Source organism: Nomascus leucogenys, chromosome 3 (assembly GCF_006542625.1).
Source record: "Nomascus leucogenys isolate Asia chromosome 3, Asia_NLE_v1, whole genome shotgun sequence".
Taxonomy (NCBI): Eukaryota; Metazoa; Chordata; class Mammalia; order Primates; family Hylobatidae; genus Nomascus; species Nomascus leucogenys.
In genome coordinates, this window is record NC_044383.1 from 11,058,076 (window position 1) to 11,577,862 (window position 519,787).

The 519,787-nt window shown below is 45.7% G+C and overlaps 4 protein-coding genes and 1 non-coding gene across 12 annotated transcripts; 1 reads left to right on the forward strand and 4 right to left on the reverse strand.

Moving 5' to 3' along the window:
- Positions 1-18,484: 18,484 nt before the first annotated feature.
- On the reverse strand, positions 18,485-76,125 carry PLEKHA1 (pleckstrin homology domain containing A1). Of its 4 annotated transcripts, none has more exons than XM_030806075.1 (13): positions 75,951-76,125; positions 57,777-57,937; positions 53,137-53,193; positions 50,720-50,765; positions 44,428-44,525; positions 38,094-38,219; positions 35,147-35,290; positions 33,198-33,266; positions 26,578-26,642; positions 25,873-25,936; positions 23,819-23,908; positions 22,433-22,577; positions 18,485-21,226 (listed from the first exon to the last, which is right to left on the reverse strand). In XM_030806075.1, exons 2-12 carry the CDS (start codon positions 57,915-57,917, stop codon positions 22,473-22,475), a joined length of 1,005 nt encoding a protein of 334 aa, XP_030661935.1. In that variant the 5' UTR covers positions 57,918-57,937; positions 75,951-76,125; the 3' UTR covers positions 18,485-21,226; positions 22,433-22,472. The 4 variants fall into 4 exon arrangements, with proteins under 4 accessions (XP_030661935.1, XP_030661921.1, XP_030661927.1 ...); XM_030806061.1 differs by having other exon boundaries at positions 22,507-22,577; positions 75,951-76,124; XM_030806067.1 differs by having other exon boundaries at positions 22,537-22,577; positions 75,951-76,122.
- A 29,489-nt stretch (positions 76,126-105,614) lies between these two features.
- LOC115834505 lies at positions 105,615-105,718 on the reverse strand. Its single transcript, XR_004029453.1, has one exon. It is a non-coding gene; the product is annotated as a U6 spliceosomal RNA (small nuclear RNA).
- A 7,621-nt stretch (positions 105,719-113,339) lies between these two features.
- Positions 113,340-180,205, reverse strand: BTBD16 (BTB domain containing 16). 2 transcript variants are annotated; one of them, XM_030802226.1, is made up of 16 exons: positions 179,981-180,205; positions 176,422-176,481; positions 174,579-174,727; positions 167,645-167,718; positions 165,318-165,461; positions 161,578-161,667; positions 160,382-160,496; positions 153,760-153,829; positions 152,472-152,602; positions 144,334-144,453; positions 122,021-122,112; positions 120,255-120,337; positions 119,000-119,077; positions 116,520-116,618; positions 114,822-115,010; positions 113,340-113,483 (listed from the first exon to the last, which is right to left on the reverse strand). In XM_030802226.1, exons 2-16 carry the CDS (start codon positions 176,437-176,439, stop codon positions 113,415-113,417), a joined length of 1,521 nt encoding a protein of 506 aa, XP_030658086.1. In that variant the 5' UTR covers positions 176,440-176,481; positions 179,981-180,205; the 3' UTR covers positions 113,340-113,414. The 2 variants fall into 2 exon arrangements, with proteins under 2 accessions (XP_030658086.1, XP_030658082.1); XM_030802222.1 differs by having other exon boundaries at positions 174,579-174,730.
- A 16,831-nt stretch (positions 180,206-197,036) lies between these two features.
- TACC2 (transforming acidic coiled-coil containing protein 2) lies at positions 197,037-459,564 on the reverse strand. 4 transcript variants are annotated; one of them, XM_030806086.1, is made up of 23 exons: positions 458,581-459,564; positions 427,548-427,625; positions 398,405-398,517; positions 360,771-366,023; positions 360,137-360,250; positions 316,438-316,560; positions 305,467-305,601; positions 254,035-254,171; positions 240,331-241,642; positions 236,607-236,667; positions 235,216-235,417; positions 227,309-227,370; positions 225,605-225,720; positions 224,082-224,253; positions 222,598-222,738; positions 221,647-221,736; positions 214,602-214,745; positions 214,101-214,177; positions 209,874-209,917; positions 202,760-202,920; positions 202,411-202,517; positions 201,899-202,019; positions 197,037-197,588 (listed from the first exon to the last, which is right to left on the reverse strand). In XM_030806086.1, exons 2-23 carry the CDS (start codon positions 427,578-427,580, stop codon positions 197,523-197,525), a joined length of 8,784 nt encoding a protein of 2,927 aa, XP_030661946.1. In that variant the 5' UTR covers positions 427,581-427,625; positions 458,581-459,564; the 3' UTR covers positions 197,037-197,522. The 4 variants fall into 4 exon arrangements, with proteins under 4 accessions (XP_030661946.1, XP_003255088.2, XP_012361235.2 ...); XM_003255040.4 differs by lacking the exons at positions 305,467-305,601; positions 316,438-316,560; positions 360,137-360,250; ... (2 more) ...; positions 427,548-427,625; positions 458,581-459,564 and adding an exon at positions 285,232-285,776; XM_012505781.2 differs by lacking the exons at positions 221,647-221,736; positions 305,467-305,601; positions 316,438-316,560; ... (3 more) ...; positions 427,548-427,625; positions 458,581-459,564 and adding exons at positions 238,683-238,718; positions 285,232-285,775.
- A 13,703-nt stretch (positions 459,565-473,267) lies between these two features.
- On the forward strand, positions 473,268-492,274 carry NSMCE4A (NSE4 homolog A, SMC5-SMC6 complex component). Its single transcript, XM_030806115.1, has 11 exons — positions 473,268-474,001; positions 474,793-474,870; positions 477,818-477,948; positions 481,040-481,191; positions 483,456-483,555; positions 486,048-486,138; positions 487,884-487,978; positions 488,995-489,043; positions 489,803-489,897; positions 489,988-490,074; positions 492,114-492,274. Exons 1-10 carry the CDS (start codon positions 473,317-473,319, stop codon positions 490,060-490,062), a joined length of 1,551 nt encoding a protein of 516 aa, XP_030661975.1. The 5' UTR covers positions 473,268-473,316; the 3' UTR covers positions 490,063-490,074; positions 492,114-492,274.
- Positions 492,275-519,787: the final 27,513 nt, after the last annotated feature.

Sequence of the window (519,787 nt, forward strand, 5' to 3'; positions counted from 1 at the left end):
GAGGCAGAAGAATCGCTTAAACCCAGGAGGCGGAGGTTGCAGCGAGCTGAGATTGTGCCACTGAACTCCAGCCTGGGTGACAGAGCCAGACTCCATCTCAAAAAAAAAAAGAAAAAAAACTTTTAATAGAAATTAAAAAGAATAGCTAAAGAGTATGGAGTTTCTTTTTGAGATAAGGAAAATGTTTTAAAATTGACTGTGTTGGCTGGACTCGGTAGCTCAAGCCTGTAATCCCAGCACTTTGAGAGGCCAAACCAGGCAGATCACTTGAGGTCAGGAGTTTGAGACCAGCCTGGCCAACATGGTGACACCCCATCTCTACCAAAAATACAAAAATTAGCCGGGCATGGTGGCACACACCTGTAATCCAAGCTACTCAAGAGGCTGAGGCAGGAGAATCCCTTGAACCAGGGAGGCAGAGGTTGCAGTGAGCCAAAATCATACTATTGCACTCCAGCCTGGGCGACTCCATCTCAAAAAAAAAAAAAAAAATTGACTGTGTTGTTGATTGTTGTCCATATCCATGAATACACTAAAAACCACTGAAATGTATACTTTAAATGGGTAGGTTGTATTTTATTTGAATTGTATCGCAATAAAGCCAATTTTAAAAACTCAGGGGGAGGGGGCAGGAACTGAGCATCCCTAGTGTCTCTAATTTGAAGAGCTCCCTGGGACTCCAATGAGCAGCAGGGCTGAGAACCACACACAGGTAATTTCTGTGTACTGACACTATGTGGATCCACGTTTAAGCCACCCAGTTAGTCTAGAGTCAGAGTAATGTCCTTAGAGATGTGAAATTCAGCAGCACCAGGTATTTTATTTGTCTAACTCATAACCCTTATTTAATCAGCCAATCTGCGTCCAGGTGGGCCACCACATCGTCTTCCTCAATCAGGTTGGGAGTTGCCTAGCACAGGAGCCTGCCTTGCCCACTGTGCCCAGACAGCACCCGGCACGTAGCAGGCGCTAGTCTCATGTTGCTTGTATTAAACAGATGCTTGCAGCAGAAGGTATAGCACTGAAGTAATGCATTTTTATCTTAACTTTCATTTACTTTCTTCCCTTAAAATTGATTCCATTCTTGATGTGACTTTCAGCTGTCAGCTGTCTGCACTCCCAGACGGGGTGATGGCCTGGCACCAACAGAGCATTACCCTGATGAATCATGGTCGAGGTACTTTTCCACTGGGCCAGCCGCCACAGCCCCTTCTCCATCCTTCGGAGAGCTCTGTCACCTCGCCTTATAGCACTTGTGACTCTCCCACTGGCCTCCACTTCTTGTGGGCAGTTTCTGGATGCCCAGGCCTAATCCGGTGCTGGCACTCAGTTAATTCTCTCTTCCTTTAAAGGGAACAATTACCACCTTGAGGAATGAGGCCTGAAAGCTAAGTCTCTGCTATTGCATCCGCCTTCTTCTCACGAAGACCTGCAGCTTGAAAGGAGGGGAGGGAGAAATAGCCCTAAGCTCCAGGAAGACCAAGCCCAGCCGATGTGATGATTCCAAGGAAATTCAGGAAATCCTTGCTAATGGCCAAACTTCCCGGGTTTGAGATGCAAAAGGAAATCAGATCCCAGGGTAATGCTTTTACACTAAGCAAGAAATTGCAGGATATAAAGCTGTGCAGACCGTTGCCTCTGATTAAGAAAGCGATTCTGAGACTCCAGCCTGGAAGGAACCGGGCCCCAGTGTTAACTGTGGTTAATTCTGGGTGGAGGGGTGATGAGTGATAATTTCTCCTTTTTCTTTTCTGTACTAACCATTAGTACTGGGGGGGATGGGCAGTTAAAAATCAAAGGAAGAAAACATAAAGAAAGCCAAATCCTTTTCCGTCCGTAGCCGTTCAAGCTACTGCCTGGACACGCTCTCCTTGAAGCCCCACCTTACATGGCCCAGCTCCTTCCTGGGGTCACTCCGTGTTCCTCAAGCACTTCAAACTCATCCTCTCCTGCCTCTGAGCTCAGCATATGGGCCTCTCCCCTTCCTTTAGATTCCATCCGTGACTGCCTTCTGTGGGTCAGCCACATAGCTGAGTGAGGACCACATGCTTCACACCGAATGATACAAGAAGCTTGTTCCAAATCTATGTGGGTTTTTTGACATTTTAGAGACTGGATGCTTTTTTACGCTTTCTAATTCCCTATTATATCTATACATCTCTTTTAAAAGATCCTGCAAGTCCTTTTAATGTCTGGACACAGCTTATTCCCTCCCTTTCTTTTTTCCCAATTTCACCTGCCCCAGTCCTCCTGGTCAGTGCTTCTGTTTCCTGCACAAGGAAACAGCCTTGCAAACATGGTGAACCCTGAAAGCATGCTGGAAATGAAAGAAGCCAGGTACAAAAAACAATATACTATATGATTTCATTCACAAGAAATGTGTGTAACAGAAAAATTTACAGAGACAGAAAATAAATTCCTAGTTGTTTAGGGCTGGGAGAGTGGGGTGAGGCCTCTCCATAGAGATGGCAATGCCCAAGATTCCTTTGAAGATGTTATTTAGATATCACAGCATAGTCAGACAATAGTGAGGACAGTCCGGCATTGGTGTATAGATGAACAAATAGATTCATGCAATAGAAGAAGCCAAACCAGATTCCAGCCTACCTCCAGTCACCTGATTTAACAAAGTCAAAGTCACAAATCAATAGGGAGAGGATGGTCTTTTCAGTAAATGATACCATATCAATTGACTCGTCATATAGAGAACAAAATGAACTTTGGTCCCATACACACACAAGTCATAAAAGTTCATTCAAAGTGAATCATAGACCTACATTTGAAACCAAAGGCAATGCAGGGTCCAGGAGAAAGGGTCCAGGCGGGAGAATATTTTTATGACCTTGGGCTAAGCAAGAGATTCATAAACAGGACACAAAACCACTAACCACCAAAAAAAAAAAAGTACTGATAAATATGACAATTAAATGAAGAATTTATGTTTATCAAAAACAAAAAGGGGAACCATCGACTGGGAGAAAATAGTTACAATACTTGTATCCAACCGAGAATTTATATTCAGGTTAGAAGACTCAAAAACAAAAAGGCAAGCAATCCACTAAGAACAAATTCTGGGCAGAAGACTTCACAAAAGATCTGCAAATGACCAATGACATCGGGTAAACATAGATTAAAACAACAAGAAGACACACACACAAGATCCATGACAATTTTGAAAATGAAACCCTGAGGCAGGCAGAATTCTAAGGTCGTGTCCCAGATTCCCCTTCTTGGTGTCCGTGCCCTGCACAGTCCACTTGAGTAGGGGCCAGACCTGCGGATATGATGGATGCCGTATGGGCCTCTCCCCTTCCTTTATAAGCTCCATCCGTGTTCTATCAATACATTCTCTTTTACTTTGCCTTGCAATAGAGGTACATTGCGTGTGTCTGCCTCACTTATATCCCAGAGTCCAGCAAAATTTCTTGTCCATAAGAAGCCCTTGAAAAACATTGATTGAATTTAATTAAGTGCTTTTTTTCTGCTGGGAAAAGAACTGGCTGAACACAACCAAAGACATTTTGTGGCATTTATTAATGCCTGTTCTACTTTTAAGCCTAAGGACAAGAACCACCCGTGAGCCAAGCTGTATTATGTCAGCAAAACTCCCAGAACAATTAAGCCTCCTTTAAAGCTGGCAGGGAGCTGTTTCCAGAATCAGCATGAAATCCAGTACTCAGCATGCCTCTGCTAGCTCCTCCTCTGGGGGCCCTCCTGTCACTCTGAGCAAGGCAGTAGGAAGTGGGAGGTGAGTTAGGACCAGATCATGTTAGGCCTTCACAGACCAGCAGATATAAAGCAGTGATAACCTATCAGTGGAAACTGTCAGAGGTTTTCATGCAGGGGAGTGACCACCTGATATTTTAAATGTTGTGACAGCTTACTGACTAGAGAATAGATTAGAGAGAGACAGGAGTAGAAACAGGGATGGAATAGAAATTTTCTCAGAAATCATGAATTACCAATTTTGACAAATGAAAAAATCTTAAGTAAACCAGTATCTATGGTGAAAAAGAAATATTTGTAAAAACAAACAAAAATCACCTGTGGAAAAATTCTTGACGTTAAATGGTTTCATGGTTGAATTCTCTGAAACTTCACATAAACAGATTTTACATTCTTTCAACTGATATTGACCATGGGGAAAAAAATGAAAAACTTCCCAGTTGATTTTGTAAAGCAAGCACATCCCAATACTAAAACTTGTCAAAAATTGGGCAGAAGGTAAAAGGATCATTTATTGCAGATGATACCACTGTATTACTGAAAACACAAGAGAATCAACTGAAAAAAAATGAATAATTCAATACGGTGACCAGCATAAAAAATTAATTTATACAAGCATTAGTTTCCCTATAGACCGGCAATAAACAGCTGAAAAGTAATAGAAAAAAAAATTTTAGGCCGGGCACGGTGGCTCACGCTTGTAATCCCAGCACTTTGGGAGGCCGAGGCGGGTGGATCACGAGGTCAGGAGATCAAGACCACGGTGAAACCCCGTCTCTACTAAAAACACAAAAAATTAGCCGGGCGTGGTAGCGGGCACCTGTAGTCCCAGCTACTCGGAGAGGCTGAGGCAGGAGAATGGCATGAACCCAGGAGGCGGAGCTTGCAGTGAGCCGAGATTGCGCCACTGCACTCCAGCCTGGGCAACAGAGCGAGACTCCGTCTCAAAAAAAAAAAAAAATTTTATAGAACCAAAAATATAACTAGAAAAATTAATTATAATGAAAATATAAATAAATATTAACATTTTTAAAAATTAAACAGAACTACCTAGGAATTTACTAAACAAGAAAAATCCAGGAGTTACATGAACACAATTACTGAAGGATTTAAATAAAGACTTGGCTAAATAGAATGACATACCGTAATATTCCTAGATGGGAAAAACATTATGTAACTGGAATTTTCCAACTCCTTCATCTGTAGATACAGAAATCTCACCAGCTCACAGGCCCCTCCTACATGACAGAAAGACCTTGGCCCTACCTTACAGTTTCCTGGGTTATTTCTGACAGTCCCCAGAGTATTCCACATCACACAAGCACAGGAATCCTCTGCCCTTCCTTTGCAGTGATTCAAGTCAGCTGTTGGCAAACCCTCTAGGGGCAAGCTCACAGTGCCCCCAGTGCCAGTGGTTCATGGGAGAGAGGACGGCCTCCTCCCCAGGGTACTGCTGGACTCCCTCCTCCCATGTCCCCAATTCAGAAAACACTTGAAGTGGTGGTGTGCTGGCAGTTCTCTAGGAAAAAAAAAAAAAAAAGTTTATTATAAATTTTACTGATATAAGGGATATGTAGCATATGATTCACAAATAATAATAAATAGTCTCTAAAGCCAGTGTGTGCCATGATTTTCTACAGCCTGCCATAGAAAAATGTTTTTTTCATTTTTGAATGATTGAAAAAAATCAAAAGATAGTATTGCATGACACATGAAAATTATATGAAATTTAAACTTCAGTATCCACAGATAAAGTTAGTACAAAAACCCAGGCTCACTCACGCATTTAGGTATTTTCTATGCTTTTGCTCTGTAAGAGCAGAATGAGTCATTGTGACAGAGACTGTGTGGCCTACAAAGCCTAAAACGCTATCTGGCCCTTTACATAAAAATTTGCCATTCCCTCCTCTAGACAATCAGGAGAACAATCAATCAAGCCCTAATTTGTAGCATTTGCCAATTTCCATGGTGTAAATACGCCCACTGTGCCAGTGTCAAGTTTGCCGTCACTGAATGTGGAATTAGGAAGGATGCACAGTAGCATATCATTACATAGTATTTCCACCATATAGACAACAACAGATGTAAATAAGCATAGATTATAGTAAGGTGTAGTAAAATGACTAACAAATTATGAATTTTGAATATTTATTACCTTTGTTCCTCACATAACTCATTTAATTGTAAGTTTGTAAGTTTAATTTTTAATAATGGTTCTGTTTAACAACCAGCTTGGAAAATTCTTGGAAATTTAACAATTGGGTCTCAGGAGCCAGCCCCTGCACACCACTGATTTGGAGTGACCAATGGCATGTCAGGGGTGGCAGCCCTGTGGCTCTTGTCTGTACCAAGTGCCACAGAAATGGGGACAGTGCTCTTCTCTGTGCCCCATTCTGCCACCATTGTCCTGAAGAACAGCGCTTCTTGTCTTCCCTGTCTTCAAAATGCAGATTTTATTCACAGCCTTCTCTATCTTCAGAGCACCAATCCAATCTTCCTCTCCTTCCATGTACACGGCCTCCTCAAGGCAAATCTCCTTCCTCCAAAGACAGTTACCTGGAAGATCCGTAGGTGGGAGAATCATCTGTCCACAGAGTCACCAAACACAGCTAGTGCCACGCTCTGACTATTGGTGTCCTCCCAAAATGCATATGAGACCTGATGCCCAATGTAATAGCGTTTGGGAAGGGGGGTACCTTTTGGGGAGTTATTGTCGTGAGGGCTCTACCTTCATGAATGCGATTACTGCCCTTTTTTTAAAAGAGACTCAAGCGAGCTCCTTCACCCCTTCTGCCATGTGAGGACACAGCAACAATGAGCCATCTATGAAGCAGAGAGCAGCCCTCACCAGACACCGAGTCTGCTGACACCTTGATCTTGGACTTCCCAGCCTCCAGAAATGTGAGAAATAGATTTCTGTTGTTTATAAATCACCCAGTCTATGGTATTTTTTTATAGCACCCCAAATGGACTAAGACAGCTAGACTCTGAGTTTAATCTCAGGTTTACAGGAACAAGCATCCTGACAATATTAAAAACTTAATGTAATTCCAAGTTTTTAAAAGTAGAATTTTTTGGAACTTCAAAATAAGCAGTTGGAAGTTCAAGAATACTGAGAGTAGAAAAACATTTCTATCAGATATTAAAATATATTATAAATAATAATTACTAATATATAATACTATAGAGAAATATTCATATTGGTGCTATAAAAAGTTGAGAAATGGACTCCTATGTAAGTAATTAGTGCCTGATATAAGTAATATTCCAAATCAATGGTAGAAATAGATTTTAAAAACAAATAGCATAGAGAAAACTGGCTGAATTTCAGGTATGAGGTAGAAAAGTATATTAGATCTCTATGCTATTTACCAAAATTATTCCACATGTATTTAACTTTTAGAAGTAAAAAATTAAAATAAATGTATTGAAAGGTATTATAAGTATATATATAAAACCTTTGTGTGGCAAATTATTAAGTGTAACAACAAAGGCAAAATCCAAAAAGAAATTTAAAATAACCATATTTAAAATAAGAGACAAATGATGAACGAGAATATTTCAATACAGGACAAAGACAAGTAAATACAGAAAAAAGATTAATAGTTTATATATAAAGGATTCTTAGAAATAAATAAGAAAACTTCAAACAGCAATGAAAAGCTTGAGATAAAAACAGATAAAAAAAGCTATTCACAAAAAGGATAAATAGAAATGTTAACATTTAAAAAAATCTTATAGTTTTCACATAAATATAAAAATCATAATATATCATTTTTCTTTAATCAGATTGCCAAAAATTAAAAGCATGGGCAAAACCCAGTACTGTCAAGGATGTGCAGAAATGGGTTTTTTTTTTTTTGAGACGCAGTTTCGCTCTTGTTGCCCAGGCTGGAGTGCAATGGTATAATCTCAGCTCACCACAACCTCCGCCTCCCGGGTTCAAGCGATTCTCCTGCCTCAGCCTCCCAAGTAGCTGGGCTTAAAGGAATGTGCCACCACACCCGGCTAATTTTGTATTTTTAGCAGAGACGGGGTTTCTCCATGTTGGTCAGGCTGATCTCGAACTCCCAACCTCAGGTGATCTCCCCACCTCAGCCTCCCAAAGTGCTGGGATTACAGGCATGAGCCACCATGCCCGGCCTGCACTGTTATGCACTATTGATGGGAGCATAAATTTGTATATCCTTCCTAGGTCATTTGACCATGGCAGGAAGTGCATATACCTTTGAGAGCAACAAACCCATGCCTGGGAGTGTATCACTAGTGGAGAAAAGACATGGCCTGCAGTATTGTTACAATAGTGAATGGCCGGGCACAGTGGCTCACGCCTGTAATCCCAACACTTTGGGAGGCCAAGGCGGGCAGATCACAAGGTCAGGAGATCCAGACCATCCTGGCTAACACGGTGAAACCCTGTCTCTACTAAAAAAAAAAAATACAAAAACTTAGCCGAGCGTGGTGGCAGGCACCTGTAGTCCCAGGTACTGGGGAGGCTGAAGCAGGAGAATGGCATGAACCCGGGAGGTGGAGGTGGCAGTGAGCCAAGATGGCGCCACTGCACTCTAGCCTGGACGACGGAGCAAGACTCCGTCTCAAAAAAATAAATAAATAAAAATAAAAAATAAAGTGAAGAAGTAGAAACAATCAAAATGTCCAATAAAGGAATGGTTAAAGTTTTTTTCTGTATAAATACACAGGGAAGACCAAAGTTTAAGCCTTTATAAATAGTGGTGTCCATATATATTTACTGATAAGTGAGGGTGTCTGTAACATACTGCTACATGGAAAACAAGCTACTAAACAACATGTATGGCATGGTCCCAAATACGTCAACTTGCCAATGTCTATGTGTAAATAAGCACAAAGAGCCATCCAGAACAAAGTCGAGTCATGAGAAGTCTGGTGATTTTTGCTTTTATTGTTTTGTGTGGGGTGTATATGATATTTGGCTTGTTTACAGAGGCTACAGATTTTTACACACACACAAATAAAGCTATTTACATACACATTTAGTAAAAAGACTTGGAAGTATAATCACTGAAATGTCAACACAGGTCATTTCTTGATGAAATTACAAATTATTTTTATTTTTTTTCTTTTTGCTTACATGGATGTTCTACAATAGGGTATCCAGTTTAAAATCAGAAAAAAACATTAAGGCTATTCTTTTTTTAAACAAAACAAAGATTCTTGTCTTGAGGAAGGCTTAGGCTCACAAAAGAAAAAAAAAGTAAAGACTCTAGTACAGTAACAGCGATGGTGGCTCTGTGTCCACGACAGCATAGAGACCAAAGAAAGGAATGGTCAGTACCAGCAGTGGGAGCCAGGGAGGCTCCATGTCACATGGAAAAGTGAGTCATGGAAGGTAATGAGGAGCTCACGAAATGGACAGACAGGGAAGCTATGGGTGTTTGAGTCAGAGGGAAATCATCTCCATGGAATTACACTCGAAGGTTTGTCCTTGCTTCTAAGGGTGAATATGGAAGATCACCTAAAAATTTTTCTACAAAAACTGTGAAGGACATTGGTCCCCACGTTACTCAGTGTCCCCTGTAGCACAATCCACATCATAAAAGATTCCAAACATTTAATACCTGGACAGTTCTCTAGCTCTAAAAGGTGATATGGTTAGTTGCATCAAACAACAAAGGCTATTCTAGAACTCAACGTTTTCCTTTTCAGTTGCCAGAAAGCTCAGAGTTTAGTTGGTGTTTATATGTGGTAACCACCTTTCTTTGATTCCTGATGAAATTCTGTCTATATGGAAGACCATTAAATAAAGAAATATTTTTATTCCAACCTGTGTTTCACATTCAGTTGGTCAGAGTCAGTTCATGCATGCAGCCTCTTTCAGTGGGTTCTTTATCTGAACCACAGAACACAGGCAGTGATTTAGGTAACTGTTTTCTCAGCTCTAAGGATGCTATGTAACAAAGGCCATCCTGGACGCATAGGAGAGAAGTTAATTCCTTACATGTAATGGATAATAGATATCTTAGGGCAGAGGATCTCAAACTTTTTTTTTTTTTTTTTTTTTGAGACAGGGTCTCACTCTGTTGCCCAGGCTGGAGTGCAGTGACACATCAGGACTCACTGCAGCCTTGATCTCCCAGGCTAAAGCGATCCTCTCACCTCAGCATGCAATGCGAGTCGCTGGGACTACAAACACGCACCACCATGCCTAATTCTTTTTGAATTTTAGTAGAGACAATGTCTCACTATGTTACCTAGGCTCATCTCGAACTCCTGAACTCAAGCAATCTTGAGCCTCAGCTTCCCAAAGTGCTGCGATTATAGGTGTGAGCCACCATGCCCAGCCGATCTCAAACTTTAATGAATGTCAGAATCACCCATGGGCCTTGTTAAAACAGATTGCCTGCCCTAATCCCAGAAAATCTGATTCAGTAGGAGTGGGATGGGAGCAATAATTTGCATTTCTAGCAAGTTCTCAGTAATGTTGACATTGTTGGTCTCAGGGACCACACTGTGAGAACCACTGCCTTAGGGGATTAGGATTTAATTTCTCTCACAGCAGACTTAAGAGGAGCCCATGAGGTGATTGTTAGCACCTAAAATTAAACGTAAAACCAAACATACATTAAGTATGAAAGCGGCCCAGGACCAGCTGCTGAAACCACTGCACTGGTGCAGTGCTTATACAGTGGCCATTACTACTAGAACTTGTTTGCATTTTGCTTATCTTATTTATGTCCCCTTTGGGCCAATCTAATCAACAAAGAGCTGGATTTGGACTGTTTTCATTTTCTAATCTCTTCCAAATTTTGAAGTCGTTGGCTTTTAAAAGGGACTACAGTGAAAGGAGAAAAGCTATTTAGTAGGCCAAAGTTTAAGAGCAAAAGCTTAAAGTGAATTCTGTTCCAATGAACTGTACTGAACATTGGCATGGGAAGGGAGAAGGGAATCCGGTGTTTTGGGGTCACCAAGGCTTGTGTGATGGGAAAGATGAGAAAGCAATTCCAACACCTCAAGGAGAAAGTGACATTTTGGTGAGAATTGAAGGATGGGTGGAATTAACAGGCAACAATTATTAGGAAAGTGGCATTCCAGGCAGAAGAAACAGCACAAATAATAGCAGGAAGGTGGGAAACAGGGAGATGGAAAGGTTTCGTTGAGCTGGAGTGCCAGAAATACACAGAAGCACTGTGTGAGAAGGTGGACATGGAAGGGCCATGAATGTAGGATAAGAAGTTCAAATGCTATTCACTAGGACAGTGTTTCTCAAATGGGGAACCTAGACATGTTCTCCAGGAACCACATGTTCTTTACAAGAAACTATACTTTTTACATTGAATTTTGATAATTTTTTAAAGACTCCTAAATTTAATTTGGATGGCCTCCTGTTACCTGAGTACTACCACTTTAATCTGGTGGTATGTTTGTGATCACATTGCTGCCAGGTAAAAATCAGAAGATAGCACAACTTGTCATATAAGCAATCTTCACAGCAGTTGTATATTTTGAATTGAAGAACAAAGGGGGATCTGCAGTAATGCGTTTCTCCTTAAATAAGTTCTGTATATTGTGCTCAGCTCCATGCAAATACATTTAAAAACTTAGATAAAATGTATAATTTTCTATGGATATAATTGATCAAAACTGACCCCAGAAAAAATAGAAAGCCTAAGCATATCAATCTTCACAGAGGAAATGAGGAAGTTGTCAGTGGTACACCCTCAAAAGAGCACCAGGTTGAGAGGATTTCCTAGCGGAAGTCCACTAACTCTTTAAGGAGTATAGAATAGCAACTCTTTTTTTTTTTTTTTTTTGAGATGGAGTTTCACTCTTGTCACCCAGGCTGGAGTGCAGTGGCACCATCTCGGCTTACTGCAACCTCCGCCTCCTGGGTTCAAGCAATTCTCCTGCCTCAGCCTCCCACGTAGCTGGGATTACAGGCACCTGCCACCATGCCTGGCTAATTTTTTGTATTTTTAGTAGAGACAGGGTTTCACCATGTTGAGCAGGCTGGTCTTGAACTCCTGACCTCAGGTGATCCAGCCTGAGAAATACCTCGGCCTCCCAAAATGCTAGGATTACAGGCGTGAGCCAGTGTGCCCAGCCTAGAATACCAATTCTTTTGAAAGCTGTTCTGTAACAGCTTAAAATTAAAAAAAAAAAAAAAACCCTTTCAAGTATTTTCTATGAAGCTAGTAAAACACCACAAAACCTACAAAGACTAGAGCTACACAAAAGAAAAATGTAGACCAGTACCATTTATATTTATGCAAAAATCCCTAATAGCAAACAAAATCTAGCAGATCTTAAAAATAACATATCTTGACCAAATGGGATTTATTCCAGAAATGTCATGATGCTTAAATATTGAGAACTGGATTAATAGCTTTCACCAAATTAATTAAAGAGGGATAAAAACATTATTTCTAGACATACTGAAGATATTTAACAAAATTCAATCACCATTCTTCACTTAAGAAAAAAACTCAACAAAATATGAATAGTTGGATACTTCTTCAACCTGATAAAATATTTCTCAGCCCCAAAGCCAGCAGCATGGGGAACCACTAGAGCAAGCTTGTCCAACCCACAGCCCGCAGGCCACATGTGGCCCAGGATGGCTTTGAATGCAGCCCAACACAAATTTGTAAACTTTCTTAAAACATTATGAGATTTTTTTGCGATTTTTTTTTTAGCTCATCAGCTATCATTAATGTTAGTGTATTTCATGTATGACCCAAGACAATTCTTCTTTTTCCACTGTGGCCCAGGGAAGCCAAAAGATTGGACATGCCTGCACTAGAGGCTTTTCCACTGAAGTCAGGAGCATGACAAAAATGACTACAGTTATCAGTTATGGAACACTTGTCATTCATGCACACAGAGCTCAGTGGGTTTTCAGTGCTGCTCAGAATATCCTAAATGTCCCTAGTCCATTCCTTCTCCCCAATCCTATTCTCTCATGCCTTTCACACCTTTCCCCACCTTACTTGCAGTTAAGAATTCTGTTTCTTAGTTTACTGAGACTAAGGCAGAGACTTTCAGAGACTTACCCCTCCATGTCTACCCACTTAACCAGTGGCTGCACCACATACTGTGCCTTCCTAACCCAGATAAACACCTGTGCATTTGGAGAAGTCAAGCCAACTTGTGCCCTAGCTTCCATCTCATCTCACCTCCTCAAGGACTTGTTCCAACAATTCCGTACTCTTCTACATCATCAATCTTTCTTTTCCTACTGGGTCATTTCATCAACAAATAAGCCACCATCTTTTGCTATTGTTTTTTGTTTTTTGAGACAGTGACTCACTCTATCACCCAGGCTAGAGTGCAGTGGCACGATCACAGCTGTGGCCTCAACCTCCCCAGGCTCAGGTGATGCTTCCGCCTCAGCCTCCCAAATAGCTGGGACAACAGATGCACGCCACCACACCCTGCTAATTTTTGTATTTTTTTGTAGAAATGGGGTTTTGCCATGTTGCCCAGGCTGGTCTTGAACGCCTGGATTCAAGCTATTCTCCCACCTAGACCTCCAAAAGTGCTGGGATTACAGGTGTGAACCACCGTGTCTGGCCAAGCCACTATCTTAAGAAGAAAAGACTACTTTTGCTACTAGCAACCATCACTTTTCTCCAGTCCTCTTGCAGCAAAACTCCTCAAAAAGAGTTCTATTTGTCCCCACTACTCCATCAGAACAGGCCCTGGCAAGATCCCCAGTGACATCTGTACTGTCCACGTTGCCAAACACAATGGGCATTTCTCAGGCTGCCTCTTAACTTGACCTACGAGCAGCATTTGACACATTCGATCTGCTCCTCGCTTCATTTTCTTCACTTGGCTTCTAAGACACAACGTACTCTTGATATCCTACTGACGTGGTGGTCATACCTTCTCATTCATCATGGCTACTTCCTCCTCTTCTTCCAAAGCTCTTAATATTGGAGCACCCCAGGGCTCATTCCATGGTTCTCTTTTCTTCATCTTCCTTCTAAAAATCCAGTTTCAAAGCCTTCAGTAGTGCCTAACTGAAGACTCCCACATTTTTATTTCCAATAATGATTTCTCTCAATTCCAAATTTGCATATCCAACTGCCTGCCTGCCATTTCTACTTGGATGTCTGACATGTCAACCCTAACATTCAATACTGCGACCAATACTGCAATCATGATCTTTTCCATCAAACCTGCACTACCTGCAATCTTTGCTATCTCAGTTCATGGCTTCTAGTTGTTCGGGCCAAAAACCTTGTCATTACCCTTATTTCTTCCCTTCCTTTCACTTGCCGTATCTGATCCATTGGAAAATCTTCCACCTTCAAAATAGACGGGCAAAAAGCAAATGGGAAGAAAAAATGGCATGAGTGACAATACGAACCAAGACCATGAGCATGATTATGTGAAAGTCATAAACAGACGCCACTGGGACCAAAGGCCCCTATTTGGAAATAATAATAAATGTTTCCACAGGGAATCGTTTACATTCATATCATGAAGATAAGGTACCAAAGACAGGCAAAAAAAAAAAAAGGCGGATATAAGTTCCTGACCATGGAAAGTTCTCCACATCCCCTCCTTTCCTCCCCGCTAAAAAAAACGTGCATGAGAGGTATACACACCACAGTCTGGGAGGGAAGAGGCAATGGAGCTTTAAGAGAACAATTTAAACTTTCTCCATCACTTTGGACCCCTGAATCAACATTTAGAAATTTATAAAGTCACATGGCTTTTACTTAGAAGTACCTTTTTCTCTTATGGGACCCCCCAAAGGCCCTCTCCATCACAACACTTACCTTACCCACACCATCACCCATGGGCCATTTCGGTCTCTGATGCGTAGTTTTCCATGCTACTGTAGTTTTCCATGCTAGATTTTTATCACATATTACTTCATATTTTCTTTTGACAGATTCCTTGTGGACATCTTTGTCGTCTTCTTAGGCCTCCTGTGTGCTGCATGTTGTACACTGAAGACACCAATTGACCCACCTCTATCAGGTCAAAGCTTCTCCACATGGAAAAAACCTGTTAGCCTATATCAAGTGATTATCTTTATAACCAGGCCCTATAGCTGTTTCGAAAGCAAGAATCCAGCATCTTAAAGCTGTTTTAATCTGTTACTTACTATTTAAATTATTCTGGTAACCTTATTTATCAAATGTCAGGGCTTGAAATCTTTCAGGGAAGTTATAATTTGATACTTACCTATGATTGATTCTCAAATGTTAAATTTAAAGGTATGGATAAATAATATGTCATTTGAAATAGTATGGTTCTAGAAATGTCGAAAACAGATTGAATTCAACTCATTTAGTAATCTGGAAGTACTATTTTAAAAGAGAAGTTTTCAAGACGTCTACTGAGACAGTAGAAGTAGTGTGTTAAGAGCCCAAACTTTGGTATCAGAAAGATACATTTCAAGCCTAATGTGACTCTGGACAAGTGGCTAAGTCTGCTTCCAAAACTGCAGAATAGGAGATGGATGTGACTATAAAAAGGACAACAAAGAGGAGCCTTTGTCATGATGGAACTTTTCTGCATCTTGAATGTATCAGTGTCAGTATCTTGGTTATAACATTGTATTAGTTTTTCAAGATGCTGTTGGGGGGAAACTGAGTAAAGGGTACACAGTATCCTTTTCTTTTCTTTTTTTGAGATGGTGTCTCATTATTTTGCCCAGGCTGATCTCAAACCCCTAAGCTCAAGTGTTCCAACTGCCTCAGCTTCCTGAATAGCTGGGACTACAGACGGGTGGGTCTACATTATTTCTTGCAGAAATGGAAATTGACAAGTAGGACATAATTAAAAAACCAAAACTTCATTTTCTAAACCCAGGTAAGTTCCTGGAAATAATTAAAGCTCTTTCCAAATAGGACCAAATACTAAATATTCCCCATTTTGAAAGTTTGGAAGGTTTTATTTCTTACAACTACATGTGAACCTACAATCATCTCTAAATAAAAAATTTATAATTTGTAAATGTTAGTTTAAATTTTATATTAATTTCAAAACTATCCTAGGCAATCACATATCTTATCTAACTTTCTATGATGGAGGCAATAAACAAAGACTCCAAATTTCCAAATTTTAAATTTAGCAATGATATAACCAGAAGGTGGCGCTATTACCACATGAATACACCACAGTAAGGCACTATTAAATGTATCAAAAAATACAGATTTCATCAATCAAAACTGTAAATGCTAGCCTCAATTCAGCAATATTTTCACCGTGTGTCTTACTTGAGGTTTAAAACATAACAATTTAATCATTTAAAAAATAGATAACATACACAAATCCTGTATGGACTAAACTAAACACAGAGATCTGGTATTAAGCTGTCATATCTTTGCATTTTTGATACAAATATTTCTTGCCTCACCAACTGTTAACAGAACTTTTGATAAAGGTACAAGCACCACTCAACAGAAAATTCCTAAACTGCAACTAGAAGTGAAAGAAAAGCTAAGAAAGGGATTTCCTTTTTGTTAAAGCAAAAATGTTTACAACTTTCCCTTCTTATTTTGGGTTTAGGATAAAAACATTAAAAATAGTTTTCAAAGGAAAAAAATAAGTTGCATCAGTTAATAATAATAATTACCAAGACAGATGTAGCTTTTATCCATTTTATACAATGTAGAAAGTGAAGTTCCGAAACACACACACTTGCCTAAAGTCACATATGGCAGAACTAGAGTTGAAGACAGGCGCCAGGATGCCAGGTCTAAGACAGCCATTATATTCAGACCAATGAGACACTAGGCAAGAAGAAACTTTTATTACAAAAGGCAGTATTTTTCCTTGAACCATGTATTGTTAGCCTAATTCTACTAGTCAAGTTAGTTTAGATCTTTTCAAAAATGGACAAAATGTGTCCAGGAATAAGCTTTAAATAAAAATTATGTACCCATAAAACACAGCTACATATTTGGAGCAGCATCAACGAGACCATAGCAGCAGTGGACAAACACCATGGTAACAATCAGGTGTCCAAGACCCAGTGGGAAAGAAAGGAACATTGGAACATCAGTCACTTTCAAGGAAGCAGGCTCCTGGACAAGTACGACTGAAATTGTTACCCAGGCTATTATTACCTCCCATGGCTGGCATGAACAAGAGAACATGGCTTACACATGCAAGGGCACTTTTGGTAAGAAAATAATATTTTAGAAAAATAGGTAGGACACACTAAAAAATTAAAACCTCATTTGCTAAACCTAGATAAGTTCTTGGAAATAATGAAAAGCCCTTCCTAAATAGAACCAAACACTAAATGCTCCCCTTTTTGAAAGTGCTGAACATGCTGCAATAAAGGGGTATCAAATATAAACATATCCATGGTCTAACAGAACTACAGAAAACCTAGCAGGCGAAACGCAGACACAAACCTCAAGGTCCTTGCATTCTAGGACAAATGTGTTCCATTTGTAGAACCAGCATATTAGAACACACACAGGAAGTACGTGAGCGGCTGTTGCATGGCTAGACATTCACAAGTCACTTGACTCAACGGAGATCTGAGGGTCTAAGATGAAGAAAGCATTTCACACAACAAATGGCCTTCAGAAAAAGAGACTGAGAAAAAAAAAAAAGAACACTAAGCCAGTGTGTTTTGGAGAGGAGGTGCGGAATGCCATAGGTTATTAGGAAGCAACCTGGTATATCTGGCTGGATTACTCTAGCTACACCCTGGGCATAGATCCTAATGATGCTCCCAAGTCCAGTGAGAAGCCAACAGTTACAGCTTCGTTGCTAACGTGCCCCATGGGCCAGGCAAATCCTCCTCCTTTCTGGGGTCTCAATCTATCTCAGTTAGCATCTCAATCTATCTCGGTTAGCATTGATGGTGGGGGCTTGGCCTAGCTGACCTTTAAGTTGTCATTCAGCTTTTCAGGAAAAAGCAACAGATGAAGATGTCTACTTTGATACCTACCCTGCACAATGACAGGAATAGGGTAGTCCAGGAGAGCCCCAACAGGACATGAATAGATGAGCAAACATACTGGTTCAAAGTCATTCCTGGCTGAATTTCAGAGGACAAGGTATGAACATGCCAGGGAAAAGCACCAGGATCTGACAATGGATTAGACACAACAAGCAAAAGAAGGTATCTCGAATCATCGAAGGCAAGTTGCTTTAAGGGAAGAATATTCCAGAAATTCAACAGTACAATTTATCTAATAGGTATACACTTTTCTCTAATGTGAGAAGTTCACACATTCTATATTAATGCCTTGTCCTCACTGGAGAAGTATTTAAGCTTTACCAAGTGCACCAAGCACTGCACTAGGCCCTGTATATGGTGTTCACTGCAACAGACGTGGAACATTTATCACCAATAGGGAACGTTTGCAAGGAGCAGCCTCTAACACCCGACATAGTTTTTTGAGTGCATCTCAACTGCCCACCCGGAGATTAAGATGCCCTCTGCTTTCCGCCTTACATCATGCCATCTAAATAATCATGGAGCACTGTAAGCAGCCCAGATGATTCACACGATGCTCTGAGGCTAACATATGATAATTCTGCTTTTGAGAACGTTTTTTAATTAAGAAAAATAAGCAAGTTCTTTCCCCTACCAAAAAAAAAATCATTTTTCCTTCTATAATTTCACATGAAGGGATGCATTAAGAATTCACAGACCTGAAGTTTCTTATTCTTGCAAAGATGACCAAATAACGACTGTCCTTAAATATGTAAATTGAAGTCAATTAACCAAACACATCCCTAATCATTGTATTTACTTCTTCACACAAGGGCTGAACCAAACAAAATGAGAAATAAGTCAGAATAAACTCTGTGCAGTTTATTCTCAAGTCATTACAGTGTTCAACCAGTTTGACATATAAAGATAACAGACTTTAACAGTAAATGTTGGGAGGCACACATATATTCCCATTCTGAAAGAAGGCATGTTATATATACAGAAAAAAAATGCAGCAAATATTAAGGTATTCAAAGTAATTTTTTTGAACTCAGATGTGACATATTTACAAGAAAAGTGTGTACGTTTTAAAATAATTAAATAATTTCCATAGACTTATAAAAGAATTGAGATAAATATTAGGAGACCCTGACAATCACAAGAACGTTTTCCTATGCTATTGAACAAGGACAGTTCTATTTTAAAATGTCCCAAAACAGAGCTAATATTTTGCCACCATGAAATACATCAAATTGCAAATACTAAAGTGAACATGCAATGTGGAAGCTGTACCAAAATTAAACAGCATTAGGTTCTTAAATATTGCCAAGTGTCTATTTAAGATTTCTCGGGTGTGTTCACGAAAAAAAAACTTTCAAAAAAGCCATTAAAATGAATATATCAGCAGAAAAAGTGATAACTCATTAAAATCTCTTTATTCTATCACTTTCAAATGTAGCTGCAAAAGAGAAGAAATCTTAGTATAACTTTAAAAAAATATTAGCTTATGAATAAAAAAGTTGAGTGGTGCATTCTTTATGCATACAGATTTTTAAACCGATACTGTATAATTCTAATACATCTTAACCTCTGGACCCCAATGCTGTAGCAGGAAATTTTTCTCTGTCTCAGACAAGAAGTCATCTAAGAAAATGAAAACGAGAAATTTTCAATGATATGCATGAATTCAAAACAAAACAGTACTGTAAAATGGCAAAATATAAAAATAGCAGCATGTGAAATTCAAGACTGTTTTCTTAAAGCAAATGTTTAAGACTGAACCTCAAAAACGGTACTTATGGGCCAGGCATGGTGCCTCACGCCTGTAATCCCAGCATTCTGGGAGGCTGAGATGGGTGGATCACCTGAAGTCAGGAGTTCAAGACCAGCCTGGCCAACATGGTGAAACCCCATCTCTACTAAAATACAAAAATTAGCCAGGTGTGGTGGCACATGCACCTGTAATCCTAGCTACTCGGGAAGCTGAGGCAGGAGAACTGTTTGAACCCAGGAGGTGGAGGTTGTAGTGAGCTGAGATCACGCCACTGCACTCCAGTCTGAGCAACAGAGCAAGAGTCCGTCTCCAAAAAAAAAAAGCGGTACTTACTCAAACTGGTCTATAATTCAACATTGGAAACTAAAAATTCTTTAGAGAGGTGCTTATATCTATATCCCTATGATTAAATGTATTCTCAAATTTGTTTTTTAAAACATATATATTGCACAGGTAGTAGAATACCAGCATTCTGGCATCTCTAACATAAAATGCTATCTTATTTAACACATTCAACTATTCTACTGAAAATTAATTTTATCTCAATGTTTAAAATCAGTCACGTAGGACTTTTAAGCACATTAATCTCAAAACATTCCTAAACAAGATGAAAAAACACAGGCACTTGAATATAGGCTATTAGTGACAAAAAGTAGAGGTCACAACAATTTCATGACTAAGGGCAGTTATGTCTTTACATATAAATTTGAGGTCTTTCACCAATCCAAATATAGAAATAACAACTATTTACAAAACTTGGATAAGAAAATCAGATCTCCCCAAAATTTCCTACCAAATAATTTTTGTGGAATAAAGCAGTGACTGCTCCAAGGCCTGATGAAGCTTTTTCAAACAAATGTCTAAGACACAGTTGTTTGAATTCTAGTTTTCTTCTTTTCTCTATGCCGGTATAACCCACAACCCTTACTGTTGGTCTATTAATATCCTCTATGCAAAATAAGTCACCTCAAGATTCAGGGCATCAAAAATGGTTATAATTTCAAAATAGTCCACATTTTAGTATAAATTTTACAGCACCACAGACATCATGAGTTTAGGTATCTTGGTCTGGCAGTATTTCATGTGGTAATATCGACCAATAAGAATGTGTAAATATTGAACCTTTCATAGGAAGCCATTATAGCATTTTTTAAATGACCAAAGTTATTAATAAGCATTTTTAATGTTTTAAATTGTTAAACATTTAAACTGTCAAAATCACTAAGAAAAAAATATTACACATACATTGTTACCACCCAAATGAGAACACACAATGCTTCAGACAGATGATACTGAGATATTTTGGGTTTTTCCTTTTTCTTTCTTTTTTAAAGAAATTATATTTAGTTTGGCCACTCCTTAGATTCTTGGTTTACCAGCTTATAAAGAGTACACCTAAGAGGCAGTATAATATACGCACTAAAAACCATTTCCCCCTTTATCATCTTTGGCTAGAAGCCTCGTGAAAGGAAACTGAGGATGGCAGAGGCAGGCAGGGTTTACGCGCTTCTGCCTCACACGTCACTGACCGGAAGGCTCGCATCATCCAAGTCTACTAGGTCACAATCTTTTTCCTGAGGGCCATTTTTACTTTGAGGTCTTAACAGAGCTTGTTCAGTCACTTTGGAAGCTGGTTCTCTTGGAGAGACAGTCTGGACCTTGAAGTTCCCTGGCTTGACCTTGGCAAGAGATTCGTAAAATCCTCGCTTCTCCATGGTAAAGGTTGAGACCAAAGAGTTGCTGCGAGAGGCTGTGGAATGTGAGGTGGCGGCGGCTGCGTTGGTAGGACGGAAAGCATGTTTGGATTCTGAAGGACCGGGGGGATGCTCCTGCAAAAAGGAGTGGCAGTCAGACACGGTCAGTCACTCATGACCAGGTTAGTAACTCAGTGTGAGACTTGATTCTCTGAAAAACAAACACACACACACACACACACACACACACACACACACACACACACACAAAGGCAGCAGCAGAAGCCATGCAGCATAAATGTGCAAGTTCTTTCCCAAAGCAACGCGTTTTTAGAGGTGAGTTTAAAGCAATGAGAGCCAAAAACCATTTCCACTAGGAAACCAGTTCCGTCACCAAAGCCGAATTTGGCAGCCTATGACACTTTGAAGATTCAGCCAACCTAAACTGAAATACAGTGTTCCAGCTGCAACTGAACTGTGTTTAAAAGAGAACCTCCCAGCTGTATCATTTTATTTAAGAGTATATTCCCAGTCAACATTAGGAATTATCCCACATGTTTTACAATGAAAAAAATGAAAATATAGACTATAACAACGAAAGGCCATATTTCTTTAATAAGCACAAATCAGCATCTTTCAAACATTATTTTGCTGATAAGACTTAGTTTTTACTTCCCTGAATTTCACTGCAACCAATAATAGAACAGTCTTTTCACTTTTTACTTAATTTTAGTTCTGAATAGGTCATATATTCATATGGCTTAATATTTTAAAGGTAAAGGGTACACATTTATCACATTTTAAACTGTGGTGAAATAATTATCAGTTGCGAATGTTAATTTCAATATGCTTCTAACTAGATCAAATCTGAAGATATCCTTAAATATGACCATTCTAAATACATTGCTATATACTATTATATTCATTTATGATACCAGTGGCTTTGAAATCAAAGTGCTACAAATTACCAAAACACTACAGAGTCCTATTAGATGGCTAAATTTCAGAGATTTTTAAATGCCATGCAAACTATAGTAATATACAGTTTATGCAATGCATATGCATGCATTAGTTTGCATATATTATTAGAACAATGGTGCATTTCATAAGTATTGTATCTTAAAAATTTTTAAATACATAAAATATAGAAATTGAAACTCTTGCAGCAGTTGAGTATATTAATTTTTATATGTTAATGTCTCTTTCTGTTAGTAAAGTTGTATGTTTTATTTTTTATTTTTAAATACACATATCCAATCTGATGACTACAGTGAAACAGTTTGCGTTAGTATTGACAAAATCAGTTATGATAACTGCAAAAGGCAGTTTGGTTAACTCAACTTTCTATGATCAGTTGTAAGTAGTAAGTCTGGGCCCTCCACTAAGAAGGCACGTTTGCGTGAGAGCCCACATACGTGCTGCATTCACCAGCTCTTGATGTATACCTCTGTATACAAGGGTTCGACAGCCTTCTGGCCTGCCGCATCTGGAACACAGTGCAAAGCTAAGATTAGAGTTAACCTATACTGGGTAGAGGGAGGAAAAGAGAAAGTTGTGCTGACAGTCATAGCTAGATAGTCCAATTTGCCCCCACCACAAAGCACAAAACACAAACATCCTTCTCCAACTTTTCCTCTTCCCAACAGACATTGTTTTTGCAGAGAGTCTCATACTTGACTGCTGAAAAAGTCACATAAAATACACGCAGTTACAAAATGAACATCTATGAAAGTGACTTCTTAGATATTTCAAAAAGGATATAAAGAGAGAATGACTTAACAACTAAGAAATCAGAAACACTGATTTCTATTTATCTGTAGTTATCACTACCAGAAAACTAATAAAAGGCAATATAATACTATCAGAAAAAAATATTAGAAGTGTAAGTATCTAGCATATATATCATAGTAATCTAGATAATAAAGGCTATCATGCTACATATGAGACTACTTTCTGCAGATGGCAGTGTTACGTTTTAAGATACTTTAAATTTTCAGACCTGAGATCAGTGGCCAAAGTATTCCAAAGGCAAATCTAATTCTTATGTACTTGAACACAAGAATAATCTTTTAAAAAAATATTTCTGAGCAGAATGTTTAGTTGTATTTCAATTTTATCATACTACCACAAAGATAATTATGGTAGTTTTCAGAAGCAGGTTATTAAAGCAGGTTTTAAAATGAGAATTAAAACATGAAATGGAAACACTGGGAGCACTGAACTGCATTTCAGGCCCCAGCTGCTCAGTGATCTTATGGCATGGTTAAGCCAAAGGTAAAAAACAAAACAAAACAAAAAAACCTGAACTGAAATCAGAGGAAGTAAAGAGGAAATTGAGACGTTCACAAAATTGTGTAACGCTACAACTAAAAGTCTTACATGATCCTGATCACACACCATACTAAGAATCTGTCAAATTATGCCAAATCTAGAGCTACTGACAAGTAAGAACTCCTAAAACAAAGCAAGGAAATGTTTATTCTCTAGTTGCCCTACTTGTGCATTTAACATAATACAATGCACAGAAAGTTATGTATACATAATACTACAAGGAAGCATTAAATTAGAAATGCATTACTTTTTGCAAGTCCAATTGGTATAAAAGTCAACATGCAAATAAATCTCAATAAAGAAAGAAACCGGATGGATTGGGAGAGAGGAAGCAAAACAATTTGACAGGATGGGGGAGACCCAAGGGAGTATCACCCCAGAGAGCAGGAAACCTACAGAAGATGCAGATCTGCCGGGACCCCGCTGTGCTACAATGGCGCCAGAGACTGCTTTAATCCAACTGTGCATCTCTTCAGGGCTATCAGCCTAAAAGAAAAAAGAACTCATTCAAACAATTTTTTCTCAAAATGACCTACTTCTATAAAGCCAATGTATTTATTTTGATAACTTAAATACTGTCATCAACAAAATCACTCTAAGGCAACTGTTTCCAAAAAATTTAGAAATCATTTTTTTAAAGCCAGGTTTTGCTAGGTCTTAACTACACAGAGACATAAATTGAGCACTTCAATGTCAAGATCAGACCCATCAACAGGCGTCAGTAATGAATACCTCCAGAGAGAAAACAAGGAGAGGAGGAAGTCAAAGAAAAACTCTTCTTATTTCACTCTACCTACTGCTACACTGTCTGAATCTGCTACAAGAATATTTATGTAGTTGTATAATTTTTTAAAATTCTGACATTCTTTTACATATTTTTCTGGAAATAATTTCTAGTAGTACCCTAAATCCTACAACAAGTATTGACAGATAGGTCTGGCTTTCAATGTGAATTTTAAACCTTACTATGAAATTAATCCAATTAAATAAGGCCCCGAGCGGGGTGCAGAGATACTGCCTCTTGTTTCTAGATTCTAGAATCCCTTACACTTCTAGAATCTAGAAATATGAAAAAATTTAAAATGCAGGATATTTTTGAATAAGTAATATTAACAAAGACTTAAAAAAAAAAAAAAAACTAAAAGTAGCCAAAGGTAGAGTATACTTCATTGATTACTAATGGAAATACAATTCTAGAAATCAATTTGACAAAATAGAAAGGGTCATGCTCTGATAGTTAATCTCGATCTAGAAACTTACCCTAAAGAAATCAGGCAAAGTAACACACAAAGATGTTTTTCATCACATCATTTATTGCAGTAAATGTACAAAAACTATGCATATGAACGTTCAGCAACAGAGTAATACAGAAACAATTTACTGGTGGAACATCAATGGAGTATGGCGCAGTTCTAAAAGGTTTTCAGATAATTTTTAATGACATGGGAAAAAAATAACAATATATGAAACAAATAGGATATAATACTATATTTAGTATGACCCCACCTATTATAAAAATATATACCTTAAGAAAGGGAGCAAAATCATAAGAATGGTTGCCTCAATGTGGGACTGAATGTTTTATAAACCACATTTTTCTGAAATCTTTCTATATTTTCCAAGTTTTCTGGAATAGGCATATTTAACTTCAATAAAACAAAAACAAATCATCCTTTTTTTGATTTTTTTTGTTTTTGAGACAGGGTCTCTGTCACCCAGGCTGGAGTGCAGTAACACGATCTCAGCTCATTGCAACCTCCACCTCCTGGGTTCAAGCGATTCTCGTGCCTCAGCCTCCCAAGTTGCTAGGATTACACGCCTGCACCACCACGGCTGGCTAATGTTTGTATTTTTAGTAGAGATGGGGCTTTGCCATGTTGCCCAGGCTGGTCTCGAACTCCTGGACTCAAGTGATGTGCCTGCCTTGGCCTCCCAAAGTGCTGGGATTACAGGTGTGAGCCACCACAGCTGGCCCAAATCTTTTCTTAAAATTTTCCATTTAAATAATTCAATGAGGTATGCAAAAAGTACAATTTGAACTTAAATACAGGCTGCCTACTATTAGTGAAACTATATAGATCTACTGTCTACTTTTACTATGGGTTTTTTTAATAAGGTTACCAAAAAAATGATATAATAGAAAAATCAAAATTCTAAAATATGTGCAAAAATAATCCAACTTGAAAGTACACACTTAACATCTAAATTAAAAGCATTTCCCTTTCTCTAAATACTTAGCTCTAGTTCACTAATTCATAACAAATACTCCCACTTCCTGAACATATAACCCCACCAATAACTCTATATATAGCACCCTTTTATTAAGCTGGTGAATTACAGTTGTCATTTTTTTAACCTCAAGTGCAACAAGCTTATTTATGTTTATTTCACCTCTAAAATTATTCATTTCTTGTTAGGAGGATCTATTAATTGCCAAATAAGTATCTTACCTGCACATAGAAAGTTCGAGACGTTGTTACAATTTCAAAGAGGTTGTCCCTCATCATTATGTCGCTATATGAAAAAAAAAATCCAATTATACTTAAATAGCAGTTGTTTGATAGTTTCTCTTTCATTTGTTTACCCAGTACCCAGTATGTGTCAATAAATAAATGAGTTAAAGCACTGATTTAACAAACCCAAATTATCTTTTCCCATTTATTTTCATGTAAGATTTTACATATTTCATGTGGTTTTACTTTTAGAAAAAGTTCATAAAGCAACTTTAAAAGTTCAGAGTTTTTAGTAATCAGTTGGGTGAAACACTGTCACAGCGAACACATTTTCTTGTAAAGCTCTATTCTACTGCATCTTTTAAACACTAAAATCAATACATCAATTTGTCAAATCTGATGGCCTAACCATAAGTTGTTCACATTAAATTTATTCCTTTCCATTAATAAGCTGTTTCTGTATTTTTAGTTTTCAAAGAAACAAATAAAGGATTCTTTCCTAATTTTTAGTTTTCAAATGAACAAAGTAGTTCAATACTTTAATCTGAGGGTTTTGAAAATTCTAGTGTATCTCAACTATAAAGAGTTAAAAATCACTACAATTAATATGGAAAAATGTAATCTGTAAGTACATTACTCAAACTAAGGCACTATTCTGTGTTTATAACTTGTGCCAGGCATCAAGTCAGAGCGGTTCCTTACCTTTGCTTACATTCCTGGACTTTATGAACCTCTTTAAGTGGTATTACGCGAAGAGGTTCCTTTTCCTGGCCAAAAAAAAAAAAAACAGATACATAGTGTTTATTCTTAAAATCCTTTCAAAGGTTAGCTGTGTTATTTGGAGACCCATGTGAAAATCACACTTCTTTTCCGAAGCACATCTCAGAAATAAATCTACCTTCTTAAACCATCCAGCATCTGAACAGCTCAAACACTATAACCTTATATACACTGTTGTTTGAAACAAGAAAAACTGCATACGGCCCTTATTCACATTATTTCTGGCCTTAAGGGCAGTGTAGCTAATTAAAAGCTATTAGCCATCAGACTTTCCCCAATGGACCCACGTACCAGTATGCGCAGCACCTCCTTTTCTGGAATGTCACTTTGATATACAAGGCAGCAGAGCAAGTGCACATCCTGCTTCTTTGACTTAAATTTGTGATTTTACAAATATCACTTTTATATAAATACAAAATTGAATGTTTACTAAGTGCTGAGACATCTGCTAGGTTTTAAATGTTTTATCTCACACTTTCCCCAACCCTACAACACATGTACTACTATTCATGTGCTGAAACTGCAGATTAGATATGTTAAGTATCTCACCCAAGGTTACAAAGTAGATATAATATACAAATATAAAACTGGTTCCTAATAGCATATTTCTAATATACATTCCATAAAATACAATATACATATTTCATTGAATATGACAGCGTGAGATTAAGACATAACATTACTTTATGTAGCACCAAAAATAAAACTAAACCATGAGAGAGTGCTTTTTTTTTTTTTTTTTTGAGATGGAGTTTCACTCTTGTTGCCCAGGCTAGAGTGCAATGGTGCGATCTTGGCTCACTGCAACCTCCACCTCCTGGGATCAAGGGGATTCTCCTGCCTCAGCTTCCCGAGTAGCTGAAATTACAGGTGCCTGCCACCACGCCCAGCTAATTTTTGTATTTTTAGTAGAGACAGGGTTTTACCATGTTGGCTAGGCTGGTCTCGAACGCCTGACCTCTGGCGATCCACCCACCTTGGCCTCCCAAAATGCTAGGATTACAGGCGTGAGCCACCGTGCCCAGCTGGGAGTGCTTTTTAAAAAAAAAAAAAAAAAAAAAAATCATAAATCTTTTTAAAAAAGTTTTACAAAATAGTTTAATTTTGAAATAATTTCACACTTAATAAGAGACTGAGAAAAATAGTACAAAGAATTTCTGCATAACCTACACCTTGTTTTCTAAACTGTTGATATTTTACATTTGCTTTATCATTATCTATGTTTATTTATATATGTGTGTGAGAGAGTACATGTATATATATAGATTCCTGAAATGCTTGAAGGTTAAGTTGTAAATATGATGTACCTTTACTAAATACTTCAGTGTGTATTTCCTAAAACATGGATGTGCTCTTGCATAACCACAGTGCAATTATGAAAACTGGAAACTCAACACTGATGCAATACTATAACCTACAGACCATCTTCAGATTTCATTAACTGCCCTACCTGTATTCTTTACAGCACAAAAACCATTTTCTGATCCAGAGTTAAATCCAGGATCATACCATGTATGTAGCTGTCATGTCGCCTTTAACTGTGGAATAGTTCTTCATTCATTTTTCAGAGTTTAAAAAAGTACAGGCCAGTTATTTTTGTAGAACACCCCCCAGTCTGTGTTTGTCTGTTATTCGTGCTGAGATTCAGGTTATACATTTTTGACAGGAAGCCACAGACATGACACTGTTCTTCTCAGTGGACCACTATTAGGAGGTACACACCTGATGGTGGCTTGTCCTGTCACTGGTGTGTTAACCCTGATCTGTTGCTTAAGGTCATGTTTGCCAGTAACTGTAAAATTACTTTTTCCCTTTGTCATTGTTAAGTGTCTTGTGGGGAGATACCTGGAACCTATAGTAATACCAGGTTTCCCATCATAATTTTGCAACTAGTTTTATCAAACTCTGAAAACTCCTGCCTGAAACCATTACTAGTGGCTGCCAAATGGTGATTTTTCTAACCCCATCAATCCATCTACATATATTAAATAGAATTTTACTCTAAGGAAATATTTTTCCTTCTCCATTTATTTATTCATGACTCATTTTATTCTATGGGTTATATTCCATTACTATCATTACTTATTTTGTTGTTTAAATTGTCTGCATTTTGGTCAGCTCCTTCAAGGTAATTTCTGTGTCCTTTTGACATGTTCCATTCATTCTCTGAGCCACTTCCTTATTCTCTGGCACAACTTCACTTTCTGAACTCAGCTTGTACTTTATCTGCCCCAGCTCTGAAATCAGTCACATCACCAAGGGTTCCTGATTCCTTTTGTTTACAGAATGGCATTTACAGTTGCTTTTGGGCAGGGTGGGTGGGGATTTGCCAATCTCTTTTTTTTTTTTTTTTTTTTTTTGAGTCAGAGTTTTCACTCTTATCGCACAGGCTGGAGTGCAATGGCGCGATCTCGGCTCACCACAACCTCCGCCTCCTGGGTTCAAGCGATTCTCCTGCCTCAGCCTCCCAAGTAACTGGGATTACAGGCATGCGCCTCCACGCCCGGCTAATTTTTTTTTTTTTTGTATTTTTAGTAGAGATGGGGTTTCTCCATGTTGGTCAGGCTGGTCTCGAACTCCTGACCTCAGGTGATCCACCCGCCTCGGCCTCCCAAAGTGCTAGGATTACAGGCATGAGCCACCGCGCCCGGCTGCATTTGCCAATCCCTTAACTCAGCCACAACCTTCTCATGATAGATGAGAATATTTCATTGCAGTTTTAATTTGCATTTCTCTAATTATCAGTGAGGCTGAATTTTTTTAAATATTTTAAGATGTATTTTAATTTTTAAATGAATTGCCCAGTCATGTCTTTTGTTCATTTGCCTACCAGATATTTTTCCCTCCATTTTCTCTCTTTTTTAATCTTTGAAACAAACACGAATTTATACAAGGATTGAAAATACAGCACAAAGAACTGATTTTCCTGAACCATTTCAGAGTGAGTTGCTGACCTGTCCCACACTACCCCTGAATACTTTTCCTACAAAGACATTCGCTTACATAATCACAATACAATCATCAGAATCAGAAAACTGTGCCCAAAATGTCTTTTATTAGAGCAAAAGGATTCAGTTCAGAAGCACGAACACCATCTGCTTGTCAAATATTTTCTTTCCCTCAGTCTGGAACAGTTCCTCATTATTCCTTGGCTTTCATAATCTTCACTCTATGAAGATTGCAAGGTAGTTATTTTGTAGAATGTCCCTCATTTGGGTGTGCCTCATGATGGGATTCTGATTACATACCTTGGGCAGGGGTTTCACAGAAGTGATGCTGTCTTCTTCTTCCACTATCCTGTCAGGTGATTTCAATTTACCTCATTACCAATGACATTCCCTTTAATCATCTGACCAACCTGAGTAAAGTGGTATCTGCCAGGTTTCCTCACTGTAATGTTACTCTTTTCCCCCTTGTACAATACTTAATACCTATTTTAGTTGACAGGTACTTTGAAACTATGCAAATATTTCATTCCTCATCATACATACAGATATACATCCATTCACCAAAAAGTATTGTTTCTCTGACAAGATTTGGCTTCTATTATCCTTAATATAGTTCTTGATTTTATCAATCAGTGTGTATGTGACCATTCTCCCATCTCTGCGACCACCCTTTCCCCATGTGGATGCCCTTCTCTCCCTACTCCACCTGGGGCTAACCCCCCAAGAGGACAGCCTCCTTGTCCTGCATGGGCTCTGACACCCACACAAAGCTACACTGGTTCCTCTTGGATGCCCATGTTCTTTGCCTCATCTAATAAATTGGAGTCTGAATCGTTTCAGATTGATGGAAGGAAAAGAGAGCAAAGTAGGTGAGGAAAAATCCCCTCAGTTTTTAAGATTCCTTATAAGTTTTGTCTCTAATACATGTTGCAAATATTTTCACCAATTTTTCGGCTGTGCAATTAAGTCTTTTATACTTATTTTTAAAATTTTTAAATGATCTTTTAGAGATACACACTGAGATATTTACAGATGAAATGGGAGACATCTAGGATTTGCCTCAAAATATGAAGCAGGAAGTGGGTGGTGAAACAGAAGAAACAAGACGAGCTGAGCCATGTGTTAACAATTATGACATCTAGGTGATGGGTATATGCAGGTTCCACGTATTATTTCTATCTACTAAAAGGGTAGGTTTACACTTTTTCATGATGAAAAGGTTTTATAAAAGAGCCCATTTACACTTTAAACATTTTTATCATATATTATTCTTAGCATATATAAAAAAGAGAAATATAAACAAGATAAACTGGTTACAGTTTTTAAGATTTCACATTCAGATTCCAGATCTTCTGAATCACTTTTTGACTTGGAGCCACCAATGTCCATATTTTTCACTCCAAGCCATTCTTTGTGCCAAAAAGAGTGTTGGTGATGCAGTATTTAAGAATGTTTCACGGTGTCCCTGAGATTTCCTCCCAAGCTGCCAGCACCCTTTTCTGCACATGCTGACGCCGGTGTCTTCTAGATTTTACCCAGAGGTACTGTGCATATGGCAAGCAGTCAGCTACAGCACAGCTGCAGCCTGGCTGCCCCTCGTCCTTAACAACTCTAAGACATACTGCTAAGATTTCAGAAATGTTAAAACTGGGGGAGGGGGAGCTGAAACAAGAACTATTACAGAAATACTAAGTTTTGAAAACCTGTATGCTGGGCATTATTCTGTGAAATTTGAGAGGAAGAACAAAGAACTACCATAGGAGATAAACTATACTCTGTAAAGTTAGGAAAACTTAAGTATAGTTATAATTACTGACCTTTAAAGGTTTCCAGCTTTATCTGCAATTTCTAAATACTAAAAATATTCCTAATTATTAAAACTACTGTTGATGATGGGGGCACATGTCAATTTCCCCACCAAAACTGAACTCCTGAAGGCCAGAGAACTTTGCTAATTATTCTCTTTTATTTCCAGTTCCCAGAACAGTGCACCAGGTTCATGGAGAGTTCAATGAATGTCTGTTGCATGAATGACTCTTCCCAGGAGTATTGGCTTTAAATAAAATCAATGAGACAACCTGCTAACCAAGCACAAGGATAGCCTTCTGAGACAACAAGGCAGGTACTTTCTGAACCAAGTAACTACTACTTCCAGTTGAGGCTCTTAAGCTTTGAGAAAGCCCCATGCTAAAATGGCATTTCTTGCTATGCTATGCCATTTTTCATTCATTCAAAGACACTTAGTGTCTATCAAGTGCCAGGCCCTGTGATCATAAAAGACTACAAGAGTCTTTACCCTTAAGAAGCTCATTTAATTTAGTTGCAAAGACAAGAAGGCATGTGATTGCAAAACTCTGGGAAGAGCATTATGATACAAGTATGCATAGGGTACCACAGGGCATATAAAAAGAAGACACTTAACCCAGAGTCTAAAAGCTTCCCAGAAGAGCTGACTCCTGAGGTGAATCTGAAAATATTCCCTTCCTATACACTAGTGCTCTGCTGGCCAATACAGTGGCCATTGTGTGTAATGATGTAAATTTAAATTAATTAAAATGAAATAAAGTCGGTTCCTCAGTCACACTAGCCACATTTCCAGCACTCAACAGCTACATGTAGCTAGTGCCCTTGGACAATACAGATACGGCACATTTCCATTTGTGCAGAAAGTTCTAGTGGACAATGCTGTTCTGGTGACTTCATTCAAATAAAGTGTAAGTTCCCTTCTCAAAGGTCCCATACAAAAAGAAGAGGTAGGACAGACATTTATACTACAGAATTGCATTCAATTTATCCAATAAGCTATTTCAAGACTCAGATCGTCCTACAATATTTTAAATAAGGATGCAACTCAAACAAGGCAAAGAGGGAATTTCAATTTCTGATTCTACCTTCAGGGAGGATAAAAACATCTTATGTGAAGTGATTTATGAGTCAATGTGAAATAGGTAAAGAAAATCTCAAGAGAAGGTAGAAATACAGAGGGTTAAATATTGACTTTTACAGACAGAATTCTTTACACCACTTTCCTCACTGTAATGTTACTCTTTTTCCCCTTGTACAATACTTAATACCTATTTTAGTAGATAGGTACTTTGAAACTATGTAAATATCTCATTCCTCATCATACATATAGATATACATTCATTCACCAAAAAGTATTGTTTCTCTGAAAAGACTTGGCTTCTATTATCCTTAATATAGTTCCTGATTTTATCAATCAGTGTGTATGTGACCATTCACCCATCTCTGCCACCACCCCTTCCCCATGTGGATGCCCTTCTCTCCCTACTCCACGTGGGGCTAACCCCCCAAGAGGACAGCCCCTTTAGAGAAAATTTATACACTAGAGGATTCTGAGATCTTCAGATCTTTCAAGCTGGAATGCTGCTTTAAGACAGGATCTTTTTACTTAAAAATGTATTTAAGAAAAATATCATTAACCAAAAGCATCACAACCAAATAAACCATACGTACCTCTAAAAACTAGACTTATTCTAAAACTAGAGAACAGTACAAGAAATTATATATAATCACTACAATGCAACACTTTTCAAACATTCTTCTAGCAACATTTATGACGTAATAACATACCAGTTCAGATTTGAAGTAGCCTATTGTGTTTTCATCCAACTGAAAATATCTTCTCTTCCAGTTTTTCATCTACCAGAGATGAACACAGACATAAGACTTGTGTTTCTAAGCACGTCAAATGTTAGTCATCACTTAATTACCCTGATATGAACCCACAATCAGACATGCCAAGCACTGAAAAATCTCATTACTTCCCTTAGAGATGCAATAAATTAAACCTCATCCCTCTCTAGCTACCCAGGCTTTGAATTCCTAATTCAATTTCTGGTGCCTGGCTTTCATCTTTTACTGTATGATTTTATGTGGTTTTTTTTTTTTTTTGAGACAGAGTCTTGCTCTGTCACCCAGGCTGGAGTGCAATGGCGCGATCTCGGCTCACTGCATCTGCCTTCCAGGTTCAAGCAATTCTCCTGCATCAGCTTCTCGAGTAGCTGAGATTACAGGCTCCCATCACTATGCCCAGCTAATTTTTGTATTTTTAGTAGAGACAGGGTTTCACCATATTAGTCAGGCTGGTCTCAAACTACTGACCTCAGGTGATCTGCTCACCTTGACCTCCCAAAGTGCTGGGATTACAGGCGTGAGCCACCACGCCTGGCCTATTTCATATTTTTAATGTTGAAACTTTTTTTTTTTCTAAAAGCACTTCCCCTTCCTCCTACTCCCCGCCCCCGCCCGCCCCATGTAAAGAGCAAACACAGGAAATGTTATTAAACCACATCAAGTTTCTCCATCTGTAAAAACACATGAATTATTCCACAAGTACTTTATACATAGCAGTAAAGCAGTAAATAGTTAATAAAGTAAACCTATTTTGTACAAATTTTTTTTGTCAATAAAATATAGTTTTTGCAAAAGCACTTAAATATCTCTGACTGGTATTTTGGACTTAAGAGTAAAACAAACAGGAACCATCAGGCTATGATGCTCAGTTGTGTGTAAATTAGGGCTTTCAATCTACACACAACTGAGCATCACAGCCTGATGAGAATTCTGACTCTATCTGCAGACATTCTACAGTAAGAAACCCCTGCCCTCACCATCATTTTCCTCAGCCTAAAGCAGGTCAAACAGGTGAAAGGACATTCCCCTGGCTGCCCTAAAAAAATTAAGAGTTGCCAAAAAGTGATGAGAAGTCAAACAGAACCACCAAAATAATTTTAAGTATTTCTTTACTCACAGACTTAAAAAACATTTTCAAACTTTAAAGTTAATTTTCTCATGAAATTCTAAAGATTTTGTTCACATAGAAAGAATGGCTTAGATATTAAGGTATGTTGCAACCTTAGAAATATTGGTAAATTTACTTGCTCTTGCAAAAATTCATCATGGAACTGATTATATGGGAGTACCTGGGCTAACCCACAACAGCTTTTACTAAGTACCAGGTGCTGTGCAAAGGGAAACACACCTTTCTTATTTACATCTCTTAAAAAACAAAAACAAAACCCTAGATGGTAGGTTTTATATGATATTCCTTAAGACAGAAACTGAGGGCCTGAGAGGTTAAGTAAGTAGCCCAAGGTCAGAGAGCTTACCACGGAGGTCAGGCCAATGCCTAATCAAGGAAGAGACCTCCTATGCCCCCCTCCTTCTCCTGCCGCTGGCCTGCCACTTCCCCACTACAGCTCTCTTTCCCTGACCCACTCTAAGTATGAGTAGAGATGAATAGAAACACTTTCTAAAACATTAAACTGTTAGGAAAGCTCATTTAAACTGAAAGTCAGTGGCAATGAGCATTAACTTTCCTGGCCCCCTGCAAACCAAGCAAATAGCAGCATTGAATTATAAACAGAGAATATCCCCTATTTTATCTCCTGACTCTCCTCAGCATGCTGGTCTCTCACTTTGGGTCTTTCATAAAATAAAGCAAACAATTTCCATGTTAATTTGAGTTTTCCAGAACGTAATCCTTTTTCATTATTTCATGTGTTTTGTTAAGCACTCACCACTGCTCCTTGTTTTACACAATATCCAGCTTTGATAACCGCACTATCTTGAGGTGGTTTAGGAGTAAAGTAAGGAAGATGGCTTTGTGACCGTTTCAGATTATTTCTGTCAATACTTTCACCACATTCATTTACTTCTTCTTTCTAAAATGAAGCAAAATAAATAATTTTCTTGTTTAGCATACTTTTATTTCATGTTATCCCAGTAGAAAATCTTAAAATCCACCTTAGATTAGTCAGAAACAGATTTTTGAAGAGTTTTCTAATTAATCTGAGATACTTACTCTTAATTTTCCTGTCACTGATTAAAGCACAAATTTCCATTCCTCTTGTTTTGCACAAGTCCTGCCACCAGTGCTCTTTTTTGGGGAAGGAGTTAACTTTTTATTTTGAAATAATTGTAAGGATTCACCAGAAGCTGCCCAAAAAAAGTACAACAGGTCCCATGTACCCTTTCACTAGTTTCCCCTCAAAGGGAAACTGCATAACATTATCAAAAAACAAGAAATGGACATTGGCACAACCCACAAACTTTATTCGGATTCCACCAGTTTTACATACATTCATTTGTCTATGTGTGTCTATACAGTTCTATGCAGTTTTACCACATGTGTAGATCTGTGTAACTACTACATTTAAGACCCAGAATTGGTTATCACCCCAAGTCTCCTTTGTGAACTTTAGAGCTCCTACCCCTAAATCCCCTGGCAACCACTAATCTGTTCTCCAAGACTATAATTTTGACATTTTGAAAATATAATGTAAATGGAGGCATACAGAGGGTTATCTTTTGAGATTATCTTTTTTCACTCAGCATAATTCTCTAGAGATTCGTCCAGACTGTTCCTTGTATCTAGAGTTCATTCCTTTTTAATGCTGTATTTCCATGGTATGGATGGATGACCAGTTGTTTAACTGTTCACCCATTAAAGGACATTTGAGTTATTTCCCACTTTTAGCTATTAGGAAAAAAGCTGCTATCAACATTCATGCACAAGTTTTTATGTGAACGTAATTTTCCCTTTCTCTACGACAAACACCTAGGCCTGCAAATGCTGGGTTGTACAGTAATCACAAGCTTACTTTTATTATTAAAAAAAAAAAAACAAAACAAAAACACTAAACTGTTTTTCAGAGTGGCTAATTTTCATTCCCACCAGCAACACCTGAGAGATTATGTTTCTCCTCATCCTTGGCAGCATTTGTGTTGTCACTTTTATTTTAGCCATTCTGATAGGTGTGCAGTGATCTCTTATTGTGCTCTTAATTTGTATTTTTTCCCTACTAGCTAATGATGGTGAACATCTTTTCATGTGCTTACTTACCATCTGTTTATCTTTTATCTTTTGATGAAATATCTGTTCATGAATTTTCTAATTGGATTTCTTGGGCTTTTTACTGTTGGGTTCTGAGTTCTTTCTATGTTCTAGATAAAAGTCCTTTGTTGGACATGTGGTTTGCAAATACTTCCTCCCAGTTTGTAGCTTTTCTTTTTATCCTCTTAAGAAGGTCTTTCATAGAGCAAGTATTTTTTATTTTGATGAGGTCCAATTTACCAATTTTTGCCTTTTATGATAGATATATATTATTTTATAATTTTTAAAACTATACTACAAAATAAATGATGCAATAAAATTATGCCCCCGATAAAATCTTAGAAACTACTGAAATATCTATATCAAAATTACAATGCAACAAAATCTTAACTCTAAACAACATTAAAACAGCCACAGATACAAACTAATACAGTATCTTAACACAACTACAGGAAAACAGTCTCACCCCTTATGTCAACGTAGGTCATAATACCAGTGAAAGAAGCTTAATCTAGGTACATAGTAACCAGGTTAATAGTTTAAAATCATTACTTTTGGAAAAAGTAAACACACAATCCTAGCTTATTTTTTTATCCAACTTTGGTGAAAAATGTATGCTCTATGACAGCAGGGAATTTCTGTTCATTAACATACCCTTTGCCAAACATAAAGAAAGCACTCAATAGTTAATTAATTAATTAATGTTGTAAGATTTCTAATCCCACTAATCACCCTCCCATAGCAAAAGACCTGAAAAATGTGGGGAATGATACTATTTGATTTAAAAGATTTATAAAGTGTCAAAGCCTTTTGAGTTCAAAAGGCACACTTGTAATGAAAATACCCAAGCTTGGCAATACCAATTGATTACTTCAAAATTCTCGGTTTCTCAACTACTAGTAACTTAATATCCATTATAAATTCATCCTTTTCAATAGCAAAACAAGAAATTCAAGCTCAGACAAGAGTTTTAATTTCATCAAAAATTGTATATAAATTTGTATTTTTCCTAAAACTCAAATAAAGACTTAATTTAGCATATTAGCACTTCTGAGATATAATTTAGTTAAAATGCCAGTCTTCTGTTTAGCTCACTTAGGCCAGATTGTAGAAAAAATAGATTTTAAAAATTACTACTTGCAAACTCTTGAGTCAGCAATTTTATTTCTAGGAATTTCTCCTTTAAGAATATTCATCATAGCACTGTTTATAAAGTAAAAGAAACAAAAAGGAAAAGGAACTCTATTTGTCCAATAGAGGATTTGTAATTTATGGTAAATCCATGGAGGAACTACTATGCACTCATTAAAAATGATATAAAAGGATTTCTGATGACTTGGAAAATGTTCATGATATAAGTGAAAAAATCTGTTTACAAAATGTAATATACAACTCCTATCTCCATTTCTGAGGTGAAAAGTACAATGAAGAAAGGCTCAGAGAAATCATGAGAAGTGTTAAAAGTTATGTAATTTCCAAATTTTTTATAATAAATACTTTTGAAATAAACAAAAATATTTTATAGTAATTGAACATTATACTAATTAAGCAAAGATGCACTTAGTTTTAATAATATAAAAATCAATACACAATAATTAGACCCTCACACAATAGAAGAGTTACTTAATTACCTGAGTGGGAGTAATGATGGGTACGCCACCAACAATATCAGTTCTGTAAGACACTTGCTTTTTCCCACATTCGCCATGGCGACTTAGGTTATCAGAATTAGGCTGTGAGTCTGACTGCTTTGGTACCTGAAATAGTAAATAAAATGAATCATTTTGCAACCGGCATTATACATGTGAACCTGTTTTCTCACAGAATTTCTAATTATTCATCCGTTTGTATACAGTTGACAAATACATATAAAAATTATAGTCCATGTATGTACGCCTTAAGTTATCACACTAATTTTTCTGTTAGAATAATATTTTATAATATAGCTATCACTTAATGAGTGCTTACTCGGGCAGGTACTAGTACATACATTTTTCTCCTTTACTACTCCTGTCTACCCTATGCATAGGGGCTCTACCCCCACCTAAGAGGTAAGGAATAGGCTCAGGGGCATTAGGGAATATAGGTTCACATCCTGACTATAATACATTCTAGCCAAGTGTGTGTAACTCTTCCAAGCCCAACTGCTGTGCTCTAGACCGTTTATTGGCACACTTACTATTGGCTTACAGCTCTTTGCTGTTTTCTTCCCTTTCTCCATTCCTACCCATGATTCTGGGATTGTGGCATATTCAGTCTTTCCTGGCTTCAAGACACAGACTATTACCAAAACGATAGTGTATTCAATAAATGTTGAAAGACTCAATGGATGAATCCAAAGTCAGCAGAAAAAAGAATAGCAAAATTCTTAAAACAAATCAGAAGTTTCAAAACAAACCTTTTCATTAGAAATTTAAAGAAGGAATTCCAATACTTGGATCAATGATAAATCGTTCACAAGTACAGGAAAATAATGACTGTGGTAACAGCAGAATCTCATATTAACACCTCACTAAAGTGGATGAAAGAATCAGAGGTATCACAAATTTTTAACATATATTTTTGCTTTTCTTATGTGATCTATTCAGTAAATAAGGTACTCAGTTAATCATTATTTCTATCTGTAGACTGTTTAGCACGTGGTCTATATTTAAATTATACATTTTTAAGGCTGTGAATAAAATGTAATAAAATCTGCTCAGCATCAATTATGATGTTGAACATGATTTAGTCTTTCTCCAATGATTTAAAGGGCATTTGGAACCTTGCAGTCTTTCAGAAACACTATGACAAATACTACAGACAATCACTGAAGTAGTGGTATAGAAACACTTAACTTAAATAGTTTGCTTGTCATATAGCTAATTCCTGTTAATAGAGTACTGGTAGAACTACAGGACACCACTCACATCGTATTCAAAGGCTCAAACCGTTTCTTAGTGTGATTCCAAAGCAGTGTGGTTTCTCAAACTTCAGAGCGCGTAAGGTATCACCCAGGAACATTATTTAAAACTTCAGATTCCCCTGCTTCGAACCCAGAAATTCTGACTCAACCTATCTATAGTGCAGCCCAAAAACCTGCACTTTAAGCAAGAACACCAGACATTTTTGAGGCAGGAGTTTCATAAACCACACTTTGAGAAACACTGCTCTAAAACCTGTGCCCTTCTTCTATACGATGCTACTCCCACCAGATTTGTAGAAAAGAGGGTATACAATGCAGATAAGGATTTGCAAAGCAGCTTTCTGCAAAATATTGAGCAAGCATGGTCCATGTATATATGAAACGATGCTGAGCTACGGTAAGTCCCAATCCACACAAATGTAATTTATGGATATAATAAATGACTTGTCTCTTAAGTGACTTCTAAAACTCCCTCTCCCTTCCTTCCCCACCTGCCTCCCTTGAAGTGGTTTCTCTCAGGCCTCAGGCCCAATCCTCCAGCCTCTGGTTCATATTCATACTACAATGCCCTCATCCGCAGAAACAAGAGACAGAGAAAACAGGAAAGAGAAGAGAATCCTGGAGACCTCTTGAATTCTTCTAAGAACCTGCACGTTTTGGAGTGCTTTTTAAAGACAATAAAATAATGAAGAGAATTTTCCTTGTCAAACAAAATTAGGATAGTATACCCTGGAACAATTTGTTAGGGAAGCCCATTATATTTTCTAATGAATAGCATCATATATTTCAATTATTCTGACAGAGAAAATATGGCCCAGTTATCTCACTGAGAACAGAAACCAGCATTAAGAGAACCTGAAACCAGAGAGAAAACAATCTATTCAACTAGATTAAAAGACAGATGCTGCTAAGAGGTGACCGACCCGTAAGAAAACTAGCAGTTATTCTCTCAAGAAGTTTAGTCAGACCTGGAAATTATTAAGAAAAACCTTTAAAATCATTCTAAAAAATACTGAAATTTATATTGGTTTTTCCATTTTTCTTAAATTACAGTATATTAAAAGTCCTTGCTTATGCTGTTAAGCTCACTGCTTCTAATTTGTCCTTATAATAAAATCAAATGCTAACAGTTAACTTAGAACTGCATTTTACTATAAAAATTATCTAACTTGTAATCATCTTATTCCCTAAGAACAAGAAAAGTTCAAGCAAAATACCCATGAACGTGGATAACTCCTTTAAAAACAATATGTACCACTGTAAAACTTAGTCTAAATTCAGCCATTAAGATAGACATTTTCAGGATACACCCCTGCCCCAAACCATCCAACTGTCCAATGAAAATCAGAAAAGTGATCTCACTGAGCAGTTGGCACATGTCAGACACTGAATCCACTTGGTTTCTTTGTCTACTGCTTTTCTCCCTTTCCTTGGCTTTCTATCCTTTTTTACATCCCAGCATGTTTTGTAGGAGATCTGAATGTAATCTTGGCAGGCATTTGCATGTGATCCTAGTAGAAGGAAATTCTAATAGTAGGAAAAGAAAAGGTAAAAATAACTAGAGAATAAAAAGATGAACAAAACAGATTTAAGTATTTATGAGTGAAATACATAAAAACGCTGCAGGTTTCTCAAAAGTTAAAGGGAAAGTTGATATTCTATTCACCAAGAATGAAAATGTAACGTTGGGCTAGGCGTGGTGGTTCACGCCTGTAATCCCAGCACTTTGGGAGGCCGAGCTGGGCAGATCACTTGAGGCCAGGAGTTTTAAAACCAACCTGGACAACATGGCAAAACCCAGTCTCTACTAAAAATACAAAAATTAGCTGAGTTTGGTGGCACGCACCTGTAATCCCAGCTACTTAGGAGGCTGAGGCGCAAGAATCACTTGAACCCCGGTGGCGGAGGCTGCAGTGAGCTCAGATAGCACCACTGTACCCCAGCCTGGGCAACAGAGCGAGACTCTGTCTCAAAAAAAAGAAAAGAAAAAAAGAATGAAATTGTGATAATGTTCAATTCACTGAGGATAAAAACGTGCAGACACAAACTCCTGGGTCTTACAATCTTTCTGAGAATTCTACATCTACTTGTTTCCAGTTTCTATTAAAGATATATCAAACTTGTGGAGTTTCTGCCACAAATTCAAAGGACTAATTTTTAGATTCAAATCGAACATTTATTTTTAAATTTTAAAAAAGACATGTTTAAAAATAACGGATCTCTGTTCAGGAACAAACCATATATATCTTAGACATTCCTTAATAATCAATAAGGGAACAGAAACCACCATATTTATGTTGTTATTACTATAAATGAACAGTGGAACGCATACTTTAAAATTTGACTTTCCTCACTCCAGTCATTGATACTCCCCCTTCAGGGCTGATTCTCCTACTGCTGCTCTTTCCTTTTTGTGCGTGTGTAATACAGATGGTCCGGGGCTTACAATGGTTCAACTTACAATTTTTCAACTTTACAAGTGGGTTTGTTGGGGTATTAAATGGATTTTCAACTTGTGTTTTTGACTTACAATGGGTTTATAAGGATGTAACCCCATCATAAGTTGAAAAGCAACTGTAAAGGGAAAATAATTTCAAGTGGCACCCACCTAGACTTAAGTAAGGAAAGTCACAGACTATAGTGTTAGAGGATAATGGATTAAAATGGCAAGATATTATACCTAGGAAATAGTTTAAGAATCATCATTCCCTTACCCATTGCCCTCTAACGACCTCTATTTTGAAACCACACACTTCCAAACTCTACTTTTGGATTTCCAAAATTTTAAAATTTATATATCACACAGTACTTAGCAGACCACTAAATTACAGAGTTGACCAAAATGAGAGTGATCCCATAGAAAGATTTATGTATTAAGTACATATATCAAAATGTACATTTTTAAGTTTTCAAATAATCTACATGTAAATCATCAGCAATGTTCATAGGAAAACATAACAAATTAGAGATTCCACACTTTAATATACTTAAATGTATAAAATGCACATGAAACTGGTAAGATATTTTTAAGGAATAAAATTAACATAAAGCATCTTATTAAAGCATAGGAAATTATTTCATTGCTATGCTATGAGTTAAATGTGTGTCTATCTAAAGTTTATTTTTAATAAGTGCTATCAAATCTATACTCACTTTAATGCAGTTATAACCACTTTATTAAGTAATAAGGATTTCTATATCTTATATGTATATTTTCCAAATGTGAATTATAAAAACATTAAAATCATTTACCAACAAATTTATCTTAAAAACTATAAAAATTTCAACATGTAAAATAAAATTGCAAGACCACAAAAGCTACTTAGAAGTCTTTTTAGAATTCTATTTAGAATCTCTAACCTGTTTTTCCTTCATGATAAAAAGCTTACCAGTGTCATTTGTATAAGACTGTTTCATACCATTGATAAATTAGACATAGCAATTCAAGACCCCTCAAAATGGTAAAAAGCCTGAGACTATTCACTACTTTTCCTCTTAAAGCACTAAGAAACCAGTGCTGCTTGTTATTGCATATTGAAAAACATGAATTTAGTAAAGTTACAAGATATTATCTTTCTAAAGAAACTTTTCAAGCAGGGAATATTTATTAGAAGAGTTAAAATGATTAGCTAAAAGCTTTTAAGAATATGTATGTCTGAATCAAGTTAAAAAATTGCTTTCCTGATACTGCACAAACCTAAAATAACTTCTGCTTCATGTACAGATCAGATGCAGTGCGTAGGCGTTTTCTGTCATGTGGTAACAAGCTGTTCTAGAGCAAAACAAAAAAATTCGACTTAACTCTGAGAACAGCTTTAACTATATTGACTCTATTGTGTTGTGATATAAATATGAAATTCTTCATTTTAGATGGAAACTAATGAGTGACTAACATATGCTGACTTTCAGGGCACATGTTCTTTGAGAATAAGTCACTTAGGGTCAGTAAATAACTGCACTTTATTTAAAAAAACAAAAACAAAAATGCAATTGACACAAATCTTACAACACAAGAACTCCTTCCCAACATTTTCCAGGCAGGCCTACTATGTATTTCTCTACAAAAGTGTAAAGGGAAAGGTGAGGCAAGGTACAATCAAAATAGAACCTATCTACTTGCTGCTCATCATCACTAGCAAACTCTCTCAGTAAAGGTTTTTGGCTTTAGGAACAAAAGAGTAAGGAGAGGGCTGTTTTTGTTCAAGAAGCAGTAAGGCACTGCACTTCAGAGTTCGGGCTCCAGAGGCCAACAAACCGGACTGGGCTTCCAGCTCCATAATCTACCAGCTATAACACTGGTAGATTAATCTTTCTAAGCCTCACTTTTCCAGTTCATTTAAGTAAAACCTTTGGTGTTAAGATTTGGCACAGTGTAAATAATCAATAAATATTCATCAGAAAACCAAAAAAGAAAAGAAGCACACATTAGAAGCAAGAAATTGTAGCATGGGAAAGGAGGGCAAGGGTACCAAGCCCTGGAACGCAAGGAAAAAAATCGGACATGGGAAGAAGTTTAGAGCCTGAGACAAACTTCTCAAGGGTCACATGGGCAGGACCCTCTGGATGCCGCAACCCTTCAGACACTATTCCTATCCCTATCCCTCATTTTTCAGCCTTCATCTCCCCTTGTCCTGCTCCTGTTTTCAACTCTTTCCCTATCTGACCCCAATCCCAGTCATGGCTTAGAAGAGAGAAGTGCCTATTCCCCAGGTAGGTGACAGGAAATCTCTTACACTATACTGGAAGAAAAATATATATCCTCCCAGTAGAACTCTACGTGCTAAGCGCATTTTCTCCTAGAAACGTTGTAAGAAGTGATTAACATTTGCAGTAATATATCTCCTTATTAGGTGCATAAGCTAAAGACAATCATGGGCTGATTAAAGGGCCAATAGTCACCATGTACAAGAAAACATATTCACATTCTGAACACCTGTCTTTTAAACAAAGCTTGAGTATGAAACCTGTTGGTAAGCTGGGAACATTTGGTAGGTGTATTTTCAAAATGAAAAGATTAATTCCAGACATCGAACATTTTTCAAAAAAATACATATACTTACTGTAATTTTTATAGCTTTGTTTAACACATTTACCCATTCCACTAGGTCCTGCTGATCATTGGCTTGTAGGAAGTACTTCCTCATTCCTGCATTCATAACTGTTGACAGAAAAAAATAACACACCAAATATGTACTTATTACCCCTAAATTTATGTTTGCAGTAGCTGAAAAACCTTGCCAGGTTCAACACCGTGACTGTCATGGATTTGACAAAATATATCAGACCACATGTAATACAGCTTTTATTACACAATAACACAGGTAAAACTCTTATTTTGTTACGGCCATTTTGTTTATTAAATGGATACACTACAATACATTTAGTCAATCCCCTAATGATAGACACTTAGGCTATTTCCGGTTTTTGAAATTATATAAAATATCACAATGAAACATCATATACATATATTTCTCCACACTTGGCTAGCATCTCTGGGGGATAAATTTCTTGACATAGATTTGTTGGGTCAAAGATAATTGACATTTAAACTTTTTATAGGTATTTCCAAATCATCTTCCCACAAAGTTGAATCCATTCACATTCCTACCAACCACATACACAGTTTATTTCATCGAATACCCCTCACCAGAACTGGTTGTTAGCACCTGTGGATACCTCTAGTTTCTAGTTTTCAAAGGCTCTGTGGTACTGGGGCTGGCAGTCTGCAAACAATATTTCCTAGACCCCATCTGAGGCCATTCTCTGCCAGTGGGAGGTGCTGATGAGAGACTGTAAGGTGGGAGAGGGGAGAAGGAAAGAGGAGACTCTCCTTGATTCCTGCTGTTGTTTACCTTTCTCCAAAAGCAGCACACAACTAGCTACTGTTAGGGGCCTTTTCCTGCCCCCTACGCCAGCCTTGCAGAGTCCCCTTGGATACTAATAGCACCATGGTGGCTTCTACTCCACTGCCCTAGGTTATAGTAATACTACTACCTCTTCCCTTTTGTCTCTCTAGCCCTTGAGTAGTAGTTGCTTCATGCATCTAATTCCTGGGTTACTTCAGCATTCCCTTCATGTTCTTTCAGCCTTCCAATATTTGGGTAACCAATTCCCCGTAAAAAATCCCTTAGGTTTGAAATATCTAGTGTGGTATTTTCCTGGCTAATACTCTTTAACAACATAATTGGTAAATAATTGTACCTTGTTCAAATTTTAATTTCTTTGGTTATTGAGATAAATCAGTTTTGCAAATGTATTATCCATCTGCATTTATTTTGTGAGTTTTGTTTACTTTCTTTACCCACATTTCTCCTGAATTCATTATTCATTTATAGCCACTTCTATATTAATCTTTTCTGCTTTATTACCAATACTTTACCCAGTCTGTTTTATTTTACTTTAACAGTATTTTTGATCAGACAGAAATATACTATGAATCTTTTCTATAAATGCATCCAGATTTCGTATCATCTAGAAAATCTCCCTAAGATTTATTTTTCTAGACCTTATGAATTTCCTTTATATTTTGAATCTTAATACATTTGGAACTTTTAGGCAATTTAGTTTCTATATTCCCCTTTAGGGACTAGGTACTTTTATCAAGCAAAGCACATGTGCACATACAGTTGTCTATAAACTATCATAGTCCACTCTTGAATTAAAGCTATTTATTATACACCATCTGCATTTATTTTTAAAGGCATAAATATTATTCTAGGACCTAAGTATCTGAATGGTTATACTGTTGCAATTGTTCAAATATAAAAATAACTTCCAAACGTCTCCACCAAAATTTTAAAAGATATATTAGCACACAGTTGAATGTGACTAAGAGAAGGGGAAATGCAAACTCTCAAGGAAAACACACAAGATTTTGAAATTGGGACTGAGACCAAAACACTCTGAACTACAGCTTCCTTGAATTGAGATGAAGGTCTCAGAAAGGAAGTCAAAGCCTATCTTGTAAAGCGCTACAAAACAACCAGTCTATAACCCTAAAAGAAATTTAACACACTGGAAATCTGTTCTTGTACATCTTTCTAGAGACTGGAAAAGTTGTAACTGCCATAAATATATATTAAGATAAATCCGTAATTCACTAGGATGCTATATCTATCAATAAATACCTTTTGTTTTTAATTTCTAGCCATCGGTAAGGCTTCCTTTTATAATCTTTTTTCAGCTTAGGCTGAAGCAGAGCTCTCCTCATTCATAATGGCTTCTTCCCCTCAATGTTATTTTGGGCATCTGCCCAGAACATCTGAAGAGTTTAAAAATCTATGCACTCATTAATATACTACACTTGGTACACAGTAAATGCTTCATACATATACTTTTGAATAAATATTTATATAAGGATCTCTTCTAAGGGAAGAGATGCAAATATATATCTAAAAAAGATCCCTAGTATACCTTGCAATCTGAATAAAATCTCATGTACTTTAAGAATTACTTCATGGCAAGATGTAGATATATAGGTATGATCTAGAAAAAAAAATCAGCCTGGAATCAGTCCAACCTGACTAGCCTATGCACTTACAAGCAGTATCATCTTTTAAACATTATTTAATTTCTCTGAGCCCAATACTCCTCATCTGTGAAAGGGAAATGTCACTCATTCCACTTCCTTAAGAGGTGACGATCATATGTAAAGAAACTAACACAGTGCTTGGTACAGAATATTCTTCACTGCCATTGACTGGAGATTTCTAAGGAGTAAGGAAGCACTATAAAAAATGTAAAGCAGGGCACAGTGGCTCACGCCTGTAATCCCAGCACTTTGGGAGGCCAAGGCAGGCCAATCACTTGAGGTCAGGGGTTCGAGACAAGCCTGGCCAACATGGTGAAACCCTGTCTCTACTCAAAATACAAAAATTAGCCAGGCGTGGTGGTGGGCACCTGTAATCCCAGCTACTCGGGAGGCGAAGGCAGGAAAGTCGCTTGAACCCAGGAGGTGGAGGTTGCAGTGAGCCAAGATTACACCACTGCATTCCGGCCTGGGGGACAGAGTGAGGCTCCATCTCAAAACAAAAAAATAAAGGGAAAGCAAGTTACTGAAATGTGGTGTATTGGCAATATTGGTGGTGAGGGGAGAAAAGGAAGGAAAGAAAATCTTTGAACAATTAAAAAAAAAAAAAGACACTGCTAAGTCACCATAAAAACCCTAAAACAAGGGTTTCATTGTGAATAATAAATGCATCCCTAGAAGCTTGTATCCTTCCTACCTTTTCCACTTAAGTATTTAATTTCAAATCTTTATGATTAGAATGAATACATAAAATGGATAAAACTTGAAGCATAAACATTAGCCTAACTGCAAACAAAAATCATCTCACAACCTGAGATCAACTGGTTATGAATATATGGTTTTGGATCAAGAGGTTCTAAGGTATTTTATCATATTCTTTGTCAATTTTCCCCACTCTGTTTTCTCTATTCTGTACTTTCCTCTGTCCTCTCAGTCTCTATCAGATGTTGGACTTCTTGATGGTTTTTATCTCTTTTCCATTATCTATCTTTACCTTTGTTTTACTTTCAGATTTCTTTGACTTTTTCTTCCAAGTTTTGCATTGTCTCATGTTCCTTCTCCTGTTTGATAATCTGCTCTCGTCAAATGTTCAGTAATCCTGGGATGTCTATTCATATTTTAAAAGAAAGTGCTAAAAAGACTGATGAAAAGCTCTCTTGGGTTGTTGTAGGGCTGTTGATTGTGGACCTCACTAGTCAACTATGGCAAGCTCTTCTAGTAGAAATGCCCAGATGTCAGTCAGTATCTATGGATCTTTTCTCTAGGGTATTCAGATCTTACTCACCTAAACGTGGCTGCCCAGTGCTCTGGGGCTGGGGTTGCACTGATTGTGCACACTTTCATTTAATCTTCCTATTTTCAGTTTCATGCCTCATTCCTTTCGTTCTCTGGGACTAGTGCCCCTAAATATATGGCCTCACTGATTCTATTTCTGGATACACCACACATCCCATTACCTGCTGGGACAGGGGAAGGGTGTCTGCCTGATCGAGCTTGATGGAGGTAGGGAACAGAGGTTGTTTCTGATATAGATATGCAAACAAAGTCCCTGTTTTTGGTCCTTCCTCACTGTTGCTTCCCTGGAAAATGTATCTCCTATACCTAAGCCTATCTAGAGTTGGGATGGGGGCAGAACACTTAAATGAAAAGCTAAATGGTGAGCTTTTCATTGGCCTCTTCCTCCACTCTGCTAAATTATTTACGATTCCTCTATCTACTTTCCAACTTTATACACTGAGGGTTACAGATACTCTGCTCCCTCCATCAAAAATGGCTTGCGTGTTTCTTGTTCTCACTGGTTTGAGACAATCTGAGAGAAGATATGTTGCCACTTTGAATGAAAGTTGTGGTTCTATTTTAGAAGTCAGTGCTTCTCTCTCTGAAGGTAAGCATTTCATGAATCTTTACTCCCACTAGCAGTAGAGGACTAATAAACTATTGCCTGACCAATGAACAACTAATCTTAGTGTTTCATTCCAACTAAAATCACCCATTCTAAATACTCCAATAACTATGAATGTCAAGTCTATTACTGTATGTTACTATTTCTGTAAGTTTGAGATTTTAGAAAAAAAAGGGTTGTCAAAAGTATGTGCATTATACATTCTAAAATACAAAGTTCTCAGTTATTTGACTTGCAATACCCATTCATTTACAAGGCTCTGAGGCATTTTCCTGTTTCGTAACCAAAATTATAATTAGTAATAAACATGTAACTTTTAAAAATAGCTTCATAGTGAAATAAAAGCATTTTAGAGGATTCCCTTGACAGCCACGTTTCATCTTGCTCATATCAAGATGCTATTCCTAACTACTGCCTAAAGAAATCTGCCCTTTTCAAGCAAAAGAGAGCAAAGAACTTCAATTCTACTCCCAAAAGTATCTCTCACTTTAATGTGAAAGTCTCTTTTGATGTTAGTTGGCCACTCCAAATATTTGTTCCTTCAGTCACTAATGTCCACTAACATACTCTCTGAGAGGGTATCAATTCTCCTAGCTTCGACTACCATCCAGTTTTCAACAGACTCCAAATTTCTCCATTCTTGACCCTAAAGCTCCATCCAGTCTTCGATTACTGTCAACAGAACATTTCCATTTGGAAGTTCCCCACCATTTCAACTCCATAGCAAACATTTTACCCTATGTAACCAGCTCTCCCTGACTTCTCATTTCTTTACTTGAAGCAAACTTCCCTGCTACCTCTCTCTTTCCTCCAATTCCCCCATATCCACCAAGCCCCTGCACTTTTCCTTCTTTTCACCCTTCCTTCTTCTCCTATTGCCACCACCCTAACTCAGGACCTTACATAAGTACAGTAGTTCAAAAGCCACTTACCCAGTCTACCTACATCAAAACTTTCCTATGCATACAAAAAAAAAAAAAAAAAAACCCTCCTTCACCTTATGTCTGCTTCCCAGATGCTCTCTTTTTCTTCTCCTTTGTTCAAAGTAATAAGACCTATTGCTCATCAAAACACAGCACCCTGGCTTCTGCCTGCCTTTTTACTCTCTAGCCACTTATCATACCCTGTAGCTTCAGAGTATTCAGCTCCAGAGACACCACGCTCTTCTCCCCACAAGCCTCTGTGCATGTAGTCCTTCTGCCTTTTCTCTGCAGTGGTAAAGGATATAAGCAGGAGGCTAGTTGGCCACCAGTGTAAGCATCTCCTCCTCCAGTGAGGCTCCCCGACTCCTGAGCTCCCCAATAAAGATTTGAAGGTCATTCTTTGTGCTTCTTTAATAGACTGCATATCCCTTTATCTACAGGTTGTGACAACTGCAATATTAATTGCCTGGTATTTTTTATTTATAAGCCAACCAGCCTTAAGGGCAGCAACTGCTTCTTATTCATCTTACAGCTCCAGTGCCAAGCACAGTGCCTGGCATATACTAAACATTTGCTGAGTAAGTTTATCCAATACCCTCAACTACTCCTACCACAAACTGAGCATTTCTCACTACCCAAAAGCTAAAGACCAAATCCTTTTAATTATTTATATGTTCAATATAGAATAACATGACGTAGAAAGTTTAAAATTCCCTGAAATCTCACTGCAGGTGATCATTATAAACGCCAAAATAACAGTTACATACGGGTAGAAGGAGGTGGTTAAAACTAGGACGGCACGCAGGAAAGAGGCTTCAGGGTTAGGGGAGAGGGGGTGCAAACTGTTATTTCCTTATCTGTATAGCAGTTACAAGGGAATTCACTTTAGAATAATTCATTAAGCCATAGGTTTTGTGTGGTTTTCTGCAACAGTTTTCTTTTACAATATGATACAATTATATCAGTCTATTTAAAATACACCTAACACGGCTACTTACCAAAACAGAACTCTGCCTTTGGCCTTAGCTTAGTAGCATCGCTAACCTAAAAAGAAAAATAGAGATGGGTTCCTCACTTCTTCATATAATCCTAAAACCAACCTTATATACTATGTAAACTTCCACATGTATGATTCCCCAATAATCATACAGATTTAGTAAACAGACTTAAAATTAAAGACAACTGAAAAAGAACGGCAAATTAAATACATAGGATGCAGTTCCCAACTGTAAGAGGTAACAAATAATACTTCCATATTTTCTTTGAACAACTTGTTTCCTCTTCAAAGAAATGTCAGAGAGAAGCTGAAAGTAAACCATTAGGCTTTATGTCATACACACAAGTATTTTTAGTTTAACATAATTTTCAAAATATCCTCAATGAATATTCTACAAGAACTATGTATTCTTCCCAAATAACATATTTCTAAATTAGCTATGATTTTTAAGCAAAAATGGGGCTGGGTAAAGGGGAGACTGTGTATTTAAAGTCCACAAATCTAGGCTGGGCACAGTGGCTCCCGGCTGTAATCCCAGCACTTTGGGAGACCAAGGCGGGCGGATCACGAGGTCAGGAGATCAAGACCATCCTGGCGAACATGGTGAAACGCCGTCTCTACTAAAAATACAAAAAAAAATTAGCCGAGCGTGGTGGCAGGCGCCTGTAGTCCCAGCTACTCAGGAGGCTGAGGCAGGAGAATGGCGTGAACCCAGGGGATGGAGCTTGCAGTGAGCCGAGATCACGCCACTGCACTCCAGCCTGGGAGACAGTGAGACTTCGTCTCAAAAAATAAAAATAAAAAAAAATGAAGTCCACAAATCCAGGCATTTAATTGAATTAATCTTAATCTTAATAATTAAGATTAAGACATTAATCTGCTATGAGGAGATCAAAATGGGACTGGATCCTCTCTTGTACAGGAGAATACCCTAGGATAATGGGATCACTTTATTAAATGCAGCTCATGGTTCATTTTAGAAGATGAGGCAACTAGCTGCATTTGGTTGCTGCTATCCCTTTAAATAAAGTACCTCCCAGAAGCTCATTCACAACTATTGCCATGCTATTGTCCAGTGATAGAACTTATAACTGTAGCATCTGTTTTGCACCTTCAAAAGGAATTCTAAGTCTGGGGTTCCTCACTGATCCTAAATACAAACTCACAGTTCTGAGTCACACAAAAGTTTGTTCCAGAAATAAATTTTTGGAACAATAAATTTTTTTGGAAAAAAAGTGGTACGTCCAAAGTAGAGTACAAACTGCACAATTTAAACTTCGGGAAGCAGGAGGACAAGATGAAAGTTACAGAACTGCACAGAAAAAAGGTTCTATTTTAAAAGAAGAGCAATGGAGGAGAGGAAAGCAGCTGGCCAGTCACCCTACCTACTTTACTGATTTCAAGAAAGAGCTTCCATACAATATTTGTCGTATGTAAATTTACATAGTATGATTTTAACAGAAAAATGTTTCATTTTAAATGTGTAATCTTTATTGTCCAAGGGTTCTTTTCTTTTCTTTTTGGTCAATGAGAATGAATACCTCTATTGTAATACTAATATAAAGTATTTTATTTATATAACATCTATCTTCTAAACAGAGGCACATTTGTAAATTGGTCTTCTGTTGAAGTGATCTACCTTTGCCAACAGATCTCAGTATATGCATAATAGTGCCCATATTATTTAATAATACTGTGTTGCTACCTTTTGCATCTCATATATAAGTAATCAACAAACTTTTATTACTTTTATGTAAAACACACACAAACACACACACACACACACACAAAAACCCATAGGGCTAGCACCTCAGCATCTCTTAGTTCCCTAAACATTAATAGAAGAAAGTAAGAAAAAAATGCACCTGACAAACACAAAATCAAAATTTTAAAAAATAAAAAATAGTATTGCAAAATTACCAGAAAAACAAATAAAGAAGAAAACAGAAATGAAAAGAGACAAAGTGAAAAGAGAGGGAAAAAATCATCCTTTCAACATGAAAATGGTCCATATTTTCCTCAAAATAAAACATTAAGAAACAAAGTATCAAAGACAATGGGATTTAAAAGTTGGAAACAGTATACATAAACATAATAGAGTCTCAGAAAAATCTCCAGACCTTCTCAAGATAGAACTTGTTTCACTGATTTCTCCCTTTCTGATGTTCGTATACCTGATCATAAAAGTTTATGTTAACTTTTGCAATTTGCCACATCCTGTAAGTTAAAATCATATTCTTCATAATTGTATCAATTTAAAGAATTTCCTAAACATAGTAATCAGGTACCATTTCAGCATGATAGGAATCTGAACATCACTGTTAAAGGACATGGAAAGGAAACTGCTGCTTCTATTCATACTCTCATTCACAGGGATTTTAATTCACACATGAATATAAGACAATGTATAAAGACTACCTTTGAAATGTAGGTAAGCTTAATGGCTCCAACACGTGATGATCCAGAAGGTAGGTTCTAGAAACAAAGTATTAATATATAATTAATATCCAATATTACGAATTCATTTTATAATATAATGTTCCACATATACTTCCGAAAAGTTAAAAAACTCAATTTTTTAATATCACATTTTACAAATGAGCTTTTCTTCTGTTCAAGTTTTTACTAGGTCTGAAATCAAGTCCATCGCTTAGATAACAAAACTGAATCCTACTCTGTTCCATCATCATGTATTCTATGACTAAAAGGCTATTTTTATCACTGGAGCTAAACTAATACTCTTTCTCATGAGTTTAAAAAGCCATAAACAAGATCAGATTTTGTTCCTGAAAGCAAGGGGGAAATACTTAGAGGCAGAAAACAAATATAATTGTAAGATACTTAAAAAGACTATACATATTACTTTGTTCTATTAAAATTTCTTTATCAAGTATCTCTTGACAAAAATGGACTGCATTTCCCATTTAAATGGTTTACTGTTTGTTATACCATATTAATCTACATTGATACTTTTTTTTCCAAAAAAAAAGTTTGCTTCTCTTTATCATATGCAGGGAATGTAGGCACTTTCACACACAGTATTTTCATTCTTCCCTTAAGTTTCAGATGTGGTTTGCATCAAAAGAGCTAAAGGTAAACGAAGAGGGAGAATCATCTCTGGTTGAAGCTATCCAGAAAGACTGAAGTGATGAACAACATTTAGGCTGGAGGTTAAGGAAAATTTTGAAACACAAAAAGCAGGGGAGAATATTCCAAGCAGAGAAAACAGACAAACCATGGCAAACAATTGAAGATGCACAGCTCTGTACTAGAAAGAGAGAGGGGCTGTGTTGGGCTGTAATGCAGTGTCCTATAAGATTGTAGTACAAAACGGTGGTCTGAAAACTTGAACTGAGAACCTAATCATAGACGACCTAAATAAAAAACAAAGTAGCAAAGAATTTATATTGTAGAGAATTTGAGGCCAACAAGGCTTATGAGCAGATCTGGAATCAAAATTATGCTTTTTTTAATAATATATCTTATAATAAACTGAATGGATTATAGAGTAGGAAGATAGAGGTAGGAAAACCAGACAAAAGAATCTGGGGAAAAGAAACAAAGAATATAAATTTCATTTATATTATAGAAGACTGATAAAAGACTGATAGAAGATTTCGGAAGTAAAAATGAAAACATTAGTTTTAGTTGATTTTGAAAATTATTTCTGCTGCAGATAAGACAGGATCAACTTTTCAACTGACTTTAGAATAATGTACTTAAAAATAAAAAAAATCTATAGGCTTGTTCTAATGAATGATTAGGAGGTAACTGGAAGCCTAGACATTTCAAAGACTTAAGAGTCCCAAATATGAACTGCTTATTGTTGACAGGGACAGATCTTTTAAAAACTTTCACACCTATATATTACAAAATTCCATGAATTATGTTCTGCTTTAAACTATATACTATGTACAAGCTTCCAGATATAAATCATAAATAGTAAATATGCATATAAAATAAAATTATAATTCATTAATGTATAACATTAAAAAGCTATTTGTATTCTTATGTATAACGTTTTAGATTTATGGGTTTTTGGTTTTTAACTTTAAATAAGGAAAAGAAATGTAAATATGTCTTCAAGAATCTCTAAGTACTACCAAAGTGATTTTTTTTCAAAAACTGTTACCCTTCCATTCAAGGGTAATAATTTATTTCTTTTCAGTTTTTCATGAGCCTATTATTTTAACTGCTGAATAGAGCTCTAAGCCTTTGTGGAAGGAAGACAAATGAGAAACCAAAGCATGACATAAAGTGTCACAGTAATAGTAGTACACTATAGGGAAATGTAAGTAGCTGAGAGAAAAACAATATTCAAAATACGCAGTTTCTATGGACTAATATGATTACCATCGGGTTCGACTGGAAAAAAAATGAGATTGAAAATTTGTTACTTGACAATGAACAAGAAATAACAAACTAATAGAACATTTAAGAAAAAAAGGGAAATAGGCCATTTGTTGATTATGAGTTCCTAAACTCATTTTGCCAAATACTTTTTCGAATCTCTTCAAATGCACTCCCTCATACAGCAACTTAATTATTTCATGCCCCATGATTACCAACCTCCTGGACAAAACACAGGAAGCCCCAAAGTGATCCCTAATAAACACTAGGATGAATTTTTAAACCCATGATTAGTGGTAAAGGAAGCAGTGGTCAGGGGAAGAAGTGGCTTCCTAATAATAGAGGAATCAAACTAATTTTCTTTCTTTACCAAGGTTATTATGATCAGTATAACCATGCTATACTTTGACATAAGCAACTAGATTGAACCATATGAAATTGACATTTTTTTAGTAATTCAAAATGGCTGTATATTAGCAATTTCATATGGTTCAATATAATTGCTTATGTCAAGATGCAATAACATGGTTATACTGAACATAATAACCTTGATAAAGAAAGAAAATAATATAATAATCTTAGCAAGACATTTTACTGACGTTTTCAAGAGTAGATATGTCTTGATTATTATGTTTAAAAGTGACACCAAGTTGGTACTAATGGCTAATACACTGGCTGGAAGAATCAAGATTTCCTAAGTTGGAAAGAAGATATAAAATTACTAAGAACAAACTAAAAAATATTTAAATTCTGTACTTAAAAAAAAAATTGGCACTGTGTCCAGAAAAGCCAATGCATTAATTCTAACATAGAGATCTGGCTTTTAAAAGTTCATGTGGACAAGACCTAGCTGAGTGCTATAGCCAAAGTGATCTAGTCTCCAAACATGCCACAGGCTCTCTTGCTTTGATCTCTGCCCACACTATTCTTTGAGCACTGGAATACTCAACTTTTCCATCTCTCAGCCAATATTATATCCAAACTTCTAAGTCAATTTCAAATGTTACCACTTCCATGAAGACTTCAACTCCTTCTACTAGCTTTTAACTTTCCTCTGAATTCCAAGTTCAAGTTTTATTCAGGATAATAAATATATTCTGTTTTGTACTTAACTCCTTTTAGCTCTGTTAAATGGGTAGTACTGATAAAGGAAGAATGACAAGAAGAATCTATTATGTAGGAACACAGAAAAATAATCAAGGAGTTTCAAGTAAAATTCAGGAGAAACCATACATATGTCAACCAGACCTTGTGAAGAGAGAAAAATCAGGGAGAGAAAATAGGCAGAACTGTGCAATGGCTCTTATGGGTGAGGAGAGGTCCCTTACAACTCAACTTCTACATAAATAAACATACACACATTAGTATCTAGTATAGACACATACATATCTTGTCTAATCTAAAATCAGTATATAGTGAAGAATACTAGACTACTTATCAGGAGACCTAGTTCCTGCTCTGTGAAACAGAACCGAACCTTGTGTAAGTCTCTGCTCTTCCCTAGACCTTCCATTCCTCACCCACACGAGAAGCCTACTGGACAAAAATCAGCTTATAAGTCTGCTAGAGATTCATCCCTTGCTTTGCACATACTTCGTTGCAACATACAACCCCATTTTTAACTTTTATACCAATTTTTATTTGAAGATAAAAAGTTCCAAAAGGCCGGGCACGGTGGCTCATGCCTGTAATCTCAGCACTTTGGGAGGCTGAGGCTGGAGGATCACCTGAAGTCAGGAGTTCAAGACCAGCCTGGCCAAGACGGCAAAACCCTGTCTCTACTAAAAATACAAAAAATTAGCCAGGTGTGGTGGCACACCCCTGTAGTCCCAGCTACTCGGGAGGCTGAGGCATGAGAATCACTTGAACCCAGGAGGCAGAGGCTGCAGTGAGTCAAAATCGTACGGCTGCATTCCAGCCTGGGTGACAGAGTGAGAGTCCATCTCAAAAAAAAAAAAAAAAAAAAAAAAGTAGAGAAAGTTGAAAGTTTAAAACTACTTCACAGATGATATCTAATCTCAGGCCTCTTACAGATCTTAAGGCTGGGATTCCAATTTTTTAAATTATAACATTTACCCCTATGTTTTGCAAGGCAACAATAAAATCAAACTGCATTTCAGTTCATGGATGGCATTACAATGACTGACTCAAATCTGACACTACAAAATAAAAGGACTACATATGTGCAAGAGTATCATGTGGTTAAGTCATTTATTTATTTAAAAATAATAGTCTCTATCCTAGATACAGCATCTTAAACCTAAATTTAACATCACTAAAGGGACCCTGGTATTAAGCCTCCTTAATGCAAGAAAATCATCTATCCCTGGTCTTTATTTTAGCTGTTGTTTGAAATACATGTTACAAAAAAAGTATTTCTTATTTTTGGGACAGCTTCAATTGTTATTTTTTTCTGTGACTCAAGATCTAATTTTCTAAAACCTAATTTTCCACCAGAGAGAGTATTTCTCTCTCGAGGGAAAAATATATACAAAAGCATTAGTTTTTATCAAATAAACTTAGTTTCACCTTCTGAAATTCAAACAAGACAGTAGAGGTCAGGGGTGCAGGGCAGAGAGGACAGCCAGTAGAAATAAATCTAAAAATATACTGCTTAAGAAGACAAATTATAAAGTCTGTATAGTATGTTAAATACTTAAATACAACTTTCTATGCTTTTAAAAGATAATCCTTGGGATTTTACGAACCTGTGGATTATCCATGTACCACACGAAACTATCTTCTCTGGTATCCAGTATGAAGTACCTTCGAAGAAATTTCCCACTGTTTTCATTTTCTTCAATGTCTAGAAAACCACAAATGCGATTCTGACGATCCACATAAGGCATTTCTGAGCTTGAACATTACACTGTAAAATAAAAATATTAACAGTAAGCTCCCTATGAAACAGGAACGTATTTCTCACGGACTGCAAATCTGTTCAATGAGGGGGCAACTTGCCAACATTAGGTAAGGCCAATTAAAATGAACACACACCAACATCTGAGGCATTTACAAAAATCACTTTTGAAATTAAGTTTATGAAGAGTGGTTACTAAATGTAACTATTTATTCACTGTGATGGGGACAACAGAGAGCTACTCACCTCAGCTGAATAATTTACTTACTTTTTCCCTAAAAAAACCCCAAGTGAGCCAAAAACAAGTTATCCAAATTTTAATTTCCTCACTTACAAATCAAGATAATCTATCCTTTAGATTATTTTAGAATATTTTTAAATTCACAAAACAACAACAACAGTTAACATTTAGTGACCACTTGCTACATGCTAGGCTCTGTACAAGGTTCTTTTCCATATGTTAACTCTTTTAATCTTCTAAACAACCCTAGGAGTAGGCATAATCATCCCCAACAGATAAGGAACTTAACACAGAGGGAAAGTGATTTTCCAAAATTCCAAAACTAGTAGGCCAAGAGTCAAAGCCTGAATCCAGATTACCGCACTCTACAGCTCTCATCTGATACTCTACACCATCCTCTCTAAAAAACCCTTGAATTGTTAAAACAAAAGTGAATCAAAATAAACTAGTTAATGTACTGGAAAGAGAGATAAGCAGGTATGATGTGCCTCCTGGTGGAAGACACAAACATCACCTATCACGTGAACATAAAGCAACAAGAAAAAATGTTTTTTAGATCCCCTCTATATCCAAATACCAATCTACAGAAGATGCAGAACACAGAGGAACATGCTAAACTGCACCAAAGGAATTCAATCAGCAAGAGCCAGACTGTAAGAAATAAAGGAAAAAAAAAGTTTCTTTAGCAAGTAAATTATTACAAGAAAAAAAAGAGAAAGAGAGACATTATAGATTAAAATAGACTTAAAAGGTGTATCATATTCTGGTCCTAAAGTACTGCAACTTTTGTTGTACTGATTAAAGTTAAAAAACTGTTAGTGCCAAGCACTGTTTCTCTAGAGACTACAGACACGTGATTCCTTCTTGATGTGATGCTTAGCCCAAATCTGCACCAGACAGCTGTTACTATTCTGGTACTTCCATAGCTGGCACCATCACATCTTTTGGCAGGATGAATTTACATAACTAGTTCTTTATTTAGAGGCCCAAGGTAAATTTAACTTACAGTGAAAATTCAATTACAATGCACACTGATATACTATGTATCTGTATCACTATTCCATATGCAGTCAGAGAAATGATAAAATACACCAAAAAGTTTTAAATAAAACCATCCAATAAGTTTGTGTGTTGTTGTTGTTGTTATTGTTCTTACAAATCTGACACTTTAAAGGAAATAATTTCTTTAATAAATTTACCATAAGTTTGTAAAAAAAAAAAAAAAAAGAAAGTTTACAATGTAATCAAAGCTTGAAAAATCAATACTCTATATACTACCATATACCACAGGTAAAAACTATCAACTTGCCATGAGAATAGACATAGATCAGTGGAAAAGAATTAAGAGCACAGAAATAAACCTATACATCTATAGTCAACTGATTTCAACAAGGGTGCTAATACCATTCAATGTGGGGGGAAAAAGCCTCTTCAACAAATGGTGCTGGTACAACTGGATATCCACATATAACAGAATGAAGCTGGACCCCCTACCTCACACCATATATAAAAATTAACTCAAAATGGATTAACAATTCAAGAGCTAAAACTAGAAAACTTTCAGAAGAAAATATAGGGTAAATCTTACTTTGGAATTGGCAATGAATTCTTAGATATAATACCAAAAGCATGAGCAACAACAAAAATAAGATATATTGGACTTCATCAAATTTTAAAACTCTTTTTGCATCAAACGACTTCAAGAAAGTCAAAAGAAAATCTATAGGAGGAAAGAAAATATCTGCAAACTATATATCTGACAAGGGTCTAGCATCCAGAATATATAAGTAACTTTCAGAACTCAAAAACTTTAGTCCAAGTTTAAAATGGGCAAATGACTTGAAGAGACGTTTATCCAAAGAAGATAAACAAATGGTCAACAAGAACATTAAAAGATGCCCAATATCATTAGTCATTAGGGAAATCCAAATAAAAACCACAATGAGATAAAACTTCACACCCACTAGGATGGCTATAATTAAAAGAGAGGAAAATAACAAGTGTTGGCAAGGACATGGAGAAATTGGAACCCTCCCACATTGCTGGTGGGAATGTAAAATGGTACAACAGCTGAGTAAAACAGTTTGGCAGCTCTTCAAGAGTTAAACATAGAATTACCATATGACCCAGCAATTCTACTCCTAGGTACACACACACCTCGTTTTACTGTGCTTCATTTTACTGCACTTCACAGATATTGGGGTTTTTACAAATTAAAGGTTTGTGGCAACCCTGCAGCCTCAAACTACTGGGCTCAAGAAATCCTGCCTCAGCCTCCCGAATAGGTGGGAGGACTACATGCATGTACCACCACACCCAGCTAACTTTTTTATTTTTTGTAAAAACAGATCTCACTATGTTGCCCAGGCTAGTCTTGAGCTCCTGGCCTCAAGCAATCCTCTTGCCTCGGCCTCTCAAAGTCCTGGGATTACAGGCATGAGCCACCATGCCCAGCCAAGTGTCTCGCTTTAAACCAAAAGCCAGAAATGTCTAAGCTTAGTAAGTGAAGCATATCAAAAGCTGAGACAGACCAAAAGTGAGATTTCTTGCACCAAACAGCCAAGTTATGAATACAAAGGTAAAGTTCCTGAAGGAAATTAAAAGTGCTACTTCAGTGAACACAAGAATGGTAAGTGAAACAGCTTTATTGCTGATATGAAGAAAGCTTTACTGGTCTCGACAGAACATCAAATTAGCTACAGTATTCCCCTTAAGTCAAAGCCTAACCCAAAGAAAGGCTTTCTTCAGCTATTTGAAGGCTGAGAGAGGTGAGAAGCTGCAGGAAGAAAGCTGGAAGCCAGCAGAGGTTGTTGGTTCATGACTTTTAAAGAAAGAAGCCATCTCTATAACATAAAAGTGCAAGGTGAAGCAGCAAGTGCTGATACAGAAGCTTCCACAAGTTATCCAGGAAGATTTAGCTGAGATCAAGGAGGTGGCTACACTGAAGAGATTTTGAATGTATGTGAAAGTCTTCTACTGGAAGATGCCATCTAGGACTTTCACAGCTCTAGCGAAGTCAATGCCTGATTCAAAGCTTCAAAGGACAAGCTGACTCCTGTTAGGGGCTAATGCAGCTACTGACTTGAAGTTGAAGTCACTGCTCACTTACCATTCCGAAAATCCTAGAGCCCTCAAGAATTATGCTAAATCTACTCTGCCTGTACTCTAAAAATGGAATAACAAAGTCTGGATGACAGCACACCTGTTTACAGCATGTTTTACTGAAAAAAAAATTTTTTTTTGAGATGGAGTCTTGCTCTGCCACCCAGGCTAGAGTGGTAGCGCAATCTTGGCTCACTGCAACCTCCACCTCCCAGATTCAAGCAATTCTCCTGCCTCAGCCTGCCTCAGCCTCCCAAGTAACTGGGATTACAGGCACATGCCACCATGCCTGACTAATTTTTGTATTTTTAGTAGAAACAGGGTTTCACCACATTGGCCAGGCTGGTCTCAAACTCCTGACCTCAGGTAATCCGCTTGCCTTGGCCTCCCAAAGTGTTGGAATTACAGGTGTTAGCCACCATGCCCAGCCACTGAATATTTTAAGCCCACTATTGAGACTTACTCCTCAGAAGATTCCTTTCCAAATATCACTGCTCACTGACAACGTATGTGGTCACCCAAGAGCTCTGATGAACATGTACAAGGTGATTATGTTGTTTCCACACCTGTTAACACAACATCCATTCTGCAGCTCATGCATCAAAGAGTAATTTCAACTTTCAAGTCTTATTATTTCAGAAACACATTTTGTGATATTGAAATATTTATTTGTGATTTGAAATATAGCTGCCATAGACAGTGATTCCTCTGATAGATCTGGGCAAAGTAAATTGAAAATTTTCTGGAGAGGATTCATCATTCTAGATGCTGTTCAGAACATTCATGATTCACAAGAGGAAGTCCAAATATCAACATTAACAAGGTTTTGAAAGAAGTTGATTCCAACTCTCATGGATGACTTGGGAGGGTTCAAGACTTCAGTGGAGGAAGTAACTACAGATATGGCAGAAACAGCAAAAGGACTAGAAATAGAAGAGCCTGAAAATGTGACTAAATTACTATAATCTCATGCTAAAACTTGGAACAGATGAGGTGTGCTTCTATGGATAAGCAAAAAAAAAGTGGTTTCTTGAAATGCCACAGCCACCCCTACCTTCAGCAACCACTACCCTAATCAGTCAGCAGCCACCAACATTGAGTTAAAACTCTCCACCAGCAAAAAATTACGACACATTTGAAGAGGCTCAGATGACTGTTAGCATTTTTAAGCAATAAAATATTTTTAAATTATAGTATGTACATTTTTTAGACATAATGCTATAGCACACTTAATAGATTACAGTATAGTGTAAACATAGTTTTTGTATGTACTGGGAAACCAAAAAATTAGTGTGATTCATTCTACTGCAACATTTATCTTATTGCCATGGACTGAAACTGAACCCACACTATCTCTGAGATTCAGATATTCAGAATTGAACACAGGTAGTCAAATAAACCCTTGTATATGAAATGTTCATAGCAGCACTATTCACAAATCGCCAAAAGGTGGAAACAACCCCAACAAATGAATAAAATGTGGTATATGCATACAATGGAATATTTTTCAGACATAAAAAGGAATGAAGTACTGATACATGCTACAACCTAGATAAACCTCGGAAACATGCTAAATTAAAAAGCCAGCAACAAAAAGGTACATGTTGTACAATTCTATTTATATGAAAGATCCTAAATAGATAAATCCAGAGCAACAAGGAATAGATTGGTGGTTGCCAGAGGCTGAAGAGAGTGGGAAATGCAGAAGATCTGCTTAACAGGTGATGAAAATGTTTTGACAGTAGATATAGGTGATAGTTGCACAACACTGACACTGTGAAAGTATGAAATGTCATTGGGTTGTACACACTAAAATGGATAATCTTATGCTAATTTCACCTTGACTAAAAAAATAACAGGATGCTGTAACGTTACTTACCAGGCAGTTTCTACAATGACTGCCCCAAAGCATTTATCTTATTTCTTAGTTTAAAAGAGTAGAGCAAATAAATTATCTACTTGAAAAAACTCAGTGTCTTAGAATGCTCACTCTAGAAGTCAGCTGTCATGTAGGAAATCTGACTGCCTTCAGACTGCCCTGTTGTGTGAAAGCCAACTAGTCCCATGAAGAAGCTGTGCAGAGAGAGGTGACCAGCCCACACCCAGCTGTCCCAGCCATTCCAGCAGAGTGAGTGAAGAGGCTATCTTGACCATCCAGCCCAGTCAAGCCTTCAGATGACTAAATTACTGCCATCTGACTGCAACCACAAGAGAAAGACCCCCAAGACGGAGCTGCCCAAATGAGCTCCTTGATTCAACCCAGAGAACAGTTAAAAATAATGAACTGTTGTTTTATGCTACAGAAAAGCCCTCAGGCATATACCATATAAATACAATATACAGAGCATTCAAGGAATTTTATAAACAAATATATGTCAGAATTTTCACTGGTTTTTAGTGCTATAGATGAAATTATCACCTGAATAGCTACTTGAAAATTAAAATACACTTTTAAATAAAATATGGGTAAAAGAAGAAATCAAAAGGGAAATCAGAAAACATTCTTAACTATTTTAAAAGTCAAAATTTGTAGTATGCAGCTAAAGGTGATTTTAAAGGAAAATTCATAGTCTTAAGATATTTTTATTAGAAAAGGTCTAAAATCAATGGCATAAACTCCACCTTAAAAAGCTAGAAAAAGGTAAAGTAAACCCAAAATAGAAAGGGAATAATAAATATCAGAAAAGAAACTAATAAAATTGAAAACAAACAATACAAATTAAAACCAAAAGCTGTTTCTTGAAAAGATCAAATTGATAAATCTATAGCTACGTAAACCAAGTGAAAAAGCAAATCACCAATATTAGGAAGTACACACTACACACCCTATAGACATTAAGTGGGTAATAAGAATTCATGCAAACAAATTTGACAATTTAGAAGTAAACAAATTCTTTGAAAAAACACAACTTTGAAAAAACAGACACAAGACAAAAAAGAAAATCTGAAGTACCTATTTCTACTAAAGCAAATGAATTCATTACTAAAACCCCAAAAACAAAAGTCAAAGCCTAGAAATAGTTCATATGTGAATTCTACCAATCCCTTAAGGAAAAAAATAACACCAGTCTTTTACAAATCTTCTAGTAAACAGGAAGAGAGAACAGTTAATTTTCAACCAAGGTGCCAAGGCAATTTTGTAGAGAAAGGACAGTCGTTTCAACAAACAAGACTGGAATAATCGACTATCTATGACGAAAAAAACTAACTCAAATGGATCACTGACCCAATGTAAAATGATAAAGCTTCCAGAACAAAATATAGGACAAAGTGTTCAGGACCTTAGGGGTAGACAAATATTTCTTAGATAAGACACAAAAAGCCTGAACCATATAATAGTTGATATGTTTGAAACGTAGTCAAACTTTAAAATTGCTCTTCAAAAGACACCATAAAGAAATGAAAAGACAAGCCACAAAATGAAGAAAATATTCAATATATATGTATCCAGACAGCAAATGATACCCTAGAACAGGCAGGTAATTATTACAATTCAATAATAAGACAATCGAATAAGAAAATGGTAAAAAAAAAAAAAAAAAAAAAAAAAATTTGGAACACACAAGCTGACAAAGAAGATATAAAAATAGTAAATAAGCACACGAATAGATGCCTCATAATTAGGAAAGTGAACGCAAATAAAAACCGCAAGATACTACAACATACCTACTAAAATGTCTAAAACAAACAAACAAAAAAACCCTGACAACACTAAATGCTGTCAAGGATGTGAAATAAATGAACTATCATACATTGCTGGTGGAAATGCAAAATGACATAGCAACTTTGGAAAACAGTTTGGCAGTTTTTACAGTTAAACATATCCTTAGCGAACAACCCGGCAATCCCACTCCTAGGTATTTATCCAAATGAACTGAAGGCTTATGTTCACACCAAATATTGGATACAAATGTTTATAGCAGTATTAGTCATAATTGGCAAAAAAACAGGAACAACCCAAATGTCCTTCAACTGGTGTATGAATAAACAAAATGTGGTGCATCCAATACAATAAAATATTACTTGGCAAAATAAAGGAACAAACTATTGATACATGTGCAACTAATAAATGTCAAATGTATTTTGGTATGTGAAAGAAGCCGGACCAAAAAGGGTATGGGACATAGAACAAAACAGTAGAGATGGAATACTGCTCCACAGTAAAAAGGAACTACTGACAGATGCAACAACATGAATGAATCTCAAAATCATAATACTAAGTAGAAAAAAGGCCAGAAATAGGCTGGGCACAGTGGCTAACGCCTATAATCCCAACACTTTGGGAGGCCAAAGCAGGCGGATCACCTGAGGTCGGGAGTTCAAGACCAGCCTGACCAACATGGAGAAACCCCATCTCTACTAAAAATTCAAAATTAGCCGGGCATGGTGGTGCATGCTCTAATCCTAGCTACTCAGGAGGCTGAGGCAGGAGAATTGTTTGAACTCGGGAGGCAGAGGTTGCAGTGAGCCTAGATCGTGCCACTGCACTCCAGCCTGAGCAACAAGAGCAAAATTCCGTCTCAAAAAAAAAAAAAAAAAAGCCAGACACAAAAGGATACAGCCTTTTATAATAATTCTGTTTCCTAACATTTCAACTAGTGGTTTTAGTGTTATTTATAGAAATAATTATATTTCTATAAAATTCTGAAAACTGCAAACCAATCTATAGGGATGGAATGCAGATCGGTAGTTGCTTGGAGCTGAGGGTGAAGGGAAGGACTGTAAGTGGCATGAGGATACTTCTCAGAGTTATGGAAATGTCTGTATCTTAATGTGCTGCAGACATGGTCAAAACTCATCAAATTATACATTTTAAACAGATACAGTTTATTGAATGTAACTTCAAAAGGTTAAAAATCCAGTACCAATTCAAAAAACAATTTTTTTTTTTTGAGATAGAGTCTCACTCTGTTGCCCAGAATGCAGTGCAGTTGCGTGATCTCGGCTCACTGCAACCTCCACCTCACAGGCTCAAGCAATTCTCATGTCTCAGCCTCCTGAGTAGCTAAGATTACAGGCACTGCGCCACTACCACCCGGCTAATTTTTGTATTTTCAGTAGAGACAGGGTTTCGCCATGTTGGCCAGGCTGGTCTCAAACTCCTGACCACAAATGATCCACCTGCTTTGGCCTCCCAAAGTGCTGGGATTACAGGTGTGAGCCACCACACCTGGCCCAGTAACAATTTTAAAAACTCATTTATAAATGACTACAAATAAAGTTTTTTAAAAGCTTTCCATGCCAAAAACCTGATAAGCAAAGTCAAAGCCAGTAGAAAATATTTGCAACTTATATCATAGACAAAGGGCTAATCTTCCTAACATTTAAAGAGCTTGCAAAAAATGTTAAGGGAAATATATCAAATGTTCAATAGAAAAATGAGTAAAAGACATGAACATTGTACCAAGAGAGATAAAAATGGCCCTTAAATATATGATGAGATATTCAGTATCACTCATAATAGGACAAATACAAAAAACCATACCGAGATGTAGCCATTGCCAATGACATCGCAAGAACAGGAAGAACACGAGAGACTACCACAGGGATTCAAATATCAAAATCTACACGGTAAGAAATGGCTCAGGAAAGATAACTGGTTTCTTTAAAATTAAATTCAAAAGCAGGAGAAGAAAAGGAACTAAAGGAGAAACCTATGAATTAAAAAAGACTGGACCAATCACGACATGTGGATTTTATTTAAATCCTGTTTCTTTAAAAAAACAAAAACAAAAAAAACACTGACATATTTAAGAAAATCGGAAATTTGAATATTGTCTGATGATATTAAGAAAACAGACACATTATTTTTGGTGTGATAACGGTATTGTGATTGTTACCAAAAAAAAGGAGGAGTCCTTTTCATTTAGAGATATTTACTGATATAAAATAAAATGTTATTTATCTGGGGCCAGGCATTACAGCTCACAATTGTAATCCCAGCACTTTGGGAGGCTGGGGCAGGAGGATTGCGTGAGCTCAGCAGTTCGAGCCTACAAAATGGCAAGACATTATCTCTACCAAAAAAAAAAAAAATTAGCCAGGCATAGTGGTGTGTGCCTGTAGTCCCAGCTACTTGGGAGGCTGAGGTGGGATAATCGCTTCAGCCCGGGAGACTGAGTCTGCAGTAAGCTATGACTGTGCCACTGTACTCCAGCCTGGGCAATAGAGCAAGACCTATTCTCAAAAAAAAAAAAAAAAAAAAACCAGAAAGAAAGAAAAGAAAAAAGAAAGCAAGAAAGAAAAGAAAAAAATGTTATCTGGGATTTGTTTCAAAATAATTTGAGAGAAGGGAATAAACGGAGGAGGCACTGGTGGCTGGGTTGGTAGTTGCTGGGGCTAAATGATGGTGTTCATGGAATTGGTTACACTATTCTGTTTTTGTGGATGTTCACAAATCTCCATAATAGAAAAGTTTTTTAAATCTATACTATACAGATATGCCATTTCTCATCTATTAGACTGGCAAAAATTCAAAAGCTTGACAACACACTATACTGATGAGGCTGTAAGAAAACAGAAACTCTTACATTGCTGGCAAGAAGACAAAATGGTAAAACCCTATTGGGTGAATCTGGTACTATTTAACAAAATCATATATGCTTTCATCCTATGATCCAGCATTCCTACTTGGTATTGTAATGTGAAACATTTTAGGTATGATAAGACTTCCAGACCGTTATAACGTACATTATTGGATAATGTAAATATGTTGATATGATTAATTATATTTAAAATAAAACATTTATTTGTTATTAGGAACCAAGACTTTCACAGTGAAAGAGGTACAAACAAAAAACAAAAGAACACACTGTGTACAATACATCTGAATTAGAAATACTATGAACTACATAATTTCTGAAGATACGACAGTAATAGAAAATCACCACTTTGTAATCCCAATGTCTCACTGATTTACACAAACATCTTCAATGAACACTAAAACCACTACATGAAATGCTGTTAGGAAACAGAATATTCATAGTCTCAAAATATCACCCCACAGTTTTGTTACTAATTGCAAATAGGAAATGTATCTTTACATTGGAGAGATCTTATAGGCCCCACCTTTACCAAATAACTTGGTATCTACTGAATCTAGAAGCTAGGTACTAATGGATACCGCTTCTCTCTAAACAAACCAAGTATTGTATGATTCCACTGACATGAAATATGCAGAATGGGCAAATCTGTAAAGCTAGAAGGTAGATTACTAGTTGCCTAGGTACAGGGGAAATGAGTTGTTGTCTAAGGATGGGAGGGTACAGGGTTTCTTCGAGGGTGATGCTAATATTCTAAAATTGATTGTGGTGGTGTCCACGTAACGGTGAATGCACTAAATCATACATTTTAAATAAGTGAATTATATGGTGTGAATTATATCTCAATAAAGCTTTTTTTAAAAAAAAAAAGAAACAATTACAACTGTCTTTCATTCTAGAATACATTAGAAACCCTAAGGAATATTTCATTTCCCAGACCTATTGTTGGAGTATCCCAGAGGGTGGTCTGTGGATCTCTTTCCTATATATACTCAGTGTCTTGGTGAGCTTACTCATTCTCACAGGCCTAAATATTGATGACTTCCAGACTGTTATCTCCAGCCTTGAACACTGTTGACCTCCAGACCCATGTATACAACTGCCTATTCTACGGTTCCACTTACCTAACACTAACAAGCCATCTCAAACTTAACAAACTGAGCTCCAGATATTCCCCTCAGAAACCTGATCCAGCCTTCCCTAGCTCAGTAAAGGGCCACTACCTTCTTCCAGTTGTTCAGGAAAAGTATCTTGAAGTCATACATAAGTTTTTCTCACCCTGTGGTAGTCCGTTCTTGCATTGCTATAAAGAACTACCTGAGGCTGGGTAATTTATAAAGAAAAGAGGTTTAATTAGCACACGGTTCCACAGTCTGTACAGGAGGCATGACTGGGGATGCCTCAAGAAACTTACAATCATGGTGGAAGGCAAAGAGGGAGGAGTTACCTCTTACATAGCAGGAGCAGGAGGAAGAAAGAGAGAAGAGAGAGGTACACACTTTTAAACAACCAAATCTCACGAGAACTCGCTCACTATCATGAGAACAGAAAGTAGGGATGTCTGTTCCATGAACCAATCGCCTCCCACCAGGCGCCTCCTCCAACACTGGGAATTACAATTCAACATGAGATTTGGGTGGGGACACAAATCCAAACCATATCCTACCCCATGTCCAATCCATCAGCAAATCCTGTTATCTCCATCTTCAAATTATAACCAAAATCCTACTTCTCACCACTTGCTGCCTCTCTGGTCCAAATGACCATGACCTCCCACCTGGATTATTGCCAAGGGCCTCTCCTGGATCTGGCCCTTACCCCACTTCAATCTATTCTCAACATGGCAGTCAAAGTGATCCCATTAAAACATTTATTCAAGTGTTTACTCAATAAACACACATATTACTACTCATAAAGCACTTTTCTAAATATCTAAATATTAGTTTATTTAATCCTTATAACAATTTTACAGATGAGAAAACTAAGGCACTTGCTCAAGGTCACATGCTTAGGAGTGGCAGTGCCAGGAGTCAAACTGGAGGAGTCTGGCTCTAGAGTCACACTCCTCAATACTATGTAATACCTCACTCTGCTCAAAACTCTTCAATGCAATAGATGTCAACCTTGGCCACTTATCAGAATTACCTGGGAGTTTTAAAAATTCCTGATGCCTACATTAAAACACCGCCTCCCCCACCACCGCCGACAAATTAAATCAGAAATTCTGGGATGGGATCCAGGCATCAGTACTTTTTTAAAGTTTCCCCAATAATTCTAACGTTCAGCCAAGGTTGACAACCATTGTTTCAATGGGATCCCATCTCACTCAAGGTAAAAACCTAAAAACCAAAGCCCTCATAAAGACCACTAGGCCTCGTCTGCCCTGTTACCCCATCCCAATACCCACCTTACTCATTTATTTGGCCGCTGGACTCACTAGACAAGATTCTCACTCAGGGACTTTTAACTCAAAGTCACGTTCTCAGTGAACATTTCCTTTTAGATCTTATCTAGAATTGCAAATCCTCCAAATCGTTTTGCCACTTCCACCTTGGTTCCCCATGTTATTCTTCTCCTTAGCATTTATTGATTATCTAACGAATGATACAGTTTACTTATTTACCTGTTTCTTGTCTGTTTCCCCACACTGTGATGTATGCTCCCGGACAACAGGGATTTATTTACTATTGTTTCTCCAATGCCTAACACAGTGGCTGTCACATGCAAGACCCTCAGTAACTATTTGTTGAATGAAGGATGAAGTAACCCATAATTACTGCATCAAAGATTAACTTTAAGTTTCCAGATAAAAAGTTGTTTCTTCCTCATCAGACAAGAATCATTTACCAGATTTAACTGATTTATTTAAATAATGGAAGGAAAAAGTTTCGAACGCTGTATTTCCATTTGAATTTATATTTTTAGTAAAACGTACATGAGGCAAAAACAGACACAATTATATTATTAACATGCCCCCCAACCCAAATTTCTCCTTCAGCTTTACTCATACCTAAGGTATAGTTAGATCTTACAAATCAGTCATAAATTAACATAATTACAGTTAACACCTCATCGGTCAGGAACCAGGAAGCCAAAAAATAAAGCAAAACACAGAAACAGCCTGAGTGATATAAGAAAAAGCAAAGAAAAATTAAATTCTGTACAGTGAGACCTCATCGGGCCCACAAGACTTCACTATTATTTGTTAAAACATGTCGAGTGGGACTAGTTCTGTTGCCTCACAATCACTGACAAACACAAAGCTGAGGATATATACACATCGAGGATCAAATATCTGTAGAGTCAGGCATGGCTCTGGCACCCTAATCAGCACCATCCTTCCACTCTGCAAGAGCAGTTGACAGAAGAGAGGGAAAGAACTGTAAGTCTTCAAGGAGAACACAGGGAACAGTGGCAGGGGCCTCTAACAGAAATCATTCACGAAGATCAGAGGGGCCTAGAACAGACTTGCATCCCATTCTCCAGTTCCACATCTGCTTATGCAGCAGACTGAGTGACTGACCCCGTGTGTCTACTTGAAAAGGGGGACAAAGAGAATTCATGAGAAATGGCAGGGCACAGAAAGAAGGCAGACTTAAGTAGTCTGTATGCCACTATTCGACATCACAAGGAAGTGAGTTTCCAGTGGGTTGAATAGAAACCATAGCGTACCTGGATTGGAGTTGTTTTGCCATTATCAAAATATCTCGCTGCAGAGAGAAAAGATCTCCAGCCCGACTCACACACATTCACGTAACCTGTGGGTAAACTGACAGGATGGGAGGAAGCAGATGGGTGTGTAGGTTGGAAAAGGTTTAGCTACAGAAAATTTCATACCTAGAAACTGTGCAGCAGGAGTCTCCCTGCAAGATCTCACCAAAAACGCCAGTTTGGTTGCCTATTAGTGGACTGCAATGGCCTGCCACGGCCTGCCACTGTTAATCAAGAGAGGACTCTAATAGGACTAGATAACAAACACTTGTCTTTTTCTACTTCTCGACACGTTTGTATCCAAATAGATCCCTCAAGACGGAAAGGAAAGAGGTATCCCAGGAGCTAACCACAAGCCATCCATACCCCAAGTGCTTCAGGAAGTAAGCGGCCTGACCATGGGGTAAGGAAGGGAAAAAAAACCCTTTAAATTGAATATATATGAGCTTGAATGTTCAAACTGAAATAGACTGCAGTTGTTTTTGTTTTGTTTTGTTTTGTTTTGTTTTTTGAGACAGGGTCTCACTCTCCTGTCACCCAGACTGGAGTGCCGCAGCACAATCTCTGTTCACTGGAACCTCTGCCTCCCAGGCTCAAGGGATCCTCCTCCAACAGCCTCCCATCTAGCTGGGACTACAGGCACATGCCACCACGCCCGGCTGACTTTTCTATTTTCTGTAGAGACAAGGTTTCGTCAGGTTGCCCAGGCTGGTCTCAAACTCCTGGGCTCAAGCTATCCTCCCACCTCGGCTTTCTGAAGTGCTGGTATTACAGGCATGAGCCACTGAGCCCAGCCTAGAGCTTTTTGATAACTGTAAATGACAGAAAAGCTATCATTTACCCATGATGTTATGGGGGGTGGGGGACAGCAGGGTGGGAAAGAGCCTACAAAATACAGTTAAAGGCAGTGAATGGTGAAAATTAAAACTCATTAAAACTCTTGTGTTTGTTCTCAGTAAGCTTGGACTGCTGAATAACCTGATGACATATGCAATAGCATTCTCATCCTTAATAATGGGAGGGAACACCTGACATGGAAATTCTCAGGAGGGATTTACTGTACCGATTAAGAAGCTACATTAGAAGCCCTCTGAGATCACTTCCAATTCTAGTGCCTGTGATTGTCTTCCTTCAAGAGGTTAAATTCAATCCAGAATCTAGAGTCAAATGGTTAAACCATAAAAGGCTAGGCTGCCTAAAGGGCTAAAAACCACAACTTTCTGGAGAATAAAGCTATCAGACTGACAAGCCTGATAAGAGTTCCATGTAGGAAACAATATTTTGCTCTAAAACTTATTTAACTTAAAAAAATCCTAAATGACTAATTTTCTTTTATATCGAACAGAAATTCCAGTTCAAAGAAAGCTTATAAAATCCCAAAAACCCCATCTTCCTGAATATAATCAATTCAACTAAGTAAAAGGCTTACTAAAATAAACAGCAAACATTAAGCATCTTCTAGGAATCACAAACTTACATATCCCCTATTACAGTATCCACAAGAAAAAAAGTTACTTAGGATCAAATGGTTTACTATTGCTCAGTAAGTGTAAGAGAGTTCTAGTGCTATAACAAATAACAGGATGCTTTATGTTTGCATAAAAACATCCCATATTTTTATGTTTCTAAAAATAATTAAGCATTAAAGACATATAGACAATCATCTAAAGCTACCAAGTTTTCTGCCCTTTCTGAAAGCATTCCTTTCAGATACCATGTCAATAAATTCTTAAATGCTGGATATGTACTCACAAATGGTCAAAAAACGTAAAACCAAATCTTAATATTTACCTCCTACTGAAGTCATTTGATTGTATCATCGCAGAATTAAAACAAGATTTTTTAACCTTGAAATTTAAATTTCAATATTACCAAAAGTAAACTGCTCCAGCATGAGAAAAGTAATTATTTGCATATTACCTCAGCTCACAGTTGGAATCAAATAGGAAATACTTTAAGGCAGTTAGTACTATCAACCCAAAATTTTCTAATAAAAGCAGTGTTACTATTGTCACAAATAATTACTACACTATATTCAGAAAACTATCTTCCCAAATCTCAAAGAAGTTAAACAATAATGACTTGACATCAAGCAATACGTCAATGTCAAAGTATGACTTAAATTATGCTAATAAACTATTAGATTTCATTCTGGGTTACAAATTATCACACAGTTAAAATAACTTCGGGATTTGCAGCATGACTAATAATAATAATAAAGAACTTCCAGGCTTAAGTCAAAAAGCCACTTTGTTTAAATCTCCATTAAATGTTTTTTTGGGAGGGAAGTCCCCATAAAAACATAAAATGTTTCCACCTTTCCCAAGTATCTTCCTAGTAGTCGTCAATATTGTCATATCCTATACGTTAGCAACCGATACTTGAATGACTTTTAAAGAAAAGAATCCAGTGCTATTCTTAACATCCTTAAACACTTCTAAAAAGGTCCTTCCGGTTTATGAACTCATGGCAGTTTCCTCACAATTGTATACTTATCCTGTTTCACTGTCTCTCCTAGTCTATGAGAAACTCAGTTTTACACACCATCTTTCCTATTTTGTTACACTGCTAAAACGGGGGAGAAAAAAGATATAAACCTGCTACTTTCCCCGCTCCCAAAGAGACAATGAAAATACTAATTAACAAGATAAAGATTGGAAGCTCTGCGCGCGCCCGCGCGGTGTGTATACACATATACTTATATATTTTATATACATATATATATATATATCTTCTTTATGTCACTAAATTCACAGCCATATATCTTGATACAGGTATACGCTACAAGAGAAAACTGTCAGTGGATACAGTGTAAGGTTTAAGGCACTATAAAATAAATTAACTACTTTATTAACTCAAATTCTGTCAAACTTAAATACTCTTGTTTAAATGTATCAGTACTCTAAAATGCAATTTTCCTTGGGAAAATTGGCCAAGATAAAAAATACTTAAACTAACTCCACTGGGGGAAATATTTCTTTTGCCACAAGTGTGTCAACAGGAAAAATTAAGAGCATGAAAAGTAAACAGGTATTTTGGTCAGAATAAATCTTATTTTAATATAACGGGTCTTCAAGTTCTTCAGATTGTGAAGAAAAACACAGTTTCACAAAACAATCACATAACTCTTACCCAAACTTTGCTGTAAATGGTTTCAGTGGCATCAAATTAACATAGAAAGTATGCAAGCTGAGTACTTGGGGAAATGAAGCAGATTGATCAGGAGTTCTAAGATAAAAGACAATGGTGTAAACCTCACAGTGCACTATTTGTTCCAGTCATTAAACACACAGGAAATAAGACTTTCTATTTAGAAAACTAACTACAAGGGGCAATGACTTCATTAAAACAAAGAAAATCCTATTAAAACAGTCAACGATCAATTGTAAAATAAGAAAACGAGTATTGCAGAATTGGAAGGTGAAATAGACGAGGAAAACGCAGAAACTGCCTGGATATTTATTTGTTCCTTGAACCTCTTCTTGTACTGCCCCCAGAGAGCAAAGGAGTTTCATTATTTATACGCCCAGACCACGGTAGATGCTCTGCTTGGGGGCACAGCCTCACCAGAATTCTACCAAAGGCAGTAAACACTATAAGCAACAGGACCGCTTTCATTATGACACACTTTCCCCTCTTTCCAGGAGGTCAATAGAAAGCATCTGAAACAAACCACAAACCACTCAAGACGGCCCCAAAGCTCTGCGGTTGGCAGCTGGCCTCGGCGTCGAAAGACCTGGGTCTGGTCGCCTCCCCGGTGCCACCTGCGTGACCTTGGGCAAGTCGCTTTCAACGCTGCCTCTGGCCACCTGCCCCGAAGGTGCGGAGGTAAATCGCCGACACCGCCCGACTTCAGGGCCCAGGGCGGAGCCGGCTTCGGCCTCGGCAAGTCCTGAAGCCAAAATGCACTAAACACCAGCAAAGGATGCCCGGGGCCGCGCGCCCCGCGGGCACAGCCCTGGAGGGAGCCGCTCCGACCGGCACCACCGGGAATCCCCGCGCAGCTGCGCTCACCGCGCCCCGAGCGGGATTTCTCGGGGGGGCGGAGACGCCGAGGAGCTCGTCGGCCCTGCGACCGCCGCGGGCCTCCCGCCCTCCCCCGCCGGGCGCCGCCGAGGGCTGACGTCGGGAAAACAATCGGGGACCCACGAGAAGAAGACGCCGCCCCCTCCCGCCGCCCCGAGCCAGGGCAGGTGAGCCGGCCAGGCGGCTGCAGGTGCTGTGGCGCGTGGGGCGGACGTGCGCGGAGGGGGCGCCGATTCCGCACTCATCCGCGCCCACGGCCCCTCGGCGGACGCCTCCCCGCTCGCCTCAGCGGGAACCGCGCTCCAGCAGCCCGGCAGCCCCGCAGCCGCCGCCACCTGGCGCCCGGCCCCATCCCCCACCCCTGCTCCAGCGCGGCCCCGTTCTTCAAGCCAAACTTTACCGCGGCCTCGGCCCGGAGCACCCGCGCCGCCGCGGCCCCGGCTCCCACAGAGGCTCGGCTGCCCGGAGCGGCGTCCACGACGGCCAGCCCGCGCACTGCGCACGCGTCCCCACGCTGCCTCAGCCCTCAGACGGCGGCTGAGATTCCGGAGCGGGCGCTCCCAGCCCGCAGAGACTACGAGTCCCGGCAGGCCCCGCGCGGGTCCCGGCGGCGTGGCGGGCCGGGTGTCTGGCGTCTTCCTGGTTCCAGCGGCGGCGGCCTCGGCGCGCCGGGAAGGCTTGCGCGCGGAGCTCTGGGCCGCCGCGCCGCGGTGCTTCCTGGTATTGGTAGTTTTTGAGCACCACCGGGCTTGGCTCGGAGGTGGAACTCCGGGTTCTCTGATGTCATCGCCTAGAGCTGCGAGGAACAGGGATCTTTAAAAATAGGCTTCGTTAGTTTGCAGATAATTTGTTTGCAAGCTGTCCCATAATCGGTCCAAGTGGCACAAATTTACAGGCTGCAGTGTGACCTGGAGAAAAACGCTTTACAGCTCTGCGCGCCAATTTTTCGCTCTTCTCTCTCCCTACAAATGTAGCTCCACCGCCTACTTACAGTGGTGTTAATAGTACAGGAGGGTGAGAGAGACTTAAAGAAGGATTAGTCGAAATTCTTTCAGCAACGGTGGAGCATAAATATGTATTCTGGTAAATATTCGTTGAGTGTTTAGCAATTTCTTGAGCACTTACTGTGTGCCAAGTACGCGATAGGCAACCCGGCATTCATCTGAGAAAGAGACACTGTCACTGCCCTCATGGAGCCTGCAGCCTGGGGGAAACTCGTCCGCAAACTAGCAAAATCGTTCCAGATTTTAATAGAATGGCCAGACTGAGAAAGTTCAAGAGACAGTAGCGGTGGCGGGGAGGGGGAGGAGGCTCTTCAGAGAGAGTGGCAAGGAAAGTTCTCTGAGGATGTGATATTTGAGCTGAAACCTGAAGAATGAGAAATATTCAGACATGCAAAGAACTGGGAAAGAATTACATGCCACGCCTTTCACAGCGCATGCCACTCTAGGCTCCTAATAAATATTTGTTCTTTTTGTGTGCTTCTTCCTTTCCTGTCCCTGCACAACCTTAGATCACATCCTATCCCCTTCAAACCCTTTAAAAAATCTTTATCAACATCTTTTAGAATATCCTTCCTATGTGAAAATGTACATGAAACAAATGTCCAGTGGTAAGACAAGCTGTACAGCTGCTAGGACAGAAGACACAACCCTGGTGACAGGCTGGAATCTGACTACTTTGCCACTTCTTTATTTGCGAACTGGGTTACAAGTCTGGGCCCTCAGCCTGGCCTCCTGACTTGTTTCTCTTCATGGGGCATCATATAGGATTTTGAGTTTGTCTTTATTAGAATCTTAGAGGAAGCCTAGCTGTTTTCTGAATCAGAGGTGTAGTGAAGAACAGCCCTAGATTTTCCTGTGTAGACTTACCTATGTGACTTTATGCAGAGAGTGACACTTTGCCCTTCTGACTCTCAGTGACCTAGACTGTTTGTCATCCACCCTTCCTGCCTTGCAGAATGTTCTCAGAATCTGATAAATTGATGGACGTGAAAACATCTTGCAAACTGCATAGAACGGCTCTCTGAGTGCCTCTTTGAGACTTAGCATTTTCAATTGCCTTTCATCCAACGTGATACTTTGATTATTTTTTGAGAAACCTTAGCTATGCAGCCTTGCTGACATCTGTCCCTTTTGGGGGCCTCATCTGTATAATTGTTGAAAGGGTCTGACCTCACTATAGTTTATAAAGTAGCCAGAGCAGATTGTTTCCTTTGGTCCACACAGTGGGTTTTTGTTGATTTAACTGAATGTGTGGTTAACATTTAAAAATAAAAATCTAGGTGTCACCTGTCTTATCCCTCTAGGCATTTGAGTTTGCCTTGCCTGGCTAGAAGGTCTGGAAGGAGTCTCTAGCTTGTCAGTGCTAGAATCCTAGAAGATTCTAGATGGGAAATTTGTTTATTTGAAATTCAAAGTCAAATTCACATCTTTTATTTGATCTGAAAATACTGGTCCTGAGAATAGAACACTTAGGCCAAGAGCCTCTCACCCTCTCCAGGCTGGACCCGCCAGATCTCTCTCCTGAATGTTGTTTGACATCATTGATGAGTGGTTTGAAATTGTTCCTTTGGCCAGTGTGATGGCTCTTGCTTGTAATCCCAGCACTTTGGGAGGCCAAGGTGGGCGGATCACTTGAGGTCAGGAGTTTGAGACCAGCCTGGCCAACATGGTGAAACCCCCTCTACTTAGCCAGGTATGGCGGTGGGCACCTGTAGTCCCAGCTACTCGGGAGGCTGAGGCAGGAGAATCGATTGAACCCACGTGATGGAGGTTGCAGTGAGCTGACATCGTGCCACTGTACTCCAGCCTGGGGGACAGAACGGGACTCAAGAAAAAAAAATTGTTCCTTTGTTCTTTTTGCATAACAAGCCCCCAAAATTGTTTATCATTGAGAGCCATAGTTACATACAGTGAAGAAAGCCAGAAAAGCAGCTCAATTTGCCCAAGGACACACAACAAAATAATCCCAGGACTGCTTTGACGTTGCAGTATAACCAGAACTTGATAGCTCCCGGTCAGCCAATAAATACAGAGACAAAAAAAAAAAAAAAAAAAAAAAAAGCTCTCTGCTTTTCTTCTAGCCTTTTTTTTTTTGGATGCAGAGGTTTATTACATAACAGTGCTTTCAGTGTTATTTAAAACAAAAAATAGTACGGGGAAATTACAGTCTGGGAGCAAACCAAGAACACTCAGGACTCACTGAAGGCACTGAGGAATGCTGGAATATTCCATGGCTACTTTTCATCTGAAGAAAAAGGAGAAGTCTGAATTCAAGGATCTATAGTTTAGCTGTTTCCTTTTTTTTTTTTCTTTTTTTTTGCCGGGGGGATAGAGTCTTGCTCTGTTGCCCAGGCTGGAGTGTGGTGGCACAATCCCAGCTCACTGCAACCTCTGCCTCTGGATTCAAGTGATTCTCCTGCCTCAGCCTCCCGAGTAGCTGGGATTACAGGTGCCTGCCACCATGACAGGCTAATTTTTGTATTTTTAGTAGAGTCAGGGTTTTGTCATGTTGGTCAGGCTGATCTCGAACTCCTGACCTCAAGTGATCTACCCCGTCCTCAGCCTCCCAAAGTTCTGGGATTACAGGTGTGAGCCACTGCCCCGGCCTGCAGTTTACCTTTAAAGTATCACCGTCATCATTATCATCATGCTTTGCACGTGTGAAGTACATTGATGTTTCATTCAAAAATAGCTCTTAGGCCCCTTCCATATGCTTAGTGCTGGGCTCTGGGGCTTCCAGACAGACGTCAGCCCCTCTGACAACACAACAAGCAGCGTACAGAGGCACGCAGAAAGTTCCTGAATGCTAGTCACCTCTCTCATATTTGACGTCTGCAGCATTTCCTGCATTATCTTTTTCCCCTTAGCAATGGTCACTTTCGTACATATATATGTGCATATATATATTTTTTTTTTCTGTGTATCCCTCTAAACTGTAACCTCCACGTGGCCAGGGATTTTATGTTTTGTTCCTGCTTGTATCCTTAGTGCCCACAACAGAAGTATGTGTTGAATGATGAATGCCACAGCGCCCTTTATGGACAGAGCCAGCATCAGAAGCCAAGCAGAAGGAGTACCTCCGGAAGCAAACCTCTGTTCTAACCAGAAATCAGAACCAAGATAGAACAAAAATTAAACATGAACTGAACACTCTCTGAACCCGGCTTTGTTCTTTTTGTGTCTCCTCCAGAAACTGGGTAGCAGAGAGTTAAAAACGGCTCTTCCCTATTTTTTAGTGTAAAAATGGCACAAGAACTCCAGGCAACAAGTCGGTGGGGTTGCTTCTGTGGGTGAAGAGTTGGAGCTGGCCCTCTGACCCTGCCACACAACTGGCAACGACCAGGTGAGGGGAAGCATGATTCTCAGTAATCACCCTGAGCAGGCACAGATTAAGTGACCTGCCCAGATTACCAATCAGGTGACTGGAGTCTCCTTCTGGAGCTAATTCTTGCATCCCAGGGCAGGGGCACAACAATCCTCCTTCAGGAAGGTGCCACGAAAGACTGTCCACATTTTATGCTTACCAAGGTGCAAGAAGAGGATTTCTGAATAAGTCAGCAACCAGCCAAAATTCCAGGCCCACAAAGGAAAAAAAAAAAAAAAAATTGGGCATCCGGGGAGATGCTTGCCTCCAAGACTTGTAGAGAGCAGAACTAGGTCTTTCCTGCCTTAGGATTATCAGACAAGGAAGGGAGCCCAACACTGAACATCTGGGTTGGACAGGATCTAAAATTGCTGAATGCCACTGGAGTTCTAAAGGTCCCCAGCAACCCTATGATCTGTGGGGGTCTGGTAGGTTCCAGCCGCATCTACACCCTAGTTAGGTCATACATTAATTACCCTGACCACATGTGGCAGGCCTGGGATGGTGGTAAACCCTAAAATTGCAGAGCACAGGATGCTTGCTGTCATCCAAACATATGGACTCTTGCTTCAATGTGGTATGAAAACTTGAAAAACAAGATTTTCTGAATCAAGATGATCATCCATGGCCATACTTAGGTTGCTAATTGCAGCACTGAAGTAGGGAGCATTCTAGAAAGTGAAGACTGCTTGCAAACAAAGCTGGGAGAGAGGATCTGGGAACAAGTTCATCTTGGGCTTCACAAGCTCCTCGGCCTGTGGGAATTGTACCCTCAGACACCCTTCCTCTCACCAGGCAGGGCACGGTGGCTCACGCCTGTAATTCCAGCACTTTGAGAACCAGATGCAGGCAGATCACAAGGTCAGGAGTTCGAGACCAGCCTGGCCAATATGATGAAACCCCGTCTCTACTAAAAATATAAAAATTAGCTGGATGTGGTGGCGGGCACCTGTAATCCCAGCTACTCAAGAGGCTGAAGCAAGAGAATCATCTGAACCTGGGAGGCGGAGGTTGCAGTGAGCCATGATCGCCTCACTGCCGCGCTCCAGCCTGGGCAACAGAGTGAGACTTCATCTAAAAAAAAAAAAGACAAAAAAAAGAAAGAGGAGCACAGAAGTCACTGCTTCCACCAGGAGAGCCTGGATGTCATGGGCCCCAGCCCAGGAAAGGAAAGTAAGAAGCTGGGGCCCTGGAGTCCATCTGCCCCAACTAGCTGGGTGACCTTGAACACGTTACCTCATTTCTCTGGTGATAGTTCCCACTTCACAGCCCCATCATTAATCCTGAATAAAATAATGCAATAAAGGTCTGGCACATATTAGTGGCTCCATCAGTGTCAGCAATTCTATGATTTAGTTTGGCCCGATTCCCTGAGCCCACCTGACCAAGGCAATAATACAGTCAGAGTCTCTTACATGGGCAGTGGGTAGGTTCTAAAAGTACTTTGACTGCTGTGGTCCTTGTTCATATGAGGGTGACTGGGATGGGATTGTGGTGTAGGATCTCGCAGAATTTGGTGCAATGGGGGAACAGGGCCATGTGGATATGGTGCTGGGGACATAGCAGAGGCCTGACTTAGAAGGGCTCAGGCCACCAAGCTAAGGGGGCACTTGAATTTGTTTCCCCACAAATCTAAGACTTTTGAAAAGCACTCCCAATGATTCTAATGTGCAGTAGATATTTGGTTATGCACCCGACCCCCACTCTCTCCTGGCCACAAAAATAAAGAAGTATAAATGAACTGATGTGGGAAGAGTAGAGCAAGGCTGTGATGATGTCATCATTTCCCATCTTGTCTGGCTCCTTCAGAAACATTTCACTTTCATCGAAAAGCCTCCAGCTTGCCCTCCTCCCCCTACAACCTACCTGCCCTTAGACTAACAGCAGGGGCAGCTTTAGAAATAGCATGCCTTCCCTGACCCCCTGGCGTGTAAGTACATCTTTGTTCCTGACTGGCATTTAATAACAGTACTTTATGGTGAAACAAAAGCTGTAATCAGAGCCCAACAATGGAAGCTGCAGTCAGCGCTGAACAATACTCAGAATTCCCATGGTGATCCCCCCCATCCACAGCTGTGAGAACCAGAAGTCACAAGCACGAATTCCATTCACAATTATTTGCCCAGTCCCACTGCGACTTAATGCGAATCACGGCTTTCCTGACTCCTTGGCGCGGCTTTGGAGGGGCTGAGAAGGGATGCCAAGCCTGGGCCCCAGCCAAGGGCAGCCAGTGCAGGTGTGCACGTGGGGCTGACTCTGAGAAGCCAGTGCAGCGGCATGGTGACAGAGCCAGACTGCTCCCACGCTGGAGACTCCAGCAGCCATCTCTGCACCAGCACTTCATGCAAAACTTCCTTCACATAAAAGAAAGCTTTCTACCTATTTCCTTATCCGAAACTGCAGTCTGCACATTCCAGGATAAGCCTAGCAGCAGACTTCTCCTGCACCAAGTCCTGGATCCTTGGGGAAAGAAGGTCTTTAAGAGGGACTGCTCTCATGGGTGTCACGCACGTTAGAATCTGCTTCACATTAGAACTATTGGGAGTGCTTTAAAAAAATTCTTAAGACCCTACCCCAGCCCAATCTGAATCTCTGGTCACAAGAAACTGGGATTACTATTATTTTTTCCTTCTTTTCTTTTTGCTTTGTTTTGAGGTATAACTTAAATACAGTAAAGTCTACAACTCTTAAGTATAAAGCTCAATAAACTATGTGTCCATCATCCAGGGCAAGATACATTTCAACAACCCAGAAGGCTTCCTCTAGCTCTGGCAGCCAGAGGTAACCACTATTCTGATTTCTATCTACATAGATTAGTTCTGTCTGTTCTTGAACGTCATATAATTGTCATTACACAGTATGTATTATACTCTTTTGGATCTAACTTCTTTTGCTCAAGATTGTGTCTATAAAATTTATCTTCGTCAATGTGTGTTGTATTGCTGTGTAATATCCTCTTTTGCACACAAAGCACAATTTGTCTATTTTCCCGTTGATGGACATTTGAATTTCTAGTTTTGGGCTATTATGAATAAAGCTGCTATGAACATTTTTATGCAAGTCTTTGGTGGACAATTGTACTCTTTTCTCTTGGATATTGGGTGGAGTTGCTGGGTTATATAGTAAGAGTACATTTAGCTTTATAAGAAACAGTGAAACTGTTTTCCAGATTGGTACACCAGTTTTACTCCCACCAGCAGTGTATGAGTTCCAGTTGCTCCATATTTTCACCAGCATTTGATACTGCCAACCTTTTTATTTTAGCCTTTCTAGTAGATGTGTGTAATGGAATCTCACTGTGTCATCAGTAGTTTTAAAAGACCTTCAGATGATGCTAATACACAGCCAGGGCTGGGACCCAAGGATCTTATCTGCCTCAGTTTACAGACAGGAAACTGAAGATAAGAGGAGAAAGAGTCAAAGTCAAACTCGGAGCTCCCCACTCCTGGTCCAGGAATCTTCCCATGATACCTCTCCCTGGATGCTTAGTATTTGTCTGCCTTCCTGTCAGAACAAGGACAGATCTGGGCCAGAAACTGGACATGACTTTAGCATCTTAGCACCACTGAGAGGGAGCAGAAGGAATTGGCAAAGCCCCTCAGGCTGGCTCCAGGGAGAGCATGTAGGTGGTCTGAAGCACCACAGCCCAAAAGCAGAGAAACTCCAAGCTGCCGACAGTACCTGAAGAAGTCCTGGAGACAGCAGTCAGCATCCTGAGGGCAGCACCTGGCAAAGCCGAGCCCGTTAAGAGTTCTCGTCTCGGCCGGGCACGGTGGCTCACGCTTGTAATCCCAGCACTTTGGGAGGCCGAGGCAGGCGGATCACGAGGTCAGGAGATCAAGACCACGGTGAAACCCTGTCTCTACTAAAAATACAAAAAATTAGCTGGGCGTGGTGACGGGCGCCTGTAGTCCCAGCTACTCGGAGGCTGAGGCAGGAGAATGGGCGTGAACCCGGGAGGCGGAGCTTGCAGTGAGCCAAGATTGCGCCACTGCACTCCAGCCTGGGCGACAGAGCGAGACTCCATCTCAAAAAATAAAAAATAAAAAGTGTTCTCATCTCAGTTCTGCCAGCTCCTAGTCACCCAAACAGAAGCCTAATCACCACCTTTGACTCCTTCCTGTCTTCCTTCCTCATATACAGTGAGAGACCAAGTCCTGCCAATTCTGACTCATAAACATCTTTTGAATCCATCAATCCTCTCTGTCTCACTTTCCCTAGTTCCTCCCATCTGTGCCTGGACTCCTCACCAGCCTCTCTCCAGAACAATCATTTTCCCATACAAACCTGATAGAGCCACTATCCTGCTTAAAAGCCTTCAATGACTCCCAATTGCCTCGGAATAAAATCCGAGCTCCTTGCCACAACTCCCCCTGGGCCTCTAAGCCTTCAGACACTTTGTTTCAGTCTAACCCAACTGCCTGGGGTTCCCCACACCCCAGCTATTCCAGGTTCCCTGCCTTAAAAAAGAAAACAGCTTTATTGAGATATACTTGATATGCAATAAACTGGTGGACATATAGAAAGAGTACAATTTGGTAAGATTTGACCTGTAAATACACCTGTGAAAACATTGCCACAATCAAGACAATGAACAAGGCCAGGCGTGGTGGCTCATGCCTGTAATCCCAGCACTTTGGAGGCTGAGGCATGTGGATCACTTGAGGTCAGGAGTTCAAGACCAGCCTGGCCAACATGATGAAACCCCATCTCTACTAAAAATACAAAAATTAGCAAGACATGGTGGCGCACGCTTGTAATCCCAGCTGAGGGATTACAGCTGGGAGGCTGAGGCAGGAGGATTGCTTGAACCTAGGAGGTGGAAGTTGCAATGAGCCAAGATTATGCTCCCTAGCCTGGGCGACAGAGCAAGACTCTGCCTCAAAAAAAAAAAAAAAAAAAAAAAGACAGTGAACACATCTGTCACCCCCAGAACTGCCCTCTGCCCCTTTATTGTTCCCCCCGACTACCTTCTCCACCCACAACCACTGGTCTGCTTTCTGTTACTACATTTTGCATGTTCTACAACGTTCTATAAATGGACTCATACAGTATGTACTCTTTTATGTGAGGCTTCCTTGGCTCAGCCTAAGTATTTTGAGATTCCTCTGTGTTGCATGTATCAAGTCATTCTTCTCTGTTGCTGGATAGTACTCCCTTGTGTGGATACACCACAGTTTGTTTCTCCATTCACCTGTTGGAGGATATTGGGTTGTTTCCTCTCCTGTGTCTTTTTTCACGTTGCTTCCTCTGCCCAGAACGGGTTTTTCCTTCAGCCCCACCCCACCCCCTAACCTCTCACAAATAAAATCTGCCTACACTAGAACACAAACATTAACTCCAGTCAAAACTCACTGACTCCGAGACATCTTTCTGAGCTTACGGAAGTGGCCCTCTCTCCTCTGCGACCCCACTGCTCCCCATTTTTAGATGATAGTGGTGTTTTCCCCTGGGGATCATGATGTCCTCAAGAGCAGGGACTATGTCTTAATTACCTCAATAGCGTCAGCCTCTACTGGGCGGGCGAGCGGTCATTAAGGGATAGTGACGTGGTGGATGAGCCTGGGGGCAAATCTGGCTTTCAGAAGGGAGGTTGGCAGAAACAAGGCAAGCCCCAGGCCTGGAAAGGGACTGGAGACCCCTGTGGACAGTCTGACAGGAAATCCAGTGGAACAAACTCAGCTTGAAAGTGATGTGCAGTTGCCCAGGGCTCACTCCTGGTAGCAGCCCCAGGTGACTTAATTCCAAGTCCCTAGGCTTCACATCAGATGCTGAGCGCCATGTGGCCCCTGTGGAGATGGGCTTAAGAGCCTGGGAGAATGGACCCCCTAGGTGGGGCATAAGTGAGCCCACCTACAAGGGACTGGTGGCTGGAGTCCTGGCATTGCCCTGAGCTCCATCGTGGGCACTGCTACATGGCCCTGATCTCTCCATTACCGCCCCCCTTCCGTTGGGGAATGTGGAGCTGCCCAGGAAGCCGGTCAGAGGGGACCATTCTGGGATTCATTGTGGGATTCCTTCTCTGATTTCTCTTGTCCTTTCTCTTGTCAATTAAATAAGCCCATCAGTATAGTTCTCAATCCAGTATGGCAACCCAGCAGCACCACTCAGAAAGCCTAATGTCCTGGTTCAATAGTTCTCCATCCATTTAGGCTTTTTGTCCTAAAGAGATGATTGGCACATTGTTTAGGAAAACTGCTCTAAAAATATGAAAATGATTGATCTTTTGCAAAGACCTAAATGATCACATCTCTGCGATCTAAGCTCTTTGGCCCATGATGCTGTTGCAAAGGGTGCTGTTGGTGCCGGACAAATCCGAGTTCAAATCTACTGCTTGCTGGCTTGTGGAACTTTGAGCCACCGGCTAAAGGGTTCTGAGCTTCGGTTTCCTCCTTGGGCAAATGATCCTTCTGCTGCATAGAAGTTGTGAAGATGGGACTTAGAACACAGTAAGTGCTCAATAAGTGGCTTTTATTATGGTGTCTATTGGGCCATTAGAGGAGTCATACACCCATGCCTACCCAGGCCTGTTTCTGGGTTCATCATCTTTACTTCCTAACAACAAATGAGCTTTTCTCTGGATGCTCTCCTGGTTATCCTGAAATGCCCTTCTCTTAATTCTGGGGCACACATGCTGCCTGCCAGACTGTTTGTTTTGGATGGAAGAGGCCAGCCAGGGAGTGGCGGGCCTGCCCATACGGTTCCTTGAAACAAAAGTTGCTCCCTGAGTCACTGCCAGGAGAAGCCACTGCATCCAGGCCCCTACACAGACATGTTAGAGGTAGGATGCCCTGTGGGCAGGGCTGCTGGGGGTCAGCCAGGTGCACAGACAGAGGGACAGGGACAGAGGGCCCTGTAAACCAGGCAAAGGGTGCGTGTTTTATCCTGAAGAAATGGAGAGGGGATATTGAAGAGTTTTAGGTAAGAGAGAGACACAGTCAGATTTGTGGATTACTTAAGTCCTCTGGACTCTTTGAGCAGTCTTTCTGGAAGGTAAGGCCCCACCTACATTCCATCTTCCTTTGCCCAACACAGGTGTCCTGCTGTAGCCAAACCCCTAAACAGACTCTACACCTCTGCCTCATTCGGAGTGCTCTCCACCTGGCAACATTCCCTAGTCCTTCAAGCCTGGCTTGGCTCTCTCTCCTTTATAAATCCTCCCCTGCCACCCAGCACATGATCATCACCCCCTCCCGAAAACCCAGGGTTCTTTCCCATATACCCAGTAAGCAGAGCCACTCAGAACTTGCTACTCCATGTGGCTAATTCTTGGAGCACACAATGCTGTGAAAAGAACAAAACCTTTCCATTCAGAAGACCTGAGTTTGAGTTCTAATTTTGTCCTTAGCCACCGTGTGGCCTCCAGCATCTCACAACCTCCCTGAGCCATGCTCTCATCATTTACACAGTGGGGCAATATGATGCATCTCCCAGGATTGTGGTAAGTATCACAGGAATACCAAAGCACTTTGTAAATAGTGATGATAAACAGAAACTGGGAAAGACACGGGCTAAAGAGCTAGGAAGATCTGGGTTGGAACCTTGGCTCTGTCTCCTACGGTACCGTCTCTAGACAGGTCATCCAGTTTCCCTGGCCTTACTTTCCTCCTCTGTAGGTGGGAAGCATAATACTTGCCTCTGGGATTAATGTGAAAATCAAATACATTAAGAGGTTGGCACTGTATCTGGCACATAGTAATCTGGCAATGGATGTTAGTGCCCTTCCCTCCTTGCTCCCAAAAGACCATGCTTTGGATATTGGAGTACATATGCATCTATTGATTGCCTGGCTAGTTTAATTCCTGACTGACCAAATGAAAGGATGGATGGGTGGGTGGATGGAGGAATGGGGAGATGGGTGGATGGAGGGATGGATAAATGAGAAGATTGGTGGACAAATGAATGTCTAACTGAATAACTGAATGAATCAATGGATGGATGACCAAACTGATAGTTTAATAAAACCAAAGAGCAAATGAGTGCCTGAATGAATGAACAATGAATGGAGAGAATGAGTCACCGAATGCAGGACAGGATAGACATGGTGGTAAATGACTGTTCTCCTGTGGCCCTGAGGCCAAGCCCCTCTGACCTGGCCTTTGTGGTGTGTGTAAAGCACTAGTTACCGTCAAGGGCCTCCCCCTGTGGCAGACAGATGTCCCTGCCAGGTAACCAGGGTAACGAAGTTCCTGAAGAGAAGCAGCTTCTGGTTTCTTTGAAAGTGCATCTGGGCCTATCTTGGTAACAAAGGCAAACATTCTGGGGCTATGTGGACCAGAGGAAGTGCCCACTCCAAGCTGCCACTGGAGAAGAACATCAGCCCAGGTGCCCTCCCATCCTGAGGTGGGGCTGTCCCTTTTGCAGCCACCAACCTCCTTCTGGGAAAGAAAGAGCATCATTTGCTTCATTAGTGAAGATGCAACTGACATCAGCAAGTCAGGGAAGCAGGTTAGAATCCCAGGAAGAGGGAGTCTGGAGGTGGGGCACGGCCCTCATCCTACTGTCTGTAAGCCTGTGGGTTGGAGACGACTCTGTCAGTCACCGCATCACCCTCAGTTGGCATGTCTGCAAGGCACCCCAACTGAGGAGCCATTCACAAGTGCTGTCTCTCATAGCCATGCTAGGAGGGAGGCAGCAAGGGAGTGCCAGCTTCTCTTTCCACCCTTATACAGATAAGGAGCCCCCTGCATGGGAAAAGACGTGCTCAAGGTTAGAGAGTGACAGCAGAGCCTGAGCAATCCCCTTGAGTCTCTTGGTGCCCCCATCTTCTCTACAGACTCACAGGATAAAGCTGAGACCCAGTTCCAGTTCAATTAAAGCTTCCTATCCACTCATTGAAAAGTCAGTCAGTTCTGCAAGCCATGCACCTGCACCTGTTGCCTGATTCTCTCATCTAGAGCCTTTTGCATCTTTGCACCTAGACTTTTACCACTTCTTTAAGACAACAGGCTTGTTATCTCTTCTTTGATGATGGACCCTCGGACAAGTGGAGCAAAACCAAAGTACTGTGTGGGCCACACTGTTTTAGATTAAGTTTTGCACATGTAGTTTCATTTAGAGCTTGGTACAACCCTGCCAGGTGTGTGTCCCATTTTACAGAGGAGGAGAGAGGAGTATATTATGCACCTAGGAAATGGAAGAGCTGGGACTCAAGGTCTAGCATTTCCTGCCATGTCTACCATGACAATCTTAAAAGACACAAAAGAGTGCTGGGTTTAACAGAAACACACACACACACACACACCGCAGTTCAACTTAACATCATAATCCTGCACACACAAATTCCCCACTGGGAAAATCAAAACAAATCCTTGCTCTTCAAAATGAAGAAAAATGCCATCAAATTTACATATGTTTATCTAATTAACCTGCATGAAAGGATCCCTCTATAATGTATTAAGAGTTGGTGGTAACATTACTTAGCACATTGGGGGCTCAAAAAATTATGATTACATTATTAGTGTTGTTACTAGTTGGGAGTGTTAATATCCACCAGTCTAAAAAGAGAGCAGGATCTCTATTGTCTGTTTTAAATTTGGGTTTTAAACTAAATTTAAGAATTGCTGGCTCAAGTGAGAGTTAGAAATTATCTGAGTTAATTAACCGAGGCATTCTCAAGGGCACAGTGAAGAGGGGTGAGGGGATGACGCAGGTTAATTGCCTAGGAAATTAGTTGCCCTGATCGATGATCAGGAAAGCAATTGGTGTGGGACTGGGCTCTTCAGAAAGGCTATCCCATAATGAAAGTGGCAAGAATCCCTCCTGGGGCTCTGGGCCTCAAATCCATCCAATCATCCAAAGTCCATGCCCACCACAGGCCAAGGCAAAATGGAATGTGTCCTTCTTTCCATTTTCCCTCCCTCATCCCAGTACCTGTCAGGGCCCTTTCATCTAGTTTAGATGTTAAATTAAAATAACTCAAATAATGAATAGAATATGAAGAAAGTGAAAATCACTCCTCGATGCCACCTTTCAGTAATAATCACTCAAAAACTAGGTAAACATCCTTCCAGATACCTCTCCACACAGACACATTCACCTGCAGATAAAGCTAAGAGATTTTACAAAAGGACATCATGTTCTGAATACTTATTTGTCAAAAAGCTTTTTATTTTGAAATAAAGATTCATTGGAAGTTGCAAAGATAGTACAGAGAGACCCCCTGTACATTTCACCGAGTTTCCCCCAACGGTTACATCTTACACAATTATAGTACAATAGCAAAACCAGAAAATTGACATTGGCACAATGTGCGTGTATAGCTCTATGCCATTTTGTCACATTCGTGTAACTACCAATGCAATCACGATGTGGAACTAGTCCATCACCACAACAATCTCCCTTGTGCCACACTTTATAGTCGCAAACACTCCTCCGCACCCCATCCCCCAACATCCTCAGCCCCTGGAAACCACTAACGTCCTACGTCTCTATCCTGTATCCTTATAGTTTTGGCATTTTGAGAATGACACATACATGGAATCATATAGCATGTAACCTTTTGAGATTGACCTTGAGAGCTATCCAAATTGTTGTGTGTATTAATAGTCCATTCCTTTTCATCGCTGAGTAGCATCCTATGGTACAGACGTACTGCAGTGTGCTTAATCATTCACTTGTTGAGGGACATTTTGGTTGTTTCCAGCTTAGGGCTTTTACAAATAAAGCTGTTACGGGCCTGGCACGGTGGCTCACACCTATAATCCCAGCACTTTGGAAAGCCAAGGCAGGCAGATCATCTGAGGTCAGGAGTTCGAGATCAGCCAGGTCAACATGGTGAAACCCCATATCTACCAAAGATACAAAATTAGCTGGGAGTGGTGTTGCACACCTGTAATCCCAGCTACTCGGGAGGCTGAGGCAGGAGAATTGCTTGAACCTGGGAGGTGGAGGTTGCAGTGAGCTGAGTCGTGCCATTGCACTCCAGCCTGGGCAACAATAGTGAAACTCTGTCTCAAAAATAAATAAATAAATAAATAAATAAAGCTGTTATAAACAATAATTTACAGATTTTTGTGGGGACATAGGCTTCATTTTTCTGTGCTAAACACCCAAGAATGAAATTGCTGGGTCACATGGTAAGCATATGTTTAGTTTTTAAGGAACTGCAAAATCATTTTCCAGAGTGGCTGTACGGTTTTGCACTTGCATCAGCAATATAGGAGAGATCCAGTTTCTCCACATCCTCACCAGTATTTGTTCTTGTCAGTTTTTAAAATATTAGCTATTCTATTAGGTGTGTAATATGCAAGGTTTCTTCTTTCATCATTTCTTTGCATTTAGAGAACTTCCTTTAGCTATTCTTTTAGAGTCTGTCTGCAAGTGACAAATTCTCTTGGTTTTCTTTATCTGAGAATATCTTGATTTTCTCTTTTTTTTTTTTTGAGACAGAGTCTTGCTCTGTTATCTAGGCTGCAGTGCAATGGTGCAGTCTTGGCTCACTGCAACCTCTGCCTCCCAGGTTCGAGCGATTCTCCGGCGTCAGCCTCCTGAGTAGCTGGGACCACAGGCACAAGCACGCGTCACCACACCTGGCTAATTTTTGTATTTTTAGTAGAAATGGGTTTTCACCATGTTGGCCAGGCTGGTCTCGAACTCCTGACCTCAAGTGATCCTGCAGCCTTGGCCCCCCAAAGTGCTGGGATTACAGGCGTGAGCCACCGTGTCTGGCCTTCTCTTCATTCTTAAAAGGTATTTCACTGGATATAGAATTGTAGGTTGATGGATTTTTTCTTTCAGCACTTGAAAAAAACGTTTGCCACATCCTTCTGGCCTCCATGGTTTCTGATGGAAAAATCTGCTGTCATTCAAACATAGTTTTTGTTTGTTAGTTGTTTGGTTTTTGTTCCACCCCCACCTCCATAGGCAAAGCATCATTTCTCTCTGGCTGCTTTCAAGATATTTTACTTGTCTTTAGTTTCCAGAAGTTGGCTATGATGATTCTTGGCATGGATTACTCTGAGTTTATCCCATTTGGGGTCCATTCAGCTAGCTTTTTGAATCTAGGTTTATGTCTTTTGCTAAATCAGGGACATTTTCAGTCATTATTTCTTTGGTCCCTTTCTGCCCCACCCTCTTTCCCCTCTCCTCCTGGCGTTCTGATGACATATGACAATATTTTTGTTATAGTGCCATAGGTCCCTTAGGCTCTGTTTATTTTTCAGTCTATTTTCTCTCTTTTGCTCGGATAATTTCTATGTTTCTGTTATGAAGATCTTTTTTTTTTTTTTGACACAAGTTCTCACTCTGTCACCTAGGCTGGAGTGCAGTGACACAATCATGGCTTACTGCAATCTAGACTTCTTGGGCTCAGTTCATTCTCCCACTTCAGTCTCCTGAGTAGTTGGGACTACAAGATCCTGATTCTTTTCTCTATCTTTTCCATTCTGTTCTTCAGTCCATTCACGGAGTTTTAAATTTTGCTTATTGTATTTTTCAGTTCTAAAATTTCCATTTGGTTCTTCTTTGAATCTTCTATTCGTTGAAACTTCTATTTCTATGCTGAGAATTTCTATTTAAAAAAATTTATTCCAAGCATGTTTGCAACTGCTTGTTGAAGCATTTTTATGCTGGCAGTTTTTAAATCTTTGTCAGATAATTCTAAATCTGTGTCATCTTAGTGTTGGTGTCTCTTGATTGTCTTTTTTTTTTTTCTGAGACTGAGTCTCACTCTGTCACCCAGGCTGGAGTGCAGTGGCGCAATCTCGGCTCACTGCAAGCTCCGCCTCCCAGGTTCACGCCATTCTCCTGCCTCAGCCTCTCCAAGTAGCTGGGACTACAGGTGCCTGCCACCACGCCTGGCTAATTTTTTTGTATTTTTAGTAGAGACGGGGTTTCACCGTGGTCTCGATCTTCTGACCTCGTGATCCACCCGCCTCAGCCTCCCAAAGTGCTGGGATTACAAGCGTGAGCCACCGCACCTGGCCTTGATTGTCTTTTTTAACTCAAGTTGAGATTTTCTTGGTTCTTGGTATGATTAGTAATTTTTTACTGAAACCTGGACATTTTGATATGAGACTCTGGAACTTATTTAACCCTTATATTTTAGCAGGTCTTCTGTGACACCACTGTGGCAGGTGGCAAGGTGTGTCACTTTGTTACTGCTAGGTAAGGGTGGAATTCCAGGTTCTTGACTTGACCTTCATTGACACCCAGAGGGGAGGAGCTTTTGTTATTGCTGAGCAGGAGTGGAAGTTCTAGCTCTCCATTAGCCTTCCTCTGACACCACACCAGTAAGGAAGGGGAGCGGCACCCCATCATCTCTGGATGGCAGTGGAAGTCCAGGTTCCCTGGGTGTTCTCAACCAACATTGTGGGTGGGGCGAGGGGTGGGAGGCTTGTTGCTGCAAGCCCTATCCTCCCACCTGGCCTGTTCTGTAGGCACCCCAGTGTGTGTGTGGAGGCGGGTGGAATTGGAGCAACTCATTGCAGCCTGCTGATGGGGGAAGTCTAAGCTTTCCACTCAGCTTTGCTGGCTTGAGTGGTAGCGGGACCACAGTTTTTCCTATAGTTTGGCTGCAGTAGAGTGGCTGCTGTCTAAGAGTTTTCTGTGTTGCTTGGCTGCCCCTTCCCTGGTCCTCTGGCTATAGAGAGTCCGCTTTTCTTGGGGGTTTCTTTGTTTGCATCCATTGGTATTTCCATGTTGCCAGCTTCTCCAGTGTGCATTCTGGAACATAGGAGACAAAAAGAAGACCAAGGAACTCACTACCATGTCATTCCTTGGGTCCTAAAGTGTCTAGCCAATTTGTCTTCTTTTCTCCACCACACAGTCTTCTGATGTTGTTTTAAATAGATTTCTAATGGCAGGATTCCAGGCAGTGGGACAGGCTTGGGGGTGGAGGGGAGCAATGAGGCCAAAGGCTCTTTTCTGAAAGGTCATTAGTGGGCATCACCTGTACTGCCAGTGGATCACTTTCTATTTTCCTTAGGATAAAATAACTCTTCTACACCATCTTCATTGGCCTTTCATTCAGGAAGAGAGGGCAAAAATGTCCTTTAGTTAACCAAGAATGCCTTTTAAATACATTGACCAACTTAGGTCTATCAGGAAGATAGTGATTCTTTGCCCTCGTAATGACAGAGTGAATGACAGCCAGAATGAATTTAAACCCCGTCATGGGCTGTAGCTTTTTATTAATATCATCAATCCCAAGGAAGCCATCAACATTCCAAAGCTCCTGACTTTCTCACAGTATCTCTTACCTTGCTCAAAGCCAGCTGCAAGCACAGTTGCAGCTGGATGATGAGGGTGGGCCTTTGTCTCCAGCAAGGCAGTGACTGGCAGCTCTGCAGCCTAATAGTCCCAGGATCAAATCCTGGCTCTGCTGCTGCTTAGCTGTGTGACTTAGGGCCTGCTCCTTAATCTCTCTGTGCCCCCTTTTCCTCATTTGTAAAATGAAGCTAAAAATAGAACCTGGAACCTCACAAGGTTCTTTAAATATTAAACAAAATGTTGTATATAAGGTATTCATCACAGGGCCTGTCACGTAGTAAAGTCAATGAATCTTAGCTATCATTACTAACACAAAGGTGACATTATTGTTGTCGTTACTAGGGTCTCTCTTTCGTTCTTCATGCCGTGGCTACTCCCTTTTCCCATGCCTCCCAGTTGTGGATGCGTTGATTTTGGGGTCAGAGGAAACCAGAAAATGTTCCCTGTCATATGCGGTACAAGATGCAGCTGGCAATTGAACCATGGACTCTGTGGATTCCTGGCGGGTGTGCCTGGAGCTCAGTGACAGGGGCTCCCTCAGCCCCACAGGCTCTCAGTGAGGCCATGAGCACCCAGCTCAGAGATTCTATAGGAGAATCCTTGGGTCCAGAGCTTTTCTAATAGCTGAGAACATCACTGCCCACCTAGGATTCCAGGTGGTATGCCTGGGGTACATCAAGAACACACAGTAAAGGTGGGGGACAAATAATTATTGATATTAAAACTAATGCACATATAATGGCCCAGAGGGCAAATTGATGGTGACTTTTGAAGATACGACATAGACGATTTCAACAACACTCTATGCACATGAGGCACAGAACAAGTCTGGGAAGGGGCACTTCATGAAGACTCCAGAAGTATATTCCAGAAGTATGACTCCCTTTGTTACCTCCTTGCCATCTGGCCATCAGAGGCAACTAGGCCATTTAGGTCAAGGAGGCACCAGATGACATTTACCTGGATTGGACTTCCCTGCACCCAACTAAAGCCATCCTGCCTGCACAACCCCAGTTTTGAGTTAAAGCTCTGGCAGTTAGGGCACTGAAACAACACCCAGACCTTCCTCACCCTCCAGGTAAAGCTTGGCCAACAGCTCTCCCAGATATTATTATGCAAGAGAAGGTTCTGTCTCCTTCCTTGGCTTCAGGTCACATAAGGAAAAGCCCCCATTTAGTATCTTGACCCCCTAGCTGCAATTAGATGTGCTCTTCTACCCAACAAATATATATTAAGTGCCAGGCATGTTTCTGGGTACTTGGGATAAAAACAAAGCCCTAAGTCCTCTTGCAGCTTCTGTTCTATATGAATGGAGTAGGTGGGGCTGGGCTGGGAGGGACAGATAGTAAACAGCACACATGATAAGTGAGTACATATCATGATCTATTGAAGGTGGCAAAGGCAAGCAGAGTAAAGTGGATTGGGTAGGCCAAGGAAGGGAGAGTGTGGCCAGGGCCAGCCTCATGGTGAAGGTGATGCTAGTGCTCACAATTGGTGGAGGGGAGGGAATGAGCTTCACAGACGTCCACAGGAGAGCGCCCAGGCTGAGGCGTTTGCGGAAGAGCATCCCTACCTGTGGCAGAAATATTTTAACCTCTAGGCACTAAAAAGCCAGTGCCTGGTCCTATGAGCCTTTGGACATTATTAAATGCTGAAGGAAAAAAAAATCTATTAGCTCCAAAATAAGAAATAACAACATTGGAATTAATACATATTTAATTAAATATTCACACATAATTTTTTTTTTGAGATGGAGTTATGCTCTTGTCGCCCAGGCTGGAGTGCAGTGGTGCAATCTTGGCTCACTGCAACCTCTGCCTCCTGGGTTCAAGGGATTCTCTTGCCTCAGCCTCCTGAGTAGCTGGGATTACAGGCGTCCACCACAATGCCTGGCTAATTTTTTGTATTTTTATTAGAGATGGAGTTTCACCATGTTGGCCAGGCTGGTCTCGAATTCCTAACCTCAGGTGATCCACCTGCCTCAGCCTCCCAAAGTGCTGGGATTACAGGCATGAGCCACCACGCCCAGCCTAGATTTCTTTCAATTCACAAAAAGTTCCTGAATATACAAGACTGCTAAGAAATCATGGCCAGTTATACATTAAATATTTCTTAGGGCTAAATAATTCCAAAAGCACAATGATAAAAAATCCTTTCAAAATTAACAACAGAATAGGTTAGATGTAATATGGAAGGGGCTGAGTTTTCACGTGTTTGCTGTGATATGAAGTGGATCCTCTAAAAAGTAAGATCAGGTCCAAGAGGTTCCTAAAATAATAGTGTCATCTGTCAAGTCTGATGTTGTTTTGTTGCACAGAGCGATTCACTTTTCAGGCAGAAGTCAATCGCCTGTCACAACACGGTGTAACCCACTGCGTGCAGGTTGGATTCTAGCTCACCGAGAGCCTGTCTGCCTGGGCTGTGGGAGTGCTGGGTTGATTTATTCATTCTCTTACATAGAATTTCAACTTCCCTATGGAATCTCATTTTCCATTGCCTTCCCATGTGTCTTCGTCTGTTTTGCATTGCTATAAGGGAATACCTGAGGCTGGTAATTTATTTTTAAAAAGAGGTTTATGGCCGGGCACAGTGGCTCATGCCTGTAATCCCAGCACTTTGGGAGGCTGAGGTGGGCGGATCACGAGGTCAGGAGATCGAGACCATCCTGGCTAACACGGTGAAACCCCATCTCTACTAAAAATTCAAAAACTTAGCCGGGCGTGGTGGTGGGCGCCTGTAGTCCCAGCTACTCGGGAGGCTGAGGCAGGAGAATGGTGTGAACCCGGGAGGCAGAGCTTGCAGTGAGCCAAGATCGCGCCACTGCACTCCAGCCTGGGCGACAGAGCGAGACTCCATCTCAAAAAAACAAACAAACAAACAAAAAGAGGTTTATTTGGCTCATGGTTCTGGAGGCTGTACAAGGATCATGGTGCTGGCATCTACTTGGCTTATTGTAGGGGCCTAGGAAGCTTCCAATCAGGGTAGAAGGCAAAGGGGAAACAGGTATGTCACATGGTGAGAGAGGGAGCAAGAGGAAGGAGGAGGAGCCAGGCTCTGTTTAACAACCAGCTCTCACATGAGCTAATAGAACAAGAACTCACTCATTACCATGGGGAGGGCACCAAGCCATTCACAAAGGATCTGCCCCCTTGACCTAAATACCTCCCATCAGTCTCCATGTCCAACACTGGCAATCACATTTCAACATGGAATTTGGAGGGGACAAATACCCACACCGTATCACCTTGTCATTTCTGAGCTGAGTCAGTACATCTCCAATTTTAAAAATAAGTAAAATAATGTGGGGAGGAGGAAAAGTATCAGCTCTTTCTCCCACCCAGGGGATATCTAGGAATTCACAGGATTTGCTAATCAAAGAGAATCTACTTGGGCACTTAGTAAACACCTAATCTGCACCTAACACGGGGCTAGCAACATAGTCCAAGAGGTATCAGAGCATCTGCTTTTGAGCCCTCATGCCCCAAAGCTGAGTACGGCTGTGTTGCATTTAGAGAGACTGGTCCTTTGCAAAGGGATGATGGGAGGATGTCTGGAGTGGACAGCAGAGCTATCAGCAGGCTTTTCACCCACACCCCCTCAGGACCGCCTCACCCAGGGAGTAACAATCCTATTCAGACCACGTCCCAGAGCACAGTCCTGTCTCTCCACCAGGGACTCCCAAAGTGTGAGCCAGGGACCAGCAGCCTCGACATCACCTGCTGCTTTGCTGAATGCAAATTCTCCCATCTCACCCAGACCTACTGAGTCAGAATTGCTGGGGTTGGGAGCCAGCAGTCTGTGTGATTACAAGCCCTCCAGGTAATTCTGATGCATGCTCGAGTTTGAGAACTATTGCTCTACGTGACTTCTGTGGCTGAATTCTTGCTCTTACATAGTTTCAATGCACAGAGATTGCCTTTGACTCCAGGGAGCCCTGTACTAGGGAATATTTTTCCAAAGTGTCCTGAATAGCCCCTTTTACAGACCTGGGAGGTGGCCTGATGCAGCAGATAAGGGTGCCCTGAAGCCAGATGGTCCCTGTTCAGATCCCAGCTGCCATGTACAAGCTTCACCTCATTGGCCGGGCCCTCTGGCTCTTTGAGGCCAGTTGCCTTATCTGTGAAGTGACAATGATAACAATGGCAACAACCAAATAGGGTAGCTGAAGATGACACCTTGGGAGCCGACCACATAGTAAACACTCAAGCCATCCTAGGTATTGATGACCTTTTTTTTTGGATGCTCTAGTCATCCAGGCTGGAGTGCAATGGTGCTATCTCAGCTCACTGCAATCTCCACCTCCCAGATTCAAGCGATTCTCCTTCCTCAGCCTCCCAAGTAGCTGGGATTACAGGCATGAGTCACCATGCCGAGCTAATTTTTGTATTTTTAGTAGAGACATGGTTTCATCATGTTAGCCAGGTCTCAAACTCCTGACCTCAGGTGATCCACCTGCCTCAGCCTCCCAAAGTGCTGGGATTACAGGCATGAGCCACCATTCCTAGCCCTCCAATATCATTTTTTAAATGGAGTCATCACGACTTTGAAATCATGGCACAAAATTCATGCCAATCCTCGGAACTAATGTGGCAGTAACCATTCCTCTCACATGGGCCAGCTTCTCTGCCAGGACTGGTGGAGGGCACCATGACACACCCCATTTCCCACCCAACATGACCTCCAGTGTTCCCTCATGGCAGAAGTGTGGCTTCTCCCTTTTCCGACAGTCCTGGACAACCAAACAAGGCCCTCTCTGTCTGCTGCCAAGGAGACAGTGGCTTAGTGACCCTCTGTTTGTTGGAGCTCGCTTTTTCCCTGTAGCAAGACCAGGGTGAGTGGGAAAGCATCAGAGTGGCGTTTCTTTTTCCTTCTCTACTGAGGAAGTCTTTGGCTGCAGATTCATATACTAAAGAATAAAGAACACTTGCAGGACTCTAGCCTTAAACAGGCAGTCTGTCCCTGAATCTATACTGCGAGCTCCAAGTGTGTTCACGGACTGGTACCAGTGCACAGACAGTTATTGTCCATGCTCAATGGGGATAGCTGCAGAAATGGGGAGTAAGCATTTAGAAACCTTTATAGCACTGGGGTGTTGCCACACACAAATGCACCATGAGCAGGGTTGTATTTTGTATATCTTTGAGTTACTCATTTTTCTTTGTACTTCATACAAGTGTCCATCTAAAATGAACTAGGGGAAAAAAATTGGTTCCTATCACACACAAGCATTACCCATGTAGGGCTTTGAGAGTCTCAGAGATCAAGAACAGTTGGGATTTTGTGGACTGACTTCCAGAAGGAGAAAACCTGGAATCAATGAAGAAGTCCTCTGCCTCTTTCTTTCCCCTTTTCTTCCTCCTTCCATCTTGGTCCCACAAATTTTAGTACCAGAATGATTCAAGATGGAAAACACAGTGATGCTAAGATGCTCTTGTGAGATTTTCTTAAGCACTGGGTGACCCAGAAGGAACTTTCCAGAACACTCTTAACACTTGACTGGAGGAGTCAAGCCTGAGAAGGGAGGACAGGGAGGACGGCGGCGGGGACGGAAGATGCAGTCTGTAACGATGCTACAAAAAGAGGCCAAGGAGAAAGCAGGAAGAGAAAGACCCCAAAGGAGAAACCCCGCTTGCTTCCTCCTCCCTCCCCCATCCCCAGTCTCTCCAGCACCCTCAGGGAAGAGGAAGCTGTCACGTGGCGGGAGGACCAGGTCAGTTTCTCCCATAGCTTTCCACTGACCCTCCCTCAGGCCACTGCAATGGAAGAATCGCTCTGTGGGCTTCCTGTGCCGTTTCCACATGGCTTGTTTCTGAAATCTTCCAGCCCAGTGTGCGGTGGACCTGGAGATGTGCCACACATCTTTCAAGTCCCAGGCATCCGCCCTCCACCCTCAGTATGCTTGGGGCGTCAACTAATTAATTCCCTGAGATATGAGTGCTGTGACGTGTTGTGCAGCTGTGTCAGAGCCAGGCGTTCCACGGGGGAAAAGGCAAAGTCCACGCTCTTGTGGAGTCATGATGAACAAGCCAGAAATAAGCAAGATCAGTCTAGAGAGTGGCAAGAAGCAAGAAAATAAGATAGAGTGAAGACACAGGGCCAGAAGGAGAAGCCTGGTGGCATCTGGCCTGCCATTTGCCATCGAGTTTCATGGCTCTCCAGGTGGATTCAGGATATGTGTTGCAGGTAGGGAGGAGTAATAAGAACTGGAAAGCATTTTTCCCGGAGAATCATATATGATTTCCTTGCAAAATGGGAGGTGTGGTCATGTCTGTGCTGGGACTCAGGTCAGTGGGTCCACTAGGGAACAGGTGTCCCGGAGAGAAACCTTGGTGGATGCCAAAAGGCAGGCCCTGCAGTGGCCTGGGGGTCCCAAGGCCTTATCTGTGGGTGGGCACCAACACACATTAATCCAAATGCCAGTGGCTTTTGCTTAACCACCTGCAATGGTATCTTCAGGGTAGCATCGTATCTCTGGCTCAAACCTCTTGGTGATGCCTGCTGCCTGCAGGAAGACATTTCTCCACTGCCACCTGGACAGCAATCAACACTGAGGTCGGCTAGTGGTCTTGAGATGTCTGTAGCCTTCAGGGTGTCAGAATACATCTGGTGGTGTCTATCTGGCTGTAGCCATGCCATAAAGTGTGCAACAGACATGGAACAAATGTCCCTGCCCCCTTCCACATCTCACCTGTCATCTGGGCCCCAAAGCAGCACAGCTTGTACCCACAAGCTGTCAGAGTCCTTTGGAGAGCAGTTCCTTCACCTCTGTCCGTGGAGTCTCTCCTCACTGGGCTTGGGCTCATATCTGGGTGACTAGGCAGGGTCAGGCAGCAGGCATAATCCAGCCTCACAGACAGCACCCTGCAAATAAGCTCATGCAATTAGACACCTGCGGGCTGACACGTTCCTGGCTTATCAGGCACACCCACCCCTTTGGGCCTCACCTGGCTCTGGCTACATTACAGGAGATTCTTCCATTTTCACAGAAGGACTTTACAAATCAGCCTGCATTAGTTTCCTGCAGCTGCTGTAACAAATCACAAACTTGATGACTTAAAATAATACCAATTTATTCTCTTACAGTTCTGGAGGCCAGAAGTCCGAAATCAGTTTCACTTGACTAAAGTCAAGGTCACCAAGGCTGGTTCCTTCGAAGAGTCTAAGGAAGAGTTTGTTCCTCTAGGGCCTGCTTGCATCCCCCAGCTTGTGACCACATCACTCCCATCTCTGCTTCGGTACTCTCATTGCCTTCTGCCTCTCTGAGTGCGTGCCTCCCTCTTATAAAGACCCCTTGAGTACATTGGGCCCACCTGGATAATCTAGGCTCATTTTCCCATCTCAAAATCCTTAACTTCATCACATTTGCAGAGCTCCATTTGTCACATAAGCTAACTTTCACAGGTTCTGGGGATTGGAGCATGGATGTCTTTGGGGCCATTATTCTGCCTATCACATGTCCCCATTCTGCCCTCATTTTGTGTTCACAATGGTTCTGTGAGGGTGAGAAACTGAGGCTCAGAAAAGATAGACAGTTTGCCAAAAGTCGCCCAGCCAGAGAGTAGTAGGGAAGAGGGGGGTGGAATCTAGATCTATAGGGTCTTAACTAAGTTGAACAGATTGTATAATAGAGTAAGAGAGGATAAGGCAGCTACCAAGTGAAAAGGGCCTGCTGCTTTTCCCTCCACAATTTCTGCGTCTCCAACATGCCCGAGCAGGCCTTTTTTCCTACTTCTTTCTTTCAAGGGTTAAGAGTTGAGTGTTTGTCTGAGCACAATGGGAACACCTGCAGACTGTCCTAGTTCAAGGAGTGACCCACATTGGAAGAAAAGAGCTAAGCAGGCCACAGCTGGGTCCAATTTTCCCTCCCTATCCCTGGCCTCTGTGGCAGTCCAAGGGTCGCTTGCACAGCACACACTCATGTGGTTTCGTCAATGATTTTCTCAATTAACCCACGAGTTAATATACTTCCTGTTACTTATGGAGATGCCTCACATCCCAGGGACCCTCAGCCGTGACCCAACAGCCAGGAAAAGAAATGGGAACCTATCTCCCTGGCACTGAACCAGCAAAAAAAAAAAAAAAAAGAGTCTTAGAGCAATATTCACTTGTTATTATAATAGTAAACCATTGATTCAATGTTTAGTTGGTGTTGGAGGGGGACAACAAGCATTGTTCATTTCCTGGGTATCTCAAAGGCACATACAGGAACAGTCGCACCTGCTTGGAATAAAACATGCTCAGGCCACAGTAAGACACTGAGTGACTCATGACTCTTCTTGGGGAAGCCAAGCAATTGGCTGTGCTGTGCAGTGATGCGTAGATTAAAGAGAAGTTAATCACCGTGTTCAAGACTCACTGAACCCTTGCTGGTGGCTCAGGGCAGACAAATGACAACCCCCCTGCTCCTGGCTGCAGTTCCATCTGACTCTCAGAAGCCTGGCTTCCTGCTTACCATTCGTGATGTTGCACCCAAAGTTTCTCTCTCCTTAAAGGAGTCCAGGAGCACATCAGGCCCCTTCGATTGGGTGAGAAATGAGTCCCGAGAAGGTGTCTCTGGGTGGCCAAGAAACCAGGGAATCCTGCTAAGTGAAATAAAGGTCGAAGCTTCCTTTGCCTTAACTCACATCAGCTCTGTGCATGGATTGACCAGCCTCTCAATGTGTCAGTCAAGGGCCCTTTACCACCAGCAACAGCGACAGAAAGCAGCAGCAAGTTTCCTCAGTGTTGGGAGGAAGACAAATTATCACATCCACATTAGAGAGCGATTTTATACTATCAGATCAAAGTTGCATATGCTTTTGGACCCATCAATTTCATTAAAATATATTTAGAATATGCATATTTTAATAGATCATATTTGCATACTTTAAAAAATTGTTTTAGTTTTCCAGTTAACAGTATATTCTGGAAATCTTGCCACTAGGTTGCTTCAACAAAAACTTTTTAATGATTGTCTAATGTACAGATCTACCCTATTCTGTTTAATCCCTGCTGTTAGGCATCTAAAATCATGCTGATGCTTTGTATTACAAACAATGCTATAAGGAATGCCTTTGTACCTAAATCATGGGCTATTTTCTGGATTTTTATTTTCCAAGTATAAATTACTAAAGTGGATTTGCTTAATTCAAAAGGTATGTATTTCAGTTAGCTCTTGCAGGGTAATAAACCACCCCTAAACTTAGTGATTTAAAACAACAATTAATTACTTCTTATGATTCTGAGGGTTGGCTGAAGAAATCTTTTTTTTTTTTTTTTGAGACGGAGTCTCGCTCTGTCGCCCAGGCTGGAGTGCAGTGGCGCAATCTCGGCTCACTGCAAGCTCCGCCTCCCGGGTTCACGCCATTCTCCTGCCTCAGCCTCCGAGTAGCTGGGACTACAGGCGCCTGCCACCACGCCCGGCTAATTTTTTGTATTTTTAGTAGAGACGGGATTTCACCGTGGTGTCGATCTCCTGACCTCGTGATCCGCCCGCCTCAGCCTCCCAAAGTGCTGGGATTACAAGCATGAGCCACCGCGCCCAGCCAGCTAGCTGAAGAAATCTTTTGCAGAGTTTCTTCTGGAGTCACTCATGAGGCTGCATTCCACAGGAGGGTAGACTGGGCTGGCAGGTTCCAGATGGCCTTACTCACATGTCTGGCAATTGGGGCTGGTGGTCAGGCTGAGGTTCTCCTCCACATGGCCACATACCCTCCAGCAGGTTAGTAGAGGCCCCTGCGCTACACGGTCCCAAGGCTCCAAGAGGCCAGAGCAGAAGCTGCAAGGCACATTGAGCTCCAAACTACTGAATGCTACCATGTTACTTCTGCCACACTCTATTGGCCAAGGCAAGCCCCAGGGCCAACCCAGACTCAAGAGGATGTAGAAATAAACTCCATCTGTTGATGGATGGCACCACAAAGCCAAGGGGTGTGGACACAGGGAGGTGTGATTCACCGAGGCCATCGTTATCATCAACTACCACAGTAATTAACATCCTAAGCTCTTTTCTAATATGCTGCCACACTGACCTCAGAAAGGCAGTGCCAATTTATACTGCCACCAGCCAGTGTCCTTTGGGAATGTGTGCCTTTAAACAAACCGGTGCAACCACTTTGTGATATGTGATAGCAGAGGAGCTTTCTGCCCCAAGGGGCCACAGTCACACCCCTCAGCGGTAACTCAGGACCAGGGCAAGTTGAGGAATCATGCAGGGAATTTAAGGGATCCTCCCTCCCTCTCTGGGATGGGGCAAGGGCTCTACATTTCTCCCAGCCTGTCCTCCTGTGGAGTCCTAATTAGGGAAAAGGAGTCAGGCTGGTGGGAGCAAAGGAAAGCAAAAAGAAGAGGCAGGTAAACTGCAAATCTGCCTTTCTTCATGGCCCAGAACAGGTATCCCTCATGCACCCAGCTTATCACCAGACACCTGCAAGTTGGCTCACTGCAACCTTGCATTATTAGTATTGCACAAAGCCCTCTTCAGCATATAGCATAAGCATTATTCTATGAAATCTCCAGCCAGCCTTTGTTTCCTTGCAGTCAGCTCCTCTTCTGCTGGCCTGCCCATTGCCTTCTCACAACATAGTTTCATACTTTCTCTAGTAAATTTGCCTTTCATTATCTACAACTGTCTTGGTAAATTCTTTTACCCCTGCATCACTGGCCCAGATAGTCATTGCTCACCCACAACACATCCCACACCATGTTGACACCTGGCATTCTTGCCCAAGCCCCCCTCACCTCTGCTGACAAACAGCATCTAGAAAAATTTTTTCAAAACCCAGGTTTCATCAGGTTGGCCCCAGGTTGAAACTCTTGAATACTAGGTGCTCTTGAGAAAGAGACCAAAATCCAAGGATGTCCCAGCTGCCCACATCTCCAGCTTCTGCTGCTGGCTCTGCTGGCTCTGACCACTGGGGCCTTCTCCTGTGTTTTTTAAAGGCACCAGGCTCACTTTCACATGTTGTCTGGGCTTGAATCTTCTCCTGAGCCCCCAATTCCTCCTCTTTTTTTTTTTTTTTCAAAAAAACCCCAGTTTTATTGAGATAGAATTAATGTACCATACAATTCGCCCACTTAAGTGTACAGTTTAGTGGTTTTCAGCATATTCACAGAGTTGTCCAACCATCACCATCATTCAATTTTAAAACATTTTCATCACCTGAAATGAAAACCCTGTGCCCTTTAGTGGCCATCCTCTTATCTTCCAGCCCTAAGCAACCACAAATCTACTTTCTGTCTGTAGACATTCCTCCTCTGGACATTTCATATGAATGGAATTATATAATATGTGTTTTTTTGTGACTGCCTTCTTTCACTTAGCATGTTTTTTTAGGGTTTATCCATGTAGCACGTGCCAGTCCTACATTCCTTTTTAGGGCTGAGTAATGTTCTATTGCATGGATAGACCACATTTTGTTTATCCATGCATCCACTGATGGACATTTAGGTTGTTTCCACTTCTCTTTTTTTTCTTTTACTTTTTTTTTAATTTAAAAAATTTATTAAAAACATGGAACGTTTCACAAATTTGTATGTCATCCTTTTGCAAGGGTGATGCTAATCTCTGTATCATTCCAATTTTAGTATATCTGCTACCAAAGTGAGCACTTTTTTTTTTTGGTAAAGGATGGTCTCATTCTGTCACCCAGGCTGGAGTCCAGTAGTATGATCATGGGTCACTGCAGACTCCACTTCCTGGGCTCAAGTGATCCTCCCACCTCAGCCTCCCAAGCAGCTGGGACTACAGGCATGCGCCAACCCCCTTTCTACAGGCGCCTCACCCCTTTTGCAGGTGCACGCCATCACTCCTGGCTAACTTCCACTGTTTTGCCTATTGCGAATAATGCTGCTACGAACATTCGTGTTCACGTTTCTGGGTGGGCATACATTTTCATTTTCTCTGGGGTATGTAACTAGAGGTGAGAATTGCTGGGTCACATGGTACTTACTATACATTAATTGTTTGAAGAGCTACCAGTTTTCCAAAGCAGTTGCACCATTTCAACATCCCACTAGCAGCATATGAGTAGTCGTTTCTCTACATCCTCACCTAAACCTGTTTCAATTCCCACTCCGACTTCAGCTCTCTGTGTAAGCATTGCTTCCCCTGGGAGGGCACTCCTTGGGCCTTGACCCCCACACCAGGATCTAGATCAGCTTTCTTTGCTTTATGCTATCTGGAAACTGTGCTCCAGGCAACTGTGCTCTTCAGGGCACCCAGGCATTCTTTAGTGCATATTCCACTAATAATTGTCTTTCCCCACACACTGTAGGCTCTGAGATGGCAGAGACTGTGTGTTTTGTTCACCTTCACAGCCTCACCCGAAGCCTGGCCTGCAGCAGCTCGCTGTCAGTCTGTGGCGTGAGTAAAGTCAAGGAATGAAAGCACAAAGGTCACATGACTCATTCAAAGTCACAAAGCTCAAAGTCATGAGGAGCAGCCATAGGAGCCCTCTGTCCTACATCTGCCATGCCCACAGGGCAGCCACTAGCCATTGAGTCCACAGAGCACATGAAATGCGGCTTGGCGGACTCTGGGCGCACGGCCTGTGAGTTAGAGCTCCCCTGCAAGGAGGAGTTAAAAAAAAAAAAAAGAAAGAAAGAAAGAAACATGGCTAGAGTGACTAAGAGTGAAATTTTAAATTTTGTTTCATTTTAGTTTTTTTAAATTTAAGTGGTTAGCGCAAGTAGAAGGAGCAAGATAAGAATAATATCAATACAGAGCTGAGCTCCGCTTCCCCAGCATGGGAACCTTCCTTTTCCGCAGCACGACTTTTCCCAGAAAGAAGTCTGAGGTGGCCTCAGGCTGAGCCTCAGTCATGCGCACGGCCTGCCCCTGAGGCTCCATTCATCGGGGGCCTGGGAAGAGACTGAGAGGCTTGGAACCCTAGAGAGTCTGCAAAGCCAGGAAGCATCCAGTTCTGGTTTCATGTTGGGTGCTGTCATTACCTTGCTTCTTCTACTTAAGCTTATGGCAACTTAAATTTAAATGAATTAAAATGAAATAAAATTGAAAACTCAGTTTTTCAGTTTGCTCCAGCTACATTTGAAGTGCTCAAAGGCCACGCATGGCTAATGGCTACCACATCGGATACCACATCGGATACCACATCGGATGGAGCGGATATGGGACATTCCCATCATTGCAGAAAGTTCTGTTGGCTGGTGCTGCCCTCAGGGTCTGTCTCACAGAGGTTTCTTCTGTCTCTCCTCCAGGAGAACCTCCTTCTACACCCCCCAGCTCTCAAGGCCTCAGGGCCCAGAGGCCCAATCCCCCATAACTTACATCTACCCCCGTGTGCAAGCAGGGCCTGGGACTTCTGGTATCCAGGTCATTCCTGGGAAGCTCACTCTTCTCCCCAACAGCTTGGCGAACCCCAAACAGTAGCCTAGGCTTACAAGACCAAGAACAAACTCTCTCCTCCCCAGTATTACAAGATGCACCAGTCTCCAGGATGCAAAACCCTCTAAAGAGAGGTGAGGAAAAACCTTCTCCTACTCTTTCCAATTCATTCCTTTTCTGATGAGCCCACGGGAAAATAAGACAGTTCCTTTCCCCAGACCCTCCTCCTTCTGGTTCACAGGCTCAACCACTCACATCTGTTCTTCCGTGATCACAGAATTTGAGAATCTGATGATTGCAGCTGGAAAGCCTGCAGGGAGCACTTGGGTCAACCTTTTCATTTTGCATAAAAGGAAGTAGGCCCAGAGAAAGAAAAGGGACTGGCCCAAGATCGCACAGCCACCGTTTTGACCTTCAACAAGTACTACCTGACTCCAAGCAATAAGGGTGAAACAATAAGGAATAAATTGTATAAAGCACGTATTATGTGGTAGGTGCTGTACAAATCACATCAACTTATTTAATTCTTACCATGAGTTTGATTGCCTATCTCAGATCAGTCTCGGAGGCTGAGAGGTTAGATGGCTTTCCTAAGGCCATACAGCTGGTAAGGAGCAGAGCTGAGACTCAAACCCAGGTCAGTTGAACTCCAGAACCCGAAAGACTTGGTGTGCACCAAATGAGTCCAGGGCCATCTCCCCTGTTGGAGGGGAGGGGCTAGGAGGTGAGCCAGAAGGTGGGCATCGGGAGAAGTGAACGAGATGTTTCAGACATGGCACATAAGATGTTTCGTTAACCAGTGCTCATGGCCACTTCTTTGGGCATTGGGACTTTGGGCTTTAAAACTCAAGTTCTCCCTTGAATCTCTACGAATTTCTCCCTTGTATGAAAAGCTTGTAAAATTATCTTAAGAATTTTTGTCTCAAGACTAACACTTCTCAAGTTCAGAGATTTTATAATGTGCATACTGTGGACGTTTGGATAAACAGAGCCTCTCCCAGGATGTACAGCTCCACTTTCAACCACAAAGCAAGGGGGACTCCCTGCTGTAAAATGAGTTTTTAGGTTGCAAATTTTTGCCACTAAAATTTTTGAGGTGGACCATGCCCCCTAGTGGAAAGGGGCGGACTGTGCATTATGGCTCACCCACAGGAGGTGCCTCATTACTAAGTTCTGTTTATTTCATATTCTAGGAAATCAGTTTTGCTTTGTTTCGAATCAGCCAGTGTGGTGAAATCAATTCACAGGTTTTTTTGTTATTGTTTGGATTTTGTTTTGGCACTGGGTAAGGAAGACAATTGGGTGTGTGGAGCACAGTAAGAAACCCTGCTGTGGAATTGACACACAGATCAGTTTCTGGGTGTGATCCACAGACACCCTGCATCAGCATCCCCCAGGAAGCCTGTTATAGTGCAGATTTCTGAGCGTCTCTCAGACTTCAAAATCAGCCTCTCTCAGCCGGGGCCCAGGATCTGCACATGCACAAAGTCCCAGGTAATTCAGATGCATATTCAGTCCTAGAGCCATGAGGCTGGAACGCCACCTGTGTACCGTTTCCCTCCATCCCCACCTACAAGGACAACCTCCCATCCTTCCAGGCCCAGGTACGTGCCACTCTCCCACCCTTGCCCCTGCTCAAGGCCCCATCATAATCGAATGAGTTATCATATGAGGCACACCCTGCATACCGTGGCCTGGCGCGCAGCATATGCTCTGTACACATTACTTTTGAACAGATAGATGTTCAAGAAATACTTGAATTAAACACCCTAAAACATTTCCACTCTTCTCAGTGGGCCATCAGGGGAAATAGAAACAGATAGGCCTGTGGCCAGGCCTGAGCTGGACTCCCAACTCTGCCACACTGAGGAGCCTTGGATGAATAAATTTACTTTACTTTATCTGGGCCCAGACTGGAGTGCAGTGGCGCAGTCTCAGGTCACTGCAACCTCCACCTTCCTGGTTCAAGCAATCCTCCCACCTCAGCCTCCCAAGTAGCCAGGATCACAGACACACATCACCACACCCAGCTAATTTTTGTATTTTTAGTAGAGACAGGGTTTCACCATGTTGGCCAGGCTGGTCTTGAACTCCTAACCTCAGGTGATCCACCCACCTTGGCCTCCCAAAGTACTGAGATTACAGGCATAAGCTACCGTGCCTGGCCTCAGCTTCCTTCTTATCAGATGTGGAAAATACACCTACCTCATGGGGTAGGGAGGATTCAGTGAGACGGTGCTTAGTAAGCATTTTCCCACCAGAATCATTACTGCAGCTTGCTGGGGCTCCACTTCCCCCCCTTGTACAATTAGGAGGTGGAAATGACATCACAGGGCCCCTCCTTGACACCCCAAATCCTACTGTCTCCAGTACCTTCCTGTTGCCCAAGAGGAGGGGGAGGCAGCCCAATCCTTCAGTCCTTCCCTTGTCCTTTTGGGGCTGCCTTCCTCCTGCCATCCCAGCCCTGCCCCAGGTTTTGGGGCTGCCTTCCTGCCACCCCAGCCCCACCCCAGGTTTTCGTGCTGCCTTCCTCCTGCCACCCCAGCCCCACCCCAGGTTTTGGGGCTGCCTTCCTCCTGCCCGCCCCAGCCCCACCCCAGGTTTTGGGGCTGCCTTCCTCCTGCCACCCCAGCCCCACCCCAGGTTTTGGAGCTGCCTTCCTCCTGCCCACCCCAGCCCCTCCCTAACATTCCCCACTCTGCTTACTGCTCACCTTACAGACACATTTTTGGCATCGCTGCTTGGCAAGTTTCTCTCACTCTTGCAAACTCCTGGCGCATGAGTTTACGTATTTCAAATACCTAACAGTTGCTTCCCCTAGAGACTGGGCAATCATTCACGTTTCAGAGACGCTTCCAAACAGCCTCTCCTCTCTTAGACATCTGCAGATTTGCTTGTCAGTGTTTTTAGTTCTTGTCACCCCTGTTATCCTACAGAACTGTGGTAAAATGCCACAAGGTTGCATTTTTTCTTGAGCCAGTAACACCAAGGCATCTGCACAGGGGCTGGTCCATAAAGAGGCCTTACATACAGTGCTGCCTGCGGGGCTCACAGGCCCTGAGAGGGAGGCAGAGGGGTGAGTTTATGTCCCTTTTATAGATAAGAAAGTGACAGTCATGGAAGGTAAGTGACAAGTGACTTTTCTGATGCCCCACAATTTGAAGGTGAAACAAATACACCGTCTCCTTCCTCCGCAAATACTGTGCTCCCTGTTAAAGAAATCATCCTGTTATCCTGTTTAACCTCCCCCGCCTTTTTTTTTTTTTTTAATTGAGACAGGGTTTTGCTGTGTTGCCCAGGCTGGAGTGCAGTGGCATAACCGCAGCTCCCTGCAGCCTCAACTGCCTGGGCGCAAACCATCCTCCCACCCCAGCCTCTCAAGTAGCTAGGACTACAGCTGCACACCACCATGCCCGGCTAAGTTTTATATCTTTTGTAGAGATGGGGTTTTGCCATGTTGCCCAAGGTGGTCTTGAACTCCTGGGCTTGAGGGATCCACCCACCTCAGCATCCCAAAGTGCTGGGATTATAGGCATGAGCCACTACACCCTGCCATCCTGATTAGCTCTCTCAAGAGAAGAATGAGGCTCTGAACTGCAAATCCCATTTTAAATGGAAAGAAAACTACAAATGCACCTAAAATTCCTCCTGGAAGGTCACCTACCAAACATCTCAGTGACGGCAGTCCCAGGCCATTTGATTTTCTTCTTTGTATTTTCTCACTTTTCTGTGACAACATGTATTATTTTATTGAAGTAACGTTTAGTTTTTAAAAAGCAAAAAAGTGAAACCATCATGTTATTTGAAAATAAACTACATCTCCCGGTGAAAACCTGGATGAATCTTTTAAATGTGATGTGGAACAAAAGCATGTAGGCATGAAAGAGTGTGCACTGTCAGATTGTTTGTAAGATATTCAAACTAGAGGGCCAAACTAATTCGTGGAGATGGAAGTCAGTGTTGTATTCACCTTGGGGGGTCCACTGGGGGTGTCTGGGGTGCTGGTTATATGGGTCACTTTATGACAATTCACCAAGCTCTATCATAGATTTGTGTGTGTTGATTTTAGTTTTTTAAAACATTGAATTAAAATACTACTTATCTGTATTACTGAGTATTTCGGTGCCCCTTTAGGTTATATGCCCGAGCAAGTGCCTCGCTGGCCTCACCCTAGACCCCGCCCTGCGGGGATGGGAAGAATCACTGAAGCCATGTTATCCAATCATCCACCCCACTGAGCCACATCTGCCAACTCACCAAAACCCTTTACATTAGGGACTAACCTGGAAACATAAACTACTCTAGGGGTTTCAAACAGAATCAATATAATACAGAGAACTGGTTCCCAGATGAAGTAAAACTCAAGAAGCTGAACAGGGAATGAGACAACCCAGAGACTGCAGTGAAGGAAGTCCCCACTGCCCCAGAGCCTGGAGGGACACAGGGACGAGGTGGTATCAGAACCAGAAGCAGGGACTTTTGATGGGTGCTGAAACCCTAGCAGGAGGCTGTGGGCATGAGCTGGGGCATGAGCTGGGCAGCGGAGGAAGGAGACACAGTTACTGCAGGAATACGTCCTCTGAGCCCAGAGGGTACAAACTACCCAGGCCGTTCCTGTTCTCTCTCTTCCAAGCTCCCATCCCCACCTCCCATTGACTGGACATGGCCAGAAGCAAGCTGGTGAGGCAGCCTGGGAAACAGGGCTTGGGGAAGGGTGGGGAGAACCTGCCAATAGGCTCCCAACACCCAGTTCCTTTGCTTCTCCCTGCCAGGTCACACTGCACAGGTTCCTCTGCTGGGAAGGAGGCTCCCCCAGCTGTGTCTGACTCTGAGGTGATTATTAGACTAAACTTATCCACCTCATTGTCTGCATAGCGTCATCGACTCTCCATCACTTTTCCAAAGACAATGGGTAATACAATGCGGTGGACACACCCTCAGGTGCCCCCTTGTATAATTCTCTCCCCTTGTGTGTGGGTGGAGCATGTGACTTCCTTCTAGTCCAGAGAGTAGGGCAGAGGGGAGGGGCTGCCACTCCTATGATTACCTTACGTTATATACGATGCTGTCTTAGCAGACTGGAGTGAGAGATTCTTTTGCTGGCCTTGAAGAAGCAAATAGCCATGATTTGAAATGTCTGTAGAGAGTCACATGGCAGGGAACTGCAGGGGGCCACTAGGGCCTGCGCAGCCTTCTCTCTACCCCGGTAGCAGCCGTGGCCCTTGGTCATACAGCTGCAAGAAAATGAATCTGCCAACAAGCTGAACGTGCTTGGACATGAATTCTCCCGGCCATCTCTTCAGATGAGAAGACAGCCTGCCTGCCACTAAACTGTAGTCTTATGAGGCCCTGAGTATAGGTCCCAGTGAAGCTACATGAATTCCTCAACCATAAAAACTGAAGTAATCAATGTATTGTTTTAAGTCACTAAATTTGTGGTCCTTTGTGACACTGCAATAGAAAATAAACAAAGTGGGAAGCAAGGCTCTCTATTCCCTCTTTCCAAACTGCAGAGCTTCAATTTAAAAGGTGGGATAATAAATAAGTCACTCTGTACTTAAGAATCACTTCCTTCCCCTCCTACCTCTTGTTCTGTCTGAGCCCAAACTGCCAGGGACGATTGGCAGGCCTGTTGTTCTGTGTAGCAGGCAGAGCTGCATCTAAGGGAATTCCTCCATGCTCCTGGCTGCAGCCTGTTGCTGCTGCTGGTGCTTCCATGGTGCTGGGAGAGGGCAAAAAGTCAGGGCTGGACTCAGGGTGCTGTGGGGCAGGCCTGGTAAATGCACTCTCGGGTCTGGCACATTCCACCCTCAAATGATACAGAAGTGGACAAAAGTTCGAATGAGACCATAACGAACCAGGAAAGGCAATGGAATGCTTGAGTGCTCCCTTTTATGTCATTTTATTTTCTTTTATGCAGACCAGTCGGGGGGGAAATCCCATAGATTCTTCTGGAAACTGTCAGGACGCCGGGAAGAGGAATGCAAAACTTACATAGATTGGGGTGCCCACAGTTTGGATTTTCAAGGCCTAAAACGTGAAACAAAACAAAGTGAATGTGACTTTTAGGATAAACACAATTGCCCGCCAGAAGGGGAAAGAGGAAGGACTAACAGTTGTAGAAAATGCTGGCTCTCAACTATGGTTGCGCATCAGAATAACCTGCAGAGGTTATTTGAAATAAACTGCCAATAAATTAGGAATAACTTAAACACAATAATGTGCACAAATCTGAAGAGGACAGCTTGATGAATTCTCACCAAGTAAATGCTCCTGTGTAACCATTACCCTGAACAAGAAAATATTTCATCCCAGCACTTTGGGAGGCCGAGGCGGGTGGATCACGAAGTCAGGAGATCGAGACCATCCTGGCTAATACGGTGAAACCCCGTCTCTACTAAAAAATACAAAAAATTAGCCGGGCGTGGTGTCGGGCGCCTGTAATCCCAGCTAATCAGGAGGCTGAGGCAGGAGAATGGCGTGAACCTGGGAGGCGGAGCTTGCAGTGAGCCGAGATTGCGCCACTGCACTCCAGCCTGGGCGACAGAGCGAGACTCTGTCTCAAAAACAAAACAAACCAAAACAAACAAACAAACAAAAACAAATATTTCCAGCCCCACAGAAATCTCCTTCATGTTCCCTGTCAGTTAATTTCCCAGCCCCTCTCCCTCACCCCCACAAAAGAAATTGTTACTGTGATTTCTAACATCATAGAAAATAACCTGGAAGCTTTTAAAAATGCTGATACCCTGGCCCGACCATGGAGTATCTATCTGGGTCTGGTGATCTGGGTGGGGCTCTGGCCTTGGTAGTTTTAAAGCCCCCAGATGATTCTGATGTGCAGTCAGGACCGGGAATTACTCACTGGCTTGTAGCAAAGTCTTATTCTGGTCAGAAGCCAGGCCAGGCAGTGGATCTGCCTAGATGCTGGCAACCACCTACTGAGGCAGATGGGCCCAGCCCTTCCCCAGTGGGCCAGAGTAAGGCAGGTGGGTCTGGGCTGTGGATTTCAGGGAAATTAATGTGTCACTCACAGGCATCAGTGGAGGTAGTGATGGCAAATACATTCCACAGAGCCTCCTTACCTAAAAAAAAAAATACCCTTTGATGCTTATAAAATAGATCTGGTGTGACCCAAATCAGGTAGTCTGATTTGGGTTATAGTTATCTGTATCCATGGTTTTTCATTCTAGAAGAGATTTCTCTTTAGCATTATTTGAGGCTGTGATAATCCTTAAGAAACTGAGCCAGATTTTCCAGGGATCTTCAGCATAGAGCACTGGAGATTAGAAGCCAGTGATCCCCAAAAGGATAGGGGAGAGAAAGAGCAAAAAGGAAATAAAAGAAAAAGACAACATGAACACTTGCATGGCTTTTGCAGGATGGCGTGGTCAACCCAAACTTCTGCTTGATCTGATATGTCCTGAACTCCTGCCACTTGCCGTCAACCAGGGCCTCGGCTCTGATCTCGTACTTCACCAGGCGTACCGCTCGCAGGCTGACGAGGTTGTGCTCATAGACCGCGGAGGGGGATTCCAGGTCTGTGTGCTTTATTCTCTGCAAAGAGAGTGATTCCACCTTAGGTGGAACTGCAATCGGGGTGGCCCAGAGTTAGCAAAAGCTGGCGCCTGGCATATAGACCCTGGTATAGAATGTGTGCAGGCAGCAAGAGGGCATTTCCCAATTGGTACCATCTCCTAAAAGTTGCTGCTGCTGAGTCAGTTGTCACTGGAGCCCCCACCATACATAAACCAGTGGCCGATGGCCTGGGCTTTGGCCAATCTAGAAAAACACCATTAAGTCAAGCTTTATGATGCCTTTGCCAGAATTAAAAAACCGACGTAGTACTCATAAGGGCATTTGGACTGTTGCTGTCACATAATTCATCTCTTCCACCCAGAAGAATTCATTGTGTAGGGAGATGCCTGAGTCAGTGGTGACCAAGAGCTGAGGCCCAGGGAAGAGAAATGACTTGATCCAGGGCACATATGACGTACTGGCAAAGCTGGGACTAAAACTCTGGTTTCTTCATTTGTGCATTAATTCACTTGTCTATCCATTCATTCATTCAGTCACTCATTTAAAGCCCCTTTATACGGAGGTTGCAGTGACCCAAGATTGCGCCACTGCACTCCAGCCTGGGCGACAGAGCAAGACTCCATCTCAAAACATAAATAAAAATTAAAAAAAAAAAAAGCTCCTCTGTGTTCTTGGTGCTGTGATTGGCAGTAGTAATAAAAAGATTAAGAAGATATGGCCTCTCAAAAGCTTGCAGTTTAGAAAAGAGACTTGTAAGCAAATCTTAAGTGGAACACAGCGATCTTTCATCATACTTGTCATTGTCATCGTCAACATCATCACCCTCATCTTCCCTAATGCATATGGTGCTTTGTGTGTCAAGCTTGCTCCAAGCCACCCTGCACAGATTAACACATTTAAGCTCACAACAATCCGGTGAGGTATGTTACCTTCTCTGTCTTAAAGGTGAGGAAACTGCACAGAGGAGAGTTCCTGGCACTTGCCCAGGTCCTATAGCTCGCAGGCCGTTTGCCTGCAGACTCTCCATTCCTAAACAGGACATTCTCCTGCCTCTCCTAAATCCAGCAGGAGCACTACGGAGAAGTCAAGCACCCTCCTGACTTTTCTGGGGTCCTGCCCATAGCCCGCTTTGCAGCTAAACAAAATTACCCCCTCTCCCAGTTGGGGGCATGACCGGTTATCTTCATGGGAGAATAACTGAATTGTATGTATAAACTGAAGACGAAGTGAGCCCCACATGTGGAGATAGTAGACTAGAATCTAATCCTGACTTCACCCATAGAGGCCACATGAACACAAAGACGCTCAGTTTTTAGATCCTCATCTGCTAAATGGGACCAATACCTACTTCCCAAGGTTGTTGTAAAAATCAAATGACATCGCATATATGAGCATGGTTAGCACTTACAATACATTTCATGTCGATAAGTAATTTATGATGAATCAGTTATTACTAATTCAACATGGATTGACTCTAACTCTAAAAGACTGTTTCAGAGACATAACTTTCATGCACTCTATCCTTACCTGCATGTAAAAACTATAAGAGGTATTATCATGTTTGAGTCCCTTTATCTTAAAGAAGAATCCATATAGAGCAACCATTTTCGAATAAGTTGTATTCTCCTAAATTGGGAAAGAGAAACAACAAAGTGAAGGGGTGAAAATATTTAGCATTCAAAGTCACCTGGGCGCGGTGGCTCACACCTGTAATCCCAGCACTTTGGGAGGCTGAGGAGGGCAGATCATCTGAGGTCAGGAGTTCAAGGCTAGCCTGGCCAATGTGGCAAAACCCCATCTCTACCAAAAATACAAAAATAAAAAATAAAATAAAAAAATTAGCTAGGCATGGTGGCGCATGCCTGTAGTCCCAGCTACTCAGGAGGCTGAGTCAGGAGAATTGCTTGAATCAGGGAGGCAGAGGTTGCAGTGAGCTGAGATTGTGTCACTGCACTCCAGCCTGGGCGACAGAGTAAGACTCTATCTCAAAAAATATATAAATAAATAAGTAAAAAAAAAAAAAAAAAAAAGGCCAGGCGCAGTGGCTCACACCTGTAATCCCAGCACTTTGGGAGGCCGAGGTGGGCGGATCATGAGGTCAGGAGATCAAGACCATCCTGGCTAACACAGTGAAACCCCCTCTCTACTAAAAATACAAAAAATTAGCTGGGCATGGTGGCGGGCGCCTGTAGTCCCAGCTACTTGGGAGGCTGAGGCAGGAGAATGGTGTGAACCCGGGAGGCGGAGCTTGTAGTGAGCCGAGACTGTACCACTGCACTCCAGCCTGGGTGACAGAGCGAGATTCCATCTCAAAAAAAAAAAAAAAAGTCAAGAGGGCATGGTAAAACAAAGTATAGCAGCAATAACAAACGTCACTCATTCAGCAACTGATTTGAAAGTGAAAATACAACAGCAATTTTAACCTAGGAAACATGGGGAAAGCTAAACTGAAATCCTTGGTCGTGGTAATTGCTACTAACAATTTGGAATAAATTCACTCCAAATTGGATGGCAATTTCAACCTGAGTTAAAAAAAAATTCTATACCACATAGTAATGGTTTTAAGTGTAACTTATACTATTTTGAATGAAATATACTTTCAACAATCATGCAAGAAGAGACCACTGCCCAGTGAACCCTGGAGGCTACCTCAAGAACTATTGTTAAAGGAAAAGCTGTCAGTGGCCCTTGAAGGTCAGCTTCGACTGATCCATCTTTTTCTTTAAAAATATTTCAGTGATCACAACACTACAAAAAAATTACAAAGCGAAAAGGAAGAAGATATTTAGGCTGCACACAGCTCCAATTTATAATTTCTTCTATTTTTATGTTTTTCCCCATACTTTTCCCTATATCTCCCTTCACAGGTCCCTGGGAACCCATCGAGTTTGCAAAAGTTACAGCGTTCCCCCAAAACCATGCCTCACCCCAACATTCACAGTCCCCTGGCTGTAATCCTGCTTGGCAAAGAAGGTTTGAAATCAGGTAATCAGTGTTTCTGGAGGGTTTAGACCCTCCTTTCCTTGGTCTCACTACAAACAGTTGGTACAGTTAGCAGAAGTTGGTAGTAGACTTAGTAGTAGCTACTGAACAGTGACAATATTATTTACTCTTCATGTTCCTTAGTGAGGTAAAGAATAGGTTAGGTATGTTCTTAGATGACCTGTGGTCTATAGACCTTTGGAACAAAGCCTGTTGTTTCAATTTGATGGGCCCAAGAGCCACTCATAGCATTTGCAGGAAGTCCTGGCTCTGTGATCTCCACCTGCCCACTTAGGCACGATGTCTCTGCAACCAAGAGGCTGAACCAGCCTCTCCAGGGATGACTCAGAGGGGACTCTCTGATGATACATTCAGCACCCCTAGTTCTTGAAACATGAATTCTTTTGAGATCACTGCGGGGGTGCCTTGAAATAATCAAAGGAGATCAGTGATTTCTTGGAGAATTGTTTCCATCACAGGGAACCCAGCACGGAGCACAGCTACCAACCCCAACGCTCCCCTGGTCACTAAGCGCCAAGATGCCTTGCAATCAAGCTCCTTGACCCACTGCAGTTTTATTCTGAGATCCATCAAAATAGCTGCCCAGACTGAGTTCACCCCTATAAGCTTAAACATGGGCTTGGCATGGAGTCTTTTGTTGAGCCAGTTTGCAACTGTTGGTGTTTGTGGGAAATAGAAAGACCAACCCTTCCCAATTTGCCTTGGCCTTTCCTGGTTTTAGAATTGAAGTCCTACATCCCAGGGCAACTCCTCCATCCCAGTACCACCAGGACCGCTGGTCCCCTTAGTGGTGGAATTATTAAACGGCCTGTCCCAGGCCCCTGCCTTGTGAATTTTATTTCCTGGGAACTGATGACCATGCAGGAGAGACACCTGTGATTCTCTCTTCTGGTCCCCTGACCTTCCTACCAGGAGCCAGAAGTGATCGTGGCTGCCCTCCAAAGGTTCTTATCTAAGCACGAGAGGGACAGTTCTTTCCCTTGTTCGGGTGCAGTTCTCAGTACCTGGTTAAAGAGCAGCCCAAATCTCACAGCCTGGGTGTTAAGATCTTTCAGGTGGACCATGTCGCCCCCATTCTCCAGCTGAAAGGAAAATGCACACAGCTGACCACGGTGGGATCCTCTGGACACGAGTGCCTCTCTTCATCTTCGTGCCTCTTCCTTGATCCCTGCACCCCTCACCAGGTATGAAAAAGAGTTTTGCCTCTAGACTCACATTCAGTCATTCATTCAGTTCACGGACATTTATTGAAAACCTACTGTGTCTGGTACTGTGTCCAGTGCTTTCAGAGGATGCAAGGAGAAGACAGAAAAGTACCTGAGCAGTCTCACTTGGGAAATAAAATGTGTACATGGGGCAGAGATGATCACAGTCACAAAATCAAGAACAAGCAAGGCCCCTCATGGGATGCTCCAAGGTGAGGGCTGGGGAGGAGAGGGAGCGGAATTCGAGAGGATGGCATTGGCAGCAGGGGACAAAAGGAAGGAGGTGGGCAGAGTCAGAGGACCAAGAGGGAGGTGGGGACTTCCTGAGATGTCTGCACAGACTGTCCCCTCTCTGTCAGTCCTCTGCTGCTCTGTTAGAGCATGGTCCTGTGTTATGTCCCAGAAAAGCACCTCCTTGCACGGAGTCAAGATCTATGGCGCAGGGAGCGCTGAGCACTGTGGCTTGCACATTACAATAGGTATTTGTTGAGCAGGATTGAATTTTCACCAGTGACTCATACATCTTCAGAACTCTCACACTGCCCCTCTTCATCTCTAAAAACGCGAGATTGAAAACACATAAGAACTACAACAGTTTGCATGGACAATTCACAAAGGGGAAATGCCGCATGGAAAACATTCATGGTCACCAGTAATAAAGGAAATGCATGTTAAAAAATGAGATGCCGTTGTTCCGTTCTCAATTAAGAAAAGTGATTTGAAATTTAAATGCTCTATGTTGCTGAGGGTGCACAGAGAGAGAAATGCTTATTTATTACTGGAGGAAGAGTAATTTGGTCCCAACATTTGTTAATTTGTATCAAGAACAAAAATGCCTACGAGGGGAGCTCGAACTACCCGGATTCCAAGGCTGGGTCTCCTCCCTTCTCTCCTTCCCAGGCACTGCTCTCCCCACTTTCCCTGGAGGACGATCCAGATGTGTCCTGACCTCAGAGCTTTAGAGGTTTCAAATGTGAAACACATCTCCAGAAAAAACAAAGTCAGAGAGGCAATAAATTTCGACAACTGTGTCCTTGCAGAGCAGGCAACTCACTGCGTGGTAATGGTTGGTTGTAACCTGGTTCAGCCACGACTCTGGGAAGAAGTTAATGTGCCGCAGCACCTCCAGATCCTTGCCTGGGAAGAAACACAAAGAGAATGTTTTTTAGTTTTATTCACACCAGAGCCTCAAAAGTCTCATTTACAGAAAGGAGAAGGAAGAAGTCAGGAGCTGAGGGAAGGGAAAGGGGTGGATGGTCTCCTTTAAGGTTTGATTGACAAAGTAGAAGTAAAACATCTCAGGGTCACTGTGGTTATGTTCAGAGTCAATTACTTTTATAATCCAAATCAATTCTCTTTTAAAAACATACAGAAATATCAGCCTGGCCAACGTGGCGAAACCCCGTCACTACTAAAAGTAGCTGGGCGTGGTGGCACACATGTTTAATCCCAGCTACTTGGGAGGCTGAGGCAGGAGAATCACTTGAACCCAGGAGGCAGAGGTTGTAGTGAGCCGAGATTGCACCAATGCACTCCAGCCTTGGGGGACGGAGTGAGACTCCGTCTCAAAAAAAACAAAACAAAACAAAAAACACAAAAAACCACCTTATACAAATAAACTTTCAAAGGAACCAATACATTCACTCCAAATTGGATGGCCATTTCAACTTCAGTTTAAAAAAATGTCTATACTACATATTAATGTACAATTTAAGTGTAACATATTATTTTGAATGAAATATACTCTTAGCAATCCTGCAAGAAGATATTGCTACCCAGTGAGCCCTGGAAGATACCTTGAGAACTTAAAGGAAAAGCCATCAGTGGCCCTTGAAGGTCAGCTTTGACCAGTCCTCCTTATTCTTTAAAGATATTTCAGTTCTCCCAATATTATCAAAGAAATTACAAAGCAAAAAGGAAGAAGATATTTAGGCTGCACATAGCTCCAATTTAACATTTCTATTTTTATTTTTTTCCCCATACTTTTCGCTAGATCTCCTTTCCCAGGTCCCTGGGGAAGAGTTAGTGTTCCCCTACAACCACGCCTCACCCCAACATTCACGGCCCCCTGGCTGCAATCCTGCCTGGGAAAGGAGGTTTGAGATCAGGTAATCAGTGTTTCCGGAGTGTTTAGAAGCAATTTGGACAAAACCACCTGGCCCCATCAACCATTCCTGAATTCTAGAGCTACTTATTATGTCTGGATAGCTGGAAATGGCTTTGAAAATGTTCTCAGATGTCCTTTCAGATGCAAAGATCTCACTGGGTGGCCTCCTGGACTGCCGAAAACATATTCCCCAACATTTCTTTCCTCTTTCCGAGTTACAGGTACCATCCCCTGTGCCCAGAGCATGAGGTTGAGGGAGCACAAATCCAGAGTTTTCTCCCAAACTGCAGAACAAGGGGCCTAGAAGTGAAGCATGTGAAGAGGCAGGACATACAATTAGATCCCAATAAAACAGCCCTCGGCAGCTGTACACTGCTTCACAATATATAAGCCCCTTCTAGCCATCACTGTATTTCATCAGAGCTCAGATTACCCTCATTTTACAGACAGGGAAAGTGAGACCAGGAGGCTGCACAGACTGTCCCCTCTCTGTCAGTCCTCTGCTGCTCTGTTAGAGCATGGTCCTGAGTTATGTCCCAGAAAAGCACCTCCTTGCACGGAGTCAAGATCTATGGGGCAGCTTGGAAGTGACAATGCCATGTTTCAGGTGATTCCCTTGGAAACATCAGGTGGGGCTCCCCCGGCAGTGGCTGAGGGGTGGGCAGGTGCCCAGCAGCTTTCCCATGGATGCGGTCGCTTGGACCAGGGCTTACCTTTGGTGATGCCATGCAGACGCAAGCAGAGGAAGAGCGGCCTCAAGCTCTGTCCTATGTCCCGGTCCAGAAAGCAACAGTTCTCGGGAAAGCTTAGCAGAGGCATAAAGAAGAATAACAGACTTTCAGCAAACTCCTCTCTGGAATTAGCTCGGGCTAGGGAAAGCCATGTTGTAGAGACTAGTGGCTTCACCAGCCAGGGGGAGATGGGGCCTCGGTCCCTCTGGAGGGGTCAGGTACATGGAAGCAGATGGTGGCTTAGATGACATTTTATAAAGTCCAGCCCCAGAGATGGTAATGGAGACAAATGCTTATATTCCCCTCAGCATCTACCACTGAGTTCTGCACATAGTAATTGCTCAATAAATGTGTATTAAGTGACTGATGGGAACACATGTTACTTTACAGAGGACCTCAATATCATTTTCTCACTTGAGTCTCACAAACTTCCTGTGGGGCAGACGGGGCAAGGATCATGAGCTCCATTTTACAGGTGGGAAAAAGAGGCTCAGCTCAGACTGGAACCCGGGACTCCTGACTCCCCCTGTACATACGCTGCCCTTCCAGTAAGCGACCAAATTAGGCGCTGCGAAAGTGCTTTCTGATAAAATTAAAAAGAAGAAGAGAATGGCTGTGTGGGGAACTAGTTTTAGCAGCTGGTTTCAGGATCAGTTCTGCTATACTCAGTTAATGCCAAGCTCCAATTAACTTCCTCATGGAGCTGAAGGTCAGCGCTGGGTTGAGAAGATCCAGTTCTTTTTGAGAAGACATGCACACACAGACACGCATTCCCTGCCCTTGTTTTCAAATAACTTACTTCACAAAAACTGTCACTTTTCATAAATGGGGACAATGGGGAACAAAGTTTCCAAGTCCCTTTGGAAATGCAGTCACTCCCTCAAGGCAGAGCCTGCATCGGACCCACCCAGGGTACTTGTAGATTATTTTTCCGTAAATCAAGAGTGGTGTCCAAGTCACACCCTGTCCCAGCTGGACAGAGGGCACCACTGGCCCTGTGGTCCCCTCTGTCAGAGGTGCCCACCAGCTTTCCCGGAACCGTTTATTTTCATAAGATCTGGGAATTCCTGGGACCGCCCAACTGCTCCACGCCAGTGGTCCCAGAAGATAGGCCTAGAGGTGCAGAAAAGTTGTAGGCACAAAGACAAGTGAGTTCTGATTCAGTTCAATGGTTATTTACGAGTATCTACCCTGTGCCTGTCTCTGGAAGTGGACAGAGCAGCCATAAATAAGGTCAGGCGGATGCTTTCAGGAGGGCAGAACTATTGGTTCTGGAACCAGCCCTCCATTACCCAGGGTAAGCGGAGCCGGGGCTGGTGGGTGCGGTGCCTGTGCCCTGAAAACACTGCCATCTTCATGGGACAAATAACACTCCCTCACTTCCTTTCCTCAGATGATGTGAGCCTCCTCCTCCTTCTGCCTATTTTTCATCATGTCATGGAGGAACAGCTGAGGCATCATCATGGCTGGGCAGCAGGTGCCAAGGGGCAAGAAGGGGCCAAGCTGACACCGTCCTCCCTAGCCTTGCCCAGTGCTCTGGGGACAAGCCAGCACCTATGGCCAGGGCTCCACAGCAGGGTGCTGCCCTAAGCCGTGGTCCCCGGCTGGAACTGCGGCTGAAATACAGATTCAACCCCAGAAAGGAAAGGACCCATCTGGAGGAAAGCATTGCCCTCCACCAGGAAGCTCCAGACGCCAGTTCTGCTGATGCGCTTGGCATGGCAAGGCTGCTGGCAGGGGCGAGAGGAACTGAGACCCTAATCCTCCCTTTGAGAGGCACTCAGACCCGAAGGCCATTCAGCCAGGGCCTCTCTGGACAGCCATCCTATCCCAGAGGATTTGGAAACAGCTTTGTTGAGACAGCTGGTTGGACTTTATGACCCCTTGGGGCCTCTGGGAAGTGACAATGATGCCCACTTTTGTGGCTGACATGGAGAGGCCATGAGTCATCTCATCATCCAAACAAGTTGGGGCCCCCGAGGCAGGCAGACGAGGGTCCAGTCCTAGCCCAGCCAGCCACAGTCCTGTGACCGGGCCTCTCAGAGCTTCACTCTCCTCTGTCAAGTGGGAGCAGTAGCCACAGGTGATGCCTTGGGGAGAAGGGAGGAGTAAAGCTGACAGTGTTTGGGAAGGGCTTGGGCCAGCTGCTGGCACCCAGTGAGTCCTCAACACCTATAAGCACCACCATTGTCCTCCCGCCCCAGGGCAAGTGAATGGACTGAAGCAGGGTCAAATGCAGGGAATTGTTCTTGGTGGTATTCATCATCATTGCCACCCTCCAAATCACCCAAGTTATGGGCCACCTCAAAGAAAGAAAGTGGTGTCCTCAGCTTCTGATTTCCTGAAATCTCAAAGGATCTAAGGGTTGTGGTCCACCCTCAGAACTGATCAATATAACCCGGCTCTGGGAACCTAGCGAGGTCCATTGTCTTGGAGCCAGTGTCCTACACAGGCCACTCAGGGCCGGTCCAGCACATTTTCCATTTTCCATTTTACTTGGTGCCACTTAACTGTCTGGGAGCGGAGGTACCTGCTCCTCTCTGGTCCAGTGGTGAGTGCATTCACATGGTGTCACGTAAGATGGGGCGGAGCAAGCAGCTGCTAAGTCTGGGGACTACTGCGCTTGGCTACACTGGTGGACTCAAAGACTGGCATGGTTTCCCTGGTACTGCGTTCAGTTTGTGCAAAGACCTCTTTTGGTTTAGTGCTTACTTTTTTGAGACAACTTCAGGCGATGGTCTATGCCTCCCAAAGTTCACCGAGAAACCCTGGGGCGTGACCCCTCTAGGGAAGACAGTTCACAGTTCCTTGCTACTGAAAGATACATCCAGGTTGGCTCTGGGTCCTACTTGCCAGACCCTGGGGACAAATCTCCCATAGACTCAGAAAGACAGTACCTGGGGACAAGTCTCCCTCTGATGGGTACATATTGTATTTTAGAGGTGCTCTTCGCCACAACTTTCTCACTTCCTCTACCCTGTCATCTGCTGGAGCCTTCCACCCTTCCTGCGAGTATCAGGCCCACAGCCCTGATAGTCCCAGCACTTCAGATTTTAGCCTTAACATACATATATGCTACAGCATGAGGAACCTGGAAGCAGTAAGCCAGGCACAAGGGTGAATGCTGGATGATTCTACTCTATGAGGTACCTAGAGTCATCAAATTCGTAGAGACAGAAAGTAGAACGGTGGCTGCCAGGGGCTGGGGAAGGGGAATGGGAGTTGTTTCATGGGTAGAGTTTCAGTTTGGGAAGATGGAAAAGTTCTGGAGATGGCTGCACCACAATGTGAATAAACTTAACGCCACTGAACTGAACACGTAAGAATGGTTCAAATGGGAAAAATTCATGCTGTGCATATTTTGCCTCAGTTTAAAAAAGACAATAGGGTTAAAAGTGACTTTGCTTATTTGAGAAACACTTGAACTAACATACTAAATTTTAAGACAATGTTTGAAAAAAATACACATTTTAGGGCAATAACTCACAATGAGAAAAGAAAATGGCTTTTTTTTTTTTTTTTTTTTTTTTTTTTCAAAATACAACTCAGCATAGAAGACTTGGGACACTCCTGAAATCAAAGAACCAGGAAATGGAGGCCGGGCAAGGTGGCTCATGCTTGTAATCCCAGTACTTTGGGAGGCCGAGGTGGGTGAATCACCTGAGGTCAGGAGTTGGAGACCAGCATGGCCAACATGGTGAAACCCCATCTCTACTAAAAATACAAAAATTAGCCAGGCATGGTGGCGGGTGCCTGTAATCCCAGCTACTTGGGTGGCTGAGGCAGGAGCATTGCTTGAACATGGGAGGCAGAGGTTGCAGTGACCTGAGATCATGCCACTGCACTCCAGCCTGGGCGACACAGCGAGACTCCATCTCAAAAAAAAAAAAAAAAAAAATCTATCTATCTATCTATCTCTATATATATAACCAGGAAATGGTCCTCTTGGCTCCTAACACTCAACTGTGGTAAATGAAACAATAATTCCTGCTGCCACCCCCACATCATAACTTACCAAAGGTCACCACATTTTAGAACCCCTGTCACATGCTGTCCTAGGCCTTTCTTGGAGTCAGGGCTGACCCACCCATCAGTCCTGGTGAGTGTGTGTTGTTACCTCCATGCACGGTGGTTAGGGTGCTTGCCCAAAGTCTACAGGCAGTGAATGGCAGATGTGGGGCTGAGACTCGGGGCTGACTTCTCCTAACATACATCTCATTTATTGCTTGTCTCTGCTCCTAGATTGCAAGCTCCGTGATGACAGGCTTTGTGTCTGCATTGTTTGTTGTTGCACTCTTGGTGTCTTTTATAGTGCCTGGCACTTAGCTTGCAATATGTTGGGTGAATTAATTGGATGAACGACCTGGTCCCTGCCAACTTTCCAACCTCATTTCCATCATCCCATCTCTCCATTCACCCACAACTTATCTTCTAGGCCAGTAGGGCCAGCCCTGGTGCACATGCTCACACATACTTGCTGCACATACAGGCCGGTCTATGCCACTATCTCCATGCCCATGTGGTCCTGTCTGCTGTCACCATGACCTATCAGATTTTCACTGAGACCGAGTTCAATGTCCTTTTGTCTGTCAAGATGGTCCTGACCCTAGAACAAAGGGAAATCCTGTCTAATCATAACCACAGCTGCCCTTTTTAAGAACCTCCTACACCCAGACTTTTGTGCTCCTTCCATTCCTCCATGCTTATGGTTGAAGGTATGTTTTGGTGCTTCTCAATATGCCTGGAAAGCCAAGAAGCAACGTGGCGGAAGTGGACAGTTAGTAAGAACTAAGCATAATATTTAGGGACCTTGAGAACAAGACAGACTCAGGTTCCAGAGATCCAGGTTAAAGGGGAGCAGAGTCATCACCTCTCAGAGCAAGAGAAGACACAAACAAGGCAAGAAGCATGAACGTCAGATAATGAGAAATCCTCTTGACCCAGAATACATCAACCTCCCTGCACAAGGCTTTGTTGAACTATTCTAAAAGAGAACAATTTAATGGCCCTAATGTCCATGACTCATGGGATATTTCAAAATTAATGTGCTGGTAAAGAGATCAGTGTTGACACTGATTGCCCAGTGTCAACCCCACAGGGTTGCCCAGTTTCATGCTAACTCTGGCTACATCTGCAAATGCCATTCATGAATCACAAGAGGCACATGGCCTCACCCACCCTGGGGACACAGCATCATAGCACATTTCCCTCAAGAAATCAGTGGGCTCAGGGCACCCACAGTACAGGGCATGGCAGGGAAACTCTCCTTAAAAGTTTCCCCCTGAGGTCCCTTGGGAATGGTATGTGGGGGAATGGGTGGGGGAAGGTGCTGTTGGGTTCACCAGTGCACACCCATGCAGCCAGCACATGCTCTTGTTCTCTCTGCAAAGAGGAGCTAAGAGGAGGAATTTATCCAGTGCACAAGTGAGATCAGAGAAGGCTTTCTGGAACCGGCTTTGTCCAGCTCTGTAAAGGCTGGGTCAGATTTGGGTAGGGCACAGGAAAGAAGAGACTCAGCTGGAGAATCAGGGGAATCGAAGTTGGGATCATATGGGAATTGGGTTCATTGGCTATGTTCAAATTACTTCCTTCTCATTGCCAGAATCTACCCTTCAGTGTCTGAGAGATACCTATTTAGTGATTAATAAATCAGCTAAGGATTAGAATTACATGTCTGTTATGATTTGCCCTTGACCCTAAGAGCTAAGAGTGTCAGAAGACCTAGAAGACCAAGGTCAACCCCAGCACCACCATCAGTTTGCAAAAGGAGCCTAAGTAAGCTCCTCATTATCCCTGGGCCTTAGCTTATTCGACTGTAAAATGAAAGGGTGAGACCAGGTGATCTCTAAGGGACCTCGCAGGATCAACCTTCTTTGATTTAGTAAAGTGAGTAATTTACCAACTGACATGAACTGAATGCATTTTGTTGTCCTGCAGCTCCCAAACTGCCACTCATTTCAGTTAGTATAATCGTAAGAAGAGTTCTACACTATCCTCCTGCAGAAGGGTTTTTGGAGGTGGCAAGACATTTTCTGCTTCTAATTACAGTGACCAATTTCACCTGATTGAGGACTGAATTCTCCACCCTTCTAGCAGTCATTCAGATCCAGCCCTGTCCCACATACCATAAAAGGACACATAAGAAGCAACAAGAAGCTACTTGTCAATCTCCTGCTGAGCCTGAGCATACACAAAGCAACTGGAGAGTCATCCCTAGGCCCTGAGAAGACTGTTCCACTTGAAATGTAGCACACACACTGTAATGCCTAAGGCTGGAGGGAGAAAGTTGCAAATCAAGGTCAAATCCATACCCAGCAGGACTGAAACCATCCCATGCTTTGTGCACTTCAAGCTGTCACTCTGCAAACACGACACTTGTTTCCATTTAACACTAAAGAGCTGGCCAGAAAGTCACTATATTCCTTCTTACAGTGTGTACCTGACATGCAATGCAGAGTAATTTTCAGAGTTAAAGTGAAATATTTCAGAGGTTAAAACCACCATTAAAGAACATTCAAAGCACCATTCATTCAGTACTCAGTCAACAGCTAGAAGCTGTTCTTTAATGAAAGATTGAGGACTGGGAGGGTAAAGCGAGTAAAACACAGTCCTTGCTGCAAATGGCCAGTGTGGGAGCCATGCTTAGGAACAGATAATCCCAATAATTATCTTATTTACAAGTGAGAAAGCTTACAGAGATCGGCATGCAATACTACGGAGCCCAGAGACGAAGCATCTCAATCAGACTGTGGGGAGACAAGGTACTCCCGGAGGGTTTCCTTGGGGATAACTGAGCCAAGTGTGGAGGCACAGTGGATCACTCTAGCAAGATGGCTTTTGAAATACACCAAACCCCTGAGCTCCTGATAAATGAGTTGATCTCTCTAAATTCACCATAATTAATCCAAAATAAGATCATCTTCCACAGGTGCCATATTTCTGTATAAATCACCATGGATTCCAAATTGCAATGGGCTGCTTCTCCTATCTTCTTTCATCTCCTTCTCTAGCCAGGTGAACCAGATGAATGAATTAATTATCTTGCTACTGTATTTGTTCTTACAGACACTCTTTCCACTCCATCTTCTTGATATCACCAGAGCTCAGACCCTTTGCCCCTCATGGAGAGAGTGGCAACTCTTCCCAAGGCCTCCTCACTTTCTCCACCCACCTGTCCCCTACCAGAATGTCTGATAAAGCCATCCCCACTCCTGACCAATACACCATACACATGCATATTATATCAAAACTCATGGGATGCAGTTAAAGGAAATGTATAGCTCTAAATCAGAAAAGAAGAGAGCCTGGAAATCAGATGTCTAAATACCCATTTCAAGAGGTTAGAAAAAGAATATCAATATCAAATAATTCTTGAAGAAAGCAGAAGGAAATAACGAAGAGAAAAATTAATGAAATAGAAAACATACAATTGAAAAATATCAACGGGTGCGTCAAGTAAAAAGGTGTTTTTTAAAAAAATGAATAAAATAAACCTCTGTCAATGCTGATCGAGGAAAGAAAAAAGAGAAATATACAAACTATCAATATCTGATATGAAAAGAGGGCCATCACAACAAATTCTACAGATACTAAAAACATAGTAAACATTTACCAAGTGGATTAAAGACTTAAATGTAAGGCCTGAAACTATGAAAATCCTAGAAGAAACCTAGGAAATATCTTTCTGGATATCAGTCTTTCCAAAGAATTTTGTGATTGTCCTCAAAAGCAACAGCAATAAAAACAAAAATTGACAAGTGAGACCTAATTAAACTTAAGAGCTTCTGCCCAGCAAAAGAAACTATCAACAGAGTAAACATAAAAACTATGCATCCAACAAAGGTGTAATACCCCAAATCTATAAGGAACTTAAACAAATCAACAAGCAAAAATCAACCCCATTAAAAAGTAGAAAAATAACACGAGCAAATACTTTTCAAAAGAAGACATACAAGTGGCCAACAAACATATGCAAAAATGTTTAACATCACTGATCATCAGAAAAATGCAAATCAAAACCACAGTGAGATACCATCTTATATTAGCCAGAATGGCTATTATAAAAAGTCAAAAAATAGCAAATGTTTGCAAGGCTGTGGAGAAAAGGGAATACTTATACACTGTTGGTGGGAATGTAAATTAGTTCAGCCACTGTGGAAAGCAGCTTGGAGATTTCTCGAAGAACCGAAGATTGCACTATACCATTTGACCCAACAAGCCCATCACTGGGTATATACCCAAAGGAAAATAAATCGCTCTACCAAGAAGACACATGCACGTGTATGTTCATCACAGCACTATTCACAATAGCAAAGACATGGAATCAACCTAGGTGTCCATCAATGGTGGATTGGATAAAGAAAATGTAGTGCATATATACCATGGAATCTCACACAGCCATTAAAATATATATATATTATGTTCTTTGCAGCAACATGATTGCAGATGGAGAACATTATCCTAAGTGAAATAATGCAGAAACAGAAAACCAAATACCATATGTTCTCACTTATAAATGGAAGCTAAACATTGGGTACACATGAACATAAAGATGGGAATAATAGAAAGTAGGGACTACTAGAGTGGGGAGGGAGGGAGACAAGGGCTGGAAAACTACCTATTGAGTACTATGCTCAGTACCTGGGTGACAGGGTCCATTGTACTGCACCTGAGCATCATGTAATATATCCATGTAACAGACCTGTACATGTACCCCCAAATCTGAAATAAAAGTTGAAATTTTTAAAAATAGACATAAAATACAATCATAAAGACTTTTAAAAATTTTTTACCAAGAGAGATCATATTGTGAGCCATAAAACAGGTCTCAATAATTTAAAAGAACTAAAATCATACGAAGTATTTTCTCTGATAACAATGGAATTAAGTTAGAAATCAGTAACAGGAAGATATCTAGAAATCCTCAAATATTTGCAAAACAAAGAACACAATTCTAAATAATCCATAGGTCAAAGAAGAACTCAAAGGGAAAATTAGAATGTATTTTGAACTGAATGAAGTTTAAAACACAACATATCAAAATTTCTGAGATGCAGCTAAAGCAATAATTAGAGGGAAATTTATAGCACTAAACACTTAGAAAAAAAAAAGGTCTTAAACCAATGACTGAAGTTTCCACCTATGAAACTAGGAAAAGAAGGGCAAACTAAACATTTGATAAAATAAAACATCTATTCCTGATAAAATTTGTCATCAAACTAGAAATAAAAGGAACCTCCTCAACATGATAAAGGGTATCTATAAAAAACCTACAGTTAAAATTTTATTTAATAATGAAAGATTAAATTATTTCCTCCCGTAATCTAGAACAAGGCAAGAAGGTCCACTCTCACCACTTCTGATCAACAATGTACCGAATATTCTATTCAGTGTAATAAGGCAAGAACAAAAACAGGCATACAGATAGAAAGGAAGAAATAAAATTGTCTTTATTTACAGGTGATATGATTGCCTATGTAGATTCCTAAGGAATCTATAAAAAAGTTTCTAGAAGTACAATTGAGTTCTACTAAGGTTGTATAATACAGAGTCAATGTAAAAAAAGTTAATTTTGTATTTCTACATAATAGCAAAGAACAATCAGAAATCAAAGTTAAAATAATACCTTTTACAATAGTGTTAATATGAAAGCCTTAGAGATAAATTTTCTAAACAATGTGCAAAACTACATGAAACATTTATGAAAGACATTTAAAAGGACCTAAATGAATGGAAAGATATACCATATTCATGGATCAGAAGACTCAATCTTGTTAAGATGTAAATTCTTCCCAAATTGGCCTGTACTTTGAAGACAATCCTTATCAAAATTCCATGAGATTTTTCTACGAAAACTGTCAAGCTGATTTTAAAATTAATATGAAATTGCAAAGGAGCTGGAATAGTCAAAATAACTTTGAAAAAAATGAACAAAGCTAGAGAACTTACATTACCTTATGTCAAGACTTAGTAAAAATGAATTATCTAATCAAGATAATGTATTAGTATAAAATACGAATATGGTTTAAAGGAACAGAATATTGAGTCCCAAAATAAACACACACATATGGTTGATGTTTGTCGACGGTGCCAAAAGCAATTCAAGTGAAATAGAATACTCTTTTCAACACATCGTACTGAATAATTGGATATCTATATGCAAAACATGAACCTTAACCCTTACTTCACATATATATATAAAACTTAACTCAAAATTAATCAGAAATATAAATGTGAGCGCTAAAACAATAAATCTCCCAGAGGAAAACATAGAGGAAAAATCATAGTCATCTTGCTTTGGCAACATTATTAAGTAGGACACAAAAGGAATGAACTGAAAAGAAGAAAAAAGTCAACACATTGAACATCAAAATAAAAAACTTCTGATATTCAAACTACACTATTTTGAAAGTGAAAATATAAGTAATAGATTTGGAGAAAGTATCTGTGAAATATGTATCTGACAAAGGACTTGTATCCAGAATATTTAAAGAATACTCACAAGTCAAAAATAAACAACCCGGTTTTAAAAATATGGGCCAAAGGTTTGAACAGACTTTTCACTAAAGAAGATAAATGAAGGACAAATAAGCATATGAAACGATGCTCACCATCATTAGTCATTGGGGAAATGTAAGTTAAAATCACAATGAGATACCATTACAAATGCATTAAATTGGCAAAAATTTAAAAGGCTGACCAAATGCCAGCAAGGATGTGGAGCAAATGAAACGCCTGTAATCCCAGCACTTCGGGAGGCCGAGGCAGGTGGATCACCTGAGGTCAGGAGTTTGAGACCAGCCTGGCCACCATGGCGAAACCCTGTCTCTACTAAATATACAAAAATTAGCCAGGCGTGTTTTCATGTGCCTGTAATCCCAGCTACTCGGGAGGCTGAGGCAGGAGAATCACTTGAATCTGGGAGGCAGAGGTTGCAGTGAGCCAAGATCATGCCACTGCACTCCAGCCTGGGCAACAGAGTGAGACTCTGTCTCGAAAAGAAAAAAATAGTGCAACCACATTGGAAAACAGTTTGGCAGATTCTTAAAAAGTTGAACATACACCTACCGTCTTACCTAGCCATTCTATTCCCAGGTATTTATTTACTTAAAAGAAATGGAAGTATATTCCCATACAGACTTGTACATGAATATTTATAGTAACTTCATTTATAAAGTTACTAAAAACAACCCAAATGTCTATGAAAAGATGAATAGAAAAACAAATTCTGGTAATCCATGAATGGAATATCACTCAGCAATCAACAAAAAGACCTACTGATACATGCGACAACATGGATAAATCTCTGAATAATTATGATGCGTGAAAGAATCCAGAAAAAAAGGAGTACAGACTCCATGATTTATTTAAATAACATTCTAGTTATACAGACAGGCACCACTTAACAACGTTTCAGTCAACAACAGACCACATATAAGATAGTGGTCCCAAAGGATTATAATGGAGCTGAAAAGACAGGACTGAAAAAGTCCTATTGGCTAGTGATTCTATAGCACAACACATGTGTTTGTGGTGTGGCTGGTTTAAAAAAAAAACTCTACTGTGCGTCTGTTGGATAAAAATGTAGTACATGCAATTATGTTCAGTACATAATACTTAATAATGAATAATAAATGACTGTTACTGGCTTATGTACTTACTATTATATACTTTTAATCTTTATTTTATAGTGTTTTCCTTCTACTTATAAAAAAAAAGTTCACAGCCTCAAGCAGGACCTTCAGGAGGTATTCCAGAAGAAGCCGTTGTTATCATAGGAGACGACGGCTTCATGGGTGTCATTGCCCTGGAAGGCCTTCCAGTGGGACAAGATGTGGAGGTGGAAGACAGTGACATTGATGGTCCTGACCCTGTGTGGGCCTAGACTAATGCTTGTGTTTGTGGCTTTTTTGTTTTTGTTTTTGTTTTCGTTTTTTGTTTTTGAGACGGAGTCTTGCTCTGTCACCCAGGCTGGAGTGCAGTGGCACAATCTCGGCTCACTGCAAGCTCCCCCTCCCAGGTTCACGCCATTCTCCTGCCTCAGCCTCCCAAGTAGCTGGGACTACAGGTGCCCGCCACCACCCCCGGCTAATTTTTTTATTTTTAGTAGAGACGGGGTTTCACCGTGTTAGCCAGGATGGTCTCAATCTGCTGACCTCGTGATCCGCCTGCCTCAGCCTCCCAAAGTGCTGGGATTACAGGCGTGAGCCACCGCACCCCGCCTGTGGCTTAGTTTTTAACAAAAAGGTTTAAAAAGTAAAAAATTAACATAAACTTTTTAGAAACAGGATAAGAGCTTACAGAACATATTAGAAAGAAAATATTTTTGTACAATTGTATAACATGTTTGTGTTTTAAGCTAAGTGCTATTATGAAAAAGTCAAGTTTTAAAAATTAAAAAAATTATAAACACTTGTAGTAAGCTAAAGTTTATTTGTTATTGAAGAAAGAACATTTGAGTGTAGCCTAAGTACACAGCATTTATAAAGTCTACAGTAGGCTGGGCGCAGTGGCTCACGCCTGTAATCCCAACACTTTGGGAGGCCAAGACGAGTGGATCATCTGAGGTCAGGAGTTCGAGATCAGCCTGACCAACATGGAGAAACCCCATCTCTACTAAAAATACAAAAAATTAGCTGGGCATGCTGGCACTTTCCTGTAATCCCAGCTGCTCGGGAGGCTGAGGTAGGAGAATTACTTGAACCTGGGAGGTGGAGGTTGCGGTGAGCCAAGATTGCACCGTTGAACTCCAGCCTAGGCAACAAGAGTGAAACTCCATTTCAAAAAAAAAAAAAAAAGTCTACAGTACTGCCCAGTAATGTCCTAGGCCTTCACATTCACGCACCACTCACTCACTGACTCCCCAGAGCAACTTCTTGTCCTGCAAGTTCCATGCATGATAAGGGCCCTGTACAGGTGTACCCTTTTTTTATCTTTTACATCATATTTTTACTGTACTTTCCTATGTTTAGATACACAAATACTTACCATTGTGTTACAACTGCCTATGATATTCAGTACAGGAACATGCTGTACAGGTTTGTAGTCCAGGAGTGATACACTGTACCATATAGCCCAGGTGTGTAGTAGGCTATGCCATCTAGGTTTGTGCAAGCACACCCTATGATGTTTGCACAAGGATGAAACAGCCTAACAATGCATGTCTCAGAGCACATCCTAGTTGTTCAGTGACGCATGACTGTGTAACATTCTAGAAAATGCAAACAAATCTAGAGTGATAGAAGCAGATCTGTGTTTGCCCACCAATGGCGGTGGTGGGGCTGGAGCAAAGAGGACAAGTGGATTTTTGTTTTGTTTTGTTTTGTTTTTGAGTTGGAGTCTTGTTCAGTCACCCAGGCTGGAGTGCAATTGCGCAATCTCAGCTCACTGCAAACTCCACCTCCCAGGTTCAAGCGATTCTCATGCCTCAGCCTCCCAAGTAGCTGGGATTACAGACGTGCACCACCACGCCTGGCTAATTTTTGTATTTTTAGTAGAGAAGGGGTTCCAGCGTGTTGGTCAGGCTGGCCTCAAACTCCCAACCTCAGGTGATCCGCCTGCCTCGGCCTCCCAAGGTGCTGGGATTACAAGCATGAGCCACCGCGCCCAGCTTACGAGTAGACTATTAAATGTCATAAGGAAACCTTTGTGTGAGATGGATATTTTCATTATTTTTATTGTAATGATCATTTTATGGGTACTTATGTACATTAGAACCTATCAAATTGAAGCAGTAGCTATGTGTAGTTTATTGAGTTCCAATTATTCCTCAAAAAAGCTCTAAAAGGATAAAGTTTGTTAATTCCTGTGTCAATAAATTTAAAACAATTTAGATGAAAAGTACACATTCCTTGAAAAACAGAACATAACTAAAATTGACACAAAAAGACCCATAAAATCTTAATAATACTATATATAAAGAAAATTCTATCTATAACTAAAAGTCTTCCAAAATCTCAAGCCCAAATGGCTTCACTGATAAATTCTTCCAAATATTTAGGAAGACAGAACAGCAGTCTCTCCCAAACTTTTCTAGAAAATGGAAAAAGAGGGACTGCTTTGAAATTTATTTGATGAAATTAGTATAACCTCAAAATTAGTTAAAAGCTGGTAAGGATAAACCAAGAAAGGAAAATTTCAAGCTAATATCTCTCACGAATATATAGGTGAAAATTCGAAACAGTCGGCAAATAGAATTCAGTGACACGAAAGAGGATAACATTGCTTGACCTAGTTGGCTTCATTCCAGGGATACAAAGTTGGTTTACCATTAAAAAATAAATCAACAATTCTATATCTTGATTGCAGTGCTGGTTATACAGGCATATCCATTTATCAAAGTCATCAAACTGTACATTTAAAATGTACTCATTTTGCTGTAATTAAATCACACCTCAAAGTTTATTGCTTTGAAAAATCAATATATTTTACCACATTCACAGCAAAAAGGAGAAAACTATGTATCATTTTGAGAGAATCTTAAAACCATTTAGTAAAGTTGGTAAGATTCACTCGTGATTAAAAACTCTAGAAATAGAAGAGGATTTTCAAAATTTGATAAAGAGTATCTACACCAAACCCACAGCAAGTATCATACATAGATTGGGGAATTACTGATAGTTTTTTCCTTGAGACTGGGAAGAAAAAAAAGACGTTCATTATCAGATGATGTTCATGTCATTAACAAAAGATGTTCATGTCTACTCAACATGATCCTGGAGATTCTACCTAGTGCAATAGGGAAGAAAAATAAGTGAAAGACACAAGATTTGGAAAGAAAGAGATAAATCTAGTATTATTCTTAAAAATCACATAATTATATGTAGAAAACATACAAGAGAATGTACAGGCTATTAAAATTAATAAGAAAATCTATCAATATATGAACACAAAGTCAATATACAAAACTATTGTACTTCTATATATCAGCACCAAACAATTAGAATATAAAAATATTTAAATGGTACTATTTACAATAGAGTCAGCAAACATTATACCCTGAAGAATAAATACAACAGAAGACGAGCAAGACCTCTATACAAAAAACTATTAAATTTTATTGAGAGAAATTTTATTTTTATTTTTAATTTTTCTTGAGACAGGGTCTCACTTTGCCATCTATGCTGGAGTGCATTGGCACAATCACAGCTCACTGCAGCCTCAACCTCCCAGGCTCAAGTAATCCTCCTGCCTCAGCCTCACAAGTGGTTGGGACTACAGGAGTGTGCCACCATGCCCAGCTGATTTTTTAAATTTTTTTGTAAAGAGGTCCCACTGTGTTGCCCAGGCTGGTCTCTAACTCCTGGCCTCAGGCCTCCCCAAAGTGCTGGAATTACTGGTGTGAGCCACTGAGCCTGGACAAGAAATTGTAAAAGACAAATAAATGGAGATTTATACCATTTTCATGGATTAAAAATCTCAGTAGTCTAAAGAGGTCAATTTTCCCCAAATTGATCTACATATTCAATGTCTTCCCAGTCAAAATCTCAGCATTTTTTTCTCTTGTCTTTTTTGGTGGAATTTGACAATCTGATTCTAAAGTAAATATGTGAAAATCCAAAGGACCAAGAATGACCAAAGTAATATTGGAGAAGAACAAAATTGGGGGATGTCTTATTCCATCTCAAGATTTATAATGAAACAGTAATTAAGAAAGTGTGGTATTGGTTCAAGGATAGACAAGACTAATGGCACAGAATAGAGATACTGAAAATGATGTATATGTCATACATATAGTTGTATGACACTAACATTTAACACATAGCATGTAAAATACGTTATGACAAAGGTGACACTGCAGAGCAGTGAGCAAAGCATGGCCTTTCCAGTAAACGGTGCTGGATCAATTGTGCATCCTTATGAAAAGAAGGACCATGACCATGGTCCCTCCCTCACACCATACTTAAACAAATACTTTTGGATGGACTCTAGATCTAAATGCAAGGTAAAACAACGGAGCTTCTAGAAGAAAATAGGAGAATATCCACATGGCACTGGAATAGGCAAAGATTCTTAAATAGCACTAACTATAGGCCAGGCATGGTGGCTCATGCCTGTAATCCCAGCACTTTGGGAGGCTGAGGTGGGCAGATCACAAGGTCAGGAGTTCCAGACCAGCCTGACCAACATGGTGAAACCCCATCTCTACTAAAAATAAAAAAGTAGCGAGGTGTGGTGGCACGTGCCTGTAATCCCAGCTACTCAGGAGGCTGAGGGAGCAGAATCATTTGAACCCGGGAGGCAGAGGTGGCAGTGAACTGAGATCGCACCATTACACTCCAGCTTGGGTGACACAGTGAGACGCCATCTCAAAAAAAAAAAAAAAAATAGCACTAACTATAAAAGAAAGGCTTGATAGATTGTACTGCCTTAAAATTTAAAATTTTGTTCATCAAAACAGCATTATGAGGCCGGGCACAGTGGCTCACGCCTGTAATCCCAGCACTTTGGGAGGCCGATTCAGGCAGATCACCTGGATCAGGAGTTCGAGACCAGCCTGGCCAACACGGTGAAACCCCGTCTCTACTAAAAATACAAAAAATTAGCCAGGCATGGTAGCACGTGCCTGTAATCCCAGATACTCAGGAGGCTGAGGCAAGAGAATCGCTTGAACCTGAGAGGCAGAGTTTGCAGTGAGCTGAGATCACACCACTGCACTCCAGCCTGGGCAACAGAGTGAGACTCTCTCAACAACAACAAAAGACCATTCTGAAAGTGAGAAAGCCAGCCACAGAGAGAAGGTATTTGGAATTCGTATATCCAACAAGGACATGGACCAGAACGTAGCAGAACACAGAAAAGAACAAAGAAAAGATGGGGAAAGGACTCGTGCAGGCACCTCACTAAAAAGATACCCAATGGCTAGAAAATATATAAAGAAATGCTCAACCTCATTAGCAGGGGAACATAAATTAAAAGGGAATAGGCAAATTAGTTCCACTCTCCATCCATTAGCAAAGTGAAAGACTGGCCAGAAGCGGTGGCTCATGCCTATAATCCCAGCTGGGAGGCCGAGGCGGGTGGATCACCTAAGGTTGGGAGTTCGAGACCAGACTGGCCAACATAGTAAAACCCCGTCTTTACCAAAAATACAAAAATTAGCTGGGTGTGGTGGCGCATGCCTATAGTCCCAGCTACTCAGGAGGCTGAGGCAGGAGAATCACTTGAACCCGGGAGGTGGAGGTTGCAGTGAGCTGAGACTATGCCACTGCACTCCAGCCTGGGAGATAGAGCGAGACTGTCTCAAAAAAAAAAAAAAAAAAAAAAGAAGAAGAAAAAGAAAAGTGAAAGACTGAAGATACCTAGTGTTGGCAAGGATATGGAAAAACCAGAATTCTCATGCACTGCTGGTTAGGGAATAAATTAGCACAGCCACTTTGCAAAACTGTTTGGCAGTATTTACTAAAGTTGAACTTATTCATACCCTATGACATAGTAATTCTATTCCTAGGTTTTTACCCAATAGAAGCACATAATTATGTGTACCACAAGACATGTACATGGTTGTATATAGCAATACTATTCCTAGTGGCTGAACATGTCCACCAACATCTGAATAAATTGTGGTATAATCATATAATGAAATATCCTATGAGAATGAACGAGCTATTGCTACATGCAGCCACGTGGATGGATTTTACAGATACACTATTGCTTGAAAGAAGCCAGACATTTAAAAGCGTATGCTACAGAATTCTATTTATACAAAGTTCAGGAAAAGGGAAGAGGTATCGGTAGTAAAATAGGTCAGGATACTGTTTACTTTTGGCGGAAGAGGTAGGGACTGAGATAAGGGGCTTTAGAGACTGGCCACATCCCCTGTTCTGGTCTGGGTGCTGGTTACACAGGTGTGTTCACTTTGTGGAAATTCATTGAGCTCTTCATTTAAGGTTCATGCGCTTTTCTGTATTTTATGCCTTGACTTTAAAATGTTCTTTTAAAAAGTTGAAAATTTGCCTGCTTCTGCCCTTTCTCCAATTACAAGTTTTTACAGCTTTCCTGAACTTCTCAGACTACCAAGTGGAATGAAATGATGACTTTTCCTTCATGGATGAAGGCAACAGCTTTGCTTACATTTTTTGTTTTTCCTACAAGGAGATGTTAAATTTAATTCGGGACAGCCTATTTGTTTTTCTCAACTAGCTATTGCCAGGAAAACAAGCTGTAGAGTGTAGAGGGGTGTGTGTGTGTGTGTGTGTGTGTGTGTGTGTATGCTTTAGATGTGTGTAGTCGTGTGTGCGTTTATGTGCATATAGGTGTGTGTTTGTACATGTTTGCAAGCCACACATGACCGTGTGTGTGTGTTTATGTTTCCTTCTTACATTGATGTTCTTGGATAGCAACAAAAATAAACTTGAAGTTGTTTCTAAACATCTGGCTAGGCAAAGAAACTGCCCCTTCAACATTATGTCAGTGTCTGAGGCACATAGCACAGGTTCAAAAAATATTTGTTGAATGAATGAAAGATTGAAAAAAAAATTAATGAACAAAAGAAAATGGGAGAGTAGAAATGGCTTGGACGTATGTCTTTATTTTTGGGTATAGTTGTTGCTGGAGAAGTCAGTTATTCAACTACATTCCCTCCTGTCTTCCGGACACTGCTGAGACAGATGAGGAAAGGGGCGTCTGACTCATTGTACTCAGTTAATGGCTCTCGACCCTCCTTTCCAGATTCTGGGCCAGCCAAGGCCATGCCCGCAGTTGCTGCTCAGCTTCTTTCCTGGTAGGGTCAAGGTCCGGGTGAGCTAATATTTGTTCAGCTTGTCCCACTACTGACATGTTAGGAAAGTGCAGTTCCAACTTGTCAGTTTCCATAATGTGACGGCCTCAACATGTCCCCCTCCCCGGGAAGTAGATTGCTCTGTCATTGAAATTATTTTATCAATATTTGCAATTTTTAAAATTGGGCCAAATAGCTCCCTCTCTTCTCATTTCTGAGCCTGTTTACTGTCTTCCCCAGGGTCTGCTCCTCTGCCTGTTTACTGTCTCCCCGGGGGTCTGCTCCTCTGTCTCACTTTGAAATGCTCCTGGCACATCCCTGTCTGCGACCACTGGAGCTTCCTTGATTAGCTGCTCCCTTTGCCCCTTTGAACTTTGTAGCTCAACTCCCCTGGTGACACAATGCTGGCCCAGGCTGTCCGTGACTCCCTGCAGTCTCCCTCCACCTCCACAGGGAGCAGAGGTGCCTCGGGGCAGCTGGAGCCCTCCGGCCACCAGCCCCGCTAGACCAGCAGCTACAAAGCCCCCGCACTGTTGTTGGTCAGCCCTGGGGATCCTCGGCAGGGGATGGCAAACATGGAGCCGGGGCGCCACCAAGCCTGGCTCCTGCAGCCAGGATAGACACCACTAATCTACTGCGACATTCTTCTTCTCAGAGCCTAGAGAAAAGCTGAGAATCCTTCTTGGGCTAGTGCACTCAACGGGCACCACCCATCAATTGAAACGGAAATGTGTCTGCTATCTCTATGATTTCAAGTTGCCACACGCATGGCGTTCTCTGAATTTTCCATCAGCATTTAAGACCCACTTCTGTGAGAAGAACTGAGCTACACAGACCCAGCATGGTGGCTCACACCTGCAATGCCAGTGCTTTGGGACGCCGAGGTGGGAGGATCACTTGAGGCCAGGAGTTTGAGACCAGCCTGGCCAACATGGTCAAACCCCGCCCCTACTAAAAATACAAAAATTAGTTGGGTGTGGTGGCACGTGCCTGTAGTCCCAGCTACGTGGGAGGCTGAGGCACTAGAATTGCTTGAACCCGGGAGGCAGAGGTTGCAGCAAGCCGAGATCGTGCCATTGCACTCCAGCCTGGGTGACAGAGTGAAATCCCGCCTCAGAAGAAAAAAAAAAAAAAAAAAAAAAGGATGTACTCAGCACAGTGGCTCCTGCTTGTTATCCCTGTGCTTTGGGAGGCCAAGTGGGAGGATCACTTGAGACCAGGAGTTTGAGATCAGCCTGGGCAATAGAGTGGCCCTGTTTCTACAGATAATAATTTTAGGCTGGGCGCGGTGGCTCACGCCTGTAATCCCAGCACTTTGGGAGGCCGAAGCGGGCAGATCACGAGGTCAACAGATCGAGACCAATCTGGCCAACATGTTGAAACCCCATCTCTATTAAAAGTACAAAAATTAGCTGGGCGTGGTGGCGCTTGCCTGTAGTCCCAGCTACTCAGGAGGCTGAGGCAGGAGAATTGCTTGAACCTGGGAGGCGGAGGTTGCAGTGAGCTGAGATCGCTCTACTGCACTCCAGCCTGGCGACAGAGCAAGACTCTGTCTCAAAATAATAATAATAATAATAATAATAATTTTAAAAATTAGCCAGATGTGGTGACATGCTCTTGTAGTCCCAGCTACTCAGGAGGCTGAGGCGACAGGATCACTTGAACCTAGGAGTCTGAGGCTGCAGTGAGCTATGATCACGCCACTGTACTCCAACCTGGATGACAGAGCAAGACCCTATCTCAAAAAAAGAGAAAAAAAAGTCTGATGGAGACTCACAGTCCAGCAAGGTGCCAGGCAAGTTGGGGCAAGAGAAAGGATCATAAGCCCTTTGTTGAAGCTGCTTATGATGTCCCTGGGAGGGGCAGGACATATACATGAACTGAGGAGTTCATCAGGGGCTGAGCAGAGCAGCTCTGGTGGAAGGCCCCCATCACGGATAGACTGAGAGGAGGCAGAGCAGGCAGGGACTGGGGGAAGCAGGAGTAGCCAGAGCAGACCCCCAGGTGAAGGAGCCCGGGGCTCAGGAGATGCATTTGGGAGATGGAGGCCAATGACAAAGACACAACTGCGAGGTGCTAGCACTCTGGAGCAGCTGAGCTGGGCAGGAGGAGAAGCATCCACGGTGTTAAAAGCGGGCCACAGAGTCCTCCGTGCTGACAGAGTGGGCCTGGACAGTGTGCAGGGGAGAGCATCCAAGCCCCACCCTTTCCCATCTTTTCTCCCAGTCTGACCTAAAGCTTGCTGGAGGGAGGGGAGGGCCGAGCAGGGAAGGAGGGAGGTTGGGGAAGGGACACAGCAGACTCTGGCTGTCTGGAGCCACCCCACTCTACACTGAGAGGACTCTGGCCCCTGTTGAAAGATTTGTCATCACTGCCTAGGTCGGGGCAATGACATGACTTGGAAAGAAGCAAATGGTTTCCAACGAAGAAAATTATACAGGATCAGGGGGCTTGGGGAAATGCATGGCGATGTGAGGTCTGGGACAAATCAATGTAGATTCGAAAGGAAAATGGAAAAGCTGTGGTGGTGAGAAACACCCCTGTGCCTGCCACTCCGGGGAAGAGCTGTGGCGTCTCTGGCTCAGGAGTGCAAGCGAAGGCCTCGGAAACAGCAACTTTGGCAGGGGGCCCACACCTGAACTCCCTTCTCCTCACTTGCTTCTTCCATCTTAAAAACACAGCTCTAATGAATCACCACATTCTAGCTCTTTTTCCTATCTCCCAGTGCTAAGACGTTTCCAGTAGGAGAGCTGACCTGGAGCCAAACAGCAATTCCTTCTGGTGTGCATGACTCATTGGAAAAAGTGTCTCATAGGCTATTAAAAGAGTGGGGGAGGGCGGGTAAAACATTTGGGTTCAAAGCAAATTATATGGAAACTAAACAAAGTACATATAATTCCGACACTGAATACTGCTTTCCTCAAATAACAAGACAGAGAAAAAAGTGGGCTCTTTACTTAACGCAGTGCACAGATGTTCTGTTCCAGAAATGAATTACATGCTTCAAAACAATGCAAATGAAACTTGGCTTAAACAGGTCACTACGTGAAGATGTGTTTATCTGCTAAACTCACACATGCAAAAGAAATGAAGCATCTTTATTTCCACTTCCTTAAACTCGCCTCGTCACGCTTGGAAGCCCTCATTCCTGAGGCTGTGGGGACCAGAAACATAAACCTAACAAGGTAATGCCACCAGTTACTTCCACAGAAAAAGTGAGTTTTATTCAACCTAAGAAAGCTGATTTTTTTTTAATGAAATTTTAAAGGTCAGGGTAGTGTGGTCATTTTCCTGAACAGAGGAGTACCTTTTGCATCATGCCTGTTACTGGACCCAGCAAGTTCCCAGAAGCACCTGATTATCTCATAGTACAACACCTACATGTTGTTTACTTTTCCAGGTAATTTGGTGGTTTGAAAGCATCCTATAATCTTAGGCCCTATTAAAAAAAAAAACTGCCCTCTGAATGATGCTATGAAAAATTATATCACTGATGGTTTTCCCCCGTGATATTATGAGCAGTGTTTGTACATTTCAGTATTTGTGTATTTCATCAATCAACACTAAGTTATATTACCTCTTAAAAAATGTCATCACGGTTTCATAAGTCGGAATTGCCTGAATCTTGTAGTTTAGTTGCAAGAAGACCCACAAAAGCATTGTTTTCAGAAGATGGAATTCACTAAAGGTAAACAACCTGGCCAAAATAAAAAGATTGAGAAGAAATTTTAGAAATAGCACAAAATCATGCTGCTTGTAAAAAACTGGTTAGAATGAGTTTGGGAATGAGGTGACACCACCTTTGAGTCTGAAGGTAGCCTCAGACATCAAGCAGGTAAACGGCTTACTCAAGGCCACTCAACTGGGAAATGGCGGAGCTAGGATTTGAAGCTCAGCAGCCTGACACTGGGGCCTATGTTTTCACCCACCCTCTGTGCCCTGCAAAACAATGATCATCATTTAATGAGCTCTTACTATGTGCCGGGTGTTCCCAAGATGTTTTCTGTAGGTTTTTTCATTTAATTCCACACAACCATCCTGCGAAGTTAGGACATAGCCCTTACTTTTATAGATGTAGAAACTGAGATTAACCATATGTTTATTTAAAATTTTAGTATTTTGTTCATTATGGCATTTTTTGGCATCAATTTTAATTCTGATATATTACAGTAAAATATACTGCATCTTGATGACTAAGTTTTTTTGGTGCTCCCTTAAATTTCGCACCAAGGTGCCTCACTCACTTCACCTTAGTTCTAGCCATGATTGAGGGCTGAAACCTGAATAACGTATCCAAGGTCATACAATTCTGGGCTCAGACCTGGGTACAGGGCAGGTTAGAATCTCAGTTCCTCACCAGACTGGCTGTGGAACCTCCTGTGAGTTGCTTAACTGCCCCGCAGCTGCAATGTCCTCATCTGTGAAAGTGTGATCACAGCAGCTGCTCAGAGGAGAGTGGTGCAGAGTGGATGAGGTGAGTGTATGAGTTTCCTATCACTCCGATAACAAATTGTCACAAACCAAGTGGTTCAAAACAACACGAATTTATTTTCTTATCATTCTGGAGGTCAGAAGTACCAAACAAGGTAAGATCAAGTTGTCAGCAGGGCTGTGTTCCCTCTAGAGGCTCAAGGGAGAATTGTTTCCTTGCCTTTTCCAGCACCTAGAAGCCACCCACATTCCTTTGCTTATGGCCCTTTTCTCAGTCTTCAAGTCAGCAGTTCAGCATCTTCAAATCTCTCTATGGTTCTGACTCTTTGGCTTCCCTCTTCACATTTATAAGGTCCTTGTGATCACCATGGGCCCACCCAGGTCATCCAGAATAAGCTCCCATAAGCCAGCGGACACTATTCACAATAGCAAAGACACGGAATCAACCTAGGTGCCCATCAATGGTGGACTGGGTAAAGAAACCATGGTACATATACACCATAAAATACTATACAGCCATAAAAAAGAGCAAAGGAATGTCCTTTGCAGCAACATGGGTAGAGCTGGAGGCCATTACCCTAAGCAAATTGACACAGGAATAGAAAACTAAATACTGCAAGTTCTCACTTATCAGTGGGAGCTTAAACATTGAGTACACATGGACACCATTAAGGGAACAATAGACACAGGGCCTACTTGATGGTGGTGGGTAGGAAAAGGGCGAGGATTGAAAACCTATGTATAGGGTTGTACTGTTCTGTTCTTGAATTGCTACAGAGAAATATCTGAGACTGGGTAATTTGTAAAGAAAAGAGGTTTACTTGGCTCACATTTCCATGGGCTGTACAGGCAGCATGATGCTGGCATCTGCTTGGCTTCTGGAGAGGCCTCAGGAAACTACAATCTTGGCAAAAGGTAAAGGGGGAGGAGGATGCCACACAGCCAGAGCAAGAGCAGGAGAGAGCAAGGCAGGAGGTGCCACACCGTTTGAAATGACCAGATCTCAAGAGAACTCACTCACTATCAGGAGGACAGCACCAAGAGGATGGTGTTAAGCCATTAGTGAGAAATCCACCCCCATGATCCAATCACCTCTCACCAGGTCCCATCTCTAACACTGGGGATTACAATTCAACATGAGATTTGGTGGAGACACACATCCAAACTATATCAAGGATATTATACTGATCACCTGGGTGACAAAATTATCTGTACACCAAATCCCTGTGACATGCAATTTACTCATGTAACAACCTGCACATGTACCCCTGAACCTAAAATAAAAGTTGGAAAGAAAGAAAAGAATCAGCTGATTAGTGACCTTAGTTTCCTTTGCCATACAACCTAACATATTCACAGGTTCCAGCCAGTGGGATGTGGACATCTGTGGGGCCATCATTCTACTGACTGCACACATACAAAGTGCTTAGTACAGTGCCTGGCACATCATGACATGCTCAGCGGATGGAAGCTCTTATGGATACGTGGCAGGGTCAGGTCCTAGCTCCAGAGCCCGTGCAGTCCCTGCTGCAGCATGAGGCCTCTCCTCCATAAATGGGCATTGCCAAAGAATAGCTGCTGGCCGGGCGCAGTGGCTCATGCCTGTAATCCCAGCACTTTGGGAGGCCGAGGCGGGCGGATCACGAGGTCAGGAGATCAAGACCATCTTGGCTAACACGATGAAACCCCGTCTCTACTAAAAATACAAAAAATTAGCCTGGCGTGGTGGCAGGCGCCTGTAGTCCCAGCTACTCGGGAGGCTGAGGCAGGAGAATGGCATGAACCTGGGAGGCAGAGCTTGTGGTGAGCAGACATCACGCCACTGCATTCCAGCCTGGGCGACATAGGGAGACTCCGTCTCAAAAAAAAAAAAAAAAAAAAAAGAATAGCTGCTACTCTGTAATGTCAGCTCTGTAAGTGTGGCTATCTCCCAGCCCCCTTCTCTAGTAGCCTCTGATGGTTATCTATGGAGCCATTTCAACATTTCTTAAACCTGTTGACATTTTCAGTCTCTGACCATGGACACAGCACCCCGGCCTTAAAATACATCACCATTTCCACATTCAACCACTGTATGTGGTTATGGTGGGTGGCACGAAAGACAAACTGTGACTCTAAAGGACAATGAAAATGTCACCCACCTCTCATGCTATTTCTGAACAGAGTAAAACTGTCTCTTTCCTCTCCTTTGGTTTTCAGGCCACCTACAAATGCATGGACTTTGACTCTGGCCAGACAGGACCAAGTTTGTCACCATCTGACAATCGTTGCGAGGCCGGAAAGGAAGACTCTCCTCAGAGCCACTTGGTATCATGTCCCTGTGAAGAACTTTGTCAGTTGGGCTGGTGAAGTGGCGTGACTTCCAGTGTAGACTCCACACCTGAGGTCCTCAAGCCCAGAATGTCCTTTGAGGTCTTACTAAAGAGGGGCTAGCAGCAACATGGGGGAGTCCTTGGAAGCTCCACGAATCAGAATCCTGGTTCTATTATTTATGAAGAATAATTATTAAATTCCTCTGTCTTTAGGTCAATATCAGACCTGAAAGTATTCGTTTCTGCAACAGATAACCACACCAAAGACATTTATACACCTTTTCATTCACCTAAGAGCTCTGATGGCCTCAATCAAGACAGAACTCACAGGAACTTGAACCTCCCTCTATGGGCTGTACCATGTGTGTTTACTGGCACTCGCTAGCAGCCATTGGAATGTAAATGGTAATTGTTCTTTAGGGGAAAAAGTGCTTTTCATAAGACACTGTCCTCTAGTTTTTACTGAGAAAATTATATATAAACAATAAAAGCCCTCTTTTGTATGTAGGCCATAGAGAAAGCCATGACCATGTGAGTAAGATATGAACAAGGATGCCCACTGCTCCATCGCTTGTCACAGCAAACAAACAAACAAAACAAAACAAAAGGCCATTAGGAAGGCAGTGAAAAGAGATCATTGTGCATTCACTCAATAGAACCCTTTACAATTAAAATTGTAAATGCTCATTAGATATACAAATATCAACATGGAGAGAACACAGCACACGATGTAAGTGAATAAGTTGCAGAACGTTACAATCACGATGAGAACATGTATTCAAGTTTAAATCTTTTAAAGCAGTATTATTCGTGTGGTAAGAGTAAAATTACATAGATTAAACCTGCACAAGTTTCTAACAGTGGTTTAGTTGTCTTTAGGAGGGGAAGGAGGCAGAAATGAGGAAGCGAATGGGACTGGGAGGGGAACATAGGCGACTTCTGCTTCATTGGAAATGTTTGATTTCTCAATTTAAGACAAAATATTAATATTCGTTCATTTGGGGAGATGAGTACAATTGTGTTTTGTATTATAATTCTACCTTTATACTTTTTTTTTCAGAAACTACAAGGAGATATACTTTTTTTAACAGTAAAAATAATATCAATATTCTTATTGTTCTTGACCATCAATAAGGAAAAAGAAGGCCTCATGCAGAGCACATCAGTGAGCTGGTAATGACCACAAGCTTTAGGCCACTCAGACGTGGGTTCAAATCCCACCTCTCATGTTGCATGAGGAGACCTTCAGCTGATTCCGTCATTTCCTATCATCTCTATTCCACAGGCAAGAAATGCCAATAACAGTATCCACATCATTAGGCTGCTATAGGAATCAGTCTGGATAACTCACTCAGAGTATTCTGTATACAACAACAACTGTATAGTGCTGAATAATTGGTGGGTATTGTTAGTATTAGCCAAAGAAGCATTGGATTAGGCACTATTATATTTGAGATGGGTGCCCAGGGGTGTCCCAGACACCCATGGGAACCTTGTCCCATGCTGGAGAGCAAAGCGTGGGACAGATGCAACGAGGAGGACATGCATAGCTCTTCTCAGGGAATTCCTGAGACCTCGAGACTTCTCAGGTTATAGGTGGGCAGTCAGAGAGAATTGGAAACATAGGGATACAGTGCCCCTGGTCGCCAGGTAGTCTTTCGTTGAGATGGGAGCTAGACAGTGCTCTGAGGTCTCCATCCTCCTAAGTCCGTGAGGAACTTGGCTTCCAGAAAAACAGAACTTGGAATGAAAGTTTCTTAATATTAGAGTTAGTAGAACAGGGTAACCCAACAGTGACCTATAAGAAGAAAATTAACTGGAAACCAAATGCCAGGCAAATAAATTAAAACCGGAGGCCCAGGAGGTCAGGAAAACTGTTGCATATTTTACCCCAGATGGTTTACAAAATGGAAAGCAAAACCTGAAGGAAGATGAGCTCGACGGACTTCAGATGGAGACGGCCGAATGGCCCAGAAGCTGCAGCATCTGCTAAGAAATGGACGTTGTTCCAAACACCTGTGACCACAAATAGGGGACTGGCCCCACAGCTGGAGGGGCAGATAAGTCAGGCCAAGGGCCACTCCACCCCTGACCTTGGAGTCTGCATTTCCACATATCCCGCTCTGGGGCTACGTGGCTCCTTGGGACCACTCACTTCTCGCTATGTCCTTTTAGTTGCTGGTAGCCTTGGCCTCCATGACCAACGACGAGGGGTGCAGCATACAGGGCAAGACGTGGACTTTGGAGCCAGTGGAGGCCCTGCCCTGCCCATCATTAGCCATCAGGGATAATAACTGTGCCCACCACATGGGGTGGTGGGGATAGAAAGGGACAGTACACATAGCACACAGCACACACCAAAATGTTAGCTCGAGAAAGGTGCATTCTGAAACAGCTGTGGGCCATGGTGCCAAATCCACCGGCCAGCAGCCTGAAACTCACAAGCACCCTAATATGAGAAGCCCTTGCCGGTGAAACTTCTAACAAGCCCCCCTCTTCCTGAACCCTGTCTCCCACCTCCCTCAAGCTTTAACAAAGGCAGCCACTGGAGATCAACCTCAGAAGACGTGAGCAGAGCCTGGGGAGTGGTCAGCCTGGGCACGTGGCTGATGACATGCCTGAAGCCACACAGGGCTCTTCTCCCCTTCAGTGATAGCCCTGGACTGTCTGTGCAGACAGCTCCTGGGGAGGGGCCGGAGGAGCAGGACCCATTTTCCACATCAGTCATGTCTGCCAAGCTGGTGAGTCTAGACACTTGACATGTCATGCTCTTGACCTCTTTTTCTGCCCAGTGTACGTTTGTCAGGCTTATCCCACCACTAACCTTCTGGTTGTGGTCAGACATTTTTTTCTCCTTTCTTGGTTAATGCTGCCAGGGTGTGACAGCTCAGCCTTTCCAAGGGAGGGACAATGTTATGAAAAGTCTAAGGGATGCCATGTTTATCTTTTCTTCAACAATTGCGCAACCTTTGCTCCGCTGGGGAGTGGGGGAGCGCCTGAGTGGGGAAAAGCAGAGAACACCACGGAATGACTTTAGGAGTGAGCCAGTGCCCTGGGCTGGCGTGAGGCTGGGACTCCTGGAGGCTTCCTAGAGAATATGGTCTCCTTCCGCCTGTCCCGGAACTCTGTTCTACCTGCCTCGCATCTCTGTAAATGTGAGGGCATTGCATGCTACGTAGCCAATTCAAATCAACAGTAGGATAAATCTTTCCAAATCTAATTTCTGAAATCAGAACACGTTCCACACATACACATGAGTAAACACTCATTTTCTAATATTCTACTAGGATTTTCAGCAGAATTTAGTTTTCATTTTTGAAATTTGCTCAGAGGTAATAAAATTTTTGTAACTTGGAAATGGGCACCAAGATCCTTTTAAATAGAATCCTAAAGAGATATGACAACTAAGTGGTCCTAAACAGCACTGAAGAAAGAAAAAAAATGCTATAAAAGGCAGTATTGGGCAAATGACATCAAAGTATTACATCAATGTAAATTTCTTGAAGTTGATAACTTCACTACAGTTATATTTTTCAAAAATTCTTTTTCTTAGGAAATAAACACTGAAGCATGTGGAGTAAAGGAACTTAATAAATGCAAATTACCCCAAAATATTAATAGTTCAGAAAAAACAAGTGTATATGTAGATACACACAGAGATGCAGATGATATAGCAAGCAGGGCAGAAATTGAACTCTAGGGTAATTGGCAGTACCAGGTGTAACTATATATTCTATGCATTATTGTGTATATATTCTATGTATATATTCTTTGCATAGAATAGAATATATATTCTATGCATTATATAGTGTATATATTCTATGCATTATTCTTGCAACTTTTCTTAAGTTTGAAATTATTTTCAAATAAAAATGTTTAAGAGACTAACACAAAATAGAAAGTTCTTTTGACTTAGTAACTTCATTTCTAGGAATTAAATGTGGGAAAGAATCTGAGATGAAGATAAATGTTGAAGGATGTTCACCACTGTGCTATTTATGTTGATAAAACATTGGAAATAACCTAAAAAGCCCGGCATTGGGAAACAACTCCATGAATTTCTGTAAGGGAGAAGGAGCCTGGCAGGGGACAGGCATTTCAGGCAGGAGGATGAGCATGAACCAAGGCCCGGTATGGGGAGGTGTTCATCAGGGAAGTTTCAGGGGGGGCCCCCGTGGCTGCACTTATGCTGTGTGAGTTGAAGGAGCCAGGTCACCAGAGGCAAAGGCTGTTAGCTAGAGACGCGATTAGAAGGGGGTCCAGAACAGAAGCAAGACAGTTAGAGGTCACCTTGGTCCAAAATAAGAGACATTGGACCTCCGATCTTGAGCCGGGGCTGCTACCTGTGGAGCGAGGCCCATAGCGCTGGACTTGATTTGGAAGTAGAAATGACCTCAGGGTTGGGGTGTGGTCAAAGTGGCGTCCAGGACTATCAAGGTGCTAGCTTGATCCACTAGTCAGATGGTGGAGGAACACTGGGGGCAGGGTTGGGGTGCAGGAAAGGGCAGGGGCACTGAGAGATGGCTTTTAATCTTAATTGTCAGAGAGGTCAAGCAGGAGATCAGATACGTGGGTGTAGAGTTATTCAGCAGAGGAGTCAGAGCCGGAGATGTAGGCTGATTTAGGGTGAGAGATTTTATTTTCTATAATGAATGTGCATTAATGTTGTCAGGATTTTTTCTAAAAATTACTTAGGTAATTAAGTCTTGCATTTTTCGCACCCAGGTGAAAATACCTGAGACAGCAGGTACTCAGAGGGTCCCTACCCACAAGAAAGAGCGTGAAGGGAGCCCTCTCCCCAACCCCACACACAGCACCCTGAGTTCCAGCCCCAGCCAAGGCCCAGCTGTCCAGGAGGGCAGGAAGCTTAAGGTGGGGGTACAGCCTCCACCAGAGCACCTCCCTCCACAGCCTGGCCCCTACTTTCTCCCATCCCCCTCTCAGCGGCCGCACCCTGGGAGCCAGCTCTGACCTGGGGGACTTCAGCACTTTGTGCAGCAGGTCCTGCGGGATTTTGTGGAGGTGGATCTGCGTCCCCACTAGAGGAACCAAGTTCATTTCCAGCCACTTCTCGCAGCCGGTGGTGAGCTGCTCTTCCTTGTACTAAGACAAAAAAAGCCAGTTGATGAAGGAAGTCCTGAGCTCTTGGCACCCTCTGCTGGCCTGCGACGACACTACATGTGTGCTCAGAGGGAGAGTCATTGCAGACGCGCTCAAACCTTTTCTACAAAATACATGAATTACAGCAGATACCTTTTCTAAGTGTTTTCTATGCTCGAGGCGCTGCACTCAGTTGATTTAAATCAATCCTCATTGAAAACCTATTAGGTGGGTTCACTGTTATCCCTGTGTCACTGGTGGGGAAACTGACGCTCCCAGGTTCCTGCTATTGCCTGTGGTCACACAACTTGTAAGTGGCAGAGCCGGATGCAAACCCAGGCAGCCTGACCATAGACCTTCCCCACTGGCTCAAGTCAGTGGCTGATCATGGAGGGCCCAAGGGGTGTACCTCGCAGGAGTTCTGAGGCTATGATTTGAACACACCCAAAAAGCAAGAATTAAAGGGCAGAGAGAGTGGAAAAGGCTTCCCAGAACCAGGGACCCTGAGAGAGCTTTAGTATACCTCGAATAGCTTCCGGGCCTGGGGTCCTTCTGCAGCCCAAGCGTTGCTGAGAAATGCTGACCAGGATGCAGTTGCCACCACAAGTGGCCTTGGAATTACCAGTGGGGCGAAGGGGAGGACGCGATGATGGGAGAACTGTGGCATGCTGATTGGTATCCCCCCCCAGGTCACTGGTGGCCATACAGAGAGAGCTGAAGTCAGGAGGCCTGGGGTTTGGACTCAGCTGGTTCCCCTGGACAGGTTGCTGCCCTCCTTGGCTCTGTTTTCTCCTCTGAGAATGAGGTTGGATTCTATCATTTATTCCTAACCCTGACACACGGATTAGACCCAGGTGAGTCTAGACCTCACAACTCCAGCAAGAATGTCCTGGAAGGTCTTCTGTTGTTTCGGTGAGAAAGGCTATGCTGCTTCTTCCCCCATCTAAGATTAAAGTCTTTCTATTTTTTTGGTGTTAAAACATCCTTTTAAAAATAAAATGATTAAAAAAAAACAAATGTGTTCATGTGGCAAAATAAAATATTTGGTGACTTCAAATAGATATTCTGGGGGAAGCAGGCCTGGTGGGTAAAATCCCAGCATCTGGGCTGCTCCTGAAGACCCCCCCAAGGGCGATGTGCCCTGTCTGGGTTGTTCTCACCTTGCAGCCGGCCTCGTAGAATTTCTTGATGGTGCTTGGCATGAGTCTGGCTATCATCACATCCACGCACCTGGAGAGAGAGAACTGCAGTTTCTGGAGGAACCCAAGCTGCTTCTGGAGAAGCGGAAAGTCTCAGAGGTTCTCATTCAACTCCAGGACAGCAGCAGACTTTTGCACAGAAGGGAGCCTCGCTTTAGGGCCATGGACATTTGGCCAGAGGACAAGACCAACATGGCTTGTTAGAAATAGCTCTGGGCTGGGAGATGAGGCCAGAGATCAAATCCTTCAGGAGAAAACAAAGTAACCCTATAGCAGGGAACAAGGATTATTGCTCAAAGCTGAAGTGCCACCAGGTGCTGAGTGGAGGTTTGATTTTAGCCGACACAGCCATCTGGTCATTCCCCTGCCTGAGAACTGTCTTCCTGTACAGACCCTTATGGTGTCACCAGAGGGGCCTCAAGTCCCATTCCTCTCTGTGCACAAATGGAATCAAAGAGCAGCTTTCAGATGAAGCCTCTGTGGCTCATGACTAGGACCTGTTGATTTGGCTCATCCCCCCCACGAAGGATCTATTCACTGAGCACACACCGTGTGCTAGGCACCCGGAGAGGTCCTTGGTGCGCAAAGAACAAAACTGTTGGGCCAGCGAGGTGACATGTTAAGTCAACTTTCAGACAGATAACCACATTTGGCAGTCATGTTAAGGGTTAAACAGTTAAAGAACAAGGTGGGATGGGAAGGCAGAAAATGGAGACTTCAGCCTAGTGTGGTTAAATCAGAAAAGTGACCAGAAATCAGAAGAGAAGCACTTAAAACCTGAAAGAAGAGGAAAAAGAACTGGCCAGGCCAGGGATTCAAAGACCAGAATTCCAAGAAGAGGAAACAGCATGTGCAAAGGCCCTGGGGCAGGAGCAGGTGCCACACTTTGAGGGAATGTCAGGGCTGGCATAGCTGCAGTGCCGTTGAGTTTACCACTGCTCCACACTGTCCCCTGTCTCTCCCTCTTTGACTATTGTAGTTCGTCTGGGCTCAGCTCCAGCATCACCTCCTCTTGGAAGTCTCCCTGATTGCTCCTCTCCACATACTCCCTTAGCTTTGATTTGCATGACTTCCTTCTTCTACATGGTTCCTTGCCTCCCTCCAAGAAGGGCATGAGCCGAGGTGAATGGAATGTGGTAGATGTGCTAAGTGGCAGGTAGGGTCACAGACGTTTCAGTGACTGAACTTTCACAGCTAATACTAACCTCTCTGCAGCAAAATTGCTTTGACGCATGTTCACTTCATTGAGCAGGGCACCAGAGAGTAGCCACTGGGATCTCATGTGGAAGCACAACCTTGAACTCATTATGACTCAATGGTTGTCCTAAACTCAGTTGAGATACACACTGCTCATGGGCAGAGGCTTAAAGGACATCCAGCACCCCTTGCACTTGTTCTAAAATGTATCCTTCCATAAGGCCAGACCAGAAGGCAGATGGGTTCTCATTACCACCAACAACCACATCCCTGGAGAGTAGCTTTTACTGAGCTGCATTTTGGTGTGCTGCTTTTGCCAACATCAAGAAAAAAACATTATAAGATTTATTGTTGCATTTACTCTACAGATATTATTGAGGACATTGGCCATTAGGTTGCTTGGGGTCATCTGCTGAAGACATCCACAGTTTTCATACTAATAGTAGCTGTACTTCTCCCAAGTGAATTGTTTTTTTAAATGATTATCTAGTTTGTATCTAATATTACTGATCAAGTTTCCCTTTTTATCTGCCGCTAGCCAGTTCAGAGCTGAATGCATGTCCCATCTTACGAAGAGTGTGGTTATTAGAGTTAGTATGCAATGGTAGCCTCTCCATCTTTTTGTTTCCTCCTTAAAAAGAAAAAAAAAAATTGGTGTTCTGTGGCTTTATTTCATGTATTCATGGAAGCCACTCAAAGCCTTTACTAGAACAAGGTAAGAAATGATAAATGAATAAATAATCTGGTCACGGCCAAGGCACTCTACCCCCTTGTGTGCCAGGATCGGCCCTTCAGACAGGGAGACTGACTCTACCCATTCGAAGGAGTTGTCTTGGGGAAACCTGTGCTGAGTAAACACGAGGCGCTGCTGTCATCCCCTGGGCATATTGCCTTCTAAGACTGCTGAGTCCTGTCAATCCTGCATCTTGGCTGTCTCTTGAGCGTGCCCCTCCTCCCGCTCCCACTTCCCCTGACTAGTTCAGACCCTCCTGGTCTCTCGGCTGAGCCTCTGCATGGCCTCTCAACAGCCAGCCTCCCTGCCCTGCAGCCTCCCACATTTATACCACATCCTTCACACAGGAGCCTAAACCACAGAGGCTCTGCCACTCTCCCGTCCCAAGCCCAGGCTCCCCGCTCTGCTGACTGAACCAAGACCTGCTCATGTGGCTACAAGATCCTGCATAACCTGGGCTCATCCAAACCTCTGGCCATTGCAGCTGCATTGGGTCTTTGTGGCCAGGCTCATCCCAGTTTGATGCTGCTCCACCCTGTCCGCTCTCTCTCCCCCTTTGACTGCTGTAATTCTTCCAGGCTCAGGACCAGCACCACCTCCTCTTGCGAGCCACCCTGATTGCTCCTCCCCACATACTGCCTTAGTTTTGATTTCCATGCCTTCCTTCTTCTGCCTGGTTCCTTACCTCCCTCCACCTCCCATGAAACAACAGACTGCCGGGAAGCAGCACTCCCCATACGAATCCATCCTGAGTGCCAGCTTTGTGCTGACCTGTGCTGCTGGTTCTGGAAATGCCACCAGGGACAGGTAGAGGCCCCTTCCTCCTGGAGCTCATGGCCTCACCGTTCAGCAGAGGGTGAAGCCCGAGTTGTGACGAGGCTGAACAAGAGGCTCGGGCCCCACCCTCATCGAGCACAGGAGCCTTTAGGTGCCAGCTTTTGTCTGTCAAAACCTACAGGGATCACTAGCTGGGCTTGGAGTCGTGGGGGAGAAATGAGTGCCCCAGGAGGCTGGCACCTTCTCTTATGCTTCTCCTTCCTCACTGTCAAACCCATTGGTTGGGCTGGAAATGATCAGACTTCCCAGACCAAAGGAAGCAAAGAAAACCACCCAGGCTGGCCTCTGGGCTCAGGGAGGTGGGAGGTTTCCACTTCCGGAAATTCTAAAGGACCAGGAAGTTGCCCACAGAGGAAGTTCAGCCCTGCATGGAGGCAAGGAAATGCCCCTCTGGCCCTGTGAGCCTGGAAGAACCCAAGTGACAGCCAGGGAGGTGCTCCATGTGTATGTGTGTGAGCGTGTGTTTGCATACACATGCATGCACATATGTGCTGGTACATGCATGTGACAGCCATAATCTCCACTGTGACTCCAGCCCAAGTGCCAATGAAGATATTGACATGAGAGTCAAAGGAACATCACCCAGTGGAAGCTGGGTGCACACTGCATCCCTTCAAGATGGGAGGCCTCAGGTATGTGTGATTCAGAATTAAGCTGTCATCTGGCAATTTCCCACTGCCTGGGAGCTCAGCTGAGATAACCTGTGAGGTCTCATTCAGCACCTGAACATTGTGATGCTATCAGAGTGACCTGGGGCACTTCTGTTACACAGACACACAAACACACATGTATCCTATGGTGCCACACCCTGCCAACTGCGCCATCAGCCTCTCAAAGGCAGGCAAGACCCAGCCCAGCTGTATGCAGGCCCGCCCTGGCCTCTGACCTAGAATCCCAGCCCCACCACAATTATCTGGAGAATCTTGGGCAGGTCCCATCAGCTTCAGGCAAGCCTGTGTTTGCTCATCAGTGGAATGAAAGGTTTGGCTCATTAGCTGCAAAGCCCTTCCTGCTCTGGCATTCAAAACAAGGTGGGGGGAGGGGAAAGGAGGATGAAGAAGCTGCCGTTCTTGCCTCATCTCTGGATAAGCCAGGGCAAGAGTTCTGAAGTTTAGGTGCGGCTTCCAGTCTGCTCCTAAGGTAGGGCAGCTGAGGCTTGGAGATAGAAGGTGGCCAGAGGCCCCACTTCAAGAGGGAAGCTACCCTCCCAGTGTTCAGGTCAGAGATAACTTCCTGGACCGCACCAGGAAATAGCTGCTCAGAAATACTCTGTGTAAAGGAGTTATGATTTCATAGTTATACATCACAAGGCTATGCTGGGCTGACAGTGGGTGATATATACAATGGAAGGGACATGGGAATCTCAAGAAAACCTGGACTTTTCACCCCACCACCTTCAGGGTCAAGGCCAGATTCCTTAGATGGTTCTAAGACGCTACAGCAGTTGGCTCTGCCTGCAACTATTCATCTCCCACCACGGCTACCTAACCCCACAGTCTGACCATGCTGACACACTGGAGTGCCTCTTCAAGACTCCAGGCCCTCCTCAATGTGTGTCCCCTGCAGAGAGGTCCAGGCACCTGCGTTCCCAACGAGGCTGCCAGATGCTCCAGATCAAAGGCCTGGACCCAGTCATTTCATGAGTCCCCAGAATGAGGCACCAGCTCAAAAACGTTCATGGGGTTGAATCTGACTGTGTGAACTCTACAAAAAATGAACTGAAACCTATAAGATCCCCAGGAGAGATCGGTCTCTCCCCTCTGCAGAGCAGCTAATGTCTTCTCTTGGCTTGGATGGTATATTCATTCATTTCTTCCTTCAGTCAGATAACGAGCCTGAGGTTTAAGAAGTAAACAAAACAGGCAGACCACCTTCTGCCCTGACCTCTTCTTTATACTGAATTGCATCAGGAATTAGAAAAAAAAGCTACAAGATACCACCTCTGTCTTCAGGACATCAATGCAGTAGGCACACATCCCTCAAAAAGCCCAGGAGGTGAAACAAAATATTCTGGAGAAATGAATCCCGTGAATGCTTTTCTACTTGGTTCACTTACCCTTTCATAAGCATTAATGGAATGGAGGAATATTACAGGACACACAAAAAAGGGAGGAGAAATTCTAAGAAATGCTCTTTCTTATTATAGATACTAATTTTGCTTGAACTTAATAATACATAGCACAACATTTTCCAGCTAGGAATTCCCAAACTTCATTCCATCCACCTTTATTCACTTCTGGTGTCTTGGAGACTGTTGGACAGGAGACTTGAGAGGGCAGGGATCCTGCCCATCTGGTCCCTCACTGTCTCCTTGGCCTCCCAGAGAAGCCCAAGAAATTGTCCTTGAGGCAGATGAATGAATGAGTGTAGGTGTGAGTGAATAAACTGACAAGTGAGTGACCCTAAGCAAACCTCTCCTGACCAGATGCCATTGAAGGGAGAGTCAGAACCACAAATGAGCAAGTGACAACATTACTACCTCACCCGAGCGAAGTGGAATAGTACAGCGTTAGAGGTCCAGGTTCTGGGGCCCCTTGACCTTCAAGTGCTGGCTTCTCTACTTGGCAGCTGTGTGGCCTTGGCCAAGTTACTTACTCCCCAAAGCCCCAGTTTTCTCATCTGTAAAATGAGCATAGTAATAGTTCTACCTCCTAGGGTTGCAGGGAAGATGAAATGAGGTCATCCCTGCAAGGAGCTGAGAACTGAAAGGCAAACACTCCATCCCAAAGCCCTAAGTGCTGACATCCCCTAATCCCCAACAAAGTCCTGGGAAGTAGATGCGACAAATGTTACAAGTTACATTTTATGTCAGAGACCGCCAATGTACATAGAAACTAAGGGGCACCTTATTGCAGAACTGAGCACAGACCCTGCATGGACCCAGGTTACTTTTGACTTTGCAGGAAAAGCCCAATGCAAACTGGGAGTTCTGACTCTCACCCCTCCAGGGTGCGTTTCCTCGGCTGCTTGGATGCAGGCGGAAACACCAAGCAATGTCTGTTACCCCCTCATGCTCATGATTTCTGCATTCATGAGCCCACGCAACCCTCGTCAGGATGAGGAAGCTTTCACATTCAATGCCAACCCACTTTGAATGTGTCCTAGTCCCCCACCACCTCCTCCCCACACCCCCGACACACTCTGATGAACCCTCCCACTGGGCAGCCCAGGTGGGCCAGAGGGGTCTGAATGTCCAAAAGAGAGGCTGTGCCTAAAATGGGCAGGGGGATTTGAGGGCAATTTTAACTTTGATCTTTGCATTTTCCTGTCTTCCAAAAGAACTACAATGACCGTATGTAACATTTATAACAATAAAAATATTATTTCCAAGCAAAAACAAGACTTTATCTCAAATAAGCGGGAAAATTTAGGCCTAACAGTGATGGAAAAGTCAGCTTGTCCTCCAATGGCCAGCTTCTGTGTGTGTGTATGACTTAAAGGAGAGAGTTTTTGGGTTTTTTTTTTAGCCAACAATGAAAAGAGGTGAAATTGATAAGCAAGCCTGGTTTGGGGGCTACTAGGAAGTCACCGTGTATACACATGAAGTCTTTCCCAGTGGTAGAAATCCTCCCATTTGCATTTCATTCCTGTGAGTCGAGAATCATTTGGTTAGAACTAGCATGTTGCTGGAGAGATGGCTCACCTGTTAGTGTGAATTAGTGTCTCAGTTCCTTTCCAGGCTCAAGGCCATCCTTGGCACAGACACCCGAGGTGTCTTAGCCCAGTGAAGAGGAATGTTCCACCAAATGGGCCAGGAATTGCCGTTCCGATTTCCCCCAGGCCTGGCCCTGCCCGAAGTCAGCCTTGTTTCCTTACCTTTGAAACAGGCCACTGAACTGGAGGATGTGGGCGGAAGCCAGCACTCCCAGTACGTTTTCCAAGTTAATCTCCACCTCACTCATGTAGAGGTTCTTCAGGGCCGTGGCGAAGGCTGGGGAGGCACAGCCAAGAGAGCCGTCAGTGTGGGGCTTTGCACGCAGGACAACACCCAGCGCCCTCCCTCACTCCTGCAGCTGGGCAGGCAGAGGTGCCCTTAGAGAAAATGTGCCATCTCTGACCTGGATGCAGGCACTGTCTGGAAGCTGACGGTCTGTGCTACCAGCCTTCACAAAGGATTTGAGGCTGAAGCTAAAGAAAACTGAGCTTCTGCTGAAAGGATCCTCCTTTAAGCCTGTTCTCAGGGGTGAGACCGTCTTGGGTTCTCTCCTAACCTGGGGTCTGTGTCCTGTGCAGGAATGTGACTGCCCAAATAGATGCAGAATGTTGTGTGCAAGTCGTGCATTTTTTTTTTCTGGAGACAACATGTATCTTACAGCTGATTCTCCTTGGAGTCTGGGGACTTCCAAAAAGGTAAAAGACTCTTGGAAAGAGCCAGAATAATTTGATGGTTTAGGAACTGAACTGCCTCGGCTATGGGCAAGATGGACTTGGCTGATTCACCATCAGAGTGTCCTCTGGCGACAAATGGCCTAACTAGTGCTGAAGTTTCCTCACCAAGCGATTTCTAAACAAGTGCCATCACATGACATCATGGATGTTGCACAAACAAAGAAGTCTGCCCATGAGTGGCTGTGAGGGGATGGGGAGAGAGTGAGCCCAAGTTGGGGGAGGTAAGGGGTGGGCCTTGGCAGGAAGAGGCAGGTAAAGTGTTATTTGGGAGCAAGGCTGGGCATGATGGCTTCCCTGGGTGGGTGTGAGCCTAAAGCAGCAATTCCTTTTGCGCTGGGTCCGTCTCTGAAAAGCCGCTATCTTCTCCCGATCTCTGCATCCTTCACACCCTTTCTCAATGACAAGGACCTCTCTTTAGTAGTATTCCACCTTCTTCCATTTCCCCAAGTCACCCTAGCCTTCTCACCCCTTCTTTCTTTGCATGTTTGGGCCTTTTTAACAGGAAAGCACTGAACACTGTCTACTGTTGGTTTGTTTTGCTTTGTTGTTGCTTGTTCATTTTTAAATCTGGGGGGACCATTCGTTCAATGGCATTCTCAGAATATAGACGGATATATACATACCGACTTCAGTGACCAGTGGGTCATTGATCTTCAAGGAAATGATGATCCTCTTTGCAGGAGATTTTTCTTTGGTCTTCTTAGGTGATTGAGCTAGTAAAGGAAATGAGATGACGATGGATGGATGTGATAACCATGGTGAAGACACAGTGGGAGGCACCCATCACTCTGGCATGACTATGAGCTATCAAGACATGTATCACACTATATTTTCTTTGTTTCATAGATGTAATTAATTAATTAATTAATTTAATTTTTGTGTGTGAGATGGAGTTTCACTCTTGTCACCCAGGCTAGAATGCAGTGGCACTGTCTAGGCTCACTGCAACCTCTGCCTTCTGGGTTCAAGCTATTCTCCTGCCTCAGCCTCCCAAGTACCTGGGATTATAGGCATGCACCACCATGCCTGGCTAGTTTTACATTTTTAGTAGAAATGGAGTTTCACCATGTTGGCCAGGCTGGTCTCGAACTCCTGACCTCATGTGATCTGCCCACCTCGGCCTCCCAAAGTGCTGGGATTACAAATGTGAACCACCGTGCCCGGCCCATAGATGCATTTTTAAATACTTATTTACTTTGAAATAGTTTAAGACTCATAAGAAGTTGCAAAAATAGCGCAGAGTTCCCACGTGTCCCTCGCCTAACTTCCCCCAACGATCCTGCATAGCCCTGTGCATTGTCAAAACTGGGAAACTGATGCTCACGCTGCATTTTACATATTTATGACCTCCCCCATCCTTGCTCTTATTAGGCTTTGAGCAGTTTAAGGGCAGAGTGAACCTCAGTCATTTCTGTACCCCGAGCACCTGGGGCAGTGCAGGCAGGCAGTGGGAGTGCCACTTGCTGAAGGGTGAACATGGGACTGAGGTATCTATGTGGTGGCTATTGTCACTCTGCCCCAGAGAGCTCCACTCTGGGGACCCCTGTCACTGAGGATTTCCAGGAGGAAGGGAAAAGGTGGCCCAATTCATTGCTAGCCAGTGCCATCCACTCAGTCATCCTAGAATGTGAGTTACAGAGTGGCACTGCTCTCAGGTCTCCAGAGGTGCCCCACACCCTTGGCACAAAAGCCAGGGCCCCACTAGCAGCCCCAATTCCCACATGGCCTGCAACCCCTGCCTACTGCTCTGCCCATCATGCCACCTGCCCCCCCCCCACTGGCATGCTCCTCGGGATGGTGTGGGGCTCCCACCCTCCCTGCCTCATCAGGGGTTTTCTCACATGTCCCTCCCCCAGAGATGCCTTTCCTGACCCGAAATGTAAGGTAGCACCCCACTCCCCCGCTAACTGGCTTTATTCTTCTTCAGAGACTAACTTGACCATGACCTTCTATTTACTACTCTGTGTCCCTGTTGTGCTTTTCCCCCCAGCAGCTCAGCTGAGGTGGTTCACTCGCCGCTCCACCCCGTGGGCCCACCCCAGGCTGGTGCTAGTAAATATCAGCTGAATGAATGCAGCACATGGATTCCATCACCAGGGAGCTCAAGGTTCCAGATAATGAAAAATGATGTGAGCCAGAGCAAAAAAGTCCATCATCTTGTGCAACTATAAAGAAAGAGAGAGCAAAGGATCCTTTCCCCTCCAGCTCCCCTCGCTGTCATCCGTCACCTGGCTCTGTGCTGGCTCTCACTCAGCAAATACTCACTGAGAACCTACTAAGCACCAGGCTTGTTCCACTCTGGGTCACATTCTTCTCCAGCATGACTACAAGTCCTCCCATCTGCTCACGCCAGCCTGCCATCCACCCCATGGCAGGGAGTAAATGGGAGGATGCATGTGAGTGCCTGGCACACAGTAGGCATGCAGGAGGTGGCAGTTAATATTATAATGTGTCACGATATTTGTCATGCTTTCCCATCATTTTGGGCTTGTCTGTCCCCTCAGATGGTAAGCTCCTAGCACAATGCATGGCATAAGCTAAGCATTCCACATAGGAAGAAAGGAAGAAAAGAAGGAAGAGAGGGAGGGAGGGGGGAGGGAATCAGTTACGTCAGAGTAAGTGAAAGACAGAAATTCAGTATTCCCTCCAGGTTGAGTAAAACCCCCAAATTGAATAAGATATCAATAATTTGCTCATACTCTTCTCCAAAGTTCTCCAAAGCCAAGGTGGTTAGTTTGTTTTTAGTAAGTGGGCCACTTCCTCCTTGGATTCCACGCTAGAGAATAAACACATCTCCAGGACAGCTGCTCCTCCACTCTCCATGGAAGGAAATTGAGCAGCTGGAGAGCCTGTGCATCTCTGCCGAGTCCAGCATTCCAGGGTCTGGCCAGAAGTTCCAGGATAGCAACACAGATGATCTCAAGAACACGAAAGTGATAACCGTGAGATAGGTATGCAAACCACCATTGTGAGATATATTTGCTTTTAAAGGCACACGAAGGACTGTGACTGTTCCTATTGAAAGACGTGAATCCCAGGACTTGATCGGTCCATGGAGCTTGCGAGGAGACCCTGGAGTTGTGACAGTCCAGGGCACTGGGGTTTCATCTCTGCACCTTCCCTCTTGTCTCTCGCCGGGCGTAGCCTCTAGCAGGGAGGCTTGGATCAGAGTGGCTGTCTTAGCAGGGCTAAATGTTTTCATTTTAGGGACCCATTCTAGACATGATAAAGACCGTAATGTTAATGACTCCATTTCCGCTTCCAAATTATCCTGCTTTTCCATGAACTCACTGTCTGGCTCACCAGAGCCTTTCACTGATGGCCTGGTGAATGTTTTGACTTGGGTACAGGAGAGATGGAAGAGCCCAGTCTGGCTCTTGAAGACACTGGGACAAAGTCTTCGGAAGAGCACAGAGGCTCATGAGCCAGCACCGAGCTTGCTGCAGTTCTGCAGGAGCCCAGCTGGCTCTCACTGCCTGCACAGCGGGGAAGGGATGAGTCAGATTCCCGAAGGCAGCGGGGCTCTCCCTCCAGGCTCAGGCTCAGGGAGGGGGAGTGACTGGGGGCTCCGGCTGCCTGTCTGGCTCTAGAATAACAGGGCTTTGCTGTCATGTCTTGGAAATAGAAAGTCCATCATGACTGGTATGCTGGCTGGCTTTGGGGGCCTCGAATTTTCCATGGCACCTGCTTATGAGTCAGACCGAGGGGATGCCAACCTGTAGCCCAAAGCAGCAGCTGGCAGTGCAGATGGAGACGACTTAGAGACCAGGTGAGAAGAGGCTGGGGCGGTCAGGACTGGAAAAGGAGACAAAGAAAGAAGTGGCCGACATTCTTTCTGGAATAAGGTGCAAGAGAGACGAGAAGAGAAGAGGCAAGAAAAGCAAAGACAACAACAAAATAGATGCACACATGTGGGACTTGAACTAGCATACTTAGGGCCAAATAAGCCACAGAGATGAGAACTCCACCTTCCTTCCAGAAAGCTCTTCAGAAAATTCCACATAACCCATTTTTTCTTTTCAAAGAAGTAGGTAGAGTCTCTATGTCTGGGCTGGCCAGACAAGACTCAGTTTATTACAAAGATAATAACTGGCATGTACTGAGTACTTGCTGTGTGCCAGGCCTTGTTCTAGAACCTCACACCTAGTACCTCCTCTACTCTTCAAAGCCGCATCCTAAGAACTATTATCCCCATTTTACAGTTGAGGAAACCGAGGCTGTCACAGGATGAGATAACACCATGTAGCCTTGCTCTTGACGGCTAGAGTGACCGTGGTCTCAAAACAGATAACCATGTTCCACGCTGGGACCATCAAGCTAGAGGGCACTGGGGCTCCAGCACTGGGCGCCAGGGAGGAAGTACCTCGCAGAAGCTCCTCCAGCTCCCTCAGTGGGTGTGTGGTGCCCTGCGTCAGGGCTTTCAGGTAGAGCTTGGCCAAGGTCTCAGACTGAAAAAGCTGGGGCTGATGGAGCTCCCATTTGAAGCCCAGGCACTCGAGAATCACATCTGAGGACAGAAAATGATGCTGAGCAAACACATCAGTAATGTCCCCACCCAAAGATGCATCAGCTTCCTCTCCCCCAACTCCTTTGCTCGGTGAATCATTAAGCAGATGAAGCAGGCAAGCAGCCTCCCCAGGCATCTCAGAAAGGAAGCAGTGAAGTGTGGGCCTCAGGGGCTTAGTGGCTTTGAGGGGGACACTGAACCAGTCTTACAGGGTCACCCAGGACATGTCTTGTGTCCAGGACAGCTGTCAGCTAACAGCTGTAGGACTTCAGAGGCACTCGTGCTGCCCTCCAATGTGGGGAATGAGGAAAAGCTTCGTGGAAGGACATTGTCTGGGGCACTCTTGGGGGGCCTCATTCTGGCTTCCCCTATGACAGTGTTTCTCAGCCCCGGCACTGTCAACATTTTGGGCCAGATACATGCCTGTTGGGGTGCTGTTCCATGCACTGTGGATGCCCAGTAGCAGCCCTGGCATCTACCTACTACATGCCAGTAGCACTCCCTCCCCAGCGGTGACAACCAAAAATATTTCCAGACATTGCCAAGTGTCCGCAGTGAAGCCAAATCACCCCCCAGTTCCCTGCTGAGAACTACTGGGCTATGAGTATCAAAGCATGACCCATCTGAAAAGCAATAGCAGGCCCACCAACGAGGGTAGGATTCTCATGACCCTCCTTTGACAATATAAAGAAGGCTCTTTGCAAACTGTAGAAGACTTTCCTCAGGGGCATCTAACCTGAGGATAAAATCAGTGATCACTAAAAGAAGAGGCTTTTTGATAGAGGAGGGCAGATGGCGAAACCAAGGATGCCAGGCCAGGTGAGGCTCAAGAGGCCATGGGGAGAGGACTCTGCATGGCTCAGCTCCTGTGTTGTTAGTACAGAGCTGGGGGAAGGAGAGGTGCCTAGAACCCTCAATCTGAGTGCCAGACAGGACCTGAAGGGCCACTAGCCCCATCTACGTATTTCTTGATTTTTGCCATTAGTTTCATGGTGTGACCTTGGGTACCTGATTCTTCTTCCTGTTATTATTATTGTTATTCACCAATGTTATGATATTGCTTGGTGCTGGGGTTCAGGGGGGTTTGCATCTCAAATATTACATCGCCTTAGGTGGTCTGGTTATGCTGAGTTAGAAAAAGTCTCAGCCCATTAGGGTGATTATAGGCAGGAGCGGAATTGTGGATACAGCATATTCACTCACTGGATGTCAATTTCCACTTTCAGGATGGCTAATACATGGCAGCCATCACTAATCAATCCAGAGCTCTTTCTCTCATGCCAGGAGATGGTCTCAGACTACTTCTCCTGTTCAGAGTTGAAGGTGAGAAAAGAATTTATTAGCCTCTCTTTGGAAAGGAGGCTGGCTCTGATCTCAGGCAGTCACACCATGCAGTAGGCTTTATCCAAAAAAAAAAAAAAAAATCTGCTTTAAGAAGCTGCCTCCTCATGAGGCTCAATGAACCTTTTTCTAGCAAAAAAGGACCTATCCTGATTCTTGATCCTGCCTCAGAAAAGTCCTCTTGAACAAGTGCAGCTGTGAACGTCCAAGTCATGACTGATTAGAGCCCAAAGAGACAAAGAACATCTGCTTTATGCTTGCTACACTCTGTTTAGTCTTTCAATACAAAGACTACTTTTTTTTTTTTTTTTGAGATGGAGTCTTGCTCTGTCACCCAGGCTGGAGTGCAGTGGCGCAATCTTGGCTCACTGAAACTTCCTCCTCCTGGGTTCAAGTGATTCTTCTGCCTCAGCCTCCTGAGTAGCTGGGATTACATGTGCATGCCACTATAACTAGCTAGTTTTTGTATTTTTACTAGAGACGGGGTTTCACCATGTTGGCCAGGCTGGTCTTGAACTCCTGACCTCAAGTGATTCACTCGCCTGGGCCTTCCTGCTGGGATTACAGGTGTGGGCTATTTATTGACATCAACACGTTTGTCTTTATCATGGCGAGGAACATGTGAAAATGTGTTTACCAAGCTTGGCTTCACTCACTGCACATTTGACAAATAATTTACCAGGCACCTATTATTTCTTAGGGATAAGAAATGGGAAGTGGATAAGAATTGCAACTTATACACTAGCACCCTGGCTTATGGACTGGTTTCCTTCCATAAAGACCACAAGATGCCCCTGAAATCAGCAACATTCTAGCTTAATCCACGGATAACACAAACTCACCTGCTTCCCCGCTTGGGATGTCCTTGTTCTTGAAATTCTCACAGAAAAACTTCTGCATTTGTGAAATGCATAACCTCAAAGGAAAATGCAAACATAAAATCCAGGAGTTAATACTGACATTTTTCTCCAACTGCAACATGCATTATTCTAGCATAAATGTCCTTAAAGCACCTATTGATCAAGTTAATCATATCTCGCCCTTTGGAAGAGTTTTCTCAGGTCACCATTTGCCGATCTGAAAAACTGTAGGCTTTCTGATAGCTGGCTCATAATGCTGATTCCTGTTTTCAGTGTGTGGGCAGGCCTTACAGAGGAGATATCTGAGGTCATCATTGGCTGCCTGAATGACACCTTATTCATTGTCTAAAACATTATCTGGCATATAGTAGACACTCAGTAAATATCTGCTGGGAGAAAAGAATAGAGGGTTCTGCTCATTTCTGGGATGTGAACTCACCAACAATTTTGTTTAGAGGTCATACAGGTCCCACTCTCAGTGTGTCCAAAAACTAAACTTAGCATCTACCCCAAATCCTCCCCTGCTCAGATTCTCATTTCAGGAAATGGCACCACCAGCCTGCAGTTGCCCAAGCCAGCGTGCTGAGTGTTGTTACATCTCATCACTTGCCTAGATCTTTTGAATTTGCCCATCTCTCTTTGCTGTTCTCGCTATAGCCTTCGTCTAAGCCCCTGTGATCTCCCTCCAGTCACTGCCAAAGTCTCCCAGCCTCCAGCCCTGCTCTGCTGGGAGGCCTGCCTCCCACAAAACGCAAATTTGGTCTTGTCTCTCTCCTGCTGAGAATCCTCCATTGTTTCCCCATTGCTCTTGGGGGAAAGCCCAAACTCCTTAGCATGGCTAACCAGCTCCTGCATATTTCTGCAGCCTGGTCCCTCAGTGGTCCCCACTCCAGCCCTTCTCAGCAGCCTGCACCTGGACCTGCCAACTGCTGCTTTCATGTCTTGCATGCACTGCTCCCTCTCCCAAATGCTCTCCTCCTCGCCTTTCCCCTTGCTAAGCTCCTACTCATTCTTCAGAATAAACTTCATTGCTGCTTTCTCTGGGGATGCTGGGCCAGTGGCTTTACCCCTGCCCGTCCTGGGATTTCCCCCTTAAAACTCTTTCTGGAGTGTCTTGTGGCTGCCTGTTTACTTGTGTATCCTCTGCAAGACAAATAGGGCATGTGTTTACTGCTATGTCCCTGGCACAAGCCATCGTGCAGGTGCTCAGCAAATATTCATTAATGAATCCATGACCACATAGATAAACACCATGGACTCATTGTGCTAAGCCAGGAAGTGAAACAAAATTTGAGTCACATATTCGCAGCTTAAAGACAGTCATCCCAGAAAGCCAGCCAGCCAAGAGACATTTGTGACCACAGCTGCTCTGTGTCATGCAGTGTCAACTTCACCACGCTGTCTCCAACAATCCCAGGAGACCCCATGGGCCAGGGTGCATGCAGGAAGCATGGGTGGGAGCCTGTGTCCAGAATATTACCAACTACGTGCTGCCCTTTCCAAGCGGGGAGGATGGCTGCCAATGACTCAGCCTAAGGCAGGCAGTGGGAGCTGGACTTGCTTATTCAACAGGAGCAGTGGAGATCTGACCCAAGACACCCTCGCTTCCTCCCTCGATCCCCCTCGTGGCTTGGGTGACATGTCTGGAAAGAGCTGGCCAGAGTCAAGAGTTCAGACCGTGATCCCAAAATGGAGCCACAGACTTTGGAAAATATGGTGCAAGGTCCATGAACTCAACTACCCTCACAAACATCGGTGTCATCGGCTGAGCCAAGGGATGCCGGGAAACAGAGGTGAGCACACTGCCTTCTCCTGGGTGTGAGGGCTGCTTGTCAAGATATGCCAATCATCATGTGGGCTCTGCCATTCCCAAGGGCTGTGGTTCATTTTAGGATCACTGGAAAAGGGTGAGACAACTCACATGGCATCTGTGAGTTGTCTCACTGTTTGGGACTAAGTGGTCCGAGGTGAACTTCCACTGCAATGCCTGGTGCGGGATGCTGGGAACGTGCTGTTAGGCTGGAGCTCACACCCCCAAGTCACGACCATGATGGAGAAAGGCAGAAGGGGAAGAAGAGGAAGTAAGTTTCTCACGGACATACGGACTTCCTGGAGCAAACTATCCAAAGATTTGATTAACTAGGAAGAGGTACATAGACCTGGGGCTGGACCCCAGTCCTTCCATTTTCTGTTTCTTGGTCCCAGAGGAAGGGGGGAGTGGAAGAGTGAATGTTTGGAATGCCTGGCACAGACATGCCTTCAGTTAGCATTCTCTCTTTCATTGTCTCTGTGAAAGGTATCAAAATAAAAATGGAGTTATGATGTGTTAAAAACCCTGATGGAGCCTGGCATGGTATCATGCTCCTACAGTCCCAGCTACACGCAAGACTGAGGCAGGAGGATTGCTTTAGCCCAGGAGTTTGAGGCTGCAGTGAGCTGCAATTGTGCCTGTGAATAGCCATTGCCTTCTAGCCTGGGCAACTGGGTGAGACCTCATCTCTAAATCTCTTTAAAAAAACAAAACAAAAAAATCCACCCAACAAATATAGAGGTGGGGAAGGCCAGGAAGGGGGAGTTCTCACACATGAATGCCTGATAATAAGAACTATCACAAAAGACTCTGCAACACCTACAGCCGCACACAAAGGCCATCACAACCTCACACACAAAAAAGTACTGCGAGGACATCTGCCTAGCAACTCCAACTGGTGTCACCCTTGTTATGGATCCTTGTAGCCAGGGATAATTATCTCAGAGCAACGATGTAATCCTCCTCACTTTTCCTTTAAAAACCTTTGTCTTGCCAGGCACGGTGGCTCATGCCTATAATCCCGATACTTTGGGAGGCTGAGGCAGGAGCATCACTTGAGCCCGGGAGTTTGAGACTAGCCTGGGCAACATAGAGAGACCCCATCTCTACAAAACATTAAATAAAAAATTTAGCAAGTGGTGGCCATGTCTGTGGTCCCAGCTACTTGGGAGGCTGAAGCAGGAGGATCAATTGAGTCTGGGAGGCTGAGGCTGCAGCGAGCTGTGATTGCACTACTGCACTCCAGCCTGGACAACAAAGCAAGACTTGTCTCAAACAAAACAAAAAAAACCTTTGTTTTCCTTTACCTCCCTGAATACACACGTAGTTTACAGTGGCACTGGTATTCCATTGCAATGCCTGTTCCAGAATAAACATCAGCCTCTTTTAGAGAGTCTTCCTCTCCTCTCTGTTTGTTATTTAGGTTAACACGGGTCACTGGTCTCTGGGCCCACTATCCCAGAACTGCTCTCTGGTTAAAAATAAATAAAATAATATAATATAAAATAAAATAAAAATATAGGGGTCCCTTCTTCCCATTCTCACCTCTTAAGCATGACTCCTCCCACCCTTGAATGGACTTGGCATTGAGGGCAGAAAGGGAGAAAACCACTAGGCAGCCTCACCAGCTGGGGACAGGGAGGGCTCTGGGTCTTTCCGAGGGCCACAACCCCCTAAGCCTTCGTGGGTGTGCCCCCTCCCCAGTCTGGACTGAGTCATACCTCCCGTGCTGGATCTCTGGGTTTCCATGACAGCACGCATCCATACATGCCAGGGGACCCCAGGGACATTCTTGACACATGTGCATTGAGCGTATATGTGCCAGACACTTTTCTAAGCTCCTTACATGAATCATGTCATATAATTCTCACGCAACCCTGTAAGACAGCATCCCCACTTTGCACATAAACCAAGGCACGAAAAGATTAGGGTACTCGCAAGGAAGTTAACATTTCCTCCTCTCAGCCTCCTCTCCCACACTCGGTGCCCCAGAGCCTGCAAAAGGACCAAGGCAAGAAGATCAGCAGCCTGAAGATCAGCACCTCTGAGTGGCTGACAAGGAACTCCCTGTGTCATGAAAAGCCAGACACTGCAGAAGGAAGTGTTGGCCAGCTGGGCACAATTACATACCCGAAATAGACGAGAAGCTGAGAGCCTGTTCCCTCAGCTTTCCACCATGAGTGACCTTTTCCGTAACTCAAGAAATAGATTGGTCCAGCTCCTGTCCAAGCAGACAGCACCCCCAGGTGGGAAAGGCAGCAATGACACGAACACAGCTTGCCAGGTGGGGCAGAAACAGCCATGTAGTGCTTTGGGGGATATAACGTATGTTGCATGGGGGCATTCCAGGCCCTTACTGACAGTGGAGTTTGCCACCTGAGAGTTGCCTGATGCCTGAAGGTTCACAAGAGTTACCAGAAATAAGCCCTTCATGTTACACACAACCTTTATTCTTTCTAAGAAGTTACTCACAATCACATGGAACAAATTCCTATTGTGAACACAAAGAAAAGGCATGTGTGTGTGTGTGTGTGTGTGTGTGTCTCTTTCTCTGTCTCTTTTTTATTTTTAGAGACAAATCTCGCTCTGTCTCCCAGGCTGGAGTGAAACGGCACAATCATAGGTCACTGCATGCAGCCTCAATCTCCTTGGCTCAAGTGATCCTCCCACCTCGGTCTCCTAAGTAGTTGGGACTACAGGTTCACGCCAGCATACCTGGCTAATTTTAAAATTTTTTGTAAAGACAGGGTCTCACCATGTTGCCCCATGCTGGTCTCAAATTCCTGGCCTCAAGCAATCCTCCCACTTTGGCCTCCCAAAGCACTGGGATGACAAGTATGAGCTACCATGCCCAGACAAGTTTGTGTTTATTACAGAACATCAGTTTCTCCCATACTCAGTAGACTGCACCAGTGACTTCAATTCTTCATCCCTCCCTCTGTCCAAACCTTTTGCCTCCATACTGCAAAGTTTCTCTCCATAAGGAGATGGAGTGTGTTTTCTGTCCCTTGACTGGGAGTTTGGCCACGTGGCTTGCCTCAGTTCATGGGGCCTAGTGAATGTGAAATGGTGGAAGGTTTGAAAGACACACGTGCTCCTGGGCTTGCCCTCGTGCCCTCTGCTGTCACCATGATAAGCATGTGCCCAGGCTAGCCCATCTCAGGAGGAGGACAAGAGGCTCATGGGACAGAGCCCAAGTGCCCTGGCAGAACCAATCCTGGATCAGCTGAGCACCAGATGCATGGCTGTAGACTTGCCCAAAACACCTGGGAGGATCTGCTGCCTCTGGACATGCAGCTTCCCAATACCACAAAGGAGAGGGCCAGATGTGTAAAAGCTTCTCCCCAGAAGACCGGTTCCTCTGCCCCTGCGGTGCTGGAGGAAGGTGTTGTCCTGGAGGAAGGAACTGCGGAGGGTGCAAGGAGGCAGAGTGAAATAAAGGGGGTGTTGACTGGCAGAGCACAGAGCTGAGACACCCCAAGATGAAATCACCGGGATTAATTACTAAAATGCTGCTCAGGCAGTAAAGAAAATAGTTCTGTTTACTAAGCATCTAGTATTTGCTGGCAACAGTGCTGAGCATTTTCAATATATGGCTTCATTTAATCCTCAAGATGACTCTTCATCTTGAAGAAGGTGCTATATAACCATTTGAAAGATGAGGAAACTGAGACCCAAAGAGGGTTAGCCACTGACTAAAGTCACAGAATTAGTAAGTGAAGAAGTGGGGATTCCAGCCCTATTGATAGACTGCTTTTAACAGTCCAAATGCCCAGCACCAAATGCCATTTCTGAACCCCACCCCTCAGGCCACCGCCTCCAGTTTGGCTCAGTGACTCCTAGAGACTTAGTTCCTGCTGCCCAGACCCTCTTAGCAGCTTTTGGGATCACTTTGCCTCTGTTCCTAGGCCTAGCTCCAGCACCTGCATCTCTGGCCCAGCCCTGGCACTAAGGAACTGGGCAACGGAACAGGGTTGGCCAGTGACTCTAGAGAGGGAAGATTTGGCTACTCGCTGAAGAAAGATTGAGCAGACAGTTCTTCTGTGCCAGGTGCTGTGCCAGGAGTACAGTCCACGCTCACTTTGATTTGGCTGTGAGCTCACAAGACTGATGCTGCCAGCCTAGGGATGGTAGTTGCATCAAGCCAGGTCCATGGCACCAGGGAAATGAGGTGTGCCTTCTGCAATAGGGTTGCTACAAATTGCATGTTTGTTTCCTCCAAACCTCTTGTAGAAATTTGATCCCCAGTGTTGGAGGTGGGGCCTAATGGGGGGTATTTTGGTCATAAGGGCAGATCCCTCATGAATAGATTAATACCATCCCTCAGGGGTGGGTTCTCTCTCTTAGTTCCCACAAGAGTTGGTTGTCAGCAAGAGCCTGGGACCTTCCCCCTCTCCTCTCTCTTGCTTCCTCGCTTGCCATGTGATCTCTGCACGCTCGGCTCCTCTTCGCCTTCCACCATGAGTACAAGCAGCCTGAGGCCCTCACCAGAAGCTGAGCAGATGCTGGCGCCATGCTTCTTGTGCAGCCTGCAGAACCTTGAGCCAAATAAACCTCTTTTCTTTATAAATTTCTGATCCTTAGGTATTTCTTTACAGCAACACGAACAGACTAAGGCAAGGGTCCAGCTCTGTGTTTCCAGGAGAGGCAAGAGAGAACTGATCACATGGAGAAGTGAGGGTCTAGCCTACTGCTCGGAATGCCATGAGATTGAGAGAAGATCAATTGACTGGGTGAAAATGGACATTCACAAGCTGTCTAAACACTGAGCCAGGACTAAGTAAGTTTTGTTTGTCCAAAAATCAGTTGGTCCCTGGATAATAAACTCAGAATCCTGTTTGGGTTCAAAGTTCCCAATGGGAAGAAAAATTGTAAAAAAAAAAAAAAAATTCAATCTTTCTCTGTACTTTTGTAACCACTCAGATTCTCAGAGGCAGTAATCACTTATGACCCTGTCCATGCCTGGGAGCTGGCTCCAGAGGCAGCCTTCCTTGCAGATGTGCCCTTGACAGCCACTCCAGCCAATCAGAGTGGCCCAGTCATCAGACACCTCCCCTCCCAGGAATGATGGGCCATTCCCTCCCACAAACCTTTGAGTCTCCCTACCTGTCTGGGTTCCTCAGAGCTTCCTCAAAGTCTATGCTCAGAGCCTTGCACATCTGGGAAAGTGAGAGCAGGTCCCCAGAAAAACGTTGTCTGGGGAAACGCCACCGGTTGGTTGAGCCAGTGATCTGGCGTTCCAGCCGAACTTTGTGCTGCTTGGTAATCAAAGAAAGAGAAGACATTTTTTTTCTAACTCCACATAAATGCCAGGTTTTCCAAATTGTATAGCAGGAAGGAAATCAAGACAAATTTTACAGTGCTGGTTAATTTTTGAACATGGCTAATGTTTCTCACGAGACATCTCAAGGCAGAGACGCTGTATTCCGTAGACCAAGGATCTCAAGCTACAAAGTAATTTGGAATTTAGGATCTAGGACAAGAGGTGTCAGAGGGCAAGAGGTCAGGGAGAAATATTGTTTTTTGCAGGTAGCTCTCTGAAGAATCCACAAGCAGGGATAGTATTATGCTTTAAGTACTGTCCTTTGAGTACTTATCCTAACATGTCATACAGAGAGATATTAAACTGTGGAGATCTTGGGCAAGGAATTTTTTTTAATGGTGGTAAAATATACAAGACATAAAATTTTATCTATTTTACAGTGTACAATTTGGTGGCATTTAGAACATTTACAATGTTACACAACCAATACTACTACCTAATTCCAGAACATTTTCATTATCCCCAAGAGAAATTCCATACCAATTAAATTGTCACTCCCTGTTCCCATGTCCCCAGCCCGTGACAACCACTAACCTGCTTTCTAAGATTAGCCCCTATGTTCTGACTTTATGTTTTCACCTGTTCTGGGTATTGCATACAAGTGGAATCACACAATATGTGGCCTTTTGTGGATGGCATCTTTCACATAACATAATGTTTTCAAGGTTCAGCCATGTATTGGTACTTCATTCCTTTTTAAGGCTGAATAATATTCCATTGTGTAAATATCCCACATTTTGCTTATTCCTTCATCAGCTGATGGACACTGGGTTTTTTTATACCTTTTGGCTATTGTGAAGAGTGCTGTGAATATTCATGGAGAAGTTTTTGTTTGAACACCTGTCTTTTTATTCTTTTGGTTATATGCCCAGGAGCAGAACTGCTCAGTCTTAGACATTTTCTTGAGGTTCCAGGGGAAATTCAGCAATTTCCTTAAAAAAGAAGGACGATACCCAGCATGGATGTAAACCTTAGACTGAAGGCTCAAAGCAACCTAGCAAGGAAAAAAGCACCAGAAGGGACCCACAGGAATGGATGTCATTGATCCCAAGCCACCCAGGGCACCAATGGAGAGGTGGCGAGACCATGGGCCACGGACTAGAGCATCTGAGTTCAAATTTTACTTTCTAGTTGTGTGACCTTCAGCAAGTTATTTAACATTCTGAGGCTCTCAGGTCTCATGTGTAATGGGAATAATGGGTGGTGGTGGTGGTGACAGTAATGGTCATCGTGACAACGACGGTGAGGATGGCGATGGTGGGGAGCCTGGGGATATCATCTTGTTTCCAATGTTGTAAAAAGTATAAAGTAGAATAAAGGTTGGGAAATACGCCTTAGTATAGTGCCTAGAAGAGGGTGGGTGGTTAAAAACTGTGGAATTTGAGTCTAGATGTAGTCCTGCTGTCACGTAAAACGTCGAAGTAAAACATCGTCAGCTCAGACCACAAGCCTGCTCTCTGCTCTCTGGACAGCGCTGCCCGGACGCGCTCTTTCCAGCCGAGTCAGCCAATAACGCTTGAGGTCCTCGGTGGTGCAGGACCCAGCCCCTTGTGGAAATTTGTCAAAATGACCATGACCAAGTGCTTCTTCTCATCACCTACCTTCTTGAGAAACTGATCTACTTACCGTGTTCGACATTATCATGAATGAAAGTGGAAATTACGCAGGAGAGAAAAGATAAGCAACCTAGAAGACAAAAGAGGTAAAGGTGAAATATTTCCATACTTTTCAAAATATTATGGAGGAGATTGGCCTAAAGAATCTATATTTTGCCCCAGGAACAATAATGAATAAGCCTCGAATGTGGGTTATTTATCAATCAAGAGAATATCTTGTTATTGCTGGGTTTTTTTTGTTTTTTGTTTTTTTTTGTAAGCAGGTGAATAGACAGATCTCTGCTGTTGTTCTGGGAAAGTGGCTCAGATAAAGCAAAACAGAAGATAATCCTTTGCCAAAGTGAGGAAGACCAAAAGATAGCTATAAGTAGGCTGATCACATAATTGATCATTCAGACCAGGAGACTAAAGGGATGATATTAATAATTAGGCCTGGACAATGGCTGTAGGCCAGGGCTGCCCTGGAGCCCTGTAGACTGATGGTCACCCTAGCTTACAGGGTCATGAAAGAGGAAGAGTGGAAGGACTTTCCAGCTATCTCTGAACATTATCAGGGCTGTTGGGTTACAAGCAACAGAAACCCATTTGATTATGGGGTTGGGGGGAGGTTAAGATTGATTGGAAGGATGGTGATGAGAGGAGGGTCTCATAGACTCAAAAGGAAACTGGAGAACTCTCTGGGAAAGAACAGGAAGCAGCTGCAGGGACCTGGGTGGCATGCACCAGGAGTTGGTGGCTATTGTTGTCAGGCGCTGCCTCTAGCATGAGTCGGCTCTCCCACAGTCCGTCTATACAGGGTTCTTTTCAATCCAGATTCTCAGCAAGAGGCCCCAACTGGCCTGGCTTAGCTCAGGGGCCCACTCTTTGGCCCCTGAGGGCAGACACCTTGACTAATTCTCCCAACAAGAACGTGCACTGGGGACTGGGTAGTTCCCCAGAGCAACATCGGAGAAGAGGAGAAGCGGGCGAGCTGGTAAAACCAGCAGAAGCCACGGCACTTGATGACCAAGAACCTCAGTTGACCTCCCTTTGCTCCCCAAACAGCACTTCACCTGCATCACAGCCATGGCTATGTTCATCCATTCATCAACAAGCATTTCCTGTGCAGTCGCCATATGGAGAGAGGTGTTAGCCATTTCTGAGAGATAGCAGTGAGCAAAATGCACATCCTTGCCTCATAGAATTTCCATTCCACTTGGGCAGACAGGCTTTTCTTTGCCTTTTAATTGCCTTAATTGGACTTTTTAATTGCAAAAGTATTAATAATATATGCTTGTTGTAACGAGTGAACCAACACAGGAAAGAAAAATTTAACATAGCTGCATTAATATTACTTTTTCTTTTTTTGAGACAGGGTCTTGCTCTGTTGCCCAGGCTGGAGTGCAGTGGCGTGATAAAGGCTCAGTGCAGCCTCAATCTTCTGGGTTCAAGTGATCCTCCCACTTCAGCCTCCCCAGTAGCTGGGACTACAGGCGTCCACTACCACACCTGGCTAATTTTTTAATTTTTCCAGAGCCAGCGTTGCCCAGACTGATCTATATTGCCCAGACTGGACTTGAACTCCTGATATCAAGCAATCCTCCTGCCTTGGCCTCCCAAAGTACCGGGATTATAGGCATGAGCCACTGTGCCTGGCCACATAATATTTCATACAGTGAATGCATCATTATTTATTAAAATATTCCTCTGCCAAGTCATTGAGGTTATTTCCTATATTTTATTCCCATAATAAAAACAATGGGAACAATATGCATACACATTATTATGGCAGTTTGTGTACATATGTATATACATAGATCTATACATGTTACCTATATCTGCATCTGTATATATGTATATGTGTATGTATGTGTGTGTGTATATATATATATCTTCGTGTTACTGTTTTTATTTCTATGAAATAGTCTTCCAAGTGGTACAGTTATGTCAGAGATCTGTATCTTCAATTGAAATAGTTAATACCAATTCACTTGCCCCCAAATTGCAGCAATTAACATTCCTATCACCAATTTAGAAGTGTTGTTGTTTTTTTCATAACATCTCCAGTACTAGGTAGTATCATCATATTTATTTTTGCCAAGCTGGTGAGTGTTGGATGGTTTCAGATTCTTATTTTAATTTGAACTTTCCTGGCTACCAGTGGGGTTGAGCATTCTTTTATCTATTTATTGGCCGTTTAATTTTTTTTTTTTTTTCTGAAAACTGCCTAATCATAGGCTTTCCGCATTTTTCTACTGGGTTACTGTAGTTTCCTTAGCATTTTTTAAGGAGCTCTCTATGTACTGGGGACACTAATATTTTGTCTGCCATACATGCTGCAGAAGTGTATCATTTGTCTTTTGACTTTATGGTAAACAAATTGTTTCATTAGGTATGAAAATATGTCAAGTGTGTGTGTGTGTGTATGTGTGCATGTGTGTGTGTGTGGGTGTATCTCCTTTGCCAGTCTCTAATTTGAAAACATATCTGGGGCCAGGCCCGGTGGCTCATGCCTGTAATCCCAGCACTTTGGGAGGCTGAGACGGATCACCTAAGGTCAGGAGTTCAAGACCAGCCTAACCAACATGATGAAACCTTGTCTCTACTAAAAATACAAAATTAGCTGGGGATGGTGGCGCATTCCTGTAATCTCAGCTACTTGGGAGGCTGAGGCAGGTGAATCACTTGAAGTCGGGAGGCGGAGGTTGCAGTGAGCCAAACTCACACCATTGCACTCTAGCCTGGGCAACAAGAGTGAAACTCTATCTCAAGGAAAAAAAAAAAAGGAAAGAAAAATAAACATGTCTGGGTACAAACATGGCCCTGGTGTTTGAACCCACCTGCCGGGGTCCTCATTTGCATCCATGTATGCATGTGTGTTAAGAGCATCTTTGGCTGTTCAAGTAGCTTTCAGAGGTGCACTTCGGTTTAGAGCAATGTGTGATTTCCTTGATGGCTGAGTTTCCACCTTGCGTGATGAGGCTTCTCCCACCCCAGGTAACACACACTTGCTTTTCTGATCCCTTTATCTCACAGGAGCCAGGATGATGAACTCCACAGCTTAAAACCCTTCACCAACTTCCCACTGCCCTAGACATAGACCCCCAAATCCTCAACGTGGCCTAAAGGAATCTGAGAAGAGAGAAGAGGGTTCCATTCTAAAGCAGACCCTGTCAGCACAGAATAAACCCCACGCAGGACTCGCTATGCCCACGGAGCACTGCTTCAGTTACAGAGAGAGGGAGGCTGGGGTTTGCCCTCAGCTACCCAAAGCTTCTGCTTTCTTAGATCAATATCTAAGAACTTTTTTAGCTGATCTTGAAATCCAGGGACACTCAATGGCCTGGAGATGTGTTCTTTCTTCATCCCACCAGGCAATCCGCCCCTTCATGTGTTTTGAGAGCCCGTGCCAAGGTCCCTGTGGGTGGGCAGGAGTTACCTACAATGGTCTCTCGGCTCCCAGACCCCTCCTGATTCCCCAAACTCCCTCCCTGGCAAGTAGACCAGAGGGACCCAAGTCTAAGCAGCACCTGTCACTAGGACACCCTTCTTGGTCTCTGAAGTGGCCGAAAAGTACCCATTGTACTTACCGTTCCAAAGCCCTTTTGCCCACCACAGGCGTGTTTACAGGGGAAGCGTGCGGAGTGGAGCAACTCCCATCGCACTGGCCTCTGAGTTACAGGAGAGCTGGGGGCTGGGCGCCTTCTGAGCCTGAAGCCTGGAAGCGCTCATCACATCTGGGGCTCACCCTTTTCTTCTTATGGGCCAAGGTGCTTTGACAGGGGGAGCTTGCCTTTGGTTTCCTGGGTGGTTGTGAGCACCACGGCAACGGCAGGGAAGCTTCCAAGCACTTCCTGTTCCAGGGCCAGGTTTCAGCTGAGGCTGGGGCTGTGTCCAAGGCCCTGGCTGATGGGGAGAAGCCGTGAGTGATGGCATCTCAGAGACCAGTGTGGGTGCCATGTGCCTCCATTCCTGTTCCTCACAGCACCTGGGGCAACCCAGGACAGAGCCTCAGTGAGAATCAACCCCCAAATCCTCAGGCTTCATCTGTCAAAGGAGAAGATTAGACTAGAAGCTTCTCAGATGCCTCCCAGCTCTGGCATTCTGGGGTGCTCTATTTCTAGCGTTTTCTATCTGTGTTTTGACAAACATATTTCAACAAAAATTGAGCATTCTGCATTATTAAAAGCTATGCTTAATGAGGTACTTTGTTGATGATTTTTAATGCTGCTCTCTCTGGGAGCTAAGGACTGCCTAAAAGTCAAGGATAAGACCAAGAGCCCTCAAGCTGGCATCCAGAGTGGAAACGTTTGGGTTTGTTTGTCTTCTTTTGTTTGGATTTTTTTTGAGATGGAGTCTCACTCTGTCGCCAAGGCTGGAGTGCAGTGGTGTGATCTTGGCTCACGGCAACCTCCGCCTCCTAGGTTCACCGGGTTCAAGCAATTCTTGTGCCTCAGCCTCCCGAATAGCTGGGATTACAAGTGCCCGCCACCACACCGGCTTAATTTTTGTATTTTTAGTAGAGACGGGGTTTCACCATGTTGGCCAGGCTGGTCTCGAACTCCTGACCTCAGGTGATCCGCCCACCTCGGCCTCCCAAAGTGCTGAGATTACAGGTGTGAGCCACCGTGCCCGGCCCTGAGTGCAATCTTGCAGTGTCCTCAGCAATGTAGCCTATGAAGCCCATGACCCAAACTAGGGGATTGGGAGGTGGAGGCCACATGGGTCAGGGTCACATGGGTCACCACGGGTTCATCAAAGGCCTAGACCACCACCCCAGGGATCACAGAAATCCCTAGTTACAGTAATAGGAACCCGGAGGCAGTACAGCTTGTATGACCCGAGGCCAGCCTCTCCTAGGTCACATATATCCTAAAGTAAAACAGGAAAGTAGCTGCGCTGCCTCCCGTGGCTGTGATCTAGAAACTACGAAACACTCTATAAATGGGAGGTACCCCTGAATTTATCTCCCCCCTCAGCCCTCAAATCCTGTGATTCTACTCCTCCCAACACCATATTCTGCTTTGCAGAGAAGCTGATCACTGTGGAATGTTCTGTGAGTGGCTTACCCATCTCTGCATCCCCAGAGCCCCAGCAACCAAACTTGGACTTTAGAAAGTGCTCAATAAACATCTCTAGAATTGGGTAATTGGATGTCCTAGTCCATAACCACCACTCTGCCGGTGCACCTGCTTGAGTGCCACATGCATACGTGTGCACGTGATTATGTATGCATAGGTGTGTGTGTCTGCTTCTGTGTTTGGGTACGAACATGGCCCTGGTGTTTGTACCCACCTGCCTATGTCCTCATTTGCAACTGCATCCATGTATGCACATGTGTTAAGAGCATCTTTGGCTGTTATCGTAGCTTCTAGAGGTGCACTTCAGCTTAGAGCAATGTCTCTTGGTTGTGCATTGGATTTGGGGTTTGGGAGTGAGATGACAGGGGGTTTCATGGTAGTATACAACTGATCCCAGCAACTGCCACCTGGTTGGAGAAGCAGCTGATTGTCAGGTTTTCGGTGTTTAGTAGAAACAGCAGCAGCTGGTGCTGCAGTCAGGATTTGAGGTGGGGCCCAAAGGAATCCACTTCTGCTCACCTCTCAGCCTAGCTCTTCTGGAGATCAGGAGGTAGGGAGGGACGTGCACAATGAGAGAACCAGTGGGAGAAGAATGTAGGTGACAAGGGGCTGAAGACACTGGCATGTCTTAGAGAGGGGGGTTAGGAACCCCAGTTCAAGGTCTGCCTACCATCCCTAGACCCTCAGGGGCAGCATGAGACAGGAAGCAGGCCTCTAACAGCTGCTGCAGGGGCCTCAGGAGCCAGAGGCAGAGGCTGCACTCCTGATCCTGGTGTGGGCCCTCGCTCATGCTTGAAAAACAAACACTTGTTGTTAATTTATTTTCCTTTTACAAATGCAATGCATTTATAGGCACAAATTCAGAGGCAAAAATTCTTAACAATAAAAATCATTTGGATTCCATAGCCAAATTCAGCATCATTCACAGTACATCAACATTTTGTGTGTAATACACACATTTTTGAAAACGCGGTCCTGCTGTACTTGCTGTTTAACGTGAGTTGTTGGCTAAATGTTAGACATTTTCTCCTGCGTTTTTGTGCATGACTGTTAATGGCGACACTGTGTTTTGTTTTTGTTTTGAGACGAAGTCTCGCTCTTGTCCCCCAGGCTGGAGTGCAATGGCGCAAGCTCGGCTCAATGCAACCTCCACCTCCCGGGTTCAAGCGATTCTCCTGCCTCAGCCTCCCCAGTAGCTGGGATTACAGGCGCCCGCCACCACACCCGGCTAATTTTTGTATTTTTAGTAGAGACAGGGTTTCACCGTGGACGCTGTACTTCTTGATGCAAAGGCAGATGGGGATTAAGGTAACCAGCCCCTTCTGCTGGACATGTGGCAGCTGGAGGTGCAGCCCACCCATCAGGCTGGGCTCCCCTCCGGGACAGTGACAGAGGCTCATCCGGGCACCCATGCACGGGTGTGCACACACAGCCGCTGTGCACCTTCTCTCTTCCCTGACCATCATGTTGCTCTCCACTCCCCCTCGAGTCTGGTCCATGGCTTCCCTCCTAGCCCAGTGCCAAGAACATGGGGGCAGAGAGGGGCTGAGCAGAAGTCTGTGTACAAATGGACAGATTTCCTCTCTCTACGCTGCCCCTTCACCTCCAACCCAAACTTTTCCCTGCTAACTGTCCCTGGAATGTGGGACCCCATGTAAGATTTCAATTAACAAGTTTGAAAGACATTACCCTGGACCAGCTTGACATCCCACCTGCTCCATCATGGACCAACCTACGGATGCCCTCCAGGTATCACTACTAGGGTGCAGTTGAGAGCGGGCTCCCTCTAGTGGCCACTCTGGGGAAGCGTCCCAGGATGCCACACTCCCAGCAGCCCCTAGGCAGAACCCTGGCCTTGGCTGAATCCATCGCTTTCTGCAGGGTCTAGCTCAAGGATCCGGGGCCTTCAGCTCACCCCCAGAACTCTCAACACATACATCCCCCACAGATCTCCCAGGAGCTGAGCTATTGTCCAAAGTCAAAGACAGCAAATACAAATAAGTGGAAATAGCTTCCAGCATGTTTCTCTGAGAGCTCTTTCCTGATGGTGTCAGTAACTGAACCCCTTGGGCCCAGCCCATGAAGCAGCCAACAAGCTGGAAATCCGAAGAACAAAGGTCTTCAGTGACTCAGACATCAAACCTCGCTGAGCACTGCCCTTAGCTGGAATCACCTTATGCCAAAATCTCCTGTGTCACAGTTGCAGGGGGATTATGAAGGGATATTCATCATCTTGCACACTCAGGGATGGGGAGCTCATTACCTTGCCAGAAAGCCCATTTCAGCCCACTCCATCCAGTCACCCATATGGGGAGGTGGTGGAGTACACTGAAAAGAACACCCAATTCTGACCTGGTTCTGACTGGCTATAGCTGTGTGACCCTGGACACATCCTTAATCTCTATTGATGAAAAAAGAAAATCCGGAGCCTCAGTTGGCCTGGAAGATTGGAGAGTCTGTGCCTGAGAGCCCCAGTGCACCCAGCCAGGGTCAAGGCTGCTGCTGGGAGTGCTGCCTCCAGACTAGCCCCTGGCGGAGGCCTTGCATGAGCCAGCAGACAGACAGGGGCTTCCAGGAAGGAGAAGCAAAAGGTCCTGCCCTGGAACTGAGTCCTAGATGGCAACACAGCTGATCTCGGTGATAAGAAAGGAGAACACAGCCGGGCACAGTGGCTCACAGCTATAATCCCAGCCCTTTGGGAGGCTGAGGTGGGCAGATCACCTAAGGTCGGGAGTTTGAGACCAGCCTGACCAACATGGAGAAACCCCGTCTCTACTAAAAATACAAAATTAGCCAGGTGTGGTGGTGGGCACCTGTAATGCCAGCTACTCAGGAGGCTGAGGCAGGAGAATCACTTGAACCCGGGAGGCAGAGGTTGTGGTGAGCTGAAATCATGCCATTACACCCCAGCCTGGGCAATGAGAGTGAAACTCCATCAAAAAAAAAAGAAAAAAGAAAAAAGAAGAAAGAAAGAAAGAAAGAAACAAACAAACAAACGAAGGCCGGGAGCGGTGGCTCACACCTGTAATCCCAGCACTTTGGGAGGCTGAGGCAGGTGGATTGCTTGAGGTCAGCGGTTCAAGACCAGCCTGGCCAACATGGTGAAACCCCGTCTCTATTAAATATACAAAAATTAGCCAGGCATGTTGATGTGTGCCTGTAATCCCAGCTACTCGGAGACTGAGGCAGGAGAATCACTTGAACCTGGGAGGCAGAGGTTGCAGTGAGCCGAGATCATGCCATTGTATTCCAGCCTGGGTGACAGAGCCAGACTCCATCTCAAAAAAAAAGAAAGAACAAGATTGGGTCAGAACTGGCCATGAACTTGCTGTGGAACCTTGAGGAAGTCCTCTCTTTGGCTCTGGCTTCCAATTTTCTCATCTGCAAAAAAAGTTCAAATAAAACAACTCCTCCGCTCCATCCACTGTTGATCCTCTTTTCCAAGATGTTCTGGAGTGTGGTGATGCCAATGCAGCTAACCCAGGGCTGCTTCATTCACTCATTTAGACAAGGTCTGAGTGTCAAGATTGTATTGGGTGCTGGAGATACGATGGGGACAAAGAGAAGGATGTGTACTACCTTCGCAGCCTCTGATGTTATTTGCTTAAAATTGTTCTTTAATACTGGACTTACATTTTTACATAACATTTTTGTTATGATGTTCTTAGAGTAAATTTATTTTATCAATGAAGTAACGTATTTGGTATGCTGGTTTACTTGGAATATACATTAAAATAACTACATAACTTAAAAAAAGTCATACATGAGCTGCCCCTGAAAATCACCTTCCATGCCTGGGCACCTTACTTTTGGAGGTTTAACATCTGCGCTGTAAGGCTCACAGTGTAGTTAAGTCAGTGAGCTGCAGAAATTCATAGGAGAGGCAATCGACTGCATTAACCTGCTTTTTCATTCTGAGGCTTTGACATCTGGGGCCTTGCTCACTCTGGAGGGACTGCCCCTCCCAGGGCTAGCTATCAATACTTCCTAGAGATAGTAAAGGACTCCTACAAGCATGCCTTTCGTATACAAACCAATTAAACTAGAGTCTATACCCCAACCACCTCCCTTATCAAGCTGTCAAACTCAGGGCCACTAACCACTTGCCCTAATCACCCAGGGCCAAGTACTACCAGATGAGAGAAAATCCCTATACCCCAGAGCCCACTGAAATTATTCAGACTCACCAATTCTAAACCTGATTACACTGCTTCACTCATTTCTTCCCATGGGATCCACAATAAAGGCTCTTGCCCATGTTTTCCCCTCACCCCTTCTGCCTCCTAACCCTACTGCTTCCCTGTGTGCCCTGTGCCCAGTGGCGGGGTATGCCCCCTTCTCTTGGGAATTGTAACAAACTATCTTTTCAAAGGCAATTATCTCCTTATCTGTTGGCCTCACCATATCTCAATCATACAAAGTAATAATAAAACCTACATTTTTAAACACTGACCCAGGCCCAAGGCTTCAAGGAGGACTCCCTGGAGGAAGTGACATAACAGAAGAGAAGTTAGCTGAGAGACAAAATGATGGGGATAAGGATGAGTGTCCCAGGCAGAGAGAACAGCACGTGCTAGGCTGGAGTGGAGAAATAAAGAGCCACTGAAGGAATGGCCCATGCAGTCTGATTGCAGTACAGGGTGAGAACGGAGGAAGGAGGAAGGAAGGGGAGAAGCGGCTCAATATCCCAGGGCTCATAGAGGCCAAGGAGTGTGAGTTTTATCTAGTCCTATCTCTTTTGATCTCCAAGTTGCTTTTTCAAATAAACCCAAAAGACAGTCTGTGAGCTCTCCAGATTCTGCCATTTAGAGTCCGGCCCTGAGAGTGCAGAAGCCCTGCCCGGCTGGTCACCACCAACCTGGGGAGGTACCACTGGTCCACTGACCACCCAAGGGAAACAAACAAGATGAGGAAGAAGGAGGCCACTCCGACGTGTCTAATAATGTACACCCTAGGTGAGCCCCACTGCCACTTCCATCCATTGAACAAGAAGGATGCTTTCTATAGCCCATAAATGCAATAGAGGAGTCAAGTCCAGACTTGAAGGCAGCGCCACCAACTAGACTAAAGAATGGATGTAAGGACCCACCACATGTGCTCAGGAGCATCCTCACCCCTGTACCTCATCTCCCCACCACCTTCTGTTTGGAATTCCTTGTAAAGAAAACACTTCTCCAGGGATTGTAAAGGATGTGGGCTTTTCTGTTAAGACCTTGGATGGAATCCTGGTTGCCTCATTTCCTGATTGACCTGAGCAAGTCTTCTAAACTTCTCTGAGCCTGTTTCCTTCTTGTAAAATAAAAATAGTTTTCGTTCACCAGATCATTTCAAGGCTAAAAAGAGATAGCACTAACCTGAGTGAGCCATTGTGGGTGCTCAAATGTTAATATCTTTCCTCCTTCCAACAATCCCTGTGCATACACACACTTTGACCCTGCCCATACCCATCTCCACCTTGCTTTGTTCGTTTTTTTCTAGTGAGAATATTGTGGAAAACAAAGAGGCTTTGTTCAGGATCTGGGCGAGATGGCAGAATAGGAAGCTCCCGATCTTGTTCCCCGACAGGGAAACTAACTTGCCAATATACAGCTCAAAAAGCCTTTTGAGACCCCAGAAATCAGTTAAGAAGTTGTTGTACCCTCATGCAAGCTCAAAGCAAAGAATAACCACATTGAAACAGGCAAGAAAAACCATTTCATACAAAAACAAGATAGCCCTTCCCCTAAGCCAGCACAACTTGGTGCAATCAGGAGCAAAAACCTCATGACTTCTCCATTGGGAAAGAAAAAGAAGAATGGAATGTACACTCAACATTTCAGCTTTTTGGCATGATGCCCACAGGACTAGTTTCTGTCTCATCTTACTTGGAGCAATTATGAGGAACTGGCATATTTTGGATGTCTGAGGGTCGCTGAGAACAAAAGAGAGCTCAGTGTCTTCTTGCAGTCCCAGAGAACCTGCAGCACTACCAACAGACATTAGAAGGAACAAGAGCCTACAAGCTCATAAAAAGAAACCAACAAACCTTTCTATTTGGGAATATATACACACAAGCCCAGAGAAGATAACATCCTCAGAAAATGTTTGTGAGGTCCCCAGAATCACTGGCTGAACTGATTGGTAAAGGTTTTTCCCTGTAGGATGCTGGTCTATAAAGACTGGGAGGAGTGACTGCTGTGACTGTTGTTTTTCAAATGAACAAATCACAGCAAAAAATGAAATAAAATAAAAACAAGAACCCACAGCACATGAAACAGGAAAACATAATCCAATCAAAGAAATAAAGTAAATCTCCAAAAACTGCCCCTAAAAAATGGAGATCCATGAGTTACCTGACAAAGAAATAAATATAATAATCTTAAAGAAGCTCAATGTGCTACGAGAACAAAAAGAGACGACAGAACAAAATCACGAAAATAATGTATGAACAAAACAAAAATAGCAAAGAAATAGAAACTTAAAAAGAACCAAAATGAAATTCTGGAACTGAAGAATACAATAACTGAAATTTAAAAAATCACTAGAGGGATTCAATAGCATACTTGATCAAGCAAAACTAAGAATCAGGGGAACTTGAAGAGAAGTTATTTGAAATTATCAAATCAGAGGGGAAAAAAAGAAGCAATGAAGAAAAGTAAAGAAAATCTAAAAGGCCTGTTGTACCCCATCAAGCAGACCAATACGCATATTACAAGAGCTTCAGAAAGGGATGAGAGAAAAGGGCAGAGAGCTTATTTGAAGAAATAGTAACTGAAAACTTCACAAATCCGAGGAAGAAAATGGACATCCACATTCAAGAAGCTTACAGGATTCCCACTAGGCTAAACCCAAAGAGGCTCACACAAAGATATATCAAAATCAAACAGTTACAAATAAAAGACAAAGAAAGAATCATGAAACAGCAAAAAAAAAAAAAAAAAAAAAGCAACTCATAATGTACAAGAGAGCAACTATAGGATTATCCACGGATTTCTCAGCAGAAACATTATAGGCTAGAAGGGAGTGGAATGATATATTCAAAGTGCTGAAAGAAGAAAACTGCCAACCAAGAATACTATATCTGACGAAACTTTTTTTTTTTTTCAAAAATGAGGGTAAAATAAAGACCTTCCTAGATAAACAAAAACTGAAAAAGTTCATCATTACTAGACTTGTCTTATAAGAATTGCTAAGGGAAGTTTTCAAGTTAAAATGAAAAAACAATGGATAACATGAAAACAAAAATATAAAGCTCTCTAGTAAAAGTAAATACATATACAAATTCAGAATCCTGTAATACTGTAATTGTTGTGTAAATCACTTAATTCTTGTATAGAATTTAGAAGATAAAAGCATAAAAATAACTATAACTATAAAACTATGTTATGTTGGGCATGGTGACTCATGCCTGTAATCCCAACACTTTGGGAGGCTGAGGCAGAAGGATTGCTTGAGCCCAGGAGTTTGAGACTAGCCTGAGCAACATAGTGAGGTTTCATCTCTGTAAAAAACAAACAAAATTAGCCAGGCATGATGGCATGCACCTGTGGTCCCAGCTACTCAGGAGGCTGAGGAGAGAAGATCACTTGAGCCCCAGATGTTGAGGCTGCAGTGAGGCAAGATTGTGCCACTGCACTCCAGCCTGGGTGACAGAGCTCTCCCCACTCCCCACCCCCCCACCCAAAAAAAAACCAAACCTATGTTAATGGTTACAAAATATGAAAAGATATAATTTGCGATACTGAGGGCATCTAACTTGAAAAGGAGGAAGTATAATTATCTGTTCACAGATAACATGACCTTATATTTAGAAAACTCTAAAGATTCCAAACAAAGATGCTGATAGAACTAATAAATGAATTCAGTAAAGTTGCAGGCTACAAAATCAACACAAAAAAAACCAGTTGCATTTCCATGCAGTAACAATAAACAATTAAATAGAAAATTAAGACAACAATCCCACCAATGGTGACATCAAAATAAACTTAACCAAAGAGAAAGACTTGTACACTAATCCAAAACATTGCTGAAAGAATTTAAAGAAGACAAAAATAAATGGAAAGAAAACCCATTTCACGGACTGGAAAACTTAATACCATTAAAAGTAGCCTGCAGATTTAATGCAATCCTATCAAAATCCCAAAGGCATATTTTGCAGAAATAGAAAAAAAGAATCTTAAAATTCATATGGGATCTAAAAGGACCCCAAGTAGCCAAAACAATCTTGAGAAGGAAAAACAAAACTGGAGGCCTTACCCTTCCTGATTTCAAAGCATATTACAAAGCTATAGTAATCAAAACAGTATGGTACTAGCATAAATATAGACATACAGGCCAATGGAACAGAATAGAGTGCCCCAAAATAAAACTACACATATATGGTCAAATCATCTTCAACAAAGGCTACAAAATGGGGAAACAAGTGGTGTTGGAAAACTTGGATATCTACATGCCAAAAATGAAGTTGGAACTTTACTTTACACTATATACAAAAATTAAGTCAAAATGGATTAAAAACCTAAATATATAAAACCTGAAAACTATGAAACTCCTAGAAAAAACATAGGGAAAAACTTTTCTTTCTTTTTTTTTTTTTTTTTTTTTTGGAGCCAGGGTCTCTGTAACTCAGGCTGGAGTGCAGTGATGAGATCATAGCTCACTGCAGCCTCAAAGCAATCCTACCGCTTCAGCCTCCTGAGTTGCTAGGACTACATGTGCACACCACCACACCCTGCTAATTTTAAATTTTTTTGTAGAGACATGGTTTTGCTATGTTGCTCAGGCTGGGAAAAACTTCAGGCTAGGTACAGTGGTTCACGCCTGTAATCCCAGCAATTCAGGAGGCCAAGGCAGGCAGATCACCTGAGGTCAGGAGTTCGAGACCAGCCTGGCCAACATGGCAAAACCCCGTCTCTATAAAAATACAAAAATTAGCCAGGTGTGGTGGCAAGCACCTGTAATCCCAGCTACTTGGGAGGCTGAGGCAGGAGAATTGCTTGAACCTGGGAGGCGGAGCTTGCCGTGAGCCAAGATCGTGCCACTGCACTCCAGCCTGGGTGACAAGAGACTCCAACTCAAAAAAAAAAAAAAAAAAAAAAAAAAAAAAAACGTAAAACTTCATTACATTTGAATGGCAATGATGTCTTGGATATGACGCCTAAAGGACAGACAACAAAATCAAGAACAGACAAATGACACTACATCAAACTTTAAAACTTCTGCACTGCAAAGGAAACCAACAGGGTAAAAAGGCAATGCATAGAATGGCAGAAAACATTTACAAACTATATTTCTAATAAGGATGCGTACTCCAGATTAGGAGTTAATATTCAGAATATATAAAGAACTCCTATGACTTAACAACAAAAAACAAATAACCTGATTTTAAACTCAGCAAAGGACCTGGATAGACATTTCTCCAAAGAAATACAAATGGCCAAGCAGCATATGAAAAGATGCTCAATAGCCTTAATCATCAGGAAAATACAAATCCAAATTACAATAAGCTATCACCACACACCTGTTAGGGTGGCCACTATCAAAATAAACCAACAGAAAATAAATGTTGGTGAGGATGTTGAAAAACTGGAACCCTGGTGCACTCTTGGTGGGGATATAAAACAGTGTAGTTGCTATGGAAAACAGTATGGAGGTTCCTCAAAAAATTAAAAATAGAACTAGCAGATGATCCAACAACCCTGCTTCTGGGTATACATCCAAAAGTACTGAAACCAGGATCTTGAAGAGATATTTACATTCTCATGTTCATTGCAGCGTTATTCGTAATAGCCAAACAGTAGAAGCAACCCAAACATCCACTGATGGATGAATGGATATAGAAAATATGGTATATACAGACAATGGAATACTATTCAGCCTTTAGAAAGAGGAAATTCTGTCATGTGCTTCAACATGGATGAACCTCGAAGACATCTTGTTAAGCAAAATAAAGCCAGTCACAAAATGACAAATATTGCCTGATTCCACTTAACGTGAAGTGTCTAGAGTATCAAACTCTTAGAAGCAGAAAGGAGAATGGTGGTTGGTGGTGGGGAGAGAAAAAGGGGGTTGTTCAATGCATAGAGAATTGTAGTTTTGTAAGATGATAAAGTTCTAGAGATCTATTGCACGATAGTGTGCACTTAGGGTCAGGTACAGCGGCTCACGCCTGTAATCCCACCACTTTGGGAGGCCGAGGCAGGAGGACTGCTTGAGGCCAGGAGTTTGAGACCAGCCCTGGCAACATAGCGAGACCCTGTCTCTACAAAAAATAAAAAATTTAGCTGGGCATTTTGGCATACACCTGTAATCCCAGCTACTCAGGAAGCTGAGGTGGGAGGATCACTTGAGCCCAGGAGGTCGAGGTTGCAGTGAGCCCTGACAGTGCCACTGCACTCCAGCGTGATAAAGAAGGATGCTTTCTCAAACAAACAACAACAAAAAAAAACAAAACAAAAAAGCAAAACATGCATGTAGTTAATCCTGTACTGAACACTGAAAAACAGTTAAGATGGTAAATTTTATGTTTAACCTTAATTAAAAAAATGACAATGTTAGAAGTAACAGTAATTTGAAATGTTGAAATTCACATTTCAAAAAAAAAAGGAAGAAAACTCAGCATCTTACCAGGGCCAAGGAGTAGATGAAAGGAGCAATTCCCAGTGAGCCAGGCAGTTCTTTCTGTCCCCGTCGCCTCCCTCGCCTGTCCCATGCACAGCACTGATGGCTTCTCTCTCCCGGGTCAGCAGCCTGGAATGGGGAGGTGTCTGCAGGGGCATGTTCCCTGGCATGGCCCTTGGCCTCCTCAGATCTTACACCCAAGGGGCTGAGAAAAGGAATCCCCAAGATCCCCTGGCCCCAGCCCTGCTGTCCTCAGTGCCCACCCCGCTCTTTCCTAGCTCCCTCTCCACTCACTTCCACTCCCTGTCCTCACAAGGTAATCCTCGTATCTCAACAAAGCTACCTTTAATTTGAGAGCCCTGAGGAAATGCTGAGCCAGGAAAAAAAAAGTTAGAAGCTCAAGATTGCAGCTGACTTAGCAAATCAAAGTTCCTAAGAATGCTGAGAATCCCAAAGCTGCTGGGGCACGGGGGAAGGGGAAAGCCTCGAATGGGGTCAGGTGCCTGCTCTTGAGCTCCCACTCAGCAAAGCAAAATAAGATAAACAGTTGTCAGCTGCCATCCCGAGGGTGAACACGTGCATGAGAGAAAGTAAGTGCAGGGGAAAAAGCGACTCATCTGAGCCCATGTGGGTCCTGGGGCCAGGCACACCTCACAGTGGCCCTGTGGCTAAGTAGGAATCCTCACTGTGGGCCCACAGACGGTGTGACCTACCCCAGTGGCAGTTAGAAGGTGGCAGAGCTGAGATCCTACAGCTCAGTGCTTCACCAGGGGCTGGTGCAGCCTCTAGGCGCTGGGGTGAGCGTTCCTCTCCACCTTCCAGCCAGATCACCCACAGGCGAGTGGAGGAGGAAGAGGGTGCAGTCATCATCCCAGCCCTCTCTCATGGGGGGTCGCCAATCTCATATCCCTGCTCGCCTTGACACAGCCCTTTAGGGTTTCAAGAGAGAAGCCAGTTGGATAGAAACACACACTGCTCAGGGCCCACTACAAAGCATGCTAACAAACGATGGGTGAGCTGATGCACACCACTTCCCGGAGCATCCCAGGGACGGAGCCGCAGCCTGGGTGATGCTGGGGTAGTGAGGCAGCCAAGCATGGAGGTGGGCCTGAGGCCAAGCCTGGGATTCTGGGATTTTGTTTTCCATTCGTTTGTGTGGGCTATAACTGCACACAGTGCAAGCTTGATCCAACCTCCACGTCTCCATCCACAAAGGCAGCCCCTGGGGAGGAGGAGGATTGAGGCAAACCCCCTCTCCCCATGGAGGAGTCTTTCTATAGCTTGGCCCCTGCCCCCAGGACATGAGGCAGGCCTGGCCAAACCCCTTGGGGCCAAGAGAGCTGCCCCACTTCTCCGGGGCGCCAGGCCACAAAGGCCCTTACCACTTCTTTGCCAAGTCCCTATAATCTTCATCATCATGATCATCTCCACCACTGATTAAGCTTTACTGCATGCCCAGCAGCTGCGATCATTTTCTCTAACCTTCATAGTAGTTGCACAGGATAGGCATGTTAGACCCAGGACATAGGTCTCCAGCTACAGGAGTGATCCATTATATTCTGGGGCCACTTGCTTCTCAGCGTGAGTTACACTTATCTAGAGAGACATAAGCTCTGGTAAGACAATTCTGCAAAGGAATTGACTGCTTCCCTGAGTGTATCTGCTCTGGGTACTATAATTTTGACGGCAGTCAGGCAGGGTCTGTTCAGTTCAGATGCTTACCTGTAACAGCAAGTAGAAATGTTCTTTCACTGGAGGCTTTGTAGACAGCCCAGCAAATCAGTTGCGAACAAGTGAAATCACAGCATGGAGGGAAAACAATAAACATTTTCTCACAGTCAGTTATACCATTTACTCCAACTACTATTCTGCATATCTCTTCCCTCCTCCTCGCTAGGCTGGGCTGACGGGTAGAGAGAGTGCAGCCCAGGGGCTGGATCACATACCCCAAAATATACAGACTACTGAGAGTGGCGGGAAGGGCCATATACCAGTACAACCTTAGAGGAAGGCTATTTGGCAATGAGCTTCGCAACCTTTAAAAATGTGCAAACGTGGCACATGGATATATATGTAACAAACCTGCACATTGTGCACATGTACCCTAAAACTTAAAGTACAATAATAAAACATTTTTAAAAATGTGCAAACCCTTTGAGAAAGAGAAAAGCAGCCCCTGGCATCCAGGAGCTGACCTGGCACTCATGGCTGGGCCGAGGCCATAACCCATTTCACGAAACATCAGCACCAGACAGGCCACTTGGACGGCAGTGAATTAAAAAACAAGAACCAGCCCACTCCACAAATGTCTGCACCCACACGGGACATCATCCAAACCACAGCAAGACCAACTATCTCTCAATCCTGGCTAATATGTATGACTGTTGCTTCTTTACCAGTTGCAGCTTTATCTTACTCTAGTCCTCTCTTTTTTTAAATTTTATTATTATTATACTTTAAGTTTTAGGGTACATGTGCACAACGTGCAGGTTTGTTACATATGTATATATGTGCCATGTTGGTGTGCTGCACCCATTAACTCGTCATTTAGCATTAGGTATGTCTCCTAATGCTGTCCCTCCCCCCTCCCCCTAGTCCTCTCTTCTTGTAGGTCAGATTTATTGAGGCACCCGGTCTTAGAATTGCCAGACCAAAGCCCAGCTTCCTGAAATCCTCCCTGGAATGACTAACCCAAGTCCGAATCTTATGCCCACAGCCTTCCTAAGACCCTCCAACTGAGATGCTCAGAGCTTCCTCTGGCGTGTGCCCTGGCTCACTTTTGCAACAAGCAATAAACCCAACTTGCCCAGCCACAGGTCCCAGTGGTCTCTGGCCAGAGTGCAGTGACATCTTTAACCCAGGTGATCCACTCTTAGGAATTTGACCTAAAGAATACTCACATTCATAAGTATATGTAAGGACACTCACGTGGCATGCATAATGATAGAAAAACATGGACACAACATAAACGCTCATCAGCACCGGGGGGAGGGTTGGTTAAACACATTCTGGTGCATGGAATGCTATGCAGCGTTCAAAATGATGAAGAGCTGTATTTATTGATATAAAAGTTTACCATAACATGATGGTCACATGATAGTATCAGGTGAAAAAAGTCTCCAAAACTGTATGCAGGACCACCACAGGTGGCTACACAGGGTGGTACAGGTGGCACTTTTAAAAATACAAATAACAAATAACATATTTTATAGATGGAGAAAAAGGCCATTAAACATACAGACAAACGTGAAGTTTCTTGGTTTGGGGGTTATAAGGTTTTTCTCTTACCTGTTTTCTAATTTTTTCACAATGCAAATGTTTTACTTAATGAGAAAGAAGTTTCCAAGACGTGCAATCTGGGCATTTCTGAGAATGCAGTCGAGGGCAGAATCTGGAGCAAGGGCAGAGCAGGGGTTTGGCATTGAGAAGTGAGCACCTGGGTAAGGGGTCATGACTGGGCCCCGGAACATGCTGTGACCAGGAGTCTGGACCAAGCAAAGGATGCTGGCAGTGGGAAGGAGGCAGTCCCCTGTGCTGGCTTAGGATGCCTGGCAGGTGAGGGTCTCAGTGGCACCAGAGGCAGGCTCTGCTGGATGGATTTCGAAAGTATAGCAGAAAGAAAACGATCTCAGAGCATAAAAGACGCCGCGCATCCCTCCCCCCACCGACCCGGAGCAGGCTGCCAGGCCAACAGCACATGTGCGGTCCTCTCTCCTTGGAGCTTTCTGGCACAGCCACCCTTCATTCACCTTATAAATCACAGAAAGAAAACTTCATTCACCTTATAAATCACAGAAAACACTCTCCACCCTGTCCCCGAAAAGCTGAGGCTGCCTAAGGCCTATCCTGTTACGGGTGGGGGTTGTCCTACTGCGAGAGGAGTTGGCCGTAGCCACCGTGCCGAGGCAGAAAGAGGGACAGTCGAGCTCTGGGCCATCAGGGGCTCTCATCTGCCTTCCAAGTTTACAGCCCATACCACACATCCCACTGACACACACGTGTACCCAAAAAGATATGTCTACATCCTAATCCCTCCTACCTGTGAATGCAACCTTATTTGGAAACAGGGTCTTTGCAGATGTAACTGAGGATCTTGAGCTGAGATCATCCTTGATTGGGGATGGCCTAAATCCAATGCTGGTGTTCTTATAAGAAAGGAGGGAAATCTCAAACGCAACAAGAAGGTCACGTGAAGACAGAGGCAGAGATTGGGGTGCTAAGGCTACACGCCAAGGGACGCCAAGGAGAGCCAGCAGCCACCAGTTGCTGGAAGAGGCATGGGACAGACTCCCACAGAGCCTCTTGGGGGAACTAACCCCACTGATACTTTGATTTTGGATTCTGCCTTCCAGAACTGAGAATAAATTTTGCTGTTTGAAGCTGCAGATGTTTGCCGTGATTTGTTAATGGCAGTTCTGGGAAATGATCACACCTTTTCACCCCCCTAACTCCCCTCATCCACCCACCCTTCAACCTGGGAGCCCTGAGCAAGTCGGCAGCAATGAAGTGATCTCAGGCCAGGCACACTGCTAGTTTAATCTCCAAAGTGCCCTAATTATCTGCTGCCCATTGGCAATTGCGCACCCTTTCCCAATCCTTTCTTTAGAGGGGAATGGGGGTTTCAGGGTTGACCTTCAAACACTAAAGGATTGAACAGAAAGAGTGGCAGTCTGTTACTTCCTTGACTCAATAAAAGGAAATAGATTTGCTTCCTAAAGTCAAAGAGGCTTTGTAAAAACCAAATCTCAGCTAATCCAGTGCATTCACTTAATTATTTAAGTAGCAAGTCAGTATTTCTCATTAGCTTCATCCTACAAATGCAGCCACGATAACAAAGGAAATATTATTTAAGTCTATGGACAAAGAAATGAGCCCAGACAGAGAAGAGCACAAAGCCAAATCTGGTATTTGACAAAGGTGAGAAAAGACTCAACCCTTCTCAGAAAATAAATTCGAGCCACACTTATTGCCAAGATCCAAAGAAAAAAATTTATTTACAATAGAGAATTTTATTTGAAACATGCATTTCTTGTTTTTTTAAAAACAAATCAGCAAATGCAGATCAAGTTTACACTCCTTAAGGCAAGAGTCCCTACGCACGCTGTACATGTTCATATTAAATCCAAAAGCTGCTCACCCTGGGAACTTGTGTACAAAGGGCAAGGCCAAGGTCAGCAATGTGTCTTTTATTAGAGAATCAGACAATCTCCCTGATACAGGAACTCTGAGGTCAACTTGCTATGAATTATACTAGGAAAATGCAAACCAATAGCAAGAAATTCTGATAGTCTCCTTAGTACTGCATACAATCAAATCAATTTTATTTAGAAAGGAAATACAGTAGTGCATACGAAAAAGTGAAAACAGAACCTGTCCATGGAACTGGAGGAACAGCAGTGTGCCGACGGTCATATTGCACGCAACAGTTAAGTCCAAAACATTCGGTTCAAAGTTAGCTTTTCCCCATTTTGGCAATCAGTTCATCACAAATCTTGGTGAGTTCTTCTATTTCTTTATTCTGCAAGTGAAGACAAGAAAGAAGTTGCTGATGTTTGAAATCTGGCCAATTAGAATGCTCATGGGGCTTTTCTGGGAGATGGGGGACCACCAGGCCCCTTGGTCCCCACTGAAGTTATCTAAAGCAGTGAGACAAATGACTTGGAGCCAAACAATCTGAGTATACATCCCAGCTGTAGCTGTGTGATCTTCCACAAGTTACACAACCTCTCTGAGCCTTGGTGTCCTTATCTCTAGAACACAGGTGATAACGTGTTTCTTTCTGAGAAGTAAATGAGGTGATAAATGTAGTTTCCTGGCAGTGACCAGCACAGAGTGAAGGACTAACTAGTCTGGTTCCTTTCCCTTTATTTGCCTGGGAAGTATGTGATCTGAGGTGAGGAGGGTCTGGGGTAAACCCCTCGGTGGCTTTTTTGAGACATGGCATGAGGGTTACGCAGTTCTATGTGAATGAGATCACTGGCATTGCTCAGAGGCATGCCAAATAGGTGGTGCTGTGGCTACAGGGTCGTGACGAGGGGTGGGGGCAGACGCAAGCTGGCTTTAAGGTGATTCTCCCACCATACCTTGCCTGTCTAATCAGGGGGAACCAACCACAGGTTTGTCTAGCACAGATGATCCTACACTGTCCATCTTCTCAGAAAGTGAGGGGATCCAGCGGGACGATCCCTCCATCACGGACGGCATGGCTTTGCTTTCAGATAGGTTACATGCTGGCTCTGATGCTGATCAAGATCAACAGCACAACCAATCTCCAATGGGCTTCTCCAAGGGGGCTGGATCCCTCCGGCATACTGGGGATGTTTTGCAGCCAGCTTTTCCTTGAGATTCCCATGGAAGGTGACTCTTCACCAAAAGCCTGTCCGTGAGGCTGTGCAGAGCCCTTCCCTGAAAACCTCGGAACTCCTGAGACATGTTCCAGCCCAGAGCCACGTGCCCTCTGTTTCTAGGTTAGAACTCCTGGTGTCACTCATCATTGTGTCAGTGCTGGGGAGGAAGCGGCTCTCCTCAGTGGAGGGGAAGTTCCAGTCCTTCCCAGCAGCAGTCCCTACTGTGGCAGAAACTGGCCTCAAACAGAACCCTGGCCCACCTCCTGGCTCGAATTTGCATCTGAGGTCAACAACTCAAGAGAGGCGCTTAAATGCCAGCTGGACGATGGGGCTCTGACTGGGGTGCAGCACTGACCACTAATCTTAAAATTACTCTTATTGGCCGGGCGCAGTGGTTCACGCCTGCAATCCCAGCACTTTGGGAGGCCGAGGCAGGTGGATCACCTGAGGTCAGGAGTTCAAGATCAGCCTGGCCAACACGGTGAAACCCTGTCACTACTAAAAATACAAAAAAAAAGTAGCTGGGCGTCGTGGCACACACCTGTAATCCCAGCTACTAGGGAAGCTGAGGCAGGAGAATCGCTTGAACCTGGGAGGCAGAGGTTGCAGTGAGCCCAGATTGTGCCACTGCACTCCAGCCTGGGCAACAGAGACAGACTTCACCTCAAAAAAGAAAAAAAAAATACTCTCATTGCCACTATCTGAGGCTGTTAACGGTGATCTTCCATCTTATTGGAGTGCTCACCGTGTGCTGATCACCATGCTAAAGACATCCCAGGCACTCTGGCCTCCCCTGGTTCCCTCAATAGTGCCTTCAAGGAAGCCAGTATTATCCTCATTCTTCAGTGAGGAAATGGAGGCTCAGAGAAGTTAAGGGTTGTGTATAAGGTCACACAGCCAGTCAGATGTGGCAAGCCTGGAACACAAATTCAGGTTGACCCAGCTCCTATGTGGCTTTGCCATTGTAACTGTTAAACAACATCATGTACAGTGACTGATGGCTAAGAGGCATCAGCGGACCCGTTAGAAAGTGATTCCTGGAGGTGTTCCCAGCTCTCTCGGCATCATCAGCCACCACTAAGCAAACTGCCTCATCATAAAGCTCAGCTCGTGGAGCAAAAGCCTTTACAAAGCGCCGATTGGGTGAAATGCCCAGCGCCTCCATACAAGAACTGTCTGGGTGAATCATGTTTCTGAATCTCTTTAAGATGGGACTGTCCCCTAGATATCACTTAGGTCTTTCAGGGAAGAACCCGTGTGATTCGTTCATTCCTCTGCAAGTTCAGTTTAAGATAATGCAATTTAAACACCATCAAAACCTGATGGAAACAGGGGAACCATCTTAAACACACACACATTGCTACATTTCTCACCAAGAAACATTGTATGTTCAACTGCTACAATAGCCAAAATGACTGTGAAGTATGGTTTTTATTTCTTTATTTTAGAGACGGGGTCTTGCTCTGTTGCCCAGGCTGCAATGCAGCTGGCTACTTACAGGCACAATCATAGCACACTGCAGCCTCGAACTTCTGGGCTCCAGCAGTCCTCCCACCTCAGCCTCCCGAGTAGCTGAGACCACAGGCGCATGCCAACATGCCTGGCTTCTAATATGATCTTTATTTTAATGAAACATTCCATTTTTCAAGTCACCAAATATGCCACACATAGATTATCAAGATACAAGGAATAAAAAATGCACACTCAACACTAAAACCATAATGATGCTCAATAAATACTGGGTGAGTGAGCAAAAGCTTGCACTTGACAGTTGTGACCACGTATCTCGTTCTGAGGATACTGCTAAGAACAATCATCAGAGCCTACAAAACAGAGGTAGTTGAACATATGCATATTCCAGAGTATTTTCTAATGCAATTTTGATATTAGACTGTCCAGTAGCCATCTGTCTTTTTCATCCTAAGAAGAAAGGTAAAGAATTAAATTAATATCACACCTATAATTCCAGCACTTTGGGAGGCCGAGACAGGGGACTGCTTGAGCCCAGAAGTTTAAGACCAGCCTGGGCAACAAAGTGAGACCCCATCTCTACGAAAACAAAAATAAAAAAAATTAGCCTGGTAGGGGGCACATGCCTGTGGTCTCAGCTACTCAGGAGGCTGAGGCAGGAGGATCACTTGGGCCCAGGTGGTTGAGGCTGCAGTGAGCCATGACTGCACCACTGCACCCCAGCCTGGGCAACAGAATAAGACCCTGCCTCAGAAAAAAAAAAAAAAAAAAAAAAAAAGAATGAAAAGAATGATCTGTAACACGGATAAATTCTGGATAACCAGGAACATCCTATAGGGCACAGGACCTAGTGGAGACTGGGTGAGTATCAGATATGGACCTCAGGGAGATCCATCTGCCCAGTGATACACACTTCTAATTTTCAGGGCTAGAGGGAACCTAGACACTGAGGTGGGGTGCGAGGCATGCCCAGGGCCATGACAGATGGTGCGGTGGGGACAGGAACCCCATTTCTTGCTCCCCAGGGCTCTTTCCCCAACATCACTTAGATGGAGTGAGTACTGGCACCTGCCCAGTGCAGAGATCACCACTGCTTGGCCCAAATGCCCCTCGAGACCACCACCAACCACAGTGGGCAAAGGAGGACAGCCAATTCCCTGGGGCTGGCTGGGCGCTCCTGGGGTAGTAGAGGCCACTCGGGAGGCACATGGATTCCTGATGCCAACAAAGGATGCTCCATCACTGCCCATCAAGGCCCAAAATGCATAAATCGTGCTGCTAACCCAGGCTGCTGGGCTCGTGGATGACTACGCAGGGGGAACCCCAAGGCTCAGGAAATTGACTGGAAGGAGGCTGCACATCTGGAGATCCTCTCCTTGAGAAACATATCCAAGGAGGGAGGCTGGCCCTCACTTACACACGCAGTCGCAACAGCCCAACGCTCAGAGGGCCCTCCTGGGCTGAGGGAGCTTCTTATCTGGACACCCAGGGAGACAGTGCTCACAGTGGATGGAGCGGTGCCAGATCCAAAAGCAGGAAACCTGGGCACAAGCTCAGTGTCCTCGGGAAGATCACCCCTGTCGCTGGAACTAGAGGCCACCTGGGCGCCCTTCCAGCCCTGACACTGCCCATGTCCTGCATCAGCTGGCCACCGCTGCCAGGGCCTGCTGGACACCCCATCCACTCACCAGTAAGCATGCCGGATGCATCGGTTCAAGGGCTACACCTAACACATTGTAGGCACTTAATAAATAGCCAACAAATAAATGAATGTTGAAAAGGAATGAAAATGGCAATAAACACACATGCAGGCTGCAATTCCAGGAACGGTGGAAAGGAAGCTGGTCTTAGGACTGGCATGAAATTGAACTTCTAGAAGGAGCCAAGGGTATGCTCATGAAGCATGAGCTCATCTTCAGGAGCAGCAGTGGCCAGGAAAGCCCAGCCTGTCTATCTCCCAGCACAGGGAGCAGCAGCCCGGCCCACCTGGAGGCCACACCCCTCCCGTTACCTTCTGCTCCAGCGTCCTTTCCAGGGCGTCCACTCGCAGCTGCTCCTTCCGCAGGCTGGCCTGGTGGGCGGCTTGCTCCTGCTGGGCCTTGCCTCGAACCTGAGCGATCTCAGCATTGGCCCTGCGGAGACAGGGAGCTCAGAATTATCACTCTTTTTTTGTGGATCACTAGAGACACCTGCTTCCCAGGTCCAGGCAGGGAGAGTGGCCTGGTCTGGCCCCAGCTGCCACCAACTGGAGCTGGAGCACAGGAGCCCATGAGAACACCAAACCCAATTCCACTGCCATGAGGCCAAGGTTCCGGGGCACCCTGGACATTGCAACAGGAATCCTCCACTGATTAAATGATGCTAATTGTGTGTGCCTTCTCACGAGTCTTATCCAAACACACACTTGGATGATTCCCTTTCCAAGCCAATGTCACAGGCGCTGCCAGAGGTCCCAGCCTGCCTGGGTAAGGGCTGCTGGGAGGCCCCTAGGAGCCACTCCCCACCCCCAGTGGCTAATGTTACCTGTCCAGTTTCTCCTCCGCGTGCACCTTCAGGGCCTGGTACCTCTGCTCCTCCTTCTTCACCCGGGACAGGTACTCCTGTGCACATCTCTTCAGCACCTCTTCATTCTGACACAGCAGGGCAGAGAACAGGCGTCAAGCCGAGAACAAATGCCCAGCAGTGGTGGGAACCCCAGGAACTCTCGGATGCGGTGTAACCCCAGGGGGCCAAGTCTGCCTCCCCAGCCTGCATGGACCCCCTCCTTGCAGGTGGCTCAAGACTGACTTCCGGAATCCTACCCACTCCCAGTGCTCCCACAATCTCTCCCAACCAGATCCTCCTTCTCCGTGGCCCCCAAACTCAGCCCCACCTTGCGGAAGCCTTCTAGGACCTCCTTCATCTTCTCGTATCTCCTGAAGAGGTCGGCCAGAGACTTCTCCACGGAGTTCAGGTCGGCCAGGGCTTGCTCCTTCTCCAGAACCAGCTGCTGCACCGTCTGGTGGGAGACCGACTTCTCTCTCTGTTCGTCCTCTGGCAGGAGAGACCAGGAGCCAAATGATGGAGCCCAGAAAGTCCAAACTGGGTCTCTGGGGCCAGCCGAGGCCTCATGCAACTCAGCCACACCAGTGGGGACATCTCAAACCCCAGCTTTTCCTTGGGACGAACCCACACCCCAGAGCCCTCCCAGACTGTCTCTAACGGAACAAAAACCAGAGCCCTGGCTTCCCAGACCCGGGCCTGTGCAGCCTCGCGTGAGGTAGGAATGAGCCATTACTATTCCTTAACCTGATCAGTGCAGCCCCTTCACAGGTCTATATTGGTGTTCCTGGTGATTCTATGTGGTTGCTGACAGCAAGCAGACAGATCCGTAAAGTAAAAAAGAAGACATCGCTAGTGAATTTTGTGTTGGGACGATTAAAGGGTGTGATGTCTGGGCTGTGAGGGGTGGGCTCTCCTACGTATCAGGACACAGAGGAGGTCTTTGGAGATCCTTAACACATCTGGAAACCCAGAGCCCAAAAAACCATCGCCTCTGAAATTCCATTCACACAGGCACAGATAGCGTCTTCGATAGAGCAAGTGTCATAACTCCAAGAAACATGGAGCTATTTCCGTCAAGGTTAGTTTCTCAGTGATGTACAATATAATTCAATGCTGGCTCAGTTCCCAGTGGCTGATCCTGGTGAGAGGAACCATTGTCCTCTGCCCCTACCTCTCTGGCCCTTGGCCACCCCAAGCTAATAATCTGCCCCAAATATCTAGAAAATATCTATTTTTAGATTTGGGGCACATGTGTGGGTTGGTTACATGGCCATACTGTGTGACTAATGCTGGGGTATGGGCTTCTAATGAGCCTGTCACCCAGGGACTGAGCATAGTACCTGAAAGGCAGTTTTTCAACCCTTGTCTCCTTTCCTTCTACCCCCGTTGTGAACTCCCCGGTGTCTTCTGTTTCCATCTTTGTGTCCGTGTGTACCCAATGTGTAGCTCCCTCTTACCAATGAGAATGTTCAGTGTTTGGCACTCTGTTTCTGCATTAATTCCCTGGGGACAATGGCCTCCAGCTGCATCCATGCTGGTAGCAAGGACATGACTTTGTTCTTTCTTACAGCTGCTTAGAAAATCATTTCTACACTTATGGGAAAGGCCTTCTCTGACTACTCTACACAAAACACCCCTCTGTCCTCTGTGCGGATCCATCCCCGGCCCAGGTGGGTGAGGAACCATTTGCTCTCTTGGTGACAGCAGACTGGGGAAGGGAGAAGCGTCCACTCAGAGCTTCTGGGGAAGGAGCTCAGCAGACCTGTCTTTCTGCCAGGCCCTCGTCACTGGGGAGGGGGCTGCCTGCCACCTTGAATGATTCCGAGGGCTGGCTGCCATAGACAGATCACATCTGGAAATAACAGAACAGCAGGAGCCAGCGCTGACTGGACCCTTCCATGCGGCGGGCACCCTGCTGACTGCTCTAGGTGTTGACTGTCCCTAAGCCAGCACTCAGCAGCCAGACCGAGCTTCCTAATGGGCAAACCAGGCCACCTCACTCCTGCTCAGAGCTCCCCCCAGTGATCTCCCTCTGAAATGGAAGTAACACCCAAATCCTTGCCCACATGCTCTGCCCTCTAACCCTCCCTGGCCTCTCCGCTCCAGCCACGAAGGCCTCCAATGCCCCAGGGGGTCCCGCCCCAGGGCTTCCAGGGCTCCCCAACACTAGCTCAGGGCTCTGATCCCATGTCACCTCCCCAGAGGTACTGGAAATGGCTCCTCTTCCTCTAGAGTCCTTTATTTTCCTCTTTGCAGCAGCAGCCACCCCTTATCATTATATCAGATGTGTGCACGCATGTGTGCACGTGTGCGCGTGCGTGCCTATGCTGGTATATCAGCGGCTCATCTCTCTGATGAATGCATGCTCTGTGAGGGCAGGCACCAGAGTCTGTTCTGTCCACTTGCTCTGCCCCAGGGCCTAGGACAGTGCCGGGCATACAGGATGTCTTGATACATGTCCACGTGACAAGTGAACAACTTAGAGCATCACAACCACCCGGGCAGCTTTTCTTAACCTCATTTTACAGAAGGCGGAACAGAGGGTTTGAGAAGCTAAGTCGCTGTTCACTGAGAAAATGGCAGAGCCCAAACCCAAGCCTGAAGCCGTGATCGTAACCACGTCTCTACACGGGCCCCTTGTAATGACAGACCTCGGAGGATACCGCTCCCTTAGTAGCAGGGAGATTTTGTTGTGTGAGTTCTTTTCCCTTAGGTTCCGGACAGATGTGCATCTTGCCATACCCCAGAACGAGGCACACTGTTACCGTGTGGTGTGGTGGGGTCATTTCCTCGGTTTCAGCTCCGGTCCTGACATAAGCTTGCTCTAAAGTTCTGACCTCTTGGGCTCCCAGCGCCGCATTTCCAAAAACTCTCCCATGTGAGTGTGGATTTATTCAGCCGAAGGGCTTGTTCACACACAGGCTGCTATGCACCCACCCCATGGGGTGAGATTAGGAGGTCTGGGGTGGGGCAGAGAATGTGCACAGGTCACAAGTTCCCCAGTGACGCAGATGCTGCTGGGGCAGGGACCCTGCTTGGAGAACCACTGGCCCTTAAGATGCCGAACGTCCTTCCCACCTGCCTCTGCAATCGTGGGACTCCTAGAGCACTCACTACCAGCAGTCCAGAGCTGCCCAGGCCAGTGGCTAGGAGCCTCTGCAGTCTGACTGCCTGGGTTCGAGCCCTCACTCTAACACTCCCCGTATGAGTGACCTTGAGCAGGGTTTTAAACTCCCTGAGTCTCAGCCTCCTTGTCTAAAATAGGGAAAAAAGAGTATTTATATCTCCTGGCATTTGCAGGAGATTAAATGAGAAACTGTATATAAAGCCCTCAAGAAGGAGGAAGAGTCCTGTATTGGTAACCCATTATTAAGAGCCTCATTGTCCATAATAAACTCTGTAACCCCTGGAATCAGGGCAACAGTGTCACAGTGGCTTGCGAAGAGGGAGCTTTTTAACATAGACAGAGATAAGAATCGTCAGCAACCTGCTTGCTACACCCACACTCCTGAAAGAAAGGGCCTTTCAACATGTCTCTAATAATCAAATGCTTGTTTTTATTCTTGGAATTCTGGCTGCCTCCTTAGTTCCCAGCATGCTGTATGGTGTATATTCTGGGCTGATCCGAGCCCATGTGTATGTTTCACCTGACTTGGTAAAGGAGCTGTTTACCAAACCAAGTCCATCTGATTTCCTGGATCCAAGACTTTGCCTGCCTCAGGTTTCCTTTCCTCTCAACCTAACCCTTTTTAAAAATAGAATTACCCCATTCCCAGGAGACGGGGGAGGCAAGAATGCCTCACAAATCCTTTTGTACATGACAAACGCAGTTAGTTTCTTCAAATCAGGAGAAAGACGCCCTACACTCAACAACAAAACAATGCTCCTGAAGACTTTTCTGGCTTTTTCAGGCAAAACATCATGAAATCATGTGGGGCGAATGCAGCAATACACAAAGCAAAAATAACAAAAATAGAAAAACAAACAAACAAAGGGTTGCAATGGGCAGGTGTCAAATTAGGGGGAAAAGCGTTTACTTACCAGGCTTGCCTGTTTGTTTTGCAAGCAAAGGGCAAGAAGCAACAGAAAATGGAAGCAAAACAGATAATCAGGGCAGTTGTTAGAAAAGCAGAAAAAAATCAATTGCAACAACCTGGAAGGCAGAAAGCGCAGAAGTCTCTTTTTGTTCTGAATTCTAAATAGTCACTATTGGAGCTTAACAAGAGATATCCTCTCCGGTAACATTTGATGCGAATGAATAACAATGGCAGGACTGATGTCACACTGGCGTGGAGCATCTGTGAAAGTTGAATGGAGCAGAGCCAGGAAGAGCTAGCACATGTGGGCTGGAGCTGCTTTGACTTCAAAATACGACTACAGTCACGGTGGTCCTGAACTGCCAATCTCTCTGGGCCTGAGTTTCCTCTTTCACAAGGGATGCTGGTTAAGTGAGTGAAAATGGAAAGAAAAGCACGGAACCCAGGTGGGCCTCCTGGGCACGTTGCCAAGCATGGAGAGACCCTGACCTGAACCGTGCCAGAAAGAAGGCACGTCCTGCCCATAGCCACAGTGAGTCCCAGCCATGCCTCAGCCCCCTGCTGTCTTCCACAAGGACACAAGGACCTTGAAATCTATGGTGACCTTAGTCAATGACCTGCAACAGTGGCTGAAGGAATGACAACCACAGGCCTGTCACCTTTCTGATGAAAAAAGCCTTGGAATGACAAAGAGGACGGTCAACGGGTGAATGAGGATGGGGTCGGGGAACGGACACACAGTGAGATGCCCCTGTGCGTGGCAATGCTGCCCCCAGCCAGGGACACTGGAGGGGTCTCAGGGGCCACCCAGAGAGTACCCCAAGGACAGGAAAATGTTCTAAGGGATTGTGTGTACAGCTCTTGAAGAGAGGGCCCCTCAGGCCAAACACATCAGGTCTGGGAGCAGGGGTGGGGACGGGGGGTGATGTGTGGCCCTAATCCCTGGAGCCAGGGTGAGAGGAAGGCAGGTGGCATTCTCTCCAGGGCTTGGAGGGAACTCACACTGCCTAGGATTGAAAAGGTCCTCACTGCTGTCACCCGCAGATATTCTTTGAGGAAACCGTGGGAGTAATCTTTCTGTCATGACAAGGACAGGACATTTATGCCAATGAGAGAAATTCTCCAATTTTAATTTTCAAGAGGGAATGTCTGTTTATATCAACTTCACCAGCTGAGCAATAAAAGATGGCTTGGGTAGCCTTCTCTCAGGAGCAAAAGCTCACACCCTTTCCCCCACATTTCAACATTTACCAAAATGTCATCACCAAGGGCAAAAATAAAAGTGTATGGCTCTGAGATGGAGCAGGATGTTTCCAGATGAGCCATGGAGGGCCTGAGTGATGTTCTCAAATCCCAAGACTCCAGGAGGCCAAAAAGTTGTGTTCTACTTGCCAAACACCGCATAAGGAAGACATCAATCCCTTAGCCTGACCATTTTTGCCAGCATTTTCAACTCCAAGAGTTTTTTTTATCTTATCCATATGTGTTCATAAATTCTTATGCCAATTTAATAAAGAAGTTTCACTACATAGAAAGTGTGCACCATGAGGCTAAACATGAATGGGCTTCTTTTCTGGGTGAAATGAACTTTGTTACAATAAATCAAAATTAAAGCTCCTTTGAATGGAAAGCACTCAATTGTTGGCCTCTTCACCATTCCTGAGGCTACTATTATATTTATCTTGGGACAAGTTAGAGGTGTGATGTGACCATACATCCATATGTTTGGGGGTGGGGGCCAGGTGCCAACACAGTGTCAAACTTGGACACATAAAGTGTGGTCTGCAGTGACCTGGAGTTTTTATTCCGTATATACTTAGAAGAAAAAAAACTGGTTATCGGGCCAGGTGCGGTGGCTCATGCCTGCAATCCCAGCACCTTGGGAGGCCGAGGCAGGTGGATCACTTAAGGTCAGGAGTTCAACACCAGCCTGGCCAAAATGGTGAAACCCTGTCTCTACTAAAAATACAAAAATTAGCCGGGCATGATGGCAGATGCCTATAATCCCAGATACTCCGGAGGCTGAGGCAGGAGAATTGCTTGAACCTGGGGGGTGGAGGTTGCAGTGAGCCCAGATCATGCTGTTGCACTCCAGCCTGGGTGACAGAACGAGACTCTGTCTCAAACAACAACAACAGCAACAACAACAAAACTGGTTATCATGGGCTGGGCATGGTAGCTCACGCCTTGTAATCCCAGCACATTGGGCGACCAAGGCAGAAGGATCGCTGAACCCCAGAAGTTTGAGACCAGCCTGGGCAACGTAGCAAGACCCCTTCCCAAAACAAACAAAAAATGGATTATCATAAACCTAAGCAAATAAATTAATTAATTAATTTAAAAAAGCATCCCACAGCCCCAGTCATAATATGATTTCTTTTTTTTTTTTTTGAGATAGAGTCTCGCTCTGTCGCCCAGGCTGGAGTGCAGTGGCGCAATCTCGGCTCACTGTAAGCTCCGCCTCCCGGGTTCACGCCATTCTCTTGCCTCAGCCTCTCCGAGTAGCTGGGACTACAGGCGCCCGCCACCACGCCCGGCTAACTTTTTTGTATTTTTAGTAAAGACGAGGTTTCACCGTGGTCTCGATCTCCTGACCTCATGATCCGCCCGCCTCGGCCTCCCAAAGTGCTGGGATTACAAGCGTGAGCCACCGCACCTGGCCCATAATATGATTTCTGAATAGTGACCATTAGCGTAAAAACTTGGGCTGAGAACTTCTGCAAGATCTTTTCTCATTATTAAAAAAAAAAAAAGAAAAGAAAAAAAGGCCCAGGCATGTGTAGCTTATAACTTGAGGCCTTCTTTTATTGTGGGCCAAAGCAAATTTGTCAGTGCTGGCTGCCAGGGACGCTGTGTTAAGAAGGATTCTGAGGGAGTGTCCAATCTCAGTGAGAAACAGTGCTGGGGTCAGTGAACAGGGCCTGCCATGGTCACGGGAGGAAGCGGGCAGACAATCACGCCATGGTCCACCGTCCTTGTCCTTGGGTCCTTGTGGAAAGGCTGAGGTGTCATTTGAGTCTAAACCCTAAAGTTAGGGTCTAGGGATCTGATTCCTATTATCTCCCACAAGCAGAAAGAAAAAAATCCCCCAAATATCCCAATCAAAAGGAATCTCTTTCCCCACGAGGTAGAGAGTCCTTGGCTGAGTCAGATGGTGGCTGGCAGGTGACTGCCATGGCTTCCCATGGGTGTGAATAATGCTATGGCACAGTTCAGGGGGGCGTTACCAAGAAGCCCCAGGCTCTCTGTCCTGGGGCAAAGCCATATTTTCTGGAATGCTCTGGTCCCTCCCTGAAAGGCTTCACACTCTACCAGAAACCCATTCTGAGCCTCCCATCTTCCAAGGCCTCCTCATAGTTCAAAACGTCAGGGCAGACCTGAGCCCCCGCAGGTCAGGACACCTACCTATCATCTGAGCGATGGTCTTCTCATACTCGGCCACTATTTTCCTATAAGAGAAGTAAAGACACGTTGGAGTCATGACAACAAAATGGTTTTCCATCTCACACAGCTGCATGCCACAGCCTGACCCATATCCAGCACGGCCCTGACTTCCAGGGTCACCTTCAGCGTCAGTCCTCCCCCTGCATGCTCATTTTCCTGGTGCGTGACTCTAAATATGCCACTCCCTTGTGCAAAGCCTTCAACACCCCTCACTGCCCACTAAGAAAAAAATCAAACCAGGCAGAGTGGTGCATGCCTGTAGTCCCAGGTACTGAGAAGGCTGAGGCAGGTGGATTACTTAAGGCTAGGATTTTGAGACCACCTTGGGCAACAGAGCCAGATCCTGCCTATACAAAAATGAAAAAAAAAATTAATAAGGCATGGTGGTGTGCACCTGTAGTCCTAGCTACTCAAGAGGCTAAGGCAGAAGGTTTGCCTGAGTCCAAGAGTTCGAGACCAGCCTGGGCAACATGGTCAAACACCGTCCCTACAAAAAAATACAAGGTGTGGTGGTCTGCGTCTGTGGTCCTAGCTACTTGAGGGACTAATATGGGAAGATCACTTGAGCCCAGGAGTCTGAGGCTGCAGTGAGCTAGGATTGCGCCACTGCACTCCAGCGTGGGCAACAGAGCGAGATTCCATCTCTAAAAAAATTTAAAAATTAAAAATAAAGCCAAACCTCCAGCCCAACAACTGAGGTCTTTGCAACCTGGGCCCAACCTCCCTCATCTATCTTACCTCCTTCCACACCATGTTATGAACACAGTGGCTCAATGAGAACCAATGATTTCTTGTTTGCTCTTGGCCTTCTCATCACCGTGCCTCTGCCCATGTTATTCACTTTCTCTCTATTTCTGCCCCTCACAGTCTGTTTGTCAAGGTCCAATTCAAATGCTGTCTCCTTCAAGAAGCCTTCCTTGATTTCTCCTTGGAACCCTATCACCTTTTATCTGCATCTTCTTCCAAAGCATCTCATGCATCTGGCATCATTGAACACAAATCTCATCTCCTACTGGCCCAGAGTAAACTTCTTGGAAGCCTCCATAAACAGTGGCTGCACAAAAGCACTAAGATCCCGTTTGTCATACTGCCTCCCAGCTGTCCCCAAATGGAAGGACTGACGTGTGAAGATGTCCTTCCTCCAAAGCCAATCTGCTGGAAGAAACTTCTCAAAAAGAATCAGGGGTTCACCTACATTATCCAATAATTATTCCCCACAAGAGAACCAAAAGCAGATAACTGATGAAGATCCAGGACCCTAATGACAGAAGACCATAGAGACCCCCACCCCAGTCAGGAGGCCTGGGCTCCCGCTGAGCTTGCCCCTCCCAGCTGTGTGGCCCTGAGCACGACATTCATTGAAGCTGTGGGCGCTCTGCTTACTCCTTGGTAGAGTAACGATGTTCCTAGACCCCATCTTTCAGGGCTGTTTGGGAAATTCAGTAAGGGTAAAAGGAATAATGCAGGTAGAATGCATTCTGCGAAGTCTAATGCTGGGTGCCTGTCCTTGGCTGCTTGACCTTGGTCCCAAGGTCAGTGTCTCACCCCAGAATGGACTCACAAGAAAGGCAACCACGAGATGAGCCCCCGAGGATTTGTTCCAAATCCTACACAGAAGCACTTCTGTGTTTTCTGTCATTAAACAACACCTCCTTGCATCTCAGAATCACCAAGCATTGATAGATCTTTGAGGCTGCCCTGTCTAAACTCATCACTGCTGAGGACACAAGGAGGTAAGGGATGTGTCCTTTTGGAAGCGTGAAGAGACCAAGGAGCTGAAAATACCTTAGCTGTGCTGTTTTTTCACTTTACCCTCACAATGACCCTAAGAGGCAGTGCTCTCACTGTTCCCAGCATTACTGATGAAGACACTAGGGTGGAGTAAGAGTGATTCAGAAACTCTTCCAGGATCCCAGGGCTGCCAAGTGGCAGAGCCCAGATGTGAATCCAAGTATCAGACTCTGCAGCCTTTGTTCATAATCCTTCTGCTCTACTCTGTTAAGGCACTGTTATTTACCCCCATTTTCAAGTTAATAAGCAAAGTGAGGCAGAGTTAAGTAAGATGCCCCGGAGTGGCTGGGAAGCAGAGCCTGGTTTTCACCTCGTCTAGCTCCAGAGGCTGACGGGCTGACATTCGGGCTACCAAATGCCGGCACATCTGCACCAGCTGGTGACATCTTGAAATCCTACCACATCAGCTAGTAAATGGCACCTCCTGAGGGCCCCCCAGTGGTACGACTTCTCAAGCCACGAATAAGCACTCCCCAGGCACCAAGAAGGCAAAGCTCCCAGGAGGCAAAAGAAATCAGAGACAGAACTTCCAGCCTTCCCGGGTGCCATGCCTCATTTTCAGTGCATGTAAAAAAAACTAGAGCCACCCATACCCCCAAATAAGAGAAAAAACAAAGAGGTTTAAAAATAATGCAAATGCGACTCCTGACTCTCAGGAGAAAGACGGATTTTAACCCAAAATTATGAGTGAGCTGTTAACTCTAAAATGTACTTGGGAGATAGGCCAAGCGAGAGGTCATGGGGCCAACTAAGTGTTATCAAGTAGAAAAGACAGTACACTGCTTTTCTTTTAGTGTTTGCTTTTCTTTTGCTATATGTTTTACTATTTCCTTGTGGCTCAGAATGTAAAATTGATTGTTAAAAGTTTTGTTCTGAATATTTATCTTTTATATTGCTAAAAAATAATAATAATAATGCAAATGCAGGGCTTTCATTTGAATGTGAAATAGCACACTAGGCTCAATGTCCAGAGGTGGTCACAGGGAACCATCAGCAGCAAGAAGGAGCGAACAGGAGAATTTTCAGGAAGATCATACCATGACCTAGAAAATGGGATATGATTACCTACAGTTTGCTTTCTGCTTAAAATGGTAGCCAGGAATGCAATTGATTTTGATAATAAACTAGTATCGTGGCTGGGTGCAGTGGCTCACACATATAATCCCAGCACTATGGGAGGCCAAGGCAGGCGGATCACCTAAGGTCAGGAGTTCAAGACCAGCCTGGCCAACATGGTAAAACCCCATCTCTACTAAAAATACAAAAAAAAATTAGCCGGGCATGGTGGCAGACACCTGTAATCCCAGCTACTTGGGAGGCCAAGGCAGGAGAATCGCTTGAACCCGGGAGGCGGAGGTTATAGTGAGCCAAGATCGGACCATCGCACTCCAGCCTGGGCAACAAGAGGGAAACTCCATCTCAAAAAAGCACACACACACAAAAACTAGTATTGGCCATTGTACTTATGTACACTATACGTGGTGACTATATTTCTATTACAATATACCACAAATGAAAATAAATCATTTGAGCTACAGTCAGGAAACATCCTAAATGTTTGTCTACAGAGACTGTTTAATTATGTTATATCCATACAATGGACCATTAAGCAACTGTTAAACAGAATGAGGCAGAGAGGAATAAAAAATATGTCAAAGATATGCTATTAAATTTAAAAAGAGTGGTGGGCCAGGCGCAGTGACTCATGCCTGTAATCCCAGCACTTTGGGAGGCCGAAGCGGGTGGATCACCTGAGGTCAGGAGTTTGAGACCAGCCTGGCCAACATGGTGAAACCCTGACTCTACTAAAAATACAAAAAATTAGCCAGCCGTGGTGGCAGGCGCCTGTAATCCCAGTTACTCGGGTGGCTGAGGCAGGAGAATCACTTGAACCTGGCGGAGTTGGAGGTTGCAGTGAGCCGAGATGGTGCCACTGCACTCTAGCCTGGGCAACAAGAGCGAAACTGTTTCCAAAAAAAAAAAAAAAATTAAAAAGAGTGTAGAATAATGTATACTGCAAGCTCTCATTTATTTTGGAGAAAAAAGAGGCTGTTTACACTCATTGTTACATTTGTGATGAGAAATGGAAAATTCTTGGAAGGATCCACCAGAAACAGAAGATAAATCACCTGCGAGTTGTGGAACTGAAGGCTGAGTGGGGAGATCTGTTTTGCATTGTACATACATTTATTTGAATGTATTCTTTAATTCATGTGCATGTTATTTTAGTAATAGTAATAGAGTAAAAATACTTTTAGAAAAATATGAACCATGTGTGATAAAGAAGAGAGAAATTCCACAGAAGACACTCTTCTGTGGACCACGCCAGCTCTAGTCATTATTAAACCACAGGTAAGCATCCCTCAGGCATGAGGAAGGCCCAGCTCCCCAACTGACCTCATTTCCATCACTTCCCGCCTGCTTTCTTCATATTTATCTTTCCATTCTGAGACCTCTCTCTCCTTGGTTATGATCTAGTTTCAGGGAGAAGAAGAGAAAGGTTAGCCCCAAATGACTGAATTCAGCTCTGAGCAATTCACAGATCAAGAAAAGGAGACGGTGAATAAATGTGGAATGAAAACTTCCTACAACAAACCATAATTACATTCAGAGAACTTCCCCGAGCATAAAAAAGAAAGCAGCCAGATACCAACTTTCACAGTGCCCACTGGGGAGCAACTGAAAGGGGCATGCTTTTTGTTGTAAATTCAACAAGGCCAAAAGGCCCATTACACGGTAGTGTCTAGGAAGATCAAAATGCATGGTTTGCCACACATCTTTGCCTGCAGCGTTCAGAGGACAAAGTCCGTCTCTAAAGACTCTGGCTTTGTGGACCACGAGCATACGTATTATTTATAAGTGGCAGGAAGAGAGTAATTGCACCACATGCCACGATACCTCTGCTCTGGCAATCTGGAGGGCAGAGTCCAGGTCGGGCTGCTGGAACAGAAGGCCTGCAGGTTTCTCCACCTCGGCGGTCCCGATGCGGGAGTACAAGGCTGTTTTGGAGATGGAGACGTCTGTTGGGTGAGCAGCCTCTCTCTGTGGAATGGTTTTTAATTTAAAAAAAAAAAAAAAGTTAGCATTAATCGTATGACAAAGAGGATTACACTCACCCTCTCATGAATGGGCCAGTTGTATGGTTTTGAAACAAAGAACACCAAAAGTATGAGAAAGTGCAAAGACTGATGAACACGGGAATGCCGAGTCTAGTCTATGGATGGAGATCTATCATTCTGCACCTGGGCAGGCAGACAAAGGGGCTAATGGCAGGGGCCCCTGCAGCTCAGAGGCCTTGGAGTCCAGCATGTCTGGTACCTGCTTATCTCTGCCATTTATCACACGCTGAGCCACTTAGGCACAGCACCTGAGAACCCAGGGCACTATTCAGCAGCCTCCACTTCCAAAATGAGATCTCAGTGGTGAATAATGTTGAATTCTAGTCTACGTTTGCTTAGTTTTGAATAACCACAGATTTGATCACTTTTGTAAGACTGTTTACATTTCAATTTTGGGGGCATTTGTTTAGCTCTGTTTGAAAGGATGTGAGTCACACAAAGCTTAAAGCCTACTGTAGTTGTCAACCAATATCACCTTTGGCTAGGTAGAGTTTCTGGATGTAAGAGTTATGTTGGAGTTCTGTTGCCACGAAGTCTGTTACGTTAATGGGAAAATTAAAAACTGGGTCAATGACAATATCCACATTTGCTGATTAGACCCTAAACAAGTGGCGTGATCCACCACCCCAACCCACCCAACTGATGTTGGTTTGAGGCTTTATGGCCTTTTGTGGAGGACAGATACTAGCCTCCCACAGGTGAGGAGGAGTCTGTGGTTATTCTTTTTCCCTTTGCACAAAATGCTCGGCAATTTGCAACACAGTTGAAATGCGGTGTTAGCGGCATCATCGACCAGCACAGCCGGGTTGTCAGTCTACTTCTACTGCAAAAGAAACATCAAACCAACCACACTCTCAGTCCTATGCATTAACCTCGTGGCGCTGTCATGGCTGCCCAGCGAACCTCTACCCTAGTTATCAATACTAGAGTGCTCTAACAGGCAGAGTAGGCTGCTTCTTCCCTTGGGAAATTATGAGAAGAAATTGAATGGTGAAAGGCCACCACGGTGTAATAGAGAGAGGGAGATGTGGGGAAAGAATGATGAGGGCTTATCAAGGACAGCAGGTAAGATTAAAGAGCCGACAGTAACTGGGAAGTGGGAGGACCTAAAGGTACCTGTGCAGAATTTGTCTCTTCCACCACAAGAACACGCATGCCTACTCTACAACAGCATTAGGGAAAATGAACCCTAGAAGGGAGACAGCTTACAAAACTCAAGAAGTTTAATGGATAGGACCGGAGATGACTGAGTTAGGACCAGTTAGTTAGCTGTATACATGCAGGGTGAAACTATATAGTTTCAGTTGTCCTGGAAGAGAACGTCTGTTGCCTGGGTTTCATGGCCCCTGCCTGGCCTTGTATACTTGGGATGACCCTGAAGCAGGACCCAAATGATCCACTGGCCAGAGACGGAAGTACACAGTCCCCTTCAAGCAGACCCCGGAGACTCGCTGATGTGAGAACAGGGCAGGCTCAGGCCCTCAAGAAGTCCCTGTTTTAAGGACGCTTGACCGGAATACACATTAATAGCCGTCAGCAGAGGCAGGCTGACCTCCCAGAAGCAAGGGCACCACCAAACCACAGGGCCAGAGCCTCTCACATGCAGGGGTTCATCTCCACTATTTGAAAATGGTTTTCACAGTTCTGCTTGTCATGGGGGAACTTCTCAGGAAGTAGTTGCAAAATGACACAGAGATCAAGACTCAATATTTGTCCTATGGAGAAAGTTCACAAACACACAATTCTGAAAAAAATTCTAGAACGTGTGCGTGGCTCACTCACACCTGTAATCCCAACACTTTGGGAGGCTGACGTGGGAGGATCCCTTGAGGCCAGGAGTTTGAGAACAGCCTGGGTAACACTGTGAGACCCCATCTCCATAAAAAATTTAATAAAAAAAAATTGGGGGCCGGTTGCAGTGGCTCACACCTGTAATCCCAACACTTTGGGAGGCTGAGGCAGGTGGACCACTTGAGGCCACGAGTTCAAGACCAACCTGGCCAACATGGCAAAACCCTGTCTCTACTAAAAATACAAAAATTAGCCAGGCGTGGTGGTGCATGCCTGTAATCCCAGCTACTGGGGAGGCTGAGGCACGAGAATCGCTTGAAACCCAGGAGGCGAAGGTTGCAGTGAGCTGAGATCGCGCCACTGCACTCCAGCCTGGGCAACAGAGTGAGACTCTGTCTTAAAAAAAAAAAAAAAAAGGCAAAGGATTTTAAAAGGAAAACCAAAAACTGTTCACTTTTAAAGTCAACAAATGTGGTTTTTTTTTTTAAATGAGCAATAGAATTTCAAAACGAAAACAACATCAGTCACCAGCAAACTCAGCGTGGACCTTCTGAAGATGAATAAAACACAGAATCTCAGAGACTGGGCCACAAGGTTTCCCAGAATGAGATTCAATTCTGACCAAAATAAGCAGGCTCCCTGCAGCGCAGGAGAAAATTGATTTAATTAAAACTAACTTTATCATACTGGGCAGAAACTAAATATGACTAATGAAGGAATTAATTATCTTTATGCCGCCTAAAATCCTTTGTAAAACAAGAAAGGGAATGAAAAAAATCAATAAAATAATGAGGTTTCTAAGAAAATGCAAACGGACACTACCACGTAGGCTGTTCACTGACCCCTTCATCCCGGCCACCTGGTGTTTTCAATAAAGGAACAGATGACTTCAGAGCCCTCTTGAATTACTGCCTGAGTATCTGCGTGTTGATGAAATTCATTGTGTACACTCTGGTTTCCCCTTACAACCAAGAATTGTTTTTAACTGAAATTAATAGCTTTGTCTGTCGCTGATATTTTAAGATCAGACATTTTTAGATTAAGCTTTGTTTCTCTCACATAACCCTCACTTGCTACTTTAGAGGGGCCAAAAAAGCCACTAGAATCACAAATTGAAATGTGAAATGGCTGTGACGCAGAAGGCATGGCCTTTGTAACCAATTTCCAACCTTCACTCCTCTGAAGTCCTGCGACCTGCGAGAACCTCTGGCCACTGTCACCCACTTCAGACCTGCAGGCTGTGCCTGGGGTCCTTCCTGCTGGCAGCCGGGGGTAGCATCCTAGCCCCCTTGTTGACAGTTCCCTGCTGCCAGACATGGAGGGAAGGGGCTGGCACTGTGGCAGGATCTCTGTCCCCTGGAGCAGAGAGAGGCCAATTCTTGGGACAGCACCTGCACATCCGAGGCTGGGAGAGCCATGCCAGAGGGGCCATGGAGGGGTGAGGCCAGGAGTCAGGATGAGCTAGGGAGATGACAGCCACCTGGACCAAGGCCACGGTGCATGGACACAGGCCTGGCGCTCAGAGGGTGTCCAGGTCATGTGCCACCACCCACGCAGGAGACTGGCCTCTGCCGGGTGCTGCCCCATCCAATTCTGACCACAGGCGGTCCCCAAGCCCAGTAGGAGCGGTGATCATGGGGAGGCACTCAGCATCAGGCCTTATGCCACTCCCACAGATGGCACCGCCGGCACCAGCCAGCCGCTCCTGCCCACCGAGTCAAGACACAGCCTCCAGGCAACGGCCACAGAGGCTCCAAATGGCCAAATACACAGGCGCTCGCGAGCTGGTCCTTGTCACTCTTCTCAGGCTGTGCTTGTGGCTTTTGGGCATCACGTCTCCCTCCTTTTGAATCTCGGCTCAGTGTGTGTGTATGGGTGGGGGTAGTCTGTGACACAGCGATAGAGAGGGAAACACAGAGCATGGTGCCAGGCTGCTCAACGACAACACAGGCGGCCCCAACTCCTTCTCTTGCTCATGTAAGCTCCAGGCATTGGCCTCTTCTAAGCCAGGACTGAGGGACCACACCACTCAACTGCCCCGGGGGCCTCTTGCTAGGACTTGCTCCCTTCCTGAAGCTTGTTATTTGTATGGCCTTGTTCCTAAGGAACCCAGACACATCCTTCCGTCTTTATATTGGATCCCCCTAATCCAGAAAGGCCCATAGCCTGCGCCTCTTGGAGAGCCGCCCCGACACAACATTCAGGTTCTGACGTGGCTGCGTGTTAAATTCAGGGTTCCTGCACCACATTTCCAGTGACCTTGGTCAGGTTCACTCCCAGGAGGACATAGCCGAATTCCGTTTGACCAGAAGGATGTGGAAGGAAAGCAACGGTAAGACTGCAGCCTGACACCCCAGCCCCTAAGGATTTTTCCTCATTTCTCACATTTTCTAACTGAGATGGAGAAACCCCACTGCAGCTCCTGCAAGGCTGACTCAGCTCTCCATCAGTCTAGAGAGAAATGGAAGTCAAAGCTGCTCTAGGGACAACCGGAAAATCACTCCCCACTCTAGCTCATGGTGATTTTCATCCATGCAATATGCTACTCTTCATTCCAAGCGATTTCATCTTTGTGCTAGCAACAGCTTAAGACCATGTTGGCAAAATGACGGAGCTGTGTCACCTACCGCTGAAATATATGGCCAGAAAAAAATTGGATACGCAGCTGCTGTTTTCTCTTCCTATGCATCAGGAGTTTCCAATGCAGCAAGGAACAATCTTTCTACATGAAAAAGAAACCCACAGGGACCAGCTTGAGGTCAGGCCCATGGACCACCCTCGGGCTGGGTAGCTACAGGAACACCATCTATTTTCCATGGGGCAACATCACCAGGTAATGCGCTTTTTAACAAAAGCAATACGAGTTACTCTGCTAGAGAAAAATATTCCCTATATACTCCAAGACAGTCACAGAATACTCCTTTGAGCATACGCCTCTGAAATAAAAGAGGTGGCTTGGGCTGCCTCCCCAACCCATACACTATGAACACACATGACTCTATTTTCTAACTCAGAATCGGGGCACATATTCTGAGAACAGCCTGTAATTGACAAAAAGTCAACTCCTGGCCATTATTTGCCAACAGTCATCTCTGGCCGCTCTCCAAAGGAGGTGGCAGGGGGACCAAGGCACTCAGCACACTCCATATCCACCCTGAGCTACTCACCAAACATGCTCAATTCCACCTCAAACTCTGGACAGGAATACACGGTACTTACAGTGGCCAAACTGCATGCAATTCATTCTGGCTTTAGGCCCCAAGGATGTCTAGAAATAAATCTAGTGGGGGGAAAATCCTCACTGCCTCATGCTTTCTAAAAATCCTGCTTTCATGGAAATTCAACCTAAGCTTACGGTTTGGCAACAAGAATGAGGACATCCCCAATCTGTATTGACATTCTTGTCCCTGCCCTGGGTCTCGCTGTGCCCAGCCTGTACACCCACAGTGTAAGCACCTACTGTCTCTGGGAGGGGTCTCTCTTTTGGCCAAGGAGACCTCACTGGGGGGCCCTCAGGGCCGGAGCAGCAGCTGAAACTCCTACTCCTGTACCAAGGATGAGAGACACAGACTTCACTGCCCCCCTGCAGATGAGCCGTTACTCTAGGCAGGCAGGCCAGGGGCTCCCATTTGTATTTTTTCAATTAAAAGATAGGGTCTCACTCTGTCACCTTGGCTGGAGTGCAATCAAGTGATCACAGCTCACTGTAACCTTGAACTCCTGGGCTCAAGTAATCCTCCCACCTCAGTCTCCCGAGTAGCTAGAACTACAGGTGTGTACCACCACACCCAGCGAGGGGCCTCTCACTTGGAGACCTGAGTTCTAGTCCCCAACAGGCTGGTGAATCATTGTCAAGTGGCTCCTTCTCCCATCTGTAAAATGGGACCCAGATCCCACTACCGAGGAGAGATGCTGGGAGCACCTGATCAGGTAACAGAAGCAAAAGGGAAGTGTCAGCTAACAACAGCAGCTTGCCTTTATCACACACCTACTGTGTGTCAAGCATGGTGCCACTCTCTGCACACCAGACATCTGTCGTCCTCACAGCAACCTGTACACTGGCTATCATTGGCCTCATCTCATGAACGGCAATACTAAGGCTCAGAGAGGTTCACCTACTTGTTCAAAGCCACAGAGCACAGTCTGACACACCAGGTTCATCGGGCTGTCCAACTTGGGATGGGGTGAGGGGTGGGAATCAGGCCGCCCTCAGAGACCAAGGTTTGCATGGGCAGTCCAGGGGCAAACACACGTTCTGCATGTCATCAGTAACTCATTCAAATTGTTAATAAAAGTTACCCCAAACTTGGAAGCCAGGCAAAAAGATTTCTGCATGCCCTGTCAATGTCATACTCCATGCTAAAACTAGGAATTGGGAAACTCCATGGGCCAAATCGTTTTTTGTAAAAACAAACAAACAAACAAATAAATAAAAGTTTTATTGGAACAGTGCCAGACAGTACGGCCCACAAGGCTGGAAATACTTATCATCTGCACTTTACGGAAAGATTGCATAGGCCTGGTCTAGAATATTATCAAATGTCTTGGTTTCACTTACTATGTATTATTGATTAGGGCCTCATCTCAACAAAGTCAGATGTTAACTTGCAGAAAATAGAAAAGTTGCAAATTATGTTTGTTCAATAGAGAAGCAAATGGTATCTGTAGAAAAAAAAACCCTCAAAGGTCATGATTTTGTTTTGCTCTGTTGAATCGGTGCTAACCAGTTTTCTATCCAACTTTGCCATCTTAGGCTAGCCTTCTTTACCCTACTGACCCATACATTGGTCTCTGTATTCTCTCCCATTTAACCAGCATTACCATCCCGCGGTTTAGCATTATCGAGTTAAATGGATCTTAGCTATGTGCTCAGTGTGTATTTATGCAAGAGTGACGCTTTCAGCTTTTTGGAAATGACCCTTTGCTGGACACCGATGATGCCCGCCTGGCGGATGGTTAGCAAAGCAGCTTCTGGACCCCAGCGGCACACATGACATTCTTAGGAGGTGGCGCACACGGCAGCAAACTGGTACCTTGGCATCCTGGTGGCTGCGGGAAGCCAAAGCAATCTGCCTGGCCAGCTTCAGGGCTTCTATCCGCATGATGGCAAACTCTAACTCCTCCTGCCCACAGGGAGTGTGGGCAAACCGCAGGGAAATGCATCAAGACAGACGTCAATGGTTTCCACATCCGAGAAATGAATGTGCCACGAAAATGTGTCATGACAGGCACTCGGGAAAAACACACGCTCCGCCTTTCTCTCACAATTAGCACCTCAGCAGATCATGAAATAAGCATTTAATTTCCTTTTCTAAAAATCACCCTTCTGACTGTCAGGAAGTATTGTGCAGTTGAATATGAAATGATTTTCAAAATGGGATCAAAATTTTTACCGTTCTCTTTTCTTTGATTTCTTTCCCTTTCTCTTTCTTAAGGTAAAGTTGGCCAATAGTTTCCATGAATGGAGCTGCATCTCTCAGATGGCTGTTAATCTCTCTAGGTTTGCTCTGAACAACCTAGTCTAGAGGATATCAAATTAAGTTGTCAAATTTAAAGCACGGAGTAGATCATTGTTTTTGGTTCCAGATGCAAGACTGAGCCCAGATGTTATCTCACTGGGAGTCTGAGATAGCCACGTATATATAAACAGCTTGGCTCAGTGGTGATCTAATATTCTTGGTTCAGTGAATAAATCACAGAAACTGCTTTGGGGGCTATCAATGCTTCTGAATAATGACTATTTGGGCCCAGTTTGTAAATTGAAATAGAAATGGTCTGTTCAATATGTAATCACACAATTTACGTCACTTTGGTATCGTGGGTAAAGAACATCACATATACCATCCTTTGAGGGGAAGATATGTCACTGGGAACGTTCTCGGCAGTTCCTCATCAAATCCTGCCTTATTTCATTTGGGCCTCAGGGGTTCATTCTCTACTGAGGTTTTGACAAACTCCCAAAAGGTCACACGTGGGCTACAAACCTGAAGTTTCTGAGCGAATAGTGGGGGGTTCTTTTCTGCTAAGTCGGGCTCCAGATAGTCAAGTGCACCACAGAGAGAGGCGGGGTGAGCTAGCCTGCTGAGGAGGGCGTCAGCAGAGGCAAAGGAGCCCTCGGGAGCTGTCTGAACGCCGGCAGAGAGGAGGACACACAAGAAAAATAGAGGAGAACAGAGAGTGACATTGATTCCAAGCAAGGGCCACGCAGCCATTTGCTGGACATTTTTGCCTTGAGGCTAAAGAGAGTATCAATTAGCTGCCATTACTTGTGGTTTCACCTAGCGTAATTCCCACATACTGACAATGGACATCTTGAGATTGGCAGACCCGACCTCCTCCCCAAAAGTGCAGCCTTCAGTGTCCTCCCACCCCCACGCCACCCTCACTCCCTGGTCAGTGAGTGGGAGCTAGCTAGTGGAAGGTGAAAGGCCAGTTAGCTGGTAGGTTTTCCAAACATAACATAACTCTTCAAGAAATACTTTCAAATATATATATATATATATATATAAAGTAAGGTTTTGGTAAAGGTCATTTTCTAAATCACGGAAAAATGATTTCAAATGAAAAAGTGTCTTCTGATCAGAAAGACTTCAGAATCAGAAGCCAGCTTTGTAGAAGGTGAACCACGGACGTGTGCTTCAGAGTATTAATGTGAGAGATCGATTCACATCTAGACCCTCTTTTTGCTATTGTTTTTCTAGTATCCACCCCAGCATCCAACTGCCAGACACACAGTAGGTGCTCAATAAACATTTGATGCATGAGAGAAATGGCCTACTAACACAGAACAACAAAAATAACACACTAAATCAAGGGCTTCACACCTGCTTGGGGATTGCTGGGCGGGAGGTAGAGGAAATAAAACTAAAATTCACCTAGAAGGATGGTGCATTTCAGACGTGTGGAAGACCATGACATGGGCATCACTTACTTTGGGGAATGCACAAGGCCATGTGACACGTGTGCTGTGCAGGGACTGGGGGGTAGGTGAGACCTTCAGCTCAGCTCTGTTTGCTCTGCAAGACCCCAGCAGGGCTTGAGGAGAGGAAAAGTCCTGGTCTTTGAACAGGAGAAATTCCCATCACTAAGTCCCAGGAAAACTAACTGTTTCCCAAAAAAGGGTCCCCTGCCCTCTGCCATCAAGGACGAAGCGGCAGAGGACTGCTTAACGACTGCCCCAAAGCAACAGTCTGGTCCTAAGGGGCAAAAAATGGAAACTAAATAACCCTGAAGGCATATAAAGTACTTAAGTGGGAAATGCAAAACCACACCGGTGTGAACAGAGAACCTTCCCCTCATCCTCATGGTACAGGATCTCCCAGGTTGGCTTCTGTGGTCAGGGAGTCAGGGTGGGAACCATGGCAGGTGCCAGGTAAGTGTTGTTCTGAAGGCCTGGCCTTCTTGGTGGCAATACGCAGCTGGCCCACACCTCATCCCCTGTGACCTGGGGCCCTCCGACTCCACTTACAATTTCAATCGCCTCTGAAGGGGTGCCCAAGCCCATGGCCTCCAGCTCCTTCTGGGAGGATTTCTCTGGCACCTGCAAGTGTGACTCTTGGTTAGGGGCCAGTCCTCGTGGGACAGGATGCTGGGTTTTTGCAGCAGCGTTCACAAGGGCTTCAGTCTCTTCAAAACTTGACCTGGGGGAAGCAAAGGGCATCTTTCTTTAGTCTTCTCATTGGGAAACCCATTGAAATCAACCGGGATGCCCTGACCAAGTCAGTATCACAAGGAATCCTGGACTTCCAGAGGGATATGGGCCAGGTCTCCAGTGGCCATGCAGCCATGCAGCCTCTAGGCTGGGCAGTCACCCGAGGACCGAGTGACAAGGAAGGGGCAGAAGTACAGATACCACTGGCTACAGACCCGAGCTCCAGAGTTCAGCAGACCACCAGCTGCTTGGTTGTGGACTCTGGGAAGTGATTGGGTACCGTGCCTCCATTTCCTTCTCTATAAGATGGGGACAATGGACCGCTCTCTGAAGATTAAATGAGATGCTGCATGCCTGTAAAGCACTTAATGCGGTACCTGTCACCTGGTGCCACTACTATTTTAATAACGTAACCACCATCATCATTGTTCTCACCACCCTGGGCAGCCTGCAGAGTCTCTTTTGTAACTTTGAGAAGTCAATGCAAGGACTTTCACTTCTGCTTAAAGGGGCAGGCAGACAAAAATAGGCTGGTCCAAATCTCACAGCAATGCCCACACTTACTTGATCAACCAATGCACTGCTCCAAACATCAGCCCTCATAAATGCAAACATGAACGCCCATATCAATAATGTACATTTAGCAGGCGCTTGAGGTGTGCCAGGTACTTCAACGAGAGCTTTACACACAGCATCTCTCTGGTAGACAGAGCGCCCTCTCCCTGTCACACAGCTGGGGGATGCTCTGGAAGACTGATAGCCTCCTTTAATCTTCATAAAATCCCTGCAAGGTCCGTTTCATTATTACTTTTACTTTACATGCAAGGAAACTGAGGCCCAGGAGAGGCAAGTACCTCACTTCAGGTCACACAACCAGGAGGGGGTACAGGTGGGATTCAGGCTTTGAACGCTGGGCCACAGTGTCCCCCTTTAGACAAATGATGGAATAAAGTGTGTGTGCACTGGGCGAGATTATAGGGGGTGGGACACACGGTCAACTGCTGAAGGATTTCACTTTAGTCCAAAGGGTAGCCAGTAAACAAAACCAATGCGTTTATGTCCCTGTGGACATTCAGAGAGACTGAAGTGTGGGCTGGCCAGGCACTGTGGCTCATGCCTGTAATCCCAGCACTTTGAGGAGTCCTTGAGCCCAGGAGTTTGAAACCAGCCTGGGCATCACGGTGAGACCCTATCTCTATTAAAAAAAAAAAAAAAATTATGTGGCATGTCAGCTGCCTGAATCTATGCACTGAAATGAAGTCAAAATAACAGCATGAAGGTGCTCAGAGGCTTCAGAACATCTAGCGTGATGTGTAACTCTCTCATCATGAAAGTCATACCCTGAACATGGCGTCGGGGACTCTGACATGTGGACGGGAGATGACTTGACAGGGCTCTCCTGAGAAGTGTCAAACATAAGGTACAAGGCCTGCTTCTTCGGGGCATCATCGTCCTGCTGCAGGGATCAAAATCACATATCAGCTTGGGTACAGTTGGCCTGAACGTGCAACTGAGACGAAAACTGGAGCACTCTTCAACAGAGAACAAATAACCCATCAAGAAAAGCCTTCATTGTTCTGGAGCCACCAGGAAGAGAGGAGGAAGTGGGGCCTGGTTAGGAGGGAGGTGGGGAGGCCAGGAGGGAAGGAGGATGCAGAGAAAGTACAACTGAGTTCAAGTAGGAACGTGGCCGGCGGAGAAGACGCCACGGCATTGGTGAGCTGGACTTTGTTCAATTCACCAACATTTACTGAGCACGTTCTCTGGGCCAGGAGCTGTGCTGGCCACTGCAGATAAACAGAGAGGTAGGGCAAGAGCCCAGACCTGGGCTGACCACAGCTGAACGAGCCCAGGGCAGGAGCAGGGCCTGGAGAGCAGCTCAGCTGGACTAGAAACAGGGGCTGTAGGATACCAAGTCCTGAAACAGAGACTGGCATCTCTCAGTGATGGGAGGACCTTGAAAGACCCCCTCCACGTGCCCTCCCGGGGTCCCCAAATAAGTCCCTGCAATGGCCGGCAGGCATGCTGCTCTGCACTGCCATGGAATCTCTGGGTGGCTCTGCTGTTCCTGAACAGGGCACGCTCCTCACGAAATTCATCCGCGAGGCCTGCCGGCGCACCAGGCAGTGGGTGGTGGCACAAGAGGAAGGGGCCCCTTGTGGCTTCAATCCATTTAAATCAAAGATTCAAAACACATGACAGTTCCCCTTCAGTGGTAAAATGTCTCACCCTCAGTATTATGTATATGGCCTCAGCTACTGGGGACACATTGTGGCCACAGAGCTAAGCTCTTTAAGCAATGCACTAGGGGATGGTGACAAAGCCCACGCACTTTACTCGGGGACCTGTGATCTCACTGACGTGGAGCTTGAGTTAAGCCTGTGCATGGGGACATTCTCCCACCCAACCTTCAGGTCTAACTTACAGCAACCTGCAGTTTGGAAGCAGTAACCCCGGCATCTATGACTGATGCAAAGAAAGATAAAGAGCAACATGTCCAGGGCCGTGTAGTGCTGCAAGCAAGCCCTCCGGTGTGCCACACGTCTCCGAGGGCATCGCTGACAACAGCAAGAGGTCACCCTTGGAATAACATGCCCTAGGGTAGCAGGTATTATGCCAGGAAAGACAGTGCCCATCATAACCTCTTAAAATGAAAAACCAGGGAGAAAGGCTTATTGCCCAGAGAAAATATTCAGTTAATTAAAACAATTTCTCAAAAATAGCTAATCGTATACCTGAAAAACCACCACCACCTTTTTTTTTTTTTTAAGAAATCTCTAGCTCTTTCTCAGTCTAGGAAAGTAATTCTGCAGGACATCTAATTGTATTCTATCATTTTCTCCCCGAAAATGTCAAACGAAATGGACTGAGTACAAACCTCAACCCCCCAGCCCCAGTCCATCATCGCTGTGCACCCGGGAAGCTGTGTACACAGAGAACACTCGATTTGGAGTCTGAGCTCCCAGAGACGCTCTGCACAGGGGAGGAGGCCCCTGAAGGCAGGAAAGCGAGTCCCCTAAGTGGCCCGAGGCAGAAGAACTTACAGGTAAGGAGGAGCCAATTTTTTCCATATATTCAATTTCATAGGAGTTTCTGTAATCCAACTCTGCAAAAACAAAAACAAAAACAAACACAAAAAAAACAAAAGGTGAGGTTAGTGCCAGAGGAAAAAAATGGGAAGATCTGAGCCAGGCAGGGTGGGCGCTATCACAAGGCTCTGGGCTTTCTGACAGTGCCCACTGCCTAGAGACTTCTTATATAGCCTGAAGAAAAGGCTCAGTTCGGCTATTTTCAGACAATCGGTAAATGTCTTGCTGTTAAGGGGCTTCTGCCGTCAGGGAGGCTGAGAAAGTCCTGAGGAATTCCATGGCACAACCAAGCACAGCCCGAGTGTGGCTGGACCCAAGCGCTCTGCGCTGAATGTTCCCATGAGACAGTACGTGCATTCTAGGTGCTGGTTTCCTCTGTAACTGTCAGGTGCAACACGTGGGATGATACATCCTCATGATGTTTTTGAACTGGACCCTTACTTGTCCCTCTCTGGGTATTCAGCTCTGGCCACCCTCTGAAGTGAGGGAAGAACGATATTGTTCCTTCAGTGCTGCTGGTAAGAGAAGGTTTCTAAGTCACCTGGAGCCTTTCCCAGGGTTCTACCAGTGTCTTCAGGGCTGGTCCAAATCTATTTTCAAACTCAAAGACTAGTAAAGTCCAATGGGTGGAGAAATGACCTGTTTCAAATCGATTGGTGAAAATCCCGTACACTCAATGGAGACAGCAAACACTGCTGCCTGCCTCGAGTACCTGGAAACTAAGCAACTGAACTCCCCATCCAGCAAACGGATGGAGCACCTCCTATATGCTTCGCACTGCGCCGGGCATAGCGGATACAGTGGTGGATAAGACCAGAAAGGACTTCTGTCTTCCCAGAAGCCACAATCTAGAGCTACCAGATGCCCCTTTTCTACTTAAAAAGAAAACCAAGAGGTGAAGAGTGACCTGCTCAGAAACCCACTGTGAAAAAGCATCAGTGGCAATCCATCAAGTTTAATCTTTCAACTTTTTTTAAGATGAAAATAAAGATAAACAGCAGTTCCGGTTTAAAGCCCCTTTATTTCTGCCTATTGCTAAAGGCATCATCAAAAAAATATGAGCTTTAAAATGAGATATTTCCAGAGGACTTTCTTAAAACCTGCAAATGGCTGAATAACCTCAACTACTTAAACATGTGGACAATCTTTCAGGAATCTCTGAATCTCCCTTGGTGAGGCAAACATATCCTTCTACTCGGCATGGCCAGCTCATGAGATCAAAGACAATTTTGTGGATTAAAGGCCAGAAAGCCCTGTTGCATCCTGAATAGAGATGAGTAGAGAAAGTGTGTTCCCAACTCTCACACCAAGCCTGAACCCCAGGGTCTGCCCCAACTTAAGACAGAAGCATTAATTTGTAAAGTCTTAATCTCCTCCTCACCTTAAAAATGAGAAGCAGGACAGGGCACAGTGGCTCACACCTATAATCCCAGCACTTTGGGAAGCTGAGGCTGGCAGATCATTTGAGGTCAGGAGTTCAAGACCAACCTGGCCAACACCCTCTCTAGTAAAAATACAAAAATTAGCCAGGCACATACCTGTAGTTCCAGCTACTTGGGAGGCTAAGGCAGAAGAATCACCGGAACCCAGGAGGCACAGGTTGCAGTGAGCCAAGATCGCACCACTGCACTCCAGCCTGGGTAACAGAGCGAGACTGCCTCAAAAAAAAGAAAAAAAGAGAGAGAAGGAGGAAGGAGACAGGGATGGACAAGGTGATATTTAGGGTCTCTTCCAGATCTATCTATCACTTACTTTCCAAGTATAAAACCCCGGGACTATCATTTTACTGTTCTATTATAAGCTGTTTAAGTTGAGAAAATAATAGTGAATCAGCTGCCTCTTCTAAGGTATCATTACGATTGCTAAGGCATTACATGCCCTAAATGATGTAACAGAAATCTCTAAGCACACTCCAATACAGCACAGGGCACCCAGGACACACCAAACGAGCAACAGACCACCACAGAGTTTTTCCAGGGACCTGTGGCCCCGGGCGAGTGCCTGGCTCTGGTAACCAGCTCGCCTCACTAAAGTGTCCCACTTGGAAACTCAGCTCTTCTGGTGGCTGAATCTAGGTGAGTTTTAGGTCACGGAGCTCACTCATCTGCCTTCTCTGCTACCTGCCAAAAGGAAGTCCCTTCCCACTGTCCTGTGTCCCCATTCCTCACTTCAGAAGGAGCAACTGATGGTGCAAAGTGGGCTTCTCTGACACCCACATTAGTGTCTGCATTTGTGAGATGCCTGGTTTCAGAAGGCCCACACTCCTCCCCGTCAATCCCAAATGAGCGGTAGACGCCTGGAGATCCTCCTTCAGAACACGCCCTACTTGTTGCAATCACAGTCATTTGGGATCCTGATTTATAATTTACAAAATGACCTGGACAGGATGTAAGAAAAATAAATACTTCCTCCTGTCATCTTGGGTGATCTCTGATATTTTGAGAAAACACCTTCCTGAACTTGGTTTTCAAAATTGCACTCATCTGCTTCAAATCCTAAGCCTCAAAGGGCAGGCATGAGGGTGAAGCCACATCCAATTTCAGCCCCACTTTCACACCATTCCACACACAGCTGGCAGGCCAGGAAGGGTGATGCCACCATACCAAGTGGCACATCGTACTCTCAACTGGAGGAGATGGTCCTTGCTAACGTGTGTGGCTGCTCCTAGCTGAAGAGGTTCAGTTATTGTTCACGGGTCCTGTCGTTTCTGAGGGCTGCTTTTGGTAATTATTTCATATGGGGGCACTGCACAGCGAGGGGCCTTCAATGCTGCTTTCATCTGTCTCTAATTGCTGGGGGCTTGCTAGGAACAGGAAAGAGCCCCATGCAGAAGCCAGAAGGATGCCACTGAGTCCAGGTCTCCGTTGCTAGGATCAGGGAAGCCAACTCGCCCGATATCTCCTTGCCTATTGACTTATCTTCCAAGTGGAGCTCAAAAGTGCTTACATTTTGTAGGCTAAAATGAAATGCTTTAAGATAAAAACCCTTCGATGGGTAATACAAATGTAAAGGAGCATGATCAGATATATTCCTGCTCACGGCTAGTATTTCTGGAACTTTTAACCTAAGTGACATTATGTTAGGGAAGAAGAAAAGAGTCCAGGGAAAGAGACAGGGAGGCTGCTCCCAGCTTCCCCACCGTCACCCTTCTAAGTGTCTGCAGTGTGACAGAGATGGTGCCTGCCATTAAAGAACAGCTGAGGCTTCCAAGGAGGGCACTTTCCCCTCTGTCAGACTGGGAAGGAGGGACCAACAGAGCTGTGTTAAAGGACACAGGGAAACTGGGTGACCACTAAAAAGTCACTGAGACTTCTGAATCTAAAACAACTGTACTCTGTCAGGGTCTCTTGGCAGCCAGGAGAAGACTCAGCTGTGTAGACCAATGGTTCCTAATCTTTTCCTCCACAAGGACCACATGGGTTAAGTTTTCTTCCACTGCATCACACTTTAAAAGACCACACCAAAAAAGGGCATTTACTAAGCAACCATGCAAAGAAAACCATTTATAATTGTCAATGAGTACTTCATCCATGGAAGATGACCTGTGTCATCCTAGTGAGTTGATACAATTACAGCCCAAATATGGTATTTTAATCCCCTGGGCATCTTTCTAACCTAGTTCCATTCAGGTGTTTTGAAATATTAAAGACAACTTGAAGCGCTTCAACATTCTGCTCCTATGGACCTAGGTAGGAAAGTGTGATTAGGTCAACAGCCTCATTCTACAGACGCAGGCAGCAAGCCCGTTCCATGCTCACATAAAGAGCACAGCTGCTAAGTCAGGCAGAGCTGGCTCTCCACGGATTTGTGCCAGGACACTGGGGGAGTCATTAACAGCTCCAAGCCTCTGTATCCTTGTTCTTAAAATGGGGAATTGTAGAAAAGCACTCTGCAGACTGAGAGGATGAAATGAAATCATGAATGTGGAAGACTCTGCACAGCTCAAAGTAAGTCCTCACCCAACGACAGGCCCTAGCTTATTACTGTTACCTACAGAATTAATATGATAGTGAATATGTATTTAAATCATAATTATTATTTCTCACCCAACATTTCCTTTTCCTGTGGTTGGTGACTTCAGTGTAAGCACCGCACGGATTCTTTCTGATGATCACATCAGCACCCCTGGGTTTGTGTCTGGTGCTGCTAGACTGGACCTCATTATATTAATGGTATTTCCTCATCCAGATGCTGGAGGGACCCTGGGTTAAGTGTTAGTGAGGTGGATGCAGTGGGGCCCACACCTCTTGAAACTGCACCTGTTGTGTCTTCACATTGATGATGGATTTTTGATTGTCTACCAGCTAAAATTATAGTCATGACTTCCCAAATCTTTCCATTTTCTAACGTAATGGGTTTAACCAAGTTTTGTTCCAAACCCGTGTATTTATATATTATTCAATTTTTACAGAAACAAACAACTGCCAAATATGTCACTCAGCTAGTAAGTTGTCTGTTTTAGTACAATGTAGAAGATGGACAAATAAATGCCACCACTGAATGAGGTACAATACATATTAGTCCTAAAAGTACTGTTAGTATTTTTATATTTTCTAAGGAAAAAAAATGCATGTATTTGGTTCCTGATGGTAAAACTGAAGACACACACATATCAAAATCATATGTCTAGCTCAAATTGGCTTCTTTTTGTTTTCTTTCTTTTTTCTTTTTTAGAGACAAAGTCTCACTCTGTCACCCAGGCTGGAGTGCAGTGGCATGATCTCGGCTCACTGCAACCTCCACCTCCCAGGTTTCAAGCGATTCTCCTGCCTCAGCCACCCTAGTAGCTGGGATTACAGGTGCCCACCACCATGCCCGGCTGATTTTTGTATTTTTAGTAGAGATGGGGTTTCTCCATGTTGGCCAGGCTGGTCTCGAACTCCTGACCTCAAGTGATCTGCCTGCCTCAGCCTCCCAAAGTGCTGGGATTACAGGTGTGAGCCACCATGCCCAGCCCCAACCTCAGGATGGTTTCTAAATGCTTTTCTCCGACATTTAGAAATTTCTTACCAAGCTCAAGAGATGGGACCCACCATAGGTGCTATCAAAATGGCCAAGTCTGATGCCTGTGCTCAAGTGTCCCTTGCTGCCTGTGGAATGTAAAGCCTCTTCCTTGCAGTGCTCCACACCTGATGCAGGTGATGTCCATTGCAAGATCAAATTGCTGAGCTGACACTACTAAGCTATTGACCTGCCTGACCTTGTATTACCATTATTTCACAAATCTGTCTTTAGCCCCATGACATTGAGGGTGCTGTGAGGAACAAAGATGAACCTGACAAAGTTCTTGCCTTCAGGAAACATACAAGCTAGTTGGGAAGCAAAAAATGCGCACACATCATTATTACGGTGTTTCATACCCCCAGCTCAGCCCAGACCAAGCACTGAAGGCAGACGGAGCCAGGAGCGGACTTCCGGGGAAAGGCTGGGAGGGGCTAGCACTAAGGAAAGGGTGAGAAACAGGGATGAGGTGGGGGGAGTGCAGTGCGGGTCGGGGGAAGGGTATTCCAGCTGGCGGGGTCTGCAGCAGCACTGCAGAGGCAGCTGAGTGACGGGTGTTTCGGGAAAAGGCTCCTGCCTCGGATGCAAGTGCAGAGGGAAATGAGGATCCAAGGGAGGCTGAGGCCAGATCGAAGGGCCTCTGGGGTCAGGTGAGAGCAAGATGGTCACTTTTATTTTTTTCTATTTTTTTTTTTTTTTTTTTGAGATGGATTCTCACTGTCACCCAGGCTGGAGTGCAGTGGCACAATCTCAGCTCACTGCAACCTCTTTGTCTCCTGAGGTCAAGCAATCCTCTTGCCTCACCTTGAGTAGCTGGGACCACAGGGACACACTACTATGCCCAGGTAATTTTTTGTACTTTTGGTAGAGACCGTGTTTTGTCATGTTGCCCAGGCTCGTCTTGAACACCTGGGTCTTCAGCTCACGTGATCTGCCTGCCTCAGTCTCCCAAGGTGCTGGGATTACAGGCGTGCGCCACCCTGCCTGGCCAAGATGGTCACTTTTGGACCTCTCGAACCCCAAGCCAGAGGGCCAACCTGACAGCCAACCAAAAGGCTCTATTTTACAGAAAACAAAATGCCAAAAAGTACAAGTATACATAATTTGGATCATCTTTTCATTGTCAAATTTAGAAAGGCCGTTTTGGGTAGGGAGAAGATAAGCATCCAATACTCTGAAAAACATGAAATAGATCTACCATAATTGCATGCTGGTACCATTCCAAGACCTCGTGGGCACAAAGCAAACCATGCCTCCGGGCCTGACTGTGGAAGAGCATCCAGAAGAAGGTTGGGAGTTTTTGAGTTACGATTAAAATCTACCTGCACCCTCATGACACCACCACTCCACCCACACCGGGAGGAAGCCGTTTAAAGGAGATCTTAGTCTCTTATTAGCAGCAAAGAAGTGGAGACCAGACCTTCACGTGTGATCTTCTTCAGATTGATTTCTACTCAGTTCAACAAAACTGTTAGAAATCAGTCAGGCGCGGTGGCTCACACCTGTAATCCCAGCACTTTGGGAGGCCAAGACGGGCAGATCACAAGGTCAGGAGTTTGAGACCAGCCTGACCAACACTGTGAAACTGTGTCTCTACTAAAAATACAAAAATTAGCCGGGCGTGGTGGTGCGCACCTGTAATCCTAGCTACTCAGGAGGCTGAGGCAGGAGAATTGCTTGAACCCAGGAGGCAGAGGTTGCAGTGAGCCGAGATCACATCATTGCACTCCAGCCTGGGTGACAGAGTGAGACTCCATCTCAAAAAAATAAAAAAAATTGTTAAAATCAAGAAAGGAAAACTCAAAACCATCACAAAAGCTGGAGTGTCAAAATGCCGACTGGGCAGCCTCACAGAGGTGGCTGGAGGAGAAAACGGGTTGGAGGACTGGGAATGTGGTGCACCAACAGGTTAGGGCAATGGGGTCATCCTTCCCAAGAAAGGCGCTAGCTCTCCTTCAGAAAGGTTTTCCTATCAAAAAGGAAGCATGGGCAGGGCACGGTAGCTCACACCTGTAATCCCAGCACTTTGGAGCCAAGGCAGATCACTGAGGTCAGGTTAGAGACCCAGCTACATGGTGAAACCCGTTCTACTAAAAATACAAAAAATTAGCCAGGCGTGGTGCACTGCCTGTAATCTCAGCTACTCACAAGGCTGAGGCAGGAGAATCGCTTGAAACCAGGAGGCAGAGGTTGCAGTGAGCCAAGATTGCGCCACTGCAATCCAGCCTGGACAAGAGTGAAACCCCGTCTCAAAAAAAAAGAAAAAGAAAAAACACTGAAATTGAATATACACAGGAGGAAGGATATTAACGAGATAAGCAAAGTTGTCCGGAGCCCATTTCTGCCCATTTCTGAGGAGGGAATCATGTCCTCTCAACAAGCCTGGGGTGAATCCCTGGTTTGAGGCTTCATTAAAAGGTGTGGCCATAATGTCTGAACACCATATGGGGCCTAGGAATAACGGTGGCACCAAGCGACTCCAGGTCAGTGACCTACACTGACAGTCTGACTTGAATGACACTCCCTTGGAGCTGTGTTTATCAAAATCACAGAGGGGACATAAGCCACGGGCAAAGTTCAAGTGGGCGCTCAGGACCCACTCGATGGAGTCCTGAGGTGGAGTTAGAGGGCACCGTGCTGGCTCTTAGCAGGAGTCTTGGGTCAAAGGAGAGCTGGTTTCAAGTCTCAGGCTGTTTTCAAACACAGCCTGCGCTCCAAGTGCAGCAGGAGACGTGCAGACGATCTCACAGTAATGATCACGTGGTTACCTGGCTGAGAAGTTTCTCTCCTGGCCTTTGGCTCCCTAGGGGCTGTATTCTCTGAGGCAGAGTGAGGGTCCAGCTGGCCACAGAGTTGCTTACCCTCAGTGGGTGAACTGAATTTGGTCTCGTTTACAAAGGTGGACAGGTCTGATGGCTGCGGGTAGTCCTGTTTGTCAGCCTCCAGGTCCACCGTCATGCACGTCCACTTCTGGTTGGTGACCGCCAGCTTTTCCTCATCTGTGGCGTGGACCACTGCAGAGATCACTGGTGGTGTTTCTGGTGTAGCAGCTGGGGTGGGGTCCTGCAAAGAGAAGAGAAACTGTTTCTTGTCTCATCAGACTCTTGGTCAGAAACTGCACCCACCCTCAGGTCTGGGGACCCATTAGCCAGGACAGGTCCCGGTCACAATCCTCGGCATGCTCTTCTCGGACTCTGCTCCAAATGGTCCATTAAGGAAACAACAGATGGACAAACAGATTCTTCCCTCTATGAATCTCCTTTTATGATGGTTTGTTTCAGGGTATTACCATGAATTAAAAAAAAAAAAAAATTGGATTTTGTGTCTTAGTTACTTGAGCATTCCTGCTAGTTTTATGACTACGACTGCTGTGTGATGCCCACACAGTGCTTCAGGCCTGCATATCACTATCACCAGAATCACCTGACAATCATCACATCAGTCCCTGGAGGCACAAAAAGGGGGATCTTATCTCCATTTCCATAGAAGAGTGGGAAGTGGAGTAGGGCAGGGTGGGAAGCTAGAGAGGTCAGGGCAGAGCTGCAGCTGGGACCTGAGCCCCTATCCCCAGAGCTAAGTGCTTCCCTCCACTGCCCCCACTCTGGCCAGGGACTGCAGGCTGGGGCTTTGCTGGCTCAGACTTGGAGGGGTGGCAGGTCTGTCTGTTTTATGACCCAGAAATTAGCCCTAACATACTGACAGCCTTGAGGATAACTTTCCTCGGTCTGTAAACAGGGTAGAAGAAATGGAATCTATCTGATGGAGGAACTGGTAAGAGGGACTCTAAGAACCCAAGCCCCACTTCTTTAGAGGAGGGGGTTCCCTTTTCTTCCCATTCCAATTTTGGCTGCACAATTCAGTGCTCCCGACACTTGCTGAGTTTCTTCACCTTCTCACTGCGTATTTGTTCATCTCAAGAGACTTTCTCGACTCGACAGTCCTAGAAGTTCACAGCAGATGAACTGGCCTGAAAGGGGCAGACTGGGTCCTCTAGAGCCCAACTAATGTTTTTCCTGAACATCTTCCTACTCTCGGGACACACTCTCATCTTCCGCAAAGTGAAGGGATCAAAACAATGTCAGGCAAACATCGAGGGAGCCTCCACACAGAAGGCAAGAAGAGGGTCTTGGAAACATGATCTTGGAAACAGGCCCGGGATGAGCAGAAAGCAAAGCTTTGTCAACAAGCGAAGAAAACCTCCCCCGGGGCGGGGGGCGGGCATGAAACCATCAAGATCAAAGGAACACTGTACCTGGGAAGGTGGATCAGAGAGAGGAGACCGTTTTGGCGACTTTTTCACCCTAAATGTGTCACTGGAAACAAAATGGAAAACGTAAACACAACAAGCAGAGGGACGGAACACTCCAGGGCAGTACAGAGCGGACCGAAGCTATTGCCTCCGCGGCGCCATCTGGCCCAGGCCACCCTCCCGCCTCTGTCACTCCAGCGCCAGCGAGAGGCCACGCTGGCTACCCACTCTCACTTTTTAACAGCTATTATTTTTGCCCCCAAGGGAAAGATCCATCAAGCTGGAAATCTTTAAAGAGATGCCATTTTGGAGAATGACCCAGAAAATGAAGCTAAATTTAACTAAATGTTCATATTTTATAAAGCAAATTTTTGGTGAGCAGATTAATTTATCTGGATTCTTCCAGGGATGTCTGAACCCAACTAAGACTAGGGGAGGGGCTCTAGGCTCAGGACACCAATTTACAGACGGGCAAGGCGACACCTCACTTAATGAACAACTGAAGGGGGCCACGCAGAAATAGAAAGTTCGGGGTCCTCAAGGAGAACCTGCTGAATCCTCCCTATCACAGGATCTTTGAGCTCAATGGGTTCCCATGCTCTGAAGGCTTCTAGGTGGAATCCTGACTAAAGGTAGGGCCAGGGGAGAGACTATTTTTTTTGTCTCCTCCTAACCATGGTAAACAGACAAGATTCATAGCTCTTCTCTCCCTTTTTCCCCTCCATATGAATAGCAGGGCTGGGAGGCAAAGGAAACACCAAATCAGACTCCTGAAGGGTCAAGGAAGCAGATCCCAGGAGAAAGGGATGACTTTTAGCCTGAGCAGTTCCATTAAGTCTACCGAGCAGTCTGGGGGTCACTTCCACAGTCAGAATGGGGGCTCTTTCCACCCAGTAGACTAGCCCCTGTCCCCTGTCTCTAGCCCCTCCATGGGATGGTCCCACTCCCAGCAAAGCAAAGGCTTTGGGGGTGATCCCTCTCCTTAGATCCCACCACCCTCCCCTGCTTTGCACGTTAACTGGGTGGGCAGAGCAATTTGGCATTCAAGTTCCTTCCTTGTGTTCTCTCAAATCACTCCAACAATGGCATTTAATCATGAAAAAAAAATAAATGGCTATTTACAGCATCTATAACATTTGCCATTAAAACAGTGCAATCGCAGCTCGAAGCATATATTTATTCATGCATATAAATATGTAACCATATATTTTATAGTTGCTAAGTGGCCCAAAAATACTCAGGAAATCCCTTGGGCAGAAGAGAGTCTGATGGACTCAACCCTATCCTGGGACTGCTGGCCACCTGGACTGGCCAGCCTCCCTTCTAAGGACAGGGAAAACGTGCATGTCTTTGGACCCCCCAGAGCTGCCCACAGATCCCTCCTGGCCAGGGGGCGCAAAGCAGCAGAGGCACAGAAATGGTCAGCTCTGTTTCTACTGACAAGTGGCAGGGTAACCCACAGATGGCAGACGAGGCATGCCGACACCCAGCCAGGTCCTGGGTGACTGAGGATGCAGGACTGGGGCAGCCTGGCGATGGCTCTCACAGCCGTGTGCTCCACTCTGCGCTGACCCTGCATTTCAGGGCGCTCTGCAGGCCTCAATTTGGAACGGCCCAAATACTTCTGCTTCACATGTTAGCAAGAATAAGCTGTGGCCGTCGCTGCCCGTGGTTAGACCGGACAGTTATTTTAACGTGAAGCCACAGTAGTGTTGAAAGCAATCGCCCACTAGCCCAGTTTAAAATGAAAGAAGGTAATGAAGAGTTTTAAAAAAAAGTATGATTTCAGATGAAGACATCCAATGTGCAAGGGAAGGAAAAAAGTTCCATTCCTGATAAGCAAGCAGATGCTGGATAATCACATTTTCACAGCCAAGCAGTCTCTTATGCAAATCACTATGAAACAGAAAAGTAATCTTTGCTACTGGGGAGCCCCATGCCCCATCATTCCCAGGCTCACCACAGAAATACATCAGTAGCAGCCATAGAGGGGAAATAAAAATGGCTTGCAAGCAGAAACAAAAGGCAGAAAAACAAGCACATTTGGCATAAGAGGCAGATTGCATTAAATTTACTTACAACAGAGAACACACAGACATCACATCTTCAACCATCCTAAGACAAGAAGACAAAGAAAAAGAGAGACAGACAGAAGGAACTGACAAAAAAGATAAATCTGCAGACAACTGGTTATTAATGGGTTAGGATACGGCAGACATCGCTGCAGGGCAATGCCCCAGCTTTTTGGAAGGAGCTGCTGGGGAACAGCTTCCTCTCTTGGTCCTAATGATCCCACAAAGCCGTGGTGCCCCAAAAGCTTTGTCAGACCCATGCAGGGTCTTCCAAGCCAAAGTCCCTGTCTGCACTAGAGGTGAGGCCACAGCTGGGTAAATTTCCCTGACCCCTGTTAGCTCTGATATTCAAACAAGAAAGTGACTGGGGACGCCTATGAGACACAGAACATATCTTGGAGAAGGAGGAGGTGGTGGCTAAGGTTGGCTCTCATTCCACAGATGAGAGAGCATGGCCTTGCAGTCTAGCCATTGCAGACTTCTCCTATTCCAGGCTTGAAATCAAGTTTCCAGCATGAATTCTAGAGGGTCTCTAGGAAGGACCTAGCTGGGTAACTGATCTAAAACAAAGTGTCCATTTTGGCCAGGATGGCCTCCAGCCAACACTAGACAGTGGCAGGTTGATCTAAGGTAACCTGCTGTAGAGACCTCCTCTCAGGAGGCCCTGGGTTATTCTCAGAAGTTCAATGTTAGGGGGAGCCCAGAATGGGAGGTTAACATGTCGTTCTGTCTCTTTCGTGCCAGGCAGACCCAGAGGGGCCGGCGCTGTGGTCTGTTCTGCTGCCCCTGGGAGACTGATCTCCTCAGCCTTGTTAAATTATTGACAATACTTCCCATAAGAGTAAGGAAATTGCCAAGGTATTAACCACAGGGGCCAAAGAATAAAGGACCAGCAGCCATCCACGTTAGAGCCGGGTCCTGGGGTGGATTCTGGAGGCATGGGTGTTTGATATTTAAGCACGATGTACTTGGCCTTGTCAAGTGTCTGGGGACCACAGAGCCAAGGACTAATGGCTTCCTGGGGATTGTGGGGATTTGCGCCCCACTTTCAGGTTCCATTTGTCTCTTCAGGACTTGCAGGGACTTTGTCTACAAAAGATGACTGGAGAGAAGGAAGGAGACAAAGAGGGGTGTTTCTTACGGGCTGGTTGGAGTGCAGCAGGGAGGGGCCCAGGCCATATCTCTCATTCCTGGGCCTCCTGGGCTAATGTCACATTAACAGGCAGAAACAAGTACTATAAATTTTAATATTTTAAAGGACGTATCTCCTAGCTTCTCCAAAAAGCAGTCAGTCACCAACAGGGAGATCGACCAGATCTCTAAGGACATTTCCCCTTCCATGGGATCTCCCAGATTGCTCTGGAGTTGAACATCAGGTCTTTGGCTACAAGTAAAGCTCTAGACCGTTGATTTATTGAAGGAAAAGATCAAGGACACAAAGGGGTATGTGGATGGGAAAATGCTACCACTGTGACCGCAGAGAGGAAGGAAAACACGTACATTGTCTGCCTGGTGCAACGGCTGTAAGCGTGGCATCATCACAGCACCCAGAGGCAAGGTTAGGGCAGTCGAAGGTTATCCAGGCACATGACCAAGGGTCACAGCCAATGCGCACCCCCGCCTCCGATCCTTACCACCTCCACCCCTGAACTTACGTCTTTAGGGGCGTCTTCTTCTTCTTGGCGGGCTTGTTTAGCCCATCCCCGTCCACTCCATTGGCTTCCATAGCACTGGCTGGGATCTCAAAGGAGGCTGGGGATTTAGAAGGTGAGCTGGGGGTCTTAGAGGATGTCTTAAAGGGGTCAACAGACTCATCACAGGTGTCTGGGTCAAAGTTGTATGATTGTTGGGGCAGTTTGGGAGACTCCTGCATTTTTGAGGTGGAAGAAAAAGGGTTAAAATTGGGGTCATCCCACTTGTCAATATCAAAGGTGTAAGTACCTTTAGCAATGGGGATGTCATTGGGTTCAGCAGGGGATCTGGGAGGTGAGGCAGGAGTGTTGTCAAGTTTCTCGGGTGTCTTTTTCATCTTTGGCCTCCTCAGGGGCATTTTGGCAACTGGCTTTTTGCCTATCTTTTTGGTAGGAGGGGGGTTTTCCTGCTGGTTGTCCCAACTACTCTTGTCCTCAGAATAGTCAAACTCCAGCCTTACGGAGAGCCCTTTGGCTGGAGAGTCCTCTTGCCCCCCGCTATCTGATGGGGTCACCTCCCCTGCCTCTGGGGCTGTAGTAAGAGGCAGCGTTTTCCTCCCGACAGGGGGTGAGTTCTGTACTCTGCCACCTCCAGAAGCTGGGGGGACAGCCCCTTCTGCACTCTCTGAGTCCAGGGGGCAGGCAGCTTTGGGCCCCACAGCAGGCTCAAGGGGCGTCTCCTCCAATAAGGCTGAGCCAGGACCTTCCGTCTTGGCAGATTCCGTTTTCGTCTCAGATGCTAGATTCTCCCCACTGGGGATGAGGCTCTCTTCATCTGGCTCCGGCTGTGTCTCCTTCACTGGGGGGGTCTCTGTGGGTTTCTTGGTGGTCTGTTTCTTTTTTAAGGAAGGCGGCCTCGGTTTTTTAGTTCGCTTAAGGGTACTGGAAGCACTGCTGGAACCCGTGCTATATGCATCTGGGGCAAGGGCCACGGCCTCAGGATTGCCTGAGGAAGAAGCACCATCAAAGTCACTGGCTTGCAGGCTGAGCGACCGGGACAGTGTTGACTTAGAGATGGGGACGGAATCCGTGGACTTCCTCCGTGTGTTCACTTTGCCCTCCTGATTCTTAGCGTCTGAGGCACGAGGCTCCAAGGTCTGAAAGGTATCCACAAGCTCAATGTTGTCGAAGTCCAAGTTGTAAGTCCCGCTGCTGGCTATCGGCTTGTCTTCATCGAAGACGGCAGAGAAGGAGTGTGACGGCGGACGGAAGGGACTTCCTTCCACCGAGTCGCTCCGTGGGCCATCAGGGACAGGGACTGTCTCAGAGCCACATCCTGAGGAAACAGAGACAAAGCCATCAATTACAGACACAGGACGCGCTGGGGCACCTCTCCTCTTGTGCCAAAACATCACCCTCCAGCGTAGGGGTTGACAAACCACGGCCCCAGGCCACCCCTGCCCATCACCGGGTATACTACTTGGGTACAGATCCTGACCCACCCATAATTAGCTCAAGACCCAGGCCAGGCTCGCCCAGAGTGCCCTCATCTGTACAATGGGGGTGATGAGGACCGATTAAAGAACAGCTCAGAGTATTCATTCAAAAACATTCACCAAGTGCCTAATCAGGACCAGGCATGGTTCTAGGTACCAGATTCAACAAGGAACAGAAATAGACAAAACCTCTCCGTTCCTGGAAGTCACATTCTTCAGGGGAAGATAGTGAATAAACCACCAGGACCGGGCGTGGTGTCTCACGCCTGTAATCCCAGCACTTTGGGAGGCCGAGGCAGGCAGATCACTGGAGGTCAGGAGTTCGAGACCAGCCTGGTCATCATGGTGAAACCCAGTCTCTACTAAAAAAACACAAGAATTAGCCAGGCATGGTGGTGTGCGCCTGTAATCCCAGCTATTCCGGAGGCTGAGGCAGGAGAATCGCTTGAACCTGGGGAGCCAGAGGTTGCAGAGAACCGAGATTGCGCCACTGTACGCTAGCCTGGGCAACAGAGTGAGAGAGACTCTGTCTCAAAAACAAACAAACAATGTAAGAATTTCAGAGGGTGACACATGCTAAGGAGAAAAATAAAGCCGGGATAGGAGAGTTTCACTTTTAAAATAAGGTAGTCAGGCAAGATCTTCTGAGGAGACATCTAAGCAAAGGCCAGAATCAAGGTAAGTGCATGAACCAGGAGGACTCCTGAGGAGGAAGCATCCTGGGTAGAAGGAATAGTGCAAGTAAAGGCTCTGCAGCAGGAGCAGCTGGTGTGTTACAGAAACAGCAAGGAGGCCAGTGTGGCTAAAGCAGGGGCCGGAGTGGGACAGGAAGACAGAGAAATCCTGCAGGAAGGCATACGGAGCCTTCCATAAATATTAATACCGGCCACGGCCACCAGCAAGCCTGTTCTTGACTCCTCGGAGCCACTGTGAAGATCAGGGGAGCCTGTACACGGAGGCCCCCGGCACCTATAGTGGCACTTCCTATCTGCCACGTGCCGCTCCAGCCATCACCTGTAACCTGTCCTTCAGTCCTGCCTGCCTATCCTTGGCCCTGCCTCTTGCCTAGTCTCACCGCTCTCCCAGCTGCCTCCTCTCAGCTTGTCTACCTCATCAGCCACTGCCAGCCAAGGAGGTCGCTCCTATTTCCCAAACACGCTGCAGATGCTGCAAATGTTGGCCAAATGATGCTCAAAGGTGCCACCACCCTACTGCCCAAGGGGATCCGGCCAGCCCCAGCTTTGGCTCGGCTACTCTGGGTTCTACTGGCACCCAGCAGCATCCTTCATGCATTTCTGAGTTCACTGCTGCTCCAGGCAGTCAAGGATGCCAGAAAATGATTTGCCAGAAAACTAAAAGTGTGTCATTGGACAAGAGGGCAAACACGATAAAGCGGTCTGCAGGTTTAAGTACTGGGAGGATGCAGAATGAGGAATAAACGGAGCTGGCACAGGTAAGACCTGGGACGGCGTTTCCAATGTGTGCCTCATGACAGGTGTTATGTGCCCCCAGTCCCCTTCTGCCACTGGCATGGTTGCCAGACAAAGGACAGGATGCTCAGCTGATTTGAATTTCAGATAAATGAACATGTTTTTTTAATATAAGTATGTCCCATGTCTCCATGATTCTTTGTTTATCTAAGATTCAGATTTAATGGGCACCCTGTATTTTCATTTGCTAAATAAGGGAGCCCTATCTCTCACCCCAACAAACAAACAAGGTTTGGGAAATGCACAATTCACCCCTGAACTGGTCTCTTCCTGTCTATTTTCTCAGAGCAATTCATGCTCCCGACTGCACATCTCTGGGCAGTGAGTATTCTGCAGAGTGCTTACCAAGCTTTGCTCATCAGCAACCTTTCTCCTGGAGTACCTGGCAGAGAATTCAGCTCACAACACAAGAAAACTTCAAGCTTCTTGAGTTTAGGAACTGGCCTTAGCTTTGTTTCCCCCTTGACTGGTCACACTTTCTCTTACAGGATCAATAAACACTTGGATTGAAAGCATCATTTGGAAGCACGTCTATGAGCTGGTCCTGGTTTCAAGCCTCTCACTCTCCTCTTCTCCACCCAGGGCCTACCTGGAGCAGACACCCTAAATACGGAGCTCTTTCTACCAAATGGTTCCTCCAAACACTCCTGCTTCCTTCTCATTTCAAAAGGTGTTGCCTCTCTTCTTTCTAAAACCAACTCCCTGTTTCCTCTAGGCCCTAGTACTCTCAAGTACCCCATCCTCCCACCAGCAGTGACCTCCTCTTCCTGCTCTGTAATGGCCCCTGGATACACGGAGGGCACAGAGGACCAGGGGATGCTGAGGGGGACCAGGTGCTTTCAAATGGCCTTTGGCAGGAGGAAGAACGAGCCTCAGCCTATCCTGTCATTACTAAAGCAAGGCCCACAAACACCAACCTTCTCCCTCTCAGGCCGTTACACGTGCCTCTGCAGCCCGCAGAAGGAAGCCTTTGGAGGCCCTTCAAACGTCAGCAGTTATCATGCAACAATGAGCGGATATTCAGCTTCACCATCTGCTCATTGCTTCCTCCAGAAGAAAGAGCTCCCTGCCTGCTTAGCATGGCTTTCCTCTTTAGAACTGACATGCTCTCATTAGCTCATCATGAACCAGGAAACCTAATCTTGCTGCAGGGTCTCTTATCCTTGGCATTATGGTCGTTCGGGGCCAGTCAGGTTTTTATCCCGGGGGCTGTCCCGTGCCATGTAGGATGCTTAGCAGCATCCCTGGCCTCCACACACTGGATGCCGGTAGGCCCCACCCCCTACCCCAGATGTGACAACCAACACTGTCTCCAGACATTGCCATGTACCCTTTAGGGGGGGCGAGTGGGGCAGCAAAATCCTCCCTGGTTGGGAACGGCTGTCTTATTGTGTTGGTCACCAGAGCAGGCTGCTCCACGGGGTCCCTCACAGGGCTAGAAGGGCTCCTGTGGTCCAACTGGGTTCGAAGTCCTCCCTGCTCGCCTACTGGATTTTTTTTTTTTTGAAACATAGTCTCACTCCATCACCCAGGCTGGAGTGCAGTGGTGCAATCTCAGCTCACTGCAATCTCCACTTCCCAGGTTCAAGTGATTCTCCTGCCTCAGCCTCCCAAGTAGCTGGGATTACAGGTGTGTGCCACCATGCCTGGCTAATTTTTCTATTTTTAGTAGAGATGGGGTTTCACTATGTTGGCCAGGTTGGTCTCAAACTCCTGACCTCAAGTGATCCGCCTGCCTCAGCCTCCCAAAGTGCTGAGATTACAGGCACGAGCCACCGCGCCCGGCCTCCCTGCTCCCCTACTGCATTTCTAAACATCCACACGGCATATCTGCATGAAGACAGATGCAGACGCAATCAACTGTATGATTCATTTGTTCATTCCACAAATAACCTGGGGTGCCTCCTATACGTCAGCCACTGTGGGGTGTGCCGTGGACATAGAGGTAAGGAAGGACCAGGACCCCCGATGAATACATACACAACACTTCCTCCACCTCATGTCTCCACTGGCACAGATCTGGGCAATGCCCTGGAGAACAGTGCCTTGCACACGGGCTCCAGGTTTCTGGCTCAGTCTGATGACAAAGTCAGCACCCGTGGTTCATCAGATGAAAAGGGTCACTAGGGTATCCCAGTTACATGAGCCTGCTGGGCTGCCATCACCAAGGACCACAGACTGGGCGGCTTAAACCACAGAAATTTATTTCTCACGGTGCTGGAGGCTGGAAGTCCAAGGTCAAGGCATCAGTGGGTTTGTCTCTCCTGAGGCCTCTCTCCTAGGTTTGCAGATGGTCTTTTCTCTGTGAGCACTCCTGGTCTCTTCCTCTTTGTATAGGAACACTGGTCCCCATGGGCTTAGGGCCCTACCCGTATGAACCCATTCAACCTTAACTGTCTCCTTAAAGGTCCTCCCTGCAAATAATCACACTGGGGGTTGGGGCTTCAGCATACAAATGTTGGAGGCCACAATTCAGGCCATAGCACCAGTGCTGGGCAATAAAATGCCCAAGTTGAGGGAAAGCAAATGTGTTAGAAATGACAGGGGGCTCCCAGGAAAGGGAGAAAGCTAGGACAGGGCAGCCGACATCACCCATTGATGTCACCCTACCTTCTCCAAAGGCCACACTCTTAGCCTTGCTGGACTGTTTCTCACAGAAGCACTTGCTGCCAGTCCCTGCACTGGCGCCTCTTCATCCTCCCCTCCTTCCCCCCGTCCCCCAGTGAGTTCACTGTGGGCAGGAATCCTTGGCGCCCAGAGGGCCAGAGGTGTGCGCAGGCACACACAGAGTCTTCTCTTAAGCTGCCGCATCACGGGTAGATGGTCTCCTACACAGGGAGCATGGCTTTGTATCCTCTAAGTACATCAATAGTAATCTTCAGTTAGTAATATTTATTCTGGGAAAAGGTGTCCATTTTAAGTAGGGTAACAAGATATAAAGCAGTACTTGGTCTTTGTGTGGCAGTTTGCTGGTTGCTGTGGGCAGCTCAGAGCAAGTCCATGATGAATTCAACATTTCCCAAATTTGTCTAGCCTAAGACACACCTGAGACACTCAATAACACCCTAGACTCTGCCTCCATCCGCCCCTTCCTCTGCAGAGCAACAGTTCCTTCCGCAGGGCTGGGGTGGGGCTCAGGGACTCCATCGTAACAGGTGCCACAGGTGTGTCTCCTCATCGGGAAGTCTAGAACTGGGCTGTCTCACCTCATCTGCTTCTATCTGGGCCTATCCTCATTCTTAAATCTCCGGTGGGCAACGCTTTAGTATTTGGCCACAGAAATGAATGGGCTTTGAGGATAAGCTTGCATGGGCCTTTGAGATCCAATTTCCTATGGGGGTTTTAACCTCAGAGGCGTGAGGCATCAGGGCTACAGAAGTGCCAGGCAGAGGCTGTCCTTTGGTGCCCACCCTCCTCTGATGTGGTCCAAAACAGACAGCTCAAGAAACCAAACCCAAAACCGATCAGCAAGAGAGCAGGAGGCCCGTGCCATGGCTGCCTTCTGTCCTCAGACCAGTGGGTGCTCAGGATCTCACAGAGACCCCAGGAACCCCCGTCGGGTGGGGCTGTGCTCCTCTGCTTCCTGGGGTCTATCTTGCTCTCGTAAGTCTGCTCTCAAACTTCTCTTCAATTCCCAGAAACCAAGAAGGAAAAGTGCCGTTGAGGCATTGTGGGGACAGACAGTTACTGACCACGTTAACTCATTTAGTGATGAAGACATTAAATTCTCTTTACATAAACCAAATTGTTCCCAGCAGAGTCCGCCTCATGAGCATCTAAGTGACAGAGCCATATTTAGGATGGGCAGAACCTAAGGGGAGGCTTTGCTAGGTAGGGTAAGAAGTAAGAAGGCACCCAGGAGCACTGGTGGAGTGACAGCCCCACTGTGCTGTGGGGGTGGTTCACACAGCTGGGACTTCAGCAACCCTGGGCTGGTCCAGAGCATGCCACATGTCACCTTTTTTTTTTTTTTTTTTTTAAAGAGCCAGGGTCTCGCTCTGTCACCCAGGCTGCAGTGCAGTGGCATTATCATAGCTCACTGCAACCTCGAGCTCCAAGTGATCCTCTGGCCTCACCCTCCTAAGTAGCTAGCCAAACTCGTGATACCACACCTGGCTAATTTTTAAGTTTTTTGTAGAGATGCAGTCTTGCTATGCTGCCCAGGCTAGTCTCAAACACCCAGGCTCCAGCGATCCTCCCACCTCGGCCTCCCAAAGTGCTGAGATTACAGGCATGGCCTACCGTGCCCGGCCGACATGTACCTCTCTGTCCTGCTTTGCTGACTGTCACTTATCTCGTGTCAGCTAGAGATGAGCAGCTTTCCTTGCCATGTCCCCACGTGCTGTCCTGCTGGGGAGCTTCCCTGGTGGGCTGCCGACCAAGGCGCCACGTCACAGTCCCCCAGGCAGGGCCCCAGCATCGGCACAAGGGCTCAGCCGGTTACTGACTTAACCGCTCATTTGAAGGCAGAGGGAGAGAGCAATGGAGGAAATAACACCAGCTGTGACCTGGGGCCACTCATCCTTTATAAGCGGGCGTGAAATGAGACACTCTGGAAAAGTGCTTTCTTTAAAAGCTAAAGAAGACAGCATGAAGACAGACCACTAACATAATGTCAGATTCAAAAGAGGTCAAAGAGTCCAGAGTCATAAAAAGCGGCGGAAACCTTGGCTTTGCCACTAGTCGGCTTGGTGACCTTGACCAAAGCTCCTTAACCTTGCTGTGCCTCAATGTCACTGTCTCTAGTACCACCCCCCACAATGTTACTATTTTTCTATTATTATTATCAAATGTCATCTGTAACAGGACAACACCTGTGGGGCTTGGTTATACCCCTGTCTTCCCGGGAGGATAATGGGCTGAGCCACCAGCCTGGGGTCTGTGGGAGCCCTGAGCATTCCAGGGTCCATCTATGGCCCACTGTGCCTGTGTGGATGTGGAGTGCAGTCAAGCCCCTCCAGCAAGGTCATTACGGGAAGTGAATGTGCATCCAGAGGGCTGGGGCCCTGAGAGGTTGTTGGTGTCTCCATCCAAGGTGCACAGGACACATGAGGTCACTGTCCTCCCCATGTGAACACAGCCACTGTGGGCAGGTGAGGTCGCCATCCTTTCAGTGTAGATGTGGCCACCCTGGGGAGATGAGGTCACCGTCCTCTCAGTGTAGATGTGGCCACTGTGGGCAGGTGAGGTCGCCGTCCTCCCATGTGAACACAGCCACTGTGGGCAGGTGAGGTCGCCATCTTCTCCCTGTAGATGTGGCCACTGTGGGCAGGTGAGGTGGCCGTCCTCCCATGTGAACACAGCCACTGTGGGCAGGTGAGGTCGCCATCTTCTCCCTGTAGATGTGGCCACTGTGGGCAGGTGAGGTCGCCATCCTTTCAGTGTAGATGTGGCCACCCTGGGGAGATGAGGTCACCGTCTTCTCACTGTAGATGTGGCCACTGTCGGCAGGTGAGGTGGCCGTTCTCCGATGTGAACACAGCCCCCGTGGGCAGGTGAGGTCGCCATCTTCTCCCTGTAGATGTGGCCACTATGGGCAGGTGAGGTGGCCATCCTCTCATGTTTCCTCACCTGGCTCTACGCAGGTCCCAAACTTTCCAATGTCCTTCCAGCCTGGGATGAACGGGGCTTGGATCTGGTGGCTGTGAACCCATATACCCCTGGCTCAATGGCCAGGGCTTCCAGGTTCAGTGGCAGCCTTTGCCTGGACTGCATCAGAATCTCCAGTGGTCTCACCTGTTTGTTCCCTGGTCCTGAAACATGAAACACTCACATTGTGAAGAGGGAGCAGCCGGCCCAAGAGGGCCCGAGTGCCTGTGGCAGCCAGACCCAGGCCTGAAAAGGCTCGGCCCTCAACTTGCTGTGTGCTCTGGTCCGAATGTGTGTGTCCCCAAAATTCCTATGTTGAAATCCTCATATAAGGTGATGGTATCAGGAGGTGGGGCCTTTGGGAGGTGATGAGCTCATGGGGGCAGTGTCCTCATGAGTGGGATTAGTGGCCTTATGAAAGAAGACTGAGGAAGACTGTGTGTCCTTTCAACATGTCAGGACACAGGGAGGAGGTGCTGTCTATGAACAGAAAGCAGGTCCTCACTAGACACCAAATCTGCCAGTGCCCGGAGCTTGGACTTCCCAGCCTCCAGAACTGCGAGCAATACATTTCTGTTGCTAACAGGTACCCGGTCTATGGTTACATGTGATAGCCATATGATCAGACCTAAGACAGCGTGCTGTCATCAGCTGTCACAGGGAATTCTTGTGCGGGTGAAGAGGGAGAGTCTGTAAGCACGTGGCCAGGGCATAGCAGGTGTCAGGAAAAGGCAACCACAGCCTCCTGCTCTTCACACGCCATGGTGACACCCACCCCTGTGCCCCTGCCCCAGGCTGGGAAGGGCCTCAGCTGGGTTCTGGGATGCCCCACCCCATGCCAGGAAGTCTCCCGTGGCTACAGGGAGCACCCACATATGGCCTGTTTGGAGACAAAAGCAGGTGACAGTGTGTACGAAAACCAGAGGCGGGCCCAAAGAAAACGGAAGCCACTGTGTGCTCTACAGCCAGGCTGGGCACTGAGCTCCATTCCAAGTCAATGTGAGGACAGCTGTCCACAAACAGCCACTCGGAGCACAATGAGTGCCTGGCGAGGACACTGGCGCTTGGATCTGGTGGCTGTGAACCTGTATACCCCTGGCTCAATGGCTCGGGCCCCCAGGTGCAGTGCCACAGTCAGTGCCTGGGGACCATGTCCTGGGAGACAGAGGAAAGGTGTAGGCACGCAGGGCACAGGGAGGCCCCTGTTACCTCCAAGGCCCCAACACGGGCCTTTCCCTGGGCTTGGCAATCTCCTAGCAAGAATGAGTAAAGAAGCTGCATTCCTCAATGCTGAACAATGTCCCTGAAAGGCAGGTGGGCAACTGTCAGAATGGACCTGCCTTGGCTCTCCTGCCATGTTGCCCCCACTGATCACCCACTGACTCGCAATCCTTTGCCCCATCCTCTGCCTCGGGGGCGTGGCCTAGGCTGCAGCTCTCAGGACAGGTTGGCAGGACTGCCCCAGCACACATCTAAGCACCAGCAGGTCCAGCGACAACTTTCACTCAACACCTACTAAGGGCCTGCCCCAGGCTAGGCGCACAACGGCACCAGCTCACTGCACCTGCACAGAGAGCAGTCTGGCTCCAAATGGAAGGCAGCTGGGCTTGGAGGTGGGGAGGCCTGGGTTCTGACACCAGAGCCCCTTATCTGCTGTGAGATGGCGCATGAGGTTCGTAACCTCCACCTGTCACTGGGGAATCAGGGGAAGACATCCGCTATACAGGGATGCTGTGTGCATACGGCTGACCCTCCCTCACCTGAGTGGGAGATGAAACACTCAGAGGACCTAGCATAGCCCTGACAAGGCACATGCTTGAATGGGAGCTATTATTTAATTATATGACATGTAATTATGTCCCTCGGTGGCCAGTTTTGAGTTCTAATAACACAGTCGCTGTACATCAGCCAACCATTCCGTTCACAGAACCTCGGGATGCCAGAGCTGGAAGGATCTGAAAGGACCCACAGATCACCCTCTTCATTTCACAGATAAGGGAACTGCACTCAGATGAGCTGAGTCCTGGCCCGCCCCAGCTGGCAGCAGGTGCAATCCTTTGCCCCATCTTCTGCCTCAGGAGTGTGGTCCAGGCTACGGCCCTCAGGACAGGCTGGCGGGACTGCTGCGGCCCACACATCTTCCACCCCAGGGAGACCGGACACGCTGGTAGGACCCAATGTAGGGCAAGTGAGTGCTTTATAAAATGTAGGTTGCCAGGAGGAAAAACCGTCTTTATTCACAGCCAAGGGTCTTGTGTATTAATTCACATGGTTCCCGCAGCACCTTTCGCAACATCCCGTCACTGTGCAGAGGAAAGTAAACAATAGATTTTCCCCTGGTGCCCTTCTTTCCTGTGGTTCAGAGAGCAAATCTTTCTTCTCCTACGGCCACCTACACTAGCAAGCACAGCTGCCTTCCCACGCCTTCGTAATGCCCCATGCTGGTCTACAGAATGGACAAGGCGACCCTCCGCCTAGGAGGTGGTTTTCTAACCAGGGCAGCAAATCAAATGGATCTTTGTACAGCCCAAGCTAGGGGGGCTTTCAGCAGACACAGTTCCAACCGTAAGTCTCCTGAGTGTACAATCCTTACACAGCTAGCCTCGCTGCCGTTTTCAAAAGAGGAGAAACATAAAGTCCCCGTTCAAACACTCCAATTGGTGTAATCCAAGGTTCTGAGGGGCTGTGACTCCGTGGCAATTAACGTTTCCGTCCCCTTCCCTGGTGGGGGTTATCTCTTAATCCTCAATAATGCTCATTCTTTTAGTAACTGCCATCTAAGAAAGAGGTGGGTGTTGTGCGTGTTCATTTTAAGAATGGAGATTGTTCTTTGCTTTGCTGAAAGGAAAGTTAGGCAGAAGGAAGAAGGACAGAATCAAAGAAGAGAACAGAGTGGCGTCCCGTTCATCCCAGAGCTGGCAGGACATCGGACTGGGAATCCCAGAAGATGCACCTGCGGCCAGAAATGGCCTCTCCGCACACTCCTTGGTGCTGGGGATGGAACACTCCCTGTAACATGCTATCATTTTCTTCTAAACCGTTTGTTTGTTTTATTTATTTATTTTGAGACAGAGTCTGGCTCTGTCACCCAGGCTGGAGCGCAATGGCATGGTCTCAGCTCACTGCAACCTCCACCTCCCGGGTTCAAGCGATTCTCCTGCCTCAGCCTCCTGAGTAGCTGGGACTACAGGCGTGCGGCACCATGCCTGGCTAATTTTTGTATTTTTAGTAGAGACGGGGTTTCACTATGTGGGCCAGGCTGGTCTCGAACTCCTGACCTCAGGTGATCCACCCTCCTTGGCCTCCCAGAGTGCTGGGATTACAGGCGTGAGCCACCATGCGGGGCCAAGAATAGTTTATTCTTTGCGTTTTTTTTTTTTTTTTTTTTTTTTTTTGAGACGGACTCGCTCTGTCACCCAGGCTGGAGTGCAGTGGTGCCATCTCGGCTCACTGCAAGCTCTGCCTCCTGGGTTCACACCATTCTCCTGCCTCAGCCTCCTGAGTAGCTGGGACTACAGGTGCCCGCCACCACGCCCAGCTAATTTTTTTGTATTTTAATGGAGACGGGGTTTCACCGTATTAGCCAGGATGGTCTCGATCTCCTGACCTCGTGATCTGCCCACCTTGGCCAGAATAGTTTATTCTTAATCACACATTTGACCTAGAGACTACAACGTGTTTGTCATCCAGCCACTTTCCATTAAAAATTATGGGTAAGTTTTTAAAAATATTACGAGAAATACCGTTTTATATGCTTGGTCATACAAAATAAACAAAGAGATGCAAACGACGCTCTGAGAACTACAGACAGCCCTCCTGGCTCTTCTCTACTTTCAAATCAAAGAAATACCAGTCACTATGCTCCCAGAGCCTGGCGTCTACACTGACTCAGCAAAATCCAGATACTGCTGCGGACTGATGAGCCGTCAAAGACGGGGGACATGGGAGCAGTATTCGGCAGACTCCAGCAAAGGCATGAGCGCTCATTAAAACTGTCCCACCCCCTTGTCCCAGCACCGGGGTTTGCTGGTTTAGGAACAAAGCCCCAGGAGTGTACATCCTTTCCAAAACAATGGGCTGCTTGAACCCACGGCGAATAAAAAGAATTCCACCCATTTCTTTCTAAAACCAACATCAAGGTCAAAATGTTATTGTATTGTACAGTTTACCTGGCTCCCAGCCAGGGCAAGAGCACAGTGGAGGTGCCCAGCCCCATCCTTGGTTCCTTCTCAGGTACAGTTTGCCCTCAGGAAGAAGAGCCAGAGAAGGGGACAAGGGGGCCCCTGGCAGTGGCCGCTCCCAGGTATCCAGCGTGTGGTCTAGAAGGGGTTTGGCCCTGCAGACTCCTCATCACACGGGAGGGCTGTGGGCAAGGAAGGCCAGAGTGGGGTCCTCTAAGGTGTGGGGCCCAGAGCTGTCCAGGTCCAAAGACAATACCACCCGGACCCCCTGGACAGCCTGTGGGGCCATTTCTGGCAGGCACTGTCTCTTCCAGGCTTCTACGAATCTTCCATGTGAGAGGTGGTTCTCTGTGCTGGTGTGACTGGAAGGCGCAGAATGCATGCCCCACAGGGGTGGGGTGGGGACGAGATCTATTCCACCTGTCCACTAACCACCCATCTAAAAGGAACATAAAGGTGTTTTCACTCACACTAAGGGAGAAAGTTGTGGGAAAGTGATATGAAATCAGGTGACACAAGATTCATGAGGAATAAACAAACCACCATGATCTGCTGTGAATGTCTACCTCTCTATCCTCGCCCACTGACTACCTTCCTTCCCAAAGCCTAGTGCTGGAAATACACATGTAGATTAACAGGCCTGTCCAGTGCTAATGTTCTTAAAAGAGCAGGGGGCCAAGTGCTGGAATCCAAGACTGTGCTGTGAACTTCCGAGACCCACTGCCCTCCTCCAAACCCAATCTCCCCAGAGGTCTTCCCTAAAATTCTGCAAAGCAAATGCAGAATAATCCAATGTATCTGTTCACCCTTCATTTTCAAGAAAACTACAAAAGCCACACATCAAGCACAACTCAAGGCCAAGAGGCCGACTCAGTGCTCGCCTCCAGCCTGACCCAGGAGGAACTGCTGCAAATCTCCCCCAGGGCTCACAACCCTATGGGGCTGTCTGGGGGCCTCCCTGCCCTTGGTTACCTGGTTCTTCCGGGGGTGGCTGTGCGCTGACCTCAGGTTCTGGGATGACTTCAGGGGGTGGTGGGGGTGGAGCTGGCGGAGCTTTGACAGGGGTCGTTGACTCCGGGGTCTCAAATGCCTCTTCAGAATCGGAACTCCTGATGAGAGAGGGAGAAGCACAGGTTAGAGAGGGGCCCAGAGCCAGTTCTGCTGAGCAGGGGTGGCCTTCACACCAGAGCCAGTGGGTTCCAGCTCGCTGATCAATTAAACTGTGCAGGGACAGATGAAAGTCATTTTCTCAGTCGTGATTCCTAAGGGTGAATCTTATCACTGGCTCTAATTGCACACAAATGATGTATTCTTTGAACTCGGCTCTACCGGAAATACACACTTCTCGCCTTAGTGGCAAATACACACACAGCGGACTCTGGATGAACTTCCACACATGTTCGTTATTAGGTATTGATTCAAAGAGAGAAAGGGAGGCATTCTGCATGTTCAATGCCATGGTGCCAACTCACCCACATGATCCCACCCCATCATCCTCTCCACTGTCCTGCCTTCTCAGCGCCTCTCATGACTTGTGAGTATAGACTTATTCTAGTAGTGTTTACTGTCTTTCTCTTCTACTGAGCTCAAAACACAGGGGGGCAGCCGGCCTTGTTTATCACAGTATCTCCAAGCCTACAGTGGAGGGCTGGGAATGAACATGTGTTGAGTGGGTGAATGGAGTGAATGAAGGAAGCCAGCAAGCCGGCCAGGCAGAGGGTGCATCGGACCAAGACACAAAGCACAGCCACCAACCCTGACACAGTGAAAATGGCCCTCGCTGGTCTGCAGGAAAGTCTGTTCTCAAGGAAGACTCTTCACTCAGAGAACTGGACCAAAAATCCACGTGGAGAAACTCTGCCGACTAACAAGGAGAGGCCACTGGCCAAGCCTTGGCCTGGGCTGAAGAGGAACCAACAGGCCAGGTGTGGTGGCTCAGCCTCTAATCTCAGTGCTTTGGGAGACTCAGGTGGGAGGATCGCTTGATGTCAGGCGTTTGAGACCAGCCTGGGCAACATAGTGAGGCCCTAGTTCTATAAAAAATAAAAATAAAAAATTACCCAGGCTTGGTGGCATGTGCCTATGGTCTCAGCTCCTAGGGAGGGTGAGGCAGGAGGATCACTGGAGCCCAGAAGTTTGAGGCTGCAGTGAGCTATGACTGTGCCAGTGCACCTTAGCCTGGGTGATAGAGCAAGACCCTGTCTCTTAAAAAAATAAAAAGAAGAAAAGGAAGAACCAACAGACAGCCCTCCCCATCACCCTGCTTCCACCAGTGACTCAATTTTAAGCCAGAAAGAATAAGGCTTCCCCCAGTGCTAAGCCAGCTCCACCTATGCTCAAGATGACCAAGGGCACGGTCCTGAGCCCAGCCTTGCCTTGGAGAACAGCTAGCCTGGCAGCAGCAGCCGCAGTTGGGCTGAGTTCCATTTTGGAAGGGTTAAACAGGCCGAAATACTGATTTATTCATTTGCAATGAGGGGCTTAATTCAAGAGGGTGGACACTTAGGGTGGCTGAATGGCACAAATGATCCCAGCAAGCAAATCTGGTGAAAACATGAAATCAGGGTGACCTAGCAGGTGAGTACAGACAGTGTGTGCACCAAGCTGCACCGGTGTCACCGAGCCGCACAACCCAATGCTGAGAGATGCTCACGTTGCTTAGCTTCCACAAAGACCAAAGAACCAGGGACCCCAGTAGAGGCCACCATCTTCTAAAGACCACCAGCCAGCTGGCAGAGAGCACCAGGAACCAAACCAATCCCTCCACTATCCGCTGAGACCTGAAGAAAGAGCTATTTGGTGAGTTCCCGTCAGAAATTCTGTATCGATGCTTTTACAACTAGTTTGTCAGTGACTTACTTCATCAGCACCAAAGATCCCCTTGCCCCTCCACCCCCCCAAGGACCTTGGCTCCTCCAACCAGCCACAAAGCCTCCAGGGAACCAGAGAGTTTAAAAGAAACATCATAGCTGCTTTTGATGGGATCCAATGAGCCAAACCCAGTCTACTATTAAATTTCAAAAGGAAATAATTCATGCAAACACAACAGAAGATACTGACTTCTTACAAATACTCATTAATATTAAAGGGCTTAGCTTTTGTCTATGGGGAGAAGGTAAGATCCGCACTTGCACAACAACAGATCGAGGTACCTGAAGCATCTGTTTATCAGTGTGGAAAACAAAAGAAGGTCACACAACTGAGGAGCAAAGAAGAATTGAGAGTTCAGACCAGCCTGGCGAGCCCTGGGTACGGCCCTGGGTGCTGCCCTGGGAACCCAGCTTCCTCACCAGGCCCCCAGCACTGCACCATCATGAGCAACACTGACAAGATACACAGAGAAAACTTGCCTTTTTCCAGAGCCTCCCTGAAGCACCAGCAGGCTGGAGTCCCCATTGCTGGTCACCACAGTCCACATCCACCGGGCCCATTCCACTGGGGACCACATCTGCCAGGAGGCATAGGCCATTTCCACTGAAGAACAGCTTCTGTCCCCCAAATTCCCACGCCTAATTCCGCTGCTCGTATCTCTTGGATCTAAATCTCTTTCAATGTCACCAAAAAAGTTAGCTGCACCACCAGCCACAGATGCTGTGAGCTTCTCCAGCGTCCGGAGGCCCTGAGGCTGCCCCACTCAAGCAGAGATTCGAGGAAAGCTTGAGTACTCGTCCATCCCCTGGCTTCTGCATTCCTGGGCACTGGCAACGTCAGGCTCTGAAGCACAAAGGGCCCTGCTCTTTCTCAACAGCACAAGCAAGCAACAGGGAGGGCCGGATGCCCCTCGGTTCTAGCCGCTGAATTCCAATGAGGTCTCCACTGCAGCAGCTGCCCAGCCTGTGCACCTGCTCAGAGGGACCGCTGTTCACGATCGCCCTGTGTGGAAGGCAGAGCATGGGGTGGGCCAGGGCACACCAAGCCCCTTTGTGGTCCCTTGCCTGTTTACTATGAACGATTTCTGCATCAAAACACCAGGGCCTACCATGGACCACGAGAATGGCATTCACTTCCGGTGCTGCCTGCCTTGTTTTCATATTTCTGAACCCTCTCTTGGGAGCAGACAGCAAGTTAATTAGAGGAGGTGGATGGCAGCTTTTTTAATTAGCTCTTTTTTTCCTATCCAGTTTCCCAGGGGCTCAAACACATTTCTAAGAGCAAGGATTTCGGCAGTCCACCCCCAACGAGTCTGTACATAAAAATAAAGCAGCACTTTGGAGGCCCAGTGTATAAGCGCAATTCCCACTGGCTGTTTGATATTTCTTTTCCTACTAGAAAAAAACCAAAGTACAAGAAATTATTAAGGCTCCACGCATTTTAAAAATGAAAGAAAAGAAAATTAATTTAATTTGCTACAAAAATGTAGCAGAAAGAGAAATGTTGTCATTACGATCTGCTGAAATATCTCTAAATTATAGGAAAATATATTTATCAGGATATGCATATGCTATGTCCACCACAGAAGTAAATATGCAAATGCAATAAAATATCTATATTTCTATAGTGTAAACCAACCTTGTCCAACCCACGGCCTGTGGGCTGCATGCGGCCCGGACAGCTTTGAATGCAGCCCAACATGAATTCATAAATTTTCTTAAAACACTATGAGATTTTGTTGTGATTTTTTTTTCCAGCTCATCAGCTATCGTTAGTGTTAGTGTATTTCATGTGTGGCCCAAGACAATTCTTCTTCTTCCAATGTGGCCCAGGGAAGCCAAAAGATTGGACACCCCTGGCTTGTAACACTTTAATTCTCAGCATGAAAAGCATGATAATTACCACCATTTGTTGAACATACTGTTATGTGTCAGGCACAGGAGTAGGCCCATTGTACACACATCTAAGGTCTTCAAATATGTCCTGCCTAGCCAGGTATGGTGGTGCACACTTGTTATCCCAGCTACATGGGAGGCTGACTCAAGAGGATCGCTTCAGTCCAGGAGTTTGAGACTGCAGCAAGCTATGATCGCACAACTATACTCCAGCCAGAACGACAGCGCGAGACCTTGACTCTTAAAAAAAAAAAAAAAAAGGTCCTGGTTGCCAGAGAGCAGGCCCATTTTACAGATGAGACAATTAGGCATTAGAGATGCAAATTCCTTTGCCAGAGGCCTTATGGTTACTGAATGATGGAAGCCGTCTCAAATCCAGAACTGCCTGTCTCTAAAATCTGTGCCCTTTTCACTACATCTGTGGCTTCCAAACATTTTTAGCAAGCTCAATTTACAATATGCTTGTAATAGCATTTTACAATATGTAACGTAATAGCAATTTACAATATGCTTGTATAAGGTCTATCATGGAGAACAATTAAGCTGTTTGGAGGAACTTGAAAATCTGACACTGGGGGCTGGAGACATGAGGTAGCCGGATGCCTGTTGATTTCTCCCCCCGCTGCACATCACTGGGAAGAGTCCTGAGATGCACCCATGAGTCATTACAAATAGCCCCTGACTTTTAACGGCCTGTCCTGTGATCATGCAATAATTTTTAATAAGGCAGACAGGGCAGGAGGGTCAACCAGCTGTCCCAACCGAATTAATCTACCAGTACAAGGCAATCAATGTGCTAACGGTATCCAATACCACACAGTGCAGTCTGTACCACCAAGCAGGGAAGAGGGAAACACGTAACCCCGAGTGTGGACAGACTGCTGGCCACAAAAACAGGACCCTGCCGAGCTCCACAACTGTGTACTAGTTCGGCTTTAAAACGTTTTCTCAAGTACTTTCTTGGTCTCCAGAGTCCCACAGATTGGAAAACGTCTGCTCCACACAACACTGAACTAAACACCTCCACAGCTGACACACTGTGTGAAAGAAGGGCGTGGAAATTGGCCCCAAAGCAAGAGACAGGTAGCTGGAAAATGCAGACCCTAAGAGCCTATTTCCCTGCATTTGTGATCCGGTTTAAATATTTTCAGGTTTTTACTCTATGAACTACGACAACAAAATAGTTTAAGATCAGCATCCACACCCATACATAATATACACCTACACACTTATATACACCCATGTGTGAACGTGTGAGTATATCTCTAAATAAAACATAAGCATCTTGTAATAAAGAGGTACTATAGATGTAGTTCCCCGTATATCATTAAATGGTTACATTTGCTCAAGTTTTACTGGAGATAATTCAAGGGCTTGGAATAATAAATTGCAAAGGCCATAAAATCTTGGAAGTTGGAAGAAAATTTAGCGATCATATCCTATTCCAACACACTTATCCCAGCTAAAGCCCAGAGAGCTAAAGTGGCTTGCCCAAGGTAACCAGCCCATTCATGACAGCCAGACCTGGAAATTCCACAGAACCGGGCCTACATTCATGGAGCACTGCCTCCAAACAAGAGCCTTTGCTCTAAATACAGCACCCATCCTGGAAATCTAAAGTTTATATAACATTTGAATGTTACCTGATTATCAAGAAATAATTCCTTCTTGAGCATTGCTTAAGGGGAAGAGGATCCTTCCATATTCGAATCCAGGTCAATTCCTTAGAATTCCAGTTTGCAGCTCCCAACATGAAAGTGATCTGGGAACTGCAGGGAGGGTCTTGGGACCACCCCTCAGAGCGAAAGGACACAGTGCAGGCCAAAGACAGGGGCTTCCTTCTTCTGAGCTCCCCTCCTCCTTCTACCTCTTTTTCCCTTGAAGACCGAGCCCAGGTAAAAGCAACAGCTCTGGACAAAAGCCCTGGTCGGGGAAAGCCAGCCAGCATTGTCCAGGCTGAAAGAGCAGCTGCTATCCCTGAAGAGAGAGGGAGATCTTCCAGAAACAAAACCGAGCCCTCGGCGACAGATCAGACAGTCTCATTCATCTCTTCATCTCGTGTAAGAGTTTGAGGACTCTGTGAGTAAATGAATATTTTTGAAACTGCTGCATGCTAGATTCTATTCAACAAAATATTCCGCTGAATGAAACCTTCAGATCGTCTTGCCAATAAAAGCTTTCCCCTCCCCAATCTGTGCACACACACACACCTCGCTGGCATAAAACAATATGGTCAGACCGGTCATTTTTTTAAGGGCTGACAAAATGATCTTTCACTCTAATTCATCCATCCTGCATATACAAAAGGAATTGCTCTGTTGTATCAATATTTAGGTAAATAAGAACATGATTTCAATACAAGCAAATGCCAAGATCCATCTTGGACGGTCAGGTGACTGAAAAGCAGCCAGCCAGGTACTGCCTTCCATAAACAAACACCAAGCTAGCTCTGGCAAGCCAGGCTGCTAGAATTTTCCAGGCTGACACCTACGGCTGCCTCGAGAAAAATCAAAGCAGATGACAATACATTTACCCCGAGATTCCCAGCAGGTCCTATTTTCAGAATCAAGTAGCTATCACTTTGTGGCTATGTTGTGATGTTACCGGGGTTCCCGGGGCACTGGCCATCGCCGTCCTGACCATCACTAGGTTATAGCAGTAGCATGACCAAGAGGAAAGAGCACCACAGATTGAGGAGTCCCATGCCTGGGTTATGGCCAGGTGTTAATTGAATACAGTTACAAGAAATAGGAACCCAATTCTGGATTTAAACTAAAGCATGGTCAGGCACCGTGGCTCATGCCTGTAATCCCAGCACTTTGGGAGGCCAAGGCAGGCAGATCACCTGAGGTCAGGAGTTCAAGACCAGCCTGGCCAACATGGTGAAACCCATCTCTACTAAAAAAAAAAAAAAAAAAATACAAAGATTAGCCAGGCATGGTGGCGCATGCCTGTAGTCCCAGCTACTTGGGAGGCTGAGGCAAGAGAATTGTTTGAACCCGGGAGGTGGAGGTTGTAGTGACCCAAGATCACACCACTGCACTCCAGCCTGGATGATAGGGCAAGACTCCATCTCAAGAAAAAAAAAAAAAAAAATTTAAATAAACTAAAGCAAGAATAAGATTTACTGAAAACCCAAGGAGGCTAAGGAACCACATCTAAAGAGACAGGAATGAGGGCACTTCAGTCCTCCAACCATTTTCTGGATCTCAGCTCACAGTTTAACTTCCAGGGAGGGAGTATCTACTTGGCTCCTCTTGGGTCTCTTGGCTGGAAGAGGGTAGGAACCTTAACAAAGGAGCAACCTGATGACTCAACAGAATGTGGAGACAGACTTCCCCAAAAGGCAGGCAGGAGGCGGAAGGGAGGACAGGCAGGCCACAAACAACCAGAGTCTACTACAGGATGCCTCCCAGCTCCCCTTGACAAGCACATGGCCTTAGGCAAGACACCTGACCTCCCAGGCCCTGGGACTGTCACATAAATGGGGATATTAATGACCATAAGGATAATGCCTCCCCATTATTACTGCAGCTCTGACTCTGCCCGTGGCCTCCAAGCATTAGAAATTTGGGGAAATGAGGGCTGGGTGCAGCGGCTCATGCCTATAATCCCAGCACTTTGGAAGGCCGAGGTGGGGCGAATTACCTGAGATCAGGAGTTCCAGACCAGCCTGGCCAAGATGGAGAAACCGTGTCTCAACTAAAACTATAAAAATTAACTGGGCATGGTGGCATGTGCCTGTAATTCCAGCTACTCGGGAGGCTGAGGCATGAGAATCGCTTGAACCTGGGAGACAGAGGTTGCAGTGAGCCAAGGTCACGCCACTGCACTCCAGCCTGGGCGACAGAGTGAGACTCAGTCTCGAAAAAAAAAAAAAAAGAAAAAGAAAGAAAAGAAATTTGGGGAAATGTAATTTTGCTAGCAAGCAGACCAAATCCTCTATTTTACTTGGTCAAAGCTGCTGAGCTAGACAGGAAAGAGACCCTGGAGGCCAGGAACAAACTGTGGCTGGTGCTAAGCCAGGCCGCCTGTGGACACCAGAGTGTACCGAAGAAAGGGCGAGCTCCAGGTCGTGCTGAGGGCAACTTCATCCTCCCCTCAAGGGGCACACAACCAGATCCAGGGCGAGGGGACTGCTTCCAGAATGAAGGGGGCTCAGTGTGGCACTGTGCCCACGTGGGTGTGCATACGTGTGTCTGCTGAAACTCACTCCCCTAACACAAACATACATGGTTTTGAAATTGGCTTATTTGTGACAATGCCAGGATCCTTGCAAAAGAGAAGTGATCTTCTAGTGGCTGAGGGCCACTGCAGGAAGTGCAGAGTGACACTAAGCCGGCCCCCACAACCTGGGCTCATGATTTCACTGATTTGTAACTGGATCCTGCTATGCCTTCCTGGAGAAAGGCCAGACTGAATCAAGTGTCAGGAGAAATAAAGAAAAAAGAGCCTCGGACCACCCTTTTAGTTTCCTTGCCTTCACACACAGTTATCCCCAAAATCTCTTTGTAGCTAAACTCCTTGATTGAGTAACTTAAATTGGAATCTTCAAACTCAGGTTTGGCTGGGGGTGGTGGCACATGCCTGCAATCCCAGGACTTTGGGAGGCCAAGGTGGGCGGATCACTTGAGGTCAGGAGTTCGAGACCAGCCTGGCCAACACGGTGAAACTCTGTCTCAACTAAAAATATAAAAATTAGCCAGGCGTGGCGGCGGGTGCCTGTAATCCCAGCTACTTGGGAGGCTGAGGCAGGAGAATTACTTAAACCCGGAGGCAGAGGTTGCAGTGAACGGAGATCATGCCACTGCACTCCAGCCTGGGTGACAAAGCAAGACTCTGTTTCAAAAAAAAAAAAAAAACAAACTCATTTTATCCCCCCAGAGACTGAGTCTTGCTCATCACCTAGACTGGAGTACAGCGGCACAGTCACAGCTCACTGCAACCTCAAACTCTTGGGCTCAAGAGTTCCTCCTGCCTCAGCCTCCTGAGTAAGCTGGGACCACAGGTGTGTGCCACTACACCCTGCTGGTCTCAAAAGACCGTCCTGCCTCGGTCTCCCAAAATGCTGGGATTATTGGCATGAGCTACTGGGCCTGACCACTAAACTGAGATTCTTAAAAAATATAATAGAAACTGAGTTACTTGGCCAGGCGTGGTGGCTCACGCCTGTAATCCCAGCACTTTGGGAGGCTGAGGCGGATGGATCACCTGAGGTCAAGAGTTCGAGACCAGCCAGGCCAACATGGCGAAACCCTGTCTCTACTAAAAATACAAAAATTAGCCAGGCATGGTGGTGGGCGCCTGTAATCTTAGCTACTCGGGAGGCTGAGGCGGGAGAACAGCTTGCCCAGGAGGCAGAGGTTGAGGTGAGCCGAGATCACACCACTGCACTCCGGCCTGGGCAACAAGAGCGAAACTCCATCTCAAAAAAGAAAGAAAGGAAAATAAGTTACTTATGGATACTAATAAGAAAAGAATATAAAACTGAATTCAAAAAGACATAAGGAACTTTCAACAGGTTGTCATTAAAGTCCTTGTATTTCCTCTAGAGAGGAGAATTACAGTAACACCCTACCTATTCACAAGCCACTTAACAAGCAAACGAGTACCCCCTTACCCATCTGAAACACAACCAGGACCCCAGAAAACACAAACATTTTCTGTTCAACCAAGTCACACGACACAGCTCGCACTAAAGGATCCTGCACATTCCTCAATAAAAAGCTCCACCTGGTCTTCTCTGGAAATACACTTAGCCTTCTCTTACAGTCTAGTCTAATAGGTTTGGTATCTGGTTTCAGAACCCAAATTAAATGAGAAGGGGCAGGGTAATGTTGGAGGCAGGCACACAGATAGCACTGATAAAGAGTATGGCCAGGTGCAGTGGCTCACGCCTGTAATCCCAGGACTTTGGGAGGCTGAGGCGGGTGGACCACTAGAGGTCAGGAGTTCGAGACCAGCCTGGCCAACATGGAGAAACCCCATCTCTACTAAAAATAAAAAAATTAGCTGGGCATGGTAGCATGTGCCTGTAATCCCAGCTACTGAGGAGGCTGAGGCAAGAGAATCACTTGAATGAACCCAGGAGGCGGAGGCTGTAGTGAGCCAAGATCGCACCATTGCGCTCCAGCCTGGACAACAAGAGCAAAACTCTAATCTCCATCTCAAAAAAAAAAAAAAAAAAAAAAGAGTATGTGATAGGCCAGGCACAGTGGCTCACTCCTGTAATCCCGGCACTTTGGGAGGCCAAGGCAGGAAGATTGCTTGAGCCCAGGAGTTCCAGATCAGCCTGAGCAACATGATGAGATCCAAGCTCTACTTAAAAAAAAAAAAAAAAAAAAAAAAAAAGAATAAGTGACAGAGGAGACGGAAAAACCATAAAGAAGATGCCAGAACTCAAAGAGCAGTCAGCTCTGGCCAACCGCTAGAGCTTCCCCAAGCACCTGGCAGGGGACAGACCCCCCATCGCTATCACCCCTCAGTAACATAATGGCTGTTAACAAAGGTGAGTGGGATTGCATGTACAATCAGGATAGCTCCCAGTTAGGTGATAATTAGGAAAAAAAATCCCAGCAAATTAAGAAACGTATATATAATATGAGCTTATTTCAGATAAAATATATAAACTTATACAAAGATACCTAAATACATATGTATATTCACGTACACAGATGTCTATGTACAGACACACACACACACATAAAAGCAACACATAGGTGCTGTTTATGTAAGTCAGAAAAAGATATTTAAACATGGGTACCAGAAACAAGGCTGCCTTCGTACAAGGAAGGATGCAGGCCCCAACAATGCAGAGCTCAGCCACACTGCTGGGGACTCAGGGGTCTTCCCAGATGTGCTCATCAAGTTCTTCCAAATCTCATCCAGGTCCTGGATACAATACACGGAACCCAGTTGGGATCCGGTTAGCTGGATTTTGTCCAGGGCAACATGGATTAAGGGAAGGAGCCAACAAGGACTTTGGAAGAAAGAGAGGAGTGGCAAAAATGTAGCTGTCCCCCTCTGCACTGGCCAGGGAAGCCACACCCACCAGGGCACCCCCCAAACCCCAGGCTGTATTATCAGGAGTGCCTTGGGGACCCCCTCCAAGTGCTCCCCCAGCCAGCAAGACACATCCATTCTGCATCGGAGGCTCATGTTCCACACTCGCCAAGTGTCCTTCTGATTGCAACTGTGGTTTCTCAGGCAGGTGCCCAAGGACCAGGATGGGGGTGCCTCAGCCAGGGGCTGTGAAGTGTCAGGAATGGGAATAACCCCACGGCCGCTCACCTCAGCTGACATGTTACAGTCCCTCAGAGCTTCCTCAAGACTGATCCTTCCAACAGGAAAGGCACGTGGGTATCATTCCCTGACTATTCATGGTTTCAGAAGGACCTATTCCCCATCACCTGCGGGCACCTGGGCTGGTGAACCAGACAGATAAGCTCCCACTCTCAAGATGCTCAAGTCCTCCTGGGTTCTGAGGATGAGAACTTGGAGCCAAGTGGTTCAGCATCTTGCCTGAGGGCTCAGAACCACTCAGGGGCAAGGGCAGAGCCAAGACAAGCATACGTGTCTTCTGAGCCTCAGCCTGACCCAACTGCCTTCCCCGCTCACGGAGGCTCCTGTATGTGAACAGGCTGGAGTCCTCATTTGCAAGTCAGTCTCTAGTAGGTTTGGCAGCTGCAGTTTCCCAGAGCAGCCTCACCTCCAGGGGAACGAATCAGCAGAGTTTCTGCATCTAGATCCATGGCAGCCCATGGAGGCAGCCAGCCAGGCCCTCCACTCCGTTCTTTTGGCCCTTTCGCTCATACAAACAACGGGGGGATGTCTCACATGTCCATGCCATGCCATCCCAGCTGCAAAGGCCTGAGATTCTTGGAACCTGCAGGGAGTGACATGGGAAGGCTGTCACATGGAGGTCCTCCCAGACCTCTGCAGGAAAGTCAGGTCAACCCTGAATTCTGTTACTCTCATTACTCACATCCTGGGCAAAGGGCAACACCATCATAGGGCCAACGGGAGACTGAGAGGATGACTAATCTCAGGGTAGACTGTTGCAAACAAGAGGCCACAGGATTCAAAGCAGGAGCAGCTCTGGCCTTGGAATCCTGGCTCCTAAGCCCCCACACCCTGTTGTGTGTTGTTTTTTTTTTGAGACAGAGTCTCACTCTGTCACCCAGGCTGGAGTGCAGTGGCGCAATCTTGGCTCACTGCAACCTCTACCTCCCAGGTTCAAGTGATTCTTATCCCTCAGCCACCCGACTAGCTGGGATTACAGGCGCGTGCCACCACGCCCATCTAACTTTTTGTATTTGTGGTAGAGATGGGGTTTCACCATCTTGGCCAGGCTGGTCTCGAACTCCTGGCCTCAAGCGATCCACCCACCTTGGCCTCCGAAAGAGCCAAGATTACAGATATAAGCTTAGAAGCCACCATGCCCGACCTGGCTCCTAAGCTGTTTACGTCGAATGTATCTTCACCTACATGTCTCTGTGTGTCTTTGAACCTGCCTCTGCCTCTACCTGTGCCTGAGTCTCTGCCTCTTGTATATCTACCTTTCTTTCTCCACGCCATGCCCCCTCACTCTTCTCCCCGTCTAGTCAAAATGAAGAAAGGCACATTTGGAAGCTGCCCTGCTGATGAGAATCCCGCTTGTTCCAGCAATAATTAAAGCTCACGTGTTTTGACTTTATAACTCATCATTTACAGTTTTGCCTTAAAAGCAGTACTTCAAACACCTTGCAAATATGGGGAAAGGATTCGAAGGCTCTTGGTGCACAGGACAAGCACGCCCCTGCATTCATCTCTTGGTAATGTTTCTCTCCATGGAAACCCATTACTGAGTCCTGCTGAGAAGTCATTGTTTTTAACAAATACAGACACACCTTACATGCAGTTTGCAAACCAGTTGGCTAAATCCCAAGCAACTCAGAAATCGTGGTGAGCTCCTGGTGGGAGCCAAGCAGCTGGAATTTTAATCAGGCATCACACCCTCCCTGCCATGGATAACATGCACCTGAATGAGGCCTTCAGAGGCCTGAAGCTTTGCCTGATTCAGAGAGAAGCTGCGTCCAGAGTAGGTTTCATGTTTGGTCTATTTCACTCATCCAAAAATTGATAGTTCTCAGGGTCCTGCCCAGAGTAGCTGCTCAACAAATACCTCCCACAGCGCTTCTCCCTAATCAAAAAGGCAAATTCTCCAGAGTTCTTTCCCTGCTCTGCTAAATATGGCAACCTGTGGTCTACTGTGTGTCTCAACGAGTCTCAATCATGATTTGGCACATAGAAATAAAGTGAGCAAACCCAGATGTGGGATGGAGAAGCTACAACAGCTTAGTAGAAAGCCTGAAAATCTAGAAAGTTTTAAAAGCTTATTTTCTACCACAGTCTGCAAGCAGTGCAATAAAGCAGTACAATCACGAGGAAGGAAGACTTAAATCTTTTGTTCCTTTCTTCTAACCTCTTTACATGATAAAAACAAGAAAAAGAATAGCTGGGAAACAGCACACTAATTGTAGGGAATAAGTATTGTTCAATGCCTTGAAAATGTGCTTTTCCTGCTTCCGATGTTTTCACACTGTTCTCTCATACATAATGCAGCATCCTCAACTCAGTCTTTAACCCACTTATTAAAAATTCTGAAATGATAAAGTCTAAATTAAAGCACTTTCTTCACATATTAATATACGAATTACACGATTCTGACATCTTGTAGAAGAAAACAGCACCACAGCCATCAAATATGAGCATTAACTGATCTGGTTCCAAATTCATGAGAGGTGAGTAACTTTGGACAGGTTACTTAACATCCCTGGACCTCAGTTTCTTTGTCTACGCAATGGGCAATAGTAGGTAGTAGATGGGTTGCTTTCAGAGCTGAGTTTATATTTGTAAAGCACCTTGCACAATCCCAGGCACTTAGAAGATATTTACTGGCTCCAGTCCTCAAAGTGTTAAAATTCTACCACCAAAATTATTGCATCTTTCACCTTAACACAATAAAGAAACATAAAGCACGGCCATGCTCCCAGTAGCCAGGGGACAGCTGTACCAATGATTCATGAGTTTACAGAGCGATACAAAAAGAATGTGATTTTCTTGCTCTTCCCACACATCCAACAATGCCCCCTCCAACATGCACACACAGACACATACTGCTGAAGTGGCTGTGGGCGAGGAATTGTAAAACTAAGCAATAAATTTCACGTGAATATTTACTGAATTAATTCACAGCCACTCAAGAGAGAAACTGTAATCAGCCAAACAGAAGGGCTGGCTGGCACTGTTTGTTCTAGGCTCTAGGATGCCTTAAAATTTCTCCCTCTTGGCCAGGCGTGGTGGCTCATGCTTGTAATCCCAGCACTTTGGGAGGCTGAGGTGGGTGGATCACCTGAGGTCAGGAGTTCAAGACCAGCCTGGGCAACATGGTGAAACCCTGTCTCTACTAAAACTATAAAAATTACGTGGGCGTGGGGGCACGTGCTTGTAATCCCAGCTGAGGCAGGAGAGGCTGAGGCAGGAAAATCGCTTGAGCCTGGGAGGCGGAGGTTTGCAGTGAGCCAAGACTGCGCCATTGCACTCCATCCAGCCTGGGCAACAGAGCGAAACTCCATCTCAAAAAAAAAAAGAAAAAAATTATTCCTCTTATACTCCCTGGGAAGGGAGGCTTCTCAAAGCTGAGACATAAAGAGTGAAAAAAGAGTCAGTCATTAGAACTCGGGGGAAGAGGCCGGGTGCGGTGGCTCCTGCCTGTAATCCCAGCACTTTGGGATGCCAAGGCGGGTGGATCACAAGGTCAGGAGATCGAGACCATCCTGGCTAACATCGTGAAACCTCGTTTCTTCCAAAAATACAAAAAAATTAGCCGGGCGTGGTGGCGGACGCCTGTAGTCCCAGCTACTCGGGGGGCTGAGGCAGGAGAATGGCATGAACCCGGGAGGCAGAGCTTGCTTGCAGTGAGCCGAGATCGCGCCACTGCACTCCAGCCTGGGCGACAAAGCCAGACTACATCTCAAAAAAAAAAAAAAAAAGAACTGGGGGGAAGAAAGTTTCAGGCAGGGAGAACAGAAAGATGAAGAGCCCTGAGGTGGGAGGGGGAAGGAGGGTGGCAGGTGCAAGGAATGGGCTTCAGGCCATTTAAGAAAACAAAGTGGGCAAGGAGGAGAAAGTCTGCCAGGAGACCCAAGAAGTGGGTAACAATGACAATGACCTGGCCTCGCTGAGACCCATGAGGAGTCTGAAAGCCACTGAGGGTTACAAGTGGAAAGGACTTGCCCTGAGTTGCTGTTTTTTTGGAGAGACCGTCTCGCTCTGTTGCCCAGGCTGGAGTGCAGTGGCACAATCACAGCTCACTGCAGCCTCGACCTCTTGGGCTCAAGCGATCCTCTGAACCTCAGCCTCCTGAGTAACTGGGACCACGGATACATGCCACCACTCCCGGCTATATATATATATATATATATATATATTATATTATTATTTTTTTTTTTTTTTTGTATAGATGGTGGCTCCCTATGTTGCCCAGGCTGGTCTCAAACTACTGAGCTCAAGTAATCCTCTCACCTCAGCCTCCCAAATAACTGGGACTACAGGTGTAAGCCACCACATCTGCTAATTTTTAAAAAACATTTTTTGTAGAAACAAGGGCTCCCAATGTTTCCCAGGCTGGTCTCAAACTTCTGGAATCAAGTGATCCTCCTGCCTCGGCCTCTTAAAGTGTTGGGATTACAGGCATAAGCCCCTAGGCCTGGCCCCTGAGTTGTTTTTAGAAGGCCATTCTGACAGCTGTGACAACAGCAGCAGGAGCAGGAGTGGAAGAAGGGTATGGAGCTTGCTCGCCACCAAGGTGAGAAGTGGCCGGGTTTGTGTCACACGTAAAGGTAGGGGTTAAAGTGAAGGGCATCAAGGAAAGATCTGAGATCCCAGCATGTACTTTTGCAAAGTTTTGGCTAAAAAAAGCACTGCTTTTTACTCGCACTATAATTGATACCAGGAAGATAATAGCTTTTTCTTAATTCCAAGAGATTCTGAATCCTTTATATACTGGTTGATTGAAGTGTAACAAGAATGTCAGAGCCATAATCAGTGGTTTAAATATGACAAGGCAGATAAGTAATCTCAGATTTCAATTACATATCAGAGCTCTAATGAGCAGATACAATTTCCCACATCACATAAGCATCATGGTCTCAAGGTTAAGAGTTTAAATACATGCTCAGACCTGACCTTCTTGCCAACGAACTACTCAATTTCATGATAAAAGAAACAGGATAAGGTTTTGAAATTGACAGCAGTCACTTGGCTTTTCCTCTTCATCATGACTTTCAGCCCTGACTTATAAACGTGCTTCAGCGTTTTGTTACTTTCACGGCAAGGTGTTAAAGAGCAGCTTTATGCTTTGTTTTCTCAAAGGCTCCAAGCTTTCCATTATCTCAATGTTCCTGCTACTTAAAAGTCACGCTTCTGGTTTCACTTGGAATTTTAATGTAAGTTGCATTAAAAAAAAAAGTAGGGGTTTATCCTGTGTTTTGTTGAGACAGGGTCTCACTCTGCCCAGCCTGGAGTGCAGTGGCCTGATCACCACTCACTGCAGCCTCAAACTTTAAGGCTCGGGTGATCCTCCCACCTCAGCCTCCGAGTAGCTGGGACTACAAGCGCACACCCCCATGGCTAATTTTTTGTAATTTTAGTAGAGACGAGGTTTCACCACGTTGGCCAGACTGGTCCCGAATTCCTGGCCTTAAGTGATCCACCTGCCTTGGCCTCTCAAAGTGCTGGGATTACAGGCGTGAGCCACTGCGCCTGACCCTTTATCCTGTTTTCTTAACTCAGCACAGGATGCGCTGATCAAACATCAGAAATAACGAAGAACTGGCAGGGAGTGGTGGCTCATGCCTGTAATCCCAGCACTTTGGGAGGCCGAGGAGGGCGGATCACCTGAGGTCGGGAATTTGAGAGCAGCCTGACCAACATGGGGAAACCTTGCCTCTACTAAAAATACAAAAAGTAGCCACGCGTGGTGGTGTGTGCCTGTGATCCCAGACGCTAGGGAGGCTGAAGCAGGAGAATCGCTTGGACCTGGGAGGAAGGTTGCAGTGAACCGAGATCGCGACACTGCACTCCAGCCTAGGCGACAAGAGCAAGACTCCGTCTCAAAAAAAAAAAAAAGGGAAAAAACCCTTATATAAGAGGCCATACAGAGACCCCTCACTCCTGCCACCATGCAAGGACACAGCAAGAAGGTGCTATGAGCCAGAAAGCAGGCTCTTGCTATAAGCCAAATCTAACTTCATCTAAGACTTCCCAGCCTCCAAAACTGTTAGAAATAAATTTATTTTATAAGCCACTCAATTTATGGGATTTTGTTGTAACAGCCCAAAAAGTCTAAGATATCCAGAGGTGAGCTCAGCCATCCTATCGTTGTATATTAATGTTGTCCATCTTCGATCTTGGCAGACTTGCTTCCTGACACCTGAACCCAGGGTAGTAAACACAGGGTTCAGGGGCCTCTCAGAGGCATGAAATGCTGCTCCTTCCCCTCCTCAGTGAATCTGGGGCATGTTGTTCTACCCAGGATCTGGAGCTTCTAGCAGGGACCATGGCAGTTCTGGAAGGGCCATTCCCAAGTTTTACCCCGTACATCTCTGAAATCCACACTCCCAATTCTTTCTGTGACAGAATAATCCTGTTTGTTTGCGATCACAGATCACAACCCCAGAGGCCTGGGCCTTATCTCCTCCCCAGCTTCATTCTCTTGCTGCTCAGAAAACCTTTCACCTCTGAGCCATCCACTCCCTGGGCCATCATTTTATTATTTTAGAGACAGGTCTCACTATGTTGCCCAGGCTGGAATGCAGTGGCTGTTCACAGGTGCAATCATTGTGCCCTGTAGCCTTGAACTCCTGGGCTCAAGTGACCCTCCTGCCTCAGCCTCCCAAGCAGCTGGGATTATAGGTTCGTGCCATCATCCCTGCAACTCCGTCCTCCCATCATTATAATTTTTAAAAGGCCCTCTGCACAAACATCTCATTGTTTTTCAAACTGCATCTTCCAAATGCAGTTGACTTTCTCTCTGTTCCAGCCTCCTCCACTGCCCCTTCCAAAATGAGAATGCCTTATCTGAAATTCTTAAATTCCTACTGCCCTCCTTTTCCGTGTTGGGGCTCGGGACATACCACCCCAAAATGCAAGTGTAGGAGGCCAGAATATACCACCCCAAACTATGCTTGTCATATTTGGGGCTGGTTATTCTGAGAAACTGCAGACACAGGAGTAGCTCTGAAAAGCGGCCCTTTTGTAAAACACAATGATATCCATCAAGAAAATCTACATTAGTAAAGCATCTCTATGAGGATGGGGCTGCTCCAGGCAACTGTGATGAACCAAGAGATTTTATGGGCATAACAGGACCACATTTACTCACCTTACACTTCCTCCCCTCACTCTTCCATAACTTGTCTCTACCACCCACCAGAAGCCCCAGGCCCCTATTCCTTTCTGTGGCTCAGGGGACTATATAAGCTTCCCTCTTCGGACCCTTCTTTTGAGTCTCTTATTTTGTGGGACTCCCATGCATATACACATAATTACTGTGTTTTTTCTCCTGTTAATCTATTTTATGTCCATTTAATTTGTAGCCCAGCCAAAGAACCTAGGTGGGTGGAGGAAGCCAGTTTTCCATCTCCTACATTTGCTGACTTGCTGTGACTAATCCCATTCAAATTCTGGCTTTCTAGGGCCACATCAGGCCTTTCAGCAGCTTGAATCTGCATGGTTATCTACAAGGCCACACATTTTACAGAAAAAAATAAAATCTATTTTTGTCTACACATAAAATGGGATACTAAGTAAAATGATGTGACTCTTTCTCTTTAGCTAGGATGAGCTGTGAGCACCGGCATGAGTCCCCTAGTCCCTCACAGAACACGAGACAGCCTATTCCCAACAACTCCCCTGTGGGAACCTCTGATGCACAAAACCACTGTCCAACCGAGGGCGTAAGAGTCAAAGTTCTTTATTGAGCAGGGAGGACCTGAAGGGAGGACCTGAAGGGAGAATTTCAGGAATGCCAGTTTCCAAACAGTCCTAAATGACAAAGCCAGCCTCTTACTTCTAAGAATAAGGACCCATATATTAAAAAAGCCAGACCTCTGAGTTTACAAATGTGAAAATTCAGAATGAAAGTCAACTTGAGTGGCACCCAATCTTCATCTGCAGCCACCATTCTGCTACTTTGGCCTTTTCTATCTTACAACTTGACTACTCCAATTTCATCTTCCTATATATACGTATATATATATATATATATTTTTTTTTTTTGGGACAAGGTTTTGCTCTGTTGTTCAGGTTACAGTGCAGTGGTGCAAACACAACTCACTGCAGCCTCAACTCCTGGGTTCAAGCGATCCTCCCACCTCAGCCTCCCAAGCAGCTGTGACTATAGGCATGCACCACCGCACCCAGCTAATTTTTGTACTTTTTAAACAGTTTTGCCATGTTGCCATGCTGGCCATGTTGCACATGCTGGTCTCTAACTCCTGAGCTCAAGCAATCCGCCTGCCTCAGCCTCCCAAACTGCTGGGATTACAAGCGTTGAGCTGTGGTACCCGGCCCATCTTCTAATATTTTTGACAAATAAAATATTATCTCTGGATAGTGAGAATATATTCTCTGGGTCCCTGAGTTGTAGACAATTCAGACAGTCTCCAGGAAAGTCTGTACCTGGTCACCCCTACACCTTGGGCTCCTTTCCTCTTACCCTGTCAGGCATTTAAGCTCTGAATTTTCGAAAGCGTAGTCACATCTGAAGAAGTGGAAGAAAAACAGTATCCAGAAAAATAAAAATTCACATAATTTCGAGCCTACATCGAGAAATGCAATATGTGAACCCAAGGAGCACAAAGAACAGAAACTGCATTCTGGACAGAACCGTGTCTGGGCAGGCTTGTTCCTGAGGGTTAGCACGGGAATGAAGGGGTTTCCTTGTTGTTACAAACAGTTCAGGAGTGATAACTAATGTATCCTTTCCCACATTAACTAATGTATCCTTTTCCACAATGCATCAGTGTTTCAGTGTTTTTCTTCACCAAGAATTGTGCTGTATTTAAAATACAAAACCAGGACAGGTGCAGTGACTCATGCCTGTAATCCCAGCACTTTGGGAGGCCAAGGCAGGAGAATTGCTTGATGTCAGGAGTTAGAGACCAGCCTGGGCAACATGGCAGAAACCCCATCTCTACAAAAAATACAAAAATTAGCCAAGGGTGTCCCAGCTACTAGGGAGGCCGAGATGGGAGGATCATCTGAGCCTGGGGAGGTTGAAGCAGCAGTGAGCCATGACTGTGCCACTGCACTCCAGCCTGGGCAACAGAATAAGACCCTATCTCAAAATAAGTAAATAAAATTTAAAAATAAATGAAACCCACAGTGATCTCCTTTTCATGGGGAATCTAAAATAAAGCCAAACTCATAGAAGCAGAGAGTAGAATGCTGTTTACCAGAGGCTGGGACATGGGGGAGAGATGTTGGTCAAAGGCACAAAATTTCAGTCAGCTAAGAGAAATTAGTTCAACTACTAGTTAGTTCAACAGTTAGATCTATTGTACAACTTAGTGACTATATCTAGTCAATAACAATGTGCTATATACTTGAAAATTGCTAAGAGAGTAGATTTTAAGTGTATTCTACACACACAAAAGGTAGGGGAGGTAATACATTAATTAGGTTGATTTAGCCATTCTACAATGGAATTTTTGTCAATTAAAAAAAAAAAAACAGGAGCATAGTGTTTCACGAACGTTTTATGCACCAATTCTTCTCCTGGTTCCCTAAACACTTTATGCATTATCTTTCTTACCTACAGAATTCTTTAGCAACAGAGAGGGAGACACGGCGGTGGGGGGAAGGGGGGGAGGTTAATTCCATTTCACCAACATCATAAATGAGGCCCTGAATGCCAGTCTTCTCAAGCCCATGGAGTGAGTGGGCACTGTCATGTGCCCAGAAACCTAGGGCAGGTCTGTACTGAGCCAGTGCCACTGCCCGCTAGCTATTTTTCTGGGAGGTATTGCCAAGGCGTTGCACTTTTCTTAACAGCAGAGATCGCTGGCTAAGGCTGATCTGGGCAGGCTCTATCTTGCGAGTGCTGGCTGAGTTCATCAGGCACACCCTCAGCCTCCAGGCCACCTGTCTTGTTGGTCCAGGTAAAATATGCAGGTCACAGATATGGACTGATAGTCGCACCCATTGGAAAAACAAAGAGGAAATGGAGAAACTACAATCAGGACAAAGAACCCGTGGACAGTCCACTGAGCCCTGTGGCATGACCAGGATAACAGGGACAGTCCTGTCCCACAAAGGGAGAGAGGAGGCGGGCAGAAGAGCTCCGCTGGCCGCAGCCTAGGCTTGGCTTGGCTCAGCCCAGCCCAGCCTAGCCCACTTCCCTGTCTATGGGAGCAGGTGGCTGCTGGCCCCAGGTCATGGAGCCTGGAACGTGCATGGCGCTGGACGGTAAGAGCTGTGCTCCCAGAGGGGCTGGCCTTCATAGTGTGTGCTCCATAGCAGACTCAGCCGTGCTCTTCCCTTACCTGTTACCAGAAAGGCTGGGCAGGAAGGACATGAAGAAGGAAGACCTCTGGCTCCTGAAGTCCTGCTTCCCCTCATCTCGCAGGGCAGGCAAAGGACCACCTTCCACAGACATGTTTTCCTTTCTTGCCTGGTGCTCTTCCCCACTGACCCCAAGGCCATCAGCAGCAGGGCTCCTGGGAACACAGTGCCACATATGACCACACTCCTACAGCCCCTTGCCTCTCCTGTGTCTGGTGTCACTTCTCTTAGGCTGTGCCCTGGCACGTAAAGATGCTCGTGACAAGTGCCAGACCTGGAAGTTGCCCAGGAGCAAGTTGCCTCCCACAGGCAGGAGACTGAGCTGAGCTGTTAAGGGGCATTCGTGGACCAAGCCAAAGCCCAGGGCGTGGTGCCCAGCTCTCTTTTCAGACCCCAGCCTGGCTCTGGGTCACCGAGGCTGGGGCACAAACTTCCCTAGCAGCTGGAAGCCAGTATGTCTGCCAAGGAGGTTGCAGAGAGGATGAGGCAGCCCCAGGAAGCAACAAGAGTAAGTCAGCTGTTCTAGATCAAAGGTGATTCTAAAACCCAAAAACTCTGATGCTTCGGGCTTTTTGGGGTTTTCTGGGGTGAGGAGGGCCCATTTTTCTAAAGCCATCCTAGCAATTACCCCTGTAGGAATCCCACCTGTCAGGCACAGGAGATATATGCCCTCTTTTCTCTAAGTCAGTTTGAATTGGTTTTTTTCTACTTGCAACCAAAGGTACCCAAGCTGAGGCCACAGGCAAAGCCTGTCTGAGGATGTTCTGGGTACAGCTCTGCCCAGAAACACCTCTTTAGGCCCCAGGCTCCTGGTCACAAGCCTTCGCCTGCTCACACAAACTCCGCTAGTCATGGGTTTGGGGGTCCAAACTCAGCGCTCTCACACACAGGCCAGAATGCCAAACAGACGGCCTGCCCCCACCCCCTGCCCTCCCCGGCTGCTCTCGCTCACCCTCTGTGCACTCCTGGCTCTTCCTCCTCCCACAAGAGCCTGGTGCTGTGAGGGATGCTCCTCACTCCCCCAGCAGCCCTGCGCCCCAGGACGGCGTCTTAGCGCCATTCATGAAAGGCAATGGGCAGTCACAGGATCCTCTCCTGAAAGAGGCTCAGCTGCGAAGTTCCATGCAGGATCTAAATGTGCGCAGATGTTTTCCCTAAAGTAAAGCTAATAAAGCCAACCTCTCCCGCCTTCTTCCGGAGGGAAAATACTTCCAGACCACTGTAGGCGCCTCCCTTTAATGCAGAACAATGAACAATGTGCAGCTTCCACCAGGGGCCTGGATAAGTGGCACAGAGGAGCCACCGTGAGAGGCTGCAGCCCCTTGGATGTAGGCTGCTTCTCAAGTACAGAGACCCAGATGTGAGCCCCAGGAAGGGTGGTGCTGGCACAGGGCTGCTGCAGCAAACTCAGCTCCTCCTGGGTGCACAGTAACAACAGGCTGTGCCCTCCCCTGCCTGATTCTCTCCCCCAGCAGCAGACAGAAAGCAGCCCAGGTATTTTCTAAACATCAAGCTTCAACCTAGACCAACAGCCTGCTGTAACCACGAGTCAAAACATAAAATTAAGGCCCCAGGAGTCATGGGTCATATCCCTGCAGCCTTGAGTACAATCTAGCTCATTTCTAGGGCTCTACATTCAGGCTTGGATGGTTTTAACTCAGGCCAGTCTCAACAGGTGTCAGGTACCAAGAGCCCACATGTTTGTCCACCCACCTCTGGGCTTGCTGGTCCTCAAGAGGGGTCAGCTTTCTCTGAAGATGGCTACAGCTATTTTCCACTTGGGCTGAACACAGTAAACACCCACCCTCCTTGGAACTGACCTCTAGAACATCCCTAAGGAGATGTATGGAGACAGAAAAGAAAAAAATACTTCAGAGCAAAGACACAAGGCTAAGACTCATGGAAGGGCCTGGCCAAGGGCCCAAGGAGGCTCATTTTTATTCCCAAATTAACCATCCACTGCATTTCCTCATGGGAGAAAGAGTTTGCAATCTAAGCTGTTTCACCACATGGGAAGAGGCCTCTGATTTGAGTTTACCAAATGATACGTCCACCTACAAACATTTTCTTTTAGCACTTTGAAAGTTAAAGGGAAAAGATTAAAATGACTACCTGACTTATTTTGAATAATGACTAGCCGGAAAGGCCTAAGTCATATTTCACAAATGAAGTGCTGGGGGATTTAAACCCTCTGTTATTTCTAAAATCCTGATGTTTCCAGTTCTAACATCCGCAGACTCTGGAAGTCCACAAACACCTTGGAGTAAGTGAAGCTGAAATGTTGATGGTAAACTTGGCCCAGCAGCTGGCCTGAGTTCTCAGCCCCATAAGGACACAGAGCCACTGTGACCGCCTGTCAGCAGGGCTCTGGGAAACCCTGAGCAGAGGGGCCACGCCACCCTGCCTCCACCCACCTACCTCGGCCCCCACTGCTCTGCCCAGAGCCCAAGGCTTCTGTTTTAGGCAAGAAGAGCTGCATCCATCTACTTCCATTTAAGGAGAAAGCAGAGGTAAAGGCAAAAGCAGAAACTCAGAGGAAACAAGTCCATCTGAATAAGGAGGCAGACAGGTACATAACCTGCGGGGAGGCCCACCGCCCCCACCGGATTTATTGCACAGCCATGGGGTGTACTGTACAAAAGACCCACTTTCCTTTGTAAAAGACCCACTGCTTTCCTTTGTAAGGGCTAAGAATGCAGGAACAAAGGTAATCTGTTGCTCATGGCCCCTAATCTACTGCTCACAGCCACATGCCAGCCCCCTCACAAGCCCTGCAGCGCTTGCAGCAGACTCCTGGTTTACCCAGCCAGCAACCTCCTTGGGTGGAAGGAGATAAAGACAGGAAAAAAGAGACCAGCCAAGGGACGGAGCAGAAGATGCCCACTGAGGGGAGTGGATGGAGCGTTCTAAGTCTCTGAGATTGGACAGTGTTGTTTGTTCAAAGAACTGACAGGCGACCAGAGTCCTGGTGAACATCAGGCGAGGGGAGGAGCGGCGGGAGCCAGGTGGCAGGGCCTGGAGGCGCTAGCAAGGGATTTGGATTTTAGACTAAAAGCAATGGGAAGCAGATACAGGTTTTAACCATGGAAGTCCAGTGACATGGACTGTTCCAGAAAGAAGAGAGGTGAGGGAAAAGTGAAGATAAGACTTGATTATCATGGTCAGGCACAGTGGCTCACACCTGTGATCCCAGCACTGTGGAAGGCTGAGGCAGGCATATCATTTGAGGTCAAGAGTTCGAGACCAGCCTGGCCAACATGGTGAAACCCCGTCTCTACTAAAAATACAAAATTTAAACCCCGTCTCTATTAAAAATTACAAAAATTAGCTGGGCACAGTGGCGTGCGCCTGTATTTCCAGCTACTTGGGAGGCTGAGGCAGGAGAATCGCTTGAACCCGGGAGACGGAGGCTGCAGTGTGGCCGAGATCATGCCACTTCACTCCAGCCTGGGGGACAGAGTGAGACTCCATCTCAAAAAAAAAAAAAAAAAAAAAGACTTGATCATCAGGTTTCTGGTTTGAGCACCTGGGTGAAGAAGGTGCCAGGTGTTGAGATGAGGAAGATGGGGGTGGGGCTGGGTTCGTTTGAATGTACATTTGTTTTTGTTTTTGAGAGGAAGATGGTCATCAGAGTTCTACTTTGGCCATGTTGAGCCTGAGCTATCCAGGAGAAATCCCAGAGGAGATATGAAGTAAACAATTGAATTAAGGCCAGGCACAGTGGCTCATGCTTGTAATCCTAGCACTTTGGGAGGCCAAGGAGGGAGGATCACTTGAGCCCAGGAGTTCAAGACCAGCTTGGGCAATATAGGGAGGCCCTGTCTCTACAAAGAATTTAAAAATTAGCCAGGCATGGTGGCATGCACCTGGATTCCCAGCTACTCGGGAGGCTGAGGCAGGAGGATCACTTGAGCCTGGGAGGTGAAGACTGCAGTGAGCCATGATTGTGCCACTGTACTCCAGTCTGGGTGACAGAGCGAGACACTGTCTCAGAAAAAAGGAAAATTACAGTGCTCAGATGAGAGGAAAGGCTACAAATTGGGGCATTATTGGCACATATTACTTAAGTCCATGAGCATAAATGAGATGTCTTAGAGAGAGAGAGAGAACAGAAAACAAAGATGGCCCAGGCCAAAGGGGACATAAGTCTGAGCCCTGTACCAATCATCCATATAACCAGGAATCAGCAAACTACAACCTGCAGCCTGTTTTTGTAACTAAAACTCTACTGGAACATGGATTTACATGTTGTCTCTGGCTGCTTTTGAACTGTAACAGCAGAGATGTTGCACAAAGACGGAATGGCCCAGAAAGCCTAAAATATGTACTATGAGGTCTTTTACAGAAAGTTTACTGATCCCTTAATTCAAACCATCCAGAGGACTCAGTTTCCTTATCTATAGGAGTCACCCACCTTGCAGGATTAAGGGATATAATTATTTCTATAACGAAAAAAACCAAGCACACAGACACGGCACACAAGAGTTTCTACTGAATCTGAGCCTGCTCAGCAGGCTTTTCACTCCTGGCTTCAACACTGCAGCATCCAGCTCTGTTTCCATATTTGGCAATGGCGTTTAAACAGCACACACCTGCACTCCAGAAACAACTGCTAAAGTGAATTTGTAAACATAAACAGAAATGTCATCTGAGCTACTGCTTCCAACACAGGATAGATGTGTGTGAGCAGTTCTGACTCAGTCAGTTCTTTGTGGCCAACCAGTCTCCCCTAAACCCCTGTCCAACCTGAAACAAAAGCATCAGTCCATGAACAATTGGTTTTCACAGAACAATTGCTTACAATGCCTAAGTCCTCACCATTAATCTTAAAGGGAAGAAACAGAATTGTTCAGCATCGCTTGCTTACCCCAGAACACTGCCCTAGCTTGGGTAATCCATTTGGCAAGAACAGCCAATCATGTTTCAGAATAAAGTTGTTTCCTAGGCAACCAAAAATCTAGCCACAGAAACAGGCTGTAGACAGTGGAAAGAAACACAGGGATGGGAATGGGAGGGTTGATGGAAGAGCAACCCAGAATCCACTGACCTTGATCTGACGTTCACCTGCAGTGCCACACTCAATCAGTATCCAAGTCCTAGCTGTCCACCCCATCCTCGACAGGGTACCCTGTCCCTGGGCCCCAGCATGGCATGGCCCCTTGGATGATTGGTAGCTACCTGGAGGACCTCAGAATATATTTGCCTACAGCCCACCTAAGAGAAAGCCTCCAGGCAAGTCCCACAGAGAAGATAGTGAAAGCCCAGGACTCTTATGAACACGGGGGCAGGGCCACGCTGGTGATATCTAGGAATAATGGCATGGAAAAATGCACCCAAGCTTCCTTTGGGAATCAATCTCCCCCTCCCACTCTATAGATAATGTTGCAGCTTACTCTATTTTAGGGGAGAAAAAACTCTATTGTGTCCAACAGTAATATCCAAAGTAAAATCTCCCTCCAGGAACTCAGAAACTGGCTGCAACTCACATTAGGAATGCTGTCATTTAAGCTAAAGCATTTAGCCAAGGGTTGCCCCAAGAAACAAAACCTTGAAAAAGATCTACGGCTGGGTGCGCTGGCTCATGCCTGGGATCCCAACACTTTGGGAGGCTGAAGCGGATGGCTCACTTGAGCCCAGGAGTTAAGAGACCAGCCTGGGCCACATAGCAAGGCCCGTCTCTACAAAAAATTATTAAAAAAAAAAAAAAGTAGCTGGGCATGGTGATGTGTACCTATAGTCCCAGCTACTTGAGAGGATGAGGTAGGAAAATCCCTTGAGTCTGGAAGGTCGAGGCTGCAGTGAGCTGTGATCACACTGTTAATACGAAGCCTGGGCAACAGAGTGAAACACTGTCTCAAAAAAAAAAAAAAAAAAAAAAAAAGAAAAGAAAAAAAAAGAAGGAAAGAAAAAGAAAAAGATCTAATAAGAGCTAAAGAAAGATTCCTGCTTGGAGCCGCAGCGGCCGTTTCTGGCCTTCTGCGTGACTGAGAGGCTGGCAATTTCAGGCACAGGGCATTTCCACTTTTGCAGTTTTCTGGCACTTACGTCTTCTCAGAGTCTTTGCAGATGTGGCATCTCACCTCTGAAAAACCCTGCGAGGCAGGAGGGGCAGGATCAGAGTCATCGGATTTTCTCTACAGCTCCCAAAGAAAAGGTCAGGAACCACATAAGGGAAGGGACCAGAACCCCACTTCTAACCACAGATGCGTGGAGAACTCCAATCTCTCCACCTACTGCAGTGGTACCCGAGATCCTTCTTTTGCCTGGCCTCTCTCCAGCTACATCCGATCCCACCCACTTCTGAAATCTCAGCCAACTCATCAACTTCCCCAAACTAGCTCCCAATCCAGTTTTCTTGTCTGTCTTGGCCAATGCCACTTCTTTCTCTTAGTCACCAGGGTATGAAACTTCCACTTTGTACTTGCCACTGTCTCTTCTCTTCCCTCCCCCATCTCATCAATCACAGAGCCTGTTGCTTCCTCCTCCATCGCTTCTCTCCCATCCACCCTGGCCCCTCTACTTCGATCCACGGGTCTACAGAGGTATGGGTTTCCATATCTGTGATTTGTTTTTTAGAGCCAAGGCACGTGCTCACTTTGAGAGTAGGGCAACAGTCGGGGCTGCCCGACTTTGCCAACAGAACCACCGCTTTTGCTCTCTGATGATAATGGCCCCCTGGGTGGTTTTCAGTGGCCAGGGTGTGGGGATTTGGTGGAAGCTGAGGGAACCCCTGAAACGGGGGTCTCCAACTACACAAAGGACAAAGTACTTAATGCTGCCTCACTTAGCAGAAGCCGCACCATACGGGACTGCCACGGAAGCAAGGGATGAACAGCAGGTCTGATCAATAGCTGCAGACCACATTTACTCAAGTACTTCTTGTCCATTCCTGTGTCTCCTACCATCCATACTAAGAAATAAGTGTTTTCTGTGAGAGAATTCTCCCTCCCCTTGCTACCCATATTCTATTTAGAAACAAATGGCCACTATTGCCACAAGAACTTCTTTGCCAGATAGGAAAGGAGCAGTCAGAGAAGTGGCCAGAAACATCTCATGGACAGGATGGAGGGAAGACTGAACCAGCTCATGGCTTCTCAAATTTTGGGATGCCTACAAATCACCTGCATCTTTACAAGTCCCTGGATGAAATGGAGATTCTGATTCAGCTGGTCTGGGGTGAGGTCTGAGGCTCTGTGTTTCTAGCAAGCCCCTTCGGGCAGCTGATGCTGTCGTGTGTGGCCAACCCTGGGAGCAGCAAGGGACTCGTCACCATTTGCACCTTCATCCTCAGGCTTCAATCCCCAGTCCCATGGGACTTCTGCTGCTCCAATCTTGATGCCTGAGCTCTCAAAAGGGGAGATACAAAAGTCGCTCCCTCCCTAGCCCAATGCACTCCTGCATAGAATGAAGCTGTCAGCTGGAGCTACAAAAGCTGCCCAAAGGCACCCCAAACCTGCAATTGGAGGGAAAGAAATCTTAAAGCTATAAAATTTAAATTAAAAAACAAAATCCTTCAGTCACTTCCAAATCCTCTATCTTTTGATTTCACTCTTAACACCATGGCCCTCCTTAAGCCAGTCTTTCACAGGGAACCAGCAGAGAAAAAGGGAAACATTCACTCTAGATTCCGGTTGTCAGGAGCTGTACCCCGCAGCAGGTGCGCACCCTGCGTTTGTCACCATCCCTGAAGCCCTGACGGCATCATCTTACAATGCAACCTCTTTCCTGCCATGGACCCCACACTCTGTTGCTGTCTTGTGTATTATTCACGTGCATGCATTTATACTACCAAGAAAGACCTGTGCCTGGGCAGGAAAGAGGCACTCTCTGAATATGTATTTTTAAAACCTCTAGACTGGGAAAGAGCACATCTGCAGTAGAAAAATAAACCCCAGTTATTCAGAGAGCAGAGACAGGTTTTGAAGAGGACAGATGCTAGCAATGGCACTGGCCCCAAACACTTCCTCTGTCTCCATTTTTTTAGAACAAAAATGTTATGGAATGGAGGGTGGGATTTTGTGAATGAGTGAATATACTATCTTAAAGATCTATATTTAGGGACACTTCAGAGGCAGCAGTTCTAGGGAGAGAAGCCTCAGGCGGGTGCATATGGACCAACTCAACCGTGAAAATATTTGATAAACAGCTTCCATCACAATGTGGCCATTCAGCCTGAAATTTTATTTAAACACCACTATCCCAGTGGGCAGAACCTTAAGGGACCTTATCCAAAAAGGCACAGCTACCTAACAGAAGCTATCTAAACTCGGACCTCACCTGACAGAACACTGATCATTTATTAACTCAGCTGAGAAAGAGGGCGGGGACGTTAGGGACCGGCGAGCTGAATTTCCAATGACCGAGGAGCACATTTTCCCAAACGTACAGTCACATTGTCCTTTCTGTTTCCTAAGCTCTTTACTAGATAGGTCTGAGCCGCGAGAGCTGGCCAGTGCCTGTCACTGGTTAACTCAATTCCACTATAGAGACTTGCAAAAAATAGGTTAAAATGGTTCTTTTCTGCCTAGACTCGAGTTGTATTTCCATGCACCTAGCAACACTACACGTGCATGAGAAACAAGGCAGGCACAGCACAAGGATCATAACATTTAAAAAGAAAATCCTCAAACGCGATGTGCCTCCATTGTAAGACGATGCTTTCTCAAGCTACAGGGGTGAAGACAAATGATGGGTGCACACCTGCTCAGAAGAATGACTCCCTGCTAAAGAGCTAGAGCCCAGAAAACCACGAGGCTCAGCCTAGCATTACATCACCACGCCGAGCCAACTCCTCACTGAAGCCCAGGGGTCGAGGGACCAGTGAGGAAGTACCCCCTCGGGCCCCATCCCTCCTACAACACACAGATCAACCCCAACATCTTTTAATCTACACATCCATGACTCTTAAGAACCCACTTTACTACACCCACCCCCAAGTCCCCAGAAAATACTCTTCTCTGAAACACAGTCTTCTCTCTGGAAAAGTGGGGGCAGGTGAGACTGGGAGGTCCACACTGGATACAAGCCTGAGTTGCCGAAATGCGACCCGGCCGGCAGACCCATTCAATAAGCCCCATCGTCCAAACATGCCTGGGTAGGTAATGGAGACGACCATAACAGAAACGTGAATTCTAATAAACACTCAGTCAGGATAAGGGCCACTTCTGAGCACGTTAGCTCTGTGGTTGAGAGAAAAGATCGGATTCCTGGATCGATGCACAGTCAAGCACTGCCTCCACCAATGACAGGACGGTTCGGCCCTTTACTAATAATAGCAAGCGGCCTTGTCCTCGAGTGTTCACCAGATTGAGTATGTGGATGATGCTTAGGCTAACTGGACGGAACGTCCACCAGAGCGCACCACGCCATCTGCCCAGCCACACGCGCAGCTGCCCGGAAACTGGGCTGTCTCCCCGGGCACGGAGCTGCCACGCTCATGGGTTCTTCCTAGGAGGAGGCAGTCTCGGATGCCTGGCTGTTCCCTTGCAGGAAATACCACTGTGCCGGGGGTGCAGAGGAAAGATGCTGACGGCAGGAGAAGCCCCCCAGCCATGCACCCACTGCTGAGCGACCAAAACTGAATTCCAGGGAATCGTTTCTGCCCACAGCAGTAACTTGGGGCTACCAGATGCTCCTCCCAGAGCAGCCACCAGATAAAGCCTTCCAAGGCTGCGGAGAACCCCAGGCCAGCCTGGGCTCCAGGTTGCACAGGCATTAGGAAAGGCGACACTAACAAAGCCCGGGCATCCTCTCCTCCTCTCCGGGAGACTCGGGGCGGCCCGGGCGGAGCACTTACATTGCCTCGGAAGCCTCCAGGTTCAGGTCGCTGGCTGGGGCTGGCTGCAGGGACTGCGACCCTCCCATCCTCGCTGTGCCCTGGCGTGCAAGCTAGCCGCGAGCGGGGCCAGCGTCCTGGCGCGATTCCTGCAGCCGGGAGCCGGGGCGGGCCGGCCGGCGGCCGGGGTTGCTGCACTGCAGAGGGGAGCAACTGCGGGCATCCGTGGCGGCGGCGGCGGCAGGGAGCTGCGACTCGCGGCCCGAGCCGGGGCCCGGGGGGCGAGCGCCGCGGGTGTGTGCGCGCAAGTGTGGCCGGCGCGCGCCCGAGTGTGGCCGGCGTGCGCGGCTCTGCCCGGGGCGTGCGGGTGTAAGCGTGAGCGCCGGTGTGGTCCGAACAGCTCTTCTCTTAAACCCCCCCGGCAGCCGGCTCCTGTGTGTGACACAATGATGTCATCATCGCCGAGGAGCCCCAACGCCTGCATCTTCACAAAGCTCCATCGCGGGCTCCGGAAACGGGGCTGGGGGTGGGGAGGCGAAGACCCTCCCTCTGCCCCAGCCCCTCCCGCCTCGCCGGGACCGCCCGCATTGTGTAGCTTTGAAATGCAAACGAGCCGCGGCCCGGGAGCTGGGGCCCTAGAAAGGAGGGGCGTGGTGGTCGGGCGGGCTGACCACCGAGAGTAGGGGGCTCAGCCCTGTTGGCTCATCCCTCCAGGAAGGAGGAAATGGTCTCTCCCGGCCCAGGACTGGGGGGACGGCTGGAGGAACAGGTAAATAGGCTGCAGCGGGCAGCGGGAGCGACGCTGGGAGAGACCTTTTCCACCGCCGGCTTCTGCCTCCTTCAGGTCCCAGGTCCTGGAGGCAGCTGAGGTCTGTACCAAGGAGAGCTGCGGGGCCTGGCTCTCCCCTCACAGCCAGCCCGGGCCTAGCCTCCAAGGACCTTTGCACCGCACAGTCTGCAGGGCTTGGGGCAAGCTAGGGAGCAAAAGGTACTGGGCCTGCGAGCGGGCTGGGGCTGCAACACCATCTTTGGCCACCAAATGAGCTCCACAAAGCCAAGCCCTGTGCAAAGGCTCACCCTAAACAGGCAGACGCGCGGCCAGCTGAGCCGTCCAAGGCAGGCCCCTAATGCAGCATGTGTGTACAGGGCAAAGGCAGTTCTCCGTGACATGCATCGGCTCAGCTCTGTGATTCTAAACACGGGCTGAGCCTGCAGGAATGTCCGTGACACCCCATCACCAAGCTCCCAGTGCCCAGCCCCATTCTGTGGCTGGCAGCATGTCACCCATCAGCAGCCAAATCCCCGTCCCTGGCCTATGGCTAGCTCGGAAATCCTCAAGGCTTGAGCTCCTGAGCCTCCTCACTGAAGGCTGCTGGAGAAAGAGTTCATCTCTGTATAGGTACAGGAGGTTTGGGGCACACCTGGTAACCCCACCGTCCCCTCACGCTGTACATTCAACACAACCGCTTCCTGCGCTCCCAGCCCAGACTCACAACTGAATTCAAATGGAACCTCTGATGGGTAAGTGGAAGATTCTTCCACATTTCCCAGCTTGTCTTCACCCACAGGGCAGTGAGCCTAAAATGTATCTAAACTGTGGCCAAACGCAAAAGAAAATAAAAACAAAATTGTTCAAAGCATTTTAAAATTGCCTCCAATACACTGTTTTCTAGCGACGTGGCCGAGGACGTTTGGATGGGCTTTTTTGATACTGACACTCGAGGTCACAGTAGTTCCAGAGCTTCACGGGGACTGACTTTCCACTGCTCCTATTCAGTATCAGTGTCAAACAGAATGCCAGAGGATCAACATCGTTTTCTGGGATGTAACAACATGAAATTTCCAGGAAACATTGAGAAGGTCTACTTTTGCTTTTATATGAAAATAGTTAATGATTATGTCAATCTTGCAGGGAAGGTGGCTGTCAGGGGTGGTGTGATGAGGCATGCTCTGGAAAACACCTCCTGGGGAAGCCGTCACTCACTGTCAGCATTGGGTGTCACTTGGTGGCAAGGATCCTGCAACCTGTTCATCCTGTCACCATTCTCAGCACCCTGGGGGTTTGTTTCTCTGTCAGAAAACAGACCTCTTGGGCTCCATATGCAGGTGAGGGCCCAAAGAAGCTTACCACGTGGAGCTGAAACATCTGTAAGCTCTAACCTGGGCTGCTACTGTTTTAAGGAAAGTGGCCCTTTCCCTGGGCACCTAGGGACTGGCCTTCAGCCAAGCCCGGTACTCAGAAAATACATGAGGAAAAAATGAGGAACCGCAATTAGAACTCATCTGCCAACTTTTAAAAACATTTTTCAGATGATGTACAAAAGCACAAAGCCATCTAAATGTCCTTACCCTTAACAGGTAGAGGTTCCGCTGCAATAACAAGATAGGGTTTGAAATGAGACCGGAGTTCAAATCCTGACTTCTCCCTCATTAAGTGTGTGGCCTGAGCCAACTATTTAACTATACTGAACCTTATTTCCTCAGCTGGCAAAAGAGGAAAAGCATCTATTTTGCAAGGCCATTGGAAAAAGTAAATTAAATACCACCTATGAATGCCCAGGATCAGGATTCTTCTTTATAAGAAAAAATTTCCCCCCAAGTATAGTACCATAAAGGAAATTAAGGCAGCATTAAAGTGAAGTGCTTTTACATAGAATCCCAACAACTCAAAAGTTACGACATAGTGACAGGGCATATTACTTAGTGGGACAACACCATCTCACTGCTGTCAAAAACACAATCAAGAACCAGGAGAGGGGCTGGGCACCGTGGCTCACGTCTGTAATCCCAGCACTTGAGGAGGCCAAGGTGGGAGGATTGCTTGAGTCCCGGAGTTCAAGACCAGCCTGGGCAACATAGTGAGACCTTGTCTCTACAAAAAAATAAACAAAATTAGGTGGGTGTGGTGGTGCATAACTGTGGTCCCAGCTACCAGGAGGCTGATGTGCTTGAGTCCAGCAAGTCGAGGCTGCAGTAAGCCATGATCGTGCCACTGCACTCCAGCCTGGGTGACAGAGCGAGACCCTGTCTCAAAAAAAAAGAAAAAAAAAAAGAACCAGGAGAGAAACAAATAGAATGTGAGTGCCATGGCACCATTACAGTCGATGCAACTAAAACCCATGTATGATTAGTTTGTGTAAATTATTTATGGAAGAGTCTCTCAGACCCTCATTGAAGACCTTTTGATGCTGACTTTATAAACAATTTAAAACAAAGCTGGTGATCTAGTAACTCGGCCTACAGAAAATGTAAAGCTGAAGAAAATGAGGGAGAATGATAAAAGGGCTGTGCTATGGACTGAATGCTTGTGCCTCTCTCCCAAATTCATGTGTTGAAGCCCTAATCCCTAGTGGGATGGTATTTGGAGGTGGGGCTTTTGGGAGTTAATTAGATTACATCATAAGGGTCCCCTCAAGATGAGATTATACCTGTATAAAAAGAGAAAGAAACACGAGACCTGCCCCCTGCCGCTTCTCTGCTGTGTGAGGCAGGAAGGTGGCCATCTGCAAGCCAGGAAGACAGCCTTCATCAGGAACTCAACCATGCTGGCACCCTGATCTCAGACTTCCAGCCTCCAGAACTGGAACAAATGAGTGTTTTCTATTTAAACCACCCAGGGAACCCCACTTCTCCTAAGCATGGCCCTAATGAGACCCTGAACTCAAACAGCACCTGGGGGCCTGTCTGTTAGACCATAGTCCACATATTCTAGGGACCCGAAGGCAGGCTAAGCCCGGTTAGACAGGCTCCACTGCAAACGTTCCTACTGACGTCCCCAAAGACACCCTAGAAACCTGGATAAGTCAAGGAATGCATCCATCATTTCTAAAAAGCAGTTCAACATATGTTAATGCACCTATTATGTACCTGGCCTATAAGTGGAAACCAGCTTATTCTCACATTACTTAGTGACACCTACCAGAAAGATCAGCAAACGTGACAAATCCCCGTAGCCAAAAGATAAACTGAAGCTATGTAGTGCAGCCTCTTCAGTCCCACAGAGGTTCAAGGGACTGAGCCATGGTCAGAAACTGCGAGTAGTTTGAGACCCCTCTGACACCCCAAGAAAAACAAACGTGAGTGGCTCCACCTTTGCCTGTGGCCTCAGGGAGTCTCCAGTTGCCATAGCAGCAAGACTCTCCAAACACCACCAATGGACCCCGAGCTGCTAATCAGCCCGAGCACACACACTCAGGAAAGTAGGTCAGATCACAGAGAAACCCATTTGGAGGAGCTAAGAATGTAAACACAGATGGAGAACAGGGCTCCTCCAAGCCCTGGGTCTTCACCACCACCCACTACACCATGGTGGGGAGTGGAGGGAGGCTGGACAAAACCCCAGCGACTTCTCTTCAGGGAGTCGAGCTTGAGACCGGCTCTGGGCTGTCTCTGAGAGTGTTATCTTGTTACTCCACCTGAGGCCCCGCGCATCCAGCCCCACGTCACACAACTCTGCACCCAGCAGTGCCTGAACACCCAAGCCCTGCACTGAGCTAGGCACGCTCACTGCCTTGCCGAAAATTCAAAGAGCTGGGAAGCTGTGTGGCCTGAATGCAGCACCCACACGTCAACAGGAGCAGGGACCTGGGAGCAGGGACAGAGCCTGGGCTCAGGCGAGAATGGTGCGGTGCCGGGCTTTCTCCACCCAGGTGTCACAGTCCCAGGATGGACGTTCTTTCCATGTGTCCCCAAAGGACACACTTCCACATCACTCAGTCTTCTTCTAAAAGTTGTCCACTGCCTTTCCAAAAAAGTCCCAATCCGACCTCCTGGCTTTGATCCGGCATTGGAGCATGGCCAGGTCCTCACCGTGGCCTCACTGCTGAGGAGCTGCCCCCTCCTCAACTTCTCCATCTCTCTCAATTCCTCCAGAAAACCACATCCCAGCTCCCCCAGCTCCCTGGAGGGGTCTGCTCCCTGCCAGCCCCCAGACTTCTTTCTTCCCATTCCCTCAGCTGCCTGCATATTGATGCCTTGGCGCTTTCTTGCCTTGTTATGATGAATAGAGAAAAGGCAGAAGATGGTTGTGTTCATTTATTTGCAGCGGTACAGATATTCTGTTAACCTCTTACATGCCAGCATTAAATCTCACATGCTCACCTTTGGGAGTCTGAGTGGTTTCTTGGGCTTAAGCACAAGCTTCAATGAAGCCCCATCTTTTCCAGAAGGTTCTCTTGTTCTCTCCTTGCAAAGGGCTGATCTATTTACTGCATCTCTTTCTTACCACCTTCACCATATTTACACCTGGAACCTTTCAAAGTTCTTCACAAGCAAGGACAGCTCTACAGGTGACTCTTCAGCGGGAAAAACCCTGTTGATTCAGTTATGACAGAGGCAGAAGACTGGGAATTTCACTGTTAGACCCAGGGAGGTAACCCAAATGTGCTAGAAAAGAAATCAGTAAAGGGAGATGAGACTCACTTTTGTTTTTTGGGTTTTTTTTTTTTTGAGACGAAGTCTCGCTCTCGCCCTGTTGCCCAGGTTGGAGTACAGTGGCACGATCTCAGCTCACTGCAACCTCTGCCTCCTGGGTTCAGGCAATTCTCCTGCCTCAGCCTCCCGAGTAGCTGGGACCACAGGTGCACGCCACCACGCCCAGCTAATTTTTGTATTTTTTAGTAGAGATGGGGTTTCGCCATGCTGCCCAGGCTGGTCTTGAACTCCCGGCCTCAAGTGATCCACCCGCCTCGGCCTCCCAAAGTGCTGGAATTACAAGTGTGAGCCACCTGTGATCCCACAGCCAGTCGAGATTCACTTTTATTTTTAAATTAAGAATTCAGAACATATTTGTAATCTTTGATACCTATAGGAAGGGAGGAAGAAAGGAGGGAAGGAGGGAAGGAGGGAGGCCAGTCCCCAAAATCTCAGGGCTATACAAAAGTTGTTAGCATTAAGAATTCTCATCACATATGAAAAAAAAAAAAATCAGTAACACAAATACCATGTTCACAAAGACTGAATACGATCCTCAAAATCTTTCTTTCTTTACCAAATAAATTCAGCTCTCTTTTTTTTTAAAACACACCATTGCTGGCTTGAGATTTCAGCTCTTTTGAGATGGAAATGGTAGGAGACAGTCATGAGGTAGCTTTTGAGAGAATATACCCTACCTAATGCCAAAAAGGATTTCAGCTGACAATTCAAGAGAACAAAGAAAACACAGGAAGAAAAGGTGGGTAAAAGCCAGAGGGAGTGAGGTGAGCCTGGAAGTGCTGACCTAAGCCCTTGCTGGAGTGGGGTACAAGTCTGGCTCTAAGTTTCCCAACAGCCAAAGCAAAAAGGGCAACAACTATGATCAGTTACATGATTCATAAAATCCGACAGGTTAAAAAAAAAAAGAAGAAAAAAAAAGAGCATCCCGTGGATGAGCAGCTTCTGTTGTGACTTTCTGAACATGCATTCTCCCACAAGCCCTTCACCAGGTGACTGTATGTATACGGTAGCTGATGACTTCAACAATATCCTCCCACCAATACAATATTCTTCCATATAGCTATGTCAGCAAGCACGGCAGGGGCTCCTCAGCTCTCCTGGCAATCAACAAAATCCTAAAACTACAAAGTTCCCAGGGATGCATTTCTAGTTTCCCCATCCTGCACTAAGGGTCCCCACCACTCAAGTTTCCATGGTAACAAGGTTACATAAGAGAACACAAAGGGCAGCATTAGGACAGCGTCATCAACAAAGCAACCATTTATAGACTTGATCCTCCCTCACGTGCTCCTCCTGTCTTCACAAGTCTATTTTACTGTATTTTATTTGAGACAGGGTCTCACTCTGTCACCCAGGCTGGAGTGCGATGGCACAATCTCAGCTCACTGCAGCCTCGACCTCCTGGGCTCAAACGATCCTCCCGCTTTAGTCTCCTGAGTAGCTGGGACCACAGGCGTGTGCCACCATGCCTGGCTAATTTTTTTGTATTTTTTGTAGAGATGTGGTCTCACTGTGTTGCCTAAGCTGGTCTCGAACTCCTGGGCTCAAGTGATCCACTCACCTTCTCCTCCCAAAGTGCTGGGACTACAGACGTGAGACACTGTGCCCAGTCATGTCCTCACAAGTCTAGTCTTTGGCAATCTCTTGCTGATTGAAGGAGCAAATATACAGTGCCAACAACCAGAAAGCAAAACTGCAAACCTGGAAGAAGAAGGAGGATGTCATGGAGTCAATTAAAGTGACACCAGAGAATTGCTCAAAACCTACCCCAAAGCTGTAAGAAAGGGCAGCTGGCACAGTCAGACCTGTGAGCAACTGAAGAAGAGAAACTCAGCCAGGATGAGGACAGAAGGTGGCTTCAAAGAGAGAACGTGATGATGAAAGAACCAAGAGAAGCCCTCAGAACTGATTGTGAAAGAGTGACCCTGTTGCTTAAGCTGAAGTCAGGTGTGAAGTGAAGAACATGCAATGTTGAAAATCTGGCAAAAAAAATCTGCCCAAATCCTTTGTTCATTCTAAGCATTAACATGTGGTTACCACTGAAGTCTACATTTTGTTGGCCGGGTGCGGTGGCTCACACCTGTAATTCCAGCACTTTGGGAGGCCAAGGCAGGCGGATCACGAGGTCAGGAGATGGAGACCACAGTGAAACCCTGTCTCTACTGAAAATACAAAAATTAGCCGGGTGCGGTGGTGGGTGCCTGTAGTCCCAGCTACTCGGGAGGCTGAGGCAGGAGAACGATGTGAACCCAGGAGGCGGAGCTTGCAGCAAGCTGAGGTCACGCCACTGCACTCCAGCCTGGGCGACAGGCATCTCAAAAAAAAAAAAAAAAAAAGTCTACATTTTGTTAAATCTAAAATAAAATCATTTTCATAACTTTTCATTTCTTTTCAGAGTGAAGTCTTAAAAACGTTTTTTATACTATTGGCCAGGCACAGTGGCTCACGCCTGTAATCCCAGGACTTTGGGAGGCCGAGGCGGGCGGATCACGAGGTCAAGAGATCAAGACCTTCCTGGCTAATACAGTGAAACCTCGTCTCCACTAAAAATACAAAAAAGTAGCCAGGCGCGGTGGCGGGCACCTGTAGTCCCAGCTACTCAGGAGGCTGAGGCAGGAGAATGGCATGAACCCAGGAGGCGGAGCTTGCAGTGAGCCGAGATTGCGCCACTGCACTTCAGCCTGGGCGACAGAGTGAGACTCAGTCTCAGAAAAAAAAAAAAAAAGTTTTTCCCACTATTAGCCATAAAACTTTGATTTATTAAGTGGACTCATTTTAAGTGGCCTTTCTCAGATAACAGTTTCCTTCGGATAATCCAGATGTCCTTCCTGTAACTACCTTTATAAACTGTGTTTAAGATCATAGGTGAAAATTGAGAGGGTGGCCCACAGCAGACACGTGGCCAAATAAAATCTCCACCTCCAAAGTTCAGGCTCCTACTTATAAATAAAGCCCAGTTCCATTCTAAGCCTGGGAAGAAAGAGCCAACACCCTCACCTAAGCCAGGTGACTGTATCTGTCTAGGATCAAAAACATAACCAATGTTATCCATCTTTCTTCTCGGGAAACTATTTCCAGGAAGAACAGAAAATTCAGTAAGCACCACAAAAATGTTTTGGTTCTTGTTTAAAGAGGTTTAATATTGCATTTGCTTTGAATGTTGATGTGTGAATCCACTGAGTTCCTCTACGGTTTAAAGTCACTGGTTTTAGAGGCTACTTTTTACTAGGAATAAAAGGCCTTTTAAGGAAAACATTTGGGTGTAAACAGAGATGGGGGTCTCCCAGCTGCCAAAATCAACAGCAAAGCTGGTTTCTGAGGCCAGACTGGAGAAGCAGGTTGAGAAGGGCGGATCTGTGCCTCTGTGGTGGGAGGGGCTCCCCTCCGTGGCCGGGTGGTGGAGATGCTTCCAAGATGAAAGTACAGAAAGCAAATGCAGAACCTCCATGCCTCTCTGTCCTTCCCTCATTTTGAACAGAGACAGCAGCTACCTGTGACTGCCCTGGGGTAAATTTGCAGCACCTGGGGTAAATTTCTTCCCACGCCTGCCGGCAGCAGTCGAGACAGAAGCTGGCACAGGGCTGCCCTACTTGTGAGCCAGGCAGCAAAAACCAGGCGCTGAGGCTCAGAACTGCTGACTCAAGCCTCCATGAAGGAACAGAAATCCAGAAAGCTGGGCCAGAAATAGCATCCATGAGCATCTATTGATAGCATAAAGTCCGTGGGCAGAGTAAGTGAATGAGCGTGTCAGCATGGGTGGGTGTGTGTGCGCCTGCATGTGTGTTAGCAAGCCCTAAAAATATTTCCCTCTTTCCATAACCATCCGAGAGGCCCTGTCGGTATAATTCCCTCTACACCCTGCCTAACTGTGTCCAGCTGCAATTAATATATAAGTGTGTCTGAGGGTAAGAGATTATTTTTCCTAAATTCTCAGATCTTTAGCAGTTGATGTGTACATGGGAAGAAAATCTTCCCGTGACAATAGACTGACCAAATTCCTGCTTCATCCTTGCTGAGCTTAAGGAATTGTTGTGAGAGAGAGCTGGACACAGGCATGACAAGGTTTCCTAACAGCCTGCAGAGGCTATTAGCCATCAGTTTGGCAAAAACTAAATGCATGGCATATTTACATATTTTTCTGCATATCTTTAAACTATTACTCCAGCTACTTTGCATAAGCATTTCCCCTGTGCTGTGACTGCCTGCCTCGGAATCTACCTGTGCCTACGATATTAAGCCCAGTTTATACACACACCCATGCCCCAGTATGGGATGGCTCCTTTGTCCTAGCAGCAGCAAGTTGGCTCCAAGAGGGAGCCTGGCCCAGCATCAGGCCCTTGGAAGCCCTCAATAACTATGAGCATACAAATGGAGAAATGGGTAGACAGAGCTGTACTTGCAGACACAGAGGAGAAAGGCAGACATCCAAACTGTTTCCAGCTGAGGCCAGGGCTGAAGGCAACTCAAGGAGGTCCTCCCTAGGATGAGCCCTTCCAGGGCTGCAAAGAGACCCCAGGTACCACATGCAGAGCCCAGAGCCAGCTCCCCAGTCTCCCTGACCTCAACAATCTCCCTAGTGGCAGATCTTGTTTATTTGTGTGATTGGAGGGCCGGGGGGAGGAAGACAGGTTGGGTGCTCAGCAGTAAGGTTTGAATTAAACTCTCTTCCTCAGACACCTAAGTCAAAGAGATGAATAGAAAGCAAGGGACATTTTTCACTCACTGGCATCCTTAAGCTGACCCTGAGAAGTTATTAGTCCTCTGTGCTTCCGTTTTCTCATCTGTGCAATGAAAATAGTAACAGTTCCTCTTCCATAACATGGAGGGTGCAAGGTTTAAATGAGATAATATGTGAAAAGGCCCGAGGTACTGCAGTGCCAGGCATACAGCAAGTGCTCAATACATGTTTAGCTGTGGCTGCTGCTGTGGCTGTTTTGTGAAAAAACAAGAAATCACTTTGGCCTGAGGAGGACTTGGTGCCCCTGCTTCACTGACTCTCACAACATCTCCGGGACTCCAAGCCCGAGGGCTGCAATCAGGCAGAGGAGTTAGAGGCTGGAAGGCTTCCTGGAGGAGTCCACAGATATGAGATGACCCAACCCAAATGGTTCCCGCCATAGCTTTGGCCTCAGAGCTTGGGGCCTCGGCCAGTGTTCTGACTTTGCTGGGCTTCAGTTGTCCCATCTATAAAAGGGGCACAATAAAAATATCTGCCTGACAGGACTGTTACGCACATTAAATGAGATGAAATATATATTGGGCCAGGCGCTGTGGCTTATGCCTGTAATCCCAGCACTTTGGGAGGCGGGAGGATCACCTGATGTCAGGTGTCAGGAGTTTGAGACCAGCCGGGCCAACATGGTGAAACTCTGTCTTTACTAAAAATACAAAACTTAGCCGGGCATGGTGACCTACGCCTGTAATCCCATCTACTGAAGATGCTGAGGCAAGACAACTGCCTGAACCTGGGAGGCGGAGGCTGCAGTGAGCCGAGATCACACCACTGCACTCCAGCCTGGGAGACAGAGCAAGTGAGACTCTGTCTCAAAAAAAAAAAAAAAAAAAAGAAAGAAATATATATCAAAAGCATTGCTCTCAGTGCCTGGTACATAGGAAGTCCTCAGTAAAGGCCAGATGTTATCACAAGAGTAAGAAAACCAGAGCCACTCTGTGATGCTCCAGGGAGAACCTGAAACCTAATCCCAGCCAGAGCCTATTACCTTGCTCTCCATCCTTTTCTCCACAAGGCCCCAGTTCCCACCCTGAGTCCTGCCAAACGGCGCTGCAGCAGTCAGCGTTCTGGCCACAGAGAGTGAGGATGCAGGACGGCTCAGCCCATTTCCCCAACTACGTCAGTCTGGACAGATGTCTCAGGCTGTGTTGGCAGAGGCACTGCAGGTACCACGTGCCAACCTCGGGACAAGCTGCCTCCTCTTGGAAATGAAGGAAGGACAATGCACCAGGGAATCATGTCATCAAGTCAGCCGTGTCAACACGCGTTTATGGAATGGAATGGAATAGAGTATCGCTGCAGCCCACCAAGTAAGGGAAGGTCCGTGCCAATCATGGACACATATAGGGTTAGTACATATGTACTGGCCACCATGTTAAGCTTCTCCCTGTGGTTTGAGCAGAGCCGCTCTGGCCAGACTGCAGGTCCTCCAACCTGGAAGACTTCCCCCTTTCATTTTTGTTTGCTTATTTCTTTTTGTTGTTGTTGTTTGATCTTCCATCCCTCTTTAAGAAATCATTCTGATTTTATTCATTGGCTTTCAGCTCCATTATCTAAACCCAAGAAAGGCAGGCAGGACCCTGTAATTCTTTCTGCAAAGCCAGGAAATGATTCTCGGCGAGATGGTATTTAGACAGAGAAGGGAGCAGGGACACCAAGGTGGGGCACAAGGTGGGCAAGTCATCCTCAAACAGCCACCATCCTTTGCCTCTTAGCCCAGGAGAATACTCCAAGGTCTCCATGTTTGGTGGAAACACATGGGGAATTACACCCCTCTGGCCCTGGGCCCCAGCCTTGGGCAGTAAGGGGAGGAAATGCTGGTGCCAAGCCCCAGGCCCTGGGCAACTTCTCCCAGCGAGCCCCTGCCCAGAGTCACAGTCCAGCCTGAGAGTAGTCACCTCTGCAGTGTCACCCGCAGACATAGTGTGGCCCACGCTGCAGGGTCACCACTGTATCCCAGCACCTGCCTTCAGCCTTGCACAGAGCAAATGCTCAATCAACGTTGGTGAATGGATGAATGCAAGGCACAAAGACGGACCCAGGTCCCCTCCATCCCCACGGCCACTGCTTTAGTTCAGGCCACCACTGTCTCCCACCTGGACCACGGGAACAACTTCCACATGGCCCTCTGACCTCTGGCCTCTCCTCCACCCACCCTCCTCCTCGCCACCAGAGATATTTCCCCAAACTAAATTCCATCCTGACTCTCCCCTACTTGAAAAGAGAAGACATGTTTCTCTGCACTTCTTGGGCACCAGCAAACTCCCCAGTCTGGCTGCAGGCCCCTCTAAATCTGAGGACCATGGCCACCTTGGCTGCCCATCCTGCTGCTCTGTCTGAGGCCGCCATACCTCCCTCTAGTCCCTCCAGTTCCTCTCTGACCTGCTGCCTGAATCTGCTGGGCCTCGCCACACCCCAAGCTTTGGCAAGTTTGGTTCCTCTTCCCTGAAGCACTTTTGCCCTTCTTTACCCTCAGCAAACACCTAGTCATGCTGCAAAACTCAGCAGTGATGCTGCCTCCTCTGGGAAGCCTTCCCAACTTCTCCAGGCAGAGTCAGGTGCTCCCTTCTCTTGAGTCTTTTGTTCTCAGCTCTATTGGAGTTTATCGTGTTGTACTATGTTAAGTTTATCATGTTGTATTGTTCTGTTTCCAGAACAGCTGTTTCTGTCTGCCTCCTTTTCCCCATCACTGCTGGGAGTCGGAGTGGGAGAATGTGAATTCAGTGCCTCCTACTTGTCAAACACAGAGCTACATTCTTCATGTACATTTACTACTCATAATAACCCCCAAAAGGTGGATACTACTAGCCCCATCTTAAAGATGGGTAAACCAAGGCTCAGAGTAGTCAAGTAACTCACGCCACGTCACACAGCTGGTAAATAGGCATGTCTTTCCAACTTCATGCTCCTTCCCCTGCGCCACATGCCAAATAGTCTGTGACACAGAATCAACCGGGATGTATCTGCCCAGAGGCTGGCTGGCAGGATCAAAAAATGCAAACAAAGCAAAAGAGAGGACCCAGGAACGCTGTATGACTCCACCTAGACTCCAGCGCTCAGCAGGTCCTTCTCCTGACAGCGAAGTGTTAAAGAAACTGACTCATCAACACGGCGAGGCACTCGGGCATGGTGGGGTCCTGAGCCGCACGTGCCCGTACCATATCCCATCCCACCCCACCTCCCTGGGCCCTGCCTCCCTTGGTTTGGGGGTCTATTTCTCCACCTCCTTTGGGGCACTCTGTGACCAGCCATCTCCTGGCCACCCCTCTTTCTGCACCTCCACTGGGTCTGACGGCTCGAGAGTACGCATTTGGCTTGGAAGGAACGCAGCCTCCTGGAGGGCAAGCACCTAAAACCATCAAGTGGCAGCCGAGGGCCGTCCCTGGGCAGCCGTGCTGGGGGAGGGGGGTGGGCTCCTGGCCTCAGCTGCCCCTATTCAGGGCAAGAAGGGCCCCCACACTGCCCTGAAACCTTCCACCCAGCAGTGCTGTGCTGAGCACGTCCAGCCACGCCCTCACAGATTCCTGCCCATATGTCCCTCCCTGAGCCCCACTTCAGGGCGGGATCCCCTTCCCAGCTGCTCTAGGGGCCATGGGACTGCCGCCCAGATGGCGTCACAAGCTGAAGCTTTGCAGCTTCTCCCAGCTGTGCCCCCAGAGTAGGGCCAAGGAGCCCCACTGCTGCCGGCTCTCCTTCCCCTCCCCTCCTAGAAGAAGGAAAAGAACTGCAGACCTGGGCCTACGGAACCGAGGGGGCCACCGTCTAACTGACACCCTCTGCACCTGCTCCTCAGGCTGAAGCCAGCGGGGCAGCCCAGCACCCACTCTGCAGCAGCTCACATTCCGGAGGCTGAGCAGGAGCCAGGGGACCCATCGATGCCTCCGCGCGTCTCCCCGGCCGCTCAGCGGCTCAGCGTAGTTATGCTCAGTCTGCCCTGGACCCAGTGGGACTTAGAGGCAAGAGAACAATGGAAACTTGACCTGCGTAACCAAGGAATGATGCCACGAGAGCCCAGTTTGGTCAGCGCAGAGTCTAATCCACAGAGACCCTCAGCCCAACAACCCAGCCCCTTTCCCTGGTGAGGCAGAGAGGCTCATCCGCACCCCGCCTACAAGGCAAAGTGCCGCGCTGGGGAGCAGGCTGGCGAACTGGCTCCAGAGCGAAGATGCATCATGTTTTCCAAAGGGCTGACTTCTCTAACTCGGGTGGAGGGAATGGGGAGGTTTCTGCCCTTCCCCTCCTGCGCAGGAAAAACTCTCGGGTCTTGGATTAGTGTTGACAGAGGGAAGGGAGCAATTTGGGGCAGCTGCCCAGAGCGGGTGGGGCCGGGACTGTGGGGGCACCTCACAGGAAAGCCTGAAGAGCCAACACCACAGCCGCCACAGGCTGCAGCTCAGGGCAGCCATTTCTCAAGGGGTGTCTCCTGGGCCTCCTGCCCAGCACCGGGGATCCGGCTTCCTCCCTGCAAGAAGCTCAGCTGCTTCTCCCATCCCGTTTCTCCCGGGTCTATCCAGACAGCCCTTGGCCAGGTTTCCAAGTCACCAATTCCTAGGGGACAGCTGTCCGCAGCAGGGAGAGGCCAACTCTGAACAGAGACGACCCACACCCACTCAGCTCATGTCCAACCCACCAGGCTCTTTGCCACAAGCTCTCAGAGGTCAGCTGTGGCTGCCTTGGTGAGGTGAGGGCTTTCAACCTGTATTCCTGGGAATTCTTATTGTCAGACCCCTCGCCTGGCTTCAGCCTCGTACAGCTCTCCAAAGAGCTGACAGCTCTGGAAAAGTCAGGGTGACCTGCTGACCCCACAAGGCCTCAGGAGGGCTATGCTGGAGGGGAAAGGAAGGCCCATCAGAAGCGTGGTCACTGCAGCAATGGTATCCCTCCCAGGCAGGGTTAGGAGGCAGAGACTTGAAGCTCTCTCTCCTTCCCGGAACCTCGCTTTTCTCCCTCTCAAAGTCACATCTGTTCTCCCCAAGGCCTATGGCCTAATGGTTACCAATGAGAGTGGGGGGAGGGGAGTGTGAAAACTCCTGGAGAAAAGCCATTTGCACTGGAAATGTGGGATTGTGTCATCGTTTCCACAGCAGCCATGAGAAGCAGGAAGAGGCAGCAGGAAGTCACCCAGCATGTTTGCAAGAACAGAGCATCTGTCGATTCTGTAATAAGATGTGCCGTGGGCTTTCTTTGTCAATACACCAGGTCTCACTGCCTCGCTGCTCCCCTCCAAGCCCAAAGAGAGAAGACAAAGCCACAGATGTGGCGGGCACTGCAGCTGCCTGCGCATAACACCCAGAAGGCACGCTGGCTCCAACAGGCGATGCCCGGCTGGTGGCAGGAACCCATGGAAGACATATTTCCAAATCAAGAGTCCAACCAGGACCTCAAATTCTGGCCCAGGGCTGGGCATGGTGGCTCACGCCTGTAATCCCAGCACTTTGGGAGGCTGAGGCAGTCGGATCACCTGAGGTCAGGAGTTCGAGACCAGCCTGGCCAACACGGTGAAACCCCATCTCTACTAAAAATACAAAAATTAGCCAGGCATGGTGGCGGGTGCCTATAATCCCAGCTACTCGGGAGGCTGAGGCAGGAGAATTGCTTAAACCCGGGAGGCGGAAGGTGCAGTGAGAAGAGATCAGGCCACTGCACTCCAGCCTGGGCTGTAAGAGTGAAACTCTGCCTTAAAAAAAAAAAAAAAAAAATTCAGGCTCAGCCTGGGTGAATAACGACTTCCATTTCAGTGAAATGAAATGTTCAACCTTACATTTTTGAAACTTGCTTTGAAAACCTCCAGGAACTCATCCAAAGGGAAAAAAACACGGTTTATTGGATCCCTGGATCCAGGCCATGGCCCCATGGTTGAAAGCAGCTGTGGAGAGTCGAAGTGGAGAGTACACTGAAGGTTATGGAACCACAGCTGTCAGGGAGCCCCAGGAAAAGGGGGCCTCAGTCCTAAAACCACTCCTGTCTTGGCAGGCAGCTAGCCAGGTCTTTAACAATGCAGATCTGATCGTATCACCGTACCGCCTGGGCGCTTCTGGACGCTCTTAAAAGAAAGCCCAAGGAGCCCATGACCAAAGCTGCTACAATCGGAGCAATGAAATAACGTAGTATTGGATTATAACCCAAAGAATAAAATGAACATCCAGGAGTCCACGCAGATATAAATACATGATTGAATCAATTAATAAATGAAGGAGAAGAGACAAATCTCCTGTGCAGAAAAACTCTAAATAATTTCTGTAGATGTTCTGTCCCAACAGAGGAGGAGCACAACTCTCCACCCCTTAAATGTGCACAGAGTGACTTCCTTCCACAGACTACAGTACTGAAAGGGGGGAAAAAAGGAACTTGGCGGGGTGCAGTGGCTCATGCCTGTAATCCCAGCACTGTGGGAGGTCAAGGCGGGCGGGTCACTTGAGGTCAGAAGTTCAAGACCAGCCTGGCCAACATGGTGAAACCTTGACTCCACTAAAAATACAAAAATTAGCCAGGCGTAGTGGCAGGAGCCTGTAATCCCAGCTACTCAGGAGGCTGAGGCAGGAGAATAGCTTGAGCCTCTGGGGTGGAGGTTGCAGTGAGTGGAGATGGCACCACTGCACTCCAGCCTGGGTGACAGAGTGAGACTCTGTCTCAAAAAAAAAAAGTAACTTTACAGTGGAGACAGTCAACAAACATGACCTCAGCCAAGCAACTGAGGTCAATGTCCGCAGTGATATGTCATGTTGATGGTATGTACCCTTGATAGGATGTGATGAAAATGACACTTGATCTCTGTTCTTCCTCCCAAAACCCACAGGCCCAGCCCAATCATGAGAAAAGCATCAGACAAATTCCAATAGTGGGGCATCCTACTTAAATACCCAACCAGAACTCCTTAAAACTGTTAAGGTCATCAAAAACAAGACAAGTCTAAGAAGAAACTGCCACAGCCAAGAGGCACCTACAGAAACAAAATGGAAATGTGGTTTCCTGGATGGGATCCTGGAACAGAAAAAGGACATTAGGGAAAAACTAAGAAAACGTGAATCAACTATTATGTTAGTCCATTTTCTGTTGCTTATAGCAGAATACCTGAAACTAGATAACTTATAAAGAAAAGTAGTTGTTTTCTTACAGTTATGGAGTCTGAGAAGTCAAAGGTCAAGGGGCTGCATCTGGTGAGGGCCTTCTTGCTGGTGGGGACACTGCAGAGTCCAGAGGTGGTTCAGGGCATCCTATAACAAGGGGGCTGAGTACGCTAGCTCAGGTCTTTTTTCCTCTTCTTATAAAGCCACCAGTCCCACTTCCATGATATCCCAGCAATCCATTAATTCATGAATGGATTAGCCCATTCATGAGTGCAGAGCCACATAACCCAATCACCTCTTAAAGGCCTCAACTCTCAATACTGCCAGATTGGGGGTTAAGTTTCAGCATGAGTTTTGGAGGCAAGAAATACTCAAACCATAGCAACTATAGACTTCAGTTATTATAATAAAGATGTATCAATATATCAATAACTTTTTTTTTTGAGATGGACCACAGGGTCCATGCACATGCTGTTTCTCCCCAGCAATATCTATTCTCTTCCCAGTATCTTCAGCAACCTCCAGCCCAGCCCACGCATAACCCACTCAGCTTAAGCTCTCAGTCGCTTCCCTGGGAAGCCATCCTCAGCTACCCAGACTAAGTGAGGTTGTGGGTCACATCCATCCAGGGTGCTGCACTTCTCCCCAAGTAACTGATTGCTCCGTCTCTATCTTCCAGCATTGGATGCTCCTCGAGGGCAGGATGGTGCCTGTCTTCCAGACCTCTGTGTCCTGTCCCTAGCACAGTGATTGGCCCAGAGTAATCCCAAGTTCATGTTGCTGAATGCTCAGATGTGTAAATGAATGAGATTCAGAAGCAACCCACACAATGGGCTCCAGGGCTAAAGGTGAGATCACCCAGTGTGCCCGCTATGACAGGTTGAGAGCCATGAGCCCATATGACCTCAGGAAAGAAAGACATAGAGCAAATGGGTACCATTTGTGTCTGCTGGTGCCAGGAGGCACCAGAGATGCTCTCTGACCCTAAGACATCAGCAAAAGGTCTGGAGGTTGAAATTTTTATTTTAGATTTCATCAAAAATCTACTCTAGCCCTTGGATAAGTTCTTTTAAAAAAAAAATGAGGTATAACTTACATACCAAAAAATAGTAAAATTCACTCTTTTTAGGTATATAGTTCCGCAAATTTTACAGAACATTTCCATCACCCCCACAAAGATCTCTTCATGCCCATTTGTAGTCAATACAAATCCCAGCCCCCAGTGCCCACTGATCTGTTTTCCATTCCTTATTGTTTTTCCTTTTCCAGACTCTCATCTAGACTGAATCATGTAGAATGTAGCCTTTTGAGTCCAGCCTTTCTCACTTAGCCTAATGCATTTGAGATTCATCAATTTAGTTGCATGAATCAATAGCTTGTTCCTTTTTATGGGTGAGTGATATTCCTTGGCATAGATATACCACAATTTGTTGATCCTTTCACCAGTAGATAGATATCTGGGTTGTTTCAAATTTGGGGCAATTATGAAGAATACATGCATACAAGTTTTTAGGTAGACATATATTTTCATCGTCCATAGGTAAATATCTAAAAATGGGATTGCTGGGTCATATTGTGGGTTTATGTTTACCTTTATACGAAACTGAAGGGCAGAATATTTGAGAAGAGTAATTGTATTTCTTTCTCCAACACGTTTTGGTTGTGCACTTACTATGTCCAAGGCAAACCAAGAGTGTTTCCCCAAACACCTGGGGACGTTCCTGCTACCCAACCTCTGCTTGTGCTATCTTACCAGCAGAAAAGCAGACCTCCCATACATTTCCCTGTCCTTGGGCCCAGAATTATGGTAGACCAGGCACTGCGGTGGATCCAAGAGGGGTGGAACAAACGTTCCTGCTCTGCCAACAACAATCTGAAGGATGGTAAGTCCCTCTGGGACTCAGGACCAACAGAGCTGCAGGGAGATGCCAGGAGATACAGGACAGAGAACAGTTTAATGGTCTGGGCGGCATCATCCAGATAAGGCAGACTCTGGCTCAGCTCTGGGCCCACCCTACTATTACCCGGTATTCTAGAATATCATCTGCATGTGGTAATGTTCCCTTCCTCTGATTTCTCTACTACTTCCGGACACTCTGGTTTGGCAGCTGGTTGTCTACGCTTTGGGCATCCCTTATATTCTTGCCCTCTACCATGGCTTAGCTTTCAGCACTGTGTGCTTCCCAGCCAGCAGGAGCTCCCTAAGGACCGAGGCCTGCCATTCTCAGCACACCCAGATGCATTTGGCTCTCTACAAAATACTGTCCAAGAATGCTCTTTAGGAGGCTTTAATGATTTATAATCAAAACCAACTGCTTGCATGGAAACAGGAGTTCCAAATACTTGCTCTAATCATTAACTTTATGTGTCAACTTGGCAGGCCCACTGAACCCAGATATTTGATCCAACCTGTCTCAATTTCACTGTGGAGATATTTTTTAGATGAGATTAATATTGAAATCAGTAGATTTTGAGTAAAGCTGATTACCTCCCATAATGTGGGTGGACCTCATCCCATCAGTTGAAGGCCTTAAAGGAAAAGGACTGACCTCCCCCAAGGAAAAGGGAATTCTGCCAGCAGATGGCCTTGGGACTCTGCTACATCAACTCTTCCCTACTCTCCAGCCTGCCAGCCTACCCTGCATTATTTCAGACTTGCAAGCCCCCACAATCACATGAGCCAATCCCTTAAATAAATCCCTCTCTCTGTAAATACATATACATATAAATACATGCACATATAGACCATCCATCCATCTATCCATCCATCCTGTTGGCTCTGTTTCTCTGCAGAACCCTAACGCACTCGCTCACACCATGCTTCCCACCGTGACATGAGGAGCAGGTGGGCAAGGGTAAACCTGAGATCGGCTACGGCCCAAAGGGTCAGAGACATGGTCTCACAGGGCCAAACAGTCACTGCCTTGTTACCATCCTAAATGCGGCTCACCCCAAGACCTAGGGGGCAGACACCAGGCCCCTGCTCTCAGGGGGCAGCTGCTGCGGAGGGGGGCTGCGCAATACCTGCTGAGGTCCTTGGCTGGATCTGGGCAGGAGGGAGTGGAAGCTTCTACTCCGTCACCAGCTGGGGCAGAAGGCGAAGCTATGTGTTCTGCAGCCGAGGAAGCAAGACCCGCACGGGCAGCAGCTGGGCAGATGCTAAGGACACAATGAGGGAATTATTCCACATGGGGCTGGGCTCATTAATGGCACATTCATCAGGCCCCATTCACCCCACCCAACCCACCCGCCCACACATGGAATGGACTCTTTAAATCCCAGCACTCGGCTCCCCGGCTTCCCCACCCAGGCCTCCACTTCTGCACAGCAGGGCCTGTGGCTGCAAGGAAGCGGCTCCCAGGCCAGACCCTTAAGCTCCTCCCTTTTAAGCTCCTGTAGAACGGGGTTGCTTTAACAGAGGCAGCTCAGGTGTCCGGGACACACTATGTGAGTTTTCTCCTTTGATTTTTGTTTAGAGGAGAAGATTTTTTTAATGATGATTTCTATTCGTTTTTGATAGTCAATGAAACTCTATGAGGTGAGAACTAAAATACAACTTTACAAATTCCCCAGGCTTTGCCCGCAAATCCCAAGGCTGAGAAAAATCCAGGGGAAAAGGCTGATGGGTAATTCGGGAACCTGCCCCGGGGCCAGTTGGGCCACCCGTGTCCTGGGGGAGGAATGAGTTTCAGAGCCGGAGTGTGGCCCTCGGGTAGGGAACGAGTGCCCCCTGCTGGAGAGCCAGGGAACCACAGAGTGCGGGGCCTCCGGGGGTAGCACTAGAGACCACTCCCCACAAAAGCCAAAAGGCGCAGGCTTGCAGTGAAGAAGAGGTTCTGATTTTCCCCGCTGGCAAAAAGCAAGGCTAGCAATGGCCTCCACAGACTAAAGCCTGGGAACAGCTTTCAGGGTGGTGCCCTCCCAGCCTCTCCAGCCATCCCTGCTCCGGTCCACAGCAGGACTGGCCAGGCTGAAGGTGTCTTGGAGTAGCCAAGCTGGAATACAAGACTCAGCACAGAGGGCCTGAAAGCCAGCCTGAGGTGGTAGCCGGGGTTTGTGGCGTCGCAGCCCTTGCAGTGAGGGATCACTGCTTCCCTCTGGGGTAAACACCTCCAGGAAGCTCCCAGATTGCAGGAGTCCAGGGTGCGTGGGCCTCTGGGCTGCTATGTCTGCTCACTCCATCTCCTCGAGGTCCACCTGAGAGGCTAGCACCCTGGTCTGAAGGGCAGCTGCCATAGGCGCCCACACTGCACACTGGACAGAGGACTCAGTCTTGCCCATAAGTCTGGTCACAGCTTAGCAGATTATGCAGGTCCAGCAGGCACTTCCCAGCCCCTCACCGCCCTGGCCTCAGAGCTCCATGAGGACAGGGGCCACATGTGCCACATCCACCCCAGGATCCCAACCCTGGGCCAGGCCGCCCACAGCAGGCAGAGGGGATGCTGCCAAGTGTCCAACTGGCTGCAACCAAGTGTGGGAGCAGAGCCAGGGCTGGAACCAACGCTGCCTGCTCCCTCGGGGCTCCACAGAGAAAAACAGAGCCCAAGGAATAACGACCTAGGAAAGCCCAGAGCAGACCAATCCACGGGGGAACAAAAATTACAAGTGCTTGGAGGAAACCCAGCAAAAGAGCAAAGTGGATTTCCAGATGGAGTGACTGGCCTCCTTTGTCAAATTATTATTTGCAACAATTTGGGCAATGGCTACAATTGATTATTTTGTAAAAGAATGACTCAAAATGAATAATGCAAACTACCAGAGGCGTTTAAGCTCCTTAAGAGAGCTATTTTGCACTTTGGAGGCCGACATGTACTCATAATCGGCAAATGGACCACTTACAAACACAAACTACTAGTCTAACTTCGCTTTCTCAAGAAATTACACTGGTGTGCTCCTCCCTCCACCACACACATCTCACCAAGATTTTACTTCGTTTAATGCAAATTGAGGAAAGGTGGTATTGTTTGTGGTTCTGTGATTTAAGGGTACTGTTTATCAAACTGCAAGGAAGGATCTCTGTCTTAGAAAACGGTGGCAGCGGGAGGGGGAGATGCTACCTTAGATCTGTGGCCCACTGCTAATCACAGCAAAGCCAGCTCTGTGACAGCTGACAGCTCTGGGATCTGATGCAGATGCCCAAGGCTACACCTGCCCCATCTCTGAGAACATCCTGGGGCAGCACAACCAAGGCTCACTCACCAAGCTCCCCCGCCTGCCCTTAACACTCACAGCTGCTCCTGTTCCCGAGGGGCCACCTGGCTGCTCCCTCTTCCCTTCCTTCTGTTGGTCCCAACTGCCATGGCCACACCCTTCCTGCGCTGGCTGGGTCCCATTAGCCAAAGGCATCAAACAAGTGTGACTCAACAGCTCATTTAAGAAAGGCGCCCCCCTCCTTCCACCGCCTGTTGGCTCATACCCAGGGGCCGAGGAGGTCAGGCTCCCACCAGGAAACACTCAGTGACTCACCATCCAAGCCCAAGCGCTAACACATGGGCCCTCACAGATTCCTCCTGGGCCCAACAGAACTTCTCCTCTTCCCTCCTGACCCTGCTTCTCCTCCTCCCCCAATTTTCCCAGCGTGGTAGTGGCACCATCAGCCCGCCAGGCCCTGGCACTGACTTCCAGTTCTCTCATTCCCATGCCCCTCATCACCCCTTCCTGCTGAGTCACCTCCTTCTCCTTCTGGAAGCTGCCCTCTCTGAGCAGGACTCCTGGGCTATCCTGCTGTGCCTGCTTTCCGTTTTGTCCCCTCAGATCCAAGGCCCCACAGCCACCAGAATGACCCAACTCAAGTTCTCATCAGGTCCTTCCACTGACTAAAGCCCTCCCTGGCTTTCCACGGCATTCGGAAGCTGGTCCTCCAGGAGCCTAGTCAAGGTCCCTTGAACTCCCCCTGAGCTGCCAGAGGGCAATGTTGCTCAAGCAAAGCGAGTAAGCAGGTGGCGGCAGCCGGCAGCCAGTTCCTCACCAACAACCCCAGTCAGCTCCCGTCTGCGTTCAAGCCTCCCGTGACCAGCAGTGACTCCTCTTAAAGACATTGTTCTCAGGAAGTCGGGCCCTGAACGAACGCCCAGAACCAATCCCAGGCCTTTGCAGAACCTTCCAGACAGCTGCCAAACCAGCCCAGAGACAGCAGGGCACTGATATGGGGTCCGCACGTTCCGTGGTCTCATTCCACCTGCTAGAGTTATCTTGCTGTCTTCCTCCGGCAGGAAGCTAGCCTGGGGCTAAACGTCTGGGATGCCTTTTTCCATTTAAGGAGTTAATCAGCGTTTTCCAAACCTTATTGGAATAACGAAGAAGCTGAATTCAAATTCATGTAGAGTGTTTATATTTTTGGAAGAGGAAGGATATGTTGATTTAAATTCAACCTGCTATTTCTTTTTGTTTAGGACAGAGCTGACAGCTTTTAGCAGGCAGCCATGACTTATTGATCAAGGCGTTCTTTCCTGCTAAGCCCAGCTGGACAAGACCTCAGCATCCATCTCAACACAGATCCCTAGAGAACCACTACCATTGGATCAGAGACGATGGATCCGAAGAGTTTGCTGTCCCTGAGTTAGCACCTTGCTAAGGTCCTGACAAACAACTGGTCCCACTGCCCATTCGGCTGCAGTCTCCAGCCACACACACGGCTCCAGGGCTCACACTCAGCCCGACAGCCCTGCAGATCCGGCTGCAGTGAGACACCGTCAGCGGCTGTTGTCCTTTGATTCCCTGCTCAGGGCTTTTGAGTCCTGCTAGGCAGATCTCTCACTGAACTGATAGCAAATTTCATTTCAGAGATTGGCTGGAGCTGCCAAATTAAGCCCTTGTGCAAGGACAAACACCAGAGTGGCCCAGGCTGTCATGGGAGGGTGATAACAGCCCCCAAGGTGCAGGCCGAACACAACAGTCCTGTTGGCCAGATGGGCGACAGCATCTTATCTCCCATTTCACATCACCATCTGGAAGGCACTTAGCACAACAGCCCTTCCTCCCAGGCCTCTTGATTTTCTTCTTCCCGAATCCCCAAGTGCACGTGATCACATAACAGGGCAAGCGTTAAGGCCGAAGACTCAGGTCATGCTGAAGGTGAGATGCAAAGTGCAAAAAGGAAAGTGCTGTGAAATTGTGGGTTTGGAAAGCCAGGCTTGGCTGATACAAATGCTGGACAGCCAGTCCCACGGAGGCCTGGGACTTGATAAAATGAGACACAGCAATGGGAGACAGAACAGGCATCTCTCAGAGGCAGCCACTGAAAAGCCCCAAAGCCAAAATCAGAAGGTGCTGAGAGGTGCTAGTGAATTGGCTGGAAGCTTCGAGGCAGGCACATCCAGATATTTCTGGTCACTGGTGAGATCCACCGGCATTCGAGCACCAGCCAGTTCACGTGAGAGCGTGAGCAGCCCCAAACAAGCTGATCTGCAGATTTCCAGCGAGCGCTGGGCTCCTGCACAGATAACCCTGAACTGGCTAGTCAGCTCTTCCCCGGCACACGTCTATCCACTTTACCTACACAGAGTGAGCCCGTGCTCAGAGGAGGGATGCTATTTTCAAATTTGGCCCAAGCAAAACTTAAGCAGGAAGGAAAATATTCACCAAGGGAAAAGTGATAAACACCATCCCAAAACCATAGGCGAGGCTTTGGTCTGGCTTGGATCGTCCAGGTTATGAATCCCCATGCCTGGTCATCACCAGCAGCTCTGTGGGCCCAGGGGCAAGCCTTCCTTATGTCCTGAGCTCTCTGGGGATGAGTCCTAGTTTACAGAGGCTACGGGGTGGAGACACAAGGGATAAAAGGAGACTGATCTTGGATATCCAAGATTATTTATTCAGAAAGTCAAAAATCTGCCTATACAGATAAAGCAGCTCAAGAAGCATGAAAAACCAAAACAAGAACAGAATCTTGGGTTAGTGTGAACCATATGAAATTCTCAATATTTGACACTTGCCAATGTGGCAGTTCATGTGGTTCAGCCCAACAGCAGCCAGCCAGACACTGGAAACTCAAAGGCTCTGAAGAAATGTAAAGGTGCACCCCAATTTACTCAGCAAGCTGGGTGCCGGCTTCACAAATTTGATTCATGAATGTCAAAGTACCTTCTCAAGGGTACAAAGGAATTCTGTTATTCGGAGAAGACGTTTGGGAGATCCATTTTCTAAATTAAAAACAATTCCTCCACTTTATCATTCAGTTTTTGTTTGTTTGTTTATTTTTTGAGACTGAGTTTCATTCTTATCGCCCAGGCTACAGTGCAATGGCACGATCTCAGCTCACTGCAACTTCTGCCTTCCAGGTTCAAGCGATTTTCTTGCCTCAGCCTCCCAAGTAGCTGGAATCACAGATGCCTGCCACCACACCCAGCTAATTTTTTTATATTTTTAGTAGACACAAGATTTTGCCATGTTGGCCAGGCTGGTCTCAAACTCCTGACCTCAGGTGATCCCTGCCTTGGCCTCTCAAAGCGTTGGGATTACAGGCGTGAGCCACCGCGCCCAACCTATCATTCAGTTTTTAATAAGGCACCTGCTTAAATAAAGGTTCAACTAACCTTTGTGAGGTGGTTGAACTCACTTATGCATACCCATAGAAGGAAGACAAAAACATCTTATTGTGCAATCAGAAAAAAAAATAAACTAGTTGAAAGGCCAGGGAATTCATACTGACTATAGCTTTTATTTCTTCTCTTGCTTCCAAATCATGAGTTTATTTTATGTTTTTTTTCTGACTGCACAATAAGATTGTCCAGCAAGTGCCTGGACAACACTGCCTTCACCTGGTGGTTCTCCAAGGATTGGAAATGCAGGTGTGGGCCCCTTCCAGCACCCCCTCAATCAGACTCTGGGAAGGGGGCAGCAATCTGGGTTGTCAGCAGGTGATTCTGACACACACTGAAGTCTCACCCACAGACACGAGTCCGGTGAGTAATTTTTCAACGGTGTGGATGGGAGTCCTCAAGTTCTCAGGGGACCTCTCTGCGTGGATTCTTGACTGTGGGAAAAACACAGGAGGCTCTTGGATTTGCCCCATTTCACTGCTTAATACATAGTGGTACAGCAGCTGGAAGGTTTCATTGGAAAAACCATTCTGCTTTTTTTTAGATGGGCCTCACTGTGTCAACCAGGCTCTCAGCCTGGTCTCAGTTCACTGCAACCTCCACCTCCTGGGCTCAAGCAATCCTCCCACCCCAGCCTCCCGAGTAGCTGGGACTACAGGCATGTACCACCACACCCGGCTAATTTTTGTAGAGGCAGGGTTACCCAGGCTCATTCTGCTTTTTTTTTTTTTTTAAATGAAAATACTGAACAGATGAGAGTACAAGTGGCCATAGGCAATGTGGTCATTTGTACAAAGTTCTAGAAGATCTGGGCCCAGCTTTCTGTGTCATCCAGGGTTAGCTCAACCCCCGAAGCAGCTTCACAGCTCTTCCCTGAGGAAAGAAGCAAATTTTGATGCCCTCCAGTGGCATTAACAATAGAGAACGCAGTGGCAGGCGCCTGTAGTCCCAGCTACTCAGGAGGCTGAGGCAGGAGAATGGAGTGAACCCAGGAGGCGGAGCTTGCACTGAGCCGAGGTCGCGCCACTGCACTCCAAGCCTGGGCAACAGAGCGAGACTCCATCTCAAAAAACAAAAAACAAAAAAAAACAAAAAAAAAAACAATAGAGAAAGGGTGCATCAAAATCCCTTTCATTTTATTTGAGAAATACCTTAGAGATAGAGGTGCCTTCTCCTTTTTCTGCTACTCAGGAAAAAAAGAGCTCTTGAAACTAGAGGGCAGGGCACCAAAGAATTAGCAGGCAACAGGGAAGGAGGAGTGAGGCTTGCTCTCTGTTTTTCTCTCAGCTGGCTTAAAGCAAATGCTCCAGCCCTACTTTTTTTTTTTAATTTTTTTTAATTAATTAAAAAAAATTCTGCCGGGTGCAGTGGCTCACGCCTGTAATCCCAGCACTTTGGGAGGCCAAGGCAGGCAGATCACCTGAGATCAGGAGTTCGAGACTAGTCTGGCCATCATGGCAAAACACCATCTATACTAAAAATACAAAAATTAGCCAGACATGGTGGCACACGCCTGTAATCCCAGCTACTCAGGAGGCTGAGGCAGATCAATCGCCTGAGCCCAGGGGGCTGAGTTTGCAGTGAGCCCAGACTGTGCCACTGCACTCCAGCCTGGGCGACAGAGCAAGACTACATCTAATGTATGTATGTATGTGTATATATGTATATATACACATACATACACATACACACACACACACACATATATATTCGTTTCAATTTAATTTTTAAGTTTAAACTACTGAAAAGGCACACCTCTCCCGAGGACTGTTACAGCCTGCCCCCTGCCCCATGTTCGCCCCTCCCCTCCTTCCGCATCCCACCCTCTGCCTCTCTCCTTATGGGAAGCAGAAAGTGCAGAGGGATTGCAGGTGGATGGGGTGGCAGGGCCACTGCTGTGGTTAAATCGCCACTGCACACTGGAACGCCCTGCTTAGTTTCTCTAGCAGATGGGCAAGGTGAAGCGCTGTTGATTCTTGCTATTCACAGTAATATTCTATCAAGTCGCCATGAACCCTGAATTAGGAAACACTGAATTATTGCATCTAGAGGACATATAGGGGGAGCTTCCTGTGAGTTTCTAGGCACAACATTTTCATCAGTCAATCAACCAAAACATGACCTTGTCCATGTGTGCTTCTGTTTAAAGAAGCCTTATTTAATAGGTAATTTTGCTTCATTGAATTCACAGCCACCAGCACTACCCCTCATGCCAGGACAAAGCTTCTCTAAAGCACAACCTTTCGCCCCGAGGCCTGTTGTTGCACTTAGGAGGGCACTTCAGCATCATGCTTAGGGCTCATTTGAAACAGTGTACTCACCAAGGAAAAGCACAACAATTGAACTAAATATGCCACGTAAGGACACTTGTTTGCAGTGCCAGAGCCACAACAAGAAGGCAGGGCGTTGCCTCGTTCAACTTTAGCTGAGAATGTGTGTGCTGGGCAGCTCTGCACATGTCTGCAAATGACTGAGAAAGGACCACAGATATCAACTCTGGGGTAATCAATACATTTTAGTGAGAAGGCAAATTCACAAATATGGAATCTGCCAATGAGGATCGACTGTATTTTACAGAGGCATCTGGTGACCAAAGTCAGACCAATCCTTGGTATTAAGAGAACTATCTCTTTTCCACCAATCCAGTAAAAACGACAAGACAACACGACTCTGGATAAATGTTCAGTAACACCAACAAGGCACCAAAATTGCTCATTCCTTAGTCAAATACTCCCCCAGGTTTTAATCACGCCTGCATTCTGCCCAGAGTTCTGAGTCTTTCCATGAGGAGATAAAGCCATGAAACTGGCTGAGTTCTCAGCACTGACACCTCTGCTTAGCCACTGGTCCCTTCTTGCAGTCTGTGGTCACTCTTGGTCAGGATTATAGGTAACACAGCTGCATTACCTAATGCATTACCTTCCTTGGACTAGAGAGAGACCACGGATACAGGCGGGGCCCCAGGACACGGTGTCTCGAGGAAGCCTAGCTCTCCCGCAGTTCTGCCAGTGGAGGTTTCAGAACATAGGTGGGCAGCCGGGCCAGAGCTGCTGCAGTCCCAGCTCTGCCACTTACTAGCTATGTGTACTGGAGCATGTTAATATCTCTGAGCCCCAGTCTGCTCAACTGTGAAATGGCAGCCATGACAGCAGTTCCCACCTTCTACAGCTGGCACGAGGATTTACAGAGACACTCGATGAAACACACCCAGCATGGTGCCTGGAGCATGGGAAGTGTCCAGGCAAAAGGAGCCTTAAGAGCATGTGCCACTCACCTACTATGGGGCCTGGGACAAGTCACTTAAAACATGCAGTCTCAGGCATGGGAGGGGCCTTCAGAAGCACCCATCACACCCCCCGCTGGACTGCATCTCTCTGAGAGCCATCCAGCCAAGTCCAGCGCCATCCTCTGCTCTCTGCTCAGAGCTTCCTTGTGCCTCCGCACCCCCCGACTGTAAGATGGGAGCATCGGGTGAGAGTGATCTCGGCTCCCTCCCAGGCTTTGCCAAGGGAGGGTGTGCCCCATTGGCTACAGCCAGAGGCCTCTGGGTCTTCTTAAAACGGTGGTCGTCGGGGAGCCAAACGGGACAAAGAGGGGGAGGAATAGGAGAGACAGGAAGGGGGTGCCCCACGTCTCACTGGACAATTCTTGAGGGTTGGGGGCCTTCATTTGCAGCTAGGGTTTTTCCTTTAAGAAGTTAAATTCACACAAAAGTAAGAACTATGGCTGACTCAGCCGGGCATGGTGGCTCACGCCTGTAATCCCAGCACTTTGGGAGGCCGAGGTGGCGGATTACCTAGGTCAGGAGTTCAAGACCAGCCTGGCCAACATGGCAAAACCCTGTCTCTACTAAAAAAAATAAATGAAAAGAATTAGGCGGGCAGGGTGGTGCAAGCCTGTAATTCCAGCTTCTCGGGAGGCTGAGGCAGGAGAATCGCTTGAACCCAGGAAGCGGAGTTTGCAGTGAGCAGAGATTGTGCCACTGCACTCCAGCCTTGGTGACGGAGTGAGACTCTGTCTTGCAAAAAAAAAAAAAAAAAGAACTATGGCTGACTCCTACCTGTAAAAGGAACATCTAAAATTCCACATCAGTGCATGGCTGCCCTGGAATTTCTGCTTCTGGCCTGCAGCTTCCCACCGTGTCTATCCCGTCCTCTGCTTTCTCCCCCACCAGGTACCTCCTCCTAGTTTTGAAGAGGTGTCTGGGTGCTGTCGGCCGCCTGCCTGCACCCCAAGGAAGTGGGTCAGCACGGGCCAGCCCCCAGGTCCCTGTCCCCCCTTCATCTGGTTCAAGTCACCACCATTCCTCCAGGGCCTGCCCAATGCCATCTTGGGTACTGTGGTTCCAGAGATTACAAGTGACCAGTTTCTCCCTCGAGGAGTTCCCAGTCTAGTAAAGGAGATGGAATTAGATACAGGTCATTTACAAGGATCTGTGGAGGGCAGAGACATAGGGGCACAATGGGCAACTGCGGGAATTCAGATGCAGGCTTCTCTCAGCTTGGGGAGAAGCCTTCTTGGAGGAAGGGTCACTGGGCCATGAGTTCTAGGAGGGAAGGGACAGTATCTGCCTATTCACCACGGCTTCCCCTGCACCATGCAATATCGGGCAAAAAGCAGATGTTTCACTGATATAAACATAAAATGTGTGTATGTGTGTATTCATAGACACACACACACACAGACATATGTGTGTGTATAGATATGTAGACATACACGTGTATGTGTGTATGGAGAGAGACATGTGCAGGCATACATGTCCATGTGTGCCTATATATGCATATATGGGCATCTGAGCTGACTCTGAGCTGATTCTGGGAAAGCCCAGGTTAAATGCCAAGTTTGCAGGAGAGGGAGCAGTGAAGCCTGAATCCAGGCCAAGCACAGTGTAGACAGAGAACCGTGATCAGTGTGGGGTTGCTGGGGTGTGAAGAGCAAAAAGAAGGGAAGCTGGTGGCAGGTGACATGACAGAAGGGCAGGGGCGGGGACCCTTCTTCTCTGACCACCACCAAAAAATGAAAGAAAATGAGCAGTGAATCCAGCTCTGTCCCAGGAGACCAGAAGGCAGCTAACTCAACCGTTCCCTGAAAAAGGAGAAGTAGCACGTTCTCTCTACTGGAGGGTTTCTGTTTCAAATAGGGACCCCTGAAGGCCACATAGGAAAAAAGTCTGTAAAATGCCCCCTTGTATGTGTTGGGGGCTGGGTCAGGGGAAACAGTCTTCCTGGTATCTCAGATCATTCCTAAGGTCACAAGAAGAGGCCCCAACTCTGGCACACACCTGTTCAGGACAGGTGTGCACGCCCTGTGTGTGTGTGCAGAGGGGGTGAAACTGCAGGAGAGAAGAGGGGAGGGGAGGGGAAGGGAAGGGAAGGGAGGGGAGGGGAGCGGGGGAAGGCAGCCTCAAGGATTGGGCCCTGAGGTCTCATCACCAGCTCCAGGGCCCCCACCGTACCTCTGGGCTGTCAGATCCGTAGAGACCTGGCCAACATCACCGTGGTAGGAAGAGGCAGCTAAGGATGGGCTTTCCAGGTCTGCGGGGGCAGCGGGCTGGATGGCATCATCTGCCACAGGTGAACTGGCGAGAGAAAAGGGAAAGAACCTAAACTCAGAAACATTCCTACAAGTTTTTGTTTTTTGTTTTGAGACGGAGTTTCGCTTTTCTTGTCCAGGCTGGAGTGCAATGGCACGATCTCCGCTCACTGCAACCTCTGTCTCCTGGGTACAGGCAATTCTCCTCCCTTGGCCTCCTGAGTAGCTGCGATTACAGGCGCCCCGCCACCACGCCAGGCTAATTTTTTTGGATTTTTAGTAGAGATCGGGTTTCACCATGTTGGCCAGGCAGGTCGCAAACTCCTGACTTCAGGTGATCTGCATGCCTTGGCCTCCCAAAGTGCTGGAATTACAGGTGTGAGCCGCCGTGCCTGGCCTCCAAGTTTTCAATGTGTTTTAACAGCACATTTCCATCGGGATCCTGAGCAGGGCCTCAGTTTCCCTTTCTATGAGGGATGAGTTTGGTGCTGCTCAAAGTAGGGTCTGTCACCAGTCTATGCCAAGATTAGTATAGAAACCTCAAGTAAGTGTTTAGAAACCTTTGTAGACGTTTTTTTCTTTCTTTCTTTTTTTCTTTTTTTTTTTTGAGACTGTCTCGCTCTGTCACCCAGGCTGGAGTGCAGTGACGTGATCTCGGCTCATTGTAACCTCCGCCTCACGGGTTCAAGCAATACTTGTACCTCAGCCACCCAAGTGGCTGGAATTACAGGCACCCACCACCACTCCTGGCTAATTTTTGCATTTCTAGTAGAGTTGGGGTTTCATCATGTTGGCCAGGCTGGTCTCGAACTGCTGGCTTCAAGTGATCTGCCCGACTCAGCCTCCCAAAGTGCCGGGATTACAGGCGTGAGCCACCGTGCCCAGCCCCTTTGTAGCAATTTGATAGACTACGTTCATGTCTGTTAAATCTAATAATAAAAGGACAGGTTCAACATCCTACCACACACAGGACAGTCCCCAAGACAAAGAACTATGTGGCTTGGAACATCAATAGTGCCAAGGTTGAGAAACCCTGGCCTTGAGTTTTATTTCATTTTTCTAGTAATTCATTTAATTATGTTTTGTAAAGTTTTCATCTATGATGAGTTAGAAATTTAAAAACAACCCTGGTCCTTTATGGACTGAAAAAGTCTGCAACCTCCAAGCACAGGCTGGCTCGGGAAGCTAGAAGAGGCTCAGTCCTTGGACACCCATCGTCTTGTAGTCAGTTACTCTATTATTTCATCGGGGAGGTCCCTGAGTGACTTTCTGATGCACTCCGCTCTGTAGCCGTAAGTAGCAGGACCGTTCTTTCCACTCCTTGCTCAGATCCTTATTGAAGAGCAATTCTCTGCTGTGAACAAGAGAGCAGTGGTCCCTGCCTTCATGGGACCTCTCATGGGACAACTTCAGGCAAGAGTCAGATTTTTTTTGTTTTTTTTTTTTTTGAGAAAGGGTCTCCCTCTGTTGCCCAGACTGAAATGCAGTGGCTCCATGACGGCTCACTGTAACCTCAACTTCCCAGGCTCAAGCAATCCTCCCACTTCAGCCTCCCCAAATGCTGGGATTATAGGCATGGGCCATCTTGCTGGGCCCAGACATTTTTTTTTAATGTTTATTGATTTAGTAACAACTGCAGTAACTGCTAAGAAGGAAAGTGCAGATGGTCATGAGAACACAAACTGAGAACTCTTGGCCCACAGTGGGGGTTGTGGAAAACTTCTTTGTGGTGTGGTGAGCATGCCGAGGCCAGCTCAGTAACAACAAATGTTTCCTAATGCTTACTACATAGACGTGCCAGGAACTGTTCTAAGTGCGTATAGATAGCGCTGTATTTAATCCTCACAACAACCTTTAGGAGGTGGATGCTATTATTAAACACACTTTACAGATGTAAAAACTAAGGCACAGAGAGGCTGAGCAGTTTGTCCAAGGTTGCACAGCAGGTAAGTGGCAGAACCAGGATACGAACCCAAGCCTGACCCCAGGAGTCATGCTCTTATCTCCACACTTGGCTTTGTCCCACAGGTTGAAGAGGAAGAGGAAGGAAGAGGGGCTGGGCACGGTGGCTTATGCCTGTAATCCCAACACTTTGGGGAGGCTGAGGCTGGAGGATCACTTGAGGCCAGGAGTTGAAGACCAGCCCAGGCAACATAGGGTGACCCTGTCTCTAGAAAAAATTTTAAAGCTTAAAAAAGGAAGAGTATACCCCTCAGCCCTACCCACCCCTCCCCCGCCGTTCGGGGAGCCACGTATTTAAAAACCCTGAATCAGGAAGGAGCTTGGTATTCTAGAGGACCTGCAAAAAGTCACTGCAGCCGGGTGCGGTGGCTGAAGCCTGTAATCCCAGCACTTTGGGAGGCCGAGGCGGGTGGATCACGAGGTCAGGAGATCAAGACCATCCTGGCTAACACGGTGAAACCCCGTCTCTACTAAAAAATACAAAAAAATTAGCCGGGCGTGGTGGCAGGTGCCTGTAGTCCCAGCTACGCAGGAGGCTGAGGCAAGAAAATGGAGTGAACCCTGAGAGGAGGAGCTTGCAGTGAGCCGAGATCGCGCCACTGCACTCCAGCCTGGGCAAGAGAGCGAGACACCGTCTCAAAAAAAAAGTCACTGCAACTAGAGTATAGATAAAGAAAGGGGAGTCTAGCTGGGCACAGTGGCTCACACCTGTAATCTCAGCACTTTGGGAGGCCGAGGTGGGCGGATCACTGAGGTCAGGAGTTCAAGACCAGCCTGGCCAACATGGTGAAAACCTGTCTCTACTAAAAATACAAAAATTAGCTGTGCATGGTGGTATGTGCCTGTAATCCCAGCTACAGGAGGCTGAGGCACAAGACTCACTTGAACCTGAGAGGCGGAGATTTCAGTGAGCTGAGATGGTGCCACTGCACTCCAGCCTGGGTGACAGAGGGAGACTCTGTCTCCAAAAAAAAAAAAAAAAAAAGAGGCAGGGACCATGAGGAGGAGAGGTGGATGGGAGCCAGATCACAAGGTCAGGTCAAAGAAGTGGGACTTGATCCTAGGCAGAAGAATCAGACTGGAGCTTCAACCCAATGTTCAGCCATAAAGTGCCTTTGGCATTGAGATGAGAGCAGGGAGGTCCAGGGTGAATTTCCCAAAATTATCCTCTCAATACAATTGGACTAGCACATGTGTGCACCCACACTTTACTGCTTATTCTCCATTCTCCATGTTCCCACCCACCGTTCCAGTTCCCCCAGAACAAGATCCTGAAGCCCGGTGACCACACCCAAGGAGTCAGAGAGAGAGACTGCCGCAAAGAGAAACAGAAGAAGCAGTGAGCCCAGAAGAGGCAGGATGGCAGGAGCTCTGGCTGGGTGTCTTGGTGAATCACAATGTGTAGAATCCTAAACTACAGGCAATAGGCACTTTCTAAAGTCATAAAATCTGAGTGGAAAAACAGAGCTCCAAAGTTTTGGCAACACACATTGAAAACCATAGAAGACTGTTTCCTTTGACACAGCCATGGTTCTTCCTAGAATTCATTTTAAGGAGATAATTAAGGGCATGGGCAAATATGCTGATCACAACTGGAATCATGATAGCAAAAAATCTGGAAACAACCAAAATGCCCAACAGTAGAGGACAGTTCATCAAATTAAGGCACAGCCATAGGATGGGCTCGTTTGCAGCTGTTTAAAAAATAAGGTAGGCCGGGCACAGTAGCTCACGCCTGTAATCCCAGCACCTTGGGAGGCCGAGGAGGGTGGATCACCTGAGGTCAAGAGTTCGAGACCAGCCTGGCCAACATGGTGAAACCCCGTCTCTACTAAAAATGCAAAAAATTAGCCAGGTGTGGTAGCGGGCACCTGAGGCAGGAGAATCGCTTGAACCTGGGAGTTGGAGGTTGCAGCAAGCAGAGATCGTGCCATTGCACTCCAGCTGGGTGACAAGAGCAAAACTCCATCTCAAATAATAATAATAATAATAATAATAAAAATTAAAATAAGATAGATCTGCATGTATCTAGATGTAAACATGTCCATTATTAATTGAACATTGGTTGAAAAAACTTAGCAGCATGATCCACATTTTATGTGTATATCGATATACATGGGTATGTGTGTCTATTCAGTCCATGTATAGACATACACACACGAGCACGTGACAGAGAGAGAGACAGCGCGAGTGTAATAGCCTGAACAATGAGGCAATTTGGACAAGTATTGTCAAGGTGTTAATGGTAATTCTCTTTTGGTGGTGAAATCATTTGTGTTTTTTCTTCTTAATGAAATTTATCTCTACTTTCTAGTTCTATGCTGAACACGTACTACTTTCATAAGTAAAATAAATTAGAAACCATTTGTAAGAAGTTATTTTAAGTGCCAGGGAACAACTTGCATCTATAACTCAGTGAAAGCTTTCAGAGATGGAGAAAATCAGAAAGCCACCGTCTTTTCCCCACTTCTGTGCTCATATTTTCCACTGGGAGGACCTAGGCTTGTCCGCCTCATTCCAGGGCGGGCATGCGGCCAGGCTTCATCCATTAGGCCCCACTGGAAAATGAGGTCCCAGCGAAGAAGATCTGGAATAAAAGATATCTGCCCACATATTCTACGTGATGGCATTTTCATCTAAACTCTTTGGGATGGAATTATTTTTCAAATCATAAACACTTCCCTGACTTTTTTGAGACAGAGGATCTTGAACATAATTAAATACTTTCTCAATGACACTCAGTCGTCCTCAGCAACTATGACATAAGTGAGTGACATTGGTGCTGTGGCACCAAATGTAACCACCGTATGTGAAGTTGAGGGGACTGGATTCCAGTCCAGGCCCACCATGGGATCTAAGCCAGGTGACTTCTCTGAGCTTTAGCCTTTCTGTCTGGAAAAATAAAAGCGCCAGACTACTCGATCACCGAGAACTCTGACTCAGCCTTGTCCCTCGCTGTCAGGCCGTCAGCTGTCACTTCTACTTACCCACTCACCTGCCTCCCCCTACCACCTTCTGCCTTGCAGTTCTCTGCTTCTAACAGGCTACAGGCTAAGAAACATGGCTGAGGGTGCTAGAACAGTGCATAAATCAAGAGTCAACAGGCTCTGAATAAAGATCTACAAATCTTCCGTACCAAATCATTATCTTATAATTTAAAAATAAACATGTATGTGTATAGATGCATATACATTAGGCTGAACCATATGAAACTGCTACAAAGAAATAAATTGTCAAATTGACATTGTGCTGTTAGATCCGGGCCCTTTTTGACTTTGTAAAGATCTGAATATTTTCCAGGTGGCTAAGGATGGGAGAGAGCTGATTTCTGGGGAAATGGGGGGATTTTTCTAAAACAGCTCTTCTCAGAACAACTGTAAGAGGCTATAAATGGCTTCTAAGTTCTGCTGGTGGTGGTTCTTGGACTAGAGTGACTGAAATATTTTTCAGAGTAAAAAAAAAATCTGTCAGATTTCAACCACCAGCTGCTGCCACCAGCTGCTGGGGCCAGCCCACTATAAATTTAGTCAGGCCAGCAAAGGGTTGATTTGCCACTGGAATGTCAGGGAGGGAAGCCTGTACTATCAACAAGTGCTTCTGCAAAGGGCCATGAGTCACCCCTTTCAGAAACTGGTGGAATGGACTCTGCCCAAAGAGGAAGACGTTCAGGTTCCGGCCTTCAAAGCCCCCATCTTCAGTTCTGTACATAGGATCCACGCCACAGGAAGAGCCCCAAGGTGGACACCAGGATGGATTCCATGGGGATTGCACACTCCAGGGGTGACAGGCTCATCGAGCCCAAGGAGCTGAAAGTCCAAAGCAAGGAGAACTGTGAAGGGTGGTGTCTTCATTGGCTCAGGCTGCTACAACAGAATCTCATAGATGGGGTGGCTTATGAACAACAGAGATGTATTGCTCACAGTTCTAGAGGCTGGGAAGTCCGAGATCAAGGCGCCAGCAGGTTCAGCATCTCATGAGGACCCCTTCCTAGTTCACAGACAGCTCCTTCTCACTGCATCTTCACGTGGCAGAAGAGGCAAGGCAGTGCTGTGGGGCCTCTTTTTATAAGGGCACTAATCCCATTCACAAAGGCTCCGCCCTTATGGCCCAATTGCCTCCTGAAGGCCCCACCTCCTCATACCATCACCTTAGGGGTTAGGATTTCAACACAGGAATTTCAGGGCTGAGAGGGATACAAACATTCAGAGCATAGCAGGTGATACCAGAAGAACAAACTGCCATAGAAACCCAGGATTCTACAGGCTGGGATGATCCAGGCAGGTCCTGAGAGGAGAAGAGCTGAATCAAGCAAAGTGCTTCAATAGGCTGATGTGTGCAAAGGGCGTCCAGATAAAAAAAAAAAAAAAAAAAAAAGCTTCTCCCTACCTCTCTCCGGGATGGTTCTGTCAGAAAGGCTCCTTCTGTTCCCTTCCCTTTGTTATTTATCACAAAGAATAGTATCCAGTATCAAGGATAATAGCAGCCAGGTTCTCACAATCAGTAAGAGCTTGCATATACAGAAGGTGGTTGGACTCCAAAGATCCCTCAGGGCAGGGCTGCAATCAGAGGGATCAGACAAATCCAGAACTAGCTATGGAGGGCTGTGTGCACACATGCATGTGTACATACACGTACCTACTTCCCAGCTTTCTCCTTGGGGGAGTCGTGTTAAAGGACATAAGAACCACCTAAAAGGGGCTGCCACTGCCAAATCTGGGACTATTTGAACATCAAACACACACATACACACACACAGAGTTCTGGATTATAACCCATGGAATACAAGTAATAATCTATGAGTCCATTTAGATCTAAATAAAGTCATGAACAAATGGGGAAGAAGGGAAAGCTCCCCCTTACAATACAATGCCAGCTAGTTAGTCCATGTAGGACAGAAAACTGCCATGGAAGAAACCTTAATGGTGGCACTCAATTCAAGGAAGAGCCATCAAAGGATGCCAAGGCAGGCAGGGGAGTGTAAAGAAGGAAAGGCTAGGCCAGACGTGGTGGCTCACACCTGTAATCCCAGCACTTTGGGAGGCCGAGGCGGGCAGATCACGAGGTCAGGAGATCGAGATCATCCTGGCCAACACGGTGAAACCCTGTCTCTACTAAAAATACAAAAATCAGCCAGGCGTGGTGGCGCATACCTGTAATCCCAGCTACTCTGGAGGCTGAGGCAGGAGAATTGCTTAACCCTGGGAGGCGGAGGTTGCAGTGAGCCGAGATCGTGCCACGGCACTCCAGCCTGGGCAAGAAGAGTGAAACTCCGTCTCAAAAAAAAAAAAAAAAATGACTCTACAGCAACTCAACTCAAGAACAGACTCCCCAGAAACTGTGCACCCCACTTCAGAACACCGGCATAGTTCTCACCAACAGAGTGAAAGCTGAGCCCCAGGGGCTCACATCAGTTTTGAAAAGAGAAGCAAAACCTGTCATAAGTCAGCAAAATGGAATCTTCCGAGATCTGCATTTTCATGGTCAGTTCTAGGCTGGGCATGACCGAACTGGCCAGTTAGAAGCCACAGCACAGGCACCACAAAATGCGGAACACACAGGGCATCCTTTTCAGAGCCACCCTTGGCATTCCTCTGGGTGAGGGGCCCACAGACCCCAGCTGCGCTTTGAAAGGTGGGTTCTCCAGGTCCCTCAGGGTAAGCACGCTGTGCTTTTTAGTTATGATGAAAAACAACTCATCTCTTCTGGATCTGGAAAATGGGTGGACAAGTGTGACCTGGCATCCCTGCAGGCCAGGCATGGAGTGGGGCCAGGTGAGTAATAAGATTTCTAAGACCAAGTCAGGCGCAGTGGCTCACAGCTGTAATCCCAGCACTTTGGGAGGCTGAAGCGGGTGAATCACTTGAGCCCAGGAGTTCGAGACTGGCCTGGCCAACATCGCAAAACCCTGTCTCTACTAAAAATACAAAAAAATTAGCCGGGTGTGTTGGCGTGCACCTGTGGTCCCAGCTACTCTGGAGGCTGAGACATGAGAATCACTTGAACCTGGGAGGTAGGGGTTGCAGTGAGCCGAGATTGTGCCACTGCACTCCAGCCTGGGTGAGTGAAACTCTCTCAAAAACAAGATTTCTAAAACCAGAGAGGTCAACCTCTCTCAGGAGCAGAGGAGAAACTGTGGCCCTGAGATTTGAGGGACTTCACCTACATCGCAAGCATGCTGATTTTATTTTTGGTGAAAAAATTTGAATATACATGAAATATTATAACACATTTAAATAATTACAATAAAAGAATTAACGATAACAGCAGTCATAAGGGCAGCTCACATTGTAAGCACTTCTTTCCGTTTGCCAGGTGTTGTGCGAAGGGCTCTGCACGCACTCACTCATGCAGCCCCTCCCCTTAAGAGGGCGAAGAACAGACTCAGGATTGGGACCCACGTCCAAGAGCGCAGGAGCCAGGAAATCCCACAGCATGCTCCGGGCCTGACTCAAGCTAAGAAACAAGAAGCTGTCTCCCACAGGACCCCGGGGAAAGCAGCTTATCAAACGGACCCTGGAGCCCACGCAGGGAGAACAGAGATTTTCCACTCTCGGATGAGAAAGCCCAGCAATTTAAAGATTTAGCCTTCAGTTATTTAAAAAAAAAAAAAAAAAAAAAAAAAATTGAATTATTTTATTTTAAAAAAATACTTACTTATATGTGTACAGTATCTTAGAGCTTTGCCAAATGCCACTTTTATGATTCCTCATCACCGCTATGAAGAAGGCAGACAAGTTGTTTTTTTTTTTTTTGAGACGGAATCTTGCTCTGTTGCCCAGGCTGGAGCGCAGTGGCGCAATCTCGGCTCGCTGCAAGCTCCGCCTCCTGGGATTCTCCTGCCTCAGCCTCCCGAGTAGCTGGGACTACAGGTGCCCGCCACCACGCCCGGCTAATTTTTTTTGTATTTTTAGTAGAGACGGGGTTTCACCGTGTTAGCCAGGATGGTCTCGATCTCCTGACCTTGTGATCCACCAGCCTCGGCCTCCCAAAGTACTGGGATTACAGGCATGAGACACCACGCCCGGCCGACAAGTTATTTTATAGAAGAGGGGAGGAGATCGAGACTCAAGGAATTAAGCAACTTGGCAAAGAGACCCATGGTGAGAACCCTGGCCCTGTCCTCGCCTGGAAACCCACGCTGCCGACAACCTCCCCGCCGGGTCTTTCCTCCAGTGGGCATGCCATAGCTCCCTGTCCGGAGTTCAGCGGCACAGCCCCAGGGGAGGCACGGGAGGCAGCAGAGGCCTCTGGCAGGGCAGGAAGAGGTGGCAGAGCCAGCAGGGGAATCGTGACCCCCAACAACAAGGCAGGGACCTCTACCTTCCCTGCTGAATTCTCAGCCCACAGTCAGCAATGCATTTACTGGAATGAATGAACCAAGGAAGAGGCCCAGGCCCTGGAGCCAATAAGGCTGATACAACGTGATGCTTTGCAGCCACGTGAAAGTGCACATTTGCCCGTTTCGATTATGAGCTGCGCTTGTCACATTTTGAAGCCAAATTTTTTAAAGTCCCAAACATTTTTTTAGATACTCCTGTGATGCCTGGGAGCCTTCACAGATGAAGAAATAAAATGCCACTCCTCCTCCCCTTTGAGAGGTAGGATAGGGCAGGTGACAGGAGGCCAGAGCCCAGGGCCAGAATGCCCAAGCCGGACCCCACTCCAGCAATAAAGAGCTGTACAGCCTTGAAAAAGATCCTCTCGGAGCCTCAGTATCCTCATCTGTCAAAGATGGCAATGACAGTCCTTCCTGGAAAGGGAGTGGAGAGGATGCCTTGTGACCAGTCATGTGAAAGTTTCTGTAGCAAGGTGCCCAGCACACGCAAAGCGCTCCATAAATGATGGCGTTATTAAGACAAACACTACAGGATGTTACTGTTTCCCAAACATGAAATACAGAATGTACTGTTTCAAAGTACACATGACCCTCCCTCCCGCCTCTCCTGCACACCCAGGTGTGAGTCTCAGGCGCACAGGCTGCTCCTTCAGGCACCCCAGGCTCTATGTGAGTATAAACTGGGGCATGGATTAAGAATGAATACAGGGCCAGGCACGGTGGCTCACACCTGTAATCCCAGCCCTTTGGGAGCCCAAGGAGGGCAAATCACCTGAGGTCAGGATTTTGGCCTGGCCAACAAGGCGAAACTCCCTCTGTACCAAAAAATGCAAAAATTAGCTGGGCCTGGTGGCACGCATCTATAATTCCAGCTACTCGGGAGGCTGAGGCAGGAGAATCACTTGAACCCGGGAGGTGGAGGTTGCAGTGAGCTGAGCTGAGATGGCACCACTGCACTCCAGCCTGGACAACAGAGCAGGACTCCGTCTCAAAAAAAAGAATGAATACAGGTGGCAACAAGTGAAGGGAACCAATGTTTATGAGCACCTAGCATGCGCCAGGCTCGGTGCAGTCCCTTCATCACTGTGAGCAACGTGACAGCAGAAAGTCCCTCTCCCCAAGGCCGCATGAGGCTGAGCTCCATCCCAGCTACTGTGACTCCAGCTCTCTCAGCGAAGGACCCTACAGCCTCAGAGCAGCATCAACTCATGATGTGCGACGAAGAGTGAGTGGCATGCTGAGAGCTGAGTGGGTGCTGCCTCCCTAGGAAGAGGGTGTGCACAACCAGCCAGGGCACCGGCGGTGGCTCTAACCACCGGGGGGAGGGGGGCATAAGACCCTTCCCCTCCCAGGGCTGCGGGTGCCTCTTCCACCTAATGAGGGTTTCAACTATTCTCTCTAGGGTCCCCTCCAGCCCAAACAATTTTCTGATCTGAAACCCAGGGTCTCCTGGCTGAGAAAGGTCAGCTTGGAAGAGGCTGTAAGCAGTGCCCACGTTGGCCCAACCCCTAGGCGAGGCGGGGGAGCAGGGCAGCTTCTGGTTGGGAGTTAAGGACGGGAGGCAGGGGGTGACCTGCTGACTCACAGCTCCAGCTCCCCAGGAGACTTTACTGTGAGGACGGGCGGGTTGCAGGACGGAGGGGGAACCTTCTCCTCATACACAATTTAATCACCTCTTAAAATCGGACTACTGTTGTTTCCGCATCCTTTGGGATTAACGAGCCCAAGGACTGAATTTTATGGCAAGCTCAAAGCAGAGGAAGTTACTCCAGGAGGACAAGGCAGGGAGCCGGCAGCCAATGTTCTTCCTTTTTTTCTTTTGAGAAGGAGTCTCACTCGGTTGCCCAAGCCAGAATACAGCAGCACGATCTTGGCTCACTGCAACCTCTGCCTCCCGGGTTTAAGCAATTCTCCTGCCTCAGCCTCCCGAGTAGCTGAGATGACAGGTGCATACCACCACACCCAGTCCAGCTAATATTTATATATTCAGTAGAAACAGGGTTTCACCATGTTGGCCAGGCTGGTCTTGAACTCCCGACCTTTGGTGATCCACCCACCTTGGCCTCCCAATGTGCTGGGATTACAGGAGTGAGCCACCATGCCCAGCCTGATGTTCTTCTCAAAAGATGACAAATAAACTCAGCCAGATGCTGGGAGAAGCTATACAGTCAGGTGAGTGAAAGTGTACCTGTCCTCCAGATCAAAGCAGCACAAAGCCAGCTGAATGGACCAGCCCCTCTGGGATCAAGATCTCGGCTGAGGACACCCAAAGCCAGTGCACCAAATCCACAGGTGCGCTGACTCACCAGAACACTGGGCACTCCCCAGAACACTGGGCACAGAAATCACATGGAGGGTCCAGGGGGTTAGGTGGGCAGGGGCAGCAGGTATAGTACAAAGAGCACAGACTCTGGACATAGATCTGAGCCTGAATCCAGCTCTGCCACTTACTTGCCATTTATAAGCCCTAGGCAAGTTCAGTAACCTCTTTGAGCTTCAGTTTCTGAACCTGTAAAATGGAGATGAACGCATTACTTGAAAGACTGTTAAAAGAAATAAGAGCAAAAAATATATGTAGGAACAGAAAGTATAATGGTGTTACCAGGGTCTGGGGAGAGAAGGGAAGAAGGGAAATTGTTGTTTAATGGGTACAGAGGTTCGGATTGGCAAGATGAATAAGTTCTGGAGATGTTTCATAATAATATGAATATACTCACCACCAAACTGTACACTTAAAAATGGTTACGATGGTACATGTTACGTGGTTTGTTTAATCACAATTTAAAAAGCATGTAAAGCATGGCATCGTCTCACTACAGGGCCTCGATACACAGCATGGGTTCATGGAAAACGGCACTAACAGAATGGTATCAATAGCCTCTGCCACCAGATCTGTCTAGCTAACACTTAATTCAGGCCACAATCAGCTTCCCCTCTAACTTTTTCAGGCTGAGAACAGGCCACTCAGCCCACAAACAACAAACTGAAGTCTCAACAAATGCCGCCACTATTTTTATATAGATGAGGCAAAATTTCAGTTGGTGTTTAAAAAAATGTCATTCAGTCCTCAGGATCTTAACAGAGTCACAGATTTTCTCTGATTCCAAAACCACACAAGCAGCAAAATTACCTCCATTTCCTCTCCCTGCAATGCAACCAGGTCTAGACCCTGAACAAAAAGCAAATCCTTAGAGCCTATAGTTCAAGAGAGGAGACGATTCATTAACTGATTCAACAAGAACTGCCGAAAATCTGTTCTGCCAAACACAATACAAGGTATTGAGGATGCAGACAGCAACGACGCAGGGGTTGTTAGCCATCAGAGAGAGACCTTGACACACGGCTGACCACAAGACAACCTGGGAGTTCTAGAATAGAGAGTCCTGGGCCAGCTAAGTTGCTGGGATGAACCAGTTTCAGTCAAGGTATGAAAGATAACGTCCAGGCTGGGCGCGGTGGCACATACCTGTAATCCCAGCACTTTGGGAGGCAGAGGAGGGCGGATCGCCTGAGGTCAGGAGTTCAAGACCCGCCTGGCCAACATGATGAAACCCAGACTCTACTAAAAATACAAAAATTAGCCGGGTGTGGTGGCACATGCCTGTATTCCCAGCTACTTGGGAGGCTGGGAACAGTTTGAACCCGGGGAAGCGGGGGTTGCAGTGAGCTGAGATGGCACCAGTGCACTCCAGCCTGAACAACAGAGTAAGACTCCATCTCGAGAAGAAAAAAAAGAAAGAAAGAAAGAGAGAGAGAGAGAGAGAAGGAAGGAAGGAAGGAAGGAAGGAAGGAAGGAAGGAAGGAAGGAAGGAAGGAAGGGAAAGAAAAGGAAGAAAGAGAAAGGTAACGTTCAATCTTTTCCTGTTCTGTGTGAAGCAGGGAGCCAGAAAGTAGGAGCCACAGCAAGCCGAAGGGATGGAGGGAGGGGTGTCCTGGGTATAAAAGGAGGAAGAAAAAAGATCCTATTGATGGCCATATGGCCTAGCTGCTTACTGTCTCTTGTCAATTTAGAATATGCCCCATTGAGGGAACAGTCATGATATGCAACCAACCCCCATGCCCTCCAGGAGCTTCAATGCAAGAATGCTAGCCAGGAGCCTTCTATTCTAAATGATGCAGACAGTAGAACAGCTCCTGGACCTCAGAGGACCGAGCGTGGACACAACCACAGAATGAGAAGAATTAGCGGGACTGTAAATAACCTGAGATGAGCCAATGGGGCAGCTGCTTTCTCTTTCCATTTATTTCCCCTCAGAATTACTGTCTGTCAGCAGACCTAACAAGAGCCCCATATTTGTGTGTTTGTACTTATTTTCTAGGCAAAATATAAATGAACAATTAAAAGAGAGGGTGGCAGCTGGGTGTGGTGGCTCACACCTGTAATTCCAGGTCAAGGATTTTGGGAGGCCAAGGTGGGCAGATCACTTGAAACCAGGAGTTCGAGACCAGCCTGGGAAACATGGCAAATCCCCATCTCTACTAAAAACACAAAAAGTTAGCCGGACATGGTGGTACACACCTGTAGTCCCAGCTGCTCGTGGAGCTGAGGCAGGAGAATCACTTGAACCTGGGAGGCAGAGGTTGCAATGAGCCAAGATCACGCCACTGCACTCCAGCCTGGTGACAGAGCGAGACTCTGTCTCAAAGAAAAAAAAAAAAAAAAAGATTTCTAAGACCAGAGAGGTTGACCTCTCCCAGGAGCAGAGGAGAAACTGTGGCCCTGAGATTTGAGGGACTTCATTTAATGTTACAAGCATGCTGATTTTGCTGCTAGTGGCAAAATTTGAATATATATGAAATACTGTAATAAATTTAAATCATTACAATAAAAGTATTAATGATAATAGCAGTCATAAGGGCCACTTACATTGTGAGCACTTCTGTTTGCCAGTGAAGGGCTTTGCTCATTCACTCATGCAGCCAGACTGTCTCAAAAAAAAAAAAGAGAGTGGCAAAGCAAGGTAGGATGAACAAAAAGGAAGCCGAGACAACCAGCTTGTGGATAGCAGAGTCAATACACAGCTTCTACATAAGGAAGAACTGCCTTTCATAGTATGTCTCCTGGTTTGCATTTAAAAACAACACTAATGCACACAGGCTACAGCAGGTGTTAGGAAATCGAGCTCCCCTAAATCAGTACTTTTAATCATAACCAGATGAAAAATATGAACACCACTGACTTTCCATTTGCACAACCCTTTACAGTTTGTTTACCAAGTATATTCATGTGCATGACTTCACTGGCCTCCCCAGCTTCGAGAGCCAGGTGGGCAGGGATAACCGGCCCCACCATCCACGAGAAGGAAGGTGACTCAGACAGTTCACAACATCACGACTTGCTCAAGGTCACACAGCTGGTAAGGGGTGGAGCAAGAACTCTAATATAGGATCTTTGTCTATAAATTTAGGGCTTTCTCTATACTGCCCTTCCCTAACCTAAGGGAAATAAGTCTTGGGGACTTTGCTTTTCTCAATTAGCAGCCATGAATACACTTGCAAAGTGACAGACTGAAACTCTGTAACGCTGTGGATAGCGGACAGAGGGATGGGGACAGAGCTGACACTCAACACATCTGAAATGACACCTCCATTACAGAGGGTTGGCTGCTCTATATTCCCTGGAGAATTTCACTTGCTCCTCTGTCTTCAGATGCATTGCTCTAAAACTTTGGTTTCCCTGAGTCTTCCTTCTCAGGCCTCTCATTTCTCCTGAATGATTTCATAATCCTCAGGATGTTCTGTCATCGCAGGGAGTTGCTGTGAAAATGATTATTGGGGTTATGAACCAAGGACTGTGACCTCAATAGGGGAGAGGCAGAAAAAAAACACAGCTAGCCACCAAAATGGATTTCACAGACCTTGGTCACAAGGGGATAAACGAGGGCACCCAGCCCTGCAGCCATCTCTGTGCTCCTCTAGCCAGCACTAGTTACTGATTTTATTGCCAGCTTCCTAAACCACCTCCTGATCATCTGTGCAAAAGTTGCAAGGGCCTGCTAAACCCCAGCTACAGTAAATCCAAGAACGGTTTGCTTTTGGCTGTGGAACCAAGTCCTGGAAAAAAAAATACACCCACACATGCATGTACACATACGCACACACGCACACACAGGTGCTCTCCATCAAGCCCTCATTCTCTCCCAGCCTCATCTATGCTTACAGCCCAGAGCTGGGCAAGCCCAGAGACCCTTTCTTTCATCCTCCCCATTAGAACTGTCTCTCATGATTCCTCAAAGCCTGGCAGCATCCTCTATCGGGATGCTACTGGCATTGGGGTGAGGCAATTCTCTGCTGCACAGGACTCTCACAAGAGAGTGACCCTAGCCCTCCCCCACTAGATGCCAATGGCATCCTCCCCAGTCACTGGGACAACCAAAAATATCCTCCTAATAGCAGTTCCCTCCCTAGTCACTGGGACAACCAAAAATATCCTCCCACATTTCCAGACATCCCCTCCTGGGGCATCATCCTTCACCACAAAGCCTGCCCAATATGTGCATGCTCAGGTATCACACACACACACACACACACACACTCACCTACCTACCTCCTTGAAGGTGGGGGCTGTGTCTTATTCAATTCAACCACCATCTACCTCCCAGGCTCCATGTTACTCTTATGGCGTGGCATTGTGAACCAGACATATCCTTCCTCAAGCAGTGTCTGTCTCCATAGAAGCATCAAACACAAATAACCAGGATACAAAGCCGAATAAAACCAACGAAGCCGCAGGACTTGGCACAGAGAACACCAGGCCAAGTGTCTGGGGTCTGGGGTTGGAGTCCTACCTTGATGTGTGGCCCTGGCCAACACCCTGGACTTCTTTGAGTCTCTCTTTTCGTATCTGTAAAACGAAACCTTGATCTTTAACTTTCCTTCTTGCTAAAATATTTTAAATGTTCAAGCACGTTTCTTGAACATTATTTTTTTAAGAGAGAAAAGAGGACGGCTGGAACGGAGAGACGAGGGGCTAATTCTGTCTAGGTTCCACAGAGGGGGCAGCATTTGACCTGAAGCTTTCCATAAGGCAGTTCCATAACACCGGTGTATGAATAACTATAATACAAGAAGGTCATATTCCATGATCACACTTCCGAGGCTTGGGATGTAACTTTTGATGAGAGACTAGTGACTCTGGGTAGCTGAGTTGCTGTGGCATTTGCACAAGGAGGGTGGCTGCTGGCCTATTTGCTGCTCCGATTCCCCTCCTGGAGAATGAGTCCCAGGCAGAGCCTGTGAGAAAGAGCCCCGTGGGAATCCACTCACCCGCCTGGCTCAACTGGCCCCATTCTCAGGAGGCCCTCCTGCCTGGCTTCAGAAGGGAAAGCCAGCTGCTCCGGGAGGGAACTCACTGTACAATTTTCAACAACACCCTTCCTTTAAGTTCCATCAACTGTCAACCCTAAAAACACTGCTGAAGATTCAACTGTTAATCTGCACGTGCATCTCACAGACGAAACACTGCCTCACGTCACAGTCCCAGAAAAAAGTCATTTCCAGGTATCATGGAAACGGCTTTTAAAATGTGGCCTCAGTAGGGAATCAGAAATAAGAATGGGGAGAGTTTTCTCTGGTAACAGAGCCGCACCTTCCTCTGGTATTGCACAGGAAACTGCCCTAGGATCCTCAATGTCCTACGTCCTGTGACACGAGGGCCCCCCATCCTCTCCAGCCGCCCCTCCTTAGGCCCCGCTTCCATTTCCCCTCCACAATGTCTATTTCAGCTGCATTTCAACCCGCTATCACATTCTCCTGTCCTAGCATTTGACAGAGCCTGAAGATAGCAACAACAGTAACAGTGATGATGATGAAGCCATTTTAAGAAAAGACCAGGATTGAAGAGGACACCTGGCCACAGCGTGGTGCATCCGGCGCTCGGAGCCTGGGCAGCAAATCCCAGCGCCCCGACACTGGATTTCCAAGACACCCCGAGGCAAAGGCGCACTCTGCGGCGGGAGCCCAGGACGCGGAGGGAACGCTCGGGCGGGTCACGTGCTGCGCCGGATCCCCGAAGTGCGCTCGGCCCTGCTGACGTAACTATTCGAGAATTTAAAAGTCCCAAACTCGGAGGAAATCCAGCGCAGTTTTATGGCTAGTCCACGCGCCGTCGTGGCCCGCCGGGGATGCCCCCGCGCGACCCAGTGGGACCACACCAGCTGGGAAAGAGCCCGGTGGGAAGGCGCGGAGGCCGCCCAAGGGCGGGACCCCAACCCTGGCGGGGAGCCTGGTCACAGGCGCCAACCACAACCACGCGCGGGGACCCCAACCGCAAGCGGGAATCCCAGCCACGGGCGCGCGCCCCGAACCACGGTCTTTGACCCCCGCGCTCCCACTCAAGGGAACCAGGCTCCTGGGCAGACACTCTGGGGCCCGCGGTTTCCCCGCAGCCACACTCCTCTGCCAGCAGGGGACCGAATGTGTAGCTAGCCACTTTTCCACCCTCGGCCAGTCCCTGCCGGGGAAAGCCGAAATGAGCTTTGGCCACTTCCAGTACGCCTTTGTCTGGGGGCCAAGGTCCTTCGGGCGCCCGTCTTCTCCTGACCCCCGTCTTCTCCTGACCCCCGCCGCCCGCCCGTGGCCCCGGCACTTACCCGCCCGGCGAGAGAGGGGATGGCCCGCACGGAGTCGCCTTCGTTCGGAGTCGCAACTGCCAAAGAGCCTGGGGGCGCTGGGTTTTCCGAGCCCGGTGGCGGCGCGGCGCGTGGGGTCACCACGGCCCGGTGCGGCCCTGGGACGCAAAGTTTCCCGGGACAACGGCGCAGGGCCGGCGTGGCTCCCCGAAAGGCTCGGGAAAAGTTGCAGCACAAAAGGCCAATGACTGGGCGAGCGGCGGCTGCCGGGCCAGGCTCCTCCCCCAGCCCTGGGTGCTCCGACCCGGGCCAAAGCTCGGCCAGCTGCTCGCGCAGGGCGCCCGCCGCGCTCTCCTCCCGGGCCAGGAATGCGCGGGGCCGGGCGCGCCCAGACGCACCGAGGGGCCCGCGGCCGCAGAGCGGCAGGCGAGAGATGCACGGACCGACGGACGCGCAGCCCGGCCGCTGCTCCTGGAGGCGCTGCAGACTTCCAGGAGTCTCTGAGTCATGACAACTTGTTACTGTTCTTAGTTTGTCCACGGCCTTCCCACTACGCATGGCAACGCCGGGAAGGCTGTGGCGTGAGAACGGACTGGGAAGGTCAAGTACAGGCCAGGCTGCCCGCGCTTCCTCCGCGGGGCCATTGCCCGCCTGAGGCTACCCGGGAGCCTCAGAAAGAAGCTGGGGGTGAAATGGTGCCTCGCTTGTTCGTGGAGCCAAATTCCGGCCCTTTTTTCTTCACCTGTGTGGTATTAATGGCGCTTAACCACAGAAACAGCGCGGGCTGTGCTGGACAGTTTGCAAAACTTGACGTGCGTTCTATTTGGCTGTTGCACACTCTAAAGTCGGCAGAGGCTAAATCCAAACCAATTCCCGCTGCCATATTTCTAGGAGTTATGTATCTATTGGCATGTGAAGTCTGTTTTCCTTTAAGGGCCTAACTAACTCCTTCACTGACATGGACCTCACACCCAGAAGTGGTGCTTACCTACCAACACCATGGCATATCACCTTTTCTCTAGAAATTTCTGCAGCTAGGCCCCAATCATGAAGAGCCCGTGACTATATATAGACAGCAGGCTTCCCATTTTAAGTTTAGTGTCACAGAAAGCACTGCTATAGATTATATACTCAGGGACCAAAGGGCAAGGGACTCAGAAATTACTCAGCACTTCCTTTCCTCCTCTTAAAGAAACAGATCTTACCAACCCCCAATGAGGATTCTCTGTGGAATAAAGAAATAGACTTTTACTGCCTTCTGCGAAAATATTGTTTTTTAAATAACTCAGTGCTTCTAAGAGTCACATTTTTGATGGAAATTTAAATAGATTCCTTGTTCACATGCTTATCACGAGTTTCCTGGTATCGTATTAATGCGTCCATTTTACAAGTATGATAACTGAGACCCAAATAGGCTAGTTTAAACGTATACCATCTGCTGTCGGTGAAGAGAGAATGGAAATGCCCAGTCTTCAAGGTTCTTGTGCCCTATAATCCCAGCACTTTGGGAGGCCGAGGCGGACGGATCACGAGGTCAGGAGATCGAGACCATCCTGGCCAACGTGGTGAAACCCCCGTCTCTACTAAAAATACAAAAAAAAAAAAAAATAGCTGGGCATGATGGTGTGTGCCTTTAATCCCAGCTACTCGGGAGGCTGAGGTAGGAGAATAGCTTAAAACAGGGAGTCGGAGGTTGCAGTGAGCCGAGATTGCACCACCGCACTCCAGCCTGGCGACAGAGCGAGACTCCGTCTCAAACAAAAACAAAAGGTTCTTGTGCCCTAACTGTAGGTCATATCCACGTATGGTAAAAACATACACCGCTCACCACCATGTAAGCTCCAGCACCCCAACTGGGCAACGAGCTAAGATGAACTTGAGGTGCCATCCCGTTCATGTGAAACAGCCCCTCCCAGTTGACAGATGCACATCCTTCAAGACAGAGGAAGGTGCTACTCTGTTTCGAAATCTACTGGTAGGTCTGCGTGGTTGGCAAAAGGAAGTCCCCAGCAAGATGGCCACATCTTCATCCCTGGAGTTGTGAATATGTTAAGTTACCTGACAAAGGGGAATGAAGGTTGTGGATGGAATTAAAGTTGCTAATCACCTGACTTTAAACTAGGGAGGCTAGCCTGGAGTATCCAGGTGGACCCAATGTCATCATGAAGGTCCTTTAATTGGAAGGAGGAGGAAGAAGAGAGTCAGAGAAAGAGATGTGGCTATGGAAGCAGAGTGAGCGAGAGATTAGAAGATGCTGACTTTGAAGATGAAGGAAGGGATCACGAGCCAGGGAATGTGAGCGGCTTCTAGAAGCTGGAAAAAGCAAGAATGTGGATTTTTCCTCAAGGGCTTCCAGAAAGGAACACAGCACAACCGAAACTCTGATTTTACCTCAGTGAGACCCATGTTAGACATTTCACCTACAGAACTCCTAGTAAAATAAATTTGTATTGTCTTAAGCCAAAATTACTAGTTTTGTGGTAATTTATTATGGCAGCCACAGGAAACTAATGCAGTAGGTACCTAGTTATTACTGTGACTTAATCCCTTCTTTGAAGGATTTTAAGAAGATGGCTAGGATTTCATTAACATCTCCAGAGTCTAAGGTCATTCACTGCAGGAGAACCACTCTGGTCGAGGAAGGCTGACCTCGGCCCCTCTCTGAGGAATGACTGAGCTCAGGCAGTGCAATGGTCTTGGGCAGCCAGCATTCGGACACAGCCATAGTCCCATGTAGGACCAACTCATTAGAAGATGAAGTCAGGGGCTCCTAATATCATATAGGACTGAGCCTCAAATCCTGCCACACAACAGAAATACATCGACATCAGAAACTCTCGGCCAACCCACACATCTCTGATCCCAGCTATGACCAGAAATCTTGCCTTGATAGTGAACCCAGAGCTACAGTAAATGTGCACTGCCATCCCCTCCTGCTCCAAGTCAGGGTAACAACGCAATAATGGTACAGAGGAGGAAAGATGCAGGCTTGTGCGGTCTTGGGATACCTGGAATCTACTGAAGACTGACTTGCAGGCAGCAACACGTGCCTTAGAAATTGCATCCATGGCTGAATCTTTACTTCCCAAGGATTCTTTTTGTCTGAGTACCAGGCTATCATTCTGCATCAGGGTGGTCTATATATGTGTTTACAGCAAGGCTCTAGTATAGTAGCTGCTAAACTATCTTCTCCAGAGTCCTAGGGTTTCTGGAGTTATCTTAAAGGCATCCATAGCACCTGCAAAGAGAGCTGTTTCACTTTTGTCATCTTTAAGTTCTACATAAGATTTTGTTTGGAGAAGAGGTTCATTAGGAGGGAAGGGGAAAAAAAGAAAATGTGAAAACACACTAATTTTATAGAGAACTTATGCTGAAACCCAAAGAAGGAGATGGACTTACCCAAGGTCAAAGGCAGCATAGTGACAGAGCAAGCCTCTGGAATGCAGACTTTAAAAAACTTAAGTGGAAAGAACCAGATAATGCACCTTATGTATAACACCCAGATCCAACATGATCAAATTATGGCTAATTCCATTTTATCCACAATCCCACTTTCCCTCTGCTACCCAGATTGTTTTGAAGCAAATGCCAGATAGCATCACTGCATCCGTTAATATTTCTGTCTGAATCTCTAAAGGCAAGAGCTGGAAAGGGAATTTCTGAAGTCAAAGTCTTCATTCTTCTTGGGCCCCCAGCCTCTGCTCAACACGACTAGCATTGCTGAAGGGACATCTATGACATGAAAATATCAATAGGAGACAACCACGAACCCCAGGCTGTGGGGCTGAAACTCAGTGCCACTAAGACTCACTGGGTTAATGTTAAAATGCAAATTCCCGGGCCTGGCTCCCAGGCATTCTGATTCAGTACGTCCGGAAAGGGGTTCAGAAATGTGCATTTTATCAGGGAAATGCAAATCAAAACCACCTCACTCCTGCGAGAATGTGCTCTCAAAAAATTAAAAACTAATAGATGCTTGTGTGGATGTGATGAAAAGGGAACACTTTTAATGTAAACCAGTACAACCACTATAGAAAACAGTGTAGAGACTCCTTAAAAAAGATCTACCATTTGATCCAGCAATCCCACTCCTGGCTATCTACCCAGAGGAAAAGAAAGTCATTACATGAAACAAGACACTTGTACATGCATGTTTACAGCAGCATAATTTGCAACTGAAAAAATATGAAACCAGCTCAAATGCCCATCAATCAACAAGTGGATAAAGAAAATGTAGGCCAGGTGCCATGGCTCATGCCTGTAATCTCAGCACTCTGGGAGGCCGAGGCAGGTGGATCACTTGAGGTCAGGAGTTTGAGACCAACCTGGCCAACGTGGTGAAACCCCGTCTCTACTAAAAATACAAAAAATTAGCCAGGCGTGGTGGCATGTGCCTGTAATCCCAGCTACTCGGGAGGCTGAGGTAGGAAAATCACCTGAACCCGGGAGGCACAGGCTGCAGTGAGCCGGGATCGTACCATTGCACTCCAGCCTGGTGACATAGCGAGACTGCATCTCAAAAAACGAAAAAAAGGAGACTGGCGTGGTGGCTCACACCTGTAATCCCAGCACTTCAGGAGGCTGAGGCAGATGGATCATAAGTCAAGAGATTGAGACCATCCTGGCCAACATGGTGAAACTTCGTGTCTACTAAAAATACAAAAATTAGCTGGGCATGGTGGCACATGCCTGTAATCCCAGCTACTCGGGAGGCTGAGGTAGGAGAATCACTTGAACCTGGGAGGCAGAGGTTGCAGTGAGCCGAGATCACACCATTGCACTCCACCTTGGGTGACAAGAGCAAAACTCCATCTCAAAAAAAAAGAAAGAAAATATGATATATACATATATATATATATAGAGAGAGAGAGAGAGAGAGCGCGCACATGGAATACTACTCAGCCATAAAAGGGAATAAAATAATGGCATTTGCAGCAACATGAATGGAATTGGAGACCATTATTCTAAGTGAAGTAACTCAGAAATGAAAAACCAAACGTTGTATGTTCTCATTCATAAGTGGGAGCTAAGCTATGTGGACACAAAGGCATAAGAATTATATAATTTGCCAGGCGCAGTGGCTCACGCCTGTAATCTCAGCACTTTGGGAGGCTGAGGCGGGTGGATCACAAAGTCAGGAGATCGAGACCATCCTGGCTAACACAGTGAAACCCCATCTCTACTAAAAATACAAAAAAAATAGCTGGGCATGGTGGTGGGTGCCTGTAGTCCCAGCTACTCGGGAGGCTGAGGAGGGAGAATGGTGTGAACCCAGGAGGTGGAGCTTGCAGTGAGCCAAGATCGCGCCACTGCACTCCAGTCTGGGCAACAGAGCAGACTCCATCTCAAAAAAAAAAAAAAAAAAAAAAAAAAAAAAAATATATATATATATATATATATATATATATATAATGGACTTTGGGGCCTTGGGGGAAAGTGTGGGAGGGGGGTGAGAGATATAGACTACACACTGGGTACGGTGTACACTGCTTAGGTGGCAGGTGCACCAAAATCTCAGAAATCACCACTAAAGAACTTATGCATGTAACCAAACACCACCTGCTCCCCAAAAACCTATTGAAATATATATATATATTTTAAAAAGAAATGTGCATTCTAGCAAGCATATTTTAAATAATTCTTTTTTAAAAAAAGTATTATTATTATTTTGTTTGAGACAGAATCTTCTCACTCTCTCACCCAGGGTGGAGTGCAACGGTGTGATCTGGGCTCACTGCAACCTCCGCCTCCCAGGTTCAAGCGATTCTCCTTTCTCAGCCTCCCAAGTAGCTGGGATTACAGGCACCTGACACCACACCTGGCTAATTTTTGTATTTTTAGTAGAGACGGGGTTTCACCATGTTGGCCAGGCTGGTCTCAAACTCCTGACCTCAAGTGATCCACGTGCCTCGGCCTCCCAAAGTGCTGGGATTAGAAGCATGAGCCACCGCACCCAGCCTGTAGATAATTTTGATAGAGATGCTTTTCAGACCACACTTGGAGAAACTGAATCTGAAGTTTTATGGCCAGCATTGTTGGTTGCTTTCAAAATTGCTGTTCTTCCTCCTTGTTTCCTTACTTTTGTTTAAATAATTGGGTTAGGCATGGTCCTGTTACACACCCTTGGCCAATGAAACAGAAGAGAAAATCAGTGGGCCTTCTGGAGACAGTTTCCTCACTCTTCGGAAGAGACACAAGACAGCATAGCTCCTGACCATCAGGGGTCTTCCTGCCTCTTGACATTGTCATGCGAGAACACAGTGCCTGGAGCTGCTGCAGCCAGCTTGAAACGATGAGGGGAACATCTGGCCACACACTGAATGTGGGTAGAGAGGAAGATGAAAAGGGCCTGGGTCCTCAATGATGTCGCTGAACTAATGAATTACACAACCTCGGACTTCCTGCTGGTGCAATGATAAACCTATGATTGTTGAAGCTTTCTTGTATTGGGTAGTCTGTTACTTGTAGCCAAAAGTATCTTCAAAGGGCTGTCAACTGTGGTGCTGAGAAGCGCTCATATGGTAGATACCAAACCTCAGGCTTCAGAAAGGAATGAAAGACCACAAAGCACATCATCATTTGCCAAAGGAGTCTTGCGGAATACAAAAGGCAAATCAGTGCCTAGGAAGCAACTGTGGCCCTGTCCACCAAACAATGCTTTGCTATGCATTGGCAGCTTCCTTTAAAATTTTATTGTAGCAACAATATTTTGCTTTTGCTGAGAAGTGGAAAGCCACATAGAAATGAGAAGCCAGGCTAGAAACCTGTGCTCAATTTGCCTGACACAGAAATAGCCATTAATGGATCTAATACTCACCAGCAACTGCAATCACCCTCTGAGTGCCCACGTGGAACTGAAAAAATATGAAATCAGCCCAAATGCTCATCAATCAGTAAGTGGATAAAAATGTTTAAGACATGGGCCAGGCGCAGTGGCTCACACCTGTAATCCCAGCACTTTGGGAGGCCGAGGTAGGCAGATCACCTGAGGTCAGGAGTTCAAGACCAACCTGGCCAACATGGCAAAACCCCATCTCTACTAAAAATACAAAAATTAGCCAGGCATGGTGGTGGGCGCCTGTAATCCCAGCCACTGGGGAGGCTGAGGCAGGAGAATCGCTTGAACCCAGCAGGTGGAGGCTGCAGTAAGCCGAAATCACACCACTGTACTCCAGCCTGGGCAACAAGAGCGAGACTCCATCCACAAAATATATATGTGTGTGTGTGTGTGTGTGTGTGTGTATGTATATATATATACACGTATATATGTACATATATAGTACATATAGTTTATATAGTATATATAGTATATATACTATATATATACACATATACGTATATACACATATATGTATATATACATATTACGTATATGTGTATATATACACGTATATATGCGTATATATGCGCATATATACGTATATATACATATACGTGTATATATACATACATATATACATACATATATACACATACACACACACACACACACACACACACACACAAAATGTTTATGACAGGCCAGGTGCGGTGGTTCACGCCTGTAACTCCAGTACTTTGGGAGGCTGAGGCGGCAGATCACCTGAGGTGAGGAGTTCGAGACCAACCTGGCCAACGTGGTGAAACCCCATCTCTACTAAAAATACAAAAAAATTAGCCAAGTGTGGTGGCGGGCGCCTGTAATCCCAGCTACTTGGGAGGCTGGGGCAGAAGAATCACTCGAACCCGGGAAGCAGAGATTGCAGTGAGCTTAGATTGTGCCACTGCACTCCAGCCTGGATGACAAGAGCAAGACTCCATCTCAAAAAAAAAAAAAAAAAAAAGTGTTTAAGACAGGACGCTGCCTGGAAAGACAGGCACATGCTGGAGAGGCAAGAAGCAGGAATACGGAACCAAAACACCAGCAGACACCAGGTACAGTCAGAGTTCAGAGCAGGAAGAACCTGAGGCTATGGTGTGTATATTAGGGAAAGTAACTTCAGGAGACTGAAGGAAAGCTCCATTCCATCGAATGGCTCACTTCTGCCCCACTGGATCAAGGGCCTCTCCCCTGATCACTTCCCCCTCCATCCCAGACTGCCAATGCACAATTTCATCCATGTGGAAATCCTGGGAAATGAGGCCAGAGACTGGAAGCATCCAAGGCTGACTGGGTAACTGACAGGAAATATGTGATGCAGAAGGTCAGAGGCCAAACCCTCCCCAGACGCACAGCATACTAGTTCCTTGCTGGGAGCTGGGAGTCTAAATCAAAGTTCATACACCTGATTTGTTGATGGGCATCCAAATAGAAGCTTCGGAATGCTGGGGCCCTGAGTGACAGCACGTTGTCTTCACAGAATCACAGAGCATCCTGTTAGGGGTACCCATGCATGCCAGACAGCATAAACTTCCCTAGACTAAAGGAGTTTCATTTAGTTATTCAAAATCACTTATCAAGTGCTACTACATCCTCGCCCTGTGCAAAGCACTAGAGTTAAAAAGTGAGATGCAACATGGTTCTTATGCTTAGGTCTATCATCAGATAATGATGGCTACCACATGACAGAGAGAGGAAAGGAATATTTTAACCACCATTGGAAGAGGTATGGGGAGATTTTCCAGAAGAGGGAATAGTTAAGCTGAGTTTTAGAGGGTAAATCAGTGTTACCATATTAGGGTTTCTCAGATTAGAGTATTTCAATAGTTACGCATTTAAATATTAGGAAAAAGATACCATGAGCACACCAACCCATAACTTCACAGACATTGACTAGTGACACAATGAAATAAAAAATGAAAGCTGAGCCTGGTGGCTCACTCCTGTAATCCCAGTACTTTGGGAGGCCCAAGGCAGGAGGATCACTTGGAGTCAGGAGTCCGAGACCGGCCAGGCCAATATGGTGAAACCCTGTCTCTACTAAAGATACAAAAAAATGAGCTGGGCGTGGTGGCAAGCATCTGTAATCCCAGCTACCCAGGAGGTTGAGGCAGGAGAATCACTTGAACCTGGGAGACGGAGGTTGCAATGAGACAAGATCACACCACTGCACTCCAGCCTGGGTTACAGAGCAAGACTTCGTCTCAAAAGAAAAAAAAAATCATAAAATAAAATAAAAATGAAGCCCTTTTTAATAAGTAGATAGAAAGATAGTAAGTAGATAATAACACAAGTAGTGTACAGAGATGGTAAATGTCATGAAGGTGGCCCATGAATGATTGACACTGGTGAAACACTGAGCTGAAAAAAGAAGAGGACATGGACCAGAAGAGAGGTAGAATATTCTAGATAGTAATAATTGAATCTCTTCAATTCTTCAATTGAATCTCCAATGCCTTCTAATAAGGAAGTATATGATTAAGTCATTCATCAAGTATTTATTAAGACCTACATTTTGTTAGGTATTTCTAGGAACTGCAGAAACAGCAGTGAAAAGACAACATCCTTGCCTTCATAGACAATGCCTTCTAGATAAGGACAAAAGGCCATATTCATTAAATACCAAACAGAGGCAAAGTCACTTAGGGCCATGAGCTGTTTTAATCTTGTAATGCCTGTGTACTGTCTCTTCAAACAGAGCATGGCCTCCTTGAGGTCAGGAAGCCAAGCCTTCCTGCAGTGCTCACCAGGCAGCTGGTCGGCTGGGCCTCCGCTAGGTTGACCCCAGTCCGGTGCTCATCGTCCTCCATCCTTCCTCTCTCCTGCAAGACAAGACCCCCGCCTCCAGGGCCGGCCTCCCTCAGCTCTACAGCTCAGGACCACCTTGCCCCGTGACGCTCTTCTTCTCCCACAGCACAGTATCTCAGGGCTTCACTCAAACACCAAGAATTCAAACTGAAAGGGTATGTGGGGCCTAGAAGATGACCCCATCACCTGCCAGCTTTGAAGAGTGGCAAAATGCCATCCACACGCCAACTTGCACTGTGCCTTCCCCACTTAATAATTGGTAAAAGAACACCAAAAAGGTAATTTAAAAGCTTTTCTGAAAGAACCACAATAATATGAGGCACCATTTGTGAGCACTGGTCACAAGGATGGCCCTCTGCTAAGTGGCTCCCATCTCTTCTCTGCCTTAATTCTCTTAATGAACCTATGCGGCAGGTACTGCTGTTGTTCTTAGCTGGCAATGGAGGAAGCAGGCTTCGAGTGGTGAACTCACCCAGAGGCCACACGGAGCAGCGCCACGGTTCATACATAGGCTCTGTATGTGCAGAACTCAAACTCCTAACCAGTCTACAGTGACCAAGGCTAAACCGTGGGTTATTTCTTATATACTCTAGACATGTCAGGAGGGGAATATGACACGAGGAACCCAGCCATATCATAGGAATTCAGCCCTAACACTCATAATATGAGATCCATTTCACTGGTGAACTCCGAGGAACTTTCCTTCTTTCTTTTATTTTTTCTTTTTTTAGAAGGAATAGTGCTTTGGTCTTCTGAGCTAAGTCCTCACATTCCATGATGGGCTGTACAAGCAGCAAGATACATTCCTGAACTGCAACCCAGCAAAACTTGGTTACAGGGCGAGGAGGCATATTTGTAGAAGGGATTCAAGCCTCCTAAAAATTCAGCCATTACCTCCGCCCATGCTAAGATGAAATGTCAGTCTGAACCCAAAATATACACAAGGAAATGTGTGGGGGCAGCTCTGCACACGGCTCTCAGCCTCAGCCAGAATTTCTAGATGTGGCCTCAGCATTTTCCTTGAGGGCACACAAAGCCCAGTTCACACAAGCCAGGTCTGCACTGCTCGGACAGACATGTGTTCCATGAGCCAAAATGCTGACCGCTGGTCTCAGAGGCCAAATGTACCTGGCCAGGCTCCCCCAGGGGCCAATGTGCTCCTGCACTTGAACTTGGCCTAGTCCCAATTTAAAATAAGCCTTCGACTAAATAGGAAGTAACGCCCCTGCCTGCTGTACCTTCTCTGGCAGAAAAACAGCTTTCTCTAGGAGACAGACGTCCAAGTGACATCAGGGCAAAGGTGAAAAATAAACTATTTGATGGATCAGCCGCAGTAGTGTGAGGGTTCGGCAGGGCCAGGAGTGAGGCGCGGTTACGGGGTTCAGTTCAGCCTACGCAGTGGGCGTGATGATGTAGATGTCTTGTGCTGCAACAAAGAAGTATGTGAGAGCCGAGTTGGTTTGATCTGCTTCTGCGTGCCTTAGGCCAGCTGTTCCATGTTGTGCAGAAATAGCTGGCGAGCTCTGAAAATGTACTACCCCCAGGCTACACCCGCATATCCATTAAACCAGAAACTCTGGGGGTGGCATCCAGGCATCAACATTTTCTTTAAGCTCCGTGGGAGTTTTCAGTGTGCAGCCAATGTTGAAAAGAGTGCCCCAGACCCCTTGCTACTCAAAGGGTGGCCCATAAACTGCCCAAACTGATGGGTGAAGCATCACAGAGTACCTTGTAGTAGGCAATACCGTCTAGGTCTGCGTAAGCACACTTTACGATGTTTGCACAGTGATGAAATCGCCCAACAATGCATTTCACAGAGCAGCTCCCCATCATTAAGCAATGCATGACTGTAAAGATTCCAACTCAGCAGGCCTCGGGTAAGCACCTGAGACTCTGCCTTTTTCTTTTTTCTTTTTTTTTTTTTAAAAAGAGGATGGGGTTGGCCGGGTGTGGTAGCTCACGCCTGTAATCCCAGCACTTTGGGAGGCCAAGGCAGGCCGATCACAAAGTCAGGAGATTGAGACCATCCTGGCTAACACGGTGAAACTCCATCTCTACTAAAAATACAAAAAAAAAAAAAAAAAAATAGCTGGGCATGGTGGCAGGCGCCTGTAGTCCCAGCTACTTGGGAGCCTGAGGCAGGAGAATGGCGTGAACCTGGGAGGCGGAGCTTGCAGTGAGCCGAGATCGCACCGCTGCACTCCAGCCTGGGCAACAGAGCAAGATTCTGTCTCAAAAAAAAAAAAAAAAAAAAAAAAGATGGGGTTTTGCCATGTTGCCCAGGCTGGTCTCGAACTCCTGAACTCAAGTGATCCTCCATCCTTGGCCTCCCAAAGTGCTGGATTACAGGTGTGAGCCACCCTGCCCAGCTAAACACAATCATTCTATAAACATTTGTTGAGGGGCTACCAGTGCAGCCCACTGTGCTAAGGACTGGGGACCAGCCACAGTCCCTGACATTGCAGGGGACTCTTTCCAATAGTGATAGATGTTCCTTGGGTGATAGATGTGCCAGCTCTGGTCAAGCATTTCCAGTGCACTATTTCACTGAATCCTCATGAGGTAAGTACTAATTTTATACTCATTTTGCAGGTGAGGAAACTGAGACCTCATGAGACTAATATGACAAATGTCCTACAATGAATAAGCAGCAGATTTGAACCCAGATCTGTCCAGCCCAAAACACCCAATCTCTTCTGCAAATGACAAAATCTGATTCACCAAACTGTAATACACTTGCCCCTGTCTTAAAATTATTGTCAGGCTACAGAAAGGAACCTCGCTACTCTGGTGGGAGGTAGGGGTACTACTGGGGAGTGGAAGGGTTGGGAAGGCTTCACAGAACTACGTTTGTCTGAGCCTCTTGAACCAGAATGTGGTCCCATCACGGGCTACAAGTAGAGGGAGGGGCAAGGCAGGCAGAGGGGTCACCCAGAGACACGGGCACATGGGTCTGGCCAACATCTCTCAGCCACACTGGAGTTCCTGCCTCTTATGTCTTTACATCTGAGCCTGCTTCTGCACTTACACCTTTCTCCACATTTTTATACCAAAGGAAAAGGGGTTAAGAAGAGAAGACACAGTCGGGCGCTATAGCTCATGCCTGTAATCCCAGCACTTTGGGAGGCTGAGGCGGGCGGATCACTTGAGGTCGGGAGTTCGAAACCAGCCTGGCCCACATGGTGAAACCCCGTCTGTACTAAAAATACAAAACAGTTAGTCAGGTGTGGTGGTGTGCGCCTGTAATCCCAGACACTTGGGAGGGTGAGGCAGGAGAGCTGCTTGAATACAGGAAGTGGAGGTTGCAGTGAGCCAAGATCGGGCCACTGCACTCCAGCCTGGCCGACACAGCAAGACTCCATCTTAAAAAAAAAAAAAAAAAAAAAAAAAAAAAGAAGAGAAGACACAAAATGGCCTTTGTTAGACCTTAGAGCCAGTGGCTTTTCAGGACCTTTCCTTCTCAGAAAGGAGCAGGGAAGAGTTACAGCTTTCCTCCTAGACTCAGTCACAGTCCCCAAATGCAGAATGCAAAGAGAGTTTCTTTTTTTTTTTTTTTGAGACAGAGTCTCACTCCGTTGCCCAGGCTGGAGTGCAATGGCGTGATCTCGGCTCACTGCAAGCTCTGCCTTCCGGGTTCAGACGATTCTCCTGTCTCAGCCTCCTGAGTAGCAGGGACTACAGGCGCACACCACCACGCTTGGCTAATTTTTGTATTTTTAGCAGAGACGGAGTTTCGCCTTGTTGGCCAGGCTGGTCTTGAACTCCTGACCTCAGGTGATCTGCCCGCCTCGGCCTCCCAAAGTGCTGGGATTACAGGCCTGAGCCACCAGGCCCAGCCCCAAAGAGTTTCTGAAAGCAAAAGTGTCACTCCAGGAGGGGCAATTTTCTACACTCCATTTTTACAGAATCCTCTCCATTGAAGATAAAATATGAACTAAATGAGAGGTATGCACAATGCTTCAACAGGAGCCTGGTGGTTCCTAACACATAAGCTTCCCAACTTCTTGAAAAAACAAAACTAAACCCTGCAGTGATCATTAAGTCATTTTATCTCCCACAAATGTATAGCCCACTTGTAAAGAAACAGAGTTAAGCTGAGTTAAGCTGCAGCCTCTGTGCTGTGTGGCCCTGGCTTTCCTTTGCTTGGCTGATAGCACTTGCAGGAGGGTTGCCAAAAAACCACCAGCAAAAGCTAGTTGGGCCAGTGCTTGCAGCTTCTTTAATTCACCACAATTTGGGAAGTATGTGGATGCTGCTGGGGAGGACAGACTCAGATTAGAGTTCAACAGGAGAATGTTCTGCTGAAACTGGAGTTTTATCTCCTTCCAGCTGAGTGTGTCGGAAAGAGACTATGAATGACTATGAATGCCCAAGCCAGGCATGAGGTGGTACCTCATCTCAAAGGTGAGCTTCCCTGCTACCCAGCTTCAGGTGCCAGAGGAGCATCTGCCCAGCCATCCTTCATAGGCGGCCTGGAAAGGCAGTCTGGTCTGGGGTTGAGACCTAAGCCCAGGCTCGGCACTCCCACTCTGCCCCAAATTCTCAGTCTGCCAACTCTGGCCATGTATATGTTTCAATACCAGCTGCTTCGTCACTTGCCAGGAAGGGTCTACTCCTCCAGCTATTATGTTATGGCGTCTGGCAGGCAGGGCCAGATGACTTTTCACCCTGCCCTTTCCTCTAGGGGTTTGGAATGGGCTCACAGCTCAGAATATCATGCCAAAATAGTCCAGGCGGTTTGTCCCATGAGATGTGCTCAGCACGGCCATGCTCACCACACAGGCGTACTCCCACCCACTAATGTTAGCTTGCAGCCTCTCTGCAGCCGCTCCTGGCAAGAGGTTAACCCCAAAGCCCTAGTTTCCACAAGGAAGGGAATGCATTCCCCACGGGTGCCAGATGGCTCCACTTTGCATCCTATACAATATTGCAACATGGAGAGCCACCCCCACTGGGAGGCTGAGGCTACAGGACAGGAAGAAGCATTAGAGGGTAGTGGCACATTCCAACAAATCCAGGCCAGATGTACGTGAACTCTATGAGCCCATGTGTAAAAACACAGGTACTTACCATTAATCTACCTTAATAATAGTCTTATCGGCCGGGCGTGGTGGCTCACACCTGTAATCCCAGCACTTTGGGAGGCCGAGGCGGGCGGATCACGAGGTCAGGAGATCGAGACCATCCTGGTTAACACAGTGAAACCGCGTCTCTACTAAAAATACAAAAAATTAGCCGGGCGAGGTGGCAGGCGCCTGTAGTCCCAGCTACGTGGGAGGCTGAGGCAGGAGAATGGCGTGAACCCTGGGGGGCGGAGCCTGCAGTGAGCCGAGATCGCGCCACTGCACTCCAGCCTGGGTGAAAGAGCGAGACTCTGTCTCAAAAAAAAAAAAAAAAAAGTCTTAGCATCATTTAAATGATGATGGTAATATTAATGATAGTAGCAATAAAAACAGTAACCTCTGATATGTCAGTGCTTACTGCATGCCAGGCGGGCACTTTGCTAAGCTTTTCACACACGTTATTTTTAATATAACTCTCTGTGGTGGACCCTAGCATTATACACATCTTTCAGGCAAGAAACTGAGGCTTAGGGTGGCTAAGGAACTTGCTCGAGGGTAAAGAGTCTAATAGCAGAGCCGGAAGTTAGATGCAGCCGCCTGCCTCCAAAGTGCTGTCTGACCTCGTTTTCCAGGACAGGAACCCTCAGACTCACCTGATAGCTAGTTGTGTTGAATTATGCAGCAAACACATATGCAGTGCCTAAGGTGCCTCATGCAAGGTATCAGGTGCTGGGTAACCAAGAGCTGTGCCCTGCGAATCTAACATTCTCCAAGAAACAAGATCGTAGCTTATCCTCTTAGCCAGAGGCCAAGACCTGCTCTCTATCAAAATGGCCACAAACACATATCCATGCAAACATTTCTAGAAAGACAACCTAGGATCATGATGTCCAACTTCCTGATCCTACAGGGTACATAGTGAGCAGACAGGAGCCCGTGAACGGCTGACTCCTCAGATGTGTGCTGGGCCCTGGGCTGGGAGTCAACAAACCATATCTGTCACTCACCTGCCCCACATCAACCTACCTACCTACCCACCTAACCATTTACCCCAAACCTCTTTCTAGCGGAGGAGACTGTACCCAGCGTGTCCTGAAAGCCCATCTCAGCTCTTCCCCGGTGAGAGAGCCCTCGGCTTCTCCTTCTAAGTGCCTGGCCTGGGTGCACATTTGCTGGGTGGCTGCTGAGCTGGCTGTGGGGATGGAGTTGCCCAGAAGACCCCCTGCAGCTCAGGGACCTTGTCCACGAAGTCTCCACTGCAAGCTGACTTTGTGTAGGGTGTGCCGTGTCTCATCTCATCTTCTCCCCATTGAAACCCTCCTTTACCCCCAGGAGACATTGGCAGCCCCACTTACCTGCAAAGAAGCTGAAGCTTGGGGCAGTCCTAATAGCACCCAGCATCACCCCTCCAGTGGGAGCCGGGATTTAAACTCCGGCCGCCTACCAACTCCAGCCTCCAGCTTGATCTCATCCTCAGCCTCGTTTCTCCTCCCTCCTTCTCGCAGGGCCCTCCCCCTCCCCTGGGGCCACTTCAGAGCCCCGCTCTTCTCCCATCAAGTGTAATCCTGGGCTGAGAACTGGATGCTGACCCAAATTCACTGTGCATTGGGGTCCTCGCTAGGCCCACCCTGCCTTCTCTTGGGACATAGACTCCCTTCCCCTGAGTTTCTTCTTCTTTCTTCTTTTCTCCTCCTTCTCCTCCTCCGTCTCTTCTTCTTTTTCTTCTTCTTCCTTCTTTTCTTTGAGACAGTACCTCATTCTGTCACCCAGGCTGCACCCAGGAGTACAGTGGTGTGATCTTGGCTCACTGCAGCCTCGACCTCCTAGGCTCAAGCAATCCTCCCACCTCAGCCTCCCGAAAAGCTGGGACCACAGGCATGTGCCACCACGCCAGACTCATTTTTATTTTTATTTTTGTAGAGATGGAGTCTCACTATGTTGCCCAAGCTGGTCTCTAACTCCTGGGCTCAAGCGATCCTCCCACCTCAGCCTCTCAAAGTGCCGAGATTATAGGCATGAGCCACCGTGCCCAGCAACCGGGAAAGTTTTTATTCCTAAACACCCTCGGCCAGGCTTGCAAAAGGAAAGGGCATTAACAGCATCAGTAACTAGACCTGTTCCAGTGTCTTCCCTGGAGAAAGAAATACTTTCACAGTCTACATCTGAGTCATCAGGCTGCTAAAATATTTAACACTGGACTAACAGGCATTAAGAAAGTAGAGAAGAAAGAAGGGGCTGAGATGCTGTAAGCTGGGGCCTGTTCCTCACCCTGCCAGGTTTTCGGGACAAGAACAGTGCAGAGACATCAGTGGAAAAACCACATGTCTGCCCATTTGGGCTCCCTCCCAGTCTGGTGAGGGGCACTCTTTTTTTTTTTTTTTTTTTGGAGATGGAGTTTTGCTCTGTCGCCCAGGCTGGAGTGCAATGGCGAGATCTCGGCTCACTGCAACCTCTGCCTCCTGGGTTCAAGTGATTCTCCCACCTCAGCCTCCTGTGTAGCTGGGATTATAGGCATGCACCACCATGCCCAGCTAATTTTGTATTTTTAGTAGAGACAGGGTTTTACCATGTTGGTCAGGCTAGTCTTGAGCTCCTGACCTCAGATGATCCACCAGCCTCGGCCTCCCAAAGTGCTGGGATTATAGGTGTAAGCAACCGCACCTGGCCGGTGAGGGGCACTCTTGTACGTGTGGCCACAGGGGGTTTGTGGGCAGGGAGGGTTTACCACAAGTGCTGCTGTCAGGAGCCAGTTCATTGGGCCATCCAGGGCTTCTTACAATGCCAGCTCAGATATGGGTCCGCAGGCCTGGATGTGAGGTCACATAGGTGAAGGCAAGCCCCCAGGTGCAATGGGAGGCCTCCTTAGGCACAGGAAAGACACCTCCTGCTGATCCGCATTACTGGGCAGATGTGCCACGAACACACCTCAGCCTCCACTCTAGAGACACAACCACTTGGTCTCCCCACTTACAAAGCCAGCCAGCGGGAGGAAGGGGCGCCTAATACTCACCGAGCACCACCAGATGCTTGAGAAACGTCCAGGGCTTCACACACAGAGCCTCACCAAACCCACTGGCTCTGATGGCAAGGATTAGCCTCTGACGTAATGCAAAGAAACAGTGGCTTCTAGTTGGATTGTCCTGTGTGGAAGCCACAGCCCCATGTGGGTATTTTACTATAAATTTCAATTAGTTGAAATTAAACAAAATTAACAATTTGGTTCCTTAGTGGCACCAGCCTCATTTCAAGTGCTCGCTAGCAGCCTGTGGCCAGCAGCGACCATATTGGAGAGTGGAGACACAGAACATTCCCACCACTGAAGAACCGTCAGTGGACAGCGTTGCTGTAGGGAACAGGGCGCCTCCCCAGGACTCCACCTGGCTAGTAAGAGAATGATCAGCGTTCTGAACGTAGATCTGATGTCTGAAAAGCCTTGAGGTTCTAGTCCTAGTTCCAACTCTCATTAGCTTTTTGACCTTGACCAAGCCATGTCCCCATTGGGAACCTCCATTTCCTCATCTGGAAAAGGGGTACACAAACAGCACCCACCTACAGGTTGAGGTGAGAAAGAACCATGATGCTGCAGTGTGGAAGTACATTGGCCCAGAGCGGGGAATAAATGAAAGGAACTTATACGGAGCACTTGTGGCAGGTGCTCTGAATAAAGTGGCTCATTTAATTTTAACAGCACTGTAAGGAAGTACTATGTCGCCCCATTTTACAGGTGAGTCAAATGCCCTGCGAGGCGATGGCCCCAGGATCACAGAGCTAGAACTTGAGCTCTATCAACTCTGAAGCCTGTGCTTGTCACACCCTAGACCTCAGAATTATATAGTCTTTTCTCAAAAGCCTAGAAGCAGAATTGGGGTGGCTGGCATTGGTGAAAGGAAGAGCCCCATCCCCCTCCTGAGGAGGGTCCCCAGTTCAGCACAGGCATCTGGGGGGAAACTTGCCATCAGGGGCCAGAACCCAGGTCTGTCTCTGCAGCTAGTTAGCCCCCTAGTCCTGTCCCCATTCCGAGACTCAGTTTCCTCCTCCATAAAGAGGGGGGGCTCAATAAGAATGCCCCCACATTTCCTTCCAGCTCTCACCAGCTAGAGTGTAAAATATTCATCTCTCAAACATTGCTGCTGAAACAAAACCCAAACCCAGGTCAAACACAGTGGCTTCTACCGGTGGCCATAATGAGAAGTTCCCAGAGAGGAGCAGGTCAGCTTGGAGACCTTCAATTTGGGAAATCACCACCTTGACCTGAATGAAACTGGCCCTTGACTTTGAAGTGGCAGTGAATGGCTCTTCCATACTGTGGGTTCAAGTGCAGCATGAACAGGGAACAAGGGGCAGAGAGGCTCCCAAGCTCTGGAGAGCCAGAAGCCAAGGTGGTGGCATGCCTGTCCCAGCCACCTGAAGACAGTGAATCCAGCCCCTGACACCAAGGAGGCTGCCGCCCTTTGTGCAGATGCTTCATGAACCCACTTTCAAAGGGATTTGGAGGGTCGGATATGGTGGCTTATGCCTATAATAATCCCAGTGCTTTAGGAGGCCAAGGTGGGAGGATTGTTTGAGGCTGGGAGTTTGAGACCAGCCTGGACAACATAGTGAGATGCCATCTCTACAAAAAAGTTAAAAATTAGCTAGGTGTAGTGGCACGCACCTGCAGTGTCAGCCACTTGGGAGGCACGGAGGCTGGAGAGTTGCTTGACCCCAGGAATTGGAGTTTAGAGTGAGCTATAATCTCACCAAGTCACTCTATCCTAAGAGACAGAACAAGACCTTATCTCTAAAAATAAATAAATAAAGATACTTGAAGCTTTTCCAAATGACAGATTCACCTCTAAGGAAATTCATTTTACTTTTATGAAACACAGATGCTTCATTTTACTTATGAAACACATAAAGCCTGCACTTTCAAAGGCTCCTTGACTTTGTTTTTTTTTTTTTTTTTTTTTTGAGACGGAGTCTCGCTCTGTCGCCCAGGCTGGAGTGCAGTGGCGCAATCTCGGCTCACTGCAAGCTCCGCCTCCTGGGTTCACGCCATTCTCCTGCCTCAGCTTCCCGACTAGCTGGGACTACAGGCGCCTGCCACCACGCCCGGCTAATTTTTTGTATTTTTTAGTAGAGACGGGGTTTCACCATGGTCTCGATCTCCTGACCTCGTGATCCGCCCACCTCGGCCTCCCAAAGTGCTGGGATTACAAGCGTGAGCCACCGCGCCCGGCCCTTGACTTTGGTATATGATTGTTTATAGTGACTGAAGCTACTGATAAGAACACAATTTGTAGAGGCTTTAGTTTCCTAAGTACATTTGAATCTGTGATCTCATTTCACATAATGAGCTCCTTGTGGGCCAAGCAGTGTTTGTGGAGCCCCCAGCTTGACAGACAGAAACAGGCTCAGAGACGTGGAAGGGCTGGAGACAGACGCTCATCCAGTTCCTGCGTCTACAGATTCCTGCAGGGCCTGTTACCATTTCACTTGGCGATCTTGGGCATTGCCTCCTTTTGCTTAATTTCCCGGATGCTTTCGAAGAAATACATTTCAAACTAAAGAGTAGCTAGCATTGTAATCATACACTTACCATATACCAGGCATTATCCCAGGGGCTTTGGAAACATTCCAATTTTATCCTAACCCCAATCTAAAAGAGAGATGTTATCTTCCCATTTTATAGAGAGAGAAACTGAGGATGGAAAAGTTAAGCAGCTTATCCAAGGTAGCGAAGCCAATAAGAGGCCAATGAGATGTGAATGCATCTGTCTAACTTAATGCCTCCCATTTGAGAAGAGCATTGCTGTAAGTGACATTACCAAGTGTCAATTTCCTATGTCATATAAAATTGGGGGTGAGGTCTGTTGTCCTGGCTGTATCTGCTAAGAGAATACTAAGCTTGAATGTTGTTTTCTCTTTTCCTTAATTGATACAGTTGTAGCCATCCTCTAAAAGCTTATTCTTAAACTTGAAAACATGGTGTCACAGCTGGTAATTTTAGAAGGAAGTGGAGAGAAAAGGAGGAAACAAGTGGGAAGAAGGCATGGGAGGACGAGAGAGAAGCGGCTCCAGTGAGGCTTTCAGGTCCAGCCAGGGCTTCCTTGACGGGAGGCCAGCTGTCCTCTTTGTCCTCCCTCCCTCCACTTTTCAACCCTATTGCCCTTCCCCATTCAGCCTAGGTTTACACAAAGATCCTAAGAGAACAATTTAATTCTCTTAAAATCCACTAATACTTGAAAATACCTTTCCAACCATTTCCCTAAATGGAAAAAAAAGAGAGAGAAAGAGAAAACAACTCCTTTTAAACACATATTCAGCAACGACAAGCTTGGTGATACCCAAGATTAATCGAGAACGACATGTCTGAACATTAGTGCTATGTAACCAAAATACCAAATTCTAGACTTTCCACTAACAGGGAAGATAGTTGTATATGTACATAGGTGAAATTGATTCAAGCACCTACTGCAGAACAACCTGAAACTAACATGAGGCTGTCTCTGAGTCCCAGGCTCTTCCACAGGGAGGATCATACAATGTACAGAAATGCACAGCCAGTCTCTGTACATTTCATTCTACACATTTCTATACATTGTGAATGCCTGCTTCTCAGAGCGGGGGACACACAGACCCCCATGGGTGTGAGGTATGGCTGGAGGTAGGCAAAGCCACAGGATATCCATGCCACATCCATTAGCAATGCCAATTTTGATTTCATAAGATGGACAATAAAGCAGTAAACAAATTTATGCTACTTTCACGTACATGTGTATGAGATGGGTTATCAAACTATCCTGTCACCAAAATAGAAAAAGATACATTTCTTAGATATTGAATCTGATATGTGATATCAGTCCTATTCAAATTGGCAGAATCTTCAAAATTCAATCCACAGAAGCATGTCACCTAATAACTAGCAAGATGATAGAAAACTTGGTTTTGCTTTGCTTTGCTCTTCTGGAGGTAACTTGAAACAGTATTTTGATGGTGAAATACAATATAATATGGTACACAAAGATACTCAAAGTGTTACAATGAAACACAATCTCAAAATTTTTAACTTGTAGCCGATCGCTCTGGGCTGTGCAGTAGGGGGTATGAAAGAATTCACTCTCCTCAGCCATTGAAATATTTTAGCAGAGAAAGAATTCAATGCTAGAAAAGAAAGACAGCCAGGTTGAAGTTTCAACCTCAGGAGAACAGACTGAGATCCCAAAACCATCTCCACACTGAAGAGAGAGATAATCGTGCAGGTCACTGCACCACAAATGCCCATCACAAAACAACAGGAAATCTAACACCCACTGGGCACCAGAACGGGCACGCTCCAGCGCTTGAATCAAGGATCTCATTTAACCCTCATGGCAATTCTTTGAGGTAGGTACAATTGTTGTCCTCTTCACTCTACAGAAGAACAACTGAGGTTAGGTATGTAATTAGTAAGGAGCAGAGCTGGGGTGTGAATTCAGAGACCTGTCCCTGAAATTCATCGCCACCACAGCTCCTGGCAGTGTCCACCGAAGTCTGGCCACCCAGCCTCCCCCAAACCGCTGCTGACTTTCACCTTCAAAGGCAACACCTGCCCCTCCCAGGAAGTACAGCCCCTGGCCTGGCAGGACTTGCTCCGAGACCTGCCCAGGTCCACGTGAACGGCTTCCTCATGGTGGATGGGTTCACAAGCAAGAAGTTCAGAGCCTCTGCCTCAAGAGAAAGAAGCGTTCCCAACCTGCCAGGCTGGATGAGAGAGTCCAATCCAAATTTTTTCCAGAAACCCTCCACCAATGTTAGGAAGCCTTTTCCCCAAGAGCCCAAAGCACAGAGAAGGCCAACTGTTTATGACCCCATTTCCTTCAAAGACCAGGAAAAAGCAGCTTCTAGGGGCAAGTGATCCAAATAGAATGTGACCCACGTATTCAAAAGCCACATATGTCATTTTTTAAATTTGGGGAGCCACACTGAAAAAACAGAAAAAAGAAATAAGTGAAGCTAATTTTATTAATACATTTTAACCCAATAGAGCCAAAATATTATTATTTTGCATATAATTAACATTATATTCAAAATGACTAGTGATGTATTTTCTTTTTTTTCATACTACATTTTCAACATTGGGTGTGTATTTTACACTTACAGAACATCTCCATCCACACGTAGCCAGGGGCTGCTATGCTAGACTGAGCAGCTCTAGAGAGTACAAAAGTCTCAGCAGGAGCAAAGTGAATAGGAACACCACCAGAACTTAAATTTCCATTGCTGTTAAAACCATAATCTGTCATGCAACTTCAGCCATGAAGATCTGTTTGTAGGCTGGGTATGGTGGCTCACGCCTGTAATCACAGCACTTTGGGAAGCAGAAGCAGGAAGATTGCTTGAACCCAGAGTTCAAGACTAGGCTGAGCACCATGGTGAAACCCCATCTCTACAAAAAATTAAAAATAAGCTGAGCATGGTGGTACACACCTGTAGTCCCAGCTACTAGGGAGGCTGAAGTGGGAGGATCCTGGGGTGGTCGAGGCTGCATTGAGCAGAGATTGTGCCACTGCACTCCAGCCTGGGTGACAGAGTGAGACCCTGTCTCAAAACAAATAAATACATGAATAAATAAATAATTTTTTAAGGATTTGTTTTTAAAGAGTTTTGACAGCACTAAAAACACTAAAGAGTGTTTTGAGGCCGGGCGCGGTGGCTCACGCTTGTAATCCCAGCACTTTGGGAGGCCGAGGCGGGCAGATCACGAGGTCAGGAGATCGAGACCACGGTGAAACCCCATCTCTACTGAAAATACAAAAAAATTAGCCAGGCGTGATGGCGGGCGCCTGTAGTCCCAGCTACTCGGAGAGGCTGAGGCAGGAGAATGGCGTGAACCCAGGAGGCGGAGCTTGCAGTGAGCCGAGATTGCACCACTGCACTCCAGCCTGGGCGACAGAGCGAGACTCCGTCTCAAAAAAAAAAAAAAAAAAAAGAGTGTTTTGATGGCACTAAAAATCCGCCAAAATGAAAATATACTAAAATACAAAATAATAATTGATAGGTATTGTGGTTGTGAATTTTTCTCTATCTACTTTTCTTTTTTTTTTTTTTTTTTTTGAGAGAGAGTCTCACTCTGTCACCCAGGCTGGAGTGCAGTGGCGCGATCTCGGCTCACTGCAAGCTCCACCTCCTGGATTCATGCCATTCTCCTGCCTCAGCCTCCCAAGTAGCTGGGACTACAGGCGTCTGCCACCACGCCGAGCTAATTTTTTGTATTTTTTAGTAGAGACAGAGTTTCACCATGTTAGCCAGAATGGTCTCGATCTCCTGACCTCGTGATCTGCCTGCCTCGCCCTCCCAAAGTGCTGGGATTACAGGCGTGAGCCACCACACCCGGCCCTTCTCTACCTACTTTTCTATACCTCACAAGTATTCTGGAAAAAATTATAATTTATAAATTTTAATTTTACAATTTAAAGTAATTAAAACAACGAGCCATGGAATATTTATTGTACTACTGTATGTCTGGTCCTGCGTTCTCCAAGAAGGTGCTAACATGTCTCAGGACTCTGAAAAGGAAAGCACTGATATGGTCATTTTTGGGGTGGGGAAGATTTTTCCAAGCTAGATAGATATTTCTCCTGCCCCTTAACTGGGAATATAAAAAATACACAACAGCAAAGGCTGCAGGAAATTGTACCCTAAGTCAGTAGCAGAAAAGGGTGTCAAACGTAGATTAAACTTGCATCTGTTTGGCCAGCACACGCCCACATCCACATTGGCCCAGAGCTATGGGAGCCACTACTGCCAGGCAGCAGAGGCAGCTGGGTGTCAGTGGAAGTGTTCAGACTCGAAAAACAGATGATCGTGCATTCTTTCCAAATGTGCAAAATATGAATCAGATCATTTATAACATGCCTGCAGCTGTTTGGTAGGGTACACAGGTACTAATTTAAAGTCTGATTCCACCCTACTCATACACACAAGTGTTGTATGCATGTGTATGTGTGTGCACACACAGCACCAGAACAGCCAAAGGCCTAGGGAGGCGGAAAGCTTGTTCACTGTGTGTCTGTGTACGTGCACAGTATCTCCATTTCCCCAAAAGGATGAGACCTTGAGCAGCAGCTTCTACACAACACTAGGTGGCATTTCACATAGAAAAGAACAGGCAGGCACACTGCAAGTGTGAAGGTCACTTGTCCATTGTTACATTTACCCTCCTTGAATCTCGAGATCTCCTGGAGTGTGACCGCTGTTGGTGAGCCATTCCTGCTTCAGAGACTAAATCAGCATTGAACATTTGCATCAAGATGTAATGAAGTAGATAAACGGGTGCCTAGAGATGATGCAGCGGGTGTGGGGGCTGGGGTATGATATCCAGGGGCTGTAGGGTTTCCTTCTGTGGGGATGAAAATAACCTGAAATTGATTGTAGCTACGGTTACACACTGTGAATATACTACAAGCCATTGAATTGTATGAGTGAATTATATGGTATCTGAATTGCATCTCAATAAAGATTCTTTTCTTTTTTCGAGACAGGGTCTCTGTCACCCAGGGTGAAGTGCAGTGGCACAAAGACTGGTCACTGCAACCTTCACCTCCTGGGCTCAAACAATCGATCCTCCCAACTCAGCCTTCCAAGTACCTGGGACTACAAGCACATGCCACTGTGCCCGGCTAATCTTTGTATTTTTTCTAAAGATGGGGTTTCACCATGTTGCCCAGGCTGGTCTCAAACTCCTAGGCTTAAGTGATCTTCCTGCCTCGGCCTCCCAAAGTGTTGGGATTACAGGCATGAGCCACCACACCCAGACTGACTTTTTTAATTTAAGGTAATAAACTCAAGTATGAAAGCAACTTATTCAATCCCTTTTCCAACAATGGAGCTTTTAGTCATCCCAGGTACTGCTGTACCTGTACATAAAACGGGAATGGCCATTTGCTTCTTTCTTATGTAGGAACTCATGCTGTAGAAGGACTACTCCCCTTTACAAAACATCCAGTGTGTCTGTATCTAAGGAAGGCATCATGGCCTTCCAAAGACCAATATCTTTCGCTGACCTTTCTGTTCCTTCCGCACCTCTGGTCTCATCTGAAGTGACTTTATCCATGACTCTTGGAGCATCCTTCTTAGGGACTGAAGGTAACATGGATGGGCCAGGCCTGGGGTTCTCTCTGGGATAATGAAAGAAAGCAATTGATAGGATAATGTAGATAGTGAGGCATTTCTCCCCATGTCCTATCGAAAAAGTAGATTTCCCAATTAAAGTTTTAAGTGGCTACTACAAAAAAAAAAAAAATCCCTAGGGAAAAGGGCCCCTGCCTAAATAAATCCAGATTCAAAAGCAGATGTATCTGGACTCCAGAAAAACATATGGCTGATTATAACCTATCACTTAAGAGTACACAGCCAGCCAGTAAACAGTTGATACTTTTCCAGTGGTTTAAGTTAGATGAATTAAGGAACACAAGAAAAGGAACATAGTCAACAGCTCCCAGCCTCCAACCATGGTTCTCACATTTTTCAGAGCCTCAGGACATCCAGAGGGGGTAAGCAGGTTCATTTAGCAATCAGATATGGAAAACTCAGCTTTTAGAAAACCACTCGCCTATGCGACTGACTTCTAAAAATCAGGCTGGGAATCACCTTTGAAACTGACCACACATTCCCGTGGGAATTTTTTCATTTAAGTACCTGTCAGTGTGGAGCTCTTCTGGAGCCAAATGTTGCAGCTTCCGGTCGCGAGTTTCGTCAGGTTCTGGAGGTGAGGAGACGCACACCTTCCCGTCCCCAGCCGGAATGGGGTGCTTAGGCCCTGGCTGCTCCTCAGCCTGCTGGGGCCTGGCTGGGCTGTCCCCATGAAGGGCAGCTGTATCCTCCATCCCCTGAGCCATGTCAGAGCAGGCTGGGTCCTGACAGCTTCCTGGCAGCGCCAAGTCACCAGCCACAACGGAGAATGCCCTCGTAGTACCTGCCTCAGGCAGGTCACCGGACGCACATGCCTGTGTCTCAGCTGTGCTCAGGGTGATGTCACCCTCTGCTTCCCCAGCAGCGCCTGCCACCTTGCCAGGCTCCAGGGGAGTGCCTGCCACTTCTCCAGTTGATGGCGCAGGGGTGCTCTTGTCGCCCAGGGCATTTCGCATTTCCAAGATGCCAGCAGTGACTCCGGGTCTCCTTTCACTTCCAAGCGTGTCACTGTTGGCCTCAGGCACAGTCAAAACCTCCCTCTGGGGAGAAGGGGCTTCCAGGGCACAGGTGGACCTTGGCACATGTCCTGGAACCCCTGTGTGAGCAAAGTCCCCGGGACCATCTTCTCCATGTTGACTGTCACAGGCAGATGTTTCCTGGTGCTGCTTTCCAGAAGGAATTCTGTCTTGGGCCACGGCCTCTTCTGCATGGCTATGGGGAGCCACCTGGAAGGCAGCGGCTCTCTCCACAGGGAGCTCCTGAGTAGCTGCTGGTGAAGGAAGACCTGAAGCTAATTCCTGCCTGCTCCTCTCCGGCTGTGAGTGAGCCTGGCCTTCCAGGCCTGGCCAGGCTGCCCCAGGCCCCTCTGGCCTCTCATCTTCCCTCAGTGTGGGTGGGACACCTGCCATCTCCTTCCCCACACCGGCACCTGGCAAGTTCTGCTCCCAGGTCAGCCCTGCTGGACCCAGAAGCTTGTCTGAAGCTGGATCCTGCAGAGCCAGATAGGAAATCTCAGCCTCTCTAGCCAACTCTTGCTTCTTCTCCACCTGGAGTCGAACAGGAGGTGCAGGGAGAGGGGCGACATCCACTCCTGGAGGCCCATCTAGAAGCTTCTCTGGGCCCAATGGCCTGGTGAGGTCTTTACCCACTGCACTCCTCCCAGCTCCTGCCTTTTCTCCAGGTGTGGTCAGGACTCCGAGCACAGGCTTCTCGAAGATCTTGGCGATGTGCTCCCTGAAGTCTGGGAAGCCAGCGAGGGTGGTGATTTGCTCGAAGCTTGTGTCTACACCACCTGATGTGCCCTGCCTTGGGTCCTGGGAAGGCTCTCCCATCCTCTCCATGCTGCCCTCTGTCTCTCCTGCTGCATCACCTGCCATGCCCTCCTTGCTGGCCTTGGCACCTGCACCCGGAGCTGTTGCTGCTTTCTCTTCCCCTGTTGCCTGCTTGCCCTTGGCCAAAAGTGGCATCCAGTCCAGGCATGGCATGAAGTCCACAGGTCCCTCAGTGGTTCTGGCTTTGGGACTGCCACTGCTGGCTTGTACTGCAGAGATTTCCCCACCTGCAGCTCCTGGTTGCAAGAGGGGGGCGAAGGAGCCAGCAAACAGCTTCAAGGAGGCAGCATTTTCCAAGGCAAGCAGGGGCTCCCCTACAGGACAGGGGCTTTCGCCAGGAGCTCTGGGGCCTGCCGAGGAAACAGCTTTCACTCCACTGTCTTCTGCTCCTTTCTGGACAGCACTGTCGACATGCAGGTAAGGGGTGTCAGGAGAAGCCACTTCTGGTGGCCCAGACAGCAGGAGCTCCTTTGGATCTGGGACAGCCTCGTGTGTAGAAATATCCATGGTGCTCCGGGGAATCCCACCCAGCTCTCTGGCTGGCAGCAAGGCATCCTGGCAGCTGGCCGTGGGCTGCTCAGCTTGGCAGAACTCACATAGGGCAGAGGTAGAAGCTTCCTCCCCGGAGGTAAGGCAGTGCTCAGTCTGAAGGAGGCCACAACTCAAAGTAGCTTCTCCAGGTTTCTCCGGAGCCTGCTGCTTTCCTGGGTCTCCTGCACCAGCGCTGCCACCAGTCTCAGCAGCCCCCGCCTCACCACCTCGCTCCCCAGCTGATGGGAAACTTGCAAGAAGCTTTGGGGCCTCTGCATCCGAAGTGGCCGGGCACTCCATTTTCTGCTGCGGGGCTGGCACTGGTTGCTGCCTTGCTTCCTGGGTTTCATCACATGCCTGTGTCTCAGGGGCATCCTGGGTGGGTGTGACTCCGGGGCTGCCGGGCGCCAGGGCTGGCAGGCAGGGAACTGCATCCAGGAGAGCTGTTGCGTCAGGCTGACAAGGTGGGGCCTCCCCTGTGTTTCCACTTGCCACCTCCCTCTTACTCAAGCCCCAGAGTGGGGAACAACCATCAGCTGTTTCAGAAGCTCCTGGATCCCTTTGACATGCTTCTTCATGCTGGCTGCCTTCTTCCAAGGCATCAGCCAACGCCTGTTGAGACTTGTTTGGCCCCTGCCCAGTGCAGCAAGTTTCCCTTCTGCTCAAGTTCCTTGCAAGAGAAAAGTCTTTTAAGACATCTGCTGCTGGAGGCGAGACCCTCGAGGACTGACCATCACCGCATGCTCCCTCTGGCCGCTTCTCCCCTAGTGCAGGCAACTTCCGTCTTGTTGGTGCTGACAATTCTGACTCTTCTGTCAGAGAACTCTCCCAAACCGTGTCAGTGGGAGAAGTTGGAGTATCAGACAGGGTGCCTTTGGGGAGCTGACTTTGAAGTTCTGATCCCAAAGCCTGCTTCTGTCCTCCATGAGTGGGCAAGTTCTTATCTTCCTGAGGTTCCACAGGTACATGGATTTGGGAAGAATCTGCTCCCTGGTCCTTAAAACCTGGATGGCTTGGAGAAGTCTCTTTCCCATTTTCAGGTGGCTGGGCCTGCTCCTTGAGCACGTCAAAGATGGATGCCTCTGGTTCTGCCTGGGATGGCTGGAGATGCTTCTCAGAAGATAGTAGGGGCCACTCGGATGCAGCTCCTCTTATCCAGCCTTCCCCTGGGCAGGATGGGATTCCCTGCTGATCTTGGTCCAGGATGAGCGCCGTGAGCCCCAGGTCTGCTGCCAAGTTCTCCCCATTGGGGGGATGTGGCACCCCAACATGAAATTCCTGTCTCGATGCATCACATCCCAGCCCGCGGGGTTGATCTGGGAATGTCAACAAGCCCTCCCCATCACAGCTGCCCATCTTCCTTATTTCCAATGTGCTCTCACCTTCCTGGGCTTTGGGTGCAACCTCTGCAACAGGAGTTGGCGGAAAATCTGATTTCTCTGGTTCTAGAGTCAGGAAAGACTCCATTCTTCCCAATCCTTCCCTGCTCTGAAGGGTGTCAGGACATTTGGGCTGCAATCCTGACCCCTCCCAGATGGCTCCTTCGGGAACAGTGGGCTCACCAGCTCCATCTGGCACAGGGGGCAGGATAGGGTCCTCCTCACCCAGCTTGTGTGGTAGGCCAGATGCATCAGCCTCTGCTGTCTGAGAGTGGGGCCCGTCCGTGTGCCCAGCACCCCCCTTTCTGAGTGGCTGTGCTGAGTGTGAGCTGGGATGGTCTCTGCTCTCTGCATCACTGCTTGGCTTTGAAAGCTCATCTTTGCCTACTTCTGGATCACGCTTGCTGCTGAAAGCCTGAGAGTCCTCTCTTTGCAGGTTCCCCGGGTCTCCACCATCAGGTGGCTCTGGGGCTTCCTCCTTTCCTCCAGGGCTGTCACCAGGTGATCTGCTTCCTTCTTTAGCCACGGCTGGGCTTGTGGCATCTTCATGGGCCTTGGCTCCATCCGTTGGCCCCAGTGGCCCTCTGGCACTTTCACTTGGTGCATTGGGAAGAGGAGGGGGTGGTACTCCTTGTTGGACCTCATGGCTTTGCTCCGTGTTCGAGTGCTCTCCCCTCTCCTGGGGTGATGGGGCAGGAACCTCTCCAGGGTTCCCTTTTGGATGCTCTCCCTTGCTTCCAAGATCTGACACTTGCCTCTCCAGTCCCACCAACCCTGCATCCACCACCTCTTTGGCTGCATCTGCAGAAACTGGCATCCCAGCCTTGGAAACTGATTCCCTGGACGATGATCCGGGTTCTTCTACAGCAATAGGAATCTGAGCAGCTGGGAGTGAAGCGAGGCTTGAAGCTGGATGTGCTTCCTCAGTCGGAGTGAGCAGGGAGGGTTCAGGGCTCACAAGCAAACCCCCTTCGGGCTGGCCGCCTGCTGCCACACAGACAACTTGACTGGGCTCGGTTCCTCGCATCCCTGTCTGTGGGTGACCCTGAACATCACTGGTGTCCAGAGCCTCCTTCCCAGAGCCCCCAGCCTCTGGCACCAGGGCAGGACTTGGCGAGCCCCAGGGCAGCTCTGCGTGCGGCAGATGTGCTCCCACTGGCTGCTGGCAGCTCTCCTGGGAAGCGGCATTCAATTCTGCTTCTGGGGCAGCCCCTGAATTGCTCCTAGGGAGATGGCAGGCCCTGAGGAATTCCAAGTCATCTGTTAAATACTGAGGCAGCACCTCCCCTTGGCCTTTTTCTCCGTCTGAGGCTCTTGGGGCTGGATCTTGTGGGATCGGGGCCTCGGGTTTTAGGGGGGACTTCTCCAAGACCACTGAGCTTTCTGTGCCCTGCTGGGCTGCAGCAGGGGCCTCAGGGGCCACTTGCACAGAAGCCACCCCCTGCCTGGACTCTGCGGGGGGAAAGCCACCTGCAGCCTCTTTCCCTTGGGACTCTAAACCACCAGGCTGGTCCCCCTCTCCACAGAGCGGTGCCTTCACTGGCTCTCTGAGGGGTACTGGCGACAGTCCAGGTGACTGGTTGATGCCACTGGAGAAGGAGAAGGAGGACTTCTGTCCTTCTTCCTTCGGCTCTCTCTCTCTTCCAGCACTGGGGATGGCAGCAATCTCTTGGTATGGAGTAGAGCTGTCCCTCTCAGCGGGAAATGCTGCCGCGACGTCTCCTGGGGCATTTGGGGCAGGTTCCCTCCTGGGAGACTGAGTCTGAGGACCATCTTCAGGTGCCGCTGCTGGACTTGTCAAGCAACCTTCCGGGGGACACTCGGCAAAGGGCATGGAGGATGAGGGGTGCTCTCGCTCCTGGGACGGTGGTGGGCTGGGCAGCAAAGAACCTTCTGGCCCCCTGGCTCCCTGTGGGTCCTTCCTTGGCTCAGTCACCTCTGGAGACACAAGGCATGGATCCAGGCTGGCAGAACTCTCAGAAGCGGTGCAGAAGCCTCCAAGCCCAACGCTGCCAACACTGAAAACATTTAATGTTTCATTGGTTATCATGGATGCCAAGGACAGAGCCACACTGCAGGCAGGTCACCCCCCAACCCCCCCCCCACAAAAGGCCACCAAGTGCCCTAACCACAGACACAGCATCCTCATGCAGCTCATTCCTCTCTGTGAGAGCCCCCTGCACCCCTCCCATAACCATTATGCATGTCCTCGTTTCCCCCAAAAACCACAGCAGGGCATCTCAAACACTCAGTGTGGGCCTTCCATGCTGGTCAGCAGTGAATAGAGAAATGTGGCAACTCATTTATAATAGTATAAAATGTGGGAAACCCAAAAAGGTTTTGTTTGTTTGTTTGAGACAGGGTCTTGCTCTGTCACCCAGGCTGAGGTGCAGTGACACAATGATAGCTTACTGCAGCTTCAGCCTCCTTGGCTCAAGCAATCCTCCCACCTCAACCTCCCAAGTAGCTGGGACCACAGGTTTGCACCACCACACCCAGCTAATTTTTAAATTTTTTGTAGAGATGGGGTCTTGCTATGTTGCTCAGGCTGGTCTCAAACTCAAGCAATCTTCCCACCTCAACCTCCCAAAGTGCTGGAATTATAGGCATGAGCCACCGTGCTGACAACTCAAAAAGTTGTTAATAAGAGTAAATCATAATAGGGGATTTGAACCAGTCCTGTGAAGATTACAGGCAGGTCTCCAGCACCCCTGGGGATCCTTAGATGTTCAGGAAAAAGCACAAGTTGGCAAAGCCAGGCTTTGAAATAAAGAGCGATTCCTGGTAATAGTTAACTTGATTCTTCACATTTAACAGGTGGGACAGGGACAGGCATAACCTCAGAATCATTTATATTTGGCTATGGAATTTCGGCACATGACCTATGTATAACTCTTGGGAGCTGAATCACCTTCATATCCATATTTGTCTTAACTGGAACACTTATCTGGGTAATGTGTGGGGAAAAAAAATGAAACACTCAGGGAACTTGGGAGAACTTGGCTCTGAATTTTGAACTTGCTGCAGCAAATTATTATAAAATGGCTTATTACATGCTGTATTTGGACTATGTTGCTCAATTCTACACAGTTTTAATGCTGTGCTTTTTTTTTTTTTTTTTTTTTTGAGACAGAGTCTCACTCTGTCACCCAGGCTGGGATGCAGTGGTGCGATCTCAGCTCACTGCAAGCTCTGCCTCTTGGGTTCACACCATTCTCCTGCCTCAGCCTCCCGGGTAGCTGGGACTACAGACGCCCGCCACCACGCCCAGTTAATTTTTTTTTTTTTTGTAGTTTTAGTAGAGATGGGGTTTCACCATGTTAGCCAGGATGGTCTTGATCTCCTGACCTCATGATCTGCCCGCCTCAGCCTCCCAAAGTGCTGGGATTACAGGTGTGAGCCACCGCGCCCGGTCAGTGCTGTGCATTTTTTAATTTTAAAAATAATATGTGGCCAACACAAAGTTTGGAAAATGCAGGAAAAAATCAGAAAAAATACTGCTACATGCATGCCACTTTCAGAGTCCTAGTGAATTTCCTGATTTTTCCTACACAATTGTTTGGGGGTACAATTCTTGTTATTTTTACATAATTGTGATTCTATATACTTGTTAAAATCATATATATTCTAGTAACAAGAGAAATTCCTCAAGACAAAGTTAACATAAGTATGGTTTTTCTAAAGCTTTTACCATCTTCTTTAAAGTTATTATGGGGGAAATATCAAAGGAAAATTTATGGAATCTTTCTGTAACTGTTTGTTACATGCACACGTATTCGCACACACATAAGCCCACAGTGTTCTGGATGGGGCTAGTGGAAAGATTCTCCTCTCAATGTCCACTACCAAAATTCCAGTTTTCCACACCAGGCAGTGCATATGCATTCATACATGAGGGATGCATACAGTGAGGTGGTGAAGTGCATTCTTGTTAAATTTTAAAAATATGCACTATGAACTGAATTGTGCCCCCCTCAAATCCATATGTTGAAGCCCTAACCCCCAATGTGACTGTATGTGGAGATAGGCACTTTAAGGAGGCAGTTGGGGTTAAGTGAAGTTATAGTAGTGAGGCCCTAATCTGATAGGACTGGTGTTCTTTATAAGAAGAGGAAGAGGCCAGGTGCGTGGCTCATACCTGTAATCCCAATACTTTGGGAGGCTGAGGCAGGCAGATCGCTTGAGCTTAGGAGTTCAAGACCAGCCTGGGCAACATGGCAAAACTCCATCTCTTTTTTTTTTTTTTGAGACGGAGTCTCGCTCTGTCGCCCAGGCTGGAGTGCAGTGGCGCAATCTCAGCTCACTGCAAGCTCCGCCTCCCGGGTTCATGCCATTCTCCTGCCTCAGCCTCCCTAGTAGCTGAGACTACAGGCGCCCACCACCACGCCCAGCTAATTTTTTTTTTTTTTTGTATTTTTAGAGACGGGGTTTCACTGTGTTAGCCAGGATGGTCTCGATCTCCTGACCTCGTGATCCACCCGCCTCTGCCTCCCAAAGTGCTGGGATTACAGGCGTGAGCCACCACGCCCAGCGCAAAACTCCATCTCTAAAAAGAAATATAAAAATCAACTGGGCATGGTGGTGCACACCTGTAGCCCCAGCTACTCAGGAGGCTGACGTAGGAGGATCATTTGAGCACCGGAGGTTGAGACTGCAGTGAGCTGAGAACACGTCACTGCACTCCAGCCTGGGCGACAGAGTGAGACTCTGTCTCAGAAAAAGAAAAAAAAAAGGAAAGGAAGAGACACCAGGAATGCACACACACAAAGGAAAAGCTATATGAGAACACCAAGAGCAGGTGTCTTTTGCAAGCTGGGTAGAAAGGCCTCACCAGAAACCAACTCCACCAGCACCCTGACCAGGACTTCCAGCCTCCAGAACCAGGAGAAAATACATTTCTGTATTTTAAGTCACTCAGGGTGTGGTGTTCTCTTATGGCAGCCCGAGCAGACTAATACCATAGACAGGTGGGTATTTACTGTCCCATCCTTTCAACATTTTTGAGGTTTCAATTTTTCCAAAACAAAAAGTTGGGAAAATAATAACGGATCAAATTCACTAGGTCTCAGTGCTTTGTGTGGATTATCTCATTTAGCCCTGCCAACAGCTGTGCAAGGTGGGCACCACCCTTGCCATTTGCAGATGAGAACCTTGGAGAACAGAGGCTAAGCATGGATTTCAGTGTGAACATCTGATTCCACTGGCCACAATCTTCTTCTTCACTCTGCTACGCAGAATAAATAAAAACTTCCAAGGAAGGCAAGAGCCTCTTTCCCCAGCCCCATTCCAGCCTCTCTGTCCTGCCCCTCACCTCTGAAGTACGTGCGGCGCCATTTGACATCCCTGAAGGAGGTGTGTACACAGCACCACCCCTGCACTCATCTTTATCTAACGCCTGTTCCTGCACATAGGACATGGGAATGGTGCCTGAGGACCCAAAAGAGAGCTGGCTACTGTCTCAACCAGATTTGCATTTTCTGACCCAAAAGCAGAGCTGACTAGGCCAAAGAAGAGAAAACTCAGAGGGTAAATTATATAAAACCCTCCAATTCACAAATGGTCACGGAGGACAGATGGGCCCATGGAGAGCCCTGGCCCAAGGGGGCTGACATCTGGAGAACTACTTGGGGTTTGGGTAAAGTGTCTTGGCCTGGCTTTCTGGAAAGCACCAGGTCCAGAACGAACCCGATGCCTCCTCCCCCGCCCCCACCCTTGGTCCTCCTCCTCCTTCCCCTCCCTTTGCTGCTCAGCCTCTGGACCTGGCAATTTTCCTTGCAACAAGCACTTTACATTTCATTATGTCCCACCCATTAACTGAAGTCAAACAGTTTAGTATGTGATAAGATTAATGGTGTGTAATTCAGAAATGAAGTGCTCCTATTTATGTCGGCTTTATCAAGCTGGAAATAAACGAAGCCACTTTCTTGTCCACGCCTCTGACAGGAACTGCCAACTTAGGAAAGAATGCGGCTTCCCTTCAGGCTGGCTGAAGTCGCTACCATCTGGAACAAGATGATAAATTCTACTTTGGCATCTTGTAAACTTGTGCGGTCTTATCAGAGAGCAACCAGGAACAAATTTTCCATGGAGTATGGGACACACAACAACTCCTCCCAAATAAGAACCCAGACATTGGTTTATTTAGCATAAGCTGGGCACCAGCAATCTCTTTGATTATCCATCAGAAGTAATTTTTAAAGCCAGATTAAAGCTGCTCACCAGGAGCAGATCTGCCTAAGGGCAGGAAAAAGTCTAAGAACTGATCTGTTGAGGGCTGTGCATTAATTGAAGCTTACATAATATCCTTTTATCCTTCGAGATTGAGTTGAAATGTGTAGGATAGAGGCTCTGCTCAGAATCCACAGGCCAGCACCCTGAATGGAAGCCTTTCACCCTGTGGGGGCACTGCCTCTGTGTGGAGGTCAGGGAGGGCCCAGGGACTAGAGCCTCCATCGCAGACCAGATGTCCACAGCACAGTGAAGGGAGAAGCATGGACAGGGGCTGGCAGGAGGTCATCTGCCACAACCAAGGTCTGAGCGGATGATGGGGATGCAGATGGGTTCTTAAATGCATAGTTCTGGAAACACACACGTGCAATACTTAAAGGGAGGAAGGAGGCCAGCTGCAGAAAACACAAACATGGCTCCTGCTCGACCATGCTTTCAGGAGCCGGCAAAACCATAAAGCAAAACTGTAAAGATGGAGAGTTGCCATGTACTAAACACTGACTCAGGCCAGCCCCTCCAGGCACTTTTTTTTTTTCTTTTTTTTGGAGACGGAGTCTCGCTATGTCACCCAGGCTGGAGTGCAGTGGCACAATCTCATCTTACTGCAACCTCTATCTCCTGAGTTCAAGCAATTCTCCTGCCTCAGTCTCCCAAGTGGCCTGGACTACAGGCGTGCACCACCACGCCCGGCTAATTTTTGTATTTTTAGTAGAGATGGGGTTTCACCATATTGGCCAGGCTGGTCTCTAACTCCTGACCTCAGGTGATCTGCCCGCCTCGGCCTCCCAAAGTGTTAGGATTGCAGGAGTGAGCCACCGAGCCTGGCCTGGGCACTTTTCAGTTACAATTGCATTTAATCCACACAACAGCCTGGTAGAGGGGTGGCCCCAATGCATACACGAGGACATTTTCCCGAAGAAGTTCAAGACAGGACCCAGGGTCAAAGAGCCGTTGATGCAAAGCAAGATCAAGCCCTGTGGCGCTGCCTCCTGTTGCCTTGTACTGGCTGCCTGCGCCAGCCTCTCACCGAACAAGTGCAGCATTCCCTTCTCCCATCTTCTCTGGCCCCCTTCATTCTGTTCTGCCAGCTGCGGCCAGAGCAACAGCTTAGAATTCAAAGTCTGCTCCTGTCACCCCACTGTGGCTTCGCTTTGCTCTCAGTTGTGGCCCCAACCTCCCTTTCCTGCCTCATCCCACATGAAGCTCCCCAGCCATGCATCTCCCTGGAGCCTGCAGCCCTCTGCTCCCCACCAGGTCGCAGCTCCACTCTTTGCTTCTCAGGGTAGCCTCCCTGGCCTGGGCTCCCAGATCAGTTTCTTTCACAGGCCTACCTAGTACTAGTCATGGTTCCCATCACTATGGTTGGTGACTGTTTCCCCTGTTGGAGTATAATGGAGGCCAGGCCCTAGTCTCCTTTCAATATCATATCCCTGGTGCCTGGCATATAACAAACAATAAAATGTTGTTGAATATATGAATGTACGAGTGAATGCAAGGATGGATGGCTAGAAGGATGGACAGAAACAACTGAACCCAAATCAAGGATACTAAATATACAGAGATGCACCCAAATTGTGGTTGTTTCACTAGAAGATTATGAACATTCTTTTTTTTTTTTTTTTTTTTGAGACAGAGTCTCACTCTTTCACCCAGGCTGGAGTGCAGTGGCGCAATCTCTGCTCACTGCAACCTCCGCCTCCTGGGTTCAGGCAATTCTTGTGTTTCAGCCTCCCGAGTGGCTGGGATTACAGGCCTGTGCCACCATGCCCAGCTAATTTTCATATTTTTAGTAGAGATAGGGTTTTGTTATGTTGGCTAGGCTGGTCTCGAACTCCTGAGCTCAAGTGATGCATCCGCCTTGGCCTCCTAAAGTGATCGGATTATAGACATGAGCCACCGCGCCCGGCCCAGATCACGAACATTCTTTTCTTCCATCAAGCATAGCATTCCAGTAATTCATTAGTCCAAACCTCTCATTTTACAAATGAGGAAACTGAGGCCCAGAAAAGGCAAAGTACTTTTTTTTTAATACTTCTGTGAAACAAAGTTAAGGCAGCACTTCTCAACCACACACCTCTATGCTCACTGGTAGGTCTGTGTCAGGGCATGCACTGCAAGTAATTTGTGACTAATTATAAAGTACTAAAGCCTGTGAATGATTTGTTATTTTCATAAATTACTATAATTCAAAAGATTATAAGATTTCCTAACATAACATCATCACTGTTACTCGTTGCATTCCGGTGTGCTTTCTGGAAAAGGAAAGCCGGGGTAGAATGAAAGCCAGTGGGTTAGTGCAATGGATTGAATGAATATTTTCCCCTTCAAACTCCTGTTGAAACTTAATCCCCAAACTTAATCATGTTGAAAGGTGGGCCTTTAAGAGGTGAAGGTGATTGAGTTGTGAAGGCCCTGCCCTCACGAATGGGTTAATCCATTCATAGATTACTGGGTTATCATGGTGGCTTTATGCGAAGAGGAAGGGAGACTTGAGCTAGCATGCTCATTTCTTTTACCAGTGATGTCCTGTGCCACCTCATAACTCTACAGAAGCCCCACCAGCAAGAAGGCCCTCACCAGGAGCAGCCCCTTGCCCTTGAACTTCTCAGCCTCTATAACTGTAAGAAATCAGTGTCAGGCGCAGTGGCTTATGCCTGTAATCCCACCGCTTTGGGAGGCCGAGGTGAGGGCGGACCACCTGAGATCAGGAGTTCAAGACCAGCCTGGCCAACATGGTGAAACCCTGTCCCTACTAAAAATAAAAAAATACAAAAATTGTGGTGGAAGGCACCTGTAATCCCAGCTACTTGGGAGGCTGAAGCAGGAGGATTGCTTGAACCCAGGAGGCGGAGGCTGCCATGAGCTGACATCATGCCACTGCACTCCAGCCTTGGGCAACAGAGCAAGACCCTGTCTCAACAACAAAAAAAGAAATCAATTATTTTTCTTTATAAATGCTCCAGTTTCAGGTATTCTGTGGTAAGCAACAGAACACAGACTAAGACTGACTAGCTTCTGAGAACTGCCAACTCAAATAAATGTTAACAGAGGCAGCAGCTGTGGTGGAGATGAGGGGATTCGAGGACTGAAAGGTGATCCCCAGCTCCCCACATTCCTACCTGGGCCCTCAAATTAGAGACTTTCCCAACACTTCTGAGCTCTCAGTGAAGTATGACGCTTCTGCCATATTCTTTGCTCCCTTATGGTCATGTCCATTGGAGGAGACTTCTCCGAGTGGGGATATGGGGAGAGCCAGCCCCCCGTGAATCCAGTTTCCCCATGGGTGGGGTTAAGGTGTTCGAGGTCATTGAGACGAGCTACCCCAATGCAGCCCCTTCTCTTCTCGCAGCTATTTGCCACGTGACGAGCTCCCTGGGGCCAGCCTTCCCCATCCTTCATGGCACCTGCACTGATGCAGCTTGGGACTTGGTGGGGAAGGGTGGTTTAGGGGGCAGTATGAGGAGCCCAGTTTTGGCATCCTGCAGCCTAAACTTGCCGTTGATACTGTTGACTTTCTTTTTTTTTTTTTTTTTTTTTTTTTTTGCAGCAAGATTTATTGTGAAGAGCTAAAGAACAAGCTTCCACAGTGTGGAAGGGGACCCGAGCGGGTTGCCCTATACTGTTGACTTTCTTATCTTTCTCTGACTGTGGCATCTATTTCATAATTTAGAGTCTGGTGGAAAGGGTTGCAATTAATTAGCTCCCCAAACCCCACCAACATTCAGGATGTCCAAAGTGCTCTATTTCCTCACACATTCTGAGGGCTTGTCAAGATCTGAATTGGCCCATGGGATATGTTGTGCGAATGATTTCTTCAGGAGAAGGAAGGCTGAGACCGTGCCCAAAGAAAGGAAATGAAACTCCAGAAGGTTTTCAGTCCTACCAACATGAAATCAGAATAAAACCAGCTAATTCACAGACCATGTAGATCTTCACAGTGACACAGATAAGCTTCTGCAGTCACCTGGTCAATTCACTGTCTTTGTTCCTGTCCTCGGCTTTGCGTATTTTTCTCTCCATCAATCATACGTCTAGTAGGCAAGGTGCTGTGTGGTTGTGAACGGTCAGAATTCTCTCCAGCACTCTATTCCCTGTATTTGCCCGACTCCCAACTTTCTCTTTTTTCCCTTTTCCATCCCAAGCTGAAAAGACTGCTTAAGAAACAGTCCCCTCAAGAACTTCAGTGACTGAGCCAACTCTGATAGATCATTCTGCATCAATAATTAATGGCTAACAAAAGTTACATGGGATATGCCCTCCATAGTTTACAACTCTATGAAGGGCTTTTAAAAACCAAACTCAGTGCTTCTCATATATGACTGCTAGGTGTGTAAGAATGAAGCTTCCCAGGCTGGGAACGGTGGATCACTCCTATAATCCCAGCACTTTGGGAGGCCGAGGCAGGTGGATCACCTGAGGTCAGGAGTTCAAGACAGCCTGGTCAACATGGTAAAACTCCATCTCTACTAAAAATACAAAAATTAGCTGGGCATGTTGGCAGGCACCTGTAGTCCCAGCTACTCAGGAGGCTGAGGCAGGAGAATCGCTTGAACTTGGGAGGTAGAGGTTGCTGTGAGCCAAGATCACGCCACTGCATTCCAGTGTGGGCAACAGAGCGATACTCCGTCTCAAAAAAAAAAAAAAAAAAAAGATGCCGGGTGCTGTGGCTCACGCCTGTAATCCCAGCACTTTGGGAGGCCGAGGCAGGCAGATCACAAGATCAGGAGATCCAGACCATCCTGGCTAACATGGTGAAACACCATTTCTACTAAAAAATACAAAAAAAAAATAGCCGGGCATGGTGGTGGGTGCCTGTAGTCCCAGTTATTTGGGAGGCTGAGGCAGGAGAATGGCGTGAACCCGGGAGGCGGAGTTTGCAGTGAGCTGAGATCGTGCCACTGCAGTCCAGCCCGGGTGACGGAGCGAGACCCTATCTCAAAAAAAAAAAGAATGAAGCTTCCTCTGTCTGAGGAATGTGGGAAGCACTAGGTAAAGTGTGGTTAAACAAGCTTTTCTACTGCAGGACTTCTCAGAGCCTTTAAGAAACCATTGTGCCTCATGAGTCAACAAGAAGATACATATACACTGTTTCCCAAATTTGTTTCTTGGAAACCCTCCTTTGCCTTTTTCTCAGTAGAGCTTTTAGTAGGATGATGGGCCACAGAACACACTGTGGAAAGCACAGCCCTACATCAAAAGAAGAATTGGTAAGGACATTGCAGATGCCCTCGAGAGGATGACATGGATAGTTTTCAAAACACACCGTTCACCTCTCACCTCTCCCAGGTAGGATCTGCTTGTCAACCAGGAAGATGTGAACTGCTCTTTTGTGTCTCAGAGCAAAAGCCAAATCAGGTCTCTGAACACACAGAGTTCTCAAACCTTCCCAAGGTAGGATGTCGCCTCCCCCTCTCCATGGTGAGACCCCCCGCTCCCCTTCCCGGGGCTGCATGCCACTCCCCAGGCCCTGTGTACAGACACTCTCTCAGTACCTGCCATGGCCTCTTGATTTATTTGTTTGTTTCCCACTAGGATCCCCCCTCCCAAGGTTAGAGTGAGCTCATCTCATGTGTGTGTATGTATGTATGTGTATGTGTATATATATATATATGTGTGTGTGTGTGTATATATATATATATGTATGTTTTGTTATTTTTTTTTGAGATAGAATCTGTCACCCAGGCTGGAGTGCAATGGTGTGATCTTGGCTCACTGCAAGCTCCGCCTCCTGGGTTCAGGCAATTCTCCTGCCTCAGCCTCCCTAGCAGCTGGGACTACAGGCCCACGCCACCACGCCTGGCTCATTTTTTTGTATTTTTAGTAGAGTCAGGGTTTCACCATGTTGGCCAGGATGGTCTCCATCTCCTGACCTCATGATCCGCCCTCCTTGGCCTCCCAAAGTGCTGGGATTACGCGTGAGCCGCCGCACCCGGCCCTCATTTATATTTTGATGTCTTAGTCTAGCACTGGGTCTGCGCTCTGTTGAATGAGTGACTGAATGATGGCATACAGAAATAAGTGAAGAAATACATTTTTTAAAACTGACAGTTGTATTGGCATGATAACTGCTCACATAGGTTGACACCTGCACTGTGGGAGGCATCACCCATTCCAGAGACTTTGGAAAAGGAATTTATATTCTAAGTGACCCATGCAGAAGAAAGAATTCTCATGTTAATAGGAGAGAAAAACTGCCATGTCTTAACAGTGATAACATAGTAATTCACAGAGAAAGACACCTCCTCAGAAACTTCTTTGCAACCCTAGCACAGTGTCCACTCCACACACTTGGTCCTAACTTGTCCAAATAACCCTCCCCATACAGAAGCCTGGGAGCCCACTGACCTTGGCAGGACAGCCAGACTTGGCTTTGTATTTGTAACCCGGTTTTATCTTCGCTGTGCTCATTCTTCAATAGGAAACAAACAAACAAAAAAAAAAAACAAGTACATGATGCTTGAGCAATCCAGGCAATAGATGACTGAAAAATATATGTAGGTTCTAAAGAGTTATTGGGGAGCTGGGCATGGTGGCTCACGTCTATAATCCCAGCACTTTGGGAGGCCAAGGCGAGCAGATCACAAGGTCAGGAGATCAAGACTATCCTGGTTAACTAAAATACAAAAATTAGCCGGGAGTAGTGGCGGGCGCCTGTAGTCCCAGCTACTGGGGAGGTTGAGGCAGGAGAATGGTATGAACCCGAGAGGCGGAGCTTGCGGTGAGCCGAGATCATGCCACTGCACTCCAACCTGGGCGACAGAGTGAGACTCCATCTCAAAAAAAAAAAAAAAAAAAAAGTTATCGGGGAGATCAACATTTGTATGGGGATGTGGATTAAACCCCAAAGTATCCTACACAAATCATATTAACTTTTTTTTTTTTTTTTGAGATGGAGTCTCACTCTGTTGCCCAGGCTGGAGCGCAGTGGCATGATCTCGGCTTACTGCAACCTCCACCTCCTGGGTTCAAGCATTTCTCGTGCCTCAGCCTCCTGAGTAGCTGGGATTACATGTACCCGTCACCACGCCCAGATCTTTTTTTTTTTTTTTTTTTTTTTTGTATTTTTAGTAGAGACAAGGTTTTCCCATGTTGGCCAGCCTGGTCTCGAACTCTTGACCTCAGATGATCCACCTGCCTCGGCCTCCCAAAGTGCTGGGATTACAGGAGTGAGCCACTGCACCTGGACTCATATGAGCTTCTATATGACTTCAAGGTCAGGTGCCATTCCATTCCTGAGAATCCATTATCCAGCATAGTGTGGGGATGGGGACAGGCAACTGAATTTCAAAGAAAATTCAAAAACTATCGTTTAACCAATTTTTTCAGCAACCCTCTCCTGGGGTCCTAAAAGTCAGCAGAATGACCCCATTTTGTGATTCCCAGACTGGCTGCTGGAAGGGGCTACTGCTGGGTTGTTGCACACCAGTACTCCCCATAGCCAGAATGAACTTGGCTTTCACATCTGCCTGTTGTCCTTCAAATGTGTCTAGATAAAGTCATGCCAATAACATTCTGATGTAATTATTTCTGATCATTCAGACTTTTCTTAATGATCAAATACCAAAAATAAAACTACTACCCTATTAGAGAAAATACCTGTTTTTAATCACAACAAAGATCTTTAAAACTTGAATAAGCCCAAATCATGGGATTTGGTGCAATATTTACCTAAGTATAAACATTTTCTTAATTTTAAGTTAAGCCCTTGCTAGTCCTTCATGGAAAAATGCAAATGAGAGTCTTGCTTGTATAGCTAGATTCTGGTGGTGTTTTTATGTTATTTTGACACCATGAGGATATTTTGAACAACAAAGTGTGGTAAACCTATTTTTGTTATATCCCTTTTTTTTTTTTTTTTTTTCCAGACAGGGTCTTCCCCTGCTGCCCAGGCTGGAGTACAGAGGTGCAATCTCAGCTCATTGCAACCTCTGCCTCCAGGCTCAAGTGATTCTCCCACCTCAGCCTCCTGAGTAGCTGGGGCTACAGGCATGCACTACCACACCTGGCTAATTTCCCTTTTTTTTTTTTTTTTTGAGACGGAATTTTGCTCTTCTTGCCCAGGCTGGAGTGCAATGGTGAGATCTCAGCTCACTGCAACCTCCGCCTCCCGGGTTCAAGTGATTCTCCTGCCTCAACCTCCCAAGTAGCTAGGATTACAGGCATGTGCCAACACACCCAGCTAATTTTGTATTTTTAGTAGAAATGGGGTTTCTCCATGTTGGTCAGGCTGGTCTCCAACTCCCGACCTCAGGTGATCTGCCCGCCTTGGCCTCCAAAATGCTGGGATTATAGGTGTCAGCCACCGTGTCTGGCCCACACCTAGCTAATTTTCTTATGCTTTGTAGAGACAGGATTTTGCCATGTTTCCCAGGCTGGTCTCAAACTCCTGAGCTCAAGCAATCAGCCCACCTCAGCCTCCCAAACTGCTAGGATTATAGGCATGAACCACCATGCCCAGTCTATATCCCTTCTTGATAAGACTCCTAGCATTAATTAAAATCATTTTCCTGCCACAGTAAACATTGTACAAAACAGGGAACATAGTGGAAACGTCTCTTGATCACTGCAAATCTTCCAGAGCATTTGGGGCATTCTCTGACCCATAAGATGTTAACGGTGTTGCCTGTCTCAGACTGAGCTCTTATGTCCTGAGCTCAAAAATGTGATGAAGGCTTTCTTTTTAGAATAAATCCTGATTGCCAGTCTATTTTGTTGAGATCGTCTCTCTGTAATCCCATTAATCTAAATGAGGAAAAAAAGTGGATGAGTCAACATTACTGGGCGCCAAGCTGGCTCAATGTCAAAGACATAAAGATCATCCAGCTTCCTTCCCAGCACCAACACAGCTGCAGTGACAAGTTTGGGAAGATTAACCACTGTCAAAGTTGGCATTTGAGGTCACAGCAAGACACAGGGGAGATTGCAAGTATCGGTGATACAAGGAGCTCTTGAAGGGAGAAGAGAAACAACTTTGCCTATGGCACCTTCTCTCTTATTCTTTTTTTCTAGAAGGGTCTCTCCACCTCTTCCAAAATAAATGCCAGGTGTTTTGCTGCATTCCCATTTAAAACCCAAGAAAGGAACTTGATATGGTGGCTTTTCAATGTTTTCAGAGAGCCTAGGTTGGAAAATGTCATATGAGGAATTATTAACTACAAGAAGGGTTGGGCTAATGGAGGATTAGCTACTAAGGAAGACAGAGGAAAGGAGGAGCAGGAATCCTGGAGATAGAAGAAAACAATGGGGGCCAGGCGCGGTGGCTCAAACCTGTAATCCCAGCGCTTTAGGAGGCCAAGGCAGGCGGATCATGAGGTCAGGAGATCAAGACCATCCTGGCTAACACGGTGAAACCCCGTCTCTATTAAAAAATATAAAAAATTTGCCGGGCGTGGTGGTGGATGCCTGTAGTCCCAGCTACTGGGGAGGCTGAGGCAGGAGAATGGTGTGAATCCGGGAGGCGGAGATTGTAGTGAGCCGAGATCGCGCCACTGCACTCCAGCCTGGGCGACAGAGCGAGACTCCATCTCAAAAAAAAAAAAAAAAAACGAGGTGAGATAAGCCTTGCTGTTGCCTGCACTGAAGGTCTGGAGAAAGCGGCACAGAGAGGGGGGTTCCAGGTGGAGCCCAACAGTCTCCCTGACTTGAGATGAAGCTGCATATCTGGGGAGACCAAGGCAGCTGCAGTTCCCAGGGTAGAATACTAGAGAGGACAGGACTGAACAGAGAGAACCCCAGAGATGGGCGAAGTACTGATCAGCATGTGCAGGTGTGGAAACCCCCTAAGGTAAGGTACAGAACACCTGAAAGGTTGGGCCGGCGCGATGCCTCATGCCTGTAATCCCAGCACTTTGGGAGGCCGAGGTGGGCGGATCATGAGGTCAGGAGTTTGAGACCAGCCTAGCCAATATGGTGAAACCTCGTCTCTACTAAAAATACAAAAATTAGCCGGGCGTGGTGGCACGCGTCTGTAGTCCTAGCTACTCAGGAGGCTGAGACAGGAGAATCACTTGAACCCGGGAAGCAGAGGTTGCAGTGAGCCGAGATCGCACCACTGCACTCCAGCCTGGGCGACACAGTGAGACTCCATCTCAAAAAAAAAGGGGGGTTCGGAGGAGCAATCCTCACAGCTGACACAGAGCTGGGAATAGTTCCTGTTCCCACCAGCCAGAGTGGAGTACCTCATCACTCATAAGGCATCTGTTGAGCACTAAGGCAGGTTTTGCCTCAGGAGTGGGGAAGATTAATTCTCATCTAAACACTACTCTCGTTCCATCTAATGAAGCGAGATGCAAAGGATTAAGTTGTTCCAAATAACTTAACTGCATCCCAGAGCAAAGTTCAATAATATTTATAGGAATACGAAAATATCCAGAACCCAAAAAGCTTAGAGTCCACAGTGTCTAGCCTGCGAGCAGGGAAATGTGACCCATAACGAAAAAAAAACCACATAATTTGTCTTGAACCCAGAAATTACACAGATGACAAAATTACCACAAAAAGACTTTTTTTCAAGAATTATAACTGTATTCCATATGTTCAGGAGGCTAGAGGGAAGACCGAGTATGTCAAGCACAGAGGGAAGATGTAAAAAAGACCCAAATCAAACTTCTAGAGATGAAAACTGCGATGTCTAAAATACAAAAACCACTGGGTGAAATTAATGACAGGTTAGCCACTGCAGAGAAAAAGATTAGTGAACTTCAAGATATAGCAATAAAAATGTTCTAAAATGAAACAGAATTAAGACTGAAAGAAATAAGAACAACAACAAAAAAGCATCAGTGAGCTGTGAGACAAATTCAAGTAACGAAATATATGTATAGAGTCCCCACAGGAGGAGAGGAGATACAAAATATTTGAAGAACTGATGACTGAAAAATCTCCAAATATGATGTAAACTATTAACCAACATATCCAAGAATCTCAACTAATGCCAAGCATAAGAAACAGCGAGGGCTGGTGTTCAGGGCAGCGGCTCACGCCTATAATCTCAGCACTTCGGGAGGCCAAGGCAGGTGGATCACTTGAGGTCAGGAGTTCGAGACCAGCCTGGCCAACATGATGAAACCCCATTTCTACTAAAAATACAAAAATTAGCTGGGTGTGGTGGCATACGCCTATAATCCCAGCTACTTGGGAGGCTGAGGCAGGAGAATTGCTTGAACCTGGGAAGCAGAGGTTGCAGTGAGCCAAGATCAGGCCACTGCACTCCAGCCTGGGCGACAAAGTAAGGCTGTGTCTAAAAAAAAAAAAACAGAAACAGTGAAAAACCTACACCAAGGCATATCATGACCAAACTGCTTCAAACCAGTGAAAAAGTGAAAAATATTAAAGGTAAGAATTTTGTTGGAAATAATGAAAGCCAGAATACAGAAACAATATCTTTAAAGTGTTGAAAGAAAAAAACTGCCTACCTAGAACTCTTTGCCCAGACAAAATATTTTTCTAAACCAGGTGAAATAAAGATTTTTCCAGACATACAAAAGCTAAAAGAATAACCCCTAGCAGACTTACATTTCAGGAAATGTTAAAGGAAGACCTTCAAGCAGAAAGAAAAGAATACAAAATGGTAATCAGGATCTACACAACAGAATAAAGAACACCCAGAAAATGGTAACTATGCAAGTAAATACAGTCTCTTTTTCCTTATTACTTAAATCTCTTTTAAAAGATAATTGGCTGATTAAAGCACAAATAATATGTATTATGGGATGTGTAGCTTATGTAGAAAGACAAAATAGAACAAAGTGAAACAGAAGAAATGGAAGCATATTGTTGTAAGCCTCTTCTAATATATGTAAAATGATATAATCATTGTGAAAGTAAATAGTGAGATATTAAAGATGTACATTATACTTCTTAAAGCAACCACTAAAATAACACAAATAGTTGTAGCTAATAAAATAATCCAAAAGAAGGCAAAAAAGGAGGAAAAATGGAACAAGACTATAGATCTAAACCAACCATATTAATAATCACAATAAATGTGAATGTTATAAACACTCCAGTTAAAAGGTACAGATTTTCAGGCTGGGCACGGTGGCTTATGCCTGTAATCCCAACACTTTGGGAGGCCGAGGCAGGCAGATCACTTGAGGTCAGGAGTTTGAGACCAGTCTGGCCAACATGGTGAAACCCCATCTCTACTAAAAATACAAAAATTAGGCTGGGCGCGGTGACTCACGCCTCTAATCCCAGCACTTTGGGAGGCCAAGGCGGGAGGATCACAAAGTTAGGGGTTCGAGACCACCCTGACGAACATGGCAAAACCCCTTCTCTACTAAAAATACAAAAATTAGCTGGGTGTGGTGGTGCACGCCTGTAATCCCAGCTACTCAGGAGGCTGAAGCAGGAGAATCACTTGCACCTGTGAGGCGGAGGTTGCAGTAAGCTGAGATTGTGCCACTATACTCCAGCCTGGGCGACAGAGTGAGTGAGACTCTGTCTCAAAAAAAAAAAAAAAAAAATTAGCTGGGCATGGTGGCGAGCGCCTGTAGTCCCAGCTACTCAGGGGGCTGAGGCAGGAGAATCGCTTGAACCTGGGAGGTGGAGGCTGCAGTGAGCCAAGATCACACCATTGCACTGGTGAGATAGAGCAGCCTGGGTGATAGAGTGAGACCCTGTCTCAAAAAAAAAAAAAAAAAGTATAGATTTTCAGAGTGCATTAATAAAACAAGATCCAACTCTATGCTGCCTACAATATAGGTACTTAAATTTTTTTAAAGCACAAATAGGCTAAAAGAATGGAAGAAGGGGAAGATGTACTATGCAAACACTAATCAGGCTGTTGTGTCTACATTATTTAAGACAAAATAGATTTTTCAGCAAAAAATATTACAGGCATAGAGAAGATAATGTTATAATGATAAAGGATTCAATTTATCCATATAAATTCTAAAATTTTATATATTCTAAAATAAAGATTAAAAATTCTAAAAATTTTTATGTAATAACAGAGCTTCAAAACACAAGAAGCAAAAACTGGTAGAACTGAAAGGAGTAATGGACAAATCCATAATTATAGCCTGGTATTTCCAAACCCATCTCTCAATAATTGAACAAGTGGATAGAAAATCAGTGTGGATACAGATGACGTGAACAACACTATAACCAACTTGACTTAATTAACACTTTTTCAACACCATCCAATAATAGCAAAATAACATTTTTTTCAAGTACAGATGGAACATGTACAAGGGAGACCATATTCTGTGCATAAATTTGAGATGCTTCAAATTATACAAAGTATCTTATCTGGCTACAATGAAATTAAATTAGAAATCAGTAACAGAAAGATATCTGGAAAATCCCCAACTATTTGGAAACAATAACACATTTCTGAATAGTCCATGAGTAAAAGAAGAAAGAAGGAAATTGTAAAGTATTTGAACAGAATGAAAATGAAAACAGAAATATCAAAATTTGTGGGATGTAGTTAAAACAGGTCTCAGAGTGACATTTATAGCACTAAAATGCCTATATTTTAATAAGGTCTCAAATCAATGATGCGAGCTTCTCACCTAAGAAACTACAGAGACACTGGTCAAACAACGTGATTATACCTAATACAACTGAACTGTACACTCAGAAACGGTTAGGATGGTACATTTTGTGTTCTACCCTTTTACCACAATAAAAAATAATTTTAAAAATCAACAAGTATCCATGTATAAAATAAGCCAGGCAGCAAAGCCTACATACTATTTGCTTCCATTTATATAGAGTTCAAGAACTGTCAAAAGCAGTCAATGGTGATAGAAGGCAGAATAGTTGTTACTCTTGGGTAGGGGTATTGACTGGGAAGGAACAAGAGAGAACAATCTGGTATGATGAAAATGACCTAGATCTATACAGGACTATAAGCATTCATCAAGCTCTCAAATTTAGACAACTCACAGTATGTATCTGATACCAATAAAAAAGGAATTAGAACGAAACTATAGAGACACTAAAAAGAGAGTGATTCCCAAGAATGTGGGAGGATGGAGGGAGGGGAATGGGTGGAGCCTAAGGGGTTTTTAAGGCAGTGAAACTAATATCATAATGACGGATACATGACCTTATGCATTTGTCAAATCCATCAGAATGTACAACACAAACTGAACTTTAATGTAAACGACAGTAAGTCCTCAATGTTGTCCAGTGGTTCTTGGAAACTGCAACTTTGAGCAAATAGATACAGAGTAGGCTCTCCAATAATGTGGTTTGTTCAATATAGTTTCAGTATAATGATGAGAAAAAAACTGGTCTCATTATACATCATTTCACTTAAAATTGCAGTTTCTAAGAACCTATTAATGACACTGAGGGAGAACTTACTGTATAGACTTCAGTTAATAATAATGTATCAATATTGGCCCATTAGTTGAAACAAATATACCACATTAATGTGAGGTGTTAATAATAGTGGAAAGTGTATAGAGGAGGGAAAGGTGCATGGGAACTCTTTTGTACTAGCTACACAATTTTTCGGTAACCTAAAACTGTTCTGAAAATAGCCTATTATTTTTAAAGTGCATATACATATATATAAATTATATACACACACATACACACACACACACACACTTTTTGTTGTTGTTTGAGACACAGTCTCGCTCTGTCACCCAAGCTGGAGTGCAGTGGCATGATCTGGGCTCACTCCAACCTCTGCCTCCCGGGTTCAAGCGATGCTCCTGCCTCAGCCTCCCAAGTAGCTGGGACCACAGGCATACACCACTACGGCCTGGCTAATTTTTGTATTTTTAGTAGAGACGGGGTTTCACCATGTTGGCCAGGCTGGTCTCAAACTCCTGACCTCAAGTGATCCACCTGCCTCAGCCTCCTAAAGTGCTGGGGTTACAAGAGTGAGCCACCACGTCTGGCCACACACACACATTTCTTTAGGGGTGTGTGTGTGTGTGTGTGTGTGTATTATATAATATATATATAATATGTATAATATATATAATTTGCATATGTTTTTATAATATATATGCACACTTAATATACCACCTAACAAAATATAGCTATCTCACAATCAATAAAGAAAGGAACTAGAAAAAAAACAGAAGAGTGTGAGGAAAACACTAATATTTTGAAAGCCATTGTCTGCATATGGTAGGAGCACTGGTGATTTTTCCTCTCCCCTCTGCACTCTTTGCTGTGTTACAAGTTGCTACAACAAATGGGTATTATCTCCTAATGGAAAAATACTCCTCTTCCCCTGTTGTTTAAAGCCTCAAATGCTCTGTTGAAACCAGAGGAGCAGAAAACAGACACACACCTAATTCAGCACATGATCTTCCTTTTCAGCCAGTGTCAAAAGTCAGGAGCTCACTCCTCCTCTCCCTCCCACTTCTCCTCTCCGTGTTTACTTCCTGCCAAAGATAAATAATGAGTCAGAAGCAGGACAAAGAGGGGCGGAGGCTGCTCTCGGCTCTGCCTGACACACCCTGGCCGGGCAGGAGCCTGGGAATTGATCTCAGAGTCTTCCCCAGTTTGGAAGGAACAGAGCAGGCCGCCTGGGAAACACAGGGCTCGGTCCATAAGAGCTGGCCTGGGCCGATGCGCAAAACACAGCTCAGACCTTTCTGATTTTTCTTTTTTCTGCTAAGAACTGACCCTGTTAATAGGAAAATTAAATGTTAAGGATTGACCAAGGTTCACTTTCGAATTATGGAGACCAGAACACAAATACTTTCAGACATCTGTGAGAGTCAGTTACGAGTCTGGGTTTCACGTGGATCAAACCAGCCTGGATTCTAGTCCCCACCCTGCCACATTCTGTCTGTGTGACCTAGGACAAGTTCCTCAACCTCTCTGAGCCCTGATTTCCTCATATGGCCCCCTTGGGTCATCTACAGCCATCCACACAGAGCTACCGGGTGAGGTGATGTGTGTAGCCCTAGGCCCAATGCCCAGCCTGCAGCAGACCTATTCCACAAATGACAGTGAAAGGGCGGAGTAAGAAACATGCTGGCCTTCCATTTAAAGCCCATTTAGTTCATTTTTTCGAACCATCTTTCTAAACCCTTCCCCATAGCTGCTGCTATCCACACCAAAGATGTTTTTGTTCTAACTAGGAGTTTGTCTTCTGAAAAAGCCAAGAGGTTGAGCTTAATATTATGTTACACCTCCTATCTCCCAGATGTAAAGAAGCTCTGGGCCGGGCACGGTAGCTCATGCCTGTAATCCCAGTACTTTGGGAGGCTGAGGTGGGTGGATCACCTGAGGTCGGGAGTTTGAGACCAGCCTGACCAACATGGAGAAACCCTGTCTCTATTAAAAAAAAAAAAATACAAAATCAGCTGGACATGGTGGTGCATGCCTGTAATCCCAGCTACTCGGGAGGCTGAGGCAGAATCGCTTGAATCCGGGAGGCAGAGGTTGTGGTTAGCCAAGATCGTGCCATTGCACTCCAGACTGGGCAACAAGAGTGAAACTCCAGGCGCGGTGGCTCACGCCTGTAATCCTAGTACTTTGGGAGGCCAAGGTGGGCAGATCATGAGGTCAGGAGATCGAGACCACCCTGGCTAACACGGTGAAACCCCGTCTCTACCAAAAAATACAAAAAATTAGCCGGGCGTGGTGGTGGGCGCCTGTAGTCCCAGCTACTCGGGAGGCTGAGGCAGAGAATGGCGTGAACCCGGGGAGGCGGAGTTTGCAGTGAGCGGAGACGGTGCCACTGCACTCCAGCCTGGGTGACAGAGCGAGACTCTGTCTCAAAATAAATAAATAAATAAATAAATAAATAAATAAATAAATAAATAAAAAGAAGCTCTAAAATGTCCTAAAGTCTACGTGTCTAGTCCTTCTTAAATTCTGTTTCCTGTGGATCTACAATAGGGACAACTGTTCTCTGCCTGGGACTGTCTTTTCCCCATAATCCTCTACTTCTACTCAGTTTTGAAGACCTGGGCCCAAGAAACCTCCCCTGGAGGCCTCTCCTGGTTCTCCCCACCCACCCCTGTGCTCCTGGAGACCCCACCTAGGGCATTTAGCTTGTTCTAGAATTATTCATTTGCGTGCCTTTCTCTAGACTGGACTGGACATCTTGCTCATCTTTGTACCTCTGGTCCAGCCCAGAGCTTGACCTGTAGTGAGTAGTGGGCCCGTGTTGATTAAATGGACTAAGACACCGACCCCCTAAAAAGGCTGGCATGCTAAGGAGCTGGGCATGGAGCAGGAAATGAGCTGTCCCTGAAGCAGAAAGGAGAACTCTGCTTTCCTCTCCAAGATGCCAAGCCCTCCTGGGATTCCCCCAGCACAAGCCCGGGTCTGTGATGGTCGGCACTTTGTCCTGACAGCTTCACCTGGCACCCGTAGGATTTCTCCTGGAGCCCAGGTCTGTGGCCGTGGAACTCGGCAGACACATCTGACCTTAGTGCTTTTCACATCTCAGCATATGGTCCCACCTGCCCAGTTGCTCAAGCCATAGCTTCAGGAATCTTCCTCGATTCTTTTCTCCCTCCCTTTTTTTTTTTTTTTTTTTTTGAGACGGAGTGCAGTGGCATGATGTCGACTCACTGCAAGCTCCACCTCCCGGGTTCATGCCATTCTCCTGCCTCAGCCTCCCGAGTAGCTGGGACTACAGGCACCCGCCACCACGCCCGGCTAATTTTTTTTTGCATTTTTAGTAGAGACAGGGTTTCATCATGTTAGCCAGGATGGTCTTGATCTCCTGACCTTGTGATCCACCCACCTTGGCCTCCCAAAGTGCTGGGATTACAGGCGTGAGCCACCGTGCCCGGCCCTTTTTTTTTTTTTGAGATGGAGTTTCTGTTGCCCAGGCTGGAGTGCAGTGACATGATCTTGGCTTACTGCAACCTCCACCTCCAGGGTTCAAATGATTCTCCTGCTTCAGCCTCCCAAGTAGCTGGGATTACAGGCATGCGCCACCATGCCCGGCTAATTTCTGTATTTTTAGTAGAGATGGGGTTTCGCCATGTTGGCCATGCTGGTCTCAAACTCCTGACCTCAGGTGATCCTCCCACCTTGGCCTCCCAAAGTGCTGGGATTACAGGCATGAGCCACCGCACCTGGCCTCTTTTTCTCCTTCCTTCTAAAGCCAGTCTATCAGCAAGTCCTAGCATCTCTAGCTCCAATATATCCAAAATATGAAAAGCTGCTCACATTTTCTCCACCTTCACTGGTATCATCTCAGTCCATGCACTCTCAATGGGCCAAGATCATCCCTAGGTGGCGTGAAAATTGGTTCTTGAGAGGTGAAAAGAGCCTTAGATATTACAATAGTCTGTGGCCTCAAAGGCCATAGCAGAGAAACATATACAGCATTCCTGTGGTATTGAACTTCCTTGGAGAGGGAAGGGCAATGAGGAATAAATGTCTCTAAGTTCCTTGCAGGCAGCCAAGAGTGAGTGACAATAAAAACGAACTTGAGAAACCCTGCCCTGGTTCCAGGTACCACATCTTGCTTGGGGCTTTGCCTGGGGCTCTACCTGGACCCCTTCTTTGACCGCCTGGCCCCGGTCTTGCTTGCGTCCTCAGCACCAGGAAGAAATCCAAGTTCCTCACCGCGGCCTTCAGGGTCCAGGCTTGGCTGATCAGGCCCCTGCCCACCTCGCCATCTCTCACTGCCTCAGTGGTCACCCGTTCCTCTAAAGCATGGAATTCTTCCTCCTTAAGCCCCTTGCAAGGCCTGTCCCTCCACCTGGAATGCCTGGTCCCCTAGGTCTTCCATGTCTGCCTCCTTTTTGTCATTCCAGACTCAGTTCCTGTATCACCTCCTTCTCTGGCCATCTAATCCAGTGGTTCTCAAACCTTAGGAGTGCCAGAATCCCTGGGCTTGTTAAAACACACATCACTAGGCCCCACCCTAAATTTCTAGTTCAGTGAGTGGGGTCAAAGTTTTGCATTTCTAACAAATTCCCAGGTGATGCTGAGACCACCGGGCCAGAAACCCCACTTTGAGAATGGCATATCTAATCTAAAGTAGCCACTTTCCCTGTTACTCTCTAGCTTGACACCCTGCTGGGCACCTTTCAGAGCCTCCATACCACCCAAAAGTGTCTCTGTTCTATTTGTTTCCTTGCTCGATGTCTAACTCCTCAACTACAGTGTATTTATCCACCGGAGCAGAGCCCCCCATGGTGCGTGCTGTCAGCTGCATCCTCGCCACCTAGCACAGGAGCAGGCACAGAATGGGTGCCCAATAAATTTTTGCTGAAAAAAAAAAGAGGAGGGAACAGGAGAGGGGGCATGAGTCTGTATGCGAATTATCCAAAGCGCAAACAAAAGTTAGTTATCCTTATTGGCCTGGGGGTAAACCCTGGTCAGTGTCTCCCAAACTTGCTTTCTCATGAGAATCTCATGGGATTCTTATTACAAACACAGATTTAAGGGTCTCATCCCAAATCTACTGGCTCAGACTCTTCAAGGGGGGAGGGGTTGTTCAGGAAATGGGTACTTTAATTGATATCCCAGGCAATTCTGATAAAGTGGTCCTGGCAATAGCTCACCATTCCTTAAATTTCCCTGCTCAGAACAATCACCTGGAGTACTTATTAAAAACACAGATGGAGGCCAGGCATGGTGGCTCACGCCTGTAATCCCAGCACTTTGGGAGGCCAAGATGGGCGGATCACAAGGTCAGGAGTTTGAGACTAGCCTGACCAACATGGTGAAACCCTGTCTCTACTAAAAATACAAACAAACAAACAAACAAACAAAATTAGCCGGGCGTAGTGGCGGGCGCCTGTAATCCCAGCTACTCAGAAGGCTGAGGCAGAAGAATGGCTTGAACCCGGGAGGTGGAGGTTGCAGTGGCTGAGGTCACGCCACTGCACTCCATCATGGACACCAAGAATGAAACTGTGTTGAAATTGTGTCTCAAAAAAAAAAAAACCACAGATGGGGCTGGGCGCAGTGGTTCACGCATGGCCTAGCTCTCAGTTTAGATGTCCCAGTGTTAAATGTTGGATCTTTCTTTTGGGTTCTTGGTCCAGAACCATAGCAACTTCTTGTCAACTGAAGAATCATGAGGTTCATAAATTTGGGGAGGAAAGCTTATTTCTTATAAAGAGTTGCAGCTGGCCGGACACAGTGGCTCATGCCTGTAAATCCCAGCACTTTGGAAGGCTGAGGCAGGTTGATCACAAGGTCAAGAGATCGAGACCATTCTGGACAACATGGTGAAACCCCGTCTCTACTAAAAATACAAAAATTAGCTGGGCATGGTGCCGCATACCTGTAGTCCCAGCTACTTGGGAGGCTGAGGCAGGAGAATCGCTTAAACCCGGGAGGCAGAGGTTGCGGTGAGCCAAGATCGCGCCACTGCACTCCTGTCTGGTGACAGAGTGAGACTCTGTCTCTAAATAAATAAATAAATAATAAAGGGTTGCAGCCTGCAGGCTGGCCATCCATCCCGCAGGCTGGGAAGTGACAGAAGCGTTTCGCACTTTGCAGCAGAAGCCGGAAGCAGGCACTTGAGGTAGGGAAATTTGAGACTGGAATTTATGCAGAACAGGCTAAGTAGACACATTCAACAGATTAAAGGAGGAGCTATGAGTATTCATGAAGAGGGGCGTGCATGCATAGTAAGCAAACAGACATGTTACAACCCATGCTCACTTTGGGGTGGAGACAACATTTAAATGCATTAAAATTAGGCTTTATACATTAAAAGGTGACACAGAGGGTGCGAAGGCACTCAGGGTGCCGAACCACTCCATGGCAGGTGGTCTCTTATATGGAAGGAATGCTGGTCAGTTGTTGTGTCGAAACCACAAAAAGGAAGGGGATCTGACGGAAACCAGTGGTGGAGCAAGTCTTTCGAAAGGGCTGGTTTGCTTGTCTCTGTTGAACCCTTAGGAAAGAAAGTCTACCATCAGCTAGCAAGGGAGTGGGTATGGGAAGCTTGTCTGACCTCCATCCTGTCAGGGCTCCAAACTCAGTTTTTGTTTTATTTTTTTGAGACGGAGTTTCGCTCTTGTTGCCCAGGCTGGAATGCAATGGCTCGATCTTGGCTCACCCCAACCTCCACCTCCCGGGTTCAAGTGATTCTCCTGCCTCAGCCTCCCAAGTAGCTGGGATTACGGGTGCCCACCACCATGCCCAGCTAATTTTTTTTTTTTTTTTTTTTTTAGTAGAGACAGGGTTTCTCCATGTTGGTCAGGCTGGTCTCAAACTCCCGACCTCAGGTGATCTGCCCGCCTCGGCCTCCCAAAGTGCTGGAATTACAGGCGGGAGCCACGGTGCCCGGCCAAACTTAAGTTTTTAAGGCTTCTTTAGGGTCCCTTTGGCCAAGAGGGAGTCTGTTCAGCTGGATGGAGGGCTTAGGATTTTACTTTTATTTCTCATTCTGTGACTGCACCTCTTCTGCCCACACCCAGGCAGTCACCGGGGCCTGTGGGTTCTCCCTTGGGATTCCTTCCGGCCACCATTCCTCTACTACAAGAACATCCCCTAGTGCCCCTTCCAGCCGGCACCCTCCACCCCTCCAGTGCACCAGTCAGTGCCCCACCCTTATCTTTGGAACACTTTCCTAGCATGCATAAGCCCTTGTTTATTTTATTTTATTTTACTTTTTTATTTTATTTTATTTTTATTTTATTTTTGAGACAGAGTCTCACTCTTGTCGCCCAGCTGAAGTGCAGTGGCATGATCTCACCTCACTGCAACATCTGCCTCCTGGGTTCAAGGGATTCTCCTGCCTTAGCCTCTCCGGTAGCTGGGACTACAGATGCGCGCCACCATGCCAAGCTAAGTTTTGTATTTTTAGTAGAGATGGAGTTTCACCAGGTTGACCAGGCTGGTCTCAAACTCTTGACCTCACGTGATCCACCCGCCTTGGCCTCCCAAAGTCCTGGGATTATAGGCATGAGTCACTGTGCCCGGCCCAGCCCTTGTTTAAAAGCAAACAAAGCACAAAGCACTTCCCTAGCTTCCTGTTACCTTCAGGATAAAATCTCAACCCCTCACCTGACTGACAGATTCTCCTCAACATGGCGCCATTCCTCATACCTTGTTTTCAGTGAATGTCACCACCTCGGTCTGCACTCACTTCCTGCTCAGCCCTAGAGAAGTCCAGTTCAGGAATTCTGCCCCTGCCTGGAATGGCCTCTACAGCCTGCCCCTTTCACTCAAGCTCCCTCCACCCCTGCCAGGAGACCCTCCTTGTTCACTCCAGCTCTCAGAGAAGGCTTCTTCTGAGCCCCAACAGCACTGGGCTGAGGTGGTCACACAGCCGCGTGGCAGAATGCAGCAGTCTTCATTGTGTGGTCCCTGGACCAGCCGCACTAATACCTGGGAACCTGTTAGAAATGCTCCTTCCTGGCTGGGCGCAGTGGCTCACGCCTGTAATCCCAGCACTTCGGGAGGCCGAGGCGGGCAGATCACCTGAGGTCAGGAGTTCGACCTGGCCAACATGGTGAAACCCCGTCTCTACTAAAAATACAAAAATTAGCCGGGCATGGTGGCAGGCACCTGTAATCCCAGCTACTTGGGAGGCTGAGGCAGGAGAATCGCTAGAACCCGGGAGGCAGAGGTTGCAGTGAGCTGAGATCGCACCATTACACTCCAGCCTGGGCGACAAGAGTGAAACTCTGTCTCAAAGAAAGAAAAATAAAAAGAAATGACCCTTCACAGGCCTCACCACAGACGTGCTGCATCAGACTCTCCAGAGGTGAAGCCCAGAAATCTGTGTCTTAATCTGCCTTGCAGATGATCTTGGTGCCCACTCAAGTTTGAGAACCATCAGTTAACAGCTAAGACTCCAGGCTGTTGAGTTTCCACTCTCCTTCATTCAGTGACAAAGTGAGACAGGGTATGGACGGGACTTGGCCCCCACTAGGACTCTACTAGACCTTGTATACCCCATCCGGTGCCATCCCCGCTGACCAAGAGACCTTGAAGAAGCGAAGGTTAGCAGCATTCCACCATCACCTTACTCAAGGGAGTTAACCCTATTGCCCGCATGCACACAAGTCCAGCATGACCCATCTTCACCCATTGGCTCATTATAATACTAAAATTCCCACCCAGGTGGGGCTTATCTGCCATGTTTTGGGTTTTGTTTCGTTTTATAAACTTTTATTTTACGTTCAAGGGCACAAGTGCAGGTTTGTTACATAGGTGAACTCGTGTCATGGTGGTGTGTTGTACAGATTATTTCATCACCCAGGTATTACGCCTAGTACCCATTAGTTATCATTCCTGATCCTGTCCCTCCTCCCAGCTTCCTCCCTCCAATAGGCCCCAGTATGTGTTGTTCTCCTCTATGTGTCCATGTGTTCTTATCAGTTAGCTCCCACTTGTAAGTGAGAACATGCAGTGTTTGCTTTTCTGTTCCTGTGTTAGTTTACCAAGGATAATGACCTTCAGCTCCATCCATGTCCCTGCAAAGGACGTGATCTCATTCCTTTTTTATGGCCGCATATCTGCCATTTTTTGATCATGCAATACATGGCCTAACACGTTTTTCACTGTGCCTGTGCACTCCGTGCTCTACCCCACACATGTAACGACGCTCCCATACCTCATGCTTGTTCACGTCACCCTTCTTCACTTTTTTTTTTTTTGGAGACGGAGTCTTGCTCTGTCACCCAGGCTGGAGTGCAGTGGTGCAATCTCAACTCACTGCAACCTCCACCTCCTGGGTTCAAGCAATTCTCCTGCCTCACCCTCCGGAGTAACTGGGACTACAGATGCATGCTGCCACACCCAGCTAATTTTTTGCATTTTAGTAGAGATGAGGTTTCACTGTGTTGCCCAGGCTGGTCCCGAACTCCTGAGCTCAGGCAATCCACCCACATCGGCTTCCCAAAGTGCTGGGATTACAGACAGGAGCCACTATGCCCGGCCCACCCTTCTTAAAACATCAAAAAGACCTGTCCTCGGGGAGCCAGCCGGAGAACTCTGCTCCAGTGCTATCTCCCTTGTGGTCAAACATAGGCCCTTCACAAAGCCTTGTTTGGGAGATCTGTTTGGTCTTGTGTCAATTACCATTGCCTGGGAGCCTAAGCACTGTGGTCAGAAACCAAAGGCGCTGGGAATTCAACTAGGAATCACTCAAGGTCACTCCCTGCCTGATTCTCACTCCCTGAGAAAAGCCAATCATCTCGAAACACTGCCCTTGACCTTTTTCAGAAGAAGGAGCACAGGAAATGGAAGCACAGGAAATGGGCAATGACCAACAATTTTTGACCTACCTCAATGGTAATTTCCTCTGGTACAACCTAATATTAATAGCTCCATTATCTGGCAAAAGGTTGTATGATAAAATCGGTTGTGTCTTAAGGATCCAAAAGGAAAAAGCTGCTCAGTCCCTGGTTGATGATATCCAAGGAGGGCAGACCAGGGACCAGTCCAGACTGGGAATCAGCTGTACTGCTACATCGGCTGTACTGGCATGGACACTGCTGAGCAGAAAGGTTAAGCTTCACCCTAGGGGGCTGGGATCATTCTCCCTCAAGAATCCAGGGGCCTGTGCAGGGATGGTCATCAGGGAGGCAACTCCCAGACTCTGGATGATTGAACTATGCTGGGCTAAGTTACAACAGCGCCACCACGTGGCAACCGGAAAAGCAAGACAGTTGAACTGATGGGACCCCACTCTTCCTATTGAAGAATTTACCTGCTTTGGGGATGAGTAAACCCCATGGTCTAGCATAACTCAGAGTGAGGGAAGAGCCTCAAGGAGAAACAGTGGACTTTCTACCTCTAAGGTAGATTACATCATGCTCCAAGCCCCAGTTTCCTCATCTGTAGAGTGGAGATAATGCCTGGGCAGAGGGACCATCTTTGGGAATATTCACATAGGCATTCTCCCTATATTCTTCCCTCGCTCCATGCCCAGCAGGTGGCCACTGCAGGCCCTTCTGTGTTTTCTGCCTCGGGATCTTCTCCAAGTACAAAACAGAAAGAGTTGCAGGTCAGTGTGTCTTCCTACCTTTTGTAAAAACTTACATCCTTTGAAGAGAAAATGCTGGTTGTCCAATGAGGCCAAGGGACAGATGCCCCAAGGCCAGTGCGCCTGAGAGTGGAGAGAAAGGGCCCTGAACAGTGGGGAACCTCTGAGAGTCCCTCTCTACTTCCAGACCGTGTCCTCCGGTTCAGAGGGGAATGAGCAGGGAGGTCATGGGCTCCCAAAGCCTCGCCAAAGATTTCCTCCTGCCTACAGTTGTGGAGAAGCAGCACAGTCCCTCAGCCTGAGGGGCAGTGCGGTCACTGGCAACACAGGGAAGGTGCTGGGGTTGGGGAGGGAATGGATGATGGTCTCAATGCACCAGGCTCTGGAGAGAGAAGTCCCAAGGATGGCTGCCCTGGGTGATATGGTTTGGCTGTGTCCCCACCCAAATCTCATCTTGAATTCCCACGTGTTGCGTGAGGGACCTGGAGGGGGGTGATTGAATCATGGGGGCTGGTCTTTCCTGTGCTGTTCTCATGATAGTGAGTGGGTCTCACGAGATCTGATGGTTTTAAAAATGGGAGTTTCCCTGCACAAGCTCTCTTCTCTTTACCTGCTATCTCTTTACTTGCTATCCACATAAGATGTGACTTGCTCCTCCTTGCCTTCCACCATGATTGTGAGGCTTCCCCAGCCACGTGGAACTGTGAGTTCTTCATTAAGCCTCTTTTCTTTGTAAATTGCCCAGTCTTGGGTCTATCTTTATCAGCAGTGTGAAAATGGACTAATACACCTGGCATACCCACCAGCCTGGCAGAGTAAGGACTCAGGATCAGAACCGAATAGGTTTAAAAAAAAATGCAATGATCTATTGCACACACAGAGCATTTGGCATAGTGTCTGGCACCCATATGTGAAATGAACGATAAATGCTCTTTATCCTTGTTGGTGGTGCCAAGGACGGGTGACTCACTGAAACCGCACCCAGGAGCCCTGCTCAGTCAGGAGCGACGGACTCACTGTCAGTCCTTGCAGAGTAGGAGGGCCTGTTCCTTCTCGATAGATGATTTCTGAGTTAGTACAGGGCCCTGCACTATAGACACACACACATTTGTGGAGAAGAATCATGTTTTTAATTGCAAACAGGAAGCTGCTTTTTTGAGTGTGTTCTTGGAAGGCACCTCTTTTTTTTTTTTTTTTTTTTTGAGACGTAGTCTCACTCTGTCACCCAGGCTAGGGTGCAGTGGTGAGATCTCGGCTCACTGCAACCTCCACCTCCCGAGTTCAAGCGATTCTCCTGCCTCAGCCTCCTGGGTAGCTGGGACTATAGGCACACGTCAACACGTCTGGCTAATTTTAGTATTCTTAGTGGAGACGGGGTTTCACCATGTTGGCCAGGGTGGTCTGGATCTCCTGACCTCGTGATCCACCCACCTCAGCCTCCAAAAGTGCTGGGATTACGGGCACCTCTTTTATGCTCAATTTGCATGCCAACAAGAGGCAATTCTTCAAGGGAAAAATAATAATTGACTAAAGCTGGGGAACAAGCAACAAAAGACATTTGAACTGCTGCTACTCTTCAGTCCAGCTGTGACACAGGCCTCGAGCAAGTCCCAGGCCTCAGGAGATCCCAGGACCTCACCAAGAGGGAAAGAGAAGAGCTGGACCCTGGGCCTCAGCCAGAGTGGCTTCCCTTGTGTGGGATTCCAGAAAAGACAAATCCATTCACTAGTTTCATAGTCATCCAGAGCCAAGTCAGAGGTCTCATTAGAACCAAAGGCTAAAACCTTTGTTCTGTGACCCTGATGAAAAGTTCATGGAAATGGAACAGCCACGGGGGTCTGGGGAGGTAGAGGAAGCACCATCTTCAGCAGAGAATAGAGATCAAAGGTGCTGTTTGAGGCATCATTCTGATTCCCTCAGCAAAAAACACTCTGCCCATCTGATTGCCATTTCCCTAAAGAAATCCAAAGCTCCTGCCAAGATGCCCCAAGTACTTCCTCTGGAAAGCCACATAGCCCAAGCCACCCACTTCCATGCTCCAGGCATGAAAATTCCTGCCACCAGGGGTTGCTCTGACTTACCCAAAGCAAAGAAAAAAAAAAAAAAGTCACTTTGAGTCTCAAGGTTTTGCAAAGCTATGAAGTAGCATGTGAGTCAAAGTTGCATTGTCTATGACGGGGGCCTATCATTCAATTTTGCATTTTTGTTCCATACAGTTCCTGCTCATTTGCTTCCCTTAAGGCTTGTCATGATACATTCCTGGGAGCTGGGCTCCAATTGTTGAGGGTTTTTCTGACCAAATCCATGGCCTGTTTGTGAGTTGAACCCACAAGCAGTTATTAAGTGCCCCCAGGGTGCCTGGCCTGTGTCCACGCTGGACACCAGGTGCTCAAGCCTGCTGGACTACTGCTTGCATCCCCTAAAACTATGAGTGTGGGGCCAACATGGGGAGAGGGCCAGGAGAGAGCCCCAGCAGGGAGCCCTAGGGCCTGGCTATGGCTCATAACAAGAGCCAGTGACCAGCCAGGCATGGTGGCTCACACCTATAATCCAGCACTTTGGGAAGCTGAGGCGGGTGGATCACCTAAGGTCAGGAGTTAGAGACCAGCCTGGCCAGTATGGTGAAATTCCATTTCTACTAAAAATACAAAAAATGGCTGGGCCTGGTGGCGGGAGCCTGTAATCCCAGCTATTCGGAAGGCAGAAGCAGGAGAATCGCTTGAACCCAGGAGGCAGAGGTTGCAGTGAGCCGAGACCATGCCACTGCACTCCAGCCTGGACGAGACTCTATCTCAAGAAAAAGGAAGTGATTGATGGGCCACCCCCGCACTGGCCACATCCCACTGCCACAATTGGTTTCTGGGATTCATCCACCAGCCTCCCTGGGACAAAGGGCTTGGGTGGCTTTGGTAACTGTGTTCTCAGTCCTCTGTTTCATGGTCCAGTGCCCGCAATGGCCACCACACTGAGATACAGACTCCACTTAGCCACGGATTAGACACTGATAAACCCCTGGGAACCCTTGATGTTTTCCATTTTAAGTTCTGACAATGAAGATACTCTGGAGTGTGGCTGGAATGGAGGTCTATAATTACTAATTTCATCTTTGGGCAGGCAATCAGGATGAATTTTTCAATCATGCAGGCCTAGCCAGTCACAGAGAGGTCTGTGAACCACTGCTTGGAACATCTCACCACTGAGGATGATATCATGTGTCTAAGGGTCCAGTTTCCAAAGCAAATGGGGCAAAGCTAATGCTGGAGCAGGCAATGAGCGGGGCAGGCCTTGCGCTGCATCAGTCCTCCAGAGCTGGCCTCCTACCTGGACGCATCTCTGTGGTCAGGGCTTTCGGGCATGTCCTGCTGCTTCCTTTTTATATTCTGACTGGTCCCGGGTGGCTGCACGGACCTTGGAGTCTGAGCTGATGAAGTCCTCTGAGCCAGGAGAAAGAGAAATTGGAAAGGAAATCAGATAGGAGTCTCTGAAAACACAAAAACATTTATCAACAGGGCACCCACCACAGCATTCAAGGTAAGGTCATTCACTTGCTCTGCCGTCCAACGAAGCACCTACTGTGTACGGCGCTGAGCTAGGCCTTGAGGATATATGGGAGCAAAGCAAAGGTGGCTGCTGTTGTCATCCAGTGGGAAAGAAACAAAATCAAACAAGCAGTTCCAACTGAATGCTTTAGTAGAAAAACCAAAACTGGGGACACCTACCACATTTTGGGGTCACTTGCTCCCTAGAAGTGGAGCCATTTAAACTAAGACTTGAAAGTGTCCAATTTGTTTGTGGCACTCCTGAGATGAAAACACATTTTCCTCCCTCCGCCACCGATGGCTTCACATACCAGAATTCAGCTGGAAACCTGGGGAAAAAAACTAACCGGAAAAAGAAAACCATGAACCCTTAGAAATCCGGACCCAACCGCTTGGGATCCTAACCACTCTGAGAGCTGGTCACCTTTTCTTTCACTCCAGGATAAGCTTGTCCGCCGGTTAGTTGATTTGTTGTTGTTATTTTTTATAAACCATATTCCTACAGACTAGTTGATTTTTAAAACCAGGATGCAAAAATATAAGGCTCAGTCAAAACTTTAAATCACAGGACAGAGATGAGATTTAAAATTAAAAAAAAACAAAACCTCATTTAAATGATGCTATTTTAGTATAATATAAAAATCAGAAGAAGGGGCCGGGCACGGTGGCTCACGCTTGTAATCCCAGCACTTTGGGAGGCCGAGGCGGGCGGATCACGAGGTCAGGAGATCGAGACCATGGTGAAACCCCGTCTCTACTAAAAATACAAAAAATTAGCCGGGCGTGGTGGCGGGCGCCTGTAGTCCCAGCTACTCGGAGAGGCTGAGGCAGGAGAATGGCGTGAACCCGGGAGGCGGAGCTTGCAGTGAGCCGAGATTGCGCCACTGCACTCCAGCCTGGGCGACAGAGCAAGACTCCGTCTCAAAAAAAAAAAAAAAAATCAGAAGAAGGGAAAGGGCTTTTGTAAGCCCCAAGCCGTATTTCCCAAAGCAGTGGTTGTCTTTCATTTTGTTTCCCCAGGGGTGACCCTGTGCCCCCACCCCAAACAACATGCACCCCTCGTTCTGGGATGGGGTCTGCTTTCTTTCAAGGACAGTTCCACCCATCCCCTCCATCCCTGAGGTTCTCATGGAAAATGCCAGTCATAGTGCCCCATGTCCCTGCCCACTGGAGTGTACATGAGACTCAGGTCAAGCCAGGACCTTCTACGGGACTCCCCGAAGAACCAGGGCAGTTCTGGTGAGGGGTTCTATAGAAGATGAGTTGGGGAGTCACCTGCAGCCTTGTTTCCAGCTGTGGTGGAAGAAGTCGCCACAGAAAGAGACGGCAGAGTTCGCAGGCAGAGAAAAGCCGAGATGCCAGGCAGAAGGAGCAGCCCTGCTGGGGCCAAGGCCTCATTCTGCCCTAGCCATCCGGGAGCTCTATGATGAGGCCGCATGCATTGCCCTTTTCACCTTAGCAGGTGGGTACAAGCTGAATTTCTGTCACTAGCAACTGAGAGTGCATTCCCCGGTCCACCTCTCATCCAGATGAGCTGCACCAGATCAGCTTGGAGGAAAACAAAGTATTCCCTGGTCAAACACCTTTGACAAGTGCTACATAATATAGGCCTCCTTTAGAAATTCACAATGCATGTTAGCATAGTAAAGATTGAGTTCTACAGCAGAATAACTTACTGAATTTTAACTCAGAGTTCACCTCTTGACCACAGGACTCTTTGTTTATGTGCCACAGTTTAATACCTTAGAGAACTCCCATTACATGGAACACACATTTGAAGATAGCACAAGACCTCATTTCTTTGTACCTTGCTTAAATCTAGCAGATGGTGCAAATCTATACGACAGACATTCCCTAGCCCATGGGCACCTTTGTGAAAATCAGAAGATGGCACTCTTCTGGGCCAAATGCATGGCCTGGGAGCAGACAATGCCATTGTGTGAATTAGAAACTGCCTCCCCAGCCGGGTGCGGTGGCTCATGCCTGCCATCCCAGCACTTTGGGAAGCCGAGGTGGGAAGACTGCTTGAGCCCAGGAGTTCAAGACCAGCCTGGGCAACATGGTGAAACCCATCTCTACAAAACGGAAACAGAAACAAATAGGGGAAAGGAAAAGAAAGGAAGAGGGACAGAGGGAGGGAGAGAGGGTAGGAGGGAAGGGAGGGAGAGAGGGTAGGAGGGAAGGGAGGGAGGGAGGAAGCAAGGAGGGAAGGAAGGGAGGGAGGGAGGGAGGGAGGGAGGAAGGAAGGAAAGGGAGGAGAAAACAAAAATAAGGCTCCATTCCTCCCCTCATGTTGCTCACAGTCTAGGGAGACAGACCCCAGTCCCATGGCTGTCGGGGTGTGAACACAGAGGGCACCCAAGGAGGCTAGTAGGTATGGCTCCTGCCTGGAGGTGAAGCAGACAGCCCCCAAGGTCCCCCGGAAAGGGAGGGTCCCCACTCATCAAACTCTACCAACCTCTAGCCTATGGATTTTGTAAATTAATCTTGGCGTTTCTGCAGGACATGTGAAAGCAAATCATCTGCCTAGTCTGCACCTGGAGACTTCTTGAGACCGTCAGACTTGTTGGATGGGCTGTAGTCCTTGACTTTCAGACACCAGCCCGAAGAGCGAGCTAGCTTTGGCTAGGGTTCCCCTACCTGGTGCATTTCTCTGAGTGGTTGGCTATCTGTGTTCACCCCATTGTGTCCAAAGGTAAAACATAAAAGATGCTTCATCTCTCAGGCACCCATACATTCTAGTGCTAACGTGAATACTACAATGCAAAAATTTTCCTTCATTTTAGCTGAAGGATAGAATGTGGGGGAAAATAAAACAACAACAGCAATAAACGCTCCTGTTATTGAGCACTTACTAATGCCAGGCACTGGGCCAGTATCTTTCCATGAACTATGCCACTGAATTTGCACAACTGTGTTAAGAGAAAGATGGATATTTGTGTCCCTGTTTTAGAGCTGAGGCTTTGAGAGGTTTAGTAACTGGGCCAAGACCACACAGCAGTGGAATCTAGACATAACCGATTATCTCTGATCCCAGAGCCAGGACAGGGCATCTCTGTTTGATCCTTTCCATGGGGCAGTGTTGAAGGGGGCAGAAAGAGCTGGGGATGATTCCTCACACAAGAGGGGGCTGCTGACCCGGGGTTGGCTTGACCTCCATGCTGGCTGAGCCATTCCCTTAATGAGTGCCCCTGCCCTGCCCCAAGGGGCCTCAGCCTCTTGATCTGTGCATCCAAGAAGACAATCATCCCCATAGGACAGTGTCAAGACCATGGAAACTTTAAATCACCTTAAGTTCACCCTCTATAATCCTCATTTTCAGAGAAAGATCCTTCTTTTTTTTTTTTTTTTTTTTGAGATGGAGTCTAGCTCTGTTGTCCAGGCTGGAGTTTAGTGGCACCATCTCGGTTCACTGCAACCTGCGCCTCCCGGATTCAAGCGATTCTCCTGCCTCAGCCTCCCAAGTAGCTGGGACTACAGGTGCCCACCACCACACCCAGCTAATTTTTGTATTTTTAGTAGAGACCGAGTTTCACCATATTGGCCAAGCTGGTCTCGAACTCCTGACCTTGTGATCTGCCCGCCTCAGCCTCCCAAAGTGCTGGAATTACAGGTGCGACCACACTCAGCCAAGATTCTTTATCTATAAATTATAAATCTTTGGATGCATGATTCTCACATTTTACTATAATAACTCAAGATTAACAATACAGAGTGAGTGGCATTTTTATATCAGGGTCCTGCATTTTTGAAATTTTAACCCAATTCCTACTTGTCTGACTGCCATGCAAACCTCAGCTCCTAACACGAAGCCAGGCCCCCCTTTCAATCACCAGGTGACCTGTAGTAAAATATTTTGCAAATAATTTAACAGATAAATCTCACGCCCAGTATTCCATGAGCAAGATTTCTTTAAGGTAATTCTGGAAAGAAGACAAATAATAGCCCAGACAGATGCAAACAACAGATGGAATAAGGAGACAGATCTTTGCTCCAAGTCCAGGAGAAGAAAGGGACCACGGGCTACATTTCCTCAGGCAGATGGACTATAACAAGGGCTTGGATTTGTCTTTGAAGAAAAAAACAAAAGGCCAGCATCTCTCCCTTTTCAGCTCCACTTCTCTTTCTTTTTTTAATTATTATTTATTTTTATTATTATTTTTTGAGACGGAGTCTCACTCTGTCGCCCAGGCTGGAGTGCAGTGGCGAGATCTCGGCTCACTGTAAGCTCCGCATCCTGGGTTCAAGTGATTCTCCTGCCTCAGCCTCCTGAGTAGCTGGGACTATAGGTGCCCGCCACCACACCCGGCTAATTTTTTGTATTTTTAGTAGAGACGGGGTTTCACCATGTTAGCCAGGATGGTCTCAATCTCCTGACCTCGTGATCCACCTGCCTTGGCCTCCCAAAGTGCTGGGATTACAGGCATGAGCCACCGCGCTCGGCCCTATTATTATCATTTTTGAGACAGAGTTTTGCTCTTGTTGCCCAGGCTGGAGTGCAATGGTGCAATCTCGGCTCACTGCAACCTCCGCCTCCCGGGTTCAAGCAATTCTCCTGCCTCAGCCTCCTGAATAGCTGGGACCACAGGCATGCGCCACCACACCCGGCTAATTTTGTATTTTTTTTAGTAGAGATGGGGGTCTCACCATGTTGGCCAGGCTGGTCTCGATCTCCTGACCTCGTGATCCATGCACCTCGGCCTCCCAAAGTGCCAGGATTACAGGTGTGAGCCACAGTGCCTGGCCCACTTCTTTTTCTAATAGAAAGCTAATCTGCAAGAATGATACTAGTTCTCCCCAACAGAAACATATCTGAATGGAGTTAAAAGCAACAAAACTATCTGTGTGAATGGCACATTTCACTTTTCAAAGCTCTTTGACATCCATCTGATTGTTATAAAATCCCCGTGAGCTATACCGGGCAGGTAAAATCATGTTTTCCATTTTCCAGATAAGAAACAGAGAGGCTTGCCTTCTGCCCTCTGCAAGTCTCCCACCTTGAAGTCCAATGCTCTTTCCACAAGAATACTGACACCCAGCATCTGCATAGCGCTCTTTCTGCTACAACAACAGCAACCTAATTATTATGAACACTTTCTATGTGCCAAGTACTGGTCTTTTAAGTGCTTTACATATTTAAACTCATTCAATCCTTAGAGCCCGATGTTATAGCTAAGAATACTGGGCACAGAGAGGTTAAGCCACTTGCCCAAGGTCACACAGCTTGGAAGTGGTAGAGCCAGGATTTGGACCAGGATGGTTTGGCTCCAGAGTCTGTGCTCTTGTCCCTGCCTTGTGCTGCTTCGCCATACAGTGGAATCCGTTGCTTTATGGTCTCTGCCATTTTGCTGCCATGCTCCAAGGAACTGGACATTTGAGAATAACGTGGTATAGGAGCCTAGATTTGATGCCCAGAATAGCACCTGGCACAGAAGAGGCAGTCCATAAATATTTGTTGAATGTATGAAAAATAGATTATTCTTATTTAGTCTGGTGGCCATGTCTGCAAATCGAAGGACGTACCCTCAGCCCTGGGAGCTCTCGCTTTTGCCACATTTCCTAGTGCTTTTGAATCCCCCTTCCTGTTCCCTGTCTTAGAGATAGTCTTAAGCTCTATTGCTTACTGGATTCCAAAGGACCTGTGTGTCAGCAGGCGTCACTGCAAAACAGCATGCATTTCTAAAGTTACCCTTTACACTTCCAAATCGCAGGCTGGAAAAACAATTGGCAAGCCTTACAGGACACGTGGACTCGCCCAGTTGCTTCTTCAAATCTTTCCTTTGCTGCCATTGCTTGAGTAAACAAACAGTCTTTCGTTGGCTCTGGAACACTCCAGAGCCTGGAGTCTATTTTAAAGCAATCTTTAAACAGTTACAGCAATTTTCCAGTCCTAAAAAATATACTTTGTAAAGAGCTAAAGCATTTCACCATCAAAAAAAAAAAAAAAAAAATCCACTTACTTCTTAAATGCTCCATCACTCTAGACCACTGCTTACCGGTCATGCCAATAGAGTTAATTAAACCATGCTTAATTAACATGGTTAGATCATGACCAGAGTGTCTGCCCAAGTCGCCCCCTCTTTGAACGAGCTCCTTGGGAGCAGCTTGACTGCAGGTGAATGCTGGGAAGTAGACTAAAGGTCATCCCCATGGCATTAGGAATCGGATTTCAGAAACAACTGCCAGGCTGGCCAAATATGGAGGATGAACACATGCTCTGTGCTAGAGCCAGCCGGCTGCCCATCTTCCCTGTCAAGGGAAGGCAAATGCTCACACCAGTTCTGCTAGACCATCCCAAATGTTTCTTCCCCTCCAAGGGGGTACAAAAGATTGACGAATACAGGTTGCAGAGGACACCTCAGCCTAACCTAGCAGGCACTCTGTCAGGCCAACGAGCGAAAGGCTGCCAGGGTGGGATTTCAGCTTTCCACAAAAGGAATGTTTTCTGATGTGTTACAGCACGATAGAGCAGAAGAAATGAATAAGCTTCGAAGTCTGAGAGAGCTGGGTTTGAGTCCTCACTCTTCCTTTAAAAGATAGAAAATAACAGAATAGAGTTTGACGTGTGTTTTGATGATTATGCCTCATGAATAGTAAGGGCTGAGTCTAGGTTCTGGTTAGACACTGATGAGTAAAACAGCCATGGTGTAAAATGTTAACTTTAGGAGAAGCTGGGGAAGCATCTATATGGGAGTTCTCCGTATAATCTTTGCAACTTTTCTGTAAATCTGAAAATACTCTAAAGTAAAATTTGCCCAGGCACAGTGGCTCATGCCTGTAATCCCAGCACTTTGGGAGGCCGAGGCGGGCAGATCACTTGAGGTCAGGAGTTCGAACCCAGCCTGGCCAATATGGCGAAACCTCATCTCTACTAAAAGTACAAAAATTAGCCAGGTGTGGTGGTGGGTACCTGTAGTCCCAGCTACTCAGGAGGCTGAAACACAAGAATCACTTGAAGCTGGGAGGCGGAGGTTGCAGTAAGCCAAGATTGTGCACTGCACTCCAGTCTGGGCAACAGAGTGAAACTCTGTCAAAGAAAGAAAGAAAGAAAGAGAGAAAAAGAGAGAGAGAGAGAAAGAGAGAGAAAGAAAAACAATAAGAAAGAAAGAAAGAAAGAAAGAAAGAAAGAAAGAAAGAAAGAAAGAAAAGAAAAGAAAGAGATTAATTATAAAAAAGAGAGACATGGTTCCTACTACCCTCATGGAATTTTGAATTTAGTGAATGAATGAGTGATATTTCGTAAATGATATCTGCCTTCCCTTCCTCAGAAGCATTTGGGTCACAAGCAGTGGTCATTACTCTAAAAGGACTCAGGAACCTCAAAGATGTAAGAGGTGACAAGTTCTGATGTCTTTAGTCTGTAGAGGGCAGACTAAAGGCTTCAAAAACATACACAATATTGATGACCTGCATGTATTTAATATTTTAGAAACAATATGATTTAAAGAGAATTGGACGAGGTCAGAAAACCCAAATCCATGTGCCCTTGGTCAGATCAGTTCCTCTCTCCAAGCCTCTATCTCTCTGTCAATAAACTGGGGACCACAATCTCTGCCCTTCCCTACCTCAGTGGGTGACAGGAATGCCTTGTAAACAACAACTGTACAAATAAAAGGGAGAGTCTCTTTATTCAAAGAGCTGGGCATGTCAGGATGGCCTATATCATGCTGTGATGTTTATTTGATTATACTTAAAGTGCAGACATAAACTTTATTTCTTTTGCCCCTCTAGAATCCCTGTATCCACTCGTTTTCATGCTACAGCAGCATCGTTTAAGAATGAGCAGGCAGGACGCTGTGTCCAGTTGTTCTGAAACCCAAGCTTCACTGCTTATTTAGCTTAAGTCTCTGGGTTCTACACCTCCAGTACCGTATCTGTAGAATGGGGGTCATAGCTGCTGGATTGTTCTGAAGGTTAAAGAAAGGACAAGGCTAGACCACGTAGACATTGTACATGCTGGTTGTTATTGTATGAAGAAGAAACAGATTCAAAACTCATTAATGAAGAGCCCCGGTGGCTATCTCAGCTTAGAGTAAAAGCAGTTAATCAGAAGTTCAGGCTGGGTGCAATGGCTCAAGCATGTAATTCCAGCACTTTGGGAGGCTGAGGCAGGTGGATCACTTGAGGTCAGGAGTTTGAGACAGCCTGGCCAACATGGTGAAACCCCATCTCTACTAAAAATACAAAAATTAGCTGGACATGGTGGCAGGGACCTGTAATCCCAGCTACTTGGGAGGCTGAGGCAGGAGAATCGCTTGAACCTGGAGGCAGAGGTTGCAGTGAGCTGAGACTGTGCCACTGAACTCCAGCCTGGGCGACAGAGTGAGAGTCTGTCTCAAAAAGAAGAAAAAAAGGCCGGGTGTGGTGGCTTGTGCCTGTAATCCCAGCACTTTGGGAGGCCGAAACAGGCAGATCACGAGGTCAGGAGATCAAGACCAACCTGGCTAACACGGTGAAACTCCATCTCTACTAAAAATACAAAAAATTAGGTGGGCGTGGTGGCGGGTGCCTGTAGTCCCAGCTACTCGGGAGGCTGAGGCCGAAGAATGGAGTGAACCCGGGAGGCAGAGCTTGCAGTGAGCCAAGATCACGCCACTGCACTCCAGCCTAGGTGACAGAGCGAGACTCTGTCTCAAAAAAAAAAAAAAAAAAAAAAAAAGAGAGAAAAAGAAAATAAAATAAAAGAACAGCTCCTCCCAAAGTTAACATTTTACAGTTTATTCAGAAGATGCATCTGGCCAAAACCTGGAGCCGTGCCATTCACATACTTGAGTAATCGTGCCAGTGAAAACTAGCACCCATCCTCTGGGCTGGGGGAACCCCACAGCAGGGGCTGTGGGAGCAGACAGGTGACAGTAAAGAAACTCTGTGCTGTCAAGGCCGGGTGCTGTGGCTCACACCTGTAATCCTAGCACTTTGGGAGGCCAAGGTGGGTGGGTCGCCTGAGCTCAGGAGTTCGAGACTGGCCTGGGCAACACGGTGAAACCCTGTCTCCACTAAAATACAAAAAGTTAGCCAGGCGTGGCGGCGTGCACCTGTAATCCCAGCTACTCAGGACGCTGAAACAGGAGAACTGCTTGAACCCAGGAGGCGGAGGTTGCAGTGAGCCGAGTTCGCGCCATTGCACTCCAGCCTGGGTAACAAAGCAGGACTCTGTCTCATTACAAGAAAAAAAAAAAGAAAGGAAACTCTCTGCTGTCATCAAGATTGAATTAATTCGTGTTGCTTAATTTGCTCTTTGCTCAACTTCTTTCACATTAAACACAGTTAAAGCAGCCCAGATGCCCACCTGCAGCCTGTGGAATATTGGGAAAAGCTGCCTGTCCTGCACTGGCTGAGTGTTGCTGTAATGCTGAGTTCCTTGAGTTCCTCAAGAGCTAAAGAAGGGACCTTCAGGTTAACCTTAGAGCACCAAGCATAGCTTTAAACAAGATGTGCACATATATATGGCACCTTCATCTGTCAAGCAAAGTAACAATAACCACACAGGGCCTGAGCAACAGACAACCTCAGCCTTTCTTGACCAGACCCTGGGGATGGCTCGCATACACAGATTCTCCTGTCCTCCCGGTCCCCTGTTCCTCCGATGTCCACAGTGCTGAGGTCTCCTCCAGGAGCAAACCTCATTCAGACCACGTCTTGTACACAGAGCAGGGACCCGACCCAGGGAGACCTGCCCAAGCTGGGGGAGGTGTGCCTGCTGAGCTGGCTCTGGGTCCTTCTGATGTCGCCTACTTCCTGCTCATTTGCAGCTCTGAGCTCAAACATCAGCTCCCCAGCAGCGCCTTCCTTGACACCCAGGCTAGGTCTGGGGTCTGTGCACCTGTCTTCTTGCTTCATAGCATTGATCACAGTTTCTGGAGTTGATAATTATGTTTTTTGTGACTTGCTACAAAAACACCCAGACAATAGAAGTGTTAGAATGGAGTGACTGAATGATGACATGATCTTAAGTCAGATCATTATAACAATAGGATTGAATGTCTTTTCTTCCTCCCCACACGGTCAGAGCTATAAATGGGAATCATGACAGCCCCATGGCCAAGGGGAACTCCAGAAAGTGGTAATGCAGGGGTTAGGGTTCCCTTCCCTTCTGAAATCCACATGCTTGGAGCTTGGAGCTAGGATGTCCCCTGTAGGGCTCTCCAGAACTGAACAACTGTGAAGCCCACCTTCAGTATTTGGGGCCGTGGGCTGGCATATCCCTTATTTCACCATAGAGCTTTCTAAACAAGTCATGATGCATGAAACCCCCGGAAGGGCTGTCGAGTGGAGACAGCTCTCATCACAGCGTCACCACCACCTCTTTCCCAGAGAGGGACACGCATAAGCCAGGACCCTGACACTGCCGGTGACAGGTGATGCCCCCCTTGGCTGGGTGTTAGACAGTCTCCCAACTTCCCATTGGACCGTGTCCTCCCACTGCCCAAACAAGTCACCCTTTAGAGCCTTGGTTATACATTTCTCTTCATTTCCAACCATCAGGTGGTGCAATACGTCACTTGTGCAAGTATACTTTAGTAACCGAGGCTGCTTAGAGCCCCCTGAGAACAGCCTCCCAGGAGGCCTAAGTGAGTCCATTCCCAAAGGAAGGAGCAAGGGTAACAACTAGGACTCAGCTTGCTGCAAAAGGCACCCACAACGGGGCCAGGCTGAGGCTCTATGGCCCCAGCCCAGTAAGAGGAACCTCCAATTAGCAGATAAAAGAGGTTTCAGGCTGAATGTGGGAATTTTCCTCTGTCGATGGCTTCTCTTCCCTCAGCAACAGAGAACAGAACCCAAGGCTACCACTAAAATTCAGAGTTTCAATAGCATTTGTGCTGATGAAACAAGAAATCACTGTGACTGGTCAGCAGGATAGGAAGGTAAGACTATTGTGATGTTATTAAAATTGGCTTCTTGAATAAGATAAATCAGTTTGTAATTAAAGCAACAATTGCTTTCAAAAAGTGTCAAAAGCAAATACTGTGGAAATAAACTGCCGGCTCACTGCCTAGAGGCTCCGAGGGGAGGTCCTGTTGTGCTTACCTCCCTGCCTCCCTCGTCTGCCTGAAGGCCCAGTCCTCCCAGGCACTTGTTGTCCCCCAACCCCACATCTCAGGCCGCCCTAGACGCTGCTGCCTCATCTGACCTTCTCTCCACTCCCACCTTCCAATTCCCATGCCTTTTTCTGCACTCAGATCAGCAGCCTGAACCCTCATATCCCAGGATCATCACGGAACAGACCCTTAACCTTCCCACCTTACCCACGCCAGCTGCCCTCTGAGAACCTACCAGGTTCCGACCCTCTCAAGGGGAGGCTGATTTTCCTTCCACAAGCCCAGAAGATCATGGCTTCAAAATAGAGTCAGGAGGCCAGCACAGTGGCTCACACCTGTAATCCCAGTACTTTGGGAGGCCAAGGTGAGCGGATCACCTCAGGTCAGGAGTTCGAGACCAGGATGGCCAACATGGTGAAGCCCCATCTCTACTAAAAACACAAAAATTAGCCAGGCGTGGTGGTGCGTGCCTGTAATCCCAGCTACTCCGGAGGCTGAGGCAGGAGAATCACTTGAACCCAGGAGGCAGAGGTTACAGTGAGCCAAGATTGTGCCACTGCACTCCAGCCTGGCTGACAGAGTGAGACTCCATATCAGAACAAAACAGAAAAAAAGCAAAAAACACAAAATAGAGTCAGGAACCTTGTGCCCCCTCTAATGTTCTTTCTAAGCCATTTCACTTCCCCCACTTGCAAAACTCAATGTCCCTTTAATGCTATGATGCTGTAACTCAGTATCCCATTTTTCTAAGAGAAAGAAAATGGTTTTAATTATTTTTTTTCTTTTCTCTCTCCTTCTTTTCTCATGTTCCTCACTTCCTACGTAGCTCTTTAGAAATGCAATTATAACCTTATAACCTTGACCTTCCCTTCACCAGACACTCCCTATAGGACAAGCTTATCTGACTATGTGCTCACTTAGAAGCTCCAGAGCCAGAAAGCTCTCCCACCAGGAGATTGCCTCAAGAGACAACTGTCAATTTCCAACCTCAAGTAGGCCCACGACGGAACTCTTTCCCACCTGGAGAGCATCTCAAGACAACGACCGCCTTAGAACCTAGTTTTGTGCCAGCTGGACCACCTGGTGGATAAGGCACTGAAGTGAGTCCTGTGGTCCCCCACCTACTCGCTCCCTCCCTCCCCGCCTGCTGTACATGCAAAGTCCCCCCTTTAAAAGTCCCTGCTTTCTGCCCCAAAAGCAAAGCAGCGCCCTTAAAATCAGAAGCCTGTACTTTTCCCCCTAAGCTAAGCTTTAGAATAAAAAGTCACTTTTTTCATGTCAGCCCTCACTCTTGTTTTTTGGTTTGTGTGTTTGTTTATTTGTTTTTTGAGACAAGGTCTCACTCTTGTCACCCAGGCTGGAGTGCAGTGGCGCCATCTTGGCTCACTGCAACCTCTGCCCCCTCTGCCCCTAGGGCTTAAGTGATCCTCCCACCTCAGCCTCCCGAATAGCTGGGACCACAGGTGCCCACCACCACACCCTGCTAATTTTTTGTATTTTTAGTAGAGACGGGGGTCTCGCCACGTTGCACAGGCTAGTCTCAAACTCCTGTAGCTCTTGTTAATTGGACTGTACAAGTGTGAGTGACTGAAGCTTTGGTCTGGTTACGATGCTACTGACCGCACTCCTTTTACTTTCTGAGGCATCTCCAACAAAAACAAACAAACAAAAACCAACAAAAAGCCTCAACTGGGAGCCTCTGGCCTCCCGGGCTTCTTGCTCTCTATTATCCCAGGACCTCAGCCCCATCCAGAATAATGAGCCAAACACAGCTGAGGCGCTCAGCCCCTTGACCGTTGTGTATAAGAGAAAGACTCAGGCACCGTGACGGTCGAGATGCAAAGAATAACCTAAGACCCTGAGCATGAAGCAAAGGAGATTTACTCACACGGTTGGGTATATGTGAGGGACTGCAGCCCCTGCCAAGGCTCAAAGACCACCTCCCTGAACAAGCCACGGGGACTCAACAAAGCAAAAGCCAGGGAGTTTTACAAGGAATTGTGGTTGGTTGGTTTTAACCAGTCCTTCGCTTGTCAGTTTCCAATTGGCCGGTTATGGGGAGCTCAGTCTGGCTGAGTGCTGAGTCTCAAGTCCGCTGAGCCCAGATAGAGCTGGGCACAAGTTCACCGTCAGCCGCTCTGCTTCCTCCTTAGGGAGCCCTGACTGCTGGGTCTCACCCCCATGGTGAGTGAGCACACAGACTCAAATCCCAGTGAAATGCTCTTTTATCACCATGGCTTTGTACCACAGGTAGAAGAAAGCCAGACTGCTTACCAGGGCTGGTCGGGACCTACAAAACTGAGCCCTCACCCACCTCCCTGGCTGCACAGCTCACCATAATTTGCCTCATCCACTTTTCTCCAGCCACGCTGGCCTTCTTTGCTGATCTTAAAGTACAGCAAGCTCATTCCTCCCATACCTGTTACACTATTCCTATACCATACACACCTGTTACCTTATTCCAGAATGTTCCTTTTCCAGAACCTTATGTGGCTCTCTTGTCATTACACCAGGTCTCTACAGAGAGCTGTCCCCTGCACTTCATCAAAAATAGCCCCAACCACAATGACACTACTTCACACCCACAAGCATGACTGTAATTTAAAAAACAAACAAACAAACCAAAAAAAAAACAAGAGGGCCGGACGCGGTGGCTCACGCTTGTAATCCCAGCACTTTGGGAGGCCGAGGCGGGCGGATCATGAGGTCAGGAGATCGAGACCACGGTGAAACCCCATGTCTACTAAAAATACAAAAAACTAGCTGGGCGTGGTGGTGGGCGCCTGTAATCCCAGCTACTCGGAGAGGCTGAGGCAGGAGAAAGGCGTGAACCCGGGAGGCGGAGCTTGCAGTGAGCCGAGATCGCGCCACTGCACTCCAGTCTGGGCAACAGAGCGAGACTCCATCTCAAAAAAAAAAAAAAAAACAAAGTAACAAGTGCTGGTGAGGATGTAGAGAAATTGGAACATTCGTACATTGCTAGTGGAAATGTAAAATGGTGCAGCTGCTGTGGAAAGGTTTAGTGGTTCCTCAAAAACTTAAACATACAATTATCGTATGATCTAGCAATTCCACTTCTAGGTATATACCCAAAAGAATAGAAAGCAGATGTTCAGATACTTACGTGGACACCCATATTCATCACAGCATTATTCACAATAGTCAAAAGGTGGAAGCAACCCAACTGTCCATCTACTAAAAATACAAAAATTAGCCGGATGTGATGGTGCACGCCTGTAATCCCAGCTACTCGGGAGGCTGAGGCATGAGAATCACTTGAACTTGAGAGGTGGAGGTTGCAATGAGCCGAGATCTCGGCCACTGCACTCCAGCCTGGGTGACAGAGTGAGACTCTGTCTCAAAAAAAAAAAAAAAAAAAGAATGATGGAATGCCGGGCACAGTGGCTCACGCCTGTCATCCCAGCACTTTGGGAGGGCAAGGCAGGCAGATCACCAGGTCAGGAGATCAAGACCATCCTGGCTAACATGGTGAAACCCCGTCTCTACTAAAAAATACAAAAAATTAGCCGGGCTTGGTGGTGGGCGCCTGTAGTCCTAGCTACTCAGGAGGCTGAGGCAGGAGAATGGCGTGAACCCAGGAGGCAGAGCTTGCAGTGAGCCAAGATCGAGCCACTGCACTCCAGCCTGAGTGACAGAGCGAGACTCCGTCTCAAAAAAAAAAAAAAAAAAAGAATGAATTAGCAAAATGTAGTCTATACATACAATGGAATATCATTCGGCCTTATAGAGAAAGGAAATTCCAACATGCAGCAACATGGGTGAGCCTTGAGGACATTATGCTTTAGTGAAATAAGCCAGTCACAAAAATGAAATAATAATCACATACAAATACTATATGATTCCACTTATATGAGATACCTACGGTAGTTTAATTCACAGAGAGAAAGCAGCCGGCTGCAGTAGCACATGTCTATAATCCTAGCTACTAGGGAGGCTGACGAGGGAGGACTGATTGAGCCCAGGAATTCGAGGTTGTAGTGAACTATGATTACACTACTGCACTCCATCCTCGGCGACAGAATAAGACCCAGTCAGAAGGAAGGAAGGAGGGAAGGAGGAAAGGAAGGAGAGAAGGAAAGAAAGGTTCTCAAGGGTTGGGGAGAGGGAGAATGTGGGCACAGAATTTCAGTTTGAGAAGATGAAAAAGTTCTGGAGACAGATGGCGGTGATGGTTGCACTGCAATGCACTTAATTCCAGTGAACTGTCCACTTAAAAATGGTTACAATGGTAAGTCTTATGTTATATATATTTTACCGCAATAATAAAAAAATAGGGCGGGCGTGGTGGCTCGCGCCTGTAATCCCAGCACTTTGGGAGGCCGAGGCTGGTGGATCACGAGGTCAGGAGATCCTGGCAAACACAGTGAAACCCCGTCTCTACTAAAAATATAAAAAATTAGCCAGGTGTGGTGGCGGGCGCCTGTAGTCCTAGCTACTCGAGAGGCTGAGGCAGGAGAATGGCGTGAACCCGGGAGGTGGAGCTTGCAGTGAGCCAAGATTGCGCCACTGCACTCCAGCCTGGGTGACAGAGCAAGACTCTGTCTCAAAAAAATAATAATAATAATAAAATAAATAGCACCCCCGACTGTGGTTACCACTGGAAATTTTTTGATGTGTTTTTTGCCTATTAGTGCCTCATAAGGAAGCTTCATTGAGCAGATCACAGCTGAATTGTTCACTGCTGATTGTCAAGTACTAGAGCAATGCCTGGTAAACAATACACATGTAATAAAGATTCAAATGTATTTACTCACTGATGTCTGTTTATTCACTTACTTATCTGACTCCTCAATTGGCTGTAAGTTCCAGAGAGCAGGGCCCTTGTTTGCCTTGCTTCTCTAGAGATCACAGCACCTAAATAAGTACCAGATGCCCAGCAGGGAGGGGCTTCCCAAATGTCCACCAAGCCAATAAAAAACCATATCCACGTCACATCACGAGGTGGGAGCTTGTGACTGAGCTCTTGAGCTCTGCTGCAAAACACTATGGAAGGCCTCTGTGAGATGGAGCCGGACAAAGTGCTCTTCCCCTGACAGGGACACCCGTAGGAGCCTGGACAAGGATCCCCCAAGACAGCTTCTTGTCTCCAACCTGCCACTGATTTATGGCAGTGAGCAAGTGCCTTGTCCCTCGGATCCACCATGCACAAAACTGAAAAATAATGGAGGTGCACCAGATCAGTGTTTCTTTCCAACTCTGATTCCAAAACTTTTTTTTTTTTTTTTGAGATGGAGTCTTGCTCTATTGCCCAGGCTGGAGTGCAGTGGTGTGATCTCGGCTCACCGCAACCTCTGCCTCCCAGGTTCAAGCGATTCTCCTGCCTCAGCCTCCTGTGTAGCTGGGATTACAAGCGTGCGCCACCACGCCAGGCTAATTTTTGTATTTTTAGTAAAGACGGGGTTTCACCATGTTGGTCAGGCTGGTCTCAAACTCCTGACCCTGTGATCCACCCACCTCGGCCTCCCAAAGTGCTGCGATTACAGGTGTGAGCCACTGCGCCCCGCCCCAAAACATTTTCTTCTAAGAGCCATCTTGCAATATAAGGCCATATAGGGTAAGTTGCGCTGATGGAAGGTCGGGGTGCAGGGAACTGGATTCTCCCCTCTCCGCTTCCTCTTTGTTCTGGGCCGATCCAGGAAGCATTGCTGTTGGCTCCAGGATTTCCCAGAACCCCGTTTGGAAATGACTGGCCCAGCAGCCTTAGTGACCCAGGGTTCTAGTTCTCACTCCTCCACTCACCCAAATGACCTGGGATGATTAACCTTCCGAGCCTCCTTCTGAGTCTATAAAACATGAGTCATCAGCCCAGCTCATAGAATAATGAAGAGAAGCAGATGAACTCACATGTATGAAAAGGCTTCACAATGCTCTATGCAAATGGTTATTTCACAACCTTAAACATCACTCCTTGCTGGGATATGCAGAGAAACAAATGCATCAAGTGCACCCACCTAACAGCCATCCTCCAGGGGAGAGCAGCTCTTTTTTTTTTTTTTTTTTTTTTTGGAGACAGAGTCTTACTCTGTCACCCAGGCTGGAGTGCAGTGGCATGATCTCGGCTCACTGCAACCTCTGCTTCCTGGATTCAAGCAATTCTCCAGGCTCAGCCTCCTGAGTAGCTGGGATTACAGGTGTGCCCCACCACACCCGGCTAATTTTTGTATTTTTAGTAGAGATGGGATTTTACCATGTTGGTCAGGCTGGTCTCGAACTCCTGACCTCAAGTGATCTGCCCTCCTCAGCCTCCCAAAGTGCTGGGATTACAGGTATAAGCCACCGCACTTGGCCCACTCTTTTTAAAAAGACCACTTCACCTGGATGACTGCCACGCCTGGCCAGGTGTGAAGGGGACTTCAGAGCAGGCCAGTGAGGAGCCAGGGGTTTTAGAGCCTCACCCTGACCACACCCATAAATACACACTAACCTCAACGTCCTCTCCAGGAAAAAGCACTGTGAGGTGACGCAAAGTTCCTTATTTACCCTCTTCCCCAGTGGATGGCAACACTTTGGGCAGAGCCACAGCAGCGGAACTCAGCTAGCACATTGTTGCATGACACTGACAGCTGATTCAGAATTTAATCTTCTTTTACAACAAATCAGTTTTGCTCACAGGCAGCAAAGGTAGGGTCACCACCCCATTCCCAGCTTCACTTGCAGACAAAGGAAATCAAAGTAGAAGAGTTTGGAGGTGTTAGTATTTGCTCCCAGCATCTGCATTCCTTTCTGCTGGCAACATAAGCCTTATTCAGCATCGCGGAACGTTATCAACCAAGCCAGTTCTTGGACAGGCACACTAAAATACTATCCTAAAAAATCTAAACATAAATTGTCAATTTCGACTGTGTTTTACAACTTATTTGGGGTGGATGGAAGAAGCAATGGAAGAGGGAGGAGGAGAAAACCTAAATATATAAATGCACATGCCACACCAAATGTTTGTAACCATATAGACATTAGGAAGGGGCTGAGAGGGAAGCCATGCAGAACAGCACATTCCCCAGTACCTGTGGGGGCTCAGGGTTTGGAGGCCACAGGATGACGTTATGCAAGCCGGAGTCCTCCTGCTGAAATGCAAAGGGATCTCACCGTTAGGACAGGTCGCAGACAACAGGACCAGATGGACAATCTTTGCTGTTTTTGTGGGGTTTTTGTTTTTGTTTTTTTGTTGTTGTTGTTGTTGTTGTTTTGTTGAGAAAGAGTCTTGCTGTGTCACCCAGGCTGGAGTGCAGTGGTGCAATCTCAGCTCACTGCAAACTGCGCCTGCCAGGTTCAAGCAATTCTCCTATCTCAGCCTCCCAAGTTGCTGGGATTACAGGTGCATGCCACCACGCCCAGCTAATTTTTTGTATTTTTTGTAGAGATGGGGTTTCACCATGTTGGCCAGGAAGGTTTCGAACTCCTGACCTCAGGTGATCACCCACCTCGGTCTCCCAAAGTGCTGGGATTGCAGGCGTGAGCCACCGCGCCTGGCCATGGTTTTTATTCCCAGGCCAAACCCATGAAGCATGCTCCCACGCTGCCCATGGTGTCCCAGAAATGAGACAACAGAGAGAGAGAGGAGGAACCAGAAGCCCGAGGGTGCATGAAGTACACAAGGGCCAGGACTGGGCAGGCCTGTACCTTACCCTTTGCCCTAGTGACACAGCTGCTCCTCAATGCCTAGTCTTTAATCTGTGAACAGGAGGTTTCTTCAGACTTGCGTCTTTCCTTCCAAACGTTCCCTAGCAAGCAGGATTCAGGGACCTCCAAGTGCACTCACAGTCAAGAGTCTCCTGAGGTGCTAGGGGCCTGGCTGCGATGGGGAGTGTGCCCGCTGGGGCAGAGATAGCAGTTTGGAGGTGTTCACAGTGATCCAGGTGTGAGAGGGTAGGGTTGTGACAGCAGGGATGGGGAGCAGAAAAACTGTTAGAAAAGATCATGTCATAGATACGTGCTGCCTTTACGTCCTTTGAGAAACTGCTCCAAGTGATATTGAAGGGGCTGGTACAGAGCTGGGCCCATCTTGGCCCTGTCGAGGCGTGTGCGTGACTCACGGGGCTATCAGAGTGTCCCATATTCTGGGCACAGCAATTGACTTCAGAGAGGGCACATGACACAATCAGGGTCGCTCAGATTCCTTACGGGGGCTGATCAGGAGGCTGAGGCCAGGCATGGTGGCTCATGCCTGTAATCCCAGCACTTTGGGAGGTTGAGATATGAGGATCACCTGAGGTCAGGAATTCAAGACCAGCTTGGCCAACATAGTGAAACCGCATCTCTACTAAAAAAAATACAAAAATTAGCCAGGTGTGGCGGCACGCACCTGTAATCCCAGCTACTCGGGAGGCTGAGGTAGGAGAATCACTTGAACCTGGGAGGCGGAGGTTGCAGTGAACCAAGATCGTGCCACTGCACTCCACCCTAGATGACAGAGTGAGACTCTGTCTCGAAAAAGAAAAAGGAGGCTGGGCCAGGCGTGGTGGCTCATGCCTGTAATCTCAGCACTTTGGGAGGCCAAGGCGAGTGGATCACGAGGTCAGGAGATCGAGACCATCCTGGCTAACATGGTGAAACCCCGTCTCTACTAAAAATGCAAAAAATTAGTTGGGCGCAGTGGTGGGCGCCTGTAGTCCCAGCTACTCGGGAGGCTGAGGCAGGAGAATGGCATGAACCCAGGAGGTGGAGGTTGCAGTGAGCCAAGACTGCGCCACTGCACTCCAGCCTGGGCGACAGAGCGAGACTCCGTCTCAAAAAAAAAAAAAAAAAAAAGGAGGCTGGACCACTGGTTGGAAGAAGCATGGAAGGCTGGACCTACCAAGGGCATCTTTTCCACCAGGCTGGGGACACCTCCCTGGACACTAGGGAATCACAGAGGAAAGTAGAGCACGATCCAGTGAGAGGGATCCCCAGAGCCATCTTTTGAATCTCTGGACTCGCCACTATTGCAGCCAGACCCTCTCCGTGGGCTTCTCAATTCTATAAGCCAACGATCCCTTTCTCTGCTATGGTGACCGAAGATGGGCTTCTGTCTCTTACAACCTTAAAAAAAGTTCTAATTAGCTGGAAATTTGGAAGGCTAAATGGCCAGACAACTCATCAATTAATTAGTTAAACATAGTGTGATTTATCAGATGTGGGGGGTGGAAATAGGTGGAGTCAGGGGTGACCCACAGATTTCTGTCTTGGATGGCCAGGTAGATCATGGTACCCAAGAGGGGGATCACAGGAGGATGAGCATTATGGGGGCAGAAGCTGAGTTTGGGTTGGAGAGACTCGGGGTGGCTCTGGGTCACCAGGTACAGATAAGTCTGGAGCCCCAGTTCCCTGGGAAAGCCCTGAGTCCCACAGCCAGACACACCCACGCTTCATTCCTACTTGTTTCTCTACCAAAGGCAGACCTCGTCTGGTCCTGGAATCCTAAAGGCAACCCCACTTCTCCAACCTCAGCCAGACATGACCCAGACCTCTGCCAGACTGGGTCATGTCTGGCTGAGGTTGGAGAAGTGAAAACTTGCAGAGCTAGAAAAACATCTGCTCGCTCAAGGAGAATGAAGTCTGAGGAGGGGAGATGGAGTCAGGAGCTGGTAGGAGGTGAGAAATGAGGAACAGGTGGAGTGGGATGCAGGTATTGAACCCCCACACCAGCATTTTTACCTTCCTAACTAGTAAAGATATGTAGCATTAGAACATCCATCACCTGCAAGGATGCAGTGACACAGGCTCTCATGCCCTGGTGAGAGAAGTTGACATCACTGTTCTGGTAGGCATTTTGACAACGTATACAGCAAGAGCCTTTTGAAAGTACTAACCCTTCGTTTGACACTGCAATTCCATTTCTATGAGTCTATCCTAAGTAAACAGTGTACATTCAATTCTGGACAGTGGGGTTTCGTGAAAGTAACGGGGAGAAAAATGTAACCCATTTTCAACGTTGCCTATATTTGGGTAGAAATTCATCTCAGGTTGAAGAAGTTTACCCACCTCCACTAGGCGTTCTGTTAAAGCAGTTAAGCCAAATGTTCCTGTATTCTAGGGTTTCTCAACCTCAGTGCTGTTGACATTTTGTGCTGGATAATTCTTTATTGTGCGGGACCGTTCTGTGCATTGTAGAATACTCTGCAGCAACACTGACCTCTACCTACCAGATGCCAGTAGCACCCCATCTCTGAGTTGTGACAAAAACTGTCCTGAGACATTGCTAAATGTCCCCTGAAGCACAAAATCACACACCTCCCGCCCCGCCCCACCCCCTGCCCACTGCTCTATCTTGTTTGTAGCCAGTAGTGGGGCCTGCAGGGAGCTTGAGGTCCAAAAGGATCTGTAAGATCCCAAAGAAGGGGTTGAACCTGAGCTGCTTGGTTTGTTAATGAGCAGGACTAAAGGCCAAAATATGCCTAGTGGCCCGTACTGTGCACATTGAGGGCACTCACCCGATAGCTATGCCCTTCTCAACTCTAAAACTCAAGACAGAACATTCCTTTAAGTGGAAATTACTGGGAGGCATGCCCGAAGCCAGGCCCAGCCAGCAGGCACATTTGTTTGGCCCACAGAGTGCTTAAAAATAATTGAAATTAGTTGCCAACATTTTTTTAAAATGTAAGATTTCTTTACACAATCTCTTCTACAAAACAGGACAGGAGCAAGCACTTCCCAACTCATTTTGTGAGGCTACTATTACCCTGATACAAAAACCAGACATAAAAGAAAACCACAGAGCAATATTTCTTACGAATTCAGATACAAAAGTCTTCAACAAAGTATTAGCAAATTGAATCCAACAATGTGTAAAAATAATTGTACCAGGCTGCTTCAACATTTGAAAATCAATCAGTGTAGTTCAATATATCAACAGGCTAAAGAAGAAAGATCATACAATTACATCGATTGATGCAGAGAAGGCATCTGACAAAACCCAACACTCATTCATGATAAAAACCCACAGCAAACTAGGAATAGAGAACTTCCTCAACTTGATTACAAGCATTATGTTTAACAACAAAATTACAGCTAATATCTTACTTAACAGTGAAAGACTGAATGCTTTCCTCCTCAGACTGGGAACCAGGGAAAAATGTCCCCTCTCACTGCTCTTGTTTAACGCAGGACTGAAAGTCCTAGCCACTGTAATAAAGAAGAAAGAAGGGAAGGGAAGGGGAGGGAAGGGAAGGGAAAGGGAGGGGAGGAGAGGAGAGGGGAGGAGAGGAGAGGGGAGGGAGGAGAGGGGAGGGGAGGAGAGGGGAGGAGGGAGGAGAGGGGAGGGGAGGAGAGGAAGGGGAAGGGAGGAGAGAGGAGGGGAGGGAGGAGAGGGGAGGGGAGGGGGAGGGGAGGGAGGGGAGGAGAGGGGAGGGGAGGAGAGGGGAGGGGAGGGAGAAGAAGGGAGGAGGAAGGAGGAGGAAGAAGGAAGGAGGAAGGAAGGAAGGAAGGAAGGAAGGAAAGAAGGAAGGAAAGGTATACAGGATGGGAAAAAAATAAATAAATTAAACTGCCCCTATTTGCAAACAACGTGATTACGTACATAGAAAATCCCAAGAAATCTACAAAAACAAACAAACTTCTTGGAACTAATAAGTGAGTTCAGCAAGGTCACAGGATACAAAATCAGCATGCAAAAATCAATACATTAATAATGAACACATGAATGGCAAAATTAAAAACACAACACCATTTACGGTCACTCCAAAGAAAATATAATACTTAGGTATAAACATCATAAAATATATGCTGGATCTATATGTTGAAGATTACAAAAAATGATAATGAAAAATAAAATAGGCTCAGTGTGGTGGCTCACGCTTGTAATCCCAACACTTTGGGAGGCCGAGGCAGGCTGATAACCTGAGGTCAGGAGTTTGAGACCAGCCTGGCCAACATAGTGAAACCCTGTCTCTACTAAAAGTACAAAAATTAGCTGGGCGTGGTGGCATGCACCTGTAATCCCAGCTACCCATGAGGCTGAGGCAGGAGAATCACTTGAACCCAGGAACTGGAGGTTGCAGTGAGCCGAGATCACGCCACCGCACTCCAGTCTGGGTGACAGTGTGAGATTCCATCTCAAAAAAAAAAAAAGAAAAAAAAAAAACGAAAGGAAAACAATAGGCCAGGCGCAATGGCTCAGGTCTGTAATCCTGGCACTTTGGGAGGCTGAGGCGGGCGGATCACAAGGTCAGGAGATCGAGACCATCTTGGCTAACACGGTGAAACCCCGTCTCTACTAAAGATACAAAAAATTAGCCGGGCGAGGTGGCAGGCACCTGTAGTCCCAGCTACTCCGGAGGCTGAGGCAGGAGAATGGTTTGAACCTGGGAGGCGGAGCTTGCAGTGAGCCGAGATCACTCCATTGCACTCCAGCCTGGGCAACAGAGCGAGACTCCTGTCAAAAAAAAAGTCCCAGAAAGTATTTTGTGAGATGGATAGATTTATTCTAATATTAATAGGGAACATCACAGATGCAAGAATAGCAAAAACAATTTTGGAAAAGAATAAAATGAGAAGACTCACTGTACCTGATTTCAAGCCTTATTATATAGCCACAGTAATCAAAACAATCAATGGACAAGAATAGCAAACTCAGAAACAGCCACACAAATATGCCTAGCTGATTTTTGACAAAGGTGCAGAAACAGTTTAATGGAGGAAGAATACACTTACAAATGTTGTTAGAAAGATGGACATTCACAGGTTAAAAAAAAAATACACACAAAAAAATGAATCTCAACCTCAAGAGAATGAGAAGACAAGCCACAGGCAGAGAGAAATTATTTGCAAAAGGCACACTTTATCCAAAATATACAAGAAACTTGTAAAACTCAACAACAAGAAAACAAACAACCTAACTTTAAAATGGGCCAAAGACCTGAACAGACACCTCACCAAATGAGATACACAGATGGCAAGTAAGTATATGAAAAGATGTTCCACATCCTATGTCAACAGAGAAATGCAAATTAAAGCAACAAGATACCACTATATACCTATTAGAATGACCCAAAATCCAGAATACTGACAACACCAAATGCTGGGGAGGATATGGAACAGGAACTCTCATTCACAGCTGGTAGGGATGCAAAATGGTACAGCCACTTTGAAAGACAGTTTGGTGGTTTCTTACAAAACTAAACATACTCCTATATGATTCAGCAATCATGCTCGTTGGTGTCTACCAACAGGAGCTGAAAACAATGTCTGCACAAAAACCGGCACACAGATGCTTATAGTAGTTTTATTTATAATTGCCAAAACTTGGAAGCAACCAAGATGTTATTCAGTAGATCAATAAACTGGTACATTCAGGCAATGGAAAATTATTCAGTGATAAAAAGCAATAACAAAGCAATGAAAAAACATGCAGGAACCTTAAATGGACAGTACTAAATGAAAGAAGCCAATGTGAAAGGCTACGTACTGTAGGATCCAACCATATGACATTCTGGAAAAGGCAAAACTCTGCAGACAGTAAAAAGATTCGTGGTTGCCAGGGATTGAGGGGTGTGGGAGGGATGAGTAGGTAGAGCCCAAAGGATTTTTAGGGGAGTGAAACTACCCTGCATGATACTATTCCTTTGTCCAAACCCAGAAAATGTGCAATACCTAAATCGTGTACCTTACACAAAAATTAACTCAAAACGAATCATGCACTCAAATATAAAATGTAAAGCTTCAAAACTTTAAGCCAAAAAAAATAGCAGAAAATCTTCAGGATGTTGGTGTAGGCAGAGTTCTTACATTTGATACCAAAAGCAGCACCCCTAAGAGCAAAAATGGATCAACTGTACCTCATCACAATTATACTCTTTTTTTTTGAAATGGAGTCTCGCTCTGTCATCCACGCTGGAGTGCAGTGGGATGATCTCGGCTCACTGCAAGCTCCGCCTCCTGGGTTCACCCCATTCTCCTGCCTCAGCCTCCCGAGTAGCTGGGACGACAGGCACCCGCCACCATGCCTGGCTAATTTTTTTTGTATTTTTAGTAGAGATGGGGTTCACCGTGTTAGCCAGGACGGTCTCGATCTCCTGACCTCATGATCCGCCCGCCTCGGCCTCCCAAAGTGCTGGGATTACAGGCGTGAGCCACTGCACCCGGCCTCAAAATTATACTCTTTTGCTCTGTAAAAGATGCTTTTAAGAGGACGAAAAGACATGTTACAGAATGGAAGAAAATATCTGCAAACCACGAGCTGACAAAGGATTAGTATCTAGACTATATAAAGAACTCTGAAAACTCATTAAAAAATAACAATAATAGGCCGGGGTGCAGTGGCTTACGCCTGTAATCCCAGCACTTTGGGCGGCCGAGGCGGGTGGATCACGAGGTCAGGAGATTGAGACCATCCTGGCTAACACAGTGAAACTCCATCTCTACTAAATACAAAAAAAAAAAAAAAATTAGCAGGACATGGTGGCGGGCTCCTATAGCTCCCAGCTACTTGGGAGACTGAGATAGGAGAATGGCATGAACCTGGGAGGCGGAGGTTGCAGTGAGCCAAGATCGCACCACTGCACTCCAGCCTGGGCAACAGAGCAAGACTCCGTCTCAAAAGATAAATAAATAAATAAATAAATAAATAAATAAATAAATAAAAATAATAGGCTGGGTGCAGTGCTCAAGCCTGTAAGCTCAGCACTTTGAGAGGCTGAGGTGGGCGGATCACGAGGTCAGGAGTTCAAGACCAGCCTGCCCAACATAGCGAAACCCCGTCTCTACTAAAAATACAAAAAAATTTGCCAGGCATGGTGGCACGCACCTGTAATCCCAGCTACTCAGGAGGCTGAGGCAGGAGAATTGCTTGAACCCGGGAGGCAGAGGTTGCAGTGAGCCAAGATCATGTCATTGCACTCCAGCCCAGCTGACAGTGCAAGACTCCGTCTCAAAAAATATATATATTAATAATAATAATCTAGTTAGAAAATGGGCAAAAGGCATAAACCAATTTTTCACCAAAGAGAATATGTAGATGGCAGATAAGCACATGAAAGGTGTTCAACATCTTTATCCAGCATCAAAATATAAATTAAAACCACATGGAAATATCACAACACACCTATCAGAATAGCAACACCAAAAAGTGACACCACCAAATGACAGCCAGGGTCCAAAGACCAGATCCCTCATATGCTGCTGGTGGGAATGAAAAATGCCTTAGCAACTCTAGAAAGGTTTGTCAGCTCCATATCAAACTAAACGTGCAACTATCATACAACCCAGCAACTGCACACTTGGACGTGTTTATCTTAGGGAAACGAAAACGTGTGTTTTCAAAAAACAGCTGCACACACATGTTCATGGCAGCTTTATCTGTAAACAACAAAAACTGGAAACAACCTAAATGAGCTTTAATAGATGAATGGTTCAACAAAATGTACAGTACATCTATCCCTGGAATACTATTCAGCAATAAAAAGGAATGAACTGTTGATACACACTGTACTTGGATAAATTTCAAGAGATTTATGCTGAGAGAAAAAAAAAAGCCAGTCCTTAAAGATCACTGACTGTGTGACTCCATTTATATAACGTTCTTGAAATGATAAAATTATAGAAATAGGGAACAATAGGGAATAGGAATAGTGGTTGCCAGGGGTTAGCGATGAGAGGAGAGAGAGGTGGGTGTGGCTATAGAAGGGCAACAAGAGGAATCCCCTGGTGACAGACATGGTCTGTTATCTTGACTGTATCCATGTCAGTATCCAGGTTGTGATATTGCATTATAGTTTGGCAAGATGTTAACCTTGAGGAAAATTGAGTAATGGTACATGGGACCTCTCTGTATTTTTTCTTTCTTTTTGAGACAGAGTCTTGCTCTGTTGCCCAGGCTGGAGTGTAATAGTGCGAACATGGCTCACTGCAGCCTTGACCTCCCAGGCTTAAGCAATCCTCCCACCTCAGCATCCTGAGTAGTGAGGGCTACAGGTGTGCACCACCACATCCAGCTAATTTTTTTCCTTGGTAGAGACAGGGTCTCCCTATGTTGCCCAGGCTAATCTTCAACTCCAGGACTGAAGATATCCTGCTGCCTTGGCCTCCCAAAGTGCTGGGATTAGAGGTGTGAGCCGCCGTACTTGGGCTCTCTGCATTGTTTCTTTAAGCTGCGTGTGAATCTACTAATATATCAAAATAATAAGTTTAATTTAAAAACTTAACATTTCATAGAAAAATATGGGTTTCCGAGTTCTTTGAACTCAGAACATTGGGCCCACCTTCCCACAAGGCAATCACCCACTGGAGCTGATGGCGGCTGCCCTCTTTAGACAGTAGGACAAGAACTCCCTGTTTGCCACAGCACTTGCCTCTCCCTGTTGTCTCACACCCAGTCTTTTTTTTTCCCCTCAGGATTTCTTTTTTTTTTTTTAATTATACTTTAAGTTCTAGGGTGCATGTGCACAATGTGCAAGTTTGTTACATACGTATACATGTGCCACGTTGGTGTGCTGTACCCATTAACTCGTCATTTACATTAGGTATATCTCCTAATACTATCCCTCCCCCCTCCCCCCACCCCACAACAGGCCCCGGTGTGTGATGTTCCCTGCCCTGTGTCCAAGTGTTCTCATTGTTCAATTCCCACCTATGAGTGAGAACATGTGGTATCTGGTTTTCTGTCCTTGCAATAGTTTGCTCAGAATGATGGTTTCCAGCTTCATCCCTGTCCCTACAAAGGACGTGAACTCATCCTTTTTTATGGCTGCATAGTATTCCATGGTCACGTCCAGTCTTTTAACACAATTGTTGTTTCTGTTGCCTGTAATCCCAGCAGTTTGGGAGGCCGAGGAGGGTGGATCACCTGAAGTCAGGAGTTCGAGACCAGCCTGGCCAACATGGTGAAACCCCGTCTCTGCTAAAAATACAAAAATCAGCTGGGAGGGAAGAAAAAGGCAGAGGGAAAATGAATTACAGTATGTGGGCTTTTAGATCCAATTTTCTCATTCAAAGAAATCAATGTTATTAATCCAGACTTTCCAGTTTGTGTGAGATAAATGAGGAAGTGTCTCCCTGATTTTGTTCACCAAGGCATTAAGTTAAAACTTTCAAACTTAAAATAAAGAAAAATTTGAATATGTTGTAATATCTCAGCCTACGCACAATTAAGCAGTTAAAGTCCATTCTTCAACTGTGAAAACCTTGTTTAACATGAGAATGACCACTCACATTTAATCTGCCCAACACTGATAGATTTCAAAATCATTTTTTAATGGCCATAGCTTTATTTGGGGGAGCAGCGTGGAAAGGTTTTATTTTAACCTCTGCTAAATCCATGTAAGTTGATGGGTGGAAACAACCTAGGAAAAATGTGCCAATCTCTCTTATGTCAGTTTTAGAAGACAGAATAAAAAGTAAGGCCAGGCCTGGTGGCTCATGCCTGTAATGGTGGCTCATACTTGTAATCCCAGCGCTTTGGGAAGCCAAAGAAGGAGAATTGCTTGAGTCCAGGAGTTCAAGGCCAGCCTGGGCAACATAGCCAGACCCCATCTCTACAAAACCTAAACATTAAAAAATTAGCCAGGTGTGGTGGTGCATGCCTATAGTCCCAGATACTTGGAAGGCTGTGTGGCAAGAGGATCGCTTTAGTCCAGGTGTTTGAGGCTGCAGTGAGCTATGATCATGCCACTGCACTCCAGCCTAGGTGACACAGCAAGACCATGTCTTTAAAAATAATAATAAATAATAAGTAGAATTAGCGTTTCCGGCTTTAACTAGAGCTAGCCTTAATCGTAAGAGAATTCCAATGAAATGAAAAATGGCTGCATAGATCCATAAATGCCCGCATGCGTCTATGCAGAAGCTGTCTTGGTTTGCTCCTTCCTGGGTGAAGATGAGACGCTGTAAAAAGAACCTAGTCAAGGTCTGCCAAGAGCACCACGTAGCTCAAGAGAGAAGCTTCCTGACACCCACCTGGTTGTCCGAGGTGCTGTTCTCATTGCCCATGGTGAATCAGGGTCCCCAGCGTCCCCAGAATTTTGTCAGAGGTGACTGGAAGAAACAAAAGGGTATAAACATCTGTGAAATGAAAAAAGATCTGAGGTTTTTTCCGTCTGCTCATCTCCCCAAACTCAAAAGCCAGATGATGGGAAATGTTTATCTGTACGGTCACATCATGGAAAATTACTTTTGAAGGGTTTTCTTTCGCGATCTGCCACCCAGGTTTCTTTCCCAATACGGGCTGGTGTTTTCATTCCCCACCCCGGGGTTGGCAGACACTTCTGAAAAACGGGTTTGTTACTGAGACTCTGAGCTAGTGCCAGTGTACACATATACGTATATACACAAACGGAGTGACAAAAGGGGTCCGTTTGCCAAAGGGCCTGAGGAATGCTGCTTGTCAGATTATTTTCTGTTTCTAATTGTGTTCAGTTTGGAAATTCAGAGTGTGGCTGGTTTCCCACTGTTGGAGAGGGCAGAGCTCTGTGTCAGACATCAGGAGGCGTGAAATCCACTGCTCTCCAACAACATATGGTTTTTATTTTTTTTACTCTAAACACTTGTTTCATCAAATCAGTTTCACTTCTGCACACACTTTTTATCAAGGCAGAATGGCTTTCTTGCTAAGGAAAATGGGTGATTGGGACCAGACAAGATCATGTAAGGCAGCATACTGCCAGGTCAACTAGAATCATTTCATGGGCTCACTTAGTGGCATGGTTTATCAATGATCTTTCTTTTTTTTTTTTTGAGATGGAGTCTCACTCTGTCGCCCAGGCTAGAGTGCAGTGGCATGATCTCGACTCACTGCAACTTCCACCTCCTGGGTTCAAGCAATTCTCTGCCTCAGCCTCCTGAGTAGCTAGGATTACAGATGCTCGCCACCACGCCTGGCTAATTTTTGTATTTTTAGTAGAGACGGGGTTTCACCATCTTGGCCAGGCTGGTCTTGAACTCCTGACCTTATAATCCACCCACCTTGGCCTCCCAAAGTGCTGGGATGACAGGCATGAGCCACCGTGCCCGGCCTATTAATGACCATCTTAATTAGGGTGCTTCCCACACAGTTCACAGAGAAGCCCAGTACATTTACTGACCTCATCCAACTGAATTCCATATGACGCTGTAACATATTCAGGCCTAGAGGTGTTACCTTCACTTTTTCTAGTTAGAAAAACTAAATTATAGAAAATCTTTAAGAATCATAGACTTTTGGAGCTGGAGCCGTAGAGATGACCAGTCTAACCCAGTGGGGGAACTCAGGCTGGAAAAGGTAAGGAGCTTGCCAAAGACTCAGTTTGGGAAGGCCAAAAGTTGGAAATAAACCTCAAACTCCAGCCTTCTAATTGAAGATTTCTTCATGGAAATATGGTTTTCATCATAGCATTTCCTTGAAGAGCTTAAAATTCACCCATTGACTTGCTTATTCATTTAAGCAACATTGATTGCGTAGCCACCCTGCACTACGCGTACTGAACCATCACTGGAAAATAAAATGGAAGTGGTTCAAACAGGCCCAATTAAAATGCCTCCAAACTGAGAAAACTGTGAGTGACGTCACCACAGCATTCAAATCTTTCGCTCCTAACCCTTTAATCAAAAGGATATGATACCTTAATCCTTTCTTGCCTTTTGCTGTAGACACACACACACACATACACACACACACACAATCACATGCTCAGAGAATGTAAAAATCTACATGCATTTAAAATTAATCACTTCCATTTATTTTTTATGTTCATTTGGAAGATGATCCCTCATTAGAAAATATTGAGTGTTAGAAGAATCACTGCCTTATCAATTATTAACGTCCTTGTATCTTCCAGGTTGAATCATAAGGTTGAATGTAATATTAATTTGTGACAATCATTAACCAAATTAAATACAATAATCTTATTAAAAATCAAGGCATCTGAACCAGCTTTTTAAACAAACAGACTAAAGAGACCGGCAAAACTCCTGGTGAGGTGTAAATTGTAAAACCGCCGAGGGAAGCCTGGCTGCGTCTGGAATCCTCTTCTAGGGAACTCTGCAACCACCACCCTCTCGGGCTTTCCCAAGACAGAACCGAAGGTGCACACATCTCTGCCTCCTACTTACATTCGGGGGTGGTCTGGACTTGGAGGCTGCGGGCGCATGGAAATTCTGCCCTTCAGCAACTGGACTTTCTCCTCCTCCGTTCAGAATTGTGCGAGTTCTAAGCAGAGCCCCTGACACACCTCAAGCAGTCGGGCAAACAGCGCGTCTCCGCCCTCGCACTGGTGCAAGCCAGCTGCACTTCATACCTGGGCAGGAGCCGTGCAGAGCCGTCACGATTAGACAAGCGTTCCTGCCCACGGGGAATCAGCGTTTCCCAGCCCGTCAGTTTCAGGGCCTTTCACACAGGGATTTTCCCCGTTATTACATCAGCAGGGCTCCTTTCAGAAAGGGCTTATCCAAACTAAAGCGGCCCCTGCCATCTGATTGGCCGCACCTAGCAGCTCAGGACTGTCCCTTGCAAGGAGCCTTGCGCCAGGAACCTCTCACTGCTCTCTTGCTCTTTATGCAGTCGGGCTGGGAACAAACCTTTCTTTCTAAAAATAAGCCAACTGCTCCCAGGCCTTCCTGTTTGCACCTGGGCAAATTCCGCCGTAAATAATGTGGAAACGCACATAGAAAAAGAAAAAAAAACTTGCAAAAATGTGATGACGCGGCAGTCTGGCACCTGTTTATGGAGTGTGCAGAATGTACTTACCCAGGCGTGGCTTGAGTTTCGGCAAGTGAGGTCATAAAAAGTAGCAGGCTTGCCCAGATCGCTGATAGGCAGACCTACCGGCCCACCCTGGGTGGAGGAGGCCCTGTGGACCTCAGGTGGGGCAGAGAGTACCGACCCAAAGACCCTCCTGCCCCGCAGCCTCTGGCCGCCCGCAGTTCCTACAGTTATTACCACTCAGCCATCCTTTGCATGCATGCAACCAGTTTCTATTTTTGTGTAGGGCAGAGCCTTTCAGGCAAATGGAAGCGCCTTACCCCTGCCACAAGGCAGGACCACTCCATGGAAACAAATTAGCATTTATTTCATCAAAGGCTTCCCGGAGACCAGGCATCTTACCAAGCTCAGAGGACCCTTAGGAGCTCCTTGGAGGTGGTGGAGGAAGCTAGATGAGGAGGGGGAGCTCAGCGCCCCGCTTCTGGTTGGAACAGAGCAGAAGTGTGTATGTTTCAACAGATGAATGGATAAACAAAATGCCGTCTCTCCATACAATGGAATATTCTTCAGACATGAAAAGGAATGAAGTACTGACACATGCTACAACGAGGAGGAACTCCAAAAGCTTCACCCGAAGTGAAAGAAGCCGGGCACAAAAGGTCATAGATTTTGCGATTCCATTGACAGGAAATAGCCAGAGTTAGGCAAATTCATAGAGCCAGAAACCAGACTGGTTGTTGTCTGGGGCTGGGGGAAGGGGAAGTATCGGCTTAATGGGCACAGGATTTTATTTTAGGGTGATGAAAATGTTTTGGAACTAAATAGAAGTGGTGGTTTCACAGCATTGTGATATACTAAATGCCACTGAATTGCTGACTTTTAAATGGTTAATTTTATGTAAAGTGAATTTCACCCAAAGTTTTACAAGTGTATATGTTTCATGTATGGGGTTTCCGCATGAGACATTGTTTGAAAAAAGAATTTGCGGCCCTAAAAAAGAATGAGTTCATGTCCTTTGCAGGGACATGGATGAAGCTGGAAGCCATCATCCTCAGCAAACTAACACAGGAACAGAAAACCAAACACCGCATGTTCTCACTCATAAGTGGCAGTTGAACATTGAGAACACATGGACACAGAGAGGGGAACAACATACACCAGGCCTGTTGCGGGTTGGGGGTGAGAAGAGGGAACTTGGAGGACGGGTCAATAGATGCAGCAAACTACCATGGCACACATATACCTAGGTAACAAACCTGCACGTTCTGCACATGCATCCTGTTTTTTTAGAAGAAACAAATAAAACGAATGAGGTCTAGTTTTACACGAAAAAAAAAAAAAGAAATTCCACTACCAGGTTAAAAAAAAAGTGTTTGGACGGATGAGAGACAAGACTGTTTGCCTCTTCCCCCTCAAAAAACCACGGAAGAATTTTTCTTTTTCTTTTTTTTTTGAGATAGTTTCACTCTGTCACTCAGGCTGGATGAAGTGCAGTGGCGCGATCTCGGCTCACTGAAACCTCTGCCTCTAGGGTTCAAGCGATTCTCCTGCCTCAGCCTCCCTAGTAGCTGGGATTACAGGCACCCACCACCACGCCAGACTAACTTTTGTATTTTAAGTAGAGACGGGGGTTTTGCCATGTTGGCCAGGTTGGTCTCCAACTCCTAGGCTCAAGTGATCCGCCTGCCTCAGCCTCCCAAAGTGCTGGGATTACAGGCATAAGCCACCATGCCTGGCCACAGAAGAATTTTTCTAAGAAGGAGAATCTTATCAGGCAAAATGTTTTGAATGAGACAATTGGGAATGGCGGCAAGTCTTCAACAGGCGGCAAAACACAGGGAAAGCCCTGGCAAAGGAAGGAGAAGAACTAGGGTCTACTCCTGAGGACTAGGGGGAGGGAGGGAGAGAGGATGGCTTACCAAAATGGCGGCGGCACACCGGCCTTCGCAGGCGGGGCATGTGCAATCTTCCATCTTCAGCTGTGTGTGCTGCTGTGATGTAAAATCCAAAAAGCACCCTCCAGAAACCACTTTCCAGAAACCACCCTCCAGAAACTGTCAACTCTGCGGCCCACACAAATGCCTGGGGTGATTGGGGCTTCTGTGAGAGCGTGAATGCTCTGAGCAGAGAGGAGAGCCTGCTCTGGTCAGCTCCGGCTGCTGTAACACCACCACAGATTCGGTGGCTTCAGCAACAGTTATTGTCTCATCCTCCTGGAGGCTGGACGTTCGAGATCAAGGTGTTGCCCGGGTTGATGTCTTCTGAGTCCTCTCTTTTTGGCTTGTGGATGGCAGTCTTCTCCCCATGTCCTCACATGGTCTTCCCTCTTTGCCCCTCTATGTCCTAATCTCTTCTTAACTTTTTTTTTTTTTTTTTTTTTTTGAGACGGAGTCTCGCTCTGTCGCCCAGGCTGGAGTGCAGTGGCGCAATCTCGGCTCACTGCAAGCTCCGCCTCCCGGGTTCACGCCATTCTCCTGCCTCAGCCTCTCTGAGTAGCTGGGACTACAGGCACCCGCCACCACGCCCGGCTAATTTTTTTTTGTATTTTTAGTAGAGACGGGGTTTCACCGTGGTCTCGATCTCCTGACCTCGTGATCCGCCCGCCTCGGCCTCCCAAAGTGCTGGGATTACAAGCGTGAGCCACCGCGCCCGGCTCTAATCTCTTCTTATAAGGACAACAGTCGTGTTGGATTAGGCGCCCCCATAGGGCTTCATTTTACCTTAATTACCTCTTGAAAGGTCTTATCTCCAAAGGCAATACCATTCTAAGGTACTAGGGTTAGGATTTCCACGTATGAATTTCGTGGGGACACAAATTAAGCATCTCATAGAAGAAGAAACTTGGAGTCGGAAGAAGCTGGGGGAAATGTAAAGCTGAGGCATTTAGAGATGTCTTTGGGAAGGCAATGACACCCCACAGTGCTCAGAATGGGGCAGTTTAAACGAATCTTAACTAGAGCTTCAGACCAGAGGTGAGAAAGGCCTCAGGTATGCAGGGACTGACTTTTGTTTGTTTGTTTTTTTGAGACAGAGCCTTATTCTGTCGTCCAGGCTGGAGTACAGTGGTGCAGTCTCAGCTCTGCAACCTCTGTCTGCCGGGTTCAAGCAATTCTTCTGCCTCAGCCTCCCGAGGAGCTGGGACTACAGGCGCGTGCCACCATATCCAGCTAAGTTTTGTAGTTTTAGTAGAGATGGGGTTTTGCCATGTTGGCCAGGCTGATCTCGAACTCTTGACCTCGTGATCCACCTGCCTCGGCCTTCAAAAATGCTGGGATTATAGGCGTGAGCCACCGCGCCTGGCTTTTTTTTTTTCAGACAGGGTCTCACTGTCTCACCCAGGCTGGAGTGCAGTGGCATGATCATGGCTCACTGCAGACTTGATCTTCCAGGCTCAAGGGATCATCCCACCTCAGCCTCCCAACTAGCTGGGACTACAGGTGTGCACCACCATGCCTGGCTACTCTTAGTATTTTTTTGTAGAGATGAGGTTTCGCCATGTTGCCCAGGCTAGTCTCTGATTCCTGGGCTCAAGCAATCCACCTGCCTCAGCTTCCCAAAGTGCTAGGATTACAGGTGTGAAACACCGTGCCCAGCCTAATTCATTTCTTATTAATGCATTTCATAAACATTGAGTTTTTTGTTTCTTTATTTGTTTGTTTGAGATGGAGTCTCACTCTGTCACCCAGGCTGGAGTGCAGTGGCACGATCTGGGCTCACTGCAACCTCTGCTTCCTGGGTTCAAGTGATTCTCCTACCTCAGCCTCCTGAGTAGCTGAGACTACAGGTGTGTGCCACCACACCCAGCTAATTTTTGTATTTTTAGTAGAGACGGGGTTTCACGATGTTGGGCAGGCTGGTCTCGACCTCCTGACCTCAGGTGATCTCCCCACCTCAGCCTCCTAAAGTGCTGGGATTACAAGCATGAGCCACCGTGCCCAGCCAACATTGAGTTTTTGTTTTTGTTTTTTTAATGTGCCAAGCTCTGTTAGGTGCTTATGTCATCTTTTATACTTAGGGCAAAGCTATGAGATATGTTTTGTCCTTTTTTTTTTTATAGCAGATGAACTGCCAAAGCCCGTAAGTGCACATAAGTGGTTTGGCCAAAGTCCACCAGAGAGCAGGAGGAAGGATGGAGACCCTGCGTTCAATGAACAATGTGACACTACCACCTTGAGAAGATTTTTGCAAAGAATTCAAAGATAACTTCCGTCTTTATCTCTTGTTTATTTAGTTTTATAACAGAGCATGGTTTTCTAGTCGTTGGCAACTAAAGCTTGTTTGGAAGGTACCAGCTCATGTGATCCCTCTCCTTGATCAGGGAGGAGAGTGGAAGGTGCAGGTTTGGGCCAGGTGACTAATCACTGTGGCCGAGGCAGCCTAGCAGAAATGGGTAGCCAGAACCATGGCCAAGATGACCAAGAGCATAACTGGGGACTTGGGCCCTATGGGCAGGTCTGCAAGAGAAGGGGAAATGGAAACAGGGGAACCAACACAGCAGCAAGACTGCAGAAGCCACAATGTGCAGAGCAGGTGGAAGACATTGCTAGGACCATGAGGTCTAGGCCAGAGTGATGCCCCATTTTATACACTGCGCGTGGGGTGGAGAGGGGCAGGGAGCTAAGGAATCAGAGACAAGATTACACAGGTCTTGGCCGGGTACAGTGGCTCACGCCTGTAATCCCAGCACTTTAGGAGGCTGAGGCAGGTGGATCGCCTGAGATCAGGAGTTCGAGACCAGCCTGGCCAACATAGTGAAACGCCATCTCTACTAAAAATACAAAAAATTAGTTGGGCGTGGTGGCAGGCACCTGTAATCCCAGCTACTCTGGAGGCTGAGGCAGGAGAATCGCTTGAACCCGCTAGGCGGAGGTTGCAGTGAGCCAAGATCGCGCCATTGCACTCTAGCCTGGAGCAAAACTCAAAAAAAAAAAAAAAATTACACAGGTCTCATTTCATCAATGGTAAGATGAAGGCTTAGAGAGGTTTTGCAGCTTGCCCAAAGTCTTTACCCCATACTTCTCTGTTAGTACAGCCTAGTAATGATCTATTGGGATTTGTTAATATGTTAGACAATCACATCATGTTTTCTATTAGAGTTTTTATTCTCTATTGAAAAAATTATCTTTTTTTTGCAACATGATAGAAATGTATCTGCTTTATAAGTTTAATAAATTCTGATTTTTCTCCTACATAGAATAATTTAGATTGTTAGTGCTGGAAGAAACTTGAAGACCACCCTCTCCAAAGCCTCTTTTTACAGATGAGGAAGCTGAGGCCTAGAGGTTGGAAATGATTTACCCAACATCCCACAGTCTTCCAGTTCCAAGGCTGGAACCAGAACTGGCTTCACACAGGCTTGCCTCCTCTCATCTTGACCAGAGCCCTACAGGCTCTGAATTGCTTCTCCAGACCAGACCAGCAAGCTCAGATCAGAACCGGGTTTTCTGCCATGGCATTGCTCCCCAGCCACAGAGGCCTCGGGCAGTCGGGTTCTTTGTCAGTGGAGGACATGGTCCAAGTTGTGTTTGCTCATCGAGGGGGAGCTCAGGTTCACCTGACCCAGCAGCTCCCGTGGCTGCTTGACAAACCCAGCGACTTAAGCCCATTGCTATTCACAGATAGCCCAGCCCTCATCCTAGGGCCATCAGGGGACCTCAGCTTCTTTCTCCGGTGACTGAATTCAGTGCTCTAACTCCCTACCTTGCACAGCTGAGCATGGAGCTACTAATAGCTCTGTTATCATGTTCCCGTTTTAATACAAACAAATAGCCGTAGCCCAGGAAAGAGATTTGTTAGAGAGGTTGCTTGCCTTCTGCTCTGGCAAGAGACCTTCACAGCACCAAGCACCTGGCTCCTCTGTGGGGTTTGAGTGAAATGATGACTCTTCCTTCACACCCTCCCCTTAGCCTCCTGTTTTCTTCCCTTCCTCCACCTCTGAGGCCACCTAGAAATTTTGATGTAGAAAATTCCAATCTTGTAGAACATCAGGGCTGGGAAAACCTTAGAGATTCCCTGCTCTCATGACCCAGTGATCAGACACAGGACCGACATATCCAACACTCTGCTCGTGAGAGGCTGGGCTGGTTATTGAGTTATTGCTTGTCATCTCCAAATCCCCCACATTCAGATGTTGGGGGACTCTGCAAGCCCCATTTCTGCTTTGCCAACTGCTCTTCAAGAAGCTCTGCCAGGAGGGGCCAGAGGCCAGAGGAGGAAGGACAGGGAACACACTCCTTCCGGTCTGTTTCTTGTTTCTGTGAGCAGCACCGTGGCCCACTGCTTCACCCAGGCAATAGCAGTTCCCTCCCTCAGGAGTGAAAGAACCAAGTTTGCAGTTTTACTGATTCCTGCAGTGCCAGCCACATGGTGCTCCCTCAAAGACGCCAGCTCCAGCCACCTGGAGCTCCCTCCATGGAGCTCTGAGGTTCACTTCTGTAGGGCTCCTCCTCTAATCTTCCAAATTTTAATAATTTCAACTTCTACTCTTTGCTCCCCCAGGCTTAAGGGTGGTAGCTGCTTTCTGAAGTTGCTACCTTCCATTACACCTGAGAGTTTGCTTTTTGCCTTTCTACTTACACAGATAACAATTATTCATATATTGAATTCTATTAAAATAACTGGGAGATTTGGCTGGGAGTGGTGGCTCACGCTTGTAATCCCAGCACTTTGGGAGGCCGAGGCGGGCGGATCACGAGGTCAGGAGATCGAGACCACAGTGAAACCCCGTCTCTACTAAAAATACAAAAAATTAGCCGGGCGTGGTGGCGGAGTATTGGCTGGGGGGGGGGGGGGGGGGGGGGGGGGGGGGGGAGATTTGGCTGGGAGTGGTGGCTCATGCTTGTAATCCTAGCACTTTTGGAGGCCAAGGCAGGCTGATCACCTGAGGTCAAGAGTTCGAGATCAGCCTGGCCAACATGGTGAAACCCCGTCTTTTTTTTTTTTTTTTTTTTTTTTTTTTGAGACAGAGTCTTGCTCTGGCACCAGGCTGGAGTGCAGTGGTGTGATCTTAGCTCACTGCAACCCCCACCTCCTGGGTTCAAGCGATTCTCCAGCCTCAGCCTCCCGAGTAGCTGGGATTACAGGCATGCGCCACCACACCCAGCTAATTTTTGTATTTTTAGTAGAGATGGGGTTTCACCATGTTTGCCAGGATGGTCTTGATCTCCTGACCTCATGATCTACCTGCCTCGGCCTCCCACAGTGCTGGGATTACAGGCATGAGCCACCGTGCCCAGCCAGGGTGAAATCCCATCTTTACTAAAAATACAAAAATTAGCCAGGCATGGTGGCGGGCACCTGTAGTTCCAGCTACTCGGGAGGCGGAAGCAGGAGAATCATTTGAACCCGGGAGGTGGACGTTGCAGGGAGCCAAGATCTTGCCACTGCACTCCAGCCTAGGTGACAGAATGAGACTCCATCTCAAAACAAAAACAAACAAACAAAAACAAAAAATTGGAAGGTTTGCATCAACTCTGACTGATATGCTGGCAGAGCTGAGATCCAAACCTAGGTCTTCTTTCTCCTGGTTCAGGACTCTTTGCACTGGAACCCAATAAATATTTGTTCAATTAAAGGAATAGTAAAGTGAGTTCACTCCATTCATTGGTTCCAACGTTAATAAGATATTGTTTCAGATTCCCATCATCACCACCACCAACAACAACAAATTATCACCTAATTGCAGCCTAGACTTCCTGCCATCCAAGTGTCAAGCTCTATCACAGGCTATTAGAATTGAGAGAGACTATGGCCGGGCACAGCGGCTCATACCTGTAATCCCAGCACTTTGGGAGGCCAAGGTGGGCAGATCACGAAGTGAAGAGATCGAGACCATCCTGGTCACCATGGTGAAACCCTGTCTCTACTAAAAATACAAAAATTAGTTGGGCATGGTGGCGTGTGCCTGTAGTCCCAGCTACTCGGGAGGCTAAGGCAGGAGAATCGCTTGAACCCGGGAGATGGAGGTTGCAGTGAGCCGAGAGCCCGCCACTGCACTCCAGCCTAGCAACAGAGTGAGACTCTGTCTTAAAACAAAAACAAACAAACAAAAAACAAAAGAGCAGTGCAGGGCTGCAGAGCTGTCTCCTCTCTCCCCAGTTTGGCTGCGCCCTCCCCACTTCCCCAGCCACACTATGTCCCTCTCCACCTGGCCCTGTGTCACTGTCTACCTGACCCTGCATCCCTGTCTACCTAGCCCTCTGTGTGCTCCCTGACTCAACTGGGTAATGGTCAGTGGTGAGGCCCAAGGACCAACGGAGCTAATCTAGTTGGACCATCATCTTAGATTGGGCCACAGGCCTTTACCCAAGAGCCAACGTAAATCTGCCTTGTTCAGAGACTGCAGGGTCAGCATATTCCCTTGTTTTCATGGCTGGTGAGTGGTAGCTGGTAGCAAGCCAGCCCACAGCTGAACACCGACACATGAGGGATCTCAGCTGAGACCAAGAGAACCACCCAGAGGGGCTGCTAAGTCCATCCCAAGTTGCCAACCCACAGGATCAAAAGCTAAATAAATAAATTCTTGTCTTAAACCACTAAGTGTTGGGGTGGTCTGTGATGTTGCAAAAGCTAACTGATAAGATTTCCCCAGAGGCTCTCACTTTCCCCTTTCCTTTCCTTCCCACCAGCCTGCACCCAACTGTGGCTGGCAGTCATGAAGATCTAAGCGTTGTATCACAAAGGATGCCACACAAGGGAAGACTGAGGGATGCGTCCAATCCCTCTCCACTGTTGAAATGACCATTTACTGGCATGGCCCCTTGAGTGGCGGCCACCAGTGTTGTCTTGGTCTATGCCAGACCCAGTGTCATCAAGATGCCAGAGTGTGTCAGCCTCTCTGGGGATGAGGCTCTGAGCATTCCATTTTGGAACTGCAAAATGGAAACATGATTTGCAGTAAAGGGCCTCTTTTTGCCCTGCTAAACCAGATGCTTGATGACACATTAAAATATAAGGTTCCCCTTACTCGCAATTTCCATACCGTCCCTCTCTGCAGACAAGATTAGCAAAAACCGTATCTCTTATTAAAACAAGCTGCTGTAACCCACAAAAACTCAGACATCAGTTTGAACCCCAAAGCTGAACTATGCTGTCATTTTTGAATATCAAATACAGTATCAACATCATGAAGAAGTGTGGGTTAAGGCAAGGGAGAGGGATGACAGAATGAAGGGGTGGGGAGGCTGTTCCAGGGCAAACAACATGGGAGAGATTTTGAGAGAGGGATAGTATCAGCGCCAACTACACCAGAGCCAAAGAGATTATTCCTGACGACACACATGTCAGAGCAGAACTAAGAAACTGCAGATATTTGCCTCCCATATGACATCATAGGACTTCGCAAATGCAATCATCCGACCTCAGAGAGAGTTTTAGCTAACATCAGGCTACTTTATTATTTAAATTAAAAATAGCTTTTTATTTATTTATTTATTTATTTATTTATTTTTTGAGACGGAGTCTTGCTCTGTCGCCCAGGCTGGAGTGCAGTGGCGCAATCTCGGCTCACTGCAAGCTCCGCCTCCCGGGTTCATGCCATTCTCCTGCCTCAGCCTCTCTAAGTAGCTGGGACTACAGGCACCCACCACCACGCCCGGCTAATTTTTTGTATTTTTTAGTAGAGACGGGGTTTCACCGTGGTCTTGATCTCCTGACCTCGTGATCCGCCCGCCTCGGCCTCCCAAAGTGCTGGGATTACAAGCGTGAGCCACCGCGCCCGGCCCAAAAATAGCTTTTTAAAACCTCTGTTTCCCAGGCAAGCTTATTGAAAACAGAGCCTCACTCTGTCGCCAGGCTGGAGTGCAGTGGCGCTATCTTGGCTCACTGCAACCTCCGCCTCCTGGGTTCAAACCATTCTCCTACCTCAGCCTCCTGAGTAGCTGGGACTATGGGCGCGTGCCCCCATGCCCAGCTAATTTGTGTATTTTTAGTAGAGATGGGGTTTCATCAAGTTGGCCAGGATGGTCTCGCTCTCCTGACCTTGTGATCCCCCTGCCTCGGCCTCCCAAAGTGCTGGGATTACAGGTGTGAGCCACCGTGCCTGGCCAATAACAACTATTATATAATTTTTAAATGTCCTTAATTAATAAGGCTTTGTTAAGTACCATTTGGCCAGTTTATTCTTCTCCCCAGCAAGAGCAAGAACAGAAGAACACCTTATTCAGATTTGTTTTTTGTGGGCTTTTTTTGAGAGGGAGTCTCTCTCTGTCACCCAGGCTGGAATGCAGTGGCACGATCTCTGCTCACTGCAACCTCTGCCTCCCAGATTTGAGCAATTCTCCTGCCTCAGCCTCCCGAGTAGCTGAAATTACAGGCATGCACCACCACACCCAGCTAATTTCATATTTGTTTGTTTTTAAGTTAGCTTTTGTGGTAACTGAAAATAATAGAGGCCTCCAGTTACCTGTCTCCCAATACTTCCTCCCAAAGTGATATAAAACAATGAGAAAGGAAAAATAAATGTACACAAAAGGCAGATTTCTATAACTTGAAGACAGAAAATAAAACAGAGAAGTGTAATCACTTTTCAAAACTGTAAATAAAAAGAGGAAAGTCAGAAAATCCTGGATTTTTCTCATGCTCCTGCCCTCACCCTACCACAAGTGTTTGTAGAGAACAAAGGCAGACCCAGTTCCCTAGAAACAGTTGGGACAACACAGAGGGCAGCTAGTGAAAGGGGCCTACACTGGTCTAGAATTATTGTCAGATGATTAAGTATACCCAAACATAGAAAATTCTTTAAAAAGTGTCTGAGCAGGTCACAGCAGGGACTATTACAAAGGAATTTCAAAGCACATAGAATTTAAAGGGATAGGTACGGCTGGGCACGGTGGCTCATGCCTGTTATCCCAGCACTTTGGGAGGCCAAGGTGAGTGGATCACTTGAGGTCAGGAGTTTGAGACCAGCCTGGCCAACATGGCAAAACCCCGTCTCTACTAAAAATACAAAAATTAGCTGGGTGTGGTGGCTGGTGCCTGTAATCCCAGCTACTTGGGAGGCTGAGGCAGGAGAATCACATGAACCCGGGAGGCAGAGGCTGCAGTGAGTAGAGACTGCACCACTGCACTCCAGCCTGGGTGACAGAGTGAGACTCCATCTCAAAAATAATAAAGGTTAAAAAATAATAATAGTGCCAGGCGCGGTGGCTCACGCCTGTAATCCCAGCACTTTGGGTGGCCAAGGCAGGTGGATCACCTGTCGTCGGGAGTTCGAGACCAGCCTGACCAACATGGAGAAACCCCGTCTCTACTGAAAGTACAAAATTAGCCAGGCGTGGTGGCACATGCTTGTAATCCTGGCTACTCAGGAGGCTGAGGCAGGACAATCACTTGAACCTGGGAGGCGGGAGGTTGCAGTGAGCCAAGATCGCACCACTGCACTCCAGCCTGGGCAACAAGAGCAAAATTCTGTCTCAAAACAAAATAAATAATAATAATAATAATAATAATAACACAAAGGGATAGACAGAATTCAAAGGGCAGCCTTCAAAATGCATGGCTTCTGGGGGAAAAAAAGGCAGAAATGATAAGAATACCCGACGGCAACTGGGTGTTTGTCTTGGTCCATCTTCTGTTCCTATAACAGAATACTATAGACTGGGTAATTTATAATACAAAGAAATGTCCTTCTTACAGTTCTGGAGGCTGGGAAATCCAAGGTTAAGGAGCCACATGCGGTGAGGGCTTTCTTGCTGGTGGGAGGACTCTCTGCAGAGTCCTGAGGTGGCCAGAAGCATCACATGGCAAGAGGCTAGAGTACGCCAAACTGGCTTTCATAACAGGCTCACTCTGTTGATAACTAACCCACTCCCATCATGACCCATTCATCTATTAATTCATGAGTGGATTAATTCATCTTCCTCCTATTAAAGACCCCACCTTTCAATGCTGCCACATTGGGGATTAAATTTCAAGAGTTTTGGAAAAGACAACATTCAAACCACAGCAGTGTTAAATAGGGAAAGGAAAGAAAAAGAGAAAAGTTAGAATTCTATGAAAAGAAAAGAGCATCACAAAATAAAAGGACCCAGAAACCTTCTTGAACTTCACCCTAACGAACATGGCCTGTGTACAGACAGACCAGGGGTCTGTAAAACACCTCAGTGCCATAAAAATGGACAAGAAGGTGGTCAACAAATCCACACAGAGCTTTTGAAAAACAAAACAAAACAACAAAAAAGGAGATAATATTTTACACGTATTACTTGAGGAAAATCTTCCTTACACCCTGAGACCAGCTATGAAGAGGAACAAAATTCTAACTTAGCACTCAACAGAATAAAATATTCTCAAGTCTGCATTTGAGCATATATAAAATACCTTGAATCAGAAATCCAAACATGCAAATAGAAATGGACAAAAAGCAAGGAGGAATAAAAAGATTGTTGATTGAACTCCAGAAAAAAATATAAGAAAAAGACAAAATTATCTCAGAAATAAATAAATCATAAGGCACCCAAGGGATAATAGATTTAAATTAAAATTTAATAAAGGGCATTAAAAAAATCAGGAAAATGGCCAGGCAAGGTGGCTAACACCTGTAATCCCAGAACTTTGGGAGGCCGAGGTTGGCAGATCACCTGAGGTCGGGAGTTTGAGACCAGCCTGACCAACATGGAGAAACCCTGTCTCTACTAAAAATACAAAAATTATCTGGGCATGGTGGCACATGCCTATAATCCCAGCTACTCGGAAGCCTGAGGCAGGAGAATCACTGGAACCCGGGAGGCGGAGGTTGCAGTGAGCCGAGATCATGCCATTGCACTCCAGCCTGGGCAACAAGAGCAAAATTCCATCTCAAAAAAAAAAAAAATCAGGAAAGCAATGAAGAGGATAAGAAATGGCATAAATAAATAAAAAGGATCAGAGAGAAAGTAAGAAAATAGGAGACAGGCAAAGAAGGAATTATAGTTCTATTGTTGGAGTGCCTGAAATAAAAACAAAACAATGGAACAGAGCTAAAATTTAAAATGTTTGATTCAAGAAAAATTTCTAGAAACAGGAAAATACCTGAATCTACGTGCTGAAAGGACTCACTAGATACCTGGGAAAATTAACCCAAAACAATCAATCCCAAGACATGTCCCAGTAAAACTATTAGATTTCAAAGACAAAAGATAAAAGCCCTCCAGACAAGAAGATCTAATAACTTACAAAACCAAAAGAAGTAGAGTGGCATCCTATTTTTTTTTATTTATTTTTTTTTTTCGAGACGGAGTCTCGCGCTGTAGCCCAGGCTGAAGTGCAGTGGCACGATCTCGGCTCACTGCAAGCTCTGCCTCCCAGGTTCACGCCATTCTCCTGCCTCAGCCTCCCGCGTAGCTGGGACTACAGGCGTGAGCCACCATGCCCGGCCAATTTTTTTGTATTTTTAGTAGAGATGGGGTTTCACCATGTCAGCCAGGATGGTCTCGATCTCCTGACCTCGTGATCCACCCACCTCGGCCCACCAAAGTGCTGGGATTATAGGCTTGAGCCACCATGCCCAGCTGGCATCCTATTTTTTAAAAATCAATAAACAAAGCAAGATAACAATGAAACAGCATTAAAAAAGAAACATGTAGAGCCAGTTTTATTACTTAAATTGGCCTCCCCCAAAATTCAGAGTCTAGGGTTTTCCAAAGATAGTTTGGAGGACAGGGAGATGGGGAATGGGTGCTGCTAATTGGTTGGGGATGCAATCATAGGAATGTGGAAAAAAGGTCCTCCTGTGCTGAGTCCAATTCTGGGGGATGGGGTGTGGGCCACAGAGGAGTCGCTGGTCTAGGTGGAATCATCTGGTAATCAGAAATGCCAAACTCTGAAAACATCTTAAAAGGCTATCCCTAGGTTGTAGTATAGTGATTTTATTTACAGGAATAATTGGGGGAGTTGCAAATCTTTCGACCTCAGGAACGAGTGTAATTTTTTTTTTTTTTTTTTGGAAACAGAGTCTTGCTCTGTTGCCCAGGCCAGAGTGCAGTAGCACGATTTTGGCTCACTGCAACCTCGGCCTCCCAGATTCAAGCAATTCTCCTGTCTCAGCCTCCTCAGTAGCTGGGACTACAGGTGCCCACCATCTCACTCGACTAATTTTTGTATTTTTAGTAGAGACGGGGTTTCACCATATTGGTCAGGCTGGTCTTGAACTCCTGACCTTAGGTGATCCACCCACCTCGGCCTCCCAAAGTGCTGGGATTAGAGGCATGAGCCACCATGCCCGGCCAACTATGCCTACATCTTAGCAGAATTTAGGCCTCTCTTATCTTCCTAACTTGGTGGCCTTTCATTAGTTTTCTGCCTGCCTTGGCCTCCCAAAGTGCTAGTATTACAGGTGTAAGCCACTGCTCCTAGTCCTTTTCATTAGTTTTATAAAGGCAGTTTAGGGCTGGGTGCAGTGGCTCACGCCTATAATCCCAGCACTTTGGGAGGCTGAGGCAGGCGGATCATGAGGTCAGGAGATCGAGACCATGCTGGCTAACAAGGTGAAACCCCGTCTCTACTAATAATACAAAAAAATTAGCCGGGTGTGGTGGCAGGCACCTGTAGTCCCAGCTATTCGGGAGGCTGAGGCAGGAGAATGGCATGAACCTGGGAGGCGGAGCTTGCAATGAACCGAGATCGCAACATTGCACTCCAGCCTGGGTGACAGAGCAAGACTCCATCTCAAAAAAAAAAAAAAAAAAAAAAAAAAGGCGGTTTAGTTTTGGAAAGTGCTATTATCATTTAAACTATAAACTCCCAAAGTTATCTTGGCCCACATCCGGAAGTGACCACAGGCAGTTTGGAGGTTAAAGGCAAAATAGAGTTGGTTAGGTCAGATCTCTTTCAGTGTTACAACTTTTGCAAAGGCAGTTTTATAATGACAGCAAAAACATTACATATATATCAGAGTCAATGGGATGTATTTAAGGCAGTGATCAGAGGAAAATTCATTGCATCAAACATATTTGTCAGTGAAAATGAAAGAAGGAAAATAATGAATTAAATTCCCAACTCAAAAAACTGGAAAGAAAAGACAAAGTAAACTAAGAAAAGCACAAAGAAGAAAAAATAAAGTTAAAGGCAGAAATGAAGTAGAGAAGAGAAAAATCAGTGATTAATGAACAAATCAAAATCCTAATTCTTTTTTTTTTTTTTTTTTGAGACAGAGTCTTGCTTTGTCACCCAGGCTAGGGAGTGCAATGGTGTGATCTCAGCTCACTGCAACCTCCGCCTCCTGGGTTCAAGTGATTTTCCTGCCTCAGCCTCTGCAGTAGCTGGGATTACAGTTGCCCACCACTACGTCTGGCTAATTTTTGTAGTTTTAGTAGAGACGGGGTTTCACCATGTTGGCCAGACTGGTCTCAAACTCCCGACCTCAGGTGATCCGCCCACTTCGGCCTCCTAAAGTGCTGGGATTACAGGTGCGAGCCACTATGCCCAGACAAAAGCCTAATTCTTAAAAAAGGAATAAACTAGAAAAATTACTAGCTACCTTGATCAGAAAGAAAAAGGGAGAAAGCACAAACACACAAAATTACAAGAGGGAAACAGCCATTGTAACAGAAGAAATTTTAAACATTATAAGAGGCTGATTTGCAGATGTCTATGCAAATAAAAAAATGAAAAGGATAGCATCCTAGTGAAATGAGGATTGCCAGAAATGACACCATTAAAGTTACAACACTTAAATATACCTATTTCCACAGAAAAACAATAGAGAAATTTACTAAGGAACCATACCACAACAAAAAGATCAGGCCCAGATAATTTCACAAGGGAGTTTTACCAAATCTTTAAAGGTCAGATAGTCCCAGAGTGCTCTACAAATTATTCCAAAGCATTTTAAAGGCAGAAGAACACCTTAATTCCTTTTATGAAGAATGACACTGATTCCTCAACCTGATAAAAATGGCGCACACACACACAGACAAAAACTACAAACCAATATCACTCATGAACATGAGTGATGCAAAAATATTGAAAAAATACTAGCAAACTCCAACACTATATACAGAAAATAATATACTGCTATAGACTGAATGTTATACCCTCTGCCCCAAATTCATATGTTGAAATCTAATCTCCAGTGTGAAGGTATTTGGAGGTGAGTCATCTGAGAGGTGGAGGAGGTGGAGGTTGCAGTGAACCAAGATCACACCACTACACTCCAGTGGAGGGAGGAAGGCAGATGTTAGTGGAAAGTAGGATAATAAATGAAATAAGATCAACCATTATAGACAATTGTAGAAACCAGTAATGGGTACATAAGGATGCTTATAATACTCTCTCTACTTTGGTGTATACTTGAAAAGTCCATAATAAAATATTAAGAAAGAAAAGGAGACAGGGTGGAAGGGAGGAAAAGAAATGCTTCCTTCCTCATTTGTGTCTAGAGCCCACTCCAGTTCCTAAGCCAATCCTGGCCAAGTCAATCTCTGGCTTGTCAGTGGTGGGCTTTGGAATTAGGTCATCTCTTCATAAGCAGGCATCGAGCAATCTGCCAGTAATTTGGCTACTAAAGTAAGCTAGTTTTGATTTGCATTTTCTTTCTTTTTTTTGGGGGGGGACAGAGCCTTGCTCTGTCGCCCATGCTGGAGTGCAGTGCTGCGATCTCAGTTCACTGCAAGCTCTGCCTCCTGGGTTCACGCCATTCTCCTGCCTTAGCCTCCCGAGTAGCTGGGACTACAGGCGCCCACCATCAAGCCCGGCTAATTTTTTTGTATTTTTAGTAGAGACAGGGTTGCACCATGGTCTCGATCTCCTGACGTTGTGATCCGCCCGCCTCGGCTTCCCAAAGTGCTGGGATTACAGGCATGAGCCAACGCACCCAGCCGATTTGCATTTTCTAAACTGAATTTCCCCGTTGCACTTCATACATGAGACCTGGTGTCTCAAACAGAACTCTAAGTCCAAGTGTTGGATCCCAAGTCTTCACTCAGACCTTCTCTTGCATCTGTACTGGTTTGATCCCTAGGACCACATGTTCCTGGCTCCTAGACCTTGGGCCTGCAGACTGATCTTGCCACATATGAACATATCTTCTAAAGGTTAACTTCCTGAACTCCTGGGATCTACTCATCTGACTGAAGCTCTGGAAGGAGTGACCAATTGCCCTTGGGCATTGTTTTTCCTCTGTTGTTTTTCCTCTATTTAATAGCTGCTTCTCCAAGATTGACATCGGTGTATGTAGAGGGTCATTTTCCTCCACACCTGTTGGACCAAGACATGGCAAGCCAAGTCTCTCTGTTTATGCCAAATGAAGAGAAGGCATGCGCCAAAGCATTGACAGTCCTGGGGCAGTAAAGCAGGCTGGTGTTGGGCAAAGAGAGGCATGCCGACAAATGCCAAATAGGGAAACTTCCACCAGGCCCTGCAAACAGCAGTATCACCAAATGCTTTTCAAAGACTTGGAACACATGTGGCGATGAGCTTGTGACCAACTGGGATTCAAGCGTTGCTTGTCTCATCTGTTTGCTATGAAATATGAGATGCAAAAAGCACTTTGTCAGAGTCTAACTTGAACCTTATGACCAGTTTCAGCAAAAGGATATTCAGAGGAATGGTTTTTCTGAATGACCAAAAGTGAATACAAAGCTGTGCTTTTTAAGCTCAGGGAGCCAGCTGCAAAATCATGTCTCCTCAAAATGAAAATCTTTGTCCCACTTGGAAATGGCCATTCCAATCACGAGGTCAGGAGATTGAGACCATCCTGGCCAATATGGTGAAACCCTGTCTCTACTAAAATACAAAAAATTAGCTGGGCATGGTGGTGCATGCCTGTAGTCCCATCTACTCAGGAGGCTGAGGCAGGAGAATCGCTTGAACCTGAGAGGCGGAGCTTGCAGTGAGCCGAGATCGTGCCACTGCACTCCAGCCTGGCGACAGAGCAAGACACGTCTCAAAAAAAAAAAAAGAAAGAAAGAAAGAAATGGCCACTCCAGCTTCCCATACATTTGTACCTTTCCAGGTCCTTTCACATGTAACGGAGCACAAGCAGAGAGAAATACATGTTTCAGGCCGAAGTCTTGAAACTCAGGATTTAATATGCAGTAAAGGCAGCTACTCAGAGGAGGTCAGACCTTGGTAGGGCTTGGATATTTCTTTGGAGCCCCAGACAGTGAGACACAACCAATTTCAGTCACTCCTGAACTTTATACCAATGTAAGTGACTTGGCTGCATAAAGTCAGCCCGTGTTGCTGGGTTTAATCTCTTTCCAACTCTTTGGCACCCGATCTGTCACAGAGCTCTCCTCAGGCTGTTCCCTGACTTGAGCGTGGAGCAGAATTTCCCCTTTTTAGGTCACAAATTCAGAGTAGTCACTCATCACAGCAACTGTCTCCACCATGTCGATTTTAAACACCCTCATTAATAACACTTATGAAACGTTGGCAAGGTGGTGGCTATCTTGAGTTGTTCCTGCTATCCGTGACATATCACAAGATAGAATAACAGGAACAAATTTGCCCCTGCAGACTAGGATGATAAAAACACAGTGATATCCACCTCTTCTAAACACAGCTGAATTAAGAACCCTAGGACAAGGGTCACAGTGGATTGTTGAGAGATCTGCTAAGGGTGAGTGCAGGCCCCCAGAATGGAGTCTTCCTTTTTTTTTTTTTTGAGACCTGGTCTCACTGTGTCACCCAGGCTGGAGTGCAGTGGTGTGATCTCAGCTCACCGCAACCTCCACCTCCCGGGTTCGAGCAATTATCCTCCCTCAGCCTCCCGAGTAGCTGGGACTACAGGCGCCCGCCACCACGCCCAGTTAATTTTTTTTGTATTTTTAGTAGAGACGGGTTTCACCATATTGGCCAGGATGGTCTCAAACTCCTGACCTTGTGATCCACCTGCCTTGGCCTCCCAAAGTGCTAGGGTTACAGGCATGAGCCACTGTGCCCGGCTGAGGAGTCTTCCTTGTCAGTTTCTTGAGCAGTGTCTGGCTGCTCCCTTGCTGCCACCTCCTGAAGTCTTGGTCTTCATGCCTGCCTTTGGGGGTGGGATGGGACCCCTTGTGCTGAGATGGACAAATCTCCCCTAGGTTTGTGGCCTCCTTGGGATTCAGAGCATTGGATCGGGGTCGCATCAGAGTGAGTTTGGTTTTCTACTGGCCAATGCTCCAAGGGTACACAACTGTATTTTACCACGCTCTCCCTCCCCCTATTAGCCAGCAGAGCTGTCCCCTACCCCAGCATGTCCCTGGCCGTTAAGTATGTGCCCTTGCATGCAGTTAGAAACACTGTCATCACCCTCAGCATTCATTTCTCTGCTCCCATGACAGCACACACTTGAGCAGCCACGTTGGAGGGCCTGCTTTGTTCTTTCCTCTGAAAACCGCTCATTCCTCACCCTTCCCAACACGCCCCATCTCCTTCCTGTCTGAGTGGTCCTGGCCTACCATATCAACCCACTTCTTAGACCCTGCTAATCGGACTAAGGGTAGATTCTGGCTTATGTGGGGACAATCAAATTTTCTCTCTAGATATTTGATAAGGAAGACCATCAAAGGAGGCCACTCATCACCAGGCAATGAGGAATGAGAGCCAGCACCAGTGGTAGTGAAGCCCAGAGTCTGTGCATGCTGGACTTAGGGAGAGGCAGGGGTAAAATCCCAGCAGAGGAGATCCATCTACCCTCAGACCAGAATGAAGCCAGTGGTTGCTGAGAAGCAGGAGTGAGAAGTTGCTGCAGCCCAGAACCATGTCTGCTCAACAAATGCCCCTTTTCGGGTGGGTTTCTGTTTCTTGCAACCAAACGTACCCCGATTGAAAGCACACTCAAAAGCTGCCCATGATGCCCAGATGCTGGCCTCGTCTCCGTCCTCATCCTCTTTCAGCCTCTCTGCAGCATCTGAGACTGTCCCCCTAACTCCCTCCTCCAGCCTCTTTCCCCACCTAAGGCTTTTCTAAAGAGGTGCTGCAAAATCCTGCTCTCTTTCTCCTTCCCCAGTTCCTCCTCCCACCCTCTCAGTAAAGCCAACCAGGAGCTTCAGGATTTGGTGTTCGAGCCTGGTCTTCTCCTTGGAGAGTCCATTGATTCCCATGGCTTTCTCTATTGAGTCCAGGGAAAAGACTAAACCTAAAGCACCTGCCCTGACGTCTCACTCCTGCACCAACTGCATTTTTCAATCTCCCATCAATGTCTCTACTTAGATGATTCAGCCTCTTCAGATGTCCACTCAACATCTTCCCCTCAAGCCAATCCCTCTCTTGCCTTGCTCATCAGATTTAGAGGACCTCGTTGTTTCAGTCATGTGGCCTGGGACCACTGTGGTCATTCTACACCTCATGGTGACTGCCTGCTTAGCATCACTTAATAAGTGTTTGCTGAATGAAATGAAGAAATGTATCTTGTATTTTTCCCTCTGTTTCATTCCTCTTCTCTCTCACTGATAGAGTTTGGAGGTTTGTCTCCTCTAAATCCCATTTTGAAATGTGATCCCCAGCATTGGAAGTGGGGCCTGGTGGGAGGTCATGAGGGCGGATCCCTCATGAATGGTTTGGTGCCTTCCTTGTAGTAAGGAGTGGCTTCTCACTCTATTAGTTCACATGACAGCTGGTTGTTTAAAAGGGCCTGGAGGCCAGGTGAGGTAGTTCTCTTCTGTAATCCCAGCACTTTGGGAGGTTGAGGCAGGATGATCGCTTGAGCTCAGGAGTTCAACACCAGCCTGAGCAACACAGCAAGACCCAGTCTCTCTACAAAAAATAAGAAAATTAGCCAGGTGTGGTGGTGCGTGCCTGTGGTCCCAGCTACTCGAGGGGCTGAGGTGGGAGGAGCGCTTGAGCCCAAGAGGTCGAGGCTACACTGGACCACTGCACTCCAGCTTGGGCAACAGAGGAAGATCCTATCTCAAATAAAAAATAAAAAATGAAAAGGGCCCGGTGGCCAGGTGCAGTGGCTCATGCCTGTAATCCCAAACTTTGGGAGGCCAAGGCGGGCAGATCACAAGGTCAGGAGTTTGAGACCAGCCTGGCCAGCATGGTGAAACCCTGTCTTTACTAAAAATACAAAAATTAGCTGGGCATGGTGGCACACACCTGTAGTCTCAGCTACTCAGGAGGCTGAGGCAGGAGAATCACTTGAACCCAGGGGGCGGAGCTTGCAGTGAGCTGAGATTGCACCACTGCACTCCAGCCTGGCGACAGAGCGAGACTCTGTCTCAAAACGAAAAAAAAGAAAAGAGCCTGGCATCTCTCTTGCTCTGTCTCTTGCCATGTGACATGCCTGCTCCCCCTTGGCCTTCCACCATGAGTAAAAGCTTCCTGAGACTGCAGCAGATGCCAAGTGGGTGCTAGTGCCAAGCCTGTACAGCCTGAAGAACCATGAGCCAAATATCTCTTTTCTTTATAAACTACTCAGTCTCAGCTATTCCTTTACAGCAATGCAAAACAGACTAATACACTCACCATGCCACTAGAACTGGGAGGAGTTTTGCCTCCTGTATACACACATAGGCAGATATTACACAATAGATTCTAAGTGGTGTCAGTGGGATAAAGGATTTTGGTCGGGGCGTTTCTGTTTTATGGAACAGGGTATGAAACGGTACATACACAGACACTTCTGTGTTTAACTGAACTGTAGGATTCTCTCATGAGGCTTAGAATTCTGCCTAACTTTGGCTTTAACCTGATGATTCAGTTATAACTGACACCAAGTCAAACTCAGAAACACAGAGTTTGTCAAGATCACACGGCAGCTCAAGTTGGCAGGCACAACACCAGAAACAGGCCTGGAAAGGCACTTGTGAGAGTCTAGAGAAATACCTGTGCAAACATGTCAAGGTCAACACAATACGAACTTTCAAATGACTTTCTCCCACAAAGTTCTACAAACCCTCAGGGCCTTAGGGGTTCTCTCTGAAGTCATCATTCTGCAGAATCACAAACATTTGAAACTAAAATTTGTGATGGGCAGAATCACAACAGAGGCCAGAAGAAATTCCAGTAATCATCTAGCCCAACTCATTTCACAAATGAAGAGACCCAGGTCTAGATTAATGGGGCCATAGTCTATCAAAAGTAACCAGTGACGTATTAGAAAAAGCACAGTTCATTTGGCTTAAGAAACAAGGAGTGGAGATGCACAGATGTGCCTTTAATTTCACTTTATAAGGAAAGCAAGCAAGCAATGCTTTTATCCCTCTAATCTCAGTAGTCAAACCGGTTTAAAGCCACAGGTTGCTCAAAGGAAGAAGCCCTCAGTCTGAGACTCACTCACCCAGGATCCCCCCAGCATGGAGAGGAGGAGGAGAGAAGCGGGAGAAGGCCCAGGCCCTCTCTTCCGGAGGCTCCTTTTCAGCACTGCCCTCCACCCGTGGTCTGTCTTCCCCAGGATCACATGGAATTGTTCTATAAATGTGCATTGGCTTAAGGTTGGGAACGCCAGCCTGGGAGGCAGTGGCGTGTAAGCAATCTGACCCAGGCCAGGCAGCAGCTTTCCAGAAGGCTCTGCAGCCCAGAGGGAGAGGGTAACAAGGAGCAGGGAGCCTGCAGGTGCCACCAGCCTCCAGCTCTCTGTGCTTCTCACTACACATTTGTTTGGGATCCGAAGCCAGTGTCAACTACCTTGGGCTGCAATTTGATTTACTTGACTTATATTTTGGCTGGGACAAGCCACTTTTCAAAACAAAGCAACCATAAAAGAAGACAAAAACAAGCCATAAAATTAGCAGTGCTTCTAATAAATAGGGACAGGTCATCACCAGCCTCAACTGACATATAGTATCAAGCAGTCCTTTTCAAACATGTCAATATGCTTCCTTTAGAAAGGGAGAATGAGCAGTTAGGCGAGTTCTAAACAGCATGCCACCTACAGTTTCATCAGTAGCCAGGGAATTAAAGATGCAATCATACAATTGGAAACGAAGCAGCTGGAGAAAGGGTGAGGAGCTCTTTATATACCAACATTGAAAACTCTCCAAGATACATCAAGTGAAAAATATTAAGATACAGAACAGTGTGTATGATATACTATTGTTTATGTAAAGAAAAAAGAAAGGGGCTGGGTGTGGTGGCTTACGCCTATATAATCTCAGCACTTGGGGAGGCCAAAGTGGGCAAATCTCTTGAGGTCAAGAGTTTGAGAACAGCCTGGGCAACACAGAGGGACCTTGTCTCTACTAAAAATACAACAGAAAAATTAGGCAGGCACGGTGGCGCACGCCTGTAGTCCCACATACTTGGGATACTGAGGTGGGAATATCACTTGAGCCAGGAAGGTTGAGGCTGCAGTGAGCTGTGATGGTGCCACTGCACTGTAGCCTGGGTGACAAATTGAGAACCCGTCTCCAAAACAAACAAACAAACAAACAAAACAAACGAAAAAACCCCAAAAGGAGGGTATACATTTATGTGTATATACTACATTATAAAGGCAATGATCCAAACCTAACTATACAATATACATTATCATATGTAAATAATTCTTTCTGGAAACTCACATAAGAAACTAGTGACAGCGGGTAGACTGGGGAGCAGGGAAAGAGGAAGACTGTTCCCTCTCATATTTCTTTTCTAGTCTAAGGATTTTATCTCATGTGAATGTATAATTTTTCAGAGAAAATTTAAAAGGTAATCTAATTTTCATCAGAAATACTTAATTTTCAAAATTATTCTAGTATTCAGAGTGCAAATTCAAGTGACTACAACTCCTTTTTTTCACACATTTAAAAGTTAGTAGAGTTGGCCGGGCGCAGTGGCTCACGCTTGTAATCCCAGCACTTTGGGAGGCCGAAGTGGGCAGATCACGAGGTCAGGAGATCGAGACCATGGTGAAACCCCGTCTCTACTAAAAAATACAAAAAATTAGCCGGACGTGGTGGCGGGTGCCTGTAGTCCCAGCTACTCGGAGAGGCTGAGGCAGGAGAATGGCGTGAACCCGGGAGGCGGAGCTTGCAGTGAGCCAAGATTGCGCCACTGCACTCCAGCCTGGGCGACAGAGCTAGACTCCGTCTCAAAAAAAAAAAAATAAAAATAAATAAATAAAAAATAAAAATAAAAGTTAGTAGAGTTGTCTTCCTTAAGAAGACAGAGTTTTATAATACCTAAAATGCTGTAATACCAAAGGACCTCCCAGAGAGTTTTGTTTTGTTTGTTTGTTTGTTGTAGAGGCAGGGGTCTTGCGACATTGCCCAGTCAGTTCTTCAACTCCTGGCTCAAGGGATCCTTCCGCCTTAGCCTCCCAAAGTGCTGGGATTACAGGTGTGAGCTACCATGCCTAGCTTCCCAGAGAGTTTTGAATGAGGGTTCTGAAGCCTGGATACTAAGTCTTGATTCAGCTATTTTCTTCTTTTTTTTCAGAGACAGTCTCGCCCTGTTGCCCAGGCTGGAGTACAGTGGCACGATCTTGGCTCACTGCAACCTCTGCCTCCCGGGTTCTAGCAATTCTCCTGCCTCAGCCTCCGGAGTAGCTGGGATTACAGGTGCCCGCCACCACGACTGGCTAATTTTTTGTATTTTAGTAGAGACGGGGTTTCACCGTGTTGCCCAGGCTGGTCTCAAACTCTTGACCTCAGGCAATCCACCCTCCCTAGCCTCCTAAAATGCTAGGATTACAGGCGTGAGCCACCATGCCCGACCAATTCACCTATTTTCTAGCAGTGACTTGGATCAATTGCCCAAGCACTAAGCACTTCCATTTCATCAGGTAGAAAAAGAGAACGATCCCACACTCCACCTTCTTCATAGGCCCAGCATGACTTAATCATGATGATGTACATAAAAGCCCTCCAAAAATGGAAAATCCCTATTCTAGAATTGAGTTGTTCTGGGCAATTACATTTTATAACTTTTCTTGAAGTTCTTGTGTAATTCCACACTCAAATAACTTAAGTCCAATTTTCCTGTCAGAAAAAGCATTAAAGTAAAGGGGCCCCTACATAAAACCATGTGGTGTGTTTTCACATTAGCACTTTTTCAGCTGTTAAAACCTTCAGATTTGTCACTTTCTCACCATCACCTCTCTTGTGTGCAAACTACTTTCTTCCAAAAGAACAGCCTGGCATATCAGGGTGGGCTGTTCTGGGACTTCTTCACAGCTTTCTACCACTTCTCACTTTTGTTCCCAGTTTATTGATCTGGGAACAGTTTTTTAGTCCTCCCACTAGTACTGACACATAAAACTTGGGTGAAATGGTGATACAGTTTGGCTGTGTCCCCACCCGAATCTCATCTTAAATTCCCACTTGTTGTAGGAAGGACCTGGTGGGAGGTAATTGAATCATGGGGGCAGGTCTTTCCCATGTTGTTCTCATGATAGTGAATATGTCTCATGAGATCTGATGATTTTATAAGGGGAGTTTCCCTGCACAAGCTCTTTCTTTGCCTGCTGCCATCCATGTAAGATGTGACTTGCTCCTCCTTGCTTCCTGCCATGATTATGAGGCCTCCCCAGCCACAGGGAACTGTCATTCCATTAAACCTTCTTCCTGTATAAATTGCCCAGTCTTGGGCGTGTCTTTATCGGCAGCATGAAAATGGACTAATGCAAATGGCTTTGAGATATAAAAAAGTTTTAAATTACACTAAAATCACAAGTCAGAGTTCCAATGTCTGTAAACAACAGTGTAGTTCCCATGATCCTGATGAAAACCTGCAGACGTCTCTGTATACCGGCTGAGATGGTGCCACCAAACAGCAACAGTGTGAGTGCGGGTTCTATCATTCACTCACCTGCTCAGCTTTGAAATGATTCTTGACCAAAACATTCATTCATTAATTAGCAAAAGAAAAGACTTATTTTTAATTTGAGGAGACGTGAACTATTTCAAAACTTGCTCATAAAGTCAGGTTTGATTAATATTATTTTATTTCATATTACTTCATATTTGCCCAGTTGAAATACACTAGCTTATTATGGCAGAGAGTGCAAAGAAAACAAAACATTTCCCAGGCAATGCTTAGAGCTCCTGATTCTTTAAAAGCTCTGAGGGGAAAATAAATTCAAAGTAATGTTTGAAATGACAGTAAACAGGTGGATTTATAAAAATAAAAATATACAATGTTTAAGGTTCATTTATTTCCATACATAAATAAATAAAAGCCCTCTCTTTACTGAAGAAGACGGAACACATAAATGCAACTCCTTTCCTTTAAGAGACTTCATTAAAATGATAACAAAGGCATTTTTAAAAACAAGTATGTCCAGGTGAGGCGTAGTGGCTCATACTTGTAATTCCAGCACTTTGGGAGGCTGAGACGGGTGGATCACTTGAGGTCAGGAGTTTGAAACCAGCCTGGCCAATATGGCAAAATCATCTCTACTAAAAATACAAAAATTAGCTGGGCGTGGTGGCAGGTGTCTGTAATCCCAGCTACTCGGGGGGCTGAGGCAGGAGAATCGAGTGAACCTGGGAGGCAGAGGTTGCAGTGAGCCAAGATTGCGACACTGCACTCCAGCCTGGGTGACACGGAGAGACTCTGTCTCAAAAACAAACAAACAAACAACAACAACAAAAAAAACAGGTATGTCCAGACCATAATGTAATAATGTGGCAAACTGGAGAAGGCACATTAGCTGATGAGAGCTTTCTCCGTGGTTGTGAGTAATGCAAAGCAGTGACGGCCTGGTAGTTGAGGAATTAGGGCAGAGGGGCATTAGACTAGAGTAGAAGGGGCTCCAGCCCAAACAAGACCCTGCAGACCCTGGAGAGGCTCTGAAACACCAGGAACAATGGTGGGAACATACTTGGGCAGAAAATTAAAAATAAGTGTCAATGGAACCTACCCTTTGCCCTGCCTGGCCCTGTGCCATAAGACAAAAACAAAATTGAAAACGAAAGCAAAACCTTTCCTATATCCTGATATTTAAAATTCTGGCAGTGTTTGGTGGCTCATACCTATAATCCCAGCACTTTGGGAGACTGAGGCAGGAGGATCACTTGAGCCTAGGAGTTTGAGACCAGCCTGGCCAACACAGCAAGACCCCCATCTCTACAAAAAATCAAAAATATGAGCTGAATTTAGTGGCATGCACCTGTGGTTCCAACTACTTGAGAGGATTGCTCCTGGTGGGCGGATTGTGTGAGCCCGGGAGGTCAAGGCTGCAATGAACCATGATTATGCCACTGCACTCCAGCCTGGGCAGTAGAGCAAGACCCTGTCAAAAAAAAAAAAATCCACAGAAGATTGAAGGTAAATTTAATAAAATATCTCAAAAAACAGAATTAAAGAAATTTTTTTTTTTTTTGAGACAGAGTCTTGCTCTGTCGCCCCGGCTAGAGTGCAGTGGCGTGATCACGGCTCACTGCAAGCTCTGCCTCCCAGGTTCATGCCATTCTCCTGCCTCAGCCTCCCAAGTAGCTGGGACTACAGGCGCCTGCCACCACGCCCGCCTAATTTTTTTTGTATTTTGTAGTAGAGACGGGGTTTCACCTTGTTAGCCAGGATGGTCTCGATCTCCTGACCTCGTGATCCACCCGCCTTGGCCTCCCAAAGTGCTGGGATTACAGGCGTGAGCCACCGCGCCCAACCAAGAAATATTTAAAATATGAAAAAATATTAAAGGTCTGGAGAATTAAACCGTGAGGTCCCTATCTAAGTGACGGGAGATGCAGACATGAAACAGAAAAGTAGAAGGAAGAAAGTGTTGAGGAGGTAATATAAAAATATTTCCCATGCTGCGCATGGTGGCATGTGCTTCTGGTACCAGCTGCTTGGGAAGCTGAGGCAGGAGAATCACTTGAGCCCAGTAGTTCTGGGCTACAGTGAGCCATGATCATGCCACTGCACTTTGCCTTGGATGACAGAGTAAGAACCTATCTCTAAAAACATAAAAAAACAACAAAATTAATTTTAAAAATAAAAATAAATCATAATTTTTTCCAAAGTTGAAAGAGGCAAAAGGGCTCTCACTAGATGCCTAGCACAGTAGATGAAAATATCTCATACGGTTCTGTGGGTTGGCTGGGCTCAGCCAGGCAGTTCTCACCTTGAGGGATGGTGCTCCCCAGCCACTGAACCTAAGAAGATTGGGTTTTCCTACCCTGTATTTTCTTTTCTTTTTTTTTTTTTTTGAGACGGAGTCTCGCTCTGTCACCCAGGCTGGAGTGCAGTGGCGCAATCTCGGCTCACTGCAAGCTCCGCCTCCCGGGTTCACGCCATTCTCCTGCCTCAGCCTCCTGAGTAGCTGGGACTACAGGTGCCTGCCACCACGCCCGGCTAATTTTTTTGTATTTTTAGTAGAGACGGGGTTTCACCGTGGTCTGGATCTCCTGACCTCGTGATCCGCCCGCCTCGGCCTCCCAAAGTGCTGGGATTACAAGCGTGAGCCACCGCGCCCAGCCCCTACCCTGTATTTTCAAGTAATGCGCATCACAGCCAACTTCATTTTCCAGCCCTCTCCTCCTTACTTACCGCACTCCAGCTGTTACCAGTAGGGAATCTGATGGGTCTGCAGCAGCAACTCTATTCTTCCCTCCTCAGAGGAAAAAATTCGCCCAAGGGGCATAAGGCAGAGTAAGAAACCAAGATAACTTTTAGAGCAGGAGTGAAAGTTTTTAAAAAAGTTTTAGAGAGGAACAAAAGGAAGTAAAGTATACTTGGAAGAGGACCAAGCGGGTGACTTGAGAAATCCAAGTGCACTGTGCAACCCTTAATGTGGGGTTTTATATATCGGCACGGTTCTGGGATTTGCGTTTCTTCTCTCCTGACCCTTCCCTTGGAGCAGGCTGTCCACTTATGCAGTGGCCCTGCCAGCACTTGGGAGTGGCCGCACTCACAGTGTGTTTACTGAAGTTGTGCGCATGCTCATTTGAGGCATTTTTCCCTTGCCAGTCGAGAATTCCTAGAGGAAGGTCATATATTAGTTAAACTCTGACATTTTGCCCCTTAGGGCGCATGCTTGAGCCCACTTGCCCAACTCCTGAGATCTTATCAGGAAGCGGCTGACACTAGCTTCAGGTGTCTTCTATCTATTGAGAGCCGGCCTTTCCCTGGTGCTGGCTGCAACCAATGATGATTTTAGAGAAACAGTGTAACAACCACCTGACCATCACATGATGGTCGCCTGACATTCCTGGTTGGGGGTGGGGGTGGAATGCCCTCTGCTGCCCTTCTCATGTTCCCCTAGCTACCTACTCTGACACAGGTATGTAGGCCTTTCTGAACTTTCTGGAATGTGTCAGACTTATTTTAACCCCAAAGACTTTTTTTTGCTATTGCCTTTGACTACAATATGATTTCCGTGTATTTTTGCATGACACATTACTCCTCACAATTCAAGTCTCATCTCAAATGTCACCTCCTCAGGAACGATGTTGTGCTGCTCATCACACCTAAAATAGCAACTCTCAGGTCGGGCACAGTGGCTTATGCCTGTAATCCCAGCACTTTGGGAGGCCGAGGTGGGTGGATTACTTGAGGTTAGGAGTTCAAGACCAGCCTGACCAACATGGTAAAACCCCCTCTCTACTAAAAAGACAAAAATTAGCCGGGCGTGGTAGCATCCGCCTGTTATCCCAGCTATTTAGGAGGCTAAGGCAGGAGAACTGCTTGAACCCGGAGGTGGAGGTTGCAGTGAGCCAAGATCGCACCACTGCATTCCAACCTGGGCGACAGAGTGAGACTCTATCTGGAGGGAAAAAAAAAATGCAACTTCCATTCTCCACCTATCCCTTTAGCCTATTTAAATTCTTCATAGCACTTACAATGACCAAATCCTATTTTTTTTCTTTTCTTTATTATCTGTCTCCTCCATGAGAGTAGGGACTTTGTCTTATTCATCATTATACAGATGGTTCTGAAGCCACCCAGCAAGTCCTTCTTCCCCACTGCACAGACAACAATCAATGCACTGAGACCACGGCATTGCAATAGAGAAAGAGTTTAACTGCCGCGAGGCTGGCCCACGTGGGAGAACTGGAGTTATCCCTCAGATCAGTCTCCCTGTAGGCTCGGGACAAGGGTTTTTATGGACAGTTTGGTTGTCAGGGGGTAGGGGGATAGTGCCGCTGATCGGTTGGGGATGAAAGCATACCGGTGTGGAAAACAGTCCTCATGCACTGAGTCTGCCTCTGGGTGGGGCCCCAGGACCTGTTGAGTCATGAGTCATGAGTCCGAGTGAGGTCAGTCTGAAAAACATCTCAAAAAACCCAATCTTGGCTGGGCGCGGTGGCTCACGCCTGTAATCGCAGCACTTTGGGAGGCCGAGGTGGGTTGATCACAAGATCAGGAGTTCGAGACCAGCCTGGCCAAGATGGTGAAACCCCGTCTCTACTAAAAATACAAAAACAAACAAACAAAAACCCCAATCTTAAGTTCTACAACAGTGATGTTACCTATAGGAGCAATTAGGAAAGTCACAGATCTTGTGAACTCTGGCCACATGACCCCTGGGCAGTAAGGGACTATAGAAACTATGGCTACATTTTAGCAGAGTTCTGGCTTCTCCCATTATCCTATTCTTGTGGCCTTTCATTAGTCTTACGAAGGTGATTTTGGTCCCTGAGAAAGGAGGGGGTTAGTTTTAGGGAGGGACTATTATAATCTTTGCTTTCAAATTAAACTATAAATTCAGTTCCTCCCAAAGTTAGCTTGGCCTATGCCCAGGAATAACCAAGGACAGCTTGGAGGTCAGAAGCAAGATGAGGTCAACCATGTCACATTTCTGTTACTGTCAGTTTTGCAAAGGCAGTTTCAGTCCCTAACATAACAATAATTTGATGTAGATTTATCATAAGATGGCGCAAAAGAGAGAATGCATTCAGCAGAAACTGTACTTTGAGTATTCAAACAACTATTCTGTTTTTCAAATTCAGTACAGTATTCAATAAATTATATGAGATTCAACACTTTGTTACAAACTAGGCTTTGTGTTAGATGATTTTGCCCAACTGTAGGCTGATGTAAGTGTTCTCAGCAAGTTTTAGGTAGGCTAGGCTATGCTACTGTAACAGCTACATTGTCTAGGGTGTCTGCTGGGGTTCCTTGTCTCACAGTGAGAAAGAATTCAGGACATGGACACACGTGGGTGGGTTAAGGAGTAGAAAACTTAATAGAAGAAAGGAGAGAGAGAGAGATGTCCAAAACGGGAGGCGGCGGACTGCAGCAGATTTTATAGGCAGGCTGGAAAAGGTGGTGTCTGATTTACATAGAGCTCATAGATTGGTACCATCAGGTATGACATTTACATAGCTAGCAAGGAAGACTGGCTGCCCCACCCTAATCTTATTATGCAAATGGACTCTCCAGTTGATCAGCACTATCTTGTCTGCTCTTTAATACATTGTACGGTGGCTGACAAAAGGAAGACAGAGCCACCATCTTGAACACATATAGTCCCTAGCTCCTGCTGGCATTCACCCGTGCAAGCTCCCAGCTTGCTTGTTTATATCTGCAGCTTGACTTTACAGGCTGCTCTTTGTTAAAACACGATTTGGGGCTGCTTTTCATTAAGGATAAAAGCCTTGCCAAGGACTTCCGTACCCTCACTATCTGCCCAAGTAATTTCTTCTTAACTCCCATATCCCTATGTTCAGTAGGTTAGGTGTGTTAAATGCATTTTCAACTTACAATACTTTTAATTTATGAAGAATTTACAAGGAGCACCTATATCATCAGTGCCTAGAACATACCTGGAACGTTTGTTGAGTGAATGCTGAATCAGAATCTTGGCTGGGCATGATGGCTCTGCCTGAAATCCCAGCACTTTGGGAGGCCAAGGCGGGCAGATCACCTGAGGTCAGGAGTTCGAGACCAGCCTGGCCAACATGAGGAAACCCCATCTCTACTAAAAATACAAAACTTAGCCAGGCATGGTGACCCGTACCTGTAATCCCAGCTACTCGGGAAGCTGAGACAGGAGAATCGCTTGAACCTGGGAGGCGGAAGTTGCAGTGAGCCGAGATCACACTATTGCACTAGAGCCTGGGTGACAAAAGTGAGACTCCATCTCAAAAAACAAACAAAAAAAAGAATCCATTTCAGGCAGACAATGGAACAATGCCTTTAAATTCCTGATGAAAAATTAGCTTCAGCTCAAAATTCTATATCCAGTCAAATCTTCAACTAAATGGAAAAGAAAAATACATTTTTTAGACTCATAAAACTTGCTTGCTTTACATCTCTTCTAAGAAAATACCTCAGCAAAACCAGGGCATAAACTAAACAAAAGTTTTAAACATGGAATCCAGAAAGCAATGAATTTAACCAAGGATGGCAGTAAAGGGAAACCCCACAGTGACAACTGTGTAGCAAGACTGGAATAACAGCTCATCTAAACTGAAGTGGGTGGACACAGGGCCCTGGGATGGAGATTTCTAGGGAAAAAAAAAAAAAAAAAAAGGAGAGCCAGGCATAGTGGCTCATGCCTGTAATCCTAGCACCTTCAGAGGCCAAGACAGGCAGATTGCCTGAGGTCAGGAGTTGAAGACCAGCCTGGCCAACATGGCGAAACCCCATCTCTACTAAAAATACAAAAATCAGCCGGGCGTGGTGGCAGGCACCTGTAGTCCCAGCTACTCAGGAGGCTGAGGCAAGAGAATGGCGTGAACCCGGGAGGCGGAGCTTGCAGTGAGCTGAGATCGTGCCACTGCACTCCAGCCTGGGTGACAGAGCGAGACTCCGTCTCAAAATAAATAAATAAATAAATAAATAGAGAAAAAGGGAGGATTTCAGTAGAAAAGTGAATTTGATGAAGAGGTTGGAAAAAGTTGACAATATATTTCTTCAAATAGTACCAAAAAAGCAATTAGAAACTGTAGAGGAAAGCAAAAGTATAAGAGAGAAAATGTAATTGGTAATCTTATTGATCACAAGCTCTGCATTAAACAATATTCACAGAAATCCAAAAAGAAAAATATTCCACACTGATTTCCAAATTTGTGAATCAGCTTATAGATGAAGAAGAGACGATTTATTTGTGGTTACAGAACAGCCTTGATGATGTTGTGGGGGGACCTGTGATACACTGTCCAGGGAAAAAAGAAATTATTTTCCCAGTGACTGGAAATGCTGCCAGCAGACAGCCCTCAGCTGTGTGCCCCTTTGCGGACTGCCTCAGTGGAAGAGAGATGCATAGTGTGAAACTCAGCTGCTTCCTCTGCCCAATCCTGTTTCTTTCCCTTCTGCAATACATCCCCTAATAAACCTCCTGCATACCAATCTGTTTCATAGTCTGCTTCCCAGAGAATCCAACCTGTGACAATTGGTACCAGAAGTGGGGTGATCCAAAAAAACCCAAACAGGAGGACTGGATGTTTGGGGTTGGGTCACCTGCCACCTGGCTATGAGGACACCATCATTAGTGGAAGGTGGCACACAGATTGTCTCTGGCAGAAGGTGATGGTGCAATTATTAAAACTTTTGCTAGTGATGAGCTCAGATGGTACCTTAGTGAAGGAAATGTATTAGCTTGGATGTATCAGGTGCTAGAGACATGAAAGAAATAGTAAGTATAGCGTTATTGCCCAGCTTGATTAACACTTTGGAAAACACTGAGAGCATCAGTAATTGCAGCTAAGTGTCAAAGCCTGAGTGCCAAGCATGCAGCCAGCATGGCCAGAGATTGGTTACAGGAGGATTAGGCAATGACTCCTATTATCAATGATAATAGGAACCAGGTCTCTTACTGTTGAGAAGGAATTTGCAAATATGGAAAGAGGATGTATTAGTCAGGTTTTGCAGAGAAACAGAACCAATAGGATATACATAGATACATAAGAGAAGATTTTTTGTGGGCCTTGGCTCATGGAATTAGAGAAGATGAGAGGTCCCACGATGTGCCATCTGTAGGCTGGAGAACTAGGAAAGCTGGTGGTGTACCGCAGTCAGAGTCCAAAGGCCTGAGTAGCAGGGGAGCAGATGGTGTAACTCCCAGTCCAAGGCCAAAGGCCTAAGAAGCAGGTGGTGGGGGTGATGGTGCTGGTATAATTCCTGGAATCTGAAGACCTAAGAACCAGGAGCTCGTATGTCTGAGCTCTAAAAGAAAGAAAACTCCCCTTTAACAACAACAAAAAAGATTTCACTTGGGCCTTCACAATTGAGTAAACATATTTAAATTGTTCTGTATCTCCTAAGTCTCGCAGTTCAAAGTGTGGTCTCTGATCAGCAGCATCACTGTTAGCTGGGAGCTTGTTAGAAATGTACAGTTGGGGCCAGGTGTGGTGGCTCACACCTGTAATCCCAGCACTTTGGGAGGCCAAGGCAGGCAGATCACGGGTCAGGAGATCAAGACCATCCTGGCTAACATGGTGAAACACAGTCTCTACTAAAAACCACAAAAAAATTAGCCAGGCATGATGGCAGGCACCTGTAGTCCCAGCTACTCGGGAGGCTGAGGCAGGAGAATGGCGTGAACTCGGGAGGCGGAGCTTGCAGTGAGCCGATATTGCACCACTGCACTCCAGCCTGGGTGACAGAGCGAAACTCTGTCTCAAAAAAAAAAAAAAAAGTACAATTGAGTGCGGCCTGGCAGCTTATGCCTGTAATCCCCCCACTTTGGGAGGCTGAGGCAGGCAGATCACCTGAGGTCAGGAGTTCGAGACCAGCCTGGCCAATATGGTGAAATCCCATCTCTACTAAAAATACAAAAAAAAAAAAAAAAAAAAAGAAAAAGAAAAAAATTAGCCAGGTGTGGTGGCACGCACCTGTAGTCCCAGCTACTTGGGAGGTTGAGGCAGGATAATCGCTTGAACCCGGGAGGCAGAGGTTGCAGTGAGCTGAGATAGTGCCACTGCACTGCAGCATGGGTAACAGAGCAAAACTCTGTCTCAAAAAAAAAAAAAAATAGAAATGTACAATTGGAGGCCCATCCCACATCCACTGAATCAGAATCTATATTTTTAACAAGATCCCCAGGTGATGTGAATGCATGTGAAAGTTTGAGAAGCACTGGTTTACAGCATGACTGAGGCATGTGGTCTAGAATTGAGGTTCCAAGTACTTAGCAGGTGTGATCATGTTTACTAACATGCCCTACTTTGTTGACATGAGAGAGATCATATACTTTTTTTTACTTTAGTGGCTCTTTTTATTCATTTACATATTCTCTTTTTTTTTTTGAGACAGAGTCTTGCTGTGTCGCCAAGCTGGAGTCCAGTGGTGTGATCTCGGCTCACTGCAACCTCCGCCTCCCGGGTTCAAGCGATTCTTCTGCCTCAGCCTCCTGAGTAGCTGGGATTACAGGTGGCCACACTGAATATTTAATGACACCGAGTGACATGTTCATGACACTTGCCACAATAAATGCATTACTGATACTCTAACTCAGCCCTGGCTGGACTATACATGGCCACCAAGCCTAGAATTCCCAGCACTCAATCAGATCTGATCTCATCTGAAACCTATGGTGGGCTGCCTTCCCTAGAGGCAACATTGCCAGATTAAAAACTTTTTCCTACATAAGAATTTGCATGTTTTTCCATTTGATTTGCAAGAGGGCTGGTAAAAGCTGCAGCCTAGTGGGGATGCCATGATACCAGAGGACTCATTTACTCCAAATCTGCCCGATCTCTAACTCATCTCCTGCATCTCTCCTCTCTGCCTGGCGTTCACTAAGTCCTGGTTACTACACATCCTTCGCAACTCCTCACCGTCATTGTGGGGAAAAGAAAGAGAGATCAGATTGTTGCTGTGTCTGTGTAGAAAGAAGTAGACATAGGAGACTCCATTTTGTTCTGTACTAAGAAAAATTCTTCTGCCTTGAGATGCTGTTAATCTATAACCTTACCCCCAACCCCGTGCTCTCTGAAACATGTGCTGTGTCAACTCAGGGTTAAATGGATTAAGGGCTGTGCAAGATGTGCTTTGTTAAACAGATGCTTGAAGGCAGCATGCTCGTTAAGAGTCATCACCACTCCCTAATCTCAAGTACCCAGGGACACAAAAACTGCGGAAGGCCGCAGGGACCTCTGCCTAGGAAAGCCAGGTATTGTCCAAGGTTTCTCCCTATGTGACAGTCTGAAATATGGCCTCGTGGGAAGGGAAAGACCTGATCGTCCCCCAGCCCGACACCCATAAAGGGTCTGTGCTGAGGAGGAATAGTACAAGAGGAAGGAACGCCTCTTTGCAGTTGAGACAAGAGGAAGGCATCTGTCTCCTGCCCGTCCCCGGACAATGGAACGTATAAAACCCGATTGTATGTTCCATCTACTGAGATAGGGGAAAACCGCCTTAGGGCTGGAGGTGGGACATGAGGGCAGCAATACTGCTCTGTAAGGCATTGAGATGTTTCTGTGTAAGCATATCTAAGGCACAGCACTCAACTCTTTACCTTGTCTATGATGCAGAGATCTTTGTTCACATGTTTATCTGCTGACCTTCTCCCCACTATTATCCTATGACCCTGACTCATCCCTCTCTCTGAGAAACACCCAAGAATGATCAATAAATACTAAGGGAACTCAGAGGCCAGCAGGATCCTCCATATGCTGAACGCTGGTCCCCTGGGCCCCCTTATTTCTTTCTCTATACTTTGTCTCTGTGTCTTTTTCTTTTCCAAGTCTCTCGTTCCACCTAACGAGAAACACCCACAGGTGTGGAGGGGCAACCCACCCCTTCAGTCATCTCATTTTAACCAGAAGGGTAATCCAGGGGCTTCATCTCCCAGGAAGGGGGATAGAGTTTATTTAGTTCTCCTCGTCATGTTGTTCCCCACTTTATCATCTGGCAACGCTCTTCGTTCCTGATTATTATGTGCAACCACCGTGCTAATCAGTCTTTTCTGTTTAGGGTACAGTTCCTATATTCTGGAACTATCAGGATGCACGAGTAAGGATTCTTTATCTTTTGGTGCTAGGAAATCTAAAGCAAACTGGCTTAAGTAGGGAAGAAATGCATCATATGGGTAGTTTTGTTTACAAATAACAAAACAGAACACCTGATGAAGAGTGGTTTAAACAATAAGGACATTGGCTGGGCGTGGTGGCTCACCAGCTACTCGGGAGGCTGAGGCAGGAGAATCGCTTGAACCCCAGAGGCAGAGGTTGCGGTGAGCCGACATCATGTCACTGCACTCCAGCCTGGTAACAGAGCATGACTCTATCTGAAAAAAAAAAGAAAAAAGAAAAACCAAAAACAAAACAATAAGGACATTTATTATCTCTGTAACAAGATGCCCAGAGAAAAGGCAGTGGCAGCAGCTTGGTGATGTCATGAAAGACTTGGGTTCTTGCTGCTGGGTAATGTTAATTTGTCCTCGCATGGTCACAAGATGACGGCCATATTTTGAATGACATATGTTGACATGACAACATTTGGCTAAAGAGGAGCACTTCCTCTTAGTGTCTATTTTTATTGTGTAGAAAAATATTTCTCATAAGACCTTCAATAGACTTCTGCTTAATCCCAGTGACATGTGCCACTTTGGGGTTGAGGCAATGAAGCCAATGCACCAATCCTGGCCAGCCTACTTCTAGGCTTCTGGTTTTACAAGAAGAATTGTAACCATTTTGACTAACCCGCTATAGTGGGATTTCTCATATACCTAGCTAAATAGACCCTGGCAGAGCCTTTACCTGCAAGGCTGGTTACTCTCTATCTGTCCCCATTCCCACCTCAAATCCATCTCCATCTTTCTTGGTCCTGCTCTGCCCAGGGACTGGCCTATAGACTGCATCACGTAGGTTCTCTTGCCCTCTGGCATCCCGTTGGCCTCAGCCAACAAGAGGTAAAAGCAGGGGAGGAGAGGTTGGAAGGATGAGATCAGGGTATTTCTGCCCTCATTTCCTCTTTGCTTAGTATTGTGGTCCTGGAATGGCGCAAACTCTAGAACCAGAACTCCTGTCTGGTTGCCCCTTCTCCATGGCTTCAGTCTTCATGGGGCTCTGATAACACTGCTTCTTCCTTCAGACTCTCTAGGCCTTGGGGTAGTAATATCTTCCCATGATTGCTCATCCTGGGTACCTGGATTTGTTTCCTATGGCTGCTGTAACAAATTATCCCAAACTTTGTCTACAATTCATCTTTTTTTATCCTTCAGTTGCTGATGCTTCTGGTGTCATATCTAAAAAAAAACTATCACCTAACCCAAGGCCACAAAGATTTACAGCTATGTGTTTTTCTAAGAGTTTTATAGTATTAGCTTACTATACTATTTGGGTCCAATCCATTCTGTGTTAATGTTTATATATGAAGTGAAGGAAGGGTCTAGCTTCACTCCTTTGCCTACAGATATCCAATTGTCTCACTACCATTTGTTGAAAAGACTATTCTTTCCCTATTGAATTGTCTTGGCACCCTGGTTGAAAATCAGTTAATCAACTGGGTGTGGTGGCGCATGCCTGTAATCTCAGCACTTTGGGAGGCTGAGGCAGGCGGATCACGAGGTCAAGAGATCGAGACCATCCTGGCCAACAGGGTGAAACCCCGTCTCTACTAAAAATACAAAAATTAGCTGGGCATGGTGGCACGTGCCTGTAGTCCCAGCTACTTGGGGAGCTGAGGCAAGAGAATTACTTGAACCCGGGAGGCAGAGGTTGCAGTGAGCCGAGACTGTGCCACTGCACTCCAGCCTGGCAACAGAGAGAGACTCTGTCTCCAAAAAAAAAGAAAAGAAAAGAAAAGAAAAGAAAAGAAAAGAAAATCAGTTAACCATAAATGATATGTCTGGAGTTTCAATTCCGTTCCTTTGATCTATATGTCTATCCTTATGACAATACCACACAGTTTTGATTATACAGCTTTGTATTAAGTCTTGAAATTAAGAAGTCTGAGTCCTGCCAAATTTGTCCTTCTTTTTCAAGATTGTTTTGGTTATTCTGGGTCCCTTGCATTTCCATATAATTTTTTTTTTTTTTTTAAACAAGGTCTTGCTCTGTCACCCATGCTGGAGTGCAGTGGCATGATCATAGCTCACTGCAGCATCAAATTCCTGGGCTCAAGCGATCATCCTGTTTCTACCTCCTGAGTCAGTGGGACTATAGGTGTGCAACACCATGCCCAGCTAATGTTGATTTATATATATTTTGTAGAGACAGCATCTTGCTTTGTTGTCCAAGTTGGTCTCAAACTCCTGGCCTCTAGTGATCCACCTGCCTTGGCCTCCCAAAGTGCAGGGATTACAGGTATGAGCCACCACACCTGGCTCCCCACATTAATTTTAGAATCAGTTTAAAGCCTGTCTTCTGGTGACACCCTGGAAGGCAAAGGCAAGTACCTGAATTATCTGTGTGCCCTGCTGTGCTTTGTAGGGTGTCTAGCCTATGAGTACACCTTACATATTTTTATTTATTTATTTGTTTAGAGATGGAGTCTCACTCTGTCACCAGGCTGGAGTGCAGTGGTGCGCCATCTTGGCTCACTGCAACCTCCGCCTCCCCGGTTCAAGCGATTCTCCTGCCTCAGCCTCCTGAGTAGCTGAGACTACAGGCGCACGCCACCACGCCCAGCTAATTTTTTGTATTTTTAGTAGAGACGGGGTTTCACCATGTTGGCCAGGATGGTCTCGATCTCTTGTCCTCATGATCCACCCTCCTCAGCCTCCCAAAGTGCTGGGATTACAGGCATGAGCCACCGCGCCCGGCCCTCCCTCAATTACTTTTGAATTGAATATTTCAAGGTTTTTTTTGTTGTTGTTGTCGTTGTTTGTATTTTGAGATGGAGTTTTGCTCTTGTCACCCAGGCTGGAGTGCAGTGGCGTGATCTCGGCTCACTGCAACCTTCGCCTCCCGGGTTCAAGTGATTCTCCTGTCTCAGCCTCCTGAGTAGCTGGGATTACAGGCGCCCACCACCACGCCTGGCTAATTTTTCATATTTTTAGTACAGACGGGGTTTCATCATGTTGGCCAGGCTGGTCTCGAACTCCTGACCTTGGGTGATCCACCCACCTTGGCCTCCCAAAATGCAGGGATTACGGGCGTGAGCCACTGCACCTGGCGTATTTCAAGTATTTTTGTGTGGAGCTTGGAATGAACTTTTGAGAGGTGACAGCGTGCTGGCAGCCCTCGCTCGCTCTTGGTGCCTCCTCGGCCTCAGCACCCACTCTGGCCGACTTAAGGAGCCCTTCAGCTCGCCGCTGCACTGTGGGAGCCCCTTCCTGGGACCGTGGCCAGAGCCGGCTCTCTCAGCCTGCGGGGAGGTGTGGAGGGAGAGGCACGGGGGGAGCCAGGGCTGCGCACTGCGCTTGCGGGCCGGCTAGAGTTCCGGGTGGGCGTGGGCTTGGTGGGGCCGCACTCGGAGCCGCCGGCCGCCCTGGCAGTGAGGGTCTTAGCACCCGGGCTGGCAGCTGTGGAGGGTTCGCTGGGTCCCCCAGCAGTGCCAGCCCACTGACACTGCGCTCGATTTCTCACAGGGCCTTAGTTGCCTCCCCGCGGGGCAGGGCTCGGGACCTGCAACTCGCCATGCCTGAGCCTCCCCCTGCTGCCGTGGGCTCCTGCGTGCCCGAGCCTCCCCGACGAGCGCCGCCCCCTGCTCCAGGGTGCCCGGTCCCATCGATGGCCCAAAGGCTGAGGAGTGCGGGTGCATGGCACGGGACTGGCAGGCAGCTCCACCTGCCACCCCAGTGCAGGATTCACTGAGTGAAGCCAGCTGGGCTCCTGAGTCTAGTGGCGACTTGGAGAACCTTTATGTCTAGCTAAGGGATTGTAAATACACCAGTCGGCAGTCTGTATCTAGCTCAAGGTTTGTAAATGCACCAATCAGCACTCTGTGTCTAGCTCAGGGTTTGTAAATACACCAGTCAGCACTCTGTATCTAGCTAATCTAGTGGGGAGGTGGAGAACTTTTGTGTCTAGCTCAGGGATTGTAAACGCACCAATCAGCACCCTGTCAAAACGGACCAATCAGCTCTCTGTAAAACAGACCAATCAGCTCTCTGTAAAATTGACCAATCAGCAGGATGTGGGTGGGGTCAGATAAGACAATAAAAGCAGACTGCCCTAGCCAGCAGCAGTAACTCGCTCAGCTCACCTTCTGCACTGTGGAAGCTTTGTTCTTTCGCTCTTTGCAATAAATTTTGCTGCTGCTCATTTTTTGGGTCTGCACTGCTTTTATGAGCTGTAACACTCCCTGTGAAGGTCTACAGCTTCACTTCTGAGGCCAGCAAGACCACAAACCCACCGGGAGGAACGAACAACTCCAGACATGCCGCCTTAAGAGCTGTAACACTCATCGTGAGGGTCTGCAGCTTCACTCCTGAGTCAGTGAGACCACGAACCCACCAGAAGGAAGAAACTCCGAACACATGCGAACATCAAAAGGAACAAACTCCGGACACATCATCTTTAAGAACTGTAACACTCACCGCAAGGGTCCGCGGCTTCATTCTTGAAGTCAGTGAGAACAAGAACCCACCAATTCTGGACACACTTTCACCTGGAAGAATGCTAAGTATTCCATTACAGAACACTGAGCACAAGCAACAACTACGAAACAATAACCTGGTTTAAACCATGATTTATGGCTTACTTTACAGGGAGTTTGGAGGCATGTGGTTGATTCAGCAATTTAGCCATGTCCATCTTTGCTCTCCACTGTCCCCAGCACTCTAGTCTTTCCTCATGCTTGTCACCTCATGAGTACCAGATGCTGCCAATATGGCAAACTCCACATTTTTTCTTTCAGACATCGTTTCGTTCTTGTCACCTGGGCTGGAGTGCAATGGCGCGATCCTGGCTCACTGCAACTTCCGTCTCCCAGCTTCAAGCAGTTCTCTTGCCTCGGCCTCCCGATTAGCTGGGATTACAGACATGCACCATCATGCCTGCTAATTGGCAGGCTCCACATTTCTTATGCCAGCCATCTCAAAGAGGGTAGGGGGTCAAGGGTTTTCTTTTCAGGAGGGTTTGTATTCTATCCAGTTGGGAAACCCTTTCACATCTCACAGACCCAGGTTGCATCACATGACCCTAGACCAGTCACTGGGGAAGGGGAATGAGATTACCGTGACCTGGTTAGAGTGATCACGTTTCATCTAAGGAAGCAGGCACACACACATGTCCCCTTGAGGAAATACAGATAAGCAGGGATGGGTGAGGTAGTAGCTGTTGGACAGCAATGAACAGTGCCTAACTCAAGTTTAGTAGACACGATGCACAAAATGGAATATTTGTAGGTTGTGTAGTAACCCAACTTACAATACTGTTCCTTTGAGAAAATGTGTTCTTAGCACCAAAGAGAACTTTTGGGAAACAATACTCGAATACAATCCAAAATGCATGCAGTGAAATTGAAATTCATACATTTATCCTTCAAAGTATACTTAACATAATTCCAAATTTCTTGGGCACTTCAGGAGGTATTAGAATCTTCTAGTTTGAGAATCAGAATCAGGCTGTACCTGGTGGCTCATGCCTGTAATTCCAGCACTTAGGGAGGCCGAGGTGGGCGGATAACTTGAGGTCAGGAGATGGAGTTGCAGTGAGCCAAGATAGTGCCACTGCACTCCAGCCTGGGTAACAGAGGTCTTAAAAAAAAAAAAAAAAAAAAATCAAATGTGAACGTAGACTGTCATTAAAATCAACCCAACAATCCCATAGACTGTTTATTTTTTTTAATAAACTTAGAAATTATCATTTCTAGTCTTAAGGTTGAAACTTACCTTTGTTTTATCTGAGTTCCTTCCTCAGGAAAGGACCCCCAGGGCCTCTCAAACAGTATCAAAAAACTGAAACTCACCATATCACCGCATTCCAGACAATGAGATGCCAAGCCCCTCATGCATCCCCATAGCTTCCTTCCCTCTCCCGAGTTCCTCTTTTCCCACACATTGTTACATTGCTTCTCTGCAACTGTATAAACCCTTAATTTTAGTTGGTCAGGGCAATGGATTTGAGACTGAGCTCCCATCTCCCTGAGTGCAGCACCCTACTAAAGCCTTCTTTCTTGGTAATAATGGTTGTCTCAGTGATTTGTTTTCTGTGAGGGGGCAGCAGGTCCTAGAACAAAACCCTGGTGCTCTGGTGACATTCTGTTGTAGATATTTAGAAGGATGGTTAACAGAGTTTACCTGTTAATTTGTTCTGCTATCCTCACAAAAAGTGGTATTGCCAGCTGCACATAAATATTTGATTCATCCACCTGCCCCCCTTCCCCACCGCCCCCGACCCCAGCCATGATGGCACAGGGAAACTGAGGTCACAGGTGAGCAGCAGACTGCGTCTGGTCTCCACATCCCGCGCTCATCCTGCTCCACGGCAGGAAGCTCGTTCAACACACATGCACTGCGTGCCCATGTGGGTGCCAGGCTGTGGCTGTGTCCTGGGCAGGCAAAGGGACCTAGGGAAGATGCAGGTCCAGTGGGGTGGGAAAGTAGGGGCAGAAAACCAAGATTCTCACAGCCCTGCAGTGTGGAGTAAGAGGGAGCTCATTACACCTCTTGTCAAGGGAACAAAGGATCCCCGCCAGGCCCCTCTTGTGCACCCAGCGGTCCCCCCAGGCGCCTTGGAGACCCGGCCGGGCCCGTCACCGGCCTCCAGCCACAGGCGTCGCTGTGCGCTCGCGCAGGCCCGGGAGCCGCGTTCCGCCGGGAGCAGGCGCTGGCGCAGAGCAGGGGTTTCAGTTTCTGGCGCGAACTTCCGCCGTTCCGAAGTTGCACGGCGAATTGGCGCTATGTCTGGGGACAGCAGCGGCCGCGGGCCCGAGGGCCGGGGCCGGGGCCGCGACCCGCATCGGGATCGCACCCGCTCCCGCTCCCGCTCGCGGTCCCCTTTGTCGCCCAGGTCCCGCCGCGGCTCTGCGCGGGAGCGCAGAGAGGCCCCAGAGCGCCCGAGCCTGGAGGACACAGAGCCGTCGGATTCCGGGGACGAGATGATGGACCCGGCCAGCTTGGAGGCGGAGGCCGACCAAGGCCTGTGCCGCCAGATCCGCCATCAGTACCGGGCGCTCATCAACTCCGTCCAACGTAAGGCGGTGCCTCCGGGCGGCGCGGGCTGGGACGGGCTGCCGTCCCCGCCCTGCGCTGGGCGCGGCGGGAGGGCACTGGAGGCAGATGCGGGGCGCAGGCCCCGCGCGGCGCGAGTAGAGACGCGCCGGGTACTAGACCCTCGCCGCGCGCCGCACCTTAAATTGTTGACAGAGTGCTCCCACTTTGGCTGGAGCCGTGCGACCTTGGCGCGGGTCCCCGAGTGGCGGGCTGGAAAAGCTGGAGGCCAGAGCCGTTCGCGGATTCGCCCGAGCCCAGCCAGCCAGTGGGGAGAGGCAGGACGCGGACTCCGGGTGCTTTGATTGCGCCCGGCAGTCCTCGGCGTGGGCTCCCGGCCTCGCAGCGGCAGCTGCAGCGGCACGCGAGAGCTGTCAAATGCACATTCTCGGACCCCACCCGGACCCACGGAATCCGAATCTCTGGGTGGGTCTGCGCAACTGTGGAGTGGCCCTCCAGGTGATGGTGTGTGTTGCTTGCAAAGTTTGAGAACCCCTCGGTTATGGAGCACTCAGAGGCTGCAGCCGGAGTCCAGCCCTTTGGGTTAAGGTTAGAGGGAGCCAGGGTTTCCTTTTAAAATTCATGCCGCATAAACGGTAGGGTGGCCTTTCTCCTTTTCCGGGCCATTTTGGTTAAAAAGATAAAGATGTTCGAAGTAATTACTCGGGGCGCAGGGGCCAGGGCTTGGCTTTACTGTTGTAGGTGATAACCTTGTCAACTGCTTGTTAGTGAATGCTGAGCAAGTTTCCCAAAGTTTGTATTTTTAAAAATAGAAAACCGGGAGGACATACTGAATGCCGGCGACAAATTAACAGAGGTCCTTGAAGAGGCTAACACTCTGTTTAATGAAGGTAATGTGTTATTTTATGTTACCTCGTGTTTTATGATACTTTTAATTAGTGTTATATAAGCGCCAAATTGTTGACATAAAACAATTCCCACATTTGTAATAGTGCTTTCCCAGTTCGAGAACCGTTTCATTATAGCAATAATGCCATTTTTATTATGCAGTTACCGTATAATAAGGGCTTTACATGAAAATTTGGGGGTAGGTTCCGCAGTCTGTCTTAAGCCCCCAGTTGATTCTGTTGCCTGTTCAAGTTTGAGAACATTACATGTGTTATCTTTTTTCTTTTTCTTGTGTTTACTGCCGTATCCCTAGTATACATTGGTTGAGTGGATGAATTACGGAACTGAGCTAGCCTCTAAAATCCTGTTTCTTTTCCTGTCCCACTCTGTTTTGCTTTCCTCAGCTCCCTGCTATTGGTCCACCTGTAACGCAGTGGAGGTGGCAAAGCCTGCAAGTGTACCTGCTGGTCTCCAGTTTGGGGTGTGTTGTGTGTGAGTGAATGAGTGAGAGAGATCCCAGAGCACTGAACTCTAGGCCGTGGATGCTTTAAAAAATAACCTTAGTTTGAATTGAAAGCAGCGGCAGTGGTATTGGTAGCAGCCGTCTGTCTGCTTGGTGACAGAGCGGGGGTATTCCCTGATATGGGTACTTGGTCACAGAGCCACAGGACTACTACCCAGACCACTGTCCCCTCCAGCCCTCTCTGACAGGTCTGTGGGAACATAGGGGAGAATGCAGCCAAATACATGCTTTTTTTTTTGAGGTTTGAGATAGAGTCTCACTCTGTAGCCCAGGCTGGAGTGCAGTAGCGCAATCTCGGCTCACTGCAACCTCCACCTCCCGAGTTCAAGCGATTCTCCTACCTCAGCCTCCCGGTAGCTGGGATTACAGGTGCCCGCCACCACACCCGGCTAATTTTTGTATTTTTAGTAGAGACAGGGTTTTGCCATGTTGGCCAGGCTGGTCTCGAACTCCTGATCTCAGGTAATCCACCTGCCTCCGCCTCCCACAGTGCTGGGATTACAGGCATGAGCCACCGCGCCCGACTGATTCCTCATATTCTTAAAGGACTAGAACGTATATTTTTAGTCATTGCTGAGTATGACTAGTTCTTTAAATGTCTCCTTTTGTCACTTTATATATGCTCTCCAGTTTCTTTCTTTGACCACAGCCTCCTTACCATTCCCCATCTTAGTCTACCGCATTTGCTAACCCTCATCAAAACCTTCAGGAACGGGTCTTTCTCCTTTACCTGGTTAAATCCCTCCACTCCCCTCTTAAGTTTTGTCTTCCCTTTGCAGCCTGGACTCCCAGTCTCCTCACTGTTAGTCTTGCTTGACTTGACTCAATTCCTCCCTTGATATTTACTGTGCATGTAGTCAGTTCTTTATCCCCACATCATTTCCCCCTCAGCTATTTCCAGTATTTAAAGCAATATTTTAGAGCAAAATTATTCACTCAGTGGCTAGGAGTTGCTCAGCAAACAATAGATGCTGGCATTCATGGATTTGATGGTCTCCGTTTGTAAAATAAATAAAGAAAGGGGAAGGGAGTGGGGCAGGCAGGCACAGGATACTCATGGGGAGATGAAGAAGGGGTCAACAAAAGGAAACAGTGGGGTTGAGGGGGTTGCTTAATCAGACCCTGCAGGCAACAGGGAGTATGAAAAATAGTCTGGGAACACCTACACCTGTCGCCCAGGCTGGAGTGCAGTGGCATGATCTTGGCTCACTGCAACCTCCGTCCCCCAGGTTAAAGCGATTGTCCAGCTTCAGCCGCCCGAGTAGCTGGGATTACAGGTGTGCACCACCATGCTCAGCTAATTTTTGATTCTTTAGTAGAGACGGGGTTTCACCACGTTGCCCAGGCTGGTCTCAAACTTCGGAGCTCAAAGTGATCCGCCTGCCTTGGCTTCCCAAAGTGCAAGGATTACAGGCATGAGCCACTGTGCCCAGCCTGTTTCTCCATTAATTTAAATCTTTTTTTTTCCATAGCTTTTCTTAAATCCCATGTCCTCTGTCAAGCCTTTTTTGAGCATCCATCCTCGGGTCACTACCTGCTGCCTGTAGACTGTTCATTTGGGTGGCTTTGCTGGGGTTGCCTGTGAAGCCATACAGAGGCATGAGCCTCCTAGTGCCAGCCTAGCACATGCCATGATTTTGGTTAGCAACTTCAGCAACTTACCTATTGCCGTTAGCAACTTACTTATTGCTTAGCAGCTTACCTATTGCTGTTCACAAACCACCATGCCAAGCACAGGGCCCTACATGTAGTGGGAATTTGATTTTCCTTACATCAGCACACGTGATCATCGTAATTAGGATGGGGGGGAAAGTGAGTATTAGACCTGATGGGTTTTGCTCAACTGGAGTTATTTAAGAGATTGTGATTCAGCTAACGGGAGTAGGAGAACTAGAAAGCTGGCTTTTAGGAAGACTGGTCAGCTTTCATTAGAGATTTTGGTGAGTTGGGCACGGGAGAAAATTTTTTTTTGTTTTTGTTTTTTTGAGATGGAGTCTTGCTCTGTCACCCAGTCAGGAGTGCAGTGGCGCAATCTCGGCTCACTGCAAGCTCCGCCTCCCGGGTTCACACCATTCTCCTGCCTCAGCCTCCTGAGTAGCTGGGACTACAGGCGCCCGCCACCACACCCAGCTAATTTTTTGTATTTTTAGTAGAGATGGGGTTTCACCGTGTTAGCCAGGATGGTCTCGATCTCCTGACCTCGTGATGTGCCTGCCTCGGCCTCCCAAAGTGCTGAGATTACAGGTGTGAGCCACCGCGCCTGGCTGGGAGCACGTTTTAGAAGATATGTCAGTTGCCTATTGAGATTTTTTTTTTTTTTTTTTTAGTCCAGTGGGAAATCCTGGTAAGTAGTTGGAAATGTAGGGAAAATATCTATGGATAATGTATATTTTGTAATGTGAATATTTTCTTTCTTTTTTGAATAGTGTCCCGAGCAAGAGAAGCAGTCCTGGATGCCCACTTTCTTGTTTTGGCTTCAGATTTGGGCAAAGAGAAAGCAAAGCAGCTGCGCTCAGACCTGAGCTCCTTTGACATGTTAAGATACGTTGAAACTCTAGTAAGTTCAAAGCTACAGAGTCTGAATAAAAAATGTTCTGTTATATAATTATTTACTGTGCTCATATCCATATGCAGATGATTTCACTTCATTCTTGTTTGGTCTCAGATTCCTCTCTAGAGATCTTACCAAATTAAACAGATGAAAGTAGAGCCATGTGGTGGAAGCTTGGGTGGGAGCTTGGAGTAAAAACCTCGTCGCATTCTGTCTTAAGATGCTGGGTGCTATGGTCATTTGCCAATGGCCGTTTTTCCTCTGTTCACTGGTGTTCTAGATCATTCTCAGTGACCTGGGACCTTTGTCCTGGGCTGGACAGAGCCCACTCTGCGATGGCAGAGTTCAGCTGGAATTGACTTAGGCCTGGCGAGAGGGCATGTTTTGGTCTGTCTTTGAGAATATTTCAAACCCATATGAATATGATTGGGTTTTTCTTTTTTTTTTTTTTTCCCTTTGAAATGGAGTCTCGCTCTGTCGCCCAGGCTGGAGTGCAGTGGTGTGATCTCGGCTCACTGTAAGCTCTACCTCCTGGGTTCACACCATTCTCCTGTCTCAGCCTCCCAAGTAGCTGGGACTACAGGCGCCTGCCACCACGCCCGGCTAATTTTTTGTATGTTCAGTAGAGACCGGGTTTCACCATGTTAGCCAGGATGGTCTGGATCTCCTGGCCTCGTGATCTGCCCGCCTCGGCTTCCCAAAGTGCTGGGATTACAGGCGTGAGCCACCTAGCCCAGTCAGGTTTTGCTTTTTTTGGTTTTATGTTTTATTCACCTTTCTTTGTCTTTTGACAAGTTTGAATAGTGGTTACCTGCAATTCTAAAACTGTTCCTTGATGAATTTACCAAAAAAGAAAAAGCACACAGAGACTGACCTTGTATCTCACTTTGTTGTCTTTTTTAAAAATTCTATTCTGGCTGGGGGCAGTGGCTCACGCCTGTAATCTCAGCACTTTGGGACGCTGAGGCAGGTGGATCACCTGAGGTCAGAAGTTTGAGACCAGCCTGGCCAACATGGTGAAAGCCCGTCTCTACTAAAAAGAGAAAAATTAGCTGGCTGTGGTGGCAGGCGCCTGTAATCCCAGCTACTCGGGAGGCTAAGGCAGGAGAATCCCTTGAACCCAGGAAGCAGAAGTTGCAGTGAGCCGAGATCGCGCCACTGCACTCCAGCCTGGGCTACAGAGTGAGACTCCATCTCAAAATCAGTCAGTCAATCAGTCAGTCTATCAATCTGAGCCAACCTCTGTCCTAGCACAGATAGCTACACCTCAGTATGAACATTGCATTTCTAACTGGATGTTTATGTTAAATGGTTATTAAAATAATTTAGTACTATGAGATCTGACCAGATAAAGTAAAGGCATGAGGCACAAGATTATTTCCAGTTTGTTTTTCAAACCTTTTCCTTTTTTTTTTTTTTTTAACTTTTTTTTATTGTGAAACATGATGCTCTTAGGAAAGTGCACTGTAATATACAGGTCAATAAAGTATCCATATATTGGGTATTTCTTTAAAAATTACTTCCTTCAGATTAAGCTCCGTACTTTATTTTTTTATTTTTTCAGACAGAGTCTTGCTCTTGTTGCCCAGGCTTGAGTGCAGTGGCATGATCTCGGCTCACCACAACCTTCACCTCTTGGGTTTAAGCGATTCTCCTGCCTCAGCCTCCCAAGAAGCTGGCATTACAGGCGCCTGCCCCCATGCCTGGCTAATTTTTGTATTTTTAGTAGAGATGGGGTTTCGCCATGTTGGCCAGGCTGGCCTCGAACTCCTGACCTCGTGATCCACCCGCCTGGACTTCCCAAAGTGCTGGGATTACAGGCATGAGCCATCGTGCCCGGCCAAGCTCTGTACTTTAAATAGCATATCAAAATAAATTCTGGAAGTCTTAAAGCATTAAATATAAAACCTTAAATTAATAGTTGTCCAGTCTCTGGGTGGAGAAGACTTTCGTATGTATAGCATCAAATATCGACACTATAAGGAAAGATTGGTGGATCTCTCTGTCAGTTAAACAGACCAAAACTGCCACGTCTGCCTACAAGGGTGCAGTGGTAGGACGGGCGGCAAGGGAACGGAGAGGAGCTGGCCATAGCCCTCTGACGAGGCTCTTGTAGCCTTTCTTTTCTTTAAAGTCTGATTGCCTTTAATAGGGTTAAGCTCCCCGGGGGTTTTGTGATTATTGTTTATATATGATATTGCCATCGTAATTGGATAACTTCTAGGCATTTTATAGTATAATTTAATAAAAATGTACTTTCATAAAAGTAAATTCAATATAACACATTTTCTGTAAGACAGTTTGAGATGAGAGAATTATTTGACTTCTGCCAGCTCTTCCCAGGAAGGCAATTTTAAGATGAGCCATTCTCTCTGTGATGCCGGGCCACTGCTCTCTGGATATACTGAGATACAAGCTGAATAAAGATTTGTAGGAGGTTGGCAAAAAATTAAAATCTGAAAACCAGCTGAACTTCCTTGTGCTGTCTTGAAGCTTTTGATTTGGGATTTAATTTTATATTTATATGTTAGTGCAGCTTTACTAATACATGAACTATTGGTGATACAAAAATTCCCAGGGGGCTGAGTTCTGGCATACCTAAATCCCTCTGGCTGCCAGTGGGCTAGAGCAGGGTTTTCAGCACTGGCACTATTGATTGACATTTTGAGCTGGGCATGTCTTTGTTTTGGGGGCCGTTACTGTGCATTATATGATATTCAACAGCCTCTGTGGCCTCTACCCAGTATATGCCAGCAGCATATCAGTTGTGACACCCACAAACGTCTCCAGGTACTGCCAGAAGACCCCTGTGGGCAAGTATACCCAGGTTGAGAACCACTGGTCTAAATCATTTCACTTTCTCACCCAAAGGTTTTAAGTACATTGAGGAATGTTTTCTGCCAAAAAGAAAGTGGCTTTGAAAGTAGGACTTTAACTGTAAAGTTATCTTTACAGTAAGAAATTTAGCCAGCATGTTAAGACACTGAAAGCCGGCTTTGCGTCTGGCCTCTTAAAGGTTGAGTGATGCAGATTATTGGATGTGGAAAATGATTGCGTGTGGCTTAACTGGGTTTTTTGTTTTCATTCATTTTTGTAGCTCACACATATGGGTGTAAATCCGCTAGAAGCTGAAGAACTCATCCGTGATGAAGATAGTCCTGATTTTGAATTCATAGTCTATGACTCCTGGAAAATACCAGGCAAAACAGCAGAAAACACCTTTAATAAAACCCATACATTCCACTTTCTGTAAGATTATTTTAAAAATCCAACAGACCAGCTATTTGTGAATCTTAAGTTGCTTTTTCTTGTAGGGACAAAGATTATTTGGTATTGTAGAGGTGACAGTCGTGATGCCGTTGTTTGGAGACTTGAAACTTTGATATAAACGTTCATGAACACTAGGCTGGGCGTAGTGGCTCATGCCTGTAATCCCAGCGCTTTGGGAGGTGGATGCAGGTAGATCATCTGAGCTCAGGAATTCAAGATCAGCCTGGGCAACATGGCGAGAACCCATCTCTACCAAAAATACAAAAAATGAGCCCGCTGTGGTGGCCCATGCCTGTGGTCCTGGCTACTTGGGAGGCTGAGGTGGGAGGATCACTTGAGCCTGGGAGGCAGAGATTGTAGTGAGCTGAGATTGCGCCATTGCACTCCGGCCTGGGTGACAGAGTGAGACCCTGTCTCAAAAAAAAAAAAAAAAAAAAGGTCTATAAACTGTAGATGTGGATGGAATCTTAAAGGATCTCTCATTCTGCTTTAGCAGAAAAGGCTAGAACCTCTTTCCCAGTGCTGTCTCCTGGCTCCTTTGCTTCTAGCTCATGACACTCTGGGTTTATCATCTTTAAAATCCTTACCATATAGGAGGATGATACCTCCTACTGAGGGTATCTTACGAGTCTCCCAATGTCTAAAGTGACATTTATTATAATACCCTGTTAGATGACCACTGACTTGTATTTGAAGATTAGTCACTGCCACACAAACTGCCCAGTTCATTTTTTAGATAGAACTCTGATTTAAAAAAAAGATTTCTTCATATTTGAATGAAGTTGGCTTCTGTCTTAACTTCCTGGCATGGTCCTATGGAGAAATTAAGAACAGCTCTTAACTGGCTCTTCTCTGAGAGGACCTTCAAGTATATTGGTTTTGTTGCCCAGTAGATACTTTCTCTAGGGTAACCATCTGAGTTGTTCAGTCCTTCTTTAAGTGGTATAGCTCCTGAGCATTTGTCTTTTCTAATTTGTCTTTCTAAAAACCATTGAGATTGGTAGTAGCTTGGGTAGAAAGCCTTTGAGATGCCAATGTAATAGCGTGGTGTGGGGTCCGGCATCTACTTTTAATAAGACTTCAGGTAACTCAGGTGCCCAGAGCCATTTGTATATGTTCTATTTAATAGGATACAGACCAAACTTCTTCATCTTAGGATAAAGTCTAAATCTTTGTTTTTTGCTATTGTACTAAACTCATAAATCCTAGGTTATAAAGCCTTAAACTTTATCTCATCATACAGCCCAATTTCCAGCCACAATGAAGTGCTTAAAACTCTGTGTCTTTGTACTTGCTGTTCTCTTGGCCTCCAGTTCCTTTTCATCTTTTCCATTCGGTAAAGTTTGTTTATCCCACAGGCCCCATCTTGGAAGCCTCCAGCAACTTCTCCAGACAGAGGTGTTAGCAGTGTAGGATCAGATTTCTCAACCACGTCACTCCCATGTCTGGGTAGATATCTCTGCCCAAGTGTTCTCATAGCACTTGAGCAGTACCTCTAAGCACCCAGGATCTACCATGTTACTTTTTTTTGATTAATTTATTTTTTGATACTGCTTCTTGTGGAGCAGGAGTGTGCCCAGAGTAGCCCACCATGTTATATTGAAATGGATCTGTGTGCATAATGCAGCTGTCCATCTACATCGTATACTATTGTCTCCTCAAGTGTAGGGACCACATGAGCCTTATTCTTCGGGCTTTGATCTCTACATGATGCAGACCTACATCTATTACTGTAGCCCAAGTCTGCATGAGGGCAGAATCCAGAAGGAAAAGGAATCCCATGGCTGTGACTTGCCCTGTTATCCTAAGACAGATGTGTTCTGTAGTCCTGGGCTGGGAGCCTCTGCCTTGGCCTCCCCAGATCAAAGGCTTCTGACCCCACTGGAGCTTCCCCACATACATGTTCATCCTTCCCCTGCTCTTAGAAGTTGGCTTTGCAAAACAATAGGTTGGGTGGTGGGAAGATGTCACAGGCATATTCACTGGCCTACTGTACAGGGCAGTATGGAGGTGTCTGAGGAGGTATCTGTGGTTGAGGAAAGCTCCTAGTTCTTTTAGAAATACAAAGAAGGCAGAAAGGCTGTCACAAACCTTACCAAGAGTCTTAGTCTGATGTCAGCTTGTATATCACTGATGTCTGGTCTGAATTTGACTGTACCATGCAAACTACTTTTAGTTAGTAAAATTAGTTTGTTCAACAAACAACAGGCAAAAAAAATAAATGAAAGCATATTTTTCATTAGGTTGGGTTCAATATACGGAGAGTGCCCTGTGCCAAAGCCACGAGTTGATCGTCCAAGAAAAGTTCCTGTGATACAAGAGGAGAGGGCAATGCCTGCCCAGGTTTGTTTTAAAATATTGCTTTTTAAAAAACACCTAAAAGTTAAAATAGCTATTAAAATAATGTGCATGCAATTTGGCCATTTTTTCTAAGCTTGCTGGTCTGGAGCCAGGTTTTGTCACTTAAATAATCATTTTATTTAAGCCTTTAAGCATTTTATTGGATTGGCTGCTTGTCTTTGTTTTAACTCATTTCTCTAGTTTTGATCAGTTCTCCGAAGCCAGGGTCAACCTCAGCACTGTCAACATTTAGGGCTGGATAATTGTTGGTTTGAGGAGCTGTCCTGTGCATTGTAGGATGTTTAGCAGCATCCCCAGCCTCTACCTGTTACATGCTAATAGCCCATCCCTACCCCTGAGTTGTGACAACCAAAAATGTCTACATATGACAACAAATGTCCCCAGGGGAGGTGGGGGGAAAGTCACACCCACTCGAGAACCACTGTTTCTTTTTTTTCTTTTTTTGAGACAGAGTCTCGCTCTGTCACCCAGGCTGGAGTGCAGTGGCGCAATCTCGGCTCACTGCAAGCTCCGCCTCCCGAGTTCACGCCATTCTCCTGGCTCAGCCTCTCCGGGTAGCTGGGACTACAGGCGCCCGCCACCATGCCCGGCTAATTTTTTGTATTTTTAGTAGAGACGGGGTTTCACCGTGGTCTCGATCTCCTGACCTCGTGATCCGCCCGCCTCGGCCTCCCAAAGTGCTGGGATTACAAGCGTGAGCCACCGCGCCCGGCCGAGAACCACTGTTTCTAAACTGCCCTTTTGTATTTTGCTATTTTATGTTCAACCTGAAAATAGTTAATTTGGTAATGATACTCTTCTATTAAGAAATTGATATGAAAATGTTACTGAGGCCAGGCACAGTGGCTCACGCCTGTAATCCCAGCACTTTGGGAGGCCGAGGTGGGCAGATCACAAGGTCAGGAGTTCGAGACCAGCCTGGCCAATATGGTGAAACCCCGTCTCTACTAAAAATACAGAAATTAGCTAGGTGTGGTGGCAGGTGCCTGTCGTCCGGGCTACTTGGGAGGCTGAGGCAGGAGAATCAGGAACCTAGGAGGCAGAGGTTGCACTGAGCCAAGATCAGTGTACTCCAGCCTGGGCGACAGAGTGAGAGTCCATCTCAAAAAAAAAAGGTTGCCCGAGTGCGGTGGCTTACGTCTGTAATCCCAGCACTTTGGGAGGCCAAGGCGGGCAGATCCACCTGAGGTCAGGAGTTGGAAACCAGCCTGGCCAACATGGTAAAACCCCATCTTTATTAAAAAGTACAAAAAATTAGCTGGATGTGGTGGTGGGCGCCTCTAATCCCAGCTACTTGGGAGGCTGAGGCGGGAGAATTGCTTGAACCTGGGAAGCGGAGGTTGCAGTGAGCCGAGATGGCACCACTGCACTCCAGCCTGGGCCACAGAGCAAGACTCCATCTCAAAAAAAAAAAAAAAAAAAAAAGTTACTGAAACCAGAAAATCTGTACTTTTTTAAACCATAATTTTTTTTTTTTTGAGACAGAGTCTTGCCCTATCACCAGGGCTGGAGTACAGTGGCGCGATCTCGGCTCACTGCAACCTCCGCCTCCTGGGTTCAAGCCATTCTCCTGCCTCAGCCTCCCAAGTAGCTGGGATTACAGGCATGTACTACCATGCCCGGCTAATTTTTTAATAGAGATGGTTTCACCGTATTGGCCAGGCTGGTCTCGAACTCCTGACCTTGTGATCCACCTGCCTCAGCCTCCCACAGTGCAGGGATTACAGGCGTGAGCCACCATGCCTGGCCTAAACCATAAATTTTAAGATGGGGATATAAACTGTTAGCAATCCCCAAGACATTTAGGCCGGGCACAGTGGCTCATGCCTGTAATCTAGGTGCTTTGGGAGGCTGAGGCAGGAGGATCACTTGAGGCCAGAAGTTTGAGACCACCCTGAGCAACCTGGTACCTTTTTTTTTTTTTTTGAGACAGAGTCTCGCTCTGTAGCCCAGGCTGGAATGCAGTGGCGCGATCTCGGCTCACTGCAAGCTCCGCCTCCCAGGTTCATGCCATTCTCCTGCCTCAGCCTCCTGAGTAGCTGGGAGTACAGGTGCCCACCACCATGCCTAGCTAAGTTTTTGTATTTTTAGTAGAGACGGGGTTTCACCGTGTTAGCCAGGATGGTCAGCAAGACCCCATATCTAAAAAAATTTTTTTTAATTAGCCAGGTGTCTTAGACAAGGTAGAATGAATTAAAAAAAAAATTAGCCAGGTGTAGTGGTGCATGCTTCTAGTCCCAGCTACTCAAGAAGCTGAGGTGGTAGGACTCCTTGAGCACAGGAGTCTGAGGTTACAGTGAGCCGAGATCTTGCAACTGCACTCTAGCCTAGGTGGCAAAGCAAGACCCTGTCTCAAAAAAAAAAAAGAGTTTGGGTGTGCAAGAGAGAGGAAAAGGAGTTTGGGTGTGCAAGAGAGAAGAAAACGTTAATAGGCCGGTAAGTAGGTCTGTCAGCTTGATAATGACTTTTTTCAGTTAAGAAGAATGGAAGAATCTCATCAAGAAGCAACAGAGAAAGAAGTAGAAAGAATCTTGGGATTGTTGCAGACATATTTTCGAGAAGATCGTAAGTGTAACACCAAAGTGGAGCAATTTGTATTTATCTGTTCAGTGAGGTTACTTGTATTTAAAAGGCAATTTCAGCTGTAGGTAATGTTTGAATAAATGCATATGCATTTTATGAGGATTCTTCTCCCCTTTAGAAATTTCATGTGAAAACTTTGAAGTTAACGTTTTCGTTTTTATCTTTAAAAGATGGGGATTTTTTTTGTTACAAAATGAAATATGCCATTCAAGTGAGAAATGTCAAAAGTAACTGTTCCACCTTCCCTCATTATAAAATATAATGTGTATATTTTCAGATTATTGTATCAGTTTTATACACACCTACCTAAACAGTTTGTTTCGGCCGGGTGTGGTGGCTCACGCCTGTAATCCCAGCACTTTGGGAGGTTGAGGCAGGCGGATCACCTGAGGTCGGGAGTTCGATACCTGCCTGACCAACATGGAGAAACGTCATCTCTACTAAAAAATACAAAATTAACCGGGTGTGGTAGTGCATGCCTGTAATCCCAGCTACTTGGGAGGCTGAGGCAGGAGAATTGCTTGAACCCGAGAGGCAGAGGTTGCGGTGAGCTGAGATGACACTATTGCACTCTAGCCTGGGGAACAAGAGCAAAACTCCATCTCAAAAAAAAGTTTTTTTTTTTTTTTTTTTTTTTTTCCAAGCTAATCATAATATGCACATTCTTCTGCTATGTGACTTTTCCATGTGGACATTCTTCCATATCATTTCATATAGATCTCCCTTGTTTTGTTCACTGATTCCCATTATATGGCTGTACTGTAAATATATTTAACAGATCCTCCATTAATGGATGATTAAGTTCCTTTTTTTTTTTTTTTTTTTTTTTTGGAGACAGAGTCTCGCTCTGTCACCCAGGCTGGAGTGCAGTGGTGCGATCTTGGCTCACTGCAACCTCTCCCTCCTGGGTTCACGCCATTCTCCTGCCTTAGCCTCCCAAGTAGCTGGGACTACAGGCACCCGCCACCACGCCTGGCTAATTTTTTGTATTTTTAGTAGAGCCTGGGTTTCACCGTGTTAGCCAGGATGGTCTTGATCTCCTGACCTTGTGATCCACCTGCCTCGGCCTCCCAAAGTGCTGGGATTACAGGCATGAGCCACTGCGCCTGGCCAAGTTCCTTTTTTTTTTTTTTTTTTTTGAGACAGAGTCTCACTCTTTCACCCAGGCTGGAATGCAGTGGCACCATCTCAACTCACTGCAACCTCCACCTCCTGGATTCAAGCAATTCTCCTGCCTCAGCCTCCTGAGTAGCTGGGATTACAGGCGCACGCCACCACATCTGGCTAATTTTTTTTCTGTATTTTTAGTAGAGACAGGGTTTCGCCATGTTGGCCAAGCTAGTCTTGAACCCCTGACCTCAGGTGATCTGCCAGCATCGGCCTCCCAAAGTGCTGGGATTACAGGCGTGAGTGCCATGCCCAGCTGGATGATTAAGTTCTTTATAGCATTTTACTCTTGTATAAATTGCTGAAGTAAAAAATCTTAGTATGTAATTTTGTGCACTTACACTTGTATTTCTGTAGCACAGCTTCTTAGAGGTGGTTTCCAGGTCAGTGGGCTACATGTTTTTAGTAGAGATGCCAAATTGGCCTCCAGAAGGGTTGGATTGATTTGCACCCCTGCAGCAGGATGAATACACATCCTTTCTTTGTCTCTGGCTAATGCTAGAGTGTACTGATATTAATGATAAGCAAAAATCAAATGTTTTTTCTCTTTTTGTCTATAGCTGATACCCCAATGTCCTTCTTTGACTTTGTGGTTGATCCTCATTCTTTCCCCCGTACAGTGGAAAACATCTTTCATGTTTCCTTCATTATACGGGTAAGATTAAAGATTATTTTTCTAATTGCTTTTATATGCTTTTAAAAGGATACATAAGAAAAACTGTAGAAGGGAGCTGGCAAAGGTATCTGTATACACTAGCCAGTATATGTTTCAGACCCATTGTAGCAAAACATTAATGGCATATTAGGTAGAAGAAGCTAGCTAAAATTTTATGTGCTTGCTTTTATGTTTTAGACATTATTTAGAGAAAGAATTGGAAAAATTTGAACATGGAACTTTAGGTTAGATAACAGTATAGGATAAATGTTAAATTTCCTGAATTTGATAGTTGTCATGTTGTATAATATCCTTGCTCTCAAGAAATACACACTGAAAGGTTAGGGAAAAGAAGCAGGCCGCCTATCATTCTCACATCATTCATAAATAATAATATGTAGAGTGATAAAGTAAACGTGGTAACTAACACTTTAACGACTGATGAATATGGGTAAAGGATATATGCCACGTGTTTATAGTAGTCTTATAGCCCTTTAAGTCTGAAATTATTTCAAAATTGGTTTTAAAACTCTACTCAGATATGTACCATGGAAATTTGCTTTAGGCTATCTTTAATCTTACTTCAGGTTGCGTTCCCACATGTAAGATGAATTTGATTTTAACCTTAGAGAAAAGCTTATGTCTACCAACGTATTTTCTCAGAAATAATAACAAAGGCATATTTTGCCAGTGGTCCCAGTGACAGAATTATGCAGAATAAAATGTGGAGTATTCCAAAATATGTATAAATCAGTTAAAGAGACAAGATGAGTTTCACTTAAGAGATTCTCAGGATGGAGGCTGTGTCTGGGTGAAAAAACTGATTAGAAACCCAAAGATAACCTGTGTAAACAAAAGATACTAGGGAAGTCTTATCTATATCATCACCTTATTATTGCTGTGGTGTAATTTGATTTTCTGAGATACTGAATTTTCTGAGTAATTTTTTCCATCTAGTGATTATAGGTTTGAGTCTTAAATGTTTGTCTTCTCCTAAAATCATGTTTTCGTTTTAGGATGGTTTTGCAAGAATAAGACTTGACCAAGACCGACTGCCAATAATAGGTAAATGATACTATGTTTGGAAAAATTAGTTTTAGAGAAAATATATTTGTTAGTAGAATTTAAGTATTTTACTAAATGTAAATGAATTTTCAATGTAGATTAACTTTTACAATATTGTGTCTTGCTGAACTACCTGAAGATACTGAAAACATGGCCAGCGTCTAAAATTTTGATGGATTCATCTATATCATTGATTCAACATCTACTGTAAATATTAACAAAGAAATGATATAATTTCCCTCAGATCTTAATTTAGAAAGTTGGTGATTGTAGTCATTTTTGTAGTATCCCTCTTTCTAATTACGTTTTGTCAGATGCCAGCACCTTTTCTCCTTGAGGTTCTATGAATCTTTCATTCTTACCTGAATAATTTCACACTCTCCATTACTCATGTCCTCCTAAGGTCTCCTGTGGAGAGTGAATATTTCCATCGCACCTACTTGCTACTTTCAGTGTTCTCAATGTCCTATTGGATTCACTAGGGCTTAGCTCTGTGGTTGACACATAGATATGGAGATTTTCAAATGTCTGGAATGTGTTACTCTACTACATGTTTTTTGAAATGGAAACAGATGGGATGACTGGCTACTGTGATAATACTACAGCAGCTCCATAATGCATGAAATCCTAAAAAGTATGTAATATTATAACTATCTTTTCAATACAGCTTTCATTGCTATTATTCATCAGTTTCTGTTTAGATTACCTGTTCCGATTTAATAACCTTTGATAAATTTGAAAAATTTGTCTTTCAAACAGAGCCTGTTAGTACTAATGAAGAAAATGAGGGATTTGAACACAACACACAAGTTAGAAATCAAGGAATTATAGCTTTGAGTTACCGTGACTGGGAGGTAAAGCTCTGCCTGTTGCCCCTGCATAGTTCTGACTCTGCCTTCACTTGCAGTAAACCCAATGCCTAAATGTTCATTATTGTCTGCCAGGAGATTGTGAAGACCTTTGAGATTTCAGAGCCTGTGATTACTCCAAGTCAGAGGCAGCAGAAGCTAAGTGCTTGATGCTAGCTGAAGGTAACCTTTTCAATGGGATGGCTACACAGTTCTATTAAAGTTCATTTGGCAATCCAAAGTATCCTTTTTCCCCATTCCAGTGAAATTTAGATTTTTGCCTCCCTGTAGTGCCCCATTCTTAGAACTATGTGTAACAGGTGAGAAAGGCATAGTGGTTCTGCGTTCCCTTCTCTGGATTGATTAAATTTGTGCTGTTAAGATTTGCAGCTGAGGCCAGGCGTGGTGGCTCACACCTGTAATCCCAGCACTTTGGGAGGCCGAGGCAGGCGGATCATGAGGTCAGGAGTTCGAGACCAGCCTGACCAACATGGTGAAACCCCATCTCTACTAAAAATACAAAAATTAGCCAGGCGTGGTGGCACACACCTGCAATCCCAGCTACTCAGGAGGCTGAGGCAGGAGAATCGCTTGAACCCAGGAGGCGGAGGTTGCAGTGGCTGAGATCGTGCCACTGCACTCCAGCCTGGGAGACAGAGCAAGACTCTGTCTCAAAAAAAAAAAAGATTTGCAGCTGAAAGAAGCAGTGCAGGATTGTTCTTGGTTTGGTGGGTTTTGGTTTTGTTTTTGTTTTTAATAAAAAATAGGGAAGGGGTCTCACTATGTTGCCCAGGCTGGTCTCAAACTCCTGGGCTCAAGGGATGCTCCTATCTCTGCTTCCCAAAGTGCTGGGATTATAGGTATGAGCCACCGTACCCACCTGTTGCTTTTCCCCCCAAGAAACTGGTAAATTAGATAAGTGAAATATTGAATCCTCTCATCCATGTTGTTGTTCACTGTCCCATTAGATTTGCTTATTTTATAAGTACAAAGCAGAAAAAGAGGATTAGTATAGAATTACCTTAGAATAATGTTGGTAAATTGGCATTTCTAAAATTTGTATTAGGCTATGAAAGAATTCATTTTTATGAAGGGTAACATTTCTAGAAAGAAATCTTAATAATGATCTGACATTTTGTAGTGCAGACAGTTGTGGGTGGGAATCAGAAGACCTAGATTCTACTGGCTATGCCCCTTCCTTTATTTATTTTTGTCCCTTACTTTAAAACCTTGCGCAAGTCACTTAATCTCACTCAACTTCTTTTTTTTTTTTTTTTTTGAGACAGAGTCTTGCTCTGTCACCCCCAGGCTAGAGTGCAGTGGCACGATCTCAGTTCACTGCAATCTCTGCCTCCCCGGTTCAAGCAATTCTCCTGCTTCAGCCTCTTGAGTAGCTGGGATTACACGCACCTGCCACAGTGACCGGCTAATTTTTCTATTTTTAGTAGAGACGGGGTTTTACCATGTTGGTCAGGCTGGTCTTGAACTCCTGACCTCGTGATCCACCCACCTCGGCCTCCCAAAGTTCTGGGATTACAGATGTGAGCCACCGCGCCTGGCCTCAACTTCATTTTTTTTTTAATCTATAAATACATCTATAAAATGGGAAGATTTTCAAGCTAGATCATTGCTAAGGATTTTTTTTTAGCTTAAATTTTCTGATTTTGAGCATTAAAATAAACTTTTTTGTACTTAAACACTTAATATGTGCTTTAATTAATTGAAATACTTTTGTTCCAAGTTGTAAAAATATTTTAAATGAAAGAAGAGAATAGGCCGGGCGCGGTGGCTCACACCAGTAATCTCAGCACTTTGGGAGGGTGAGGCAGGTGGATCACGAGGTGAGGAGATTGAGACCATCCTGGCTAACACGGTGAAACCCCGTCTCTACTAAAAATACAAAAAAATTAGCCAGGCGTGGTGGCGGGCGCCTGTAGTCCCAGCTACTCAAGAGGCTGGGGCAGGAGAATGGCGTGAACCCGGGAGGTGGAGCTTGCAGTGAGCCTGAGATCGTGCCACTGCACTCCAGCCTGGGCGACAGAGCGAGACTCTGTCTCAAAAAAAAAAAAAAAAAGAAGGAATAAATATAAGATATATAATGTGGATTACCCTGGGCCCTACTCACTGAGGAGGACTAATTGTTGGATTTCATTTATGTATATTATATGAACTTTTGCTTTATCATTTATAAACTGTTAACCAGCTATTCTTCCCCTTTTTAGGACTCAAATGGATAAACGGAAAGCGGCATGTATTGTACATATTGTATGATTCAACATTTTTAAAGGCAGATTGTTTTTAGTAAAATGTAGCTTTTGATAGTTAATAAATTTGTCATGGTCATCTTTGATTAAAGGAAACTCACTGCCATATTCACAAATAATTGTAGTTGCTCTTTATTTTCTAATTATTGGAGAGTGTCTCCTTTGTCTATTCCTGTCCCAGTGAAATTTTTACTTAGGTTGTTAATGCCCTACGGACCATTATCATTCCTTTTACTTCTTTTTTGCCACAAAGCTAGCTAGTTAAGTCAACAAATAGGTTGTACCATATGAAACTGTTGTTTTTATAGGTAAAATACAGTCAAATACGAGTAATTTCCTATGATTCAGCCTCTGATTTACACACAAGAAACTATTAAATCCTCTGGCAAGCTAGGCTGGACTACTTTCCCCAGCAACATTGGCCCTGGTTCCATCTTACCAGCATGCTACTCCATGCTTCTCTTCTCGGCTGTGCCTTCAAGTCTAGTGAGTTTCTTCTCCCAGTGCCCACTTTGCTATTTCATGTTTTCTCACTGCTTCCCTCTGGCATCAGGGGTAGAGGCGTCTTTTCTGTGGAAGACTCTGGGCTCCAGTGCTTCCTGCCTCCTAGGGGAGTCTGCTCTCTCAGTCATCCCCTTGACCTGTATCTGGAATTTTCCCTTCAACCAAGCCCATCTCTGATTTAAAAAACATTACCCTGACCCTCTTCAAGCTGCTATCCTATCACCTCTTTAATGAGAATCACTTGTCTCCCCTCATGTCAGTCCGTGGCAGTGTGGCACCTCCTTTCCCACTAATCGAGTCTGTTTGATGTCAGATTTCCTAATTCCTTTCCAAATTGTTAACTCCAGTGGATACATGGCTGTGCATTTGACACTTGGAGATATATGCCTTGAAACTGTGTATTCTTGATGTCTGTTGCTTTCCCTGGTTCTCCTTTCATAGTCACTGTCATCATTTATGCTGACATTTACACCATAAACAGTCTGACAACTTTGATGCCTAAACTTCTTGAAAATGTTACAGATACAAGCAATCAATTGCTCATGGACAGCTTGTGGGTTATTTTAGACATGTACAAAACAGCCCTTCAAATCTCCCTATAAGACCTATACTGGCACTTTTACGACTTTATTTTCTCAGATGGAAAGCTAGGATTACTCCCACCCTCCAAGCCCTTACCTTAACCAGTCACTAATCCCCGTCTGGTCTCTTCTCTCAGTTTGCCCAGGTTACTACCACAGACTCCAATCTGTTACCGCCTACTTCTGTCCTTCAGGTCTCCATCTTCAGAACCACTTGTCATATTACTCGGAATTCCCATTGCCTTCAAGATTGAAAAAAATCTGAACTCTTTAGTGATATTCAAAGCCTCGCATGCTCAGGTCCTTTGCCTACATTTCCAGGCCCGCTTCCTCAGGACTGTAAACTCTAGCATTTCTTTTTTTGTTAAACAGCTTTATTGAAATATAATTCACACCGGGCGCGGTGGCTCACGCCTGTAATCCCAGCACTTTGGGAGGCTGAGGCAGGTGGATCACCTGAGGTTGGGCGTTCAAGACCAGCCTATCTCTACTAAAAATACAAAATTAGCTGGGCATGGTGGTGCATGCCTGTAATCCCAGTGACTTGGGAGGCTGAGGCAGGAGACTCGCTTGAACCAGGGAGGCAGAGGTTGTGGTGAGCTGAGATTGTGCCATTGCACTCCAGCCTGGGCAACAGGAGCGAAACTCTGCCTCAAAAAAAAAAAAAAAAAAAATATATATATATATATATATATATTTTATATCATATATATAATTCACATACCTACAATTTCTATGTAAACTGTATAAATCATTTTTAATCTATTCATAGGGCTTAGCAACCATTGCCACAATCTAATTTTTGAACATTTTTGTTTCCCTGACCCCAAACCCATTAGCTATCACTCTACCTCACCTACCATCCTGACCTCTTACCCCTAAGCAACCACTAATCTACTTTCTGTAAATTTGCCTGTTCTAGACATTGCACATAAATGGAATTATACAACATGTAGTCTTAACACCATAACTTTCTAAGTTCTTGTCTAAAGTTGCCCCCCTCTTTATCTTTCATTTTTCTACTTTCTACTTGTTCAAACTTTCCTAATTTGAGAAACTTAAAAGTGGTTACATTTTGCAAACCAAGGCTATGTTGCTTTTCATTTTGTACCTTTCTGTAACTATTGAATTTTCTTTCTTTTTTTTTTGTGGGAAGGAGTCTCGCTCTGTCGCCCAGGCTGGAGTGCAGTAGTGCGATCTCGGCTTACTGCAAGCTCCGCCTCCCAGGTTCACGCCATTCTCCTGCCTCAGTCTTCTGAGTAGCTGGGACTACAGGCGCCCGCCACCATGCCTGGCTAATTATTTTTGTATTTTTAGTAGAGACGGGGTTTCACCGTGTTGGCCAGGATAGTCTTGATCTCCTGACCTTGTGATCTGCCCACCTCGGCCTCCCAAAGTGCTAGGATTACAGGTGTGAGCCACTGCGCCCGGCCAACTATTGAATTTTCTAACCTGTACTTTTTAAAGTTATCAACAGTGGCCAGTGCAGTGGCTCACACCTGTAATCCAGCATTTTGGGAGGCTGAGGCGGGTGGATCACTTGAGGTCAGGAGTTCAAGACCAGCCTGGCCCACATGGAGAAATCCTTTATTAAAAAATACAGAATTAGCCGGGCATGGTGGCGGGCACCTGTAATCCCAGCTACTTAGGAGGCTGAGGCAGGAGAATTGCTTGAACCCGGGAGGTGGAGGTTGCACTGAGCCAAGATTGGGCCACTGCAAACCAGCCTGGGCGACAGAGTGAGACTCCATTTCAAAAAAGTATAGATAAAATAACAGTGGTTATCATGAGCTACTTTTTCTTTAAATTTCTGAACTGAAAAATACATGTTATATTTTATTTTTTGAGATGGAGTTTCACTCTTGTCTCCTAGGCTGGAGTGCAATGGCGTGATCTTGGCTCACTGCAACCTCTGCCTCCCGGGTTCAAGGGATTCTCCTGCCTCAGCCTGCTGAGTAGCTGGGATTACAGGTGCCTGCCACCACTCCTGGCTAATTTTTGTATTTTTAGTTGGCCTCACCATGTTGGCCAGGCTGGTCTCAAACTCCTGACTTCAGGTGATCCACCTACCTCGGCCTCCCAAAGTGCTGGGATTATAGGCATGAGCCACTGCACCCGGCCATGTTATCTTTTAAAAATAAAACTCGGCCAGGCATGGTGGCTCACACCTGGAATCCCAGCACTCTGGGAGGCTGAGGTGGGCGGATCACGAGGTCAGGAGATCGAGACCATTCTGGCTAACACGATGAAACCCTGTGTCTACTAAAAATACAAAAAATTTGCCTGGCATGGTGGCAGGTGCCTGTAGTCCCAGCTACCCAGGAGGTTGAGGCAGGAGAATGGCGGGAACCCAGGAGGTGGAGCTTGCAGTGAGCCAAGATCGCGCCACTGCACTCTGGCCTGGGCGACAGAGCCAGAATCCATCAAAAATAAATAAATAAAACTCATCACCTTCTCAAGGCCTTTCTTTTCCTCCAGGGTTTTGTTAATAGCACCTTGTTCTTAAATCAGTTGTCCTGTCTGTTCTCATCTCATGTATTCACAAATCTTTTCCATGGATGTCTCCAAGGGCTGGGGGGGAGCCTTATTTCTGTGCTGATGGTGGTAGGAATCAGGGTGGAATTGTGGCCATGCCTTCCTCCTGTCTCCGCTGCCTAAGAAGTTATCATCCAAGGTCCATTCTCAGTTCCCCGCAAATTGCTGCCCTACTCTAGTCCATATTTTCAATAAAACACTTTATACTGCATAACCAGATGTGCTATTTTTTTTTCTTCTTCAGTGTTTTCTTCCCCACATGAGTTGTAAACCCCTTGAAGTACAGAGGGGCTACATGCTAGAGTCATTACTCCCAGATAGAGTTAGGGTTTAGGCTTAGGAATATGATATCTCATTAAGTTTTAGGTGGATTGGAGAGTACAAGACAATGTGTTTCTGCATAATTGTAACAGGCTTGTACATCCTCTGCTATATTTACTCCTACAGAGAGGGAGCCATGCCACTTTAGTCAAGATCAACTCAGAGGCTGTGAAATTGTAGGTTTCTGGATTTCTAGAAAAGTGTTGTGATTAGCAGTGTTAAAAGAATAATGAAAAGCATAGTGAAGGATGAAGGTGTGTGAGTTAAGACTTTTCAGAGTCTTGGAGGGGGAGATTTAAAAATGGCTACAATTTTTTTTTTTTTTTTAGACAGAGCCTCACTCTGTCCCCCAGGGTGGAGTGCAGTGGCCAGATCTCAGCTCACTGTAACCTCTGCCTCCTGTGTTCAACTGATTGTCCTGCCTCGGACTCCCGAGTAGCTGGGATTACAGGCATGAGCCACCACACCCGTCTTAATTTTTTTTGTATTTTTAGTAGAGATGGGGTTTCACCTTGTTGGCCAGGCTGGTCTCGAACTCCTGACCTCAAGTGATAACGCCTGCCTCAGCCTCTCAAAGTGCTGGGATTATAGGTGGGAGCCACCGTGCCCAGCCCAAATAGGAGTCCGTTTTCCCTCTCCTTGGATTTAAGCTGGTCTTGGTGACTTATGTGACCAGTAGAATACAGAAGTGATGTTCTGGGACTTATGAGGCTAAGTCATAAGAAGCCTTCTAGCTTCCAACAGCCCTCTTGGAATACACATTCGTGGAGTCGTGAGTCACCGAATAATAAGTCCAACTACCACGTGACACTGAAACTACATAGAGAGCTGCAAATGAGAGATGGGCCAGGGAGGCCCAGCTTTCTAGCCTTCCCTGCCAAGGGCATGTAGGGAAGCCATCTTGGACCCTCCAGATGAGCCCAGTCATCACCTGAATATCCCCAGGCAGCTCAGGTGGTACCTCACGGGACAGAAATGTCCAGTTGAGCTCTGTCTGATTTCCTGACATAGAATTGTGAGATATAATAAAGTGGTGGTTGCTTTAAGTCACTAAGTTTTAGAGTTGTCACACAGCCAGCTGAAACACTTGGAAATACTGTGCTTGTGGCTTTTTTAATTTTTGCCAGTTTGATGCACTTAAAAAAACCAGGGAGTATATGTTTTATTGCATTAATGATTATAAAAGTATGCTAGTCTAAAAAATATAAAAGAATTTAGACCTTATTTTTTTCTAGTTGACTTCTCAAAAGTGGTGGCATACTCAAGAGCTCCCTTCGGAGTGGTTTCTTAATTTCACCCTCTTTTTTTTTTTCTCAATCAGAATCATCACTTTCCTAAGTGCTTTCTGGTAAGGTTGCAAAACTGGATAAGCTGTGACCCATTCAAACTCTTTCACCTTCTCTTTTTCCACTTGAGATTTTAGGAAAGATGGAACGGGGCTGGAGCGCTTCTGAGCGTGTCTTTGCTCTGAGTTCTCTCCCTCAGATCATTTGGTCTTGATGTCCCTTCATCTGTTCCTTTGTCCATGCCACCTTGTGCTTACTGGTTTCAGTTTTGTGTGTTTTCTGAATATTTTCGTGCTTTCCATCCTTTTCCAGTGTTAGCATTTTCGGGGAAAGTATTTCACTGGGAATTCGTTGAGGGAGCAGTTGGTGTTTGTGGTCCCTGAGGCCTCTGGTTCATTCAGCCCGGTGTATGTGTGTGTTTATAAGACTCAGTTCCCTCTCAGGCACTAGATAGTCCCATTTTTTAGTATCTTCTGTTTTCTCACTTTGTGGTCTCTTTTCCTCTTCCTCTATTTTAGTTTCCCATTTTGGAACCATATTGTATTTCCATGCTTTTTCCATCATCATTTATTGATGCTATTGATAGTAGTATGCCTCTCCTTTAGCAAACTGGAAATCAGAAGACACGGCCTTAAGTTTATGAAGTGTTTCATTCTCCTGCTGAAACTTGTGGACTAAACAGTTTCCTCACTTCTGAAGAATGGACACCATCTAGGCTGGGCGCAGTGGTTCACGCCTGTAATCCCAGCACTTTGGGAGGCCGAGGCGGGTGGATCCTGGGGTCAGGAGTTTGAGACCAGCCTGGCCAATATGGCGAAACCCCATCTCTACTAAAAAAGAAAAATTAGCTGGGCGTGGTGGTACATGCCTGTAGTCCTAGCTGGTTGGGAAGCTGAGGCAGGAGAATTGCTTGAACCTGGGAGGTGGAGGTTGTGGTGAGCCGAGATAGCACCACTGCACTCTGGCCTGGGCAACAGAGCAAGACTCCATCTCAAAAAAAAGAATGAACACCACCTAAACCCTTATGAAAGGGAAGTATTAGAACATTTTAAGTTGGATGTCCTTTATTCTATTTCCATGGTACAGATCTAAAACTCCTACACCATGTCCCAGTTAGGGACACTTTTTTTTTTCCTAGATGGAGTCTTGCACTGTCACCCAGGCTGGAGTGCAGTGGTATGATCTCAGCTCACTGCAACCTCCGCCTCCTGGGTTCAAGCGATTCTCCTGCCTCAGCCTCCTGAGTAGCTGGGACTACAGATGTGTGCCACCATGCCCGGCTAATTTTTGTAACTTTTAGCAGAGACGAAGTTCCACTATGTTGGCCAGGATGGTCTTGAACTCCTGACCCCAAGTGATCTGCCCGCCTCGGCCTCCCAAAGTGCTGGATTGCAGTTGTGAGCCACCACGCCTAGCCCCACATACCTCCTACACTCTCCTCCCGCAGTGTTCTCTCCTACCTGAGGACTTTGCCATAGCCTTCCCTGAGGAATCAGAAGCAGTCCCTCGGGAGCTCCTCCCTCCCCGCTTCCAGAACCACCACCTTGCCTCTGTCCCAACTCTGCCTTCCTGCCTTTACAGAGGAAACACTGCCCCTACGCCTTTCCAAAGCCAAGCCTTCCACCTGTGCTTGTTGAGCTTCAAGACTCAATTTTGCAATTATCAGATTCCCTTTCCTCAAAATCTCCCTGCTGCTGGATCACTCCCATCCACATACAAATAGGCTTCAGTATATGTCATCTTTAACGAAAGAGGAAAGCTCTTCCTCTATTGTACCCCCTGCTCCGATTTTTACCCACCTTTTTTACTCCTCTTCACAATAATTTGAGTAGTTACTGTGATCCTTCTCCATTTTCTCACCTCACCTTTTCTCCTCAATCCACTTTTGCTGGGTTTTCATCCGCCACCCCCTTTTCCCCCCACTACTTCACTGACTGCTCTTGTCTAGGTCATCACTGGCTTCTTTTTTTTTTTTTTTTCAGACAGAGTCTTGCTCTGTCACCAGGCTGGAGTGCAGTGGGCATGATCTCGGCTCACTGCAACCTCCGCCTCCTGGGTTCAAGCGATTCCCCTGCCTCAGCCTCCTGAGTAGCTGGGACTACTATGGTCCTTAAGTAGACCACTCTTCAATTTCAGCTTAAACGTCACTCCCTCAGATCTTCCACAAACTCTCTCAGAGAAAACCTTATCCTTCCATGACACGGTAATTTATGCTGTTTGTCTAATATCAATGCTCCTCACTAGACTAAGCACCCCTTTGAGGGTGCAGGGGTGGTTTATTCTCCGTTCAGCGCTGTCCGGCCAGCACCATTGGTGCTCACTGAACCAAATGCTGAACTAAATAGGCAGAGAGCACTTTCCCTCAAAACACTTGGGCCCCTTCTACCTCAGGGATAAGCTTTTTATGATGATTATTATTATTGGCTCCAAACTCCATGGTAAATGTATTTCCTCACCTGAATCTTCTTTTCTAATGGGGAATAGGAACCTACTGCAATCTGAGGGTCTTGAGTATTTTTAGCTCAGGGCAATCTAGAAGATCAAAAAGAGAAATTATACTAGGATTTGGAGAAAGGTTTCAGGAAACATGCACTAGTATGAATTATATTAGGGAGTTGATTTGGGTCACAATTTCCATGTATAGCAGAAGGCATTTCTCTCTGCCAACAGGCAGGACTGCACTCTGATAAAAGAATAAACAAAGAGAGCCACATTTTGTTTGAGGTTGAAACTGTCAGAAGTACCTTTATATTAACACTGGACAGAGAAGACCATATTGCTATTTCAAATATCACAAACCACTGTTTTTGTATATTATTGCTAGGACAAAGAACTTAGCTTTGATGAGAAAAGTTTTCAAAGTCGGTAAGTACAAGAAAACAAGCAAAAGTTGGTATGTACATTTTAAGTGGAGTTATGTGCAAAGTTATTAGCAAGCAATATAATTTATAAGCTGTCATTAATTTCCAACAACAGCTATCTAACATCTTTCATGATTCTTGTCAAAGGTTTACATTTTAAACTGGTAATAAAACTGTATGACAAAATTTTTAAAAAATTTAATGCAAAAAAATATAGCTGAGAAATAGTTACTTAGGATAGAGAACAGTCATGTTTAAGCATCCTGGAGACCTCTTCTTAATCTGATTAGTTAGTAAATAGGTTCTATGTTTAACAACCTGCATTATAAATATTTTGGTTTCTTTGGCTTCTGTTAGCAAAATAAGGGAAAGATTTTGTAAGACAGAACTGGAAAAAACAAAAGACTATTTGTCTAGTAAGTATTAATAAAGCTAATTTCTTAAAAAGACAGACTCATAATACTGTTTTATATTTTTCTTTTCTAAGAAGTTCTTATATTGTTTCCATAGCAACATTTATTGAGTTTAGTATACACTAGGCATTACACTATGAACTTAAATGGATTATTTTACTTAGGCTTCCAAACAATCTTATGAGATAGGTCTTTATTATCCCCTAATCTTAGCAAAGGGACCGAGGCTATGAGAGGTTTCATGATTTGTCAAAGGCCCCAGGAGTAGTTTCAGAGTCAAGATATGTGCCTACATGACTCCAGAGCTCATCATTTTCATTCTTGGGCTATACTCATTCCCAGATTGAATATTCTCTTGCCCAAAATAGCAGAAAAATAATACCTACTGTTCCTCTGCACTCAGCCTCAACCATTCTGAGTCTGTCACCAAAGACTCAGATCCTGTTTGTTGATCCTTCGCTAGTCCCGTTCCACTTCCTCCTCGTAGCACCTTGAGTCACTGCCTCATGCTGTTCTGATGCCTTTTGCTTCCACCATTGCCCTATCAATTGCCAGCTTTATGTACATCTTTGCTCCTCTCTCTCCAACTCTGTGTCTGCTCTCCCGTGTTCTAATCACTCATTCTCTATGCTGCAAAGCACTGTTTTCCAGACATTAAAGTTTCTGACCCTCTTTCAGACTTTCAGCTACCTACTGTTGATCCTTCAGGATGCCTTGGGCTGATTTCTAAGGCAACCAGAAGTAGTCACAAGCTTTTCTGTGTGTCATCGCTATCCTAGACTGAGACTACTGTGAGGCAGTATGTGAAGACATAGTGTGGTTGGCAGAAAATGGGCTTCACTCAGTGTAAGCTGGGCTGAATGGTCAGAGAGAGAAGCTAAGAGGGGCTGTGTTTTAACAGACACAGTCATCCCATCTCAGTGCAGAGAAAACAATGTAAAAGGCAATGAAAGCATCAGATTTGCTTTTCTTTGGCCTATATATTGAGTATTCTCCATGGAAATGGAATCAGTGTAAACCCTTGGAGAGGATCCTGTATGCATATTCACAGTAGTTGGAGAAGGCTGGGTGAGTGGGCAATTGGCTTAGTCATGTGGCCTCATCATCACTTAGCTGGGGTGTCACTCAGCTAAATACTAATGCTGTGGAGGTTTTAGCTTTAACACACTTTAACATATTTTTAGTCACATATTATTTATGTTCATAACTGGTCATTAAAGATAGGAAGCAGGCCGGGCACGGTGGCTCACGCCTGTAATGCCAGCACTTTGGGAGGCTGAGGCGGGCGGATCACAAGGTCAGGAGTTCGAGACCAGCCTGGGCAATATGGTGAAACCCTGTCTCTGCTAGAAAATACACAAATTAGCCAGGCATGGTGGTGCATGCACGTAGTCCCAGCTACTCGGGAGGCTGAGGCAGGAGAATTGCTTGAACCCGGGAGGCGGAGGTTGCAGTGAGCCAAGATCGTGCCACTGTACTCCAGCCCGGGCGAAAGAGTAACATTCTGTCTCGAAAAAAAAAAAAAAAAAAAGTAGGAAGCAAAAAAGGTACCAGTGTTGAAATGTTGAAATACAAATGAATGAAAATGATTCTGTATATTCACTTCAAGATACTCTCTACCATGTATGCAAGCTGCATTCATCCAAAGTCATCATGTAGCCCAATGAGACATCTCTAGTTCTTTAAAACAGATGTGAAAAGGAGAAAATACAGTAATTAATTACCTGGATTCTTACTCAGGAATTAAATCTGTCCCTCTCAAAATGTGCCATGTGCAGAGAAGTGATTCAGACTGTAGCCCAGCCAGATGTGGTGGTTTATGCCTATAATTCCAGCACTTTGAGAGGCCAAGCAGGAGGGTCACTTGAGCCCACGGGTTCAAGACCATCTTGAGCAACATAGTGAGACTTATATTTCTACAAAAAAAAAATTTAGGCCGAGTTCGATGGCTCATGCCTGTAATCCCAGCACTTTGGGAGGCTGACGCTGGTGGATCACCTGAGGTCGGGAGTTCGAGACCAGCCTGACCAACATGGTGAAACCCTGTCTCTACTAAAAATACAAAATTAGCCGGGCATGGTGGTGCATGCCTGTAATCCCAGCTAGTCAGGAGGCTCAGGCAGGAGAATCGCTTGAACCCAGGAGGCAGAGGTTGCAGTGAGCCAAGATTGTGCCATTGCACTCCAGCTTGGGCAACAAGAGCAAAATTCCATCTCAAGAAAAAAGAAAAATTTAAAATTGGCCAGGCTTGGTGGCATGCCTGGGGTCCCAGCTACTTGGGAGGCTGAAGTGGAAGGACTGCTTAAGCCTGGGAGGTCAAGGCTGCAGTGAGCTGTGATTGTGCCACTACACTCCAGCCTGGGCAACAGAGTGAGACTCTGTCTCAAAACAAAAACAAAAACAAACACCCAAAATCATATTCATAAATAGTTATAAAAAGTAAATACATGGCCGGGCGCAGTGGCTCACGCCTGTAATCCCAGCACTTTGGGAGGCTGAGGCGGGCAGACCATGAGGTCAGGAGTTCGAGACCAGCCTGGCCAATATGGTGAAACCCCGTCTCTACTAAAAAATACAAAAATTAGCTGAGCATGGTGGTGCGCACCTGTAGTTCCAGCTACTCGGGAGGCTGAGGCAGGAGAATATCTTGGACCCGGGAGCCGGAGGTTGCAGTGAGCCAAGACTGCGCCACTGCACTCCAGCCTGGGCGACAGCATGACACTCTGTCTCCAAAAAAATAGGAAGCAAAAAAGATACCAGTATTGAAGTACGAATGAATGAAAATGATTCTGTATATTCACTTCAAGATACTCTCTACCATGTATGCAAGCTGCATTCATCCAAAATCATTGTGTAGCCCACTGAGACATCTCTATTTCTTTAAAACAAATGTGGGCCAGGTGCGGTGGCTCATGCCTGTAATCCCAGCACTTTGGGAGGCCGAGGTGGGCAGATCATCTGAGGTCAGGAGTTCAAGACCAGTCTGGCCAACATGGTGAGACCCTCAACTCTACTAAAAATACAAAAAAGTAGTCAGGCGTGGTGGTGTGCGCCTGTAATCCCAGCTACTTGGGAGGCTGAGGTGCGAGAATTGCTTGAACCTGGGAGGCAGAGGTTGCAATGAGCCAAGACTGTGCCACTGCACTCCAGCCTGGGCAACAGAGCGAGACTCCGTCTTAAAAAAAAATGTGCAAAGAAGAAAATACAGTAATTAATTACCTGGATTCTTACTTAGGAATTAAATCTGTCCCTCCCGAAATGTGCCATGTGCAGAGAAGTAATTGAGACTGTAGCCCAGCCAGATGTGATGGTTTATGCCTATAATCCCAGCACTGTGGGAGGCCAAGCGGGAGGGTCACTTGAGCCCAGGGGTTCAAGTCCATCCTGAGCAACAGAGTGAGACTTCTATCTCTACAAAAAAAAATTTAGGCCGGGCTCGGTGGTTCACGCCTGTAATCCCAGCACTTTGGGCGGCCAAGGCCGGCGGATCACCTGAGGTCAGGGAGTTCGAGACCAGCCTCACCAACATGGAGAAACCGTCTCTACTAAAAATACAAAATTAGCTGGGCATGGTGGCACATGCCTGTAATCTCAGCTAGTCAGGAGGCTGAGTAGTCTCCTGTTGGTGAGCCAAGATCGCACCACTCACTCCAGCCTGGGCAACAGAGTGAGACCCTGTCTCAGAAAAAAAAAAAAAAAAAAAAAAAAACCACCCAAAAACCCAAAAAAACAAAACCAAAAAAACTATAGCCCCCAAAATAATATTCATAAATAGCTATAAAAGTAAATACACGGCCGGGTGCGGTGGCTCACGCCTGTAATCCCAGCACTTTGGGAGGCCAAGGCGGGCAGATCACGAGGTCAGGAGATTGAGACCATCCTGGCTAACACGGTGAAACCCTGTCTCTACTAAAAATGCAAACTATTAGCCGAGTGTGGTGGCGGGTAGTCCCAGCTACTCAGGAGGCTGAGGCAGGAGAATGGTGTGAACCCGGGAGGCGGAGCTTGTAGTGAGCGGAGATCACACCACTGCACTCCAGCCCGGGCAACGGAGCGAGACTCTGTTTCAAAACAAAACAAAAAATTAGCTAGGCGTGGTGGCGCGTGCCTGTAGTCCCAGCTACTGAGGAAGCTGAGGCACGAGAATCGCTTGAACCTGGGTGGCAGAGGTCGCAGTGAGCCGAGATCACACCACTGCACTGCAGCCTGGGCAACAGAGTGAGACTCCGTCTCAATTAACAAACAAACAAACAATACATGTATTTTATGCTTTAGAAAAGAATTTCAAACATCAGGTCATGTAATGGTTCAAAAGCACTAAATTACATTTCATTCTACATTTTATATTAACTTGATCTCCAAACCAAACATAACACCATTTTAAAATTGATAAAAACCATGTCACTCAGATTTCAAACTCATGTGATATTAATTCAGCCAAAATTCTTATACATCTATGACCTGATGGGACCATATGATACCACAAGCCCCTTTCATTCATTGACTAAGAGTCAGGCATTGTGTGAAGTGCTAAAAGGCAGCATCTTACTTATCCTCATGTGAAAAAAGAGAAGCCTCTTGTTTGATAAAGAAAAATATGCAGTCCTGAGTGTAAACCTCCCTTTAAGTAATCAGCTTAAATTAAAATAACACTTATATAAAGAAAATCACATGTATCTAAAAGTACTTTTTATTTAAGTACTATGTTGTAAATTGTTTCTCTTTTCTGATAAGAGAAACTAGATCGGAGAAAGAATATTTTTAAGCCAGTAAAATAAACAGAACTTTTCTGATAGTAAATCAGGTTGAAACTATGAGCAAGACTAGGCTTTGCTCTGTAAGTGAAAGACTGCCTGAGTTGTGAAGAAAATGACTCTGCTCTTCACACACCTTAATTTTAATTCTTCATAAAAAATCATGAAATGTGTTTAAATAGTTATGGGAAATCCTAGCTCATGGAGAAGACGGTGGTGATTGAACGGAAAGGGTTGTTAATCACTTCTCACATAAAGTGAACTTGATATGAACTTCACAGTAAAATGCAAGAGCAACTTTTGGCATTGGAAACAGCGCCTTGCCTGCTGTCTCCATTTTGCAGAAGTCTGAGTGCATCTAATGGCATCTAAACACCAAACACAGACCCCTCCAACAATCCTATGAAATAGGATTATCATCCCCATTTTACGTATGGGGAAACTTTAAGAGAGTTAAGTGACATGTTTAAGGCCACAAAGATGCTAAATGGGAGACTGGAACTTAAACACCAATGTCTAAAAACAAAGCCTGTGATCTCATGCATATGCCATCCCACACAACCTTGGAATATCAAAGGAGTGGCAACAGCCTACTTTTGGTAAATTTACAATCCAATTAGGCAGGATAGAACTATATGCAAATATATCACAAGTGTAATACAGGGGTAAAAATGCGTTGCTTACATATTGAGAGATAACTTAGGGCTGCAGTCTTTAATGTGAGGTGGAACTGAAGACGGAGGCCTTCTTGGAAAAGGAAGTGCTTCTTGAAGTAGACTGAGAGCACAATCTGAGCAGAAATGTGGGAATACTCCTGAGACCAGCCAGGAGATGACTAAATCAAACTGGCTGTTAACAAGAGGAAGTTACACAAGCCAGAGTACCATATACACAGGGGGATGCTGGAAGCCAGAATATAGAGTACAGTATGGGGAAGGGACACTGAAGCCAGGATGTGAGGTAGAGGAATCTTGATGACTTTCCAAAACAAATAAAGACTCTAAAATGCTGTTAATAGCAAAGTGATTAAAAAGAAGAGATGCTTGATAAAAGATCCTGAAACCATAGGGCCTAGAAGCAGAGACAGAGAACTGGGCTGGTACACTAGAGGTGCAAGAACCTGGTTCTAGACCAGCACTGTTCAACAAAATTAGAACGTGAGTCACAGTTGTAATAGAAAATTTTCTAGGAGTTTAAAACAAATAAAAATAAATAGGTGATTTAGTTTTAGTGATACACTTTAACATAGTATATCCAAAATATTGTCAATCAACATGTAATCAACATACAAAGATTTACACTGCTGTTCTTTAATCAACTTTCTTTTTTTAGAGCAACTTTAGGTTTACAAAAATATTGACTGAAAAGTACAGAGAATTCCTACATACCTTCTCCCCACAAGTTCCTCCTATTATAAACATCTTGTATTAGTGTGGTACATTTGTGATAACTGAGGAATCAATATTGATACATTATTATTAACTGAAGTCCATAGTTTACATTAAGATTCACTCTTTATCTTGTACCTTATATGAGTTTTGACAAGTATATGACATGTGTCCATTATTATTGTTTCATACAGAACAGCATCACTGCCCTAAAAATCTCATGTCTCTACCTATTCATCTTTCCCTCCCTCAATACCCTGAACCCCTGGCAACCTCTGATCATTTTACTGTCTCCAGAGTTTTGCGTTTGCCAGAAGTCATACAGTTAGAATCATATGGTATGTAGGCTTTTCAGATTGGCTTCTTTCCCTTAGCAATATGCTTTTAGGGTTCCTTTATGTCTTTTCATGGCTTGAGAATGGCAATCCAGCTCATTTCTTTTTATTAGTGAGTAACATTCCATTGTATGGATGTGCCAGTTTGTTTATCCATTCACCTCCTGAAAGACATTTTGGTTACTTCCAAGTTTTGGCAATTATGAATAAAGCTGCAATAAACATTTGTGTGCAGGTTTTTGTGCGGACATAAGTTTTCAACTGCTTTGGGTATATAACAAGGAGCATGATCACTGGATTGTATGGTAAGAGTATGTTTAGTTTTGTAAGAAACTGCCAAACTGTCTTCCAAAGTGGTTGCAGTGCATGTTGCCTCACCATCAGTGATATATCAGAGTTCCTGTTGCTCCACATCCTTGTTAGCATTTGGTGTTGTCAAATTTTAGCCATTCTAATAGTTGTGTAAAGGCATCTCATTGTTGATTTAATCTGAAGTTCTCTAATAACATGTAATGCTGAGCACCTCTTCATATGTTTATCTGCCATCTGTTTATCTTTAATTGTCTGTTAAAATCTTTTGCCTGTTTCTAATTTGGCAGTTTGCCTTTTTATTGTTAAGTTTTAAGAGTTCCTTGTGTGTTTTAGATACCTGTCCTTTATCAAATATATGTTTTGCAGTTTTTTCTCCCAGTCTGTGGTTTGTCTTTTCATTGTCTTAACAGTATCTTTTTTTTTTTTTGAGATGGAGACTTGCTCTGTCACCCAGGCTGGAGTGCAATGGCGTGATCTCGGCTCACTGCAACCTCTGCCTCCCAGGTTCTAGCGATTCTCCTGCCTCAGCCTCCCAAGTAGCTGGGATTACAGGCGTGTGCCACCACGCCTGGCTAATTTTTCTATTCCTAGTAGAGGCGGGGTTTCATCATGTTGGCCAGGCTGGTCTCAAACTCCTGACCTCAGGTGATCCACCTGCCTCGGACTCCCAAAGTCCTGGGATTACAGGCGTGAGCCACCATGCCCGGCCAACAGTATCTTTCAGAGAGCAGAAAGTTTTAAATTTCAATGAGGTATTACTTAATTTTTTTTCTTTCATGGATCATGCATCTAGTGTTGTATCTAAAAAGTCACCACTAAACCCAAGGTCACCTAGATTTTCTCCTATGTTATTACCTTGGAGTTTTACAATTTTGCATTTTACATTTAGGTTTATAATCCATTTTGAGTTAATTTTTGTACATTGGATGTAAGGACTGTGTCTAGACGTATTTTTTTTTTTTTTGCATATGGATGTCCAGTTCTAGTGCCATTTGTGGAAAAGACTGTCACCTTTCCATTGAATTGGATTTGCTCCTTTGTAAAACATCAGTTGGCTGTATTTGTATGAGTCTATTTCTGGGCTCTCTGTTCCATTTATCTATCTGTTCTTTCACCAATACTACACTATCTTGACGACTAGCTTTATAGCAAGTCTTGAAGTCCAGTAGTGTCGGTCCTCCAATTTTGTTGTTCTTCAGTGTTGTTTTGGTTATTATGAGTCTTTTGGCTGTCCATATAAACTTCTGAATGTTTGTTGATATTCAGAAAATGACTTCCTAGGATTCTGACTGGGACTACTCAGAATCTGAAGATCAAGTTGTAAAAAACTGATGTGTTAACAACATTCATCTTCCTTCAACGAACATAGATTATCTCTTCATTTATTTCATTCTTTATTTCAAGGTTTGTAGTTCTCCTCACATAGATACTGTATTGGTCCTTTCTCATGCTGCTGATAAAGACATACCCGAGACTGGGCAGTTTATAAAGTAAAGAGGTTTAATTGACTCACAGTTCCACATGGCTGGGGATGCCTCAGGAAACTTACAATCATGGCAGAAGGAACCTCTTCACAGGGTGGCAGGAGAGAGAATGAGTGTCCAGCGAAGGGGGAAACCTCTTATAAAACCATCAGATCTCATGATAACTAACTATCACAAGAACAGGATGGGGGAAATCGCCCCCCATGATTCAATTATCTCCACCTGGTCCTTCCCATGACACGTGGGGATTATGGGAACTACAATTCAAGATGAGATTTGGGAGGGGACACAACCAAACCATATCAGATATTAAACATATTTTGTCAGATTTATATTTATTTCTTTTTTCGTTGCTAATGTAAATGGTATTATTTTAAATTTCAAATTCTAACTGTTCATTCCTTTTTTTTTTTTTTTTTTTGAGACAGGGTCTTGCTCTGTCGTCCAGGCTGGAATGCAGTGTGCAGTGGGGTGACCTTGGCTCACTGCAACTTCCACCTCCTGGGTTCAAGTGATTCTTGTGCCTCAACCTCCCAAGTAGCTGGGGATTACAGGCACATGTCACCACGCCTGGCTAATTTTTGTATTTTTAGTAGAGATGGGGTTTTGCCATGTTGGCCAGGCTGGTCTTGAACTCCTAACCTCAAGTGACCTGCCTGCCTTGGCCTCCCAAAGTGCTGGGATTACAGGCATGAGCCACTGTGCCTGGCCTGTTCATTTCTTTTTTCTTTTTCTTTTTTTTTTTTTTGAGACAGCATCTCACTCTGTCACCCAGGCTGGAGTGCCGTGGCTTGATCTCAGCTCACTGCAACCACCGCCTCCTGGGTTCAAGTGATCCTCCTGACTCAGTCTCCTGAGTAGCTGGGATTACAGGCATGTGCCATCATGCTGGGCTAATTTTTGTATTTTTAGTAGAGATGGGGTTTCACCATGTTGGACAGGCTGGTCTCAAACTCCTGGCCTCAGGTGATCTACCTGCCTCGGCTTTCCAAAGTGCTTGGATTATAGATGTGAGCCACTGTGCCCAGCTAGCCTGTTCATTTCTGATATATAGGAAAGCAATTTATTTTGGATATTAACAAGGCTGTATCCTGCTACCTTGCTGTAATTGGTCATTAGTTCCAGGAGGCTTTTTTTGTTGTTGTTTCTTTGGGATTTTCCACATTGACAATCATATCATCTGTAAACAAAGACAGTTTAATTCCTTCCTAATCTATGTACCTTTGTTTCTTTTTCTAGTCTTAGTACATTCACTAGGACTTCTGCTAAGACATTGAATAGAAATGGTGAGAGAGGACATCCTTGCCTTGTTCCTGATTAAGATCAGGAGATATAAGATCATTTTTTAGGAGAAACCACCTAGTTTCTCACCATTAAGTATGATGTTAGCTGTAAGACTTTAGTAGATGTTCTTAAATTGAGGAAGGTCTCCTGTATTTTAGTTTGCTGAGTATTTATCATGAATGGGTATTGAATTTTGTCAAACGCTGTTTCCATATCTATTGATATGATCATATGACTTTCTTTCTGATTTGAGATGATGGGCTACATTAATTGCTTTTCTAATATCGAACCAGTCTTGCATACCTGGAGTAAATCCTACTTGGTGGTGGTGTATAATTCTTCCTATACATTGTCAGATTTGGTTTTGGTATTAGAATAATGTTGGCCTCACAGAATGAGTCAGAAAGTATCCCCTTTGCTTCTACTTTCTGGAAGAGACTATAACTAACTGGTATAATTTCTTCCACAAATGTTAAGTAGAATCTACTAGCGAATCCATCTGTGCTTGGTGCTTCTGTTTTCAGTCATTAATCATTCATTAAATGTCTTTAATAGATATAGACGTATTCAGATGATCTTTTACTTCTTTGGTGAGTTTTGGCAGATTCTATCTTTTAAGGAATCCATCAATTTCCTCTAGGTGGTCATATTTGTGGGCACAGAGTTTTAATTATATCCCTGTTTATTACTCATGGATAATGGATAATAAAGGTCCATGGATCAGTAGTGATGGTCCCTCTTTCACTTCTGATACCAGTAATTTGTCTTCTCTTTTTTCCTTAACCTTACTAGAGGTTGATTAATGTTATTTCACAGAACCAGCTTTTGGGTTCACTGATTTTCTGTACCCGTTTCCCCTATTTAATTTATTTGATTTCTACTCCAATTATCATTATTTTTTCTGCTTATTTGGGATTTGGTCTTTTTCTAGACTTCGAAGGTCAAATATTGATTTTAGATCTCCTTTTTAAAGAATGCATTTACTGCTATACATTTCCCTCTAAGCACTGCTTTTGCTAAATCCCACAAATTTTAAGTTGTGGTTTCATTTTCATTTAGTTCAATATATTTATTTTTTTCTTTTCTTTTTTTTTTTTTTTGTGTGTGTGTGATGAACTCTCGCTCTTGTCGCCCAGGCTGGAGTGCAATGGCGTGATCTCCGTTCACTGCAACCTCCGCCTCCCAGGTTCAAGCGATTCTCCCACCTCAGCCTCCCAAGTAGCTGGGATTACAGGCGCCTGCCATCATGCCTGGCTAATTTTTGTATTTTCAGTAGAGACGGGGTTTCATCATGTTGGCCAGGCTGGTCTGGAACTCCTGACCTTAGGTCATCTGCCTGCCTCAGCCTCCCAAAATATGGGGATTACAGGCGTGAGCCACCATGCCCAGCCTAGTTCAATGTATTTCTAAATTTCTCTTGAGATTTATTATTTCACCAAAGCATTATTTATAAGTGTGTTGTTTAATCTCCAAGTATGTTGGAATTTTCCAGCTGTCATTTTTTTTTTTTTGAGACAGGGTCTTGCTAAGTTGCCCAGGCTGGGCACAAGTGATTCTCTGCCTCACTCTTCCAAGTAGATGGAATTATAGGCACACACCACTGTGCATGGCTAATATGTTATTAATTTCTAGTTCAATTCCATTGTGGTCTGAAAGCAGACACTGCAGGTTTTCTAGTCTTTAAAATGTGTTAAGCTGATTTTTTTATGGTCCAGAATGTGGTCTACTTTGGTGAATGTTGTGAGCTTGAGAAGAAACTCTTAGGTGAAGAATCCTATAGATGTCAATTAGATCTAGCCAACTGAAGATGTTATTTGATTCAACTATGTTTTCACTGATTTTCTTCCTGGTAGATGCATCAATTACTGACAGAGGGGTGTTGAAGTCTCCTACTATAATAGTGGATTCATCTATTTCTCCTTGTAGTTTTATCAGTTTTTGCCTGATGTAGTTTACCACTCTGTTGGATGATGTACCCACATAAAGGATTGTTATGCCTTCTTAGAGAATAGACCTCTTTATCATTATGTAATGCCCTTCTTTATTCCGAATTTTCTTTACTGTGAAGTCTGTTTTTTTCTGAAATTAATGTAGCTACTCTAGGTTTCTTTTAATTAGTGTTAGCATGGTATAACCTTCCTCATTTATTTACTTATTTAATTTTGAAACAGGGTCTCTGTTGCCCATGCTGGAGGTCAGAGGCGTGATCATGGCTCACAGCAAGCTAAACCTCCTGTGCTCAAGTGGTCCTCCCATCTCAGCCTCCCAAGTAGCTGGGACTACAGGCACACACCACCAGGCCCAGCTAAAAACATTTTTTTTTTTTTTTTTGTAGAGACAGGGTCTTGCTATATCGCCAGGGTCTTGAACCCCTGGCCTCAAGCAATCCCCTCTTTGGCCTCCCAAAGTGCTGAGATTATAGGCATGGGCCACCATGATTGGCCCATCCTTCTGCTTTTAATCTAAATGTGTCTTTAAATTTAAGGTGGTTTTCTTGTACACAACATATAGTTGGGTTTTGTTTTGCTTATTCATGCTGACAGTCTGTTTTTTAACTGATGTCTGAGATCACTGACATTTAAAGTGATTATTGATATAGTTGGATTAATATGTGCCATGTTACTTTTTTTTTTTTTTTTTTGAGACACAGTCTCATTCTGCTGCCCAGGCTGGACTGCAGTGGTGCAATCTCAGCTTACTGCAACCTCTGCCTCCTAGGTTCAAGCAATCCTCCTGCCTCAGCCTCCCGAGTAGCTGGGATTACAGGTGTGTGCCACCATGCCTGGCTGATTTTTGTATTTTTAGTAGAGACGAGGTTTCACCATGTTAGCCAGGCTAGTCTTGAACTCCTGGCCTCAAGTGATCCACCCACCTTCGCAGATCAGTCAGAGTGGGAGAAACTATAGGGAAAGGAGCAGGCCTTCTTTAAGGTCAGAAGGCTCTGCATAGCTTCGGGGGAGAAAGCTGAAGGCAGCTGTTCTCTAACCCCGAGGCAGAGGGCAAGGAGTATGTGCAAGGGAGTGAAGGGGAAGTTATCTTGGTCAGGCTTGTGTGTTTGAAGTTGTCCAGAAACTGACCTTTGAACATCTGCACAAGGTTCCCTGAAAGGGGAACAATAAATGTTAATTATCCACAGATTGTGTTTGCTCCAGGCTTTCGGCACCGTACCTGCACTGAATAAAAGCAAGCAGCTCCACCTTCTCGGGGCTGCACTCTGGCCACTTGAGCTGGGCAGTGCACTAGCTGCTCTTACACTTCATGCCAGTGTCTGAGTACTCATTTCATCCATTGGTCAGCCAGGGTCTGCGGGATAGACCTGGCATGCCTTAGTCTCCCGAAGTGTTGATATTACAGGCTTGAGCCACCGTGCCCGTCCCATGTTACTATTTTCTTTTTTCTGCTCTTGTTCTTGGTTTTTTTCTTTTCTTTTTTCTGTTCCACTCTTTTTCAGCCTTCTCTTTTTTTTTTTTTTTTTGAGACAGAGTCTCACTCCGTTGCCCAGGCTGGAGTGCAGTGGCATGATCTTGGCTCACTGCAACCTTCGCCTCTTGGGTTCAAGTGATTTCTCGTGCCTGAGCCTCCCGAGTAGCTGGGATTACAGACGTGCGCTATCATGCCCGGCTGATTTTTCTATTTTTAGTAGAGATGGGGTTTCACCATGTTGGCCAGGCTGGTCTTGAACTCCTGACCTCAGGTGATTCGCCTGCCTTGGCTTCCTAAAGTGCTAGGATTACAGATGTGAGCCACTGTGCCTGGCCTGCCTCTTCGGGTTTTAAGTTAAGCATTTAATATGATTTGACTTTTCCTCCTCATTTAGTCTATCAAATGTTTTTGCTTTTTAATTTATTTTTAAAATTATTTTCATTTATTTTAACTTTTTATTTCCATAGTTTAAATGGTTGCCCTTGAGTTTGCAGTATACATTTTTTTTTTTTTTTGAGACGTCGCCCAGGCTGGAGTGCAGTGGCGTGATCTTGGCTCACTGCAACCTCCGTCTCCTAGGTTCAAGCAATTCTCCTACCTCAGCCTCCCAAGTAGCTGGGTTACAGGTGACTGCCACCACGCCCAGCTAATTTTTGCATTTTTAGTAGAGATGCGGTTTTTCCACGCTGGCCAGACTGGTCTCGAACTCTTGGCCTCAGGTGATCTGCCTGCCTCGGCCTCCCAAAGTGCTGGGATTACAGGTGTTAGCCACCGCACCCAGCCTGCAGTATACGTTTATAACTAATCCAAATTCTCTTTCAAATAATACTATACCACTTTATGAACAGCACACAAGTACCGTATGACAGAGTATTTCCATTTATTACCTCCCATCCCTTATAACACTGCTGTCATTTATTTCCATAAGGTTCAATGATCATACTACTTACCCATAAGCTGTAATTACCAAATACACGTTTTTTTGTTTTGTTTTTTAAGATGGAGTCTCACTCTGTCGCCAGGCTGGAGTGCAATGGTGAGATCTCGGCTAACTGGAACCTCCACCTCCCAGGTTGAAGCGATTCTCCTGCCTCAGCCTCCTGAGTAGCTGGGACTACAGGCACGCACCACCATGCCCAGCTAATTTTTTTGTATTTTTAGTAGAGGCGGGATTTCACCATGTTGGCCAGGATGGTCTCGATCTCTTGACCTCGTGATCCACCCACCTTGGCCTCCCAAAGTGCTGGGATTACAGGCATGAGCCACCATGCCTGGCCCAAATACAAGTTGTTATTATTTGTGGCCAACTGCTGTTAGATCAATTAAGGTTAAAAACATTTTTACCTCCACTTATTCCTTCTCTAATGCTCTTCCTTTCTTTATGCAGATCTGAATTTCTGAGCCACATTATTTGCCTTTTTTTTTTTTTTGAGATGTAGTCTTGCTCTGTCACCCAGGCTGGAGTGCAGTGGTGCGATCTCGGTTCACTGCAACCTCTGCCTCTCAGGTTCAAGTGATTCTCATGCCTCAGCCTCCTGAGTAGCTGGGTTTACAGGTGTGTGCCACCACCAGGCCCCGCTAATTTTTTGTATTTTTAGTAGAGACAGGGTTTCATCATGTTGGCCAGGCTGGTCTCAAAGTCCTGAGCTCAGGTAATCCACCTGCCTCAGCCTCCCAAAGTGCTAGGATTACAGGCGTGAGCCACCGTGCCCGGCCTATTTGCCTTCTCTCTGAAGAATTTCTTCAAAATTTCTTGGAAAGCAGGTCTACTGGCAACAAATTCCCTCCATTTTTATCTGAGATAGTCTTTACTTCCCTTTCGCTTTTGAAGGATAATTTCTCTGGATATAGAATTCTAGGCTGTTTTTTGTTCTTTCAATATTTTTTAAATACTTCACTCTTCTCTCTCCTGTCTTCCATGGTTTCTGAAGAGTGGTGTGATGTAATTCTTATTGTTGCTCCTCTATATGTAAGGTCTCTTTTTTCCTCTGGCTTCTTTCAAGATTTTCTCTGATTCCTGGCACCTTATACATATGATACACCTATGTAGACTTTTTGGCATTTGTGCCTGCTTGGTGTGTTCTGTACTGTTGTAGTTTTAAAATTCAGATTAATTAGGGTCAGGCGCGGTACCTCACGCCTGTAATTACAGCACTTTGGGAGGCCAAGGCAGACAGATCACCTGAGGTAGGGAGATTGAGACCAGCCCGACCAACGTGGAGAAAGCCCATCTCTACTAAAGATACAAAATTAGCTGGGTGTGGTGGCACATGCCTGTAATCCCAGCTACTTGGGAAGCTGAGGCAGGAGAATCACTTGAACCCGGGAGGTGGAGGTTGCGGTGAGCTGAGATTGCGTATTGCACTACAGCCTGGGCAACAAGAGCAAAACTCCATCTCAAAAAAAAAAATTAATTTAAATAAAACAAAAAAATTTAGTTCCCCAGTCACACTAGCTACATTTTAGGTGCTCAACAGCCACATGTGGATAGTATCTACCACACTGGTGGCCAGATCCAGATAGTTGAGGAAAGGAGATCAATCTAGGGCTCCTGACAGTCAGTGGCCTGCAGAGGAAAGCACCTCCTGGACTCTGCTGGCACCTGAGGCACCCTGCTGCTCCTGTTCACCTCCCTGCCTCTGCTCATACAACCCAATCCTGCTTCCTGGAGTGTCCCTCCTCTCTGTCCTCAGATTATCTTTATTTTACCCTTTTTTCTCTGCCTTAACTTAGGTCCCATCTACTTACAACACCTTTAGAGGGAAAGGAGAATGTGTTTTACTTTATTACCTTTAAGAAACATGATCTAAGCCTGTTGTCACCATGTGAAGATCCTTCACATCACCAGGACCTAGTGCCGAGCCTCACACTTGTGGCTTTGTAGACTCAATATTACATCTGATAACATAAAAAATGTTAATGGGGGCCGGGCACAGTGGCTCATGCCTGTAATCCCAGCAGGATCGGGAGGCTGAGGTGGGGGGATCATGAGGTCAGGAGTTCGAGACCAGCCTGGCTAACATGGTGAAACCCCGTCTCTACTAAAAACACAAAAAGTAGCTGGGCGTGGTAGCACGTGCGCCTGTAATCCAATCTACTCAGGAGGCTGAGACAAGAGAATTGCTTCAACCCGGGAGGCGGAGGTTGCAGTGAGCCGAGATCGTGCCATTGCACTCCACCCTGGGTGATGAGAGTGAAACTCCATTTCAAAAAAAAAAAAAAAAGTTAATGGGACTGAAAAATTTTTTCATCACCATGTTATCGTCAAGTAAGAAAATGAAAAGCAAAGACAACTGTCTATTGCTAGCATCTCATAAACAGAACGACATTCTAATAGTGTCCTCCATTTTCCCCCAAAAAGGAGGAAGCTAAATGAAGCTATGTATTTTTTTTTCATGGAAGACAAAAAAGTTGTCTCTGACCTTCAGCAAAATAGACATTTAGGAACTCACACAGCTCCAAACCTAGTATTTGTTTATCTCTTTTCCATTTTGGTTTTTTATCTTTATTACCTTTTCTCCCTCCAAATGTCTGTTAGTAGTTGTTTAACCTTGGGCAAGTTATTTAGCCTCTCTGATCTACATTTCCTAACTTGTGAAGTTGCTACAAGAATTAAGGGAGTTAACACATATGATGGCCGGGCACAGTGGCTCACCCCTGTAATCCCAGTGCTTTGGGAGGCCAAAGTGGGCTGAACTCCCAAGCTCAGGAGTTTGAGGCCTGCCTGGGCAACATGGTGAAACTCTGTCTCTACTAAAAATACAAAAATTAGCCAGGCATGGTGTTGTGCACTTGTAATCTCAGCCACTTGAGCCCAGGAGGTTGAGACTGCAGTAAGCTTTGATTGTGGCACTGCATTCTAGCTTGGGTAAGAGTGAAACTGCCTCAAAAAGAAAAGACAAGCCAGGCGCAGTGGCTCATGACTGTAATCCCAGCACTTTGGGAGGGCGAGACAAGAGGATCACCTGAGGTCAGGAGTTTGAGACCAGCCTGGCCAACATGGTGAAACCCCATCTCTACTAAAAATAAAAAATTAGCCAAGTACGGTGGTGTACTCCTGTAATCCCAGGTACTCGGGAGGCTGAAGCATGAGAACTGCTTGAACCCAGGTGGCATTGGTTGCAGTGAGCCAAGATCATGCCACTGTACTCCGGCCTGGGCAAGTGTCAGAATCTGTCTCAAAAAAAAACAAAAACAAAAACAAAAACAAACAAACAAAAAACAAAAAAACACCACATATGCCTAGGACTTTGGATATTCTCATTATTTTTCAAGGCTGGCATGTCTTGAAGTGCTCTGGCTGAGGTTAGTGCAGGACTTAGGATAAGGCTGAGGCTTTAGAGGGACAGAAGTGAAGTGGGACAGGAATATCAAGACCAAAAAGCCTCTTGGTCCACCTTCTGTCCAGAGCATATTCTGCTGTCTTTCTGATGCATTCCACAGGCTTTGCTTTTGTTCAAAATGAGAGCCAGTTTGGGAAAGGACTGGGATTGATGAAGCTTGACTTAAGAACATGAATACTGAGATACAGCATGCAGCTTTCAAGTTTAAGAAGTGAGAGGAACGCCTGAGAAGCTGCTGGATATTACACGGCCACTCCTTAGGTGCCTTCCGATTGTGGGAGGCAGAAGTGATGCTTGGCAGTATTAACAAGTGTGGGGAAAAGAAAGAGAGATCAGACTGTTACTGTGTCTATGTAGAAAGTAGACATAAGAAACTCAGTTTTTTTTTTTTTTTTGAGACGGAGTCTTGCTCTGTCACCCAGGCTGGAGTGCAGTGGCGCAATCTCAGCTCACTGCAAGCTCTGCCTCCTGGGTTCACGCCATTCTCCTGCCTCAGCCTCTCTGAGTAGCTGGGACTACAGGCGCCCGCCACCACGCCCGGCTAATTTTTTGTATTTTTAGTAGAGACGGGGTTTCACCGTGGTCTCGATCTCCTGACCTCGTGATCCGCCCGCCTCGGCCTCCCAAAGTGCTGGGATTACAAGCGTGAGCCACCGCGCCCGGCCAGAAATTCCGTTTTGTTCTGTACTAAAAGAAATTCTTCTGCCTTGAGATGCTGTTAATCTGTAACCCTAGCCCCAACCCTGTGCCCGCAGAGACATGTGCTGTGTTGACTCAAGGTTTAATGGATTTAGGGCTGTGCAGGATGTGCTTTGTTAAAAATGTGTTTGAAGACAGTATGCTTGGTAAAAGTCATTGCCATTCTCTAATCTCGAGTACCCAGGGACACAATGCACTGTGGAAGGCCGCAGGGACCTCCGCCCAGGAAAGCCAGGTATTGTCCAAGGTTTCTCCCCATGTGATAGCCTGAGATATGGCCTTGTGGGAAGGGAAAGACCTGACCGTCCCCCAGCCCATAAAGGGTCTGTGCTGAGGAGGATTAGTGAAAGAGGAAGGCCTCTTTGTAGTTGAGATAAGAGGAAGGCATCTGTCTCCTGCTCATCCCTGGGAATGGAATGTCTCGGTGTAAAACCCGATCATACGTTCTATTTACTGAGATAGGAGAAAACCGCCTTATGGCTGGAGCTGAGACATGCTGGCAGCAATACTGATCTTCACTGCACTAAAATGTTTGTGTAAAGTCAGACATAAATCTGGCCTATGTGCACATCGAGGAACAGCACCTTTCCTTAAACTTATTTATGACACAGAGATCTTTGCTCACGTTTTCCTGCTGACCCTCTCCCCACCATTACTCTGTAGTCCTGCCACATCCCTGTCACCGACATGGTAGAGATAGTGATCAATAAATACTGAGGGAACTCAGAGACCAGTGCTAGCGCGGGTCCTCCGTATGCTGAGCGCTGGTCCTCTGGGTCCACTGTTCTTTCTCTATACTTTGTCTCTGGGTCTTGTATTTTTTCTGTCTCTCGTCCCACCTGACGAGAAACACCCACAGGTGTGGAGGGGCTGGTCCCCTTCAACAAGTCACCAGGCCACCAAGAAACCTCCTTCAGCTAGGTACATATCCAACACAGGCCCTTGGGGTCAAGAATGTCAAAACTCACCTCAAAAATTTATTTCTATTTCTCTGAGTTTCATTTCACTTTTTTAAACACACCGCTTTAAAAACTATTGCATCATCATCTTTATTGTTGACTGGGAAAACTATGAGGACAGACGGGCTTAAATTATCTGTGCACGCAGAG

What these genes read in the sequence shown, in the direction of transcription:
- PLEKHA1 (XM_003255044.3), bottom strand. Translation starts at nt 57,917, where the DNA reads ATGCCTTATGTGGATCGTCAGAATCGCATTTGTGGTTTTCTAGACATT. An exon ending in AGCTTACCTACATTTCAAAG is followed by an intron (nt 50,766 to 53,136) that starts GTAGTCTTTATA and finishes TTTTCTTTTTAG; the next exon opens with GTTAGCGATGCTACTAAGCT. An exon ending in AAAGGCAGAGTTCTGTTTTG is followed by an intron (nt 44,526 to 50,719) that starts GTAAGTAGCCGT and finishes TTCTGTCAACAG; the next exon opens with TTATGAATGCAGGAATGAGG.
- BTBD16 (XM_030802222.1), bottom strand. An exon ending in GCTCTGAGGAACCCAGACAG is followed by an intron (nt 167,719 to 174,578) that starts GTAGGGAGACTC and finishes TTTTCCTTTGAG; the next exon opens with GTTATGCATTTCACAAATGC. An exon ending in TCTACGAGGCCGGCTGCAAG is followed by an intron (nt 152,603 to 153,759) that starts GTGAGAACAACC and finishes TTTTTGTCTTAG; the next exon opens with TACAAGGAAGAGCAGCTCAC.
- TACC2 (XM_030806086.1), bottom strand. Translation starts at nt 427,580, where the DNA reads ATGGGCAATGAGAACAGCACCTCGGACAACCAG. An exon ending in ACAGCACCTCGGACAACCAG is followed by an intron (nt 398,518 to 427,547) that starts GTGGGTGTCAGG and finishes CTCCTGGCTCAG; the next exon opens with AGGACTTCATCAGCTCAGAC. An exon ending in TATTCGCTCAGAAACTTCAG is followed by an intron (nt 221,737 to 222,597) that starts GTTTGTAGCCCA and finishes CCCTGTGGGCAG; the next exon opens with GAGGAGTTAGAGTTTGCCAT.
- NSMCE4A (XM_030806115.1), top strand. Translation starts at nt 473,317, where the DNA reads ATGCACTGCGTGCCCATGTGGGTGCCAGGCTGTGGCTGTGTCCTGGGC. An exon ending in GCTCATCAACTCCGTCCAAC is followed by an intron (nt 474,002 to 474,792) that starts GTAAGGCGGTGC and finishes TTTTAAAAATAG; the next exon opens with AAAACCGGGAGGACATACTG. An exon ending in ATGTTTCCTTCATTATACGG is followed by an intron (nt 487,979 to 488,994) that starts GTAAGATTAAAG and finishes TTTTCGTTTTAG; the next exon opens with GATGGTTTTGCAAGAATAAG.